The 576,716-nt window shown below is 45.1% G+C and overlaps 2 protein-coding genes across 2 annotated transcripts; both read right to left on the bottom strand.

Moving 5' to 3' along the window:
- Nucleotides 1-137,034: 137,034 nt before the first annotated feature.
- On the bottom strand, nt 137,035-140,253 carry LOC138298619 (uncharacterized). Its single transcript, XM_069237022.1, has 2 exons — nt 138,684-140,253; nt 137,035-137,852 (listed from the first exon to the last, which is right to left on the bottom strand). The coding sequence occupies exon 1, from the start codon at nt 140,183-140,185 to the stop codon at nt 138,761-138,763; it is 1,425 nt and encodes a 474-aa protein (XP_069093123.1). The 5' UTR covers nt 140,186-140,253; the 3' UTR covers nt 137,035-137,852; nt 138,684-138,760.
- A 338,232-nt stretch (nt 140,254-478,485) lies between these two features.
- LIPG (lipase G, endothelial type) lies at nt 478,486-498,143 on the bottom strand. Its single transcript, XM_069219208.1, has 10 exons — nt 497,774-498,143; nt 492,672-492,868; nt 490,153-490,332; nt 489,565-489,676; nt 488,087-488,311; nt 486,645-486,887; nt 485,179-485,299; nt 483,316-483,537; nt 481,876-481,986; nt 478,486-480,870 (listed from the first exon to the last, which is right to left on the bottom strand). Exons 1-10 carry the CDS (start codon nt 497,859-497,861, stop codon nt 480,837-480,839), a joined length of 1,533 nt encoding a protein of 510 aa, XP_069075309.1. The 5' UTR covers nt 497,862-498,143; the 3' UTR covers nt 478,486-480,836.
- Nucleotides 498,144-576,716: the final 78,573 nt, after the last annotated feature.

The following is a 576,716-nucleotide window of genomic DNA, read 5'->3' as shown; positions in this document are numbered from 1 at the left end:
GTAAGCCCAAATGAACCGGTCCCAGCCCAAAAAGTAGCTCAAACTTTAAACACTGAAATAATACAATCGTAGGCTGAAGCAAACATTTCCTACCAGAGGCCAGAATACAGTGACCCAAACTCTGTGAACTTAAACTTAAATTATTGGTAAAGGCGAGTGTTTTGTGTCAAATGCAAGCAATGGCTACTCTGAGCAGAGCATGACAAGAAGTGATGTAAATAATTTAGGCACTAAGATCACGAACAGAACCATGCAGTGAGGCTGAGCACTGACCATGATCGCTTAGCTCAGCCAATGAGACCACATTTGTGCTTGCACTGCCTGCAACTGGAGTGAAATAAATGAATAAATCAGCTGAGCACACAGCAAAAAGAACAGTGATGCTGCATGCAATGGGGTGGGGTTAAACGTGTGGCAAAAAAATATATATATATTCTCTTTCAGGTAGCCACATACATAACTCATGCCTTAAACTAAAAAATAAAAAAGTTAAGTTAATCACTGTATATTATGAAACCTCTATTAGTTAATGCACTGAAAGGTCTGTGTGTAACCAAAAAGCCACAGAATGAAATCTTTGTTGCTGCAATGGAGAATTGTGTGTTGTGCAAATGTAAGTCATTAGGTTAAACTTGCCATACTGGCAGTATAAGATAGACTCCTACCAAACATGCAAAAAGGTTTCAGATAAAATGGTTTAAGTAATACCCAAACTGAATGATTTATTTTTATTTCACTGCCCTGCAAAGCATGCACTGCACAACTCAGCTGGTAACCCCCTTGCATTACGAGTCGAAAACAATAACTCTTTGTCATCACAAACCTTCATGTGATTCCATCCAGTGCTTAATTTGTGCTTGTTGTTTCCGGTGCGGAACACAGGCACTTATTTTTGAGGGGCAGCACTCTTTTTCCCTGCCTCAAGCATTTACTGCAAGTAAAAGACACAAATGGGAAAGACGGAGGAATGCAAACATGAAAAAAAGCATCAGAAAGGGAGAGAGCAGAAAGCTGCAGGTGTGAGGTGAAATGGCAGGGACTGACTTAAAATGGACTAAAGAGGCCCAACATGGCTTCAGGATTGCCCTAGTATTCCGTGTTTGCACATTTAATTGCAGCAGCCGCGTGTTTAAGAGGAGAGCTTTGGACATCGTCACGTTTTTATTTACAGATTAAGCACTGGCTATGCCTCCCTGGATGCCACCCATTCTTATTCAGTCCTGCCATGCTTTACATCCTATGCACTCTCAATACACAATTAGCCCATGAATATTAAAAATAAGGAATAAATCTACTCACAAGTCACAAAGGCACAGATTGAAGTACACTTACCTTGTCTTCCGCAGCTGCGCACCAACCGGCCACACATCAATGTAGGTGGGGGCCATAGGTAGCACCTACACAACAGGAAGGGGCCAGGGGAGTGTCTTGGGCCCCAATCTCGCAGTCGCACACTGGGGCTGGCGTCAATTCAAGAAGAGACTTTTCCAGGGGGGCCCACAACCACACATGTGCAGGCTAAGGCTCACGGTGCCAAGAGAAGAGCCACCCACACACACAAGACAGGCACACACTCTGAGACTCGTGACCGTCAGAGACAGTGAAGGACGAGTCGGAGTGACGTGAGTGACACGTCCAAAGTGCAAGTTCATTTACCATGATGGCAATGAACTTGCACTAGAGCCGAGGCGCCCCCCAAGGAAAAAAAATCTGCACAACATTAAAAAAGAAGCCCAAAAAATAGCCACCCGCCAGTTGACTATTTTCTTGCACAAATGGGAAAAATGTCGCCCATTTGTGCGGGAAATAGCCCAATCTGGCAACACTGAGCTCTGCTTTACTTCTTTTATAACCTGACCGCACAAGCCCGCCTCCGCACCCGCGAAGGCAACTAAGTATAGGAGAGCCCGGGTGGCTCTCTACACATGAGAGCGCCACTCCTGCCATCAATAAAGGTCCTCCAATCACCCACCTAACGACTATGAAAGTCCGCAGCCACCCTCCCATTATTGTACACCATCTTGAATCTTCGTGCATCCACAACCTTATTTTAGGACAATGTTAACCTTTTAATTTGAAATGTGGAACGAGAATGACGTAGTAAAATGTGACATGAATCAAAAACTGTGAAAGTGTAGTGGTTAATGGTTATAATAAAGACCTGTATTAGTCACAGGAAACTGTACCACACGGTGCTTGCAAACGTACATTGGTGAGTAATTGTACTGCGGTGGGATGTAACTCTGCCTCACCGAAACAGAGGCATGGATGTTTCATGCCTAAACTTCCACCTCAATAGGTTGGGACAAAGCGCTTCCTCAACCTGGATTACATAAAAAGTCATGCCCTCATCCCAATAGGCCAAGAAGTGCTTTGAAGACTTGTGGGCGCTGTTCTATGCTATATTAGTACTTCCCACCGACATCCAGCGTGGAAATCCAGCCAGGTGATGCAATGATAGTGAAACTGATATCCACGGCATTTGACAGGGCAGGAGTGGGATATCTTCCCACCATTACCCTTCACGGGGCCGGCCCCGTATCCTGGGGCAACAAGAGATAACTTGAGGAAAATCCTTGTATCCAAGGAAACCATGTCATTGCTTTTTGTTGCAGGGTTTTGGGTGACACGTGAAAAATGATCACTGAGTAATTAAACTCTACTGATTGTGCTCTTTCATAGAAGGCAGTAGTTCACGGTGCCAGCTCTGATTCTTAACACTAAAACCACCAACCACCTTTTAAAATAATAATAATAAAAAACACAACCAGCTCATTTTATTTAGTGACAGCGAAAATGGCAGATTTTAAGTGGGCTAACCAATGTTATTTGCGTTCGTTTTCAAATGTTTTCAGTGAGTTTTAATCACAATTATACATAACGAGTGAAAAATACACGTATTTACATGTAAAATGGCGTTGAATGTGATTGTGTGTGTGGGTACTGGGAATGGTAAAGGGTGATGGGTCCCAGCTGGGAATGTTTGTCCAGGGCAGCATAAACCCCCGGGCAGTCACTCGCCCTTCAACAGACATCTATTTGCTGTGCTGCTTGGGGAAGTACAAGATGCGCAGACCACAAAAGGAAAATAAGGATTTTAAATGCCCCCTTATCTACTTTCTGTTCCTGTGGTTGATTTATTAACCCCAAAGACCAAGGGTAAGTAGAACACTACCACGTGTTCCTACGGCAAACAAAGGGTAACAACTGCAATTTTTGACTTTTGTGTCCCTATGACAAGGCCAATGGAGTTATGCGATCTTGCTGCTGTAATATGTTCCGCATAATTATGGATTTGCTACATTTGCCACATAATCTATCGTCTGGTGCATTATATGAAGTTTAAAAAACAATTTTGTTTCTATCTCGAACGACTCAAAAGTTACAAAGATCTCAGTGACACGTGTTGCCAGGCAGTAGAAGGCCTTTTACAAAGGTTCACTGATCACCTTTACCTTTGTTCTTGTTATGCTGATACTGAAGAGGTGAATCCCTTGCCAAGACATTGTTATCGTGTAAAAAATTACAAAATAATGCACAAAATGTGCGTCATTATATTGCATAGTTTGCAGTTTTTGCTTCATAATTTAGTCAATCCTGATGCATAATTTGGTCCTTCCCTGTGGCATAATTCCAGTGGCCCTGACGATGACAATCACACCCATTTGATCTGCAAAAGGGATGCAGGGCTGCACAATCCTGTGACAGGCATCCATTTTACATACCACACTGGGGTATTTATTCATTGTCATTGTCATACGGATTAACATCATTACCCTATCCCAGTGGTTCCCAACCTGTGGTCCAGGGACCCCTGGGGGTCCGCGAAGCCTTCTCAGGGGGTCCGCGAGAGCCTAGAAAATAAAAAAATATTAACAAATATTGACAACTGAGGTCCCTAGCTTCCAGTAATGACTCAGGCGGGGGTCCCCGGATTCCCATGATGATTCAGTGGGGGTCCCTGGGTTCCATGAATGTTAAAGTGGGGGTCCACAGAAATCAAAAGGTTGGGAACCACTGCCCTATCCCATTTTTAAATGCTTGGCCGTTTGTTCTTTCTGACTAAAGACCAAACAGCTGTAGATAATGTAGACAATACGTGGGACATGTACTGGGGATTTAAAAACACCAATCTGCAGCTTGTAATTTGCACAAATACATTTATTTAGTGAATAATTACATATATGCTACAATCAAAGCTAGTTATGTGCTCTAGAATGCATGGTAGCATGAAGACAGGTAATTTCTCTGACCCCCAACAGTGCAATTAACACAGCACAATAAACTTAAAAAGTTCAGTAAATAAACAAACATTCCACCATATACCTTATCAGCTAATGATTGGAGCGTCAGCGTAGAAAAGTTCACAAGAAAGGAGGCTGACAGGATCATATCAGTTAAAGTGGCAGCTGGTATCTTTCAGGAGGTTGCAGTCCACGCTATCTGCTAGTGCATGGATACTCAAAGTACGGCCCACGGGCCTCATGCGGCCCCTCCGACCTTTACATGCGGCCCTTCCAGCAACAGGAGCACTGGGCAGCTGTTTGCTCCTCTGCACTAACAATAAAAATATGAAATACACGCACAGTCATTTATTTCATGCTCAATTGGTGTTAAAGGAAGTAACTAGGGACTCCTGCACGTAACTTTAAAAACGCCTTCATTTTTAAAGACATCTTGCAACACAAGTGTAAAACTATGACAGCCTCTTCAAAATTAAAAAAGCGTATTTAGTTAACATGCAGAACCTTTTCGCCTTAGTACAATTTATTTTATCTGTGCATTGAGATGTCTCCATTTAAAGTGATATTTTTTAAACATAAATTTGGAAACATGAATTATTTCCCTTACCCTGAGAACACCACCAATAGTAAATTAAAGAGACAAGTGACTTGGTATGTGCGCTTTATGGGTGGCCTGGGTTCCTATCATACATGAACAACATTACACTTTAATAAATCAAACATAGAAGCAGGTTTTGTGCAGCGCACACCATGCAAGATTGTCTGATATAGAGAATTGCAATGTATAACAGTGTGTTTGACACGGTTAGCGATAGGCAGTGGGTTGCAAATGGACTTGCCTCATCAATATTCATGAGGCAGGTCACAGTTTGCGACTTATTGTGAATAGCTGAATTCCGCAGACCATCACGACTGTGATTGCTTTTTCAATAAAGAAATCTTATTTTTTGTAATGCATCCCTTTTTCCTTAAAGGAAAATGGGATGCATTACAAAAGTTTTCATTTCATTTTTTAAGAGTAGGCAGTGGTCTGCAGGACCACTGCCTGCTTTTAAGAAGTGTTTGCACCCCCATTCGCAAAGGAGAAGGAGTCCGTTGGGGACTCCTTTCCATTTGCTAATGACTTACCACCAGTTTGAAGTTGATGGTAACTACAAATGTTTTGCGACCTCATTCCTGGTTGCAAAACATTCCTACATACCAGTGCAACTCACAATTACAGGGAGAGGCACTTGGCATGCCCCTTCCTAATAGCGAGTCGCAAACCCTATGTTGCAAGTCAATAATAGGTCACTGACTCGCAAAATAGGGTTGGTACATGCCAAAAAAGCATTTTACTGGTCGCAATTGGCCCATCAGGCCGTTTGCGACCAGTAAAAGGCTTCATACATTTGGCCCTAAATCAACTAGTAAGTACAAAGGATTTAAAATGGCAGTCAGTCAGAGCAAATCACACATACTCTCTCAGGACCCATATATTGGTTTTATGTCCTTGATGTTCCTTACACTGCCCTATTCCAGAGCCTTCAGGTGAATTGGTGCAGTGGACATTTGGCTGCTACATTTGACGCCACAAGGTTAATCCATATGTAACGATGATGGAACTTTAACACGTGAACTAAAGCTGACTTATGTGAAAGTGATGCACACAAAGTCCATATTGAAGTGCATTCACTATAGTGTTAGAAGATTGTATCTTGTGGTATAACCATATTAATTGAACTGTAAATTTTGATTGTGATTTTACAACCATCCTTATGTTGAGAGTGTTTAGTTTTAAAATGATAATGATTTTCATAACATGTATTAATGTTGTAGACTAATGTTGAGAAATGTAGTTCTCCATCATATTCATTTACATGTATTAACAGTTTATTTCGTTCTATATTAACTATGACATGAAGTTTAAATGAGACTGTAACAGACATTTTATAATTCAAAGTCGACATCCTTAAAGTAAATTGAATTAAATGTGCAATTCTAATTCTGTGTTAGCATGATGGTCCAAGGCCTAGATTTTATATAAACTATCTTTCATTTCTGCTAACATGTCATTTTATTGCAGGTGCTTTTAAATTAAATGTTAGTTTGGAAACCGATCTGCTATTGTCTTACCTATAGAGAGCCTGAGAAAATAACCTTGGAGTAGTTACATGGAGAGAACGAGAACGTGAAGACTGTCAATATTCAAGTTGTTGCAAAGATGTACAGGAAACCAAGGACAGCAACCTTCCAAGGATGGTCTTGGGAATGAAGAGGAATCTTTCAAGTTTTCTGTGCAATATGAGGAGACAAAACCATATTATCACCTGACTTTTGGGCATTACCAATGAACGAATCATCGTTTTAACTAGGACTTTTACTGATCAATTTCAGGCAGAAGGCTTATTCCTTTGGACTTGGAGAGGTACAGACCTCTTTCCATTGCCCCACATTTTTACCCAGTGCTTGCTGACAGCTACCTAGATGTTCCCATGACCCAATGAGAAGATTCTTGACCGAGCTTCTGAAATGCTGACACCTTCCCTTTTTATTTACATTTTACCTTCTTTAGTTAGCTTCTTTTTGCCTCAAATGTCCTTTTTCCAGGTTCTTTTTGTCCTTTATTACTGTTTACCTTTTGTTCCCATGTATTGTAGTTCCCCCCATGTCAACTAGTGACAATTGTTCAAGAAGTATTTCCCTCGTCTTTTGCAAAGTTTATTTAGATGATCTTGATTTGCACTAATGTGTTAGAGAAATGACAGTGATTGTTTTCTGAACACCAGATTATGTTATTTATATTTTGCACACACTAACAGAATGCTTAGTATGTCTTATGTTATTTAGTGTTCAGTTCTTTCACCGTTTCGGCTTTCCAATAGTGATTTTGTATCTTTAAAGTATTTTCTTGAAAACTGTTATTGTTATTATTGGTATGGACATGAGTGTTAATTTGTTATAGGATGTTTGTGTTGCTTTGGCTCAAGATTGCAGTGAAGTGTTTTGCAAACATGTGGCATGAATGTGGCGCTTATTGCTAAGAAGTTGAGTCGGTTAACGTGTCCGTTGTGGCCTAAGATCCTGGGATTTTATACAAGTGTAGAAGACACTTGGTTGTTGTTGTTTTTGTCTGCTGTGGAAGAGGTGCTGGCTGTGAGACGTTGTCAACAGTACCATCAGTAGGGGACTTTTGTTTGTGTGAGCATGGGAGGCTGGTACAAGTTAAACACCAGTGTCAATCTGAGTGAGACTCACTAGTCGAGTTTCATTCACAGTATAAATGTGAGAGCAGGTTGGAAAGTGTAGCACTGTACCGCTTTGAAGTGACTGACTACCCGAACCTTTAGGGGAGCAGAAAAAGTTGTTGAATTTTGCTTTTATTATTTTGCATTTAGGTATGCATGCGAGAGTGATTACAAGAGAAATTGGAAAGGAAGGGGAGCTGCTGCTAGGAGTGAGAGTGACGTCACATAGTGCCATTCTGGTATAGGTCAATTGGTGTGAAGATGTACTAGTATTGGTTGTGAATGCCAAACAGAGGATTGTGGGTGAAAAAGTACTTACTGATTGCAAACAAAAAGTTAATTGTAACTTATTGGTTGAAAATGAAGTTCTTCAAAGTATTAAAAATGTTGTTAAAAGTTGATGCATTTATTTTGGTCAGAGAGGGAGGGGAGACTCCTCCCAAAGGTACAACTGGTCTTTATGTGTTGTCTAATGTAGGTCTTTATGCATGTCTTTGGCTTGAACAATGGCTTAAGGGTATTGAGAAAGAGGGCCCATTAGCATTTCTACACAATGTGAGAATTATTGAGAATTTGGGACAAATTTTATATGAGGCGAAACCGCTTCCTAGATCGCACAATTTGAAGTTCTTAATACTTGGAACACATAGCCCATCAGAAGCAGAAACAGAAATATGAGAGAAGAGTTAGAAAAGCGATGAGGACTTGTGGAGATGCTAGATGGGGTAACCAATAGAAAGCTTGGAGAGCAGTTATAATTGAAGGAACTAGATTATATCCTGCCTTAGCTAGTGAAGAAGGGGAACACACAAAATCAAAAGGAAAGAAAATGAGAGAAGAGGCAACAGAGACAGAGGGCAGGGTTGAAATTTATGAGAGTGATTCGAATGACGATTTTATAAATGAACTACTGATGAAACATCCACCTCCATACAGATAGGAGAGGCAATCAAGACACCGAGAAATTAGACTTTTGACATACCTACCGCACCAGTAGAACAAAATCCTAACCAGACGGGACAGAGCTTAGGGATGGCAATTCCACAGAATACACATTATTTGACTAGTCTAGAAACACTGATAGTTCCAGTGAGAAAAGGTCCAGTTGGTCCTTTATTTGGTCCCAGTACAACAGGAAACAATGCACATACATTGGCTGTTCCGACTGTTCCTTTACCAAGGAATGTCCAAAGTAATGACAGTTCAGGACATATGGCAATAAGGAGAATTCCTTCAGTCCCGAGACGGATAACCCCTACACACGTTTGTGTCCTTTAGGAACGGGGGGACAGACAGGGTGGGAGAGGACACAGGGGACGCATGGATGTATGTTGTGGAGGTGTCTGCTAGTGAGGTGTGTGTGCTGCTTGGTGTGGTAATGCTGGTGGTGGCTGTTGAAGCAGTGCATGCAGGTGTGAGTGTGGACGTGACTGTGAGGGACGTGGAGGTGGAGGAGGAGGAGGGGGAGATGGTCGATACAGTGGATGCGGATGTGTGTGCAACTGTCTGCTGTTTGTGTGTGTGCTTGTGGACTGAAGTGTGATGCCAGTGTTTGACTGTGCCACTCTTGTGTGATGTCTTGTGTGCATGCTCGTCTGTATGTGTGCATGGGATGGGTTGGGGTTGAGGAGACTGGGACTGGGAAGTGATAGTTGGAGGGGGGACGGTAGGAATGGGGACAATGGCTGCCATCAGAAAGGAGGCTAGAGCCTGAATCAATCTCTGTTGGGCCGCCAATACCCCATGGATGCCCTCCAGGAATACATTGCTGCATCTGGGATGCCAGCCCCTGGAGGCAATCACAATGGTTGACTGCCCTACAGACATGGATCTCAGGAGGTCAATAGCCTCCTCACTCAGGGCAGCAGGGCTCACTGGGGCAGGGCCTGAGTTGCCTGGTTCGAAGGAGATGCCAACCCTCCCTGGGTGAGTGCGCACGGGCAACTCGCTGAGGGGCTACTGGGAGGGTGGTGCTGGTACAGGTGTGGTGGCTGTACCTGCAGCTGGGGTGGTCACAGAGGTGTCTGCCACCACCAGGGAGCTTCCATCGGAGGAGGTATCTGAGTCTGTGTTGTCACCTCCTGTCCCTGCCGTGGTGCGCCCCTCACCCTCCGTCCCACTGGTTCCCTCAGCGTCGGTGGGCTCTGCCTCCTGGGTCCTGTGGGATGTAGCTTCCTCCGTCACCTGTGCCCCTGCTCCTCCGCCAGATGATGCTAATCCACACATGGACAGGATGACAGAAGGAGAAAGGGTGGGGGGAGGGAGGGAAAGGAAGCACTGGGTCAATTACAGCACCAACACCACCAACACCACAGTTGGCATTCACAGCACCCTCACACACAGGGATCAGGATTGAGCACTATGTATTGCACTGGCATTGAATTGGCTAGATGCAACAGCAGGATGAGGGCCAAACACCGCCAACTGCACACCTCCTGGGACCCACAAAGCCCTGACTCACATGGAATGCAAACGAGCTAGTTTACCTGCATTTGCCATACACCCATTACCCTCGAGCTGGATCACGCTGCAATGGCTGTCCTGGCATTAAGGGGCACCCACTAACTCACAACCACCACCCAGATCCCACCTACCAATGATTGTAGTAAAGCCCAGTGAACTCACCCCCTTGTGGCTGCAGTGATGCCCTCAAGCGCCCATCCAGCTCCAGGTAGGCCACCGCCAGTATGCAGGCCATCGGGGGGTCAGCTTCTGATGGGCACCCCTTCCTCCTTGGGAGGCCATCCCCAGCTGGGTCTCCACGGTCTTCTGTGCAGTGGATGCTCTGCCTGCAGTAGACACCCAGGGTCCGCACGTCCTTGGCGATGGCACACCACAATCCCTTCTTTCGATGGGCGCTTACCTGCGGAGGTAATACAGACAGGAGGACAGCATTACACATATAATCTAGCCTGTCACACATATGGCCCTCAAATCCTGTTTCCAAATCCATTGGCACACACATCGCCCGGCGCACATCATGTATACTACCACCAGACATACCACCCAACCTATTACACGATGCCTGCACACACATCTCCATGCAACCCTCCCACATGCATCGTGCCCAAGGTGTACTCACCTGTTGGTCTGGAGGCCCATACAGCTGTCCATACTGGAGCAGGGCCCCATCCACTAAGCGCTCCAACTCCATCAAAGTGAAGGCAGGGGCCCTTTCCCCAGTAACACGGCCCATGGTAGGTTCCAGACACAGGTCACAGCAGCACACGCAGTATAGGTGTTGCCCTGTGGAAAGTCAGGAACAGTGAGGTATAGACAGAAAATGTCGGTCACGTCCGCGGCGGTGTACACCGTCACTGCCGACGCTGATCCCCATTGTCCACTGTACTCCATAGAGCCCCATATTAGCCAATGAGGAATTGCACGGCGGTGCAAGACCGCCTTCCGCCACAAGGCCTAACGTCGTCGGAGTTACCTCACTACCACCTGTCCCCAGATACAGGACAGGCGGTCGCCATTTCATGGTGGTGGACTACATACAGATCTTCCCTAACTGCGTCATTTATGAAAATTGCACATACAATGCCATTCCCACTGTCCGATCACATTAACGCTGTATGCACACTGAGGTGGTGGTTCCATTGTTCAAGTTGTGAAAGCCTACTCACTCTTGGGTCCCTTAGATACCTACCACTGAGGATGAATAGGAGGACAAGACAAACCCCCATTTACAGACCCCTTGTGGACTTGGCTACACTGGAGGACAGGCACATATTACTCACCTTACTTACAGTACAGGGCCACAATCACAGAGCTGTGTGCCCAATTGGAGCCTGACCTGATATCAGCTATCTGTCATCCAACTGAGATCCCCTCTCTTGTGCAGGTTCTAACAGTGCCCCATTTCCTGGCAACTGGTTCTTTAAAAGTGACAGTGGGTTTGGCAACAGGAATGTCACAGCCAATTTTCTTAATCGTGCTGGCAAGGGTATTGTCTGCCTTGGTGAAACACATGTGCGGGTACATTTCTTTCCCCCGGGTGGAAGATTTGGCCACTGTGAAAGCGGGATTCTATGCAATTGGATATATTCCCAGTATTATTGGGGCGATTGACGGAACACATATTGCGTTTGTCCCACTGCTAGAATGAAGAGGTGTTCAGGATTCTGAAAAGTTTCCACTCACTCAATGTGCAAATTGTGTGCCTGGCGGACCAGTACATCTCTCATGTTACTGCCAAGTATCCTGGGTCGGTGTATGACGTCTTCGTTCTGAGGAATAGCAGCATCCCAAATGTGATGGCCCAACTACAGAGGCACAGGGTGTGGCTAATAGGTGAGCCAAAGTCCCCATCCACTGTATGTCAGTGTATGCCTTCAAGTGTTATCCCCATAGCATTGTGTGAGGCAAAATTCTGTCCCTCAATACTTGCAGGTGACTCTGGTTACCCAAACTTATTGTGGCTCCTGACCCCTGTGAGGAATGCCAGGACAGGGGCTGAGAACCATTATAATGATGCACATGGGCGAACCAGGAGAATAATCGACAGGACCTTCAGCCTCCAGAAGGCCAGGTTCAGATGCCTGTATCTGACAGGTGGATCCCTGTGCTACTCACCCGAGAAGGTCTGCCAGATAGTAGTGGCATGCTGCATGTTGCACAACCAGCCCTCAGACTACATTCGCCTTTTCAGCAGAAGGAGGGGACTGGAGATGACCCTGTGGCAGCAGTGGACCCTGACTGCAGTGAGGATGAGGAGGCAGAGGATGAGGATGAGGACAACAGAACATCAGTTATACGTCAATACTTCCAATGACACACAGGTGAGACAGTGGAACTGACAATTACTCTGACTTTTGATGTTTTCTGTGTGGCTGTATCATGAAGGCATTCACTTTCTTTTGCATCTCGACTTACTGTCACCTATGGCTTGTCAGGTTACAGATGTTTGAGATATGACAACAGTGTCCTGATGTGTTTACTGCAGACAGCTACAGGTCATTATTTGTATGCTATCACAGTGCTCAGATCATTTCCACTAGATGTGACTGTTCCCATAAATGCACATTTTCAACACATAAAACTGTGTTACTCAAGTTGTGTTCAAGGGTGTTTACTGTAGTGCAAATAATTGACTGAAAAGTGCAATGGAATGGGGTGATGGTGGACGAAAGTCTAGGGTATTGTTCCAGTCTGTTTGTAGCACAGGTCCAGTGTCCAAGAGGCCATAGGAAGGGAAGCAAAGGTAGTTGAAAGTGGACAAGGTGACAGGGTGGGACACAAGGGGTACAATCAGGAGAGTCTCATTTTCTGGCGGTGGTCTTGGTCTTGGCAAGTGTCTCTGGCTTCTGTCTGGGTCGCAGGGAACGTTTGCGGGGTGGTTCACCTTCTGCAGGTGGAGGGGTGCTGGTGGCCTGTGGGTCCTGTGGCCGGGCCTCCTGCCCACTAGCTGCAATGGAAGTGGAGGGCTAGTCAATTGACTGGCTAGTGGTAGGAGCCCGCTGTTGTGCTGTTGATTCCCTCATGGTTTTTGGCCATGTCTGCCAACACCCCTGCTATGGAGATCATGATGGTGTTGAGAGCCTGCAAGTCCTCTCTGATCTCCTGAGGGTGTTCCTCCTGCAGCCGCTTGTTCTCCTGCATGTTGTTAAGGATCTGGCCCATCGTGTCCTGGTATTGTTGGTAGGCCCCCTGGATCTTGGTGAGTGCTTCCTGGAGAGTCGGTTCCCTGGGCCAGTCCTCCCCCTGGCGCACAGCGGTCCTCCCAGTGTCCCTGTTCCCCTGTGTCTCTGTCCCTTGAAAGGTGTGCCCACTGCCACTGACCCCAGGTCCCTGATTGTCTGGGGGCAAGGTGTGGACTGGGTTCCCTGTACAGGTGGGCACACTGCTGATTGACATGTCCTGGGGACAGAGGTGTGGGTACGTTGGGTGGGTGCTGTGGTGTCGAACACTGATGGGGGAGGCCCTGTGATTGACTGTGAGTAGGCTGGGGTGACCGACTGACCAGTGGTCCCTGATGGGCCAGGTAGTTCATCCAGATCCAAAAGTCCGGAGTTACTGTCATCACTGGGGGCATCTTCTGTTGGGGGACTGGTTTGTAGTGGCACCTCCTCTCCGCTGACATTGGCTGGGGCACCTGTGGGGATGTATGATGCTTCATGTCAGTGACATATTGTACATCCCTTTCTTCCCCTCTATCGCTGTTGTTGCCCTGCCACCTTTGTTTGTGTATAGTGATGTATTGTGTGATTGTTAGTTCTCCCTGCTGTGTATGCTTTGGTGATGGATGTCCATGCAAGGCTGGGAGGGCTGCCAATGCATTGGTATAGCATGCAGGGCTAGGCATTGGGGTTAGTCATATGTGTAGGGGAAGTGTGTGGGATGGACTGGAGTGATGGGAGTGAGGGTGAGGGGGTGAGATGGCATGCAGGTATAGGGGGTGATAAGTAGTAAATGTTGACACACCAGTGTCCAGTCCTCCGGCAACTCCAGTGACTCCCTCAGGGTGCAGTGATGCCAAGACTTGCTCCTCCCATGGTGTGAGCTGTTGGGGATGAGGTTGGGGTCCACCGCCAGCCTCTGTATGGGGAGCTGGTGTCTTGCTGACACGGAATGGATCTTCCCCGTAGGTCGTTCTACCTCTTCATGATTTCATCCCTTGTTCTTGGATGCTGTACAATGGCATTCACCCTGTCCACGATTCTCCGCCATAGCTCCATCTTCCTGGAAATGGATATGTGCTGTACCTGTGCTCCAAACAGCTGTGGCTCTAACCTTACTATTTCCTCCCCCATGACCGGCAACTCCTCATCTGTGACACGGGGTGCCTTTGTGGGGACATGGGTGTTGTGTGGTGTGTGTAAGTGTGTGGGTGTTGGGTACTGTGGTTGGGTGTGTGAAGTGGGGTACGTGAGGGATGTATGGGTGTATGTAGTATGTGTGTCTAGTTGTCGGAGTGGTCTTGGTGGCAATGATTTGTATTCATAAAGGGTTGTGGGTAATGTGGGTGTGTGTTTTATAGTGCTGTTGGTGGGTGGGTGTGGTGTTTGCATGTGTGTCAGGTGTGTGTTTTTGGTATTTGCCAATGTTGTGTGGTTTAGTATATGGGTGTCCATTCTGAGCGCGCCAATGGTTTACCACCATTGAATGTCTGCCGTGGTGATTTGTGGGTCATAATGTGGTGGGCGTTGTGTTGTTGGCATAACGGTATTGGTGTGGGTACCGCCACTTTAGCACTGACCTTTGGGCTGGTGGATTTGTGTATGTGGCAGTATTCTGTCAGATTGGTGTGTGTCATAAGTTGTCGAACGGATGTTCACCTCCATGGCGGTATGTTGGCGGCCATCACCACAGTGGTAAGCGGGATTTACCGCCAATGTCATAATGGCCACCAAAGTATTGCAGTGAATTGGATTTGAAACAGAAAAAGTTAAAGGAAAATTCGATGATAGTGCAATTGGAGGCTGCACAAAGGAATCAGAATCCACAGTTTTTGGGCAATGGTGCCTATGCAGTAGTGTATCAGCAGAGAGTTCCAGTGATGCAGGTAGGTAATGGTTTTCAGCAGCAGGCTAGAGGACGAGGTGTTCCTGTTGATCAGAGTACAGGTGTGAATGTGATGACTTTGAAAATAACTAATCCATGTCACATGTGAGGCAAATTGGGCCTTTGGAAGAGGGAATGTCCTCTTAATGCGAATAATAATGAGATGCAGAATGGTGGATTTGTGCAAACACTGGGAAACAATAAGGTTCAGTCACAGCAAAGACTGCGAATGCAAAAATCTAATGTGCCACAGAGACAAAAAATGCAGGTTCCACAAGCCCTTATGCCCCAATAGCAGTCAAATATCACCGGACACATATCGACTCAAGTCCCAACTATAAATTCCAAACCCATCGTGAATCAGTACCCTTTGATCTCGGCAGATGAGGAGTACTTTTCAGACAGTTCCCAGTGATGGGCCCCGGGTTGAGTGGGGTTATGTGGAGGGAGGAGGTGGAATGTGTACTTGGCTCATCCATAGAGGTAGACTAGAGTAGTTCACAAGTTGATGGTAATGTGAATGGCCCCCACATGTAATTTTTGGTTGACACCAGTGCTACCTGCTCTACTGTGAGAACAGCAGAGGTTCCCAACGTGCCCCTCTCAGGAAAGAAGATTAAAGTTGTAGGAGTTGCAAACCAACAATTGACAAGTCCGGTAACAGAAGCTGTGCCTATAAAAATAGGGTCCTTTGAAGATGATCATCAATTTGTGGTGTGTGGTTTGAACCCTGCGAGTCTACTTGGATGTGACTGTTATGCTAGATAAATTGTTAGATTTATTGTACACCAAGAGGCATTGAAATTCAGACCCATGATGAAGATGTAGCATTTAAACTTGTAAATCAAACCCCAAGTATCACATTTCCCCCTATGCTGATATGTGAAGATGTGGCAGATGATTTGAAAGATATAGGCCCTCATTAGGACCTTGGCGGTATATACCACCTACCGCCCCGGCGACACCCACCAAAAGACCGTCGCCGTGGCTACTAGCCATCCGCTGTATCATGACCACAGCCGGATTTCTGCCAGAAGGATGGTGGAAATCCGGCCGTGGTCATGCCGGCGGATGACGGTACGGTGGAGCTGCTGCCACCAGCAGCACCACGCCAGTAGGCCGCTGCCAGCCATATCATGAGAATTAATTCGGCCTGGCAGTGTTCTGCTGGCGGACGCTGCTGCTGGCAGCAGCGCCTCGTCCCGTCTCCTGCCGGAGGACCCCCTGGATCCAGGTAAATGGGTGCTCCGACAGGGGAGGGGGGTATTGTGTGTGGGGGGGTGTGTATGTATGTCTGTGCGTGCATTTATGCGGGGGTGTTGCGTGTTGTATGTGTGTGCATGTTTGGGGGTGTGAGTGCATGTATGTTGAGTTGTGTGAATGCATGTCTGCGTGTATGTATGCAAGTGTGTGTGGAAGTGTGTGTGAATGGATGTATGCATGCGTGGATGAATGTTGGAATGGGTGTGTGTAAGCGTGTGTGAAGGGAGGGGCGTATATGAAGGGGGGTCTTGAGAGAAATGGAGGTGGGGGAGAACATGGGGAGGGGGAGGCGGGCGGGGAAGACCCCTATCAGTGACAGGGAAGGGATTCTCCTCTAGCACGCCTTACAGCCCTCAGGCAGGGTACACTATACCACAGGTGAGGGCATAGCTGCATGAGCAATATGCCCCTACAGTGTCTAAGTCCATTCTTAGACATTGTAAGTGTAGTGCAGCCATATTGAGTATATAGTCTGGGAGTTTGTCATTACGAACTCCACAGCTCCATAATGGCTTCACTGACTACTTGGAAGTTTGGTATCAAACTTCTCAGCACAATAAACCCACACCAATGCCAGTGTGGTACTTATTAAGAAATGCACCCAGAGGGCATCTTAGAGATGCCCCCTGAATGTTAGCCAAACTGCTAGTGCAGGACTGGCTGGTCTGTGCCAGCCTGCCACCTTCAGACAAGTTTCTGACCACATGGGATGAGTCTTTTTGTGCTCTCTGGGGTCAGAAACAAAGCCTGTCCTGGGTGGAGGTGCTTCACACCTCCCCCCTGCAGAAACAGCAACACGTGACGGTGAGCCTCAAAGGCTCAAGCCTCGGGCTCAGACAGGGGAGATAGAGTGCTCCACACGTGCTACTACCAGATCCGGAACACTCAGGAGCACTCACACAGTGCTGGTTATAAACTTCTTCCTCAAGGGTGCCAACTCTTCAGAGGTGGGACAGAAATGAAGCAGCCCGACTGGGCTGTGCATATCAGGCGAGTCATCAACAGCGCTCCCCATGCACCATTCTTAAAGTGATAAGAGTTGTCAACAACAGAAGCCCACTGGCACATGGTTCTGAGGGAGCAGGAGTCCTCCAGCCAGCCTCTGGAGAACACTAAGGGCATGATACACAATACACAACACCCTGCTCATGGAGCTGCCTAGGGTCTACCTTAGGGGTTACTTAGGTGTAGTAAAAGGGGAGTGTAGGCCTTGGCAAGTAGTTTGAAATGCCAAGTCAAGGTGTCAGTAAACTGTGCATGCAGGTCCTGCAGTGGCAGACCTGAGACAGGTTTGGAAGGCTAATTCTGTGGGTAGCGCAATCAGCGTTGCAGGCCCACTAGTACCATTTAATTTACAGGCCCTTGAGTATATGATATAACAGTTCACAATGGATTTCCAGGTAAATTAAACATGCCAAACAGATATAAGCCAGTCATACCAAGTTTTAGGGAAGAGAGCATATGAACTTTAGCACTGGTTAGCAGTGGTAAAATGTTCAGAGTCCTAAAGCCAACAAAACGAGGGTCAGAAAGTAGAAGAGAGGCAAAATGTTTGGAGATAACCTTGCAGAAGGGGCAATTTCCAACAGTTGGCTACTGTTGTCAGTGGATTCCAAACTTTTCCTTTTAGCCAAGCCTTTACAGAGGTTGGCACACAAGGATGTGCCTGATCCAGTACCATTGGATAACAACTGCATGCGTGCCTTCACAAAGGTGAGAGAAAATCTCTGTCATGCCCCTGCTCTGGGAATGCCTAATTACAACAAGTATTTTATTTTATACTGCAGTGAGAGGGAGGGATGCACTCTCTCAGTGCTGACTCAGTTACCTGGAAAACCTGTAGCATATTTGACGGTAGTTGACATAGTTGTCTGCCACCCTTGATCAAGTGGCTGCAGCACTGCATGGCTGTCCTTAAGCTGTGGCTTCTGTTGGTGTCAGTATAGAACAGTGTGAGAGCATTGATTTGGGTCATCCTTTGAATGTTTTTGTCCCCCATTCAACATAAATTATGTTACCTGCACAAAGACCCAGCCGTTGACTAGTAGTAGGTTGATAAAGTATGAACCGACCATCTTGGCTGCACCTAATGTTACTCTAAAACGTTGCTTGATATTGAATCCTGCTACACTGATTTCTTTGCCTGTTAATGACAATGTTGATGATGATGACATTAAGCATGACTGTCTAGATGTTACTGAACTATGCACCAAGCCGAGACAGATATTAAAGACACACCACTTTCTCAATCAGACCTTCTGATGTTTGTTGATGGCTCCAGAGATCATGAAAGAAATCTGAGAGCGGCCTATGCAGTCTGTACTGTCTCAAAAAGTGATCGAAGCCTCCTGGATTCAAGGAGTCTTTTCCACAGAACAAGAGCATGCTGTGTTTCAGACCAAATGAAGGTGACTATTTTTACCGATAGTCAGTATGGCTTTGTGTTGATCACAACTTTGGACAGCTTTGGTCCCAGAGAGGTTTTATCACCTCCTCTGGTTGGTTCCCCAATTTGCAATGGAGAAAGAGTTCATAACCTGTTACAAGTATTGCAACTGTCTGCCCAGATTGTGGTTGTCAAGTGTCCCACACATCGCAAGGGAAATTATTACATGACTGTCATCAATAATTATGTGAACAAGGTAGCCAGATACTGTGCTTTGAACTGTAGTTCATTTAATGGGGATTGTCAATAAGGCTATTGATGAGACAAATTACAATCTCTTGTTGATTGCTTCAGATTCATAGGAGGAGGTCAAAAGTTTGCAGGGAGAAGTGTCAGAAGGAGAACAGCAGAGGTGGACTAGAGCAGGTTGCTTTAAAAGAGTTGTGGTCGATGTTTGGATTTGAAGTGAAGGAAGAATTGTGATGTCCAATAGTTTGTTACCACCTATGGCAAAGCATTGCCCTGGTCCAGCTCATGTGGGACATGTGGGTTGTTTTGGCAGACATGGTTTAACCCCAGGTTTAGGTTGATGACAGAAGCCCTTTGTCAACAGATGAATGTAGGCAAAGGAACTGCAGTAACACTGAGTCACACAGGAAGATCAGGAGGATTGTTTAAGAGGATGCAGTTGGATTTCACAGAGCTGCCTGAGTGCAATGGATTGTGATACGTCTTAGTTGTATGCATTTTCTTTGGTTGGGTTGAAGCAAATCTGACAAGGAAAAATCACAGTGTCACAGTAGCAAAGTTGTTATTAAGGAAGTTGATCCCTTGTTTCGGATTGCCAATTTCTCTAGTGTTAGACCGAGGGACTCAGTTCAATATTGAGGTTTGAAGTTACTGTGTGCAGCATTGCAAGTTGAGCAAAGACTACATTGCAGTTACAGACAAGAGACTTCTGGCCTGGTGGAACAAGTATGTGGGATGTTGAAATCCAGACTGGATAAAGTGTGTGCTTCCACGTAATTGAAATGGCCAGATTCTGTGCCTACTGTGCTGATGAATCTTTGCAGTACTCAAGACAGGAAGACAGGATTATCACCCCATGAAATCCTTATGGGCTGTGCTATGAGATTACCAGCTGTGCCAGCAAATGCGCTGGTGAACAGTACAGATGACATGGTACTTGATGACTGCAAAGGACTGCCTGAGGTGGTTCCTTCTGTGTCTCATCAAGTTGGAGAATCTACAGTACAGCCACAACAGGAACAGTGCCATTATCTGTGTCCAGGTGACTGAGTCATGGTGGAGAAACACATTCAGAAGTCCTTCCTTGAGCCTCGGTGGAAGAGGCCTTATCAGATCATTCCAGTGTCTACGACAGCTGTGAAGTGTGGTGGTCTCCCCAACTGGGTGCATGTGAGACATTCTCATAAAGTTCCAAGTCCCCTTCATGAAACAGCACCTGTCCCTGTAGGGTTGATTACAGTGAGGCGGAGGGAGCAGGTTAGTCAAGCCGTTGGGGATGAGCAAGTGACTGATACAGCACATGTACAATTTGAGGGGGGTCTTAGAGACTCAACAGTTGCAGTTGGTACAGAAGGGTCGAGACAAGAATTGTTGGCTGTGCAAAACTCAGATGTTGACGAAGGACCTAGTGCTGTAGCAAAAAGAGTTGTGCCTGGAGACCAGTGGCCCAGAGACCAGACTGTGCCAGAAATGCCAGTTCCACAAACTCTTCCAGAGGAAACTGAAGAGTCTGGCCAAAGTGACAGTAATACTGAAGGGTAAGTAGTCCAGAGATTAAGAAGAGCAAAAGTACCCTGTCAGGGGTACACTACACTAGAATGGACATACTTTGTGGCAAATGACTGGGAGAGATAGTTTGGAACCTTTTGTCTTATCAATTCGCATCCAGTTGAACCTCTTTGAGCTGATTCTAGTTGCTGACCTGAACTTTGAAATTGCATTGTCACTTGAGAGACTGAGACAATACATCATGGATGTGATCATTAGTGACTTTGTACTGCATATTTATTAGAGACATTTGATAGACCTTGTAGGGAATAAAGTAGATTACCTAGGTCCAACTATGTGACATTCATCGTAGGGTTGTCATTTAGAAGAACACAGAGTCGGTTTAAGGAAGACTAACGAAGATATTGCAATTAGCATTTGAACTTTGCTGAAAAAACAATTGTTTGCTTTTGCTTTGCTCAAACATAAAGAACTGAAAGAGACTAATGCTGCTGTTGCTGCTGCATTTCATTAAAGTCAGATATTAGAGAACTGATGCGGGCCAAAAGAAACAAAAATAGTAAATGTAGATACATATGTGTAGGAGTGATAGTTGTAACAGCTATAATGATGATTGCACTGTTTATAGGCTTAAGCTTGCCTCTCCATAAAAGACCAAGGTTAACTCAGTCGCCTCATCCTGCTTCCACACCCTCCACCAGCTCTGCAAAGTCTTTACGTGGCTCCCAGTCAATACCAGGAAAACAGTAATGCAGGCTCTCATCACAAGCAGACTAGACTACAGTAATGCACTCTATGCCGGCACCACCACAGAACTCATGAGAAGTCTCCAAATGATCCAGAACACAGAAGCCAGACTGGTCCTCAACCTGCCAAAAACGACCCATATTACATATCACCTGAAAGACCCCCACCGGCTCCTCATCCAGAAAAGCTCCTGACCCATGCCTACAAAACCCTCCACGACTAAGGACCCGCCTACATGAACCACTGCCTGAGCTTTCATCTACCTCACGGACACCTCTGCTCACCGAGCTCTCAATCAGTTACCGCGCATCAGATGCTGCCACACTGGAGGTCGCTCCTTCTCCTACCTCGCCGCCAAGTCCTAGAACACCCTCCACCTATGCACGACACCCTCGTTGACCTACTACAAGAAGAGGTTCAAAGCATGGCTCTTCGATTGATGCAGCAGCACAGTGCCTGGATACTGGCTTGGGTGAGAAGCACCGCTTTATAAATACAGTTTGATTGATTGAGTGGATATGGAGATGGTTGCCATATGACCCATGGTTTTACAAAACAGATTTGTGTTAGATATCCTTCTCATGAAGGAGGGCGAAGCCTGAAAGATGCTGAAAGTTCAACAATGATGCACTTTCATCCCAGATAACAGTAAAGAGCTGAAGAAGTACATCACTAATCTGAAAGAAGATCTAGAGGAGTTAGAAGCATCTGTGCATGGGAAGCTATAGGTAGTGGATTTTCAGCTGTTGAAAGATGGTTTGCGAACTGAGGTAGTGGAATAACGAGTAGCATGTTGAGACGCTTGCTGATTATTGCATTGTGTGGCTTGTGTGCATTGTTTTGCCTTTGGACCTTTCAAGGAGCAATTTCCTCCTGGTTACTCCAGATGGAGGGGAGTAACAAGGAGGAAATTGAACTTGAGAATAGACGAACCATGTATTACGGTGACATTAAACAGTTACAGGAGTCCAGATCTTTTCTGGACCGACCCCTGAGATTTTGATCTGTCTCACTGATATGAGATATCACAGATGGATGTGATGGCTTAATTTTCCAATCAGAGGGTGGACTGGTGTAGCAGAGAATTTGCTTCTACATTTGACGTCACAATGTTAATGTATATGTGACGATGGAACTTTAACATCTGAATTAATGCTGACTAATGTAAAAGTGGTGCACACAAAATCCACATTGAAGTGCATTCACTATAGTGGTAGAGAACTGTATTGTGTGGTATTACCATATTAATTGAAATGTAACAATCCTTATGTTTAGAGTGTTTACTTTAAAAACAATAATGATTTTTATAACGTGTGTATTAACGTTGTAGATTAATGTTGAGAAATGTAGTTCTCAATAATACTTATTTACATGTATTAACAGTTTAATTTGTTCCATATTAACTATAACATGAAGTTTAAATGAGAATGTAAGTGACATTTTATAATCAAAATTCAACATGCTTAAAGTAAATTTAAACAAATATGCGATTCTAATTCTGTGTTAGCATGACTGCCCTAGGCCTAGGTTCTCCCTAGGTTTTTCATAAACGGAAGAAACTGTTTTCCATTTCTGCTAAAGTGTCATTTCATTGCAGGTGCTTTCCCATGAAATGTTAGTTTGGAAATAGATGTACTATTGTCATATTCATAGAGAGCCTGTGAGAATAACCTTGGAGAAGGTAGATGGAAAGACCGAGAACGTGAAGACTACCACTATTCATGATGTTGCAAAGTTGTACAGGAAACCAAGGACAACTACCTACCCAGGATGGTCTTGGGAAAGAAGAGGAATGTTTCAAATTTGTCATGCAATGTGAGGAGACAAAACCAAGTGATTGCCTGACTTTTGGTTGTTACTAATGGACTAATCATCATTAAACTAGGACTTTCACTGATCGATTTCGGACAGAAAGCCTATTCCTTTGGACTTGGAGAGGTACAGAACTCTTTCACTTGCCCCACATTTTTCCCCAGTGCTTGCTGAGAGCTACTTAGACTTTTACCTGACCCAAAGAGAAGATTCTTGACCGGGATTCTGAAATACTGACACCTTCCTTTTTTACTTACTTTTTACCTTCGTTAGTTAGCTTCGTTTTGCCCCAGATGTCCTTTCTCCAGGTTCTTTTTGTCCTTTATTTGCTTTTGACTTTTTGTCTCCATGTATTGTAGTTCCATCCATGTCAACTAGTGACAAGTGTTCATGGAGGATTTCCCTCACCCCTAGCAACATTTTTTGGGATGATTTTGACTTGCACTAATGTGTAAGAAATGACCAGCAATTGTTTTCTGAACACCAGATATTGGTATTGATATTGTGCCTGGCAGTAAGAGAATGCTTAGTATGTCTTATGTTGTTTAGGGTCCAATTACTATGCCGTTTCCGCTTTCAAATGGTGATTTCTTTACCTTTACAGTATTTTCTTGAGAATTGTCCTTATGAACTTGAGTATTAATTTGCAATAAATCCTTTAACTTTATTTCAGATTTAGGTTTTCATTGTGTGGCTAAATCTGGCACACTGTAAATTATTTATTGATTGACGTCATGTTGAATTGCTTCCTTGCCCCTGCCAGGACGTCAAGATTTGCTGACCTAGTTTAGAGGATACACAAATGTTCCACCAAACCCAATCACGCATTCCCTGGGAACTGCCCAGAGATGGTCAGCCATTGAGAGACCCCATATGGTGACCTGCACACTGGAAAAACAAGTGAGTGATCCTGATTGCTGAGATAAGTAGGTAACACGGCCTCTGGGTGCTCACACAATAGCTGCTGAGAAAACCACAAAAGGGGAGAGGCATGTATCTATTAAAACTGTAGATAATGGGATTAAGGGAGTGCCATTCCAAAACAGAGTGGGAGGGACTTTCCCATGTCAGGATAGATGTTTCCCATTTACTTCCTGTCCCGCCCTCTTCTTTCCTTATGTGTGGTTTACCAGACTCTCTGGAACCAGAGTGGCCCCGTTTGTCAACAGACACTGAGCAACTATTATCCAAATCATCAAGCTTGTAGTAGTTAAATACTTTTGGTCGGATGGGGTTCGGCATCCTTTTCAAAATGTAAAGAAACTGGTTATCTCAGTTCCTGCGTTATCTCCGTTTGTGGCTGGAAGAAAATGTGTGATAACTATGGACGCCAGTAAGATTGGTATTGAAGCTGTGTTATCCCAATTTGCCAAGGAAAAGGACTACACTACTGCTTTTGGCTCATGCACTCTTACCTCTGCTGAATAGAATTAAAGCACAATTGGGCATGAGGCACTCGCTTGCTCATGAGCTGTTGAAAGGTTTAAATATTACATTTGGGGCGCTCATTTTCATATGTAAACAGATCACAAACCTTTGTTGAATTTGCTCAGTGGTAATCATTCGAGAAAAGCATCTGCACACCTGGTTAGGCTACTTTCCAAGTTACAAGAGTTGATTTTACTTAAAAATATATTCCTGGTGGGAGGACTGTTTATCTAGGCTGCCTGTGTATAATGTGTTTGTGAACAATACTGCTGAGAACGACTGTGTGATGACATTAATTAATTAAATTCTGGGTGATTCCAGTACCATCACACACAAGGATTGGTTGGAAGCTGCGAATAAGGATTCTATACTGTCAACTGTGTGTTTGTACATAATAAATGGTTGACCAAATGAAAGAAATGTTGAGCCTTCTTTAAGGCCTTATGAACAAGTATCAGAGGAGCTTTCCTTAGTTGATGGCGTGTTGTTGCGTGTTGTCTGTGTACCACCTCCATTGTTAAGAGGTTCTTATTCCCACTGGAGAGGCACACAAATTGTATTGGTGGCTTGTCATGGAGTCCCAAGTCACTAAATATGTGGGGGACTCTGCTAAGTGTCTTGTGTTGAATAACCACTGGAAATTGCATGAATCACCCTTCACACGTGCCATATCCTGTAGAAGCTTGGCAGAAAGTAGCTTTAGACTTTGCTGGACCATTCAAGTTACTACCAATGTCACAGAGGTACATGGTGCTCATGGACTGTTTTTCTAATTATGTTTATTTCTATTTCACAGCAATTCCCAATACTGATTCTATTGTCACTTTTTTGTGAGATATTTTTGCTATTGAAGGTGCTCCAAAGGAAATTGTGACCGACTACTAATTTCACATTCTGTCATATGAAGAATTTTGTAAATTTTGTAAAATCGCACATATCAAAGCTGCACTTTACTCTCCTTCATCTAACGTCTTATGGAGCACATGAATAGATTTTTCAGGGAAAATGTGCAAACTGCATTGATGATGGACCATGATGTGAGATATTTTCTAAAAAAGGTTTGGTCATATTTAGTAAAACCTCATAGCACCACTGCAGTCCGCCCATTTGTGTTATTACGCAAAAGATTTCCCTGATGTTCCATTTGTCCTGACTGGCTTAGAGAGATGAGCGAAGGCAGATCTGTACATTTGTCTTCTGTCCAGCTATAGTAGCAGCCAAACAAACTCATACTAAGGAACTTTTTGATAAGAAACAAAGTCAGAAGTGTTGATTTGTCAAGAGGTGATTGAATACTGGGGAGGGTACCCACAAAGGTTAAATACGTGTGGAGAAAGTTTCAAAAGGTTCGGTTCTGCTACCTAAGAAAAGATGGTGGAGCAAGAGAAATGTTATAAAGATCACAGCTGGGCAGGCGAGAAAAAATCAATCTGTGAGGGGTTCGAATGAGGAACACAGTAATAGTTTTTGGGGTGAAAAGTTTGATTCTAGCTCACAGAATGTTGTTCCTGTGCCCAGTAATGCCGATTTTGTGCAGTTTGATTCCGATGTTCTTATTCCGTGTGACGTTATTCCTAACAGTCCTCCAGACAATGTAGTGTGTACAGAGTATGCATGTCACCAACTTAATCATTCTTCTGCATCTGGCAGGGCAACTCAGTGCAGGTATGCCTGTCAAATGTATGGATTATTATGTCAATTGACGTATTTATTTACTATTATTCTTTTCTCCTCTCGTATGCTTTGTTTTTGTTTAAAAGGGGGAAGGCGTCGTATCTGGGTTATTTGTTCATTGGTTTAGGCAGGCTCACAAGGTACGCGCTGTGTTATTTTTTATTTTTGGGGTATCCCTGGACACTTATGTCCTAGAACAGTTCTTTTACAGTTGTTTTTCAAAAAGGATTCAGTAGAGACTGCTCCGTTGCAGGGATCCCTTCTTGTCTGAAGTCCTTGCCTTAGCTAAAAGTATGGAACACTCTATTTTTAGAATGTCTTTGCACCACCTCCTGTGTTATTATTCGAATGTGTTTGCTTTTGTTTTTACAGGCTCGTGTTATTATTTGAACTATACCGAGTTCTGGGGGGCTGCTTGCGCGCTTCGGTTGTCTTTGTTCTCCCTGGTTAGCCGAGACTAGAGAGGCGTTGGTTGTGGTATTCTTGGTTTCATGATTCAGGAATAAATACTTTCAATTCAAGAAACCTACGGCTATGGTTCCTAACCTTTACAGCCCCTGCGACACTTTCTCTCAGAGCGGTCGCAGAGCTCTTTCTATCGGGCAAAGAGACTACTTACAACACAGTTCCAGAGTTGTGTGCGGGGGAGCACATATTTGGCCATAGAGGTCACCTTAGAAGACACTCCTGGAACACAGGCCCAATCAGCGTCCTTCCCTGTAAAAATTCTGCACACTACATGGTGCCCAACTGCTCATCAGAACAAGACGGACTCTCCACAAAACAAAAGTAAACTGTCACATTTATACAGACATATCTAGAAATTAGGGCTCCATTTGCAGAGGTGGAACAAAGACTCAGTGAGAGGAGTGAGTAGGATGCTGATGGTTCATGGAGAGTTAGCACAACAGAGAAATAACTGTTTCTGTGCCTTCTAGGACCGTCATAAAGGGAGGCGACAAAGAGGGTCATAATTCCCCAGGCTTGGCTTTTTTTTAACCATAAGAGCTGCAAGATTTACTTATAGATCTATTTATTAATGACAAAGCGGCTACAAAGTCTATATACACATGGCAGTGCTAGATGCTGAACCTGCTGGGTTTCGTCTTACTCTGCAGAACATTTGTTTTAAGCTTTGAAGCAAGTTCTCATCCTAATGTCCTGCTTCAGTTTACAATCCCTGGCACTGCAGTGCCTTCTGACATACACGCCTGTGGCTTTCCCTGATGGCTGCTGCATGTGGATTGGAGGTATCAACATTATATCAGCTGGGATCTAGTCTTGTTTGCTCTGTCTCAAATCGTGGGGTCCACAGTTTAAAAGAAATCAGAGCAATTTCCACTGCATGCCAGTTCTCTTGGCACAGCCATTAGCTATAAAATGTAAGTCCCCCCAAAAAAATCAAACATCTTTAAAACAAAAGGATGCAGGAAGTCAAAGATGTCCAGAGATTGCAGCTGTGAAGCCTCTGAGTTCTTAAACAGTCCACCAGAGCTGAATGTTTTTCTTCTGAACTGCCATCCGCTCACAATGGTTTATTAAAAGCCTTTCCTCTCAAACTGCATGGCCTTCTCTCTTAGTGGTGCACACACATTTTTCATCCTGCACAGGAATCAAATGCACAACAAGATTGATGAATCTTTTTTACCCAGTAAGATGTGTGGTGAGCCATAGACAATTACTCCAACACAACCATGATAATTTACACACCATGACTAATGTGGCTAGGGAAGGGAAACTCCAGTCAGGAATATAGTTCAAAGCTTTATTACAAACACAAACTCAGAGTCATGGAGACTATGCTTAAAACCAAGTTATAGAGATACTTAGTCACCAAGGGTTCCCCAAGGCGACAAAGCAATTTCAAGTGAACTAACTTTGGTAAAAACGAGCATTGAAGTAGAATGATACAGAAAGTTAACAGAAATATCTGAGACACAGAAATAACGCTGTGCTCAAATTGCACAGTCATTTAATGAATTCAAATTAAATCAAGTCAATAATCAATGTCTGGGCACAAGTCAACCCTAAGGCTAACCAAATTAGGGACATACATGTGTGGTGAGTAACACATGCGGGCAAAATATGAAAATACAAAAAGGAACATAATAATTTAGAAAAATCTAGGGACACTAGGTAAAATTAAAATAAAATAAGCATCAGCATAGTTGAGAGTCTAAACAGGGCATTTCAAGGCGCAGGGGCAAATGGCAGACAGGAATATACCTCTCCAAGGGAATACAGCATTCAGGAACCCTTTCATCAGCAAAGCCTCTGGATCAGCAGCAAAATTCAGTCAGAAGTATCATAAAGAAAGGTGCAGAAAGAGGCTGGCTAAAACTTTGAAGTCCATCCCTAATATAAAATACATAAATCAAATTGATTTGTCGGATTAATGGCATCAGGTCACGCAAAAGAGGCATCATCCAATCTAAATAAATTGACAACTTAACTTTGAAACAGTCCGACAACTTCCCAGGTCTGTCATGAGAACATCTCCAAACAATTTGAAACAAAAGTATGCCTTTGCAACAGTTCACTTGGTTCCCAGGTTTTTACCATGGGATCATCTCAGTTCCGTGTGAATCCAAACAGTTCAAAACAAAAGTATCTCAAGGACAACCGTACACAGTTCTTCCAAGTTAAACAATAGGCTTTTACAAATGGGACTTTGCTTCTCATGAGGAAGAATCTGAAAGAAAGCTTCATGTTAGGAAAAATAATTCAGCTCATCTACATGAATGTCAAATGCAAGTTCTGTAAGCCTAAACTATGCTAACACAAGAAAATATAAAATGCATTAAAGGTATGAGTTAATAAAACACACAATATGCAAACTTATAAATTCAGCATTAATCATATACCATCAGAATAAGACAATTCATGATAAATTGTAAAAACATTGTTAATACATTACATTAAGTATAACAGTGAAGTACATTTTTCTAGCTTGCACTTATTTTCAAAGACATTTATCTTTCACTAAACATTAAAAATGCTAATTTGTTTTGACATTAGCTATCAGAGTAGAGTCTAAATTAGACTTTAACATAACTTTTAACTTCTAAGCGTGTGATTTAATTAGAAAGGCACCAATGTTGAGTTTGAAATACAGGCAAAATGGCACATTTAAAATGAATGTTAGTGCAGCTTTCTATGTTAGGTTTTCTCTCTTCTACGTTTGTAACAAAAACGTGTCACAGTCTGCCCACTTTAGTGAGTCGAGAAACAGAGCTATAATTTATGCTCCATCAGTGGTGTCCACAATACCATATACAGTGGGCTTTGGGCCAGCTCCTGCTCATGACTGGTTAACTTCATTGTCTATCTCAGTTACCTACTCTTTATTTTAAGGCTTGCCCTCATTTAATTGTGTTTGTCCCTAGTCTGGAACATAGCTTCTTTACCACAGTTGTTTATCCTTCCACTACTTCCACCCAGTGAACTACCTTTCATCTTTCAGCAGTCCATGAGAGTTTTCTTTGTGTTTTATTACTCTCTCTCCTTCTCTCCCCTGTATTCTGCTTTCCCTTCAGGCACCCCCATCCCCTTATGCTCTCCATTTTGCTGTACAATCATCCAGCTTGTTCATTGTTTCCCTCACCCTTCTCCCTCTTGCTTAGCTTTTTTCATGGCCAAGTACATAATATACAAAATACAAAAGAAGTGACCTGCTATTAAAATAACATGTGGCAAAATGTATGTACTTATTTATGGTGCGTTTGCTCCCTGGAGCTGCTTTGACAGGCCAGAAACTTCACTACTGGTTGCACAGGTGACTAACCGGCCTCAGTATCAGCACACCATAGTAACGGTGCACAAGCAGGCTAACTGGAGTGACTCATGGAGGGTTTTAGCATCTGGTGAGCTGTACTTCCATGAGCCGCACAGGCAGTATAATGTCATAGTGGGTGTCACTGTGTCTTGAGCTCCCAAACTGGGCTTTGTCCCCCACAAATGGGAGATAGTTTCCCCACTTGTATGTGAAAAAACTCTGCTGGCCAGTTGGCTAAATGTTGGCTTACATTATCTGTGTGTGCTTACTTTTTCAGTGCAGTGCTGCCTGCCCTACAATGGCACATGTGCCTTGCACCCAGGTGTCACAGCTTTGAAACTGGGAACCAGGATCAAATTCCAGCCTCGACTCAGGATCCTATGATTCTAGACATATCACTAACTTCCTTGTGCCTAAAAAACAAAATCTGTAATACGTGTCTCTCATGTAAAATGTCTGGGTGTCATGTAAAGCACTTTAATGTCCTTGGGCCACGTTCATGCTATATAAAACTTCAAAAATAAATTAAGTAAATAAATACCACACAAAAGCATTACTCATGATTGCCCTCACACAAAAGCATTACTCATGATTGCCCTGCTTGATGAAACTGGCCTGCCTCAGAGTGACCTCTGGCCAATATGGTCACTTTTTAGCTAAACTCATGCAACATGTCTTCTGGCTCTTCCCGGGCAGTCTCTCTCCTGCTTTCTTGTCTTGGGTCTGTGCCACCGCCTGGGCCATGGCATGTGTGATGAGTGTGATTGCCAATCTTAGCTGTGGCGAAGAGCTACCCGCCAGCAGAGGGAATGCTGCAAGGATGGTTGCAGACTGACCACCTAATTCTCAGCGAGGCTGAACTGCCTGGTTCTGCACCAGCACTTCCTGTGGTCAGGCTTCAGGTTCTTATAGTTTTGTTGGACAACACTCTGTATGGCTATACCCTCACCAAAATGGAAACTCTTCATTTAGTGTGTTTTCACTATTTTCAATAATACCTATTAACTATTAAACTGAGGTACTCATTTAGTATGCAGGAAGACTTTGTAGTATGCCCACAAAACGAAATATGCAAATGAGTGAATACTAGTTCTATACAACTAATCTTCAAACATACTTGATGAAGACAAGAAGTATTCATATTGATTGTTAAAGAAAGACTCATAGTATTCCAAAAAGAATAGTATTTGAAGTCAAACAATATTCTGGTAGGGTTTATTAGTAACACTATTGTGCTATTTGAAGAGCGAATTGAAGGTTAGACTCAATTATTGTGACCATTAATTGAAGACTAGGGGTATTCTTTGTGAGCAATGGCTGAAGACTAATGGCAATGACTGTGGAGAGTTTATTTAGACAGTAGAATTCAAAGTGAATATCTATTGAACACTAGTCGTATTCATTCTAATTAGTAATTGATGACTAATATTTGTATTTAATTGCTTGCTTGCAGACGGCTTTTTTCAATGATGGCTACTGTCCTACATTTTATTTGTTAGATGTTTTGGGAGTCAACAGTTATAGTCTGCCTGTTAAAAGCTCATTAGTCATACATACATTATATATTTTGTGATTGAGGTATGTAGAAGATGTGTTTGTTTTCAGATTATCCAAAAGAAACAACTGGGCAAAACTGAATTAGTTGTAAGAGAAAAAACAATCAAATTTCTTAATACCACCTGAACACCGTAAGTGTTGAATAGCCAGCAGACTCTATTGATGTTATAACTTTGAAGAACAATATGCTGAACACATATATGCAATGAGTTTCCACACTGAGTTTCAATTTTGTTTTAAAATTGATGTTGGACACAAAAGTGTGATGTAAACATTTTGATATTATAAGAAACCTGCAAATTGTTTGAACACAGAATGTGACAGTTGTAATCAAAATATTAGCATACACGTGTCTGAATCACACATTTGAATTGAGTAATAGTCTATCAAATTGTCAGAATAGATTGCAAAAAATGTGATAGGGAAATAACAGTACATATCCATCTGATGCCTCATAATATGTAGAGATATAACTATGTAAATCAACAAAGCTAATAATGTTTGGATTAGTGAAAGGTTTCATCTTGCATTAGAGCCCATGCTATGGACTATCATTTGGTCACTATTTGGAATTTTCTATTGCCCTTGCAAAGAGCCCAAACAAATTCTATTAAAGTTGGTATATGAATTATGCGTAAACGTTCAAATCTAATGATTTCTGTCACCGTCAAGCACAAGCACACCTTCAATCAGTGTCCTCCCAGTTCTATTTATCACCTTCTTCTACCTCCCCAAAATACTACTACAATAGTAAAACTTTGATTTCTCCTCGACAATGGTGGTGGTTCTGGTGGTGCACACCTAGGACTTAGATTCTGGCAAGCTATGGTTTTACCACTTTCAGCTAATAAAAAAGAAGAAATACAATACCTAGCTCTACATTAAAATAAGTCCAAAAATACCTCTGGAAGAAGAAAATGTCTCTTAATTCAGACCTCTACGCATTGAATGCTTCCTTTGACCTATAACCTTGCTGTTTGCCAATTCATGAACATTGACTACCATAGACATGACCTGATTTAGTACAAATGCTCCAGGAGAATTTGAAGATGGTAGAGTACTCTTGCAATTAGACTATAAAGTTGCCTAACATCTACCCAGATATTGTTGAATCATAGAGGACTTCTGGCATTATTAATAAGTCCCGTGGGGACCCCTTCCCGTTTGCGAGTGGGTTACCATCCACTTCGAGTGGATGATAACTGCGACTCCATTTGCGACCGAGTACGCGGTCGCAAATGGAGTTGCATATCACTGCGACTCGCAAATAGGAAGGGAACACCCCTTCCTATTTGCGACTCGGAAATGCATTTTGCGAGTCGAAATGCATTTCTGCAGAGCAAACACACATTTGCGAGTCGCAAACGGCGATTTTCGCCGTTTGCGAGTCGCAAACAGTTTGCTACATCTGGCCCCATGGTGCTTTGTTTGTTTACACAAGCGGCCCCCTCTGGGAGAGACTGAATGTGGCACGGGCACAGGGATACCTTGAGAACACCATAGTGAGATACAGCTTAAGTTCACTGGCATTGACTTCTACATGAACTAGACCTAGAAGGGGGCCCTTGATTACAAGTGGTTCTGAACCCTCCTAGCCACACTGAGGGTCTGTGTGTGCCCCCCCAGGTGAAGATGCTTCCTTGAGGGCCTGGGAATGTTGTATTTGGACTCTTGCTCTTGGCAAGACTGCTGGTTTAAGGATGACAGTACTTATGCTTGTAGGCAACTATGTCTATCCTACAACAAGTCGCAACTGTTGTCCCAACCTTCCCGGCCCACAAGCAGAACCTCACCAAAAACACAAACAGTAAAAGGTGATTTGTGGCAGCCTTTACGCATGGACTGAAGAGTGTGACATCTCAGGGAGTGTCGTTGTTAAATGGAGATTACCCCTTTCTCACATAAAACACTATGGGGGTCATTACGACCCTGGCGGCCGGCGGTATGTTGGCGGTAACACCGGCAACAGGCTGGCGGTGTTCCGCCAGCAATTATGACCGTGGCGGAATTGCCACAGCCATACCGCCGGCCCCTCCACTTTCCCGCCAGGATTCCGCCTGGCGGTCATAATCCCCAGGGCAGCGGTGCAAGCACCGCTGCCCTGGGGATTATGAGTCCCCGACCGCCGGCCTGTCCACGGCGGTACACACCGCCATGGAAAGGCCAGCGGTAAGGGGACTTGGGGTGCCCCTGGGGGCCCCTGCACTGCCCATGCACTTGGCATGGGCAGTGCAGGGGCCCCCAGGCATAGCCCCGTCGCGCATTTCACTGCCCGAATTTCGGGCAGTGAAATGCGCGATGGGTGCTACTGCACCCGCTGCACATCAGCATTGCCGCCGGCTCTATTACGAGCCGGCAGCAATGTTGATGTGACATTTCCGCTGGGCCAGCGGACGGTAACACTGTTACCGTCCGCTGGCCCAGCGGAAATGTCATAATAGGGAGACAGAAATAACGCCGGCAATGGTGGCATTCTGTCTCACGCGGCCTCGGCGGTCTTTTGAAAAGACCGCTGAGGTCGTAATGACCCCCCATATCTCACTCAAACACAGGCAATGAAGAAGATGCAGTAAAGTTTCAATAGGTTTTATTTAGCAAAACTGCAATCTGCGATAAGTTGCATGGGCTGCAATGATTAGGATAATGAAAAGTGCAAGAAACAGAATGGTAAAGACAAGAGTCATTAATACAAAGACACCCACCATCTTGCAATATCATGAAACGACATGAGATGTGAAATATGTCCTAATACCCTAGAATAATGAGCCTAACCTCTAACCTGAAAGAGAGCTAGGTATGTTAAACCTACTCTGCCAATGCCATGTCCATGAGAAGAGCCCCCCTAACCCTCGTGACCTTGGAAGGAGGTCTCTAGCTCGGACTCTGTAGGGACATTAAGACTGGGTCAGCGTCAAGGTGATGTGCAGCATTGATAGCAGCGATGGCATCTGGTCAAAATCCCTCTGACTATCTATTTAAGTGAGGAGTATTTATACAGATCTGCATGGACCCCTGACATAGGTCTGTTCCCGAACCATAGATAACAAGACATGCTTGGGATGGTAATTTATGTAAACAATTCCCTCGAATGTGTAAAGAGGGAACATACTTAATGTGAACACCCACAGTTTATCTTTGTCGCTTGATATTGACGCCTTAGCACGGTGACACTGATAACACAAACTAAAACATGGGCCTAACTAAATAGAAGGCAGCCATCTTAAAAGCTTTATTTAAATAAATGCGCTAAAACAGAGCAAGCTAAGTAGGGTAAAAGTCACTAGGTGATGGGGGCAGGAGTCTGCAAGCCAAAGGCTAAGCTAACTCCTGCATCCCATTTAAACAAACTAGGATTCACTACAGAGAGAGGAGGGTCCAGCAGTGAGATTCACTGACAGAGCCAAGGAGACCCACCACAACGAAAGGCTGCAACCCACCACAATGACTCTATACTCCTACTAGCCTATCATTTCGTCTGGACTGCTCATGCCGCCCTGCCAAAACACGTGCCAAAAGTATGATGGGGTAAGGCAGGTTTGTGACATCCCCATGGCAGATTGTTGAAGAAACTTCTGTGAGTGTCTGGTTAACGACGGCTGACCATGGGACAAAAGGGTGGAGTGGGACCTCAGTTGCAGGGACACCCTGGCACGGTGGCTCACCCCAACCAAGAAACCTCGGCCAGCACCGGAACTCCAACACACACACCGATACTAAACTTAACAAAATCGTAGAAGCAATAAAAGGCACAAGGCAGGAACTACGCACCAGAGTGCACACTGTGGCAGCTGAACTAAGTCTGCTGTGGGATGACCAACGCAAACTTACATACCGCTTTACAGAGAATGAAAGCATGATTAAAGAACTTCAGCCATCGGTAACAGACTTGGGATGTCAGGTTCGATCACTCACAGCTAAGGTTCAAGAGTTGGAGGCTAGGGCAGAAGACTCTGAAGGACGGACCTGCTGCAATAATTTACTCATATTGGGCTTCCAAGTAGGAAGTGAAGGGGCGGACCTTGTCACATTCTTTGGGAAATGGCTGGTGCAGGTGGCAGCCAAACTATCTCCACACTTCATAGTGGAATGTGCCCACCGTGTCCCAGCGCGGTGACTGCCAACATGCTGATGCAAGCTGTTATGAAGCAGGTTTCTAGACGCAAGCTGTTATGAAGCTGGCTTCTCCCCCACCCAACCTGCTTCTGGGTGTTCTATGTACTATCCTACATAATTTTAGGAGAACCCAATGCAACCTCTCTTTCTGGAGTGGCCCTGGGAAGGGAGTTGAGCGTTTTGGTTTTGCAGTTTGTGAAGTCATGCGCAGGATACTGTTTAGTTTTCTCCAAAGATGCTGCATGCAGGAATTGGATTGGGGGATTGATCACACATATCACTGCTAGTGATAATTAATGGTAAGAGTTAACCTTTTGACATGGAATATCCGTGGAATGGGCAACAATGTATTAAAAGAGGGGCACACAAATAGCGTTACTTCAGGAGACACATCACAGGTGGGGAGGATCCTAGGTTATAGAAACGCTGGAGAGGTCATTGTTACTGCACCACTTATTCAGGCTTCGCTAGTGGAGCTCTCATATGGGTTAGGTGGGAGTCCCATTTCACCATGTATCAGTAGAAATAAGCCCTGAGGACCGCTACGCACTAGTTGAGGGGCAATTAGCCGGCAGACCTCTCCTATTGAGGAGTATATACACACCTAAGACATCACAACCAGCTTTTTCGTCCCACTTTTCAGAGGTGCTCACACAGTGAGCACACATACTGTGGATAGTTGGAGGAGACTTCAATTGTGTGCTGGACACTGACTTAGACCGCTCCCATCCCTTACTGCCAACCTCCCTGGTGGCATTGGCCACTGTGCACCTGTCCTAATGGGTTTTGCATTGGTCGTTAATTGACTGCTGGCGATCGCTCCACCCACCTGTCCGCAAATACTCCTAATATTCGACCCCAAATGATTTGCAGGTGAGATTGGACCGAAAACTCTGCGACCCAATTACAAGGCTGCAGGTGATGGGCACGGAATACCTGTGAAAAACCTTTTCCAATCATAGCCCCTTACAGATATAGTTTGAGTGGGAAGCAGGAAGTGGAGAGCTTGAGTTTGAGTGAGGAGAGCATACTTGGCGTCTGCAGCCCACACGTCTTGAAGACCGAGCCTTTCGAGACACCACCAGGGAAACATTGTCCCACTATGTATCTAAAGGCTGGGGCATGGCCTCCTCTATATCCATAGACTGGGAGGTGCTGAAAGTAGTACTCAGGGGAGCCTGCATACGGATTATGGTGAGAGCCAGAGCAGTCCTACAGAAGAAATTAGTACACACTGAACAGACCTTAGGAGCTTTGGAGAGGGCCGCCCATGTGTATCAAATACGTTGGACTGACCTAACAGCCCAAGGCAGCTTATCAAGCAACTACGCTGCTTAGATTTCAGGGCATATCAAGTGAATATGCATGCAGAGGGGGACGAAGCAGGTTGTTTATTAGCATGGCTTCTATGCAGTGCCCAACCTCATTTGCCCATCACCGTGATTCAGCTGTTACCCCATAAATGTAGGTATTACTCAAGACGATAGACACCACGCGGTCACTGATCACTATCGATCTTTCTACAATCTGCCACCAGAGAATCACCAGCAGGCCTTCCATGACTTTCTGAATGAGACTGATCTACCCTCACTGAACCCCGGGGATAGGGAGAAAATCAACATACCTATTGAGCTCCAGGAGACACGAGCAACAATACGCAGCACGGCCACGCAGAAGACCCAAGGAATCAATGGGCTCCCAATCAAGAGTTATAAAGCATACAAAGCTCTGCTGCCCCCCAAACTGCTGGAATTATATCAGTCTGCTCCAACAGAGGATTCCCTACCGCCCTCATTAAGACAATCACTGTTGGTGTACCTCCCCAAACCGGCAGAGGCCTTCTAGACTTAACCTCCTATTGCCCGCTATCTATGCTGGAGTCAGATTACAAGATTCTAAGAAAAGTCATAGCAGGTCATTTATATGAGCTTATGCTGTGGTTGGTCCATGCCGACCAAAATAGTTTCATACCTGGATGGTCCACCACTCTCAATATTCACTGCCTACATAAGGTGATGGCGCTCACTCCGGTTCAGTGGCCATATGCGGCGTGCATGGTGCTGGACTTTGAGAAAGCCTTTGATACCATACACTGGGATTATTTGTTGTTGGTACTGACTAAAATAGGTATCGTAGGCAGACTGCATAGACTTATCTCATTATTGTACCCAGAACTTATCACCAGAGTTAAAATCGGCCACTGTATAGCACAACCCTTTCCAGTAAATAGTGGCATGTGACAAGGTTGTGTGCTGTCCCTATTGCTTTTTGCCCTGGCAATGGAGCCATTTGCGCAGCAGCCCTGCCAGAGCGTGCAAAACTGGGGGATCCTATTGAACGGAGAGATACATGTCACTTCTTTGTATGTGGACAATGTTCTGATTTACATCTGTGATATTTGAGAGGGTATAACTGACTATCAGAACATATTACAAGCCTTCTTGGATGCCTCAGGCTTAAGAGTAAATTGGGCAAAGTCCTGCTTGTATCCCCTTAAGCCACAATGTCCTCCACATTAGTTCATAGTGGAACAACAACAGTTATGTTGGGAGCCGCACATATTTAGGCCCTCATTCCGACCTCGGCGGTCTTTTTGAAAGACGCTGAGGTTCCCCCGGGCCGAAGACCGCCAGTGTTGATGGTCTTCCACCAACCATATTATGACTGGTGGCGACCCTCCACCATTTTTTGTACAGAGCAGCCATACTGGCGGTCGGCGGTTTAGTGGAGGCTGCTCCTCCGTCACCGCCACGTTATCAGAACACCACCCACCGAATTACGTTCCAGTATCCCCCATGGATCCCGTTCCATCCCGGAGGACCACCGAAGCAGGTAAGGTGATCATCGGACAGGGGAGGGGGCTCGGGGGGTGTTGTGTGGTGTGTGTGTGAATGGGGGTGTGAGTGTGAGTGTTTAGAGGGGGTGTGTGGGTGCGTTTATGTTTGCGGGGGTGATGTGTGTAGTTGGGATGTAACGTGTATGTATGTGTGCTTGTAAGTGTGTGTGTATGTGTGTGAGTGGTGTGTGCGTGCGTGAGTGGGGGGGTGTGGGGCCTATGGTGGACAGGGGTGGGGAGGGGGCCCTACCACCTTTGGGGGTGGTAGGGGGTCGTGGTTGTTAGGGGTGGACTCCTGGGAGGGGGTGGGGGAAGGCGGAGACCCCGATCAGTGCCAGGGAACTAATTCCCTGGCACTGATAGTGCCTACCGTCATGGATTACGTGGCGGTTCAAAATCCACTAAATCCATGGCGGTATGTGGGGTCATGATCCCGCAGGCAGACTGGTGACGGCCGCTGGGCTGGAGACCATTGTCTCCAGCCTGGCGGTCATTACCGCCGTGGCAGACGGTGTGGTACATTGGCAGTTTGGCATGTGCCAAACCGCCAATGTCATAATGGGGCGGTAATTACCGCCTGCCTGATTCCGGTTCTACCGCCAACATTGCACCGTCCGCCACGGTTGTAATGATGGCCTTAGTTACTTAGGGATACACATATACCATGAGACACAAGATCTGATAGACGGAAACCTCACTAAAGCCCTTGCATCGTTGTGCCCCCAAATGGCTTTTTGGAGTGTGTTACTGCTGCAGGCATGGAGTATGGTTCGCCAAACTTTTCTTCCCCATGCAGACTCACATGAGACGCCAATAGACTACTGAAGATCGCCTACACCAGGTTCCATCGCAGCCTCAGGGTAATGACTCAAGTTTCTCCATATTCTCCTGAAATACCCATATGTTCCATTACCCCATTCACCAACATGATAGGGAGAGACAGGATGGCAGCATGGGAGGAGGCAGGAGTAGTTACCCTAGAGGCCTTGTTTCAGGAAGGAGTGCTCATGTCTTATGATAGCTTACAAGATGAGAACGGACTACCGACAGGTCCCTTTCTAGCTTATGGTTGCCTAAGGGAATAACTGGGCAGGCTGTGGCATATCACAGACACAGAACCCAATCAACATCCACTTGCACATGCCCTGCACATCATGAGCGGAGGCCGCAGACTCATCACATGATTTGTCAGAGCCAAAAACATACACTGCATGAAACCCATTAGTAGCAGTCTGCTCCTATTTGGAAGCTGACATAGGCAGAGAACTCACACTGAAAGAGTGGGAAAAAACACTTTTATACCTTAGAGAGCTGTCTAGAAATTCCAAATGTCATACTTACAGCATAACATTTTACACAGAGCATATCTCACGCTTAAAACACTACACCAGATGTTTGGCTCTCCCACCAATTGCCCACGGTGCCACCAAGCAGAGGCAGACATGAGACACATGTTGTGGCTCTGCCCAGGAGCCACTGGGTTGTGGAACGCTGTTTGGGAAGCACTGATGGAGGTGACTGGTCATCCAAACCTCTGTACGATAGAGGGCTGATTACTAGGGTTATTGAAATGATCGCCGACTGCAATAGCTGTGAATCACTTAATTGACCTGGCACAACTAATGGTTTGCAGACTCATTGCCATGAATTGGAAAGCTCAGGTACTGCCAGATGTTAGGCATTGGCGTGTGGCAACACTAAAGTGGGGTAGAGCTGCTGCAGTGGCACTACGGCTTGAGGAAGTTTGTGGTTTGCGCTTACTCCCCATAGCAGGTGATTCGAAACACTGTTGCAGGCCCTCCTTATATAAGAAGAAGAACTAGTTGATTGAACAAATGTATGCGATGTCCACCACACTTGGATCCCTGAAATACTGGGCTTGCTATGTCTCCCCCCCACCCACCCATGTAAGCTACAGGGATCACCCCTAATGCATATACTGTGTCAATTACCGATAGGCATATCATTCTATTGCCAACTGTATTGTCTCTGTAACCTGTGCAGCACCATGCTGCGTACTGATAGGGGATTTGTAGTTGTTCTGACAGATGCCTAATGCTGGAGCAGTGCCTAACGTGTTGATACCACTGCATGACCAGTTACTACACGGTTTATTAATGCTTCGTTGTAAGATCTAATCTGAATTACTCCTGTTATTAATATGATTCTGTAATCGCAGTAGTAGAAATAAGTATGTACATTCTTCCTTATATACATGCTACAATAATGCTGTTGTAATTGCTGTACGCTTTTCAATATGATGAAACTCAATAAAATTGGTTAAAAAATAACTGGAAGTGATACTGGAAGAATATGGCTTTTAACTCTTTCTTACATTTGTTGGAAAATGGATTTGAACTTATTGCTGGAGGTATGGAATCCCAAATTGACAGAGCATTCCCTGAGAAAGCTGGCTTCAGAGTTTTTGTTGAAGAGAGAGGTTTCAGGATTGAGAGCATAAAAAATGATTCTTTGCTAGATGCTTTACTGCCTCATCAGGCAGAACCTCATTTATGGACTATGCAAGCTGAAGTAAGAAAACCTCTGGCCTCAATGGGAAGCACGTTCAGGATTGAGGAGATGTGCTCAAATCTTCTTGTTCTAGTTATTTGTCTATTCCACATTGAAGGCAGCTTGTTGAGCGGCCAGGTAGATTCTAGGGATGCTATTCAATGGTGTGCTGGCGTAACCAAGCCCTAAAATTACCACTGATCGGACCACTGCTTTCAAATTCTGGCTGGAAGAAAGGTCTTGATCCCCCATAGGGTTTTAATTTAGTATTGGACTTTATTTATTAAAGCATTAAGGGCCAGATGTAGCAACTTACAAATTTGCGAGGTGCAAAGTGCGAGTCCATGCGACTCGCAATTTGCACCTCGCAAATTGGTATGCAGTACGGTGTCTCAGACACCGACTGCAACTCGCTATGGGGTCGCAATGACCCACCTCATGAATATTCATGAGGTGGGTCGCAAATTGCGGCCCCATAGCGAGTATAGGCACTCGCAAACATGGAGGCCTGCTGTCGTCAGCAGACCTCCATGTTCGTGACTGCTTTCAATAAAGCAGTTTTTTTTTTTTTAAGTGTAGCCCGTTTTCCTTAAAGGAAAACGAGCTGCACTTAAAAAAAAAAACGAAACCTTTAGTTTCGGTATTTTTTCAGGGCAGGGAGTGGTCCCTGGGACCACTCCCTGCCCTGAAAAAATATTTTTGGGTCCATTCACAAAGTGGAAGGGGTCCCATGGGGACCCCTTCCAATTTGCGAGTGGGTTACCATCCACTTGAAGTGGATGGTAACTGCGATACCATTTGCGACCGCGTACGCGGTCGCAAATGGTATTGCATACCACTCAGACTCGCAAATAGGAAGGGAACACCCCTTCCTATTTGCGATTCTGAAATGCATATTGCGAGTCAGTACCGACTCGCAATATGCATTTCTGCATTGGGAAACGCGTTTAGCGAGTCGCAAATGGCAATTTTTGCCGTTTGCGACTCGCTAAACGTTTCCTACATCTGGCCCTAAGTCCAGAGATATAGCGTTTTATACATGGAAGGTTTGCAGCACAGTAGTTTTGATGCGTCAGTTTAGTCTTGCACATGAGTGTTAGAATGAGAAGATATGATCAGAAGGAACTAAATCGTCTGAGGGTTCAGTTTGAGGAGATGCCATCCACTCTGCCAGTTCCTATGGGATCTTTACAAAACATGAAAAATCGTTTACCAAACATACCTAGGTGCATCACACTAGTATAGGTATGGAAGGAGATGTTTGATAGTCTCAGGAGAGAAGGTACATATTAAATAGTGTCGAAATAAAAATAGAGCCTTGAGGTGAAGCGGCAAAGAGCTGGAAAGTGAGTTTGATAGTTTTACTCATTGTGAGTGATTGACAAGATCCTTCAGGCCAACCATCTCAGGACCCAGCCCTTAATACCTATCTGTTTTTCCACAATTTTTAGAAGAAAGGCGTGGTTGAATGATATCCGAAACTGCTAACTAGTCCAGAAGAATGAGATGCCATGACCTTCCTTGATGCAGGATTTGACGCTAGTCATCTATTACGTGGAAAATCGCCATCTTAGGAGTTCAACCAGACCTAAATTCCAATTTGAGGTCATCAATGAGTTTTCATGAGTTTTTGAGCTGTACTACTTATTTAAGTTCAATGTACTGTACACAGCTGATAGAACACAAATGGATTCAATGTTGTCATTGTTAGGTTGTACAGAGATTAAGAATAGATACTTTTCATAAGATTTTGTACCAGCCAAGTGTTATGTTATGTTACAAAGATTTGTAAAGTGTATAACTGCCCCAGCAATGGGGCTTCCCAGCGGTAGAGCAAGAACACATGGTACAGGCCTAATACTCTCACCGAAGGAAGACATTTAAAGATGAAAAAAGTAATTAGAAAACAGCCATGTCTTAAGTGATTTCCTAAAGCTGAGATAATTATGGGTTTTCCTGAGGTAGAAAGACAATTTGTTCCACAGGGCAGGAGCCACGGCTCGAAAGGAGCGTCCATCTGCTCTCACCCTTTTGATCCGAGGGACAATGGCTAAGTTGAAGTCAGCCAAGCAGAGGGGCTTCAATTGCAAATACTGTGAAAGAACCCGGTAAGGATAGGAGCACCTTAGGGGTGAAAAATCTTGTGGGCAATGCAAAGGGTTTTGAAATGTACCCTGATTTTTCACGATATGATTTCACGTATTAGCTGATGGCATTCATATGTATCCACATATCAACTGAATATGCCCATTTATTCTGGAATAGAGGTTCTGCCTGTTTTGGAGAATGATGTGGCCTCTTTGGTTCTATGCTAGAAAGAGAAGAGGCAGACACTTTGAATCTGGGCTGCAAACCTCTTGTCACATTATGATATCATTAAAGAGGTGTAGATCTTGCTTGACTGAGGCACAGATCTAGTGACTTACTTGCACTTTCTTGCATGAAGGTAATCTGGCTGCAACCAAACCGATGTGACAAACAAATTTGCCTTTAATTTGTGCAGACTATCCTGTTTGTCACCTGTGCAGTATTTCTTAGTTTCACAAAAGCTTTTGTTACTTCATTAAAAGTTCTTGGGCTATGTAACTTATTATCTTTCCCTTTAGCAAGCCTTCTCAAAAGGAAATCACTGTATTACCAACTTTACATTTTTCATGCTTAATTATCAGTAATTCAATTTTATTCAAGTCATAAAATTCAGTGTGTGCAAAGCACTCATTTTGATCTCATACTGAAATGTAATTGTCATTTTCATTGTTTTCAAACACGTTATGTTGATACATTACGTTGATATCGGTAACGTCACTGTCAGTGTGTTTTCAGGTGCATAAGATTGAGGGTAGTAGCCACTGGCTCAATAACGATACAAGATCATAGATTCTTAAATCTCTCTATGTTATCAGATTCCAGAGAATCTCGTTTCAGCTCTTTAAGCCAAACACTCTCCAAGAGTTCCCATGCACTAGTTTGGTAGCTTTCAGTAGCTTGGCTGAACTGAAAAACTTCAGTGAGATGCAGATGACCACAAGAGCAAGGCAACACATTTAAGAGATTCGTGGAGGAAGTGGTAGATCCTCTGTTGAAGGATTTGTGACAGGCAAAAAATAATATTGTGGAATTACCTTTGGCATACTATCCCAATAGCATAGGAAATTCCCCTACGAGAGTCTGCAACTCAGAGAACTTGGCTCTTAATCAGTTCCACAATTTCTAGACAAAATGGAACGCAATTAAATGTAAACAAGTAGTAACAAGAAAACACAATTTTTGCGGAAGCAAAATAGAACAACCATCCTCCAATCAGGACTAAAATTGTATTGTATTTTAAGTAGGAAAACGTTTAAAGGTTAAATCACTCAAGCAGGGGCAGGTCACAGGTTATGATGAAGTTGTCAAAACCTGGATATCCTTGACAGGTGTCTAAAGAGAAGTGGCATAAAGAGTTAGTGCTTAAAAATACAGTAGGGTAATATTCCCCAAACAACGTGTCTCAAAGAGTCATGCTAAGTGTAGCACTCTAGCTTGGAGATCGTCGCACTTTATGGTTGGGGTCTGGATCTACAAAGGCAGTCTCTGCAAGACAAAGAGCAAAAAGCACTTTGTCAGAAAACAACCGGAGGGTTTGGCTTATTGCGTCCATTCCAGTTCCCTCAAAGTTTTCAACATTCCACACATAAATGGCCCTGAGTAGCTGAAACCGGGATTCCTCACCCCCATAAGCCATGAGTATCGCCAGTCAGAGCCGCACTGTACCAATGGGGACTTGGTACACCATCACCTTGGTTTGGCTCTTTGGACTTAGCAGGGAGTTGGGGCACCATGGTGTTGATGTATTGCTGCCAGATGTGCAAGGGACTGATCACCTTGGAAGACTGGAGAGTGGCACCCTGCTCCCCCTGACAAAGTATAAGGTGGAAGGGTCTATGATTCCTCCCCTTCGTGCTGGGAGGAGTCTTTGTTCGGGCGAGGACATGGGAGAATCTAAACTGCCCGCCAGGGCCTCAGAGACTACAGAAAATGGCAGAGGTTCTCAGGGGAGCAGTGGATCTGATGAGAAACTGCTGGAGGGACATGGCTGGAGTCACTGACCGGGGCAGCTTATTGCTAAAAGAAAGGAAAAGGCAGGTAAGAGGAGGGAAGTGGTGTCTCTGCTGAGGCCTGCCATGGTACGCTCTGAAGATAGGTCCCAACCAACACAAGGCTGCCGAACAATGGGGAGCAAGCCATCTCTCAGAATCTTCATCTCTAGTGGCTGAAAAATGAGTAGGCTTAATAACTGCTGATGCTCAAGCATCAGTCAACCACATGTGGAGAGTGGGACAGGACAGCACTGCTAGTGCGGGAAGACAAGTTTTCCTTTGGATCTCCTAATCGAGCCAGGCAGGCCTCGAGAAGAACAACCCTTTGACCAGCAATGCAGGCACTGAGATCAGAACTGAGGTGGTGATTGAGCTATGAATTACCTCTTATTTGCTAAATGACTGCTAAGCAGACTAAGAGAGCCTCAGAGGTCATAATACTCCAGAATACTGGGTAAGTGTTACATCCTTGGAAGCAGATAGCACACTAGGGTGGAAGGACTGCATTCAAGGTAAGAAGAGATAAAAGAAAGAGCCGCAGCATTCCACAGCATCTGATTGGGACCCTGGTGGAAATGTTGGTGGCTGCTGAAGAAGTGTAGTTGGCAGAGAGGCTAAAAATCTTTGCACCAGTAAGTTTGGAGAAAAACTCAATAGCCTGTTGGATGACACCCCCATACCCAAAACCGGTGGCTCCCTATCTGTCTCTCTCTTTCTCTCCTAAGTGAGAGAAAGAGAGCTTGAGAGCTTAGTCACCACATACCAGGCGGGGCTGGTGACCTAGCCCTGAGCAAAACTCACAGGGCTGCTGTGGTCCCATACTGTTCAGACTTTTTTTTGCAATAAATATTTGTTAATTTTATGTATCTGCCATACAACTACAATATGGAATGATGCATGGGAAAGGGAACATTTGCAAGTAAAGGAAAAACTTCATTGTCAACCAAGGTATGGCCGGACTAACAGTTACAATGAAAATGCCTAGGAACCCAGGGCTGCAACAAGAATAATACAAGGATCTAGGCACAGGGAGGGTAGGTTAAGGGTAAAAGAGGCAGAGAATTCCATTCAGTAGTCCGCTGTGGGGTATGGCGATTAGGGAATGGTCCTGGGTTCTGGAATGCATATCCAGATCAGCAATTGGCAGCTATCCAGCTATCACCACAGTACCAGCCCCCAGATCGAAATCACGCAATACAACAATACTACCATAGAAAAATTGCACTTTGTGACATTCCCCACTGGGGAGATCACCTGCCACATTGGGTTAGACTAACGAACACCAACAAAGGGGCAGGGTAGGTCTCCCTAGAGCAGCAGGGAGAACAAAGGTGATGGGGGAGAGGAGAAAATCACCAAGCAAAGTAAAGCAAGGGAATGCTAAAGGGTGAAGTACGGAGGGAGTCGTCCCTAAAGGATATGAGAAACAAACTCTTTCATAATCCTCCAGGCTATCATTATGTGTATGTACTGCATTCATGAAGTGCCACCCTATGTAGTTCCATGAGCCACTCCTATACCATAGGGTTGGTGGATTTGTTCCAATATCGGCAAGCTACTCCTGTGCTGTTAGGGTAGGACCGGCAACAGTAGCGGGTCCTGTTCAGATTTTAAGGATAAGAGCGAGTGATGCCAGATCTCTAAGGCTGTGGGAAAGGCCTTTTCCTGCTTTGACGATGGCAATAGATAAGCAATCAATTTAGTGAAAGTCAACAAATGTTGCCATAATGTCAAATGGTGTCAACGGTAAATCCCAGCCAGAGGCTGGCCAGTAATGCTGTTATTAAGTTTTGCATAAACATTGCTGACTCCATGATGTATATGTGCACAGGAAACATTAATAAACAAATGTTTTTTTTTTTAAAGTGTCAAATAGTCTGGAGCTCATGGAGTGAGCAGCTGACGGATGGAGCTCCGGCCCGAGGTTCCCCCATCGATAACCATCCGGACACAGCAGCTTCCCGGTCTGAGCACCCACTTGCCCCCTCAAGGCCCTGGAGGGGGCCAGTGCAGAGAAACACGACAAAACAACGGTGACGGGCCCCAGCGGTGATCCGAAACTGGAGAGTCCGCCTGGCCACCTGACCCCAAAATGGCGGACGGGACGGTCCCGAGCGCGAGGAGGGCGGCCTTCAGGAGACCCTGAGGACACCTGCCCCAAATGAGCAATCCCCTCCAGTGAGGAACAGGAACGACTACACAGGAGGTATCCGGCGGCAGGGCGCTGTGTCGGACCAGCAGGACGCCTGTAGGTGGCCCCGTTCTCTGCAGGCAGAGGCGGGTGGCTTCTATTATGAGGATGCTGAAAATAGGTCAAGAAGGAATAATATACGAATCAGGGGATTACCCAAGAAAACTGCATGCACAGACTTAACAGAATACCTTGAGACCTGGATACGAGAAGAAATGGCACCTGAGGGTCTATCATGGTTCTTTGCCTTTGAGAGGGCGCATAGAGTGCTGGCTTGCCCCTCCCCCCTGGGGCCGTACCGCGGCCAGTGATAGCCCGGCTACTACACTACAGGGAGTGCAGAATTATTAGGCAAATGAGTATTTTGACCACATCATCCTCTTTATGCATGTTGTCTTACTCCAAGCTGTATAGGCTCGAAAGCCTACTACCAATTAAGCATATTAGGTGATGTGCATCTCTGTAATGAGAAGGGGTGTGGTCTAATGACATCAACACCCTATATCAGGTGTGCATAATTATTAGGCAACTTCCTTTCCTTTGGCAAAATGGGTCAAAAGGAGGACTTGACAGGCTCAGAAAAGTCAAAAATAGTGAGATATCTTGCAGAGGGATGCAGCACTCTTAAAATTGCAAAGCTTCTGAAGCGTGATCATCGAACAATCAAGCGTTTCATTCAAAATAGTCAACAGGGTCGCAAGAAGCGTGTGGAAAAACCAAGGCGCAAAATAACTGCCCATGAACTGAGAAAAGTCAAGCGTGCAGCTGCCACGATGCCACTTGCCACCAGTTTGGCCATATTTCAGAGCTGCAACATCACTGGAGTGCCCAAAAGCACAAGGTGTGCAATACTCAGAGACATGGCCAAGGTAAGAAAGGTTGAAAGACGACCACCACTGAACAAGACACACAAGCTGAAACGTCAAGACTGGGCCAAGAAATATCTCAAGACTGATTTTTCTAAGGTTTTATGGACTGATGAAATGAGAGTGAGTCTTGATGGGCCAGATGGATGGGCCCGTGGCTGGATTGGTAAAGGGCAGAGAGCTCCAATCCGACTCAGACGCCAGCAAGGTGGAGGTGGAGTACTGGTTTGGGCTGGTATCATCAAAGATGAGCTTGTGGGGCCTTTTTGGGTTGAGGATGGAGTCAAGCTCAACTCCCAGTCCTACTGCCAGTTCCTGGAAGACACCTTCAAGCAGTGGTACAGGAAGAAGTCTGCATCCTTCAAGAAAAACATGATTTTCATGCAGGACAATGCTCCATCACACGCGTCCAAGTACTCCACAGCGTGGCTGGCAAGAAAGGGTATAAAAGAAGGAAATCTAATGACATGGCCTCCTTGTTCACCTGATCTGAACCCCATTGAGAACCTGTGGTCCATCATCAAATGTGAGATTTACAAGGAGGGAAAACAGTACACCTCTCTGAACAGTGTCTGGGAGGCTGTGGTTGCTGCTGCACGCAATGTTGATGGTGAACAGATCAAAACACTGACAGAATCCATGGATGGCAGGCTTTTGAGTGTCCTTGCAAAGAAAGGTGGCTATATTGGTCACTGATTTGTTTTTGTTTTGTTTTTGAATGTCAGAAATGTATATTTGTGAATGTTGAGATGTTATATTGGTTTCACTGGTAATAATAAATAATTGAAATGGGTATATATTTTTTTTTGTTAAGTTGCCTAATAATTATGCACAGTAATAGTCACCTGCACACACAGATATCCCCCTAACATAGCTAAAACTAAAAACAAACTAAAAACTACTTCCAAAAATATTCAGCTTTGATATTAATGAGTTTTTTGGGTTCATTGAGAACATGGTTGTTGTTCAATAATAAAATTAATCCTCAAAAATACAACTTGCCTAATAATTCTGCACTCCCTGTACAAGGACCAAGCCCACATCCTGGCTCTGGCTCGTAAAAGAGGGGACCTAAGAGTGGAGAACAGTACAGTCCGCATTTTCCCTGACTTCTCTAGGGAAGTGCAAAAACAGAGGGCAACTTTCATGGACATCAAGAGGCGATTACGATTACTGAACGTCCCGTATGCCATGCTTTCCCCCTCTATACTGAGAGTCACGGAGGGCCGAGGGGTGAAGTTCTTCTGCACACTGCAAGAAGCGAGGGAGTGGATAGACAGGCGGGAAGGCCCCGCGGACTTGGGTGTGCCCCGCGGACCCAGGCCCAGGAGCAGACAACGACGGTGCAGACGATCGTGATGCGAGGGGAGGAGCGCCCACCACAGCAGAAGCCAGAGAGGAGAGACAGCGCGCTACCGCCACTGTGGCATCGTTGAGCGGGGGAAACTAGCCCGCTCGCAAAAGAAACAATGAGAGTAAGGCGGGGATCGGATTCTGATGGAGGATCCGAGAGCTTGACGGCACTAAGCATGGAAATGCCGGTGGTGACACCTGGAATATCCGATGACATAATATGACTACATAGGCAAGACTCGCGTAGCTTGATCGGGGCCCAGCTGCCGTACAAGATTTGAGACCCGTTGAAGAAGGCATGGCTGAACTATCTGGAACAATGATGGGGAGACTGCAGAGCTGTGGGCTCCACGCGGTTGGAGAAGTACTCTCACCCACCCTTTAAGTACTGGTTCTAGTTGGTAAAAGTTTGGATGGGGGCTGTTTTGACACCTGTCCTGGGGAGGGGAGTTGGGGACGTTAATGTTCACAGTTACAATGAAGCCCACGTGCTGTCATGCCCGATTAATAGTTAAGGAAAAGAAAGATGTTAAGGTGCACCAGCTTCAGGAGAAGCGTATGCGCGCAATCAGTTTACAACGCTTGATTAGATATGGGTGATATGAGAAAGTACAATGTACTTTCCTGGAACATAAGGGCAATGTATACCATGGCTAAGCGTTATAAGGTATACTCATATTTACAGAGGAGAGGAGCACACACAGCATTGTTGCAAGAAACACACTTGACAGCGGCAGAGGGAAAGGCACTGCAGAGAAGGTGGAGGAGCCAGGCATTTTACACAATCTATTCAGCCTATGCGCAGGAGTACCGTTCCAAAGGACGAGCACATTAATAGACCTAGAGGGACGCTTTGTGGTGGTCACAGGCCGCCTGGCGGGATGAGACATAGCGCGTATAAGTATTTACGCACCAAACATGGACCAAAGCACATTCCTAGAATGCCTCTCAAGAACACTGGCCCCTCCACCTCCTCCAGACAGCACTAATATGGGGGGACTTTAATTGTGTGGCAAACCCTGAGTTGGATAGTTGCCACCCACTGCTGCGGGACTCACCAGTCAACACACTAGCCAAAACATTTCAGGGTTGGCAGGTAGAATGGCAATTGTTAGACTCATGGAGGCACCTTAACCCAAGCACTAGGGAATACTCCTTCTACTCAGCAGTACATGATTTACACGTCCGACTGGATACCTTTATATGCACACCTGATATGCAGGTCCAGATTAGTGAGGTGGAATACCTGGGATGCACAATCTCGGACCACAACCCTGTCTTACTCTCATTCACATGGGAAAAGGTGACCACGAATATACCTACCTGGCGCTTAAAAAAAGCCTGACTCCCTTGAGGATCTGGCATACCGGACTCAAATACGGGAACACATTAAATATTATTTTGATGACAACAAGACACTGGCCCACCTCTCCCCAGATATTGTGGGAAACATTCAAGGTAGTGATCAGGGGCCGTTGCAATGCTGCATCAATGGGGATTAGGAAGACACTGCTTAGAGAGATAGAGATGGCTGAAACTGAATTGTGAATGCAAGAAAAACTAAGTCCAGAATGCCCTGAGCTGCGGGATGAAGTGACTGAGGTCAGGGAGAGTGTTGCAACCCACAGAGAGAGGCTCAGATGCTTTGATTATAAAAACTAAATGATAAAGGCACATGCAGAGAGAGATAAAGCAGGACCGCTTCTGGCATGGCTGGCCAACCCTGCACAGCGAGGAAACCCCATATTAGAGATCAAGACCCCCCCAAGGGAATAGACTGTACCAACAAGACGAAATCAATCACCACTTTTTTTACTATTACACTGCACTATATACTAGCGTACCACACAGGGGGAGGATGACATAAAGTCCTTCTTAAGATACCTACCAAATAGAGGCCTCAGCGGGGAAGAGAGCAATGCACTGGGGGCGACATAGAGCCTTCGGACGTTAGAGATGCCATCAAAGGCCTGGCGAGGAGGAAAACCCCAGGCACAGATGGACTGCCAATAGAGTTTTACACCGCCTATGAGCAGGACCTGACCCCTAAGCTAGTGCAATTATTTAACCAAGCACGCGAAAGTGGACTCCTCCCAAACTCTACAAAAGAAGCACTGATAATTCCAGTATTAAAGCCGGGTAAACCGCCTGATGATAGCAGAGCTTATAGGCCCCTATTTATGTTGAACTCAGATTATAAGATCCTAAGTCGCATACTAGCGACCAGGTTACTCCCACACATGACCCTATTGGTCCACAGAGACCAGGCGGGCTTCTATCCTACTAGGAATACTGCCCAGGATATCCGTCGAGTTAATAATATCCTGGATACTGTCGCCCCACAGGTAGACACAGCAACTATACTGGCAGTAGACATAGCATTTGACAGCTTAGAATGGGACTATTTATACGCTGTCCTTGCTCGTATAGGCCTAGGGGAGGGCTTCCTCAAATGGTCAAAACTTTTATAATCAGAGCTGAAAGCAAGAGTTAGAACCAGGGTCATGGTCTTTGAACAATACTCAGTAGAAAGGGGCACTAGACAGGGTTGCCCGCTCTCACCCTTATTATTTTTCCTTGGCGATGGAACCACTGGCTGCCCAAGCAATACCGCTGATTGATATCAGGGATTGACGCAGGGAAACCCACCTCACAAAATAGCGCGGTATGCGGACGACCTCCTCCTATTCCTACAAGACACTGACTTGGACCTTAGGGGAGCTTGTGCCCTCCTAGCACTATTCGGCCGCTTTACAGGCTTGCAGGTAAATTAGCAGAAATTGTACCTGTTCCCGTTGCGGGAGAATCACAGGACACCTGAGGGGCTGGAGAATGTGACATGCGAACCCAGTTGCATGCCGTACCTAGGAGTGAGAATTCACTTTAGGGGACTACTTACCCCCAAGGCCATATTGTCCACCCTGTAGAGGTCCCACCAATGTGTGGTTTCTTAGGACAGACAGAGTTCCCTGGCTTGTGTCCTGCAAAGAGTCAAAGCAGCAGCTTTGGAAATGGGGCTGCCTGGGCCACCACCCAACAGAACCTCCCTTCTTCTCAGAAGGGGCATGGGAGCCCTTTCCTGCCACCTTATCCTTAGACTTGCCTGTGCCTTTCTTGACCTCTCACTCAGTGTGTTTACGAGGCATGAACAACCCATCTTGGGGTCACCTCCAGGTAACTTTTGGGACACTCTGATGCTGACCCAGAGGTCTGTCTACTTAGCCATCTCCCTGGGATCAGTGTGCTTACTATCAACTAGGTGCTGGTGCAGCTATTTAAAACACATATTGAGCATGTGCTCCCTCAAAATCAAATTGTACAGCCCATTACAATCATTAACTTTGCTGCCCCTCACCTAGCTATTCAGTGTCTTGCTAGATTAGTGTACAAAATCCACCCAAGACTGGTTTAAGAGTTTGTGACTTTCCCTGAACCTCTGACAGTACATCTCAGGAGTCAGCTCAAATTGTAAAATTTTCGGGACAAGTATTGCTTTCATGGGGACATACCTTCTCTGGTAATCTTCCGCTATTGTGAATAGAATGGCACATACACCACCATTCGCAGCTGGGACACCATCTAATTCCATTCTTTTTTGCAATATGACAGTTCTTGGACTATTCAGTTGATCAGAAACGAGTCCCAAAGAGATTTTAACAGTGTCTGTAACCTCTTCCAGTATTTGTCCAGTGATTCAGACTGATGGAGAAAAGGCTATTTGTTTCAGAGATAGCACAGGAAAACTTTGTCTATGGGGGAACTGACCATGAGTGTGACAGATGGCTGTGATCACATAGGCAGGGTAGCGAGTCCCACAGCACTCTCTCGGTAGCCATGCATAGACTAGTTTACCAAAAACAAGGTACATTCCAAATTCCACTTCGCATTAAATGGGGGGAAAATAGTCAGTAGTGAGCAACACTCAGACATCTGAATAAGGTCCATCTGCGCATGGACAGAGGGTCCACAAAAATGTGGGCAAGCAGCAGGGTGGTCGTAATCCCTTTCCCAGTGTTTTGGGCTTGGCAGGTGACACAGAATGATAATAATTCTGAGTGAAAGAAGAAAAGAAGGCAGCATACCAATAGATCAAAACGAATCATACCATCCTATCTGACATGAGCAATACCATGAATCAGGCTGGCCAGTTTGGGAGATAAGAGCTTCGAGGCTACCACTCTCCTGATGCCATTCCTCCATTCTCCCTTCGGGGTCCTTTTGACAGACCTGTTTAATCCATCCATCTCAATGCTGGATGGCCACTCCTGTGATACAGACAAACTCTTCAGTGAATCCGTAGGAAATACATCAGTTTGTAAAATGTATGCCAGTTGTTAATGAAGTCTTTCTGGCTACTTGATCTGCCAGGGCATTCTGAAGGGACCCTTTAGGTGTGATTTAGAGTTTGGCAGAGGGGGTTACTCTGTCACAAAGTGGCGGATATCCTGTCTGCCGTATCACAATTCTCTTATAGCCTATGGAAATTGTAATATGGCGGACAGAATAGCCACCACATTTATGATGAAGCAACCCTGTCTCCAAACTCTAAATCAGGCCCTTAATCTTATGTGGGCTAGTGTGCAACACGTTTCACAATGGAATTTTTTAGAAGCATTAAGACCGCATTTAACAAATTGTACACAATAATTTTTTTTTTTTTATAAGAACCCCTGCTGGATCCAGCCTGAAGCCTTGACTAACGCCAAAAGTATATCGGGTACTACTTAATATGGTGGTAATGGTTTTGGCAATTTGTACACAGGCGCAAGTTAGGGCAACAGGCTTGGCCCCTTGGGCTCAGTGAGCCTTGGGCAGATGTCTTCTTTCAACAGCATCATGCAGTGTACACCCAACATATCCTGCTACGAGTTCTCCAACATCATTTCTGAGACAAGAACCATCAACAAAATAAATTAGTTTGCTGATGGCAATTGGTACAGCCGACAAACTTATGCGTGATTTGGTCAACTGTTCGGTGACCAGGAGACAATTGTGGGGCACACCCCCTTGGAAAGTGGGCATCAATTTGGCAGGATTCACAGTGGGCAGTGGATTAATGTTATATGGGAAACAGACAACAGTAAAGCCGACCGGGTCTAAGATTGTAGCTCTGTGTCTTCGTTGGGCAGAGAGTTTGTCTTGATATTTTTCTTCTGTATGTGTGTGCTTGTTCACACTGGTCTCTTTATGTGTCTATTCGATAGGTGTATGCCAGAGCATGTATATGGTGTATGTGTGTGGATCTGTCTTGGTTTGTCTCTATGTCCACTTGCGCCTATGTGCTTGAATCTGTCTGTCTTTGTGTCTAGGATATCTTGTATGCACGTGAGTCAGTCTGTGTGTGCCTGTGTCGCCATGTCTCTCAGTCAGTAACTGGGTGTGTGCTGGTGTCTGGATTTTATTGGTGTCTGTGTCCACATCCATCTAGTGTATGTCCGTCTCCTGGTCTGTTTGCGCTTGTGTGTATGCGTCTGAGTGCATGGGTCTTTGTATGTTTGGGTCTGTGCACATGTGTGAGTGTGTGTTGAACTGTATGCTAGCATTTGAGTAGTAGTTCCTCTTTGTGAGCCTATGTGTGTAAGATTGTGCGCCAGTGTCTGTCAGTATGTGTGTGTGCGTGTTGTGTATGTTGTATGCCTGTGACTTTCTGCATCTGTGTGTCTGTGTCTGACTGTAGGCGTCTTCGTCTTTATGAACGTGCCTGTCATGTGTTTATCTGTACGATTGTCGAGAGCAAATAGACAGCTGACCGGTCCTGGGAATAAAGTATGGTCGGCCTGGCAGACTGTAAGCACGCGGTCGTTGTCACGCGCTGGAACGGTGTGTGGAGCAATTCTATCAGTCAGGCTTCGTAACCTATGAATGTAACCGGCACATATCGAGCCTGTCACCGTCAAACATGCATGCGTGTAAGCAGCTCCGGGGTTAAAAGATGCGTGACAAATGGGTCCACTGAAGCAGTGAACGGACAATGGTCAGACATTCATTGTGGTCAAATGTGGAGGCAGGGTACAAGTTATGTTTTTCTTAGTTCCATAACAGCTCCTGTGTGTATAGCTCAGGAGGTTAAAGCCCCTGTGGCGGTTAGCGTTAAAGCAGTAATGGAAGCTCCATTGTACGCAAACATTATAGCCCAGCTGCCTGCATGAGCGCAGAGGTAAAAGGCAGAACCTCTGTAGAATTTCTGCCACGTTGACAGAAGTGACATTTGACCAGCCCCCCCCCCCCCCCCCCCCCCCCCCCCGTGCCAGCTTGGACTTAGTCCATGATTCACTAGGCTATTGGGCGGCCCCATAGCTGGTGGCTCCAAATTCGACTGCCTTTACGCTGCACAGATTTGGGGAGATGCCCTGTGGAAAACTGTCATAACTAAGACAATGAGCGAGTCACTGGGTTACTGACCCCAGCAGGTCCGTGTTGAAAATCACAGACTGGAAACTCAGTGGGTGAACGAATAGCTGTTGAACTGAACAGCAATGGCGCTAGTATAAGCGCCTAGATGCAATCCAGTGGGTGGCATGTACACTAATATTTGATCTTGTAAAGCTACCACCTCTGCCACAAGAGGCGTGGAGCATATTGGAGGCTCATTTGTCCCTTTTAAAGGCAAAGATAAACTTTCCATCATAAATAATATATTATAGCAAAGCTCGGGGGCAGTTCTGATCCCTTCACGTTTTACTGCTTTTGGGACTGAGAAAAATAAAAAGATGACGATGTATAATGAACAATGACTGTTTATCTAATGCACAGAACAGACTTTGGTTGCCCGAAGGGACTTACCCAGGGGTGTTAGCGTGCTACCACTGTTCAGCAACGATGCTTTGTCAACCGCTCAAATACAGTCAAATACGTGGCTTTAAACTGTCCACCGGCTATGCAAGTACATACATAAGTTGAACTCTACATATTTCTACTATGGGGTTGTGGAACAGGCAGGGGACACAAACAGCTAGCTGGCTCAGAGGATGAAGAACATAGAGAGAGGGCATAGAAAGTGATGAAGGACACAGAGATGATGGGTGGGGGACAACGCACACAGAGAGATGGTAGTCTGGGGGGCTGTGAAGGACATGAAGATAGAGCGAGCCGATGGACGAAGGACGTGGGCGAGAGATCAACGTGGAGCTCAAATGGAGATAAAGAAGCAAATGAGGCAGACAGCATGCAAACACAGGCACTCTCATAGAGTGCTTCACAAAAAAGAAAAAAATAGTCGCCAGAAAGCAGACCGTGGTGGAAGCACAGAATGAGCCAGTCGGAGGGATGTTAAATAGACTATCCTACCTAAGCAAGAAAATACGATTGACAAAATAGAAGCCAATAGTAAGCAATGGGTGGAGTTGTCTTTAGGTGAGATCTCGACATGCCCTCAAGAGTTCTTTGCGACCAGTTGGCTTTGACCTCAAAAGTACAGCCAAGTGACTGAATGAGATGTGCTAGAGGTGATACATGCACATTAAAGAGAAGTGGATAAGGATTGACCTCTGTGGGACACCACAACCAGGAGGCAGAGGGGACGTGAAAGGAGGCAGTAATACTTGCTGTGTTCAGAGGCAAGGGCAGATCTGATGGTTGATGGTGTTCAATACTACAGGAGCATCTGAAAGCACCAAACAAGCATGACCTTCATCCAATATGTGACTGGCAGGGCTTTTCTAAAGCCACTACCACCAGCATATCCACACCCCAGGCAAGCCCTACCTGCTTTGGACGTAAGATGTTAGAATCTACAAAATCCTGTAATTGCCTGTAGACTGCAATCTCCGTTGATCCGGGTACGTAAGGCAAACTTGAAATGGACCTGTAACTGGAGAGGATGTTAGGATTCAGTGCTGATTTATTTTCAGTAGAGGTGCTATGAAAAGAGGCACTGTGCCAATTTGTGCCAGGTGGCTGGTAACTTTATGAGAGGTGGTAAGCCTCCACCCACTGTTTTGTGGCCTTCATGGCTCCTTTCTGTACTTCAGCAAGAATCACAGATATGACGGCAGATATAGATCGGTAGGTTGTGTACACCGACTCTGCCCCATCACAAATATGCCGACTCCCCGTTATCCTACAGCAGCCCTGCCTCTTGGTGGCATGCATCTGTGCCCTGTTCACTGCCAGCAACTGCTCTTCCTACCAGACTTGTCACATCACCCTAGTCACCTCCATTTTCCTACTCCCGGGCTGCTTGAGTGGCTCTGCACAAGTCAGGTAATGCTGATGTGGATGTAAATGAAATAAAACCTTCTGTGGTGACCTTGTTAGATGTCTCCTGAGAGACAGCTCCAGCAGAAGCTGCCCCACACCTCCTATGGCAGCACATTTAGATCAGAGTTGAACTGCGCCCGGTGCTGACCTCTCATATTTTCCTCTGTTTTAAGATAGTGGTATTCAGAAGTGGCCGTGGTACCCTGGCAGTAGTCTACCACCAGTAGCTTTTTACAATGGTGGTAGTTATTCTGCTGCCCTATCTTTGCTTAGAGCTGACTTTTTGTGTATTCCACGCTTATCAATAGTAAAGTTGTACAAGTTTGACAACTTTACAAATATCTTTCTCCTATAGCTTAGCAAATACGTCCTAGCTACTGAACAATAGTTCACTGTTGTCAAGCAGTTGTTTTTTTTAGGATGAATAAGACGTGTTACTTTCCCAACAAAAAGATTGAGACATAGTTGGCATTTTGCGTTCAGTCTTCTCCTGCTTTGAAGGTCGCTTGCTCTGGTGAAATGGAACGGGCTGGGGTTTTTCCACTCAAGAGGGCACTCTGAAACCCGCGCTATGAATCTGAAGGGGAGAACCACTGTTATCTGTTTCCGGTTTATCTCAAACGGTGAAATGGCCAAGTTTGGAGAAAAAAAAACCTCTCATAAGGGCTGTTCGCTGTTGAACTGTAGCTCACGTGATTGGCAGGCAGGGAGTTAAAAATACTTGTTCCAGTAAGATAACGGCAGAAGGCGCATCGTTTAATCAAATAGCTCCAGGATGCGAAATCATAAATGTGACTGGCATACGTGGAAAGTACCTCCAAGTACACTTTTAATTACTGGACACAACTGATGAATTTCGAACCCCCCGGCTCCAATTCACAAATCCTGTGTGAGCTCCTAAATATAACTAATGAGTCCAAAAGGCCTGTTTATGGCGCTTTACCCATCTGACTAATTGCATCAGTAAACTGCAATTTGTTTGTGTGCCAATCGCCTCTCAGGGGCAGGGAGTGGTGGTTCCGAGAAGGCCACGCATTGAACTCGGACTTTGTTTTCAGTCGCAGTCTTAGAAAGACACGTTCCCACCCTGGAGATTCACTAGCGTCAGGGGCAGCACCGAGGGTGTGAATAGAGATTAAACGGCCCCAAAAATGGTGCTGGGAAGGAGGGTTTGAGTGGTTAGGAGATAAGAGAAAATTGCTCTGAAAAATATTCTCCCCGTGGAGCTAAAAACAGAAAATAAATAAATATGTGCAAATGCATATTTTGCGTTTATGCACGCATACATTTTCACCTGCTGAATTTCCTGGTGCAGAAATGTTTACAGTCGTGAGTACTCCTGGAAAAAAACCCTGTCGTAACTGTCCAAAGAAAGGGCAGTAAATTTGACTTATGGTTGAGAAACCCGATTCGCCCCTGTTGTTTTCTGCGCATAGTGGGAACCAAAAGAAAGGTCCACTTTTAAAGGACCAAAATGTATCAGTGTGTCCTTGGCTTCTTTGAGACCTTGATATAGGTACACCTAAAAACAGATAACATTCTAAGTGTAATTAATGATTTAGGGGCGGATTTAAAGTTGCTAGCATAATCAGGAGGCAATACCAGCTAGCTGAAATTACAATACAGCGGCATGTTACCTCCTGAATTTGCCTTTGATGCAAAAAATGAGGAACAACTCAGAAGTCGGCCTTCCAATTGTGCACAACGTTCTCGCAGATACTGAAAAATATAGGTCGTCCAGATAACATAAACATTCTACAAAATAATCGAATGCAAACTTATGGCAATGCCACTCTGTGGAATGGTGGTTTTTAGAAATACAGTGGCCACATGGCTGGATAAATTATAGCGCCGCATTTTCGGCTCCCTAACCCGATTGCCTGAGGCCGCCTGCCAATCGCAGCTGAAGCAGCAAACTAAGGCTTCAATAAAAATATTTCGAGCTTTCGCGTCAAGAATTTTCAATTCTATTAAGGACATGGAGGCAAGGATTATGCTTCTCTTTCTATGCTTTATTATAAACAGCAGCCAAGAGGAGAAGCGTTATCAAAACCAAAACATATCCCAGAGTTCCAAGGTCTAACATCATAACCATAGAGTATACAGTATATAAACATCCAAGGCTAATGAACTTCCTCTTTCTTTGCAAAATCTCAGTCAGAAAAAAGTCAAAAAAAGTCAATCAAAGGCGAACCCACAGAAGAACTCGAATTCAACATCCAAATAGAACAGTAATACGAAGATGAAAAGGACCTCCAAGAATCCATCGAAGTCTAGCAGACATCATTTCTGGTCAAACCCCTAGAAATAAGGGAGTAGAAAAAACAATCACAGTATATGGCCAGAAAATTCTGGAATCAGTAAACATGTTTAATTTGCCACATCAACTGGGTGGGTAATACCATAAGACAATCAATAAAACAAGATACTTAACTCGTAAGATGCTATCTTATTGGTAAACATAGGGAGGGATAATCCTCGCCTCCGTGTCCTTAATAGAATTGAAAATTCCTAACGCGAAAGCTCGAAATTATTTTATTCTATGTCAGGACCGGAGGCTCAAATTATGCTAGTTCAAAGTTGATTTACCACTGTTGATGCAATGTCTAAAATAGGTTTATAATAGAAGGTCTTAAATGTGGATTCTGATGACCAGTCCGCTGCCTTCATAATGTCTTCTAACCTTATTCCCAAATTAAATGATTTTGAGGCCATAGCACCGCGAACTGAATGAGCTCCGAAAATGGAAACATCAATTCCTGCTTCAGAAAGAAGCCATCTAGTCCATCTAGCCAAAGTGGCCGATGAGACTGGATTAAAAGTTTTCTGAAGAACAATCAATAATTGACCCCTAGGATCTCTCCTGAATTCGTCCGTGGCAGCTTCATAAGCTTTTAAACATTGAACAACACACAGTTTGGAATTATGAGGAAAAGCTGGGTAGGACACAGACTTAGTGCTTGTCTTAGTGCGTCTGGAAATTGAAAAGGAAACCCCCTCAGGGGAAAAACTCCTTCCTGCCAAGTAAAGAGCTCTAACATCTGACACCCTTTTGCAGGAAATGAGGCACAGCAACAGAGTAAGTTTAGCCAAAAGTTGTTTACGTGATAGGAATCTATTATCTGGCCAGGAGGAAATAAAGGAAAGAACCACATAGTCCCAAAGAGACGAATATCTAGGTAAAGGAGGGTTAGACAGACGGATGCCTATCATCAACTTGCAAACCACAACTTGCTCACCAACTGGTTTATCCAAGACTGGGAGGTGGCCGGCCGAAATAGAAGATCTATAATTATTAACAGATCTGTAGGCTAAGCCCAACGCAGCAAGAGTTGCCAGAAAGTTAACTACAAGATTTACATCCGCATTAAAGGGATCTGTATCCCGTTCCGCACACCAATGTACCCATCGCCTCCAGGCGGAGGCATAGCGTTTATGTGTGTTAGATGACCAGGCCTGGTTAATGAAGTTGGAAGCTTGTGCAGAAATGCCTGGCAAGAGCCATTGTTGCCGGAAAGTCTCCACACCACTAGACGTAACTTGCTTGACACCACTAACGGATGGGGATTCCCGAGAGGGTCCAGCAAGAGATTGTCCAGCAGAGGGATCAGAAGGGGAAAATCGCACAACAACTCCAGAGCCATAGGGAACCAGGCTTGCGCTCTCCAGAGGGGGGATACTAGAGCAATCTCTGTTCCCTGACGGCGAACTTGAGTCAAGACACGAGGGATCATGCTGAACGGGGGAAAGGCATACCTCCAATGTAGGGACCAGTCCTGAAGAAAGGCATCCGTGGCCATTGCTTCCGGATCCGGTCTCCAGCTGAAGAAGAGGGGAAGCTGGCGATTCGGTCTCGATGCAAATAAGTCTATCGTGAAAGGACCCCAGAGCCGGTTCAGATGAAAGAACACTTCCGGAAGGAGCATCCAATCGCTGCCATCCCGAAGGAATCTGGAATTCCAATCCGCAACTGTGTTGTTCACTCCCGGTAGGTATTCCGCAATGGCAGAAATGCGGTGATGGAGACAAAATTGCCAGAACTCCATGGCTATTCGAGCCAGGGTTGTCCATCCTCAAAAGAATGCAACAATCTGATTTCAGGGGTGATACAATCCGGATCGCAAAAGAGCCGGCCAGAAGTTCCAGACAGTTGATGTGGAGGTGGAGTTCCTCCTCCGACCATTGACCTCCTGTGGCTCCCCAGCCCCATATGCTGACATATGATTCCAGAATCACATCTGGGGAAGTGTTGAAAATCACACACCCGTTCCAGGCCTCCATGTGATCTAGCCACCAAACTATTTCCGAAAGGGCTTCCGCTGAAAGAGGAACCATGTCCGCATAGGACAGGCCCTTCTGTAGATGGGAAATCTTGAGGCGTTGGAGGGTCCTGTAATGAAGGGGACCCGGGAATATATTGCCTGAATTGAAGAAGATAAAAGTCCCACCGTCCTGGCTAAGTTCCTCAAGGACACCCTCTGTTTGGATAAGAGAAGGCACAATTCTTTCTTTATATTACGAACCTTCTGAGGGGGAAGAATCAGCTGGGCCTTCACTGAATCTATCCGAAAACCCAGGAATTCTATCTGCTGAGACGGCAGAAGACAAGATTTGGGCTGATTAATCAAGAAACCCAGGCTCTGAAGGAGGTGAATTGTCCATGCCAGGTGGTCTTGAAGGACTGAGGGGTCCTGAGCCATCAGGATTAGATCATCAAGTTAAACGATCAGACGCACCCCCCGGGCGCAAAGAGACTCCACCACTGGTCTCATTAACTTGGTAAAGCACCAAGGAGCGGAGGAAAGTCCAAAAGGAAGGACTTGGAATTCAAAACATTGGTCTAGCAAACGAAATTGAAGGAAGCGACGATGAGGTGGGAATATAGGGATGCTCAGATAAGCATCTTTTAAATCCAGGCGTACCAACCAGTCTCCTTCTTGAAGGATATCTCTTAGAAGATGAATTCCCTCCATTTTGAAGTGCCTGTAGACTATCCAGGCATTGAAGTCTTTGAGATTGAGAACTAATCTTGACCCCGCCTTTCTTGTCTACCAGAAAGATAGGGCTTAAAAAGCCTCTTGGATGAGGAACAGTATGGCAGATCGCCCCTTTTTGAAGAAGGGCTTGAACCTCCAAACTTATGACCTCTTGGTCATGACGGGAAAAAAGGGGAGGAGGGTGAAGGGATTGCTGGAGGGGAGACTGATAAAATTCCAACTTGAAGCCCTGTACAGTTTCTAACACCCATGGATCTTTAGTTAACTTCTGCCATTCTGAAATGCAAGTCTGCACCCTGCCCCCAAGAACCACTTCTGATGGAGGAATGAGTCTCACCTGAGTTGGTAGAGTCCTGGGAATTTCCCTGTTGGTTATTGTAGAAGTTCTTTCGATAACGGCCCCTACCTCCACGGGGCCGAGAGGGGTAGAATGTGGAGTCTGTCTGTTGGTCTCTGTTATACCCACGTCCGCGGGCAAAGGAATCATGTCTGAGGCCTTGATAATAGTTGCGGCCTGACGAGCGACCCCGCATACGTCCGGCCCTGCAAAAAAGAGTTTCCCTGAATACCTTCTTGAGGGATAACTGAGCCTTCTCCATAGAACTGAAGGTAGCTACAAACTTTGAAAGTTCTTTAATGAAAGGGGCTCCGAAGAGAAAACCCTGGGCTACCTGCCCTGCTTCAGAGGTAGCGAGCTCGTTACGCTGGGGGTCGATGCGCATCAAGATGGAGCGCCTTCTCTCCGTAGAGATTGCCACGTTAGCGTTTCCCAGTTGGCAAATGGCTCGTTGAGCCCAACCAACTAGAATATCCTGGCCAATAGCGGAGTTAGATTCTTTCGCTACAAATGCCATTTCTAGTATTTTAGCTAAGGGTCCAGAAAGATCAAGTAGCTTATCCTGACAGGACCTCCATGCACAATCCATACCCTTCTTGGGGTCCTTGGCCCATTTTTTCATAAACGTGACCATTGTGGGGTGAATATCTGGGGTGCCCGTGACCTTACCTTCCAGGTCTTGTCTAGGGCATTCTGCCCGTAATCTTGCTCTCACATCTTTGTCAAATCCTGCCCTTATGTGGTCTCGGAGGTACAAAGCTACTTCTGGAGGGGGAGTCCAGTTTGAGGAGCGAGGGTGGATAATATCCTCCAGATTAAAGGTCAACACTTGAGGGATCTTATTAGCTGGACTATTGGATTTTTCCACTTTTCTGCATTTGCTTGGGCCTCCGAGTCGGAATACGAAGAGTGCTTAGAGGAAGAATGGCTAGAAGATTGATCTGTGCCATAAGCGTCATGCTGTTGAGAGGAACTATATCCATACTCTTTTTGGATGGAAGCAGACAGCTTGTCAAAGATTTCTGAATGAGCCCATTTCTTGGCCTTCGATTTACCCTTAGATGTAGAGGGTTGGCTCGCTTGTGTGTCCTCGGAAGGCGGAATAGGAGAAAGCCATCCGTTATGACGTGCAAAGCTCTCAAAGTGTTGCGTGAGAGGGCCAAGAGCCTTTGCCAACGCCTTGTTTACTGAGATGGACACTATTATCTAAGGCACCAACAAGGTTTTCCTCAAAAGATGGGGAGTCCCCCCAAAATATTCCTCCTCCTCGTAGGAGTAACATTGAGCCATAATAATGATAATAAACACGTCCCAAGGCGTGTAAATTCAAGCGTAGCCAGAGACTACAGTCAGGGGGAGTGCACAAACCCTAGCAGGCTAATACATTTGAATTTAAAGCATGGAGGGAGCAGCCTGCAGCACTCTGGGCAAAGCCTATGCTTATTTTCCAACCCTGAGATAATCACAAGGTCTCAGGGCGTAACGAAGCCAAGTTTAAATGAGAAAAGGCCCAGAGCAGGCAGATCGCTGAAATAAAATTGCCAGGACAACTCATTTGTTTCGCTGTACCAAGTCGCACCGTTCCGAACCTCAGAAAAGGATTTCAAAACGGGCGGCAGTAACAGCGAGCAAACGTGAGTGTGCGCGCGTGTGTCTACGTGCCTGCCGGGCATGTCCCGAAGGACTGGAAAAAATTGCGGGCAAAGCCTCGTAAAAGCTCCCGCTCCACAACAACAAAGAAAAAACAGCGCGCGGCAACGCCAGCGCGCGCGTTACAAATAAACACACTTAAAATATACACAGAATCAACGAAAATAATGAAACATGCAGAGGCACTTAACTGGCTGCGGAAGCAGCAAAGAAAGAGGAAGTTCATTAACCTCGGATGTTTATATACTGTGTACTCTATGGTTATGATGTTAGACCTTGGAACTCTGGGATATGTTTTGGTTTTAATAACTCTTCTCCTATTGGCTGCTGTTTATAATAAAGCATAGAAAGAGAAGCAGGTCCTGACATAGAATCTAGAGTTCTCTCATTTTGCAACAAGCTTAACACCTCAGAGCCAAACACTTTTAAACATATGAGATGGACTCCAATAGGGACAGGAAACAGTTTGTGGTCAACATATTTAAAATAATCAATTGGCGAGCTGGAAGCAGATAAACTATGGGACAAGCCTTAGCTACCTAAGCTTTTAAATAAACAAGCAAAATTATCTTCAGTTGAGCAGCACCTGGGTGACCTGGGCAGCAAGTGTTTCGCTAAAATCACATAAGCACTTTGTGATTTACCAAAGAGCCTATCTATCATACTTGAAGCAACCTGGACTGCAAATGGCAATAATGTATGGATTTCGTCCATACCCCTGAGAGGCCTCTGCTATGGCAGGATTAAGGGTGTTACTCCTTGACGAAAGTGTGACTACAGGAGATGCTGTCCCAGAACAGACCATGACGCAATAGCTCATTTCAACATTAGGTATAGTTGCCTTTTGCAACTCTATCTTTTGTTCACATATTGGAACCTTAGTAAATAGTAGGGGTCCATAATTTAAACCCTGATGAATGCCCAAGACCTTGTTAAGCTGTTGTAGGTTAGGAACATGTCAGCACGACTTTGAGACGGACTATTGGGTCATGATACCCAGCAAAAGCCCGGTTGATATACTTTCTAGTATTTTTTAATCACCCCTAGAGTACCAACGAATAAAGGACACTTTGTGGTTTACTCTAAGGTATTTTTTGCATTAGTAACTGGTTCCCAGAAAAAATATCCAGAGAGATAAATTTATAAGAACTCCCTCAAATTAACCCAAGTTGAGGTTGAGTCCACCCTGGTATCTTACCATGGTAAGACTATGTGGTCCATGATGAAGCATGTCACATTATGCGAGTGAGGCCCACCCTGTTCAAATCTTGGATTTGCCAAGAGAAAATGTAGGCTAGTAGGACAGTCAGAATAAAGATATAGTTCTCGTCTAGTAGCAATACTATACAAAAGTTGGAATGCATTCACATTCGGCACCACGTCAAATGGTGATTGGGTTGTGATATTTGAGACAGGCGTGGGCGTTCCCTTATTCCCTTTAGGATAGCCTCACGGTTCCTCCATTTGTGTTATTGATAGGATTAAGGGGGAAACAGTACATTCCTGCCAGCCATGTAGGTCTGCAGAGGAATCACTAATCCATGTCTCGTGTACTTGCTCCATTCTGGTTGGGCTTTGAAAATTTTGGCTAAACCCATGTTCAGAGGCCTAAACATCCATACATGCCATTGAGCAGTAGAAGCCTTCTTAAAGAGCACGTATGGCCATCTTGCCTCTTGATTTCTCAAGTTTATGAATTTGGCCCTGGTCGATCTAAGCAAAGTGGCTAACAAATCCATTTGTTGTCAGCCAAAAGGCATAGAGGCTTGCGCACCCTACTTTCAGATCATTGGGTATCCATGAAGACATCTGGAAAAGAGTTGCACTTCCCGTCACTTGCAATGCAGGTCTTCACTTTCATTGTATGCAAAGCCACTCTTTAGAATAATAGCCATTGTGGAAAATGTAAAACCTGACAAAGAGTTTAAGAATGTTTTTATTCATGTATTTATTGTCAATAAAATTAATTAATCAAGCGATAAAATCTCATTAATCTATTCATTGACTAGCGCTGTCATAACACATCACATTCAAGGGGAAAATCAAATTATTACATTTTTAAAACTTTTTCTTACAAGTGTAAATATTCATTGTAATTTTCCAACTATGCCCATCAGGCATTTCTGAAAGAAACTCACAGGGGTGTTTACATAAACTGGAAGGTTTTTGCTAACACAAACCATCACTAAAAGTAACAAAAACAGAAAACCTGCAAATTACATTGCCAAGTATGCATTTTGATGCTTGATTGAACTTTGATATTAACCACTTCGCTGCCAGGCCTTTTCCCCCTCCTGTGCCAGGCCTTTTTTTGCCTATTTGGGGCAGTTCGCGCTTAGGCCCGCATAACGTTTTGTCCACATAAGCTAACCAAGCCAAATTTGCGTCCTTTTTTTCCAACATCCTAGGGATTCTGGTGGTACCCAGACTTTGTGGGTTCCCCTGAAAGAGGCCAAGAAATTGGCCAAAATACAGGGAAAATTTTGTTTTTTTCAAAATAATTGGAAAAAGTGGCTGCAGAAGAAGGCTTGTGGTTTTTCCCCTGAAAATGGCATCAACAAAGGGTTTGTGGTGCTAAAATCAGCAGCTTCCCAGCTTTCAGTAACAGGCAGACTTGAATCAGAAAACCCAATTTTTCAACACAATTTTGGCATTTTTCTGGGACATACCCCATTTTTGCAATTTTTTGTGCTTTCAGCCTCCTTCCAGTCAGTGACAGAAATGGGCATGAAACCAATGCTGGATCCCAGAAACCTAAACATTTCTGAAACCTAGACAAAATTCTGAATTCAGCAAGGGGTCATTTGTATAGATCCTACAAGGGTTTCCTACAGAAAATAACAACTGAAAAAGAAAAATATTGAAATTTAGGTGAAAATAACATAAATGTTTCTCTACGTTTTACTCTGTAACTTTTCCCTGCAATGTCAAATTATCGAAAGCAATATACCGTTACGTCTGCTGGACTCCTCTGGTTGCGGGGATATATAGGGCTTGTAGGTTCATCAAGAACCCGAGGAACCCAGAGCCAATAAATGAGCTGCACCCTGACGTGCGTTTTCATTCTATAACGGGTATACAGCAATTCATTTGCTGAAATATAAAGAGTAAAAAATTGCTATCAAGAAAACCTTTGTATTTCCAAAAAGGGCACAAGATAAGGTGTTGAGGAGCAGTGGTTATTTGAACATCTCTGAATTCCGGGGTGACCATACTAGCATGTGAATTACAGGGCTTTTCTCAAATAGATGTCTTTTTTACACACTCTCCTATATTTGGAAGGAAAAAATGTAGAGAAAGACAAGGGGCAATAACACTTGTTTTGCTAATCTATGTTCCCCCAAGTCTCCCGATAAAAATGATACCTCACTTGTGTGGGTAGGCCTAGTGCCCGCGACAGGAAACGCCCCAAAGCGCAACGTGGACACATCCAAATTTTTGGAAGACAACAGAGGTGTTTTTTGCGAAGTGCCTACCTGTAGATTTTGGCCTCTAGCTCAGCCGGCACCTAGGGAAACCTACCAAACCTGTGCATTTCTGAAAACTAGAGACCTAGGGGAATCCAAGGAGGGGTGACTTGCGGGGCTCGGACCAGGTTCTGTTACCCAGAATCCTTTGCAAACCTCAAAAGTTGGCTAAAAAAAACACATGTTCCTCACATTTCTGTGGCAGAAAGATCTGGAATCTGAGAGGAGCCACAAATTTCCTTTCACCCAGCGTTCCCCCAAGTCTCCCGATAAAAATGATACCTCACTTGTGTGGGTAGGCCTAGCGCCCGCAACAGGAAACGCCCCAAAGCGCAACGTGGACACATCCAAATTTTTGGAAGACAACAGAGGTGATTTTTGCGAAGTGCCTACCTGTAGATTTTGGCCTCTAGCTCAGCCGGCACCTAGGGAAACCTACCAAACCTGTGCATTTCTGAAAACTAGAGACCTAGGGGAATCCAAGGAGGGGTGACTTGCGGGGCTCGGACCAGGTTCTGTTACCCAGAATCCTTTGCAAACCTCAAAATTTGGCTAAAAAAACACATGTTCCTCACATTTCGGTGACAGAAAGTTCTGGAATCTAAGAGGAGCCACAAATTTCCTTCCACCCAGCGTTCCCCCAAGTCTCCCGATAAAAATGATACCTCACTTGTGTGGGTAGGCCTAGCGCCCGCGACAGGAAATGGCCCAAAACACAACCTGGACACATCACATTTTTTCATAGAAAACAGGGCCTACCTGTGGATTTTGGCCTCTAGCTCAGCCGGCACCTGGGGAAACCTAGCAAACCAGCGCATTTATGAAAACTAGAAACCCAGGGGAATCCAAGATGGGGTGAATTGTGGGGCTCTGACCAGGTTCTGTTACCCAGAATCCTTTGCAAACCTCAAAATTTGGCTAAAAAAACATGTTTTCCTCACATTTCAGTGACAGAAAGTTCTGGAATCTGAGAGGAGCCACAAATTTCCTTCCACCTAGCGTTCCCCCAAGTCTCCCGATAAAAATGATACCTCACTGGTGTGGGTAGGCCTAGCGCCCGCGACAGGAAATGGCCCAAAACACAACGTGGACACATCACATTTTTTCATAGAAAACAGTGCCTACCTGTGGATTTTGGCCTCTAGCTCAGCCGGGCCCAGGGGGGGCAGAAATGGCCTAAAATAAATTTGCCCCCCCAAACCCCCCGGGGAGCGACCCTTGCCTGCAAGGTCGCTCCCCTTGCGTGACGGCGCAAAAAAAAGATCCCTGGTGCCTAGTGGTTTCTGCCCCCCTTGGGGGCAGATTGACCTACAATCGGCCAATCTGCCTCCAAGGGGGGCAGAAATGGTCTAAATACAATTTGCCCCCCAGGGGAGCGACCCTTGCCTAATGCGTCGCTCCCCATCTCTAAAAAAACAAACAAAAAAAAACCCACACAAAAAGAAATTTGCCCTGGCGCCTAAAGGTTTCTGCCCCCCCCGGGGGCAGATCGGCCTAATACCAATAGGCCGATCTGCCCCCAGGGGGGCAGAAATGGCCTAAAATAAATTTGCCCCCCCACCGCCCCCGGGGAGCGACCCTTGCCTGCAAGGTCGCTCCCCTTGCTTGACTGCGCAAAAAAAAGATCCCTGGTGCCTAGTGGTTTCTGCCCCCCTTGGGGGCAGATTGACCTACAATCGGCCAATCTGCCCCCAAGGGGGGCAGAAATGGTCTAAATACAATTTGCCCCCCAGGGAAGCGACCCTTGCCTAATGCGTCGCTCCCCATCTCTAAAAAAACAAACAAACAAAAAAAAAACCCACACAAAAAAAAAATTGCCCTGGCGCCTAAAGGTTTCTGCCCCCCCGGGGGCAGATCGGCCTAATACCAATAGGCCGATCTGCCCCCAGGGGGGCAGAAATGGCCTAAAATAAATTTGCCCCCCCACCCCCCCTGGGGAGCGACCCTTGCCTGCAAGGTCGCTCCCCTTGCGTGACTGCGCAAAAAAAAGATCCCTGGTGCCTAGTGGTTTCTGCCCCCCTTGGGGGCAGATTGACCTACAATCGGCCAATCTGCCCCCAAGGGGGGCAGAAATGGTCTAAATACAATTTGCCCCCCAGGGGAGCGACCCTTGCCTAATGCGTCGCTCCCCATCTCTAAAAAAACAAACAAACCAAAAAAAAAAACCCCGTAAAATAAATTTGCCCCCCCACCACCCCCCCGGGGAGCGACCCTTGCCTGCAAGGTCGCTCCCCTTGCGTGACGGCGCAAAAAAAAGATCCCTGGTGCCTAGTGGTTTCTGCCCCCCTTGGGGGCAGATTGACCTACAATCGGCCAATCTGCCCCCAAGGGGGCCAGAAATGGTCTAAATACAATTTGCCCCCCAGGGGAGCGACCCTTGCCTAATGCGTCGCTCCCCATCTCTAAAAAAACAAACAAACAAAAAAAAACCACAAAAAAACTATTTGCCCAGGCGCCTAGAGGTTTCTGCCCCCCCTGTGGGCAGATCGGCCTAATACTAATAGGCCGATCTGCCCCCAGGGGGGGCAGAAATGGCCTAAAATAAATTTGCCCTCCTCACACCCCCCGGGGAGCGACCCTTGCCTACAAAAAAAAGATCCCTGGTGCCTAGTGGCAAATTTGTCCCCCACCCCCCAACCCCCCTGCCCCCCCGGGAGCGACCCTTGCCTATGGGGTCGCCCCCCCCTTGCGTGACATTGGTGCCAAAAAAAAAATCCCCGGTGCCTAGTGGTTTCTGCCCCCCTTGGGGGCAGATTGACCTAAAATCGGCCGATCTGCCCCCAAAGTGGGCAGAAATGGCCTAAATACAATTTGCCCCTCCAGGGGAGCGACCCTTGCCTAAGGGGACACTCCCCATCTGTAAAACACAGCAACAACAAAAATCCCTGGTGCCTAGTGGTTTCTGCCCCCCGTGGGGGCAGATCGGCCTAATAAAAATAGGCTGATCTGCCCCCATGGGGGGCAGAAATGGCCTAAAATAAATTTGCCCCCCAAGGGAACGACCCTTGCCTAAGGGGTCGCTCCCCTTACGTGAAAAACAAACAAACAAAAAAAACTCCCTGGTGTCTAGTGGTTTCTGCCCCCCTTGGGGGCAGATTGGCCTCATAAAAATAAGCCAATCTGCCCCCAAAGGGGGCAGAAATGGCCTAAATATAATTTCCCCCTATGGGAGCGACCCTTGCCTAAGGGGTCGCATCCCACACCTAAAAAACAAAAGAAAACAAATAAAAAAACAAACCAAAAAAAAGTATCCCTGGTGTCTAGAGGTTTCTGCCCCCACTGGGGGCAGATCGGCCTAATAACAGGCCGATCTGCCCCCAGGGGGGGCAGAAAAGGCCTTAAAAAAAAATGACCCCCTGGGAGCGACCCTTGCCCAAGGGGTCGCTCCCTTCTGTCAATTTCATTGAAAAAAAAAAAATCCCTGGTGTCTAGTGGGGTTTCAAAAGCCGGATTGCAAGCAATCCGGCTTTTGAAACCCTCGGAGAGACTTCAAAGGGAAGGAAATACATTTCCTTCCCTTTGAAGCCCCTCCAGGCCTCCCCCACGTGATCGAAAGAGAAATGCTGAGCATTTCTCTTTCGATCGCGCTGGAAGCTCTGCTTCCAGCGCGATGGGGGAGGTTGTGTCATTGTCAGCGCGCGCTCGCGCGCTGACGTCACAGGGGGGGTTGGGGGGGTCGGGGGTTGAAGGGGAAGGGATTCCCCTGTCAGCCCTGACCTAGGGGGGTGGGGGGGCGGCCCTCGGGAGGAGCGCTAGCGCTTCTCCCGAGGGCAGCATTCAGGACGTAATGGTTACGTCCATGGCGCCACACGGGCGCTGCCATGGACGTAACCATTACGTCCGTGGCGGGGAAGGGGTTAAGTACTACAGACAAAAAACATAGAACCACCCAAAAGTTCATCTAATTCAGCCTGTTTTGTCACAGTGCTGCAAAAGATAATCTCTTATGAACGTTATGAGCAATATAAGTATGAGATACTGGTGGTGGCTGAGAAGGTTTACTAGGTTGTATGGGAGTCTTCTCACCTCTATATTAAGGCCCTCATTACAAGAGGTTCTATTTCCATACTCTCAGAGATACCAATACTGGGGTACCATTTTATGGGGAGTCTCGTTTTGAAACCTAATGGGATTAAGATACTTATGGTCCAGGACACTTACAGAAGTATATACCCTTCTGTGCAGTGACTAGGACCCACTTTCAGAGCAACACTCACAAGCTGTAAACACATGGTGGCAGATAACTTGTATTACCGGCATCATGAGCTCATTTTAGGTTGCAGCCTACCAGACAACACAGCTTTCTGGGTTGCTAAAGACCTCTTGGGGACTTTAAGAAAGTTGACCTAGGAATGCTTTCTGCTCGTTGATTAATATTGCCTCTGTATTTGTAACTCACAGTTTCTGGCTTTTCATTTGCTGGCTTTTCATTTGCTGGCTTTATTTGCTGGCTTCATTTGCTTTAGGCTCTCCAGGTTCAGTCCCATTGCCTAAACCATATTTTCTATATTCTTCCACAAACTTGCTTTCTGTTAACATGCCTTTAAATCTTGTTCTTATCTCGTCACATTTGCTGTACATTCAAAGACCAAGGTCAAATGTCAGGCGCTGTATTCCGAGGGCTCTTGTTGACTTTTCTTTCTCTGACTTTAAAGTGAGAGGATTTATATGACAATCTTGCTGGATACTAGGGGTAGGAAAGAGTTTTTTTCTAGCACACGACAACATTTAAATGAACTGTGTAAGTATTTCAGAATATATTAGGCTTAATGAACGCACACATAAAGCACATTTTTTGTTATTTCTGAAGTGTGTTGGAAACAAACAATTTAATATGATCAAAACAAATCATTAAACTGTCTGATGCAATTTCCACACATTTTTCTCTGTGCACTGTATAGTTTTATTAGTAAAACTGTGTGTCTGTGCAAATGTAATGGTTATTTCAATTAATAATCTGTTGTCTGTAATGGTTGTGTGCTACCTCGCCATGAACGCTCCACTCTACACCACTCCACTCTACACCACTTCACTCACACCACTCCACTCACACCATTCCACTCTATTCTGAACCACTCCACTTTACACCAATCTACACCACTGCACTCTGGCCCACTTCATGCTTCGCCTCTCTATTCTACCCTGTACCACTCTACTCTATGTGAAAGCAGTCTTTCCCACTGTATCCTACACCACTACACTCTTTGCCACTGCATTCTACACCACTGCAGTCTAGGCCACACCAATATACTCTGCAGAACTCCACGCTATACCACTGTACTCAAAGCTACTCTGCAACACTGCACTCTACACCACTGCACTCTGAGCCAATACACTCTATGGCAATGCACTTTACTCTATGCGACTCTACATTCAATTGTGTGATAAATACAATTATAAATAAATTATTGCTAAATCTCTTCTACAACTATAATCGCAAGTCAGGGTGACAATAGCTGCTGCCCTGTTTCTCTCGTTTTATGGCTTTCCGAATTCACTGTTTTCTGCATAGTTTACAGATTTCAACACAAAACAATTGTTTCTAGCTCAGCCAGGTCAAAAGTTGTGAAAATAATAGCGGCATATGGGCACAGTGCAGTTGCAAGCATTTCTAAAAAGTTAGTTGGCTGCTTTTCAGTTGTTGATTGCTGTATTTGGGTATTAAACTTTTAGTGATGAGGTGAGGTTGCCAGGACTGTATTAATTTCGCCTGCTGGTGGACTAAAGATGAACTTTTGTCTCAGCGGGGACAGCGATGATGGAAAGCCTTACACATTTAAATATAATTCAAATAATGAGGACCTAGTGATTCTTTTTCTGCCCTGAAAATAGTTTGCTTCCTAAATCATGCAACTTAGTTACACTCGACCACTTGCCAAAGCAGTAGTTATTTCACGAGGGCACTCAAATTAGAGAAGAATCACAGTAATTTCCTTCTCTTTTTAAGATCTTATGTCTTAAGTATAACAATGCGCCATCAATACATTTTCATTATAAACATATAATGCACAATACCGTTTTGAAAGGCTTTTAATGGAATGTTATTTCTAGAAAAGAACAGTCTTAAATAGCTTGAAATATGTAAAAAGCCACATTTTGTTACTACATAAGTGCAGATTTATAGGTAAATTTTCAGGTGAATAGAACGTTGTTTTATGACTGTATAAATAAAAACAAATCCAGTGCTTCCATGCAAGACAAAATCTTTATTTGTTGGTGACTAACATTTTCTGTAGGGTCTGGTGCATGTGCATACTTTTCATTCTTAAGAAAGTTTCGGCCAGATTTACAAGAAAGTGGCGCGTCGGTCCCAATGCGCCACTCTTCTTGCGTCGCTTCTGCCCACCTAACAACACCATAGCTGCATCGTATTTACAATACGGCGCACCATGGCGGTCGTTTCCACAATAGCATCATATTTCATGATGCTATTGTGGCACTTTGCTGTATTAGCTCCATATTTATGGCGCTAGTGCAGTAAAGCACTAGGGAGGCCCATAGGGTACTAGGGCCTGTCTTTAATTCCTGCCCTGAGCAGGTGTTAAAAATTATGGAAATAAATTTGCAGTGAAACCTTGTAGATTTCACCACACCATTTTTAGCGGCCTCCCTGCATTGGAATGCCCCTCTTTAATGCAATATGCTTGGCACAGGCATAATCTGGCGCAAGGGGTTACAACATGGTGCAATGCAGACATTTTGCCACTTTGTAAATATAGCACGGGGAAATGGACTCCTTAACGCCACATTAACGTAAATAAAAATGACACTAATGCAGCGCAAGGGCCTTGAAAATCTGGCTCTTTATATTTGAAATAGCAATATGTGTTACATTGACAAAATAAAGAGACAATACTGTGGCTCAGTGTGCTGCATAATCCTACAAGAAGTTACCCTTCCTCACATAAATCACTCCAGCTGCATCATATGATCTTCTACTGCGGCATATTTCCAGTGGCCCTGTCTATGGTGAAACATTCTGCAGCAATCCTTATGACCTTATTCGGCACATCTGTTACTTCATTTGTCTACAGAATTAGGACATCAAGTGTCAGACCATTCTAATAGAAGCATAAGCGCAATACGAGATATGGTTGTTAGGAATAATATTGTTGCATATGCCACATTACTAGATTGTAAAACTTCAAATGTTCTTTGGCAAATGCTCAACAATGTTCCTTTACTTCCCTAAAATATTAAATTCTCCATAGTGATGCATTCCCTTCTGTATGCGATAAAGGGTATGCAGCCTTTGTGTCGTATGTGTGGTGCCGCTGGACAGTTTCCTCCTGCGTTGCACCCAGTGACTCAATGATGTGACAGATGCAGGTAAATGCCCCGGCGGGCAATAAGGGGACAGGATATTGGAGGCAAACAAAAAGAACAGGAGCGACTGAATTCACCCCCGTAAAGAAGAGTAGTGCTGGGGACGAGGGAAGGGGTGGCAAAGTCACAGCGGGTCAAACCTAGGGCAATGCCTAGTGTGCATAGAAAACAGGTCAAAACATTTTTATTGAAAAAAATATAGTGAAAAGAATACTAATATAACTCCCTTTCCTGTATGTGAATGGTTTGGGGATATGATAAATGCTTACCACTGTTAATGCATTATGATTGCTCTTATGATACTCAATATTGTAATGTGGTAAGATTCATAACTTCTTCTCGTACTTCCATTTTAATGCAAATGACCTGGGCACTTAATTGGATGTATTACAAAATCGATATTAAAGGTGATACATTCTGTAGAAAATAGATATCCTCCTGCTTGAAAATCCTGGACTTATTAAAGACCCAGGGAATAATATTATGCAGTGTGCTGTAACCTGGATTCATATTTGTGGATTTACCTACCTGGACAACATTCTTATAATGGATCAGTCTCTCCAGAAGGCTCTTCAACATAACTTCCAGGCAATCTTTTTCATGCATTGGTTGGAGTTTGTGGTCATCTTCAATACGTTGGCAATTGCCTTTGCCCATGAAATGTAGTTCATAAGGATTCTAGGCATAGACCTTTGAGACTACTGATATCCAATATTGCAGTGATCACAACAGTGCTCTCGGTAGCCTTCACATCAGACTCTTTCAATGAGTGAAATGGCTTGCACCCTTGATCTTCTCACATCTTTGATCCGGGCCACTTCCTCTGGCACATTACATTACTAGTGTAGTAAAGTGGAGTACTATGTGGTGTGGGGGTTAGTCCTCACCATGTAATACTCTCACAATACCCCAGAGATGGTCCTTGGATTCACACTAGTAAATCCTTAGCTCAGCCCTGGTAGTGTAGAAAGAACAGTCAGGCTTTACTTAGAGGAAAATGTGTTAAGCATTTCACAGCACAAACATGGACAATAAGTAATTGACACAACTCAAAAGAAATCTGACACCAATTTATAAAAATAGAGCATTTTTAAAATAAATTTAGACCCCAAAACGAACAGTATTGGTTCAGGGGAAGCAGAGATAGCAATTTTAGAAGCAATAGAAAATAACTGCAGCAATGGCACTTAACGTTGCATTGAAGTCAACGGGGAAAATGTCATATATAGCAAAAATGCACTTAATGCACAAGTTGGATGGAACCCTTTGGGGGTTAACTTAGTGCAGTCCCTGGGACCAGATCAATGATGGTCAGAGCAGTTTTACCTGAGCCCTGGAGTCTGGGTGCAGAGTAGTTCTGGTTATTCGTGGTGCTGAACGGAACACGCGTTGGAGTGAATGGCAGGGATGCCACTGGTGAAAAACGACCACTTGGGGGCCGAGTTGCGGGGAACCCTTGCAAGATTAAGCTGAGACCAGGCCACAACAGTCAGTTCACTTCGGGCAGGCCCATGGGGTCTGGTTGCAGAGGTGTGTTTGCTGTCCGTGGTGCTGAATGGGGCTCGCACCAAAGCAGTTTTACCACTGGCACAACATTGCTGACAAGGAGATGCACAATCTTTACTAGGGCTGGGTTGCTGATGTCGGATGTAGGTTGTACGCTCTGCCCTGAACCTGCAGCGTCAAGAAAAGTTGTCAGTCGCCGGACTTATGACCAACAAGCCTTAGCAGTGGTAATGGTGGCAGAATCCTTTGAGAAGTATCAAGGGTCCGAGGGAGTGAGCTAGCATACTAAAATGTGGTGAAAGGCTGGACTACAACTCCCAGAAGACATTGGACCACTTGGTTTTTGGAAATCCTGCAGTGGGCCCGATGGCTGGTACAACTGCGGATTCGGCAGTCATTTATACCTGCGTTTGCAGGGGACTAGTACCACTAGGTGCTTCTGGCTACCACAGGTGTCCCTCTGGTTGGAAGTAATGAGTTTCAGCCAAGGACATGCAGTTCCCAGTCTGTTGCCTTAGGAATAGAGTTTCCCTCTTTTGCTTTGGAGCGGTGGGCAGAGTCCGGTTGTCGGTGATGCAGAGCTTCCTCTCATTCTTCTTCGAAGTAAATTGGTCAAATCCGAGGTTCTGGTGTCAGGGATGTCCCTTAAATCCTGGATTTAGGGGAGTTAGAGGAGTGGAGACTAGTGGCCAGCTAGCTCCTACAGCTAACCCACCCCAGAGGTGACCACATCTGGTGGGACAGGTCCCCTTAAGCTACCCAGAACCCTCTATTCTGCCTCTCCTATGATGGCAGACAGTAACATTTAGTGCACAGACTAGGCTGCTCACCCTAGAGGTCTGGTCAGCCTGCAGGGGGTATGCACAGTCCTGCATACCTAGTTTTCCCGCCTGACCATGAGGAAATGTGTGTGGAGGAGGGTTACTTCCTCACTGGAGGCCACACTGATGGCTATTAGGGGCGGTACAGCTTTGAAGCTCATCGTCCTGATGGTCCTATTCACTAGACCAGCTGAAGGGCGGGAGGTGTGATCTCCTGCTCACCTCAGCCCTTTGTTCTGACCTCTTGGAGCATCCTGGCAGGAGGTCAGTACTCTGTCTTGGTGACTGCAACACTGGAAAAAGCGCAGGCTGCCTGGCCAGAGCAAAAAGGAGGGTTGCAAACAGGTGGGCAAGCACTAGCGTGCCACCTGGATGCATTCCAGCCGTCTTTCGACACGAGAGTCGTGTTGTGGAAGAGAAGGCACACTGTTTGGCATCAAAATCTAGGTGGTACCATAATGGAGCTAGCAGCCCTTGTCAGCCAGTGGTTAAGTCCCATGTTATCCTATTGAGTGGCCTGCACTTACAGTGTACATTAATGCAGCCCGGAGACCCCTTTACTACTTATGCCCTGGGTACCATTTACTAGGGCCTTATAAGGGGGTAAAGTCTTGCCAATTAGGTAATCACCAAGTTGGCACAACAATTTAGGGAGAGAGCACAGACACTGGGGCCTGGGTAGCAGGCTTTCAGTGCACTAACAGGAACATACACAGTAGCATTGGGGCAAAACGTTTGGGGGGGTGACCATACACAAAAGGGCACTTTCCTACAACTGGGCTCTCCAGTCACTAAAGATATCACATCTCTGTCAGGGATGTTTTCAACACAGATCACCTACCCATGGCTCAATTCTGTAACCTAGGAGTAGAGTATGTAGTTGCTTTCTTAAGTGCCAGCCTCTAAAATGGAGGAAGCTCATCTAGTTCTACATAGACCTGATCATCAAAGTGGAAGACAGCAAGATGGTTGGTGACTCGCTGTGGATCCCTAGATACGGGCAGGAAGTACACCATTTTTGAGAGGTCCATGCACAGGAGTGCTTACTTTGAGCCAGTGGTTGCCAGTGGGGGGCACCGGCACATATTTTTGGTAACCACCACTTATTTTTCCTGATGGGACATTTCCTGAGAACAACAAAGAGAAAAACACACAGAGGAGGACAGACAGACAAATCATCAAAAAGGGAGAAAACAGGAACCTGCAATAGTCCGATAAAGGCAAAAGGGGTGTCTGGTATTGGAGTAAAGAGGCCTGAGGCAAATTCAAGACTACACAGCACTGGTTTCTGAGTGTGGATGTGGACTTCAGAACAGAGCTTTGGGCACCGGCATGCATTAGTTCATAAATTTAAGCACTTGTGTAAACCAGTGAGATGGACGTTAAGATGCCATTCAGACCCTGGCAGCAAAAGTGCCGGATGCTGCATTTCCTAAGCATTGGCACTGTGGCAGTGGTCTCTCTAAGTGGACCCCTTGCAAGGTCCTCTCTGCTGTAACAAGGAAATTCTGGCAATGCAGCCTCAACAGAGAGATCTCCCAGGAGCGGAGTATATTTCTAACTTCAAGAGCACTGTGACCAATTGGCAATACAACTTTCTTCACAACAGCAACAGTTTGCTACCAGACAACAGATGTTTCAGGTCTTGTACCCGACGTAGGGTCCTTTCGATGTCAACCTGATGGACTCAGAGTGGAACTTCCAGGTACCTTGCTATTTCAGCCTGTGACTGGATTCAAGAGCTGCAGGTCTGAATGCTTTCTTTTAGTAATGCACTATTTATCCTTATGTGTTCCCTGGTTTCTTCATGATCTGTCACATTTTGGCCGGAATCAGAAATTGCCTTCTGGACTACTGTATCTTCACTGAAGTTTTCAAATCTATGCACGCCTCCTGAGTTGTACAGGTCCTTCACATACATAACAGAAGATTTTGTCTAGAGAGCCCAGTCAACCTTTGCTGCAGTTTCATCAAACCTGGACAGGCACCATAGTGAGAGTTCAGAAGCACAGCCTGCTGAGGGATTTACATGTACCCTTCTCAGGTAATGCTCCATAGGAATAACAGGCTATAACTATCAATCTGGACTTGGGCTGATGGACACAGAGGGGCATATTTATACTCTGTTTGCGCCGGAATTGCGTCGTTTTATTTGACGCAATTCCGACGCAAAACTAACTCCATATTTATACTTTGGCGTTAGACGCGTCTAGCGCCAAAGTCCATGGAGTTTGCATCATTTTTTAGCGTGGACACCTACTTTGCGTTAATGATATGCAAGGTAGGCGTTCCCGTCTAAAAAATTGACTCCAAGGCATGTGCGCCGTATTTACACTCCCGGGCAAAATTCACGCCCGGGAGTGGGCGGGTCAAAAACAATGACGTCCGGCCGCTTTTGCGCCGTTTTTTAGCGCCTGGTCAGGGCAGGCGTTAAGGGACCTGTGGGCTCGGAAGGAGCCCAGAGGTGCCCTCCCATGCCCCCAGGGACACCCCCTGCCACCCTTGCCCACCCCAGGAGGACACCCAAGGCTGGAGGGACCCATCCCAGGGACATTAAGGCAAGTTCAGGTAAGTGTTTAAAAAAAAAAAAAAATTGTGGCATATGGGGGCCTGATTTGTGCCCCCCTACATGCCACTATGCCCAATGACCATGTCCAGGGGACAGAAGTCCCCTGGGCATGGCCATTGGACAAGGGGGCATGACTCCTGTCTTTGCTAAGACAGGAGTCATTTCAATGGGGGTTGGGAGTCGAAAAAAATGGCGCAAATCGGGTTGAGGCGAAAAATTTGACTCAGCCTGACTTGCCCCATTTTTTGGCACCCAAGCTCCATATCCCCCTACGCCGGCGCTGCCTGGTGTACGTCGTTTTTTTTCACGCACACCAGGCAGCGCCGGCAGCTAACGCCGGCTAACGTCATTGAATAAATACGGCGCCCGCATGGCGCTTCAGAATGGCGTTACCCGGCGCTAATTTTTTGGACGCAAAACTGCGTTAGCGCAGTTTTGCGTCAAAAAGTATAAATATGGCCCAGAATGTGGTGGCTAGGTGAAGATGCCAGGATGAGAAGCCATGTCTCCGGATGCCAGAGTCAGTTTTTAGCCACTGCAACACAAGACATCCATGACATACTTATAGATTCTTGGAAGAAAGTAGAAAATATGTATGTTTTGCAGAGTGGAACTGTTAAAATGAAATTTCAACAAGTAGGTTTTGTGCAAGAAAAAAAACACAGGCAAAACCTTTTTGCTAAAGGACTTTTTGCAGGAAAGATCTCCCACAGAAACATTTGTAGGAATTTTAATCTACGGGAGAGGTTTTATGAAGGTGACATACTTTTCAGCATTGTGGAGCTGAGAAGCTTGTCAACTTTGTTGAAAATTTCACCTGCAGAAGAAAAACATCGCACAAACCTATAATTATGAAATCAGAGGTTTTTGTTGTTTGGCAATCATGCAAAATGTCATCATTGTTATTTACGTCTTAAAGACAAAGAAGTGAGATGTCAGTCTGTTACCACTGTTGATACAGTAGCATCGAAACATCAAAGGAGTTCCCCTAGTCTCTTAGAGCTTTGGTGTAAGACTTCGAGCTGCAAAGAGATCATGTTCTGTGAGTCGGTCACATGACGCCCAGGAAAGAAATCAAAGAGAGTTAATGAAATGTTGTGCCTCTGCATGGTTCGGAAAAAATGATGGTGTGTGCTACGCGGGACCTTCTTGTGTTTTGAAACAGATGAGCAATCAAGAAAGAGCTTTTGTACTTAGGATGTCTGGAGGAACAACGTGTGTCATAGTTGTACTTTCGGAGATTTTTATAAACTGAGCCGTAGCAGATGTGGAGATCGGTGATGCAGTTCTGTATTCAGAGCATGTGTCTACTAAATCCTTAATGTCTGTTCCCTGCACCACCAGATAATTGAAGGAGGAAAGTTTTTACGAGTCGGGACGGCTTTCATGTTTTGTCCATGTTGGTGGCTGGCCTGCAGTACTGTCTGGTGGAGATTCATCAGATGAACTAGATGTTAGGAAAATCTGGAGGCCCGACTCACATTGCCATTTACATGTGCAAGCAGCTTAAAGGTGAAAATGGATGTAGTACTCACCACAACTTTAGGTGTTGCATTCGCAAGACCAGAATTTGCAGTCAAAACCACTTACCTCAATCGCCTTCCGCCGCGCCGCTCCATCCGCTCCTCTGCTGCAGGCACAGGCTCCCGACCTGCCCTGCGGCCAATCCTGACGCTTCACAGAGCAGCGTTAGGGTGTGCCTGCTCTCTCCAGCCTGGGAACTGTGTAGCTGGGCTGGATAGAGCCTACTGTGCATGTGTGTTTGGCTGGCCAAACATACGTGCACACTGAGGGAGAGTGTTGTGCACTCCCCCTCACTGCTCATGACCCCAGTGGCCCAGCCCCTTTAAAAGAAAACGTTAATAAACCCGGTTTATTATTGTTTTATTGTAAAGGTTTTGCAGCTGCCGCAGCTCGCAGGGGAGCAACGCTCCTCCGCCCTAATGGAGGAGCTGCCCATGCATAAACCCATTTACTAACACAGATTATTGCACCAGGATTGCTTAATATTGCGTGGGAGTAAATTTGTTCTCATGTTCAGGGATGCCCTAGAAAATGTGCACTCACACTAACTTGTGAATATTGGGTGGGCAGAGCTCACGGAGTTTTTCGGCTAAGTTGGCTTAAAACTCTGTGGAATACCATGGAGTTCTGCATGCTGCGGAGTCCCGCTTGCCCTAGTGGCATCCTGGCCTGAATGCGCATGATCTCGGAAGCGCTTCTGAGATCAGGTGCACTCAGGTCAGGGCTGTAGACAGCGAAAGCTGCCATTTCAGGCCTCTTGTGCACCAGCCTGCTGCTCTCCACACCTGCACACTTCCTTTCACCAACTGCCCTCGTTCACAAACTTGCTACAGAGGGCCCAGCACACCCCCTGTCTTGCACCAGCCTTGCAATCACTTCCTCTGCACTTACACACAGCCTCAGACCGCCCTTTCTTTAGGACCCAGCACTAGCAGCAGCAAATCATTCCACCACCAGCAGTTTGGTATTTTCCCTAGGGCCTAGAATCCAGGAGATCAGTCTTATCATGGACAGACATAAATCCATTTTCTGTGTAGTACAGGAAATGGACACATCTCAGGTGTAGGTGAAAGGGGTATCTCCACAGGTGCTTGTGCCCTTGGCAGCAATTTATACTTACACAGTTTTACACTTAACCAAACTTAAATGGTTTTGTTTAAGCTGCAATGTGAAGTCATTCAGAAATACTCCTGGGAGCCTGCAGTTATCACAGTTTCACAGGCATACTCTTGGAAACCTTTTAGAATGACATAAATTTAGAAATATTTGTAGGTGTAAACCACAAAGTGTTGCTTTTCAAATTTCTTTGTGAATTAGGAATGTTCTTGTACATTTGTATACACCAACAACCATTGTATTTCTGGGCTTGGTATTCACAAGCTTTCCGTCACATACTATAACCCTGGAAATGATCATAGCTTTCTCCTGGCATGAGCAGATCCTTTTCCATGGTGGGAATGGGCAGGAAAGTGTTGATGAAGGAAACGTTTTATCGTGAAAAATGCATTCCACTAGGTGAAAAAAAAAGTAATAATTAGAAATGCAAACAAAATAATGTGAAACATTTTTCACATGCGCAGTTGTGTACACTATGTACAAATACACAAGCAGAATGGCTTAGCATTGATGTAGATAGGAATTTACAAGAACTTTCTATGAGTATTCCTATAAAACATTTCTAGGAGAACTTCTATAAAGCAACAGTTTCAACTTTACAGGAACATTCTTTGAAACCTTTATGAACGTTATATATGTGAAAATCAGTATGCATTTTAAAATTTATTTGAAAAACTGCTTCACAGTACCACAATGTGTTGGGTACTCTTCTCATGGAATACTATCAACATTACCTGTTATGTGTACTGATCCAAAGACTGTGGAACCAAAGATGGTTTGATTGAGAAGACGACGGATTGAGCATTTTGATAGAAGACTGATTGAGTGGGTTTGAAAAAGGGGCATGCGCAATTCTGCTTCACGGTGGTGAAAGCTGAAAGTTAAGACCACTATCTGAGTTGAAATGAGAGTCCTGCGGTTATTGTGTTTGGCCAGACTGAGGAAATATTTCAGCCTTCAAACTGGTGCAGTTGGACACCCTCACCCTCTAGAGTTGTGGGTCTATGGGCCTCATTTACAAGGATAGACGAATCGCCGTGTTGCAGCAGCGATGCATCACCATGGCGTTGCGTCCCTGGAGGCATCAGAAATACTAACGCATCCGAGGTAAGGGTGCAACAGCACATTCTCCTTAAAAGTGACACATTGCTGAAGTTCAGCTTAGAACTAGCGGAACTTCAGTAATGAGTCAAAAACACATAGGTGATGCATCAGTTCTGAATGATGAAAGTAGCCTTATGTGTGGGGACCAATGTAATAGAGTATGAAATGGCGGAAAACCCACCTTTTACTCTATTGCAATGGTCCTGAATGTATAGTGTGTGTGACACTGAGTAACACTGTCATGTGAGTGGATGCAAGTATGTAGTGTAATGCAAAGTGGCAAATGATGTGTTACCTACCTTATGTGTGTACTTACCTGTTGTGCTTTGGAGTACGCTTGGCTGGACTTGGGGACCCATTCCTATTTGGAGGTATGACAATCCTGGCCTGTTCAATCCCATGGAGTACACAGTGTCACATTGTATTGCTGCAGTGGATGTTGATATCTCAGGTCCCAAGTTGGTCAAGGGATCCTACAACATGATTGTCATATCTGTAGGCCTACTACTGTTTGAAGGGATGTGGGTTTAAAAGTTATTACTGTGTATAAAGTGACTTCAGCTGATTCCTATAAAGAAGCCACTGTGTCATTTCCTGCACCTGGGTTAAGGAGGCATAGGAATTTTGACACATTCCAGGCTAAAAGTGATGCATCTCAAAGATGTGTCACACATTGGAAAAATTGTAAACATCACTGCGTAAGTTCGAAGTGAGTTTTTATTACAGAACTCCTACCGTGCACACATTATAAACTGTGTGGCCACCAAAACCTCCACGCATGCCTTTTCGACGCTGGAATTCGCCACAAGGCCCTGGACTGGCTCACCTCCTTCCTCTCCGAAAAAACCCAAAGAGTTCACCTCCCTCCTTTCTGGTCTACAGCCACCAAGATCATCTGTGGGGTCCGCCAATGATCCTCCCTCAGCCCCACCCTCTTCAACATCTACATGGCTCCTCTCGCCAACATCCTCTGCCCCCACGGCACCACCATCATTTCATACGCTCACGACACCCAGCTCATCATCTCCCTCACTAGGAACCCAGCCACCATCGAGAAGAACCTGCACACCAGACTCCTCGACATCGCCAAATGGATGACAGCAAGCCACCTCAAATTGAACTCAGACAAAACAGAGATCATCATCTTCGGCCCCAACAAGACAGCATGGAACGACTCCTGGTGGCTCACCACCGTTGGACCACACCCACCACCCACTCACGCAACCTTGGCATCATACTGGACTCGTCTCTCTCCATGACCCAGCAAATCAACACCATATCATCCTCCTGCTTCAACACCCTTTGCATCCTACGCAAGACTTTCAAATGGATCCCTTTAGAAACAAGAAAAACAGTCACCCACGCCCTCATAAGCAGCAGACTGGACTACGGCAACGCCCTCTACGCAGGGACCACAGCCAAGCTTCAAAGAAAACTCCAGCGAATCCAGAACACAGCCGCACGTCTCATTCTCAACCTCCCTCTCCACGAACACATATTCACCCACCTCAGATCCCTACACTGGCTGCCCATCAACAAAAGGATAATTTTCAAAATCCTCGTCCACGCTCACAAAACCCTCCACGACAATGGACCGGCCTACCTCAACGAACAAGTAAACTTCCACATACCAACTCAGCAGCTCTGCTCAGCCGACCTCGCCTTCGCTACAGTCCCCCGCATCCAATGCACCACCTCCGGAGGCAGATCCTTCTCCCACCTCGCTGCCAAGACCTGGAACTCCCTCCCCACCAACCTACGCAAGACCCAGGACCTCATAACCTTCAGAAAGCACCTAAAAACATGGCTTTTCGACCAGTAACTCGCCCCCGTGCCTTTAGACCCTACCGGGTGAGTAGTGCGCGTAAGAAATTATTTGATTGATTGTGGCACAGCCGGTTCCAGCGCAGGTATTTTTTGACGCAGACTATCCAAAACTGACGCATTGGGCCCAATGCGTTGTTTTGCAAATAAGAGGAAACATGGAGTAGAGAATGTGCCACCGATGCGTCAAAATAATTACGCTGTGGCTGCGCAAGCTCCTTGTAAATATGCCCCTATCTTTAATATCATAGATGTGGACCATGTCCTAGTATATTACCACTTTACATGCTAAGATGTGTTCTTACTAGACATGGAGAAAGTTTTTATCTGAGGTTACCAGTGGTCAGTTGAGCCAGTGACAGAAGGAGCAGAATGCAGCTGTTTATATGCTTCTGCAACTGGATCTGCATATGGACCTAGATGGCAGACCCTTGTAAATTGCATCAGAACATGAACACATAGTTTTGGTTCTAAATATTTGAAGTGTAACCAATTAACAATTTTGTTTAGTTTCAATTACAACCCTAGCTAATGGACTGTAATAATGTGCACTAATAAATAGCTACAATGTGTGTGCCCACTAATAGCCCTGTGTTCATGCAATTCTCACATAGATAGAGACCTTTGTCTATTGGTAGAGTTTTTTGTCTATGTGCAACTTAAATTCAGTGGCTGCTGGTGACATTTAAAAGAGGCAGGGTGAAAAAGTTGGGTATAACTTTTATGTAGCAAGTGACGTGAGCAAGTTAGATGGCCAAACATGGGGCTCGAGGGAGGGAAGGGTCCAAACAGTGAGAAAAATTAGAAAAAAAAGATTAGCCAATTGTACATTTTAAAGCAAATAATAAAAAAAGAATTTAGTGAGAAAGCAAGGTTTATAAAGCAATTGTGAATGTGCAGGTTGAAGATATTTAACTGCATTAAAAACTATTCCATATCTTACTACATTAATATGTTCAACATACACTATAGTGTGCAGATAGTACAACGTGACAACTTTAGGCCTGCTAAAATGTTTGCTTGCCCGGTGTCTTGCACTGTGCGCTGCATCAACTTTGGAAGAAAATGATATAACCAAGCTAGGGTAAGCACACACAGCTATTCGATGCAATCAGTCATATAGAAATATGTGAAGACAGGGTTTTAAGTGGGATGAAAAAGTGTGTGGTCACTAAAAGGGGCATGGCTTAAACATGTTAGCTAAATTTCTGTGATTCCCATAGTGTGTCACCCGACAAAGTATTTTGGTTTCTCTTTGAGATTTCTGCATCCAGATATTTAACACATTAACTGACATATGCCATAAACATGCCAGGACTATTGCCTTTGTCAGCTTTGGTTGTTAGCTGTATAAGATAAATGAGTAACAACAATGATTTTGCTTGTACATAATTGATATTGAAAATGTTTCAAATCTTAAATTGCGAGAGAATGTATTAAATATTATTGAGACCTGTGGAAGGAGCATTGGTCTTCAGGTATGTGCACTTTATGTTAGATATGTATGCCCTTTTTTTCGCTCCCCTTCACACACATTAACACGGAATTTCAATTGCAATTAGAATATGTAACCATTGCTCTATGTGTTCTAAAGAGAAGCCATCCCACTGACAGGTGCAGGAAGAAACTTGCACTGCCTTCAGCCTCAGTGTCAGAGATTTAAATTGCGGCCCATCATAAACACCTGATGCGATTCAGTTCAAAAGATGCACTACACAGGAGTAATAAGAGGAATACAAAATGCAGAAATACAACATGATGGAAATAGCTAAGACTATTAGGGAATGCAAAGATTTAACTAAAATTTGTAAATTAAAAACAGGAGCTAAATCACTGGTATGCATTATCTTACCATTTTTAATATTTGTTGTTCAGAAAGCAATCAGTGTTTTTGGCATTACTGTTAAGGGCATGACCATAGGGCCCAACAGGGACCAGTTTTAATGTCTATTTTGATGACAGAGCAAGAGTCCCCCAAAGTATGCAACCACAAACATCTAGAATGATGGAGAATCTGATAAAACATTCTAGAACTAATGCACTGATCAATCTACATAAATCAGGACCTTAATGCATGATAGAGCATCTGATAAAACATTCTAGAACCAATGCACCGATCAATCTACATAAATCAGGACCTTAATCAGTACCAAGTATGTGCACCATATTTTAGGCATGCATACTCATAGCATATAATGTGTTTTGACATGTTTCTGGTATTCCACAAATCAGGACACTATATGCACATATTTCTCCCTTTACCCTTGACTCACTCAAAAACTGAGGATATTTGGATCAACTTTGCCAGGGAGCAAAAGCTCTGCACTACTTTTGTATCAACTTTGCTGGGTAACAAATACAGCAGCACCACTTCTAAATGGGCCAGCAACCTACAGCCATAGCATGGGGTGTCACTCTTGGGGAGATCACCATGACCAGGCATCTCAGCACAATATACCTTATACAAGTTTAGCCTTAACACTAACTATTTCCAAGGACAAGGTGCCAAATCTCACTTACTGAGCTTTTTTTCAATTCTTCCCTGTGATGAATGGGAAAGAGTCAGATGTATGCCTGCGAATGAAGTCTGACCTTAAAGCTCTAGAGCAGAAACCAGCTCTGATTAAGATATTCCAGTGTTTTGAACTGAATGCCAACTTACTTCTGTAATTGTTCAGCACTTTTCAAACACTCAATGTATTTTTCTAATCAATCAAAACTATTCAAAAGATTAATTGGGAGTGATTCAACAGAAAGAACTTAGGACCTTATTTAGAGTTTAGTGGATGCAAGATATACACAAAAAGAGACTGATGTAGCGCCCGCTAAACTTCTTATCCCACTCTCTATTAAGAGTTGGGGTGGCACCATGTTGCCAATGGCAGAGTCTCTGCTGGCAATTAAACTATGGCTTAAAGGATTATGGAAGCTATTGTCTAACTAAAAAATAGTGTATGATGTACAAGATGAAACTCATAGATTCACAAAAATGTGGGATCCAGTCTTGACATTTTTAAACAAGGTCAGTCGTAAACTCACAAACCCAAACAAGCTACGTGGTTTGGCCCGTTTATACTTTTAAAGATCCGTTGAACTTTGGGAAGAACACCAATCTGTTAGATTTTATGATTTGCAGGACTTGGGCTTACACAGTTTATTCAAAAGGGGAGTGGAGGAGTAGGTGGGAGGAGTGACATTTTGAGGTGTCGTGCTCCTGGTGTTGTAGTTTGTCATGGCCTTCAGTGACCACTATGGTCTGCTTATATCACTTATGCCAAAATAAATAAATGTGATTGAAACATAAAGAAAGGTACCAAGCAGTGTTTTGATGACTTATATGCGTCCCATCCAAACACCACTGGCTGAATTTATGCCAGAGCTCCCTTTTTACAAAGTGGCTTCTCCCAGGGCAGAGGTAATCTGATAAAGAGATATTCGCTGAAATAACAGTGGTAAAACTACCACCACCAATATAATAGACAATATGCATCTGCCACGGTGGTAGATACAAATTCCACCTTCAAAACTGTAGCTCACCACTTACCCTTTATGCAAATCCTCTCATTCTTCTGTATCATATTTCTTGTATCTCATTGGTATGCTCCATCTAGACCTCTGTCTTCTGTACCATGTCCATTAGTTTTGCAGGTAAGTGTGCACTTTATGTCTAATACGGTGTTGAATGCAGCTGAGATATCAAGGAGGATCAGGGCTGCTATCTCCTCACGGTCTAGGAGGGGTCTGATGTCGTCTGTGGCTGCTGTCAGAGTGGTTTCCATGCTGTGGTTGGCTTGGCGTCCTGACTGAGAGATGTCAAGCAGGTTGTTTTGTTCCAGGTATTCGGCGAGCTGTAGGTTTATGGCCTTCTTGAGGACTTTAGCATGGTAGGGGAGCAGAGAGATCAGTCAATGATTTTTGAGTTTGAAGGGATCGAAGAGTTTTTTTTTAGGAGGGGTCTGATCTTTATGTCTTTCCAGCTGTGCAGGGAGGATGCCGTGGTGATAGAGGTGTTGAGGATGCTGGTGAGTTCTGAGCTGATTTGATTGGCTCCAAGGTTGAAGAAGTGGTGGGGGCATGGGTCGGTGGGTGTCCTGGAATAAATGGACAACATGATGGTCCTGGTGGTTTGTGTGGAGAGCGGTGTTCATTCGGTGATCATGCGGCTTGTGTATGTTGGTTGGTCAAGGTTGTTGAGGTTGAGAACTGTGGGCTAGGCAGTCGAAGTTGTTGTAGATGGTGGCGATCTTTCTTTGGAAGTGATCCTCGGGGTGTCGCAGAGTTCTTTGGAAGGATGGATTGTGTTCTCTGTGGCTGCCGAGTTGGAGTACTCCTTGACTATTTTGAATAGTTTGTTCATGTGGTTGACTGCTGTATTGATGCGGGCTGTGATGGCTGCTCTCTTGGCTTCCTTGATGAGCCGGTGGTAGTTGTTGAGGGCTGTTGTGTGAGCTGCTGTGTTGTAGGGATTTTTGGTGGAGCGCCACGGTTTCACAAGACAGTAGGAGTTTTGCTTGGTGGTTCTGAGCTCTGGGGTGTACCAACTGACTTGTCTTGAGGTTTTGTTGGATCTCGCTGGCTTCATCAGGGCAACTGTTGGCACATTCAGTGATCCAGATGGAGAAGTTCTGGGCAGCCTGTTCTAGGTATGATCAAGCTTTGGGTTGGGTGGTGCTGAGGGCCTGAGTACATTGTGTCTCTGTTACCTTGCTCCAGCTGCGGTGGGAGGAGCGGTGATGCTTGATGATGGGATGCTGTGAGTCAAAGGCGGTGAAGTGAACGATGGTGTGTTAGGACCAGGTGAGTTCTGTGGCATGGCTGAATTTGACTCTGTCACTGGAGGTGAAGATAGGGTTGAGTGTGTGTCTAGCTTTGTGCGTGGGATCAGTGACCAGTTGAGGCCAATTTATATATTCTCCAGGAGGGTGGTAGAGTTGACGTTGCTGGAGTCATCAAGGTGGCTATTGAAGTCACCAAGTAGGATGCAGTGATTGGAGTTGATGGCTAGAGAGGCGATGAGGTTGGCGAGGGCATTGCAGGTCGAGGTTCCGATATATGTCTGTATATGAGTGTGCCTCTTAACGTTGTCTTGGTGTTGGGCTGCAGTTGGAAGCTGAGATGCTCCATGAGGGGTTGTCGTCGGTGGCAATGCATCCGATGGTTTCCCTGAAGATTCTGGCAATGCCTCTGCTGTGTATGTTGCTGTGGTTTTGGTGTAAAATCTTGTAGCCGGCAGGTGTTGCTGTGGCAACGTCGGGGTTTGAGAAGGGGCTGAGCCAGGTTCTGTGATGAATGCTACATCAGGGCAAGGGTGATGATGGTGTTCCAGATTTCCTTGGCGTGTTTGCAGATTTATCAGGCATTCATCAGGAAGCACTGAGCAGTTCCGGGTTGTTCAAGGTCTTACAGGTGGGGGTGTGGCTGGATGCTGTGTGGCCTGGCTGGTCTGTATTGCAGGAGACGCGGCAGTGTAGACAGGTGAAAGGTCCTTTGGTTGCTCGAGGGGAGGAGGTGCATGAGTTGCTGTTGCGGCATCTGGGGTCCAGGCCATGAGCTGTTCAGCTGTGTAGCAGTGGATGGCGGGAGGGCCAGGGTTCCTGGCACTAGGCACGGGCTGAGTGTGAGCGGGCGGAGACAGACTTGCCTTTGGCATGCCGGCGGTGCAGACATGCTGCGTCCTCCATTAGGTAGGTCCTAGAGGGAGACACTGACGCTGGGTGGCGGAGGAAGGAAAAGGCAGGAGGTGGACGGGAAGATGGCGGGGAGCATGCAGCAAAGCGCACAGCCAAACGGACAAGCAAAGGAGAGAAAAGACAAGTAGAGGTCAAAAAAGGTGAAAAGAATAAAGGGCAGAAAAGACAAGCAGGTGGCAGATAAGGCAGACGGGGCAAAGCATTGAGACACATGAGTAACAGAGTAGAGAGAGTAAAGGAGAGAAAAGGCAAGCAGACAAGCAGATGGCAAATAAGGCAGACAAGGGCAAAGCAGCAAAACAGATGAGCAAAGAGCAAACTACGGAAGCAACTAGACAGGAGACCTGTTGCAGGAGGAGCTGGTACAAGGGCCTGCTCAATGGGGTTGCACTGCGGGCTCCATTACGTAAATTCTGGATGGAGGGAGGGGCGCTCGGTGGCGGGAGGGAGGAAAAGACAGGAATTGGTTGGGGAGTGGGCGGGCAACATGCGGCAAAGCACACAGCAAAACGAATGAGCAAAAGAGTCAAAAGACAAGCGGAGATCAAGATAGGCAGACGGGTCAAAGCAGTGAAACAGATGAGTAACGGAGCAAAAGGAGTAAAGGAGATAAAGGACAAGCAGATGGAAAATAAGGCAGGCAGGGCAAAGAAGTGAGACAGACGGGTAACTGAGCGAAGAGAGTAAAGGAGAGAAAAGGCATAGAGACAAGCAGATGGACATTAAGGCAGGCAGGGCAAAGCAGTGAGACAAATGAATGACGGAACGAAAAGAGTAAATAAGAGAAAAGACAAGCAGATGGCAAGTAGGACAAATGGGGCAAAGCAGTGAGACAGATGAGTAACAGATCGAAGAGAGAAAGGAGAGAAAAGGCAAGGAGACAAGCAGATAGAAAATAAGGCAGACAGAAGCAAAGCAGCAAAACAGACGAGCGAGGAGCAGACTGCAGAAGGAATGGGACAGGCGACCTGTCGCAGGGGGAGCTGGCACAAGGACCTCTTAAGCTCTGGAACGATCTTATGTTATTGTTTCAGTGGTTTGGTGTTTTATTTGATGTGGTTTTTTTTGTGCAAATACTACTAACCACTCATGCAGTGGTCACAGAGTGACTTTTTGAGGACATTCACCCGGCCCTTAGTATAAACTTTAGTAAAGACATCATTCCTTTGAAAGGTTTGCATTGTTCTTTTTTAGATCTGGCTGTTGAGGCAGCTTTTGCTGTGTCGCAGGACTGTTGTTTTAAAAAAAGGAAAATCAGACATGATATACATACATAGAGAGGCTGTAGGTCAGCAGGCTATATCCATGGGTCTGTTGAACTGTCATTCACATCTTGCTTCCTCCCACCACTGCACACCACACGAGATGATAGGGTCAGCTCACTTTACCCGTTGGCTCTGTTCATGTTGCATGACCGCACAAAGCTTGCCACATTGTTCACATTCACTTATAAATTGCTTCTTTTTCTACACAGAAAAAGCTGGTTCAAAATGTGCTTTTATATTAGTTTTATATGACTGTCATTTGTGTAGAGAGCCACGCGGGCCACTGCCTCACAGCTTGTGTGTGCGGGTGAGGAGAAAAAGACTAAGTCGACATGGCACTCCCCTCAGGGTGCCATGCCAACCTCAGACTGCCTGTGGCATAGGTAAGTCACCCCTCTAGCAGGCCTTACAGCCCTAAGGCAGGGTGCACTATACCACATGTGAGGGCATATGTGCATGAGCACTATGCCCCTACAGTGTCTAAGCAAAACCTTAGACATTGTAAGTGCAGGGTAGCCATAAGAGTATATGGTCTGGGAGTTTGTCAAACACGAACTCCACAGTTCCATAATGGCTACACTGAAATCTGGGAAGTTTGGTATCAAACTTCTCAGCACAATAAATGCACACTGATGCCAGAGTGCAATTTATTACAACATGCACCCAGAGGGCATCTTAGAGATGCCCCCTGAATACCAATCCGACTTCTAGTGTAGGCTGACCAGTTCCTGCCAGCCTGCCACACACCAGACAAGTTGCTGGCCACATGGGGAGAGTGCCTTTGTCACTCTGTGGCCAGGAACAAAGCTTGTACTGGGTGGAGGTGCTTCTCACCTCCCCCTGTAGGAACTGTAACACCTGGCGGTGAGCCTCAAAGGCTAATCCCTTTTGTTACAGCACCCCAGGGCATCCCAGCTAGTGGAGATGCCCGCCTCTCCGGCCACTGCCCCCACTGTTGGTGGCAAGGCTGGAGGAGATAATGAGAAAAACAAGGAGGAGTCACCCACCAGTCAGGACAGCCCCTAAGGTGTCCTAAGCTGAGGCGACCCCTGCCTTTAGAAATCCTCCATCTTAGTTTTGGAGGATTCCCCCAATAGGATTAGTAATGTGCCTCCCTCCCCACAGGGAGGAGGCAAAAAGAGAGTGTAGCCACCCTCCAGGACAGTAGCCATTGGCTACTGCCCTCCCAGACCTAAACACACCCCTAATCTAGTATTTAGGGGCACCCCAGAACCCAGGAAATCAGATTCCTGCAACCTGAAGAAACAAGAAGGACTGCTGACCTACCGGAAGACAACAACTGCTTAGGCCCCAGCCCTACCGGCCTGTCTCCTGACTCGAAAACCTGCAACCAGCGACGCATCCAACAGGGACCAGCAAACTGGCCTGGACTAAAGGACCAAGAAACTCCCGTGAGTAGCGGCTCTGCTCAACAACAGCAACTTCTTTGCAACAAAGAAGCAACTTTTAAAGACTTCATGTTTCCCACCGGAAGCGTGAGACTTTCCACTCTGCACCCGACGTCCCCGCTGAAGATCCAGAGAACAAACACCACGGGGAGGACTCCCTGGCGACTGCGACTCCATGAGTAGCCAGAGGTGACCCCCCTGAGTCCTCACAGTGACACCTGCAGAGAGAATCCAGAGGCTCCCCCTGACCGTGACTGCCTTTAACAAGGGACCCGACGCCTGGAACTAGCACTGCACCTGCAGCCCCCAGGTCCTGAAGGAACCGAACCTCAGTGCAGGAGTGACCCCCAGTCGACCCTCTGCCTAGCCCAGGTGGTAGCTGTCCCGAGAAGCCCCCCCTGCACATGCCTGCACTGCTAGAGTGACCCCCGGGTCCCTCCATTGTTTCCTATCTGAAACCCGACGCCTGCTTTACACACTGCACCCAGCAACCCCTGTGCCGCAGAGGCTGTGTTTTGAGTGCCTACTTGTGTCCTCCCCCAGTGCTCTACAAAAACCCTTTGATCTGCCCCCCGGGGACGCGGGTACCCCTGTTCTCCATAGGCACCTATGTGTTTTGGGCACCTCTTTGACCTCTGCACCTGACCGGGCCCTGAGCTGTTGGTGTAGTAACTTTGGGGTTGCCTTGAACCCCCAACAGTGGGCTGCCTATGCCCAGGAACTGAGACATGTAAGTGTTTTACTTACCTGACAAACTAATCATTACTTACCTCCCCCAGGAAATGTTGATTTTTGCAGTGTGTCCACTTTTAAAATGCCATTGCCATTTTAACAAAGACTGTATATGACATTGCTTTTATTCAAAGTTCCTAACTTGCCTGTGTGAAGTACCTTGCATTTTATGTGTTTACTTCAAATCTTGAACCTGTGGTTCTTAAAATAAACTAAGAAAATATATTTTTCTATATAAAAATCTATTAGCCTGGAGTAAGTCTTTGAGTGTGTGTTCCTCATTTATTGCCTGTGTGTGTACAACAAATGCTTAACACTACCCTCTGATAGGCCTACTGCTCGACCACCCTACCACAAAATAGAGCATTTGAATTATCTAATTTTGCCACTATCTTACCTCTAAGGGGAACCCTTGGACTCTGTGCACACTATTTCTTACTTTGAAATAATATATACAGAGCCAGTTTCCTACACCGGGGTCCATGGTGACCGCCCGACGTGGTGAAAGACAGGTGACAAGGAACATTTTGCATTATAAACGAGCGAGAGTGACCATGGATGATTGGCCAGAAACTGAAGAAGAGGGTACCGTCAGAGAGGCTGACCAGGAAGTCAACGAGGAGTCAGGAGGCCAAGCGGCATCCAGCCAGATGGTACCTCAGCCCGCAGAGGAGGACAGGGAGATGAGGTTGAGTAGTCAGAGTGAGAGGTATCATCTTCGGCCCAACCCAGCTACCAGTCAGCGGCTTCGAGATTGTGCGTGCCAAGAGACACTGAAGCATAGGATGATGTGTGCCCCGGCAAGGATGGCGCCCTAAAAAGACTGCGAACATCGTCGTCAACGACCTAGCCGGCGTGGAGGTCGGCCGGCCATCACGATGGCCATGACATGAGGGGTGTGGAGAACATTTATCATGTCGTAACTGTATCTCTATCTCTCTCTTTTCTCTCTCGCTCTGTCTTTTTATATCTCCATTTCTCTGTTCTTGCTTTTCGCCCTCTTTCTATATGCCCATCTCTCCGTCCCCACCCCTTGGCCCTTTTCTTCTGTCCTTACCTGCTATTTGTTTTGTTACTGTGACAGTCGTGGTTAAGACTGGTTCAATTATGTTGGTTGTGTTGTGGAATAAAATCCTGGAGGGATGTAGAGAGCCACGCGGGCTCTACTATACTTTGTTGCGAGCTTCGGCCCCAGGTAATAAAGGAGTGGCGGTCTGCGACCGGGCAGTCCTCAGTCAGAGAGCCTAACGTGTGTTATCGTCCCTTTTAATCTGCCGCTACGTAGCGCCAACATTTACAATTTGTTTTGCCTGCACTTTGGCTGCCCTGTTAGACAGTGATTTATTGTGTGTCTCCTTTTATAACTTGCTGTTTTAAAGAGTACAAATGCATTTACAATTTTTTAAGTGGCTGGTAGTTGAGAGCGTGGTTATTCGATTATATTTTCTTGTCCTTTTCACAAAAAATAATAAAATGCGTGGCACAAGTGAAAGACTTCTTATTTGAAAACAAACTTCCCTGGTAGAACAGCCACAGCAGTGAATGTTTTCTAAACAAAAAATGTTTTTCGCAAGCTTAAGATGGTAACATTTAGGTGGCACCATGTTTTTTGTGGCATAGTGTTGCAATAAAACGTATACAAAAAATAACCATTGTACCATGGCCTGAACTATTGGCTTTGCCAGTGTTTGTTTATGCTTTTTTTTATTGATAATGCTATGTCCAAGTTTCAATTGTCCACTGTGCATATGGGCATAAATAGTATTGATTCAAATGTAAAACAAATATGTATGTGGCTGTGAAGGTTTATATTGAGTTTTTTTCGGTTTCAGTTCATGTTGTTGGTTTAGGGTGTGCAAAATAGGTGCATGTGCAAACGTTCAGTTGCAAAGTATCAATGTCGCCTTTGGTACCTGCTAGATTGGACTAGGAACAATTACGGAGAAATCTAAAAGGTTTTCTTTTATTATAAAATATAATGAAAACTCTGACAAAAAACATTTTAGTAATATGGAAAAAAGCTTTTATTTTAAATATGGTATCATCTTTACTGGCATTATTAATAGCTATAGATGTTTTGGTGCAATGTCTTTGATTTGCAATTAAATATAAATCGTTATTATGAACTAATGCGAAATTTGTCTGGCTTTCACTTTACTCACAAATAGTCCATTGTTGCCATCAGACCACTTTACATAGGGCTTCTATCACTGAGGGTTCATTTCCACGAATATTCTGAGAGGCAGAAACATGAAGGTCGTGGGAACTGCTCAAATGGAGCCGCACCAGTAACACCGCTGCAGGCGAGAGTCCCACAAATCGCTGGACAAAACGGCCGCTGGCGACAGTATGCAAAAGTACAACACTTCCTAGTCTGTAGGAACCTGAGTCCCATAACCGGTAGTTCATAGTGTTGCTTTCAGGACTGTCATGGCATGTACTGTGGCCAGAACAGATGGATGATATACGTTAGCATATGTCTCATTCTGAAACAATTATTCAATTGCAGATAAATGCGCTGCAATGATAAACTTGAGCGCTGTTGACTCGAGCAGACCCGCCAACTCACACGGTTGCCCTCATGCGTCACACGATTTTAGCTTCCTTCACAAAGTCAACCTATGTGGAGCCAAAATCATACAATGGCAGGCAAGAGGAGCTGGAAACCACTTAAAGGTGTTGATCTCTTCATCCTGGTAAGCAGCCAATGTCCATTAAGTGGTGTGAAAACACCCAGGACATCTGCAGCAACCCCAGCAACCTTCCTATTTTAGTTTTTTGGGGGGAAGGAGGTTGATGGGGCAGGAAATGGGGCAAGTTGAGCCTCAAAGGTAGTTCTCAGCATAAAGTCCCACCCACTCCAAGGCTATGCACTCTCCTCACAAGATGTATTTTATTTTCAAGTTGGCAGGCCTGTGACTGGGTCTGCAGTTGGCATTTGTACAGCAGGTTTCCCATTCACCACTGTAGTGTATGTCATTTCTCTGCTAAAATAGTGAAGGAAAAACAGGAAAGAGGTTTCTAGACCAAAATGATTGTGAAAACAAGTGAATTTTTTTCTCCTTATCTCGCCACCATCCAACACCTCTGCAAACCTGTCCTTTCTATTGTAGAGGTGACAGATATTTTTTGAACCTTTTCTAAACAGTGGCGTCTCTGGAATTTACTTTTATGGGGGCACACATTGAACTACAGATAAAAGATACAACTGTTGGGGGCTACAGATTTTTTACACACATATATATAGATATCAATAAACAAACAGATGCACTCCGTAGCAGAATAATGCTGTTTATTATTCCATAAACAGTCTACGTGTTTCAACCATATAGATCTTGTTCACGACTGTTAGTCCATCTATAATATTTGCAATATATATACCTCTGGACATTCTGGACAGTACACTTAGTCAATCATATTGCAATAAAAAACAATTCAATTTAAAGAGTTTTTTATTTAAAAAAAAATAACCTTATAAGCTCCCTATAATGACTCATCATACACACTTCTTATAACCAACATCTTAATATCTCAATGAAATTTTCACTTGGTATGTCAATTAATTAACCTTTAGTGGGATCTTTCACTGATTATCACCAACTTTATTAACTCTCAGTGAGATTTTCACTTAACATGTACATAAGTTCCCCCTCAGTAGGATCTTTCATCCCAAAACTATGATTCATACTTCACTCATTCTCGTTTTCAAAGAGCTGTCACCAACATCCTAAAGCATGACATACTCGAATACTGTTATCTGTATCTCAAAGTCTACAATCGTTTCCATCAGCCTACAGTATCATTGCCAGATTATATATGTACATAAAGTTCCTCTTAGACGTTCAAATCCCACGGATGTTTAGTTTTAAGTTTCATGATATACCTACACTCTTTCCTTCTTAATGTCTGCACTCTGTCTCAACCCTTTTTGTTATTTGGTGTAAATCTGTTCAGTAGTTTTGGAGAAATCCAAATTTGTATATATAGGGACGCGAAGGATTCACAACCACTCCCGATCTCATGCAGAGATCTGATTGGCTGATATCACTTCAACAACAGAAGTGTTGTCAGCCATCTTGTGATTCGGCTGAAGCCTAAAAAGCATTAGTCTAATGCCCCTGGGTGGACCACGTCCCATGGACTTTTTGAAAAAAAAAAGCAGGGGGGAGCTCTTGTCCCACTCCCGGTGCCCCGGGGATCACCACCTCCTCTGGGCTTATTTTTTCAGCTGCCCTGGGGACCACCAACTCCCCAGGGCTTTGTTTTGATATGTGGGGGGGGGGGGCCCCCGCTCCCGCTGCACCAGGGACCACCACCTCCCTGGGGCGTTAATGTAATATGATGCCTGTGCCCCCCCACCCCGGCACAACCAGCTCCTCCCCCTCCCCGGGCTCCACTGAATTCTGAGCGGGGGGCACCACCCCCGAGATCAAATATTTAAATAAAGGAAAAGGGGGTCCATAGCGACCCCCAAGCCCAGGAGCCACCCCTTCCTGGGGCTTCTATTTGGATATATGCGGGGCGTTTGGCTCCCTGCACCCTGGGGACCACCTTTCCCTGGGGCATACAGAAAACAATTAAAAGGGGGTCAGTTTCACACCCCCATTAGCCCTAGGGACCACCACCACCCCTGGGGCTATCTTCACGTTGGAAGGGGCCCACGCAGCCTCCCTCTTGGACCCACAGATGGCCCTGGGGACCGCCAGCCCCCAGAGCCCACTCCTGTGGCCCCCCTCGGGACAAAGCTATTTGCTGTGGCTTGGCTGCAGCACTGCAGCCAAGCCACAGCAAACACTTTGGGTTTTCACAGTGGGTCCTTTAAAGCAGGTCCAGCTGTCAAAATCCAAAGTTTCATCTGTGTCCCATGCACGCACTTCAACAGGCATGGAGCTGCTGTCAAAGCCTTAAGGCTTCCCCTGCAGTGTCAGGTATCTCATAAGGGCATTTTATTATAAATAAAAATATGTAGGGACCATGGGGGAGCCCTGGAGGGTAACCTTAACTCACACCCTCGGCATGCACTGCTAATTAACCCACAAATTACGGCACCTATAACATCTTTGATAACATCCTTGATAATATCAATGTAATATTTGCGGTAAAAAAAAAAGGAAAAAACTGTGCATGGCGGGGGTGCGAGCTATAATTACCTTAGGGCACTAGTTATAGTTATTTAAGGTAACTCTAACCATAACTGCTGAATTTCTATGGTTTTGTACGCTTGAAATGTGAGCCTAACTATACCGTCCCTCTAACCTTTGTTTTTTTCAGTGAATATATATATATATATGCATATTACATATATTACCTACTGGCAGTCACCAGTAGGTAGTTATAGGTATGACCATGTTTCCATAGGAAAAAGTTTTTTGACTTGCCTATATATTTGGCACCGTTTGACAGATCTTCACTAAAAAAAAATTAAAAGGTGTGCCAGTAATTCTTGTCATGCATGGGAAGTTTCCGGGTGATCTGTCAAGCGAGGCTGAGAAACAGGGGTGGGAAAAACAGTGCATTTCCCATTTTAATTCCCATAGGGATTTTAGACCTGACTACCGCCCATAAGCAGTGGACGGAATTACACCAAATTAGGCAGGAAGGTAGCTCTTGGTCCAGAAATAGTGTTTTTTGTTATATGCTGTAAATCTATTCAGTAGTTTTTGAAATATCAAAACAAAACTAAATATAGATATCTGGAGGCTCAAAGACTTTGCGAATACTCCTGATCACGTGCAAAGATCTGATTGGCTGCCAACACTTCAACCAGGAAGATTTGGCAGCCATCTTGGGGCTCAACTTCAGCCAAGTCCCAGAAAAAAGGTTAAAAAAAAGAAAAGGGGCCAGGATAGGGACACCCTGACCCCTTAGCTTTGGAGTTGGGGTCCCAGAGGGACCCTGCCAAGGCAAAAAAGCACTTTTTAAAAACAAACGTTGCTGCGAATTTGCCACGATGTTGCAAAGTCATGGCAACATTTTTTTTTTTAAACACAAGCGCGGTCTCCAGTGCTTGTTTTAGTAAAGCCCCTGGGTGGCCCAAATCCCAGAAGCATATCAAAAATAAAGGATGGGGGCACGCGGGGCCCCCTCCTGGGCTTATTTATGGGTTTTAAGTCCAATAGTATGCGGAGGCAGCGCGGCCCCCATGCCCGAGGATCACCATCTTCCAGAGGGAAAAATGCCTTAAATATGGCAGGTGGTTCCTGTGGACCTATTCCCCGGACCCCAGGGACCGCCACCTCCCCAAGGCAGTCTAGTTTTCTGCGAGTAAATTCAGAACCTAACTATAACTTACCTGTAACCTTTGGATTTATAAGTTAATATATATATATATGTATACATAATATATATATATATATATATATATATATATATATATATATATATATATATATATATATATAGTAATGTATACATATATGTGTATCTAAATATACATATACATATATATACACATATTTAAATCTAAATATACATATGTATATATATATATATATATATACACATACATACAAACTTGGTTTAAACTTAAAGATAGATATATTCTTGAGTTTAATTATAACTTTGTATGGGTGTACCTATGTCTATGTAAATATATTTAGATGTATGCACACAAACAAAAGTCAGATTCAAATATTTAAAATAAACACTATTCTGCAATAAAAGGTACTTGGACATGTTTTTATGCTTTATTTTATGTTGCCTCATGGCACATTATACAACTGTGGTCGTGCGACACAAAAAGGGGAAGGTAAATACAGCTGGGGCACTGTCCCCATGTCAAGCCCCTTTAGAGAGAGCACTGCTTCTAAACCCTGTTACTGACTTTCCAGTGCAAATCAGTGCATGGGAAGATTAATATTTAGACAGGAAGGGGACCATTTATTGCTTTGTCGACACCACCACATTTTGTTTCTGAATCCAGTCATCTAAAGGCAGGGGCGGCTCCTTGGCTAGGGTGAAGGAGCATCGCCCCACTGGCTATGCCAGAAGTAGAAAAATAAAACAATAGTTTACTAGTGCAGGGAGTGGTGGGGCTGGGCCATGGGAGATTGGAGTGGGGCGGAGAGGAGAGTGCACCTAAGTGCGCATGTGTGTTTGGCCGGCCGTCTGAGGCCGACCAAACACACATGCCAACTTAGGTTTCTCCAGCCCGGCTGTGTTTAACAGGCGGGCTAGAGAAACTGCACAGACCCCAGGGCTGTGTCTGAGTATCAGTCACTGCCACTCAGACCAATCTTGGTGTGGCTTTCCTGCACGGTTTTGCGTGAAAGCAGCGCCAAGATTGCTGGGGAGCCTGTGCTGGTGTCCCAGCAGTGAGTGCTGGGACACCAGAAAAAGAGGAGCGCAAGGCGGCAGGAGGCATCAGGGATGGAGGCAAGGTAAGCGCTGTTTTATTTTTACCTCGTCTCGTCTCATCTTCTTCCCCCGCAACTTCCCTTGAGTTATGCAGTGGCCGCCACTGTCTAAAGGTGACCATATTGCCTTTTGTGAGTTATTACCACCACCACATTCTGTCACCCTGAAGTATTTTACATGTGAAAACCCAGTCTTCTGCGGTTTGTCGATTTCCCACTATCCATTTCACACGTCTGAAGTTGGCCTAGTATCACCAGCTAAAAAAAACTGTTTAAGGGGAAAATTATTAAACTGTGTACAATCTGGTGGAATACTCAAAGATGATGGTGGGCATATTTCGCAGTACCTCATGACCAGTCCCATCATTAAGTATCTTACTCACAACCTTCCATAATGAGGACAAAGCATGACACTAAAAAAAAGGCATGAGTAGATTAGTATCTTCTATAGTTTTACATCATAAACATACATGTACAATCTCCGTGTTCACCCTATACACTTTTTGCAGGAGCCTTGTATAACCTGTAAATAGTATCAATGTGGTTTCCTTATACCATTGCAAACTGAACCGTGGAGTGTAGCAAATAGATACCTGCTGTATATCTGCCAAGTACTGAACCGGAAACCACTCCTGCCATTGCAACCGGGGTGGGGTGGAGAATTGACAGCTCTTAAGTCTCTAGTAAACCCCCTTACAAAGCTGCCTGCTCCCCAAAAGCCTCAGTGGATGAACGCAGATGAGCTTGCAAAGTCAAAAGGGGTTTTACCTCCCTTCTCTTTTAGGACACAAACAATGTGGCTCTTTGGTGGTTTAAACCTGGAAACCTGGTTCTAGGACTTTCCTTTCAATTGTTCCCATCCCATGAAGGAAGTACCTGTTCATGAAGGAGGTCCTCAATGATATATAAGCCTGCTTGTTGTAGTGGATCACTTAAACCATCTTTGAAAATATCTAGGGATCCTGGTGAATCCCATATGGTTTGATATTAAGTATAATAAAGAAGGCAATCTCCTTTGTACATTGCTCTAGGTGTTCAAAATTGTAATTGCACATTTGGAACGCTCAACATGATCGTGAACACATCTTCTCAGTTTTTTCCTTGCCAGTGTGCCCATATTTAATCAACTAACATAGACTAACTTCTGGAATGCTAACTTTTCAAACTACAAAGGAATTACATTCACCAAACAATTTAGCTTAGGAACCACCACCATTTTTATTATGCTATTTCTGCTTCTAATAGTTAGGGGCAGCCTATTGCAAGATGTGAACTTTAATTTAGTGTTTGTAGGAAGCTGGCCTGGTGTCTGAGGGGTACCTAAGGTACTTACACCTTATACCATATCCTGGTATCCCCCACTAGTGTAGTGTAGGCAGTGTCTAGAAGCCAGGCTCTCTAGAGGTAGCTGTGGATGAGCAGCCAAGGTTTAGCTAGGAGACATGCAAAGCTCATGCAATACCAGTGTAGTCACACATCACTTACACACATGATAGAAACACTTAGGGGGTGATTCTGACCCCGGCGGTCTTAGACCGCCGGGGCCAGGGTCGGCGGGAGCACCGCCGACAGGCCGGCGGTGCCCCGCAGGGCATTCTGACCGCGGCGGTAAAGCCGCGGTCAGACCGGCAACACTGGCGGTCTCCCGCCAGTGTACCACTGCCCTGTTGAATCCTCCAAGGCGGCGCAGCTAGCTGCGCCGCCGAGGGGATTCCGACCCCCCCTACCGCCATCCAGTTCCCGGCGGTCAGTGGAACATAGACCTGGGAGTAACCACTCCAATGCACATGGACTCTCCAGATATTTCCACTTGGGACAGGCCCCACACCTTCTGCGATGTCTGGTACACAGTCAGAACAGCCTTCTGGTCATGCCACTGCTTCTGCAGTTCCTGTCTGGCCTGAAGGTTTTTAGTTGTCTTTTTCGTGTACTCAGCCATTCTGGATCTGAGGCCAAGTACATAGTCTACTATGTCCTGTTTAGGGGGCTTGAGAGGTTGCTCCTAGCCTTCCCTTACAAGAGCAAGAGGACCCCTGACAGGGTACCCAAACAGAAGTTCAAAGGGGCTGTAGCCCACTCCCTTCTGAGAGACCTCCCTGTAGTCAAAAAGGAGGCATGGCAGTACAACATCCTATCTCCTCCTGAGTTTTTCAGAGAGTCCCATGATCATGCCTTTGAGAGTTTTATTAAATCTACCAAACCATTGGTTTGGGGGTGGTTATGGGTGGTGAACTTGTAAGTAAGACCACGTTCCTTCCACATTGCCTTTATCTATGCAGACATGAAGCTGGTACCTCTGTCTGATACTACCTCTTTAGGAAACCCCACTCTTGAGAAAATTCCTAGGAGGGCCTTTGCCACTGCAGGAGTTGTAGTGGTCCTTAGAGGAATAGCTTCTAGGTACCTGGTGGCATGGTCCACCACCATCAGAATAATTCTGTTCCCAGGGGCTGTGGGTGGGGCTGCGGCTAACAATATCCAACCCCAAACCCTCTCAAAGGGAACCCCAACCACTGGAAGTGGAATTAAGGGGGCCTTTGGTGTACCACCTGTCTTGCCACTGGCTGGACAGGTGACACAGGAGTGACAAAACTCCTTAGTTTCTTCTGACATGTTGGGCCACTGAAAGTGAGAGACAAGTCTGTCCAAAGTGTTACTTTGCCCCACGTGACCTGCCAGGGGAATATCATGTGCCATGGTCAACAACAATTCTCTGTATTGCAGAGGTACTACCAATCTCCTGGTGGCACCAGGCTTGGGTTCCCTTGGCTCTGAATACAGGAGGCTGTCTACCCAATACACATTGTATGTGCCACTGACATCCCCTGATTCTTGAAGGACAGCTTGCTGTCTCAAGCCCTCCAGTGTGGGTCAAGTATTTTGTTCCATATTAAATTCCTCCCTGGCAGGACCCCCTGCACCAGTTTTTCTGTCACTATGGTGACACTGGCACCTGTGTTCCTGTAGGCCTCAGCCTCAAAACCATTTACCAGGATGTGCTGCTTGTACTTATCCATGTTAAGGGGGCAAGCAGCTCTGAGAGACAAAAGTTGTCTTATGGGTTTCTTTATGTACCCCAGATCCCACTACAGACCCAAAGGTGAACCCTACTACACTTTTGGGCTGACTACTGCCAGTAGTCCCACTACTACTACTACTACTACTAGTTCTACTAGGGGCACTAGGAGTAGAAGTGGAGGTAGGAGTGATGGAAGGCCCAATGCCTTCCTAAGACAGGAGCTGTCTCCTGGCCTATGGCCTTTGTTTTTACAAACATGGCACCAGGGCTTTTTAACGTGTGAGGAAGAGGAAGAAGTTTAGAGTCACCCCCAGAAGAGTTTTGTGAGCCTGATGAAGACTCCTTACTTTTGTCTTTGTACCCACCCTTGCCCTGGGACTTACCTGCTTCCTTTTTCTTGCTGTCACCCCTGTGGGAGCTTTTCTGCTCACTTTTGTTCTGACCCCTTTGCCTGCCTTCTTTCCCAATTCTTGGGGAGAGGTCAGATCTGAGTCTACCAATTATTGGTGCAACAAATCAGACATACAGTTTTTCAAAATATGCTCTCTCAAAATAAGATTATATAAGCCCTGATAGTCACTGACTGTTGCCATGTAACCAGCCTTCCAACGCTTTAATAGAACTGTCCACAAAGTCTACCCAATCTTTGGAGGACTCCTTCCTGGTCTCCCTGAACTTGATTCTAAATTGCTCAGTGGTGAGACCAACTCCATCTAAGAGTGCAGATTTCTAAACTGCATAATTGTTAGCATCTTCCTCCCTGACAGTGAGAGGTCTATCTCTCCACTTGTCAGAGAAGGAGAGCCAGCCCACTGTCTCTAAGGGACCCTTTGTACCTTATAGATCCTCTCCAGAGCAGTGAACCACTTATAAATGGCATCCCCCACCTTGTAGGGGGGAGCAACATTGTTTAGATTTCTGGAGTCAAGAGAGTCCTCCCTGATCCTAGGCTCCCTGAAACTAAAGCTGCTGTCACCATGGGGTGAGAACCCCAAACCCTGTCTCTCTCTCTCTCCACTGCCAAGGCCTCCCTATCTAGGGCTAGCCGTTGCTGCTGCAGCCTCAGCTGTCTGAGTTTTCTATCTAGGTAATCTTCTCCTGGAGTAGGGCAGTGTGTCCCCTCAGAGACTGAGGTGACATTAGAGTGAGCAGAGGAGGATCTGACTCTACTCCTAGTAAGCCTCTCAACTAACCCTCTGGGCATGAAGGGGGCCCTACTGTTATGGCTTCCCTTCCCACAACCTGATGTGCTCCCAGCTAGGCTAGAGGGTTTACTAAGGACTCTGTGATCCTCTGAGGGACACTGCCGACCCTTCTCAGTGTCTAGATCCTGTCTTTCTAACACTGGCGGGGCGGAGTCTGCATTTTCCTTCCCCTCCTCCTGGCTAACAGCATGGTCCTGGTCATCCTGGAGGAGCAGGCCTAGAAGCAGACTCTTGTTATGGTTCCTCCCTGCCTGCAGGTTTCTCTTAGCACACATCTCCCTTAGTTCCTGAAAGGTCAGGTTCTCATAGGGAGAATCCATGGCTTGAGATGTGTACTCTGCTGAAGACATGTTGTGTTGCTAGGATGGTGTAGGTGGACCTAACTACCCTAACCCCTAGTCTCTCAAAAGAAGTTTAGAGCAAGGGCTATGCCTGGACCCCTAGTTTACCTATACTTAAGAGATTGGTTCCCTGACACTAAGTACAGTTTGTACCCCTAGTCAGTAAGTGGTCTTTCCTGTGGCAAGTACCCAGTGACAGAGAGGTAAGGCAATTACAAGTGCTTATCCCATTACTGCACCACCAATGTAGGAAACTGGCCTGGTGAGTGGTGGGTACCTAAAGTACTTACAACTTATACCATGTCCAGGTTTCCACTGCTAGTATTTTGTAGGCAGTGTCTAGAAGCCAGGCTCCCTAGAGGTAGCTGTGGAAGAGCAGCCAAGGCTTATCTAGGAGACATGCAAAGCTCATGCAATACCACTGTAGTCACACAGCACTTACACACATGAAAGAAATCCTTAGGCCCTCATTACAACCCTGGCAGTTGGTGATAAAGTGGTGGTAATACCGCCAACAGGCCGGCGGTAATTACCACCAAATTATGACAATGGCGGAAAGAACTCAGATAGACAGCCACTTTATCACATCGACCGCCAGGGCGGAAACAACAGCCACCACGGTGGTAGCCGCCTACAGCCAGGGGGAAGCCAATGTTCTGCCCACTGTATTATGACAGCCAAATCTGCCACCTTATCCGGGGCGGTAGCAACGACATCAAAAGCCTGGCGGAAACACTGCACAGAAGGGAAAGGTCTCACCATTGGAGACACAGGCAACAACCACGCTGCCATGGAGCCCGAGCTGCAAATATTTCCGATGATTTTTTACGTCCTGCTCCACCACGAACACCAACGACGGCGAAGACGACCACAGTGGGTACAGCTGCCTAGCACACAGGGGAGGGGGAGGAAAAAGAAAGTGACACACACGCACAACACACATCCCCACCTCCAACACCATACACACAATCATATGCAGTAAGAAAACATATTTACCCCGTACCTCTCAGGAATAATGCAAGGACAACACGAATAGATGAAAGTTAGTGTAATAATATAAATACAGTAGAAATACGTACATCCAATCTAAATGTATTTACAGATGTACAATTAAAGGGACACTGCCCAGTCCTCAATTTGCGTGGGCCACAGGGCCACATGACAAAGTCCAAGGCCCCTCTTGTCTCCTGCACCAACATGGAGAGAACACTGCAGGGGCATCAGTTGGAAAACAGGCAGGCACCTCAGGGGGACGGGGAACGGGGGGTGCAGCTCAGCCAGCAGATGAAACAACACCACTGGTCCTGGAGGGGGCAACATGCCCATTGCTCTGTCCTGGGGAGTGCAAGGCCACAGTCTCTCAAGTGGGTGACTTGCCCACTTGCTCTGGAGGGGGCTACATGCCCTGTGCTTGGTCCTGGGGAGTGCAAGGTCACAGGCTCTCAAGTGGTAGACTTGCCCACATGCTCTGGAGAGGGCAACATGCCCTGTGCTTGGTCCTGGGGAGTGCAATGCCACAGTCTCTCAAGTGGGTGACTTGTCCACTGTCTCTGGAGGGGGCATCATGCCCTGTGATCTTCATCCTGGGGAGGATGGGGTAAGTGGGAGGCTTCCCCACTGGTTCTGGAGGGGGCATCGTGCCCTGTGATCTTCATCCTGGGGAGAATGGGGTGAGTGGGTGCCATACCCACTGGTTCTAGAGGGGGCATTGTGCCCTGTGATACTGATCTTGGGGAGGGCAAGGTCACAGTCTATCAAGTGGGTGTCATTCTCACAGGATTTGCAGGGGACAGGCCGCACAACAGCCCATGGAGGCAGGTCTACAGAATGTCTGCCGGCGGTGACGGCTGCTCAGTGGTGGCAGTGGTGTTGCTGCTGCTGCTGGCGGTGGTTGTGGGGGGGAGCTCCTGCCCATCCCCTGCAGCCTCGGACAGCTGCCCACTGCTGGTGGTGGTGGTGCTGTTGCTGGTGGTTGTGAGAGGAAGCTTCTGCCCATCCCCTGCAGCCTTGGACGCCTGCACAACCATGGTTGGTGGTGGGGGCTCCGACTGAGTCCCAGCACCAGGCCCCTTGTCCTTCCTGCCTGCTGGTACAGGCCCTTTGCCCTTCCTGGCAACAGCTGGGGATGGCTCCTTGCCCTTCCTGGCAGCAGCTGGGGATGGCTCCTTGGCCTTCCTGGCAGCAGCTGGGGATGGCTCCTTGCCCTTCCTGGCAGCACTTGAGGAAGGCACCCTTTCCCTGAGGCATCCTGGTGCCCTGGATCCTTTCCCACCACAAGTGGGTGTGGACACTACTGGGCCCGTGGACTGGTTGGCGAGGTGCTTGCCTAGGTTTTAGCCACCCTGACCAGACATGAAGGATGGGGGGGGGGGAGGGGGTAGGGAAGAAGTCAATGGTGGAGAGGAAAAGCTGCTTAGGAACATTGGGGCGGGGGAGGAAAAAGGTATGGGAATGGAGGAAGAGGGAGTGGTAGTGGGAGGTGTCTTTCTGCTGTGTTTGGGTGCAGGTGCATGTGCTGTATGCTGTTGTGAGGTGGATTGCTGTTGGGTGTCTGAGTGCTTGCGTTTGTGTACCTTGTGAGGGGGGACAGACACAGTGGGAGAGGACACAGAGGATGTGTGCATGGCTGTTGTGGTGGTGTCTGCAGTGAGGTGTGTGTTCTGATAGGTGTGCTGGTGATGGCGGTAGTGGATGTGGATGCAGTGCATGCAGGTGTGAGTGTAGATGCAACTGGGAGGGAGGAGGAGGAGGAGGAGGACAGGGACACAGTGCAGGCAGTGGATGTTGGTATGTCTGCATCTGGATGGTGTTTGTGTGAGTGCCTGTGGGCCGATGTAAGGTGCTTGTGTTTGCCTGGGCCACTCTTGGGTGTTGTCATGTGTGCATGCTCGTCTGCCTGTGTGCTTGGGATAGGTTGGGGTTAAGGGGAGTGGATTGGGTAGAGGAAGTTGGAGGGGGAGGGTGGAAACCAGGACGATGGCTGCCATCAGAGAGGAGGCCAGAGCCTGGACTGATCTCTGTTGGGCTGCCGAGCCAGTGTGAATGCCCTCCAGAAATGCATTGATCTGTTGCATTTGGGCTGCCAGCCTATGGATGGAATTCACAATGGTTGACTGCCCAACAGAGATGGATCTCAGGAGGCCAGTAGCCTCGTCACTCAGGGCAGCAGGGCTAACTGGGGCAGGGCCTGAGGTCCCTGGGGCAAAGGAGATGCCCACCCTCCTGGGTGAGCGGGCACGGGCAACTCGATGAGGGGCTGCTGGGAGGGCATTGCTGGTATGGGGTGGTGGATGTGCCTGTAGCTGGGGTGGGCACAGGGGTGTCCGCCACCACCAGGGAGCTTTCATTGGAGGAGATATCTGTGTCTGAACTGTCCCGTCCAATCTCCGCCGTGGTGCTCCCCTCGCTCTCCGTCCCACTGGTGCCCTCAGCGTCGGTGGACTCTGCCTCCTGGGTCCTGTGGAATGCAGCTCCCTCCGTCGCCGGTGCCTCTGCTCCTCCGCCAGATGATGCTAATGCACATAAGGACAGGGTGACAAAACAAGAAAGAAGGGAGAGACAAAGGATACACTTGGTCAACGGCTGCACCAACACCACCTTTGGCTTACACAGCACCCTCACACACAGGGAACAGGCCTACGCACTATGCAATGCACTACCAGTAACAATGCTAGTCACCAGGGCATGAGGAGGGACACATACCACCAACTGCAGCATACCTGGGACCTACACAGCTCTGCCTAGTGGTGGATGCCTACAAGCGAGGTAGGAGGACTATCACATCAGAAACCTGGCCAACATGGGACCTACTCTGCAATGTCAGACCTGGCCTAGGGGCGCCCACAGACACACACACCCCACCAGGAGTAAATAGTAATGATGGGCACTGTACTCACCCCCTTGTGGCTGCTGTGATGCCCTCATGCGCCTATCCAGCTCCAGATAGGCCACCGTCAGTAGGCGGGCCATCGGGGGGGTCAAGGGTTAGACGGGCACCCCTTCCTCGTTGAGAGGCCATCCCCAACTGGGCCTCCACCGTCTTCCATGCCCAGCGTCTCAGGTCCTCCCACCGTTTCTGACAGTGGGTGCTCCGCCTGCCGTAGACCCCCAGGGTCTGCACGTCAATGGCGATAGCACGCCATATACCCTTCTTTTGATGGACGCTGACCTGCAGAGGAAATACACACAGGGAAAGGTATTAGTCATCCCGCTTTGCCTGTTACACTCATGGCCCACCATACTCCTTCCAATTCCCATTTGCACAGACCTGGCTCAGAACACAAGCAGCACATCGCCCAGGGGACATCCACCAACCCCCCCTACACGACACCTTCACACACACCACTCCATGCATATCTGCCCCATGCATCATGCTCACAGTGTACTCACCTATTGGTCTGGAGGCCCATACAGCAGTCCGTACTGGAGTAGGACCCCATCCACCAGTCTCTCCAACTCCGCCAAGGTGAAGGCGGGGGCCCTTACCCCAGTCACACGCGCCATGGTAGGTTACAGACACAGGTCACAGCAACACATGCAGTGTAGGTCCTCTCCTGTTGAAGGTCAGGTAGCAAGTGAGTGAACAAATAGAAAGTGGCAAAGACATCCGCGGCGGTGGATACCGTCACCGCCAGCGTACATCACCATTGGCCACTGTACCCCACAGGGCCCAATATTATCCAATGAGGTGTTGCATGGCGGGTCTCGACCGCCTCCCGTAACAGCGCACAACGTAAGCGGAATTACCTCACTTTCACCTGTCTCTCTACACAGGACAGGCGAACGCCATTTCAGGGGGGGGCAGGCCCTGTATTATAACTGCATCACAGTTCACAATTGTACATACATGACAGATGCCACTTATACATTTCAAATTAACTTCCTGCATTGTACTGTTGTGGCTACAATGTACAGTTTGTAACCGGCACCTCACTCTTTAGCCCCATAGATTGCTACCACTGCGGATGAATAGGCAATGGAGACATACCCCGTGTACAGACCACTGGTGGACTTGGCAACAATGGCGGATAGGCACATTATCCTCACCTATAGACTTGGCAGGGCCACAATCACAGAGCTGTGTGCTCAATTGGAGCCTGACCTGATATCTGCTATCCGTCACCCCACAGGGATCCCCCCTCTTGTGCAAGTACTATCTGTGCTCCATTTCTTGGCAGCTGGTTCTTTCCAAGTGACAATGGGCTTGTCAGCAGGAATGTCACAGCCAATGTTCTCAATAGTGCTGTCAAGAGTGCTGGATGTCCTGATTACAGATGTGCAGCTACATTGTTTTCCCCCAGGTGGAGGATTTGGCCACAGTGAAGGCTGACTTCTATGCAATGGGACATATCCCCAACATCATTGGGGCAATTGATGGCACACATATTGCATTTGTTCCCCCATGGCAAAATGAACAGGTGTTCAGAAATTGAAAGAGTTTTCAATCAATGAATGTCCAGACGGTGTGCCTGGCGGACCAGTACATCTCTCACGTCAGTGCTAAGTATCCTGGGTCTGTGCATGATGCCTTTATCTTGAGTAATAGCAGCATCCCAAATGTGATTGCCCAACTGCAGAGGCACAGGGTGTGGCTAATAGGTGAGCCCTAGTTCCCACCCAGTGGATGTTGGTGTATGGGTATGGTATGGGCCATATGGGATAGTGTGTAGCTAAATGTTGTCCCTCAATATGTGCAGATTACCCCGACCTATCATGGCTACTGACCCCTGTGAGGAATCCCAGAACAAGGGCAAAGGAACTTTACAATGAGGCACATGGGCGTACAAGAAGGATTATAGAAAGTACCTTTGGCCTCCTGAAGGCCAGGGTTCGGTGCCTCAATCTAACAGGTGGATCCCTGTGCTACTCACCCAAGAAGTTCTGCCAGATAATAGTGGCATGCTGCATGTTGCATAACCTTGCCTTGAGATGCCATGTGCCTTTTCTGCAGGAGGAGGAGGCTGGAAATGGGCGTGTGGCAACAGTGGACCATGTGGACAATGAGGATGAAGAGGAAGAGGATGAGGATGATGTGAGGAAATGCCTCCTTGGCATGGTTACCCCCTGACTTTTTGCCTTTGCTGATGCTATGTTTTGAATTGAAAGTGTGCTGAGGCCTGCTAACCAGGCCCCAGCACCAGTGTTCTTTCCCTAACCTGTACTTTTGTTTTCACAATTGGCACACCCTGGCATCCAGGTAAGTCCCTTGTAACTGGTGCCCCTGGTACCAAGGGCCCTGATGCCAGGGAAGGTCTCTAAGGGCTGCAGCATATCTTATGCCACCCTGGGGACCCCTCACTCAGCACAGACACACTGCTTGCCAGCTTGTGTGTGCTGGCGAGGACAAAACGAGTAAGTCGACATGGCACTCCCCTCAGGGTGCCATGCCAACCTCCCACTGCCTATGCAGTATAGATAAGTCACCCCTCTAGCAGGCCTTACAGCCCTAAGGCAGGGTGCACTATACCATAGATGAGGGCACCAGTGCATGAGCACTGTGCCCCTACAGTGTCTAAGACAAACCTTAGACATTGTAAGTGCAGGGCTGCACTGAAAACTGGGAAGTTTGGTATCAAACTTCTCAGCACAATAAATGCACACTGATGCCAGTGTACATTTTATTGTGAAATACACCCCAGAGGGCACCTTAGAGGTGCCCCCTGAAACCTTAACCAACTACCTGTGTAGGCTGACTGATTTTAGCAGCCTGCCACACTCGAGACATGTTGCTGGCCACATGGGGAGAGTGCCTTTGTCACTCTGTGGCTAGTAACAAAGCCTGCACTGGGTGGAGATGCTATCACCTACCCCAGGCAGGAGCTGTAACACCTGGCGGTGAGCCTCAAAGGCTCACCCCCTTTGTTCCAGCACCACAGGGCATTCCAGCTAGTGGAGTTGCCCGCCCCCTCCGGCCACGGCCCCACTTTTGGCGGCAAGGCCGGAGGAGATAATGAGAAAAACAAGGAGGAGTCACTGGCCAGTCAGGACAGCCCCTAAGGCAACCTGAGCTGAAGTGACTCTGACTTTTAGGAATCCCCAATAGGGATAGGAATGTGACCCCCTCCCCTTGGGAGGAGGCACAAAGAGGGTGTAGCCACCCTCAGGGCTAGTAACCATTGGCTACTGCCCTCCCTGACCTAAACACACCCCTAAATCCTGTATTTAGGGGCTCCCCTGAACCTAGGAAATCAGATTCCTGCAACTTACGAAGAAGAGGACTGCTGAGCTGAAAAACCCCTGCAGAGAAGACGGAGACACCAACTGCTTTGGCCCCAGTCCTACCGGCCTGTCTCCCTCCTTCAGAAGAAAACTGCTCCAGCGACGCTTTCCCCAGGACCAGCGACCTCTGAATCCTCAGAGGACTGCCCTGCTTCCAAAAGACCAAGAAACTCCCGAGAACAGCGGCCCTGTTCAACAAAGACTGCAACTTTGTTTCCAGAGGAGCAGATTTAAAGACCCCTGCAATCCCCGCAAGAAGCGTGAGACTTGCAACACTGCACCCGGCGACCCCGACTCGACTGGTGGAGAAACAACGCTACAGGGAGGACCCCCTGGCGACTCCGAGACTGTGAGTAACCAAAGTTGTCCCCTCTGAGCCCCCACAGCGACGCCTGCAGAGGGAATCCCGAGGCTCCCCCTGACCGCGACTGTCTGAATCCAAAATCCCGACGCCTGGAAAAGACCCTGCACCCGCAGCCCCCAGGACCTGAAGGTTCGGAACTCCAGTGCAGGAGTGACCCCCAGGAGGCCCTCTCCCTTGCCCAGGTGGTGGCTACCCCGAGGAGCCCCCCCCTTGCCTGCCTGCATCACTAGAGAGACCCCTTGGTCTCCCATTGAAACCTATTGAAAACCCGACGCGTGTTTGCACACTGCACCTGGCCGCCCCAGTGCCGCTGAGGGTGTACTTTTTGTCCTGACTTGTGTCCCCCCCGGTGCCCTACAAAACCCCCCTGGTCTGCCCTCCGAAGACGCGGGTACTTACCTGCTGGCGGACTGGAACCGGGGCACCCCCTTCTCCATTGAAGCCTATGTGTTTTGGGCACCACTTTGAACTCTGCACCTGACCGGCCCTGAGCTGCTGGTGTGGTGACTTTGGGGTTGCTCTGAACCCCCAACGGTGGGCTCCCTTGGACCCCAATTTGAACCCCGTAGGTGGTTTACTTACCTGCAAGAACTAACAATAACTTACCTCCCCCAGGAACTGTTCAAAATTGCAGTGTCCACTTTTGAAATAGCTATATGTGTTTTATGTAAAAAGTATATATGCTATTGTGATTATTCAAAGTTCCTAAAGTACTTACCTGCAATACCTTTCAAATGAGATATTACATGTAGAATTTGAACCTTTGGTTCTTAAAATAAACCAAGAAAAGGTATTTTTCTATACAAAAACCTATTGGCCTGGAATTGTCTCTGAGTGTGTGTTCCTCATTTATTGCCTGTGTGTATGTACAACAAATGCTTAACACTACTCCTTTGATAAGCCTACTGCTCAACCACACTACCACAAAATAGAGCATTAGTATTATCTCTTTTTGCCACTATCTTACCTCTAAGGGGAACCCTTGGACTCTGTGCATAGTATTCCTTACTTTGAAATAGTGCATACAGAGCCAACTTCCTACATTGGTGGATCAGCGGTGGGGTACAAGACTTTGCATTTGCTGGACTATTCAGCCAATACCTGATCACACGACAAATTCAAAAAATTGTCATTAGAAATTGATTTTTGCAATTTGAGCTATTTTTCTAAATTCTTAAAAGTCCTGCTAGGGCCTTGTGTTAGTCCCTGTTTAGCATTCCTTTTAGAGTTTAAAAGTTTTGTGAAAGTTTGAATTAGAACCTAGAACTAGTTTTAGATTCTTAAAAAGTATTCCAACTTTTAGAAGCATAATGTCTAGTGCAGAGATGAATGTGGAGGAACTCGACCTCACACCTTACCTCCATCTTAAGATGAGGGAGCTAAGGTCACTCTGCAAAATAAAGAAAATTACAATGGACCCCAGACCTTCCAAACTACAGCTCCAGGAGCTTTTGGCAGAGTTTGAAAAGGCCAACCCCTCTGAGGATGGCAACACAGAGGATGATGATAGTGACTTGGAGGAAAATTCCCACCTACCAGTCCTAACTAGGGAGAACAGGGCCACTCCAGCCCTGTCTCCAAATATAGTAGTCAGAGATGCTGCTTCCCTCACAGGAGGGACCAACATCTCTGAAATCACTGAGGATAACTCCAGTGAAGAGGACATCCAGTTAGCCAGGATGGCCAAAAGATTGGCTTTGGAAAGACAGATCCTAGCCATAGAAAGGGAAAGACAAGAGATGGGCCTAGGACCCATCAATGGTGGCAGAAACATAAATAGGGTCAGAGATTCTCCTGACATGTTGAAAATCCCTAAAGGGATTGTAACTAAATATGAAGATGGTGATGACATCACCAAATGGTTCACAGCTTTTGAGAGGGCTTGTGTAACCAGAGAAGTTAACAGATCTCACTGGGGTGCTCTCCTTTGGCAAATGTTCACTGGTAAGTGTAGGGATAGACTCCTCACACTCTCTGGAAAAGATGCAGAATCTTATGACCTCATGAAGGGAACCCTGATTGAGGGCTTTGGATTCTCCACTGAGGAGTATAGGATTAGATTCAGGGGGGCTCAAAAAACTCGAGCCAGACCTGGGTTGATTTTGTGGACTACTCAGTGAAAACACTGGATGGTTGGATTCAAGGCAGTGGTGTTAATAATTATGATGGGCTGTACAATTTATTTGTGAAAGAACACCTGTTAAGTAATTGTTCAAATGATAAACTGCATCAGCATCTGGTAGACCTAGGACCAATTTCTTCCCAAGAATTGGGAAAGAAGGCGGACCATTGGGTCAAGACTGGGGTGACCAAGACTTCCACAGGGGGTGACCAAAAGAAAGGGGTCACAAAGCCTCCCCAGGGGAAAGGTGTTGAGACATCCAAAAACAAAAATAGTAAAGAGTCTTCTTCAGGCCCCCAAAAACCTGCACAGGAGGGTGGGCCCAGAGCCTCTTCACAAAACAATTTTGTGTACAAGGGTAAAAACTTTGATCCCAAAAAGGCCTGGTGTCGAAGCTGTAATCAGCCTGGACACCAAACGGGAGACAAGGCCTGTCCCAAGAAAAGTACCACTTCTAACTCCACTCCAGCTAACACTGGAATGGCTAGTCTCCAAGTGGGATCAACAGTGTGCCCAGAGCAAATCAGGTGTCACACTGAAGCTACATTAGTCTCTGAGGGTGGGGTGGATTTAGCCACACTGGCTGCCTGGCCTCCTAACATGCACAAATACAGGCAGCAGCTCTTAATTAATGGGACAAGTGTAGAAGGCCTGAGGGATACAGGTGCCAGTGTCACCATGGTGACAGAGAAACTGGTTTCCCCTGGTCAATACCTGGCTGGACAAACTTATCCAGTCACCAATGCTGACAATCAAACTAAAGTACATCCCATGGCTATGGTAACTTTAGAGTGGGGAGGGGTCAATGGCCTGAAACAGGTGGTGGTCTCCTCAAATATCCCAGTAGACTGTTTGCTTGGAAATGACCTGGAGTCCTCAGCATGGGCTGAGGTAGAACTGAAAACCCATGCAGCCATGCTGGGTATCCATGAACTGGTGTGTGTCAAGACAAGGGCACAGTGCAAGGCTCAGGGTGAAAAAGTAGAGCTGGAGTCTGGAAAAAGGGCCCAGCCTACCAAGAGAAAAGGAAAGCCAGCTGGGAAACCAGCTGCAACACAACAACAAAAATAGAACCTCTCTTCTCAGGAAGAAGTTCTGCCCTCTGAGGGAACTGAGCCTATGGAGTTAGAACCTTATCAGGTTGAGCTCTTAGGCCCAGGGGGACCCTCAAGGGAGCAGTTGTGTAAGGGGCAAGAAACCTGTCCCTCTCTTGAAGGCCTTAGGCAGCAAGCTGCTGAAGAGTCCAATGGCAAGAAAACTGGAACACATAGGGTCTATTGGGAAGATGGGCTCCTGTCCACTGAGGCAAGAGATCCTAAATCTGGTGCCACTAGGAGAGTGGTAGTGCCTCAGGCGTTCAGAGAGTTCATACTGGCCTTAGCCCATGATATTCCCCTTGCTGGGCATTTGGGACAAACCAAGACGTGGGAGAGACTAGTCAACCACTTCTACTGGCCCAACATGTCCCAGAAAGTTAAGGAGTTTTGTGTCTCCTGTACCACCTGTCAAGCCAGTGGTAAGACAGGTGGACATCCAAAGGCCCCCCTCATTCCACTTCCAGTGGTGGGGGTCCCCTTTGAAAGAGTGGGTGTGGACATAGTGGGTCCACTTGAACCTCCCACAGCCTCAGGAAATATGTACATCCTAGTAGTAGTGGATCATGCTACTAGGTATCCTGAAGCTATTCCCCTTAGGTCGACTACTGCCCCTGCAGTAGCCAAGGCCCTCATTGGTATCTTTACCAGAGTGGGCTTCCCTAAGGAGGTGGTGTCTGACAGAGGTACCAACTTCATGTCAGCATACCTGAAACACATGTGGAATGAGTGTGGAGTGAATTATAAATTCACTACACCCTATCATCCACAAACTAATGGCCTTGTTGAGAGATTCAACAAGACATTAAAAGGCATGATCATGGGGTTCCCAGAAAAACTCAAAAGGAGATGGGATGTCCTCTTGCCATGTCTGCTTTTCGCTTACAGAGAGGTGCCTCAGAAGGGAGTAGGGTTCTCACCCTTTGAACTTCTGTTTGGCCACCCTGTAAGGGGACCACTAGCTCTTGTGAAAGAAGGCTGGGAGAGACCTCTTCATGAGCCTAAACAAGACATAGTGGACTATGTACTTGGCCTTCGCTCAAGGATGGCAGAGTACATGGAAAAGGCAAGTAAAAACCTTGAGGCCAGCCAACAGCTCCAGAAGTTTTGGTATGACCAAAAGGCTGCACTGGTTGAATTTCAACCAGGGCAGAAAGTCTGGGTTCTGGAGCCTGTGGCTCCCAGGGCACTCCAGGACAGATGGAGTGGCCCTTACCCAGTGCTAGAGAAGAAGAGTCAGGTCACCTACCTGGTGGACCTGGGCACTAGCAGGAGCCCCAAGAGGGTGATCCATGTGAACCGCCTTAAGCTCTTCCATGACAGGGCTGATGTGAATCTGTTGATGGTAACAGATGAGGATCAGGAAGCGGAGAGTGAACCTCTCCCTGATCTCCTCTCATCAAACCCTAAAGATGGTTCAGTAGATGGAGTGATCTATTCAGACACCCTCTCTGACCAACAGCATGCTGACTGCAGGAAGGTCCTGCAACAGTTTGCTGAGCTCTTTTCCCTAACCCCTGGTCAGACACACCTGTGTACCCATGATGTGGACACAGGAGACAGCATGCCTGTCAAAAACAAAATTTTCAGACAGTCTGACCAAGTTAAGGAAAGCATCAAGGTGGAAGTCCACAAGATGCTGGAATTGGGAGTAATTGAGCACTCTGACAGCCCCTGGGCTAGCCCAGTGGTCTAAGTCCCCAAACCTCACACCAAAGATGGAAAGAGAGAGATGAAGTTTTGTGTGGACTACAGAGGACTTAATTCTGTCACCAAGACAGATGCCCATCCCATTCCTAGGGCTGATGAACTGATTGATAAATTAGGTGCTGCCAAATTCTTAAGTACCTTTGACTTAACAGCAGGGTACTGGCAAATTAAAATGGCACCTGGAGCAAAAGAAAAGACAGCATTCTCCACACCTGATGGGCATTATCAGTTCACTGTTATGCCCTTTGGTTTAAAGAATGCCCCTGCCACCTTCCAAAGGTTGGTGAATCAAGTCCTTGCTGGTTTGGAGTCCTTTAGTGCAGCTTATCTTGACGATATTGCTGTCTTTAGCTCCAGCTGGCAGGATCACCTGGTCCACCTGAAGAAGGTTTTGAAGGCTCTGCAATCAGCAGGCCTCTCTATCAAGGCATCCAAACGCCAGATAGGGCAGGGAACTGTGGTTTACTTGGGACACCTTGTAGGTGGAGGCCAAGTTCAGCCACTCCAGCCTAAGATCCAGACTATTCTGGACTGGGCAGCTCCAAAAACCCAGACTCAAGTCAGGGCATTCCTTGGCTTGACTGGGTACTATAGGAGGTTTGTGAAGGGATATGGATCCATAGTGACAGCCCTCACAGAACTTACCTCCAAGAAAATGCCCAAGAAGGTAAACTGGACTGTAGAATGCCAACAGGCCTTTGACACCCTGAAACAAGCAATGTGCACAGCACCAGTTCTAAAAGCTCCAGATTACTCCAAGCAGTTCATTGTGCAGACAGATGCCTCTGAACATGGGATAGGGGCAGTTTTGTCCCAAACAAATGATGATGGCCTTGACCAGCCTGTTGCTTTCAGTAGCAGGAGGTTACTCCCCAGGGAGCAGCGTTGGAGTGCCATTGAGAGAGAGGCCTTTGCTGTGGTTTGGTCCCTGAAGAAGCTGAGACCATACCTCTTTGGTACTCACTTTGTAGTTCAAACTGACCACAGATCTCTCAGATGGCTGATACAAATGAAAGGTGAAAATCCAAAACTGTTGAGGTGGTCCAGCTCCCTACAGGGAATGGACTTTATAGTGGAACACAGACCTGGGACTGCCCATGCCAATGCAGATGGCCTTTCCAGGTTCTTCCACTTAGAAAATGAAGACTCTCTTGGGAAAGGTTAGTCTCATCCTCTTTCGTTTGGGGGGGGGGGGGGTTGTGTAAGGAAATGCCTCCTTGGCATGGTTACCCCCTGACTTTTTGCTTTTGCTGATGCTATGTTTTGAATTGAAAGTGTGCTGAGGCCTGCTAACCAGGCCCCAGCACCAGTGTTCTTTCCCTAACCTGTACTTTTGTTTTCACAATGGGCACACCCTGGCATCCAGGTAAGTCCCTTGTAACTGGTGCCCCTGGTACCAAGGGCCCTGATGCCAGGGAAGGTCTCTAAGGGCTGCAGCATATCTTATGCCACCCTGGGGACCCCTCACTCAGCACAGACACACTGCTTGCCAGCTTGTGTGTGCTGGTGAGGACAAAACGAGTAAGTCGACATGGCACTCCCCTCAGGGTGCCATGCCAACCTCCCACTGCCTATGCTTAGATAATGAGAAAAACAAGGAGGAGTCACTGGCCAGTCAGGACAGCCCCTAAGGCAACCTGAGCTGAAGTGACTCTGACTTTTAGGAATCCTCTATCTTGCAGATGGAGGATCCCCCCAATAGTGATAGGAATGTGACCCCCTCCCCTTGGGAGGAGGCACAAAGAGGGTGTAGCCACCCTCAGGGCTAGTAGCCATTGGCTACTGCCCTCCCTGACCTAAACACACCCCTAAATCCTGTATTTAGGGGCTCCCCTGAACCTAGGAAATCAGATTCCTGCAACTTACGAAGAAGAGGACTGCTGAGCTGAAAAACCCCTGCAGAGAAGACGGAGACACCAACTGCTTTGGCCCTAGTCCTACCGGCCTGTCTCCCTCCTTCAGAAGAAAACTGCTCCAGCGACGCTTTCCCCAGGACCAGCGACCTCTGAATCCTCAGAGGACTGCCCTGCTTCCAAAAGACCAAGAAACTCCCGAGAACAGCGGCCCTGTTCAACAAAGACTGCAACTTTGTTTCCAGAGGAGCAGATTTAAAGACCCCTGCAATCCCCGCAAGAAGCGTGAGACTTGCAATACTGCACCCGGCGACCCCGACTCGACTGGCGGAGAAACAACGCTACAGGGAGGACCCCCCGGTGACTCCGAGACTGTGAGTAACCAAAGTTGTCCCCCCTGAGCCCCCACAGCGACGCCTGCAGAGGGAATCCCGAGGCTCCCCCTGACCGCGACTGTCTGAATCCAAAATCCCGACGCCTGGAAAAGACCCTGCACCCGCAGCCCCCAGGACCTGAAGGATCGGAACTCCAGTGCAGGAGTGACCCCCAGGAGGCCCTCTCCCTTGCCCAGGTGGTGGCTACCCCGAGGAGCCCTCCCCTTGCCTGCCTGCATCGCTAGAGAGACCCCTTGGTCTCCCATTGAAACCTATTGAAAACCCGACGCGTGTTTGCACACTGCACCCGGCCGCCCCAGTGCCGCTGAGAGTGTACTTTTTGTGCTGACTTGTGTCCCCCCCGGTGCCCTAAAAAAAAACCCTGGTCTGCCCTCCGAAGACGCGGGTACTTACCTGCTGGCGGACTGGAACCGGGGCACCCCCTTCTCCATTGAAGCCTATGTGTTTTGGGCACCACTTTGAACTCTGCACCTGACCGGCCCTGAGCTGCTGGTGTGGCGACTTTGGGGTTGCTCTGAACCCCCAACGGTGGGCTACCTTGGACCCCAATTTGAACCCCGTAGGTGGTTTACTTACCTGCAAGAACTAACAATAACTTACCTCCCCCAGGAACTGTTGAAAATTGCAGTGCCCACTTTTGAAATAGCTATATGTGTTTTATGTAAAAAGTATATATGCTATTGTGATTATTCGAAGTTCCTAAAGTACTTACCTGCAATACCTTTCAAATGAGATATTACATGTTGAATTTGAACCTGTGGTTCCTAAAATAAACTAAGAAAAGGTATTTTTCTATACAAAAACCTATTGGCCTGGAATTGTCTCTGAGTGTGTGTTCCTCATTTATTGCCTGTGTGTATGTACAACAAATGCTTAACACTACTCCTTTGATAAGCCTACTGCTCGACCACACTACCACAAAATAGAGCATTAGTATTATCTCTTTTTGCCACTATCTTACCTCTAAGGGGAACCCTTGGACTCTGTGCATACTATTCCTTACTTTGAAATAGTGCATACAGAGCCAACTTCCTACAGATGAGGACAACAGAACTGCAGTGATTCGACAATACTTCCAACAACACACAGGTAAGACAATGGGGGTCATTACGACCCTGGCGGTCGGTGGTAAAGCGGTGGTAAGACCGCAAACAGACCGGCGGGAAACAAAATGGGATTAACTGCCGCGGTCAACCACCACTTCACCATTCCGACTGCCATGGCGCTGAAGACCGCTGGGCTGGAGATTGCGGCCTCCAGCCCAGCGGTCTTCACTAGACCGCCGACGGTATCAGGACCCTGCATACCGCCATGGATCTCGGGTGGTTGGGAACCGCCATGAGATCCACAGCGGTAGGCACTATCAGTGCCAGGGAATTCCTTCCCTGGCACTGATAGGGGTCTCCCCCACCCCCGCTACCCTCCACGAATCCTCCCCCCACACCCCACACCCCCCTGCCACCCCCCAAAGGTGACACAACCCCCTCCCCACCCTGATCCCGAACATGCACATATACACACCCCTACACGCACACACCCTCAACATGCACATATACACACCCCTACACGCACACACCCCCAACATGCACATATACACAACCCTACACGCACCCATACACCCCGACAACACATACCCGCACACAATACAAACAGACATACACACTGTCTGACCCGCACACATTTCCCATACACACAACACCCCCCTGCACGCATATACTGTACTCACTCACTCACCCCCTCTACACTCTCACACGCACACCCCCATGCACGCACACAACACCCCCCCACCCCCTTCCCTAACGGACGATCAACTTACCTTCTCTGTTGATCCTCCGGGAGGGGACGGGATCCATGGGGGCAGCTCCGCCACCAGAACACCGTCACCAGAACACCGCCACACCGAATCATGGGACGTGATTCAGTGGGCGGTGTTCTGTTGACATGGCGGTGGAGGTTGAGCAACCTCCACTTTCCCGCCATCCGCCAGTATGGCTGCTGGCGGCTTTCTGTACGAAAAAGGATGGCGGGCTGCCAGCGGTCATAATATGCGGCGCGGCAGACCGCCACCACTGGCAGTCTTCAGCACGGCGGTACCTCGGCAGTCTTGCAAAAAGACCGCCGAGATCGTAATGACCCCCAATGTAACTTCACATTTCAATGTCATTTGTTTGTTTCACATTGTCACTGGCAGGCTGTGATTTCCCACTTCTATGCCCACTCACTGTACCCTTTTTAATACTCTTTTTGCAGATGTTAGTGCCCCACTATCGCTCCTGGTGTGTTCACTGCAGCCAACTACAGGTCTATCCTACGTGCACATTACTGTACAGTTGATTTACGAAGTTTGAACCTTGTTAAACGAATACATACTTAAATCATTTGACATACTCTGTATTTTTTCAGTGTGTTTATTGCAGTGCTATGAAGAAAAGGGGGTAGTGCAATGGACTGGGGTGATGATGAAGGAAAGTCCAGGGTATTGACCCAGTGTATTTGTAGCACAGGTGCATTGTCCAAGAGGACATTGGGAAGGGAGCAATGGCAGTTCAAGGTGGACAGGGTGACAGAGTGGGACACAAGGGTGACAAACAGGAGAGTCTTATTTCCTGGCGGGGGTCTTGCCAATCGTCTCTGGCTTCTGCCTGGATCGCAGGGAACGTTTGCAGGGTGGTTCTCCTTCTGCAGGGGGAGGGGTGCTGGTGGCCTGTAGGTCCTGTGGCGCGCCTCTTGTCCACTAGCGGTAGCAGAGGTGGAGGACAGTTCAGTAGTCTGGCTAGCGGCAGGGGCCCGCTGCTGTAGGACTGCCTCCCTCATAACGCTGTACATGTCTGCTAGCACCCCTGCTATGGAGAACAGGGTGGTGTTGATGGCCTGAAAGTCCTCCCTGATCCCCTGGTACTGTCCCTCCTGCAGCCACCTGTTCTCCTGCACGTTGTCCAGGATCTAGCCCAGCGTATCCTGGGAATGTTGGTATGCTCCCAGGATCTCGGTGAGTGCTTCCTGGAGAGTTGGTTCCCTGGGCCTGTCCTCCCACTGGCGCACAGCACTTTTCCCAGTTTCCCTGTTGTCCTGTGCCTTTGCCCCCTGAACCGTGTGCCCACTGCCACTGACTCCAGGTCCCTGATTGTCTTGGGGGTGAGGTGTGCCCTGGGGTCCCTGGAGTGGTATACACACTGCTGATTGACGTGTCCTGGGGACAGAGGTATGGGTACACTGGGTGGGTGCTGTGGTGGTGTTTCCTGAGGGGGAGGCTCTGTGGTGGTGTGTGACTGTGACTGTTCAGAGGTCCTTGATGGCCCAGGTTGGTCATCCAGATCCAGGTGACCAGAGTTGCTGTCATCACTGTAGGCCTCTTCTGTGGGGGGGACTGGAAGTTGCTGGCACCTCTTCTCCGCTGACATTGGCTGGGATACCTGTGGGAATGTAAATGCAGTGTTATTGTTTCTGTGTGTGACATAGGGTGCATGGGTGGCTTTCCCTGTTTGGTTGTATTTGCCCTGGCAGCTTTCACTTGTGAGTTGTTATGTGGTGGGATAGCTGATTCTGTCTAGTGTGCATGCTTTAGTGATAGGTGTCCGTGCAGGTATGTGAGTGGTGTCCATGCATTGGTATGGGATGCAGGGCTTGGCATTGGGATGAGTGAGATGTGACGGTGGGGGAGTGTGGGACGTGGTGATGTGATGGGAGTGAGGGTGAGGGAGGGGGTATGTGATAGCATGTAGGTAGGGGGGTGATAGAAATAGAGAGTTGACTTACCAGAGTCCAGTCCTCCTGCTACTCCTGCCAGGCCCTCAGGATACATGATTGGCAAGACTTGCTCCTCCTATGTTGTTAGTTGTGGGGGCGGAGGTGGGGGTCCACCGCCAGTCCTCTGTACAACGAGTTGGTGTCTTGCTGCAATGGAACGTACCTTCCCCTGTAGGTCGTTCCACCTCTTCCTGATGTCATCCCTGGTTCTTGGGTGCTGTCCCACGGCGTTGACCCTGTCCACGAATCTCCGCCATAGCTCCATCTTCCTAGCAATAGATATTTGTTGCACCTGTGCTCCAAATAGCTGTGGCTCTATCCGGATGATTTCCTTCACCATGACCCTTAGCTCCTCCTCAGAGAATCTGGGGTGTCGTTGTGGTGCCATAGGTGTTGTATGAGTGGTGTGGGTGAGGGGGTGTAAGGTGATGTGTTGGGGTGTGTGATGTGGGGTGCGTGGGTGGTGTATAAGTGATGGTAGTGTGTGGGTCTGGTCTTGTCTGTAGTCGTGATGTCAGTCTGTTGTCAATGGTTCGTATACGTAAAGGGTTGTGGGTAATGTGGGTGTGTGTTTTATAGTTGTGTGGGTGTGGTGTGTGTATGGGTATCAGGTGTGTCTTATTTAAATTGACCAATGTGATGCTGTTTTCTTTGAGTGTGTATATTTTGAGTGCGGCGGTATGTACCACCAATGGTTTACCGCCATTGAATGTCCGCCGTGGTGATTTGTGGGTCATAATGTGATGGGTGTTGTTCTGTTGACGTAACAGTGTAGGTTTTGATAGCGCTGGTTTATCACTGACCTTTGGTGTGGCAGATTTGTGTATGTGGCTGAACAGTGATGGATTGGTGTGTGTGGGTGTGTGTCATAATAGAGTGAACGAATATCCGCGGCGGTATGTTGGCAGCAGTCAGCGTGGCGGTAAGTGGGATTTACCACCAATGTCATAATGAGGGCCTTAGTGTTACAAAAATAAAGGTACTTATTTTAGTGACACAATTACCAAAAAGTACTAGAGTGGCAACCCTCCAATAGGAGGTAAGTGACGCACTAGATATGTACACTAGTAATCAGTAATAGGCATAAAAAGAGATAGAAAACAGTGCTTAGGCAAATAGACAATAGTGACCCTAGGGCAGTGGTCTTCAAACTTTTTTATGCTGCGCCCCCCCAGTTGAAAAATAAAAATCATTGGGCCCCCCCTCAGAATTTTTCACAATTATTTTAGAAAGATGGCAATGTTTAAATAGGTCTAAACCTATTTAAACATTGCAGTTAAGTACTGTTACCTTTTTAAAACTGCAATAACATGCTTCTGCTTTAAACAAAGGCATGTTATCTGCATAATATTTCTTTTGGCCAGAGTTTGGCGCCCCCCCCTGGGATCACTTGAGGCCCCCCAAGGGGGGCTCGCCCCCCAGTTTGAAGACCTCTGCCCTAGGGGGAGCCCAAACCATATATTAAAAACATGGAATGCGAACACAGGACCCCCACCTAAGTAAGTGCAATGTGTAGAGGGGAGCTTGGGGTAATAGGAAACCCCAAAGGTAAGTACCACAGTGCCCCATAGCGACCAGGAAGAAAGGAGTACGTTTTTCCCAAACAACTCAAAAGGAAGGAAAAGTAGAAAATGCAACACCCAGACAAGCCTGCAAGAAACCAGCAGTGGATTCCTGAAGAGGCAGACCTGTGGAAGAAGAGGACCAAGTCAAGAAGCCGTAGAATAGTCCAAGGGGAGCAGGAGCTATTACCCACCCAGCTGTGGTTGCAGGAGTTGGTCGGCAGTAGGACGAAGACAGTCAGGAATGCAGCCATGGAGTAGGTGAAGAGTTCCTGGAGGATGCAGTTGACGTCTCATGCCGGATGGATGATTGCAGTCGGTCAGTGGTGTGGAAAAGCTACCAACAAGCCTTGGCTAATGCAGAAGTTGCGGTGAAGCACAAGTGGAGCTGTCGGAGACCAGCAAGGTCAAGGAGGATTCACCCCATGGGGGTAGTCCTAGGGGGACCCTCACCAGGCAGAGGGTCCACAGAAGACGAGGCAGGAGACCCACTGGAAGAGGAACCAGGAGTCGAAGAGGAGCCCACGCAGCACAACTGGAGAAGGGTCCACGTGGCAGGAGAAGCACAAGCAGAAGGCCTGTGCATCGCAGGAAGGAGTGCTGGGGGCTAGGGCTACACGAAGGATGAAGATCCCTTGGAAGAGATGCCAACAAGCCTTGGTAGCTGCAAGAGACGCAGGGCATGGGGGAACTGTCCTGTGTGGGAAGGCAAGGGCTTACCTCCACCAAAGGTGGAAAGCTGGCAGAGAGGACTACTCCAGACCACCACCTATGATGCAGGATCCACGCAGCTCAGGATGAGAGGAGATCCACGCAGCCGGTCGTTGTTGTAGTTGTTGCCTGCGGATGCAGAGGAGTGACACCTTCACTCCAAGGGAGATTCCTTCTTCCTTCTCATGCAGACTAAAGACTTGCTGCCCTCAGAGGCAGAAGCTGTCAGGAGCCGTGGAAACAATGTTGCAAGCAGAGTCTTCGTCATGGATGCAGATTGTCGGTTCCTGCAGGGTCAAATCGCGGTTCCAGTGGCTAGAAGTCAAAGTAGAGGTTGCAGAGGGGTCCTGCTGGAATCTTGCAAGCCGAATCTGAGGACCCACCCAAGAGAGAGACCCTAAATAGCCCTGAGAGGGGGATTGGTCACCTAGCCAGGTGACCACCTTTCAGGAGGGGAGCCCTGACTTCACCTGCCTGACCTGGCCATTCAGATGCTCCTAGAGGTCCTTGACAACCTTGGATTCAAAATGGTGGTCACTCCCCTTTCCACTGTCCAGTTTTGTGCCAGAGCAGGGACTGGAGGTCCCTGAACTGGTGTAGACTGGTTTATGCATGGAGGGCACCAAATGTGCCCTTCAAAGCATACCAGTGGCTTGGGAAGGCTACCCCTCCCAAGCCATGTAACATGTTACCATTATGTAGCTGGACATAGGTAGTGACCTATGTCCAGTACAAGCAATAAAAATTGCATTCCCGCACTCACGAAGACCAGGAAAATGGAACTGGAGTTCGTGGGAGCACGTTTGCTAGTGCAGGGGTGCCCTCACGCACAGGTTCTAGCACCTTGCCCTCTGGGCTAGGAGGGCCTGCCATAGGGATGACTTACAGTGACCTGATGCAGCGATCTATAGTGAAACTGGTGCATGCACCCTTTCAGGCCTGCTGCAATGGCAGGCCTGCAGTTACCGTTTGCATGGACTCCCCATGGGTGGCATAAAACATGCTGCAGCCCATGAGGATCCCCTGGTACCCTAAAGCCCTGGGTACCAGGGCACCATATACTAGGGACTTACATGGGGGCACCCGTATGCCAAATGTGTAAGTAACCAATTTACCAAGTTTGAAGGGAGAGAAAATAATTACTGGGGTTCTGGTTAGCAGGATCCCAGTGAACACAGTCAAACACACTGACAACAGGCAAAAAATGGGGGTAACCATGCCAAGAAAGAGGGTACTTTCCTACACCGATCATTTCATTTTAGATGATGACAGCCAGGTGAAGAACTTGTATACCTCTTTGTTCCTCTGTTGTGGGTTCTCACAAAGGCTGTGTCTTGAAAGCCTGGAATGGGCGCTGGAAAGGAGAAACTTGTCAAATGTGTTCTAAAAATGCAGACAGTGGATAGGTTTCTCCTGTATCACTTTACTATGTCAAAGTGGTATCCCACTACCCCCCTTGCTGCCCTAGTCCAAAGTTCACTATGGGCAAAGAAAGTCTTGCTTCACAGAGTACTCTGAGGATTGCTGAACAACCTGATCTGCTATCTGCCCAAACGCCAACTTCCCAGGTGTGAGGGACTTCACTTGATTCTGACTTCTTGCTAGAAGAGCTGTATACTTGATGTGAAGCACCTAGAAAGTTAAACCTCTCTGCCTGCTGAGCCTACACAGGGCTCATTTACAAGCCCCTTGCCCCACCGTAGTGTTATTTTTTCTGACACTATGGCGGCGCAGAACAGTCCCCCACCCCGGGCTGTATTTACAAACTGGTGCAATGGTACCATTGCGCCAGTTTGTAAACCCTTGTGCCACATTATACCTGCGCCAGGTACAATGTATGCAAGGGAGGCGTTCTCCCGCAAGGTGGCCCTTAGGAATGGTGCAGTGAAATCTACAAGTTTTCACTGCGTCATTCTAGTGTCATTTTTTTAATGCCTGCTCAGGGCAAGGCGTTACAGTGACGCTGTTCTTTCTTCTATGGACCTCCCCGCGCTTTGCTGGACTGGCCTCAACATCTTTGACGCTAGTTCAGCAAAGCGTCACAACTGTGTCAGAAATTCTGATGCAGTTGTGTTAACGAACACCATAGTGCGCTGTATTCTAAATACAGAGCTACCATGGTGTTGTTATGGAGGAGCAGGTGGGCGCAAGCAAACTGGCGCATCGTGAGCGATGCACCAGTTTGTAGTAAATGAGGCCGACCCATGTCATGTTATACACCAGGCTGGTTTAGGCTTGTGGCCAACCCAGGGTTGCTGAAATATCATGATGCCACCACATGAAAAGGGGGTCTCTTAGTACCAGACTTTCAGGGGTGTTACTGGATTGCAGAGTTTCAGTGCATTTCATATTGATTTGTGAGTGAGGACAATTGTTCTTATGTAGGGTTGAAGAGAGCCTTTGCCAGTGCTGCATAAGTAGTGGGAGTTGTAGTAGTCAAGGTTCTGGGTTCTAAGGCAAGTATCAACAACTGGGGCATGGTCAGGTGGGAATGGAAGATACTGGATGGTTTGCTAGGGCTACAGTCTGTATTTTTGCCTCCTATGCTCAATGAAAATATCACAGATGTTTTGATTACATGTGAAAATGGGCACCTTAGATTGGTTCAGAGGTGACATCTTAGACAATATAATTCTTGATTGTAAGCAAGCATTTCCTCCCTTTTGAAGAACGTTAGATCAAAGATGGATGGCCGTCCTGAACACCTCCCTTTACTTCAGGGATAAACATTATGTTGGTGCAATTTTGCGGGTTTTGCCACTCAGCCTTCATTATTTGACACTCTGGATAGGGCCACCGTCACGAAAGGACAAATTACATTTGTATTCGCCTATACAACCAGGCAATGGGTTATAGATATATATTGCAGCATTATGTGCGCCATTATTTATTGACCTGTGGCTTTTTGTTTGCAAGTATACTGCACATGCATAAAGGCGAATTTTTATTCACTTCAACAAATGATGTACAAAACCCAAGAGGAGGATTTCATATGTTTAGCCTGAGCTTCTTTAGGGATAAAAGCCTTCTGGGGGGACGTTGTCTGCGCAGCTGAAGGTATTGTTGGGTCTTCGATGTCTAGAGACCCCCTAGTGATAGTGTCTGTGCAGACCAAAGCGATGCCAAAAGGCGTCAGAAAATTGACAGCTCTGGTGCTTCTCAGGGAGGAGCTTAACTTACTCATGTGCTGAAGGAAGAAGGCGGGGCCAAGGGTGAAAGACTGGCTGATTGAATTTAAGAGTTAAAGCTTGCTGCTTTGTTAAAAAAATAAAATAAAATAAAAACCTTAATACAACCGGCCGTGTGTGTTTTAATCCAAAATTATGACCCTCAGGTGTATGACAAAGAGCAATGTAAAACACACAAGCAAACAGAATAAACGACCAGGAGGGCCTTTAGTGTCAGTTCTATGAAAGAGTTATGACTAAAATGCAGTTTGTTCCTCACTCGGGTCTCTCCGACACTCCACTTCTCTAAAATTGGTCACTGAACCCATAAACAGGTGAACGTCAAGAACTGGGGTAAGCCTTCAATGCGCGGTGCAAGTTAATTTTATAAACCACGAACCCTCTTCTCAGCGGATCACCACAGCTTTGCTCATTTGTTGAATTTGAAATTAGCCGTTCTTCGCTCTAACATGCATGCTTTTTATAGCACAGCTTCATCGGTCACCTTTTTATTGGTCAGATCCCAATTTTTAAATTAAAAATACTAAGAAGCCATTGAAAGTGGCTGAAGATGCTGAGGTGGAGTGTGGGGTGCCGCCATGTATCTGGAACTCCTGTGGTTGCACCTTTACAAGATTCATGGCGGTGAGATCTGCTGTTTCTTCCCCTTCTTGCACACAAACCCTCTGCTGCTCCTCTCAGCACGTCACACCCCTTGATTGCTTTTTTTTAAGCCCAGTGCAGCTGTCAGGCTTTCAGTAATCATCCAGGAGGGAGGGAAGACCTTCTAAGGTTCACTGGACTTGGCTAAACCAGTTTCAGCAAGTTAGTCTGTGACATAGCCTGTGAGCAACACTGACACTGAGAAGGAGGAGGAGGATCTGGGAAACCACATTATCACATCAACATCAACCATCCCCTGCACTGTCACTGCTGTTTCAGATCATGCTGCAGCAGAGACAGCTATCTAAGAATTTATAGGTGATGTCCTCCTAACTATACAAAAAGATGACCCCTGCCACCTGATATTACTGGACTTCCCAGCTGCTTTAACACTGTCGACAACCCAACATTCATCCACACCCTGAAGTCTGAAATGGGACTCATGCAGAACGTCCTTCAATGGTTCTCCTCATACCTGTCCAACACCAGCATGTTGGCACAGATACCTCTAGAACACCTGTGGAGTTCCCTAGGGTTCTATCTTGTCCCCTGTTACCTTCAACCTCTGCATCAAACAATTGGTCCTCCCCTCTTAGTGCCCAAATCCCAAAAGCTATTTTAGAGTGCACAAAAGTAATACTCCAGTAGTACTATTTCACATACTTACAAAATGTAATTTACAAGCTTCAGCCGAAGATCTATACTGCTCCTTTTTTCTGTGCAGAGTTCTCCAATCCAGGTGGTGGAGATCTCTGCATAATTAGATATTATAGTCAGATATTTTAGGCAGATATTTTAGTTGGAAATGTGGGGAAGGGGTAGAGGGGAGTGGTGGGAAGATGGGGAATAATTGCTACTAAATGGTAGGGGGTTAGGGATATTTAAGGAGATGTGTAGGTAGGGACATTTGATAAAACAAAACCCCATCCACATGAGAGGAAGACAATTTCACTGCACAGAATACACTTCTAATTGTACTAAAGCCCAAATAGCTATAAAACAGACTTAAATGCACTCCAGGAAATTTTTGGAGTTACTCCAGCACCACATATGGCTAACCATGGGTACTGCAACACACGCCTTTTCAAACAATGCAGGCAGGCTATAATGCAAACACCCCATATGAAAAATAGTATATATTACATTAATTCTAAATGTACTGTTACAGCATCTAGTTATTATTTCCTTCGAGGCTCATTACAGTGCACAAAGAAAGGGGTGTGGGGTACGGTAGGACTTGTAACCGGGGAGGGAGAGGCTTCTGCTTGATGCACTACTGCAAGATGTCGGAGGTTCCCAGTCTTCAGTTGCCTTCTTATGGTGATAATTCCTTTAGTTCTCATCAGCAGTTAACTAGGGTAAGTAGAAAACACCTAAAGGGACTTTGTTATTAAAAGAAATGTAAAGGGGCTCATTTGTTGCTTGTGAGATGTACAACTTACACATGCTGGGCTTATAAAAAGAAAAGAGTTTTGTTCTCCTACTGACGTTTATGTTCCCCTTATGGATAATTCCAGGGCATCCTCCTGGGTTAGCCTGCAGGGCATTTATTGCTCCTGCCCAGAGATTTAAAATTGTTTTATGTAGGAACCCTCTTCTCCTCTCTTTCTAGGAGTATGTGTCTGGAGTTACTCCTGCAAATGTTACGCTGTAGTGTCTTCATGGACAAGCACGCTCAGAAAAAGAAGCATGGGGTGCTTTCATCTGGGGAGTTGTCTAACTCAGATCAAGATGCTCTTCCTTGGAAACTCACTGCAGGCGATCATGATGATCCAGGAGTTCTGGCAGAAGGCTTGAGTGAAGTAGATATATGAAAGAAATCCTTCTACCTTCTTCAAGCAGATCAAGTAATTGTCGTAAATGTCAGAAAGATTATTACTCTTCATCATCAACTTCACCTTCTTCCTCTGAGCAGCAGGAGAGTACTTCACAGTGAGATCTGGATGAGGTTTATGGGTACATCTGGGAAAATGTGGGACTCTCTCAAGCAGAATCGGAGCCCAGCAACGGGGGGGTTTCTTCAGATAGTTTCATAGAGATCCTTTGACTCGTTCTCCCATCCATCAGCTCATTAAAGATCTCATCAAGTGGGGCATGGCCAAGACAGTGACCAAGACGGCCGCACAGCATTGAAGCTCCAGGCAGCATCGCCCGCCTCTTGTGGCCATCAGGTATATTTTATCAGCAGAGATGCCCCAATCTCCCCTCTATACATTAATCACCCAGAGCAGTGCCTGATTCTACCGCCCTTGTACAAAGAGGGCCCGCCACAGACGCCTGACAGGGCCTTTGGAGGCCTGCAGGGACAGGGCCTGTTGGTGAGCCTGAGGGTAGGGCTGCGATGCAAGTGGCACAATTCAGAGGACTCCATGCTGTGGAGGTCGCTCCTGCTCTATCCCGATTGTGCTCCTGCAATGTCTGTGGGGCTGGGACCACGGCATGCCCTCCCCGCAGCTCCGGAGCGCTCCCCTTACTGGAAGCCTGGTGCCGCTATCGGGGAGGCGCACTGGCCGAGTTCCTTTAGCCCTGGGCCTGGCCTGCAATCCTTACTGCCACCGGGGCTCTTGGCACTTACCAATTCACAGTTGCCTGCACTGCGGGGGAGCCACCGGCGCTGGGGTCCTTGCTGGCCTCTTCCAGTACTGATGCTGAAGAGCGGTGGGTCACTGTTTGAGCCCAAGGCGGATGAGGCACTGGACCCGCATGAGGCACTGGACCCGCTCCTTCTATTGATAAATTTTACCTCGTGCCTGAAACTTGGGTTGGACTAGTCATCCCCTGACCCTGCATTACATGCGGTTCCCTGCTCCACCTAACTTTTGCTTCTTTTGTCCCTGCTGCTCTCGCTGCATTACCCTACATGCCAGTTAAATGGATTGATTGATCTGGTCTCTTTGTCTCCCCATACCATGCTGCACTGGGCCCCCCTGTCTCTTTCTGGACCTAGTGAAAATATAGCTGAAGCATAATGATGTGTTGCAACTGAACTCTGACTCATTGACTACACCTCAGCAGTGTCTTGCTTCTAAAACAAGGCAACTCCATTGGGGCTGGTTACAGCACCACAGAACTTGCTTGCCTCCCTCTCTCACCTAGACAAACAAAGCTCATGCAGTCAAAATGGGCAGAAGAGATCCTAAGCAGCGACAGCCCACCTTCTATGCGGCGTGGACCTAGCGATGACAGCACTCCCCCCATGGTGCTGTGGGAACCACTTGCAAGGCCAACAACGATCCCCCTCTTGAGGGCACTGCTACAATTATGGCCGAACTGCAAGCTGGCTTTAAGGACACAAGATTTGATGCACTGACTAACCGTTTGCATTGCATGAATAAACGCCTCGATTGCCACGCTACCAGAATTTATGGGGCAGAATGCAGGATCTCAGAGACTTAAGACAGGAGTGCAGACCTATTGAAGCGCCTTGAAAGAGTTGAGCGAATCCTTAAAACAACTTCCACAAAAAATGAAGGTTTGGAGGCAAGGTCCTGCCAGAATAATCTGTGGCTCACTGGACTTGCCAAGACCTCTAACACTGGTCATATGGATCTATTTGTTGAAAAACTGTAATTGGAACTTTTTGGCAGAGACTCCTTTACTGATACCTTTGTTGCTGAGAGGGCACACATATTGCTTGGGCCACGACCAATACCTGGGGCACCACCATGGCTGATCATTGCTTAACTCCTCAATTTAAGAGATCGGGCCACAGCCCTATGCCTTGCTTGGGAGAAGGGCCCACTGCTGTACCGTGGCATTGCGCTGTCACTCTTCCCACATTACACTCAACTAGTCCAGGCTGCACGGCGTAAATTCGCTGACGTGAAAAACACTCTTCAGAAGCGAGGCATCGAATATGGTATGCTCTACCTGGTGCATCTGTGAGTGGGGATGGATGGTTCACGTTATGTGCTTCATACCCCAGCAGACACCATCAGCTTTTGCAAGCAGCATGGAATTGGTGGAGCCTGCTGGGAAGTTCACTGCCTTCTGGCTCTTTTACCGCTGCTGCACCAGACCCCCGGCTTCAGACCCTCTGGCTGGTATGCAGCCTTCCACAACGTGTTTGACCAGGCATGGCTCTATACATTTGTTATATGTGACGAGGCACCAACGATTTTGCTGTTTTATGACTCCCTGATGGTTGCTTGTTTCTTTTTTCCTCACACGCTTTGCTCAAATGGGTGCTGCTCCCTCGGGCATTGTCACCCCCCCAGGTGTATACCACTGTGGTTATTTTTTCAGAGCTTCTTGGGTTCTTTGGGGATTAACTGGCTATTGTTGAGGCTGGTGTGGGTGGGGGAGAGAATTTCATTCTGTTTATAAGTTTGTTAATTGAAGCTACACTTCAATTTTTTCATCTGGTATTCCATGGCTACACACCTTATTCTATGTATCGGATTCACCTTGGGCTCTCTGATGGCAGACACTAATGTGGGACCGATACTTACACTCACTGAGGTAAGTATCAATGACGTAGAATATCAGGGGCCTTAACAACCCGAGGAAAGGGAAACAGTCCTCCCGTACCTCCATATGCATAGTGTTAACCTAGCTTATTTACAGGAGACCCACTTATCACCATTTACTAACTCCACTTATGGCGCTCAATGGAGTTCTAATAGCTGTTTTCCCATTACAGTTCCTATTCTTCTGGAGTCTGTATTCTAATACACAAGATTGTACTGTTTGTGTTACAAGGGTGTGTTTCGGACCCTGAGGGGCGTTACCTATTGGTATTGGGGAAGCTAGCTGGTAAGTCTATGTTGGGAGAGAGTGACCAGACCAACACGCGTTCCTTGTGTGTGTAAAAGGCCGCTTTATTGGAACAGGTGCCCTTAAATCTACCCCACCTGGCCTTTGCCTTACAAAACTAAAACCTCACTAGACATCAATTCACCTGTCCCCACCCCCCCCCTCCCCTACCCGATCCCTCCCCCCTTTATTCTCGTCCTGTCTCCTCCTTCCTCTTGTCTCCTTTCTTTTCTCCGTTCCATCCGCTTCTTTGAACCTGTCCGCTAATGAGCAGTCCCCTGCCTGTCCCTGCCTAATTAATACTCCTTCCCGTCCTAATACCTGAATTGCCCTGCCAACTCCGTCCTCCACCCGAGCTTTAAATAGCTGCCCTGCAGCTCTCCCCGCCGCGGCCCGCACCTGTCCCAAGCGACAACCTACCCCAAAAGGACACCCGCTCCAACAAACCAACCTAATAAATTGGGAGGGAGGGAGGGAGGGAAAAGAAACAACTAGGAGCCCAAGACTAACGTCCCAGCCACCAGGTCACCTTTATCAAAATGGTGGACGGACTCTCAAAATGTCTGATTAAATAATGTCACCACCCCTCCCTTAACTGGCACCCCGGACGCCCAACCGCGTCGCGGGTCGTGCCACCTCCCCCAAAAACACCGGGGGGGGGGGGAACTCCTCGTTCCTTGTCCTCCCCCCGAGGCCCCATTGGGAGAGAGTGACCAGACCAACACGCGTTCCTTGTGTGTGTAAAAGGCCGCTTTATTGGAACAGGTGCCCTTAAACCTACCCCACCTGGCCTTTGCCTTACAAAACTAAAACCTCACTAGACATCAATTCACCTGTCCCCACCCCTCCCCTCCCCTACCCCGATCCCTCCCCCCTTTATTCTCGTCCTGTCTCCTCCTTCCTCTTGTCTCCTTTCTTTTCCCCGTTCCATCCGCTTCTTCGAACCTGTCCGCTAATGAGCAGTCCCCTGCCTGTCCATGCCTAATTAATACTCCTTCCCGTCCTAATACCTGAATTGCCCTGCCAACTCCGTCCTCCACCCGAGCTTTAAATAGCTGCCCTGCAGCTGTCCCCGCCACCAGAAAAGGCCCAGACTTTTCTGCCCCCCCCCAGGGCTCCTTGAACAAATTCTTCAACTGCTCCTTTACCTGCAACAGGTACAACTCCATCCCTATGAAAGACAAGTGTACCCCATCATCCCTAAAAAACTCGACATCCTCAAACTTTAAATCTACATGTTCCAAAAAAGGTTACTCCTCGACCTGCACAGAAACCTTTCATTTCTTTGTTAACCTTACGCCTGGCCCTCTCGATCGCTCCGGGCTTCCTCGCCCCTCTCCATACCCGACGCGGAACAAATGTCGTAAAAACTACATGGCAACCTTTCCACTGCTCCAACAAAAGCTGCAAGTCCCTTTTCATCATTTTCAACAGGTTTAAACCCGTGGTTCGCACTAAATCATTTTCCCCTAAATGAATAACTAACACGTCCGGACAATGCCCCCTGCCCCTTGCGGCTTGAAGTCGAGGCAACAGCTCCTTCTATAGCATACCCCCTTTTCCTATCCATCTAAACCGGTATCGCGCCGCATCTAAACCCAAGCTGTCCCCTATGGACGTCCTCCGAGCCTGTCGTTGTGCCCACTTTATAAACGAGTGTCCAATGACCCAGATTTCCAGATAATCCGCTTCCGGCCCCAATACAACACCTGAAAAAGAAAAAACAGGTATGAAGCCAATCAAACACAATACTTTCACACCTTAAACCTCCCAACCCGTACGTAACGCCTAAAACAATCTGATTTCCATCTCCCCAGGGCCATCAGCTCCTCTCTGCTCCATCCCTTGTTCCCCGCCTCAGTGGCCACTCTGATCCTAAAGGAGTGCGTGCCAAAGATCATTGCGTCCAGGCCAATACTGGCCATCCCTTTCCGCAAAACTGCTAGCAGCTGTGCCGCGGACACCCTTCTATCATCCGCATGACAAAAAACCTGACCGTCCAAAGAAGGAGCCCCCTCCCGCAAACGGCCCCCCCAAAAAACTGGGCAAATATACCTAACTGGATAAGGCCTAAGGTATACCGTAACCCCCAAACCTTTTTGATCTGTCTTCGAATGCCGAACGCGCAACGCCAAGTCTTCCCCCCCTTGCCGGACATCACTCCATCTGATCCCCGACCTCCCTTGCAACCCCAGCAACTCCGCCGCGCGAAACGCCCCGAAAAACAGCCACACCATCAAGGTTCTGAAGATTAATGTCTCATATCCATCATAGCATATCTCCCCCAACACCGGTAGCAATAACTTTAAAATTGCTATAGATATTGGTTGCCGCACACGCCCCGTCGCCCCCAACGATTTCTCCCAACCCTGGAGAATCCTCATACCCAGTTCCCCTGCCGAGGGAGGGTAACCCCAAATTAACTTCCCCATAAATCCCAGCGCCGACAACTTACCCGAAATCGTGACTCTGGACTGCCCTTTACCAATTAAATCCATTATAAATTGCACCACATCTTCCACGACCTCTTCCTGCCTTACCCGTCGCCGAGCCCCAGATCCTAGGAACTCTTTCCATGCTTTCGCATAAGCCCGCCGTGTAGACGGAGCCAGAGATTTCATAACCAGCCGTAGCATCCGTGATTGCCTACTGTCCAGAGCACCTCCGGCATGTAGATTCTTCTCAGCGCGACACCCGTGGTTAATCCATGGAACCGTTCCCACTGCGAACGAGACAAAGCATCCGCTATGTCATTATTCGCCCCCGGCACATATCTCGCTATAAAATGTATGTCATGCCGCAGGCATTGCAGAACAAATACATGCATCAACTGTAAAACCCCTGCTTCACGCGCCGACTGCCGATTCACCAACTGCACCACTGTCATGTTATCCACCCGGGAAAGCACTCGCGAATGCTGCAGTTCCGAACCCCATAGACAAACCGCCACAATCAATGGGAAAAGCTCTAAAAACGCGATGCTGCGACCCCCGTGCTTCCACTCGCTCGGCCATTCTTCCGCACACCAACGACCCTCCCAGTACAAGCCAAACCCATAGGCTCCCGCCGCATCTGAAAAAAGCTGGACATCCCATTCGCAATCCCGACACGTCTTCAGGGGAATGCCATTAAAGGATTCCAAGAACTTTGCCCACATGCGCAAATCTTCATGCACCTCCACCTTCAACCGCACATGATGATGCGGAAGTGCGTGCCCCGATAGCGCCAACGAAAGTCGCCTGCAAAATGTCCTTCCTGCGCGCACCACTCTGCACGCAAAATTCAAGTGGCCCAACAGCACCTGAACTTCCCGCACTGTGACCTTGCTCCGGCCCAGCATTCCAAAAATCCGCTCCATCATGTCTGCTTTTTTGTCGGCCGGCAATCTGGCCATTCCCTCCACCGTGTCCAGTTCTATCCCCAAAAAAGACAGCGCCGTAGTTGGCCCCACTGTCTTCTCGGGAGCCAGGGGCACTCCCAGGTCTCCCATTATTTCCACAAAGCCGCTCAGCACCGCCGCACAAAGCGGGCTGTCCGCCGGCGCTGCAAAGAAAAAGTCATCCAAATAGTTTGTTACCCATTGGTGACCCGTCATCCTCTGGAAAATCCACTGTAGAGCCGTGCTAAAACGCTCAAACAGGGCACACGAGCTAGAGCACCCCATTGGCAAAGCCTTGTCAACATACCAATTTCCTTGAAACTGTATGCCCAACAATTCAAAGTCATCTGGATGAACCGGAAGCAGCCGAAATGCCGACTTCACGTCGGTTTTTGCCATCAGAGCCCCGGGGCCCAACTGCTCAATCATCGCAACCGCTACATCAACCGACGCATATGACACTTTAGTTACCTCCTCCAGAATGAAATCGTTGACGGACGTTCCCTCCGGCCACGATAAATGATGAATCAGCCAAAACTGCCCTTTTTCTTTTTTGGGCACTACCCCAATGGGGGACACGATGAGATTCTCCAACGGCCAATCTGAGAAGGGGCCCGCCATGCGACCTTCTCGAACCTCCTTGCTCAACTTCTCTTGCACCATCTCCTCCTTCCCGCGAACAGACCTCAAATTTTCCGCCCATCGCCGCGGACCTTGATAACCCGGCCAAAAACCGACCCGAAAGCCCCGTACCAACAACTCCGCTTCCCCCGGCCTGTCATATCCCACCAAATAAATCTCCAACAAATCCCCCTTAACCGGCGTAAGAGCCCTTACTCGCCACCCCTTGCCGCTGACGCTGCCCGTCTCGACCACCATAGCTAGTGCCCGGGCCCCCACTCTGGGTTCCCCCCGAGCTAGTTGCGTTTTGGTGGCCGCCACATAAAGTGACCGGATGTCTCCCCGCACACTTGGAGCACTCGTGCCGGAACTTGCAGTACTCTCTGGTACACAGTCCCTTATTATAGTCCCAGCAGGCTCTCGTTCGACCGGACCCGACGTTGTTGGACCTGCCTGGGCTAGAGCCCCCTGACCCCACCCCTTGGGTGGGGCGCTCCCGAAAGGGCCGATATATTATTGGCAAGCCGCTAGCTGTGAAAACGGTCTTTCCAAATTTTGCGGGACCCATGGTGTGCTGCCACAGATCAGAATCAATTTCTCCCCACTGCACCTCCGAATCCGCCGACAATCGCGCTCTGAATTCCTCATCATACTGCCGCCACGCATAACCACCGTAGTTGAGCAGTGCCTTTCGTATAATATCCATGTACTTAAACAATGCGACCGACCTCTCTGGAAACCGCTCGCAATAAACACTAGCGAAAATCAGGAAAGCTGCCGTCCAATTCTCTATGGTTACCGGCACTTTCGGTCGCTTGGAAAGCTCCCACTCTTCTTCTTTATAGCCTTCCTTCGCCCTGACCTCCCTATGCAACAATTTAAGTATATCAATATATTCCCCTTTCCAAATCTTCTCTTTCGTCGCCGACGTTAAGTGCGCCCCAAGCGGTTTAGCCGTCCCCATGTATGGCAGCTTGACCCGTTTCGCCACCGGCTCCTTCTCCTTCTCTTCTTTAGCTTTCCCCGCCCCTTTGTCTTCTACACTTCCCTCTCCTCCCTTACTGGTATCCGCATTCCGATCCGCCGCGCTGTCCGTAGACACCCCCATATCCTGCACATAGACCTCCTTCACCAAACGCACTGACTCCTCTCTCGCCTCCGACGCTACAGACACCATTGATGCTGACGACACCTTACCTGGAGACAAAAGCGGGGGCCGCTCCTGTACCTTCCACTCTTCTCCTCTTATCCTCTCCTGGGAACCGCCCCTATGCCGTCGACCTGCATGCGTCACCTGCAACGACTTACGGACAGGGTTAGACACTCCCCGCCCCTGCCGCTCCCACCACTCAGTCTCACTTCCACTAGTACGCAGCTCCCCCTCCTCGAGACTCACATCGGACATCCTTTCCTCCCTGGCCGACCCTCTCCGCCCTCCCTGCTCACCATGACCACCACACCAAGCACAACCCGCATACTCCCTTGCGTTCACAACCCCTTTTTGTGCCGGGCCCGGACGTTGCTCCTCCCAAGCTGCGGCGTCGGGGGGCGCATCACCCACACCGCCACACCGCCCAGAAGAAGCGTCCGCAGCCCTCCGCCGTCGTCCACGCCGTCCTGACGATGCCATCCGGCTAGCCGCCCCAGGGACAGCCTTCACTTCTTCCCAGGGTACCAGAGCCGCCCCTTGCTCACCTGGGTCCTCCTCGTCAAAATCCAACGGGCCCTGCCCAACAAGGTCTGGTGTAATAGGTAACAAAAATTCCCCCCTTTCTTCCCGCACCTTACCTATTTCCCCACCTATATCTCCTCCCTCCCCACTGCTACCTTCTTCTTCCCCAGACGTACCCCCTCCCCGTGACCCATAAACCATCCCGGGGGCCCCTTTAGTCCCTGCTGTTGAAGCGCCCTCCCCGCCTGACCAGGAATCCCCCACCTCCCCAGACACCCCCTCCTCATCACTACTGCTCCAAACCAACATGGTGGGCCATTTCCTTGAAACTGGGACCCTAGGGTCCCTTTGCTCCTTTAACCCAACTGTTTCCAACTGAGACCCCTTCCCCACACCTGGTTGAGGGGCCTTAAACCCTCCCGCTGCCCTCGCCCTGCTGCCTCCGAGAACCTGCTCCCCTGCCCCCACCCCCTGCTCCAATAAACCCGGGTGGGCCTTCCTGGCCCTCCCCGCTGCCCCCCTCGCGCCCTTGACAATGACCGCTCCGCGGCCGAGGGGCGCCTCAGCCCCTGTCTCCTCCCCTGCACCGTGCCGAGGCCCGTAGCGCCTCACTACAGGGCTGCGCTGGGCCAGCTTCCCGCCCGCGGGCAGCCCTCGTCTCCGACCTTCCCCAGGGGAAGCCCTCGGGGATCCCCGGGCCGTACCGCCCCTTTTTGCCCGCCCCCGAACCGCCCCCGATGCACCCGGACTCGCCTTGCGGAACGCCCTCCCTTTCGGAACTCTTACCTGAGCTCCGTTGGCTGGGCGCGGCGGGGAGCACGCCGCAACCGCCGCAGCCACTCCTGCCGAGGCACAGCGCGCCGGACGGCCGGGCGCCAACGCCTCCTCCTTCACCAGATCCAAACGGCCTGCTTGTCGAAGCAGCGCCAGCGCCAGCGCCTCCTGCACTTTTGGATCCATCGCTGCGATACACCGCCTCACGTAAATCCCCTGTAAGCTCGCTACCACCCTTAAACCTCACACCAACAAAACCTTTACCGCCCGCACCTGCCTTATCCTCGCCACTAAAGGTATCACCCTGATGACTAAATGTGTCTTATTGTCCTGTGTGTGTAAGTGTTCATCCCTCAAAACAGCCTGCCTTAATTGACCAACTGACGCCAACCAAATCAACTAAACCAATTGAAAAGAAACAACTAGGAGCCCAAGACTAACGTCCCAGCCACCAGGTCACCTTTATCAAAATGGTGGCCGGACTCTCAAAATGTCAGATTAAATAATGTCACCACCCCTCCCTTAACTGGCACCCTGGACGCCCAACCGCGTCGCGGGTCGTGCCACCTCCCGCAAAAACCCCAGGGGGGAACTCCTCGTTCCTTGTCCTCCCCCCGAGGCCCCATTACTAGTGAATAGGTATGCACTGAACACTGATACCCCTGAGTTTTGTTTAACTGCCATTGGGCTGATTATGTGCTGATGGGTGGAGACTTTAATATCACATGGCTGCTAGCAATAACTAAACTGCGCTCACTACGGGCCCTTACAGAACTCATAGACACCTTTCAACTTACTGATGTGTGGCACTTTCGACACAGACAGGAGTGGGACTGTACATTTTACTTTGCTCCTTATGATGTCTGGACCCATATTTATTATTGGTATTTTTCTCACGGAGCACTGTTATGGCTTGCTGATGCCGCCCACCTGCCTCGCATGCTCTCCGACCATGCCCCGGTCACAGGCATACTAAATTACCCCTAACAATGGCTGGACGTATAGGCACTAATAACATGGTGGTTCTTCCACAATTTCTTTATCTGTTTTTAAATATACCTATCACCTTGACCAATTGTTTTTTTGACACATTGAGAGGGCTACTCACCCAGCTGGTATGGGCTGTTTGCCCACCCCGAAATTGATGGGATATGCTGACCCTCCCCTATGACCATGGTGCTTTTGGGGCCCCCAACCTACAGTTATACTATTTAGTGGCCCAATCACACTTTGCACATTACTGGTACCACCACAACGCTAGACTGCTCTATATCAAACCTGAATGGGCTCAGGAGCCAAACCTTCCCCTTTCTTTTCTACTGCCACGTAGGACACCTCGAAATCCCACTGAAATACAGACTTTATCTACCTGCTGAGTCGGGTCCAAACATTTACGCTATTTAGGTGAAAAAACCCTGTACTCCCTACACGTACCCCTTATAAACAACCCTTGGCTTCCTCTTACTCAAGAACATCTGGTACAACGATCCCTTACTGCTCATAACCTACGGGTCGTCGGCGACCTATTTGTCAATAGCACCCTCAAGCCCAGCTCCACTGTGGTGGAAGAGGGATGCTCAACTTCTATAGATGGGGTTACATTCCACCGTTTACATAGCATGCTCCGTGACACCTTACCGGCATACCCTGAGGAACCTCCAGATTTCACTCCACTTACATTGGTGATCGCTACCTTAGACAGCTGACGCTACAGATGCAACAAAATGTGGAGGGATCGACAGTGGCCTGGGAATGTGATCTGGGCCGCCCCATCCCAGATAAAACCTGGTATTATTGTTGCACTCAAACCAAACCTGTTTGTAATAATCACCATCACAAGCTTTTACACTATAAGTTTTTACTCGCAGCATACACAACCGCCAAGGTATTAGCCAAACTTGACCTTATTAGACCCAATCATGGCCCCAAGGGTAGAGAAGAACAGGCAGACTTTGCTCACCTGACATGGAACTGTGCGAAGATCAATTAATATTTGGAGGGGATCTATGCTACATTGTCTCTCATGCTTGAATAAACGCTTGATCAAGATCCATTGATGGCCTCATTAGGGTATGTCAAGCTGTTATCTCCCAGACTAAGATGCTTCGCTGCCATTAGGCAAGTGACACTCAACTGGGGAAGTAGTGTGCTCCCTACTATATCTGCTTGGTTACAAGATATGTCATACTGAAATACAAATTCAGAACTCTATACTTTCCTACATTCAATACTTTCCAGACTCAAAAATATCTGTTAGCTACTTAGAGACTATCTGCTAACAGCAGAACATCAGTGACACATTAAGGTGTGGAATAATATCTATGTGCAACTGAACTTGCCCCCGGTGCAGGCTATTTCATTGTCCAGTCAGTGTCCCTCAAAATGAGATGTATACACCACTTGCTGTCCTTTGTTTGCTTGGGGATTATTGGCTCCTTATTCTTGTTTTTTTCTTTTTTCATTTCCTGTCCCCCCCTGCTGCTTCCCTCATTATCATTCTCCTTGTGCTCATTGAGTGTTGAATGTTTTATGTTTGAGATTTGTACCTTCTTTGTTCTTCATGTAAACAAAGTTGATAAATAAAGTTTTTTTTTTTTAAAGATCTCATCGAGAAGGAATTGAATGATCTGGGCAAGGTTTCTATCCCAATATTTCTTACCAGCTTTTATGAATTAGAGGGTGCAGATACTGAGGTACTGCAGTCTATCAATGTGGATTTCCTGGTGTGCAGTTTGGCACCGCCTTCCGGAGTTGATGGATCACTAGGTGGATGATTTTCTAAAGAAAGCCTAGACAGGAACACATCTTGGCTATGGCATCAAGAAGTCATATTAGTAATGCACCACAGATCCCGATTAAGGGCTTCCAGAAACATGTCTTAGCCATACAGAATGGAGAATACTTTGCAGGACTCATTTTGGGACGTAGAAATTCAGGATACATTTCTGTTGGATGGTTTCTTCAATCACTTTATAGCTTCAGTATTGTCTTCTGGGGCTATGATTGCTGGACATCGTCAAGGGTTGGTGAGACACTGGAAGGCTGAGGATGTACAGAAAGTATCCTAGTTCAAGTTACAGCACAATGGTCAGCACTTGTTTGGTTCCAAGTTTGAGGAATTGGTTCCAAGGCCTTTAATGACCATAAGCATTTGCATGTTCCTAGCAGGCCCAAGTCTGACATTAGGGGATTTAGGTTCTTCAGTCTCTCCAGAAAGGCATCAAGGGTTTACTGCTTTACCTTCAAGTGTCACTTCTCAGTCTGCCTGCTGTTATGCAGTAGCTTCTACAAACCTCATTGAACCTGTTCACCTTCCAAGATTTCTCCTTTCCTGACCATGCTAAAGGTCCCCATTTCCCATCCCTTTCGGAGGGTGGATTGATTATCCACTCTGAATCGTTGTGGTGTTCTGTCTCCGATCTCAAGGTTCTAGAAGTTGTTTGCAAGGTTTGGGAAATAGTATTCTCCGTTTCTCCCACCACAGATGTTATTCTCTTCCTCAAGACCATATAAACCAGTTTGCGATGAGGTCACAGATTCAGCAGCTGCTGGACAAAAAGGCAATGCTGCCAGTTCCAAAGACAAAGAAAGACCAAGGGGTTTTCTCCATCCTACGTCTGGTAGAGAATTACTCTGGCAGTTTTCTTCTTACTATCGACTTAAAAATAGTAAATTGTTTCATTCCACTATTCATTTCTGGTGGGGTGTCCCTGGGGCAGGAAAGGGCACCTGTGGGCTGTTTTCATGGTCTCTGACCATGGAAAAAGGACCACAGATCCCCTAACGCCTGCCCATACCCAGGCCCGCCTCCTCCTTTGAGCGAATTCAGCACAGGAGGATAAATATGGAACTACGGCCATAGCATGGGTTTTTGCCTGGGAATGCCTACCTTGCATCTCATTGAAACAAGGTAGTTTCCAGCAAGCAAAGACCGACGCAAACTCCAAAACTTTGGCGCTAGACGGGTCTAGCGCCAAAGTATAAATATGGAGTTAAGTTTGCGCTGGATTTGCATTAAAAAATGACGCAAATCCAGCACAAACAGAGTATAAATATGGGCCCAAACCTTTTTACAAGCAGCAGGGGCTGCAGTGCTAGAACACAGGGTGGGAGAGAAACTGTCCAGGTTGCATGGTCTTTTTCAATGTCCTCCTTAGGCTTAGGGATTGGAAGCTTTGGCGAAATAAAGCAGTGTGGGATACCTACAACTCTACAACTATGTGCCTAACAACAAATCACATGGGTATATGGCTTTACCACATTTAGTTGCCCACCCTTGTCTCTGTTCCTCCACTTTGTTATTTCGATTCCTTCTGGGTACTGCAGGTTTTCCTGGTAGATATACATTACCTACCTCTGTGTTTATGCGTTTGTCTGTGCTGCATGCAGTACCATCAAACCTCTGGTTTACTGCTCTGTGGTGTTCTGGGTTCTCGACTAGTTCCTGGTTGAGGTCTGTATTTGCCATCATTGTCTGCCTTAAAGTTTGATAAACTGGGACTTTCAGGGGATCCATCACCTCTGGTGACCCACACTCCATCTGCAGCAGTACGAGGGGAGGAGACAATGCCCCACACACAGACTCAAACCTGCACTGTCAACCGCACCCCCCGAGCTCTGCCCCCCTTCCCAGAGATTATCCTGTATCTCCAAGTTCCTGTGATTATGCTCCATTTTAAGGAGAAAACTTGTAACCAGCGGATTTGGTGCAGGAATCCTCAGCAGAAATGCCAGCACTCTCCATTATTCATACTTCACAATCCACTGAACTCGTAATGAGTGCCAGCTCATTTGCCATAATACTTAAATAATCAGACAGTTTCCTTGTTTTCTATCCTCTTAGTTATTAGATACCATATTATTCAATGATGCATAAACATAACTGTTTTGCAAAACATGCATTACTGTATTTATATCCTCTGTTTTTTTGTTTTTTTAAATTTTATTTCGATGAGCAGTCAGCTTGAAAATATTCATTAACCAGTTTGGGTATCTAGGTTTCTGAGGCGACAGTGATCTAGAAAAGAATAGAGGGAGATTTATCAACATTATTTTAAAAAGTATTTCAATATTAAACATCTCAACATCTTATACTAAACCCAAACCAGTCACCGATGTATGTTTTGTAGCCATTTTATTGATAGAAAAAGTATAGCCCTTTGAGAAATTAACTTCTTGTTTGTGGCAATTTTAAAATGACACAGTTTCCACCAGGGCGGATGGCAATGGTTGAAGCACTGGCATTACATCTGAAATTACTAGGAATTAAAAATATATATATTTAATAATAATCAGTCGTTGATTTTAAAAAAACTCCCAAAATATATACAACTATTTAAAAATTAACAATCTCAAAATGTATTTTTTAAACAAACGAGTTATTGCACATTTTTTAAAAGAGCCCTTAAATTACAACTTTAAAACAATCAAAAATTGAAATTTTTTCAGACATGGAGGGCCATGAAATCCTGTCTGGGATTTATATGCCAGATGCCAGGGGTGGAGCTCTTTCTGAGAGTTCGTTGCCTTGACACCCAAGGTTTGCGAAATGTTTTTTTAGAATACTTTAGCATCTGACCATTGAAAAATTAATGACACCCATGCAATACCTGAGATCTGAGAGAAACGTTTTAATATTTATACCATGTCTCATGTAACAGTATCACCTGACAGTTAACAAAATATTCTGAAGATGTACTCACTAGTTTATATGAAATTAGAGCATCTCTTTCAGACACTGAGCACCACTCAATATCTGAGAGATTCCTGAGAGTTGTGTAAAATCTGCAGACTAAAATGTCTGACATTTGAGACACTTCTGTGGAGAAACAGAGTTTTGGGCAGCACTTCCAGTGAGCTGGTTAACGACAGAGATTTAAGAAACTTCCTTGTCAATTACTTCATACCAGAGATCTTAAAGAGAATGCTCGGGTCTGTCACAGCCAACGATCCAGGGGCAAATTTATTGCTATGGTTTTGTGTCAGGGTTGCATTACTTTTATGGCGCAGCCCCAATGCAAAATTATTTTGGGCATTTGCTAAGCCGTGTTTAGCGCTGCCTTGCAATACCTTGAATTGGGAAGGCGTTCTCTGGGTGGAGCATGGGCGTTCCCATTCACCCACCTATGGATTTTTGTGCTTATGGTTTTCCCACTGATGCGTAAAGAGGAGAACTATTTTTATTTTGTCTTATTACCTCCTCTTTGCATGTGTGCTGCATCCTGCAGCACACATAGAAAGAGGAATATGCTTCTAATGATTGTTTATGTGCAAGAAGGTATCCCTTCCTGCACAAAAACAATCCTTCTCATAATGCAGACAGCCTTGCACTATGGTACAAGGGTACCTGTGTTAGCGCTAGGTAGCCTCAAGTGAACCAGCATATGGACTGTGCTGAAGAGCACCATATTTTGGTAGATATGGTGTTTTTCAGCTTGCTCCCTTTCACGCAGATCAGTGCACTTACATGGGTGGGAGTAGAGTTCTCTTTACAAATTTCTTCCCATAGCCTTGACATTCTGAACATTGTTTTCATGATTTCTTAGATACTTTAGGGGCTCTGTAGGTGAGAGCCGATGCCAAACCCCTTCTGACTGTGCAGAGACAACTATATTGAAGGGTGGACTTTCCTCAAGCTCTCCTCAATGGTAGCAAAGCCATTGCGAAGACCAGGCATAATTTGTGTGGTCAAAATCCTTTACTCATGTCATGGGGTTAGACAAGGTGTGTGTTCAGTAAGGATCTAAAGAGTATGATAGTGGGAGGTTTGCGAAGATCCCTGCGGAAGTGATACCAAAGGCACAGCAAAGCAATGCCACCCTGCTCCTGCATATGGTTTTCGGAGTGACCAGTAAGTTATTTCTGGTTGAGAAGACTGTGGTTGGAGTGAGGTGGTGGCGGCGTTTAATTGTGTCTCAGACTTACTCCGATACAGATACATCTAAGCATTTGTGAATGATGCCTAGTATTACGATTATTAAGACTTTAACCAGCAGTAAAACAGGATTTTTAGGTTGTGTTTTTACCAGCTGGCTGGACTACAGCAGCACACTCTACATAGAAATAACTATGCACCTCCTGAAGAGACTACAGGATATACAGAATTCAACGGCCAGACTCATCATCGATCTCCCCAAATGGACCCTAACCACCCCCCACCTCAAGAAGCTCCACTGGGTCTCCATTTAAAAGAGATGTCAATTTAAGATGCTGATCCACACCTACAAGGCCCTTAACAACCAAGGACCAGCATACATCAACCACTGCATGAATTTCCACCAAGCCTCTTCCGTCTCCCTTGCACCCCTCACCCCGCGCATCCACCAAAGCAACAGTGGAGGATGCTCCTTCTCCTACCACAAGGTGAAATCCTGAAATGACCTCCCCCTTCACCTGCAGACCTCATTCTCTCTTCTGGAATTTAGGAAAGGACTCAAGAACTGACTATTCAACTGAACCGCTTAGCAGCTTTGTTCTCAGTGCTGAGATACCTGATTAGCCGCACTCTGTAAATCCTTTGTGGTTGGTTGATTGGATTATTTTTATTTATCTGAAAATGAGACTGCATTTTGACCTTCTTGAAGTTTTTAAAACTATTAGGCAGGCAGTCCAGTTGCCTTGGTGAAGACACAAATTGAACAGAGTGCTGAACTCCAGAAGCAGATTCTCTGGTGTTATGAATTTCAGAGCTTTTAGGACTTTCATTTGGAAAAATGAGGCTTCCAATTTGAGTTTTGTGCTGTACATCTGCACGCCTCAGCATGCAGAGGTTCTCTTTCTTAATATATCCTCGTAAATCCAGGGCATTCACAAACAATGCTGATATATTCCGTGCCTATTTCTCTGGTTCTGTGTGTGCACACTGTACCAGGCAGTTAAAAAAAATGTATGAGAACATAATGTTTGTTTTTCTTGATTTCTCTTGTTACCAACAGTCTCTCATATGTCCCCCTTTGTACAATCACCCTATGATTTCAGCATAGTTTGCCGTACTTTCCATTGCAGGTAGGACTTAAATGTGGTGCTGTGTGTGGGAAATCACTGCAAAATGTTTGTGAATGTCCATGTTATGACAACCCAGAACTACTGTGGGAGTTTCCATTGGTGCACATTTAGCACAAAGCTACTATTACTAAGTGTACCAATGAGTGCATGCACTAGGCATGTGAAAATCACCTGTATTGCTTTTGTTAATGAACCATAAGCTAGTGATGCCTTAATTGTCACTTTTTTTTAGGTACAATCAGATTTATACCTGAAATTATTTGTGGAAATCAACGGCTAAGGGTTTCAGAAATACAATGCAGAATGTAGCCAGAAACACTGTTTTAAAGCCATTATACTTAAAGATGATTTCACCATTGCAGATATTAATATTAGTATATAACTATTATTGTTGTTGTTAAGCTACAAGTCACATTTTCCTAAAAAGTATCTCAGGAATTCTTTTGTGAATTCAGTTTACTTGCATGCCAAAGAAGTTTCAAATACATGATCAGTGTACATGTATTAATGTGCAATTGTGGCAACCAACTGCTTTCTGTTTTTTTTTTCTTTTACATTGGAAATATAGTTGTTTCTAAGGAGAAACTACTTTTCTTATTCCACCACCCAATTCTGCTTAGTCCTGCCCTCCATTTAAGTAAATGTCTATCTGCATCCAGGACAGGAGAGTGCATGGAATATGTTTGTGAGAACAGACAAAACATGCAAGGTAGTGGTTGTTCACATATTTTGGTAGGTATCCTCACAATGTAGTGCCTATAACCGAAGATTTTCTCACATGTGTAATCACACCACAGAGGTGTAATGTTACCTGTGAACAGATACATTTACAAGTATAAATTCACATTTTGTGATTTTACATTCATAAACTGAGGTGTTTGTCCACAGAATTCAACCTAAGTGTACCTTACGCATGCACATATCTTTGTGAATATTATTATTATAACACCTAAAATTCAGCCCAGAGTGCTCTGTGGCACCCAAGTTTCTTTTGAAAGTGCTTAATGTGATTTACGAAAAAAAAGTGTGGTTATTAGTGAAACATTTTTTGGAATTATGTAAAATCCAGGAAATGTGTTTCCAAATGTTTCTGTAATGAGCGACTCTTCTGAACCATTGAAATCCTCCTGAGCTGCTAACAGATGCTATCATTATTAAAACAATGGCCTATCAGACAAGATTTCAAAAGGGCCCCCCATGCAGGAGTACCGCTTACTAGACACTCAGTGCCTCAGGGTTATTAACATGGCATTCTACAGATTACCTTTGTTTGTCAGGGGTGGTCACAGGTAGGCCAATGATGTTTACATTATTTTATGTCCACTTTGATCACTATTATGCCAAGGGGAGCTGCAATACCCCAAAAATGGCCAGAATACTCTAATGAAAAAGATGGCCACCATAGTGCCAGGGTCATCCCTTCCAAATACTGATTCACAGTATTATGTATTCATGTTTTGGAACCGAATTACATAAGCAGCACATCAATTTTTTACTGACTATTGAAAGGTAGTGGTAATCATTCGCAAATAGGAAGGGGTCTCCAGTTGAGATTGTAAAAACAAAAACATTTTAAGAGCAGACAGTGGTCCTAAGGACCACTGTCTACTCTTAATAAAAATTAATTTTAAATGTTTCATTTTCTTTTCTTTTGAAATGCGTCGGATTTTCCTTTAAGCAAAATGGGTTACATTTTAAATAATAAATGATTGAATGAAAAATGTATTTAAAAACAATCACAGACGTGGTGGGCTGCTGACCCCAGCAAGCCACCCTTCGTGTAATGGACCACAAACCGTGACCTTCCTCAATATTTTTGAGGTAGGCCTGCAAATCAAGTCAAGTCTAAGTTTATTCCTAATATGCAAAAAAACTCATATCGAGGTTGAAGCCAGAGAGTGATTTTGAAAAAGAAATGTCTTTAGTCTGCTCTTGAACTGTACCAGGTCTGCAAGGCCCTAAGGTAGGGCACTCCCTTTGGACCCCTGGAATTGCAGCAATTTGTTTACCCTGAGTACTCACGGAGATAAACCTCCTGTTGTTCCTTGGGAATCCGTTTTCCTGAGTTTAGACAATGATGTTGGCAAATGCTGCAGGGCGGTCAGCCAAGTTCTGCATCCCGTATGTCAGCACCAAAAGCCATGCAAGGCTCACAGACCACCAAAGATCTGGGCCTGGTCCAGTTTGCCTAGTGTTATCACGAAGATGAACAGTGTGGCATCACCAATGGTTGTGCCAACATATTGAAAGTGGTAAATTAATGTTGCTACACATGGACAATTCAATACAGATGTTTACCCTCAAGCATGGAAACAACCCCTTCCACATGAGAAAGAAGACTGAGGCAGACCTTTGCAAGTGGGCCACGATGTGAGCCTCTCCCAGCAGACTCCAATGCAAGCCCAAGCAACAAGGGCCCAAATTTACAAAAAAATCAGGCAGTGCAGCCCTAGAAGAAAATTCACAGTAGTGTGTTGGGCGTAAGGAGAAAACTGTACAACGCTAATTCTAAAAATGCAGTGTTAGCACAATGCCAAAGCATCATGCCACAGGGCAATTGTGTGCAAGCTGGGTAAAAGTGAGTGAGCCATGTATTGCATGGGGTTTGTATTCATGGCATACCATTCCAATACAAGTTGCTGCAAAAATCATCTGCCAAAGGGTAAACCTAGTTTCGCAGAAATTACATGTTATACTTGGAAATGTCACATGATATTCAGCTTGACCATGGTTTGCATCTGGCTTCATTTTCCAATACAACGCAACGCAAGGTCAGGCCATGCCAGTTCAGTAAATCTGGCTTTTAATAGAATCCTAGCAGTGGTTTTCGACAGGGACTGGAACTTAGTCAACATGTGATAATCAGGGCCAAAACATGTTTGTGAAGTCATCAGTAGAGTCAAATCTTTTGGGATGAAGATGCCCAGCACTACAACTCTTGAATATCCGCTATTTCTATAAATATACTTGACTTTAAAATGAACAATGTTCATATTGCTATATATGTAGATCCATGAAATACATCCAGGAGTAGGATTTTTAAAGGTTCCACGTCAATCACCATTTATGACCTGGGAATGCTGTAGGACTAACCCAGTAATCATTCTATGAATATTAACCTAAATGGGACAAATATGGAGATTAGTTAAATTTTTGTGGAAACTGGTGACAGAAATTTTAGATAGAAGGTCACGTTCGTTGCCTAGATTCCAGGGTTGTCAGGTGCTGGTAACACATGCTGCAGCAGCATGTGGGCTGGCATATCTGCTACAAAATATACTTCCTCATCAGCTATGTTTGCGTGGCTCATTCACACTGAGTCCTGACGAGCACGTTTTGGACTCTGTCATCCCCCAAATTGTCATTTAACCCCTTCGTTGCCAGGCCTTTTCCCCCTCAGGTGCCAGGCCTGTTTTTTAGCTATTTGGAGCAATTCGCGCATAGGTCGTCAGAACCTTTTCTCCACATAAGCTACCCATGCCAAATTTGTGTCCTTTTTTCCCAACATCCTAGGGATTTTAGAGGTACCCAGACTTTGTGGGTTTCCCTGGAGGAGACCAAGAAATTAGCCAAAATACAGCAAAAAAAATTTTTTTTTTTAAATGGGAAACAAAGGGCTGCAGAAGAAGGCTTGTGATTTTTCCCCTGAAAATGGCATCAACAAAGCGTTTGTGGTGCTAAAAACACCATCTTCCCAGCTTTCAGGAACAGGTAGACTTGAATCATAAAACTACATTTTTCAACACAATTGTGACATTTTACTGGGACATACCCCATTTTTACTATATTTTGCGATTTTAGCCTCCTTCCAGTTAGTGACAGAAATGGGTGTGAAACCAATGCTGAATCCTGGGAAGCAAACCATTTCTAAAAAGTAGACAAAATTCTGAATTCAGCAAGGGCTCATTTGTGTAGATCCCACAAGGGTTTCCTACAGAAAATAACAGCTGAAATAAAAGAATATTGAAATTGAGGTGAAAAAAACAACAATTTTTCTCCCCGTTTTACTCTGTAACTTTTTCCTGCGATGCCAGATTTTTCAAAGCAATATACAGTTATGTCTGCTGGACTCTTCTGGTTACGGGGATATATAGGGCTTGTAGGTTCATCAAGATCCCTAGGTACCCAGAGCCAATAAATTACCTGCACCTTGCAATGGGTTTTCATTGTATATCGGGTATACAGCAATTCACTTGCTCAAAAATATAAAGAGTGAAAAATAGATATCAAGGAAACCTTTGTATTTCCCAAATGGGCACAAGATAAGGTGTTGAGAAGCAGTGGTTATTTGCACATCTCTGAATTCCGGGGTGCCCATACTACCATGTGATTTACAGGGCATTTCTCAAATAGACGTCTTTTTTACACACTGTCTTACATTTGGAAGGAAAAAATGTAGATAAAGACATGGGGCAGTTCCACTTGTTTTGCTATTCTTTGTTCCCCTAAGCCTCCCAATAAAAATGGTACCTCACTTGCGTGGGTAGGCCTAATGCCCGCGACAGGAAAAACGCAACATGGACACATCACATTTTTACATTGAAAACTGACATGTTTTTTGGAAAGTGCCTAGCTGTGGATTTTGATCTCTAGCTCGGCCGGCACCTAGGAAACCCTACCTAACCTGTGCATTTTTTAAAAACTAGACACATAGGGAAATCCAGGATGGGGTGACTTGTAGGGCTTTCACCAGGTTCTGTTACCCAGAATCCTTTACAAACCTCAAAATCTGGCCAAAAAAACAATTTTCCTCAAATTTCAGTGACAGAAAGTTCTGGAATATGAGAGGAGCCACAAATTTCCTTCCACCCAGCATTCCCCCAAGTCACCCGATAAAAATGGTACATCACTTGTGTGGGTAGGCCTAGTGCCCACGAAAGGAAATGTGCCCCAAAACACTATCTGGACACATCAAAATTATCAAATACAAAACTGCCTGTTTTTGTGGGGGGGGGGGGACAACTGCGTTTTTGGTCCTGGGCTCAACAGCCATATAGGGAAACCTACGAAACCCAAACATTTCTGAAAGCTGGACACCTGAGGGAGTCCAGGGAGGTGTGACTTGCATGGATCCCCCAGTATTTTCTTACCCAGAATCCTCAGCAAAGCTAAAATGTAACAAACAAATCACATTTTCCCCACATTTCTGTGTGGGATCACCACACTGGGACAAATTTCCTGCCACCCAACGTTCCCCTCAGTCTCCCCATAAAAATGATACTTCACTTGTATAGGTGGGCCAAGTGCCTGAGATAGGGAAGAGCCAAAAACATGTTGAAATTGAGGGGCTACCAAAGCGGATCCAAAAGGGCAGTTTGAAAAAAAAGTATTTTAAGGCTGACAAGTGGGGCAGAATTTTTATCGGTATAGATGCGACAATGCTGGGTGGTAGGAATTTTGTGGATTCCTGCAGATTCCGAAAGGTTCCATCACAAAAATATGGGAAAAATATGTGATTTCCAGCAAAATTGGAGGTTTGCAGGGCATTGTGGGTAAGAAAATGGCGCAGGGTGCCTGTAAAAATCACCACCCTGGACTCAAAGTCCAAAAAGTGCAGCCCTCACCATTCCAAGTGGGACGATTTTGAGAGCTAGCCAAGCTCTCATGGCCCAAATGTAAAACCAAAAGCCAAATAATCAAATGTCCTCTTGCTTGCCGTGGGATAACATATTTTAGTGTGCAGGGAGAGCTGAAAGACTGTTACCCCCTTCAGTTGGGTGGGGGCATAACCATGCCCATACTGGTTGGTAGCCACCAGCCCACTATTTTTTTTTATTTTATTCTCTGGCATCTAGTAGGCTTTCTGCCCCTCCGGGAAGTGGATCGGAGGTAATTGCCCCATCTGCCCACCAGTGGGCAGAACAACTTTATCCCCATTTATTAGGATGGGGGTATGGCCATATCCCCACCCTCTTTAAAAAAAAAAAAAATGCTTCCCTGGTGTCTGGTGGGGTTTCTGCCCCCCTGGGGGACAGATGAGCCTTCCAAAAATAAGCCGATTTTCCCCAAGGGGGGTACAAATGGCCTAAGATAAGTTTGCGCCCCAGGGGAGCGACCCTTGCGTGAAATTGGCACAAAAAAATAACCTGGTGTCTACTGGTTTCTGCCCCCTTTGGGGGCTGATTGGCCTAAGAAAAATAGGTCGATGTGCCCCAAGGTGGGCAGAAATGGCCTAAAATAAATATGTACCCCAGGGGAAAGACCCTTGCCTAAGGGGTCGCTCCGCATCTGTGAAAAAAAAAAAAAAAAATCCCATCTGCCTAGTGGTTTCTGCCCCCCTTGGGGGCAGATTGCCCTAATTAAAATAGGGTGAGCAGAAAAAGCCTAATGAAAAAATTGCCCCCTGAGGAGCGACCCTTACCAAAGGGGTCGCTCCCCTTATGCCAATTTTATAAAAAAAATTAAAGAAATCCCTGGTGTCTAGTGGCTTCTGCCCCCACTGGGGCAGATGGGCCAAATCAATATAGGCTGATTTGCTCCCAGGGGGGCAGAAAAGGCCTAATACAATTATTGCCCCCTGGGGAGCGACCCTTGCCTAAGTGGTCGCTCTCCTTATGCAATTTTTTTTTCCAAACAATCCCTGGTGTCTTGTGCCTTCTGCCCCCCCTGGGGGCAGATCGGCCTAATCAATATAGGCCGATCTACCCCAGGGGGGGGGCAGAAAAGGCCTAATAATTAAATGCCCCCAGGGGAGCGAGCCTTTCCCATATGTAAATAAAAAAATAACAAACTCCGTGGTGTCTAGTGGGCATTCCTGCTGCCCGGTCGCATCGCGATTGGGCAGCAGAAATGCTCAGAATGACATAAAAAAAAGGAAAAGCCTTTCCTTTCTTTTGATGTCTCTGCCTGCCCCCTCCTCCAGAGTGGAAGAGAAATGCTTAGCATTTCTCTTCCGACTCCAGCGCGATGGAAGGTGACCTCTGATGAGGTCAGCACGCGATTACGTGCTGACGTCATCAGACGTCACTGGTGGGGATCTGGGGGTTGGGGTGGAAGGGGAAACGATTTCCCTTCCACCCCTGACAGAGGGTGTGGGCCGGGTGCAGGAGGAGCTGGGCTCGTCCTCAGCACACGGCAACCGTGGCCGAGGGCGAGCCCAGCTCGTCCCAGGCACCCAACCAATTAAGGGACTTAAGTTCTGGCACTGAGCTGTTTCCTCAAGGCTTCTTTCTGTGCCTATGCTCTCTTGGAAGGGTGACAGTTCTACAGACTAGGAGCTAGCACACGCTTACATGGACATTAGGCTCTTTTCAGACTTTTTGCAGTCTATGGGTGTAGGAAAGTACCATCTTGCCTGGCATGTTACCCCCATTTTTCACTGTATATATGTTGTTTTAGTTGTATGTGTCACTGGGACCCTGCCAGCCAGGGCCCCAGTGCTCATAAGTGTGCCTGAATGTGTTACCTGTGTTATGACTAACTGTCTCACTGAGGCTCTGCTAATCAGAACCTCAGTGGTTATGCTCTCTCATTTATTTCAAATTGTCACTAACAGGCTAGTGACCAATTTTACCAATTTACATTGGCTTACTGGAACACCCTTATAATTCCCTAGTATGTGGTACTGAGGTACCCAGGGTATTGGGGTTCCAGGAGATCCCTATGGGCTGCAGCATTTCTTTTGCCACCCATAGGGAGCTCTGACAATTCTTACACAGGCCTGCCACTGCAGCCTGAGTGAAATAACGTCCACGTTATTTCACAGCCATTTTACACTGCACTTAAGTAACTTGTAAGTCACCTATATGTCTAACCTTTACCTGGTAAAGGTTAGGTGCAAAGTTACTTAGTGTGAGGGCACCCTGGCACTAGCCAAGGTGCCCCCACATTGTTCAGGGCCAATTCCCCGGACTTTGTGAGTGCGGGGACACCATTACACGCGTGCACTACATATAGGTCACTACCTATATGTAGCTGCACAATGGTAACTCCGAATATGGCCATGTAACATGGCTATGATCATGGAATTGCCCCCTCTAGGCCATCCTGGCATAGTTGGCACAATCCCATGATCCCAGTGGTCTGTAGCACAGACCCTGGTACTGCCAAACTGCCTTTCCCGGGGTTTCACTGCAGCTGCTGCTGCTGCCAACCCCTCAGACAGGTTTCTGCCATCCTGGGGTCCAGCCAGGCTTGGCCCAGGATGGCAGAACAAAGGACTTCCTCTGAGAGAGGGTGTTACACCCTCTCCCTTTGGAAAATGGTGTGAAGGCAGGGGAGGGGTAGCTTCCCCCAGCCTCTGGAAATGCTTTCATGGGCACACATGGTGCCCATTTCTGCATAAGCCAGTCTACACCGGTTCAGGGACCCCTTAGCCCTGCTCTGGCGCGAAACTGGACAAAGGAAAGGGGAGTGACCACTCCCCTGACCTGCACCTCCCCTGGGAGGTGTCCAGAGCTCCTCCAGTGTGCTCCAGACCTCTGCCATCTTGGAAACAGAGGTGCTGCTGGCACACTGGACTGCTCTGAGTGGCCAGTGCCAGCAGGTGACGTCAGAGACTCCTTCTAATAGGCTCCTTCAGGTGTTGCTAGCCTATCCTCTCTCCTAAGTAGCCAAACCCTCTTTTCTGGCTATTTAGGGTCTCTGTCTTTGGGAATTCCTTAGATAACGAATGGAAGAGCTCATCCGAGTTCCTCTGCATCTCTCTCTTCGCCTTCTGCCAAGGAATCGACTGCTGACCGCGCTGGAAGCCTGAAAAACTGCAACAAAGTAGCAAAGACGACTACTGCAACTCTGTAACGCTGATCCTGCCGCCTTCTCGACTGTTTTCCTGGTGGTGCATGCTGTGGGGGTAGTCTGCCTCCTCTCTGCACTAGAAGCTCCGAAGAAATCTCCCGTGGGTCAACGGAATCGTCCCCCTGCAACCGCAGGCACCAAAGAACTGCATCACCGGTACCCTGGGTCTCCTCTCGGCACTACGAGCGAGGTCCCTTGAATCCAGCAACTCTGTCCAAGTGACTCCCACAGTCCAGTGACTCTTCAGTCCAAGTTTGGTGGAGGTAAGTCCTTGCCTCCCCACGCCAGACTGTATTGCTGGGAACCGCGACTTTTGCAGCTACTCCGGCCTCCGTGCACTTCCGGCAGAAATCCTTTGTGCACAGTCCAGCCTGGGTCCACGGCACTCTAACCTGCATGACCTGCACGACCTCCTAAGTTGTCCTCCGGCGACGTGGGACTCCTTTGTGCGACTTCGGGTGAGCACCATTTCTCTCCACTTCGTAGTGCCTGTTCACTTCTGCGGGTGCTGCCTGCTTCTGAGAGGGCTCCTTGTCTTGCTCGACGCCCCCTCTGTCCCAAGACGCAATTGGTGACATCCTGGTCCCTCCTGGGCCACAGCAGCATCCAAAAACCCTAACCGCACGATTTGCAGCTAGCAAGGCTTGTTGGCGGTCTTTCTTCAGGAAAACACTTCTGCACGACTCTCCACGGTGTGGAGGATCCATCCTCCAAAGGGGAAGTCTCTAGCGCTTGTTGTTCCTGCAGAACCTTCAGCTTCTACTGTCCAGTAGCAGCTTCTTTGCATCCACAGCTGGCATTTCCTGGGCATCTGCCCATCTCCGACTTGCTTGTGACTTTTGGACTTGGTCCCCTTGTTCCACAGGTACCCTCGACTGGAAATCCATCGTTGTTGCATTGCTGGTTTGTGTCTTTCCTGCAGAATTCCCCTATCACGACTTCTATGTCCTTTGGGGAACTTTAGTGCACTTTGCACTCACTTTTCAGGGTCTTGGGGTGGGCTATTTTTCTAACCCTTACTATTTTCTAATAGTCCCAGCGACCCTCTACAAGGTCACATATGTTTGGGGTCCATTCGTGGTTCGCATTCCACTTTTGGAGTATATTGTTTGTGTTGCCCCTATCCCTATGTGTCCCCATTGCATCCTATTGTAACTATACATTGTTTGCACTGTTTTCTAATACTATTATTGCATATTTTGGTATTGTGTACATATATCTTGTGTATATTTGCTATCCTCATACTGAGGGTACTCACTGAGATACTTTTGGCATATTGTCATAAAAATAAAGTACCTTTATTTTTAGTATATCTGTGTATTGTGTTTTCTTATGATATTGTGCATATGACACTAGTGGTACTGTAGGAGCTTCACTTGTCTCCTAGTTCAGCCTAAGCTGCTCTGCTAAGCTACCATTATCTATCAGCCTATGCTGCTAGACACCCTATACACTAATAAGGGATAATTGGGCCTGGTGCAAGGTGTAAGTACCCCTAGGTACTCACTACAAGCCAGTCCAGCCTCCTACATTGGTTGTGCAGCGGTGGGATAAGTGCTTTGAGACTACTTACCACTTTTGTCATTTTACTTTTCATAAGAGAAAAATATACAAAACAAGTTCAGTGTATGTACACCTAACCAAAAAGTTTTGCATTTCCTCTTTTCACTCTTTTCTAAGTGCTGAAAAGTACCTCTAAACTTTCTAAAAGTTCTTAAAAAGTTTTAAAAGTTTTTTTTTCTGTCTTTCTAAAAAGTTCTGAAAACGTTTTTCTCTTTTTCTGTCACTTAAACTCTTTCTAAAAATGTCTGGCACAGGCCAAAATGTTGATCTGTCCAAACTTGCATATGATCACCTTAGCTGGAAAGGAGTAAGGAGTCTCTGCATAGAGAGAGGTTTGAGTGTAGGGAAGAATCCTTCTTTGGAATTATTGCTTAACATGCTTAGAGAACAAGATAAGGCCAGAAGGGCCCCATCTGTTGAAAAAGTAGCCAATGGTTCCCAATCTGATCCAGGGACTCCCCTAGGAAAAGATTCAGGAAAGAAACTTCCTAGCCTGCCCAATACTAGACAGCCTAGCATAGTTGGTACAGAGGTTGAGTCACACCATACAGATAGTGTTGTTTAACATTTTAACAAGAGTATTCCTTCTCACCACAGTAGAAGTGATGTTTCTGTTAACCAAGCTGTTAGGGTGCCTTCTGTTAGGGATAGGTCTCCTTCTGTCAATTCTCATCATACCTCTGTTTCAAGACATGTCCCTCCCACCAACCCTGATGACAGAATGTTAGAAAGGGAACTCAATAAGTTGAGAGTGGAACAAACCAGACTGAAGCTTAAGAAGCAACAGCTGGATTTGGATAGACAGTCCTTAGAACTAGAGAAGGAAAGACAGAAGTTGGGTTTAGAAACCCATGGTGGCAGCAGCAGTATTCCCCATAGTCATCCTGCAAAAGAGCATGATTCCAGGAATCTGCATAAGATAGTTCCCCCTTATAAGGAGGGGGATGACATTAACAAGTGGTTTGCTGCACTTGAGAGGGCCTGTGTTTTACAGGATGTCCCTCAAAGGCAGTGGGCTGCTATCCTATGGCTATCATTTAGTGGAAAAGGTAGGGATAGGCTCCTTACTGTGAAAGAAAGTGATGCCAATAATTTTACAGCTCTTAAGAATGCACTCCTGGATGGTTATGGCTTAACCACTGAACAATACAGGATAAAGTTCAGAGAGACCAAAAAGGAGTCTTCACAAGACTGGGTTGATTTCATTGACCATTCAGTGAAGGCCTTGGAGGGGTGGTTACATGGCAGTAAAGTTACTGATTATGACAGCCTGTATAACTTGATCCTGAGAGAGCATATTCTTAATAATTGTGTGTCTGATTTGTTGCACCAGTACCTGGTGGACTCTGATCTGACCTCTCCCCAAGAATTGGGAAAGAAGGCAGACAAATGGGTCAGAACAAGGGTGAACAGAAAAGTTCATACATGGGGTGACAAAGATGGCAACAAGAAGAAGGATGGTACGTCTTCTGACAAGTGTGGGGACAAATCTAAAAATGAGTCTTCATCAGACCCACAAAAACACTCTGGTGGGGGTGGTGGGCCCAAATCCTCTTCTAATCAAAACAAAGAAAAGAAACCATGGTGCTATTTATGTAAAATAAAAGGCCATTGGACAACAGATCCCAGTTGTCCAAAGAAAAGCACCAAGCCTCCTACCACTACAACCCCTACTGCTACACCTAGTGTCCCTACTAATAGCAGTGGTGGTGGGAGCAAACCTACTAACAGCCAATCCAAGGGAGTAGCTGGGCTCACTTTTGGTAACTTAGTTGGGGTTGGTCTTGTTAGGGAGACCACAGAGGCTGTGTTAGTCTCTGAGGGGGCTATTGATTTAGCCACCTTAGTTGCTTGTCCCCTTAATATGGATAAGTACAAGCAGCTACCCCTAATAAATGGTGTTGAGGTTCAGGCCTACAGGGACACTGGTGCCAGTGTTACTATGGTAATAGAGAAACTGGTCCACCCTGAACAACACCTACTTGGTCACCAGAACCAAGTAACCGATGCTCACAACAACACACTTAGCCACCCCATGGCTGTTGTAAATCTCAACTGGGGGGGGGGGTTACTGGTCCAAAGAAAGTTGTGGTAGCCACAGATTTACCTGTAGACTGTCTACTAGGAAATGATTTGGAGACATCAGCTTGGTCAGATGTGGAGTTGGAGGCCCATGCAGCAATGCTGGGCATCCCAGGGCATATTTTTGCTTTAACCAGGGCTCAGGCCAAAAGCAAAAAGGACAGGGTGACTTGGATCCTGGAACAATGGACCAAGTGCTCCCTAAAGCTAGGGCTAGTAGAAGTAAAGCACTTCCTACTATCCCTCCCTCTACAGTGGATTCTACTTCTGAGGAAGAAGAATGTCCACCCTGTGCAGAACCTACACCAGAGGAGCTGGAAGCAGACACTGCTGAGCTTTTGGGTGAAGGGGGGCCTGCCAGGGAGGAGCTGAGTGTGGCACAGCAAACCTGTCCCACACTAGAGGGTCTAAGACAGCAAGCTGTCAAACAAGCTAATGGGGATGTCAGTGACTCTCACAGAGTTTACTGGGAGGACAACCTCTTGTACACTGAAGCAAAGGATCCTAAACCTGGAACTGCCAGGAGGTTAGTGATTCCTCAGGAGTACAGAAAGTTCCTCCTAACTCTAGCCCACGACATTCCCCTAGCTGGACATTTGGGACAAATGAAAACTTGGGACAGACTTGTTCCCTTGTTTCATTGGCCTAGAATGTCAGAGGGCACAAAAGAATTTAGCAAATCCTGTGAAACCTGTCAAGCCAGTGGCAAGACAGGTGGCACTCCAAAGGCACCCCTTATTCCACTGCCTGTGGTTGGGGTTCCCTTTGAAAGGGTAGGGGTTGACATAGTTGGCCCCCTTGACCCTCCTACTGCTTCAGGCAATAGGTTTATCTTGGTGGTAGTGGACCATGCCACAAGATATCCTGAAGCAATTCCTCTTAGGACCACTACAGCACCTGCAGTGGCAAAGGCCCTCCTGGGAATATTTTCCAGGGTGGGCTTCCCAAAAGAGGTGGTATCAGACAGGGGAAGCAATTTCATGTCTGCTTACTTAAAGGCCATGTGGAAGGAGTGTGGTGTGACTTACAAGTTCACTACACCCTATCATCCACAAACAAATGGACTGGTGGAGAGATTTAACAAAACTCTCAAAGGCATGATTATGGGACTCCCTGAAAAACTCCGCAGGAGATGGGATATCCTTTTACCATGCCTCCTTTTTGCTTACAGGGAGGTACCCCAGAAAGGAGTGGGCTTCAGCCCCTTTGAACTCCTCATTGGACACCCTGTTAGGGGTCCACTAACACTTGTCAAGGAGGGTTGGGAACAACCTTTAAAAGCTCCAAAGCAAGATATTGTGGATTATGTACTTGGCCTCAGATCAAGGATGGCTGAGTACATGAAAAAGGCCAGTAAAAACCTTCAGGCCAGCCAAGAGCTCCAAAAGCAATGGCATGACCAGAAGGCTGTTTTGGTTCAGTACAAACCAGGGCAGAAAGTGTGGGTCTTGGAGCCTGTGGCCCCAAGAGCACTCCAAGATAAATGGAGTGGACCCCACACAATTGTTGAGAAAAAGGGTGAAGTCACCTACTTAGTTGACTTAGGCACTGCCAGGAGTACCCTTAGGGTGCTCCATGTCAATCGCCTGAAACCCTACTATGACAGGGCTGATCTCACCCTGCTCATGGCAACTGATGAGGGACAGGAAGAAGACAGTGATCCTCTACCTGATCTCTTTTCTTCCACAGAACAAGATGCTCTAGTGGAAGGTGTAGTTTTGGCTGATTGTCTTACTGCTGAGCAGAAAGACCATTGCATAAATCTCCTGGGTCAGTTTTCTGAACTCTTCTCTACTGTGCCAGGTACCACTTCTTGGTGTGAGCACACTATAGATACTGGAGACAGCTTGCCTGTCAAAAGTAAGATCTATAGGCAGCCTGCCCATGTCAGAGACTGCATAAAGCAAGAGGTGCAGAAAATGTTAGAACTGGGAGTGGTTGAGCACTCTGAAAGTCCATGGGCTTCTCCTGTGGTACTTGTACCAAAACCTCATTCCAAAGATGGAAAGAAAGAAATGCGGTTTTGTGTAGACTACAGAGGTCTCAACCAGGTAACCAAAACTGATGCTCACCCTATACCCAGGGCAGATGAGCTCATAGATACACTGGCATCTGCCAAGTATCTAAGCACTTTTGATTTGACTGCAGGGTATTGGCAGATCAAATTATCAGAAGATGCTAAACCTAAAACTGCATTTTCAACCATTGGAGGCCATTACCAATTCACAGTAATGCCTTTTGGATTGAAAAATGCACCTGCCACTTTTCAGAGGTTGGTGAACACAGTCCTGCAAGGGCTGGAAGCTTTTAGTGCAGCATATCTGGACGATATAGCTGTCTTTAGCTCCAGTTGGGATGATCACCTGGTCCACCTATGGAAAGTTTTAGAGGCCCTGCAAAAGGCAGGCCTCAATATCAAGGCTTCAAAGTGCCAGATAGGGCAGGGAAAGGTGGTTTATCTGGGACACCTTGTTGGTGGGGAACAGATTGCACCACTTCAGGGGAAAATCCAAACTATTATAGATTGGGTTCCCCCTACTACTCAGACTCAGGTGAGAGCCTTCCTAGGCCTCACTGGGTATTACAGGAGGTTCATTAAAACTATGGCTCCATTGAAGCCCCTCTTAATGACCTCACATCCAAGAAAATGCCTAAAAAGGTATTATGGACAGCAAACTGTCAGAAAGCTTTTGAGGAGCTGAAGCAGGCCATGTGCTCTGCACCTGTCCTGAAAAGCCCTTGTTACTCTAAAAAATTCTATGTCCAAACTGATGCATCTGAATTAGGAGTAGGGGCAGTCCTATCACAACTTAATTCTGAGGGCCAGGATCAACCTGTTGCTTTTATTAGTAGGAGGTTGACCCCTAGAGAAAAGCATTGGTCTGCCATAGAGAGGGAGGCCTTTGCTGTGGTCTGGGCACTGAAGAAGTTGAGGTCATACCTATTTGGCACTCACTTCATTGTTCAGACAGACCACAAACCTCTACTTTGGCTAAAACAAAAGAAAGGTGAAAATCCTAAATTATTGAGGTGGTCCATATCCCTACAGGGAATGGACTATACAGTGGAACATAAACCTGGGAGTAGCCACTCCAATGCAGATGGACTCTCCAGATATTTCCACTTAGACAATGAAGACTCATCAGGTCATGGCTAGTCTTATTGTCCTTCGTTTGGGGGGGGTTTGTGTAGGAAAGTACCATATTGCCTGGCATGTTACCCCCATTTTTCACTGTATATATGTTGTTTTAGTTGTATGTGTCACTGGGACCCTGCCAGCCAGGGCCCCAGTGCTCATAAGTGTGCCTGAATGTGTTACCTGTGTTATGACTAACTGTCTCACTGAGGCTCTGCTAATCAGAACCTCAGTGGTTATGCTCTCTCATTTCTTTCAAATTGTCACTAACAGGCTAGTGACCAATTTTACCAATTTACATTGGCTTACTGGAACACCCTTATAATTCCCTAGTATATGGTACTGAGGTACCCAGGGTATTGGGGTTCCAGGAGATCCCTATGGGCTGCAGCATTTCTTTTGCCACCCATAGGGAGCTCTGACAATTCTTACACAGGCCTGCCACTGCAGCCTGAGTGAAATAACGTCCACGTTATTTCACAGCCATTTTACACTGCACTTAAGTAACTTATAAGTCACCTATATGTCTAACCTTTACATGGTAAAGGTTAGGTGCAAAGTTACTTAGTGTGAGGGCACCCTGGCACTAGCCAAGGTGCCCCCACATTGTTCAGGGCCAATTCCCCGGACTTTGTGAGTGTGGGGACACCATTACACGCGTGCACTACATATAGGTCACTACATTGTGCAGCTACAGCTGCACAATGGTAACTCCGAATATGGCCATGTAACATGTCTATGATCATGGAATTGCCCCCTCTAGGCCATCCTGGCATAGTTGGCACAATCCCATGATCCCAGTGGTCTGTAGCACAGACCCTGGTACTGCCAAACTGCCTTTCCCGGGGTTTCACTGCAGCTGCTGCCAACCCCTGAGACAGGTTTCTGCCCTCCTGGGGTCCAGCCAGGCTTGGCCCAGGATGGCAGAACAAAGGACTTCCTCTGAGAGAGGGTGTTACACCCTCTCCCTTTGGAAAATGGTGTGAAGGCAGGGGAGGAGTAGCCTCCCCCAGCCTCTGGAAATGCTTTCATGGGCACACATGGTGCCCATTTCTGCATAAGCCAGTCTACACCGGTTCAGGGACCCCTTAGCCCTGCTCTGGCGCGAAACTGGACAAAGGAAAGGGGAGTGACCACTCCCCTGACCTGCACCTCCCCTGGGAGGTGTCCAGAGCTCCTCCAGTGTGCTCCAGACCTCTGCCATCTTGGAAACAGAGGTGCTGCTGGCACACTGGACTGCTCTGAGTGGCCAGTGCCAGCAGGTGACGTCAGAGACTCCTTCTGATAGGCTCCTTCAGGTGTTGCTAGCCTATCCTCTCTCCTAAGTAGCCAAACCCTCTTTTCTGGCTATTTAGGGTCTCTGTCTTTGGGGATTCCTTAGATAGCGAATGCAAGAGCTCATCCGAGTTCCTCTGCATCTCTCTCTTCACCTTCTGCCAAGGAATCGACTGCTGACCGCGCTGGAAGCCTGCAAAACTGCAACAAAGTAGCAAAGACGACTACTACAACTCTGTAACGCTGATCCTGCTGCCTTCTCGACTGTTTTCCTGGTGGTGCATGCTGTGGGGGTAGTCTGCCTCCTCTCTGCACTAGAAGCTCCGAAGAAATCTCCCGTGGGTCGACGGAATCGTCTGCCTGCTACCGCAGGCACCAAAGAACTGCATCACCGGTACCCTGGGTCCCTTGAATCCAGCAACTCTGTCCAAGTGACTCCCACAGTCCAGTGACTCTTCAGTCCAAGTTTGGTGGAGGTAAGTCCTTGCCTCCCCACGCCAGACTGCATTGCTGGGAACCGCGACTTTTGCAGCTACTCCGGCCTCCGTGCACTTCCGGCGGAAATCCTTTGTGCACAGTCCAGCCTGGGTCCACGGCACTCTAACCTCCTTTGCACGACCTCCTAAGTTGTCCTCCGGCGACGTGGGACTCCTTTGTGCGACTTCGGGTGAGCACCGTTTCTCTCCACTTCGTAGTGCCTGTTCCGGCACTTCTGCGGGTGTGCCTGCTTCTGAGAGGGCTCCTTGTCTTGTTTGACGCCCCCCTCTGTCCCCAGACGCAATTGGCGACATCCTGGTCCCTCCTGGGCCACAGCAGCATCCAAAAACCCTAACCGCACGATTTGCAGCTAGCAAGGCTTGTTGGTGGTCTTTCTTCAGGAAAATACTTCTGCACGACTCTCCACGGCGTGGGGGATCCATCCTCCAAAGGGGAAGTCTCTAGCCCTTGTCGTTCCTGCAGAACCTTCAGCTTCTACTGTCCAGTAGCAGCTTCTTTGCATCCACAGCTGGCATTTCCTGGGCATCTGCCCATCTCCGACTTGCTTGTGACTTTTGGACTTGGTCCCCTTGTTCCACAGGTACCCTCGACTGGAAATCCATCGTTGTTGCATTGCTGGTTTGTGTCTTTCCTGCAGAATTCCCCTATAACGACTTCTATGTCCTTTGGGGAACTTTAGTGCACTTTGCACTCACTTTTCAGGGTCTTGGGGTGGGCTATTTTTCTAACCCTTACTATTTTCTAATAGTCCCAGCGACCCTCTACAAGGTCACATAGGTTTGGGGTCCATTCGTGGTTCGCATTCCACTTTTGGAGTATATGGTTTGTGTTGCCCCTATCCCTATGTGTCCCCATTGCATCCTATTGTAACTATACATTGTTTGCACTGTTTTCTAATACTATTACTGCATATTTTGGTATTGTGTACATATATCTTGTGTATATTTGCTATCCTCATACTGAGGGTACTCACTGAGATACTTTTGGCATATTGTCATAAAAATAAAGTACCTTTATTTTTAGTATATCTGTGTATTGTGTTTTCTTATGATATTGTGCATATGACACTAGTGGTACTGTAGGAGCTTCACTCGTCTCCTAGTTCAGCCTAAGCTGCTCTGCTAAGCTACCATTATCTATCAGCCTATGCTGCTAGACACTCTATACACTAATAAGGGATAACTGGGCCTGGTGCAAGGTGTAAATACCCCTAGGTACTCACTACAAGCCAGTCCAGCCTCCTACAATGGGTGGGTGAGATCGTGCTCTGGATCATTTTGTCATGACGACCTTGCCAAAGTTGGCATGCCACTGAGACGTACTGTTGCTGCTCTTGTTTTACACCACTCTGATGCCCTCATTTGCACTCACTGGCCATTTTCTTACCCTGGAAACTTGCATCGTGATGCACTAGCGTAGCCATCTTGGATCTAGGAGACCCCACCATGGTTCTATTGTTCTGGGTTGTTTGTAGTGGTCTCAAGAGATATGCACACCATAGCAAAATCCACATTTGGCTCTTCATTTCAGGGCAAGTTGGACAAAGTAGTGGTGCTAACCTTGTTAACGTAAAGTAGTTAATCTTGATCTGTGGCATCACCTGATAATATGCCACAGATAATGTAAGTCACAGTGCAGGGCGTTAATAAAAATTGTTGTTTCATTGGTTCAAATTGGTTTTTTTTGTCGTTTTTTTTGCAAATATCTTTATATGTCAATATTCGCTAACAACGTGTTCTGAGCAGTTGTCAGATATAAAACAAAAATCCATTTGAAGTATTGATAACACATTCTGTTGTTCTACCTATTTTATTTCTTCCTTTTTGTTAAACCAACATTATAAGAACTGTTAAACCGAAAACTACCAGTACAAGTCAAGCCGAGGATGCTGCAGGATATCTTTGTTCACAGCCTACATTTGCTGGTATTGTGTGTGATATCTGTCGTGTATCCCCTGGTTCTCTCACGTGTAGGGCATTTATTATTTATTATTAGACTTTGATACGGGGCATTTTATGTGGATCAGCTAGGTATTCTTATACCCTAATTGGGGCTAACTGGGGTGTGGTCTCATGTCTGCGGATCAAGGTGTATTAGTGTTTGGGTCATAGCCTCCCATGCCTTCAGTACTTCCTCCGCCTTTGCATCCCTCCTGGTTTTTCTCATGTGTGACTCCTCCGCCCCAGGCCATTCTGGTAAATCTTTCCTCCATTCACTTAATGTCGGGTGAGGGCTTATCCCTCATTTGGCATTTCAACGCTTAGCCACCACTAAGCCTAAGATTGTGCACCGTCTAGTGATTTTTCTTTTGGGGTTGAACAGTAGGGCAAAACTCTGTTATTTTTGTACAATACCAGATCATGTGGACAAAGTCCGCCTCAGCGATGTTGCATCTAGGACATGAGCTGGGTTGAGAGGGGTATATTTGGCTGAGGTGCTGGGGGGGGGAGGTATGTCATATGAATAAAGTTATACTGGATTTGTTTAAATCTGGCCGAAGTGGCCGTCCCACGAACCCCTTCGTGTATCCTTTTCCAGTCTTGGGGAGAGATCTGTTCTGCACTGTATCATTGCCACACCTGCTCAATTCTCAGTGGCTTTTGGTGTCTGTTAGCATGGAGGGCACGATACATATTGGTAATAAAGCGTCTTCCCCCTGCCATGTCTAGGAGTGTGGTCAGCGTATAGGTCAGGTCCGGTGCACTAGGAAACACGGGCCACAGTTGGCATGCCATGGTGGATATTTTGGCATATTGAAGAAATTGCCCCCCTCCTAAGGGAAATCGTGTTTGTGCCTCCCAAAAGGACATAAATCAGCGCTCTGGGTATAGGTCCGCTAACATTATGCAGTCCTCCTCTTGCCACTTATCCGTCGTCATCACTTGTGCTATGCGCTTAATTGGGGGATTATCCATAGATCCAATTCTAAGAAAAAAGGGGTTCTTTTCAGGACCGTTTTTACTGTTCGGTCCCAAATTCGTCCCAATAGACATATTAATTGCGGAAAGTGCTTAGGTGTGCCGGCTCATAACAATAAAAGTTCCCCCAATTGGTGACCTTCATATGATCCTTTCAGGAGTCTTCTCTCCCAGTTCTACTCCCCATCCAACCTAGAAACAGCATGTTGAAGCTGGGCTGCGTAGTAGTACAGTTCCAGGTCCGGGACATCTAAGTGCCCCTCTGCCCACCCACGCCTCAGGGTGGCCAGGCTAACCCGGCTACTCTTTCCCTGCAAAAGCAACTTGATTAAGATTTTGTGAAGCTCGCGGAATACTATCCTCAGAATTGCAAAATAAGAGCCCTGCATTATATAGAGACATCTGGGCAGGACCACCATCTTCACAAGTGCCACCCTGCCCAGCAAGGACAGCCGGCTGCGGGAGTTCCAGAAACGTTCAGAGGATCTTAGTCCCGTCAACACTCTGGCCAAATTACTGGCATAGAATAAATCGTGGTCTTGTGTTATGTACAGACCCAAGTACTTACATTTTTCTAATTACCACCTGAGTTCGGTGTTGGGGAGCTCATTGGAGGGTACTCCTGCCAGTGTCCCAAGTGACCTGTAGGCCTGACACCTCTCCAAATTTCACATTGAGCAGTAGGTGGAGTGATATATTGGGGCGTCAAAGGTATATCAATGCGTCATCCGCATATAAGGAGACTATGGCCCTCATTATGTCTTTGGTGGTATAAACCGCCTCACGCTGCAGTGACGGCCGGCAAAACACTGTCACCGCAGCTACCTACCATCTGCCATATTATGACCGTAGCCGGAATTCCGCCAGAAGGCTGACGGAATTCCGGCTATGGTCATGGCGGCGGACGGCAGTAAGGTGACACATGATATGGCCTGGTGGTGTTCTGTTGACGGACGCTGCTGCTGGCAGCAGCACCTCATCCCGTCTCCTGCCGGAGAACCCCCTGCAAGCAGGTAAGTCAGGTGCTCCGACAGGAGAGGGGGTGTTGTGTGTGTGGGTGTGTGTGTGTACGTCTGTGTGTGTGTGCTTGCAGGCCTGTGGCGTGTGGCATGCGTGTGTGCATGAATGGGTGTGAGTGTGTGTGTATGTTGTGTGGTGTGTATGTGTGGGTGCTAGAATGTATGTCAGTGTGTGTTGATGTGTGAGTGGATGAATGTGTGCATGCGTGGGTGGATGTGTGTATGCGTGTGTATTTCTGTGTGTATAGGTGTGTGTATGTCAGAAGGTCAGGAGTGGGAGGGTGGGGGAGGACACTGGGGAGGAGGAAGGAGGCGGGGGAGGCCCCTATCAGTGTCAGGGAAGGAATTCCCTGGTTTTGATAGTGCCTACTGCCAAGGTTTTTTGTGGCGGTAAGATTGCCACGAAAACCATGGCGGTAGGTGGGGTCATTATCCCGTGGGTGGGACAGTGACGGCCGCCAGGCTGGAGACTCTGGTCTCCAGCCCGGCAGCTGTTACCGCCCTGGCAGACGGAGTGATACATTGGCAGTTTGGCTTAGGCCAAACCGCCAATGTAATATTTTGGGGAAAGGTACCGCCAGCCTGCTGGCAGTACCTTTCTCCAAAATACCGCTGTCCGCCAGGGACGTAATGAGGGCCCATGTGTTCTCTCATCCCCACCTGAATACCTCACCCCTGTAAGACCTGGTGAAGTCTGCACACCAGCGGTTCCATCGCTATTGCAAATATTAGGGAAGACAAGGAACATCCCTCCCTTGTACCTCTTTGCAATATGATTTTGTCTGATACATAACGTCCTGTGCGGACCCCGGCCCTGGGCTGTATAGTTTAATCCATCAGATGAACCGATGTCCCATCCGCATTTTTCCCAGTACCAACCAGAAAAAGTCCCAATTAAGGGAATCAAAGGCCTGTTCGATGTCCAAAAAGGCTAGGGCATATTTATCTTGCCGGAGTCAGGGGTCAACAATCACATGTGCAAGTTGACGTAGATTACGGAGGGTGTTTCTATGTGGGATGAACCCCGCCAACTGGTCATCATGGACAAGGGCCGGGAGGTGAGGGAGGGTAGGATTATGCTTAAAATCTTTATATCAATATTGAGCATTGACATGGGTCGGTAGGAACCTGCTTCTAGCCGGTCTTTGCCCGGTTTGGGTATGACTGCTATAAGCACATCGGTCATGCACTGAGGAAGGTGTCCAGTTTTATGTGCTTCGTTGTACATCTCTGTCAGCCTCTCCGCCAAGACTCCTGAGAATGCTTTCTAGAATTCCGATGGTAAACCATCACTCCCAGGTTCCTTGGCTGACTTCAGTGCTTCTATGGCCTCCAATACATCTGTTTTACTAATCGGGTTTCTAAGATTGTCATGATCGGATTCTGACAGTGATGCAAGGAGTAGCGAGTGTAAATACTTTTGCCTATCTGTCTCGCCAATATTAGTGTGAGGTTGGGTGTACACCCTCCAGAGGTGGTCCAAAAAAACATCATTGATGGCCTGTTGAGTATATACCTTTTGCCCCCTCGGTCTCTTATGGATAGTATGGGTTCAAGTGATTTCTCTGCCTTGATTAAATGAGCTAGCATCTTCCCTGCCTTGTCTCCTTCTAGGTACCATCGTTTACGAGCTGCTGTTCTATCATGTTTCTCGAGTTGGAGCCAGCATTCATACAGCTTCGCTTGCAGTTGTTCCCATTTCACTCTGATCTCTGGGGCTGCAGGAGGCCAAGACCCCAGCATCTCTAGCTCTCGTTCTCATTCTTTCAGTTCCTTTTGAAGCACTTGATAACACCCACCTAGGTGGAAATACAGATGCCTCGGAGAACCACCTTCATGGCGTCCCACTCAGTGGCCCAACTCTTAGTAGTGTGTCTATTCACCTTGAAATACTGTGTTAATGTTTCCTGAATTGTTGCCCGAAACGCATGGTCGGTGAGGATCTTCGGCCGTAGGCCCCACAGGGTGCTATAGGGGGGTGTCTCAGCAGTGTATATGCAGCAAGGAGTGGGGAGTGATCCGAAAGATATCTTGCCAAGTAATGTATATGTGTGATAGAATGTGCAGACAGAGCTGTACTCAACATATAGTCCAACCAGCTATGGGTCGTCATTGGATGGGAATAGTATGAATAGGCTCGGGTGTGCAGGTGTTGTTGGCGCCAGACATCTACCATCCTTAGTGTATTTGTGAGCAGGTGGAGGGAGGCAGTCAAACAAGGCTTAGTTTGGAGTTTAGAGGTTGATCTATCCATATTGCCGTCAAGCACACAATTAAAGTCACCCGCCATAATTATTTCAGTGGTGGAGGTGATCTGAGCGATTCTCACCATAGATCCCAGGAATTCTCCATCCTCAGTATCTGGACCATAGACATTGAATATACAAATGTGTTGAGCATCTAATGATCCCTTCAGCAGGACATATCTACCCTGTTTGTCAATCCGCGACCTGAAGGCCCTGAAGGGGACTCCCGGGCCACCCATATAGGCTCTCCTCTTGCACAGCCTGAATAGGAGGTAGCAAAGACTTGACCCTGCCATTTTCTCTGTAGATATATAATACAGTGTCCCCAAAGGTGTGCCTCCTGTGGTAGAGCTATGGCCACCCCATAACGCTTCAGGAAGGCATAGACCCTGTTTCGTTTAGTAGGGTTGTTAAAGCCCCTTACATTCCTAGTCAAAATGTTAAAATCCGTTCCTGTTCCTACCATATATGAACTAAACTGTAGTGTGCTACCCCTTAACCAGGGGGAACCCAGAGAGGCCCAGGATAACCAATTTTGTTCGGCGTAAGCCGATCATCCCGGTAAACATGTGTTTGCGCTATGACAGGTCTGGTGGTAACAACAAATATAATGCACAACAAACGAAAACATCTGGTGTAATCCCCAAACAGTCCTGGGGGCAACAACTCTTGTCCCTCCCCCTCATTCCCCACACCCATAGGCAGTGGCCGCAACACCTTCCCAGTAGCCACTCAACAAGAGGGTCTGTAACCCTGCCCCACGTACCCCCCAAAAAAGAAGAGAGAAAAACGTATGTATACAGTATTAGAACATGTGCTAATAAAGAATCTGTTCAGGACCTGAAGTGACCCTTCGTTATGAGCTCAACCTAGGCCCAGCAAGTCTGGGGCACCCTGAACCTGAGCCGTCCCGTCCCAAACTATGGACTATCAGACCCCTGCTGCCCCCATCAGATGTCCAATCGGGTATAAATAACCCGGAATTGTATTAAGAGGGAAAGGATTTGTACGGATCTCTTTCTCCTCCCAGGAGCAAGACTCGGATCCTATAGACATACAGGAGATCCCCCCTCAACTGGGGCGTCGGATGGACCAATCATTATGTCACACTGTCATATGGCCAAACATTCAGAGTTTTGAGTATCTGTTGAGTGGGACGAGGGGAGGAAGAAGTTGGGAGTCGCCTTCAGATCTCCCTCCAGGGTCAGCGCCGCCCCCACCGCCCCCAGTGGCATGTGGGCTCGATCCATTGACAAAGCTCGATTTTCTCCTGTGGGAGCACGAGCAGTTCAGAGAGGCCGTCGGGCCCTGTCCTTCCGTTGTCTCTGCCATCCAGAAGCATGTTCTCCCTGTGAGAGACCTTGGATTTCCATCCAGTCAAACGCCTCCTGTGGAGTCTCGAAAAAATGTGCTGATTTTCCATACTGTATCCTCAGTTTAGCCGGAAAAGGAGACTGTACTTGATGTTGTTGTCTCTTAGCTTTCTTTTAACCCCTAGGAAGTCTCTACGAAGTTCCTGCACTTTTCTAGTGTAGTCCGGAAAAATAAGGATGGGCTTACCCTCATAGTCAGGGGGGCCCGAGCTCGCACATGTTGAAGGATTAAGTCTCCGTCCCTGTGGTTAAAAAGACGTGCTATAATTGCTTGCGGTGGTGCACCAGGATTCGGTGTCAGGCCCAGGGCTCTGTGCGCCCTCTCTACCGTGAAGAATTTTGAAAGGCGCATAGGCTGGAAGGCAGTAACAAGCCAGTCCTTAAGAAAAGGTTCTGTGGAAGACCCTCCGCACGTTCCGGGAACCCCACCAGGCAGAGGTTATTACGGCGTGATCTGCCCTCTATGTCTTCGTGTCTTTCAGAGTTCTAGACTACTATTTTATTACGTTCTGTGACCTTTGTTTTGAGGTTTTTAACCTTGGACCGTAGCGTTGTTACCTCCTCTTCAGTGTTCGTGACTCTTTCCACCACCTTATGGAGGTCTAGGCGGAGGTGGTTTATGTCCATTGCCATAGTGTCCATCTTGTTCTCCAGAGCTTCTCGGGTCCCTTTAATTGCCTCCAGAATATCTGTAGTGTCCTGTGAGGGTTGGGTTGGGGGGTCCTGCCCCTCTGCGGTGTTCGATCCACGTCCTGGAGTGGTGTATTGCAGGATCTTATTAGATTGGGCTCCTTTGTGCATTTTATCTTTGCCCATGATGGCGCAGCGCAGTCCTCGATCAGTACTTCCAGTCCAAGGAACACTATGCTTAAAACCGTTCCTGACTTCCGGTAGCCAATAGGGCACTAATTACACTAAATGTAGGTCCTTTCTGACAATTAATATGCACAGGCTCTGGAGAACAGTTTGCCAGAGTAATAATAGGGTTTAGCTATGTGTCGCCGGGAGTCTGTGCCTCTCCCTTCACTTTCGTCTGCGGACAAGGGGGGCCCCAATCCCTCTGCTCCGTACCTTTAGCACCGTCTCTGCTGCGCACAGGGCGGTTTCATTTTGAAAGGTGTATGGGGGCCAGTTACTTGCCCCCATCTGGCGCCCTCATCCAGTATTCGCGGTGACACCAGGGTCACAGGCCGTTTTAGCCCCAACACCCCCAGGCTCTCCGCTTCACAGCTGCTCTGGCACTTGTGGATGCCTCCGCTGCAGTGCTGTCACGTTGGGGGCCGTCTAACAATGCCACTGCTTCACCCTCGTACGCTGGTGTGAGCAGTCACTGGAGGAATCCAGGCAAGGCAGGCAGGCCGTACACCGGCCCACCCCTCCCCCTCTGCCACCTTTGGCTCCGACTGGACCCGGGCGGGCGACTCCCGGGCTCGGATAGCTGCAATCAGTGGGCAGGGGGCAGCATGGGGGCCAAACCCCGCTCCGGGGAAAACCAACAGAAGTTCACATCCCTCGGTGTGTTGTCTTTCGCTCGACGGCCCTGGGGCTGCAGGATAATGCCAGATTTTATGGCTTGGGAAGGGAACCTTCTCGGGACGCGTCTAGGCGGCCATCTTGGTATACCCCGCCCCTTGATTGGTTCAACTTGTTAAAAACGTTAACACTGGACTAACACTAACCATGAGTTCGTGAGCAGAGTGTTGCCTGGCATAAAGCTCTTCAACGCCTCGTCAGGAGCAGTAAGGGCTAAATAAATGCTATTACAATTATCATAGCTTACTAAAAGGAACTATGTGTAAGATAACTTTAAAAATACTGTAATTCTAATAATGACAATATCATGTTTGTATGCAATGATGTAGTTTTCTCATCACTATATATAGCACGTCTCAATAAAACAAGTTATTGGCACTTTATTAGTTCTTAGTACAATTTGTAACTGGGCCTGCAAGGATTGGAACTTGTGACCTGCTTGTGACCAATGCCAGCAACAAGTGCAGCCATTCAGATAATCATTTCACCTTCCAACTCGTTTTTGATCAAGAGCTGAACTGAACTGAACTGTATAGATGGCATTCTATTTCATTCTTAGAGAGTTATTAAGAACAGTACTGCCATTCGTTGTGCCAACCACCACCTATCACCTCACCCCCGGCACTGAATTTCAGACACAGGCCCATTGTGCTGGGCCATCTGTGGGAAGCCAGCACTTGTTCTTAAAGTGCTAATTCTGCAGTTCTTAACACGCCTCATGGAAAGGAAAGCATAAGGCCCACTGAAGGGAACGCCTAATTCACCCTCGTCAAATGTTACTGCGTAAGGATTTAACATTCTTTAGCCAGATTAGGAAAGAATGCTGCTCTAACTACAGAAAACATACATAACGTTTGTTCTTGCTGAATTACTGGCACAGTACTTACAACAGCATTTACAGGCTCTTGTCAGAACATTTCACAGTGGATTCAAATAGCATGATCGCTCATAGGAATGTTGTGTGGCTCAACTTTATTTCTTCTCAGTAACTTTTCAAGACTACCACAAAGCTCTGTAAAAACTAGAAGACGTGCAGTGCAGATAAACATGCAGCAGCGGTGGTATATCAACGCCATTAAGGGTATGGGATCACATGCCCTTTGTAACTTTGACATCACAGGATGTCATCATGTGAACCTTGAGCCGGAAGGTATTTCACACTAATGCAATCACAGTCATTGGATAAAAGAAGGTCCTGCTGAAGCAGGGGCTTGCAGGTTTTTGACACTCCTGGCGCAAACAGAAGTGTCCAACACATCGTCCATGTAGGGGGTAGGTGGAGTCCAGCCAGCAATATGCATCATGAGTCGTAGAATAATGCCCCGAGGGGCGTTTGTGTAGATTTTTCACACCAGGGTTGAATATTTGAGGGGAGTGTGCCTCACTGCCAAAGATAAGGTTCTTTAAAGATAAAGAGATAGGATAGCTCGGGTCTGTGGAGTCAGCAGATGCCTAGAACAGAAGATGACACCAGACAGCCTTCACACCTGTGTACCAAACGCAGACCAGGTCATAGAGGGCAAACCAAAGGGAGACCGCTTTTGCAGGATAAATGAACAGGAGTTGAGTCACTCTTTCCACCTGTGAAAGAGCAAATGTTTGTCCAACCGTGGGGTTAACTGTAAAAACCCACCAGTGTTCCCAAGAACTTGATCCTCTTCCACAGGAATGCATACAGGGTTCGGGCATGTCTGTGATCATAGACGGAGCCCTTCTAGGCCATTAAAGCATCTGTGAGCTATGAGTTGTGTCTGAGATGGGAAATAATTTGGTGTCATCAGCACCAGCTGAATCCACCGATCGCTGCAAGGGATGAGACAGGAACCTGGTCCCCAAAAGGTGCATCAAGGGCTAACTAGGTCTCAGGAGGATGCTGAGATGTTGCACATGGCAGAAATGCAATAAAGAAGGAATCAGGAATGTTCAAGGTGCTGGGCCTGTCAGCTTATGAGATGCACAGAAACAAGGAGAAGGTGAGGAAGCAAGAGGCTGAGAGTGAATGGAGATATAAACCATATGAGCGCAATGGCAAAGTGTGTGCTGTTGCTGTCGCCTTCCAGGAAATTTGTTTGGCAGAATCCGAGTCTTAGGGACAGGGAACAACTTGAAAAGTTTTGGATTTATAATTACCATACCCATGTGTATAACCAGTCCCTGTGCGCTAAGGTATGCCCATAGTTGTAGGTCCGCACTGGGTGCTAATTGGTGGTAAGAGGTAAAGCAGAGTAGCTCAAAAGCAGTTATTTGGCCAGTAGATTATGTCTGCCAGTCAATTCTAGAGTTTACTCCGAAGAGCCTAGCTGGCTGTACATTAAAATGCCATGTGTTCCAAGCTTGAAATTTGGTGGACCAGGCAATGTGGTGTAGTCTTAAGCTGGCTGAGATCCTTTCTGCAGGACAGATCACAATCTGCACACCTTGATAAATATGAATCTTCAGCCCCGCATTGTTTAACATATATTAGAACAGTGGAATGTTGGGGGCTCCATTTGAGACAATGGAGTGCTCCTTTACTGGCTGGTAAAAGCCCAGAGTATCAACATTTCAATGTTTTCTTTGTTCACAGCAACAGCTGTGAACAAAGCCTCATGGAGCCTGAGGGGATTTTAATCCCCTCGAGCATTGTGAGGAATTTGTTTCATTTGATAGAACATTCTGCCCTCGAGTGGCAGAATGTTCTAATAGCCTTAGAACCCGCTGTAGCGGGCTCTACCAGCCATTAAAGGCCCTCTCCCTTATTAAAGGCCCTCGCTGGGCCTTTAATGGCCGTTAGAGCCCGCTACATCGGGTTCTAAGGCTATATGAAAGACCTTGGCTTCAATGATGATTTCTTCTTTTGGTTTCACCTATCATTCTTATGCAGATGCTACTCAATTGATGATCAGGTTAGGAGAAGATGAAGAACATACTTTTTACAACTTTCAAAGTTGTATGCTAGCAGTAGCAGACGGAAGGCACAAAATTAAGTCCAGTTCAGTATGGCTAAGACTGAATTGTTGATACTCGGCAAAGACACAAACAGCTGGACTATTAAGTGGTGGTCGAATTACTTGGGGTCAGCAACTAAACTCCTGGAATCAGTGAAAAATGTAGGGGCATATTTAAGAGCCCCTAGCACCATTCTAACACCATATTAGCGTATTTCTTTTATGCTAATGCGGCGTTCAATGGCCAAAAATTGCACCACTTTGTAACCCCTTGCACTACATTATGCCTGTGCCAGGCATAATGTATGCAAAGGGGCCGTTCCATCGTTAGGGGAGGGCCAAACAAATGGCGCAAAGAAATCTAAGAGATTTCTTTGCGTCATTTTTTATGGCACTTTTAACACCTGCTCAGAGCAAGCATTAAAAGGAGGCTTCCATTGGTTACAATGGGCCTCTGATTGCTTTGCAGGATTAGCGTCAATATTTTTGATGCTAATCCTGCAAAGCGCCAGAGTAGCGTAAAAAATTCCGACGCCAGTCCCCTAACTACCGCCATGGTGCACTGTATTTTAGATACACCACACACATGGTGGTGTTAGGGGGGGTGCAAATGGGCGCAAGAAAAGTGGGGCTGTACTAGGTGCAGCACCACTTTTCTTAAATATGCCCCCTAGGATTCATTTTCAACTCCACACTTGGCCCTTTAGATCATCAAACTTACTGCATTATTTTTATTGGAATTTTAAAGACCTTAAAAACAATTATGTCCTCCGATTGTAAGTACTTATCATGTCGCTACTGGACAATGTAAACTCCCTGGCTGTAGGGTTACCTAAGTATCTATTAACAAGGCATCAGACAGTTCAGAACATTAGTGCCAGATTTATTTAGGTCAGTTGAGCCTCGTCCTTACAAGCTCCATTAGCTTTTGATCAGAAAGGGATGATTGATAAATGTCTTATTTAGTTCATTGTGCTTTTTTATAGCTCATAGCCCATATTTTACAAAATAAATTTACAAATTATACCCCCTATCGATTGCTGAGATCTAAGAACTATCTACTCTTAAAATGTATAAAAATTTGGAAAATTTGCTTTGATGTTAAAGCCCCCTCATTCTGTACAGTGAAACATCAGAACTGTGTCCCTCACCAGATCAAGGCAGACGTCCTTCTTTCAAGATTTAGAAAGCTACTGAAAATGTAGCTATTTAGTCAGTTTTTTTTACCTTGGAGATGGTTTTTGTTTTCTGGTTAGTTGGGGTGCTTGTCTGTTAGTTCTCCTGTATTCGTGTCTCTTCTGTGTTGGTATGCTTTCAGGGCCGCTATTGCACTTCATTCTCATACTCCCTGATGAAAAAGACTTGTGTCGGAAAAATCCATCTGTGAGTTTGCATGTTCTAAGATGAACATGTGTGAGCTACAGCTGGGTGAACATGCAAAGCTTGTAAAAGCGCAGCTCTATGAAAGTAGACAGCAGCTAACATGGCAGGGGTTGTCTCACCTAACCTGGCAAGACATGTACTCCCACTATGGGATCTGCAACCTTTGAATAACACACAGGGTAATGGATCCATGCGTGTCATTACGTGTGCAAGGTCATTACTCAGTGCTCTAGATGTACAGGTACTCAGTATCCCATAGTAGCTGTTTGCTACTGAGGAGTGCTGGTACTCTACCATTTAAAGTAATGCACAAGTGCTGAGATGTGCAGATAATACCCCTTTCAAGTTAAAGAAATGCAGGAACTCACTACCGTAGAGTGCCTAACCGTTTATTGCACTTCTCTTGCAAAGAATTTACAGAATTGGAAGACATCAGCAATGGCACCCCAAACAAACTTACAGTCTAGAAGACTGTTCTTATCAGCCCTCATTATGCAAAGCTGAGGGGGGAAGCCTGTCCTGTAATGAGTATATGCTATACGCGGGGTGATACAGTGTTTAGGGCAACCGGTTGTTGTTATTGTTTGGTTACACCTTGTCAAAATGTATTGTACCCACAACAAATTTTAAAAAAATAAAGGTGTAAAAAAGAAGTTAAAAACACAGAGAATTGTGCTTCTTTTGAGTGACTCTGCTTGTTTTCCTTTATAAATTCCAGACCAACTTCTAAGCAGATATACACCATGAGGATTTGAAAACAGGATGAGATTCCCTCAAATACAGTAGTTTTTTGTTATATTTGGCTGCTTAATTTGCTGAAACGCAACAGGCAATAAAGTATGAGTGCATATTTATCAGCTAAATTAATGTTGAAATATACCATTTTATGACTCCATTTCTTCTCAGGACATAAAATAAATGTGGATAATACCAATAAAATGGCGAAAATTAAATAGCGATAAATACAGACGAAAATGTAAAAAAAGAAATACCATAAAACCAGGATCCCTAATCATAACCAGAGATATATTACCTAAATAAAAACCAAATCAAAATCTGGGAAAGGATATTGACCAGTGGTGCCAGCCAATTACCATCATAGGGTTCAGAAAAATCTCATTCTACATAAATGGCAACAGCTGTTAAGTCACTGTGGTGTGCTATTGGCTGACCTCAATATCTACAGCCTTATTGAGGCCTCACATGCACAGAGCACGCTAAGGTGGTAGGAGCAGTTGGGTCGGTGACTATTGAGGGACAATGGAACTAGTGGAGGAATGAAGTGGCGGTAGCAGGGATGTGTGCAAGCATCCGTGTCAACTTCTTACTCTGCGTTCCTCCCAGATATTTCCTCCCCCTAGAAGCGTTAGCCAATGAGGAGGCAAGAACCTGAAGAATGTTTCTTCTTTCACCAGAACGCATGCTGAGCACTTTGCTTACCACAAGCCACAGATAAATGGCCTTGTTTGGCAGTCCCTTTCTGCACCCACTCACTCAATGGATGCATACTGGCAGACTGGAAAGAAATTGAAGGTTACCATTTCTGTTCTTTTGCCTTTGGTTAGGCTACCACTAAATAAATAAAACGCACACCCATACAGCCCATATGTTCAATGTTATGCTTAACGCCTTCCAGCGATGAGATTCAGACTCCAACAAATGAAAGGTGTGAGTTCAGACTGATAACCGAAACATTGTGTTTGTATTTTGATTTTGACATTGGTTAGGGCATTGTCATGTTGCAATAACCTTGCACTTAGGATCACTAGATCTCTTACCACCAGTAGCGACCTCATACATAGGAACATGAAGGCCAGAGACACAAGAGAGGCAAGGGAGTGGTAGAAGAGATAAAACAGGAACCTACAATTCCATCATTCTGCCTCGTCGCTCCCGCTGGTCACTGAGGTCTCTGGACGTGGTGGAGAGATATCTTAAGTAACTTGTCACTGTGCAGAGCATAGCTGTGATGGTGAATAGATATGTCTGAACGTTATCTCGACCTAGCCAACCCTCTGTATTTCAATATGAACCACATAATTCCTAAAGCCTAACCATACAACAAAGGAGTATCTCTACTATACATGTTCGCTAGCATTTCTCTCCGTGTTAAGATTACTACTTCACGCTACTTCACTACCCTATTTTTTGGGGGATGTGTTATTTTGAGCTGTTAGAAACTCAATACTGATAACTCCCTTTTGTTTCCTACTCCAAGCAATTATAGGTGCATATTAGAACCTTGTACCTGATATCTTGCACATTACATCCATATGTACATATGAAATAATCCACTCCGTGTACTTCCTGTTACTTTACGTGGTACTTTTGGGGTAATACACAACTGCAGTACTAATAGTTCAGATGAATGTTCAAAGAAATACTTTAAGATTAATTTTAAACTTCACCACGACTTTCAGGATATTACTGTGTATGTCCAATAATCATGAAACAATCTTATGGAAAGTAATAGATCTTGGCAAAGAAAATCCAAGATCAGTGTAGCATGGCTCTGGCCACAAACATTGTATAAGAATTATATAGTAAAGGACGCTGTGAACCACGACGAGTTTATTCTTGATAATCCAAGATGGAGGATGTCTCTTACCTACACACAAGAGATCATGGCCTGCTGGGAATCGTATTTTGTTGCCAGCATGCCTCTGTCCCAACAGTGCTGGCACACCATGCTAACCCCCATCCTGTCTTCAGCTGCATCACGGGAGTGATTTTGGAATGCCACCTCCCTGCCCCTGGCCATGCTTAGTGGTAATCAGTACCTCCAGCCAATTCCATGCCTCTATCTGAAGTATGCTAGAATGGAAAGGAGTGGGATTTTCGAGCGCCTTATTTTGAGAAGTTAAGACAAGCCTTCTACCCGCTTTAACATCCCCATCAGCATCAAAAGAGGCCCACTAGTTCTGGAAGTCAGAAGTTAGCTGAAGACGGAGCTCTTTAAAGGTCACCACATCTTAACAATGGTGTAGCTAGGGTGCCATGGAGCCCTGTGCAAGCAATGAAAATGCCTGTAAATGTTTTTAAGGTAGTAAAATACTGCATTAATCAGGGCTCAATGGACCTCTCAGACCTCTGGGCCCCTGTGCACTGCACCTGCTGCACCACTGGTATCTACGCCCCTGCTGCTCAATAGAGCTCACCAACCACCAACATCCGGCCGCACTGTCAACAATCTTGGATCACGAGGCTACCATCTTTGTTTACTGTTGTTTCTGAACTTGTGCTCTAAAAGTACCCATAAATGTACATAGAGCCTCTACAAACAATACCCAGTCTTTCTCATGACACAATGGAGGGTAATGCGGCCAGCAAATAATATTTGTCTGATATTCCCACACTTTCATCAGAACTCTAACTCTTTGTTGAACTCCCTCTCTCGCTGTCTGCACATTTGGAGTGTTTCCAAGTTAATTAAAGTTTTGCAAGGGAAAGAATACACTTTTGTTTCAGAAATACGATCTGCAGCTGCAGATGTTTTGGGCCGTATTTTGCAGAGTAATCTTACAGATAAAAAAGCAGACATTTGTGCATTGCTGTTAAAATGTAGCTATGTTTTCATATTTGCACTGTAGGAACACGTTCAGATGGCGATCCTGTTGTTCCTAGCTCTGGAAAAATACTGGCACCGATGATAGTCTATCTAATGCTGCCAGCTTTCTTTCTTTTACATTTGGTCTAATGGAATTAACCCAGGGAATGTGAGTACCTGTAGGTCTGGTCGCACAATATTGTAGTCAAAATATATTCTCACATGCATATGATGTTCTAAATACTGTTTACAAAAATATCGCCCTATTAGGGTTAATTATTATAGAAAATCTACATCAAATGAGACGATACTTTTGTAGATGGTATTTAGAACAAGATATTTATGTCAGACGATATTTCTGACTGTGATCATTTTAAATGCATCTTAAAAGTCCTTCATGACTATTGGTATAAATATTGTATGTTGAAATATTTGTACTTAAAACAAATGTATTATATTTTCTGCAAAACAAAAGACCAAGACAATCACATTTTTCAGTCCATAGCAATGTTCAGTCTGCAGCAGCGTAGCCATCAGAACTATCCTGGCGCGTTTTCCACCCATCTGTTATTATAACATGCATACTACCCGCTGTTACGGGGCAAAAGGACTGAATCCCCTCATATAAAGACCATGGCATACGCCTACTGGCCTGAAAGAATCCCCCCGAATCTTCAGTTGTTTGTGGGCTCATTCCCTTGCCTCGTAGACTTGGCCTTGCATACTCATGCACTGATCCAATGCTTTTCTCCAGCAAAGAAGGTTCTCTGCTTTTCCAATTCTGCAGGTCTTTCATTGTGAGTAGGAGAGTAACAGTCCCATTTTATGCCTGTTACTACATTAATATATAAGAGGACCATCTTGAGGTTCTACCTAAGCTGCCAACCCAGAATCTTACCTTTGTTGTAAGAACCCACTCCCAGACGGGGGCCAGAACCCTGCAGCTCCACACATCAAGTTCTCCTCATGCTCCGGACAGTGAACGCAGCGTAAGGAGTTCACTAACATTGTTTTCCATAATCTGTATATTGTAAAATATGTACGTTGGAGGTAGTGCAACTGGATAAGTCGGAACTCTGCTACCACTGGGGCCTCTCTCGGGGAGGGTGGGGCCTCCTGTCAATCATCCTCGGTGAGGGGTCCCAACTCTGCCTCCCAGGCCTCCTGCAACTGTGGGAAGGAGGTGTAGTAACCACCTGTGATGTACACATTTGTGGGATTTTATGTTCCTTTAGTTCATCATCCAATATTTTAGCCTCAAAATATTGAAGTCTGGGAGCTCTGAGAATTCCATGATGTTGGGAATCAGGGTGTGATGAAGCTTGATATAGCTTTAAAAAATGCTATGGTGAAGTTCAGATTCTGCCTGTACCATGGAAAAGGATTGCAATGTCATCTTTTGCATCACATCCTCCAGTGTGGATATACCAGTTTGATTTTTTGCAGTTTCACATAGCAAGACGTTGATGCAAAGGTAATGGAGTGCTTTAAATGAGCACCAGATATAAACAAGGACACTCATTTTTTTTGGGCAGGCACAGGGAGAATAAGTGATTATTATCACAATCAAAGGATGCTGACCGGCACCAAGACTCAAATCTGGTTCCCCAGCTTCAAAGTCAGCAGCCATGGCCATTACACCACATCCTCTCCAGTTGTAGCCCATTATTGAAAGCCTGTTAGCTGAGTCACATGGAGCAGCCGATGCCCAGCCCACAATTGTGTCCTCCATGTAAGTTTATACCTCCACCTCTCAAGCTTTTTTGTGTCATGCCAAATCTTTAATACCACTCCTGTGACAAGGGGGAGAGCCAGTATAGAGAAGACGGAGCAGCTGTACTCACTGCATTGTCCATCGTTCACATGCAAAATCATACTTCCATTCATTAAGGGTTGCAAGGTGGGCAGTATATTGATATTCTTCAATGTACATTTAAGTTAACTTAACTTGATTTGACAGTTTACTATTGTTTCTATAATTAACATTCCATTGTTAACTGATAATAAATATCAAAATACTGCCTACCTTGCAACACTTAATGAATGGAAGTATGATTTTGCATGTGAACGATCTATTTATATATACATCAACTACTGGCCATCACCAGTAGGTAGTTATAGTTAGGACCAGGTTTCCATTGAAAAAGCTTCTTTTTGACTTGCCTATATCTTTGGCACCGTTGGACGAAATTTCCCCCAAAAAGTGTTCCTGAGAATCTTGTTGTACATGGGAAGTTTCGGGGTGATCCGTCGAGCAGGGGGCGAGAAAATGGGTGGGTAAAAAAAAGTGCGTTTCCCACTATAATTCCCACAGGTATTTTGAACACGACTACAGCCCGAACTGCTGAACAGAATGACACTGAATTTGGGAGAAAGGTAGCTTTTGGTCCAGAAAGAAGACTTTTTGTAGTTTGGGGTAAATCGGTTTGGTAGTTTTTCAGATATTGAAAGAAAAAGAAATACAGATATCTAGAGGTGAAATAATAACGAGTTTGTGCAGAGGTCTGCAGAGCTCCGATTGGCTGCCAACACTTTACCCAGGAAGTGCTTGGGGAATGTAAAATTAAAAGAGGTGGGTGCACGCGCCCCCCTACTAGGGCATTTTTATGCCCCAGGAACTGCCACTTCCCCAGGGCTTAATTTACTTTACATTATGTATGCAGGGGCGCCCCGCCGCCCGCAGCCCCAGGGACCACCACCGCCTCAGGGCTTAAATCGTATTGTATGCAGGGAGAACGCACCTCCCCCCACGCACCTCCCGCGCACCGGGGGACCACCACCTCCCCGGGGCTAAACAAATTATGTATGCGGAGGGACGCATGGCCTACCTACAGCCCAGAGGACAGCCACCATCCAGGGCTAAACAAATTGTGTATGTTGGGGTGCCGCATGGCCCCCCCCACAACCCCAGGGATCGCCACCTCCCCGTGGCTGAATTTAAATAATTAAGGGGGTCTGTCACAGACCCCCGACTGAGGGGACCACAACCTTCCTGGGGCTGTTTAATTTGGAGGGGGGGCATAGATGGCCCTGGGGACTGCCATCCCCAGGGCCAGCTCCTGCTATGTCCCAGGGTGCCCACCCCCTGGAAGTTGATAGAGTGAAGGGGTGCAGTAGTAGTTTTTCCCCTCCAATGCAAGAGAGGTTCTGCCCCAGTAGGTACCTATCAGTCTTGCAGAACTGGATAGGTCTCCAGAGAGAGGAGCAGAGCAGGAACGCAGCCTTGCTTCTCGGTGACCCTCTTGTATGTATTGGCATCTATCTGCAGGTCTGTACAAGACTTCCATCCACAGGGTCTTGTCCAGCAGTGACAACCAATCCCCAGTAAAGGCAGGCTACTCAAACTATTTTCCACCATGGTCAACTCAGAGACCAACCTGACTTCAAGTATCAACCAGGGCCCAAGACCGTATCCATGTCTCAGTTGGGGGGGCTCCAACATGACTCTGGCATGTCTCAGGCCATGCTCTGCATCCAGATGTCCTATCTGACCAGAGCTGCACTATAGCATGGAGACTTATTCTATTAAATTCTATGAGGAGAGAGGACATGGTGATATGATGAGTCTTATGGTCAGGGAGATGAGTTTCACAAATGAGATTACTCGTGCCCTTCTGAATGCTAAGGACACATTGCCTGCTCCTCCTGCGGGACCACACATACAGCAGTGTTCCCATTTAGACTGATGGCAGTGGGGGAGCTGTCAGTAGGTGCAGACAATTAACTAGAAGGAGGTGGAAGTAGGGATCCTTGAACTCCTCCGCACTGAGACATCCAGACAAGGCATTGAGTCAAAATCTAACATCTCTGGGTGTCAACAAGGGTAAATGTTTCCATTTCTCATAATAACACAAGAATTACATGTGTGCTGAAGTGCACAGCACACGTCCAATGCTTGGGATCCTTTTGAAATGTGTCTAGACATAGGAATTTGTGCTGGAATGGTATCCTTTCATTACAATTCCTACCATGGTGTGAGGGTGTGCATCAGGCAAGGCAGCCTCAGTACAACAGCAGCACAGAGAATGGCAGCAACAGGACAATCTTAGTAGATATGGCTCTGTACTATGTTTTCCTCCTTGCGCAATACAGGGCAGCAAATTTGGTTGCTGCACTACGTTTTATTGAGAAAAAAATTAGAAAATCTGCCCCAGAATTAGTATTACGTGAGTTGTAGTTCCACTCATTGGTTACTTGCCTGTGACAAAGTCAGCAAATGATCACAAGTTTCTTGCTGTTGCCTTCTCTATGAAATTTTTAAGGAAGTGTGAACACAGACTTCAGTTAGTGGTACCTAGGGATATCAGCTGCGACCCCTGGCTTCCCTTTCCTACCCCTGGCACCTGCCTCGCTACCCCTATTGTCAGGGGGCCTGAAGACAGTTGCAGTAACAAAAAGTAAGAGCCCTGATTACTTCTTGTAGTTTCCACTTGTCCACCTGTTGCCTTCCCATAACACCTCAGGAGTAACTAGGAGACTGTTGAGGGTAGGGGCGGGGCAAGATGTCAACCCTTGGATGTCATCAGGATCCAAAGGGTGTGTGATGTCATTTCTGGTCCTCCTGTCATTTTGAAAAACTTACTTCCATGAATCTCCGGTCTTCAGTTCATGGCCCCTTAATCCGGAAAGTACTTCAAGAAGACTTGAATAAAAGGCAAAACACATGAAGAAAGGGCTTTTAACCTGACTCATACCTGTGAGGACTTCCAATAAAGGATGGGTGTATTTAGTAATCCCAATTAACCTTGCTGGAGCGATGGAAATATGAAAAAATATCTAGAATAAGTGGCTCATTCCAAAGTGCTGTATGCAGTCTGTTTCTTTTACAGCTTGGCAGTACTCCGGCTACTGCTAAATTTTCTCTCATGAGTGTTTTGAAACTTACAGCTGAACTCTTTCATGTCCCAAGGTATGTGAATTATATAATATAGGTCTTAATAAATCTGTAAAACAATTAGTGCAGGGGCTAAATTGTTTTCATAGGAGCGCGTGGTGGCTGTTGACTAGCAAGGCTGCCTAGTCTTCATTTCACCTCACACCTCTTCCTTTCACCAGTCTCTTCTTGGTGCTACTTTATCTCACTCTTGCAGGGTTTCTAGCCCTTTTTTTCTCTCTTTGTCATTGTTTTCCTCTCATTCGCTTCCTCTTTCTTTCTTTTTCCTTCTTCTGCCTTTCTCTCTTTTGTTCTGGGTCAAGGTCTGATGATCCAGCGGTGGCGACCGTAACTCTCAAGGTGAGGGAAGGGGGGAAAGCGTTCAGGGGAGGTGTAATAAAAAAAAATAATAATAAAACAAACCTTACCTTTCCGACGCCGGCCGCCTCACTCCTGTTTCTTCTCAATGGTGTTGGTGTCCCAGCAGCTCCTGGGACACGAGCAGAGGCTCCCCACGCAATCCTGACACTGCTCTCATGCTAAGCCTTGCATGAGAGCAGCGCCAGGATTGTTCTGACCAGCTTGTTCTGCTGCTCAGACACAGCAGGGGAGTCTATGCAGGTTGTCCAACCCAGCTGTGCAACACAGCCGGGTTGGAGAAACCTAAGGCTGCATGTATGCCCCCCACTCCACTCCCCTTCCCCCCCCCCCTATGACCCAGCCCTGCCACTCCCTGCACATACTGCTGGATTAGCCAGGTGGGTGAAGCTCCTTCACCACTGCCAATGAGCCGCCCTTGATGATTTAAATTAAATACAGGTCCCCAGAAATGGATGCTGATGCTTACCACCTGCAGCCACTAGCATGAATTAAGCAATGATTACATATGATAATGATTGAGGCCTTCTATACTGAATTGATAATTGCAATTAAAGTATATTTTTCTGTTTTTACATGCTACAAAAGTTTAATACAGCATCTTATACGAAAAGAGCAATGACATTCACTCTCATCTGGTTATTGTTTTATAGCCAACAGACCTAAGTGTGGTGCGAGTAGTAGTTTCACCCTTTCCAGTACATGTATGACTCCACAAGTCCCAGCATGCTTAGTTGGTTGGCTTAAAATCCAGGACTGGCTGACTCTCCCCCTGATGACATGGGACTAGCTATGGATGAAAAAATAGATGTGTACTCCAGGGCACTTGTATGATGCAATTCTACAGCCGCAGTTTTTTCCGCATAATTATGGATTTGCCACATAATCTATAATCGTCTGCATAACCTGCTGATTTTAACTAAACAATCTCTCTAACTCAAAGGGATCAGAAGTTACTAAAACTCTGCAACCTGTCTTGCAGCACAGTGGAAGGCCCATCACAAACATTGACTGGTCACCTCTCAGATGCTTTTAGAATTTTTGGGGTATTAAAACTAGAAGTAATGAGGTGAAACCTTTGCCTGCACAGTGTTAACATGAGTAAAATAACAAAATAATGAAGTATTACTATCACAAAATATACTGCATTACGCCACATAATCTAGCCAATTCTGCCTCATAATTTGTTCCTCACATATCGCATAATTCCAATGGCCCTGAAATAGCTGGACCCTGCGCATTCATTAGGGGCTTGCGAAACGAAGATCTGTGCGTCCAAAATGTCCTTAACGACATGGTAGGTTTTGAGAATATAACACCACTTTTTTATAAAGGTGAAATGTTCCCTTACCTAATGCAATGGAATGTAGGATGCATTTGATTTACCCGTTTATATGGGCCACGTAATCGTAACCATGTAAAAAGGAAACTAAATACACCAACATTAGATCAGTAATAATCGCCTCAGTGCATACACGTACTTCTCTTAATTAGGCTTGACTTGTCATTTCTTGCTCTAAATAAAAGTTTGCTGCTGCAGCATCCCAGGAGTGCCAGAAGTCTGCTCTTGTAACTGGAGCACATTCTTTGTTTAATAATAGACATTAACTAAGCATCTTGGCCCTCTGGAAGATGATTACACAAACGTCTTGACAACTTACAGCAACGTTTCCAAATGTCCTGGCTCGGGCTTTGATGTTGAATTAACTTTGGGCAACTCATGCAAGATGCCTGGGTTACTCTGTACGCTCAGCACAACTGGGGTTTGTAGAAGGATGCTTGGTATTAAAAGGGCATATTCCAAGTGATAAAAACACAATTGGTATGTTAGATTTTTAACATACACTGGTTAGATTCTTGTATGCCGTTTCTTAGAAATATCTTTAAATTAATGGTTGTCTTTGTAATTGTTTTTAGTTTCCCAAATATTCTTGTTAGAGTCTGCTAAGTAAAAATATTGGGGGTCAGCTCACAAAATATAAAATACTCCCATCCGAAGAAGGGCCATACTTATGCCTCTATTTACCACTGAAAGCCTTTATTCACATTCTTTAGTCCTTATGTATGGGTTGGCTTGGGGGGAGGGACGCAGTGAACAGACGGACCCGCCTCACCGCTATTTTGAGCTGCTAGTAACCTCTGGCCCATTGGTCTGTCCGTCACACGACCAATAGGTCACAAGGAGGACATTGAGGGCGTGACCACCAATTTTACCTGTCGTATCCCCTATTCGAGGCATGGCAGAAACAGGCGAACATGTTAAATAGCCCCCAGGTACAGTGATAAAGCTCCCTGTGCTTCGGACCATGTACTTTTTGATCAGAAAAAACAGACTCAAAAAAGTTGACACAGCAGGCGCTTTAAACACTGTGCCTGCTTGGAAGACTGAACATCTGAGCGATCCCCACCAGGCAAACAGAGATCTCTGTATATGGCGGGTGGGCCTACTCCAAGTGAACGAAAGACATCCCCCTCTGCCCAGACAGGACAGGCACTGCTTAGTGAAACTGTCATTTCGGCTGAACAAACCATGTCACATGAACACTATGCTAGAGTTGAACTTCCAGTGCAAAAGTAGCAGCAGGAAAGATGTGTTGTTGTCGGTGTAGCTACATGGGGTATGTATTGGGAAGCAACCCTTGACCCTGCTTTAGCAGGCAGGTCGCTCCCCGCTCCGCCGCCCAGCGCCACCTCCTCTATGTATTGGGAAGCAACCCTTGACCCTGCTTTAGCAGGCAGGTCGCTCCCCGCTCCGCCGCCCAGCGCCACCTCCTCACTTTCCTTTCCTTTCCTTTATCTCTTCCCAATTTCCCCAGCCACTGCATCCCCTGCGGCCCCTCCCGCCTCCCCCCTCCTCCTCATTGTCCTTTCCTTTTTCTCTTTTCTCTTTCCAAATTCCCCTGCTGCTGCGTCCCCTGCGGCCCCTCCCGCCTCCCCCCTCCTCCTCACCGTAATTTCCTTTTTAGGGTCGAGCCTGCGTTGCATGCGCTCGCGCATGCGTATCGCAGCGAGACGCTTTAGTATTTAGAAAAGGGCTCGGAGCCCTGTCAACTTCACGTCAGTGTTTTTTATTGGTTCGTGGGCTTGCCTAATAAAATCTGCTTGCTTTCATTAGTCGAAGGCACGCATACGTCATGCCTTTTCCGGTAGCTAGCCCTCCTCGAGCGCAGCGACCAAGTACAGAAAACATGCGAGGCACGCTGTTTTCCATCGGGCTCGTGGACTTCTTTTTCTCTAATTTACGAGCGCGATCTCGCTTGGCGGAAGTCGAGCGCTTTACATAGTTAATTTAACTTTTTCGGGTTATGTACATAAATGCACTTTTGCCCGATAGGTGAAAAGTCGGGTTAGGAGTTTACAGCGCGATCAGCTCTAACATGAGCAAACACGAGACCCGTTGCATTGTAAATGCTTGTTCTCTTTTCTCGTTCCAAATTCCCCTGCCACTGCGTCCCCTCGACCCTCCCGCTTCCCCCCTCCTCCACACCGTCCTTCCTCTTTTCTCTTTCCAAATTCCCCTGCCACTGCGTCCCCTGCGGCCCCTCCCGCCTCCCCCCTTCTCCTCACCGTCCTTTCCTTTTTCTCTTTCCAAATTCCCCTGCTGCTGCGTCCCCTGCGGCCCCACCCCCCCCAGCCTTCCCATTCGTCCAGGCCTCCCTCCTCCCAGCTGCCACTCCCTCCCTCCCCCCATTTATGGCAGCCGCGGCCTGGACGCACAGCGGACGCGCGCAGCGGGCGCGCCACTGGCGCGCCAAAGGCAAGCCTGTCTGCACCCGTCCGCGCCAAGACCGTGCCCAGCGCCAGTCCCCCTGGCCCTCTCAGACAAACCTACTCCCCCCTCACCCTCCACTCACTCAACCGAGGCCCTCGCCCCACCTGCATCCTTCCCAACCCCACACACACTCATGGCCCCTTCAGTTGCCTCACCTGTCATTTCTCCTGCTCCTCATCCCTCACACCACACACCAACCATAGCTACCCCCGACAACACACACAACACCCCCAACCCAACACACACCTGCTCTGCCCCCGCCCCCACCAACCAGCCCCGCAGCACACCACCCCACAACCAGAACACACCCCGCAACAACACCCTCATGCACCACACCAACACCACCCACCACAACCACCTCAACTACCTGCTCCTCAACACCTGCTCCCTTCACAAACATGCCATAGTACTCTGGGACCTCATCACATCACACTCACCTGACATCACCTTCCTCACGGAAACCTGGACCAACCCCTCCTCGGAACCCAACATAGCCATCGCCACCCTCAAGGGATACAAACTCCAACGCAAAGGCCGCCTCAACAGGCCAGGCGGTGGCATTGCCATCCTACACAGGGACACCATCAAAGTCACCACCAGCTCCCAAGACACTAACGACAACACAGAACACATGCACTTCCTAATCCACATTAACAACAACTCCACCCTCAGAGGTACACTAATCTACAGACCACCAGGACCATGCCCCGCCTTCTGCGACACCATCGCCGACACCATCAGCTCGCACGCCCTCACCTCAGTGATTTCAACTTCCACCTGGAGAACCTACAAGACCACAACTCTACCTCCCTCGTAGACAACCTCACCAACCTCGGACTCAAACCACTGGTCACTGCACCCACCCACTCAGCAGGACACACGCTCAACGCAATTTTCACCTCAAGCCAACACATAGCCTACACCCACACCACTGAACCCCTCTGGACTGACCACCACTGCGTCCACTTCTCCTTCACCAAACCCCCCACACACCACCATCAACACACCACACCCTACCACATGTGGGACAAGATCCCCACAAAAAGCCTGAACTCCCAACTGGCTCACAACCCCCCCCCCCCCCACACCAACAACCCCAACGCAGGAGCACACAACCTCTCGAAATGGATCACTACCTACGCAGACACACTAGCCCCCCTCAGAAAACACATCGCCACCCGCAACATCAAGAATACCCCATGGTTCACCCCCGAACTCCAAGACTCCAAGCGCAAATGCCGCCAAGCGGAGAAAAAATGGTGACAAGAACCTTCTACAACCAACTTCTACACCCTCAAAGCCACCATTCGCACCCATCACCAACTCATACGCACCGCCAAAAGAGATCACTACAAGACACGCCTTGACAACAACTCTCAAAACAGCAAAGAACTCTTCACCATCATTAATGAACTAGCCAAACCCAAAGCCAGCAGCATAGACCCTCACACACACAACCCCTATGTGATGCCCTCTCCAACCACTTCCACCACAAAATCCTGGACATCCACAACAGCTTCATACCACACACACCCACCACACACACCCCTCACTCACCCAACTCAACCCCCACTCATGACTCCCCACCACACTCACCACCTGGGCCCCCACCACACACGAAGAAACCGAAAAAACCATGAACTCCATCCACTCCGGATCCCCCTCCGAACCCTGTCCACATCGCATCTACAACAAAGCCAGCCCAATCATCGCCCCCATACTCCGCAACATAATCAACTCTTCTTTCGACTCCGCCACCTACCCAGACCCCTGGAAGCACGCGGAAATCACCGCTCTCCTAAAAAAAAAACAAAGCCAACCCAGACACCCTCTCCAACTATCGCCCCATCTCCCTCCTCCCTTTCCCCGCCAAGGTTGCCGAGAAACTAGTCAACGCCCACCTATCCCACTTCCTCGAAGAAAACAACACTCTTGACTCCTCACAATCCGGGTTCCGCAAGAACCACAGCACGGAAACCGCCCTCATCGTATGCACTGACGACATCAGGACCAAAGTCGACAAAGGCGAGACCGTCATACTCATCCTCCTAGACCTCTCCGCAGCCTTTGACACTGTCTGCTACCACACACTCCGCACACGCCTCCACAACATAGGAATTCGCCATAAAGCCTTAGACTGGCTCGCCTCCTTCCTCACTGACCGGACCCAGAGAGTCCGCCTTCCTCCTTTCCACTCCACCGCTACCAAGATCATCTGCGGAGCCCCCCCAAGGGTCCTCCTTCAGCCCCACACTCTTCAACATTTACATGATCTTCCTAGCCAACATCCTCCGATCCCTCGGAATCACTATCCTCTCCTACGCAGATGACACCCAACTAATCCTCTCCCTCACCCGCAACCCCACCACCGCCAAAACCAACCTACACGCTGCTCTCCTCGACACCGCCAACTGGATGTCAAATAACCACCTCAAGCTTAACTCCAACAAAACCGAGATCATCATCTTCGGCCCCAACAAAACCATATGGGACGACTCCTGGTGGCCCACCGCCCTAGGCCCCGCACCCACCCCCGCAAACCATGCACGCAACCTCGACATCATCCTGGACCCCTCCCTCTCCATGACACAGTAAATCAATGCTCTAACCACCTCCTGCTTTCACACACTCTGCACTCTAAAAAAAATCCTTCAAATGGATTCCCCCAGAGACTGGGAAGACAGTCACCCATGCACTCATAAGCAGCAGACTAGACTACGGTAACGCCCTTTACGCCGGCACCACACTCAAAGCGCAAACTCCAGAGAATCCAGAACACAGCCGCACGCCTCGTCCTTGGCCTCCCCGCCACGAACGAATCTTACCACACCTCAAATCCCTTCACTGGCTCCCCATAGACAAGAGACTCACATTCAAGATCCTCATCCACGCACACAAATCCCTCCACAACACCGGCCCAACCTACCTCAACGACAGAGTGAACTTTCACACTCCCACCTGTAACCTCCGATCAGCCGACCTCGCCCTAGCCACATTCCCCCGCATCCAACGCACCACCACAAGAGGCAGGTCCTTCTCCTACCTCGCCCCCAAGACCTGGAACTCCCTCCCCAACAACCTCCGCAAAACCAAAGACCTCCTGCTCTTCAGAAAGAACCTCAAGACATGGTTGTTCGAACAGTGACCCTCCCTGCCCTCCCCCTTAATCCTCGCCCCCAGCGCCTTGAGACCCTCACGGGTGAGTAGCGCGCTCTATAAATTTTTGGATTGATTGATTGATTGAATTAGGCACTGGGCAGAAGTATGCATGCTTGGGAAGGACGATTGTTTAGAGGATGAGGTTGGTTTCCTAGTAGAAGGAGGGAAAAATTAGGCATTATACTGCAAGATGCCAGTCGGGCAGGGGATTGGTGTTTACAACTCTCAATAATTTATTAATTCATGGTCATTCACCTTCATAGGAAATCATGTGCTAATCATGTTTCCTGATACTATCTTATCGAAAGCCATGATTAGCCCTGATGATTATGGGGATGGACACAAAAACATAAAGAGTATAATTGGTAGAATTTAAGGAACAAAAAACAAAAAATGTATGTGGCAAGAAAGGATGACATTGACTGGGTAGGGCACAACAATGAGGTCTGAGGACCAGATCACTCTCAGATCATCCCTTGAGATGCCAGAGACAGGCATATTATGCTAGAGTCAGTGCTGAGAGTTGTTCAGCAAAAGGATTGGCAAATGGTATGCTTTGTGCATAAGGTTATGACCAAGGAGCAGTGTGTGTGTGGGAGGAAGTGGTGACACCAGGGAAGGATTTGAAAGAAGATTTGGAATGCTAGTGCGAGGAACACATCATCAAAAGTATACTGTCACTGAGTGGTTGGTACAGTGGTGTTTGCCCAAAACCTGTCAGTCTCAGTACATAGCTAGTGCATGCCCCCCTGTAGTCCAGGAGGTTCTTACTGAGATTACAGACACACTCACCAGTAGTGTCCAGGAAGGAACCCAGTGTCACTCAGTGGCCACACTCCTGCAGACTCAGCAATGGTGATCGTAGCACCAACTATCAAGTGCAGTGCCACTCAATAGTAAGGACAACTGTCCCGCAGCTGTTGCTATACGGATCTGTTCCTTCTGGGGGTCACACTGGCAGCCATCTTTTATTGTTGTAGTGGAAGCTCATCAGTGTTGGTAGTGGTTTTTGATGTACAACCACAAACTATGGTGCCTGGATTGTGGTGTTAGGCTGTTGCACCCCTATCCCACATTGGTTTGTGAACTGGTGCTTGGCAGCATTTGCTACACAGTAGCAAGATGGTGCCATCCTGCTTGTCTAATCACACGGCTAGTTACCATAACAACAATTGCGCCTACTAAGATGGTCTGCAAAAGCTCTGCTAGTGTGGTACGGTTGTGGACCTTCTCTTCCTAGCTTTTCCAATCCTATGCTTGTATCTGCAGCAATTAACTGAACTCACCAGCACACTGTGTGAGCTAAACCACACAGCAGCTTTTATTGTGTTGTGCGGCCATCAGTAGCAATTACTACAGAGCAAGCGCACACTTCTGAACTGATCTCATGGAGTACTGAATACTCCTGACCAACTGCACATGCGAATAGAATAAATAATTGGTTCTTAACCTGTGGTCCCAGTGTTACCAAAATTAATAAATTAAACATTGATAGAGTATATACAAATGAAGAAACTATGAAAATGTGAAATCATTTTCTATAATTGATTGTGAATCAAAATATTTCAGTAATTGAGTAATTGTTTGGTGTGTACTTGTTTTGTGCTTTTACGTATCGTTTTGAAGTTCAAATCATAAAAAACTGCTTAGGAGGAGGGTCCCCAGCTTTCCGTAATGACAAAGTTGGGGGTCCCCGGAATCCAGTAAAGGTTCAGTGGGGGGCCACAGAAGTCAAAAGGTTAAGCACCGCTGGGCTAAATCATGGAGTTTCACTGCCGACTAGTCTCTTCTCGGCAGGTTGTTCGAACTGTAGGGTCCTAAAGGGAGCAGAGCACGGTGGGGTCCTGGTGTGAAACTGTTGATTCTACTGACGCTCAAACAGGGGCTTTGAGACCATTCAGCTTTCCACGAGTGGGTGAATGCTTGCCTTGTCCATCCGAATGAACGTGTAATTAATCACTGAGGACACACTGTTACAAGTGTTGCACAATAAATAAAGTAAAAAAATAAATGTCAAACTAACTTACAAATAATAAGCATGTTTAGAACTGATGTGAGCTTTCCTGTTGTGCAGGGGATCTGTAGGAATAGCTGCATGACCAAATCTGGAGAAAATAAAAATATAAACAAATTGGTGTACCTAGTAATTGCTCATATATCCTTGCAGATACTTGATTATGCTGAATAGAGTTGCTGACAGAGTTGAGGTTTTCGGGACTATGGTCTCCCTCAAGGATGCAATAAGATGTTAGGAGTCGTGCACAGTTTTCATAAGGAACGGTTTGGCCTTGCCTCTAAACTGTGACTGCATACTGGCTTTAGATTCCATTATTCTACTTTGCAGCACAAATACAAACAGGTTCCCGACATCCAAGCATCTTTCAATTCTCTGTTACCAGTGAGAGCTCTGCAGTTTGGCCTCACCAGGTCTGTCCTGCAAACTGATCTTGATTGATTCACCATCATTTTATCAAGCTTAATTAATGGAGAATTCTGTGCCTGGGGAAGAAGTCTTATCTGGCTAGCTATGGAAGCTTTAAACTACTGCAGGTGACTGAAATACACAGTGGGTTTCTTGTAGAGGAGGGAGGTATCATAGATGTCAAGCATATAAGGATCATGGCACCAATGAATGACTAATTGATAGGTAAAATGAGATCTGAACACAAGCATCACCACTGTTACACCCCAGTGAGGACACTTCTGGCCTCTATCACATTCCTCCTTCGGGAATCTGAAAGGAAGTTGTCCTCGCTGGAATGCCAAAATGGCTGCTAATAGAAATCTTGCCATCCGTAAATGGTCTGCTGTTCATGCATTGTAGTCTACAGAAAGAACAGGAATACCTGCCTGTAGGTGCAGGGAGAGGAAAAGCAGGCACATTGTCTCAACTTGGGGTCATTCATAAAGTTTAGGGGTCGCCTCGTTAAGCATATTATACTTTTGTGTCAGGTCTCTCACAGCCCCCTTTGTTCTGGTTCTTTTTCTACTGAACCATCTAGTAGCCAGGCTCACTAGTGAGGTGGGTACCCCTAGTCTTCAATCATGTGGTGAGACACTGACTGCCAGTAACATTTATATATTATGAAAGCAATTAAAAGAAAGACTTCATACCAAACAATAGTCTTGTGGATAGATAGACTACAATATTCCCATGTGAAGACTTATTCCCTTGGAACTACCCCTCGTGACAAGAGCTGCTAACTTTGAAACTGAGGAACCAGGTTTAAATCCCAGCCTCGCCTCAACTTTGTGCATTTCTTGGCAAACCACTTAACCTCCCTGTGCCTAAAAAATGTGACTATCTGGTAAAGCACCCTAATACTTTGGGCCACGTTCCCACAATATAAAATTGCCCGAAAATGTTCCTTTGCCCAGAAAGTCTACACCCAGCTCAACCTGTTTAAGACTAGCAGGGAGCCTTTACCTACAATCCCCAATCCATGGCCACCGTGCGTGGTCAATATAGGTGCCATCCCTGGGTCTCTGGTCCGGGAGATGCAGCAGTTGCAATCACATGCCACAGTCAGTGTACATCTCCCAGACAACAAGGCCCACTATGTACATACATAGATATGTATAATGTCATTTATAAGGTCACCCTACAGAAAGTATATACATTACCCCTACCCTGTCCTTGCTTCCACTGGACACTTGTCTACTCCAAACCCAGCTGCCTAGTGGGAGATCTCAACATCTGTCACCCCTCCACTCGCACCAGAGTATAACATTCCTTGACAATGTCTTATAGTGTCTTATAAATGTGTTAATGTGTGTTTTATCTTTAGATGCAAATGGGGTTATTATTATGGAACAACACAGGGTATGGCTGGGATGACCGAATGTGAACATTTCTGATGAGGTCTCATGGGCTTTGTCGTTTCCACATCCCCATCTTTCAAGCTGATCGCTTCAATTTATTAGGATTGCGATAACGATGGGCAAACTAGTAGGGGTTGCACCCACCAGGAACATTGTGACGGGCTTGTAAGTTGGGTAAAACGTCCCTGACTAAAGAATAGTTTCATCAGACCCCAAAAAGGTTTCACATGGATATTATAACTGTAACTATATTTATATAGCACATACTACCCCTGACGAGCCATCAAAGCGCTTTCCAACGAGTATCACGCTACTCTGGTATCCAAAAAGGATTAGTGGTGGATTAGTGTAGGGAAATTTGAGTTAATTTGAGCAGTGGATATGCAAGTGTGTTAGTTGGATTGAATGAGATAGTGGAGTGATAGAAAAGAGAAAAGTCTAGAAAGAGTTATTTGGGAGATACTAGTAGCAAGGTGAGGTTTGGGATGAGTTAAAGGAGAGATGGAAGAATACATGAGGGAAGAATTTAAAAAGGGTTGTTTGGGAGATCCTAGTAGTAAAACGAGGTTTGAGGTGATCCAAGGAGGCGAATTAAACCGAAATAGAATGACAGGGAGGAGGCATTTGTTGGGCAGGACTGGGAGTGGGGTGATCGGGGAACAGACAGTGTCACAGCTTCTTGCTAAGTCAATGTGGGATTTGGAAGGACAACCTTACCGTATGCCAGTGTTATCATTCCTCTGACTCTGTCAGAGGTACTTCTGAAGACATCGCGTCCTGCGTCACGGTACCCTGCGTGCAATGCCAGACTCCCGCCAGATTCCAACTCAGCTGACACTCTGCGTTGTTGTGTATTAAAATACCGGCTCACGAGCTGGAAACAAACACAGAGCAGAGGTAAACAGAGGGGAAGGTGAGTGGAAAGTCAGGCAACTCCACCACAGATCGTTTGTGCCAGGTCCAGTATGCACTGCTTTAGTCCACGTGTGGAACATACGTCATAGCTGCGCGAGGCTGTCACCTGACTCCTCCCTCCGAAGGAAAGTTAGGATCTCAGTCAGATGTGAAAACCTTTTCTAAGAACAAGCAAAGTCACCTTTGCGCACCGTGACAGACTCAGTGACCCACTGAAGGTAAAGCGTTCACTTTGTCGTAGGTTGTTGCAATCAACCTACATTTATCAATGAAAACATTTACATAAACGTTCGAGGTAAACAAGCAGTGCGCAGAAGAATTTAGGCCAAAAGACTTGGATAAGTATTATACAGCGGTTTCGCCTTCAAGAGCCGTACTACTGTAGTTGGACACAAAATATGTTCCCCTTTAAACCTTAAAGTGCAAACTTACATTTGGCAATGGGAGATCTGTATTCAGTTAAAAACATCAATTTCAGTACGTGGTTGTTTGATCAAATTATACGTCTGTGCCAGGAGCAAGGAATATGCTGAACTTTCTTTAATGCTCCAAAACAGCAGCCATCATTAAACACAAACAAAATCAAGCATTGGCAAAGCCAAAAGGCTTGGTGTTGCCATTTGGCTTTTGCTATGCTTGTTTTGTTTGGTCATGGATTTTGTAAAACTTTATAGTTGGGGGAAATACCGTGCCCGTGCCAATATTAAAAAAAAGAATTGGCTAAAAGCAAATATATTTTTGGTCTCAAAATGAACATATTACCATAGTAGTCACCGGTACTGGAGGGAACCACTTTATGTGTCGATGTGCTCCTTGTGAAAGGACAGAATGCCATCAGTCTCAATCAAGTTAGGCAGTGGCTGTGGTGGACTGACATACTGCTGCAGGCTGTATGATGTAGTGGGAGGAAGAAAACACAGTATACCAATGAATGAAGATGACTGGCATAAAGTCCCAATATAAGTAAGTATATGTGTCACCTTAGTAAAATTAGATGGTGTCGGTAACTCCACACCTAATCACAGTCCATTTTCGAAGGGGCTTTATTCTCTTATGCTAAGTTGACTGATGCTTCACGTTAGGCAGAACTTCTTTCCCTGAAGGTAGACAATCAGTCCATTGTCAATGGGTAAACTGACCAGGTGGCCAAGACTTCATAAACCTGTTGCCAAAATACTTCATTGCTGCCTCAATAGGCTTCTTGGCTGACTTCTTGGTCAAGTTGTTTAAAGCTCCAGTGAGCCATGTCCCAATAGCATAAAGGTTCTCTACCTCTTCAACAACTGACCGTTGCATTAACAAGGTCATACCACCTCAGTGTGCTATGTTTATGTTACACTACAACCCTTGGATCAATTCTAGGCTTAAGGAATAATGTAGGCAATGTTCACATGTCCACATTATCCAGATTGGAGATTGGGTCCTGTCAGTTAAAGCTTCTCACTGTAGAAAAATACCTGGAATTACTTTAGTGCCTGCTTCACCACGTGGAGCTTGTGGGGTAAGTTGAGTGACTCTGGTGGGGTGGAAGAATCTTTTTTCCCTTTCTGTGCTTTTTAGGTTGAAGTGTACAAGACAGTACAGCTGTCTGGGTGCGTAAAACCTCTTGGGAACACTCTTGAAGCTTTCATGGGACTGCATTATGCCCATTGTTTACTATTGGTCTTGTCTTTTGTAACTCACATTTACTTGCTTTCTATTTGCTGGCTTTATTTGTTTAAGTATGTCAGCATGTCCTTGTCCCCCTTGTGGAGCTTAGCCTGTTTACCACCTCCATGACTGGCTCCCTGATTTCTCTGCGAGTGCTCGCTTTCTGGAAACTCTTTTTTTCTATTGCCTGAGGCACTAAATGTGCTGTATTTCTTGGAAGTGATTTTCTGCCCCCTATCTTTCTGCTTGGCTGATTCGACTTACCTTTGTCACTTTGCTCATCAATTTTGCATGTCAGTGAGACGCAATTTCAGTCTATGAGCTTGTGCTATTTTGGTCAGTGCTTAAACTTAAACTTCCTCAATTTCACAACCATGCCATTGGTGCTGGAAGTAGGAGGGTAGTGGGTGCTGAAGCACCCCCAAAATTAACCATGCTGGAATTCAGAAATGGTTAATCATTAAACAAGCCAAAGGTGATTTCTGGCAGCCTTATACATGGTCCTCTCAGAGAAGTCGTGGTGGAACAAAAGTTACCCTTTTCTTGTTAGCAATAAGTCTCAGTCACGCACAGGCAATAAAGGAGATGCAGGAGAGTTTTCAATTGGTTTATTGAAAAGACTGCAATCTACAATAAAATGCATGTGCTGCAATGATTAGGATAATAAACAAGTAAATAGGAATAAAAACAAAATTGTGAAGATGAGAGTTGGGAACATGGGTTATAAAATTCCTAGCAAAGAAAGCCTAATTCTCTACCCTATTGAGAGTTAGGTATGATAAACCTAATCTGCCAGTACCATTCCCATGAGAAGCGTCCCCAACCCTCATTACCTTGGAAGGAGGTCTCTAGGTCAGACTACGGTGACACAAAGGCTGAGTTCTGCAGCAAGGTGACGTGCAGTGTAGATGGCATCTGGAACGAACACCTCTAATGACCTTGTTCGGGTGAGATTAATTTTTACAGATCAGGTAGGATCCCAGAGGCAGGTATATTCCTAAGCAACTAATAAAGTGGCAGAATTGTGGCCGCAATTAAATAAACAATCCCCAACAAATGGGCATTATGTTCCTGTCACACAAAAGTGAGAAAGGAACATGATGACAATACCTATGTACATCACTGATCATGACGCCTTCTCAGAGTGGCACTGATAATACAAATCAAAACATTTCTTATACACAGCCGGCGGCCGGCTAGAAGAAATAATAAAATAAATGAAATAAAACAGAGCAAGCTAAGTAGGTAAAAGGTGACTAGATAACAGTGGCACAGGCCTACAAGCCAAAGGCTAAGCTAAACTCCCTTGTCCCAATAAGAAACTAAAATGGATTCACCACAATTCTGCTACTTACAGTGAGAGCCAAAGGAAATCTGAGCAGTTTCGCCTGTGTATTTAAATAGAGATAAAGGGGGTCATTATGACCCCGGCGGTCGGCGGTAATATGGAGGAAAGTACTGCCAACAGGCTGGCTGTACTTTCCTCCATATTATGACATTGTACCACACCGACCGCCACAGCGGTATTGGCTGCCGAGCTGGAGACATCAATCTCCAACCCGGCGGCCGTCACTGTACTGCCTGCGGGATCATGACCCCGCCTACCGCTATGGTTTTTGTGGCTTCCTTACAGCCACGAAAACCATGGCGGTAGGCACTATCAGTGATAGGGAATCCCTTCCTTGTCACTGATAGGGGTTTTCCCCATCCCCCTCCACAGGGTCCTCCCCACCCCCACCTTCCTCTCCAGACCCCCACTTCAAACACGCCCCTCCCTTCACACACGCACACACGCATACACACACCCGTTCCCACATTCATCCACGCATGCATAAATCCATTCACACATGTATCTGCACACACTTACATACATACATGCAGACACGCATTCACACAACTCAGCATACACGCACTCGCACCCCCAGACATGCACACACATACAACATGCAACACACATACACACACAGACATACACAAACGTCCCACACACACAACACCCCCACCTCCCTCCCCTGTGGGAGCACCCACTTACCTGTGTCTAGGGGGTCCTCCGGCAGGAGACGCGATGGGGCGCTGCTGCCAGCAGCAGCGTCCGCCAGCAGAACACCGCCAGGCTGTATCATTTTTCATATTACGGCCAGCGGCAGTCTAATGGCGTGGTGCTGTTGGTGGCAGCAGCGCCACCTTACTGCCATCTGCCGGCATGGCCACAGCCGGATTTCCGCCATCCTTCTGGCGGAAATCCCGCTGTGGTCAAATTGTGGCAGACGGCTGGGAGCCGCGGTGACGGACTTTTGGCGCCCGTCGCCGCGGCAGTAGGTGGTTTTTACGGCCAAGGTCCAAATGAGGGCCAAAGTAACAAATATCCACAAGACTGAAGAAAAGACGAACCAAACTGTAAATGCATAAGCATATAGTACAAAGAATGACGACAGAGACACCACTCAAAGTAGTGCAAACCATTAGAATTCCAAATAAAGAATATGATAAGTGACAATAGTGAAAGATATACGGTCAAAAAAAGACAAGTACTGCAGGTCCATAAGCCAAAAAGGAGACCATAAGTGTGAAACCAAGTCCCCACACCAAGCTTTATATAATCAGAAGAAAAAACATATCCGTATGAAATGATCCAATGTACCAAAATCTGCGTAAAAGGAAGATACAGCCTCCTAGGAATCTGGAACTCCGTTTGTCTGTTCATTTGTGAGGCTAGTATGTTCGATCTTAAAGTTCAGTCTCTAGGGAGGAAATATATAAACAAAACATAATGAACTGACTACTAAATGTATGACATAAGGAAATTGTTAGAAATTGGGTCCTTGGTTGGCAGTCAGGTTACCCCCTGTCCAAGCAAGGACCCTCACTCTAGTTAGGGCAAAGGAGAAACACACCTGGTTAACCGCCGCTCACCCCCTCGGTAGCTTGGCACGAGCAGAAAGGCTTAACTCAGAAGCAATGTGTAAACTATTTGTACCAACACACACAGCAATACAGTGACAACACTACAGAATGGACACCACACCAGTTTAGAAACATAGGCAATATTTATCTACATCAAACAAGACCAAAACAACAAAAATCCAACATACACAAGTCAAAATATGAAGTTTCAAAAGAACGAGTCCTACTCCATAGAAAACAATGGAAAGGTTGATTTTACACAAAGTACCTAGTTTGCATAAAAGATGAAGCCACATGGGCAAGCGTGCGTCGGAAAAGTCAGCGATGCGTCGATTCCTTACTCACAAGTGAGGCCGTGCATTGTTTCTTCTCCGGTTGGGTCGGCGATGCGTTGTTTTTCTCCCTCGCAAGAGAGCGATGCGTCGCTTTCCAGACAGGGCACCTCGGATTCGCGCAGGTTCACTCTGATTTTGATGCCCAGGGACGATGTGTGTGAAATTCTGTCACACGGTGTTGGAAAACTGCACTGCGTGGGGTTTGCGTTGTTATCAGCAGCCGCAAGCGGGTGTTGCGTTGTTTCTCCAGCCACGATGCGTTGATCTCCCAGCCGCGAAGTGGGTGGTGCATTGTTTTTCAGCCACAATGCATGTGGTGCGTTGAAAATTTCCCTGCACAGCATTCTGTGCGTGCATTTCAACTCTTGTTCTGCCAACTTCACTTTTCAAGGGCCCAGGGACTGGATAGGGCTCCACTTAGCAGGCCAGGAGTCTCAGCAGAGAGTCCAGGTGCTGGCAGAGGAAGTCTTTGTCTTTGATGGCCCTGAGACTTCAAAACAGGAGGGAAGCTCAGTCAAGCACTTGGAGATTCTTCTCAAACAGGAATGCACAACAAAGCCCTTTCACAGGCAGAAGCCACAACTGCAGGATAGTCTGATAAAGCACGTCACAGACAGGGGCAGCACTTCTCCTCAGCTCTGCAGCTCTTCTCCTTGGCAGAGGTTCCTCTTGGTTCCAGAAGTGATCTAAAGTCTGGGGTTTTTGATTCCACTACTTATACTCCTTTCTGCCTTTGAAGTAGGCAAACTTCAAAGGAAAGTCTCTGTTGTTCACAAGTTCCTGCCTTGCACAAGCCAGGCCCCAGACACACACCATGGGGTTGAAGACAGCATTGTGTGAGAGCAGGCACAGCCCATTCAGGCGTAAGTGACCTCTCCTCCCTCCACTCTAGCTCAGATGGCTCATCAAGATATGCAGGCTACACCCCAGCTCCCTTTGTGTCACTGTCTAGAGGAGATTCACAAACAGCCCAAATGTTAGTCCGACCCAGACAGGGAATCCACAAACAGGCAGAGTCACAGAATGGTTTAAGCAAGTAAATGCCCACTTTCTAAAAGTGGCATTTTCAATCTAACAATCTAAAAGCCGACTTCATTAACAGATATATTTTTAAATCGTGAGTTTAGAGACCCCAAACTCCATATTTCTATCTGCTCTCAAAGGGAATCTGCACTTTAAAGATATTTAAAGGCAGCCCCCATGTTAACCTGTGAGAGAGATAGGTCTTGCACAGTGAAAACCGAATTTGGCAGTATTTCGCTGTTAGGACATATAAAACACATCAGTACATGTCTCACCTTTAACATACACTGCACCCTGACCATGGGGCTACCTAGGGCCTACCTTAGGGTTGCCTTACATGTATAAAAAGGGAATAGTTAGGTCTGGCAAGTGGGTACACTTGCCAAGTCGAATTGGCAGTTTAAAACTGCACACACAGGCACTGCAGTGGCAGGTCTGAGCCATGTTTACAGGGCTACTAATGTGGGTGGCACAACCAGTGCTGCAGGTCCACTATTAGCATTTGACTTACAGGCCCTGGGCACCCCCAGTGCACTTTACTAGGGACTTACTAGTAAATCAAATATGTCAATGATGGGAAAGCCAATTACACATACACTTTACACAGGAGCACTTGAACTTTAGACTGATCAGCAGTGGTAAAGTACCTAGAGTACCAAAAAAAGCAAAAACAGAGTCCAGCACACAGTCAAACCATGGGAAGCAGAGGCAAAAAAGAAAGGGGAGACCACGCCAAGGATGCCAGGTCTAACAGACATCATATTTGAAGAAATGTGTACACCAGTTGTTCTAAGTATAGAGTCAAGGTTTGTGTGATTCATGTAGATAAACTTAGCGTCTGTTCTTGAATCAATTTTATTAACTGCGCTAAGTACTAGAAAATGGCAATTATAAGCCTCGTAGCAGTACTAAAAACAAAAGTGCACTGTAATAAACAATAATGAACTCAGTGAATATCATTGAATATAAATCATATGAAACTACTCTGTGCTATTCAGAGAGTAGCAAGCTACTAAAGTGTTAAGTCGCCGAACGCTGAAATAGCATGATTTGAAAAAGTAGAGAAAGGACTACAAGAGTCTCAAGTGTGATGATGCAAGAGGTCATTTAATCTTGGAAAGGTGTTGAACACCTTATAGTAGTAGTAAAAAACAAACGCGTCCTATGAATTACAGTAGTGAACTCATATGTAACTAACCAAAGCCATTCAGAGAGTAGCAAGCCACCAAAGTGTAAGTTATGGCAAAATGTAAACCTGAACTCTGAAATAGCGTGATATGAAAAAGTAGGGAAAGGACCAAACGGGTCCCGATTATGGTGCGCGAGGTCACGCTATGTCGGAAAGATGTTGAACAAGAGTAATGCATTTGATATTCAGTGATTATGATGAATGGATGTTTTATTTCAAAATTGGATAAACAACTAAAATTGAAAGTTTGGTACAAGGAGAAAAAAGGGTAGAAAGTGGAAAATAAAAAAAATGGATTGAATAAAGTTTTTCATTCCACGTAGAAAGTTGACCAAAACAAGAGAAGAGAAACTAATAACAGAAGCATCATTTATCTTACAAAATTTAAATCTGCCATTATTAAGTATGCTTTAAACATAGACAGCCAAATTATATAGTAATACCTAAAATAAAAGATTCCGCATGTTAACATGTACTTTGTATGGTGATAGCGCTTTTCTTTAAAATGACAAAACAAGTGCACGGTAAGATAGAATGAGTATTGTCATCTGAAAACTATAACACTTGTTTAACGATGTACCTTCAACAAAAGAGGGAAATCTCAAGGGTCTGCTTGGTAAGCCATTGATGTAGTAACCCAAATAGTTTGTACAATAAAGTAACAGCTAGAAACATATCAAGTGAAAAGAGTCCTTCTATAGTTAACCACCCACAGTTAATAAGGTGATTATATTGTCTTAATCATTTAGAAACACATGAAGTTCCCTATCCAGATTGAGTCTGTTGTCAAACACTCTTAACTTAGTGATCCAGTGTGTCTCTAATTTCCTCAATGGCTGTACTCTGTCACTTCTGCTTGGATGTTCCAGGGCCATTGCAATAGCATGGAATTTCAACTTAGTGAGACCAGAGGTTGTATGTGTCACATTTAAATTAACTGACTATGGATAATTACAGTTCCTGTTCCTGATGATTCAGACATGTTCTTCGATCCTTACTTTAAGCAGTCGAATCATATTACTTATATATATATCCGTTGACAAACACATATAATACAGTAAACTACACATTTGGTATTACAGTTGATAAAGTGTTCAAGTCTATTTCCAATATTTCCAATATTATATTGAAAACTTTTTAACTTGTGAATTGCAAAGGGACAGACATTGCAACAACCGCATTTGAAAAAAAAAAAACCTTAGGTGGTGATGGTAGCCAACCTTAATCAACCTTACATTTATGGGAATCCAGGAAACTTGAACATAGTACTCTACTATAAGTAATCAAAGGTCTCCTGGGGATAATATTCCTTAAAGTGTTGTCTAAGCTGAAATTGTGCCATGTGTGTAGGAAGTGACTGGAACTGTTGTATGGTGTGATTTATGCAACCCTTTGATTGTCTCTAGGTTTAGTAGATTTGTTGGCAAGAAGCATTTGTCGATTTACCTTAAAAATTCTTAGTTTCACTTCCTGAATGATCTTACTTGTACAGCCCCTTCTTGTAAATCTGTTCGCCAAAGTTTTCAGTTCATGATTAAATATCTGCTCATTGCTACAATTACCTCTGACATGTGTCATTAGTTGCATGAAGAATCAAGTTACAAGCTGTAAGTTTCCTAAAATGTTTAGACAAGATCTTGGGACATATAAAGTCACATCCAGGTATTCTATTTGTGTATGACTATATTGGCATGTAAAAGAGATATTGTAAGGATTGTTGTTAAGAAAACTGATTTAAATCATCTATGTTCCCAGTCCATATTAAAAGTATATCGTCAGTAAACCTTCCCCAGTAGATGATATTGTTAGAGAGTTCAGGTGGATAGTTAGACTAAACATAGAATTTCTCAAACCAACCCATAAAAAGGTTGGCAAAAGAAGGAGAAAATCTCAATCCCATAGCAACACCTTGCGAGTGTCGAAACAGTGCACCATTATGGACAAATACATTATTGTCTAGTACAAGGGATGTCCTCTCAATAAGCATGTTAGTGTGATCAAATAAAGTAGCATCTCTTAGGGAAAGAAAATATTGTATTGCTTGTGAGCATTGATCTGTAGGAATAAAAGCGTATAGTGAACTTATGTCTAATTTAACAAATATACATTTGTCTGTCCAAGTGAAATCCATGAGTTTATTCAAAAGGTCCTTTGTGTCTTGCACAAAGGAGGAAAGATTGGATTCAAAAGGTTGCAAATAAAAATCAACATATTCAGAAATTCGCTCCGTAGGTGAACCTATCCCTGAAATGGTAGGTCTACCGGGGGAAATTTTGCTTCTTTGTGAATTTTCAGTAGTACATAAATACATGGTGCTCTAGGATAAGGATCAAACATGCATCTGAATTTCAAATCAGTAATCAAATACGCAGCTCTCTAACCTTTAAGTTTAAACTCTAACAAAGAAGTGAAGTCTGTTAAGGGATTTTGATCCAATTAGGTGTATGCTTTTGTGTCCGATAGATGTCGATCAATTTCTGTGATGTAATCGTCCTTATCCATGAGAACTATATTGCTCCTTTTTTCTGCCTCTTTTATGACAATATCAGGCAATTTAGTCTAATGTTTCAGTGTCTTCCTCTTTTCAGTAGTAAGACTGTCAAGTGTATGTCTGTATCTTCAAATTGATTAATCTGTCCTGCTGCCACCCTACACAAACTGGTATATCCCTGCACTCTTGTGTCAAGTCTTCAGCTCTTGCAAAATGATTTTTATAGATGTGTCCTACTGCATGTGCCATATTTTTAATGTATTTTTTGTAAAGATATTTAAGTCCACATTATGTGTTATGATGTTATCTGTTTAAAATCAACAATGGTCAAATAATATTTTTTGTTTAGTTTACTAAAGTGAATATCCAGGTACCAAAGTGTTAGATAGGAAAGGGTCTCTAAGGTACCCTAGGAACAAGGTGGAAAGTGGGAAGATACAACCTCAGGAAGCCAAAATCTACGCTGTACTTGATTGGGAGGGCCCACTACCCCTACACCAGAGTGATTTTTATTTTTGTGAGTTCTATGAACATTTATGTTTGTATTTGATTTCTGAGAAAGCACATTTAAATGTTCTGTATACCTGATTGTGCCAGGAAGATTAAAGGCTGCTAGATGGATATTCACCATACAGGTCGATTCACCAAAGGATAGGCATAGTGTAAGTGACTGACCCTTTTACCCCTGATGACATGACAACGTGGACTCCTACTCATTGTCTTAGCACATTTAGGCCCAGATTTGAGTGGGCCTAGCACCATTTAATGACAAATTACCGTGATTTTGTTTCAACACTAATGTGGTGTTAGATGGACAAAAATGGCGCACAACATTTACAAAGTGGTGCAATGCAAGCATTGTGCCACTTTGTAACCCCTTGCCCCACATTGTGCCTGAGCCAATCATAATGTATGCAAGTGGGAGGTGTTACCCCATAAGGGGGGGGCAAAAATGGCACAAAGAAATCAAAGCAATTTCTTCACGTAATTTTTTTTGGCATTTTTAATGCTTGCTTAGAGCAGGCGTTAACATGGGGCACACCATTATTTATAATGGGCTCCTATGTATTGTGCAGGGTTAGCGCCAACATTTTGGCACTAACCCTGAACAGTACATTAATTGCGTCACAATTCTGACGCTATTGCCCCCTACCTTGCCCCATGGTGCACACATGGTCGCGGTAGGGGGGACACTAAGGGGAGCAAAGAAAGTGATGCTACACTGGGTGTAGCGCTCCTTTTCTTAAATATGCATCTTAGAGTACTATTTGCTGCTAAGGGCACAGATAAGGACAAGTACTCAGATCAACAGAAAACAAACAGAGCGTGAAGAGCCCTGTTTGTGTTCCATAAGTGACACTGCGTTACAGGCTGCAGAGACCTGCTGTAGCAAGGACCATGCCAGGGATGCCAGAGGGACAGTCAGGGATGCCAGAGGCTCCATTGGCTATGCTCAGTATACCTCCTTAAAATGTTCCTATTTGCATGCTTCTAAAAATGTAAGCTGGCTTTATATTGACGGAGGCTTTTTTGGAGGTATGACAGGGCAGAGATCAGTCATTTGTTAACCAAATATTTGTGGGCTACCATTGGCATAAAATAATATGATGCTCTGAAAACAAATGCTGGTAAAATCTTTTGCTTAGTAGTGCAAATTAAAGTCATCTAACTTACTTAGCACTGGGCAAGTACGAGTCCTCCTAACGTATCTAAACCAATACAAGAGGGTTTAACTAAGAGACATAAGGGCAAAAGGTGAAAAGCAAAAACAGGACAAAAAGGATTTGTAAAAATGACATCGGGAGCAAAACAAAGTTAACCAATTAAGACAAAAAAATAAGGTAAAAAGAGAAGGTGTCAGCATTTCAGAAGCTCGGTCAAGAGTCTTCTTAGAGTATCAAGTGTAGGCCTAAACCACACTCAGCAAAGCATGGGGAAAAGGAAGGGGAATATCAGAGGTGTGTACCTCTAAAAGTCCAAGGGAATCTGATCTATTATCAATTAGTGAAAGGCCTGGTTAAAACTGCAAAGGTTGGTTCTGGAAATGATTCTTTTGATCACACCACTTCAGAATTCATCCTCTCCAATCTCATGGTTGAACTTGCAACAATACTGTGCATTCCCAAGACAGTCCTGGAAAGGTTGCTATGCTTGGCCTTCTGTACATCCTTTTCAAAATGTATGAATAGTGGCAGTCTTCATATTCTCGGTCTCTCCATGAACCTTCGCCAAGATTGTTTTCCCAGACTCTCTATGAGTATAGCAATAACACATCTATTTCCAAACTAACATTTAAGTGCTCATTACGAGTTTGGTGGTGTGAGGACCGCTGTGGTGGAGGTGGCGGTCTCACCGCCATGGTCCCAGCGGTGAGGACTGCCGTATTATGAGCGGCTGACGGTTGCCTTGTCCAGGCTGGCGGGAAACATGAAACCGCCGACCAGATTAGAAGACTGCACACTGACAAGGTTTTCTCAGCGGTCGCCTCGCCACTAACACCCTGGCGGTAATGCACCCCAGGACAGGAAAAACGCATTCCTGTCACATGCAACCGCACCCCCACACCCACACACACACATGCCTGCACACACACATGCACACACCCTAAACATAAACATCTCGTTACCACTCCCTCCCCTCTTACAGTCATACCATATACCTGTCAGGAAGTCCACACCAGCCCACATCGTGGAGGTCGTCAGGAAACATGTGAGGTAGGGGGCAGATGAAGGCAGTGATGGCCGCCGCACACAAGACCGTCACTGCTGGCGTTGTTCGTTATGGGCCCCAGTCCGCCATAGGCAACAATACTACCCAATGGGTGGTTGCCCGGCGGTGAGAACCACCAATGGTTCACCACCGTGCAGAGACCACCGTGCTGATCTGTGGAACGTAATGTGGTGGGCTGGAAGTTGTCAGCGTGGCAGTGTGGGTGGTTGGACCGGCTCTCTCCTACCGTCATTCAGCCTGGCGGTGTCGGATACGGCAGTCTCATTTTCACTGCCATGGCGGTCTTTTGCAGCCTCCCCCACAGCAGTCTTACTAAAAGACAGCCAATCTCGTAATGATGGCCTTAATGTTAAAACACCTACAATTAAAACAGTTTCGCATGTTAAGAAATTGAGCCCTAGTCAAGTCAAGATAAAGCATTATTATAATTGCACATTAATTCACATTGCACTGTTCACTTTTTATTTTTGCATTATAAAATGTCAGGCACACTTTCTCATTTAAGTTTCATGTTATAGTTAACATAAAAACGAAGTAGAACTGTTAACACATGTAAATGAATATTATAGAGATCTACATTTCTCAAAGTTAATCAACAACATTGATACACACATTATATAAACCATTATTGTTTTAAGAGTAAATACTTTCCAATAACGTGAGGATGGATGTAAAATCATAATAAATTATTAATTTTCAATTATTAAGGTTATACCACACACTACATCTCCTCCTAACACTAAAGTGAATGCAGTTATTATTGACTTCAAGTGCACCACTTTACATTTGACAGAATTAGTTCACACATTATGTTTTCGTTATAGTCACATATAGATCAACATTGTGACGTCAACGGTGGCAGCCAATTCTCCGCTGCACCAATCGTTTTCTCGAAAATGCCTGGTGTTAAATCTTAGGAACACTTCTAGCTACCACTTTTGATACTTCCTGATTACACAAGTAATCTGGACGTGACAGTAACGCTGAAGACAGTAAAACGACTTTACCACTGGCTCTCTGACACAATAAGCACTGTGCTGCGGTTGTTGATAAGGACTGGTCAATATTATGTAAAATGGGTGATTTAATGTCAAACCTTTTATGAGGCAGTATTCTACAGACACTTTGGGGCATATTTGTGATAAATGTATGATTTATGCAGGAAGAGGACCAAAAACAATCCTGAGAGGCTTTTTCCTCTTTCTATGTGTAGGACAAAATAAAGGAGAAAGAAAGATATTCCTCCTCGTTACTCCTCTCCTGTGAAGGCGTTAGATTTTAGTGCATTCATAGGTTTACAAATCCTTATAAATCTGGGAATGCGTCAAAATCCATGGGAGTGATATGGGAACATCCACCACAACGCCCATGGAATGCCTACCCAGGGCAGAGTAAGGCAACGCAGATTTTTAGAGTCACTCAAAGTCATGCAAAGTGGCTTTGTGTGGCTTGAAAAATCTGACTTTGAGGTTTGTGTCACGTATGTACCACCTTGCGTAGTGTAACCATGATGAAAACCTTGCATAAATATGCCCCTTTATCTTGAAGCAACTTTTACAGCAAGGTGAAACCATTCTGCATTGTTATAGTGCTTAAGGGGAGACCCTATCACACATGGTTTTACCACAATCGTTTTTCCGAGTGTTAAAGGTTATTTTCTATAAGGAGCACACTATTGGCATTGGAGTCTATTCAGCACAGACAAGATCTGCTTCCATGAATTATGCAAACTGTTCGAAACAGGGCGGGAACAGTGGAGGGTGACATTTTAAAATGTTGTAGCAGCCATAGAAATCCATAAGAATATCCTGATAAGAGCAAGCATTGGCAAAGCCAATATGTCTCCCTTTTGACACCTAATGGTTTTGCCATTGCTTTTTTCCCCCACAGATGTAAAATGTTTTTTTCCCTTTTAAAGCTTTTCCAAAATGGTCATTGCGTGCACATGTGCACACGAGGCAGCCAGCTTTGAATGATCCCTCTTAAAAGAAAATAAAACACACATACACACAAACAAAGGTGTTATTTTTGAATGCTTTTCCTTAATTGCACACGTATGCATCAGACATAGTCACCTGCCAATACAGCAGCGGGCGGTAGTGACACTATCAGGTGGATGAGGGGACAAGCAGTCGCTAGGGGATGTAATTTATAAACAGGAAGGGGCCAAAAGGATGTGGACAAGTATAGGGAAAGACTCTAAGACAGAAAATAGTCCCCATGCACTACAATTTAAAGTAGTGACATCAACAGTGCAAAGATACAACTGCTCCAGTAAAAACACAGTAAGACTGAAATGCTCCTTTGGTTGTAAATCACAGGACAGGGAGGCAATCCGTCCAATGAGCAGCATTGAAGTCAGAAAAGAAAGCAAATCATGTCATGAGCGAAGGACGGACGCTCACCCTGTCTATATTGGACAGACAAGGTCTGTATGTCAACAGACAGCTAAAATTGGCTCTTGGCAAGATCCTAAAACCTTGCTTTTTCCATTGGTGCTGAAAGGCAGCAGGTTTTAATACATGCGCCTGTGAAGGTCAGCAGATGGGAGATGCTGATGGCGGACAGCAGATGCTTTGAAGAAACAGTGTTGCAAATTTGTTCACGAATCAAACAATGTAGTCACTTAGCTGTTTTGTTTCCACACAAAATGGCTGTAACACAGGAGCTGAGATGAGATTCCAAAAGTTTGTTTTATTAAAATGCAAATTTTTTGGGAGGGGGGCATGTATAATATTGAATGCACAGGTACTCATTCTGCTCCAGCTTATTCTGTATGGCACGTGACCATTCGGATTTGGCATTACCTGTTCAAATGAGGAAATGCATTTTGCCCATATGCAGCTTCCCATTAAAGGACATGTGCAGTTAAAATGGGTGCAATGGATTTGTTGAAGGTTTTAGAATTGTCCCCTCCAGAGTTGTCTCATGATCTCAGGCAGCCAACGTGGGGTACCCGGCCTAGGGTTTGGTGACATAATCGAGTTTGCTAAACCTGTTTCTGCACCATAGAACTCTACACTGTCCATTGAGGTTCTAGAGGAGCTAGAGGTCCCCCATGAGAATGCATTCAGTCAGGAACGGCCCCTGCGCCCATGGCCATCCTTATGCCAGCCTTCAGTCAGTGGACCTGGGGTTCTACATCAGAAAACGCATTGAGATATCAAAGGAATGTTACCAATGCAGAGGTATTTCTCATACGGGTGTGGGGGGAGGGGTGGACAGTTCCTTGTGCAAGACAATGCAGCACTGGCCAGATGATATCTGCAAACCTAATAGGGAGATATGAACAGTGTTTTTACAATCAATCCAGGTTCGCTAATGATGCAAAATGCTTTAGCACCAAGCTCAGAAGATGGCCGCTTGTAGACTCTGCTGGGATTAAGGTCACTGCCCAAGCACTCCAGCTACCACCTATATAAGGCCACAATACTTGATGAATAATTTGGATGAAAAATTGTGTTTCCACCTTTTTACATTTTAACATCTTTTTCAAGGCCCGATCCTGCAACAATCCTAGAAATCCAGACCAATCTCCGAAGAGACCCATGTTCTTAACAGAGCTGTAGTCTAGCGAACCACAACTGTGTGATTCCCTACAGCTGGCCAACTTCTGGGCAAGGTGGAATCCCTGATACGACGCCTGGAAGGTAAGCAATGGAGAATAGTGGAGTAGCAAAAGGAGGGATACATTCATCCATTATGGGGAACTACACCAGCTAGCAGGTCATGCACATGAGGGTGGTGCAGCAACTGAGATCCCACTGATTGACCTGTAGGTCCAAGCACTGCACCAAACGTTCCCCAGGAACCAAAGCTCACTGTGTAAGCAGGGGCAACAGAGGAGGAAGGATCGACTGGTTCAGCCTCTGGTAGCGGAATTGCCTTCACTTCCTTTACCTCAACCTACTTTCCTCGGTATCGGTGCTGGGTCATTGACAATGAAAATGAGGAATGAGCAGCTGATAAATGAAAAGTGGGTTACCAGAAATGCAGTCTTCCAATCCAATGTAAAATCTAAAAGGAAGGAGTGAAAGGTGCAAACACTCAAGGAAATTAAGCTAAAACAATTATCAAATTGAAAAACACAGTAACTAGCCCAGTTGCCTCCCCATCATGGAAAGTGTTGGGAATATTATAGTATCTCATAATGTCCTAACTTTGATGGAAAGACTAGCCAAGGGGAAGTGTCTGTAAATAGCCCTAACAGAAACATACGAAATCAACCGGACATGAAGGGCCAGTTTCATGAAAAAGTCATGCAGCGCTGTCACCTGCTCTGGCACGCTGAGTACTATCTAGCGCCAACAACAGCACCCTCTGTCATGGTGTACGGATGCCTGCATTACAGGTAGGATTGTTTTTGTGCAGGAAGGGCCATATTTATGACCAAAACAATCCTTTCAGGCATTTTCATGTTTGTACATGTACAAGTGGAAAGAGGAAATAACGAGGATAAATAAGGATTTTTCTCCTTGTTATGCGTCTGTTAGGAAGGCGTAGCATTTTAACACATTTGCAGGTTTCCAAGTTTTTGTAAATCTGAGAATGTGCTAAATTACATGGGTGGATGCATGGGAATGCCCATGTTTCACCTATGGAGCGCCTTCCTAACGCAGAGTAGCGCAAAGCAGAGATTCACACTACCCTGTGTTACTTTGGATTTACTAAGCCATGCAGAGCCATGCAAGGTGGCTTTACGTGGCATAGTTACTCTCACTTAAGCCCTTGGTTTGCGTCGCCTTGTGTGATGCAAGGGCAACACAAGGGCTTTGTAAATCTGGCCTCAATTAGGTAACCCTAAAAGACATATGTATTCATTATTTATTGGTCATGTCACAGTGAGTGCTCATGTGGTGGAAGTCACTGTCTATGGCTTTCCTCTCATTCCAGAAGAATCGTCCACTGTGGCCCTAAATTCAGTCAGTTTTGTTGTTATGGCAAGGACAGTTAAATGATCACTACAAGAACAAAAGAGGGAGGCAATTCACTGATTAATCTGAAAATAAATATTTATGAGCAAAAGACGGGATGCGGTCCTGTAAAGCCTCAGTGGATAAGGGACCATACAAACATAATTCATATAACAAGAACCCGCAATAGCTATCAATTATAACTTTTCTTAAAACAAACATAGAAACAGTGCAATAATACTGTGTGTCAATTTGTACTTCATTTATCAATTTGTTGTGTCATTTTGCAAGGTTCCTTACACACTCACCTTATTCTGAAACACATGAAAAGATTGTCAACCCATACCTAATTTATCAGTGCAAACACAAACATATGGAATACCATAAACAATAACATTAAGTTTTCTTTGTCCACAGATAACATCAAGACCTCTAGACTGGTGGATAAATCCACTTCTATAAAGAGCCCCATCAGTTACTTCAATGGTGCACTATCCATGTGGCAGTTGTAGGATTTTCTGCCCTCCTCTGTCTCCTCTGCCCATTCGTACAAGAGGAGTGTAATTCCAAATGTATAACCCTTACTTTAAGTTTCTAAATGCTGTCTCTTCAGTCTGTTTGAAATACAATTAATGCCAGTCAGGGGAATCACGCCGCAATCCTCTTGCATACATTAGCCAACCCTTTTCGACCTCTGCATGTGCTGGGCAAACAACAGTCATGTATTAAGGAATATGTGTCAATCAGGAACTATTGAAACCAACCATATTCTGTGTAGTAGGCTCACAGGCCTACATGGCTCCATGTGTCTAATTACCCTTGTTTCACCAAGGCTCCACAAATACCATAAAAGATGTAACAGGAGCGCAGTTGCTTTGGAGCTTCTTATTTACACAATGCATTGCTAACGTTTTGGCCTCATGAATATTGGAGAAAGTATTTACTGCATTCCTAGCTTTCTGAGCTCAGTGTGCTCCCCGTGTATACCGAGAACGGTTCTTGTGGCATTTCTGACCTTATTGTGGGCCATATGCGTTTCTGGAAACGTGCTGATTATATTCCTAGGGTCCTGATCCTAGTACATGTCCTGAAAAGCACTGCTTGGTGATTACCCCAATAATGCTGGTATCTCAGGAGACACTCATAGGATTATTCCCATCTTCATCATGTTTTGATCAGGATAATGAATATCCACCCAGTAGTTGCATTGCCTACACGGAAATTATGATTTATGATACTTTTGGTCTGAGATCTGCTTACTTTTACAGATTTGTGCCCGGACTGAGGGTTGTGTGATATGTTATCTTGTAATTCATGAATACTGAATCAGAGTGCAGGAATGACAAGCCATGTGCACCATTTATGATGCATGATACTTTTGGTCTAAGATATAGACATTCACAATATAGATTCATAATTTTTCATAACCTTGTGTGGAGTCATTTTTTGTAGTGTGTTTATTGTGTCTCTGGTGTGAGTGCAGTGCGCAAACGCCTTACACATGACCTCTCGGCATAAGCCTGACTACTCTGCGCCAAGCTACCGGGGGTGAGACATGGTCTTTGGTGTCTAATATACTCACCGTGACTAGAGTGGTGGGTTCTGCCTGGCTGAGGTGCCTACCATAGCCAACCAGAAACTCCATTTCTAACATAATCCTTCAAGGAAATTGAAGAAAGGAGAAAATTGATAAGAGCCAGCAACAGAAAAGTGATTTGTTAGTCTACGAAAACTGGGCACAGTCTGGGACTCTGGAGAGAGTTTTGGAATGTGGCTTGAAGTTCTGGGTGGGATGGAGGCTCCTGTATTATAATGCCATGATAGGATCCTGTCCTCAGGATCCATTATGATTATGTGAGTTATAACTAAGGACCTGCAAGGTGTCAGGGTAATCTCTGGTTGCCTCGCTACACATCTGGTACATTAATACTTAATATACTGAACAGTTTGTGTGTGATGGAATAATGTTGAAATGTGTATGGTTATTGTTGATGTTTCCACCACATACACTGTAAAATTACAATGAAAAGATCAACAAAAAAGTGATTTGTCAGCCGTTCTTCATAAAATATTATTGTCTATGCAGAAATCCAAAAACCTTCAGAAGAAGATGGGGGAGGAAGTCTCAGATATCAAAAGAACAAACTGGAAGAAATAACCCTAAGACTGGACAACATGTTGAAGAGTCTCTTGGGGATAGCAACCAAGATGGAAGTATATGATGATATGCAAAAATGAAATTTGTTAAATTGCTTCAGAAGGCCAAATTTACATTTTAAGTTACTCTGGAAGGTGATGAAGGAACAGCCAGCTTTGTCATCTTCTTCAGCAACTTGACCAGAGTGCCAATATGGACGACAGCAATACATGTGACGACTTATCGATTACTCATTAGGTTAAATTTTTTCAACCACAAGCAGGCGGATCCCATGCACATTTCTACTTCAAGACCACTGGATTGAGGATGACATTCTGGAAAGGCTTGATTGGCCAAACCATTTAAAGCCACAGCAGGATTCACATTCTACATTTTTCCTGATATATCAATTGGCTCAGCCCAATGCAGCAAACACATGGGAGCTCAAATATCAGATTTTAACCTCAAGCTCAGATCACTCAGTAGTCATGGTTTAAAGCACTTCAGAAGGAGACGTTTGGAATTTTATAAAAAAAACCTGAGGAACCAGCTGCTTACCAAACTCAGATAAGAAGAGATTAATATACTTGAAATAAAAACCTGAAATCGAACTTGAATGTCCCATAACTTTTACTGCAGATACCGAAGCGCTACATGACTATCTTTTGTCTGATAAGCTATGTACATTATGTAAAGATATCCCAGGTTTATTAGAAAAGATGTTTCAATTTGGTAATGGGTGTGAGAGGAGTTGTAGGAGAAGGGGGATGTAAGAAATTGGGTTATTGATTGAGAGTGGTGGAAGCCCCCTAACACTCCCAACTTAGGCAACACCCACAATCCTTTCAAGACGAACCACAAAAGTCAGTAAATTAACCTGTACTTAACCCTCTGGTAGCTTGGCACAAAACAGTCAGACTCAGCCTAGAGACATTGTTCAAAGTATTTATGCAGCACACAAACAGTAATAAAGTGAAAACACAACTGAAGAAAAATCTGAAACTAATTTAGAAACATAGAATACATTTTAACAAATAAAATGACACCAAAGCAATCAACATCCAATCAGTAGAACAGGAGATATGAGTTTTTAGACTTTCTAGAGAAAATAGCATTAACTGACGTTATCTGTTTGCACTTGACTGGGACAAAGTCACAATTTCTGGCTGACTGTGATGGAGAATGGGCCAGGTACAGGACTGTATTCGGCCCACGGGGAATTATGCCTTTTTGTCCATGGTGCTGTGCTGTGAGGTCTGAGTTGGTGTGCATCGCGCTACTTTGGTTCCTGTGAAGCCACTGATCAGGAGATGTGAGATGCTGCGATGTGAAGTTCTGCATCAAGTTACGTCATGTTGCATCAGTTCCGGAGACACCACTGATCAGGAGCTGCGAGGTTCTGTATGTGAGATCCTGCATCAGGTTGCGTCGTGCTGCATCTAGTCTGGTGAAACCTTCAGTTGCGCCGGGAGGAGAACTCTCTGACTCTAGCCAAGGGTCCAGGACCTTGTGGACAGCACTTGGGAGATCAAGACTCATTCCCACAGAGGCCTGCACTTCTGGCTAGCTTCGGATCAAGGCAAGCAGACTCAATCTTCCATCTTCAGATAGCAAGGCAGTCCTTCCAGAAGCAAGGCAATCCTTCTGGCAGTCCTTCTTCTGAATCTTCCATAGGCCCATGCGTGTTCTGAAGAATAGTTCTGAAGGTCCTATTTTATACCTGCTGCCAGACTTTGTGTGGGGGAAATCCCTGACCTACTTCCAAAACAGGTTTTTGTCAGTTATTCCCTTCCCCTGCTCCAAACTCCTTAAGGGAGTGATGGCATGGGCATGCCTGGTGTCAGATTCTTTTGTGTGTGCTGCAGGCAGGGCCCTTTGAAATGTAATCAGTTCAGGGTACAGCCCCTCCCTTGCCATCCTGTCAGGAAGACCCTATCCCCTCACAACTAGGCTTCCTATGTCTCAGTGTCTGGAAGCTTACACAACCACAACAGCAGAGCCACTCACAGTTATGTGACCCAGGACTCTGGCAGAAAGGCACAGTTGGTTTGGAACAAGAAAATGCCAACTTTTTAAAAGTGGCATTTTCAAGATTGAAGCTTAAAATCCAATTTCACATTTCAAATTACAATTAATTTGAGAATTTATTAAATGAAATAAGGTAATCCATTGTTAATCTATCGGAAGGATCGGCCTTACAACAATGAAAAATTACTTTATTTTTTTTACTGTCAGAAGGTATAAAACTTAAGAACACATCCTACTTTTTAAATGCCATGCACCCTGCCCTATGCAACTTTAAGGCCTACCTTAGAGTAGACTTCTGAGTATTAAATACAAAGGTATGATGGCTGTATTATAGTTCTCAAAGGTCCCAAAGAAATACAAGGTAGATGAAGGTGGACTTCAAACAAGATTTATTCCAGAAGGAAAGAAACTCCAGCCACAGCTTTCCTCAGGTACCCCTCCCCCAAAACTGCCTCCCATAGTTTCCACAGACAAAGGTAAATATTCTATATGGAATATCAATATAAGGGAATGTAATGTAGTGTAGACATTTTAGCTATAGCTCTGTGCACGTTATTCTAATACACTAGGACAAGCCGCTGTGCACTCTAACCTAGATATATTTTTTATTCAGCTTTATTTTATTGTTATAATAGCCACTTTTACGGTCTTGTTTTATTTTCTGTTTATCTACTTATTTTCTTAAGCCAGCACAATGTTCTCAAACAAGACATTCTTGCTCACTCTGTGCTTCTTCCAAGGCTACAGCACGGTACATTGCCGGTGAACGTGGTATAAGTTTAGTCTCCGACATTCATGGAAAAATACACATCCTTACGTAGGGACATTTTTTCAGAACATCAGCTGTTTTATTATAAAAACACTTCTTTGTCCCTTAGCAGGTTAGAGGGAGATTCCAGCCAGAGAACCACGACTGTATGCTGATTGCCGAATGCTTCACTACAGATGCTAATGCAGATTGCAGGCCTTTGCTCAGGTATGGGGGATGATGTCTTCCCAGGGGAATCTGAAGGGCAGTATTAGAGCTTAATATGCTGTGCTCTACGATAGTTTAGGTAGGAATTAGTCTATTAACCGTAGCGACAATATGATAGCCTTATTCCTATGTTTCAATCTCTTTGTTACCATTTTAATATTGTCATGCTGTGTCATCCTGGTTATTGCAGCTCATGCTTTGCTAGCTACGATGCAGTCATTTTATTAAAATCATTATTAAGACATATACTGCCTCTGTTTGTCATTTATGTATGAGACTAAGGTAAATGATAGAAACTGATGAGACCTGAGTGACCACAGCTTCCCTGAGAAACCAATTATGTCATGTGCTCGGCTGCTCAATCATCCCTGCCCTTGGGAGGAGATGAGGCACTGCTAGCTGGCCGGAGCTAACCCTGGGTTGGAGTGTCAGGTGTCACCTGCAGTGGATTAGACTCAGTCTCCCACACCGCAGGAGATTATGCCACTCAAAATCCAGTAGACTCATTAGAATAATGAGAGCCTACGTGACTTAAGAGGAGACTAAAGGAAAGGACATACCATATAAGCATGTAGAAAGGACTACAAGAAATAACTACACATTACCACACACACCCCTTCCATAATCAAACAAGGGGAAGAGAGGCAAGGTGAATAACCTTGATGGATGCTTCATGATTACAATTCTGTTGAAATTTCAAATGCATTCATCGTTCATTTTGGCAGCTCCTTGAAATACTTTTGTCACCCTACACATTTTGCTACAGCATAAGACACCTCATAAGCTTTCTGGTAATTTTATCTTTACCGGATCTCCAACATACACATTTCACAGCTTTGCAAAATATCATAGTTCTCTTTTCTCTTTGTTATCATGTGAGTTTTTCCCTCCTTCACATGCTCCTTTAAACTTTCAGAACACACAGAATACTTACTGTACGTTTCCAACTAAGGAGGGCTAATAACAGGGTAAGACTTACATTTCTTGAACATCACAAAAGTACTTAGGCTGAAATGCAATCAGAGTTGTATTCTGGTCATACTAGCATTCCATATCCTCCTAGCTAGCTTCTGGATTTTCCTTGGTGAGTTTTGGGAAGCAGGCTGTCTGGTTCCTGATGGCCAGCATGTAACTGAATAGATCCTGTGGCGGCTTCTTAGTAGCTTGCTCCCAGCCCTCTTTCACCAAACTGAGAGGCCCTCTCACAGGGTGCCCATACAGAACCACAAAAGGGCTGAATCCAACACCTTCCCTGGTACCTCTTACAACTCATGGGTACTGAGAGACTCATAATCATGTCCTTTAAGGTATTCTTGAACCTTTCAACCAACCCATTGCTTTGGGAGTGGTAAGGAGTGGTGAACTTGTAGGTAACACCACATGCCTTCCACATGGCTTTCACGTACAACAACATGAAATTGGTACCCCAGTGAGTTACCACCCCCTTGGGGAAACCCACACGGGTAAAGATCCCCATAAGTGCACTGGCCACGGTGGGCGCAGTCACTGTCATTAGAAGGATAGCTTCCTAATACTGGGTGGCATCGTCCAGCAAGACTGGGATAAGCCTGTTGCACATGGCTGTCTTGGGATCCAGAGGCCCCCCAATGTCAATGTCCCCTGCTCAAAAGGGGTACTGCATACCGGAAATGGTTGCAGAGGAGCCTTGCACCTCTTCCCAGATTTGCCACTTGCCTGACAGGTTCCTTAGAATGCATCTGAGGCCTTCCTCATATGGGACCAATAAAAGTGGGTGAAAAGTCTGTCAAAGGCCTTGTCCTGCCCTAAATGACTTGCCAGTGGTACATCATGAGCCAGTTCCAGTAGGAAGGTTTTGAAACACTGTGGTACCACCAGCCCACTGGCTGCCCCAGGCTCAGCAACCTTAGGTTAATTATACAGGGGATCCTACTCCTAGTAAATCAGGTGAAGTCCAGAGGTGTCACCTGCTGCCTGGGCCTCAGCTTCTTTCTGAAGACCCTCAAGAGTGGGGCAAACTTTCTGCACTGTTTAGAACTCCTCCCTGGTGGGCCCCTCTTCCCACTGCCAATGGGCCAGCTCAGGTAGGTCGCCCATTTTAGCCACTTCTTCCCCTGTAGGTTCCGGGGTGTCCCCCTCAGGTTCAGCCTCCTCCCAGACCATGGGAATCTCACGAGCAGGTTTCCTGCGCCCCTAGCCCCTCCTCCTCCTGGCAAGTTCCTGGGCCATTGTTTCAGGCTTCAGGTCCTTCTGATCACCCTCTCTAGCGGCCGTGGACTGCGTGGTCATGCACACCCACTCTGGCAATCCTAACATCTCCAAGTGCGACCTGAGCTCCACCTCCTTCCAGGCAGTATGCTCCAGGTCATTAACTAGAAAACAGTCAACAGGCATGGATGGACTCACAGCTATCCACAAGGAACCTGAGACCCCCCCCCCCCCATTCAAAGGGAACCTGAGTTACCAAACATTGACGCTCACTGCTACAACCTAGTGGACCAAATTAGGGATTACCTGCTCCTCAGACACCAGATGGCAGCGGACAGTTGTCATACTGGGTCCTGTGTCTCTCAGAGCCTTCACTCGCCTCCCATTGATGGTCACCCACTGCCTGTACTTCTTACTGTTGTCAGGCATGAGGGTTCTCTGGATCACCTCATCCTCACCCAGGCAGATTAAGGTAAATTCAGCTGCCCCCCCACCACTAACTGGGGCCAACTCCCCCCCAAGCCACCCCTAGTGGCCACCCCTAGTGTCTGCCCGCCACTGGAGGACTGTGTCCGCTTGGGATACTTGTGGCTCCCCCTGAAATACCCTTCTTGATTACAGGCAAAACACTTGAGGGGTCCATTCCCTGCAGGATTACCTGAAGGGAACCAACTTTTCTTTTTAACAGGGGGTTGAGAATCCTTATCCTGGGAACTGGTTTGGGGCCTTTTAGAGAACCCCTTACTTGTATCCTTGCTCCCCCTTCTTTTGTTGGGGGCCCTGCTCACCCTTGGCTGAGTCTCCCACATACAACTTCTTTTGGACCCTAGTGCTGAGCCTGTGGTTCACCTCCTTGGCAAGCTTCCTGGGGTCAGTAAGCGTGCTGTCAATCAAGTGCTGATGCAGCTTTGAAAAGCAGTCTCCCAGGGCTGAGGTTAATATATGTGGGTACCCTGGTGCCCACCCAGTGCACCTACCATACACAATGTTAGGAGGACGGGGGCAGGGAGAGTCCCAAAGTCCCCAAGCGTTCTGTATGGTGGAGGCTCCTGGCCGCCATTTTGTTTTGTTTTTTCTGCAATCCTGCAGTAATCCTGCTGTATCACAGCAAAAATGTATGTTTTTTTTCTTCAATTTGGCCCTAGGGGAGTGACCCTCTGGGTCTCCCATCATGGGGCCTAAGATGGGGCAGGGTAGTAATTATATATATATTTTTTTTCCATAAATTCAAGACAGTCCCCGAGTCCTGTAATGGCTGCTAGCACCATTTTTCTAATGTTACTGTCAGCTAATCAGAGTGCTAGTTTCTGCTGGAGCCTGACATTCGAATGAGCAAGATGGCCCAAGGGAAAAAATGCTCCTTGGGCCAGTCAGAGTATTCTGTTGTTTAAAATTGGGTTTTAGGGACTCTTGCAAGAGAGTCGCTCGACCCTAACCGTCCAGATATACAAATAATTTTGAACCTTAATTTCTCAAAAACTACTAAACAAATTTACACCAGATCAAAAAAAGCACCTATCTGTGGACCAAGATATAGCTTTCTGCCAAAATTGCTGTAATTTCATTCAGCTGTTTTTGTGATGGCGCTTCTTAAAGACGACTATGGAAAATGCATGGGGATTTTGCGTTTTGGCACCTCCCTTTTTTTCATTCCCCCCACTTAATAGATCACTCCAACACTTTCCATACAGAAACTCGTCAAAAAGTAGCACCTTTTTGGAACGTTTTGTGGAGATTCGTCAAACGGGGCCAAAGTCATTAGCAACACAAAAACGCTTTTTCTATGAAACAGCTGACCTAACAATAACCACCCAGTTGCGACTGGTACAGAGTAGAATTTATATGTACCATGCAGTGTTTTCAGGCAAATTATGTAATTTGAGTTGTCATAAGTGTTGTTATTAATGTAGTGATTTCACATGCTCTAACTTCTGTAATATTCAAGGATATAGGTAGTGCATGCAGAAGGAGCGAGTTAAAGTTAATGTAGTGTGGCGAGTGAGACAAGAAGACTGTGTACAGAGGTGTGCAATGTTTCTGAACTTTTAGGTGGTGTGTAAGGATAACTGTGAGGTATAAGTATGACATATTAATTTGAAAGTGGGGCTTACATAATACATTTAAGATAGTGGAGTGCCAAACAGTGGAGTGGTGTACAGTCAAGTGGTGTACAGTGGGCTAATGTAAAGTTGAGTGTTGTACAGTGTAGTGTTGTATAGTAAAATTGTATGAAGTGGAGTGGCATATATTGGAGAGCCATACAGTGCAAGGTTGCACAGTGGAATAGCGTACAATACAGTACGGTACAATGTAATTGGGTATAGTGCAATGGCCTATACTGGAGCTGCCTAAAGTGTAGTGCCATACAGTGGAGCAGCAAACAATTAAGGGGGTTATTCTAACTTTGGAGGAGGTGTTAATCCGTCCCAAAAGTGACGGAAAAGTGACAGATTTACCACCAGCCGTATTACGAGTCCATTATATCCTATGGAACTCGTAATACGGCTGGTGGCATATCCGTCACTTTACCGTCACTTTTGGGACGGATTAACACTCCTCCAAAGTTAGAATAACCCCCTAAGTAGTGTTTTGTGTAATACCGTTGAGTTTACTGGTGTTGAGTCTTGAGATGTACATTAGAGTGACATATAGTAGAGTGCAGAGCAGAGTCATACAATTCAGTGTAGTTAATTATAGAAGCGAAGCGTCAAGTGATGCACACTAGTGTTGTTTATTGGAGTGGTGCAGAATGTAGTTTTGTAAAGTGAAATAGCATACAGTATATTTTGGTACACTGCAGTGTGGTATACTGCATTTTAGCAGAATTGAGTTAAATAGAATGGAGGAGCAGACACTGGAATAGCATACATTCTGGTGGTGGCTAATATTGTCAGCACCCATTGACTAAACAGCTAAGGCGTCGACACCCAGCTCATCCTCTCGCTATCAGAAGAGCCCTCTACCACAAGGGCCAACTTCCACAGGTGTATGACAAGCATTGCCAATTGGAAGAAGGACAACTGTCTGAAACTCAATAGAGACAAAATTAGAAATACAGATTTTTGCAAACAACACCTCACCATGGAATGACTCCTGGTGGCCCTCCGAACTTGGACCCTTATCCATGCAGCCAGACCATGCCCACAACCTCGGCATCATCCTGGACAGCAAGCTCCCCATTCAGAAGAGATGTCACTTCAAGATATTGATCCACACATATACAGCCCTGCACAACCAAGGACCTGCATACATAAGACCTGGCTGTTCGACTTAGCATTCGCAGCAAAATCCTCAGAGCCTGTATACCCTCAAGGATGATTAGCCACACTATACAAGTCGTTTTTGATTGATTGTTTGAGTAGTGTATCATAAAGTGGGGTATAGTGAAACAGCGTAAAGTGGAGTTCTTTACAGTTTCAAGGAGTACAGTGTAGGGTCGTCCAATAAACTTGTATACCTGAAAGTTTAATAGAATACAGTGATGAACAGTATAATAGCGTAGAGTATTGTGGTGTAGACTTGGGTGGCGCACTGTGGAGTTGGGTGGAGTAGGGTGGAGTAACTCACAGTGAATTAGCGTAGAATTTATTGGAGTATTTTGGAGTGTCATAAAGTTGATTGGCATACTGTAAATATTGTAGAGTGAAGTGGCATAAGTGAGTTCATACAATGGCATGCCATAAAGTGGAGTGTGTAATTAAAATGAAAGATACTGTAAAATTATGTGAAAGCATGTCAATTTTATGTCCCCAAAGTATGAATTATAATATGTAAATGTTCATTTTCTGGATGTATATGTAAATAGTGTAAGCAATTGTAAACTTATACATTGTTAAAATGTAGGCATATATTGTGCCATGGTATGCCATGCAAAGTTCAAGGTATTCCACTGTACATGGGACTTAAATATGGTAATGTCATTGTTTGATGACTGCATTTACCAAAGGTAAAAATCATCCATGTAGTTTTAAAACACTTTTGAATTATTGTACGGTCAGTGTTTTGCTGACTTGTGGGTTAAAGGGTTGCATATAGTTAAGTATTTAGCGTTAACAACCTATTACCCCTTTCATTAAGCAGTAATAGGTAAACTTTTTTGATTTAAAAATTGTACATATTATCGACCTATGGATTTTGTCAAATCTTCTATCTTAAAAAATGTGCACCGGTTTGAGTAATGTTCGCATATTTTAGCAAACTTTTTCCACCAGTTTAATTGTCGAAGGAGTAAACATTTTGTGGGGTTGGCTAAAGAAGGTATTAAGGAACAAGCATTAGCAAACCCAATAGGTCTCATCTATGCAAGATCTATTGGCTTTGTCAATGTTTTTAGAAATGAAGCATAGCAGCACAGCCGCTGTACAACATGGCTGAAGGTAAAGAAAATGAAAGCGTTATGACATAGTCAACACTGGCCATGTCATAGTATTTTTATTTTTGGACTTTCAGCCATGTTGCACAGTGGGTGCACTGCTCTGCAACATAGCTAAAAAACAATGACAAAGACAACAGATCTTGTATAGGCAAGACCTATTGGCTTTGTCAATGCTTTTCGTCACAAAGCTTACATTTTTCATTATCTCAAGCCACAGCTTATCATGCACATTGAGACTGCATCACAGCTGGTTTCATAGTGATGTTCTGGGCAGTGGCACAGCAAGCATGCCTTGGGCCCCATTGCTTGCAGGTAAAATAAGGGAAATGAGCAGTTCTAGTGCCACTATGACCAGTTAAAGGCAACCATATTTAGGGTGCAGTGAGTCCTTCACATCTCCCTCTGTACCAATAGAACTACTGCAGTATCTTGTCAGACCACTTGTCTCAGTTGACAGAAAATATCTGCTTAAGTAGACATGTTAACCAGGGGTGGCTCTTCCGCTATGGCGGAGGAGCGCTGCCCCCTGCCAGCAGCAGCTGCAAAACTTTTATAGTAAAAACATAATAAACTATAAAAGGGGTGGGCCACAGGCGTGACATGCACAGCATTCCCCCTCAGTGCGCATGTATGATTGGACGGACGTCTTGGGCACAGGCTCCCAGCCAATCCTAATGCTGCTCTGAGCAACATCAGGATTGGATGCAGGGCAGGCAGGGAGCCTGTGCCTGCAATGCAAGATGGAGTGGATAGAGCTGTATGGCTGCGGCGCGGAAAAACGGTACATTTTATTTTTTTTATTACATTTTTTTTTGTTCTCCCCCCCATGTGCCGCCCCACCCCTTTTCCCTCCCGTGAGCTGCACCTGATGTTCACTTAGTTTGAGTACTTCTCTGTGAAAGACCACACATCTGAAGCAGGCCGATGGTACCTCCTTACTTTGTTTTACCTATTATCACATGTATATAGCACAAGTCATACAGAAAGGGCTTTGGAGGGATTTGAAACACTGTAACGTGAAGTAGCTGCAAATTAAACATTACAACTATTTAAAGAGGTCAGAGGGGAGAGAAATCATACTTTTCCCCAAGTACTTCAAACTTTGTCTGTAGCTCCTGTCTCTGCCCGAAAAATACAATGTTGCCAAGTCACAGAGTCTCCTGTCCTCAGCCTTCATCAAAAGACATTAGAAATTCGGGAAAAGCAAAGCAATTTGCTGCCTCCTTGGCTTCTGTCCAGGTTGTTAGTCCCCGTAGTTTAGATGGACTGCCTCTGGTTTGAGGTTAGGAGTCGAGGAGACCCTGAGGAGTGCTTTGAAATAGATTACTCAGTGACGCAAGCACCTAACAAGTGCCAAGCACACAATGAGCGTCTCTTGCTGCACGCAGCATCGGTGGCATGTAATAACTACTGTGTATAGTGGGGCGGCAGTAGGATATGTCGGTAGAAGTTGTGTGTAAGTGCGGTGGGAAGGACTGTTGAGTACCATGAGGTGTCTGTTGTGAGTGTGTAGGAGTGTATGTATGTTTAGGTTATCTGGTGGGGAGTGGGGGCGGGTCTAAGCACAAGATGGCCCCTGATCAACAAGAAAGCTTTGCTTGCACAGGACACGTCGGTGCCTCTTGTACCCTGTGTGACCTCGATGTGCCTCCCCGACAGTTCCCATCTTCTGCTTCGAGTTTCTGCACCTCTTTCAATGCCTGTCTCAAAGACTGAATCTACACTGCCCATGTCTACGAGGTGTTTTTAAGTGCTGTATGTAACAAGTGTTACTAGTATCATATTTAACGCACTCAATAGATCGTCCTCGAAAGGATAGGAGTCAGCAAGTTGCAAACAGGTGGACATAAACAAAGAAAGAGTACCTAAATCAATGAGAACAACTGGGAGACCCTAATTGAATTTAAATTAATCTGTGCTTGGTCCATGCGCCTCTGCTAGAAAAGGAAGTGACGCACACGAATCACTGCCCAACCGGAAGGCAGAAAAATAGAGTGGCATTGCTGCAAATGATTGTAAACAATGGGCGGGTTCGAAGCCATACAAGAGTCTCGAAAGCTAATGCACATGCGCGATCTCTTGCTCTCGCAGGTGAGATCTAAAAAGGATGATCCTAAAAATGTGCTTTAATTGAATATATTTAACATACACTTTTATATTTTGTATTGCACGAAAACTGTGAGTCGTCTTTAGTTTAAATTTGGCAGGATTACATATTATGGTACGCGCATGTTTATTTTGTGTAGTGCAGGTATGTAATGTTATAATTTCATAATTTTTTTATGTATTTAAAGTTAGTAATATTTCGTATTGCAGTATTTTATGGAATGCAGGGGTATTTTGTGGTAATACCACAGTACATAGTTATCAAAAGTCATTAGCTGATTAGATAATGACTGGCTTTACGAAAGTTAAAGGCAGCCATGTTGTTTTTAGGTACACACCTTCCAATGTAGATAAGTATTAGGTTCAGTATTTTAGCCCTAACTATTACAACTTTAGTAAAGTGGAAATAGGTGTAGCAAAATATTTATACGTTTCAAGATTTTGGGCCAGATGTATCAAGAAGGCCTTTTGCGAGTCGGAAATAGCGACTTTTGAAAAATCGCTATTTCTGATTCGCAAAATGCAATGTATCACATTTGCTATTCGGTAATAGCGATTTCTTAAAAATCGCAAATGCTATTACCGAATCGCAAATTGCAATACCGGCCCCATTCGCACCTATGGGCCTGTAGGCCCATATCTGCAAATTTTTTGCATTTCCAAAATTGCTATTTCTTAACTGGAAATCGCAATTTCGGAAATGCAAAACCCCAGGGTGCTGGGGGCCTAAGGCCCCCTCTGCTGCACCCCAAAATTATTTTTTACAACATGTAAGGTGCACACATGCCAAAAGGGCATGTGTGCTTTACATGTAAATTTTGAAAATGCATTTGAAATGCATTTTTAACATTTGCACATGGTTACCACTAGGTTCAACCTGGTGGTAAATAGCAATTCCTAAATGCCCAATTCGCATTTAGGAATTGCTTCTTACATGTGCTTTAGAAATCACAAATAAGGAATCCTTATTTGAGATTTCTTATTTAGAGAGTCGCAATTTGTGACTCTCTAAACAGGGTCGCAATTTTAAGGAATCGCTATTTTAGCGATTCCTTAAAATTGCTTTCAGAATGCCTTCAATACATTCTGAAATGGCTTTTTGCATTCGCAAACGGGCATTCGCACCATTTGCGAATGCAAAAACCTTTCATACATCTGGCCCTTTATTTTTTTAAACTGCGGAGTAACGTGGGAACACTGTGGTACACCTAAAAAATAAATTCTTAAGTTAGCATTTTTGTTTTTAAATTTCTCTATATCTTTATATCATTGTACAGTTGTTGGAAATGGCCATTTTTGCCGAATTATCCTGAAACGTTTTGCCTTCTTTCTCCTATTTTTTCTAATCTGTTTTTGCTGGTTTATTATCTCTGTGCTTTTTACCACTGCAGATCAATGCTAAACTGCAAGTGCTCACTTTGTAAATTGTATTGGTGATTGGTTTACCCATGATTGGAATATCTGATTTACTAGTAAAGTCCCTAGTAAAGTGCACTATGTGTTTCCAGTGCCTGTAAATCAAATGCTTCTAGTGGGCCTGCAGCACTGGCTGTGCCACCCACATGAGTAGCCTTGTAAACATGCCTCAGACCTGCCGGTGCAGTGTCTGTGGGCGCAATTTTAACTGCCATGTCAACTTGACATGTGCTGTGTTGGCTTGCAGTTGCTGCTTCTGCTGTGGAGAGGACAAAGAATTTGCTGTGTATCCTGCTTGTGCACTTTCTCCAAGGACTTGAAGTGCAGTTTGCCTCCTGTTGGAAGTCTCAAGGATACCAAAGACTTCAAGTTCATCTGCCTACAGCAGTGGGAACTGTGTGGTTTGGGCTGCAACAGAAGAAAAACCACCACAATGCATTAAAAAATCCCAGCACCTTGACCTGATGGCACCGCACAGAGCCTTGCCCTGCTTTGCACTGCAACCGTGGTCTCACCGGCACTGCCTGACACAATCACTGAGTCGCTGCTTGCACCCTGCTCTGTGGGCCCGCACATCGCATCACCTCACATTGCAGCCCTGATATTCCTGATGACGCCACTCTAGGCTGACACTGACGCCGCTGCCTGCAACGTGGGCAGCGCTCGTGAGGTACACAGAGCATCGCCCCGTCCTGCACTGCAGCCCCGGTCCACTGATGCCAGCACCATCGACTCCAGCATCGTCAACAGACACCACTGCTTGCACTGTGACCCGTGGGCACCGCAGGAGCCCACCCTGCCATACACCGCTGCTTTGGGCCTACTGACGACATTGCTTCAGCAATGATGATGCTGCCTGCATTGCGACCTGAAGACACAGCATGTTGCACCACATCCCTGTCCTCACTGACATCGCAGTATTCTGTCACCGATCCGCTGCCTACACCGTAACCTGTGAGCACCGCACGTCGCATCGTCCTACTTCGTCCCGCAGCCTCAATGCTAGCGCACCTGACTTCATCGTCAGCACAGAGTTCGATCTGCAACGCGTGTGACTTCAAGGGCCCAATGACCCCTGCACCGACCTATGGAACCGATGCCCACAGATGCCTGCCGACTGCAGTGACGCCTCACTTTGAATCTCATCACAAGGATCGCAACACCCTTAATTTCCAAGGTACTGTTTGCAGGTCTTCCTGACACCGCAGCTGGCCTGAGACCTCGGGATCAGCCTGAACTGTTGTGGATTTGTTGTTCACAATGCCGTAATAGCCCCAGACAGGACTATCGACCTCAAGGAACTGTTTTTCTAAGTTAATTCTTACAAACTTCATATCTTTATTATCGTATACAGAATTGTTCTCGTTTTGGTCTTTTTTACACAGATAAATATTGGCTATTTTTCTAAAACTGGTGTGGTGTCCTTTGTGTAGTGTTATTACTGTATTACTGTGTGTTATGTGCAAATGCTTTTCACATTGCTTTTGAGATAGGCCTGACTGCTTGTGCCAAGCTACCAAGCACGGGCAGGGGTTATCTTAGGTGTGTGACTCTTTTATCCTGACTAGGAAGAAAAGTCCCTACTTGGAGAGGGTGCAAGCCACTGCCAACTAGAGTCTCCCATTTCTAACAATGAACTGCATTTTTTTAACATAGATTGTTACTTTTGACTAATTAGCGTGTTACTGCAGATTTAAATATGTACAAACATTCAAAAACACTTTAGCAAACTATATTATTAAAATACATTGCCTGATTTCCTTTTTTCAAAATGGTCGCATCCCACTACTCTGAATAAAAAAAAATATATATATAAACTTATAAATATTTATATATTATATTATATTATAATACCTATTACTATTTTTCTAAAGTGCTAATAGGTATGGGAAAAATACCCAGCCTCATACCTACATAAATAGTGTAACACAGAGCACAGGGAAACTTGAGCTTCAAACAAGAGGACTGCCTTTTACTTTTGAGAAGGCAGTCATTAGCCAATCAGGCAATGACTTGTCATCGACATATACTTTGGTAGTACCACGGTACAGATATCACTAAATTGAAAATACTTAAAACTCATGAAATACTTACCCTACTTACCTATAGTACCCCACAGAATCACCTGTGTACCATAATGTATAATCATTCCAAATTTTGTCAAAATCTGACTGATAGTTTTTGTGCTACACATAATACAAAAATCTATGTAAAATGCATTGAATTTTACACCCGTTTTGGGAACCCCGCTTTTTTCTTTGCACCCCTTTGATGAAACGCCATGAAACTTTCAGGACTCTGAGAAGGAAACGAGGGACACCAGGGGCCATATTTATACTTTTTGACGCAAAACTGCACTAACGCAGTTTTGCGCCAAAAAAATTAGCGCCGGCTAACGCCATTCTGAAGCGCCATGCGGGCGCCGTATTTATTGAATGGCGTTAGCCGGCGTTAGCCGACCGGCGCTGCCTGGTGTGTGTGAAAAAAAACCACGTACACCAGGCAGCGCCGGCGTAGGGAAAAATGGCGTTCGGGCGTCCAAAAATGGGGCAAGTCAGGCTGAGGCAAAAAAAACGTCTTAACCCGATTTGCGCCATTTTTTTTTGGCGCCCAGACGCCATTAACATGACTCCTGTCTTAGCAAAGACAGGAGTCATGCCCCCTTGCCCAATGGCCATGCCCAGGGGACTTCTGTCCCCTGGGCATGGTCATTGGGCATAGTGGCATGTAGGGGGGCACAAATCAGGCCCCCCTATGCCAAAAAAAAAAAATATATATATACTTACCACAACTTACCTTTTCTTCCCTGGGGTGGGTCCCTCCATCCTTGGGTGTCCTCCTGGGGTGGGCAAGGGTGGCAGGGGGTGTCCCTGGGGGCTTGGGAGGGCACCTCTGGGCTCATTCTGAGCCCACAGGTCCCTTAACGCCTGCCCTGACCCAGGCGCTAAAATCCGGCGCAAATGCGGGTTTTTTAGTCCTGCCCACTCCCGGGCGTCATTTTTGCCCGGGAGTATAAATCCGACGCAAAGCATCGGAGTCATTTTTTTAGACGGGAACGCCTACCTTGCATATCATTAACGCAAGGAAGGTGTTCACGCCAAAAAATGACGCTGACTCCATGAACTTTGGCGCTAGACGCGTCTAACGCCAAAGTATAAATATGGAGTTAGTTTTGCGTCGAATTTGCGTCGAAAAAAACGACACAAATTCGGCGCAAGTGGAGTATAAATATGCCCCTAGGTCTCCAAAGTTTTGCAGACATCTGTCAAATTGGACAATAAATATATAAAAAAATACCTATCTCTGGTCACCCTAACTATAACTACAGAGTGCCTATCGCCACTCTGTACACACACACACACACACATATATATAAAGGTTATAGGGACATTATAGTTAGGCTCACATTTTAAATGTACCAAACAATAGAAATTTACCTGTTATAGTTAGAGTTATCTCAAGTAACTATAACTCGTGCCCTAAGGTAACTATAACTTGTGCCCAGTAGGTATAGTTAGGATCTAGTTTCTAAAGAAAAAAGCATTTTTTGACTTCCTTGTATGTTTGGCACCGTTTGACGAATCTGCACAACATTTTCCAGCAAAAGTGGTCTCTAGGGTCCTGTTGTGCATGGAATGTTTCGGGGTGATTCATCAAGTGTTGGCTGAGAAAAGGACGGGGTCAAAAAAGTGTGTTTCCCATGTTATTTTCCTTAGAGTCTTTAGATATGCCTCCATCCCGAACCGCTGGACGGAATTACACCAAGTCTGGCAGAAAGATAGCTTTTGGTCCAGAGAACATGCTTTTTATTATTTTGTTATTTGGAGTAGATCTGTTCAGTAGTTTTAGAGAAATTAGAGGAAAACCAAATTTGTATATCCAGAGGTGCCAAAGCAATGCCCTTATTGGCTGGCCGCAACCAGAGCAGAAAGTTGCGGGCCGCCATTTTATGTAATGGGACATGGTACCTGGGGCTGAAAACAAATAAGAAAAGTGTGATAAGGGGGCAGGGTGGACATACCCTGACCACAGGGGTGAGATATAGGTGTGTTTGAGGGTCATATTATGAGTTTAAAACAAAGAAAACATTTTTCATTGCATGTGATAATCGTGAATACGTTGCAATGCTCAGCGTGGTCCCCTGTGTTACGTTGTGACAAAATAGTGAATTACGCCAAAAAAACAAAAAAAGAGAATTACACACTCACATGCCCACTCAGACACTCCACGACCCACTCACAGACCCACCTAGAAACTCATGCATCCACTCATAGATCCACTGAGACACTTGTGCACCCACTCACAGACCCACTCTGACCCTTGTGCACCTACTCACAGACCCACTCAGACCCTTGTGCACCCACTCATAGACCCTCTCAGACACTTGACCAGTAACTCACAGACCCACTTAGAAACACATGCACCCACTCACTGACCCACTAAAACACTCATGTGCCCACTCACAGACCCACTCACACACTCATGCACCCACTCACAGACCCCCTCGGACACTCATGCACCCACTCACAGACCTCCTCACCCACTCATGCACTCACTCACAGACCCACTCAGACACTCATGCACCCACTCACAGACTGTGAGAAAGGGCCTCTTTTGTCATGGTAGCCCCCCACTTTTTGCCTGGAAAACGATGTGGTTTCATACTTTAAGTGCCATGGGCTCCTGCTAAACAGGTTCCCAGGACCTGATCTCTTTCCCCAAAACTGTACTATGTTTGGCACTTAAGCCACTTATGTAAGTCCCTAGTAAATGGTACCCCTGGTACCTAAGGCATGGGTAGGTAAGTCACCCCTCTGGCAGGCTTTACTGCCCTTAGGCAGGGTGTACTATAATACATGTTGGGGCATTTGCGTTCATGAGCAAAGATGCCCCTACTGTGTCTTTGCTAAAACCTAGGACATCGTAAGTGTTCAGGGGAGCCACAGCAAATGCACCTCCTGGACATTGGTCATTACGAGTTCCCCAACTACATGATTGCCTCTCTCAACCCTGGGTTGTTTGGTATCACACAACTCAGAATAATAAACCCACACTGATGCCAGTGTTGAGTTTTTATAACATGTACCCAGAGGGCACCTTAGAAGTGCCCCCTGCGAACCTTAACAGTCCTGGCATGATTGCTGACTGGTCCTATCCAGCTTACCACCACTTGACACAAGAATGGACTCCTGGGGTGGGAGCCTTTTGCTCTCAAGAGCCAAAACACAAAGCATTTCCTTGGTGGAGGCATTACCCCCTCCACCCCCAGGCAGGCGCTCTGCTCCAGTGGTCAGCTTCAAAGGCTTTACCGACTTTGAAACCTGACCTCTACCTCTGTTGCTAACAGCAGATGGCGCCCAAAGGTTTTACACCTACTTTGGGTGGGAAAACCGGTGGAAAAACTAACAAGGACAAGTGGAGTGGCCACCCCCAGCCTGCACCACCCCTCACATGTGGCAGGCAAAGTGACTACTCAGTTTAATTTTCCTCCATGTTGGATGGTAGGATAATAGCCAATCAGGGATGTGACCCCCTACCACAGGAAGTGGTCACTTAGTGAGTGTAGCCACCCTAAAGTAGGTGGTCTATTGGCCACTACCAGGTACTCTACCTAACGCCCCCTAAATGCAGTATTTAGGGGGCACCACAAGACCAACAGATCAGATTCGATGGACACAAGAAGACCAGGAACAAAGAAGACCCAAGGCACGAGAACTGCAGTTCCCAAAGCACCAGACGCTGCCTGCTGCTCCAAGGGCTCAACAATCACTGCTAAGGTATTGCCTGGAACCTTGGAGGACTCTCCAAAACCCCAGAGCACCTCCAGCCTTCTGAAAATCACCAAGAGCCTCCCTCTGATTAAAGGTATCACTCCCTGCACACTGTAGGCAAGAAACCAGTGAAGTGCAGTTCACTGACCGGCTGGTGACCTACGAACAGCCTGACCAAAATCCATATGACAAACCCAAAGGACAAAACCCACCAGTGTACCAAGTTTAGTGGCACAGGCACTTTCAAAGCCTGAGATGTACCATTGCCCTGGGTATTGGATTCCCAACGTTGGACTCCCAGAACCGCCTGAACTGGGAACGGTCCGAACGTCATCTGATGGCCCACAGGACATCTCGATGACCTTGATTTAAAAAAATAAGGTGACACTTTTGAGAGCACTGCCAGATTTCTTATGCATATTTAAAGATTTTCCCATTCATTCCTATGGTGCGTAATTGAAAACTCATAACTAAAAAAGTACGTACTGCAAATTGATGACCTTGGTCTGGCAAATTTTATAAAAATCTGAACTATCTTTGTAAATTGGTCTCAAATTATTCTTCAGAGTATATGTCCACATTTATTGATACTGTGAGTACAACAAATGCTTAGCACATTTCCAAGATAAGCTTAACTGCTCGCCCACACTACCATAAAAACAGAGCATTAGATAGTCTGCTTTTTACCTCTGGATACCAAAGTGGGATTGCTTGGACTGTCTGCACAGTGCACGTCAATTTCATACACTATACATTTGGTGGATCAGCGGAGGGATACAACACTCTGAAAATTGTCTCTAGCCTAGTTGTATTTTGCAATTGGGCAATTTTCAAAATTCTAAAATTAATTGCTAGGCCCTGGTTAGGTTGTTAAAATAGTGATTCGAATTAAAAGTCTTTACTATAGTTAGGCCTTAGAAAAAGTTTTCAGAAGTTTACAAAAGTTTTTAAACGTTTGCAAAAGTTTTTCAAAAAGCTAAAAAGGTCCCAACTTTAGTAAAAAAAATGTCTGATGCAGAGAACCAGACTCAGGAACTCAACCTGAGCCCTTGGATGGGATTAAATATCGCAGACTAAGGGCTCCCTGCAGAAGATACCAAGTTCACATTGTGCTCATGCTACCACAGAAACTCTTAGGAGACTTGGGGGAGAATATAAGACTACACACCCAGTTGATGAGGATGAAACCTGAGACAAAGAGAATCAAGACCACTCAGAAGTATCCCCGGAAGAGGTAGGGTCCTCTGTCTCAGACAACAGGAGCCCCCTCAGAGGAGGATGTGGCTCTGGCTAGATTGACCAAAAGGTTGGCTTTAGAAGCTCAGCTTCTGAAAATAGAGATAAAAAGAAGAGAGTTGGGCCTAGGACCCATCTTTGGTGGCAGCATACAAGTAACTAGAGAGAAAGACAAATCCTTTAACCTAAAATTCCCCAAAGGAGTTGTTCCCCCTTTTACTGAAGGTGATGATTTCATCAAATGGGTTTCTGCCTATGAGAGACCCTGCATAGCCAGGGAAGTAGATATGAAACACTGGGACTCTCTACTGTTCTCAGGAAAATACATAGACTTCTGACATTGCATGAGGCAGCTACTAGGTCATATGACCGCATGAAGGCTACCCCAACTTGAGGATTTTGAACCTACAACTGAAGAATACAGAATAAAATTATGGGAAACTCGAAAAACCCAGAGTCCAGGTAGAATTTGTGGATTTGTTAGAAAAAATGCTGGGTGGCTGGTGAGAAGGTAACAAGGTACAAGATTTCGATGGGCTTTACAAATTAATTGTGAACGGGCATCTTTTAATTAACTGTTACAATGAGAAACTACATAATTCCCTAGTAGACCTAGGTCTACTTTCTCCTCCAGAATTGGGGAAGAAGGCTGACCACTGGGTCAAAACAAGGGTGACCAAAACAACCACTGGTGGGGAGACCAAAAGAGTGAGGCCAACAAGCCACCCCCCCAAGGGAAAGATGGTAACCAAAACAAAAACAATGAGTCTGCATCAGGCCCCCAAAAACCTGCACAGGAAGGTGGACCCCAAGACTCCTCACAGCCTAAGGGTGGGTACGAAGGTAGACACTTTGGTCCTCATTATGACATTGGTGGTAAATCCTGCTTACCGCCGCGGTGACAGCCGCCAACATACTGATGCGGTGGCGGATGTCCGTTTGCCATCTTATGACACACACACACACCAATCCGACAGAATGCTGCCACATACACAACTCTACCAGCCCAAAGGAAAGTGGTAAAGTGTCAGTACCAACACCCATACTATTACGCCAACAATACAACACCCACCACATTATGACCCACGATTCACACCGGCGCGCTCCGAATGGACAAGACTACACTACATTGGCCAAAACCAAAATCATACACCTGACACTGATACACACACCACACCCACCCACCCACAGCACTATAAAACACCCACCCACATTACCCACAACCCTTTACAAACACCAATTATTACCAACAGACTGAAACCAAGACCACTGAAACAACTAGACACACACACCACAAACACCCACACATCCGTCACACACTCCACATCCCACACCCCAGCACATTACTCAACACCCTCTCACCAACACACACCACACAACACGCATGTCCCCACTAAGGCACCCCCGTTTCACTGATGAGGAGTTGCGGGTCATGGTGGAGATAATAATCAGGGTAGAGCCACAGCTGTTTGGAGCACAGGTACAGCAAATATCTATTGCCAGGAAGATGGAGCTGTGGCGGACAATCATGGACAGGGTGAAAGCTGTGGGACAGCATCCAAGAACAAGGGACGACATCAGGAAGAGGTGAAACGACCTAGGTGGGAAGGTACGTTCCAGGGCAGCAAGGTACCAGCTCGCCATCCGGGGGACTGGCGGTGGACTCCCACCTCCTCTCCCACAGCTCACAGCATGGGAGGAACAAGTCTAGGCAATGCTGCATCCTGAGGGACTCACTGGAGTTGCCGGAGGACTGGACATTGGTGAGTCAATATTTACTACTTATCACCCCCATACCTGCAAGCCATCATACCCCCTCACCCTTACTCCCATCATTCCACTCCATCCCACACACTGCACCTACACATATGACTAACCCAATTCCTAGCCCTGCATGCTATACCAATGCATGGACAGCCCTCTCAGCCCTGCATGGACACCCATCACAAAAGCATGCACAGCAGGGAGAACTAGCAAGCACAAAATACATCACCATACACAAACAAAGGTGGCAGGGCAACAGCAACGATAGAGGGGAAGCCAGGAATGTACAATTTGTCACAGACATGAGGCATAATACATCACTTACATACCCACAGGTGCCCCAGCCAATCTCAGCGGAGAGGAGGTGCCACGTCTAACCAGTCCCCTAACAGAAGATGCCCCCAGTGATGACGGTAACTCTGGACTTCTTGATCTGGATGAACTACCTGGCCCATCAGGGACCACTGGTCAGTTGGCCACCACAGCCCACTCACAGTCCACCGCAGAGCCTCCCCCATCAATATCCAACACCACAGCACCCACCCAACGTCCCCACACCTGTGTCCCCAGGACATGTCAATCAACTGTGTGCCCACCTATACAGGGACCCCAGTCCACATCTCACACCCAAGACAATCAGGTTCCTGGGTCAGTGCCAGTGGGCACACAGTTCAGGGGACAGCGGCACAGGGACACTGGGAGGACTGCTGTGAGCTGGGGGAGGACAGGCCCAGGGAACTGACTCTCCTGGAGGCACTCACTAATGTCCTGGGGGCTTACCAACAATCCCAGGACAAGATGGGCCAGATCCTTACCAACATGCAGGAGAACAAGCGGCTGCAGGAGGAACACCATCAGGAGATCAGGGAGGATTTGCAGGCCCTCAACAGTACTATGATCTCCATAGCAGGGGTGCTGGCAACATCATGAGGGAATGGACAGCACACTAGCGGCCCCTACCACTAGCCAGCCTACTGACCGGCCCTCCACTTCCGCTGCAGCTAGTGGGCAGGAGGCCCTGCAACAGGACCCACAGGCCACCAGCACCCCTCCCCCCTGCAGAAGGTGACCCACCCCGCAAACGTTCCCTGTGGCCCAGAGAGAAGCCAGAGACACTTGCCAAGACCAAGACCACCATCAGGAAATAAGATCATCCTGAATGCTCCCCTTGTGTCCCACCCTGTCACCTTGTCTACTTTGAACTGCCTTTGCTCCCCTTCCTATGGCCCCTTGGACACTGGACCTGTGCTACAAACAGAATGGAACCATACCCTGGACTTTCCTCTACCATCACCCCATTCCATTGCACTTTCCCATCAATTATTTATACTACAATAAACACCCTTGAACACAACTTGACTGATAGTGTTTTATGTGATGAAGATGTGCATTTATGGAAACAGTCACATCATGTGCAAATGATCTGAAAACTGTGATAGCATACAATTAATGACCTGTAGCTGTCTGTAGTCATCACATCAGTACATTGTTGTAATAGCACCAACATCTGCAAAATGAAAAGCCATAGGTGACAGTAAGTTGAGATGCGAAAGAAGTGAATGCCATCCTGCTACAGCTACACAGATAAAACAATAGTCAGAGGAATGGTCAGTTACACTGTCTCACCTGTGTGTCATTGGAAGTATTGACGTATAACTGATGTTCTGTTGTCCACATCCTCATCCTCTGCCTCCTCATCCTCATTGTCCTCAGGGTCCACTGCTGCCGCTGGGGCATTTCCAGTTTCCTCCTCCTGCAGAGAAGGCACATGTCGTCTGAGGGCCAGGTTGTGCAACATGCAGCATGTCACTACTATTTGTCAGACCTTCTCGGGTGAGTAGCACAGGGATCCACATGTCAGATGCAGGCATCTGAGCCTTTCCTTCAGGAGGCCAAAGGTCCTTTCAATAATTCTCCTGGTTCTCCCATGTGCATCATTGTAACGATTCTCAGCCCCCGTCCTGGTATTCCTCACAGGGGTCAGGACCCACAATAGGTTTGGGTAGCCTGAGTCACTTGAAAGTATTGAGGGACAAACATTAGCCTTACACAGTGGTATGGGGTTAACACCAGAAGGCATAACCTGACATACATTGGGTGGGCACTCAGGCTCACCTATTATCCACACCCTGTGTCTCTGTAGTTGTGCCATCACATTTAGGATGCTGCTATTCCTCAGAACAAAGGCGTCATACACTGACCCAGGATACTTGGCAGTGACGTGGGAGATGTACTGGTCAGCAAGGCACATCATTTGCACATTGAGTGAGTGGAAACTCTTCTGATTCCTGAACACCTGTTCATTCTGGTGGGGGGACAAACACAATATGTGTTGCGTCAATCACCCCAATAATATTGGGTATATGTCTCATTTCATAGAATCCTGCCTACACAGTGGCCAAATCATCCACCTGAGGGAAAGCAATGTAGCTGCACATGTGTTTGACCAAGGCAGACAGAACCCTTGCCAGCACATTTGAGAACACTGGCTGTGACATTCCTGCTGCCAAGCCCACTGTCACTTGGAAAGAACCAGTTGCCAGGAAATGGAGCAATGATAGGACTTGCACAAGAGGGGGGATCCATGTGGGATGATGGATAGCTGATATCAGATCAGGCTCCAATTGGGCACACAAGTCTGTGATTGTGGCCCTGTCCAGCCTATAGGTGAGTATTATGTGCCTGTTCTCCAGTGTAGCCAAGTCCACAAGGGGTCTGTACACGGGGCTTGTCTCCTCCTCCTATTCATCCGCAGTGGTCGATATATAAGGGACACAAGAGTGAGTAGGCTGTCACAATTTGAACAATGGAACCACCACCTCAGTGTACATAGAGCATTAATGTGATGGGACAGTGGGAATGGCAATGTACGTGCAATCATCAACAGTGACGCAGTTATGGATTATCTGAATGTTGTCCACCACCATTAAATGGCCACCGCCTGACCTGTATCTAGAGACAGGTGGAAGTGAGGTAACTCCACCGACGTTGGGCGTTGTGGTGGAAGGCAGTCTCGCACTGCCCTGCAATTCCTCATTGGCTAATATGGGGCTCTTTGGAGTACAGTGGCCAATGGGGATCAGTGGCAGCGGTGACGGTGTACACCGCCGCGGACGTGACTGCCATTTTCTATGTAAATCCTCACTTGATTCCTGACTTTCCACAGACAACACCTACACTGTGTGTGATGCTGTGACCTGTGTCTGGAACCTAAAATGGCCCATGTGACTGAGGAAAGGGCCCCTGTCTTCACTTCGGAGGAGTTGGAGCGTATTGTGTCCTACCCCAGTATGGACGGCGGTGTTGATCTTCTTTGTGTCTCTGATGGTGAGTCTTTGGACTTCTGTGTTGTGTTTCTGCCAGACTTTTGATGGCGTCGGTACCGCACCGGAAACCGTGGCGGTGTGCTGTGTCATAATATCGTGGGTGGTACCTTGTCTTCCTTCTGGCTGTTGATGGCTACTGCCATGGTGAGTGGTGTTAAAGTCCTGGTGGATAGTGTGGTACATTGGCTGTCTATGAGAGTTATTACCGCCATGGTCTTAATTTGGTTGTAATTACCGCCAGCCTGTTGGCGGTATTACTGCCAGTTTAACAGTCACCGCCAATGTTATAATGACCACCTTTGATCCCAACAAGGCTTGGTGCCTTGTTTGCAGAAACAAAGGGTACCAAACTGGAGATCCTAGGTGTAAAAACACCAAGACTTCCTCTAGTCCACCTGCAGTTGCAAATTTCCAGATGGGATCACAGTTGTGACCTGACCATGTCAGTGAACCTACAGAGGCAACATTAGTCACAGAAGGGTAGTTTTATCCTGTGCTGCCTGTCCAACTACTATGCAAAAATACAGGCAGCACGCTTTGATTAATGGGACTAAAGTAGAAGCCTTGAGGGACACAGGGGCTAGTGTCACCATGGTGACACAGCACCTTGTCTACTCAGATCAATACTTGATAAGGAAACCTTATCCTGTCACCAGTGCAAACAATTTCCCAAAGATCCATCCCATGGCAATGGAATCTTTTGACTGGGAGGAGTAGTTTGACAGAAAGAAGTGACGTTGTTCCCATCCATCCCTGTAGACTGTCTGCTTGGCAATGATTTGGAGAATTCTCCCTGAGCTTAAGTAGAGTTGAGGACCCATATAGCCATGCTTGGGATCCCAGAATGGGTTGTGTCAAACCCAGTGCAAAGAGCAAACTCCAGAGTGAACTAGAGGTGGTGGATCCTGGAAGAATGGGCCAATCCTTCAAGAGAAAAGGTAGGAAGACTGGGGACAGCTTCTATACAGATTCCAGAAGACTTGCTAGCCCCAGAGGAGACTGAGCCAGTAGAACTTGGGCCTTACCACCCAGAGCTCTTAGGACCCAGAGCTCTTAGGACCAAGGAGGGAGGATCTGTGCCAGGGACAAAAACCTGCCCCATTCTTGAGAGCCTGAGGCAGCAAGCTGCACAGGAAGAAAAGGGTAGTGTCAGTGGTACCCATAGGGTCTATTGGGAGGATGGACTCCTGTACACTGAGGTTAGAGACCTCAAGCCTGGTGCAACCATGAGGGTGGTAGTGTTCCAACAGTACACAGTTTCTTCTCTCTCTAGCCCATGCCATTCCCCTTGTTGTGTAGCCATTTTAGTTATAGCTCCATGCATGTTATTTTAACACACTACTACTGCCACTGTGCACCTTAACCTAGATTTATTTTATTCAGCTTTGTTTATTATTTTAACAATAGTCACTTTTGCGCTCTTGTTTTACTTCTCTCTATCTAGCTGTTCTTTGCTTTGGCCAGAACTACGTTCTCAAACAAGATATTCTTGTTCACTCTGTGCTTCTTTCAAGGCTGCAGTGAGATAGGATGCCAGTGAAGGTGCTAAAGTTTTGTCTCTGGTATTCATAGAAACACACACATCCTTCCCTAGGACATTTTCACAGAACATCAGCTGTTTTATTATAAAAACACTACCATGTCCCATACATGTTAGAGGGAGATTCCAGCCAGATGACCACGTCTGCATGCTGATTGCTGAACGCTTCGCTACAGCTGCTTATGCAGACTTCAGGCCTTTGCTCAGTTATGCGGGATGATGTCTTCCTAGGTGAACCTGAAGGGAAGAACTAGAGCTTAACATGCTGTTCTCTAATATAGCCTTGGTAGGAATTAGTCTATTGACTCTAGTGACAATATGGTAGCTTTATTTCTATGCTTTACTCTCCGTGTCACAATTTTAATCCTGTCATGCTTTGTCGTCCTGGTTATTGCAGTACACGCTTTCTTATCTAAGAAGCAGTTGCTTCATTAAAACCTTATTGAAACACATACTGCCTCTGTTTTTCATTGTACATGTGAGACCAATGTAATTGAGAGAAACGGATGAGATCTGAGTGACCATGATTTCCCTGGGGAATCAATTGTGTCATACGCTCGGCTGCCCAGTCATCTCTGCTCTTGGGTAGAGATGAGGCACTGCTAGTTAGCCGGAGCAAAAACCCGAATTGGGGCGACATGTGTCACATGTGTTAAGACTCAGTCTCCCACACCACAGACGATTCTGCCGCTCAAATCCAGTAGTCTCCTTAGAATAATGAGAGCCTACGTGACACCCTAGCTGGGCATCTGGGCCAAATCAAAACCTGAAGTAGGCTAGTTAATCACTCTTACTGGCCTGGAATGTCCCAGAAGGCGAAGGACTTTTGTGAAAACTGTGTTACCTGGCAAGCTAGTATCAAGGCAGGAGGCCACCTGAAGGTCCCCTTTATCCCATTACCTGTGGTTGGGGTGCTCTTCTTCATAAGGGTAGGGGTCGACATTGTTGCCCCCCCTTGACCGTCAAACAGCTTCAGGAAACAGATATAACCTAGTGGTAGTGGATCATGCCACCAGGTATCCTCAAGCCATCCCTCTTAGGACCATCACTGCCCTTGCAGTGGCCGAGGCCCTCCTTTGCATTTATACTAAAGTTGGCTTTCCTAAAGAGGTAGTATCAGACAAGGGTTCAAACTTCATGTCTGCATACTTGAAACCCATGTGACAGGAATGTGGAGTGGCTTATAAGTTCACTACCCCATACCACCCACAATCCAATTGACTGGTTGAAAGATTTAACCAGGCACTGAACAGCATGCTTGGAGGACTCCCTGAAAAACTCATAAGGAAAAGGGATGTCTTACTTCATGTCTGCTTTTTGCCTACAGGGAAGTGCCACAAAAGGGAGTAGTTTTCCCCCTTGAACTTTTGTTTGGGCATCCTGTTAGGGGTCCATTGAGTCTTGTGAGGGAAGGCTGGGAGAGACCTCTAAAAGAGCCTAAACAAGACAATGTGGACTATATACTTGGCCTTCGTTCCAGGATAGCTGAGTATATGGAAAAAGGAAACAAAAACCTCCAGGACAAGCAGGAGCTCCAGAAGCACTGGTATGACCAAAACAGTGCTATAGTGGAGTCCAACCAGGGCAGAAAGTTTGGGTGTTGGAGCCTGTGGCTCCTAGGACTCTTCAAGACAAGTGGTCTGGGCCCTACCCCATACTTGAAAGAAAAGGGGAGGCCACCTCTTTGGTTGACCTTGGTAGTTGCAACAATCCCAAAAGGATAATATGTCAACCACCTAACACCCTATTTTGACAGAGCTGATGTGACCATGCTGATTGTTACAGATGAGGGACAGGAGGCAGAGAATAAACTTCACTCTGATCTCTCCTCCAGCAACCCACAGGATGGTTCTGTAGATGGGGTGGTGTTGTCAGACACCCTCACAGGACAACAGCAGGCTGATTGCAGGCAAGTCCTCAACCAGTATGCTGAACTATTTTTTCTGACCCCTGTTAGGACTAACTGGTGTACCCATGAGGTGGACACTGGAGACAGCTTACCTGTCAGAAACAAAATGTATAAGCAGTAAGATCATGTCAGAAAAAGCATCCAAGTCGAAGTCAACTAGATGCTGGATTTGGGTTTCAATGAACCCTCAGAGAGCCCCTGGGCCAGCCCACTAGCTTTAGTCCCCAAACCTCACTGCAAGGGAGAGAGAAAGGAAATGAGGTTCTGTATGGCCTATAGGGGCCTCAATTCTGTAACAAAAATAGATTCACACCCAATTCCAAGAGCAGATGAGCTCGTAGACAGATTAGGAGCAGCCAAATACCTGAGTACCTTTGATCTTACATCTGGGTACTGGCAGATTGGCCTAACTACTGGAGCAAAAGAGAGATCAGCATTCCCCACCCCATCTGGACACTACCAGTTAACTGTAATACCCTTTGGATTAAAGAATGCCCCTGCCACCTTCCAGAGGTTGGTAAACCAAGTCCTAGCTTGGTTGGAATCCTTTAGTGCAGCTTATCTAGATGATGCTACTGTCTACAGCTCCTCCTGACAGGATCACCTGATCCACCTGGGAAAGGTCCTTGAGACCCTGCAAAAGGCAGGCCTCACTACCAAGGCCAGTAAGTGCCAGATTGGACGGGGAAAGGTTGTATACTTGGGCCACCTGGTAGGTGGAGGCTAAGTTCAGCCACTACTGCCCAAGATCCAGACAATTCAGGCTTCGGAAGCTCCAACCACCAAGACTCAAGTCAGGGCATTCGTTGGCTTGAATGGGTGCTACAGGAGGTTTGTGAAGGATTATGGCACCATACTAGCCCCCTCACAGAAGTTACCTCTAAGAAAATGCCCAACAAAATCAACTGGACAGTGAGCTGTCAAAAGACTTTTGACACTCTGAAGGATGCAATGTCCTCTGAACAGTCCTGGAAGCTCCAGATTAGTCCAGGCAGTTTACTGTCCAAATAGACACCTTCGAACTTGGGATAGGAGCAATCCTAGCCCAGACCAATGTGAAGGATACATACGACCAGCCTGTGGCTTTTATAAGAAGTAGACTACTCCCAAGGGAACAGTACGACCAGCCTGTGGCTTTTATAAGAAGTAGACTACTCCCAAGGGAACAGAAATGGAGTGCCATAGAGAGGGAAGCCTTTGCTGCGGTCTGGGCATGAAGCTGAGGCCATACTTGTTTCACTCTCACTTCACAGTTCAGACAGACCACATACCTCTCAGGTGGCTTCAACAGATGAAAAGTGGAACCCCCAAACTGAACTGCTTAGGTGGTCCATATGCCTCCAGGGAATGGACTTTAAAGAGGAACACAGACCTGGGACCTCCCATGCCAATGCAGATGGCCTTTCCAGGTTCTTCCACTTAGAGGATAAAGACTCCCCAGGGGAAACGTAGCTTCACCCCTTTTCATTTGGGGAGGAGGCTGTGGTGTGAGAAAGGGTCTCTTTTGTCATGATAGCCCCCCACCTTTTGCCTGGAAAATGATGTGCTTTCAAACTGTAAGTGCCCTGGGCTCCTGCTAAACAGGTTCCCAGCACCAGATCTCTTTCCTGAAAACTGTAGTATGTTTGGCTCTTCAGCCACCTTTGTAAGTCCCTGGTAAATGGTACCCCTGGTACCTAGTGCATGGGTACTGAAGAGGGCCCCTCAAAGCCGCTGCACCAATTATGCCACTCTGAGAGGCCCCACACCAGCCTCATACAGACTGCCATTGCAAGTGCATGATAAGGTGAATCCAAAGTTGCAAACTCGATATGGCACTCACCAGAGTGCCATGCCCACTAACTCTGAATGCAATATAGGTCACCCCTCAGGCAGGCCTTATAGCCCTGAGGCAGGGTGCACTATAATGAATGTGAGGGAATATGTGTCCATGAGCAAATATGCCCCTACTGTCTTTGCTAATCCATAATACATAGAAAGTTTACAGGGGATCCATAGCAAATACATGTGCTGGACACTGGTAATTATAAATTCCACAGATTCATGGTGGCATCTCTCAACCCTTTGCTAAAACCTAAGACATAGTAAGTGTACAGGGGAGCCACAGCAAATGCATCTCCTGGACACTGGTCATTACGAGTTCCCAAGCTACATGATTGCCTCTCTCAACCCTGGGTTGTTTGATATCACACAACTCAGAATAGTAAACCCACACTGATGCCAGTGTTTAATTTTTTATAAAATGTACCAAGAGGGCACCTTAGAGGTGCCCCCTGTGAAAGCTAGCAGCCCTGGCATGATTGCTGACTGGTCGTATCCAGCCTACCCCCAGTTGACATAAGACTGGACTCCTGGGGTGGAAGCCTTTTGCTCTCAAGAGCCAAAACACAAAGCATTTCCTTGGTGGAGGCATTACTCCAACACCCCCAGGCAGGCGCCCTGCTCCATTGGTCAGCTTCAAAGGCTTTACCTACTTTGAAACCTGACCTCCACCTCTGGTGCTAGAAGCAGATGGCGCCCAAAGGTTTTACCCCTACTTTGGGTGGGAAAACCAGCGGAAAAACTAGCAAGGACAGGTGGAGTGACCACCCCCAGCCTGCACCATCCCTCAGGTGTGGAAGGCAAGGTGACTACTCCATTTCATTTTCCTCCATGTTGGATGGTAGGATAATAGCCAATCAGGGTTAGGGATGTGACCCCTTCCCACAGGAAGTGGTCACTTAGTGGGTGTAGCCACCCTAAATTAGGTGGCCCATTGGCCACTACCAGGTACTCCACCTAATGCCCCCTAAATGTATTATTTAGGGGGCATCACTAGACCAACAGATCAGATTCGATGAACACAAGAAGACCAGGAACAAAGAAGACCCGAGGCACGAGAACTGCTGTCCTTCTGCACAAAGAAAAAGGCACCAAACCCTGCCAGCTGCTCCAAGGACACAACAGTTGCTGCTGAGGTGTCACCTGGAACCCTGAAGGACTCTACAAAACCCCAGAGCACTGCAGCCTTCTGAAAATCACTAAGAACCTCCCTCTGTGTGTAGGCATCACTCCCTGAACACTGCAGGCAAGAAACTAGTGAAGTCCAGTTCACTGACCAGCCACTGACCAACAGACCAGACCTATCAGCCCAACCAAAATCCATAAGACAAACCCAAAGGACAAAACCCACCAGTGTGCCACATTTGGTGGCACTGGTACTTTTAGGGCCTGAGACGTACCATTGCCTTAGGTAATGGACCCTCAATTTCGGATTCCCAGAAGCAAAGTCCACTCAGGAAGCCCAAAAACCCAGAAGCAAGCATCTGTCAAGGGACTTCAGGACACCCAAGAACACTTCCAACCCCCCCAAGAGTGGCCCTGCTGACCTGCAACAGCCCTCCAAGTGACCTGCTCCTGGCTCCAAGGACTCCAAGACTCAGGACTCCTGGAGTTACTTTTAAGTCCAACTGTGCAGTGTGTTTCCAAGTGGTCCCTCTCCATTGTGCACCAGCTCCAAGACATTCAGACGGTTCCTGCCCGAACTGGGAACCGCCTGAACTTCTCTGGCTGGTCCACAGTACATCTCGAAGACCTCAACCTAAAAATAGAAGGTGACACTTGTGAGAGCATTGCCTGATTTTTTTAATGTATTTTTTTAGGTTTTGCCATTCATTCCTGTGGTGCGTAATTACGCACAAAAACAGAACATTTTCTAAACTTTAAAAAATCATAACTAAAAAAGTACTTACTGCAATCTGATAATCTTGGTCTTAAAAACATAAGTAAATTGTTCTTGAGTTATTTTTCTGAGTATGTGTCAACATTTATTGATACTGTGAGTACAACAAATGCTTAGCACATGTCCAGGATAAGCCTAAATGCTCGCCCATACTACCACAAAAACAGAGCATTAGGTGGTCTGCTATTTACCTCTGGATACCAAAGAGGGGATGCTTGGACCCTCTGCACTGTGCATGAAATATTTGTACACTTTAGAGAAAGTCAGCCTCCTACATTTGGTGGATCAGCGGTGGAATACAAGACTTTGCATTTGCTCATACCACTTTGTCACTAAGGGCCAGATGTATGAAGCGTTTTTGCATTCGCAAACGGTGTGAATGTCCGTTTGCAAATGCAAAAATGCTTTTTCCGATGTATGAAAGGCATTCGCAGGGCGAAAATAAGGAATTGCAAAAATAGTGATTTTTGGCGAATGAGACATGAATTAGCGTGTCGCAAACAGCATATCGCAAATAGCGATATGATTTACCGAAACGCAATTTGCAAAACGCTAATTGCGATAGAGATTAGCGAATCGCACATAGCGATCCGCAAAATCATGACGCTATTTTCGATACGCAGATAGCGACACGCAAAAACGAATTCGCAATATGATGCAGCAAAAAATCGCAATTTGCGATTATTCCCAGAATGGCCGTTTGCATATGCAATTTACCACAAACTAAAACCAGGTGGTAATCAGGTGCAACCTATATAAAGAGGCCCAGAATGCCTCAGCTCCTCTTCCACAATGGCTGCACTCTATGTCATGGTGAGGAGAATGAGGATCTTGGCAGGTTTGAGGAGAGAGAGGAGGAGACAGGAGTGCATTTTCAGAGTGCGCATAACCCTTTTTGACCAGACTGAGGAGGAAATTTATGAGAAGTACAGGTTAAGCTCAGCCATGATACTTGACCTGATAGCTGAGCTGCAACCCATGCTGCAACGCACAAGACACAGGACCAATAGCATACCCACCCATGTGCAGGTATTATGCTCCCTGCACCTACTAGCTTCCAGGAGCTATCAAGTGGTCATACAAGCAGCTGGAGGGGTATCACAGAGTCACCTCTCTAGATTTTTCAACGCATTTCTCAATGCCATGCTGAGCAGAATACAACTGTACATAAGATTCCCCAACACCCCACAGGCATTACAACAAACGAAAGTAAATTTCTACTAGATAGCACAGTTCCCACATGTCCTAGGTGCCATTGATGGGACACATGTAGACATCTGTCCACCATCGGCCAGTGAGTATGTGTATCGCAAACCGAAAACACCATCATTCTATGAACATACAGGTGATATGCAAAGCCTCCTACATCATTACCGATCTCGTGGCCAGATACCCAGAGAGCACACATGACTCCTACATCTTTCGCCATAGCAGGATACACAGAAGACTGCTAGCTGGGGAGTTTGGGGAAGGATACCTACTAGGTAATTTGATAGTTCAGAATAATGCATTGATGTAAGCGTGACGTCAGACAGCACATGTACTCATTTTACTCTCTGTGCATTCAGGAGACAGTGCCCACATTGTGCGCACCTATATGCTAACGCCCTACCTGAGCCCTGCAACTCCAGCAGAGAGGAAGTACAATGCTGCACATAGGGCAACCCACAATGTGGTGGAGCGCACCTTTGGGCTGCTGAAGAGCCACTTCAGGTGCATACATAAGAGTGGAGGTGCACTACAGTACAGCCCAGAGACGACATGCAAAATTGTGGCCACTTGTGTTATCTTGCACAACATAGCAACCACCAGGGGCATACCAGTGGAACTCACGGAGCCAGACTCAGATGAGGATGATGATCCCTTACCACCCCTTCTACCAGCAGACAGGACCAGTGCAGCAGAGGGCAGGCAAAGACATGCTGACATCACGTGCAACCATTTTTGATGTAAGTGATGACAAAACCACTTAAATGAAATGTATTTCTGTAGTTACCATCTTTATTACCTTGACTTCAGGTACACAATGGGCCTGATTCTAACTTTGGAGGACGGTGTTAAACCGTCCCAAAAGTGGCGGATATACCACCTACCGTATTACGAGTTCATAGGATATAATGGACTCGTAATACGGTAGGTGGTATATCCGCCACTTTTGGGACGGTTTAACACCGTCCTCCAAAGTTAGAATCAGGCCCAATGTGTCATTAGGACATAGCTATTCACAATATTATTAGCGACTTTCTATTTTGATACATCGCTTTTTGCATTTCTTAAATTGCGATTATTTAAAAATCACAATTTGAGAATCGCTAACTTGAATCTTGATACATCTGGCCCTAAGTAAGCAAATGAATAACTCTAAAATTTGTCTCTAGCCTAGTTGTATTTTGTAATTTGGCTATTTTTCAAAATTCTAAAATTAATTGCTTTAGGTCCCTAAAACAGTGATTAGAATTTAAAGTCTTTACTATAGTTAGGCCTTAGAATCTTTTTTCAAAAGTTTAAAAATGTTTTTAAACGTTTGCACACAGATGCACTCAGACACTTATGCACATACTCACAGACCTACTCAGACACTCATGCACCAACTCACAGACCCACTCAGACACTCATGCACCCCCTTACAGACCTACTCAGACACTCCTGCACCCACTCACAGACCCACTCAGATGCTCATGTAACCACTCAAAGACCCACTCAGACACTCATGCACCTACTCACAGACCTACCCACACACCCATGCACTCACACTCTCGCGGACCCACTCAGACACTTGTGCACCCACTCACAGACCCACCCAGAAACCCATGCAACCACTCATAGTCCCACTTAGACACTCATTCGCCCTCATTCACCCACTCACAGACCCACTCAGACACTTATTCACCTACTCACAGATCCACTCAGACACTTGCTCACCTACTGGTAGACCCTACTGGTAGACCCACTCAGACACTTGACCAGCCACTCTCAGACTCACTCAGAAACACATGCACCCCCTCATAGACCCACTCAGACAGTCATGCACCCACTCACCGACCGACTGACACTCTCATGTGCCCACAGACCCTCTCAGACACTTATACACCCACTCACAACCCACTCAGACACTTGTGCACCCGCTCACAGAATCACTCAGGCACTCATGCACCCACTGACAGACCCACTCAGACACTTGTCCAGCCACTCCCAGACCCAGTCAGATACTAATGCAGCCACTCAATGATCCCTTCAGACACTCATGTATCCACTTAGTTTCACACTCAGAGATTTATATACCCACTCACTCATAGTTTGAAACATCATTCATTGTCTCACAGACAAACTTAAAAATGAATACAACCATTGTGGTGAGCAGAATCTATTAAGCACTTGTGAATTTTAAATGTGGTGGTGTGCACTGAATGTGTGCTTTTGTTTTGCGTATTCGTGAGTAAGTAAACAGTTACAGGGATGTTATAGTTAGGAATGAGCATATAAAAACCTCTAAGCATTCACTGAAAACACCAAAGGTTACAGGGATGTTATATTTAGGGAATAAAAAAACATTTGCCATTCACTGAAAAAAACAAAGGTTACAGGGATATTATAGTTAGGAAATAGAATTATTAAAAAAAGGAGAAATTCACTGAAAAAGCAAAGGATACAGGGACGTTGTAGTTAGGCTCGATTTTACCCTTAGAAAACCATAGAAATTCAGCAGTTATAGTTACCATGTCTAACTATAACTTTCCCCCCCGCAATGCACCGCTTATTACCTCACATATTTCATCACTAATGACATGGTCAGTGACATCACCAATGACATCACTGATGACATCTCAAATGACATCACTGATGACATTATCCACCTAACTACTCACTCCCCCACTCACACTCCAAAACAAAACTCTCATACACCCACTCACGCACTCACACAACTACTCACATACTCATTCACACACCCATACAAGTACACACAAAAACCACTCACTCTTTGTAACATACATTCACACACCCATTCACTTATTCATAGAGCCAATCATACAACCACTCACTTACACATACAATTACTCACACACTGACTTTTACACCTATGAAACCATTCAGGCAGCTATACAGCCACCTGCACAACTGATACTATTTTTACTTATACTACTATATACCTACTAACAGACCCACTCACAAACCCATACGCCCATTCATACACCCACGCACTTACCAATACAGCCACTCAGACAAACATAAAGCCACCCAGTCACTCACCCATACAACTACCTCTACACCCACTCACTCATACAACAAATGACACAACCACTCACTCACCCACACATATACTCACACACCCATTCACTTAGTCATATAGATATTAACACATGCACTCACTCATCTATACAGTGACTGATACAAGTAAACAGTCACCCATGCATTCACTGACACACTCACACTCACTCATGCATGCAGTCACACACCCACTAACTTGTCCATACGGAGACTCACACAGCCTCTAAGTCACTCAAAGAGCTACTCACACAACCACTCAGGCATAGATCTACTCAAACACCCACTCACTTAACACTTTGGCTACTTACAGAACCACTCACATGTAGAACTACTTACACATCCACTTGTTCACCCATAGAGCCTCACAGAAACCCTCCCACTCACCAAAACAGCTACTAACACAGCCAATCTCCCAACTGTAGAGCCACTCACACACCCACTCAAATACAAATGAACACATGCAAACTAACTTATGCCGTACCTTAGTATGCATCTTTAACTCTCATGATCATTTTTACACACTTACTTAGATTGGATGATGTCATTGGAGATGTCATCAGTGATGTCACTGACCATGTTATGAGTGATCTAATGTGTGAGGTCTTAAGTAGTGCATTGTTGGGACGTAAGTTATAGTTAGGTCTGGTAACTGTAACTGCTGAATTTCTATGGTTTTGTACGAGTTAAAACTGAGCCTAACTATAACGTCCCTGGTCCTTTGTTTTTTTCATTGCATTTATATATATACGTATTACCTACTGGCGGTCGCCAGTATGTAGTTATTGATAGGACCACGTTCCCATTGGGAAAGCGTTTTTTGACTTTCCTACATCTTTGGCGCAGTTTGACAAATCTTCAGGAAATTCTCCAAAAAAGGTGTCAGTGAATCTTGTTTTACATGGTAAGTTTTGGGGTGATCCGTCAAGCAGGGGCAGAGAAAAAGGGGTGGGGGGTCAAAAAAATCACTTCTGAGGAGAGCAAATCACATTACTTTAGCCTCTGTTGTGGAAGCAAAACAGAATGCAATATAGGATCACATAGCACATGAAGAACATTTTAATTTCTAAGTCTACATCAAAAGCCCAGGATGAACAATCATTTGCAATTGAAAAATATTGGCCCATATTTATGGTTGGTTTGTGCCGCATTAGCTCAAATGGTCCAAACTTATCTACATATTTATATTTTGACGCTAGACCCATATAGCATCAAAATATAGGAGTTAGCATCATGCTGTGGATGCAGCAAACTACCTTGTGCTAATTAGATGCAAGGTTGGCGTTCCTTTCCACAATATGACGCTTACCCCCTACCACCATATTTATACTCCGACACAGAAATGATGTGCACGGAGTAGGCAGGACCAAATAGTCTTAGCGCCATTATTTAACGTCTTGGTCAGACCAGGCGTTAGGGCACTTCCATGGCTATTCCATGGAATGGACTCACAGCTGCAGCCCAGAGCCCCAGGGATACCCCCACCCACATCAGAGGGACACCATAGGATGGGGACCCCATTCTGGGTAAGTATGGGTAAGTATTTAAATTTTTTATAAATTTATTTTTAAATTTTATTTGTATTACATTTTTTTTAATGTGCCATTAGGGGCCCCTTACATGGGCCCCCCTGCCTGGCACTGGGTCTTATGGCCGTGCCCAGGGGACACTGGTCCTCTGTGCTGGCCATTGGGGTGGTGGGCATGACTCCTGTCTTACTAAGAGAGGAGTAATTTTCAGGTGTTAGGGCATTAGAAAATGATGCTAACCAGCCTAGCGTCAATTCTGACCCACTAGCGCCTCTTGCCCTACCGCCTCCCCCCTTTCACCCACTGTCTAGCATCTTTGTTTTGCACACTAGCCTAACCTTAGCGCCGGCGTGCGCCATTCTATGGATATGGTGCATGGTTGATGCTATGGAATGGTGCTAGCCGGCACTAAGGATTTTGCAACACAACTGCGTTAGCAGTTTTGCGGCAAACACCATAAATATGCCCCATTATTTCTTTTCATTAAATCCCTCAAATAAAGAACAGCAGCCTAAATGTTGAAAGCTGTTCACAATACAGATAGCTCACAGTCTGTGAAGTGTTCAGCAGATAAAGAGTTGAGCCAGTAAAGCCTGCTGCCAGTAAAGAGCTCGGCCAGTAAAAATCACGGCCAGTAAAAAGCACAGCCAGTAAGTAAAGAATGCAACAGTAAAGAATGCAACTAGTAAAGAGTGCAGCCAGTAAAGACAGCAGCTAGTAAAGAATGCAACAGTAAAGAATGCAGCTAGTAAATAGTGCTTCCAGTTATGAGTGCAGCCAGTAAAGAGTGCAGCAGTAAAGAATGCAACATTAATGAATACAACTAGAAAAGATTGTGATAGTAAAGAATGCAGCTAGTAAAGAGTGCAACCATTAAAGACAGCAACCAGTAAAGAATGCAGTTAGTAAAGAGTGCTTCCAGTTACGAAAGCAGCCAGTAAATACTGCAGCAGTGAAGAGTGCAACAGTAAAGAATGCAGCTAGAAAATATTGCAGTAGTACAGAATGCAGCTAGTAAAGAGTGCAGCCAGTAAAGACTGCTGCCAATAACGAATGCAAAAGTAAAGAATGCAGCTAGTAAAGAATGCAGCTAGTAAAGTGTGCAGCCAGTGAAGGATGCAGCCAGTAAAGAATGCAACAGTAGAGAATGCAGGTAGTAAATACTGCAGCCGGTAAAGAATGCAGCCGTAAAGAGTGCAGCCAGTAATTAGTGCAACCAGTAACGACTGCAGCAAGTAAGGAGAGCTACCAGTAAAGACTGTACCTAGAAAAGAGTGCTACCTTTGAAAAGTGCTGCCAGTACAGACTGGAGTCAGTAATTAGAGCTGCCAGGAAAGAGTGCAGCCAGTGAAGATAGCATCCAGTAGAAAATGGAGCCAGTAAGAGCGCTGTCAGTAAAGACTGCAGCCAGTAAAAAGATCTGCCAGGAAAGAGTGCAGACAGTAAAAAGTGCATCTAATAAAGAATGCAGCTGTTAGGTATGTACAGGTGTGCATCCTATGACGTAACTGCCCCAAATTGTGGCATCTCTAGCCATTTTGGTAATGGTGACATGGCATTAAGGGCACATTTGTGAGGACCGCATATGGTTCAATGTGATATGACCACAAATTGAACAACATGCTAAGAGGTCCAACCAGAATTGAGAAGCAGACTAGTGATTTCCAATGAAAAATAACCTTTTTGATATATGAGTTAGAGAGGTCAACACAACCACCTTTTGGTGTGCCCGGTTTTTCTCCTATAATGCAGCACTAGCCGGTTTTATTGTGGATAGTGTTTTTTAGTAGTGTGCAGGGAGAGGTGGCAAGATGGGTGGCTGGTATCTAGCAGCAGTAGATATTGTAAAGATTAAGGGGCATATTTATACTCCGTTTGCGCCGAATTTGCGTCGTTTTTTTCGACGCAAATTCGACGCAAAACTAACTCCATATTTATACTTTGGCGTTAGACGCGTCTAGCGCCAAAGTTCATGGAGTTAGCGTCATTTTTTTGCGTGAACACCTTCCTTGCGTTAATGATGTGCAAGGTAGGCGTTCCCGTCTTAAAAAATGAATGCGATGCATATGCGTCGTATTTATACTCCCTGGCAAAAATGACGCCCGGGAGTGGGCGGGACTAAAAAACCCGCATTTGCGCCGGATTTTAGCGCCTGGGTCAGGGCAGGCGTTAAGGGACCTGTGGGCTCAGAAGGAGCCCAGAGGTGCCCTCCCCTGCCCCCAGGGACACCCCCTGCCACCCTTGCCCACCCCAGGAGGACACCCAAGGATGGAGGGACCCACCCCAGGGACATTAAGGTAAGTCCAGGTAAGTATTTTTTTTTTATGGCATAGGGGGGCCTGATTTGTGCCCCCCTACATGCCACTATGCCCAATGACCATGCCCAGGGGACAGAAGTCCCCTGGGCATGGCCATTGGGCTAGGGGGCATGACTCCTGTCTTTGCTAAGACAGGAGTCATTTCAATGGGGGATGGGCGGCGTAAAAAAATGGCGCAAATCGGGTTGTGGCGATTTTTTTGCCTCAGCCTGACTTGCACCATTTCTGGACGCCCATACGCCATTTTCCCCCTATGCCGCCGCTGCCTGGTGTAAGTCGTTTTTTTTAACGCACACCAGACAGCGCCGGCGGCTAACGCCGGCTAACGTCATTCAATAAATATGGCGCCCGCATGGCGCTTCAGAATGGCGTTAGCCGGCGCTAATTTTTTTGACGCAAAACTGCGTTGGCGCAGTTTTGCGTCAAAAAGTATAAATATGGGCCTAAGGGTTTGAAGTCAATACTCAAGTTAAAGACCATGTTAAGATATTTGCCTGGACATTAAATCTGAGACGTTTTAGTAACTTAAGCTTGAATACTAACTTGGGGCCAGATGTAGCAACCCTTTTGCGAGTCGCAAACGGCGAAAATCGCCGTTTGTGACTCGCAAACGTGGGTTTGCAATGCACAAATGCATATTGCGAGTCGTTACCGACTCGCAATATGCATGTGCGACTCGCAAATAGGAAGGGGTGTTCCCTTCCTATTTGCGACTCGCAATGGTATGCAATACCATTTGCGACCGCATATGCGGTCGCAAATGGCATCGCAGTTACCATCCACTTCAAGTGGATGGTAACACAATCGCAAATTGGAAGGGGTCCCCATGGGACCCCTTCCAGTTTGTGATTGCACCCAAAAATAGTTTTTCAGGGCAGGGAGTGGTCCAAGGGACCACTCCCTGCCCTGAAAAAACCGAAACAAAAGGTTTCGGATTTTTTTAAAATGCAGCTCGTTTTCCCTTAGGGAAAACGGGCTACATTTAAAAAAAAAAAACCTGCTTTATTGAGCAGCAGGTCGCTAACATGGAGGCCTGCTGACGTCAGCAGGCCTCCATGTTAGCGAGTGCCCATAGTCGCTATGGGGCCGCAATTTGCGACCCACCTCATTAATATTAATGAGGTGGGTCTTTGCGACCCCATAGCGACTTGCAGAAGGTGTCTGAGACACCTTTCTGCATCCCAAATTGCGACTTGCAATTTGCGAGTCGCAGAGACTCGCAAATTGCAAATCGCAATTTGGTTTTTTCGTACATCTGGCCCTAAGTAACTTAAATGAACCAAGGTCAATCAACGCTACGATGGAGTCACAAGCTTGATCAATGATCATTGATTGACAAGCTGATGTTGAAGTTTGCTCATATAAATAGAGCTGATCAGTGACTTAAGTTGGCTTAACCCTACACACAGTTTAGATACTCTTTTTAACTAAACCTTTGGAGCGTTGAAAACTGCAATGCAGGCTATCTAGGCAATAGGTTACTAATAAATTAAACAGAAAATGCAACAACCCGGGGATTGAGGGTGGAATGGCTGATGTGGGGACCTAAAGAGATAGAAAAGAACAGAAATAAAGGAAACATGACAAAAATATGATGCAAACGCAGGAGATTTAAGTTAGAAAGAGACAGTGGAGGAAGACAGACAAAATAAGGAGACAAGAAAGGGTGAGATTATAGGATAAAGAAAGAGAATGAAAGAAAGAATATTGAATAAAACAATTCATATGAAAAAGGAGAAAAAGTGAAGAAAATCAGAATGAATATGGAAAAGAAAGGTAGAGTAAAAAGTCAATAAATTATATCAAATGAGTGAATGAAAGAAAAAATGTAAAGGAGAAAAAGAATGAAAGACAATAAGGGAGACAGTCTGAAAGAAAATGGGCATGTGAAAGATAATAGGAAATTGGCAGCTGACACTCTCTGCTGCCAGGCTTTTTTAGTGTCTCTACTGCATACGCAAAATAAGCACAGAATCTAAGTGTAATGAGGCATAGAAATACACTCTGAGGGTCATAGATGTTCAGTAGTCCAGTATGGCTTTTTCTTCTTATGCCAGGTAAATCAGACCCATCCTCAAGGCACAGTATTCTCATTAATTAATTCCATATTTGATTACACCAACTTCCTTTGTGGAAGGATTGCTACATTTAAAGGCTGGCTTTAAGTGGAAAATCAATCAATCAATCATTGGGTTTATTGAGTGCATAGCTACTCAAAGAGTGTCCTGGTGCTAGTAGGCTTGCTGACTATCAACATTGACATGGATTACTTGAATTCCCTTTTCAATAGCCAGGCTTTAAGGAGGCATTTGGAGGTGAGGTCATCCTTCATCTCTATAAGCTGAAAAGGAAGTGAGCTCCAGGCAGTGGCAGCAAGGAAATAAAAGGAGGAACCATCCCATTGTTTCCTCTTTGTGCCTGGACCACCACCAGCAGAGTATCAGAGGAGTGCAGAGATCGAACCAAGTGATATGGCCTAATACGATTCCTCAAATACTGTGGCTCTGTTTGGTGAAAGGATGTGTGAGTCAGCATGAGCCCTTTAAATCAAACTCTCTTCTTGCTAGAAAGCCAGTGCAGCTCTTAAAGATGACGCTGGATGTGACTTCTTTTCATCACTTTTAATGAAAGCCGAGCTGCGGCATTCTGTACTAAGCGCAGTCCTCTCAGTTAATATGCTGGTAAGCCCCAGTAGAGGGCATTTGCATAGTAAAATATATAGAATATATAGGAGATATATAAGACAAGGCCGCATGGAATAAATTAATTTAAATTGTGATCTGAAATTGGAAAAGCGTCCTCTTGTGGCAATAATGAGTGACCTTGGATATTTTAATAGAAAATAAAGACAGAGATCCCTGCTACAACTATAAATGGCAAAGCTAGCAAAAGTGGTTTCAGTCGATGCATGGCAGTCACCTAGGGTGAAAAGAGAGCTGGATAGTATTAACTTTTGTTTAATTGGTGAGGGGTTAGTGGATTCATTTGCACTGTGTAAATCTTTGTTGTGCTCAGGTGCCCAAACATGCATCTTTAAGGTACAGGTGAGATTAGAATCCAAGAATTGGCCTTTTAGTAAACTTCGATCTACTCTAGATTCAAAACGATGATGTTGTCACACACTCTGGTTGTAGGGCTCATCAATGTTTTTTAAGGAACTTGAGATGTGCCAAGATGAGTAATATTTTTCCCACTTGTAATGGGGATGACTTCTTCCTGAGACGAAACAGGCTTGAATTTGGTCCCCAGAGGCAAGAAAGAACCTTCTGGGTGTTTAGGAGTGATGAGGAACCAAGGCATCGTATTTCCTCCTCTTGCACTGGCCTTTTTAACCCTCCTCGCTGATCTATAATTATACGCGAACGTACTGATTGAGAAGAATTCAATTATGATATTTATGTAAGCAAGAAGCAATGACATTTGTTTAAAATGAATACATTTGTTGCAATGTTCATATTTTTTAGTGAGCAGAATCCCTAGTGTACAAGGAGACAAAGGTTTCTATAACACTTTGTAGTATATCAATATATACTAAAACAACAATTTATTGTGGTTTGTTGGTCCTGCTCATGCTCACTTCAAAGTAATGCTGCAGTATTTGAGTACAAAAACAACAGAGACCCCTGAGAAGAAAAATTAAACTCCAAACCACTCACTCCTCATACATACAGACACAACGTTACCTTTCACTTATTGCAAATATAATTTATTACAAATACCAAATAAATATTTTCCTATATACACATAATTTATAACATTTCCCATCATATCACAACAAAAGAGAAAATAGAAGAGAAACAAGTGCAATTGAAATAAAGAGCTCGTGTTTTAGTAAAGAATGAGAATTAATAGATTTACCATCAAACCATTCCAGAAAAAATCCTCTTAAGAAACATATGAAATGTAAAATATAGCCTGTTGGTTAATCCTTAAACCACATATAATCACAATATTATTTCTTAAAACAGAATTGTATCCCCCATTCCATTTCTCTTAAAAAATAAACCAAATCCAGGCTAGAGCAATATTGTCGACGTTTCGACCCCCTCACGCTCTTGGGCCAATTATCGGCTCCACACGGGTCTTCCTCAGGACTGATAGACAGGGGAAACTACAATTAACCAAATGAATAAATCAACCTGTGTATCATCAGCTTCATTTCCTAGGTAATATACCACCTCAAACATACTCTCCATACTCACCCATATAAATCCACACTAAATTAAATATCCGTCTTCATCCATAGCCCTCAATGACTCCATCAGTCTAAAACATAGAATTTTTTTTATATAATATCACATCACAATATCCACTTACAACCATATATAAAAAACCTACAAAAACACTCTTACCTTGGCTCATATAAAGAAAAACTATTTCATTATCACGCAGATTTCAAGCCCTTCAAAGACTTCCAACCAATGCCACTTCTATTTCTATTTCATAACCTTTAACAGAATAAAATTATTTATGTGGTTTTCAAAAATCCAACACCATATTCCCATCAGTCACTACACTACAATGTTAGCATCAGTGTTTCCTCAGACCTTCAATACAATATCCTTTCTGCTTCATATTGAGCTCCCATATAAATCATTTCAATCATCAATACTAACTCCAAACTGCCCTCGTCACAAATTCATTATACTCAAAGACCCTTTGATCATGTTTAGTCAATTAGATATAGCCCTTCTTAATCACAGTTTATCACAAACCATTAGAGCGCCGCCATACCTTTTAATCTGCAGCTTTCTTTGCACCTCAGATCCTTCGTATGGAAAACAGACGCAGTAAACCTCCGAGTGAAAATAAAAAGATTATTAATCAACACTGGAATTTAATTGCGGATGAACTTGAAGTCAATGATCTTTCTATGTATGCTCACTGTGCCATCCTGGGGAGTGCAAAGCCACAGTCTCTCAAGTCTCTACAGTGGGTGGGTTGCCCACTCTGCCATCCTGGGGAGTGCAAAGCCACAGTCTCTCAAGTCTCTACAGTGGGTGGGTTGCCCACTGTACCATCCTGGGGAGTGCAAAGCCACAGTCTCTCAAGTCTCTACAGTGGGTGGGTTGCCCACTCTGCCATCCTGGGGAGTGCAAAGCCACAGTCTCTCAAGTCTCTACAGTGGGTGGGTTGCCCACTGTACCATCCTGGGGAGTGCAAAGCCAGTACCTGTAGAGGCGGGGGGCCCGGATGTTGGCGCCACCGCTAGGGAGCTCCCATCCGAGGACGTGTCGCTGTCGCTGCTCTCACCAGCGGTCCCCGTCGTGGTGCTCCCCTCGCCCTCCGGCTCACTTGGGCCCTCGGTGTCTGTTCCTGTGCCCACCGGGGCCTTGTGGCTTGCAGCTCCCTCGTGCTCCGATGCCAAATCTCCTCCGCCTGATGATGCTAATGCACACATGCACAAGAAGATGAAGAAGAAGGGTGGGGGGAGAAAGAGAAGACCTGGTTGAGTGCATGCAATGTCAACACCGTTGGCGGAGAGGACAGACACAGGAGCCGCATGCACTAAGCCGCGCATTCGGGGCACACTACTCAGTACTTCTGACAACAGGTCAGGAGACGACAAGCGCGCACATGTGTGAGGCTGGACCATCAATAGCTGGACTTGTCACCCTACGGAGGTGGGGGCCGGGAGCACAGGGCCATGCCTAAGGGAGAGGACTACACTACAGAAAGCGCCCTGGCCTAATGTCACCCCCAACCCTCCTCCCCCACCCAGACGCCTCCACTGCGCAGAAAGATAGCTGAATGTGCTGATACTCACCCCCTTGTGTCTGCTGTGATGCTCTCAAGCGCCCATCCAAATCAGGGTAGGCCACCGCCAGGATCCGGGACATCAGGGTACGACTGGCACCCCTCCTAGGTTGGGAGGCCATCCCCAGCAGTGACTCGGCGGTCTTCCTGGTTCCGCGGCAGATGTCCTCCCACCTCTTGCGGCAGTGGGTGCCCCGTCTGACGTGGACCCCCAGGGCCCGGACTTCCTTGGAGATGGCACGCCAAATCCCGACTTTCTGATGGGCGCTGACCTATGTGACATGTACAGGGTGGGAAGGAAACATTCATCAACTTACTGCATGTTAGATGTGATTGGCCCCCCCTCCCCAACCTTGCAATATAGCACATGCTCTCATCTGTCGTGCGTTGCACTCCTCATTCGCCCCCCACCCCACCAACTTACATCCACCCCACTCCACACAGGCATCGCCCATTCCATGTGCACCCGGTGTACTCACCTGTTGGTCTGGAGGACCGTAGAGTAACGCATACTGGGGGAGGACCCCATCCACGAGCTTCTCCAACTCTTCAGACGTGAAGGCAGGGGCCCTTTCCCCAGTCGCAGCAGCCATTGTCACTTCCAGACCGAGTTCACAGCAGCACTTGCAGTATAGGTCCTCTCCTGTGGATGATCAGGTCTCGAGTGATTAAGCAGATAGAAAATGGCGGTCACGCCCGCGGCGGTGCGTACCGCGACCGCCGGCGCACATCGTCATTGGCTCCTGAAACCCATAGGCTTCAATGTTATCCAATGCGGCTCCGTATAGCGGTCTTCGACCGCCTACCGCCACGGTGTGCTCCGCCAGCGCAGTGACCTCACATCCCATTGTCCCACTTCACAGGTCAGGCAGCCGCCATTTCAAGGGCCCACATGGCATAATCTCTACTGCGACACACAGGCCTAGGCCTGGCATTGCCACACATACACGCCTTTCAATACCTAGATAACCGTGTGCCATGCAAGCAGTGGTGAACGTACCAGTGATTATCTTGACTCTGTGCTCCATGTTGTCCTTCCTAGGCACCGTCCGCTGGGATTTGCGAGGAGAAGGATGAATCCTTGCGTGTACCGACCGCTGGTGGACCTGTCGACAATGGAAGAACGCCACATCATACTACGATACCGACTTGACCGTGCCACCATCCATGAACTGTGTGCCCAGCTGGAGCCAGCCCTGATGTCCCCCATCCGCCAACCCACAGGAATTCCCCCTCTGGTGCAGGTGCTGTCAGTCCTCCATTTTCTTGCAAGTGGCTCATTCCAGACAACAGTGGCCATGTCATCTGGAATGTCTCAGCCAATGTTTTCTAAGGTTTTGTTTAGAGTGTTGTCTGCCCTGACGAAACACATGCGGAGTTACATTATATTCCCAGAGGAGGTTGATTTGCCCACTGTGAAGGGTGATTTTTATGCCCTTGGACATATTCCCAACATAATTGGTGCCATTGATGGGACCCATGTAGCCTTAGTCCCCCCAAAAGACGATGAGCAGGTGTACAGAAACAGGAAGAGTTACCATTCTATGAACGTCCAGGTGGTCTGTTTGGCTGACCAGTACATCTCCCATGTGAATGCAATGTTCCCTGGTTCAGTGCATGACGCGTATTTGATGCGTAATAGCAGCATCCCTTATGTGATGGAACAGCTACAGAGACAACATGTGTGGCTAATAGGTGACTCTGGTTACCCCAACCTGCCTTGGCTATTGACCCCAGTGAGGAATCCCCGGACCAGGGCAGAGGAACGGTACAATGAGGCCCATGGGCGAACTAGGAGGATCATAGAAAGGACCTTTGGGGTTCTGAAGGCCAGGTTTAGGTGTCTGCATATGACAGGGGGAACCAAAGAAGGTGTGCCAGATCATCGTGGCCTGCTGTATGCTTCACAATCTGGCATTGCGACGTCAGGTGCCTTTCCTGCAGGAGGATGGTCCAGATGGTGGTGTTGAAGCAGCTGTAGAGCCTGTGGAGAGTGAAGAGGAGGAAGACTCAGAGGACGACCCAGACAACAGGGACAGAGTTATCCAACAGTATTTTCAGTAGCACACATGTAAGAATCACACACGCCATTTTAATTTTCCTGAATGCCTCGTTTTTCTCAACTTTGTCTATGACCCCCCAGTTCTTTTAAACTGATGTTTGATTCTCCCTTCCCTTTTCAGTGCTGTATGACCCACTGCGTGACTTCTGCTTGGTTAGCCCATGGACTAATGCTTATTGATCTCGGTATGTGTTCAGCACAAAGTTTACAGAACATAATTGATCGGTAATGTGTTTTACATTTGTAAATAATACAGCCTGACTCCAGCATGATTTCAGTGCATTGAGTGATTTATTTTTGGTGCTAGATAATGGTACATGATATTCACACGGTGATGGGTGGAGGTGGAGTAATGGCCATGGCAGAGTCCAGTTCTCAGTCTCACAGGTGCATTGTCCATATGCCTGTGGAAGGATGGAGCAGGGGCAGTTCAAGGTTGGACAGGGTGGCAATGTGGGACAGTGGGATGACTTCAGGGGGTATCTCATGCTGGCGGGGGTCTTGACATCCTACTCTGTCTTTTTTTTGGATCTCAGGCTCTTCTTGCGGGGTGGTTGTTCTTCAGCAGGAGGTGGGGTTCTGGTGGCCTGTCGTTGTGGTGGGGCCTCCTGTCCACTAGCGCCGGCGGAGGTGGTAGGCTGTTCCTGGTAGTGACAGGGGCCCTGTGTGGTGCCACATGGTCCCGCAACGTGTCTTCTATCCGGTGGAGGGCCTGGACTAGGCTCCCCATGGCGGTAGAGATGTTGGTGAGATGATTGTTGAACCCCATGTAGCGTTCCTCCTGCTGTGCCTGGATCTCCTGGAACCTGGCCAGTACCGTCGCCATCGTCTCTTGTGAGTGGTGGTAGGCTGCCATGATGGTGGTGAGGGCCTCTTGGAGAGTCGGTTCCCTGGGCCTCTCCTCCCCCCCCTGTCGCACAGCAGCCCTCCGAGTTGCCCTGTTTCCCCCGGCCTCTGTCCCCTGGACGGTGTGCCCACTACCACTGCCCCCAGGTCCCTGTTGTTGTTGGGGTGGTGGGTTAGCCTGGGGGCCCTGTAGTGGCAGACACACTGCTGATTGACCTGTCCTAGAGACAGAGCCATGGGCCCGCTGGGTGGGAGCTGTGCTGTTGTTCCCAGAGGGGGTTGGGTCTGCTGTGGCCTGTGTGTGGGGAACCGACTGTCCAGAGGTCCCCGATGGTCTGGGCTGGTCGTCAGGTTCCAGGTCGACAGAGCTGCTGTCATCACTGGGTGCCTCTTCCGGGGGGGGATGGACATTTCTGGACCCTCCTGGCCGGTGTGTTGGCATTCGGGTCCTGCATGGGGTAAGAGAGTATGGTTATTGTTTCTGTGTGTGCTATTGTGTGCGATTTATGGGTACCTTGTCCCCCAGTGCTGTCATTCCCTTGGGGGAGGTGTTGTGGGGGTTTTGGGGGGGGTATGTGCAGTGGTCATGCTTAGGTGATGGGTGTCCATAGTTTGTGGTGGCATGCAGGGGTTGGTGTTGGGTGGGTTGTGCTGGGGAGACATTCTCAGGGAGGATGTGTGATGGGGGTTGGGGGTGAGGGTGGTGGTGGGGGTTGGCATGCTGGGGGGGGGGTGAAGTAGTTGAGATTGTACTTACCAGAGTCCATTCCTCCGTGTACTCCAGCGAGGCCATCAGGATGCAGGATGTTTAGTACCTCTTGCTCCCATGCTGTGAATTCGGGTGGAGTGGGTGGGGGTCCCCCGCCAGCCTTCTGCACTGCGATGTTGTGTCGCGAGACCATCGAGCGCACCTTTCCCCGTAAGTCGTTCCAACGTTTGCGGATGTCCTCTCGATTTCTGGGATGCTGTCCCACCGCGTTTACCCTGTCCACGATCCGCTGCCATAGCTCCGCCTTCCTGGCTATAGTGGTGTGCTGCACCTGTGAGCCGAAGAGCTGGGGTTCGACTCTTATGGTCTCCTCCACCATGACCCGGAGTTCTTGGTCCGAAAAGCGTGGGTGCCTTTGGGGTGCCATGGGGTGGTGTGGATAAGGTGTGGGGTGGTGTATATGGTGAAGAGTGTGTTGGTGTGTGGTGCTTTGCGCTTCTATGTGGTGTGTGTGATGGTGTAGTGTGCCTCTGTGTGATGTAGCTCTCTATTCTGTGATGTGTCTCTCTCTCCTTCGTTTCTGATCTTCGGTCGTAGGGGTTTGTGGGTGATGTGGGTGTGTGTTTTATAGTTGGTTGGATGTGTGGGAGTGTTGTTTGTATGTGTGTCAGGTGTGTGTATTTCAAATTGTCCAATGTGGCTGGGTTTTGGAGCTGTGTGTGTATTTTGACCGCGGCGGTGTGTCCCGCCAATGGAATACCGCGGTTGAAAGACCGCCGCGTGGATTCGTGGGTCAGAATGGCATGGGCGTGTTTGTGTTGGCGTGATGGTGGAGGTTTGGTCATCTCCAGTTTTCCGCGGCCCGCTGATGTGGCGGCCTTCCTTGGATGTCGGGATTTTGGCGGTTTCGCCGTTGTGGGTCAGAATGACGGTGGCGGTTTACCGCGGCCGCGGCGGTAGAATGGCGGACTTCTGACCGGCGGTAAGGGCCTTTTACCGCCGAGGTCAGAATGACCCCCTATGTTTGATGTGGTATATTACCTAGGAAATTATGTTGATGATATGTAGGTTGATGTATTCATTTGGTTAATTGTAGTTTCCCCTGTCTATCAGTCTTGAGGAAGACCCGTGTGGAGCCAATATTTGGCCCAAGCACGTGAGGGAGTCGAAACGTCGACAATATTGCTCTAGCCTGGATTTGGTTTATTTTTTAAGAGAACCGGAATGGGGGATACAATTCTTTTTGAAGAAATAATATTGTGATTCTATGTGGTTTAAGGATTAACCAACAGGCTATATTTTACATTTCATATCTTTCTTAAGAGGATTGTTTCTGGAATGGTTTGATGGGAAATCTATTTCTTCTCATTCTTTACTAAACACGAGCACTTTATTTCAATTGCACTTGTTTCTCTTCTATTTTCTCTTTTGTTGTGATATGATGGGGGATGTTATAAATTATGTGTATAAAGGAAAATATTTATTTGGTATTTGTAATAAATTATTTTTGTAATAAGTGAAAGGTAACAGTGTGTCTGTATGTATGAGGAGTGAGTGGTTTGGAGTTTAATTTTTGTTCCCAGGGGTCTCTGTTGTTTTTGTAATTAAGCCTTACCCAGACCCCTTTGGGGTTTCTTTGGGTTACCCTCTGTGGTTGGGAAAAAAATTCAATATTTGAGTACAGCAGTGCATAGCGAGGAGCGGGCTAACTTATTCTACACGCCTTTATGAACCAATGTACAGCTGACACTGCCCCCTCTGCTCTAGAAGTGTGTGTCTGTGTAGGGGAGGAATCACAGGAATTAAATGCTTCACCAAGGTCTACGGACCTTTTGACCCAGTAAGGCGTGTGGTGAACCATACACAAATTTACGTTAACACCACCCAAACAATTTAGACACCGTGACCAATGTAGCCATAGAAGGAGACTCCAATCAATGAAAAGTTTCAAAGATTTATTTTATAAACACAAAGCTAATGTCACATAAACTGCGCAAAATCAAATTATAAAGATAAATCAACACCATTGGCTGCTCAAATCGGTAAAGCAAATGTAATTGAATTAGCATTCAAGAAAAATAATGCATATCATTAAAAAGATAATCTAAAATACAGAAACATATCTCAGGTCAGATTGTATCAACATTAATCAAGTTCAGTTAAGCAAAGTATGACATTTTGGGTTGGACATAGGTTGTCACTACAGCTAACCAAATTAGGAAATGCATGTGTGGTGACAAACACATGCAGGCAAAATACTAAAGAAAGGCAAAAATAATTTGGAAAGAATATATCTAGGACTATAGAAAAATAAAAAGAGTGTCAGGCACTCTAGTTTCTATTCTAGACAAAGAAAAACATGCCAAGGGAAAGGGCAATCAGCAGGGAGATATACCTCTCCTAAGGTCAGCATTCAAGGATGCCTCATCAGCAAAGCATTAGGTCATCAGCAAAGTCCGGTAGAAGCACCATTAGGGAATTGCAGAACTCAAGCTGCACGGAGAACATCGGGGTCAAGAGCCAAGGAAAAACTGCCCAAAACTAACACTAACAAAGTCCATCCCTATATAAAAGCACACAAATGGCTCTGATTTGTCAGTTCAGTGGCCTCACATCACGCATAAAAGGCACCATCCAATCTAAAGTCAATAAAATGTCAGGTAGCAGCAATCCGGTGCTTTCTGAGGATCGGTCTGGGATCATCTCCTCTCTCCATGTGAATCCAAACAGTCAGTTGCATTTTAATGCCACTTGCAACAATTCAAATTTTCCCAGGGTATACAATGGACTTGTCTTTGTCCCATGTGAATCCACATGTCAGTTGAAAAAATGTATTTCACTTTAAGTCCACAGGACCAAATAATACAGAACCGAGGTCATTTAACTACAGGCCTCTGTATAATTGAATAAAGAGCTTATAGTTATTTATGAGAATGAAGCCTAATGGAAAAATTCACGTTAGCGAAAACAATGATTCATCACTTTTACATGACTGAAAATACGAGTTCTGCAGGCCTAGTTATGCTAACACAAAAAATATGAATGCATTAATATACTTGTTAATAAATACAAATAATATTCAGACTTATAATTTCAACATTAATAATATATCATCAGTAAGAATATAATATTTCATTAAGAATTGCAAACTTTTTCAGGCATCACATTAGCTATAACAGAGAAGTGCATTTATTTTTATGCGCACGTATATTCAAACTCATAAATCACACATTAGCCATTAGGATTAGCACTTCATTTCAATACTATCAGTTACTCTAGACTATAACATATCATTGTTTAAATCTTGTTAGCACATTGTTAAATTTGGTAGGCCCAATTGTGACCACCACAAATGAAAACATGAGCACTTTTAAAATATGTGTCAGTGCAGCTTTCTATGTTAAGCTATTAACATAAAACCTTATGCTGACATCTGGGTAACGAAAGGCAGTACTAAAATGTATGCTCTAACAGTCCCTCCTCTGACAGCAATCTGTGCCGTCACAAAAGGACACACTCTCATTTCAATGAATCATCTCAAAAGTTCGATATCTTTTTCCGTAAAGTCTACTGTAATTTTCAATTTTCTTGAGATTAGCATAATAAACGCTTTTCATCTTTTCCTTTTCTATCTCTTCCCTTCTCTATCTACTGCTCTTTTCTCTTTCCACAATTTGAATAGTTTGTAAGATCCAAGTGCAACTAAGGCATACAAAGCCACAATCAGCACAGGTCTCAAGATCATTCCTGCTATTCCCTTTCGCTTTCCAATGGTTGAAAAACCATTACCTATTGCTTCCCATGCACCAGTGGCTATCAGTTCTTTCAGGTCATTTTTCATATTGCTAATGTTAGAATAAGCTTCCGTATCTCTTTACTATTGTCAGGTATGTAAATGCAACAATGCTGCACATGCAAAACTTTACAGACTCCACCCTCCTTTGCCAATAGCCTATCTAACGCAAGACGATTTTGCAAATGCGCTGATCTGACAGCAACTATCTCCGTATCCATTAATAACATAGCTCCAGCATAATCAGTTGATAACGTATCTACAATTGTTGACAACTTCCTAATCATTATATCATTCAAGAATACTCCAACTGATGGAGTGATGGCACCAAATATATCTCCTGTAATCTCTGCTGCACTAGCTCCTCTTGTAATTCTGCAATTTGGTTTCTCTTTCCAGACTGGGTTATCTACATTGTCCACATGATTAATTGTTGGAAATAACACTCCCAGGTAATTTGTACCATACCAGCCTTTTGCCAGTTTTGTAATAGGCATTTTTCCACAAATGGAATAAACACCTAGTATGGTGGGATCTTGTCCATTCAACATAAAAGTCCAAACACTCTTAAACAAAAATACATGTCTACATTCACTAATACCTACAAAATGTGTGTCTATCTTTGTCTTAGGTCTATATATACATAATTTCTCTACATGTTGCCAGTGTAAAGCTAAGTATCCTTGTGTATTGCATAATTGAAGCATGTGCAGGATCTTTTTGCCAGTCCTGTAAAACTCCTCCTTTTTCTATCTTGGTTTTCATTGCTATTCTTCTTTAATCTACTTGTCCAGTGAACACTTTTTCTACTTATGTAAGAATGCAGGTTAAATTGTTTTTGTGTGCATATGCAATTCCGAAAGTCAGGGTCGGTTCAAAGAAACCTCCCACAATGTCAATGTTTTTAGCTATAGCAAGACTACTCAGATGCTGATTAATAGGCACAAAAGAAAAACAAGATCATAGTTGGAATAGAAGTATTGAATATACTCCTGGTTATACAACCATGTTAGTAATTCCATATGCTAGTGGCAAGCTGTGATATGTGATTCCTTCCTGAAACGATGAAGGGATCTGGGTACAAACATAACAATCACGCTACTCCATAGTCTCAATGTATTCATACAATGGCCTGTATTGCACATTAGAATACAAATCTCTCTTTGAACTGTCAGTGTGTAACAATCTCTCATCTTCATATAGGGGATCTTGCTCTGCAGTTGAATCTCCTAGCATTGGTTTAATTGTGCTCTCAACTTCTTCTTCACTGGCAGACTCAATCCAACTATCAACAAAATGCTCATAACCACACATATTGTTGCTATTTCTAAACACACATACTTACATTTACTGCTTTTACCTTGGTTGGATTTCATGGATTGTCTATACTCAAACTAAAAATACATTGAATTCTAAAAATAAAAATAAAAAAATGAAAATCAACTCCTAATTAATTTACTATTTAAAGGAAACGAGGCACACTGTGTATCCCTAGAACCTGGATAGTTAAATAACCAAAATAAACAATGGCCCTATAGGGGGAAGTAAGACCCTTGTCTTCCTGGGAAACAACTTTTAAACAATCTTCAAACATGTGCAAATCTTGTCAACAATTCATATTTTATAATAATTAAAAGATACATATTTCTTTAGTAAAAAACAGTCATTCTTATACTTTGAATTCAATCATTATGGTGCTCCTATTGTGACGGCGCAGTGAAAGTGAATGAAGTGAAAAAATGTGTGCAAATGTGCTCTGTACAATATATACAAGATATGGTTAAAACATATTTTTTTGTGCGAACTTTCCTAGGTGGACTCATATTACTCCAGAAGTCCAGAAGTCAGTTTTTAGTCTCCCACAAAAAATCCACAATATCAAAATGTCGACGTTTCGACCCCACTTATGTAGATTAATCTATCTGGAGTCCTCATCAGGACTGTAAATTTGCTATAGGTAGTACCTAGAGTGAAACAAACGGTATTGTTCTCTGTGTGTAAAAGCCAATTTCACTTTCTCATTATGGGTATCAATCCATATTTCTGGGTGATTAAGGGTACCCACCAGTCAGTCATCATATTCTGTTTTAGGGTAATTATTTATTAATCCCATCCTCCATTTGGCTTTTGATCCTGTTAATAGGTCCTCTCCTTGTAAACCACCATGTGGTCTCTAAGGCAAAAGAACAATGCTTAGCCCACCCGTGACCTATAGCACGCCCTAGCCAAACTCATGATTATCTATCCATGTGCTATACTGGTGCTGCTTGTAAATTCTCCGACTAAACAAGCAAACAATTCACTCCACTAAAAGTAATCCCAAATAGTTTCATAATAATCACATGGACAACTGTGCTAGGACATCATAAATGTGGACTGTGAATGTGTTTTGCCATAATAACAACATCATAAATTTGACTACTTTCAGTAATTGTAATACTAAAAATGTTGCCCATGTAATTTACTGTACATAGTTAAGACCACACAGAAAATCAAGTGCAGAATTTTGCAACATAGGAGCAGAATCAAATGCAATACAGTGGGAGCTCCTCTGGAGGAACACTATTGATAATTGGGCCACAATTGCGAAGATATAAAATGGCATATGATAGAGAAAGTCACACTGGACCCTGAGGGGGAGGAAAGGACAAGTGTCTCTCAAAACGAGAACTGTTTTGGATGGAGAAATGTGGGACAGTAACTAATGGACTGAATACACTGGAGGATTGGGGGCAAGTGTCCATAGTCTAAAGTTGGACATGATGGTTGCATGTGTATTGTAAAATATTGTTGAGACACTGTTGTGTATGTCTCTGTGTATTTCGCTCTATCGCCATAACAACTTACAACTTGATACATGCATATTGGCAACTGGTATATACTATAATTTTGAGACTTTATGATGTATGTCATTTATTGCTATAACATGATTCTGATAGAAACAACACAAGGTGGATGGGAGAAGGTGTATGTTTCCGCAAAAACTAGGGCTTTAGAGAGAATCAACAATGTGAGAGAAAGGACTTTACAGATCTATTGTTGTATTAATTATTATTAAATCAGGTCCAGGCATGTTACACCCTAATGACACCAGAGGGCGCTCCATGGCTACAACGTGCACGTTGACGCACAGGATAATCTATTTAAGTGAGTAATTTCAGCGCGTCTGGAGAGATGCAAATAGGCGTCCTCCGGTAGAGAGAAAAAACAAGTGAGTGCTGTCCATTTTGGCCTTGCAATATGTTAACTTTTAGTAAAAGTATGAATAGCTTCATTAGACAAGGGCCTTTCCGTAGGGGAGGGAATCCATGAAACAGGCTATAACGTTTGGTTTTCAATGTGGTTAATTGATTTATCGGCATTACCAGTGAAATGGGCATTAGACACCCTTTTGATTATGATGAGCTCAGGCATTGTTGGCACACGTTTTTGTTAAATGTTTAGCTCTTGGAAGAGAGTATAAATAGCTGTAATAAATAAGGGTTTTTTAAAGAAGAGGAACCCACAAGTCAGTTGTGACATTCTGTCTATATGATTGAATTGCTTTGCCATTGAGCCGAGCAGCTCTAACACAGATCGTATGCTACCATTATTTATTTATTAAAACAAAGATAAGAAAGGGAGCAGAAATCCATGAATCAGGCTATAAGGTTCCATTTTCAATGCGGTTAATTGATTTATCAGCATGACCAGTGAAATGGGCATTAGACACCCTTTTGATTATGAGGTGCTGAGGCATCGTTAGCACACGTATTTTGTTAAGACTTTTTAACTTGTGGAAGAAAGTATAAATAGCTGCAATAGATAAGGGTCTTTTTAAAGAACAGGAACCCACAAATTCAGTTGTAACATTTTACCATGGAGCCAAGCAGCTTCAATACAGAGCATATGCTACCATTATTCATTTATTAAAACAAAGATAAGAAAAGGTGCCGGATATAACTATATGAGTACTTGGTCCGCTTGCGCACCGACAGAAGGGTTAAACAAGCTCACCAATCACTGTGGGCTACCAAATCTAGTCGATATGAGTAGTCCATGTGATTATTATGAAACTATTTGGGATTACATTTAGTGGAGTAAATGGTTCGCCTGTTTAGTCAAAGAATTTACAAGCAGCTCCAGTACAGCACACGGATAGATAATCATGAGGTCGGCTAGTGCGTGCTATAGGCCACGGGTGGGCTAAGCATCGTTCTTTTGCCTTATAGGCCACACAGAGGTTTACAAGGAGAGGACCTATTAACAGGTTCAAAAGCCAAATGGAGGATGAGATTAATAAATAATTGCCCTAAGACAAAATACGATGACTGACTGGTGGGTACCCTTAATCACCCAGAAATATGGATCGATACCCATAATAAGAAAGTGAAATTAGCTTTTACACACAGAGAACCATACAGTTTGTTTCACTCTAGGTGCTACCTATAGCAAATTGACAGTCCTGATGATGACCCCGGATAGATTAATCTACTTAAATGGGGTTGAAACGTTCATATTGTGGATTTTTTGTGAGAGACTGAAAGGTGACTCCGGGAGTAATATGAGTCCACCAATGGAAGATCGCACAAAACATATGTTTTAACCACATCTTGTATATATTGTACAGAGCACATTTGCACAAACAATTTTCACTTCATTCACTTTCATTGCACCGTCTCCAGTGGAGCACCGTAATGATTGAATTAAAAGTATAAGAATGACGTTTTTACTAAAGAATTATGCATCTATTATGTAATAAAATATGAACTGTTGACAAGATTTGCATGTTTGACGATTGCTTAAAAGTTGTTTCCCAGGAAGACAAGGGTCTTACTTCCCCTTAATTAATTTACAGCGTCATTTTTCTTTTATGTGAGCAAAGCAAAAAACAAAAATCTTCTCAAATCATTGCACTTAATTACAAAGTTCTGGATCTTCTAGAAAATTCATCAAGATTTTTCTTTATTTGCAAATGTTCAAACGTCACTACTAAAAATTCAAATGTCTCTAATAATAAACCATCTGGTAATCACTGATTAGCACTTCCAGCAAATAATGTCTGTGTTCATCAAGTGGCAATGAGATTTCAAAGTTCAGCTCTAAAGCAATTTCAAGTTCCAAAATGTTCAGCTGGATTCAAATTGTCAACACAAAAGGCAACAAACTCCTTCGCCCAATCATCAGTTGCATAATAAGTCCATTCAGAAGCTGAAGATTTTCGACTGGGCACTCTTTTTCTTTTTGACCTCCTTGCTGCATGGTCTTCAATATCACTGTCACTTTGCTCTGATTCTTCAGTCACTTCAGCAATACCAGTAGGCACATTAATCACTGGCTGTGGACTTTTCACAGGCCACTGGTCTCTAACCACAACAGGCACAACTGGGACTTCAACTTTTTCTGAGCTAGCAGGATTTGACTGACTCTGACGCGACCCTCCTGCACCTTCAATTGCCTTTTACGCGCTCAGACTTTCACCAGACTGTGCATGCTGTGCGAAAGCCACTTGTCCAGTCCTCACTGTTTGGCTAACCTGGACCCGGTCTCTCACTGTATCCGACCCTAGAGGAAAAGACACTGTATCACCAAGAGGACTTGGAGTTTTGAGTGTGTGACTCGCATGAACCCAGTTCAGTAGACCAGCACACTTCACAGCAGTCGTAGTTACTAAGACAACCTAAAAAAGGCGCTTTCCAGCATGGTTCTGAGCATGACTTTCTGAAATGCTTCTTCAACCTGGCAAGACAAAGAGCGAACCACATTAGCGAGTCCTTTGCAATAATCTAGCACTAAGTCATCTGTAATGTCCACAAGTGCATTTGGGGCACAGCTAGAAATCTCATAGCACGTCCCATAATGATTCCATGAGGGGACAATCCTGTCTTTCTGCCAGCTGCGCTGCCCATGCTTATCAGAACAAGTAGCAAAGCATCCGGCCATTTCAATGCTGTAGATGCACACATTTTTGCCAGTCGCAACTTCAGCGATCCATTCATTTGGTCGACTAATCCTGTGGTTTCTGTTCTGTAACTAACTACAATGCAATATTTGCTCAATTTGTAAAGCCACGCAACAATTTTATGATCTCATTATTGAAATGTGTTCCTCGGTCTGATTCCAGAGAAGTTGGAAAGCCAAATTCACGCCACACTAAAAACATATTTCAATCCATTGCACACAGGCATTTCAATTAAATCAAGTTGCATTCTGTTGAAAGGACCTCCTGATCTACCTATGTGGCTCAGGTTAACTACAGTGCATTTCCCTACATTAATTTGTTGGCCTGTTATACATCTGCGACACACTGCTTCCACAACCAATCTTAATCTGGGTTGTACCATGTTTGTCTGAATGTTCTGATCATTGCATCTCTACCTGTATGAGCCTGTCAATGATAATATCTTGCCATCGGGGACAACAAACTATTGGGTAACACTGCTTTTCCCTTACTGGAAACCCAAACATCATCCTCATCTCTCTGAACACAACCTGCTTTACTCTAACCCCTTTGTTCTTCTTCTGGCACTTCTTTCTGCAATGTTTTGACTTCTTCCCAAGTATCATTTGCTGTCACAAAGAAGTTTTGGTTTGTCTAACTGGTGCTGCTTCCATTGCTTCATTCCTCATTAAAGGATGTGCCATGGAGAGCACAATAACGTGCCACTTGGTTAGCATAGGCATTGCCTAACGAGATGTAATCATTTGACTTTTGATGTGCTGCACATTTGACAACTGCAATCTTCACAGGTACCTCTAATGCTTTCAATAACTGGTAAACCCTGTTACTGTTTCAGATAGGTGATCCAGAAGAAGTCATAAAGTCTCTCTGGGACAATAATTGTCCGAAATCATGAACAACACCAAAGCCATACTGGCTATCAGTAAAAATGGTCACTTTAAGCTGTTCAGAAGTACTGCATGCTCTGGTAAGAGCAACCAATTTGGCTGCTTGAGCAGAAAAGACTCATTGAAGCCACAAAGCTTCTATCACTCCTGAGACTGTGCAAACTCCATAACCAGATCCCAGAGTTCCATTAATATCTCTTAAACAGGAGCCATCAGTGAGCATGACATAATCATTTTCGTCTAGTGAGGTTTCTTAAATATCAGGTCTTGGTGTGGTGCACAGTTCAGTCACATTGAGACATTCATGCTCAACTTCATCTTCGCAGTCATTTACATTTTCAACAGAAGTTGGTAAAAGCATTGCTGGATTTAAAACATTACATATTTTAATATTAACATTTGGGGATCCCAAAATAATTTGTTCATAATGGGTCAGACAAGCATTGGTCAGGTTTTGGGTTTCAGTCAAAAGAACATCAACAAAATGGGGCACAAAATACATTCAGGGGATAACCCATGACAGTGCCTTCACATTGTTCAGTGGTGACACTTACAGCTGCCACAGCTTTTAAATAGCTGGCCAACGCAGCAGCTATAGGATCAAGTGTGGCTGAAAAATGTGCCACAGGCCTGTTGGCAGCTCTGTGTAACTGTGTCAAAACAGAAAGTGCACAACCATCCCTTTCATAACAAAACAAAGAAAAACATTTGTTGTAATCATGCATTCCCAGAGCTGGGGCTTGGCACAGGCTTCCTCTCAGCTCAGAGAAGTCTTTCATGCATGTGTCATCAAATGGTACCAGATCAGACAACTCCTTGTGTGCCAACTCAAGTAAAAGCTTGGACAAAAGGGAAAAATTCTCAACGGAAGAACAGAGAAGGTCAGACTACACCTGTTCACATCAGAACCTAAAGACACTTGCTGTGGAGTGCCTCAAGGATCCTCACTCAGCTTGATGCTTTTCAACGTCTACATAGCCCCGCTCGCTAAGATCACCAAACAACACAAGCTAAACATAGTCTCCTACGCAGATGACACCCAACTGATCCTCTCTCTGTCTGAGGACTCTGTGCAAACCAAGAGGAATTTCCACAACGGAATGAGAGCTGTCGTCGCCTGGATGAAGGCCAGCTGCCTCAAGCTCAATTCAGACAAGACAGAGATCCTCATGATTGGCTCCACCCCTTCTGCCTGGTACGATTCCTGGTGGCCCACCGCTCTGGGTAACGTCCCTGCCCCCACTAACCATGCGTGCAACATCCTAGACTCCACTCAATTGATGACCCGCCAAGTTAACGCCGTCTTCTCATCAAGCTTCCACACCCAAGTCTCCTGCAGAGGATTTTCAAATGAATTCCACCCGAGGAAGACAGTCACCCATGCACTAATCACCAGCAAACTGGACTACGGCAACGCATTCTATGCTGGCATTACCAAGAAACTTCAATCAATACTATAACGAGTTCAGAATGCAGCAGCCAGACTCATCCTGGACATCCCTCGACACAGCCAAATCTCATCCCACCTCGGAGACCTACACTGGCTCCCAGTCACCAAGGGCATCACATACAAACTCCTGATACACACCTTCAAGGCACTGCACAACTGAGGACCTGCATACCTCAACCACTGCCTCACCTTCTACGTATCCAACAGATGTCTACATTCCTCCCAGCTCACCTTTGCAACCGTCCCCAAGATCTGGAAAAGTACAGCAGGAGGAAGATACTTCTCCTACCTAGCATCCAGGCATGGAACACACTTCCCTTCAAGCTCAGGCAGACCGCATCACTGAAGCAATTCAGGAAGGACCTCAAGACCTGGCTCTTCGACCGAGCAGCACGCCTACATTCAGCACCTTGAGACCCTATGGGTGATTAGCCGCGCTTTACAAATCCTTGATTGATTGATTGAAAAATTCAGAATCCACTGGCAGTAGTAGCCAACCAGTCCCAAAAACATTCTGCCATATCTCTGTGTTACAGGTGGCTTCATCTGCATGATTACTGAAATTCTTCCTTGGGCCCCTTCCTTGCTCTTTTCTCTATGTGGTGACCTAAGTATTTTACTTCTTTTGGACAATACTGCAACTTTGCTGGGAAAACTTTATATCTGTTTTATCCTAAATGGTTTAAATCGTCTCCTACAGGCTTCATGTGTGTTTGATGCAACCATCAAATCATCAATGTGTTGCACCCAAAGCTGAATAAAAAGGCATTTTAAGGCACTCCCTATACCTTTGAGGTGTACAACAACATGAAAAAACACGGCTTACGAATTTAAATGCAAATAATAATTGCCTATCCTCATGGAGTGGAATGGAGAAAACTTCTTGGCACAAATCAATGACCGTAACCCATTCCGCTTCACAAGGAATCTGGAACACAATCACTGCTGGATTTGGTACCCAGGATTTCTTTTAGAATACTTTGTTCTATTAAATTTTCAATTACGGGAGTTATTCCTGCAATTAATTCTGGTGTCATGTTATAAGGTGGTATCCTCGGATACACTGGTTAGGCTTCACTGTAATTTTAATTGGCTTAACTCCTCTTATAAGTCATACCTTCTTGCCTGAAAAATCACAAACTTTTGCCATAACTGTCCCTTGCAACTCCTCGGGTAAATCATTGACTGTCATCATTGGGAACAATGAAATGAGAGGGTATAATTCTTCAATTTTGCAGGGCATTTCTTCATCACTATTTGTTTGAATGTCTATCCCATTGTGAGTGCAGCTTATAGAACAATCTAGCTTACACAATAGGTCATGACCTAACAGGCTCACAGGACTTAAATCGCAAACCACAGATCGGTGCTGGTCCTGCAATTACTTTATTTTGACTGGGATATGTTCTGTAATTGGTTAAGTTATGTGCTGATTTGCTACTCCTACCACCTGAATTATTTTTCCTGACAAGGGTACATTTGGTACTTCTGCGGTTCCGACAGTGGAATGTGTTTTTCCAGTGTCGACCGGAATGAAACATTGTGCCCCATAACTTTGGCATACATAGGGACCACACTGATCTACCTTTAAGGATGCTGCTCGCATGCAGTCCTCATCATCAAAACGGTCACTTTTAAATGTTTCTGAAAACTCCTCATCACTCAGATCAAGGGAAATTGTGTTCCCAACTGATTTACATTTGCATTTGCTCTCTGATTCATGTTCTGCTGAGGAACAATCACTTGCTGCAGTGTCATTGGGGCTTGTGGAATCTGTGTTTGTTGAGGGACTTGAATCTGCTGGGGAACCTGCATCTGTTGGGGGACCTGCATCTGATGTGGGACCTACATTGCTGTAATCCTGTAACAACAGCTACATTTTGAACTCAGGGTCTTTGGACTCTCTGAATTTGAACTTGTTCACTACCAAGAGTCTGAGCAGCGCCACCATTCTGCGCCAAATTATTCACATTATTATAAGGACATTCCCATCTCCAGTGTCAGAAATTGCTGCACGTATGACATTGCTGCATTTTCTTCATTGACTGCTCATCAAGCACATTATCTCTCTGATCTATCCGAATACCACGTCCTCTATCTCTGAACGGAGGTACGTTATTAACCTGCTGTTGCACAGCTTGCATTCCACTAGCGTTCACAATCATCGGTGGACTGATTTCCTGTCTGAGCAGATTTTATTTTCATCAGCATCAATTTCTCTTTGAACTTTTTCGGCTCCAATTCAATTTCATCACTGCAGTACCTTGCGTACTGTAGTACCTCGCCAATGGGCACGTTCTGACAACAAATTAAATGCTGCTGAATCATGGTGCTAACCTCGGTCTTCAATCGTTACACAGATCTAAACACAAAATGACTCATATCCTTCAGCTCAATGGTTTCAGAACCACTGTGCTGTTTGAAAGCTTGCAGCAGTCTTTCATAATATGCATGGATCAACTGTTTTGTTTCCTGTGCTGTCCTCTCAATCTGGAATTCAATCACTTTATAATACCCTTATATCACCTCTTCAGATGGCGCACCTGTTACAGGATCTCTCGGCGGTTCACGATTTGTCCAATCAGCACTTCTCTCACACTCAACCCACAAATCATCTAGAACCACAATGTCAATCAAGGTGTTCAAAACTTCCCACAGACATTTTGAAAGTTTCACAAATCTTTATGCCTGCTTGTGCCACTCTACTGGCTTCTCTCTCAATCTTGGGTAATCATTTGTGAATGGCACTACATCACTTCTGCTCCAAGGGACATGTACATAACTGCCACCTGGTATTTCGAACATAGGCATAATTTTTACATTGTCATCAGCTTGATTTGCTCCAGCTGGAGACAAATGCTGCTTTGCTTTCTTCTGATCTCTTTTCTTAGCCCATCTGCCTTCCCATTTATCTAATGCACCTCATGTTTGAATGTATGTGATTAATTCCTTAATGTGCATTTACATTCCGGGTGATCTCATGTTTGCTATGTCTTTGGTACTGAATTCCAATCTGTAGCTTCTTTTTAAGGGCTTAGATTTTTTTAAATCTACTTCATATTTCTCGTCTAATTATGCTAACTTCTCATAAGCCAGTCCTACATATTGTGTAATATCTTTGCACATGAATCGCAATCCATCCTCTGTGTATGTTTCCAGTCACTTCATCTCAAGCATTCCCAATAATTAATGTATTTAATTCTAATTTTAATGTGGACACATTCAATGTCCTGTCCTTTTCTGGTGTCTCTTCTGTTCTAACATTACTATTTGTTGTACCTGTTGTTCCTTTTGGGATCAGATTGCCTAACCACTCAGTTAACTGCTGGGTTGAAAAACCTTGCAAACTAATATTATTTCTTTGTGGTATATTTTGCGGGTTATTGTAATTTACACTCGTAACCTGTTCTGGTGCAGGCATGCAAAGAAGTGGTGTTCCCTGAGGACACCGCACATCAAATACTGGTCCTGCTTGGATTAACATCTGGTTTTGTTCTGCTATTCATGTAGGGGTAAAAGTTGGGACACAAGAAGCTTTTCTCTCCATCTCTGAATTGTTTGAATATACTGATCTCTGCATGCCAATTGGTGACATCCCTGCAGATACTTGGGTTTCATGAACTGCTGAAACATTAATTGACTGGGTATTACTTCCAGAGTTGCCTGAAGCATACATTGGAACAACTTGACCTATAGTCATGGGAACTGTTAATGCATCGAGTGATCCCATAGGACCCATCTGATTCTGTGGAATTTTCATTCCAGTACTTTGACCTGTTAAAACAGCACTGAAAGTGTGTCCCGTTTGACTCGGGGTAACATTTGACACTGTATGCACTTGTGTATACATAGGCATAATCTGATTATGATTAAAATTCTGCACAGGTGTAGTCACATTAGGTTTAAACTCCATCTGATTCAGAAGAGGACTTGGCACTACTTGTTCCATAATTGGGATTGTAATATACTATGCTGAATTGTCAGTCGGAACTGGTGCATAAACCACGGGCACCTGTGTCATTGAATTTGCAGGTGTAATTGGAACTATCTGAATCGGGCTCTGTGAAACTGGGGCAGTTGGTACATTTGGGGGTGTATTCTTTACTGCTTCCTCAACTGACTGATACGGTGGGGGACGATTCATTAAAACCTGATTTATGAACTCATCTTCCACATCACTTTCGTATGTGGCTGTCTTTTTACCCTAATCTGTTGTCTGTTCTCCTTTAGCTGCCTGCTTCTTTCTTGTTTTAGTTTATTTGCTCCCATCATCTTCATCTGTGATAGCTGGAAACATTCTTACTCCATCTAATATCTCAGCTCTCCATCTTTTCTGTCCTGCATCCCATCTAGCTTCTGCTAATGTCTTAACTGCGTTCTTCATTGTACTCTCAAATTTTGCTGTTCCCAAATAGCAAGAGCTTCAAATTGTGTGGGTCATGGAGGAGGTTTTACTTTGCTCAATATTTTCCTCATATTTCCTAAAATTTTCAAATTAAAAGTTCTGTAACAAGGAAAAGCTAATGAACCTTCTTTATCAGTGATCTTGCACCCATTTTGAACCCAAATGCATTCTGAAAATCCTTTTGCCTCTGACACTTCATATGCTGGTGTTCCCTCAGGTGCTACCTGTTCACCCTCTTTGTCTTGAATAAACACGTCTCCTCTCAGCACACTTCTTAAAGCTTTGAAAAATGTCATTTTTGCACACTTTCAATTAATAGCAATGATTCTCAATGAAACCAGGAAGTAAATTTAATCCCACAATCCTTTTCCCAATTCGTTTTCACCCAATAGCAACCATGTACTGTCCACTAGTATGAGCGCAGCTTTCTCACCAACCAACCTATCTCAATCCGCTGCAAATGACGGCACACTCACTTCACTCAGCTGCTGCAGCTGCTTCACAATTGTCTCTCACACAATTAGTCACACTCAAGGAAAGCTGATGGCACTGTCAATGACACCTCATGACCAGTACCTCACTGCAGACAATACACTGACCAAGTGTCTTCTACACTTGTGCATTATCCAAGGATCTTAGGCCTTGACGGACCCGTCAACAACAACCACGGAAATAGTTTGAGGACAAAGTGTCACAATCACTTCGAGTACGATGACTCCGCAACACACTTCACAACATCACACTTCACTGCAATCTTCAAGCAAAAAGCATTGCAAGCGCAAATCCCTACTTATACTTACACAACACAACACTTGTAGACACAACGCTGGAATTTTATCAACCTCTCAAGCTAACAATAGAACAAAGTACAGGATGGGCACATTTTGGACTGATCAATAATGAGCCTAATACTGAGCAAAAATATGGTTACCACTCTGTGGGGGTTATTCCAACTTTGGAGGAGGTGGTAATCCGTCCCAAATGTGACGGATTTACCACCAGCCGTATTACGAGTTCCATAGGATATAATGGACTCGTAATACGGCTGGTGGTATATCCGTCACTTTACCATCACTTTTGGGACGGATTACCACTTCCTCCAAAGTTGGAATAACCCCCTGTGAATCCTAATTCCCTAACAGAAACCTAAAATATGGTCCCCCCTCTTATGGGACAGAACCATCACTCTTCTACCAAATCTGAGAGCGCATTTTTCATCTTTTACAGGAATCAAACTGTTCACCAAGGTCGACGGACCATTTATCCCAGTAAAAAGTGTGGTGAACTGTTGGAAATGGCCCTTTCAGCTGGGTTTCCCCATTCTTTTTGGCTTCTGGTCTCCTGTTTTTAATCCTGTGCTGAATATCATTTTTGCTGGCTTTAGGACTCTGGGCACTTTACCACTGCTGACCAGTGCTAAAATGCAAGTGCTCTCTGTCTAAATTGAATTGCTGATTGGTTTATCCATGGTTGGCATAGTTAATTTACAAGTAAGTCCCTAGTACTGTGCACAGTGTGTCCCAGGGCCTGTAAATCAAATGCCACTAGTGGGCCCGCAGTACTGATTGTGCCACCCATGAGTAGCCCTGTTAACATGTCTCAGACCTGCCACCGCAGTGTTTGTGTGTGCAGTTTTAAACTGCCATTTTGACCTGGCAAGTGCATCCACTTGCCAGTGCATCCACTTGCCAGGCCCAAACCTTCCCTTTTACTACATGTAAGTCACCCCTCAGGTGTGCCGATGGCAGCCCCATGGGCAGGGTGCAGTGTATTTAAAAGGCAGAACATCTACTGGTGTAGTTTACATGTCCTGATAGTGAAATACTGCTAAATTCGGGTTTCACTGTTGCAAGGATTATCTCTCCCATAGGCTAAGATGGGGATTGCCTTGAAATATCTGTAAATGTAATTTCCCATTAGGAGCAGATAGAGATGTGGAGTTTGGGATCTCTGAACTCACAATTTAAAAAGCATCTTTTAGTGAAGTTGGCTTTTAAATTGTACATTTGAAAATGCCACTTTTAGAAAGTGTTTTACAACAAGGACAGGGGTTAGCCCACAGCAAGGCTGGGCCAATAATTATGAACAAAGAATATGAAAGCCAACACTGTGAATTACTTCCAATAACAATTTAAAGTGAGGAAGCCCACTTAGTTGCTTCTTTCCTAAAACATTACTTCACAATGTTCAAAACAATCATTTAATTATTATTTCTTATTTGTCACAAACACAAAAAAATTGATAACATGACTTTAAATATTAGAAAAATTAGGCACTGCATAGGCGTTACAAACAGAAAGCAAAAATACTAAATACACGCTATTAGGCGCTATTCTTTCACTCTTCAAATAGTTCTGACAAGGATTTTTGTGCTTGTGACAAGTAAGAAAAAAGAATTAAATGAATGTTTTCAACATTGTGAAGTAATGTTTTATGAGAGAAGAGAAGCAACTAGGTGGGCTTCCTCACTTTAAATTGTTAGTAGAAGTAATTTACAGTGTTGGCTTTCATATTCTTTGTTTATACTTTTAAAAAGTGGGCATTTTCTTGCTTAAACATTCTGTGCTTCTACCTGGCTGTGGAATACACATCTGTGTCAGGATGACAGTTGGGCTGTTTGTGAATTCACTCTAGACAGTCACACAGGGTGCTGAGGTGTTCCCTGCATATACTGATGGGTCTTCCTGGGACAGAGTGGTGGGAGGAGCTGCAATTTCCACCTGAATAGGGCTGTGCCTGTCCTTACACAAAGTAGTCTTGAACTGTGTGGGGTGTGTCTGGGGCCAGGGCAGGAAAGGCAGGGTCTTTTGCACTACAAAGACTTTCATTTGAAGTTTGCCTACTGAGTGTGAGTACTGGACCTTTGAGATCACAACTTTAGAATCCTTGTGGACTGAGGGTAATCTGCCAGGAAGAAGAGCTAGATGCTGAAGGAGGGACTGCCACTCTGACTGTTGCTTTGCTGTGCTGGCTGCTGCTTGCTACTTCTGTCTTGGGAGTCAAAGGACTGGACTTTGCTTTCTACATCCTGCTTTCAAAGGTTCTTCAAGGGCTTAGACTGAGCTTGCCTCCTGTTATAAGTCTGGGGGACATCAAAGACTTCATCTGCCTGCACCTGGGCTCTCTTGCTGAGAGTCCTGACTCACCAAGTGCTGCCAAATCCAGTTGCTGGCAGTTGGGGGTGAGTTCTGGTGTATCCAAGAAGAAACCAAGTACATTTAATCCAGAGTGACTTCGGAACTTGCGCCGCTGTCCGACTCCGCGCCGCTGCCTGCACCAGAGCCGTTGTCCCCACTGAGTTCAACGACCACAAACGACTCCTCGGAAGTCCCACCACAGTATGAGTCCCGACTGTTGTGATAATAATGTCATCACTTCCAACTCTGTCGCAACACTTGTGGCCCCGTGGTGTGATCACGACACTCTGAAGCCGACGCCTCACGTCTTGACCTGCTAAATTCATCGACCCCGCCAGATCACAAGGAACCGACGCCTCATCACTGACGCCGCATCACCTCCCCTGTAATCATAAGGAACCGACAACTCCTCGTCGTTTTCAAAGGCACTGTGCCTGGGGTCCATGAGACTCCATGACCACCCCACACTGCCTTGCGAGTGGCGTTGGACTGTTGGGAACAACTCTGTCAAGATGTCATCATAGCCACAGTTGGAGCTATAGTGTTTCTAAGAGCTCTACTGACTTTTTTTTTTTTATCTTTATTTGTGAATGTTGGATTTTTGTTGTTTTGGTCTTTTTCTACTTAGATAAATATTGGCTATTTTTCTAAACAGCTGTGGGGTATTGTTGTGGTGTTTACACTGTGTTACTGTGTGTGTGTGTACAAATACATTATACATTGCCTCTGAGATAAGCCTGACTGCTCGTGTCAAGCTACCAAGGGGGTGAGCAGGGCTATCTAAGCTGTGTGGCTCCCTTACCCTGAATAGAGTGAGAGTGCATACTTAGACACAGTGCAGGCCACTGCTAACTAGAGACCACATTTCTAACAAGAACCCTACACAAATTTACATTAACACCACCCAAACAATTTAGACACATGACCAATGTTGCCACGGAAGGAGGATCCAATCAATGAATAGTTTCAAAGCTTTATTTTATAACCACAAAGCTAATGTCATGTAGACTGTGCACAAAATCAAATTATAAAGATAAATCAACACCACTGGCTGCTCAAAGCGGCGAAACAAATTTAATCGAATTAGCATTAACATGATTAAGCATTCAGGAAGAATAATACATATCATTAAAGAGATAATCTGAAAAACAGGAACACATCTTAGGTCAGATTGTATCAACATTAATAAAGTTCAAATAAGCAGAGTCTGACATTTTGGGTTGGACATTGGTTGTCCCTACAGCTAACCAAATTAAGAAATGTATGTGGGGTGACAAACACATGTGGGCTAAATACAAAAGAAAGACAACAATAATTTTGAAAGAATATATCCAGGACTATAGAAAAATAAAAAAGAGTGAGTGTCAGCATGCTAGCTTCTTTTCTAGACAAAGAAAAACATGTCAAGGGAAATGGCAATCAGCAGGGAGATATACCTCCCATAGCGTCAGAATTCAATTATTCTTCATCAGCAAAGCATTAGGTCATCAGCAAAGTCCGTTAGAAACACCATTACGGAAGTGGAGAACTCGAGCTGCACAGAGAACAGCGGGGCCAAGAGCCAAGGAAAGACTGCCTAAAACTTACAAAGTCCAACCCTGTACAAAAACACACAACTGGCTCTGATTTGTCAGTTCAGTGGCCTCACAAAATGCAAAAGAGGTGTCATCCAATCAAAAATCAATAAAATGTCAGGTTGCAGCAGTCTGGTATTTTTTCACGTTCGGTCTGGGATTGTCTCCTTTCTCCGTGTGAATCCAAACAGTCAGTTGTATTTTAATGCCACTTACAATTCAAATTCTTCCCGGGGCATACAACGGACTTGTCTTCATTCCATGTGAATCCACATGTCAGTTGAAACAATTTATTCCACTTGAAGGCCACAGGCCTAAATGATCCGGAACCAAGGTTATATAACTACAAGTCTCTGCATAATTGAACAAAGAGCTTATTGCTATTTATGAGAACAAAACCTAATGGAAAAATGCAGGTTAAGGAGAAAAAAGATTCATTACTTTTACATGACTGCAAACGTGAGTTCTGCAGGCCTGGTTATGCTAACACAGAAAATATGAATGTTTATACTTGTTAATAAATACACATAATATTCACTTATAATTTCAACATTAAAATATATCATCAGCAAGAATATAAAATGTCATTAAGAATTGCAAATATGTTAAGGTATTTAAGTGCATTTATTTTTATGCGCACATATATTTAAACTCATAAATCACACATTAACTATTAAAATTGTAACTTCATTTCAATACTAGCAGTTACTCTAGTGCATAAAATATACCTTGACAGCATTTAAATCTTCTTAGCACATTGTTAAATCTGGTACACACAATTGTGACCACAAAAAATGAAAACATGAGCACTTTTAAAGTACGTTTCAGTGCAGCTTTCTACGTTAAGCTATTAACATAAAAACTTCTGCTGACCTCTCGGTCACCAAAAAGCATTACTAAAATGTATGCTCTAACAGGAGTGTATGTACTTTTAAAACTTTAGCAAGGCTAATTGTTTGCTACTGTGTACCTGGGGCAGTATTATTTATACAGCATACTTTCCCTGTTTGTGCCACTGTGCACCTTTCAAAAGGTATACCAGGCACAAACAGGGATAGTGCACTCTATTATACAGAATTTGCACAGGCACCAATACAGAGTGACTGCTTCAAAGCTGCTCCATGTTTCACAGAACAGGCGGTAGGCCACCTGCACTTTCAAGAGGGGAGAGAGATTCCCTAGCAGGTGGGTGCAGTGAATGACTGCACCCGCCTGCAGGGGGAAGTTTAGGAGGATCAATAGGACCCCCTTTGTCCCACCCCAAAGGGCTCCCTTTCTATGGTGCACTTTCAGTACCCACCTAAAAGCATATCTGCCTCTGTGCCCATGAGCGGGTACAGAGGCAAAGTGATTCCGTCATTTGCATGAGGCCACACCCCCATGCGAATGCGGAATGCCCTCTCATGATAGTGCTGGTGCTACATGTGCGTCAGCATAATCAGTATTACAGCAGGGGACGCACAAGCATCTGTGGCCCCCTCTGTAATACAGGTGGCATTCAAAGGGAGTTTACACGCCTGTTACGCACAAGGGGGACAAGGTATAATATGACCCTTAGTGTAGGCAGGACATGTTCTTTCACTTCAGGGTTTATCACCTTAGTTCGTGGTCGGGCTGTCATTAATTCTGTGCCTCTGCAGTTCAGGGCAAACATTTATGGAGGTGGTCTGGGTGTTGCCTTATCTCTAGAACAAAGTGTTGCCTTATCTCTAGAACCAAGGCTTTGTTACCATTTGTGATGATGCTGTAATGTACTTTCCTATTATTCAGTGCACTGGAAGTACGTGAGTCTACGGTTGTGGGGCTTTCTCATATTTATGGATTAGCTACATTTGCATTTTTAATTTTTTTGAATTAATGAGAACTTTGAGATCGTGCCATCATTTAAAAAATCTAGTAGGTGATGTTACAAGAAGTGGACATAACACCCTTAGGGGTTTGAGAGGTAAAAGACTCATTTAAAAACATAGTTAAGATAAAATTGAAAAACATTTTCAACAAAAAAGCCTCCAGACATCGTAACATGACTACAAAAGATCTAGCTACCATCAAACAAATTGCAAATAATCCTGAATTCAAATGTATGAGAGCTGACTAAGGGGGTGCCTTGGTTATTATGGATAAATAATTTTATGAGAGGGATGTACAAGATCACATTAAAGACACTTCGAGTTACATTAAATTAGAATATAATCCTACCCAGGAACTTCAAATGACATTAAACACCATACTAAAAAGAGCTTTGGATGTAGGAACTATTTCTGAGGAAGATAAAATGTACTTAATGCAGGACTTTCCAAAAACACTATATATATATTCTTCCATATATATATATATATATATTTTTATATATATATATATATATATATATATGTTACCTAAGATCGACAAAAAAATAGAAAAACCTCCCTTCAGACTGATTGTCTCAGCTAGAGGATCTATACATGTACCTGTGGGAAGACACCTGGACCGCCAATTACAGCCACTAGTACAAGGGATGTCTACATATATCAAGGATACTGCAGATTCTCTCAATAAACTAGCAACCATTGCCTTAAAGGAGGAAGCAGATTTAATACTTTGCACTATAGATGTAAAGCCTTTGTACACTTTAATTCCTCACAACCTAGGAATAGAAGCTGCTGGGCAATTTTAGTTGGAAACAGAAAAACAAGAAGATTTGAACATTTTCATTATGGAATTGTTACCCTTCACCTTGTATCATAGCTACTTATCATGGAAAAAAAGAATAATTTTTTGCAAAAATCAGGAACATCAATGGGGAATTGTGCAGCACCATGCTATGCAAATATTTTTATGTATAAATTTGAACAGGATCATATTTGTTCTAATGAAACATGGAAACCGAATCTGGTGACCTATTGGAGGTACATTAATGACATTTTTATATTATGGAGAGGCTCTAGAGACGAATTGATGGCATCCATTACAAAATTCAATCAAGTAGATGATCGTATTGGATTCACTCATACATTTCATGAGGAGAAAATAACCTTACTTGATGTGGAAATCACATTTACAGGAAACAATTTGAAGACTAATGCATATTCTAAACCCACAGATCGCAATAACTTGCTGCACTATAACAGTTTTCATCAAAATGCTTTAAAAATTTATCTAGCTTATTCGCAAATATTAAGAATCAAGAGGCTCATATCTGATCCAATCAAATTTGAAGAGGGTAAGGAAAAGCTGATAAAAAAATTGAAAAGCGTGAATCCCCTACAACTGTCATCAATAGAGCTGTAGAGCGGGCCAATGCAAAATAAAGAAAGGATTTATGAACTTCCACAAAGTCTAGTAAGGAGACTGAAAGGATGGTTTACCTTTCTAAGTTTTCCAGCAGAAGCACAAGTGTGAAAAACATTATATAATAAAATATTGGCCAATGCTACAAACATAGGATTTTAAAGGCATTTCCAGACATCCACCATAATTCGCATCTAAAAACTTGGGAGAATTGTTATGGAATGAGGCTAAGAATGAAGTGATCACTATTGATAGAGGAGCTGATCCTAGTTTGAACTGTGGTAATTGTAATGACATTATTAAAAGTACCACCATCCCTCACCCTTGGGAGGGAACACAAATGTAATTAAGGACTTCAGCCTCTTGTGACACTAAAAATGTGGTTTATTTGTTGAAATGTCCATGCAGACTGGTGTATGTGGGCAAAACTGAACGTAAAATCAAAGTTAGAATCACAGAACACTTTCTGTAGTCAAGGTCACAGCATCAGTCAATTAAGATTCATAGTGTTGGAAACTGTGATGACAAGGGAAGGAATTGACCACAGTAAATTGTTACTACAAAGAGAAACATTTTGAATTAAAAGATTAGACACTTTGACTCCACGTGGACTCAATGATCGCCTTGAATTGAGCTGTATTCTTGATTAGTTCTTTAGATGCAATAGACATTTTGATTTTTAATTTTTCTCATTCTTATGACCAGGTTTTAGTTCATGCAGTTTAAACAAACAGATATCAACACATGGACAGTTATGTTAAACCTTGCAGTAACTTGATATTATAATAAGTAATAGGCTCTTGAAAACTGTTGAAGTAATTCACAAAATTTGGTATTTTTATTGTTGATGGGGATCTGTTTATTTGGTTTACTTTTCTTATTTAGGGATTGATCGACTAGAAGATGGATTGCTTTTTAATCTGGGATCTACTTATATTCTTATAAAGTATTTACACTAAAGACAACAGGTACTCATATGAGTAATGTTATGCATGTTTACGATTAGTGGGAAGGCAACCAACTTGTGTTCCGTTGGTTTAACATTTTAATTATCTAGATATATTCTTTATTGTTTATTCATATACAGCTTTGAAGATAAGTGTGGGATACCTACCTTCATAATTTAAAATTACATCGCATGTAACCACGAGTTAAATACAATAATCTTTTCCAAGATGGCGGGTACTTTATGATATACTAAATAGTCTGGGTTTTTTTCAATTCTTTTTATTGGCATTTCAAATAGTACAATTTAGTTAATTCATATTGCCATGTGAGACCACCCAAGGCACTGCGTCACATTGGTATACGACTTGTGGTTAACCATCCCCTTTTTCGTAAAACCAAAGGTGTAAAGCGTCCAGTACCTTAGTCAATCCCTGGCAGACAGAGTCACAGTAGCAACCTCTCGGTCTCTCTCAAAGTCTCAGGTACATGTTTGCGAGACAGGAAGCTGGTGATTGCTCCGCACAACATTCCAGAGATGCATACCTGTCTTCTGTGTGTATAGAAGCCAAAAACAAAGTGGGAAGAAAACCCAGAACATCCCACTTAATTAACCCAGTAACTTGCCCAGCGTTTCGGAAGCCATGTATGTGGTGTACGGTTGTCTGTGCCAGCCCCCGTTCCTGGGGGCCGGGAAGATTGGGAGGGGGCATGTGCAAGAGGTGGGGCACAGAGGGGAGATCCATGGGGGAGTCCCTCTCAGGTTGAAGTCTGTATCAGGGCTCAGCCGCCTCTGCGGTATTCAAGGCCAGGGCTCAACCCACGTTATCATCTGCCTCGACGTCCATTGTCTCCCATGCATTCACCACTTCCGCCCACAAAGGGGTAATCGTCTCCTCCCTCTGGAGCGCCCTCCCCTCTGCTCTCGCCCAATGAGTAACATCCGTCACCCATGTGGCAAGACGGGGTCCACACTTGCTTTTCCAGGCCATCACCACTCTTCTGCGTGTAGTTACCAATGACAAATCTGCAAACCTATTCCCCACTTTTTTAGCTAGGGGCTTGTCAAAAAGGCCCAAAAGGCACACCGCAGGCCCATCTTCTAGTTGTCTTTGTCAAACTGCATTGAGTCGGGCAGTCACCCCGCTAAAAAAGTGTCTTAGCAGGGGGCAGCCCCATGTCATATGGCAAAGGTCCGTGTCAACCAGCCGGCATCGGGGGCACGCCGTAAATCTGGTTAATTCTGTGCGGGTGAGATAGGTCCTATGGACAAAGTTGTATTGTATAAACTTAAGACGTTTATTACGTGAAATCTTACATGCCGAGGCTAAAGTCCTATGCCATTCGGCATCCGTCATAGTCTTATCTATGTCGGCGTCCCATTTGAGTCGCAGTCCATCCAGTGGCCTCTCAATCATCCCATTTATAGCCTTATATATCCAGGTTACTAAGTGCGTGCCTCCCCCCACAACCAGCAGAGTCTGAAGGGCTGCCGCTGTGGGTGGTTCGCCACTACTGTCTCCCCACAGTGTTTGCATAGCCTTCACTAGAGCCTAGTGAGTGAGGAATTGGCTGAGTGGTAGACCCCTTTTGGTCTGCCAGGTCCCCGAAGGGGACTAACATCCCCCCCGGTAGCAGTCGCCCACAGCAGTGATCCCTGCCTCTGTCCAACGTCTAAGTTGTCCGAGGGTAAAGGCGGGCCCAGCTGCGTCGCATGGGAGTCCCCCAAGAGGAAGTGGACGCATAGGGATTAATTGTATTTGTTCTCCGAAAGGCTCTATGCCATGCCGCCAGGGCTGTGGATACCAGTATGTTCGGTTTGGGGGGTACTGTTTTCCCCCATAGCATACGGGTTATGGGTTCCTCCCCTTGCCCGGGTTCACCGTTCAGCGCGATCTCTGTCAGGTTTAGTCCAATCAGAGGAGGGCGACTCCGTCAGGGATGCGGCTGCTTGAATCGCCTTTGCTTGCCTTTGCTAGCCTGTGTCTTCGTTAGTCCAAGCACCCTTCCTCTGTGAGTGCGGTCGCCAGAATGGGGTCTCTTTTTCCGACGCCTAACTGGCATGGATTCATATGGGTTCTGCTGTACTGTCCCACTTTTATATGTTTCAAGCCAGGACCAAGCTTCCTCCGGGGTCTGGCAGAAATGGGTGCGGCCATCACACATTATTTTCAATTTTGAGGGAAAGAGCAGTGCATATCGAATCCCTTCAGTCCAGAGAGTCTTCTCCACTTCGGTATAAGATGCCCTTTTGGCCTGCACCGCAGCTGTATAGTCTGGGAACAGACTGACCCTACTGTTTCCCATGGCAAAGGGCCCCTCTTCCCACGCTTTTTGAAGTAGCAAGTCCCGATCTTTGTAGTGGAGCAGCTTGGCCACAACAGGTCTGGGGGGGTCGTCCCGCCACAGGGGGCTTGGTTGGGACCCTGTGTGCCCTCTCCAGTGCAAAGAACGATGTGAGCTGATGAGGGCCCATAAGTCCTTTCATCCATGGTTCCAGGTAAGCCACCATGTCATTGCCCTCCACACCTTCCGGCAGGCCTACTGTTCAGACATTGTTACGCCGGCTGCGGCCCTCAGCGTCTTCGACCCTATGTTCCAGTCTCTGCACTCTGTCTGTAAGTTGGGCAAGTTGGGTTTGTTGCGCTCTGTGGGACGTGCCAATTTCAGTCAGCCCGCCCTCTACATTGTCTACTCTCCCCACCAGTTATCAGTAGTCAGTTCTGAGAAGGCCCATTTCTGCCAACACTTTCCCTATTTCTTGTCTGAGAGTGTTTTTAGAGTCCTCAATTGCCTCCAGTATCTTGTGTAGGGTATCTTGCACTTGGGATGTTGGAGTGCTCGCTTATGGTTTGGCGCCGCAACCCCGTGATCGGCGTCTGGACTCGCCGCCCGCGATTCCTACAGCCTAGGGCGTTGCTTCCCCATCGGGGCCACCCGGTCACGGCAGCCAGGTAGGGGTGCAAGGGGGGGCCTCTTGCCACCAGTGTTGGCCCCCTCTTTAGCGCTCGGGGTCCATTGCGTCACAGCAGGTTTTCAAGGGTGCAAGGCCGCCAGTGACTGGAGTCGTCCCTCAGTCGCTGTATGCGCTCCCCCCTTCACTCCTTGCAGGCGCTGTGGGCCACGCCCAGGCAGGCTATCACCAGCCGGACCCACCGCTCTCACCAGCGCAGGCCCCTCCACTCAGATCACACCCCACGGCTCCGAACCACCACAGTGCAACAGCTCACCTCCTGCACCGCAAGGGTCCATCGGCTCCACACCAGGCACCACTCACCCCTCCTCGTCTATGCCGGGCCAGGTGGGGGAGGGGCCCAAGTCCTGTCAGTCCTCAACTTCTCCTGGCTTGCACCGTCTGCCGTCTCATCCACCTTTTGCTCCACGAGGGCCAGGGGCCCCTGCAGTGTCCGTGCATGCCAGCGCTCAACTCCAGGCACCACTCGCCCCTCCTCGTCTATGCCGGGCCAGGTGGGGGAGGGGTCCAAGCCCTGTTGGCCCTCAGCTTCTTCTAGGTTGCTCCATTGGCCGCCTCATCCACCTTTTGCTCCACAAGGGCCAGGGGCCCCTCTAGTGTCCGTGCACACCAGCACTTGATGTTTGATGTTTCTCATTTAAGCATAACAAACATGGCAAACATGTTAGACACCAAGTTGGAAAGCTAAGTGTTTCACGTATTTCTAAGGTGAACAAGTTGTGAATGTTTCTTCAGAAAAGATACGATAATGAGTTTTTTGCATGCACAGAATGAAGTAACTCATATGTGCACATTGTCTGTCAACTGTTTAGAAGCCATTAGCTAGAACATTCTATAATGGCATGAAAACTAACTGCACGATTGAACACATCTTGGTTATCGACTGCATGTGACATGTTTACAAAGTTTATCACATTCGTTTTTATTCTTTCTTGACTCTGACTTTAACATGAAATAAGTGAGAGCAGTAACACTACTAACCGTTTAGTTTTAATACATTTGGTCACCGAGTACATGTGAGAACACGTTTACAAAGGTTTATCCTGTTTGTCTTTTTCTTTTTAACCACGGTATTAATATTAACTGTATGATTCAACTTGGCTGCATGTTACACGTTCACAATGTTTAGCGAGTTAGGTTTTACTCTCTCTTGACTCCGACTTTACTATTAATCAAGTGAGAGGAGTAACTTGATACATTCGGTCACTGATTGCATGTGAGAATACGTCCACGATGGTTCATCACGTTTGGTTTTTCTTTTCGTCTATGGGTGTAACAAATAGGGATGAAGTCACTTCAACACAGCTAAATTCTTTACTCGACGGATTATCTTCACATATCCTTTTATGCTTTTGTTTAGACATTTAGATATTTTTATATTCACACGATTACTACTTGGTGATGGGCCCATGAATACACTGGCACTATTTTTGACAGTTAAGCACCTTATTTAATATTGACTCCAACCCTACCAGTTATTAGATTTATTTTAATTTTTAGATCCCCTGAAGAAGGGCAGGTGCCCGAAATGCATTGAAAATGTTCAGAATGTTGTAAAAAAAATCATCCTAATCCAATGTAAATGGATGTTTTCGTTTTGACAAAAGGAAAAAATGTGGAACTGCAAATAAAGCTAAGCACAAATTTAACTACAGTGTGAAGAAATTCATGTTACCTAAAAGGAAATTGAAGAATTTGCTCTAAAACCACTTGTGGGGGTCTGATGAGTGCACTGAAGGGACACCGCTCCAATCCTGGAGTTGGCACATTTCTGCAGATCATTACAACACCTCAGAAGGGTGATATCTTTGTGCACCAGAAACATACTGAAAATATTTGCAAATTATTTGCAATAGTAAAAAAAAAGAGGCGTGCACTGCCTATCATTAGATGTATGTTAGCTGCATTTGTCACATAACCAATCAACTAATGCATAATTTGTAGATTTTAGGAATAAAAGAAGCATTGCCAAAAACAATAGGATATCCTTGGTAAGCTGGTATGTGGTAAAAAAATTTTTTTACTACAGGCATATGCCAGTAAAATAAAAAGAAGACAAAAAAGAAAAGAAGCATTTTCTTCCCACATAATGTAGTCAATGATGCTGCATAATGTAGTTCTTCCCGTCACCCTTGTTCTCATGGCTGCATTTTCTGACATACTGCATATTGCACAGTCAGCATACCCAAGACATAATATGACATCCCCCTTCCTTCTGAAAAAATCAGAATATTAAGGAAAAACATTGTAAATATCCTTTCCAGGTCAACAGAACCCTTGCTGCAGAAAACACACTATATAAACTACTGGTTGTGTGTGTCTTTATGTTTTAAGAAAATCACATTACAAAGAATTGATACTATCAACCCTTCACAAGTCTACAGATTACACTACACACTATGGGTCTGATACACGAAGGTAAGTTACATTTTTTATTAAGTTTGCACACTGTAGTAAGTTTACTACTTTAGTTTTTCACAAAGTCCAAATGTAAATTTACAACAAAAGTGTAATTTATATGTCTCCACTGCTAGGGGAAAGCAATTGGCTTACACGTGTGGGCGGGTGATGTTTCTCCCTAAACCCCTCTTGCTCCTCCCTAATCACATCCCCTTTAGTAGTAAGTCTGCCCCTTTTCCCACTCACTCCTCTGTATCCCTCTCCCATTTACTACTAAAATGTAAATTTTCCTAGTAGTTTATGAAGGAAAGTCTTAATTTTATTAAAGACATAGAGGTGAGTATTATGCTTTTCTTTGCTAAAATTTAATAGCAGCAGTCAAGAATATATAAATAACTTACAAATCCCATGTGGCGAAGATTACAAGCCAATGGGAAACAAATTGTAGTACCTATTTAGCAACCAATCAGAATAACCTATGTAGTATAATGATGTCACTTGACTGCGAACAGCCCTCTTTTCTTGCTCGGGAAATTAATAAGTATGAAATAAAGGCATAACAGACAGTTCTCTGTTCGTAAACCTTTAAACATTGTCCAACACAAAGCTTGGGATGATCAGGAAAATAAGGGTAAAACACAGATGTGAGATTAGTTTTGGTACGTCGGACAACTTTGAACAAAACACCTGTTGGAGTAAATTGACGAGAAGAAATGTCTAATTCTCTAACGTCAGAAAGTCTTTTAATGGAAATGAGGCATAACAACATTGGTAATTTTGCAGATAACATTTTTAGAGAAAGAAGGGGATTATCAGGCCATGACAGAAACAGATTTAAAACAACATTTACCTCCCATAATGTACTGTATTTAGGAAGAAGGGGATTAGAAAATGTTACTCCCTTTAGTAGCCGGCAAATGAGAGGATGTTCTCCCACTAGTTCTCCATTGATGTAAGGATGATTAGAAGAAATTGCGGACCTATATAAATTGATTGTGTGATACGTTTTTCCTTAATAGTCTCTGCTGCTAGAAAATTAATAACGAAAGTTATATTTGCTGAAAAGGAATCAATGTCTTTTCACATACACCAGCCGTGCCATAAAGACCAAGCTGACTTGTAAGCTTTTGTAGTTCCTGGAGCCCAGGATTGCTTGATGTAGTCTGAAGCTTCTGACGAAATGACTGGGAAAGACTGAGAATTCCCGAGATTTTCCAAGCCGTAAGGGTAAGAAGATTGTCTATGACTAGGTTGTGAGGATGATTTAGGGGATCAACAGGTTCGGAAAGGAAGGGAGAAGAATGGGAAAATCCATGGACAATTCCAGAAGAGTTGGGAACCACATCTGGGATTGCCAGAAGGGAGCTATGAGCACCATGACAACGTGGTGTTGTCTTACCTGCATGAGTACCCTGCAAATCAGGCAAAAGGGAGGAAAGGCATAATTCAGAGAAGTTGACCAATCCTGCGAAAAAACATCTGAGTCTAATACCAGTGGATCTGGGTGCCAGTTGTAAAAATTAAATGAAGTTCGACATTTCTGTTGAAAATTGGGGAAAATGTGGAAGGGTATACTGAAAAGGTTCTGAGTAGAGCTCGATAACGTAACCCTGTACTGTGTTTAACACCCAAGGGTCTGCAGGGATAGACATTTTGGAAGAACAAAATGGAGACGGCCCCTGCAGGAGGAAGGCCAGAAGGTAGGCTCACCTGTTTGGTTATTGTATCTGGAACCTTTGAATCTTTTGCCTCGAAAGCCTCTGGGTCTTTGGGGGTAGAATTGAGTTTTAAATTCCTGATAGGAGACGTTGTAGGATCCTCTGGAACCTTGGCCGGCAAAGCGGTTCTTGCTCCTGCTGGCCCTTGCAAAAACCCGTTGAGAAAACAGCTTTTTTAAAGACTGTTGAGCTTTGTCTAGAGAAGCAAAGGTGGAAATGCATTTTCTTCATTCTTTCACAAAAGAATCTCCAAAAAGTAGGCCGTCCGCCTTGATACCAGGATCCGCTGCTGCCAAATTTACTAATTTTAGAACTAGTTTCAGAAAGAGGCCTTTCCTGCGTTCATGAGTTAGAGCCGAATTGGCATTACAGAGTAAACAAAAAGCTTGTTGGACCCAAAGAGAAGGTTCCTCTGGATCAATTGTAGCGTTTTCTAACCTGGCCGGCTCGGCCAAGTCGAAAATACGGGTAAGTGGGCCAACCACATCCAATAGTTTATCCTGGCATGAAGCTATGTCTTGTCCACACCCTTTCGGGGATCCTTGCAAATTTGGAAAAGAAGGTAAGGAGTGCTGGATCAATAGTAGGGATAATAGTAATTTTTTGATGGAGAGAAGGACGGGGCATTCCGAACTTAGTTTGAATCTTGTCTGTTTCTCCAGAGGAAAACATAATCTGGATGCCACATACTCCCCAACATGGTCAGCGGGGACCCACTCCGTAGAATTCAGGTGGTGAATAAGACTGGGATCAACATAGGAACACCCTCCGAGTCTGTGAGAGGCTTTGGTTTTGTAAGATCTTGTGGAGAGCTTTTTTTTGTTTTTTTCAGGGGGAGGCAATAAAAGCTCTCAGGTACCATTGTCAGATTTGTCATTATCTGAATCCATGCCAGCCAAATCATGGTCATTATCTGAAATGAGGAAATTACAATAGGAGAAGAAATATGTTTGGATTTTGATTTACATTTTGTCAACGATTTTCTTTTTTTGTGAATATTCCCCTCCTTAGAAAGAGGCCTGTGAGGAGCCACGTCCTCTGCCTTGTGTGAGGGAACCTCACTTACCAATAGCGCCTATTTATGTTATTTTTTTAGATTGAATATTGGTTAATGGGCGTTTTCTGATTGCCCCCGCAGACTGGGCCAAAATTGGTTTCGACATTACATTAAAAACAGAATTTTCCAGATTTTTTTAAAGTTTTCCATACGGGCAGAGATTGCCTGTCGCACAGAGTCTTGAATAAAGTTATTTAAATCCTCTTTTACTACATTTACCTCATCAGTAGCATCCTGCAGCAAAGTAGAGCTGTCAATTTCCATAATAAAACAAAGAAAATGTAAAATATGTAGAAATGCAGAAAAACCCCAAAAGGAAGGGGTTAAAATTTGAAGAAGTGGCCTGTGAGAGCTAAACTCCTCCTGTGGGTGGTGAAATTAGGCTAAGGGGCATGTACTAGGCGTGGCAATTCGAGACCTCGTAGTTAAATATAGCTACATACGAGGATCGAGTGAAGCAGTAATGAAATTTGCTTCAACGGATAGAAGAAACAAGAATTGTAAAAGAAACCTGGACAAGCAGTGAGAAAATGGCTACCGCTATGTGAGGAACGCTTTTTGAAACCGAGCGCAAGGGCAATGGCGCTCGTGAGCAGTGCGGCAACGTGCCGGCTCGGAAAGGAGTTAGAAATAAAACGAGCCCGCAGCGCACCAATATTACAACATGTATAGCAATATAACCCCAATAAATATTACTGAAAGGGCAATAATGAAATATAGAAAGTGTAGTACTTAACTTGACTGCGTGCAGCAAGAAAAGAAGGCTGTTTGCAGTCAAGTGACGTCATTATACTACATAGGTTATTCTGATTGGTTGCTAAATAAGTACTACGATTTGTTTCCCATTGGCTTGTAACCTTCACCACATGGGATTTGTAGTTTATTAATTTATTTTCGCCTGCTGCTATTACATTTTAGCAAGAAAATATAAAATATATTCTTACATATGTGGTAACTCCTCAGTTGGAGTGGAGAACTACACACACATAAGTATGGGCAAAACCTACAGTTTTTACTACATTTTGTAGTGTTTTATAGCACTACAACACATACTACAAAGTACAGTTTTAGAATCAGACTCTCTGGGTCCTCCACTTCTCCTGCGCTACTGCAAACACTACACTTCTATCTGTACTCCACTTTCCCTACAACTCTAGAGGTATTACATTTACCCTTCAACAATACACATGCTGTAGCTATTTCACTTAAGGCTCGATTATAAGTCAGACAAAGTAGTGTCTCCCAGTGAGATCCAATGGCGTAACAAAACTTGAGGCGGCCCCCTGCAAAGTACATGAAAGGCCCCACCTCTGGACTCACTCAAGAGCTCTTAAGCTAGGGTACTGTGCTAAGCGGGCCTTTGGAGTTCAGCCCCACCCCCAGCACCACAGGGACTGCAGGGGCCTTTGTACGCTACTGGTGAGATCCTCCTAGTCATTAATGAGCCAATATGCCTGAACCTGCAGGCTCCTAGCCCCTGCCATGCCTGTACTACAGCACGGGGACGGCATGCAATGTTCCTGTGTGCCAGCACACGCTCTCCTCCTTGTACACCCTCCACCCCGATCCCATTTACTGCCTGCTCAAAATAGGTGGTAAATAAGAACATTAATCCAGAGAGAACTGGGGATTCTGTGTGGAATTTGACCTCATGGTTCTCCACATTCCGCGAGGATTAACTTTGTATTGTAATTGTACTTTACTGGCAAGGTGTTCCCACACGGTACCAGTTTTTACGGTTGTGGAGTCTGTACCTCACCAGTACAGCATAACTGGTAATCAGACCCATAGGCTACCACAATACACATCTATAACTACTTCACTTCTACAACTCTACACATCTATGAGTTCTCCACTTCCCCTAAAACAACCTTGATATTTGCCACCTCAACCTCTGATAGAGCCACCTGGGCAAACCTTTGGGGCCTGGCACTAATTCTTTTTCAGATTAATCTCTGACCAACTCTAGTTGTGTCAAATCCGGAGCTTTCCTGCTGGGCTATATCTCTATTCTCTTAAAAAAGCAGTTCATACATATGTTTTGATTTTTTTATAAACAGCCCTTTAATGTAGTTCTTCACCTTCCATAAAACACTGATTACCTCTCACACCTTAAATCTAAAGTGGTGTAAGAGGGAAACGCACTTAAATTAATTTTTCGGTTAATCCTGATCTGCATGGTCGAGGGGTAATTAACTCAGCCGTCACATGTGCTATGTAACTTCACGTGATTTGTTTACGCTATGAACTCGCTCACCCGCTACAGACAGAACTGTCCGTCTATAAATAAAGACCCACGTCATTCCTGAGGGCTACTGCACGCGAACCTGTTATATTACTAAAACGTGGTAGGCCTGGTTTGTTTCCACACATGGGTGCCAAGTAGGTGCATGCCACGCGGGACACCTGCTACAAGCACCCCTGCTGTGCATCGTCGACCCTGCGCATTCTGGGATTTACAGTTCCACTTTTCCCAGCACGCAATGTATGTGCTGTTGGCGGAATTGCCTTAAATGGGTGTGGCACATGGCACTAGGGACAATTGGCAACGCTTTGCACACACATCCCAGTGAATGTGAAACAACAAAAGCCCATTGGCATTGCAAACGTCATCGGAAAAACAATCAGAATGTTGTGGGACCGTTTGCTTCATGACATCGAGACACTCCCGGGACACCAGCTGATTTTCCGTTAACTAGCCAGCCAGAGACGGACACAGACTCTTTCGAGCCCTTGACGTGGTGCAGGGCAAAGGTCACACAAGGTTGGATAATTATTGTCTTGTTAAATTTTTGAGGGATTACTCTGGCCTCCTCGCTAAATTTAGAGCGCTGATATGTCTTCTTAGTGTGCGTTATCTCTCCTGTGCCTCCATTACAGGCTCAGTAGATTTAAGTATGGACATATATATACAGGTAAGTACTGATGGCTATATCCCCCACCAGAAGCAGCATGACTGATATCAATCAACAACTCTTAATTTCAGTGTGTATGTGTAAATAGTGGAAAAACAAAGGTTTAAGTAACTTTATAGTTTGGTGAATTTGTCAGTGACAACATTAACGTTCTGAAATTAGGAAACACAGAAATTCACCATTTAAACTTCGCAGCGCTAACTGTACCTTGCGCCCCCCCAATATGCACTGCTTGTGATCTCACATATGACATCACTCACAACATGTTCTACGATATCCTTTATGTCATCACTGATGACATCTCAAATGACATCATTGTTTTTTTTAGTGAATTTCTAAAAAAAACAGATCCTTTTATCACACCTATCTATAATGTTACTTTAACTTTTGATTTTTTCAGTGAATTTGTAGTTTTTGTAGTTTGTATTTTTTTAAACGCAAATTAATACTTAAATTACCTTACATAAATGCAACCCCCACTGCGTACTGCCAAAGCCCTGCAGTCAACAACCCCCCATACAGCCAAACCCACTCTGCGCATGACTGTGTGCAGTGGGCTCTGGCCACAGGGCCCGGCCCTAGGAATCCCATCTCCCAGGGCAGTTTTTTTCAAATAAAGGGGAGAGGGCTGCGCGCTCTCCCCCACCCCCACCCGAGCTGTTATCGGCCCCGGGTAGCCATCCCCCAGAGCCACTTATTTAAATAAAGAGGAACGGGGCCTTGTGGCCCCCCACCCTAAGCCTGGTTAGGCCCTGGGGATCCCATTCCCCAGGGACACTTTTTTATCCCCATGCCCTGGAGCCGGTGAGCTTGTTTGTGGGAAACAATTTCAGCCCCAGGGACCTCATCCCTCGGACCAGCTGCAATTTTTATGTGGAGGGAGACACGTGGTCCCCTCCCCAGGCCGATTTCAGCCCAAGGACCCTACCCCCAGGACCTGCCGATATTTGTAGGAGGAGGGGGCATTCAATCCCTCTCCCTGAGTCAATTTCGGCCCACAGGCCACATTCCCTGGGGCCAGGTGCAATTTTATGGGAGGAAGGCATGCAACCTCTCTCCCTGGGCCGAATTCAGCCCCGGGAGCCCCATCCCCAGTGGCCCAGCACCATTTTGAAGGGAGAGGGGGGCAGGAAGGCCACCTCCCTGGGCTGATTTTGGCTCCAGGGACCCCCTCCGCCCGGGGTCCAGCCACATTTCAGTGTCTGAGACACCATGATGCGATGCTGAGGACTGACCTCTGAAAGGAACTTATTAAGGTCTCCAATACAATACTGATTGACACTTCTATTGCCACACCTATATATGGTTCTCTAGGAATTACAGCAGGCTTTTCTACGACTTCTACTTGACATTAGTGTTCAGGCCCTACACTGATATTTTTTTGTGGCCTTTAGCTGGCAATATATATACTTCCGGGATATGGCTCTGTGACAGGACACGCTCTCTATAACAAGTATTCATCATACTACGCAGTGAATTTTGCTTACTAGCGGCTAGAAAAAGTATTTCTGGATCTCTTAGTGCTGGAGGCAGATTTATGTCCTGAGTTACACTACTTCACGGACGGCATGGCTGCCTTAGGAATTACATACGTCATTGCTGTTGGATCAATATATTAGGACTGATTTTGCGATCTGGTATGATATCCCATTGGGCTAATCCTATTGATCATTTACGAATGTATTGAAGATTACAGAATTCATCTCTGATCAATAAACCTCTCTTACCTTCATGTGGACTTCCTATAGAGTGCTGTGGTATCTCATTTTTGTACGTTTTAAAGGGGGAGGAGGACAGGCGGCCCCAATCCACGGAGCTGATTTGGGCCCCGGGGACCCCCTCTCTCGGGGGCCCAGACACATTTTAAAGTGGGTGGGGGCACGATCCCTGCAGTCAGGAGCAATATTTAGATCTGTTTCCCTGCCCGCATCTGCTGCGCACATTATGTCCCAGGGTTGGGCATCCCATGACACAGCAGCTGAGCCAGCCCCAGGGGCCATTGATAGCTCAGGGATGGGGGCCGCTCCCTTAAAGGAATTGACCCTATGTGTGGGATCCTGGAGCGTTTTCAGGCTTGGGGAATGGGGCTGCACAGCCCCCCTCCCCATAAAAGTTAACATCAGATCCTTGAGTGGGCTCCCTAGGCCTCTTAAGGCACAGGAAGGGGGGCTGTGCAGTCCCCCTCCCCATAAAAATAGTTTTTGGCTCCAGGGATAGGCTTCCTGGGGCTTATAATAAATAAATGCGGCCTAGCCAGAGAGTCTTGTAGGATTGCTGCATTTTTTTGTGTTTTTGCTTTTCCTTTTTGGCCCAGGGCGGTCCCTTTGTGCACTCCCACTTCCCCCCTCTCCCTCCATCCCCCCGCAATGGAGCCCAGGGGTCAGGGTATCCCTACCCTGCCCCATATATCTTTTTGTGTTTTACAACTTCAGGACAGGGGTCCAAGTACCCGAGTCCTGTAATGGCTGCCAGCAACATTTTTCTCATGTTTTTGGCAGCCAATCAGAGCGCTCGCGCTGGAGTCATACTCCCATGGGCACGAGATGGCCCAAGGGATATAACGTTCACTGGGCCAGTGTAGGAAGTTGGCTCTGTATGCACTATTTCAAAGTAAGGAATAGTATGCACAGAGTCCAAGGGTTCCCCTTAGAGGTAAGATAGTGGCAAAAAGAGATAATACTAATGCTCTATTTTGTGGTAGTGTGGTCGAGCAGTAGGCTTATCAAAGGAGTAGTGTTAAGCATTTGTTGTACATACACACAGGCAATAAATGAGGAACACACACTCAGAGACAAATCCAGCCAATAGGTTTTGTTATAGAAAAATATATTTTCTTAGTTTATTTTAAGAACCACAGGTTCAAATTCTACATGTAATATCTCATTTGAAAGGTATTGCAGGTAAGTACTTTAGGAACTTTGAATAATTACAGTAGCATATATACTTTTCACATAAAACACAAATAGCTGTTTTAAAAGTGGACACTGCAATTTTCACAGTTCCTGGGGGAGGTAAAGTATTGTTAGTTTTAGCAGGTAAGTAAATTACCTACAGGGTTCAGTTTTGGGTCCAAGGTAGCCCACCGTTGGGGTTTCAGAGCAACCCCAAAGTTACCACACCAGCAGCTCAGGACCGGTCAGGTGCAGAGGTCAAAGAGGTGCCCAAAACACATAGGCTTCAATGGAGAGAAGGGGGTGCCCCGGTTCCAGTCTGCCAGCAGGTAAGTACCCGCGTCTTCGGAGGGCAGACCAGGGGGGTTTTGTAGGGCACCGGGGGGGACACAAGTCCACACAGAAAGTACACCCTCAGCAGCGCGGGGGCGGCCGGGTGCAGTGTGCAAACAAGCGTCGGGTTCTCTGTAGGTTTCAATGGGAGACCAAGGGGTCTCTTCAGCGGTGCAGGCAGGCAAGGGGGGGGGCTCCTCGGGGTCACTCCTGCACAGAAGTTCCGATCCTTCAGGTGCTGGGGGCTGCGGGTGCAGGGTCTTTTCCAGCCGTCGGGAAATTAGGTTCAGGCAGTCGCGGTCAGGGGGAGCCTCGGGATTCCCTCTGCAGGCGTCGCTGTGGGGGCTCAGGGGGGACAACTTTGGTTACTCACGGTCTCGGAGTCGCCGGAGGGTCCTCCCTGAGGTGTTGGTTCTCCACCAGTCGAGTCGGGGTCGCCGGGTGTAGTGTTGCAAGTCTCACGCTTCTTGCGGGGATTTGCAGGGGTCTTTAAATCTGCTCCTCTGTAACAAAGTTGCAGTTCTTTTGGAGCAGTGCCGCTGTCCTCGGGAGTTTCTTGTCTTTCTTGAAGCAGGGCAGTCCTCTGAGGATTCAGAGGTCGCTGGTCCTTGGGAAAGCGTCGCTGGAGCAGGTTTCTTTGGAAGGCAGGAGACAGGCCGGTAGGTCTGGGGCCAAAGCAGTTGGTGTCTTCTTTTCTTCCTCTGCAGGGGTCTTTCAGCTCAGCAGTCCTCTTCTTCTTGTAAGTTGCAGGAATCTAAATTCTTAGGTTCAGGGGAGCCCTTAAATACTAAATTTAAGGGCGTGTTTAGGTCTGGGGGGTTAGTAGCCAATGGCTACTAGCCCTGAGGGTGGGTACACCCTCTTTGTGCCTCCTCCCAAGGGGAGGGGGGCACATCCCTAATCCTATTGGGGGAATCCTTCATCTGCAAGATGGAGGATTTCTAAAAGTCAGAGTCACCTCAGCTCAGGACACCTTAGGGGCTGTCCTGACTGGCCAGTGACTCCTCCTTGTTTTTCTCATTATCTCTCCTGGACTTGCCGCCAAAAGTGGGGGCTGTGTCCAGGGGGCGGGCATCTCCACTAGCTGGAGTGCCCTGGGGCATTGTAACACGAAGCCTGAGCCTTTGAAGCTCACTGCTAGGTGTTACAGTTCCTGCAGGGGGAGGTGTGAAGCACCTCCACCCAGAGCAGGCTTTGTTTCTGTCCTCAGAGAGCACAAAGGCTCTCACCGCATGAGGTCAGAAACTCGTCTCTCAGCAGCAGGCTGGCACAGACCAGTCAGTCCTGTGCTGAACAATTGGGTAAAATACAGGGGGCATCTCTAAGATGCCCTCTGTGTGCATTTTTTAATAAATCCAACACTGGCATCAGTGTGGGTTTATTATTCTGAGAAGTTTGATACTAAACTTCCGAGTATTCAGTGTAGCCATTATGGAGCTGTGGAGTTAGTTTTTGACAGACTCCCAGCCCATATACTCTTATGGCTACCCTGCACTTACAATGTCTAAGGTTTTGCTTAGACACTGTAGGGGCATAGTGCTCATGCACATATGCCCTCACCTGTGGTATAGTGCACCCTGCCTTAGGGCTGTAAGGCCTACTAGAGGGGTGACTTACCTATGCCACAGGCAGTGGGAGGTTGGCATGGCACCCTGAGGGGAGTGCCATGTCGACTTAGTCATTTTATCCCCACTAGTACACACAAGCTGGCAAGCAGTGTGTCTGTGCTGAGTGAGGGGTCCCCAGGGTGGCATAAGATATGCTGCAGCCCTTAGAGACCTTCCCTGGCATCAGGGCCCTTGGTACCAGGGGTACCAGTTACAAGGGACTTACCTGGATGCCAGGGTGTGCCAATTGTGGAAACAATGGTACATTTTTAGGTGAAAGAACACTGGTGCTGGGGCCTGGTTAGCAGGGTCCCAGCACACTTCTCAGTCAAGTCAGCATCAGTATCAGGCAAAACGTGGGGGGTAACTGCAACAGGGAGCCATTTCCTTACAGCCAGTCAGAATGCAGTATTTTTAAATTGGCGCTCTCGCAAGTCCAACTGCAAAATATACAATATTTTTTACCCTTAATTTCTTGAAAACTACTGAATAGATTTACACCAAATCATGAAAAGCACAACCTGTGGACCAAGATCTAGCTTCCTGACAACTTTGGGTTATTTCTGTTCAGCAGTTCTTGAGGTAGGGCTGCTTAAAGAAGTGCATGGGGATGCTAGTCAGGACCCCAGTGCTCATAGTTTGTGGCTTTTACGTCAGTATGTTTTACTGTTTTGTCAGAATGCTTGACTGTCACTGGAGTCCTGCTAACCAGAACTCCAGTGCTTATGCTCTCAGTGATTCCAAATTTGTACTTACATACTGGTAACCCAGTATTCCACTCCAAATTGGCATACTGGACCCCCCTTATAAGTCCCTAGCATGGGGTACCTAGGTACCCAGGGCATTGGGGTTCCAGGAGATCATTATGGGCTGCAGCATTTCTTTTGCCACCCATAAGGAGCTCATACAGACACTCCTTCAGGACTGCAATTGCAGCCTGAGTGAAATAGTGTAAGCACTATTTCACAGCCATTTCCACTGCACCAGGTCACTTACAAGTCACCTATATGTCTAACCTTAAGACCTTTAAGGCTAGGTGCGTAATACCTGTATGTGTGGGCACCCCTGCACTAGCAGAGGTGCCCCCACGTCATCCAGGCCCATTTTCCTGGACTTCGTGAGTGCGGGGATGCCATTATAAGTGTGCACTCCATATAGGTCAATACATATATGTAGCATCACAATGGTAACCCCGAATATGGCCATGTGAGGTGCCTAGGAACTGGAAATTGTACCCCCAATCCAATTCTGGATTTCAGGGGCCAATTCCATGCACACTGGGGGCTCCACGTGGACCCCTAGTACTGCCAAATCATCTCTCTGAGGTTTCCACTGCAGCCCCAGTTGCTGCCACCTCACAGACAGGCTTCTGCCCTCATGGGGCTTGAGCAGCTCAATCACAGGAAGGCAGAACAATGCATTTCATTTAGGAGAGGGGTGTTATACCCTTTCCCTTTGGAAATAGGTGTTACAGGCATGGGAGGGGTATCCTCCCAGAGCCTCTGGGAATGCTTTGAAGGGCACAAACTGTGCCCTCCTTGCATAATCCAGTCTACACCGGTTCAGGGACCCACCACTCCCCTGTCCATCACCTCCCCAGGGGTGGTGCCAAGAGCTTCTCCAGAGTGTCCCTGGGTTCTGCCATCTTGTTTTCAGGATGGTCAGGAAACTCTGGGAGCATCTGAGTGGCCAGTGCCAGCATGTGACATCAGAGACCCCTCCTGATAGGTGCTTACCTGGTTAGGTGACCAATCCCCCTATCAGGACTATTTATGATCTCTCCTCTGGGTGTTTCCTCAGATTTGGTTTTGCAAGACTCCAGCAGGAATCCTCTGTAACCTCTGCTTCTCCTTCTACCGTCGGATCAACCACACACTGCTCCAGGAACTCCACAACTGCAACAAAGTATCCAAGAAGGCTACTGCAACTCTGTAACTTCAGCTTCTGCCAGCAACTGCAACAGTTTCCAGGTCATGCACGTTCCGAGGACTGCCTGTCTTCATCCTGCACCAGAAGGACCAAAGGAATCTCCGATGGGGTGACGGAGTCACTTCCCTGCTTCAGCAGGCACTTCTCTGCAGCAGCAACCAGTACTCTGCGTCCCCTTTCCTGATGACGAACGTGGATCCTGGAACACAGGTGGTGGACCGAAGTGACCCTGACTGTCCAAAGGTCCAACTGTTCAAATTTGGTGGAAGTAAGAGATTGTCTCCCCGAGCCAGACAGTAACCCTGTGGACGGTGTGTTTTGCAGCTCCGAGGGCTTCTGCGTGCTTCTCCAAGGAATCCTTTGTGCACAGCGTAACCCAGGTCCCCAGCACTCTATCCTGTGACCCTCAGCTCCCTGAGTTGTTCTCCGGCGGCATGGGATCCCCTTGTGTAGTGCTGCTACGACTGCGATTTGCATCTCCTTTGTCCTGTGTCCTGGGACTCCTGTGGGTGCTGCCTGGTTTTCTGAGGGCTCTCGTAAGTGCTGAGAGCCCCCTCTGTCTCCTCAGTCTGAGTTGAGAACCCCAGGTCCCTCCTGAGTCCAGGTAGCGCCTTCTCCCGCCAAACGCGTCTTTTGCATGAGCCAATGCTTGTTGGCGGAATCCAACAATGAAAACCAGCCTGCATTCTCCTACTCGACGTGGGACATTTCTTGCACCAGCAGGAACACACAGCTGTCTTCTTTGGTGCATCTCAGACTTTTTCTTCTAACCGGAGAATCCACTTTTGCACCTTCATCCGGGTTCGCAGGGGCTCCTGTTACTCCTGGACTCGGTCTCCTCTCCTCTCTCCGCAGGTCTTCAGGTCCAGCAATCCATTGTTGGTGTCTTGCAGTCTTGCTTGGTTTTTGCCTAATTCATTATCACAACTTCTAGTGTGTTCTGAAGAAACTTGGGCCCATATTTATACTTTTTTAGCGCTGTGTTTGCAATGCTTTTTGACGCAAAAACGGCGCAAACTTGCAAAATACAATTGCAGTACAGGTGTATTCAGCTATACCTAGGAGGTATCCATCTCCAAACTCCCCACGTTCTAGGCGTTGGTGTATCCCACTGTGCCTGAAAATGTACGAGTCATGTGTACTCACTGGCAATGATAACATAATGGGCGTCACATACCATCTGTATGTTCAGTGAGTGGGTACACTTCCTATTGCGGAACAGATATTCCAGGTTTGCAGGAGGGCATATTTGTATATGTGTCCCGTCTACACACCCTGTGACATGGGGGAAGTTGGCAATTCTGTAGAATTCCAACTTGGTGCTGTTGATTTCTGCCTCATTCCTGGGTAGGTATATGTATCTGGACATGTGTGTGAGTAAGGCATCTAGGAATGCCCTAAAAAACCGTGAAAGTGAACTTTGGGATACCCCACCAGCCACAGCAATGACCCCCTGATAGCTACCCAAGGCCAAGAGGTGCAGTGAGCATAGCACTTGCACATGCGTAGGGATGGCGCAGCCGCACACAGTCTGGCGTTGTAGCTGCGGATAGAGTAAATCTATTAAATCTAGTATTGCTGCACTGCTGAGTCTATATTTCTCATAAATCTCCTCCTCAGTTTGTTGGAAAAGTGTCTGCCTGGTTCCGTATATCTTCTCCTGTCTCTGGCTCCTCCTCCTCCTCCTCTGCTGTGCGGCATGGGCTCTCCTCCTCATTCCTATCACATATATCTCTGCCATCTTGAGTAACCCAGATGCCTTCTGGGTCTCCTTTTATACTTTGGTTCTGGTTACCACCTGCTCTGAGTTAGTGGTAAATTGGACATGCAAACTGGGCTTTTTGCGACTAGTCGCAATTTGCGAGTGGCTATTGCATTTGGTTTGCGACTCGCAAATTGCGACTTCCTATTAGCGGGTCGCAAACTGGGGTCGCTATTTTTGCGAGTCGGTAATGGCTCGTGTCGCATTTTGCGAGTCGGAAATTGGATTTTTGCATCCCATTTCCGTTTTTGCGGGGTCGCAAATTGCGAATCGGCCCATTTGCGACTCGCAAAAGTTTCCTACATCTGGCCCAAGGTGTCAGCACCATTTCAACCAGATTTAAGCTTCAAGGGAAATAAAAGAGTGTTCAGGCATGAAGCCTTTCCACTTCGGGCAGGAGAATCAACAAGTCTTGTCTTACCTCTGAGAAGTGAGGATAGGGTCTGCCTAAACTAGCCTGTGGAACACAAATGAAAACAACAAAAAGTTTCCAGAAGCTTCTCATTATCAAGTTCCAACTAAAACGAACCAATCTCACAACAGAGTTCTGTGGGAGCCAGTAGTCTCCCTATTTTCCCAGCCCCACACATCTGCTTGTCCTTGAATGCATTATTACTATGGTCTGCTTGGTACATTCTCACTGTCCTGTCTCCACGTCCACGGTCAGATCTTCATTACAGCACCTCACTATAAGTCTAATACAAAACAAAGGGCTGGAATTATAAGGCCCTTCGCCTCCTTGTGCCACATTAGCGTCATTTTTTTACACTAATGTGGCGTTAGGTAGGCATTTCTGATGCGCCATATTTACAAAGTGGTACAATGCTCACATTGTGCCAATTATGACCCCTTGAGCTACATTATGTCTGCTCCAGGCATAATGTATACAAGGGGGCATTCCCCCGCAGGGAGGCCACAAAAAATGGTGCAGTGAAATCTATGAGATTTCACTGCGTCATTTTTTCTGTCATTTTTAACGCCTGCACATTGCAGGCGTTAAAGTGACAGGCCCATAATAACCTGTCAGCCTCCCTAGTGCTTTGCTGGACTAGCGCCATAATTAATGGCACTAATCCAGCAAACCACCACAATAGCATCATCAATTCTGACCCTATTGTGCTAATGTGCACCATGGTGAAGAATATTGTAAATACAGTGCTACCATGGTGACGTTATGGAGACTAAAGGTGGCACAAGAAAAGTGGTGGATCAGGACCGATGCACCACTTTCTTGTAGATCTGGTTCACAGAACCTTTCACTAGCTATTGGGGAATCTAGTAGCACACCTGCAGTGGAGAGAAAAACAAGACCATGGAAAATATTCAAATGTATAATGTATAAACTCGGGCCTAGTTATAGCTCATGATCCAAAATGGAAATTAGGCAACTATAATCAACATAAATGAGACAGTTGTATTCAAGAAAGTGTACATTTTCTGTTAATGTGAGTATTGATGCTACAATTCTGCTAAATACGCTCTACGGGTGACTCTTAATTCAATTAAACGCGGTCACCAACTCTGCATTCGATTAAAATAGGCCACACAGATTAATATGATTAAATGCATGTTGTGCGTATGTATTGTATACAAATGACGTATGAGGATAGAGGTCTTAATCACACTGCTCTACTAGCACGTTGTGACTTTGGTTTATCCATTGCTACATCTCATCCCAGTTCTTCATCACCCTACACCCTGCCTTTTTTACACTGCAAGATAATCTGATTATTGTCAGCATGTTTCTCTTATGTTTCAACGATTTTGAATCTTGTTCATTATTTTACTAGACCAAGCCTCTCTTCTGAAAGTTGACTTGGCCTGCTAACAAGTATGAAATGTGGCATTTGTAGTTTTTGAATTTGTGTTTTGTTATTTAGCCTTTTAACTGTGTAGTTGCATGGGTTATTTCAAAGTAAGTGAGTGACTGAGAGTTGGGGCGAGTGGGATACTCGTAAAATGCAGCATTTGCCCAAAATCTTCTTTGCACATGGATTAAGGGCTCCATTTGTCCTTCATATCACAAAGCCAACACCACTTCTAATAGAAAATATGGGACTTAAGCACTCAGTGAGATGCTTGAGAATTGGAAACGTGGAAAAAGAGGCAGAATGTTCCGCATGTCCTACTAGGGTGGAGATAGGTGGTCTGTGATGAAGCATGACACTATTAAGTGTGTAAGACCACCTGTTTCATAAGGAGGAATTCCCCGCACAGGTCCCAACACTACAGTCTTTCATAAGAACCCCATAGATAATACTGACAGGATCACAACCAAAGTGGTTGCTGCTGATGGATTTATCTTATTTCCTCCACACCCATTGTGTATGCCGAATAGACTCTACCACATGTTGAATGCATCTATTAGAGGAGCCAAAAAAGATGAAGTGAAACAGGCTGGAAGGAGCATGAAGAAGCATAAGGATGAAGTTTAAAAAAAATACGTTTAAGGCTGTGGCCATTGAAATAGATGTTGCTCCATCAGGTGGCAGTGAACCTTATGCTGATGCTCAGAGACATGATCAAATTTATGGAAATTAACAGTAAGCAATTGCCCGTGTTCTGAACACATTCACATCCAGCCTATCAGAAAACAGGTGATCCTATAGTTCAGCCTTGCCAGCACGTGGAGCTTTGTCTGTTGATGAGGATGATAGAGCTAAGTATTATCGCTCAGCAAAGAAAAAGTCCTTGTCAATCAAAAAGCCTACGCTATCAACTTTTGAATCACCACTACTTCTGATCTCATTAGACCAGAAGTAGTGGATCTACAGATTATCATGGCCTACATACAGTGCACTTTTCTTGTCGCCACTGAGTATCAACAGATTACTCCTGATCCACTCCTGGATAGAAGATAAACATCATCGGAGAGTGTGCTGGAGCTCCCACTGCGTTTGAGGTGTGTGATACACAGAAGCCAATATTTATGGGCTTAGTGGCGAAGGGCAGTACACAAAGTCTCTGCGCTACCCTGCATCACAGAGAAGTGGCAGGAGGCTGCCATATTTATCCAATACGCCAAATTCCTGTCCTTTCCTCCTGCCATGACGCCCTTTTGGCAGCATAGTGGCAATGCAGGCACCCTTACACCATGGTGCAAGGGTGTCTGCGTTGCATGTAGGATTGTTTTTGGGCAGGCAGGAGCACCTTCCTGCACAAATACAATCCTGATAGGTGTTTTCCTCTTTCTATGTGTGCTGCAGAATGCATCTCTTTTTGGTGCATTCCCACATTTACAAGTTCTTGTAAATCTGGGAATGTTTCAAAATCTATGGATGTTGTGTGGGAACACCCATGCATCACCCATGGAAATGCCTCCCTAGCGCAGTGCACTGCGTTACATTACTCGAGATTTATAAAGGCACGCAGGGCCACACAAATGGGCTTTGCTTGACTTCATAAATCTCAATTAAGGTTTGCGTCGGTCTTGCAACACGCATGTGGTGCAAGAGCCACACAAACCAGGCCATAAATATGGCCCTGAGTGCCTTGGGTTTGAGAAACTACCAACATTAAACCCAAACAAGGATAACTTTCTGACACTGGTGTTTGCTCTTTCTCCGTGGCCCTCATTGCGTCCTTTTATGAAAGGACCTTTGTATTGAGCCTAGATGCCTCGACTTCTCACTAGCAAGTGGGAAGAATCTGCACATCCTGTGTCTATTATTGGTCGGTAACAAATATTGTTTATGGCCTATTGCCAATATTAAAAAGTGTAGAACAAAATGATTTGGGAACAAAGTGGCCACTTCTGTGAAAAATTTAAAATATTTCTCACAATCACGTTTGGGCTCTAAGTGAATATATCATCAAATTTGATCTCTAAATTAATGTCTGTGAAAAGCATGGGAACTTGTGTACTAAAAGCAAGATGTTATCAGAGAAAGATTAGATTCTTTTCAGTTTTGTAAATGTACTCTAAGTGTTCTTACCATTGGCAGGTCAAAAGAACAACAGTACACAGTATGTTTATTATTTGTTGTTTATTAAAATATCTATTGCATGGCTTGGGAATTTTATGTGGATGGCAAGGTCTGAAATTTCAGAAGGATTTGTCAGTTTCCAGAGCCCTGTGTAGCTGGTGCTCCAAGCCAGGCACCAAAAACCTTATTTGCTAACTAATTTGAGCACCTGATTCATGAATACAAATTCACTTTTGAAATTCACAAACCACGACTTTGCACTAGTATATTTAACCACGGAAAATATTTAACCAGTTTCGTGTAGTATTAGGTGGGAGTAATCCTGCTCCCAGCATCAAGGAGTGGCAGTTCTAGGATAGGAATGTCATGGAAATTTGGAGAAGCTCCGAATATCCTTGACATTCACAAATACGTTCATGGCACATTCGCACCCTGGATAGGGTAGTACTGTTAGGCGTATAAGAAAGAATTTCGACAAGAGGAAACATTTTCTTCATGGTTGTATAAAAAGGCATGTGCACGTGCTATTTTACTAAGCATTTACACCTGCCTAAATATGCATCATGTGCCCTGGAAAGTGGCAAGTGTCGCAGCTTCCCCAGAGTACTCCTAAATTTTGTTGCGAATTTCACAAAATGTGAAAACTTTCTACAAGCATAAGTATAAACGTATGGATGTAGATTTAGTCATTTTTTGAATCAGGCCCTACCTGGGGTAGGTGGAGTGTTTTCCAGTGGTGATGTTTCCATGCTTGCACAGACTCTTCAGACATCCTTTCACTGATGGCAGCTGGCCTAACAGTCGTGGCTCGCGACACCGGGAAGGGGCGGGGCAGCAAGCGCGCAGGCGGGGGTTGTAAATAAACATGAAAGAAAAAATAAAAACACTTACCTCCTCCGCCGCTGACCAAAGGCCAAGTTCTATGTCCAAAGCCCACTCAGACAACTAGAAATGACCAGTTATAGTAGGGCTCTGTTATGGTTTGCATCAGGGTCATAGGGCAAAGATATACATTCATAAGACTCTTACATTTTCTGCAAACGAAAACAAGTATATTCCCTGTGGAATGTTTAAAAGCAATTTGGCTGAATGTAGCTAATTGTAATCATGCCACAATAGAAATTGGCAGATTGGGTAAAGGTTCGAGTCCAGAAGAGTTAATAAATGTCCACCTGCATTTGGGTGCTTTCTGTTTCACCTAAAGTCCAAATATACAAAAGATTATCCTCGCAAAACTCTCCAGACATTCGGTAAAGCAGATATAACTTAAAAACTACAAAACTGATTATCCCATAGCAAACAAATCTGTTCTCAGCAGAATTCTTGATTTGTGAATAGTTGGGTGTAAACGCATTTAACTATTTTTGGTGCAGCAGAGAGAAAAAAAAGTATGAGACATAAAATGGAAAATGCTACTTTTGCATCTACCCAATAACTTTAACTTCCCTCCGCCCAGAGTGAGCAATGTGCACAAACTGGAAATGCAGAAACGAGGGTGGGCGGGCTAATAAACCACCAAATATTTGTGCAGAAATGTCAAACAGTGCCAAAGGCCACATTCTGTGTCACAATTGTGGCTACCTTCTGTCAACCACCTCTCACTAACCAAGTATAAAATTGTTTAACATTCACAAATTATTAATCACACACGTATTCACTTGCAACAGTATTCCAATGTAGCCAACAAGTGAACATGTTTAGCGCTAAACAAAACACCTTCAATTAATTTTATAAACATGCTACTTCAGATCTTAACAGATCAAACACAAGTTGTCAGCTTGGCACCTTACTCCTTGGAATCCCGCAAACTCATCTGTGGAGTGACTCATAGGTTCATTGCTCGGCCAAGATCTCTTCAACATATGCATGATCCCTCTGGCCAACGTCATCCATACAAAGTCATACTCTCCCTCTCGGAGAGCACCCCTTACACAAGAAACAAGTTCAACACCTGCATGTCACTAACTGGATGAAAGTCAATCGTCTGAAACTCAACAATGATACGAGAGAAGTATGCTGTGCATTTTGTAGAGCATGCTATCTCCCATGAGGGGAGCCTAATGCTCAGTGATCTTTGACAAAACTCCTTCACCATGGGACTCCAACTGGGAGCCAGCTGAACTCAACCCCAAAACCGCACCCACGCCAGGAACATTGAATAATCATCAACAGCAAACTGGACATGACCGCACAAGACAAAACCATCACTGCATCCTGCTTCCACACCCTGAAGCTGCTAAGAAAGATCTTCAAATGGCTTCCAAGTAATACGTCACTCACACACTTTCCACAAGTAGGTTGGAGGGAACATCCTCTACATAAGGGTCACCAAGCAGCCCACTAGAACACTAAAAACAATCCAGATCTCAGCAGTCAAATTCATCCTTTATTCTCAATCTCTGACACAGAACTCATATCACACCACCCCTCAGTGAGCTCTACTGGCTTTGGACACACAAACACTGTCATTTAAAATTCCTCACACACATATCCAAGGGACTATGCAACTTAGACCCCACAAACCTCTACATTTGCATCTCCTTCCACCAACCACACAGACACAACTTCACTCCTCAGAACTCTTACTCACCCACATCCCTTGCATAAACAGAACCAGATCAGGAGGACATATGTGCTCTTACAACTCTCCTAAAGCATAGAATGGCCTCTCATTCCGCATCGGAGACTTCTCCTGTCTTCTTGAATTCCAGAAGAAGCTGAGGACCTGGGTTTTCAACTATCCAACCTACCATTGACAGGTTTAGATAGGTCTAGGCACGCACACCTGCTCGGCACCACAATACCTCAGCGGGTGGCAGTGTGCTTTATAAACACACATAACATAACAATACATAACATAACGTGACATAACATAACAAAACATAACCGTGATTGCCTGTACACTTATTTTCTATTTCCAATATGTGAACTCTATTTTTTTTAAAACGTATTTATTTGTTTATCTATGCATATTATTTATTTATCTGGCATGCACTACAGACTTTTCTCTAGGTGCCTGATAAAAGAAAAGAAAAGAGTGCTAATCTTGTACTTAGTAGAGGAAGCAAGATCAAGACTACTGAACCAGAATCTATTTTTCAGAGGAACATGAAGATCTTGAGGCTTTCTCGGAGTAGACCAAGGTCTAATATCCAAAGGCAGGGCATTCAAAGTGTTATGTTATGAATATTTCTAGAGCGCAAGTCCCACCTAGGGGGTTATCCATCCACTAGGTGAGCGCTCAGAACAGAGAACCTCTGTTTAACTTTGCATCTCAGGTGCAAGTGTCCTGTAACCAGATGGCTATCACAGCACCAGAGTAGGACTAAAGTGGGTATTGTTTTCCTGAACGTACACCGAAGCCATTCCTAAAAAAAATTTGGACCATATATAGGATTTTGAAAACAGCTTGTTTGCCTATGGGCAAGATAGATATTGTCAGGCATGTTTATGTGGCCAGAAGCTGAGCAGATTTTACAGGATCACACCAAGGTATCATGGGTTAGGCTTTGATCCTGGGGTTATTGTGCCAAACGTATAATTAGTCATTAATACTTCTCCTATGAGCACAGTCTGCTGTACAACAATTTAGGATTCTCAGTATCTGCTTGCAGGCTCATCAAAACATCAAGTTTATGGCGAAAACATTGCATAGAATTTGCCCCACTTTATTTATACTCAAGTCCTTGCTCATGATATAAGTATCATTTTGAGCCAAAGATTGGTAAAGGTATACTTTGGAAAAAGGAGGAGTAATCAAATTGGCATGGGAAACTAAGACAAAAATGGAGCACAATCAGTATTTGATTGAGGAAATCACATCAAGCATTCATTCAAAGGCCAAACACTAATCGCCCCATCAGAGCCCAGATTTACTACTCTTTGAAACAAGGCAACGCTGCATCAAAGTTGTTACGCTGACGTTTGTCAAACGGAGAGAGACAAATTGCACCATATCTCTCACCAGCACTGGTGCATATTTGGTAGCCATGTGCTACCACCCACACCCCTGCACCATAGTGGAAGGGTGTGTTTATTCTCTGAAGCATGAAACCATGAGAACTGCAAGGGATTCATACCAGACCAGTACAAAAACTATGCTTTAATGCTTTTCCTTCTTTGGATGTGTGTTGTACGATGCAGTACACAGGGAAAGTTAGGAAAAACAAGGCGAACTGAAAAGATTTCTCCTTGTTTAACTTCCCTCAAGGAGGCATAGCATCTTGGCACAAATCCCTGCTTACCAATTTTTTTAAGCACAACTTTATTTGCATTGTATTGTGTTGAGACACTAGAATTCACTTTGAGCATATATAAAGTGGCAGGCACTGGCATCCCTATCTTTCAATGGTTGTAGATAGGGATTTGCATCAAAACCCATGAGTCATTGCAGGGGAATGCCCATTTACAACACATGGAACACTACCTTAAAGAATTGAAAATGTTAAGGGTTTCATAAAGATACCATGCTGTTGGTAGGGTTGGACACCTCTACAATGTTCGGTAAGGAGTAGGTGAACAACCCCCTACCGTGTCCAAGAAATTGTTTAATAAAACATTTTATTACAGTACTCTTACTTTTTAAATTCATTAATGGCCCTGTTACGCAGACGGAGTCAGTGTGAGGGGTAATGAGATTTGAGAAAGGATAAAGTAATCTTAGTGTGAGTGAGAGTGCAATACACAGACTTTCTATACTTAAAACAGTCTAACATGATTTTGTTGGATGCACTTCCTACACACCCTGCATTGCTTCTCCTTTAAATTAAATATGTGATTTATAACAATTGCTGCACCACAGCATGTTGTGTAAACATTAGAAAACAGTTTGTGTCTTTTTGGGGGTTTAGGCAGCTGACTAAACACTGATAAGCACTGATTACAAAAGGTTTAAAAACATTGAGAAAACACTACTGAATTTCTCATAAAATAAACACTGAACACAGGACAGTCTAAAAATAAGCATATAACTACTACTACTACTATTCACAAGATGAGGTGAAAGGGAAGGTGAAAAGAATGGAGTGGTTCAATTGATCAAGAACCATTTACAAGAGATTTGGCTGTTTGCCTGGAGACAGTGGGAGAACTAGGTGGTAATTATTGAGTCTGAGGCAGTAAGGGGTATATTTACTAAAAACTCACTCAACGCAGGAGTACCTTTTCAGCCAAGTATATCTTAATTTAGCCCATAGTAAGTTCTCCATTTCCCCAGATCATGTCAAATTTCTTCGAGGATCCTCTCTCCTTGTATACCACATTTCCTACCTTCATACAACCATTCATACCTTCATACAATATGGTTTTCATCGGTGTTTGTGTCTGTCCCCACAGTTTAGCCTCATCCTTCTTTGTGATGTAAAGCCTAGCATGCAAAACAGTAGATTGTATTCTAGGCATGTCTAAATTGTTTGGGAAGCACAGTATAACCAGGTGAGGTGTTCTCCTATGAATATAATAGTTTTCAGTTATTGTATGATTTCCCCCCAGTATACACCCACCCTGGGACAAGTGTAGATTGTTTGTAGGAATGTACCCTTTCCTGTGATGCAATGTAGGAAATATAGACATGTCGCCCTTCCCATTTTAAATAGTTTGGTCCTATTGTAGTATGCTCTGTGTAGAATGTTGAACTGAATTAATCTCAGTCTAGCTCAGAACTGCTTCCCAGTCGATGTCCTGTAGAGCTCCCAGATCGGTCTTTCATCTACCTTGGAGGTTCTAGAAATTATCCGGTTTTTAAGTGATTGCACCCCCAAAGATTCAGCTTTCTAGTAGGCTGTGCTATGGGATATCTATCCCTCAAATCCATTCCAACCGACGGGCATGACTCAATTGATGGTATTTAAATCATTGGGTGGGCACAAGTGTGTATTCCTAGTGTAGTGCCTCAAATGTCCTTATCTTCCCATGCCAGTATTTCTCTCAGCTTTTCTATTCCAATATGTTCCCATTTTTTAAAGATGGTAGGTTTGCTGACTTCTTTTAATATTGTCTCCTCCGACAGTGGTGTAGCTAAAGGGCAATAGTGTCATCATCCCATATTCTCAGGGTTGCCTGCGTTGGTGTGGGCTGTTTTTTCCTATCTTTTCTCCTGCATACATAATGTATGTAAGTGGCCACTATCACCTCTGCCGTATCCAATCTGGTTGCCGGCTTACTATGCCAGGTGAACCTGCATTTGTTAAAGACTTGGAGTTGGTTGGCCTTCTAGTATGCCCTCATGTCGAGGAGTGCAAAATCCCTTTTATAGACCAATCTTTATAGCATTCGCAAGGCTATGCTCGGGGTGCCTGCTTCCCAGAGCAGCATTCACAGTGTTTTATCTAGTCGATCAAAGTATGTGTCCAGTAGTAAGACAGGGGTGATCAGGAACACATACAACAGTGTAGGTGGTGTAATCATTTTAAAAATAGAAGACCTCCCCATAAGAGATAGTGAGAGTTTACAACACTGTTTATCATCTTCTCTGAATTTTCCTGGTACCCCGTCCTGGTTCAACTCCAAGAACCTTTGTCTTCCTGTCATTATCTCAATTCTCAAATACTTAAAACTTGTTTGTGATATGCAGAAGGTCCCCAGTAACCCACCATGACCCCCCCAGTCTCCGATGTGTTACAGGATGAACTTCTCACAGTTGTTGAGGTAGCCCCAATAGCCCTCAAAGCTACAGAAGACCAACAGAACTGCTAGAATTAACATTGATGGGTCTGTAAGATAAATCAGAGCATTGTCCGCATAAAACATGGTCATTCAGCCCATTATGTCGGCCCTATGTCGCACCCTGCCTGCCAACAGTTCCACACACAGTGCCACACCTGTCTAGTGCCACTCCCCAGCTCAGCCGTTTTAGACATCACACCATTCAACCTCATCGGCGCTGTGGGCACCTTATGTAGGAAGGCTACCCATGCACAGAATTTGGGCTTGAAGCCAAACCATCTCAGGGTCAGTTGCAGGTATCTCCAGTCAGTGAAGTTGAATGCTTTTTTGAAATCCAGTGTCAGTATGACTCTGGGTTCTTGGTCATCTTTAAGTATATCTAACTATAAATGGAGCCACCTGAGGTTAAGTCACGTCACTATCCCTGACATTAATCATGTACCTTAACCACTCTGTGCGCTAGAATCTTTGTGAGGATTGTGCTTTCATTGTTTAAGAATGAAATAGGCCAATAGGAGGCACATGGGTATTGTGGTTTGCCCTTTTTGGGGATCACCACAATAATCGCATGATTGAGATGTGGTGGCAGCTCCCCCTTGTTCCTCATCATGTGGTACAGATTCAGCATGTGTGGTTTGAGAAGTGGGGCCAACAGCTTATACAGCACTACAGGTAGGCTGTTGGCACCCAGCGCTTTCCCTGATTGCATGCTTATCAATGCTTCCTCACTCCCCCAAGTCTTCCTCCAGTGCTTACCAGTCTGTCTTTGCCTAGGACCGGGGATGGTAACTCCCCCAGGAATGCTTCAATGTTGTGCTCCAAGCTGTATCTACGTGCCTCATGAAGTGTTCGCTAATACAGTGCAAATGCCTTGTTGGTGTCCATGTGGACTAATTCTCCAGTCTCCAGCCACATATCGGCTGCCCAGCGTGCCTCATCCTCTCTTCTGCCCAGTCGTGCGAGGAGACAGCTCTCCAAGTCACCCGTGTTATACAGTTTCCTTTAAATCCCAAGGTAGTGTTGTCCAGCTGCGTTTGAGTGAGGTTGCGATACTGTTACCTGATTGCCCCATTTGCAAGTATATGGTTGGGTTCCTTGTTTGTAACTTAGACTTCCTCTAACTCTAGGAGACGGATTTCTAGTTGGTGCATGTGGTTTTCCCTGTGTTTCTTTTGTAGGGCAATTATGATTTGGGCTTTGTCCCTGATCACTGCCTTATAATCCTCCCAAAGCGTGATCCAAGAAGTCACCTACCCCTCATCGTTCTCAAAATATATTTTGGAGTCGACTTTTAGGAATCACCAATGTCTGCCTCTTTTAGAACCCATGAATCCAACTTCCATGTCTTGCCTTAGCCCGTCTACAGGTCCCCATTCTGACATGCAGTGGACAATAATTGAATATGTTGCATGCCAAGTACACTGCCTCCCTCACCCATCTGACCTCATTCACCAGGACAATAAGTAGTCAAAGTGTGACAGGGATTCATGGACCCCATATAGGCACCAGTATTGTCTGTCTGATGGGTGGTGAAACCTCGAGGTGTTAACTAGGCCCGTTCCATGGGAGAAATGCACATCTGCAGCTCATGGGGTGAATAGCGGACCTTACTTATCTAAGACCCCACTTTGCAACCTTGGAAACACATAGGGGGTCATTCTGACCCCCGCCTGCTGGAACCGCCAGAATACCGCTGCGTGGTCAAAAGACCGCCGCGGGTATTCTGGGTTTCCCGCTGGGCTGGCGGGCGACCGCCAGAAGGCCGCCCGCCAGACCAGCGGGAAACACCCTTCCATGAGGATGCCGGCTCCGAATGGAGCGGGCGGAGTGGAAGGGGTGCGACGGGTGCAGTTGCACCCGTCGCGATTTTCAGTGTCTGCATGGCAGACACTGAAAATCTTTGTGGGGCCCTGTTACGGGGCCCCTGCAGTGCCCATGCCATTGGCATGGGCACTGCAGGGGCCCCCAGGGGCCCCACGACACCCCATACCGCCATTCTGTTCCTGGCGGCCAAAACCGCCGGTTTTCCGTTTCTGACCGCAGCTGTACCGCCGCGGTCAGAATGCCCATGGGAGCACCGCCAGCCTGTTGGCTGTGCTCCCGCATTCGTTGGCCCTGGCGGATTTTACCGCCAGGGTCAGAATGACCCCCATAGACTTTAACAATGAGGATATTCCTCCTGTTCAACCGCCCGCTTACCACCACACAGAAGCCCTCAGGATTTACTCATTACTGTTCCATACGGAAGAGGGGGTTGTTTCTTGCCCATAATGGCAGCCACATGAGATCCCATTGTAAACCCAGAGTGTACCAACAATGTGTATCTGTCCCTTTAGAGGCATTTGCAACTTTTCCCCAGCATGTGGGTTTCTTGTAGCAACACTAGCTCAGGGCACTGTTGATGAATATATTGTGTCACTACCACTCTCTTAATCATTCACATTTCATGAGAGGACTGTCAGTGGTTCAAGCATGTGGTGAGCCATGAATCTCACATTTCATGATGTATCTACAAGGCTGTGCCCAGGTTTGCCTCACATTTGTGACAGTAACCCAACACAAATGTTAGTAAATGCAGCACTTGGTGTGTATCTGCTGTGGTTGGCACAGACGAAATTGATGCCTCTAAAGATTTTGCAATACAGCACAATTCTGCACCTGAGTGACAGCATCACTACGCGGAGACTGAAGCATCTTGATTATGTAGCGTTAGAAGTGTGCATGTACACAACACAGGAGTGATTAAAGATGTATAAAACTGATACTGAATCATTAAAACCATTAGAGCAAATCGGGTAACTGGATCAACACTGAATGAAGTTGGTTTTGGATATTGAGAGGCCTTAACAGAGTACTGTTGTGTTGACTCTTAGGGCCATATGTACGAAAGCTTTTCCCCATAGACACAGAATGGGTAAAATCCTTTCGTACATCTGGCCCCAAGTGCCCAAATGTTAGATTTGTCAAGTAGGTAATTGTCAGCTTTGCCCAGCACACCTTGGGGTCTTTGCAAGAGTGATGGGAAGCCAACAGTTTCATACCAGGCATCAACTTTTCTCTAGAGGTGACTGGTAAGGAGATGTCTTTTAGGTGAGTTGGAGATCATTCTCCCCTCAAACATAGACAGGAATTACTGGCCCAATCTGGATTACGAGATCTGCAGTAGCTTCAGTGAATTGATGCATTTAAACCATACATTTTGGCTGTTAAAAGTAGCCAACTTGCCTGGGTAAAGTTCTGGGAAGAAATGGGAATTTTCAGGAGAATCGGTGTCCCCAATTCTCTGTAATTCTTCATATCTTTCTTTGCCCTCAGGTTACAGTTCAGAATCCCTAATAATTTTATGACTACAAAGTTAGCAATGCCTCCAGTATTGGTAATTCTGGGAAGGGACATACTGGACTAAATCTGGGGCACTGATAATGAGGCCCTATGTTTTTCTGAACCTTCAAGCACATACAAGGAAGATGCATTGAGTAAACTGAATGGCAGGAAGGGCAAACCTTTCTCCAACTCCAGGGACCAGGAGAAGTTCTCGATTGGTTGACTGAGCGACTTGGGCTGGGCGTCTTCCCCGTAAATACACAGTGGTCAAAGTAGTGGGTATTCATGGGGCTCCTCAACCTGTCATGCACTACCAAAGGGTCACAAAAGTAAAACGCAGTATACTGAGATATTGGGTATCAGGAATGACCACAAGTCATCAAGCCCCCGTTTATTAACAACCTTGTCTGCCCCTGGCATGCCTGTTGCTTGGATGAGTGATGCCCCACTAGGTGCTGCGTGGCACATTACAATCAGGTGCCCACATCCTAAGCCAGCCAGCAATTCAGACTAAGTTCTACATCAGTTAGTGCTGGCAGCATTGCTATTGCTAAATTTGGGATTTTGCTGCCACACCTTTTCAGTCCAGTCTTCTCTGCTTTCTTCACAGTTCTTCTGCAGTCCTGAGTGAAGATTCTACTAATCTGACCTGCCCCCACCTTCAGACTGTGTTCAGATGCAACACCACATTTTATACCTTTAGTATTATGAGGGACACATTTTACCAGCAGGAGTGATGGAGGCGTTAAGTCTTTCTATGTTTATTACTTCAGTCGAGCTTTTTCAAGGAATGCAAAATGTACTTGCAGATAAAATTCCAGTGCAGAACACATGCTAGCACCAGTAGCTGGGTAAATGAACCAAAACAATGCTTGCTGATCAACAGCCAAGGACGTAATGGAGACCAATCTACCGAAGAACTCAATGAGCCATCGATGGGGAACGGCCCTTGTTGTGCCACTCCTCAGTACAGTCTGTGGCTGTATTGGTATCAGATTGTACACGTGCATTGAATGTATGGTGTCATAGACAGATCCATTAGGGCTTTCTAATTCTCACCGCATACCCATTCTTTGAAAATTAGTGGAGGTGCTGGCGGGGGGAGAGAGGGAAAGGCTTGTTGTTTCACAGGTCCTGTCATTCTCTGACTTGAACAATCTATTGGATATGAAGTCATTAGATCTAGGTCCTCATATTAAATGGAAAGACATCTTGTGACAGGCACCTGTGATCCAAAACCAGGGAACTCTTTTACTTAGAAATTGCAAAGGTTTCATGCAATATGTTTTCTATCCAAGACAATTATAAAGGTCAGAAGCTTCTGCACTGTAACCCACCTCTTAAATATGTAAAGATAACAGTAGGAATAGCACAATAGATGACCGAACCTTTGGAAAGTATAATTTCCTTTCTCCCTCCAGTCCTCTCTTCCCACCATCTAGCTTTCTATGCACCCCTGCAACACATGATGTAACTAATAGAATGTTATTAATCTCCCCCAGCTCCCTGTGCGTATACAAAGACACTGCTAATCTATAGGTCTGCTTGGCTATATTTACATTTCTTGTTGCCTGTATTTTCTTACTCTTTATGAAGTCTATTGGACATTAGAGCTCTGACGCCCTCGGACTGGGTTCATGCAAAATAACTAGATTCCTTGCATTGTGCCAATTTCCTGATCTCCACTTCTGTCTTCTGTGGCCCAGTTTACAGTAGCCACGTAACCCTCAACCATTATTTACCAGCTCAGGAGCATAATAGACTCTTGAAAGTTATCATAATCTATCACTACTGCGACAGTTTGCATTCCTATCAACTACTGACTCAAAGCAAGTGCGTTAGTGTAACAAATCAATAAATGTGGGCTGCAATCGTAAACATAGGGAATCCCTTTCACCAGCCCAACAGCAAAATAACTGGCTGTCAATTGTAATAGAAACTTAATTTCAGGGTCTATGTATATTTCATGATGGGTTCTGCAAAACTGGATTTGTTATTCATGTAACTGTATTGAACAATATTGATCAACTAGTCTTGTTTGCTCGAAAAAATGTATAGTCTCATTATTACAAACAGCCGTCTGTTATGAGCACTTCTGTGGAATGGCTCACATGAAGTTTGGACAGGCCATAAGACTTGTACTTTCACTTATTATTATTGTACAATGCCTGTATATGTTGTATAACATATATTAGACATCACGTTTTAGACAGTTTTGGCAGCAGTTCATTCAGAATGTTGATTTTAGAAGTATTCAGTTGTTGGTTTCTTTCGTGCATTTGAACTTTTTTGGGGTATTTGCACTGTGGCTCTTTTAATCTATTTGATCTATTTGGTCCTTTAGGGCATCAGGGGGTTTCTCCTTCCACTTAGTCTTGGCTGGCACAGTCCCAGGGTCCATCAGCAAAAAGCACAAACTTTTTCTCCTTTGTTCAAGAGTTTTTAAAAAGGGGACGAAAAGTTCTAGAAGCCAGCTCCCCTAGCCAATCTTAGGGTGCCACATTACCTCAGCCCCATCCCAATACATCGTGCACAGTACGCAGAGGTAGTTCAAGATGACATCACCTAGAAGTCATTGGTCACATCTGCTACTAGTTCCTCAGCTCCACTCCTCACTGACAACACTGCCAGGGACATTTCCACTAAAACATCAAAGATGAGCCCCTTCCTGTGTTGTCTGCAGTTGTCTGTGGTTCCTTCTTTGTTCAGTGGGCCTGGGTTGTTGCCATCCTTTGTACAGTGTGACAGGAAAATAACAGATGCAGATTGTCATCCTCACCCCTTCCTGATCAGGGGATGAGGGAAGCACTGTTAAATACTCCCTTTTATGTGGGGAGGACTTTGTTGTCTCTGCTGGGTAGAAATGTATTTTAACGTGGCTCTGGAGGGTAACAAAAGGCCCGAGCTCTGATCCTGAGCTGAGCCAGATAAATCTGTCAATTCTGGTTGACCCATAAAATGTATATACAACTTCTTGGGACTTGCATAATCCATCTTCGTGTGTATGTTTCATCTCATTTTGATGGACTCTGTGGGCCAAATAGAAGATGTACATATAGCTTCGTGGGACTTGCATATTCCATCTTGGTGTGCATATTTCATCCCAATTTGATGGACTCTATAGGCCAAATGGAAGCAAAACCGCACTCAAAGGCAGATTTCCTCCTATAAGTATGATGAAGTGTCACTGCAGACAAGACAGTAAATCATACTGACTTTAACTATGAGTGACCACTAATATTATAAGGCATACCCCAGGTCAATATCTAACCCTGCATAGTGCCCACTGCACCAGGCTACCTGTAGGCAGTTATCCAGCTGTGCACAACAGTAGTCTCTCATGTGCAGCACACACATCCACATGTATAACCAACTAAGTGCTCTTTACCCTTTGTGTGTCACAGAGGCCTTATCTTAAAAGGCGGACATTGTTGGTAGACACGCTCAGTCCATTTACGGTGTGCTTATATATGTAATAACTCTCACCCACAGTAAAAAGTCAAAACATGGGTGATCCAAAAAGCAAAACATCCAGGCGTACTAAATGAGCGGAACCCATTTTGCAACACTCATACCATTGAAGAACATTGTTAGTTAAAACCTAGCAAATGAAAACATGGGGTGATTTCCTGCTGTGATTATAAAGTATTACATACTACTTTCTCCTGTATCGATGGTGTGGCACATACATAGATATATCTTACATTAAATGAAGTAATTGTTTGCATATTTTCATTTTCTGCTGTCATTAGCATTTGAATTACAGCAGAAGCCTACTACTGTCTGTTTTACAGACAAATGGCCTGATTAATGGCTGTTTGGTAACAGAACCAGATTTGTGCAGGAAGTGATAAATAAATGTGTAGGAGAATATACCACTGGATTTTTTCTCCACTTTATGGAATGCAAAGAATCTGTATCAAAATCAGATCGAAGTGATTGTGTAGCTATTCAAAACTTCAGAAACTCTTTATAATAATGTAAAGAGTATTTTTGGGGTGCATAACCAATGTCTTGTGTCAGAGAAACATTGGTACAGCAAAAGCTTGTACAGTCTACCAAATAAGACCACCACAATAGTGCTAGACTTCACTTCACTTTCACATGATGACCAACACAAACCGGAGTCTTCATGAGATCAGAGGGCCACCCCTCCAACCTAGTAGCCATTACCCTTTTCAAAATAGCTTTCAGCACCATTTGTCACTCATGGCAGAATGATTCCTATGCCACTCTTGTAAAAGAGTTATTGAATAAGACAAAGTAAAAAGATGTACTACACTAAAACCTCTGATTCATAACAAAAGCTATCAATAATATGTAATTTCCCAATGAATGCCTCTGTTAAAATATGCAGGGAAACGATTCATGGCCTGCGGTCTGCGGATTTCGGGGGGCTCATGACGCATACTGTTGGGGTTCTAAAATTAAAAAAAAATCTGATTAGTATAGCTACATAATTGAAACTTTCTAGGTTTTAAAACACTCTGAATATGCGAAGGAATTTGAAATTGAATCATAAAAATTAAGTTGGCATCCTTATCTTGATGTATGATTTCAATTGGTTCACTGGTATATGCTGACAAAAAGAGAGCATTAGCAGCAAAGCCAACAATGGATAAGCTAGAGTCTTGCACATTGCTTCTTCTTTTACAAATAAAACTACATTTTGAACCTCTCCAAGAAATGAAATATTTCATTATTTTTGTATTTGTTAGAAGTTTACTTGTTTCTGTGTATTGTTTGGAGGATCAAGTCATAGAAATTGTTTAGGCGGGGTCCCCTGCTTCTAGTAGTGATTCAGTGGGGTCAAAGGAAGTCAAAAGTTTGAGAACCGCTTAATATCAATCAGGCTTTTGACTGGGATTCAACACAAAACTAATGATGTTGTAAATAATCGATTATGCTCTGGGTAGTGAGGGCTAATTGCCATCCTTGGCCATTGCTGTTATCTACCACTAGTCAAGGGAACTGTTGAAAAGCAACTGAATAGTAAAGACTCGCTTTACTTAACTCATTTGGTGCAATCAAGGCATATTATTGGAGGTAGTAGTACTGGGTTTGGAATGTAGACATATCATCGCATAATAGTCATAAACAAATAATTCAATGATCAGCCAGAGAACAGATCTTTATTTAAAGACAGCAAATGAAAAGCATATAACATAGGACACAAACAAGAACACTGTTCAATCCTAGAACTTCTGGGGGTGAACTACAACTCAAACTGTGTTTGTAGCACTTATGTGTTGTATTATATTCAAGATAACTTGAGAATCTGTGAGCAAGGTTATCCCTTGGAAAGGGATGGTCAAGGCTAGGCATCATACATTACTGAGGGTTCTCTGCCAAACCCAACAAAAGCACCATTCATACAACTCACAAGTGAACCACTAGCGCCAATTCAAACAAAAATGTAATGCTGAATAGCAAGGGACAACTAAACGGCATCTCTAGTCTCTAGGGTATCCAGAGTTCAGACAGAGATGAGAGGACCAGTTATGCCTCAGGCAAATCTCCACAAAATCCACGATGATAAGAGCATCCAGCTTTTGGTCTCTCAATGGTGCAGGCCCCAGGAACTGCTATAAGGACAGAAATCCACACGGGACTTAGCAATGATGCAGCAAACCCCCATCTTGTGCGACATGCAATTGTCCTTTGAGAACACATACAATTAATACAGCACACTTTCGAATGCATCGCACCCATAAGAACAACTGAGCAGCATGCACTCCAGTTAAAGGTGACAAAATCCCAGAATATCGCATGTAATTTACAGCAGTTTACCGTTACACCGGGTGAGGTGTTTTCTGGGTGTGTTAAATATCTCCTGTTTTAAGTACTGATGGGTGAAGTGAGGCATAACGTGGAATCAGTGCTTGATGCACCAACATCAACAAGTTTTATTTTTTGCAACATATTTTCTCCTGATAGATTAGCAAACATTCCCAACAACCAACAGTCTTCCTGTAGTTTGATGAGGAGACAGTGGCCAATCAGCACTCTGGGTGGCAGTTTGTTTTGGATGCACTGCTCAATAACACCCCATACTCTGCTGGGAAACAAACAAAACATGTGGGACAAATGGACTAGAAATAGGCAGCTCGCTTTGTAAAAAGACAGGGTATTCCTATAAATACGTGTGAGTTGCATGTCAGAAATATCTTGGAATCTCTGTCCAAACAATATTAGCTTTACGCAATTAAAACCTAAAGTGCCAAAATATCATCTACAAAATATTGTGATCAAAAAACAATATTTTATTAGTAAATATAAATATTTATTTCTAAATAACATTATCAACTTGTAAACTATAACTTAAATCACTATTAAAAAATACTATATTTCAAAATATGTATACAACATGTAAGATATATACAAACCTATGTGAATTACAAATTCAAAAACTTCAATTTTTCCATATAAATTATTTTTGCCAACCAATATTTAAAGAAATATGTTGTGATCTTAAAATAAATTTACATTGCATTTTTATGCAAACAGAAATAATTGTTTCATTGAATCTTATATAGCATTATTAATAGATTTTTTAGAAAATGAAAAGCAACAGACATGTATATGTTACACATTATTAATAATGTTAATACAACATATAAATATAACAACAAATACTACTTACAAAATCTTTAAAAAGCTTAAAAGATAAATGATTTCAAAAGCCAGAAATATTATTTATAGAAAAATAACAAATATGTAAATGTACACATTTAAATGTAATATGCTGAAAATATGAACCATTACAAATAAGTACTATTTACTAATCTAATCCTTATCCAAAATATATAATACAATCAGCAACAATTAAAAATATTTAAAATGCACTTCTATCACTCCAATCCAGCAAACATTAAAGAAAATACACAATTTGGGGGTAGAGTGTAGGATTGCAATTCTAACTCCAACTAAGCAAACATTTGGAAATGTACAGAGGTTTGGGGAGGGGAGGTCAGATTTAATAGTTTAATTCCAGTGGAGCTAATTCCAGTTAGGAAAATGCATATATCTGGCGGGCCAGGGTTAATAACTCATGGGTACTCACAAACATTTTCCCAGGGACCAAAAAGTATGGTTTGTGGCATGGCTGAGGACTGCATTGATGCCAGTAGGGTGAGGGTCAGGTTAGTGTAAAGTGGGTTTAGGGGAAGCAAAGCATGTACATGGTGTGGACAGTGAGTCGTAGAGTTATTTTGAGGGTCAAAGCATATCTTTCCTATGCCTGTGTCCCATTAATGGTTATTATGTGATAGAGGTGGGAGAATAACAGAAGCCTTGAGTCATCCTCAAGCCAGATGCCTGGCTCTGGCTCAGGTCATGATTCGCTTGGTTCCTTGTGCCCAAAACATACCTTTATGTGGCTTCTGTCTGCCACCCATGCTCAAATCCCATGCACCAATAATTGAAGACAAATCATTAACTTTTTATGGAACAAATGAAAGGGAAAGAAATACTTATATAGCTGCTGAATTTCACAATGTGAAACCAGAAAACCTGGGATCAATCCCAGCTTCCCCATTTGACCAAATTGTCTGATCCCAGACAACAGTTTTTTCACTTTGCCTCCTTTTTCTTCATTATCACGTATCAGAGCACCTTGAAATACATAAAGTCAGGAAGTGTGCTTTACAAAACCTTCTCATATGTTTGATTTAATATTCTATAATGCTGTTCCAAGTATAATAACAATCTAGGCCACGCAGAGGGAGCACATGACAAATGGCATGCTTGGTTCACTAATGGCATTGTTGGCAGGGCTGGGGGAGGCATGAACGTTTCTACGTTCATGTTTGAAAACTGTCACTTCTAATAAATGCCTCTCAATGCAGTGAAATAATCTGACAAATTAAGGCAAAATATGTCTGCTTGTTTTTGAATTTTGAAGAGTTTATCATCTTTTTGCAGGTTTGTTGCACAGTGTCTTTAAAAATGAAGGTGTTCCTAAAGAACCTTTACTTCAGCTAAAATGTAAATAAATGCTTCCCATCTGTAAACATCTTTCTGAATGTTAGTGCTCAGTCAAGTAAACAGCGCCCCGCTGGTGCTGTTCACCATAGGTCCAGATGGAAAGATCAGGAGGAACACAAGCGGACACTGGGCTGTACTTTAAGTAATGCTGTTCTAACTCCAGTCAGGATACCATTAGGGAAAGGGTAAATATTGGAAGGATAGTAGATTCACTATTGTAACTCTAGTCCAACTAATATTGGGGAAAGTGAATATATTTGGGAGGTCAGATTCACTATTTTAACTCCAGTGCAACTAACGTCGGGGAAAGTTCATATAATTGGGTGGTGGGGGGTAGATTTTATATTCTTACTTCAGACCAACTAACGCTGTGGAAAGTGCATTTATTTTAGTGGTCCAGATTATGTATATGTATTCACTTAAAAAACTAAAGGACATTATAGTTAGGCTCACATTTTAAATTTACCAAACCCTAAAAATTCACCTGTTATAGTTAGATCTATCTCAAGTAACTATAATTCGTGTCCTAAGGTAATTATAACTCGTGCCCCCCCATGCACAGTTTTTTCATCGAAATTGTTTCTGCAAATATTACATTGATATTATCAATTATGTTATCAAAGATGTCCTGAGTGCCATAATTTGAGGGGTGAATAGCAGTGAATGGCGAGGGCACGAGTTATAGTTACTTGAGATAACTCTAACTATAACAGATGAATTTCAGTGGTTTGATACGTTTAAAATGTGAGCTTACCTATAACATCCCTATTTTTTAAGTGAATTTCTATGGTTTTTTAATTCTATTTCCTAACTGTAACATCTCTGTGACCTTTTATTTTTCAGTGAATTTCTACTATGTTTTTAATGTAAAGTAATTTTGATTACTATACGTTAATCCAACCACCATGATGCCAACCCCTATAACCACCTAACCCCCCACTGCACACAGCCTTCGGCCATACACAGAGGTAATTGGCAGCAGGTCTGCATGCCCCCCTCTTCTGACAGATTGTGGTCCCAGGGACCACAACCCCCGAGGCCTGCCTAATTATTAGCTTTTGTTTTGTGAGCGGGGGCAGCATGGCCGCTTCCCCGGGCTGAGCCTAATTATACATTGTTTATTTGGAGAGGGGATCGCATGGCCCCCCTCCTGGGCCCAGCCATATGACCTGGGTGCCCTCCAGGGTGCCCAGTGATAATGTTGTGGACCGCGGGGGAACCTGTAGACCCCCACGGTTCCAGTCGGCTCCCCACCTCCTGTGGGAGCCGACATTGCTGTCACAGAGAGGCAGCTCCTGTGAGAGTAGTTTTCTCTGTTTCCCTGCCTTCATCTCTGCAGGCAGGGAAACAGAGGAAATCTCCACTCGCATGAAGTGAGAGCTGTTTGACAGCTCTCACTTCATCCGAGCTGAGTGTTTGCTCTGACTTGGCGGGAGCTGTCAGCTCCCAACAAGTCACAGCAAACAGCTGTGTCCCGGGGGTGGGCATCCCGAGACATAGCAGGAGCCAGCTCTGGGGGGTGGCGGTCCCCAGGGCCATCAGTGGCTCGGCAAGGGGGGCCATGCGGCCCCCCTTCAACGTCAATAGCCCCAAGGAAGTGATGGCCCCCAGGGCTCGGGGGTCCACTACGGATGCGGGAGGCCACCCGGTCGCCTGCAGCCCCAGGGATCACACCCCTCCCCGGGGCATATGTGTTAAACAAATACAGGTGAGACGGGAACCACCACCTCCCCAGAGCATGTGTAAAACTAACGCAGGGGGCAGCCCGGCCCCCCGGAGTCCCAGTGACTGCCACCTCCCCAGCGCACATATGTAAAACTAATGCAGGGGGGCCACCCTGCCCCCTGCAGCTCCAGGGACCGCCACCTCCCCGGGGCTATTGTTGTTGGAGGGGGGCCGCACAACCCCCCTTGCAGAGCCAATGATGGCCCTGGGTACCACCAGGGCCGGTTCCTGCTATGTCTTGGGTTGACCATGCTCAGGACATAGCTGTTTGCTGTGGCTTGGCTACAGCTATACAGAGGCCGCTATGCCACAGCAAACACTCTGCTTGCAGCGAGGGACAGCTGTCAAACAGCTCTCTCTCGCTGCAAGCAGAGGTTTCCTCTGTCTTCTTGCCCACAGAGATGGAGGCAGGGAGACAGAGGAAACAGTTGCTCTCACAGAGAATGTGATTGGGCTTGGGAGGGAGGCCGCGTGTCCCTCTCCCCCCAAAAATAAAATGTTTAGGTCGGGCTCTAGGGATGGGGCCCTGGGGCCGGGATTGGCCTGGGGAGAGGAGCTGCGAGGCCCCTCTCCCCACAAAAATTAAATGTTTAGGCCGGGCCCTGGGGGATAGGATCCCTAGGGCCAAGATTGGCCTCAGGGGAACATGGTTGGTTGACCACAGGGTCTGTGCTCAGGCTGGGTTGGGTGGTTATAGGACCCGTGGCCATGCGCAGAATGGGTTGGGTTGTTATAGGGGTTGGTTGCAGGCCCTGCGGCCAACCCCTGCTGCACAGGGATGAAGGACGTGTGCAGGGTTGGGTTGATTTAGTGGTTGGATGCATGGCCTGGCCGCTAGTCAGGCTCTGCGGCCAACCACCACTGCGCACGGCCAAAAGCTGTGCACAGTGGTGGTTGGACTAACATATAGTAATGAAAATGACTTCATGTTAAAAAAAAAAAAAAAAATTAATTCACTGAAAAGAAACAAAGGAGGTTATAGGGACGTTACATTTACGAAATAGAATTGAAAAAAAACCTTAGAAATTCACTGAAAGAGCAAAAAGTTACAGGGACGTTATAGTTAGGTTCTGCATTTACTTGTACAAACCCATACAAATTCAGCAGCCATAGTTAGAGTTCTTTCAGATAACTATAACTCGTGCCCTCACCATGAACTGCTAAATACCCCAGATATTACAGCAATCATGACAACTTTTATAACGTCCTAAAATTTGACAGAAAGATAACTTATAGTATCCAGATTGTGCTTTTTGTTATTTGATGTAAATCTGTTCAGATGTTTAAGAGAAATTAAAGGAAATCCAAATGTGTATATCTAGGACCATGGATTATTCCCGATGACTTCGCAAATACTAACAAGCTTGTACAGGAAAATGCAGAGCTCTGATTGGCTGCCAACACCTCAACCAAGAAGTGTTGGTAGCCATCTTCGGACTCGGCTTCAGCTGATTCCCACAAACAATTTGAAAAAAAAAGAAAAGGGTTCAGGGTAGGGACACTCTGACCACATAGCTCTGCTACCCCAGAGGGACCCCACCAGGACTAAAAAACACTTTTTTGTTTACAATTCTTACTGTGAATTTTTGAGGACATCGCAAATTCACTGCAAAATGCACTGCTTTAATAAAGCCCCCTTGTGGGACAGGTCCCGGGAGCATGTTAAAATAAAGAAGGGGCGCACTAGGTCCCCCTCCTGTGGCATTTTTATGCCCCGGGCTAAAGACATTTTGTATGTGGGGGCAACACAGTCCCCTCCCTGAGGGTAAATACATTGTGTATTGGGGGGCAACGTGTCTCCCCTGTAGTCACCAGGGCTGCAGGGGGTCCACACATCCCTTCCCCCCGGCATTCACAATTTATTCAGCCTGAGGAGGTGGCGGTCCCCAATCAGCAGTGGGGCTGTGCATCCCCCCTGCATACATGTGACAGTTGTGTTCAAAACTCCTATGGGAATTAAAATGGAAAACACCTGTTTTTCTCAGCCCCCGCTTGATGGATCACCCTGAAACTTTTAGTGCGCAACAAGAATCATTGGCACCCTTTTTTTTTTTTTTTTAATTTCATGAAGATTCATCAAAGATATAGGCGAGTCAAAAACGTTTTTTCTATGGAAACATGGTCCTTCCCTATAATAACCTACAGGAAACTGCCAGAAAAAGAAGAATGAAAACACAGCCACAATAGTATGACCAGTAGTAAAAAACAAAAAAACACAAATGGGGATTACAGATAACGTAATGCTGTCACATCAGCCGACGTGCACATAAAGTTCTGCATCCTCATTCAACCCTCCAGGTGATTTGCTACCGAGTGAGATGATATATTCTGACTCCTTAACTCTCAATCTCCTTCCTCTATCTCCACCACGTATAGTCTTCTCAATCCTATCAATGCCAAAAAACATAAAAAATTCAGCATCTTGGTTATGTACAATAGCCCAATGTCTGGCAACGAGATAAGAGACATCATGGTTTTTAACTGCTCTGTAATGTTCCAGAACCCTATTTTTCACAGGACCAATAGTACTGTCTACATATTGCAATCCACAAGGACACTGTAAAACATAAATACAATGATCCGACCCACAGGAGATGAATTTATTTATCTGTTTAGTCTCTCCCAAAGCAATCACATATGTCTTCATATTTTTACTTCTCTTACATGCTTTACATTTCCTGCATTTGAAAAAAACGATCATTAAGCCATCCAGATTTTGTGCTCTGTACCCCTAAATAGCTATGTACCAAAATGTCTCACAATGATCTCGGTTTGTGACATGTGAACTGAGGAGAAGAGGCTAAGGTCTTCCCTATCACAGGGTCTTGTTTTACTATATGCCAGTGTTTCATCACCATCCTATTAATAGCTGTGCTCTCCCAATTAAAAGTTATTATTACTCTAATTTCTTCCTGATTTGCCACACACTTCCTTCTTTTTACCAAAAGGGTTTCCCTGGTGACTTTAGCAGCTTTCTCCCTAGCTGCCCTTAGGACTTTACTAGAATAACCTCTTTCTTGGAATCTCCCAATCATTCTACCCTCCTCCTCTTTGTAGGACTGTTGGGTGCTGCAATTTCTCTTGGCTCTAAGTAATTCACCGTAAGGAATACTCCACATCAAATTTTCAGAGTGATGACTGCTTGCATGAAGGATACTATTCCCTGCTGTGCTCTTATGATGTAATTTGGTCTGCAGTTTCACTCCCTCAACCTCTAGTGATACATCTAGAAAATCCATTCTTGGTGGGTGTACTTTTTTGGTAAATGCCAAATTCAAAGTGTTGCGGGAAATGTATTCCCTTTGGAGTGAGTGTGACTACAAGGGAAAACCCCACCTCCGGCTTTACCCAGACCAGAGGCCATTCGCCCCGATTTCCGGGACCTACCATACCATGAACCACCTGTTCAGGTAGGCTTTTAGTATTCACTTTATGAACACTTCTGCGCACTTCACTTAGCAATAGTGCTCCGGGATCCTAGACCCTGACGAATGCCCCTGACCTACCAGCACTTAGAGAGGGCAGAAACATGTTGGTCATACATAAACCCTTTTAAGACTCCAAGAGACATTATTCTCGAGTGAGCCTCCTTACCTTACCAACATGCACCTCCATTAAAGTTTAACTAACTGATATAGGTGACATGTATGGTAATTTTATTTTCACCCTATCTGGATCCCTGTGATTTATCCAGCCAGTTTAATTTCAGCACTCCCTCTAGTTCTTTTAACTAAGAGGTTGAGTCCACCCAAGTAGTACCATCTTACTTGGGTGGGGCTAGGTGGTCAAATGATGAAGCAAGACACTATTAAGTGTGTGAGACCACCTAGTCCTTAAGGGGACTCCCCCCTTCCTCCCTTACTCAACACAGCCTTTTGTTCCAGAGACACTCTCCACATATGCTCCTCTTCTCACGAAACGCGACCTAACCAGTACTGACAATTGAGGGAACACTGGTCTGACTTCACCCTCAACCCCAACTATCCCACACCTATAGTGGTTATATAGATTTTTCTTGGGAGGTGGTGTGGGATAGTAGCACTCCCAGCACTCTCCTTTTGTGTTTTATGTCTCTTATCCTGTTGCCAGATTTTGGGCTAAAGTACTTAACCAAGATGCTGAGCTTTTGATATTTTTTGGCATTGATAGGATTGAGAAGACTATACGTGGTGGAGATAGAGAAAGATGATTGAGAGTTAAGGAGTCAGAATATATCATCCCACCTGGTAGTAAATCGCCTGGATGGTTGAATGAGGATGAAGAACTTTATGTACACGTCGGCTGATGTGATAGCCTTAAGTTATCTGTAATCCCCATTTGTGTTCTTTTTGTTTTTTACTACTGCTCATACTATTGTGGCTGTGTTTTCATTCTTCTTTTTCTTCTTTTTCCCCCTTTTCAATGTCTTTGGGGCTCATTATGCACCCGGCGGTTCAGACCGCCATGCCGGCGGCGGCGGAAAAGACCGCTACCGGCATGGCGATCTGAGCCGCCATATATTAAACACAGGGAGGGCCGCCTGTTGCGGCCCTCCGCCACCGCCAGGCTATCACTGATAGGCAGCCTGACGATGGCGGATTACATTATCCGACAGGACAGCGCTCTCCGGATAATGTACCCCGTTTCCCCCAGCCTTTCCCTGGTGGGTTACCCACCTGATTTACGGGTGGTGATCTGCGCGACGGGTGCTGCTGCACCCGCTGCACTGAGCCATTGACGATGGCTCCATGTGGAGCCGTCAGCAATGTCCTGGCCCTGCATTCTGCTGGGCCGGCGGGCGGAAACAACGTTTCCGCCCGCCAGCCCAGCGGAATGTTCTTTATGTGGATGGCGGGGTCTCAAGGGGGCTGGCGGTCTATGGAAAGACCGCCAGCATGAACACAGCGGTGTTTACCGCCGTGTTCATAATGACCCCCTTTGTCTTTTTCTTTTTCCTGTTCCATTGGATTTTTCCAGTTTTATATTGAAAAGAAATGTTTTTCCCTGATTAAACTCCTTAGGCGCTTCCACTGAATCATATATAGCGAATAATAAAAATTTGTGCATTTTAGGGTTCACTTTGTTGAAGTTAGGATGTTTTTCCTTTTCTTTTTCTTCTTTCAGTCTTTTTCTCTTTCTTTTGGATGTTTCCTCTTTTTGTATAAGGCTGACGTATTATTTAAGGTCCGTTATTTATATAAGAAACCGTAGATGATGTAATATCAAATGGTAAAATGTCATGAGTAATAGGATTTTGAGAATGTGATTATTATGATTTATATACATATGCATGTATAAAATATAAAAAGGAATGGCCACTAGGTCTGTATTTTTGAAAGGAGGTTTCTTGCTCTCCAGTTACTCATTGCCATATAATTATGGATTTTGAGTGAATTTACATCACATTGAGATTTCTCGATTTTATTACCACAAATAAAATGGTAAAATGTCACGAGTGATAGGATTTTGATAATATGATAAATCATGATTTGTATACATATATATGAATGAAAGATACAAAGGAATTGGCCACTAGGCCTGTATTTTTTAAAGGAGTTTTTTTTTATATCAGTTACACGTTGTCATATGATTATTGTTTTGAATGAATTTACATCACATTGATATTTCTGGATTTTAGGACCACAAAAGATATTGTTCAAATCATGTATATAGTTAACTCAAAAGGTGGAGAGAGAACACATATGTATTTATTTTATATCTGTTAACAATGGTGTATATATGTTTAGGGTGGATTGGGCACACTTTTCTAAATTAGGCCATGACGAAGACCCTTTTGGGTTGAAACACGTAAACGAATAAAAGTTTCTTGAAAAGATGCAGACACGTTGGGTGCGGCTTTCTCTTTTGGTGTGATAGCGCTGAAGGATCTTTTTGTCATATATATATATATATTTATATATATATATATATATTTATATACAGTTACAAATCGGGTCTCTGGTTGGCAGCCAGTTTGCACTCTGTCCACGCAAGGACCCACACTCTAGTCAGGGTAAGGGAGTGACAGGAGCACAAGCAGTCAGGCTTAGCTCAAAGGTAATGTGTAAAGTATTTGTACCAACACACACACAGCAACACAGTGAAAATACCACAAAAGTGACACAACACCAGTTTAGAAAAATAGCCAATATTTATCTAAATCAAACCAGACTAAAATGACAAACATCTGACATACACAAGCAAAGTTATGATTTTTTTTGTAGTAAAAGGAGTCTTAATCTGTAGAAATCAGTGGATGTGTTGTTTTTACACACAGTACCTGGTTTGCATCAAAAATAAAGCCGCATGGGCGAGCTTGTGTTGGAAAAGTAAGCAGTGCGTCAATTCCTGACTCGCAAATGAGGCCGTGCGTCATTTGTTCTCCAGTCGAGTAGGTGGTGCATCATTTTTCTCTCCTGCAGAAGAGCGATTCGTCGATTTACGGACCGTCAACTTCAGGTCCACCCAGGTTCACTGTGGTTTTGATGTCCAGTGATAAAGCATGCTAAATTCTGTTGCACAGTGGTGAAGAGCCGCGCTGCGTGGGTGATACGTCGATTTTGGCAGACACACATGGGTGTTACGTCGATTTCCCAGCCGTGATGCAGGTTGTGCGTTGATTTTGTAGCCGCAAATCAGGTGCTGCATCGATTATTCTCCCGCACGGCTCCTGTGAGTTCCACCAGCTTTCCTTTCAAGGGCCTAGGTACTGGATTAGGCACAACCTTGCAGGGTAGGAGTCTCAGCAAGAGAGTCCAGGCACTGGCAGAGGAAGTCTTTGATGGCCCTGAGACTTCAGTACCAGGGGCAAGCTCAGTCCAAACTCTTGTAGGCACTTCACCAGCAGAAAAACAAAGCAAAGGTCAGTCTTTGTCCTCTCAAAGGCAGAAGCGGTAAATGCAGACCAACCCAGCAAAGCACACTCATAGGCAGAGGGGCAGTACTCCTCCTCCAGCTCTTCTCCTTGGCAGATGTTTCTCTTGATCCAGAAGTAATCTAAAAGTCTGGGGTTTGGGGTCCACTACTAATACCCCTTTCTGCCTTTGTTGTGGGCAAACTTCAAAGGAAAGTCTTTGTTGTTCACAAGATCCTGCCTTGCCCATGCTTGGCCCCAGGCACACACCAGGGAGTTGGAGACTGCATTGTGTGAGGACAAGCCCAGCCCTTTCAGGTGTAAGTGTCAGCTCCTCCCTCCCCCCTCTAGCCCAGGAGGCCCATCTGGATATGCAGGCTCCAGCTCCCTTTGTGTCACTGTCTAGAGGGAATTCACAAACAGCCCAACTCTCAGTCTGACCCAGACGTGGATTCCACATGCAGGCAGAGGCATAGAATGGTTAAGAAAAAAAAAACTAAAAGTGGCATTTTCAAACTGACAATCTAAAAACCACCTTCACCAAAAGGTGTATTTTTAAATTGTGAGTTCAGAGACCCCAAACTCCAAATGTCTATCTGCTCCCAATAGGAAACTGCACTTAAAAGATATTTAAAGATATTTAAAGGCAGTCCCCATGTTAACCTATGAGAGGGATAGGCCTTGCAATAGTGAAAAACAAATTTGGCAGTATTTCACTATCAGGACATGTAAAACATACCAGTACATGTGCTACCTGTAACATACACTGCACCCTACCCATTGGGCTGTTTTGGGCCTACTTTAGGGGTAACTTACTTGTACAAAGAGGGATGGTTTGGGCCTGGCAAGTGAGTACACTTGCCAGGTCGAATTGGCAGTTTGAAACTGCACATGCAGACACTGCAGTGGGGCGTCTGAGCCATGTTTACAGAGCTACTCATTTGGCTGGCACAATTAGTGCTGCAGGCCCACTTGTGGCATTTTATTTAAAGGCCCTGGGCACCTCTAGTGCACTATACTAGGGACTTACTTGCAAATCAAATATGCCAATCATGGAAAAGCCAATTGCACAAACAGTTTACACAGAGAGCACTTGTACTTTAGCACTGGTCATCAGTGGTAAAGTGCCCAATGCACAAAAACAAGCAAAAACAAAGTCCAGCACACAGTCAAAAACACAGGAAGGAGAGGCAAAAAGACAGGGGATGCCATATACATATATTAAGATTTAATATTCTATTTCCAGTCCAACTATCACTGGAGAAAGTGCAAATATTTGGTTGGGGGGTGCAGGGAGGAGGGATTTACTCTTCTAACTCCATACAACTAACATTGAGGAAAGTGTATATATTTAGGAGGGGTACTATCCTAAATCTAGTCTATCTAACATAGGAGAAAGTGCATGAGTTTTGGGATAATCAGGGGTGTGGAACTTAATAAAATATCTACTTGTCCATGGTACAGGTTGCTTCTTAAATCTACTTTTCCTGTAAAAAAAATCTACTTGTCCCTTTGGTGCCATGTATTGTGGCGACAAATTATGTCAGCAATCTTATTATGTAAGAGCTCTGATAATAGCGTCTTTGATTATGCCAGGGCTATTATTATAGTAGGGCTTGAATACTTGCAATTTCAAATCCTACTATAGCAATTTCCTTATTTTGCCACCCTTCCACAGATCCACATACTGGAGCTGTAGGAAGCAGGAAGCAATAGTTCCAGGACTGGAATGTTTTTGAATCTGCAAACCTACTAACTTGCACGTTTTAAGGATTTTCACCAGCTCTTCTCTAATCTTTTCCTATAATGAGAAAGGTTGGAAATTTACTCCTGACAATGGCAGAAATAGAAGTTCATCCCGGGTTGGGTAAAAAGTGGTTAGAGGGAAAGCGAACTTGTAAACGCTCAATAGTTTTACATGAGCAAATCTACACATGCATATTTGAATATTTGCTTGTGCTAAAATACAGTTCACAAATATTTTCTAGGAGTACGGTTTCCTAGGCTACTTCTGTAAGTTCTTGTGAATTCATGAAAGCCACTGATTCAAAGACATATACCATAGGTGCACTTTTGTGACTTTCTTTAAGAATTGGGTCCCTAATTAGGTCTGGCGTTAACAAAGACGTTTTGTTTTCATTAAACTTCTATTTCTCTCTCTATCTATCGGCTGGCTTTTCTGTGAGTGATCACATTCTGCTCTTCTGCAAGAAGCATATTGGTACAGGGCCAGGAACTACTGTGGCAACCAGTGGCGTAATGAAACTGGAGGGGGGTCCCCCCTGCAAAGAACATAGAGGGCCCCCGTTCCAGGCTTACTCAGGGCAGGTGCTATGGAGAGAGGCTGTTGGGCCTTTTTTTACGCCACTGGTGGCAATCTGTTCTTTTTGAGACCAAAAACTTTTTTTTTCTTTTTACCAGTGTTTGATACAATGGTGAGGGCATCGCAGCTCCCACAACAACAAAGTGTTGCAAAAGCCATGTCAAAACAAGACTTGCATTGAGAAAACCAACAGACTCATAAAAAATGTTGGATCGGTTGGCTTTGCCAGTGCTTGTTTATTTTAATGCTTCCCATAATCTTGTTGAAAATGGTCACATTGATTTTCCATTAGGAATATTTTTTGAAATACTAGCATGCATTGACGCATTTTACTAAATGACACTAAAGAAATAGCACCTAAAATTTCATAGTGGCGAAACTTTTTTTCATGCATTTTATTCTGAACATTTTATTTTGAAAGCAAAGAATCATCACCATTGCTTACAAGCTTCTGCAAACATTTGCATCTAATCAGAGAACATTCTGGGAGCATCATACTTAGCCTCATATTGTTAAACTTTTCAAATGTGCATACGCTTTTGTTTTTACTGGAACCACTGTCAGTAGTGCAGTATGACCTTAAACCGTTTATTTACAGTGGGTGACCCTAATAATGAAAAAAAGTTATGGACACACATCTTACCTCAACTGCAGACAGTGCCCTTCTCTGTAAACTGGCAGCCAAAGGGTTTGTGCTGCAGGGGTTTGGGCCTACTTGTCCCAAGGACAAAATTAAGGTGAAAACTTGTTGTCCTTTGACCCCAAACAATATGTCCCAGGCAATAGGAATTCCATACCTCAGATAATAGAGTCAAATTTAATTGTCTAACTCCAGTCCATCTAACGTTCAGGGAAGTGCATATTTTGAAGGGTTTGAATAGCATATTCTAACTCCAGATCAACTACCACTGGGGAAACTCCATATATTTGGGGTTGGGGGCAAATTTACTAACATTGAATAAAGTGCATATGTTTGTGGGAGTCAGATTTATCATTCTAACTCCAGCTAAGAATATGTTGGGGAAAATACATGTATTTGTGGGGAGGGGGAAGGGTAACATTTAATATTTGAATTTCATTCCAACTAATTTTGAGAAAGTGCTTATATTTGGGGTTGAGGGTTAGGCTTACTCTTCTAACTCCAGCTCACCTAACATAGGAGAAATTGCATATATTTGGAGGTGGGTTACATTTGGGGGTTACATTTACTAATCTAACTCCAGTCCACCAAATATCGAGGAAAGTGCAAACAATTAGGATTCAGATTACATATTCCAGTTCCCGTTGAGCTATAAATGTGGGTCAAGTTTACTATTCTAATCCCAGTTCAACTAACATTGAGGAAAGTGTATATATTGTTTGGGGGTTGTGATGAGACTGTCAGATTTAATATTCTAATTCCAGTTAAACTAATATTGGTGAAAGTGTTAATATTTGGGGATGGTGGCCAGATTTACTATTCTTACTCAAGTTCAAATAACACTAGGGAACAATCATATACTTATGTGGGGGCGGTGTTGGGGGGCATTTACTATTCTAACTTTAGCCCTCCTCCTACCTTTCCAACTAACACCTGTTTGTTCAAATGGACATGTCCAGGTCAGAATGGGAGCTATACACAACTTTACTTGAAAGTCTCTTCTCTTTCAGACACCCAATGTTTAAAAAACTGTCTGCACATCATGCATACCTTTGTCCAGGTCTCACTTAAAGCTCAACCCAGCAAAGACAGAGTTTCTGTTATTTGCCAAGAATAACAAAAAAGAAACAATACAAACCTTGATCACTTGAATGACGTGAACCTTGATGGTTTCAAACCCCATCTTTCACTCTGGACACTAAACTCAGTCTCAAGGAATACATTGCCAAAAAACAAAGATGGCCTTGTATCAGCTTTCTCTGCTGTAGAAATTGAAACCATTTCTTTCAGAAATCGACGTCAGAACTACTGTTCAAGCTCTTGTGTTGTCACACGTAAATGGTGATAACGTCCTGCTCCATGGCCTCCCAGACTCCACACTGGAACCCCATTTAATAGCATCCTACACTTCATCCAAAGCGTGAAGAAATATGATCACATCACCCATGTATTGACGGAACTACACTGACTCCCTTTGATGGTCTTCACCATTTTAAAAGTAATTTCATAATTTACAAAGCCATCCTAACCAGCACCGCTGCTCACCTTGCAGACAAGCTTATCATCTCTGGTGGCACTCAGTGCCCGCAGGGAGACCATCAGACTGCAGACTAAGAATTGTAAAAAATGACAAAGGTAGCAGGCCTTTTCCATCTGTGCACACACAATCTGGAACAACATAACCGTAGTTATCAAGGCCACCCTAGTGCTGCTTAAATTCAGGAGAAAGTCGTAGGAGCACCTCTTTGAAAAATCTCTAAATTGCAATTCATTAACAGGCAACAAACTAGCCACCTCTCCTATTAGTGGTTGACTTTATACTAGGCTTTAACTCTGTATAGCACTCTGCTCCCTTTTCGATAGGTTTGTGCTGTGGTAAAACCACATACAATTCATCTAACGGTAGGGAAAGTGCATATATTTGATTGGGGAGTCACATTTACTATATTAACTCCAGCCCTATATACATTGAGAAAAGTTCACATATTTTACTGGGTCAGTGTTACTATTCGACAGGGGGTAATGGGGCAAGATGTTGGCCAAGATAGCTGCGTAGAGTGGAGCTCTCTCTCACCCTCACCATTTGCACAATAAAACCACTGCTTACTGCACTCCGGGCACTCCTCAGGTGATGGCCCTACCTAGGGGTCACATCGGAGCACCAGTGTTTGCATCATTGCCCCACAATGGTGTTGTGGCCTGGCTGAGCAGCAGAGGCTCGATCAGCCTTCATCTGCACTGCAAGACTGCGGGAGCGGCACTAATGCCACACTTACCCTGAGACCTGCAGATGGCAAGTAGCATACTCTCACCATTGACCTGTATAACGCATGGAAGATTTGACAAACTAAGAGGCTATCTGGAGCACAGGTCAGAGGCATAGCCTAACTTATACTAAAACCTACCAAATCAATTGTCGGCAGTGGGGGCCAATACCGAGGGTCCTTCTGCCTAGTGCCAATGATAACCTTCCTCAGAGCACCCTAAGACCAGCTGCAGTGCTAGAGATGTGCTGGACGGCTGGGAGCGCTGCAGCCCATGGCCCTGGAGGTGGACCTAACAATTGAATGGACTGCTAAAGTGATGTGTGAGGGCATACCCTGATATCCTGGTGGTGCAGAGTGGGGTGTTTTGTTGACTCCCCTGTTGTTAGCATTGTGAACACCAGAGCAGCAGTTCTTGCCCTCTCTCTCCTGGGAGTGTAACACTGGGAAACCCATACGCCCCTGCTTCTCACCAAGCACAGCATATGCCAGCCTACCACCTGCATGGGGAAGTCAAACCTCAAACAAGATAAGCTGCTCTGTGGGCAGAGGCGACAGACAGAGACGCAGTCCAGACAAGCCTTGCTTGTGCCACCAGATGACAGCGAGAGCAGAGATGGCAGCGGTTCGGACTAGACCTTGTGAAGGTAATGACAAAAAACAATGATATGGAATCCAGATCATACAGAAACTACATATGGATCAGTGCCCTCCCTGAAACCAATGCCATGGGTAAGCCTGAGCTATTCATTGAATCCCTATTGGCTGCGCTCCTGGGCAGGGTTGCTTTCTCTGAAGTCTTGGTTGTGAAAAAGGTACACAGATCTTTGGGCCCTTGTACTCCAGTGGTGGCTCCTCCCAGGCCAATTATTTCCAGACTGTTGAACAATTACAACCAAGATGCTGCGCTGCGCCTAGCACAGGAGAAGGGTCTCATGACTTATCAGGGCTCTACTATCTCAGGTCTTATGCTGACCATACAGATGGCTCAAAGAACATTTGCAGATATGAGAAAGATATGTTAACTAAAAACACAAAATATGCCATGCTCTACCCAGCTCGACTCTATGCAACTGGTGGACAGAACACGTATTTTCACAAACTCTAAGGGGGCGCTCAGGTTTGTTAAAAGAGCTGACAACACTCAAATGAAAGACACTGGGGATCACCATGCTGTGGCCTGTGGTGATTTTACCAATGCACCCCAAAGCCCCAAGAAGGTCCCACCTCAGACAACTCAGCTTGTTTGGATTTCATGTGCCAGATTTTATCCACTACGGTATTCTCTAATAGCCATCCATTTCAGGGCATTGTTCTGACTCCCCTTTGTACACACTGGATATGTTGATCTCTGTGGGTGACCTCCACTACCTGCCAAATGTTATTCAATTCCGGCAGTTCTTCCAGTGCATTTCATTAACTTAAGGTACACTTCATCAGATAAGAAGTGGGGGATGGCAGGTTCTTGACCGCACTCCCCAAGCATCATGCTAAAGGTTCAGTTTGTGGGATTTTTTGGACTAATTGGTTTAACATTGATAGATGGGGGCCTCATTGTGGATAGGAATTGGGAGCAAGGTGCTGTTTTTGTTATGTAACTGTTGACAGAGATACGCACAATATACATATCTATAGCATGGACACTACTTGGCACAGATCAGCCTTTGTTGGCACATTTTGCAACATTAATGACAGGTAAGATTAAAGCAATCATATGGAAAATCCAAGTCATGACAGCCCAAAAGAGAAATGCCAAGTCTTATACGTATATGGATAGGCATAATGTGGAAATAAGATTCCGACAGAAGACACACCTAGGGCGGACTGCTATTCACCCATACTCCCCAGAGTGGGGACACTCTGCCTACTATGCATCATACAGCATGTACTTTAGAGTTGTGGCTTTACTCATCAAGAAATATTTATACTTTCACCTGATATTCCTCGATAAAGTCCCTGAAGTTAGATGTATATGTGAAGGGCATAATAAATGGAACTAACACAAAGAAGTACGGGGTCCCCTAAGGAAAAGAGCGTGGCTGAGTGGCAAGATTCTGCCCCCGCTGCTTAAGATCCTGGCTAGGAAATAGAGGTCAGAGCGTAGTTGTGGAGTGTTGGAAGAGCTCAGGGAATTTCCTTTACGGACTAGGTGGTTTCACACACTACATAGTGTCATGCTTCATCATTTGACCACCTAGTCCCACCCAGGTAGGACAGTACCACCTGGGTGGACTCAACCTCACTGTTAAAAGAACAGGAGGGAGTGCCCAAATTAATTCTTGGGCTGGAAAGATGTGGAATCCAGCTAAACTAGGGAAAATAAAAACACCGAAACAGTCACCCGTGCAAAGTTACAACTTAATAATGGTGTCTGTTTGGTGTGGTGAAAAACAAAAAAGTGGGACACTTCCGTGAGAACAAGGACTCACAGGGTCACCTATCTAAAATGTGTTTGCCAACATGTTTCTGCCCTTATACTTGAGCCAAGGAAGGTCTCGGTCATTCGTCAGGGCCTTGGATCCCTAAGACTCACACTAGAATGAAAATAATCTACTCCAAGAAAGTGGAGAGTCAAGGTATTAAGATAGAGATAAAGGGCCTACCTTACGCAAGGAGTTACATTTAGGAGGCCTCAGGAGTATAAAACAAGGAAGTAGTTAATTAAAGCAATAGTGAAACACAACACTGCACAGCAAACCACACAAACATGTGACTAGGAGAAAAATAACTCATGCACAATATGCCAGTGGAAGACAATTCTACCACTAAGAAGGGGTAGGAATTCTTACCCTATCCCTAGAGACTAATAGCCTCTGGTATCCAGGAGGGGGAGTGTTCCCTTATAGTCAAACACTAAGGAAGAGAAGAAGTAACAAAGATAAGTTGAAAAGTGCACAGAAGGCAGGAGAAAAGATGGTCCCCCAGCCACCCCTACGCTTATCTGTGAACGCCAGAGTGGAGAAAAGGGCCCATATCGGCACCAATTCTGTTCTTGAGGGAGCAGAATGATCTATAAGGATCATGGAAGAAGAACTCAGTAAAAGAAAGCCTATCAGCTAAACAGTTGGGGAAATACCAACATGAAAAGTACATAGAGTTAAAAACCACTTATAAACCAGTATATAGGTTAGATGTGCAGCGCGTAGTCCGTAGCGTCACTCACTACATCAAAGGGGGCGCTCGCCGTGCGAATTGCACCGTCCTCTCCATGGACCGCTTGGTAGAATGGTCCAGGGAGTAGCGGTCTTTTTATATGGGGCGCACCAGAAGCCCTTAATCACCGCCGTAGGCCAGAGTTACAGGAGTAGGTAATCCGTGCCTAATCACCGCCGCGGCCCGAGGTACAGCTGTGGGCCGCGCAAGGGATGCTGGTAGAGTCAGGTCAGGTGACCCGGTGCTAGGATACTGACGCTCCGGGGCTGCTGGGAATTGTAGTTACCCTGCGGCCGCGCAGAGCATAGACACTAGTAATGGACCAGGGTCATTACGGGAGCGCGACCCTGGGTAGGTGGAAGTACTGTCTGCCGGTCCTGATTATTGTGTTATGTGGACCAGGTCTATTGTCCGCGTGATCCCATGAAGCCCTATCTCAAAGTGGGAGGGGCGACGAATAGGAACGACATACTGGGTCATAAAGGACTCATGTAAGTGACTGACAACACTAAACTCCCTTTCTGTTGATTGTCAGTTGGTATAGGCAAGAGCCATTTAAGTTTGTGTTTGGAGAAGCGCTATTTCATTAGGTCCTGAAGAAGCGTCGTTGGATCCTTTTGGACCATATAGACGCGAAACATGTCGACCCATTTTTGAGGTGGGTCTTGTAGTTTCTTGACCACCCTGCTACATGCAATACAGTTTGAGAGTGGTCGAAGATTACTTCGATCCCACTCTCCTGGTTACAGTTTTAATCTTGGCCTGGACCCCGCATTAATAAAGATAGCTCTTAGCAAGGGTCGCTTAGCCAATTTTATCTCTATATTTCTTTTTGTTCTCTCCTTTCTCCCTCTCTCCCTACTTACCTGCGGGAAAGGGTGGCATCATCAAAAAGAACTCCGGCAAAGAGCCCCCCGAAAGGGTGGTGCCCGTCAGACATTGCAGCGCCAGTCTGACGAGGAGCTGGTCCGATGATGAAGCATGACACCCATTTGGGTGTGTGAGGACTCTTGCTCCTACTAAATAGGACCCCCTAGTACTCACCCTGTCTTCCTCTTGCTCTTTAGGAACTGTGTATTACATTATTAGTAACTGTTATTGGAGGGTATACACTGGACCTCTAAATCCTCCGAATCCCCTTAGTTTTTGATGTGGTTAACACCCACTGGCCTGGTGGGAAACTCATAATAGGGCCAGTGGACGGAATACCGAACTGGTGGTCTTTCGGACGCGTGAGTTTGGTGGGCAGCCTCTGCCACCCGCCAAACTCATAATGAGGCCCCAAGTGTCGCCAGGGGACCTCCATACTGACATAACCACTAAACCCTTAAAACCATTCAAACAATCCGTTGTTCACTCTTGACACTGTGGCACAAAGCTATCCGAGCTGACCACGCAAAACCACATTCGCCACATATCCCTGCCCTGAATTACCCTTCTTTGCCTCCAATGTTGGAAAGAAGTGTGACGCACAGATTGTAGAATGCTGGATTGATGTGTGGGGCAATTTATTGTTGATGGAAAGTTCTTCTTTCTTCATCACTTCAAAAAAGGCTGGAGCCTTATACCTCTAGATACATTTTATTATATGTGCCTGCCCCCTGTGGCCAGATTTCGTAGACAAACGTCCAGAGTTCCACCCTCTTATCCATTGATCCAAAAACCAGGACAATGATGTTAGGTCTCTGTTCTATACAAACTATACGCTAAGATGAGCCCATACTCAGACCATAGAGCCTCAGGAAAACGGTGGCTAGATATAAACTACGTATCACCCTAGATACATGGAAATATTGCTGACCAAACTGATTTCCATTAATTACAGACACAAACTTCTACATTTCAAATTCCTCCACAGATTGTAGTGCTCCCCATCCTACCTACACAAGCTACACCCAGAAATAAATGCAAAATGCGCTATGTGCCCATTTGACCCTGTTGTTTTCTTACATTTGACATAGGAGTGTCCCCCTGTTAGGACATACTGGGATGGACTCTTCCATAACATTGAAGAGATAGTCAAAACCACCATAGAACACACTCTCCTACTCGCATTACTAGGATACACAAAAAAACTCCCACAACCTACCGACTAAAAGGTTGACAGCAGTTCTGTTACTGTCTATCGCTAAAATACATATGACCCTCTGTTGGATGCAGGGACCACCACCAAGGTCCAAGGATTGACTGACAAAAGTGGCTTGTTTCTATGAACAAGCTGAACAATATGCAAAGCTGCAACTACCCTAGTCACACCAGCATGAAATCCGGGATCCATTGAAGTTATATTTTCAGTCGAGACACCCCACAACAGCTAGATCACAGTTCGACCTACCTCCATCAAATATCACAAACTGATGCACATTGGTTTAGATGACCCCCCTTAGAAGTCCCTAGTATATTGTACCGAGGTACCCAGGGCATTGTGGTTCTAGGAGATCCTTATGCGCTGCAGCATTTCTTTTGCCACCCATAAGGAGCTCAGACAAACCTTTTCACTGGATTGCCATTGCAGCCTGCATGAGATAGTGCACACACTATTTCACATCCATTTTCACTAGACTTAAGTAACTTATAAGTCACCTAAATCTCTAACCTTCATTTACAGAAGGCTAGGTGCAAAGTTACTAAGTGTGAGGGCACCCTTGCACTAGCAAAGGTGCCCCCACACTGTCCAGGGCCAAATCCACGGACTTCGTGAGTGCTGGGACACCATTACACACGTGCACTACATATAGGTCAGTACCTATATGTAGCTCCACAACGGTAACTCCTAATATGGCCATGTAAGGTGTCTAAGAACATGGAATTGTCCCCCCATTCCTAATCTGGTATCGGGGAGCCAATTCCATGCATCCTGGGGCTCCACCATGGACCCCTAGTACTGCCAAACCAGATCTCTGAGGCTTGCACTGCATCTACAGCTGCTGCCACCTCACAGACAGGGTTCTGCCCTCCTGGGGTCTGAGCATCTCAATCCCAGGAAGGCAGAACAAAGCATTTCCTTAGGGAGGAGGGTGTTACACCCTCTCCCTTTGGAAATGGGTGTTACAGGCTTGGGAGGGGTAGCCTCCCAGAGCCTCTGGAAATGCTTTGAAGGACACAGATGGTGCCCTCCTTGCATTAGCCAGTCTACAACAGTCTACTGTTGACTGGCTTACTTTTGCCATTGAGGAATGTCTTCCTTTATCAAATAAAAAGAACAAACAGGGCTATAAGCATCCTCCTGCCCCTTGGTTTTCAGAAACTCTTAAAATAGAAAAAAACAAATGCAAGAACTTTGAAAGGAAATGGCGAAAAAACTACGATCCAGACAGGAAATCTACTTACAAACTAGCCCTTCTTAAATATCATCGATTATGTAACATCGCGCGCCGAATATGCCACCGAAGTTATTTTACAATCCCATAACTGCCCCAAAGTGCTGTTTGAAGTAGTACAGGAACTCTCTGGTGACTCTCGCCTATCTAAGCCCCCTGTTTTTGACTCCAAAAAATGTAATGATCTGGCAATTTTCTTTGTGGATAAAATTGACAAAATCTACGCCGAATTCCACAATCACTCTAATCATCCTAGTATCAGCATTAAATCCCAATCCACTCACCTTTTACCTTCCCCTATCATTCAAGGAACGACCCAAGCTAATAATTTTAACTCACTTAATGAATGGCTCCCCATGGATACTGCCTCTTTTTTTAATATTCTCACAAGCATTAAGTCTGGTTCCCCACAAGATTCTATTCCCATTACGGTACTTCAAAAGTTAGATCCCCCCATACTTCTCTTCATTATGCAGTTTCTTAACATGTCACTTATGGAAGCTTTTGTTCCTGCATCATGGAAGCATGCAATGGTTCTTCCTTTACTCAAGAAAATCAATTCTGATCCTGAAATTTTCTCTAACTTTCGCCCAATTTCTCTTCTGCCTGTTTTTTCCAAAATTTTGGAAAAACATGTAAATCTTCAATTGTCCCAGTTTGCAGAATCCAGTAATATTCTCCTTCCTTCTCAATCTGGTTTTCGTGCTGGCTATTCAACTGAGGCGACTTTACTAGGTGTGACTGAAAACATCCGCCAACAAATTGACATAGGAGAAACAGTAGCTCTTATCCTATTGGATTTAAGCGCAGCTTTTGATACTGTGTCTCACTCATCTCTCCTAAAAACTCTCAATATCAAGGGTATTGGCGGCAAAGCCCTTCTGTGGTTGTCCAGTTTTTTATCTAATAGGACTTTTCAGGTTTTTTCCCATACAGCTTCCTCTCTGACTCACGCATCCCCTCATGGAGTTCCCCAGGGCTCCATTCTCAGTCCACTACTTTTCAATATATATGTCAGTCCTTTGGTGAGCATAGCAGAACAAGCTGGTCTAACTATCTTTTCTTATGCTGATGATACTCAACTTATTTTTTCACTTTCTTCCAAAGAAACCTCTAACCTTCCCTCTTTGCAAATAGGACTATCTAAGATAGCCAATTGGATGCATTCTAATAAACTCAAACTTAATGGAGGTAAGACAGAACTCCTCATATTTGGAAATAAAAAATCTCTCTGGGGCCCCCAACACTGGCCCTCTGAATTGGGTGCCCCCCCAATTCCTTCTCTCTCTGCACGTAACCTGGGTATCATAATTGATGATCAGTTGACTATGAAACAACAGGTGACCAAAGTAGCTTCTACCTGCTTCGCTATCCTGAAGTGGCTTCGTAAAATTCTCTGGATGCTTCCGGTGGCTGCCCAAAGAACCGTGGTCCAAGCGCTGGTTATTTCTAGACTGGACTACGGAAACGTGCTCTATTTGGGTGCGAATAAAGAAGCGCTACATAAACTGCAAGTTGTTCAGAACTCGGCGGCCAGGCTTCTTTGCCAACTTCCCAGAATCACTCCTACTTCTGGTGCACTTCGTGAACTTCATTGGCTAAGAATTGAGAATCGTATCAAATTCAAAGCCCTATGCTATATGCACAGAATTAATATGGGCCTAGCTCCCAACTACCTTAAAATTTTGGTTCAACAATATCGGCCCTCTCGTTCACTTCGATCCTCTAATCAACAAAAATTCCAGGTGCCCAAATTCCGACGCGCTACAATGGGGGGACGCTCTTTTGCTTTCCTAGCTCCCTCTCTCTGGAATTCTCTTCCCTCTTACTTACGTCATGAAAGGATGTTCATTGGATTTCGTAAGGAGCTTAAGACTTGGCTCTTCAACCAGTAATCGCCCAAGCTGTTTTCCTGAGCCTGCCTCTATCTTGCATTGTCTTAAGCGCCGGGAAACCTCCGGGTAGCTGTGCGCTATATAAAATCAATAAATAAATAAAATAAAATAAATAAATACATCGGTTCAGGGTCCCCCAGTCCCTGCTCTTGCGTGAAACTGCACAAAGGAAAGGGGAGTGACCACCCCCTGTCCATCACCAACCCACGGGTGGTGCCCAGAGCTCCTCCAGTGTGTCCCAGACTTCAGCCATCTTGTTTTCCAAGGTGTGGGGACACTCTGGAGGCCTCTGAGTGGCCAGTGCCAGCAGATGACATCAGGGACCCCTCCTGATAGGTGCATACCTGGTTAGGTAGCCAATCCCTCTCTCAGGGCTATTTAGGGTATCCCCTGTGGGTTCCTCTTCAGATTCTACTTGCAAGTTTCCATCAGGAATCCTCTGTAACTACTACTTTGTCCTCTGACCTCGGATCGACCGCAGACTGCTCCAAGAACTGCTGTAACTGCATCAAAGTATCCAGAAGGGCTACTTTGACTATGCAACTTCAGCTCCAGCCAGCAACTGCAACAGTTTCCATGGTGTGCACGCTCTGGGGACTCCCTGTCTTCACCCTGCACCAGAAGGACCAAAGAAATCTCCTGTGGAGTGACAAAGTGACTTCCCTGCTCCAGCAGGCACCTTCTAAGACGATGACCGGTTCTTTTGGACTCCTCTCCTGGCGACAAGCATGCTCTTTGGGACACAGGTGGTGGACCCCTTCGACACAGACTGTCCTAAGGTCCTGCTGTCCAAATGTGGAGGAGGTAAGAGCTTGCCTTCCCCGTTTGCGACAGTACCCCTATGCACCGCATCATCTTCACCTCTTGAGGCCTTTGTGCACTATTTACAAGAATCGTTCATGCACAGCCTGTCCTAGGTCCCCAGCACTCTATCCTGAGATGCTCAACTCGCTGAGTTGCCCTCCGGCAGCGTGCGACCTTCCTTGGGAGTGCTGCAGCAACCGCAATTTGCACCTTCTTTGTCCCGGTGTTCTGGGACCTCCATGGGTGCTCCCTGGTCATCTGTGGGCTCCCTCCAGTGTTGGGAACCCCCTCTGCCTCCTCAGTCCAAGTTAAGGCCCCCAGGTCCCTCCTGGGTCCAGGCAGCACCATTTTGACACAATCCACGACATTGCTTGAACCAAGGCTTGTAACTCGCCTTCATCCAACATCTCCACGTGGACCATCCTTTGCATCACGCAGAAACCCGCAGCCATCTTCCTTGGTGCTCTTCTGCAGTCTTCTTCCAACCAGAGACTCCTCTTTTGAACCATCATCTAGGTTGGCAGGTGCTCCTATCCTTCCTGGAATCTTCTGCGACTTCTGGACTTGGTCTCCTCTCTTTACAGGTCTTCAGGTCCAGCAATCCACCATTTGTTGCTTGCAGTCTTGCTTGGTTCTTGCAATAACTCTAATCACGACTTGTATTGTGTCCTAAGGAAACTTGCAGTACTTTACTCCTCATTTCCTGGGCTCTGGGTGGGGTATTTTACTCACTTTTGTGGTTTTCTTACTCTCCCAGTGATTCTCTACACACTAAGCTTGTCTAGAGAGGAATTTGTGATGTGCATTCCACTTTCTTAGTGTATGGTTTGTGCTGCCCCTAGCCCTATTTCTGCCTATTGCATTTTATAGTATTTCCTATTGTTTGCACTATTCTATGACTATTTACTTACCTTATTTTTGGTGTCTAGTGTATATATTGTGTATAATACTTACTTCCAGAAGGAGTATTTTCTCTAAGATATTTCTGGCCTGCTGTCACTAAAATAAACTATCTTTATTTTTGGTAACACTGAGTATTGTCTTTACTTGTGTATAAGTACTGTATAACTATAGTGGTATTGCAGGAGCTTTGCATGTCTCCTAGTTCAGCCTAAGTTGCTCTGCTACAGCTACATCTATCAGCCTAAGTTGCTAGAACGCTAATACCTTTCACTAATAAGGGATAACTGGACCTGGTGTAAAGTGTAAGTACCCAAGGTACCCACTACAAACCAGGCCAGCCTCCCACACCCATCTTTTGAAGGGTTGTCTCAGCTGCAAGTAATTAGGTTTTCATGTCCGCCTCTTGAATGGCTCTGAAGAGAGACCCTGTTTTCTGACAGCAAAGTACACCTACCTCAACTCCTCCTGTATCCCTCCGTGTCTCCCTGTTGAGGACTCGATTGTGCTTCCTAAGTACACTTACTGACAAGAATGTAACTGATGAAGAGTCCTAGCAGAAGAACTGAGCTTCGGGATCTGCACAAGAGATGTTAATCAGGGGTGCTGCAAAAGCCAACTCACAAATTAAGTTACATCTAATGACGAAGAATGCTGAGATCCATCAGAAGCTTGAGGGACATTAATGTTGGGGACTACAGTGACTGAAATATAATCCCTGTGTCAAAAGTTGTGGAAAGATCATGAAGGTTCATCGGGGGCAGCCATTAGTACTGATTAAACATCACTGCCACCGTGCCTATCGCAGTGCCCTGTAGGGCCTACAGCTGCGCGGACGTGGATCACGGAAGAAGTTTGAGAGCTGGAAGGTCTGGAGTTGAGCTGTAGCGGTACCTTCTATGTTTTTCCCAAAAAGGAATGTTTGTTTCTGAGTGCAGATTGGAAGGGAGGGGCTGAAGCGAGGCTTAATGGAGGCAGGTTTGATCCAAGACCAATTTGAGGTTTCAGTCAAACAGCTTTTGGAGTAACTCTAGTTATCCAGAGATTTTCTGCGTGGGCGGAAGTTACTGCAATCGCGACTGATGCACTGTGCGCAGCAGTCAGCATGAAACCAGAAAAGTTCCATTTAAGTTATTTTGCCGACTTCCTAAATGAAGATGCTTTGAATTTGGGAGGTGGAAGGTTGAGGAAGTTCATGGGGGGGGGGACAAGTAGGAGAAGCAAAAGTTGTTGTAGGAGGAATAGCAACTTTAACTTTTCTCATTTCAGTCAAAATAGTTTCTTGAAGGCATTTAAGTTAAATGCCTTTTTTTTTTTTTTTACAAATTCACATTTGTTCCTGCTTGAGTCAAGGTTTCCAAGGAGCAACTGTTTAGAGAATCTGCTTTACAATCCCTCGCTGGCACCTCCTTTAAGAGTTCCTCACTCTGTTGCTTCCAGTAAAGCAGTGAAATGTTAGTTATGTTCTTAAAGTCCACCCTTTGATGCTATTAATTTTGGACATGACTGAAATGTGTGACTCATAAAGCCTGACGTCACTGTTGCCGCAAAGTGTCTCTGAAACAATGAACACAATGTTTTTGAAAACTTGCAACCTCAAAGTTAATACTTCCAATCTGGGTTGTACCTTAAATATGTTGTATTATGGATAGATCTGATACAGACACATTTTCTTGCGAAAACACAACAATTCGCTCTCTCCCGGCCAAAAAAAAACCACATACTTGACTTAAATTGAAGCAGTAGCTCTGCCTCAGCCTCTAACAGGATTTTTATTCCACTGTTTTAGATTTAGTGTCATAAAATGCAGCCAGACATGCTCCCTCATTCAAGTGATTCCGACTTAATCCTGTCATTCACACATTGCAAAACCATTCTGTTCTGCTTCGAAGCTACACTTAGAAATATTTGGAATGAACTGCACCAACTGCATAAAAAGCGCTGAACGTGCAACAGACCGGAGGTAACTTACTTTAGATCCAGACATCTTTCTTTAGTTTGGCCAAATGAGCTATAGAAAGACTGCATTTTGTGTTTGTGTGTTTTGTGTGCTTGTGTTTAGATTAAATTAAAAAAAAATTAAGACCTTGGAAAAGCGGGGGTGTAGATGAACTCCTTAACTGTGAACAGGTAAACGTTTTTTACCTCCCTGAAGGGCAATTTCTTTAACGTAAAAGGTGAACTTTTTTACCTCCCTAAAGGGCAATTTTTTTAGAGTAAAGTAGGCTTTGGTGAGGAAGGCGCACTTACACCAATCTGTAGTTGTGAGCATGGTTGTAGTAGAAACCGTAGGGAACAGGGGATTTATTCTCTCCAGATTTTGCAGTAGAGGAGGTGCAAGGGACAGTGCTCCCCCTAGATTTCGAAGTGGAAACTAAAGATTAAACAGAGGTAGACATAACATGTCTCTCTCAAGCCATGATGAACATCTCCTGAGTCTCCTTGGAGCGCTGTAACCTGAGAAGCAAATTCTGTGGGGTCTCTGTGACCTCTATTTTGCTAAGTATTCAATTGTGGTGATCGAAGTGTTGATCCTGTTCTAATACCGTTCTGTTTGTCAAGCCGGGTGTGCTAGCAGAATTAAGCGAAGGCAGGAGATTGTCAGGTTTACCCGTGCGTTAATGAATACGCGGAAACCTGGATTGCTGAACACAACTGCTTTATTCTCTTCGTACCTACGAACCCCGTTCGCGCCCTTTTTCCCCTCTATTTATCTCCTTCCCTTACTCATACCGGTTTAGTCCATCCTACCCCGATCGTAGGGGTAAAGTCCCACTCACCACTTCCGCTCCGCGTAGTGATGTGGTCTCTCATAGTGACGACACCACATCCCTCCCCAACGGGGAAAGGAATGATTTAACACGAACAAAAGATAACAACAAAGTAAAGAGTTTACTTGGCCTTAGGCGCTCTTTTCTATGGAACGGTTCTCTCCACTTCTGGAGGGTGCCTTATGGTTAGTCAATCACCGGAATAGTCCTCGTATCGTCGGGAGGGGCCTGGGTTGTGTCTTAGCATGTATCTCCCACTTCCTGTTCGGTCAGGTACCTGGATCTCTTCAGCCCTCTCGTTGGGTGTTGTCGCTCCAGTAGGTTGCCTCCGCCTTTGCTCCACCGCTGGGTGGGTTGTACTGTATTCCGGGTCCCTTCCTGCTTCTCTGCTCGTGGATTCTGGGCTTCCAGTATCCCCATCTAAGTCTGCCCATTTATCCATGCTGTCCATGTCTCTCTCGATGGGTTTTGCTTGGGGTAAGTGTTTGAAGAATGCTGCATTGCGAGTTACTGTTTCTGGTCCTCGTTGAGCTGTTATCATGGTCCCTTTTACGGGAGTCACGGTCCACGGTCGTGCCTCAAACGGGAGACGGAACTTCCCTCATGGGTGGCGGTACTTTACCAGGACGGTGTCGCCTATTCGTATCGTCATTTCGCGGGCTCTCCGTTTTTTGGAAGCCTGCACGTTGGTGTTGGCTCTTCTGGCTGTCGACTTGTCTGTCGGCGGTGACCTCGCAGTCCATGATGGGTGATGGGGAATGGCATCCGTCACTGCTCTCCCAAAACAGAGTTGGCTGGGGGTGTCTCCTGTGGTGGCGTGTGGGGTGACTCTGTATTCTCTTAAAAAGGTGTATATCGCTCTCTCCGGGTTCTCGCCTTCTGCCACAGCTATGCGGATGACCTTGTTTAGGGTTTTTACGAACCTCTCCATTTGCTTGTGGCCATCGCGGTGTGATGTGCCGATGTTTGGTGTTCGTTGACGCTAGGAATTCCGCCCATTCGTGGCTGTTGAACGGGGGCCCATTATCTGTGCGCAGCTCTCCGAAGAGTCCGTGGGTGGCCATCAGTTTTTCAAACTTGGGGATGACTGTATGGGCAGACGTGGAGTGTACTATTTCGACTTCCGGATGGCGCGAGTAGTCGTCCACCACTATGACCATATGCAAGCCATCGGGGAGGCTCCCGAAGTCTGCACTGGCTCGTTGCCATGGCTTCTTCTGTAAGAACCGGCGCTGGAGGGTCAGGGTTGCCGCTGGCTTGGCATACTAGGCACCGTTTGACTGTATCTTCCACCAGCTTGTCCAAACCAGGAAACCACACTTTGTCTCTGAGGCGGACTTTCGACTTTACGATGCCTTGGTGTGCTCCATGCGCTAGGGATACTGTTCTGGCAGTCAGGCTAGACGGAATAACTAAACAGAGGCCTCTCAACAAACAGCCCTCCTCGCTCACTGAGAGTTCCTGCCGTACATTAAACAGCGCGTGCAAACAAGTTTGGGCTTCTTGTGTTCGAAAGGCATCAGGGCGTTGGAGGGACCGCCAGTTTCCTGTCCTGGTGGCTGCTATGGCTATCTGCAGACACTCGTCCTGGGCAGTTGCCGTGACGACTTCGCTGAGGGGTATGGGTAGGGGTCTGGCACGCTCCACTACCATCCTGACGTATTCTTCCGTTTCCCTCGCTTCTTCCACTTCCTGGGGCGTGGGGCAGGAAGTCCGCCGGGTTTTTTGTGCCCGGTTGGTACTCCAGTGTGAAGTCGTACCCTTGGAGTTGTAGGATCCATTTCCCTATCCTCAGTGGTGGTTTTGAGGATGAGCCTTTGAACAGTGGTAATAGGGGTTTGTGGTCTGTCACCACCGAGAACGGCATCCCGTATAGGTAAATGTGGTAGTGGCGGCACCCGCAGTGTATGGCGATGGCGTCTTGTTCGATTTGCGAGTACCGCTGTTCCATTGGTGTGAGTGTGCGGCTGGCAAAAGCAATGGAGGCCCACTCTCCGCAGTCTTGTTTTTGTGCCAGCACCGCTCCTAGGCCTTTGGGGCTGGTGTCGACGACTAACTGTGAGTGGCGTTGCGGGTCAAAAAATGCCAGTGTGGTCTCTGCAGAAAGTGCCTTTTTCGTGGCTTGGAATGCGTTTTCTTGTTCTTCGCCCCATTGCCACTGGCGGTTTGCTTGTGTGAGCTGCTGCAGAGGTCCTGTGATGTCCACCAGGTTTTGCATGTATCGACTGCAGTATGTGACCATGCCCAGGAAGCTCCTTACTCCTGAAACTGAGGTGGGGGCTGGTGCTTCTTGGATGTCTTTCACTTTCAGGGGGTCTGGCCCGACTCAGTTTTTTGAGAAACGATACCCGAAGAAGCAAATTTCCTGTTTCAGGAATTCACACTTGTCTTTGTGTAGTGTCAGTCCCCTGCTTTGTAGTCTGGTGAACACTGCTCGCAACCTCTTCAGGTGTGTTTCAACGGTGGGTGCGTAGACCAGGATATCGTCACTCAAGTTGAGGACTCCTGTGAGTCCTTGCAGGACTTCCTTAATGACGTGCTGGAAGACTTCCGCTTTGCTAATGATGCGTAAGTTTAGTCTTTTGTATCTCCAGAGGCCATTGTGGGTGGAGAAGGTGGTAATGGGCTGTGATTCAGGGTGCAGCATGATTTGATGGTATCCTGACCGAAGGTCCATTTTGGAGAACCAGTACGACCCCGACAGTTCACCGAGGATGTCATCTATCGTTGAAGTTAAGTGACGCTCCCTTTTGATTGCTAGGTTGGGTGTGCGCATGTCGATGCAGATTCTGACGGCATCCGGTTGTTTGGGCTTCCGCGCGACTACGATGGGGGAGACCCACGGTGTTGGTCCCGATACCTTTTCGATGACCCCTGCCTGTTCCAAAAGTCGCAGTTCTTGCTCAACTTTGGGTCGCAGATGAAATGCCACTCGGCGATGCCTGAGTGCTGCGGCGGTGACCGATTCGTCGATGTGTAGTCGTAGGGGCGGTCCTTTGAGGCATCTGATGCCTTCAAACAGCGTCTCAAACTCTTGCGTTAAGTTTTGGTGTCTGCTTTCATGGATGGCGAATGCAAAATGCACTAGGTTTAGATCTTGAGCCGTTCGGCAGCCGAGGAGGAATCCTGTGCCATCTTTGGAGACGTAGACTTTTGTGGCCGTTTCTGTGCTGTCATGGGTGATGTCAGTTGTGAAAACCCCTGCTATGTCTAGGGGTCGGCTGTTTCCGAATGCGAATATCTGTATGTTCGTGGGTCGAAGCGCTGGTAGCGGTTGTAGTAGGTTGTTATACACGTCCAAGGCCATTAAGTTTATTAACGCGCCTGTGTCCACCAGTGCCGGTGTTGGAGAGCCTTTGACTATGACGGTGCATGTGGGTAGTCGTCAGCCTCCGACGGTGTGAATGACATGGACTGTGTGTTGGTCTATGTCCATGTCGCTGTCTGAGTCTTGGCTTAGCGTGGTTTCTACCATTTTGACAGTCTTCCTTGTGGTGGTGGTTGTTTGTTTTGGTGCTGATTTGCAGACTTTGGCAAAGTGATTGAGTTTACCGTATGCGCTGCATATTTTGCCTCACGCTGGGCAGGTGGTCGGATGTGGTGCTGGTCCGCCGCACCACTTGCATGGCCTGCCCCATAGCCTTCCTTTATAGGGCTCCCTTTTTTGTTGTGGTGTGTTTGTTGTCACCGCGTTGGCTGTCTCTGCTTTTTCCTGGGTCGCCGGTGCCTGTTCCATGTGTGCCGCCCGAGCCCGCGCCAACTCTTGGGAACGTCCTAGTGTGAGGATGTCTTTCATCAACATGTTGGGTTGTTGGAGGATGCATTCTCTGAGTTTTGACGAGGAGCATCCCTGTATAAATTGTGCTCGGATTTCGTCTTCCTTGTCGGGCAGAGTGCAGGAGTTGGCTAGTTCCTTCAGCCTGGCGTAAAAGACGTCGACGGACTCATCTGTGATTTGGCGGGCTTGGCGTAAAAGAAATCTTTCATAATCAGGGTTGGCGTATGGTTCAAAGTGCGCGGTGATTGCACCTTTTAGTGTTTCATACGTGCGTGGTCGTGCTTCCATGACGGACTTGAATACTTTGTGGATATCTGCTCCACCAGTGTGGAGAAGGAGAAGTCTGCGCCGTTCTGGTTTGATGTCCAGGGCTTCAAAATATGTTTCTAGGCGTTCCACCCAGACTTTCCACCTTGCCGCTTGGGTCGGGGGGCGCCTGTGATAGTGAAAGGCTCCAAAGGTGGTACACCGGCCATCGTGAATAGTGTCTGTTCAAGGTGAGAGGATGCAGGGCACGTGTGGTTTGAGCGCCTGTTTCTTGGACAGTGAGGCCAAAAGAGCTCTTGCAGGGATAGGGCTTATTTTGTATGCCTTCCTGATGGGGCCTGGTTTCGTTGTAGTTTTTTTTTTTTTTTCCTAGGTGCACAATGGCGGAGCTGGCCTGTGTGTGTATCCCAGTCCTCTTGTTTAATTTTCCTTTTGCTTCCCTTTTTATTTTATTTTTTCTATTTTGGGGCTGGGGTACTCCCTGGTGCTTGATGGGCGCGTTGGAGTGCTTTCTGCACTCGTGCTGGGCAGCGCGTGTTTGTAGGGACTTGGTGTACGCGTTGGAGTGCTTCCTGCACTTGCGCTGAACAGCGTGTGTTGAAAGGAAACTCCGGGAGGGGTGGGGCGCTCCTTGGAGCCAGACGCGCTGGTAGCGGTTCCTGCTGGGCGGGGCGGGTACCGTTGTTGAGGCAGCACACCGGCTGCCTCCCCTTTTGGGATCGCGTCGCTGGAGAGGTCGGGTCTCACCAGCAGCCTCACCTCAGGGATCGCGTTGCTGGATCGATCTGCTGCACCGCTGTCAGCGGTGCCCGCCGCAGGAGTTCTGCAGACGGTCGTCTCTTCCTGCAGGTAGGTGCCACTTCTTGGGGTGCGCCGGCGTTTCAGCACGCCAGATGGGGCACCGCGGTCGCGGGTGGTGGCACTAGCAGTGGTTGTAGGCCCACCTCGTCTCCAGTTGTCAGGTTTACGCGCGCGTCAATGAATACGCGGAAACCTGGATTGCCGAACACAACTGCTTTATTCTCTTCGTACCTACGAACCCCGTTCGCGCCCTTTTCCCCCTCTATTTATCCCCTCCCCTTACTCATCCCGGTTTAGTCCATCCTACCCCGATCGTAGGGGTAAAGTCCCACTCACCACTTCCGCTCCGCATAGTGGTGTGGTCTATCATAGTGACGACACTACAGAGATGCTCTTTTACATTAATGTTACTGCTGGCTCAGCTACTTGAAAAATGACTGCCTTTAAAGATGTCTCAGAGCCCCCACAGAGCTTGCTCCTTAGGTTTCGGCTCTTTAAGGAACCATTTGCCAGTGCAGCATGACTTCAGACAAGCATTTTCTGCCAATAAGTGTGATCTACAAACAATGGGCCTCATTACGACCCTGACAGTCTAATGACTGCCAGGATTGTGGTGGCGGTCGGATCGCTGCCAATGCGGTGATCCGAGCGCCATACGGTTGTACTGCCAGCACTGCCAGATGACGACTTAACGTTGGTCTGGCGGTTCTGGTGGTCCTAATCTGCCAGGGCAGCGCTGCAAGCAGGGGATTACGCTCCCCTTCTCCGCCAGCGGTTTCATGACTGTAGCAACGCACCTGGCACTTGGCATGGGCAGCTCCCCCCCCAGCCAGCTCTGTCGCAATGTTCACTGTCTGCTTGGCAAGCAGACAGTGAAAAATGCGACGGGCGCTAGTGTACCCTACGCACTACAGCATTGCCGCCGGCTCTATTACGAGCTGGAGACAATGCTGTAGGTCGTTTCCTGCTGGGTCGGGGGGCATAGACTGAGTTTCCGCCCGCTGACCCAGCAGGAAACTCGTAATTGGCCCAGCGGGGAGGCTGCCACACTGGCAGCAACCTACCCGTCAGGACTTTGGCGGACGGGCTTTTCCTTCTGCCAAAGCCATAATAAGCCCCAATGTGTGTGGAAACATTCCAAACATTAAAGCACACCTTTAATCTTCTGACTAGGCACACCTATATGCGTATAAAGGGGCTCATTTAAGAGTCCCTAGAGCCTCCTTGCATCACATTATGGTAATTCTTTTTATGCTAATGTGGCCCAACAAGGCTAAAATCGCTATGCCAAATTTACAAAGTGGCGCAATGCATGCATTGCGCTACTTTGTAACCCTTTGCACTACATTATGCCTGCGCCAGGTATAATGTATGAAAAGAGAGCATAACCCTGTTAAGGGGGGGGGGGGTAAAAAAATGGCACAAAGCAATCTAAGAGATTTCTTTGTGTCATTTATTTTTGGCACTTTGGCTCAGAGCAGGTGTTAAAAGAAGGCACACCATTGTTTTCAATGGGCCTCAATGGGCTTTGCAGGATTAGCGTTAAACTTTTTAACGCTAGTCCCTCAAAGCTCCGAACTAGCATAAAGAATGTTGTCGCTAGTTTCCCTAACTACCACCATGGTTCGTTAGGGGGCGCTAAGAGGCGCAGGGAAAGTGGTGCTGCACTCTTAAATCAGGCCCAAATTCTCAGTTTGATTCAAGGTGTGATAAGTGTATTTATTGAACTCCATTTACTAACAAAGCACTGACACTGGTAGAACTAGAAGAAAATTAAAACATGAAAATGAATAGCATTAATAACAAACAAAATAGCCCATGAAGACACAGGACTCTCACAAGACTGGCAAATGGTGGTAGTCATCTTGAATGTTTATAGAATACTTTATAGTATAAGTTCCTTGTGGTCCATAACATCCTTGCTAGAGAATTGTGATTGATAGCTGCTGCAACCAGGGCTTCTTGGATATCCCATCCTCTGAAACCTAAATCCCATAGGAAATAATAAGATTTAGATTTCGGCAGATGGGATATCGGTCACTGTTGTGATGGAATAACCCATCCGGCATTTTCTAAATCAGGCCCAAAGTGTTTGTGGTAGGATATAGTTCAGAAGAGAATAGCAATTCCGAAATCCGAAAGACAAAGAAGATGTATACAACATGTATGTGGTGTGGTAAATCTGGACTTTTTTCTGAAAGACTGTAGAAGTAAAGCTAAGGTTCCTAAGATGCAAGAAGTGGTAACATCACAATGAGGAAAGGTAAGGCTGCAGGGAAAACACAATAGTTCCTATGAAAATTATGCCAGATGCACAGTAAGCACTGTTAAAGGACTATTAGTTCGAGGAGCCGAAGGAAATTGTATAGGCTTTATGTTTGCTCAGTCTTTACAGATAACAGTGATTAAGAAAAAGGTTCCTGAGAAGGTCAAGAAAGTGGGTGACTCAGTGTTGTTGTCAGAGTCTGTATGTTTCCGTATAGTTATGATTTCCTTGGTATGTTTTGGAAATCATCATGAAAGGAATACTTTTGGTTTTATTAATGCGCCTCAAGTTTAAGTGGTTCAAGGCATGCATGGCTGACACTGCATCATCCCAGTATTGATTGGACAGAGAGAAAACTGCAAGTGATTTATGATTATTGTACCAAGAATTGTTTGCCAACCACTGAATTGTTTACCTGGTCATCCTTCAAAGACATTAGCAGGAATATTGACACCATTTATTGTTGGTTTTATTGGTTGTGTAAGTGGGTATCTTTTTTAGAATAAGTTCCCATAATGTGCTTGCTAAACAGAAAGCAGGCATATTATCTTCACCCAGATTGTGACGTAAATCTGAGTAGGAACCACCAATACCGTGTAACACAGTATGTGCATTTACAAGGAACCACCAATACCGTGTAACACGGTATGTGCATTTACAAGGAACCACCAATACCGTGTAACACGGTATGTGCATTTACAAGGAACCACCAATACCGTGTAACACGGTATGTGCATTTACAAGGAACCACCAATACCGTGTAACACGGTATGTGCATTTACAAGGAACCACCAATACCGTGTAACACAGTATGTGCATTCACAAAGTTTGAGACAGAACGTCTTAAACAACACATAGAAGAAAATGTAGCTATTTGATTTACTCTTTGAACTCTGTACTGCTCCAGCTGCCTTTCAATATTTTTAGATGTGATCTTGAGTAGGTTTGGATGTGTTCTATATAGCCTAGTTATGCAACATCTTGATGTGTTCAGATTCATAGGAAACACATGCAAAATGCTAGAGTAGTGTTGCAGAGATTAGGTGAACGTCACTGTTATGCTACCTAGTTACGCACGTTTTTTATTCTACTCCTGCTGAATTTATGGAAGTATACAGAACTTTCAGAGAACTCAAGTGGGATGAGAAAAAAAGTTTCTGCAATAATGCAGTGGTCCGCGTCTAGCTCTATAATAGCTGTGCAAAGTTACCTAATCTTTGCTACATTTTAGAGAAGGTCCATTCATCCATAGTCTGAAATTATAAGGAACATTAGCAAACTTTGTTTTGGTTTCTTATGCGCTTATTTTGCAAATGTTAAACTTCCATTTAGGTTGGAAAAGGGCATCTTGTAATATGCGATAGGAAGATTTTGTTCCAGAGGAATCAGCAATGCGACAGGTGCATTATTAAATTACGCTATCACACACAAAAACATTTGACAATAAAGACATTTTTCGAGGAATAAAGGGATTCTTGATTAGGAACTAAACACACAGTGTGAGTTTAAGCTGATTCAATAAATCTGCAATCTTTTAAGTTAGTCAGAACACTAGCCCAAAGTACACTTACATGGTTCTTGTTCTATTTTTTTTTTAACTTTGTCAAAAATATAAATCGGGTCAAAAGAATGGCAAGATGGATGACTTATCCACGACAGAATTAACCTGAAAATTAAAAGTAGGTAGTTAGTCAACCCCCATGGATTTTGCCACGTGAAACCCAAAATATTTATATCACTGATATGAAGCCTGGTTTAGCGAAAAGGTAGACAGAATTGAAAAATGATTAGTTATTATGTTGAGGGAAGAGTCTGATTTTGTCTTGAGCTTAGTTAAGATAAGACATTAGGCTTCAAATTGATACTATTATAAGACTGCTGTTTATCATGGAATTGCTAAAACTTTAAAAGCAGTTAAAATATATTTTTGTGGCCAACTTCGTTTTCACATGTAAAGTAGTATGTTCAATTCTGTTTGTGCTCAGATTAAAAATGTATATACTAGGCATATGGGTCTTTTGAGACAGTTGCCTGTTCCACCTGTGCCTTGGCGTACTGCATTCATGTACTTTATTGTAGAATTAAACAAGTCTACGTTGTACAGTGATTCAAGAAGTTGTTATCAGTCAACAAAGATGAAGCTTTTTATCGCATTGACTGGAGTGCCCTCCTCCAAAGAGTTAGCACCAATATTTGCACATCAAATTATGAATTTGTGTGGAATAGCACATGTTTTGATAAATTATAGTGGTTCTCAATTTACTTCAAAATTATATATTAAATTAGTGTTTCCCAAACTGTGGGGCGGGACCCAATGGTGACTTGCAAGCTGGTTTTTGGTGAGTTGAGACAGTTCTGGTCTATAGGTAAGTAATATTTTAAATGATTTTTAATACCATTATTGTTTTTCGGACCACTTCAGCCGCTTATCCTCTATGGTATAAATTGTTCCAACTGGTGAGGCTAGTGTACCCATTAGACATTTTACAAATTGTAGTTCTATTATTTAAAGAAAGTGAACACTTTCACATCTTTGCTGAATTGAGGATGATATTAAATACCTTAAAAAGGAGAGGGATGTAATTATATAGGCCCTCATTCTGACCTTGGCGGTCTTTTCGCAAGACCGCCGAGTTACCGCTGCGGTAAAGACCGCCGACCGCGGCGGTATGCCGCTGCGCGTATTCCGACCGCTGGGAGCGTTCCGCCGGAATACCGCCAGCAGCCACACTGGCGGTCGGCGGGAAAGTGGAGACTGGTCAACCTCCACCGCCACGCCAGCAGAACACCGCCCCCAGAATTACGACCCACATTTCTGTGTGGCGGTCTTCTGTTGGCGGTCTTCTGTTGGCGGTCACGTCCCTATGGCTCCCGTCGCCTCCCGGAGGACCAACGCACAAGGTAAGTTGATCGTCCGTGAGGGGAGGGGGTGGGGGGGTGTTGTGTGATGTGTGCGTGCATGGGGGTGTGCGTGTGAGTGTGTAGAGGGGGTGTGTGAGTGCGTGCATGCGGGCGGGGAGTGCTGCTGTGCCTATGGGCAATGTGTGTAGTTCGGCGGGTGCGCATGTCGGCATGTATGTGTGCGGGTATGTGTCCCCGTTGTGTATGTGTGTGTGTAGGGGGTGTGTATATGTGCATGTTGGGGGTGTGTGCATGTCGGGGTGCGTGTATGTGCATGTCGGGGTGGGGGTGGGGAGGGGGTTCGTACCACCTCTGGGGGGTGGCAGGGGGGTGGAGGGTGTGGGGGGAGGACTCGGGGGGGCAGTGGGGGGTGGGGGAGACCCCTATCAGTGCCAGGGAAGGAATTCCCTGGCCCCGATAGTGCCTACCGCCATGGTTCGCATGGCGGTTCCCGAACGCCAGAAACCGCGGCGGTAAGCAGGGTCATGATACCGTTGGCGGTCTTGGGTCGACCGCCGGACCGGAGTGCGCAGACTCCAGCCCGTCGGTCATGACCGCCGTGGCTGTCGGAGTGGGGAAGTGGCGGTCGGTCGCGGCGGTGACCGCCGCGGTCAGAATGCCATTTTTAATACCGCCGGTCTGTTCGCGGTCCGACCGCCGCCTCTCCGCCGACCACCAAGGTCAGAATGAGGGCCATAGTCTTTTATCGTATAGGTTGATCCTGTGCATTGGGTTGGGTCCAATGGATTATCAGTTTGGAATCTCCCATTGAGTATTTTTAGGCCTAACTAGGCTACCTATATTGCAAAGCTTACGCCTAACTTATCTGCTCGAATTGGATGATACTTACACTACAGCTGAACATTCCACATTTGGACGTTGATCTGTTGTTGTTCGTCTTCTTGCAGCCAGTGGCTCAGGTTCAAGTTGAAGTCCCCTGTAATAGCAAGATGAATTGTGCCTGAGTGTTTTGGTAGTTCTGCTATTAGTGCTACTAATTCCTCTGCTAAATTTTGCTTTGAGGACTGATTTGGGTGTATGTATACATTTATCAGTGCAAGGGTTATACCTTCTTCCCCAATCCAGTTTCCAGTTAGAGCCACCAAAATTCCCGGGTCTTCCAAGGCTCTTCATTCATATTTTGCCTGGATCGCTGCACTAATGTAAGTTGCCTGCCCTCCCTTTGGGTGTCCTTTCTGTTCAGATTTAAGTGCAGGGCTTGTGAATTTTATGAAGCCGGGGACAGGAATAGACTCTACTGACCATGTTTCTTGCATCATAATTATAGGGCACCCCTTCCAATAGTTTCCTAGGCCCAAATTTTGCATTTTGTGTCCTCCAAAATACCATGAGCACATTAGGGGCTGCATTTCTGTTTTATTTAAGTAGCTCACCCTTCCACCTTATTACATTTCTGGGGTTTTGGTTGAAGCACTGCAGCAAGTCACCCCAAATCTGATTCATGCTGTCCTCATTGCTGGGTGCGTTGATGTCTTGAACTTTTTGCTGTGATTTTTTTCCCACTTTATTCCGCAGCACTGGGTAGATCGTCCTCTCCTTGGTAATTTCTCTTCAGATATTGGCCAATGTGTGCGGGTAACCTGTTCCCTCATATTGGACTAGTTGTATGCTCCTTTGTTGAATTGTTGTGCTCTTCTGCCAGGATTTCTCTGGCCGTCCTTGCTGATGCTCATGTTACTAGAGTTGAGCCGCATTGCTTGTTTCTCTGCGGCGGCATAAACTCTATTGCTTCTATACTACTCAAGGAAATATTTATTTATATTTCTCTTGATTTCAGCAGTTTTAAAATGCTTCCATGGTTTAGGGTGCCGTGCATACCCCTAGACTGATGTTCACCTATCAGTAATATCTTCCTCCCTGACACATCCTCCTGACGCCAAGTTGACCTGCCCTCTTTGGCTTTTCTATGTCTTCAGAGGTTTCCAGGTTATTAGGGTGGCTTTGCCCTTTGTAACACCTGTTGGTGTTGTGGGCTCTACTGGACCATTCTCGGTTTGGGATGAACTTTGTTACTGACCCTCCTCGTACAGCTCCGACAATGTCTCATTGTCCAGGATCTTTTGACTGTTCATTCCTTGCAGAGGCTTCATGCTTGTCATGGTGTGACTGCTCTCCTTTGCATTTGCTGCTAATTCCCTTTCTTCTGTTGGTACCCTGAGTACTGGTACCCTTGTGTCTTCTTGTGCTTCCATTGACTGCACTCCCTCCTCAGTTTGGCTGTTCCGAGCTTGACCTGATTTTTATCGATTCTTTCCTTAATCAGGCTAGCGGGGGCAGCTCCTGTATGGTGGTCTTCTTTTAACCTATCCTGGATGGCTGTAATTTTCTTTCCTTCCTCTCTATCACTGTCTGTTGTTTGAAACTTAGAAACATTTTCATTGCCAGCTGTTTAGTTGATGCATAGCCTGGTCCATATGTCTGGCTTTCCTTTGTCTCTTTCACTGTCTCTTTGTCAGGCCCTTGGCAGATGTCTCCTGTGGACGAGTCATTTCCAAGCTGCCTTGTGTATTATTTGACAGTTTCAAGATTGGAGTTACATGATAATGAATATACGCTTTGATGTCCAGCTGTCTTGTTCTGCTTTTTTCTTTTGCCCGGGGCTCTTCCGTTGTTTGTAATGGGGTTTGTGGTGGCTGCAGCTTTTGCTGTAGTTGTGAGCCTTGCTGTATAGTATGTCAGGATCCTGCTGCATGCCTGGCTTGACAGGCCTCTGTGGTTGTAAGACATGGCATGTACCTGGGTCCTGCTGAGTATCAAAAAACCTTTATCAATACCAGTTTCTTTCAAGTACTTGTACCTTAAAGCCTGGCAAGTTCTGGTCATGTCTGTTTAAGTTCTCTGAACGCTGCTGGTAGGTTGCTGAGTTTGTCAATTAGCACAGGTGGTTCCTGAAACTCCCTACTCTCCTGTACTCTTTTTCCATGTTTCTCAGATCGCCCAATTGGCTGTCTACCCCCAATACAAATACTGCCAGTGTATTTAACAGATCCACCTGCAGGTCTAGCTTTTTTGATTGATTTCTGAGGGTGCCCACCATTGACTGGAAGCTTTTTCATAGCACTGCCCGTGTGTCTTCCTTACAGTTCCCTGCACTGATCGCTTGTCTAGTCCTGGTAGTACGGGCACCTTCTAGGTGTGTACTGCCTATCTCTCCTGCTACAAAAGCTATGACGTTCGGAGACTTGTCTATGCATCCCTGATCCAGGCTGAGCCCGATCTCCTTTCCTGGTCTCGCCTGGCTCTCTTCCGGTGCTGCATCTAGATTGGGATGGTGTTCCTGTTCCTCAACCTGTCTTGCCATGGTTCCTTTACATTTAAACTTCTCTTCAAGTCCATTTTGTTTTCGTGCTCTTCCTCCTGGGTTTGTCAGAGTCTGTCGGCCAGCTCGTTTCCTAGACTGAGGACCTCCATGTCCTTATAAAGTTCCACTGTGTTGTCTGATCGATCTGCTATGTCCAGTGTCTCTCCTCTGTGTAGGCTATCTGTGCCCAGATTCTTTTATCGGATGCTAGCTGATATTCTGCATCAGTGTTAATGGGCTCCTGGTACTGTGGGGTTTGAGGTGTTCTGTATGCATGGCTTCTGCGCTTTGATTGAGTCATTGCTGTGATTGAATAACTGCGTACTCTTCTGTTGTATCCTCCAAGTGTTGTAACTTGCTCCTTCTTTGAAGGTTGTAATGTTAATTTGGGTTGGGGTCTTTGGTGGTGGGAGGCATGCTCTTTCGCCAGTCTGTTGGAGACAGTAATGAGCAGGAACTCCTTATCTGTATGTAGTAAAGCTAGTTTTATGTGCAATCCTTGATTGTTTTCTGAACATTTGCAGCAGCGAGGGCATTGATGTAGGCTCTGCTTCTAGCTGCGTTAGATGTTCTGATTGATCGAAGTCAGGCTTACCTCCATCTGCTGTCTTTTCCATTCGTATCTCAGTGAGACAAGAGCAATCCAAATGTCCATGCAAACTTGGGTATTTAAGCAAAGCTTATAGAATAGCTCACATGAATGTACCGTGGCTCTTCACCCACTGCTTCACTTTAAACCGGGAAGTGCGACATTTGGACGAGTAGTAGTTTTGGCCAAACCACCCCTCATAGCTGGTATTTGAGGAGGAGCGGGGTCCACTGGAGAACAGGGTGGGATGGAGGAGACGCAGGGAAAGCCTAAGTAGCGTGGAAGGCCGGGGGAGGCTCTCAGCGCAAGCCGCGTCAATTTCTAAACTGCCTGCTTCAGCTCCTGCTTAGGATTTACCTCTTTGTTGCGGTACCTAACGTACTACTGCTCGCATCCTTGCCACATCTTACCTTCCCTTGCTGAATCTAAGAAGCCTGGAAGCCAGGCACAGACACTGTCCCTTGGACTGGTGCCCTGCTAGTTGAGTCTACGTGCAGACTTTCCTGCTATCTCTCCTCGCTGCTCTGGTGGTGTGATGTGGTATGCTCCTGTGATGTGCCCGCTGCACAGCCCCCAAATGCCAGGAAGCTGCTAGGGTCCCAAGCAAGACAACTATCATGAGGTCTGATAAGTGCAGCAGCTGTCTTTTGAGCAAGTGACTTTTACCAGTGTCTGTCTGGTTTGTGAAGACTCCGAACTCTGACTCCTGACTCCAAGCTGTTTCTGGTAAGAAAGACTCAGGAAAAGAAAACAGGAGGTACAAACCACTGCAGCTGAAACAAGACCATGAACGAGTGATAGTGATGGGCATGCGGTGGGCGTGGTTAAAAGCCCACAGCTAGATTACAACAGGTCAGAGCGCTTGACGCTCGACCTAAAAACTGGACAGTAGGCTGTGAGCCCTAGCGGGCCGAGGCAGACCGACCTTGCCTACCTTGTTACTCCATCGAGGCCAAGCTCCACCAATCCATTGACTGTAAGGGTGTAAGGGCTGTGGAGATCTAGGGCCCATCTGGACCGACATTGGTGATGCCTTATGGCTGCAGGGTGGCGCGTGATCTTGACAAGGCAGGGGGCATGGGATGTGGATTATCTGGCCCTGTCGATGGACTTGTCTAGTCCGCGTAGGCAGGCCCCGCACAGTGGGAAAGCTGCTTTGGGTGGGAGCAATGAATGGGTTACTGCTGATGGGGGGATGACTCGCGAGTGACCCTTGGACAATGGAGTTAGTGGTGAGCCTGTCCAGATGGGGAGGGAGGATTAAGCCTCTGGTGTGGCCAACTCACTATTGGCTACTAGTGTTTTTGGCAGGTTACGTTTTGGGGCACTTGGGGGTGCCTGGAGTCTCCAGCTCAAACAGGGGGCAGCTGGCCTGTCAAGTGGGCAGGGGCTGGGAAGGGGGGCTCCACCCAAGGTGGGGGTCAGGATGGGTGACCCCTGGGTCTGCCTCTCACTCAGTGGTGTGGCTGGGTCTGGGGCTTTCCAGGATGGGGAACCCGGCAGGTGGGTTTGGTGTTATGATGCCCCCTTGTATCTCGAAGCAGGCAGGGACAGTTTAGTGTCAGCTAAGGGCCACAGGTAGGACCAGCGACAGCAGTGACATCTGGACAGCCAAGAGGGTCTGGTATGGCCTGCCAACCTTGGTCCAAAAAAAGAGCACGTGTCTGTGTGGCCGGATCCGGGACGGCGGTGGCAGGATTTTGATGCCCAGTTTGGTGATGGGGGCATTAAGAACAGGGGAAATGCTGGGTATCAGTGCTGAGTGTTGGAGAGGGTATGCTGAGCCTGACTATGAGTAGGATGATCTGGAGGAAGGGAAGATTGTGGAGCAGTATGGCAGAAAGACTGAGTAGTGTACAGCACTGCAGACAGTGCAGCGGGGAGTGGGGGATGCTAACAGGAGACTTGGAGTTGGTGTTTTGCATAATCCCGCAGTGGCGTCAACTCCAGCAGTGTCCAAGCTGCAAGGGACATGAGCGGTGTTGGGACGGAAAGCTTCTGTGCGGGCCCCGGCTTTGAGGAAAAGTAAGACACACAGCAAGACATGTGAGATGGATGGGGTAGAGGTGGGGGTAAGCAGTGGGAGCCATGACACAGACAACTGGTAAAAGGCTAGTATGTCCAATATCAAGGGACGGATGCAGGGGGTTGGAAAAGGCACAGGAATCTGGGGTTGCACTGTCAGAAGAGGTAGAAAAGGAAGCAGGGGAGAAAAAGGAAAGCAAAGAGGGAGAGTGCAAGAAACTGCCACCCATGGGTATCATGAAACCCTTAGGGGTACATTTAACATTGGCTACCAAGGAGTGCATTTGGAAGGGGGAGTATGTAGAAATGTTCAAGCCACTACAGGAAGGTGTGGGGTGTAAAAGGGCTCGCAGGAGGAGGAATACAAGCTTTACCACATGTCTACGGTGCTGGTGAACAAATAGAACTGGACTGTGACCTTTTTGATTTATGCAAGCGTATATTTCAAAAAGTTTCTAGGATGTTGTGCAGAAGGTGCAGATGACCTTTGCGGGTTGGGCATGGGTGCATTACTATGAAGAATTTCGAGCCCACCATGCAGAGGAGGAGGATGGAGTTTATGGACAGCTCGATAATAAGTTGTTTTTGCAGACCAATTATTTACAAGCCCTTTTAGGGACATCCCACCTCAGCAGGGGCGTGTGCTGGTCCTATAACAGGGACCATTGTGTATGGGAATATTGCAAATATCTCCACGAATGTTTGAAATGCAGGGGGAAGTATATGCTTACTCAGTGTGGCCGACAAGTGAATACATTCGGCCAGCAAGGCCATGCAGCTGTGCAGTGGGGTGGTTCCGGTGAGCATGGGCGAGGTTGAGAGGGCTAGCACCCAATAGGAAAAATCGTGTACACCAGTTAATGTGGAGAGGTTGCGCTTTTGTCCGGACATTTTGGGATCCACACAAGAGAAGGAGCTGTTGTTATCTGGTTCTCAGTGCAGTTCATCTTATGCTACAGGGGTCCAAGGATCCGGGAATGGATGGACAACTTGCAGTCAGTGAAGTTGCACTAGGCTTTGGTATGGGACAAGCTGTTGCCAGGAGGGCCAGATGGAGGTGCCATTTGATGAATGTTCCATGGAGATTTTGAGGGCATCTCCGATCCGGGTGGTGCCCAAGAAGGAGCCTGGTGAGTTTTGCTTGCTCATAGCTTATCTTGGCTAGAGGGCTTGTCAGTGAAACATTTTATACCTCAGAACTACAGCAAGGTGCACTACACGTCAGTTGACACAGCGGTTCAGCTGGTGAACGCAATGGTGAAATGTGATGTCAAATCATCTTTTTCCTTCATGCCAGTACACCCAGAGGAATGCGAGCTCTTGGATATACAGTTTGGGGGCAAGTTTATTTTTTAGACAAGGCTTTTCCCATGGGTTGTTCTATTTTGGGTTCATTATTTGAGACACTCAGCATGTTTGTGCAGAAGGTTTTTACGCACAGGGCAGGAAAATAAGTCATGACACACTACCTCAATGATTTTTTCATGGTAGGTGCTGGTCAGTCAGTGGTAGGTTCTGAAGGGCACCGGATAGTTAGGATTGGCTCAGGGGCGTGAGGGTGAGGTTAAGTAAGAATTTAGTGTAGGGACAGTTAAGGCAGGGTGCCATTTTAGAGGAGGTACACACCAGCTGACAGGGACATTCTCTGGTTTTCCCCTCCTGCCCACGCTGATACAAGTTTTGATGAGGCAGGTGTGTTTTCTCTGAAGAGGGTGTGTTTTGTATGTTCTTGTTGGAATGGTGTGCTGTCGCTTTGAGCAGGTTTGGTACAGACATTTTAACATTATTACAGGAAATGCTTGGCTTCTTGAGGATCAGTTGAAATTTTGGGGGGAGAGGTATAGGTTATGAATGGAAGGAAATGCACAAGGTTCGGATGTGGGGTGTTTGAGCAGATTATGTCAGTATGTAAGGCTTAGTGCCAAGTTTGGGAGATGTTAAACTTATGCACCTGTCTCATTAAAGTGCCCTTTCCCACACTAGTAAGTAGTCAGTCGTTCTTTGGATATACAATCTCGCCCGAGTTCTGCTAGGTGTTTGCCCCCGAGGCTCAAGGAGTCCTGAACCCGCCGGGTTGTTGGTCTGCCCTTCTGCCCCCGTGTCCCGGCTCAGTGGCTCTGAAAGCAGCTCCATCAGCATGCCTTGCTGCAGCCGCGCTGTGTCCCTTGTGGTGAGCTGGACCTCGAGAAAGAAAATGTTACAGTAGAGAAGGGCAGGTTTCAACGTGAGCTCTTTCAGGATTACTGCACCGAGAAGTTCACCAAGCCAAATTTTTGATTGGTTCAGATGCCCTGAATGAGGTGGCGGCCAACAGCAACTTGTCAAGAGACTGAGGCCCATATTTATACTTTTTGACGCATAACTGCGCCAACGCAGTTGTGCGTCAAAAATGTTACCGCCGGCTAACGCCATTCCAACGCGCCTGGCCCAGGCGTTAAAAAACGGCACACATCAGGCTGTGCGCCGTTTTTTAAGGCCCACCCCCTCCTGTGCGTCAAAATGACGCCAGAGTATAAATAAGGGGCACAGGCCTTAAAGTCATTTTTTGGAAGGGAACGCCTACCTTGCATATAATTAACGCAAGGCTGGTTCCCCCTTCCAGAAAATGACGCACATGGTGGAATTTTGACGCCCGCGGGGTCGGACGTCAAAGTATAAATATGAAGCAGGGTTTGCGCCGATTGTGCCTCAAAACTTTTGACGCACATTCGGCGCAAACAGAGTATAAATATGCCCCTGAATCTTATGCTCACCCAAAGTAGAGCCCTTTGAACTTGGTAACAGTGGCTGCCACTCCATGTCTGTCAGGGGTGTGGTATAGTCTAGGGAGGTGACTTCAACATGATCCTCGGTGGTACACTTGATAGGATGGACTTAGTTGTCAGGCCACAACACAGGTAATTATGCACTTGTGTGAAACAATTAATTATGACTTGTTAGCTACTTGACGTCACTATAATCGTGGGATTTAGGACTACACCTTCTGTTGACATAAAGGGGCACTGTACAGGATGACAACCACATTCTACCTAGAACACTATCAGTTCACTTAGTGATTGCGAAGGTACCTTCGCTCCACCAACAAAAAACTGAAAAGTAAGATGCTGGCTGATGCAGCATTTAGAAATCGTATGAGGTCATCGGTAAAGTCTTTTTTTAAATGCACTTAGGGCACAGTTAAGTGCATGTACACTGAGATAGGACTTTAAGGTACATGTAAGAAGGGGGTCTGTATCTGTGGGAAGTGAGTGGTTCTCAAATCTATTAGAGGGTGACCTAAAACAGAAGACACTATGGGTAGAATTGAGAACACATATGGTGCTAGAGGGGATACATCATTTCATTTTAAGGATTTTGGGGGCCTTGTGAAAGACATATTTTAACAGCCTACTGTTAAGGACAATTTTAAATATTATACATTTTTGGCGTGATTTCAATGTAGCCTAATGTGCAAAAATGTTGAACTATTTTAAACTTACAGAAAAAGAATCACACAAAACGGAGATAAATGTCTTGCCTAGTGCCCCAAAAATCCTTAAGATTGCAATGGAGAAGGGGAGAAGTTGACACAGAAGTATACGCTGAGGTAAAATATACAGAAAGAGATCTTCTTCTCAGGTGTCCCTTTAAAAACTGGGGTCCTGGGCAATTTCCAACTTTGCCCATGTCAGCAACACGCAAAGGCATGCTTACAGACCAAGGCCCTGATTTACACTTTTTGATGCAAACCTGTGTTAGCGCAGGTTCGCATCAAAAACGATACCACCGGCTAGCACCTTTCCTGGACGCTAGCCAGGTGTCATATTTAAGCTATGACGCTAGCCGGCCGTAAGGCCCAGTTATCATCAAAATTATTGATGCTAACCAGGTGGGGGAGGCGTAGGGGAAACTGGAGGTTATGCGTGAAAGAATGGCACTAGTCAGGTTAGAGTAAAGAAAAATGACTCTAACCTGATTAGCATAATTATTTCCATGCACAACCCCCATGGACATGACTCCTGTCTAAGTAAAGACAGAAGTCATGCCCCCCAGCCCAATGGCCATGCCTAGGGGACTTAGGTCCCTTGGGCATGGCCATTGGGCACAGTGCCATGTAGGGGGCCCAAGTTAGGCCCCCCCCCCATGGCACTTTGCAAAAAAAATAAAAATACTTACGTGGACTTACCTGGGATGGGTCCCCCCATCCTTAGGTGTCGTCCAGGTGTGGATGCAGGTGGGTGGGGGTGTCCCTGGGTGCAGGGAAGGGCACCTGTGGTCTGTTTCCATGGTCTCTGACCATGGAGAAAGGCCCACAAGCCCCCTAATGCCTGCCCTGATCCAGTCATAAATTAATGGTGCTAAGCAGGCTTAGGGCCATTATTTAAGACCCTCGTCCTCCCGTGTGTGATTTTTGCAAGAGAGGATAAATAAGGCGCTAGGGCCTTTGAGTAATGTTTTGCCCTGGAACGCCTACCTTGCATCTCATTGACGCAAGGTAGCTTCCCGCAGGCAAAAAATGACTTTAACTCCAATATTTTGGCAATAGACATGTCTAGCGTCAAAATATAAATATGGAGTTAAGTTTGCACTGGATTTGCATAAAACAAATGATGCAAATCCAGCGCAAACAGAGTATAAATATGCCCCCAAGTGCGTGACAAGGAGTCCTTCACACACCAAGCTTATGTCACTCCAGTTAGGCTGCACTACATTACCTTGCTGTCTGCAATGCATGCCACAATCAATAGGTTTTGGAAGGATATCTCAAAGGGGCTATCAGCAATGGAGGATGAGCGATTAGTTGTGGCACCTAAAATATGGCTTACGGGGTAATGTGAGATACAGGCATCCCTCAAAAGATGCTACCCATGCTATGCTGCCCATACAGCTAAGAGACTGATGGCTTTGGTATTTCTTTACGGCCTGATTGTCTTAACAACATGGTGTACTGGAACGAAGTAGAGGATACTTATTGTACATTGACTGTGTAGGAGGTGAGGCCTGAAAAGATCTGGTGAGACTTCTAAGCATATGATCTAATAGTATAGGCCAGGTGTGGGCCCTACACAAGCCCTGTTGTATGCATAAGAAGTACTGCTTTAATGCCCACACAGTTATTTCCCATTCAGAGGAGTCTTACTCATAATTGCACCATAGTCATGGGGTGATACCACACAGTACCAGTATTATGGGTGCAGAGTTTGCACCCCACCAGTAACTTGCAACTCATAATAAGGGCTTAATGTTAAGGAAACAGACACAGACATGAACCTGAACTCCTTCTCTACCTTCTTGGAAGGGCAAGGTGGATCTCAGCTCCACCTTTTGATTGCACTGTTTGCAATTACAGCATAGAACCAATGGAAGCAGGACAGGGAAGAAGGGGAAACTTCATTGAGATGTTGACCTGATGGACAGCCTGGTCATTGGGCTCGCTGTATTCTTGATTAATCTAAGTTTGCTGAACTCTGTAAATGTAATGGAACATACGTTTGTAACTCACATCACAGTCTTCCACCCACTCAGGGAATCCTGTAGTTCTGTCACCTACAAGAAGTAGCCTAGACTCCAAAGAATCTACAGCTAAGTGAATAATGTTTTGGATTTGGAGGAGCCAGATGGCTGGGGAAAAACTACATAAAACAAAAGAAATCAGGTCACGGTGTTATGCTTAGAGAGGTTAATTCAGTTTGGAATTTATTTTAGAGTAGCTACCTTAGGATAACCAGTGTTAGGAGTCTTTGATGCAACTTCTGTTCTGACTGGGCTACAGTACACCCTGATGCTTCTCAAATAATGTTCAGATAATGTTCCTGATACTGCTCAGGGTGTTATTTCCATTGCTGATGCTTTTACTCTACTGCGTCTATACAGGTCATGAAATCATGAAATCCTGTATGACGTCCTGAACATTTACAAAAATTGTCTTTAAATTGGAAACACATTCCTTTTTTAATAGCGCTACCACAGGACAGCCGCAGTCACTAAACCTTTGTGGGTCTTTTGATTCTCTCACATTTTGAGCAGAGGTGCAGTGTCCACAGGAGAGTGGCATCTGCAGGTGTGTGAGGTCCACAGGAGAGCCATTGCACTGCTAGGAAATAGAGGCAACAGCAGTACTCATGATCCAGTTCTTGTAGACAAAGTGAGTCAGAGAGCTTAGGAGCTGTTCAAGTACAAAGGGCCTCATTTACAAGAATCTGACGCATCGTCATCGATGTGTCAGATTTCTTGCACCTGACGCACATCCCCTAGCAGCACTATGGATGTGCTGTATTTACAGTACGGAGCTCCGTGGCCCATGTTTTCACAGATGCGTCAAAAATTCAAACACATCTGTTGGCACTCAACTGACTCACTGGGGTTAAACTGACGCAACTTTTGCAATGCGAGGAGAGTCCTATAGGAAAAATCCCTCCGTCAAATTTACATCTGCTCTGAGAAGGTAAAATGTTGACACAGAGAAAAGTTATTTTACTGCATCAGTTCTACGTGGCTTTTTCCATGAGAACATCTACCCTGCATACATTATACCTAATGCAGGTATAATTTGATGCAGAGCTACAAACTGACGCATTAGGCCCAATGCATCAGTTTGTAAATAGAGAGCAGTGTAGTGCACTGAAAGTGCCACCACTGCCTCAAAAAAAGATGATGCAGCTGTGGCGCAAAGGGCTTGTAAATGAAGCCCTAACTGTGCCCCAGATGACCACTGCTGTCTCGTGACACATGGCTTACCATCTTGTCAATAATGGGATTTCACAACAGGATCGTGAGGAAACGCACTCCTGCTCTTCTCATGCTACAACTCAAAGTTCCCAAGGCCAGAGGGGCAATGAAAGACAGAGGGAAGAGGTCCAAGTTTGGGTGGTCTAAAACCACAGAGGACATTAGGGGAGACACACCACCAAGGAACAAACAGGAAGGGTCGGGCTTTCGACAAGGCACAGACCCCAAAGGCTGGTCCTAAGTAGCAGGTAAAAAAGGAGGCACAATATCAGAGGATGTAGGCTTCGTCAAGAGGGAAATTGTGATCATTAGCAGTGTCTCATTTAGAACAAAAATAAATAAATAAGTGCAAGGGCCCAAATATTTCTTATTCACCTATCAAAGGTGCCACCAAAAGCTGGGATGGCCAAATATCAGGGCTACCGCGAATCCACTTTGTGCCCCTTTCTTTCAGCACCCTGCAGTTTCTTCCTCTTTATCTCTCTCTCGCAGATTCATTTTGTTCCTGGTTTGTCTCTCTTGATCCCCCCTTTTCTGTCTTTCTGTTCCTCCTTATTTCTTCCTTTGCTGCATTTTATTTTCATGCACTGAGTTAAGGTCTGACGATGAAAAATAAGTCATTGTCCCAAAAAATAAGTGCTGGTGCCCACCGCCTGCAGTCACCAACACAAATTATGTATTGCATCTGCCCGTAAGGTTTGGCAGGGAAGTCTTCCTCCTGGTTTTAACTACAACTGTGGGAGGTATCTGACATAGTAAAGATGAATATTCTAATAAGCACTATGAAGACCTGCATGTAGCACCATACTCAGCTTGTCAAAATCATGGACTCAAGGCCCAGAATTTCAAAAAACTCACACAACACAATGCAGCAACTAAAGTTTCTATGCCGTCTTATGTGAAATGGAGATAGCAGAACAGCGTTGTGTTTACTAAGAGTTGGCATTCTTTTCTCCCTGCGCCAATGCACGTTAGGCTGTGCTGCAATGCGCCAACGCACATACCCTTGCTCCATAATGCTTTCTGTAAGTAATAGTTTTTGTATTAAAAGTACACCCTTCCAGAACAAAAACTATCCTTTAACACTTGTCCTGCTTTGTACGTGTGCTACACAATGCAGCATGCATACAAAGTAGGTAACTGAGAATTTAAGAGGCATAGGATTTTAGAGCAAATCCCTGTCAAGGAATTTTCCACCCATAGAATGCTCCCTTGACTCAAAATACCACAAAGCAACACCTAGCACAACTTTGCGTTACTTCAGGAAACTATCCAATGCAAATATTGATTTGCATCGAATTGTAAATCCCAGCATAACACTTTGCATCAGGTTGACCATACAAAAGTAATGCAAGTCCGGCACAAAACTTTGTAAATCTGGGCCAAATGCTTTAAGTTTGTCTACGTCATTTAATGTGCTGCATGAATATATATTATTCCCATACTTTTTCATTTCTATTTGGTACCCCTAGGTGTCATCATCAATGGATTTGGCACCAATGTCTACCAAATTTTTTTTTAAAAGGTACAGCTGTATTTAAAAATACAAGATATTACCACTTCACCAAGTCCCCAGATAGAAATGGGTTTTGCATCACTATTTTAAATTAAATTGTCAATGAACAGAGTTTTTTTACACTTTATTTATTTCGTTTCTTCAGGTGTTTATACAATGCAGACCTTCCACAAGGGCAGAAGAGTGCCTCCTATAAAACAAAAACAATGCACACATTAGACAAGTTTGAAGAAAGAAAGGAGGGATCGAGAAAGAGGATGAATATTATTCAACATTTTGAGTAGATCTCTTCCTCTTCACTAAGCATAGCAAGTTAAAGGTGATTTTTAGATAATCTGGAGATGGTTTAACCCCTTCCCCGCCGTAGACTTAATGGTTACGTCCGTGGCTGCCCTGCTCAGGTGCCACGGACGTAACCATTACATCCAGGTACCGGCCCTCGGGGGAAGCGCTAGCCCTCCCCCGAGGGCCACCCACTTCCACCCCCCAGGGCAGGGCTTAAAGGGGAATCGCTTCCCCTTCCACCCCTGCATCCACCTGACCCCCCCTCATAAGGGGTCACCTCCCATCACGCTGGAAGCATGCTTCTAGCGCGATGCGGAATAGAAATGCTCATGTCTCTGCAAGCATTTCTGCTGCCAGATCACGGCGCGATGCTAATATAATTAGGCTGATCCGCCCCCGGGGGGGGTGGGGGCAGAAAACCTCTAGACACCAGCGATACATTTTTTTGTGTATTTTTTTTCTTTGTATGTGGGGAGCAACTCCTTAGGCAAGGGTCGCTCCCCGGGTGGCCAAATTATTTTTAGGCCATTTCTGCCCCCCCTGAGGGCAGATCAGCCTAATATAATAAGGCCGATCTGCCCCCATGGGGGGCAGAAACCCCCAGACACCAGGGATTTTTTTTTTTATACGTACGCATAAAGGGAACGGCCTCTTGGGTAAGGGCCACTCCCATGGGGGGCAAACTATTTTTAGGCCTTTTGTGCCCCCCCGGAGGCAGATCGGCCTAATATAATTAGGCCGATCTGCCTCCATGGGGGCAGAAACCTCTAGACACCAAGGATATATATTTTTTTTATTTACTTTATGTTTTTATGTATGGGGAGCGACCCCTTAGGTAAGGGTCAATCCCCTGGGGGGCAAATTGTATTTTACCTATTTCTTCCCCCCTTGGGGGCAGCTCGGCCAATTTCTGTTAGGCCAATCTGCCCCCAAGGAGGGCAGAAACCACTAGACACCAGGGATTGGTATGTGTGTATGCGTGTGTTTTGGTTGGGGGAGGCAGCCCCTTGGGCAAGGGTCGCTCCCCATGCTTCACATGCACCCTGCACCATTTGCTTAGCCACAACGCCCTGCAAACCTCCAACTTTGCTGGAAATCACACATTTTTCCCACATTTTTGTGATGGAACCTTCCGGAATTTGCAGGAATCCACAAAATTCCTACCACCCAACATTGTCTCATCTATACCGATGAAAATTCTGCTGCACTTGTCAGCCTAAAAATGTTTTTTTTCAAACTGCCTTTTTGGGCTCGCTCTGGTTACCCCTCATTTTCGACATGTTTTTGGCTCTTCCCTGTCACAGGCACTTGGCCCACCTACACAAGTGAGGTTAATTTTTACCGGGAAACTGAGGGAAAGGGTGGGTGGTAGGAAATTTGTTCCGGTGCGGTGATCCCACAAAGAAATGTAGGAAAAATGTGATTTTTTTTAGCTAAATTTGAGGTTTGCTGAGGATTCTGGGTAAGATAACATTGGAGGGTCCACGCAAGTCATACCTCCCTGGACTCCCTCTGGTGTCTAGTTTTCAGAAATGTCTGGGTTTGGTAGGTATCCCTAGACGGCTGCTGAGCCCAGGACCAAAAACGCAGGTGCCCCACCCCCGCAAAAACAGGTAGTTTTGTATGTGATAATTTTGATGTGTCCAGATAGTGTTTTGGGGCATTTCCTGTCGCGAGCACCAGGCCTACCCACACAAGTGAGGTACCATTTTTATCAGGAGACTTAGGGGAACGCTGGGTGGAAAGAAATTTGTGGCTCCTCTCAGATTCCAGAACTTTCTGTCCCTAAAATGAGAGGAAAAGGTGTTTTTTTGGCCAAATTTTGAGGTTTGCAAAGGATTCCGGGTAAAAGAGCCTGGTGAGAGCCCCACAAGTCACCCCATTTTGGATTCCCCTAGGTGTCTAGTTTTCAGTAATGCACAGGTTTGCTAGGTTTCCCTTGGTGCTGGCTGAGCTAGGGGCCAAAATCCACAGCTAGGCACTTTGTAAAAAACAGCACTGTTTTCTTTGGTAAAATGTGATGTGTCTACGTTGTGTTTTGGGGCATTTCCTGTCGCGGGTGCTAGGCCTACCCACACAAGTGAGCTACCATTTTTATCAGGAGACTTGGGGAAACGCTGGGTGGAAGGACATTTGTGTCACCTCTCAGATTCCAGAACTTTCTGTCACCGAAATTTGAGGAAAAAGTGTTTTTTTTGGCCAAATGTTGAGGTTTGCAAAGGATTCTAGGTAACAGAACCTGGCGAGAGCCCCACAAGTCACCCCATCTTGGATTTCCCTAGGTGTCTAGTTTTCAACAATGTGCAGGTTTGGTAGGTTTCCCTAGGTGCCGGCTGAGCTAGACGCCAAAATCTACAGCAAGGCACTGCAAAAAACATGTCAGATTTCAATGTAAAAATGTGATGTGTCCATGTTACGTTTACTGTCGCGAGCATTAGGCCTACCCACGTAAGTGTGGTACCATTTGTATCGGGGGACTTGTGGGAGCACAGAACAGAAAAACAAGTGTTATTGCTCCTTGTCTTTCTCTACATTTTGTCCTTCCAAATGTAAGACAGTGTGTAAAAAAGACGTCTATTTGAGAAATGCCCTGTAATTCACATGCTAGTATGGGCACCCCGGAATTCAGAGATATGGAAATAACCACTGCTCCTCAACACCTTATCTTGTGCCCATTTTGGAAATACAAAGGTTTTCTTGATACCTATTTTTCGCTCTTTATATTTCAGCAAATGAATTTCTGTATACCCGGTATATATAGAATGAAAACCCATTGCAAGGTACAACTCATTTATTGGCTCTGGGTACCTAGGGTTCTTGATGAACCTACAAGCCCTATATATCCCTGCGACCAGAAGAGTCCTCCAGCAGAAGTAACAGTATATTGCTTTCACAAATCTGACATTGCAAGAAAATGTTACAGAGTAAAACGTGGAGAAAAATTGCTGTTTTTTGCACCTCAATTTCAATATTTTTTAATTTCAACTGTTATTTGCTGTAGGAAACTGTTGTAGGATCTACACAAACCTTTCCTTGGTGAATTCAGAATTGTGTCTTCTTTTCAGAAATGTTTCGCTTTCTGGGATCCAGCATTGGTTTCACACCCATTTCTGTCACTAACTGGAAAGATGCTGAAAGCACAAAAAATTGTAAAAATGTGGTATGTCCCAATAAAATGCCAAAATTGTGTTGAAAAATTGGGTTTTCTGATTCACGTCTGCTTGTTCCTGAAAGCTGGGAAGATGGTGATTTTAGCACCGCAAACCCTTTGTTGATGCCATTTTCAGGGAAAAAAACACAAGCCTTCTTCTGCAGTCCTTTTTTCCAATTCTTTTGAAAAAAACGAAAGTTTTGCTGTATTTTGGCTAATTTCTTGGTCTCCTTCAGGGGAACCCACAAAGTCTGGGTACCTCTAGAATACCTAGGATGTTGGAAAAAAAGGATGCAAATTTGGTGTGGGTAGTTTATGTAGACAAAACGTTATGAGTGCTTATGCGCGAACTGCCTCAAACAGCCAAAAAAAGGTTTGGCACCTGAAGGGGAAAAGGCCTGGCAGCGAAGGGGTTAAGAGTCGCAGTGATTGGCAGGAGAAGAACTAGTTTATCGCCTTGTATTTTTTTAGTTTTGGATATTTTGTAGTTATTTTCTTCACATTCTTTACTCAAGGCTCATTCATCAGATTCATGGCATATGGGATCATATCCCCCATCGTTTCTAACATAAAATGTAGAAATGTCCTCGAATGTGACCTCTGCCAGTCACACAGGGAGTAAACCTTTCCAGAGTAGAATAAGAAAACATGCTATCGTGAACCTCCTAATTAACATTCTTCCGCATCTCAAAGCCATACAGCACCTAGAAGCACAACTCAATCAGGCCCAAGAGGTTATTACGACATATCAGCGCTTCTTATGACCTTATAATGGTTCTCTACTGAGGCTCTGTTCGTCTTTAAGACAATCCGCCTAGATCTGCAAAGTAGACACCTCAGTGCGCTAGCTCTCTGTCTCTTGTTCAGTAGTGTGCCATTTTTATTCATGCACGGATCAAAAAATTTGGCAACCAACAGCTAAATGCTTTAACTTTTGAAAAGTAACAAAAGTGCCAATAAGAATCTTGGAGCAGTCTTTCTCTTTTTGTTAAGGGAATCACTAAAATAAATGTCTATTTTTTGCGTCATAAGCTTTTAAATTGAAAAAAAAACATGCCTGGATACAGAGTGACTAGGTAATCTCCAAATTCATTATATGGTATGTTATAATCCATAGACATTCGTTGCTTACTTAAAGGTTTACAGTGACTGCATGGGCCATGAAATACCTTTAGATTGTGATTTTAGAACATGATTTCTTCCAGACAGTGACAGCTTCTACTTAACTTCTGTGGTTATTTATATTGTGCTTTAGAACATTTTCGAACACAGTCGGATACATTAAACGCAATATTAAACTACTCCCAAAGTAATGTATGCAGCAGCTTGAATGAAAACAAAAAAGTAACACTACCAAGACTTCATTGTACTTTGAGAATCAATTACACATAATGCATATGTACTATCGGATAAACATCAAATGAAAACAGCGCCGACTTCGACCCATATGGTTAAGCTATTCAGTAGCATAAAGTGATCAATGTGTTGCACTACGAAAACAGAACACCCTATCCTGTCCATTCATTTCGAGGGTCACACCTTGTATGATGGACACACCTCTTACCTATTATCAAAGGATTTTCTTGCATGCCTGAGCAGGGTACAAATCGCATACATAAAATCATTGGCTTGGCATCATTGCTTGAACTACTATGCCCATCTGATTTGCCAGTTTCTTAGCCTGTTGCTAACTCTACGGTGTACTAGCCCTCCAGTTCTGACTTTTCTCTTATAAAACAGTGGCAACTCTATGTCTGAAAAAGGCCTGTAAAACGCCTGGTTAGTGGTTCTACCTTGTTCTTCAAAGGAACTTCCTTAGAGCACACCCGTCCACCACTCCCCCAATCCATTTTATGAAGTTCATGTGCCATTTTCTAGCAAACCAGTAAAGATATGAATACCTCCTCTATTGCATAAATCAACGTAAGGTATCTATATGCCTGCATAGCTCCTCTCCTGCTGACTTCATCACATTTCAGTGTGGTATTCTATCTTGCAAGCTCTCTGCTATACAGCCTATGTATGAGGGCAAAGCTAGAGAGAACCCTCTAGGCTAAGTCTTATAGAGCATTTAAGAGTAGTCAATCTCTGTTTTGCCTTTTACATCAAAGCAAATAGACCTACAAGGTATCTGCATCTTGTGTATGTACATAGGAAGTTAATTTAAACTCCACAAAATATCATATTTGTAGTAATGCATTCCAGGGGAAGTTATGATACATTAGCATCATGCTTTTAATATCTACAAACTATAAAACAACACGTTGTGTAGTGCATGCATAGTTCTTGTGTGTATTAAATGCACATAAAATTATTGTTTTACAGGAAGAGTAGCATTGTGGTAATGGCAGTCGTCTGGTGGATCAACAAAAAGTGTAAATTATTTGTATACATTTTACAGGATCATCCTAGGTAAGGGTAGGCAGTCCAAAAATTGATACTGTTGCTATTTCAATCCTATTTTTATGTTTGTGGTATGTATGTGGTATTTGTATGGTGCGAACCTAGTGAAAGGGTAAAAAAACAAGCATAAAGTCAATGAGTGATAGGAGAGATAGCTGGTTTGTGGGCTGTTAATCCCCTGAAGTGTAGTGTTCTTTAAAAAGGTGCTTTGTCAACCCTTTCCTAAATTGGAGCTGCATTCGGGCCATCCTGATGGATACGGATATGTTCTTCCAGATTCCGGGTGCATAGATGGTAAAAGCCTGCTGCCATGTATTCTTTTTCCACACTTCTTAGTCTGCAGTATGATGGTGTCTTGGCTTTAGGTGTAATGCGAACCATCAGTGATGGTGAGCTTGTCATCAAGATAATTGGTGGCTTTGTAAACAATGAAGCTGGTTTTCAAGCTTCTGCAGGCCAGCTGCGGTATCCGAAGTTCCATCGGGACACGGGTGATGTAGTCATATTTCTTCGGGCCCTGGGTAAGACATGTTGTGGCATGTAGGATGCCCTTAAATGTTGCCAGTGTTGAGTCTGAGAGGCCATGCAGCAGGGCATTACCAACTTCCGGATGCAAGAGTACAAGGACTTGAACAGCAGTTCTGAAGTCGCTTTCTGGAAGAAACTGTTTCACTTTCTTTAGAAGAAAGAACTGGCTCTAGGCCATCTTTGTGTTTTGCCAATGTGTTCCCAAGGTGACGTTGGTGCCCAAGAAGACTCCCGGTGATTTGCTATTCAGTGAAAGTTGGGGTTTGAAGCCATCAAGATTCCTATTATTGAGCCAGATTTGTACTGCTTCTTTGTTGTTCTTGGCAAATAACAGGAATCCTTTTTTGGTGGAGCTGAGATTTAAGTCGGCGTTGGACATGTATGTCTGGATGGAGATTCTGTGGTATTGGATGTCTGAAGAGGAAGTGATTTTAAAGCAGAGTAGTGTATCATTGGCATATTGGTGAATAGTGATGCAATTTTGTGTGAGTAGAACACTTAGTGGCTCCAGCAAAGATTGAAGAAGGCAAGGAGCAGTATGGAGCTCTGAGGTACTCTGCAGGTGCTTGGGATATTTTGGGAGGTGCCCGTGTGAACAAACTAGTATCAGTTAGAAAGGTAGGAGGAGATTTTAGAGTGAGTATGAGGTTTGGGGTGGTTGACTATGTCAAAGGCAGCTGAGTGGTCCAGCAATATCAGGAGGCGGGGTCATCTTCATCTGTGATCAGGAGGGAATTGTCTATGATGTGTAAGGTAGTGGGCTCGATGCTGCAGCTTGTTTTGAAGCGTGGCTGGTGGTTGTGCAGGAGATGCTTACCCATAATGTTATATTGGAACTGGACATAGGCTGCTTTTTCAAAGTTCTTGCTGATGAATGGTGGGTAAGTAATGGCCTGATGGTGGTGAGGTCATCAGGATCAAGTGTAGGTTTCTTTAAAAGTGGGTGAATCTGGCCACTCTTGAGAGATTCTGGAATGATGCCTTGAGTGAGGGTTGCATTGACAATGGTGATTAGGAATGAAACAGCATCTTCAGAGAGAGCTTTGATGAAGGACAAAGGTAAGGCATCACCTTCAAAAGATGTGGCCTTGAGGGAGCTGAGTATGTCGGTGAGATCTGCAAGAGATAATGCTTTGAAGGATGACCATTGTGGGATTATACAGGAAGGGTTGGACATAAGAGATGATACAGGCTTGCTGTTGTCAATGTGCTGTCTGATCGTCTGTATTTTTGCCCCGAATAACATGACATTACAATCTCACAGTGCTATTTATGACAAATCAAATGATGAAGAATCAGATTTTACATACCTCGGGCAGGTGTTGTTTTGAAAATACCTTGACTTAAGTATTATATATGATCTAATGAGGGTGCATGAAGAGTGAAAATTATTAGTTTTACTTATATTAAAGCTTAATTCCATGGTGAACTACTTCAGCACAGGCTTTAGAGGGTGATGTAATTTTTAATATTGATGTTAATAGGTATGGCTGAATACTGGGAGAGCGATATCAGTGCAATAGAATGACTTACTAAATTGAGCAGGAAGGGAAACAAAATGACAAAAGAACTGAAAAGGACATATTTGGAAGGCATTGAGTTAAGACATAAAGAGTACACTCGTATATATGGGAGCAAAGTATAGTGAGTAGTATGGAAAAGTAGATTAAGCTGTTGCTGTAGTATAGGGAACAAATCAGAGGAAGTAGTTGAAGTGGGGGAAGGAGAGAGCAAAATGAGAGCTTAACAACTGAAATAAGAGGTAAAAAGTGAAACCACTATAAGCTTAGCAAAAGAATATAAGAGGTAAAAAGAAACCAGAGAGAAAAACATAGGTTAAGCAATGCTTTAGATAATGTGATAAGCACTAATGACTATGAAAGTGAAGAAATCAAAATAAAATAATTTGATAAATATAAATGATAGCAGAGGACTAAAAAGAGACATGGACTTCAGTTGTAAACAATACAAAATATTATAAAGGCTCGACTTAATGGAAAAAAGAACTACCAGTGGCTGAGATTGTTTAAATAGCTGACATATTAAAGGAATGTAATGAAGACATTGCTTAAATTATTACTGACAATGCAAATACAAGAGCAGCTTATGTCTGAGAAGTAGAACCAATAGGTCAGAAACTTTTGTTAAAAGAATCAGTCATGTCTGTGGACGATAAAGTAGAAGACCGAACTCCCAAGTAGAAGAAGTAGAAAGCAAACTGTTTGAGGGGGATAAAAAAGGAGAAAACAAAAAAAATGATAGTAAAAGATATCTACTTAAAAAAGAGACAACATTAGAGTGATATGTTTTCCTTAACTACAAGGGGTTTCAAGGTAAATGAAAGAATTTAAAGCTACTCTTTTCCCATCAGATCCAGGCTTTTGACTGTTCATCTGAGAGATTAGCTAATGCCAACGCATTTTGTCTCAAAGACATTGATTTTCTTCTGGGCACATAATTATGATCCATTCAAGTATACCTATAATTCATCTGCGCCCCTAAGTAAGCCAAGTGGTCATTCTTGGGTGATATTGCCTGACCATCTGGCTTACTTAAGGACGCAGATATGATATTTGGGGTAAAAAAAGGGCGGGGTGTTCAATAGTGGAGAAACTTGGGCCCGTATTTATACTTTTTTTAGCGCCGCATTTGCGCCGCTTTTTGACGCAAAACGGCGCAAACCTACAAAATACAATGGTATTTTGCAAGTTTGCGCCATTTTTGCATCAAAAAACGACGCAAATGCGGCGCCAAAAAAGTATAAATACGGGCCTTGGTGCTCAAAGACTGAGTCGGCACATAATAAATTGCATATAATATCATGAAGCGGTGCTCTCATGAGGGAAAACACCCCATCCCTTAATCTGAAGAAACCAAGTTATTCAGACAAAACTACAAAGAGAGGTACATGCTAAAGTAAATTAGTGCAAATCTTCCGTTAAGGATTAAAATCCATATAAAAATATCTTGGTCGTGTAGAGATGAAACACTTGTGCAACAGAACCTCGTGATAGCACAAAATAGAAAATTCCAACCATTCTTAATATCCTACCTGATACAAAATATCAATTTTATAGTCAACTATTAGGTTCACAAGTCCTATCAGGCGAGCTCCAACATAATGTCCCACGTTATATTAGCTGTCAAAATTCAATTTGATATTTGCATCAGGTAGGATATTGAGAATGGTTGTAATTTTCTATTTTGTGCTATCACGAGGTTCTGTTGCACATGTGTGTGCATGGTTAATTACACATTTTTAACCCGTTCTTATGGGATCTGCATGATACGGGCATACTAACTCTCTTGTTGTAATGAAAGTGAACACAACTGTGGCATGTTAATGCACTGCAAATACAATGAATCACAAGAATAATACTGGATTATTATTTGTACTTTGAAGAATCTTTACAATGAGGTGCTTATAAACAATTGGTCTCCAGTCCCAGGTCACTATGGTGAAGGGTTCATATCTATTACAGTTGTAAATTTTAAAAAAAAGTTTTGTACTTACATTAAGATATTTATTGATATGATTCTAGCCCTGAGGAAGTCGTGGGGTCATTCCCTTAGACGAAACATGTGTTTGCTGTAGTACATTTGGAATCCAACATCCATACACATAAAAGGACAAGATTTATGTTTGAAACAAATAAACTACAAACTGATTGAATCACACGGAAGAACTGCAACGTTTGTATCTGCTTGTTATAAGATCAGATTCTCTTCATGACAATGTGTTTTGGACTTTGGTGTTTCATCTCTACATGACCAAGATATTTTTATATGGACTTTATTCATTAACAGAAGATTTGCAATAATCTACTTTAGCGTGTTCCTCTGTTTGTAGTAATGATATTTAGGGACTCCCAAAGCAATTTAAGGTCACGAATGAGAGCCAATGAATTATAGGTAAACTTGAATGGATCGTAATAATGTGCCCTGAAGAAGTCCCAATGTCTTTAAGACGAAATCTGTTGGCTCTGCTTGTCTTCCACTTTCACATTACGAGACAGGAATAAAGAATATTACTCAAATTATGCATGAGTACCTGTTTACTTGGAGTACTGACTAATTGTCTTGGACTTCACATATGATATATCTGACTTCATCTTGATCAAATTGAGTGTTGAGTTATTTTCTGCGGAGTGCCTCTCCCATAGTCTTAAATACCCTTGTGATATTTGGGTTTTTTGGGACGGTTTACCCAGGGAGTGGGGCACCTGCAGTGTGGAACGACTTGCAATGCAGTGACTTATACCACAACTGCTCGTACTGAATTAGATTATTTTATTTAATGTTTTTGGACAAAAAAGGTAAGTGCAAAATCCTTGTGTTTCACATACCGTGTGGGAATTTTGCCCACCTCTGTACCCCAACAGGCACCTTTCCTGGCATGATACTTTCTGAATAGATGCTGAGGTTTTCCGTTTGATGGTGTTACCCCTTTGGGAACACTGCGGCATCTTGTATAATGCCTGTTGAAACAGTAAAATACACATTCAAAATGTGAGAGTACTAGGCATCCTCATGAATATAAGACCCTGAAGAAGAACTTAAAAAATTACAAACTTTTGTCTAAGTTTTCCAACGAGCCTTTTGGGTTTTAGTAATGGCAGCTTGAAGGGAAGAGACTTTACTATGGCAAAATGGTTACTCATATTAGGGTGTTTTATCTGAATCAGTTTTTTCTAAAGCACCGTCTTCATTGCACCATCTTCTGGTTTTCCCCATTGAGGAGACCTTTATCATAATCAGTTATATCCACTGCTGTTAAACTGTAGACATAAGAGTCTCATTCTACTGCAGTAAGACCCCAGGCAGGCAAGATGTACAACATCCAGTTTCGGATAAACAGCTGAAGAATATTTGTGAGATATAAACCCTTAAATCAAGGTGTTCTCTTCTGGCATCCATTCATTTTTAACCAGATGGGAGTAATTATAATTTGTAGGTTAGATGACAGAGATATCTGGCACATAAAATAGCAAAATTACTGGGTGTGATCATCCTCGACCCTGGTGGAGATCTCCACTTGCTTTAAATATGTCCATGACTCAATGGGTTATATTACATAAAGTGAGCACTAGAGGTGGTAATTTAAGACAGGTCTCTGCCAGAGTTTTGCCTAACTGGTGTCTTAAATAGTTGAAAAGTTGAAGCAGTGTTATTTTATACACTCACATAGTGGTAAATTGACGCTTGGTACAGAAATTGTGAAGACATCTGTTGCTTTTGGTCAGAAACGTAACAGACTTTGGTATATAATATAAATAAAGTAAACAACAGAACATCATACTCTCAGAACACAAAACAACAGAACAACACAATTAAAATACAGGTGGAACTACAAAACCGTCAAAACAACAAAGCAGCCAAAGAACACAACAAAATCACACTGCAATAATGTAGCAGAAAAACACAGCAGGACAAACAAATCAACAAAACACTTCTCCACCCCAACAAAATGCCACACAACAAATATACATAAACATTCTTGTCGCGCATAACCACCTCCAGAAACCTCCTTTCATAATACGTTGGTAAAAGAGTTTGCACGAAGCACTGTCTTAATCAGTCTCCAAGGACATGAAATAGCACCAGTCAAAAAAACGTTTTGTGATCCAAACCAGATTCTTACAAAATTAAGGGGGTCATTCTGACTTTGGCGGGCGGCCTCGCCGTCAGAATACCGCTGCGCGGTCAAAAGACCGCCGCGGTAATTCTGAGTTTCCCGCTGGGCTGGCGGGCGACCGCCAGAAGGCCGCCCGCCAGCCCAGCGGGAAACCCCCTTCCATGAGGATGCCGGCTCCGAATGGAGCCGGCGGAGTGGAAGGGGTGCGACGGGTGCAGTTGCCAGGCTGGCGGTAAGGGGGTCGGAATCCCCATGGCGGCGCTGCCTGCAGCGCCGCCATGGAGGATTCCCTAGGGCGGCGGGAAACCGGTCCGTTTCTGACCGCGGCTGTACCGCCACGGTCAGAATGCTCAAGGATGCACCGCCAGCCTGTTGGCGGTGCATCCGCGGTCCCCGGCCCTGGCGGTTTTTACAGCCAGGGTCGGAATGACCCCCTAAGTTTACAAAACTGATGGATGGTTCCTGCCTAGGACATCTATGGAATACTGTGAACAAGTTCTGCTCACCTAGCAAAGTCCTGCCTGATTCGAGTCTGCTTGTGCTTCTTCAGAAGGGTACCAGGGCCCAGATTTATGAAGCCCTTGTGTTACCATTGTGTGACGAAAGCCGGTGCAAGGCAATGCAAGGGCTTCAGTGAGATTTACTTAGCCACTTTTCATGGCTCAGCGTGGTTTAGTAAATCTGGACTAATGCAGGACACTGCAAGCTGCTGCTTTGCATCACTCTGCCCTGGGAAGGCGTTCCATGGGTGAAGCATGGGTGTTCCAACACATCCACCCAAGGATTTTGGCTCATTCCAAGATTTACAAAGACTAGGAAACCTGGGAATGTATCAAAATGGTACATCTTCCCATGAGAGGCATAACGAAAAGAATATGTTTATTTAATCCTCGTGCTCTACGTGTGCTGCATTCTGAAGCACACATAGAAAGAGGAAAAGACTCAGAAGAGTGTTTTTATACAGTAAGGTGTCCCTTCCTGCTCAAGAACAATTCTGGCTGTAATGCAATTCATTTAAAATAAGTTTACCAAGTTCCCATGCAGCTGTTAGTGCCTCTGAAAATAATGTTTAGCAAATGGTACCAAAACGCAGCCGGCAGGAATGTTGCATCCTGTTTACTGGAAAGGTACAAACACCTATTATCGAATGTCTAAAATTGCTGTTTATCTTGAGCCTGGCCTCTGACTCGAAAATGTGCTACTGCCTGCGATGTAAGCACTGTGTGTTGGCGCTCAGGATGCCCTCCTAAGAGCAAGGAGAGAACCGGATTGTTAAGGTACTGGGAAGAGAAGTCACAGTCTTGTGAGGTGTGACTCAGCTCAAACGAAGCTAATATAATCTTCCATCGCCTCAGCACCTGAAAGCTGCGTGCTTAAGGAAGCAAAAATCAAATCACTCCTTTTCTAGATAAATGAGGACTGTTTATTTCCGACTTTAAGACTGAAAATTTAGCAATCACACCTAGCAACTTTGGGCCCAGATTTATACTTTTTTTAGCGCCGCATTTGCGTCATTTCTTGACGTAAAAGCAGCGCAAACTTACAAAATACAATTGTATTTTGTAAGCTTGCGCAGATTTTGCATCAAAAAACGACGCAAATGTGGCGCTAAAAAAGTATAAATATGGGCCTTGATGTCTATCTCGTAGAAAAAATCTGATTGACATGCTAACTAGTAGTCAGAACACAAGCTTTATTCGATCACATAAAACCATCAAAGCATAGAAAAAAGAATCACAGCAATCAAAAAGTTTATGTACATAATAAATAAATGAATAAAATCTAAGAACAACAGTCATTAAAAGATTCATTTTTTAAAAACTAATACGTATATACCATGCAGCCGCAAGGATCTTGCTAACCGCGCAAATTAAAAATGGGGAAGTATCTCTCATCAACATCCTAAGTGCAACTTTACATTGTCTTATGCCCAGGTTCCTGCAAGCTGGACGAATCCATTTCCACAGAGCCAAGATAAAAAGGCTGGGCAAATAAACATGAAATGTACTACAGATTCAGGTGCACAATTGCAACTAGGGCATAAGTCAAGTATAGGTGATGGTCGCCAATTACCAGTAAAACATTTTAACGGTAAACACCCATATCTAAAACGGGCTACTTTTACATAGCAAGTCAGGGATTAAATCCAGATAAGGTTCAAACTGAGGATACCATTTAAAATCAAGAAATTGTGTTGTCAATCGACCATGTGAAATGTTTAAAAGGTAGTTATTCCTGACATAGGACCAGTAAACTGATTTCAAGTGATGCTTCTGAGCCCTCCCCAATTTGTGGGGGTACTTCCAGAAGTCCCCAAGTCCCAAAGTATAAAACCACTTTGAAACATAATTGAGGCAAGGAATAGAAACTGCATTGGGTCTGCCTAAGATGTCTAGCAGGGATTTCTTGTAAACAGCAAGCTCAGGAGTCATCTAAATGCTTATCCAAAAGAGTAAAGGTCTTAAAGCTTTCACATCAGAGATGCGGGAAAACCCAAAGTCCAGGAAAGCCGGAATCAGTGGTGTACTCTGAGGGCATGCAAGAAGAGATCTTACAAAATTGTTTTCACCTACAGTCAATTTGCTAACATTAGATGGTCCCCAGACCTCAGCACCATAGGTCGCCGCACCCTGGGCCTTAGCCAAATAAGTCTTAATAGCCGGAGAAACAGCTTTCACAGTGGTGGTATTGTAAAAGCGCAGGATGGCACCTGACCTATGCTGGAGGAGTGCGACGCTCTTACCAATCTGGTTCTCCCACTGCATATTATTTGTAACTCTTACTCCAAAATAGTCTATTGAACGTACCTTACTTAAGGGAGCCCCATCTAATGTAACAGTGCATCTCCTATCAGGGCCCATGCTTAGTATCATTAGTTTGGGTTTGCTGGCATTAAGTTCCAATCCGTGGTCCACACAAAAAGCACTAAACCTGTCCACCAGGATCTGAAGACCCATAGGGGTTTTAGAAATCAAAAGGGAGTCGTTTGCAAGTAATAGAATAGGAATTTTTTGATCATTCAAGGAGGGGGCATCATTTTGAAAAGCAGACACAGCATGCACCACCTCGTTGATAAACAAAGTAAAAAGGGTAGGTGCAAGGACACAACCCTGTCGTACCCCCCGCCGAATATCTATACGATCAGTTAACTCTCCCTGGCTGCCCCATCTCACCTGGGCGTAAGTATTCTCATGCAGCCGTTGTATTAGGTTTACTATATTCTCCGGGATGCCAATTTTATGCAGAACCTCCCATAACTTCTCTCTAGGGTCCAGATCAAAGGCTGATCTTAAGTCCACAAAGGCAACATATAAATTTTGTTTTGCCAAGACAACATATTTCCAGAACAGGAGGGTCAACCTAAAAACCCTGATCCATCGTACTAATTTGTGGACGAAAGGCAGCCTGGAGTGGAGATAATATCTGATTTTCATGAACCCAATCCAGAACCCTATCCAGTAACTGCTTTGCAAAAATTTTTGGGAGGTTATCAATAAGGCTGATAGGTCTATAATTAGCTGGCGAGCCCACATCGCCCTTTTTGTAAATGGGAATTATTTCCGCCCCATGCCAGGTTTCAGGGATAGGGCCTCCTGCCGCTATAGCATTTGATAACGTATTTATGTACCAGGGCCAAATAGCAGGTTCAGATTTGAATAGATCACCCGGTATCTTGTCAGGGCCTGGTACCTTAGCCGATTTTATGGAGTTAATGGCAACTGCAGTTTCCACCATTGAAAAAATTATAAAATCTACAGAGCCGTCATCAGATGTTCTGCAATCAACAGTCCCTTGACACAATGCATCCAGAAACAGTGGTGTGGCATCCTGTGATGAAGGTAAAGCATAAAGCTGGGAGAAGTGATCCACCCATCTTTCGGGCTGGATGTGCGTACGGATAGTGCCATTACCCCCTCTATATCTATTGGCCATCAGCTTCCAGAAGGTCCCATTATCTTGCAGTTTCATTGCATCCAACAGACTCTGCCAAATAGTATCTTCCCAACCTCCCTTTGCGAATTGCAGGGTTTTGTTGTACCTAAGTCTAGCAGTTCTAATTGCCCCCTGTGAGTGAGTCTTGATGGCTGATTTTAGGGTTAGTTTGGCATTGGAGCAATCCTTATTAAACCATTCCCTAACTTTAGTATTGTCAGGGAGGTGCCTAATGGTGGTTTCCCTATAAAAAATGCCCTGCAAAATCCTTACCAATTCTTCATGGATACTCAAAATTGGAATGTCACTGGCCTCATGCTCCTCATAGCCATACAATTTTTTTTAGGAAAGACGAATACATTTTCTTAACCAGATAAGGATTTGACATTACTTTTAGCCAGCTAACACGAGCTTGCCTATGGTTCAAAAGGGGTCCTGGAACCTCAGAAATCCAGGTGTTCTGAACTCTCCTAAACACATTACTAAGTAAGGTAAGGAGTAGAGGGTTGTGGTTGCTCTCATGACGAGGTTCTACCTTCATATCTATAGAGAGGGGCCAAAGCCTAATGTCCACCAAAAAATAATCAATTACACTGGAGGAAAACCCTCGCTTGAAAGTAGGTGCAGTGTTCAAATCAGATCTAGTACGACCATTACATGCTCTAAGTCCAACTTTAAAACAAAGGGAAGTCAACTGTGAAGCAGCACAAGAGCCAATGCATTGGACATTCTCCTTCTGTTGAGGGATGCCCCATAATTCATCCTCCTCAGTTGTCAAATTACTATTAAAAATATGGGGTTCAAAAGTACAGTTCATATCCCCTGCAGCTACTAGTTTAGTTAGTGGATACAGGGAATCCATATATTCAGCTAATTGGACAAGTGTTTGGGAATCTGTGCCTCGTAAAACAGACCTTGCATACACATTGATTATAATCATTTTGAAATCAGATTGAAATGAGAGTTGGGCACCCAATAAGTCGTGTGAATTAATGCGCAGAGCTGAATGGTAGCACTTTAAATTCTTATTCAACAGGATCATAAGACTCCCCCTTAGGTCGACCAAAACCCCCAGATGCAGGTTGGGCCGCAGACAAATATGTCACAAACCCATCTAGAAATATCGTTCTTCAGCCCAACTTTCCTGGAATAAACATATGTCCTGCTTGTTAATAAATCTAGCCCACTCAGGGTCTCCCAACTTTTTGCCTAACCCAGCCTAATTCCAGGCCATAATAGAAAGTTCTGAGCAAGGGGTCTGGACCCTAAGACTAAAATGCAGAACATTCTCAGAATTACTAATCCACTCTTCACGACTAGCCCCAGAAACTGCAATAGAAGTCCCTAAGGGAGAAACATTAGATAGTCATTCTATTTCTGATAGTGAATAGAAAGGAGTCTCTATCGTGGTTAGAGCGCAGCTTCTACCAGAATCTTGGACCTCTCCCACAGTACCATCACCTAGAATGGGAAAGCTTCTTACACTACCCAGGAGTGGATGGGATTGAAATCTGATACCTGATCCCCTGGAAGCCCTCAAGTGGCGAGTACGTGAATCAAAATCAATAAGATTATCCACCAAAATATTGTCTACAAGGAGAATAGAAACAAAATCAAACTCTGATCCTGGTTGACTTTGTCTTTCCACCTCGAGAATATTAGCCCGAATGACAGAAAGACAATTCCTCTGCATTCGTAACCAATAAATCACCTTATTTATAAGGGAATCCTGTGTTTCTCTGAGACCAATAGGTAGCCTGGGCACCCCCACCATATAAATGAATCCGCCTTTGCTCCTCCAGCCTCGGCCACCATTCTTGTTGACGGGGCGATGTGCCCCGACTCGATATGAGCCCTCTTGAAGTGACCTTAAAGAGCCAGAGGGGGATTTAGATGATCTAACATGCACCAGAGCTCCAGTATCTCCCCATGAACCCTTGGAAGAATCTATGTGTTGGATTGTATGCCGCTTCCCTGGTCCACAAGTAATCCCATTTTTGGGGTCTGAATTATGTGTCCGGCCACATGATGCTGGCACATTAGGGCAATTCTCTATACTGTTTACCACCATACTACCAAGACTAGCATCTGAAACCAGGCATGTGGGAGGCTTGACCACTTGAGCACAGATTTCTATTACAGGTGGAGCAGTAGGTGCCCCTTTAAGAGCAGGGATAAATTCAACCCCGCTAGGCCGCTGACAATTACACACTACCCTCTGTGCCTGTTGTCCCACGAGTTTGTTCAGGACTAATAGTACCAAGTTCTTTAAATCATCCAGCTCATGAGAAATGGGGGCCAGATCAAATACTCCATTTGACTGTGCTTGTCTGTCCTGAGACAAAGATAAATGAGGTATAGGATGTCCTCCTTTGCGTTCTACATGAAGTAAGTGCAAATCGCATTCAGAAGATTCTCTGAGTTCAGTCAGAGCATCATAGTGATTAGAGCACTGAATATCAGAAGAAGCCCAAACCTCTGCACTAAGAGAAGGTGGAGATGCTTTATCCCCAATTGGAGGGCACTCAACGGGATCAGCATGTGGGGGGATATTCGTCATGGAGGGAGGTGTAAGTGTCTGAACTGATGGAGCAGTATGAAGTTCGGCCTCTACGGTCAAATTGGACATCTGTGGCCTTCTCCTGAAAATATCGGGAATCTTTTTGCATAAAATGGTATCATGACATGTAGGAGGTGGAATAGAAGTGCTTCTCAACATAGCTTCCACCTCTTCAAATAAGGTGTCTATTGCCTCAAGAGGCTTACTACTATTATTAGAATGGCCACTCGCTTTGCTAATTGACCATTTTTTTGGTTTCTTAAAGCCAGAAGAAGGCACAGGAATATCCGCAGCCTTCCGTTTCCCCATAACTAATCAATCCAATATTGAGATAGGAAGAAGAAAAATATGGAACCCTCAGCTACCTTGCGAGAGGCAATAACTTCCCAGCGCTTAAAGAATAGGCCCAGCCCAGGCTGAAACAGGCGATGACTGGAGAAGACGGGCCCGTCTTGGCCTGGTCTTTGCCCGGGCACGTCCCGCGCTGCGCGTGTCCAAAGCCCCTTAATGTAGGCCCAGGGGTGCAGGGAATGCTGGGGAATGTGGTTCCCTCCCCAGCAGCACAGTCTCTCCTCACTGAAAGCGTCCCCTAGTAAGTTCTTCTGCGGCGCATTTTAATATTGAGGTGGTTGGACCCCTGCCAGCTAAGTACATGGTTGAAATGTTTTAAACTCTCTGCAGACGACCTGGGGGTAATTGTCACCTGGTTGCATCAATTGGATTCAGTTTCACACACAGATGTCACCGTCACAGGTTTTGCATAAAATGAGTCTCTTGTGACGTGTGCGATGTGCATGTTTGGTTGTTAGGGAGACTGCCTGCAGCACTCACTGCCTGCCATCTGTTTCTCTGGGTGTCACCTTACTGGCAGTGTCAGTGCTAGATCAATCAATTTACAATAAAGGTCTGTGCTTTTATTGTATAGTTGTATAATCTGGTTATGGATTGATCATCAAGCAGGTGGGTTTGAGGGTATGAAATAAGAATCCCAGATACAGTTATATTCTAGAATAAAACAGCTACAGTCCCAGCAGGTGAAAATGCATGCAGAGGCCTTTGGCCTGAGCATTCTACGATGTTTCCAGGACCAGACTAAACAAAACAGTGCAAAGATGTGGGTGTTGTCATTGGCATGCAAGAGGAAGTAATGAAAGTGTTTTCCTTTGATACACTGCTGGAGGGGTTGTGATGTAAGCACTTTGCGTTCGCGCTCAGGATGCCTATTAAGCAGAAGGAGGGAACCGGATTGTTAAGGTACTGGGAAGAGAAGTCACATTCTTGTGAGGTGTGACTCAGCGCAAACAAAGACAATATAATCCCACAGTGACTCTAGTAGACACATGACCTTGTATGTGGAACTCTTGTGTCTCCCTTGGAAGGTTTATATGTGCAGCATTTGTTTTCTCAGCCATAAAGGAACGTGCCACGTCTTCAACAACAGAAAAACAACATTATTATAAGAAATAAATAGTTTAAACTTACCAAACCAAGTTAACAAGAAATAGAGAATGAAATAAGTGTCATGAAAATTAAGAAAATAATGCAGCAATTGGGAGGAATGTGAGAATAATCCATAGAAAGCAAAGTAATGTAAAAAATATATGTTTGTCAATGGGATGTAGAACAAGTCATTAAAGATTGGTGGATTATCTTTGACAAAAGATTTATCTTTAGAATTAGAAAAATTAGCCATGGTGGTTGCATCTTGACATATTTTATCTCCAGAGATAAAATATATCTAATTGCCTACTTTACAAAAAAAATAATCAGTGACTTGTTTTCTGTAGCTCCAAAGTGTCCAGACATTCAGGAAAGACTTCTTGGCCAGCATGCCATGAGTTTAATTCCCAGGAAACCTCCCATCATTACATAACTTCAAATCCACAGTCGAATATCCACGTACAACTGTTCTTGAAATTCCGCTGCAGTAACTCCAACTCCACAGTTGCCTTCTTCACTCTCAGACACCGGGAAGTAGCAACCAGTCTACTAGATCTCTTCCCGAGTGAAGCAGCTTCCTCTTTCCCAAGGACCTTCTGCAGTTTCCAGAGGGCAGAGGCCTCCTGGCTGGACCTTGACCCCACTGACCTGTGGGCCTGCAAGAGTCTAGCCCTGGAGAAGAGTTATAGAGGAGTTATAGTCCCCACTATTCCTTAGCAATGCATGTAGACCCCTGAGTGAATAACTCTAAACTTCTTGCACTTTCACTATGCGATATTTTCCACAAAGTCACTCAGTTTTTATTCCAGTGATACGCTGTCTGTCAAATGCTATCTTGGACTCTCTTACACTGCAAAAAAGACACATTGCAGTTCCCTGCGTTCCTCTGCCCAACCTGCTTCCAATTATAGCCAAACGACCAACCATGGATTTAAAAAACTCTCTACCCCCTCCCCTGTATGTCCTTCTTGTTTGCGCCCCATTCTATGAATGGCACATTTGTTAGTTGCCTTTCATTGAAAAAGTGTGTGTATTTGTGTGTGTATGTGAGTGCGTGTGTATGTGTGCACGCGCAGTGTGCATCGATGTGTGTGCATGGGTGTGTGGAGGTGCATGTGTGTGTGTGTGTGTGTGTGTGTTGGTGTGTGTGGAGGTGTGTGTGCATGTGTGTGTGTGTGTGTGGAGGTGTGTGTGCATGTGTGTGTGTGTTGGTGTGTGTGGAGGTGTGTGTGCATGTGTGTGTGTGTGTGGAGGTGTGTGTGCATGTGTGTGTGTGTGTTGGTGTGTGTGGAGGTGTGTGTGCATGTGTGTGTGTGTGTGGAGGTGTGTGTGCATGTGTGTGTGTGGGTGTGGGTGTGTGTGGGTGTGGGTGTGTGTGTGTGCTTCCGCAGCCCCTCATTTGGCCTTTTCATACTCCAGGGAGATAAGGCGTAAAAAAGGGACTATGAAGTGGAAACCACAGGAGGTCAGCCAGGACAATGTAAATAACCCTTTAATGATTACTGCCGCTAAGTCTGAGGCAGACGATTTGATAAACATTCAGACATGGGCAAACGAAGGACAATTATCAAACGTCAGATTTTTTTATTGAGTGTGTTATATTGAATTAACTACCTGCATGCTGCATATTTCATCGTGTAGCATTTTTCTAATTGTATGCAACGATCTGGTGCTTTTTGTCCATGGCACAATTTCCTAAGAAGTTTTTTCCGCCTTCAGAAGAATAGGGTTTAATGATACATTATATCATGTAAACGAAAATAAGACAAATATTTCCTTCACCCTTGCATACCATCTAGCACCTGAGGAAAAATACAGTCACTTTCTAACACAGTCATATGCTCAAACATTAATCAAAAATGTTCATCATTTTTAATGCAACGAGCAAGTTTATGCATCTGGTCAGCAGGCCTCTGTGACTCCAGAGGTAAACCGAAGCGGTCCATAGAACAAAAATAAAAACAAGTCTGGTTGAATAAAGCAAAGTTTTAAGTTAAGTTTCCCAGCGAGTGCCTGACTTAAACTTATTTTGAGATTTTACATAACCCATTCAGAAACCCAGGGACTACTTTGGTAATGTGTGCATTTTGATGAGAAATTGCAAAAACCTTAACAAAACAAAACAGTCGCTGACAAAGCCAAAAGGCTGGTAGCTGATCCCATATTTATTGGGTTTGCCAATGCTTTTCAGATCTTTCTGATCGGTACCTGATTGAGATCGATCAAATCTTAGAGAAAAGCAGTAAACACCTGTGACCCTCTTACAGCACTCTTCTTGTGTTGAAGTCACTGCGCATCAGATAGTAGAACAGAATATAGTGCCCCTCAACCATTCTTACTCAATACACACACTCAGCCATTTAAGGCACTTTATCCTTTCCTTTCTCGAAGCTCAAAGCACGTCTCTGACAGGGTGACTGGAGACACAGGAAACAACAAACAACGTAAAACGAGTACCAAGATAAAGAATTCAGTTCATTCAGATTTATAAAGCGCACAGCTGCCAACCAAGCATCCCCATGCTAGAAGCTAGGAAGGGAACCCACCACTAAGAAGAATCCTTGGTGGAATAGCCAGGCCTTCAATTGCTTTCTAAACTGGTTTCCATTAGTAATTTGATGAAGGGAGAGAGGAATCTCGGTCCAACCTCTGGAAGCCAGGTAGGTAAAAGAACGGCCTCCCTGTGTCTTAAGACGAAGCCCCGGGGTCTTCAGGAGTAACCTCTGCTCTGATCTTAAACGTCGGTTAGACACATATTGATAAACCCTCTTACAGAGATATTAAGGGGCAGGTTTATGAAAAGAATGGAAAGAAATGACTAAAGCTTTAAGAATGCGTTTCTTGATGGGGAGCCAATGACGTTCTTTAGGACGCAATTTTAATGATTGACATCGAAGCACCCCAAGGATGAACCTTGAGGCAACATTTTGGATGACTTGCAGGTGGTCGAGCAGGCAACTGGGCAAACCCTATACAACGCATTTGCATTAGCAAGTCTGGAGGTATTAGGTGCATGTATAATATTTTTTTGAGTTTCCATCAGTAGGAATTCTAACATTTTATTCATAGTGCAGATCAAAGGAAACTCGTACTGTGACTGATAAAATTTAGGGGTGCAAAAAAAGCTTGTGGTTGAACTTAAACCATATATCTTTCCTACCGAATGAGAGGGAACAGGACACAGCTTAGCTGTCTACCAGTCATTAGATCACCCAGCAATGGTGTGGACAAACAGGAGTATCTCCATTTTAGAGGAGTTACACCTTAAACAATTCCTGTTCATCCATTCCACAACCTCCTTTAGGCATCTCTTAAAGGCAAGCCGCCTGACTGTTGCCTTTTTTCCATGTGACAAAATAAGCTGTGTGTTGTCAGTATAGGAGATCATCTGACTATCAATGATGGGAACCAGAGGTGACATATACACATTAAATAGTGTAGGGCTCCAGGAGGAGCCTTAGGAACCCCATATCTAAGCAGTTTTGAAGAAGCGGTGAAGGGCTCAAGGATAAATTATTGGCCCCTGTATGAAAGAAAATAATGAATTGACTGCAGGGCAGACCCATCAACTTCTAATTCTGCTAGTCTAAACAACAGAATTTGCTATGAGATGGTATCAAATGGTGCCAACAAATTCAACAACATTAGGGCGGCCTTCTGGCCCTGATATAGGCAAGCCTTGATGGATTCGGAAACCTCAAGCAGAGCTGTTACTGTGCTATGCCTAGGGCGGAAACCGGATTGAGACGGATGCAACAACTTGTACAAATATTGATGGTTAAATAGTTTCTCAAGCATTAGGGAGGTGGCTGGCAACAGGGAGATGGGTCTAAAGTTGCCCATCTTAGTGGGATCAGCTGAAGGTTTCACGAGCAGAGGGATCACCATGGCCTGTTTCCAGCTTCTACATACTAAACTAGAACAGACTGAAGAATTTAAGGTTTTATTGAAGGCTGGATTAATGACCTCAATTGCAAAGGCAAGAACAACAGGGGGGCAGAGGTCCAATGAGAAGACAGATCTGCACTGTAAAATCACCTGCCAACATTTTCTAAGGAGATCTGGTTGAATCTAAGAAGGGAACAGTCTTCAGCGGTGGGCATTCAGCACACCAACTCGGTGAACGAGTCAGACACTGTTTTAGAAAACGATTGTGGATTTTGTATGCCCTTTCTTCAAAAACAAAAACACAATCTCTAGACAAAGGTATTGTTAATATAGTTTGCCATCGAAAGACCATTGTGAAATTAAAACCATTTGGGATGCTAATTAAAGGGCATTTCAATTAAGAATTATTGTTAGGGTGACCAGGCGTCCTGAATTTCCCTAGACAGTCCCGGTTTTTAGACAATTGTCCTGGTGTCCCAACACTTCCTTTCTCAAACTGTTAACTACCGGTCAGTGTTTTTCTTATACTCCTAGCGTGAGTATTAGGGATCCTTTGCCCTGATGAATGCCCCGAGACCATCCTAGCTCACTACTGAGGGCAGAAACATGTTGGCTTTTACTCTTTAGATAGGTGACCCTGTGAGTCCTTGCTCTCACAGTGGTGTCCCAATCTCCATTTTTAATCACACCAAACAGACCCTACTATTAAAATACTTGCACAGGTATCTGTTTAGGTGTTTTTATTCCTTAGATTAGCTGGATCCCGACCTTTCCAGACCCAGAATTGATTTACGGACTCCCTCCTGTTCTTTTAACAGTGAGGTTGAGTCCGCCCAGGTGGCACTGTCCTACCTGGGTGGGGCTAGGTGGTCATATGATGAAGCATGACACTATATAGTGTGTGAGACCACCTAGTCCGTAAAGGAAACTCCCCCCTGTTCTCCAGACCCACTGCAGCTCCACATCACACTGATACCCCGCCTCCAATCGAGGACCACGAGGAACCTGGTGGCACAACTGGTGCACCATAAGTCTGTCCCTCGTTGCAATAGAAGAACCCCGTACTCCTTCTTAGTGACTTTGCAATAAAGATTTATAATTCAGTGGTCTGTTATGGTAGGGATCTGGAAGTTGATACTTTCAAGCAAATCTTGCTCAAAGGACTCTGGCAGGGAAAATTGAATCCAGAATATTGACTGGTCACAATATTGTGACCATAATATTTAGGAACAAAATATTGAATAGGTAAGTGCACAGAGGGAGATAAAGATGTACTGTTCTTAACTCCATAGCTACGAATTTTGTATATATATATATATATATATATGTATATATATATATAAACACACACATATATATACATATATATGTATATACATACTGTTTTTGCTTTTTCACTGAAAAAAAACTAAGGTTACAGGGACGTCATAGTTAGGTTCTGAATTTACTCGTACAAAACCATAGAAATTCTGCAGTTATAGTTAGAGCTATTGCAAGAAGCTATAACTTGTGACCTAAGATAACTAACTATAAGTCGCGCCCTTGCCATGCACAGTTTTCTCATCTATAATTTTGTTGCAAATGATGCAGTTATAATATAAAAGATGGCATACAAGATGTCATCAATGATATTATATGCAGAGTATTTAGCTGTGCATGGTGAAGGCGCGAGTTATAGTTACCTTAGGGCATGTGTTATAGTTACTTGAAATAACTCTAACTATAACTGCTGAATGTTTGTGGTTTTCTACGAGTAAATTCAGAACCTAACTAAAATGTTCTTGTAACCTTTGTTGTTTTCAGTGAATTTCCATGTTTTTTTAACGTGAAGTAATTTCAATTACTATACGTTAATCCAACCACCGCCAAGTTGGCCACAGGGCCTGCAGGAAAGCCCTTATAACCACCCACCCCCGCTCATGTCCTTTGGCCGTGGGAAGCGGGAGTTGACCACAGAGCCTGCCTCTATTAGTGGATCTGTGAGTGGGTGCGTGCGTGTGTGAGTGGTTCTGAAAGTGGGTGTGTAAGACTATGAGTGGGTCTGAGTGCGCGCACAAGTGTCTGAGTCAGTGTTTGAGTGGGCGCATGAGTCTCTGAGCACATGTATGAGTGTATGAATGAGTCTGAATTTTTTTTAGATCCTCGAATATCCTTGAATATTCAAAGATATTTGAGGATATACAAGGATATTCACGAATATTGTGCACAGTGAAGAAAAATAATTTTAAACCCATAATTTGACTCTAAAACACCCCTATATCACCCCCCCCGGGGTCAGTGTGCTTTCACCCTAACCCCTTATGCCATTATCAATTTGGATTTTCAGCCCCGGGGACAATGTCCCGTGAAATAAAATGGCAGCTGCTACTTTCTAGTCAGGTTGCAGTCAGCCAATTACAGCGCTTCTATTGCCGCGCGCATTTGCAAAAATTCACGAATATTCATGATTTATTCACGGCCAGAGATATACAAAATGTTTCTCTTTTAATATCTCAAAAACTACTGAACAGATTTACACCAAATAAGTGAAAGCTTGATCTCCATACTGAAAGCTAGCTTTCTGCTAAATTTGGTGTAATTCCATCCAGTGTTTCGGGCTGTAGTCGTGTTCCAAGGTCCTAGGAGAATTAACATGGAAAACGCAACTTTCTTTACCCCCACCCCTTCTGCTCGGCCCCTACTTGACAGACCACCTCAAAACTTTCCATATGCAACAAAAACTACTGAGGCACTTTTTGGGGGGAAATTTTGTGAAGATTCGTCAAACGGTGCCAGAGATATAGAAAAGTCAAAAAAAGCTTTTTCAATGGAAACATGGTCCTGACTATGAGTACCTACTGACGACTCCACATCACCAAGGTACATATATGTGGAGCTAGGTATAGAAAATGTATTCAAACTTTCTTTTCAGTATTTTGTCCCTCAATATTGTGACCCGTCAATATTTAATATTCTACATTCCCAGCCTGCAGCCGTGAATTACTCAGTGGAAGATCATAGTAAATAACTTCAAAGGTGATGAAGCATATTCTTTGTTCCGCAAGAACCAGGACATATAGGAGTTGAAGATGGCTCAATTGATGCTGTTGGCTATCTTTAGACAATGCTGCTGAATGACAAAGCACTGCAAAGTGTAGTTCCCAAGCTAACAGGGTTGGTGACAGATTAGTACTTTCTCTATATTTTGAGACAGCGCCTTCATAAAATGACTGAAGGCTTCTTGGCGCTCTGAAGAAGGCCCTCCTCAAAACCTTTCCATTCATATTCAAACCACTTCTCTGGTTCTGTCACCTCTCAATCCTATCACTCATTAAGTAAAGAGCCTATGCTGTTCTATTTTCTAATGTACATACGTCTTCCTTCAAAATGACTACCATAGTAAAATATATGTATGACGATTCCGACTGTATGCTGCCACTGTCAATAAATGGCTGACTTTTTTTATTGCAATACAGCACTAGGAGTAACAGATGGGTGGAGTTTGAGGAAGGGAAGAAGTGAAGTGAAGGGAAGTGAAGAGAAGGAAGGGAGGGAAGGGAAGAAGGAAAGGAACAGAAAAGAAAAGAAAAGAAAAGAAAAGAAAAGAAAAGAAAAGAAAAGAAAAGAAAAAACGAAACGAAAAGAAAAGAAATATTGACAGAAATCAGTGGTCAGAAACCAGTTCCTATTTGCCACTTGATTCTACTACAGATTTCTTCAGGGTGCACATATATGACTTCAGATTTCAATGAATAAAACCAGAGACAAAAATAAAATTAACAGCTACTACGCAAAATATAAACAGAGATATGCAGAGATCCAGTGCTTAATTTGTGCTTGTTGCTTCCAGTGCTGAGCACCAGCACTTATTTTTGCAGGACGGGACTTATTCTTCTGCCTCCAGCATTTGCTGCGAGCAAAAAACACATATGGGAAAGACGGAGGAAGTGAAAAACAAAAAAGCGTCACAAAGGGAGAAAGCAGCAAGCTGCAAGAGTGAGCTGAAGGGGCAGGAAGTGGCTGTAAATAGATTAAAGAGGCCCAAGATGTCTTCAGGATTACGCTGCCTCAGTATTCCGTGTTCCCACATTTAATTGAAGCAGCCGCGTGTTTAAGAGGAGGGCTTTGGGCACCGGCACATTTTTATTTACAAATTAAGCACTGCAGAGATCCAAGATCTTTGTGTGCTCCGGAATGAAAACAGTGTCTGTGTGCCAACGGGGAGTCCTTTGCGAGGTGTGGCGTGTTCAGCACCGTTAATGAGAGCCTCACAGGCTGGGAGTGAAAGACATACTCCCTGCCCTACATTTACTAAAATTTACCGTAATTTGGCCATAAGTGCCAGTAACTGGTGGGTTGGACCTGTAATGCGCTGTCTCATTGTGGTTTTAAGTACTGTTATTTTCTCTTCTATTTAGACAGCTGACATCCTATTTTGCATCTAAATACCAGAAGCACAGTCATTTTGGTCCCACTGCTGCCATTCCTTGATGGGATGCATTGTGCAGCGTGGACTGGGATCCAGCTGACTGGTCCTTTGTCTGGTTGTCATCTTTGTGAATTACTGCACAGGAGGAAGCCGGGCTCTGACTTGTGGGGCTCTCCATCTCCCTCCATGATCTTATTTATCTGTGTTATTGGTTGTGGAGTAAGGGTGGGGATGCTTAAAAAGGGGAAGCACGTTATATTTCTATGCCTCCTGTCACTGAGGCTGCTCCATTAAACTTTAGAAGTTCTCATTGGACTCAAACCATGAGTGATTTAGTAATAGTGGTGACGGAATTTAGTTTATAAATGGAATTGCTAAAAATGCATCAACAGTTTGAAAGGTCGTCTCTTGAGTCAAGGCTGGCATTACTCGCTCAAAACCATAAATGTGCACATCCAGCAGGTTTGGTAATTTACAGTATACGGCTTCTGTTTTTTTTTTTTTTACTATATCTTTGCAGCTAAATAACAATGTAAATTAAAGGGGCCATTGTCGCTCTACCCAGCAGCATCTATTTTTTTATCAGCCTTAGAAAGATGAAAGGTTGAGGTGGCTATAACTAGATTTGACCAAGTGAGCTCCGCAGTAGAAACATTAGACCAATTACCTCTGTGTGCAGCTATCCACTACTGGTCTAGTGTATCAGATGCTAAGATAGCTCAGTGTGTTAATGCACCGCTGCAGAAATCTGTGCTTCTCCAGAAGGCCTCAGTATCCAGAGTTACATGAATGGGAGGTTTTGAAAGCAGCCTCTGATTTCATGATGCGTGAAAGGGACTGACGCCTTGTTACGTGGAGAGGAATATTTCATGAAAAGGGTTGTTGCTGCATCAAATGCCCTGATTGTTTTTGAAAGGTGTGAGGAGGTCCTGCGAGATTCAAACCTGTGGGATGCACTGTTTCCACAGGTCTCAGCAAGACAAATCACAGAAGTATTTCAAGGGGGTTTGAACGTGTGACCTGCTGAGGTATCTATTCCCGGTTTCCCTCCCAGCCGTCTCAGCAGGGCTGGAACCTGCCGCCTGGGTAAAGCAGACACACTAACATCTTGAGATCTCACTGTGATGGCAACTTGTGACCCGCAGGTCGCACACGTCTCTTCAGGAAGCAAATGGAGTCATCTTACTGGCACTGGAGCAGGCTCTATAAAAATCTCTGCCGAGGGTGCATAAACTCTTTAACTTATGCTTCTGTGTATTTCTGGCATTTGGAAAGTGAAATATTGATTAAAGTCGCATTAATCTGACATGATATTTTAATTGGACTAAAACCTGTAAACTGTAATTAGATTATATATAACCAGTGAACTGCAGGTTACAGTCTCGAATGTGCAGCAAGTATGTTAACCATCCAAGATGTCTCATGTATTGAGCCCTCTAATTTACAGGTTGTTCACAGACTCTGAAGCACCTGAACAGTCTCTTTGGGATTTAACCTGTAACCCACAGGGTACTCAACTCGCAGCAAAACAGTGTTGGGCTTTTTGGTGTACTACAAGCGTGGAGCGCCTTCCTACTTCACGTCAGAGCCCCCTCCTCCTCGCGTCTTGAGTTCCACAAGAAAATGAAGATGTAGGCGCAGACATGCTAGCAGTCGAGATCTACAAACACAGGCGAGGGCCGATTCGCTGTACCTTGTGTGGCTTTGTTTAAAAAAAGGAACGCACCACAGCGCACCCCGCTGCCTTGTGTTCTCTTGCAGCAAGGAGGCGTTCCATGGGAGGAGCATGGGCGTTCACGTGCATCCATCCATGTATTTTGACACAATTCCAGATTTACAAAGGTCTGTAAACTTGGGATTGCACCAAAACCGTGCGCATACCACACCAATGTGTAACAAGGAGAAATATGTTTATTCCCCCGCGTTCCGTCCTTTTTGCATTCCACACCAAACATAGAAAAGGCAAAATGTCCTAAGTAACGTTTTGAGGCACTTCAGGTCCCCCTTCTAGCAAACACAGGCACCCTTGAAGCATGGTGCAGAGGTGGCTGCTTGGAGCTAGGCTGGGCACAGTGCAGCAGCGCTAGAAGAGAGAAGAAGAGTCGATATGTTGGTAGATATTGAACATTTCTGCACTCTGTTTCATGCAACTCAGCGGTGCAACTTTGTAAGCTGTCCTGCCTTGCATGAAACCTTAGCAAATCTGCCTACTAGCTCTTTGTCCACACCCCTGCTCCCAAAGCCCTTGAGGAGGGGCACTCACGCCTGGTCTGTGCCAGGATACCCTCATGGATGGTGGTGTGGTGTGCTCTAAAAATACACATAACATACTGTCAAAAGTCAGGTATAAATCCAAGATGGTGGGCAGTACATACGTGCACCATGAGAGTCCATAATGAGTTACCTGATAATTCAGAATAAGCTGGTGAATAACCATGGACTTGTTTACTTTCACTCGAAGATTTCGACTACAGAGAAAACTGTAGGGCAGAATGAGGAATTACTGATGGAATGTGACCTGGAATTAATAATTCTCCTAGGAATTTATCCGGGGATTCTCAGGGTTTAACTTGCAATCACCCCTAATTCAGGACCCACAAAGTTAACAAGATTCCCAGTATAACTCATTCTGGGTGTGCAAAATAAACATCAGCGCATCCTAAGAACTCGTTACCAGTAGGCCAGTACAATGGGTGAGTTTTCTGCATGTTTTCCGGAATTCCAGGCGATTTTCTGCAGTTCTGCATATATGTGCCCAGGGAGCAGAGGAAAATACACCACCTGCGGTTGTGAATGATGTTGCATAAAGAGCACACATAGGTTTGCCTGCGCAGGCTGCTTGGACAGAAATGTCTATCTAGTGATGATCATGTAGGTTACTACCCGTTTCCCAAGTGGATCCACAAGTTACTGCCTATTTATGTAGGTTACTACCCGTTTCCCAAGTGGATCCACAAGTTACTGCCTATTTATGTAGGTCACTACCCGTTTCCGAAGTGGATCCTCAAGTTACTCCCTCAAGAGACTCCTCATGGGTAAAGAGTTCTAGCTTTCAAGGCCTATTCTTGGAGATGGTGGATGATAGAAAATGCAGCAGGGCACAGTAACCGCTCAATAAAATCACTGGCCGGTCAGTGCTCTAAGTCCCATGGACGTCATTTAGAGGTCGCAATTGTGACCCCTGGCTTGCCCATAGCTACCCCTGGCACTGCCTTTGCGACCCTGGCCTCAGAGGTGATAAAATTCAGGCCCATATTTAAACTTTTTTAGTGCCGCATTTGCGTAATTTTTTGATGCAAAAGCGGCGCAAACCTACAAAATATAATTGTATTTTGTAAGTTTGCGTGCTTTTGCGTCAAAAACCTACGTAAATGCTGCGCTAAAAAAGTATAAATATGAGCCTCAGTGCCTGGAACACAGGAGCAGCTTTTCCTACTGGCCGTCGGTTGAGGCTTCACTTTCCTGGTTTTCTGACAATTTTTTATTGCGCAAATAGTGAATAATATTATTCACAAATACTTTAATACAAATAGAGTACAATTAGCTGGAATGTGACACTATCTGGCAGCTAAGGTAAGTACAAATGTTTTTAAATGTATGTTGTGTGCGTGCTTGCGGGGGAGAGTGTGTTTATGTGAGAGTGTGTGAATGTGTGTGTATGTGTAAGCATGTGTTTGTGTGTGAAAGAGTGTGTGTGAGCCAAAGTAAAAATGAAATGGCGTGTGATGTCACTTCCGCTATCCCTGCCATGTTGGTGAAAAGACGCCCTTGGTATCTACGAATGTGAATAGGGCTTTTATTTACAGATAAGTAAAAAGAACAGTTACAATTATGATAGAGAAGAAATATCTTGAATCTGAAGATGCTGAGATATGCCCCAGAATGTTTTTTTAGCTCTAACGTTCTGGCCTCTAGATTTTCCCATGATATCCTATGGGGCTCCACTCGCGTGTATTTGGATGTCTCCGGGAATTTTGGGGTTTGTTAAAAAGTCTACATCAAAGGGATAGAGGTACAAGAAAATAATACTAATACAATGTTACAGTTTTGCCTTGGTACTTTTCGACTTTTGTTTTAATGTTCTCTGGGTTTAACATTAGACATTTCAATTGTCTGAAACCCCAGGCACTTAGTTTCAAGTTCAAAAATTGAATAATACCTTCACCCACAGACCCACCACCCAAACAACAAGGGTTCTACACCAGTCTAGTTAATAGTGAAGTGTTCCTTGTGTCTAGTTCCCGTGGCTGAAGGGGATGCAGTCATAGTGTGCAATCGACCCACAGTTGAAAATTAAGACTCCAAATGGTCTCTCAGTCTTTCAGAGAGGGCAGTAGTGGGTGAGGGTGAGCTCTTTATCTGCAAGCTGTCCATTCACAGTCAAGCATTTCTAGTGGCACTGTAACCCACAGGGCTAGGGACACCCACTGAACCACACCGCTTGACCAGGTCCAACAGGATACTCAGGGCCTGATTTATGAAAAGTTAGCACTGCCTTTACGTCATAGTTATATTTTGTGAGTTTGCGCCGCTTTTGCGTCAAAAAATGACGTCAAGGCGGAGTGTTGGAGTGTAGTTTATTATAATCAAAATTAACATGAAATGTTTGCGAATTAATGAGTAATGATGCCGCATAGAAAATATATTAATGTGCTTTTACTAAACGTGTGTTTAAAATGTGCCCCTGCGGAGTGGCCGTCAATGTATACAATGGTTAATGAAACTGACTAATAATGAAATATTAATGTACTAATGTGTGATTTTGTATTAGTATTAAGGGTTCTACGTTAAGATTTTCTTAATTAATCACTAGGCCTTAGTTAGCATGAGTCAGGGCCTAGCTGCCCGGTTTCATATTAATGTGTTTTTCTAACGTGCAATGTGCTGACTTGCTGAAGGACATGTTGCCTTACTTTTTCCAGAAGCTAGAAGATGTGTGTAACTGTAGTAAATTCTTTCTCATGAGACTCGACTTGCTCAAGGAGACATTCTTGCCGAATGCAACAGTGTAAACTTGCAACAGGTACAAGGTCGCCTGAACTAGTAAAGACAATGGAACTACCGACTGGGACTGTGAGAGAACTGCGGGAACATGAAAACGTACCTGACATTCTACCGTTGGAGACGTCAATTACAGGAGCCAATAAACTACATGAGAACTGTTCTAAGGTGACAATCTTAATGGGGCGACAAGTAAACCATTGGATGGAGATAATGATGCACCAAAACTTGCCCAATTGGAAAGTAGGGGACTGTACAACAAGATCGACATAATTCTTGGACACAAAGAGAAATCAGCCATTTTTCCTTGCCATTCTTTGCCGTTATCCTTGCCATTACATGCTGCCTTTTGACGTAGCCATTACGTGCCTTTGCTATTACCTAGACAATTCGTCACTCTGTCTTAAAGACTTTGCTGTTTAATTCTTTGAACCATCCTTATCATTGTCCTGCCTGATTCATACTTTTCCTCCTTATGAGGGTGGTGTCCCTTATTGCCCGGTCTTGCTGAACTTTGCTATGTTTCCTGGCTAATGGCGAATCAACTGATGTCCTGAGGACGAAGACTGGCTCTGTATGCTGACTCATTACGGAGGGTAACTATATGATGCTGAAATTGTAATTGTCTGTTTGCCTTTTCTTCTAGGTACCAACTGCTCCTTTTGATAGAGACCATAGTTAGATGTTTTCTAAATTTGTGTTGCTAAATTGTTTTGCATGAAGCCCAACATGCCAATGCTAATTCGAGGTTAGATAGGGAGTTCATTGAACGGATGCAAATAGGCAAATGACTGAATCTATTCTTTGGTGAATAACGTGCTAATGATACTCTGCTAAAGATTAATCCATGTTGACGTTGTGCTTTGTTCTAATGTTTATGATCTTTGTTTTGATGAAATCTTATTCGAGTTGCCATATCATTACCATGTTGATGTGTTTTCTGGTATTGAGACTAATAAACTTACTCGTAGAAGTGTAATCAATAGGGAATAAATATCATAAATCTTACTAAATCTGGTGTGGTTATTCGCGACTGAAAGTTCATGGTGGCTATCAATTCTTACTAATGTCATTATCTGAGTTGAATCAATTTGTTATTGAAAATATTGTTGACGTTATTGATCTATTGATTGGCATGTTGATCAATTGCCTTGTTCTAAGGTGTCTTCAATCAGGGTCAAAAGATTAATTGGCCTAAAACGAGTCCCAGACTATTATCTAGAAAGGGACGCGTTATCAGGCGCTAACTTTTAAAAAAGCAGGCCCTCAGACTAGTGTAAGGGAGCAACTATATATTTGGACAATTATACCTCAGGAGCTGTTAGGGCTACACAGTTTAAATGGTTCTGGAATCAGAACTGCTGGGGTAAGATGGTGCATGATCCTCAGGTCCACCTGAGACTGAGAAACTGCAGATATAGGCAGGCTAAGTGCAGTCTCACCAGTGATGCTAAAGGAAAGCATTTCTGCATCTTCAATGTCCAATGTCCAGGCAGTACCCATCTGGGGTATTTGTCTTGCTTCCAGGGCTCCTAGGGTACCTAGGTGACTGGTACCTAAGGGTCCCTGTGTGGTCCTGATTACCTGAGTTCCCCTTCATGCAGATCCTTAGTCAGCTGGGAATTGTGCAGGTCTTCCACCAATTGGGGCAGCTTTTATCCCCACTGACAGTCAGGCTCCTCACATCCCACAAGATTTGCAATCAAGATGTTCCAGAAATCTAAACTGGACTCAGCCTGAGAAACAGCCACCACCAGCAAAGACTCTTCCTGTAATGCATTTGGTGCACTGATGTACAGAGCCTCCTCAATGTTAAGAATTTGTACAAAGTTGTTGGCCCAGAGGGGCAGCATTCATGCCACTTTGGAGGCAGAGGCAGTAAGCCTAGGTTACAGAGAATGCTTTCCTTTTCAAAGATCAGTAATGGGGAACTAGAAAGATATTGGCAGAAGAAAGCCGGCAGACAGTGTCCCCACCATGCAGTGTCTCTTAAACTAGAATCACTGCCAACAATGCTACTTTCCTCAAAGCCTTGGGTGATGATTCAGTAGCCTCCTTTGTGCATGTTGGGGATTCACTTTGAGTGATACCCTGTCAACGGTGTCTAATTCTGCTGGGCAAACACTACAGTAATAATGTGGAGCATCTCCAGAGGACTTGCATATTGCTCCTGCTCGCCGAAGGATAAACATAGGCCAGGTCGTCAAACGATCATGGCAAGATGGCACAGATTTAACAAGCCATGCAGAAGGCTTTCATTCCTACACAAGCCATGCATGTGAACTCGTCCTTTCAAAAATGGTTTGAGGGTGGGCTCAATTTATCTAAAATGGCTTTTAATAAAAAACATGATTCCTCCTAGAGCATAATGCCAAAAACTGACTACTAGGTCACAAGGGGTACCCCCAAAAGTTATTTAGACATCTTAAACCTCAATTTAGATAGATCTGATTGGAGGTGGTACCCTCCCCAAGGTGAATCACTGTTACAACTCTGTCGTCCCATCTCTAGGGGGTGCTGTAAAGGGACTGTCTGTAGCCTGGGAATCACCTTGAACACTCATCTAGAGTCCCTTTCTGACTCCCGTTTGTTTCCCTTTTCGCTATGGTATGCTTTTGTAGAATTACATTTGCTTCCTGGGACTGCAAATCCCATAATGCACAGCCTGGTAGTCAGGAAAGGCTGGATTCTGCTATAAAAAATTTTTTATGGGAGAAGTCCAGTTGCTCCTTTTTACTGGATTCTCTCCTCCAGGACTTGCGAGAGTCTGTAACTACACACACCTGAGACCTCTCCTGTGCAGCCTAGTCATGTGATTCCACCTGGGGTTTGCTACAGCCCGGAACTGCTTATAAGCAGCCATTTCCTCAAGATCCTTGTCGTGCATTGGAGTTCGATTCCTTTGTGTTCCAGACCCTTTTTAGGATGGTGTTCCAGTCTTGTTCCTGTTCTGTTTTAGCTTGAACCTGCTTTCTGTTTCTCTGCCCTGTTCCTGCTTCTTCCAGCGAGATTCTGCTCCCTGCCTCTTAGCCTTGTTCCTGTTTGTTTCTTCCAGAGCCTGCTCCCTGTTTCTCAGCCCTGTTTCTGCCTTGTTTCAGCCTGAACCTGCTCTCAGTTTCCCCGTCCTGTTTCCTGCTTGTTCCTACTCCCTGTATTCCTGTCCTGTTCTTGTTCCAGCCAGAGCCTGCTCTCTGTTTTCCATTCCTGTTTCTGCTTGTTCCAGCGAGAGCTTGTGCTCTGTTTTCCAGTCCTATTCCTGCCTTTGCTTCAGCCTGAGCCTGTTCCCAGTTCCTGCCTTTGCCTCCTAGTTTGTTTTTTCTGTTTCTGTTTCCTCTTGGATATTTGTGTATGGTAAGTGTACTATCAGTCTTCACATATGTATAAGTGTTTTCCTTTGTACTGGGGTTGGCTCCTGGTTTCCAGGAGGGAATTCCAGCCCCCATCCTTTGTCTAGTGTTATAAGTAGTCTTTAGTGCCTAACAGTGACAGTGTGCTATTGCTGTTTTCCGGGAATTGCCACTGTGTTTCCAGCTGGACCCACAAGGGTTTGTCGTGTGTATGTAAGTATGATCCTTGTTTGTGCTCTAAGGGTCCAGAGACAGAATCACTTCTGCTGCCTCCTTTCTATGGGGCTTGCAGGGTGACTGTAAGAGCAATCTGCACAGAGGCATTGGCATTTGCTGTGGGAAGTTCTGAGTCCAACCCTGTGTACAACCTTATTGGTAACCCCAGTGTGTTTGTCCATTAGTAATCTGTTTCCTGTTTGTTCAACCTAAGGTGGCTCTGCTTTTACTTTCCTGTTTCCTGTGCCTGTCCATAGCTGCCCTTTCCAGTGTATGCCTTTAGCTGCTTTTCTGCCCCCGTACACTACCTTTTTGGGATATTCTGTGACCTCAAGGGGTGCCCCAACCAGAGTCCTGATCAGACCCGCTCTAAACCGTGACAATCCCAGCTATTCACTGCCAATGCCGCTATCGGTAACGTCTCTCAATTATAAGGTGGTCTGATCCATGAATGAGGGAATAAGGGAGGTGGTAGTAGGCATCACTATGTCATCACCAAGGCAATGCAAGCATGGCCTTATGGGTATCCATAGCTTGCCTATCAGTCTTGCAGGAGTTTGCAGGGACACCAGCACCTGACTGGCAGAGGTTCACAGGCCCTGAAAAATGTCTAGGACCCCCTCCCCCCTGCAATGCATGCATGTTGTCACCAGGTTTCTCTAGGACCCAGGGTCTCCATGACACCATAATAGTCTTTAATATTACCTTCCCTGGGGTTCACAAGCACTCCACAACGGTGTTGGTCAACTGGATCTCCGGTAATCCCTTGTTTGTTAGGGAATGCTTGCGCACTGCAGGGAGGATAATTCTAGGAACTCCTAGATACTCCAGGTAACTGGCAGGCTGCTGGAAGAGGTGGAAATGCTACCTGATTGACTGTAAACCCACTTGTGCCATACTCTTATATTGGTGGCTGAGAGATGGCGCAATTGTGGAGGCAATCTACTGCCAAGCTGTGCCAAAGGTATAAATATGGGGTTTTATGGTAAATAGTACATTTCAAAGCATGTTGGTGCAGTGGCGACGATGAAAGCTTGGTAGGATTTGAAAACCAATGTATAGCCCCACCCCCCATCCACCAAGGAGATTGCTGAGGAGAATGACATAGCTGAGCTTCATAAGCAAACTGAGCAAGCACTAATCTCTTTAAGTAGACTTTATAATAGTATGCACAGCTTTAACTCTCACCCGGGTCTGTCCTAACAACCCTAGGCAATGATAAACGTATAAAAAAGCTTAGTAGTTTAGCACTCTCGGCATGGTTTCCAGGAGACCGGTTGAAACCTTGGTAGGGATGGCTCAGCCTTTCGTATTTCTTAGGGTGATTCAGGGAACTCGTTGAGTATTTAGCATTGTATTAAACAATGTAATTACATTATTTGGGTGTGGAGTCCGCATGGTTTTCGGAATGGTGACGTTAACTTGTGTTGCACATTGAAAGCCTTAAAAGTAGAACTGCAGTTGTTGAGCAGAGCAGATGTCTGACGATCAGTTCTGGGAACTGTCACGCTCAGTGTGGTATAAAGAACAAGCATTGCTAATGCTTGGCAGAATGTAAAACCGCTGAGGGCAGGAACACTTAATTACTCCCAGCAGACTACATGGCTGCACAGTAAAGAGCACACACCCCATCCTTCTTTACATGGGGATGGACTGTGCAATCGGGATAGGGTAGGCGTTGAAGACTCTTGTGAGGCAAGCATACCGTCTGCAGTACCACAGTCTGTATTTCTATAATGTGAAATAATTAAATCCATTACTATTGAACAAAAAGAGAAGACTGTTGGACCTAACATCCTTAGGGTGGTATTCCCCCCCAGACAATTTGCCTTCACTTCCGAATTTCTGCAGAACTTGGTTTTGTTGGCATTAGGACTACGTACACTGCTAACCAGATGTGAAGTGCTTGCACTCTTTCTCTTAAACATGGTAACATTGGTATACACCTAATGACTCTTTAATTTACTTACCTGATTACTAAATGGTACGACATGTGCCCAGGGCCTGTAACTTAGGGCCATATGTACAAACACTTTTTCCCATAGACACAGAATGGGGAAAAACCTTTGCTACATCTGGCCCTTAAATACTACAAGTAGTGTGGTGCGGCACTCACTGCCCCCCCCACAAAATTACCACTGTTAAACATTACACAGGCCTTTCACAGCAGTCTGCAATGCAGTTTCAACAAAATAAACCTTTTGCCAGGCTTACACCTTGCTTTTTAACACATATAAGTCACCCCTAAGGTAGGTTCTAAATGCTCATAGGCAAAAGCGCATGGTATTTAAAAAGTAAGACGTGCATTAAAATTTTACATGCCCTAACAGCAAAGATCTCTTGAAGTCATTTTTCACTGTTGCAAGGCTATCTCTCCCATTGGCTAACATTGGATTACATTATTACACTTAATAAGAGATAACTTTAGCTCCGGAACATGGACAGAAACAGGTTTTCCACTCACTTGAATTGTAATTTAAAATCTTCTTTAAAGGTAAAGTTGGATTTTAAGATACTATGCTGAAAATGGCAATTTTATTAAGTTGGCATTTTTCCTGCCTTAACCAAATGTGCCTTTCTGTCAGAGTGACTATGCTTGGCTCTCATGAGGTTTGTTGGGTAATCCTTCCAAACATGGGGACAAACGGCCCAGGTCTAGGGGGAGTAAGTCTACCTGACAGGATGGCTGAGAAGGAGTTGTGCCCTGCCCAGATTACACTTTAAATTACCTTGCCTGCAGCACACACAAAGGTACCTGACTTTAGGCCTGCCCATGCCTTTGTCCCCTTGACAGTTTTGAGTCAAACTCAAGGGAATGAAAATAACTGACCAGAACCAGTTTGGGAGTAGGCCAGGGGTTGCCCCCGCAGAAAGGCTGGCACTAGGTATAAATGTGTCACATTCAGAATCTCTCATCAAAACACACTTTGACCTGTGGAAGAGTTTAAATAGGGACTACTCTTCTATCTTAAGATGGAAGGCTGGGCCTGTTTGTTTTGAACCGAGGATCTCCAGAAGTGACTCCAAGGGTCAGTTGGCTTACCTCCTGTTTGAGCTAAACGGAGCCAACAAGCTTCCAGAGGCCTTCCCTGCAACTGCTCATCTGACCAGCACCAACTGGGCCTGCCTGGGCACTTCTAATGGCCTCTACTGGAGTGAGTCTTGATTCCCAAGAGGTACCACCCAGCCTGGGAGGAGGTCTGCATGCTGCAGCACAGGAGGAGGCTAATGATGATGAAGAGGATGAAATGGAAGATGATGAAGGTGAAATGGAAGATGAGGAGGAAGAAGGAGATAACTTGACATGTCCTAAAGCTAGAAGAAGAGGAGACCCTCCTGCCCAAGGCCCCAGAAGAGAAAGGAGAGCCTACAGGAGTGAGGTCCCCTTCTGTATCCAGAGCAGGAAACAGTATGTCCTCCCACATCCTGTCCCCTGAGGAGTTAGAGGAAAGAATAGCAGAAAATGGGGAAAGGGAGCTGAAACTGCAGCTGGTCAAACTGAAGTTGGCTGCAGACGAAACGAAAGCAGCTGCAGGGGAGAACAGGGCTGAGGCAGATAGAGTTGGCAGAACATATTTGGCTTTGGAAGCTGAGAGGACAGCAGCTGGCAGGTCTTTTGAAAGAGAAGAAAATGTTGCTGGCTCATGCGATGAGTCAAAAGCAGCTTGAAGGCAAAGAAGCACAAAGAGCCCAATAAGATGGTGGCAGTGATACAGAGGAGGTAAAAGGGTCCACATACCTAATGACCTGGTGCCTAGCTGTGTGTTGAGGGGACACGTTGAAAAGTGTTTGAGGCCTATGAGGTGGCCTTGGAAATGCACAGAGTCCCTGAGGAGGATTGTGGGCTAGTCTGTGGAAACATGTGCCCATTCAAGGGAGGGATAGCATACTGACCCTGAGAAAGGGAGAATGAATGAAGTATGCCCTAATGAAGGAGGCCCTGGTTGCGATATATGGTGTTTCCCCTGAAAGGTACAGGCTAACATTTAGTGACAATCAGAAGCTATCTCACCAGTCTTAGGTGGATTTTCTGGTGTATATATCTGTGAGGGCAGTATATATCTGTGAGGGCAGTAAAGTGAGTAATTACAATGGGCTGCACAATATGTTTGCGAAACAGCACGTTCAGTAATTGTTTCCCAGAGCTGCACCAACAACTGATCGATTCCAAGTTCACTGTACCCAGGGAACTTGCATGCTCAGCACCAGGGTCCACAAAAAGGTACTTGGTGAGGGGAACACCAAAAGTGTGGACAGGCTCCCCACCATAAACAGGAGATGTAGGCAGGGAAAAAGCAAAGGAGTTCTCTAAAGGCCCTCAAACAAATTATCAGGGGAAGTGTGTCCAGTCCCATTCCGAACAAAAAAAAGTTGCTTCTTTGGAAAGAAGCCTTCAGGCCACTTTACACCCAATAGCCACGAGTGCTACTAGTTTAAGCACCTTAAGTGGGAACCTATCTGTGAGCACAGGAAGCAGTCCCCCACTGGTGGGCCTACCCCAGGCATAGCTAGTGTAGTGCTCAAGGGGGAGGTTGCCCCAGTAAGTGTTGGGGGAGTGCAGAGGTCATCCTAGTGTTCCTGGAAAGGAGACAGGTGGTGCCAAAGGTTCACATGTCTATCAATACTAACAAATACAGGCAGTGGATCACCATAAATGGACATACAGTGGAGGCTCAGAAACACCCTGGAGTACCTGTATGACTACTGTTAGACATCATCCGGTGTCCCCAGGGCAGGTAATCCTTAACGTTGTCCACCAGGTTGTGAAAGCCTACAACCATGACAGTCAATATTGTTTGGCACTGAATCCCTTTGAATGGGATGGTTGTCTAAGGTCCCTTATGAGTCACTGTAAGTCCGACCATTCCTGTGGATTGTCTGCTAGGAAATGATCTGAAGAATACTATCTGAAAAGAGATGGAGCCCCAGGAGCTGGAGCCTGAAACAAAAAAATAAAGAGGAGGGGTGGGGCATATGAACTTCACCCCAGACATTCCCATGGTCTGGGAGGAGGTTGACCCTGAAGGTGAAGCCCCAGAATCTCCAAGGGAGGATACTGTTGCCCTTGGAGACCTCCCTAAACTAGTCAGATGGCAGGCTGAAGGGGGCCTCTCCAAGGCAGAATTCTGCAAGGTGTCTCACACTTGAGGGTCTACAGTGACAGACCAAAGCCAGGAAAATGGAGACATCTCTGGTGATCACCTCATCTACTAGGAAAATAGTCCCCTATATAGCAAGCCTAAGGTCTCTGAGCCTGGAGCATCCTATCTGTTGGTGATTCCCTCAGTGCTACTGGGACTTCCTACTGGAGCAGACTCATGATATACCCCTAGTAGGACATCTGGGGCAGGCCAAGGTTGTTGACACACTTTTATTGGCCCAGGATGAATCTCATTGCAGAAGCATTCTGTAGGTCCTGCATTACCTGCCAGTCCAGTGGGCATTCAAGGGTAAAATGGAAGGTTCCCCTATTCCCTGAAAGAGTGGGCATAAACATTGTGGGGCTTCTTGACCTCAAGACAACCTGGGAAACATGTTTATCCTGGTCTTGGTGGCTCATGCCACCTGCTACTCGGAGGCCATACATCTAGTAACAGTGACTGCCCCCACAGGGGTCAAGACACTGATGGGGATATTTACTCAGCTGAGTTTCCCAAAGAAGGTTGTGACTGACTGGGGCACCAACTTCTTGTTAGCATACATGAAGTCAATGTAAGATGAGTGTGGGGTAACCTGCAATTTCTCAACACCATACCATCCCCAGACCAATGGCTTGTTGAAAGATTCAACAAGACCCTCAAAGGAATGATCATGGGCCTGTTAGAGCCCTCAAGGTGTAAATGGGACAACCTCTTGCCATGCCTGTTGTTTGCTTACCGGGAAGTGCCTCAGAAAGGGGCACGGTTCAGTTTCTTTGAAGATCTGTATGGCCACCCTGTTACAGGGACTCTCGGCCTGATGAAAGAGGGATGGGAGCAAGCTCCCAAGAAATCTCCCCAGGATGTAGCAAGCTTTTGGCTCTCCGTACTCAGATAAAACAACTTTGGAAAATGCCATTTAGAACCCGAAGGCCAGCCAGGAAGTCATAAACTCTGGTATGACCAGAACACCACTCTGGTGGAGTTTCAATCAGGTGAAAAATATGAGTGATGAAGCCAGTAGAGCCCCATTCTTGCAGGACCGGTGGACTGGGCCCTTTGAGGTCAAGAAGTACAGGGGGAGAACACCTGCCTAGTGGACGTACAGACCCCCAGGAACCCTTGTAGGGTCCTGCATGTCAACTGCTTCAATCCCCCCTTTGAGCGATCCTAGGTCACCATGCCCTTGGACCACAAGGACAGTAAACCTCTCCAAGATCTCCTTTGCTCTAAAGAGCAAGATGGTTCAGCGAGGAGGGGGATGCTCTTCACCTCTCTGACGTCAAACCAGGAAAGAGAATGCCCCCAGTTACTGGAGTAAAGCTCCTCCTTATTCTCACATATCCATGTGCTCACCATTTGGTGTACCCGTGACATCAACATGAGACAGCATGCCTGTCAACAATAAGATCTACAGGCTGTCAGAAAAGTAAGAGATAATATCAAGGAGGAAGTGTCCAATATGCTGGAGTTTGCGATGACTAGCACTCTAAAAGCCAATGGAGTAGTCCAGCGGTTCTGGTACCAAAGACCACCCTACCAGACATCACTTCTTAGTGGATTTCTGAGGGTTCAATTCAGTCACCAAGACTGACGCTTACCCCTTGCCCAAGCAGATGAGCTCAGCGATTGGTTGGGAGCTGCCAACTTCCTGAGAATATTCGGTCGAATTTTGGGGTACTGGCAGATTCGCTTGCTGAGGGGGACAATGAGAGGTCTGCATCCTACATCTCAGAATACCACTTCCAATTTAGGGTGATGCCCTTTGGGTTAAAGAATGCCCCTGTCACATTCCAGAGGTTGGTCACCCAGGTCCTATCTGGGCTGGAGGACTTCCTACTTAGATAACATTGCGATCTTCAGTTCTAGCTGGGATGGACACCTGCAGCACCTCTGTGAAGTGCTTCAGGTCCTGCATAGGGTAGGCCTGACTATCAAGGCCAATAAGAGCCAGATAAGTCAGTAATCCATTTGATCCTTGGGCAACCAAGTCATTGGGGCAAAGTGCAGCACATCCAGCCCAAGATACAAACCATCTTAGCTTGGAAACTCCCCAAGAACCAGACAGAGGGGAAAGCCTTCCTAGGCCTCACCGAAGATAGCACCATTGTTTCCCACTTTATAGCGCTAACTGCTACAAAGCAGCCCAGGAAGGTGTTTTGGACAGAGGTGTGCCAGAAATCACTTGACACCTTAAAGGAGAGTAAGTGCACAGCACCAGTGCTCAAGGCACCTGATTTCCCAAAACAATTCATAGTGCGTCTGAGGTATCAGAGCATGAGATTGGGGTTGCTCCCTGACAGCTGTGTGATGAGGGCTTGGAACAGACAGTAGCCTTCATCAGCAGGAGGCTACCTCTCAAAGAACAAAGGTGGAGTACAATAGAAAGATTTCTGACTCTGGGCACTGCAAACATTGAGATCATACTTGTTTGAGACTCCTTTCTGGGTTCTGACAGATCACAGACACTTCAGATGGCTGATGCAGATGAAGGGTACGAATTTCAAGCTGTTGAGGTGGCCCATCTCCCCAGTGATCTTTCCAGGTTTTCTGCCTTATTGATGAGCACTCCTGCTTTCTGCTGGGAGGACACATTAGACCTGACATCCTTGGTGTGGTATTTCCCCAGACTTTTTGCTTTCACCCCCCTATTTTTGGCATTAGGGCTCTGTGCACTTTACCCCTGGTAACCAATGGTAAAGTGCTTGTGTTCACTCCCTCGGACATGGTAAAATTGGCACTCATTGTGCCACCCACTAAAGTAGCCCTGTTGACCATGTCTCAGGCCTGCCACTGGACTAAAGTGCAGTCTTAAACTGCCATTTTGCCCTAGCAAAACAAACCTTTTGTCAGGCCTAAACCTTCCTTTGTAATACTTGTTTGTCACCCCTAAGGTAGGCCAGAAAGGCTCACAGGGCAGGATGCATGGTATTTAAAAGTAGGACATGTGTATTTAAGTTTTATATGTCCTGGCAACAAATCCTCTTTCATGGTAAAGTTGGATTTTCATTTACTATTCTGTAAATATCACTTTCAGAAAGGTGCCATTTTCACTGTCAAAACCAAATTTACCTTTCTACCACTCTCCAAGGTCACATGACTGTGACTGTGAATGTCTCTTCTGAGGAGTGTTGTGTATTCCTTCCAGACATAGGGGCACATGTAGCCTGGGTGTAGAAGGAGTGGGCACAGCCCGACAGGATGTCTGGGGAGGAGTTGTTCTCCGCCCTGATTACACTTAAAAAGGATCCTGCCTGCAGCACACACACAGGAGACTGACACCAAACTGTCCCTCTAGTCGGTTTGGAACTAAGAACCAGGGGAAGGGGAAGAACTGGCCAGAACCAGTTTGCAGTAGGCATGCTCTGCTGTCTGAAGAAGAAAGACTGGACCTGCTTGCCTTGAACCCATAATCTACATAAGTGATTCCAAGGGTCAGTTGGCTCACTTCCTGTTTGAGCTGCAAGGACACAACAAGCTTCCAGAGGCCCTCCTTGCAACTGCCCAGCTGACCAGCACCATGTGGACCTGCCTGAGCCCTGCTGCTGGCCTCTGCTGAAGTGCTGATCCTCAAGATGCACTTCTAGGTACAGGACTCTTGGTTAGCATCACAATGTACTCCTCCAGTCTCAAGACAGAACTCTAAGTGAAAATCCAGACATTTTGGGGTCCCGGAGACTTGACTCTTTGTGCCATGATACAGGTGTCTACAGCACCCGTCAACGTAGAGTTCCAGTGCCGACCTGCTCTTTGCGTCAGCAATGACCATCCTCATCAGCAATAATCTGTGTATCTCCGGCCAACACGAACCTCCAGCAATGACCTGCTGTTCACACCAGACAGTGGCCACCAGTATCAACCATCAACGTGAAGCTCCATTGTGACCTGCAGTGGTCCTCTCAAAACCTGGGCCCTTGTGTCATTGCACCAGCTGCACCATTGATCGCTACACTATTGCAAATGTCAACAGTGGTGTAACACAAATGATGTTAGCACTGGGGCTCATGGCATCCTTGAGGCTCCACCGGTCACTGACAGTTTCTTGCTGTGTCCTTGCCACCTAGGTTTGACAGGGACATTGATGAACGCTTCTTTGACATGAACCCTGTTTTAGGTCGAGGGCCTGAGCGCTTTGACCTGTTGTAAGTATTGTGAGCTTTTAATCATGCCCACCTCATGCCCACCACTTTCACTCGTTTCTGGGCTTGTCTTTCAAAAATCCTTTGTTATCATTGGTAAATGGTTTATGTTTGCCCCTTCTTGGGGAGGTTTTGTTACCGTCTTGCAGACTGACCCTGTTGCATGGTTAGTTACACGATTACCGATATGTTTGACTGTGAGCGAACTTCTTTTTCCTTTTGTGTCTCTCCTTTTCGCTCATGCTCATGGCGGCCATGGCACTTTGAAACGGCTCGCTTATGTCAACTAATGTTTTACTTTTCCTTTTCAATTTATGTGGCAAGAAAAGTCCAGTTAGGATTTGTTTCTACGTGCTACAGCCTGAGTTAAAAGCCACAGCTTGATGAGTTCCTGGTGTACTTGATTAGTGTGTATGCGCATTTTGCACTTTCCAGCACAATGAAAGGAAACCGAGATGATGACATTGTATTATATTTTACACAGTATTAATCATGTTTTAATGCTGGTGCTAGAATATTGCATGGCAAGGAATTTCACAAAACATTCAGTAGTTTTACTACAGGGGCCAAATTAAACTACTAAGAATTTTCATTGAAAGCTGACAGGCAAATGATGGAAACATTACCTCCTGCTCACAGTTCTTGAAAAATCTTTCTGTGTCAGGCAACTAAATAACAAACAAGTACAATTCATGTAAGCGCATCTTCACTGCAAATGTACCACATTTGCTCAGAAACATACTATTTTACACTGTCATCCATGACTGCTATCTAGTGCCGTCTTCATGGCGCCTTCTAGATCTCCATTGCTGCAGATTCCTCTACTTTGTCCTGAATCCCATGCCAAGGTCTCACTTTGTGGCTCCTGGGACCTTATTAGGATCACTTTGCCAAATGGGTGGAGGCTTATTGCAAATGAGACCCCCCTGATGCTGTGCTATTCCGCTACAAGACTTATGATTCCCTACTTTCCTTCCAGTCTATGCCGAAGATGCTGCAGATGCTGGTTCGAAATGCATGCAAACACTGCATCTCTACACTATAGACCGATGACTGTAACACATCATGTAGGACTTCAAGTCAGAAGTCCTCACTTCCTGAATGTAAACTGATTCAACACAGCTGTGTGAGGGTGACATAAGTAGCCGTCCAGCAGAGCTCCTCAATCCCTGAAAGGGTGCCAATGGTGACTAGCTGCACATGAATGTAACATTGGTGGCACCAGACCACCTGAGGTGATAGGTATTTAAAGATGTTTACTTGCTGAGATGGGTGTGTGGTACTTTATGGTCCTATGGATTTCATGGTTCATGTCAGTCCATGTGCCTTGGATATGCTTTTCTTTCAACCACAATTTTGTGCTATTTTTTTCAATGGCATTTTGACTACTATGGAGCTCAGGAAGCTGCCTCATAAATCAAAACATTTACATTTTGAGGTCCTTGGAAATTAGACACAGCACCAGGAGGAAGGGTTTGAATTGTTCTCCAAAGATCATTGAACCTCTCCTCTCTCTGAAGCGGGCATTGACTCTTGCTGGAAGGGACCCTCTGGTCTCAAAACCTCCTTTTATTCCTGAAGCCCCCAAGCTACAGAGGACTGCCTCTACTACAGTCATTCACTGAGTCTACTGTCAGGACTGTACTGGATCAGAGGTTCCCATCTCCTTTGCTTCTATGGTTCCTAGACTGAAAGGAGTGAATTTCATCTTTTTTCTTGAGCAGATGCTGAAAGAGTCCATTGACCCAGGATCTGATGGTGAGACCTTGGGGAGGTTCCAGAAGGCATGGTTTCCAATCCAAAAGCTAATCTAGATCAGCACACTGCCCCTCAATCATCTACTTCCTCTGCTCCTGAATCCTTTGTGGAGGATGGGTATCACCCCGCTCATGTCCCGAGCTGGCATTTACTGCCTAGTATTCACAGTGATGTTGAAGGACTCTGTAAAGCTGAGAATTTATAACTTCCCTTTTATGGCAGAAAATGTATCTTATATTGCACAATAAGGCTGTTTTTCCTGAAATCAACTGTTTGTCCCATGCATCAAAGGATCCACAAATGTGGCTACACAAAAACCTTCAGTGGCAGATCCTGGGGACAAATGGGTGGCGACATCTCTTAAGAGAGTACATTCTGCTGCTTTTTTCACAGCACACTGAGGCATATGTCGATTAAGCCCCTTTAGTGTGACTGGAGTCCTTGCTTGAAGCTTCAGTGAAGGTGAGAACTGCGGTCCAATCTTGGAGGTGGTGAGGAAGCAACTTTAGATTTGCATCAACAACATCCCCGTATCCATCACGACCACCCCAACACTGCTCCAAGATTGAAAACAGTTGAAAAATCACCTTTTCAAAGAACATACATCAATGTATTAACCATCCATAAACCAGTTGCCTCTTCTCTCCTCTTACTCGCTGACTTTATGCTTGTCTTTCACCCTGTACAGCAATTTGCTGCCTTTTGGCTAGGTTCACTTGATAGGGATGCCATGTACTTAAATACACACTTCTGACGGTTTGAATGCTTATGGAGGTTTCTGCAGTGGCTGTTCAAAACGTGTAGTATGCACTCCTGGAAGGTGGATGTCAGCCAGAGGGCACCACTTCCAAAACTGTTTTTTTCTAGATGCGAAAATATTCAGCCATAAACAAGGGAGGGTGGTCAAGCACACTGCAGAACATGCTCAATTAAGTGTTTCCTTTCGTCCATATGCTCCAGCTGTGGCATGGAAGCATTCGACTGCCAGGCCATAGGACCAAAGAAACCCTTCTGTAGTTTTCACCTATACAAACAATGAGAAGGGGTCGAGTGTCCTACCACAGCAGGTCCACACACCCATCATTGGACCCTTATGACTATATTCCCAATCAAGAGTGCTATTTCAGCTTCTGAATGGATCTGTTGCAATTACATTTCAGATACCTAGGTGTTATAGTTTATTAAAGAATTTACATTCAAGTATAAGAAGCCTGTTCTTCGATAATTAGGCAGATGGAATAGAGTACGGTCACCAACACGAAAGCAAGAGTGAAGAAAATGAACTACCCCACCAAATTGGGTGTTTCTAGTGAGGCTAGAGGTTCCTACCAAAACCCTATGTCTAGATCTGAGAGCAAAGAGGTTGTAACCCTCTACCTGGCCCAACCTAAAGGATGTGTCAAAGCCCCATACCTGAATCAGATTGTGATACAGATGGCAATCTCCTCAGGAGGCTGAGATATCAGCATCAGTGAAGCAGTCAGTCGTACCGGAAGCATCCCAGTATGGTCATGACCGGAATGCCCTCTACCCCCTTTGGGCCTAAGTGTAGTTTATATATTGACCCATGCTAAGTGGTAATGCTGTGTCTTGGAGATAGAAGCTGGCTCTTGGGCTGGCAACACGAGTTAGCAAATCATGTACTGTGCGTATTAGCCTTGGACAAGGAGTACAGATTACATATGGTATAAGGCTAATTAAATAAGCAGCGTGAACTTTGTCTTTGTCTTCCTGGAAAAAGCAACTGATAAATATATTAAAACAATTGCTAAAAGCAGGCTTGCAAAAATATGACTAGAAATGCAAATGAAGGCACAAGTCATGAAACTATGCTAAGACAGGGGTGCCCAACCCAGATTCTAAAAGGGCCTTAGGACAAGTGCAAGTCAGACACCTTAGCTCGAACCAGAGCTTTGAAACTTATATTTGGTGGGCTGATGTTGGGCCTCCAACCTACCAGTGCCTACAATTTCAGGGACAGAGGGGGTTGGACTGCGTTTCTGCAGTACCTGGGGCAATATGACACCTGATTTATCATGTCTTGACATACTAGATGCAAGAGTTCCAGAACTGCAAGACTGCCTTTCTTGTCCTGCAGTACCTGATGACCTTCTTCGCTTAAGAGTGACAGGTGGACAATCCCAAAGATGAGGCTCCGTCCACCCTTACCCAGTGTCTTGTAACAGACATCAGTTTCAAAGACTGTGGTATCACTCTGGTTCTGACTTTGCACAAAATCTCTTGGTCTCACCAGTAGAATGGGATATCATCCCGTTGGATGGTGTTGAATTTAGTCCAGAAGTATATCCCATTTGATTCTACTCACTCTTCTTAACATCTTTAAATGATTAGTAAGTTCAACCTTGCAGATTTCCTGGCATTTGACTTTGGTTCTTAGAGCTGTCACGGGTTCTCTTTTTGAGTCACTGGAAGAAGTTGAACTCAAAACACAGTTTAGGTGGCATTTCCTGCAGCTATCAGCCTGGCTAAGCATGTGGGTAGATTGGTAGCTCATCTCGACAGGGAAATATACCTGCAGTTACTGTCTGCCCCTATGTGCGCCCACTGCCTTCCATCCTAATGTCCTGCCCAGTTCATCAGTCAATGGATATTGATCTACCTACTTTCGGCCCGGTTGCTGTGGTCCAGGTGGATCAGCCTCTAACTCACTCCACAGTCATGGGCTACCTGTCATGTTGATTCCTCATCCAATAATGCTGACATATTAACTGGCACCAAATCCTCCTTAACTAGATTTAACAGATAACTTACCACGTAGTTGGTGCAGTCCTCCACCACTGCCTTGCCTTACAGACACTGTGGTCCTCCACCCCTGCCTACAGGCTGTACCTTGCTCAACTATCAAATACTTTTTCCACGTTGCCTGCATATTATTTAGGTGGACAATGCCAGGGGTCCTTCTACTGAATGCAGTGCAATCAGAAGCACAGCGTCCAGAGTTCTTCTGACATCCTTGCTTGACCCTGGCCTGTTTTTAGAACCAATAGCATCCCAGAGACTGAGCCACGTTGCTTTCTAGACCGGACGTGCACCTTTCCGTCACCTGAATCTTCCACTTCTGACAAACAAGCACAATCACCTAACGGATGCAAGAGCAAGCAGAGTCTGGCTTTGTTTGATTTGTCACAATGTAAACCACTGCTTCTTTGTCCACATAAAACAAACTCCTTTTTGTCAATGCCCCACCCAAAGTTGACCTACCAAAAGCATTACAAATAATTCCAAAATGCTCACCATAAGCGCTGACCCTAAAATCCTGGCTCATGCAGAAAATGGCACTTCCCACTGTGTTTAAACAACCAAACTTCTAACCATGCAGGCTTGTCCTTTCACACACTGTACATTATCGATGACCTTTTAATTATAAAAACAAATTTCCTAGAGACAGTTCTCCGAGGTGCCACCAATTTGCAATCAGGTTTCGTTTGAGGTGACCAACATGCAATTAACCTTTCTCAACTTATTCCAACCTGAACCATCTCCCAACCCCACCGGATCCTGCCACAGGAAGAATCCATGCAAGTTTTCCCCAACCTCAGTGCGCCGATTACTGAACACTCCTTTCGCTGAGAGGCAAGGCCACCTCCCTGGTACACACAAGAGCAAACACTCAAACCAAAGGCAGGTGATGTGGCGATGAAACCAGCTACAGGAAGACAGACTCTCAAAAGTAAGTAGGCAGGGCATGGTGACCAAGGCACCTTCTTAGTGAGCACACACACAGCTGCAAGCATGCGCGTGAGGTGGTGCAGCCTGGCGGATCCTCTTGGTACTCTAAATTCTTAATTTCTCTGGTTCAGCATCTTCGTTTTTCTTCATCTCCAACTTCATCTCCAACTTCCTCCAGGAAGGAATGGTGTTTTCTAGGCCAGTGCTGTAAACATAGGTATGGCAATCGAGGTCTGGACTCAAAATGAGAGACGAAACTGAGCAAAAAGGGCCTCAGAAAGGAAAGAGGGGAAAGGGAGCATCTTCATTTGGAAGACTGAAGTGGTATTAATCGGAAAAGAGGGCTAACAGAGTATAAAACAAATGTTGCTCTATTTTGCTTAGTCGGGGTGCCCTCACCACAAATCCCTGCATCATCTCACTCGCCACAACTCTAGTGCACTCCCACTTCCCATGTCAGCCCCCACACTGGAGTTGACACCTGTAATTTGTCACATGTCAGGTGAGTGCTTGATAATCTGACAGTTTCATCTCTGATGGAAGCAAAGAAGGATGCACAACTTGGCTGACTTTGCTACACTTTTTATTACTGTCCCCTAGATTTGCTCACTTCTGCTATTATTGTGTTAATCGTTCAAGAAGTAGGCATGCTTGGCTGTACCACTAGAGACCCATAAATGGGAAAAACATCCCTGAAGGTCTGGCATGAGTACACATTATCCTTCTGTCAGCACTTGCAATAGTTTACTTCTGGGCAATGGAAGAGTTCCAAACTAGTTATAATGCAAATTTATAAGGTGCCAACTGTTTAACAAGTTACAAGCTACCGAAATATTAAACTTCAAATGTAATACCGTATCATATAAATTTTATCTAAGTTGCTGCAGAAAACATTTCCAATGCATTAACTCCATCTGCTGTGATGCAAGTCTCACACACTGTAATGCTTCGTGGAAATTGGTTGAGAGCCGCAGTCTCAGGTGCCCATCTTTCAATACAAGGTCAGCTACTTGTGGACAGCTAGGCTAAACAGCTCTAAGTAGACAGCATGTAACACGAGTAACATGCATGTACACATGAAGGCAGAGCAAGGATGGACTTGGGCCCATATTTATACTTTTTTAAGTGTGCATTTGTTTATGCAAAAGCAGCGCAAACTTACAAAATACAATTATATTTTGTAAGTTTGCACTGCTTTTGCATAAAAAAATGACGTAAATCCGGCTCTAAAAAAGTATAAATATGGGCCTTTGTCTACCGCAGACAAGATACGTCCTAACTTTGATATACAAACAAAGCTAGTGATTAAATCTTTAAATATTTCTCTTGATACAGTGTGCAGGATAGAGCACTTACAGCTAGAAACACATTTAAATAGGTTTTCTCATTGGAACATGGTAGAGACCAGAAAAGGCCACTATACATATGCCTGGATGGTTTAATGGTATGAGCTTTGCCTGGCTGGGTGAAGATAATCACTGTGTTCCCATCTAGCAGATCAAAGGCCGTTTATAAAAGAAATAGCTCCCCATTCCAGAGGGAATTGACTTATCTTACTAGAGCAAGGTTCTGCAAAGTCAGTCCTGGAGAGCCGGGTCCATGCCAGATTTTTAGCATATCCACATTTAGAAAAAAGATGTTTCAGAAATCTACATTTTTCTAAATGTGGATATGCTAAAAAATCTGGCATGGACCCGGCTCTCCAGGACCGACTTTGCAGAACCCTCTACTAGAGAAAGGGGCACTCCCCCACAACAGCCCCCTGTTGGGGGAAATCAGAAAATTCTTCAGATCCAACCCTCCCTGGATAAGCTCCCATGGGCAATAATCGGTCCCCACCCGGATGTTGCCATCCACTTGGGTTCTTTAAAAAAACAGCTAGTGAAGTTGATGGCTGAGGTCAAAGCTGGTTACCGTCTTGACCGCTGCCCACATTTCATCTCCTCTCCATTAGCTACTATACAGAGTCGCCATTTTACCCAATATTTTAATTAATTACTATCAGAGGCATCTTACCCAGACACATGGAAGCAAGCTTTAATACTACCACTAGCTAACAAGCAGGGAATTGATGTGAACATTCTTTCCAACTGGTGGCCCATATCTTTGCTTCCATATATCTCCAAAATCTTGGAAAAATTAGTGAACGGCCAGCTAACTCATTTCCTAGAAAATAAACTGCTGGACCCATCTCAGACAGGCTTTCCTATAATAAAATAGCACTGAATCCACTCTCCTAGCCGTACTGGATGATATCAGGTTAGTAGTTGATCAGAGCAGACCGCCACCCTGATTTTACTTGACTGGTCTGCGACATGTGACACTGTCTCCCATAGTCTGCTCTTTCAAAAAACTCCATGAAATCGGCTCCCATTCTAAATCCTCCCAGTGCTTTGGCTCTTTTCTGAAGAATAGAACTAACAGTCCAGGTGAGCACTTTTAGATCGTGCTCCCACATATCTAAATGCGGAGTACCTCAAGACTCCTCCTTGAATCCAACTCTCTTTAATATCTATGTCTTCTCTTTACTGAAAATTGTAAGGAAATGGGGTTTCAAGATCTGTTTGTATGCAGATGACACCCAGTTGATTATATTAATTGGGAAGAAAAATTAAGAAACCTGTGGCAAATTAACAAATGCCTCTCTGAGGTAGCAAGCTGGTTGACATATCACTGTTTAAAACTAAACACTGACAAAACAGATATCTTACTCTTTGGTGGGGCTCCACTAGATCTGGGGCTCCTCTGAGAGGCATTCCTCACTAGGAGTTGTGCCTAAACCTAAGAAATCAGCAAAAAATCTTAGGTTGATCATCATTGACAATTCACTTTCCATGCAGGATCAAGTTAGTGCCATCTGCTGCAAATGCTTTGGTATGCTCCATCTCCTGAGAAGGCTGTTCAGATGGATACTGGTTGCCTGGCGAAGAACGATGGTCCAAGCTCTTATAACGAGCAGACTGGACTATGGCTGTGCCCTGTATGAGGGTATGGCTCATTATCTGTTTGCGGGACTCTAGGTGATTCAAAACGCTGCTGCCAAGCTAATATGCAATATGGACAGATACAGCTCAGCTTCCTTGGCAACCCTACATTGGCTGCCAATGCGAAAAAGACCCAGCTTCTCTGTCATACACACAAGGCACTATAAAACACTACATAACACTGGGCCTGAATTTCACAAGCTAACGTGGAATTTTATAACCCATCACATGATCTGAGGCCTCAGAACCTTGCACTTGCCAAAGATAAGTGGATTAAAAAAGAGTGAGCATACACTTGTTTTCTCATCTGGCAGCGGCCCACTGGAATAATTTACATCTGGATCTTTGTCTCACCGACGACGACCTCTGGTTCAGGAAAAAACGTAAAACATGGAGGCAAATTTAAGAAAAGTGGCGCATCATGTCATGATGCGCTACTTTTCTTGCGCCCCATTGCACCCCTCCTAATGCCACCATGTGTGCGCCGTATTTATGATACGGCGCACCATGGCGCACTTTAGAGAACTAGTGTCATAAATTTTGACACTAGTTTGGTGCTTTGCAGGATTAGCGCCAAAAATATTGAAGCTAATCCTGCAAAGTGACCAGAGGCCCAATGAAAACAATGGGAGCCTCATTTTAACACCTGCCTTAGGCAGACCCTAAAATTATGCTACAAATGACACAGTGGAATCTTGTAGATTCCACTGCTCCGTTTTTCTGGGCCTCCTAAGGTCGGAACACCTCCTCTTGCATCCATTATTCATGGCGCAGGCATAATGTGGTGCAAGGGTTTACAAGGTGACGCAATGCATGCATTGCACCACTTTGTATATATGGCATGGCAATTTTACCAACCTAACGCCACATTAGCGTAAAAAAAAAGACGCTAATGTAGTGTATGGTGGCGCTAAAGCTTCTTAAATCTGGACCATGGTTTTTCCAAGGATAATGTCTTTTCGTTAGACGACAACAATTCTGAATCCAGTTCTCACAATTGAAATGGGAAACCGTCAAGCGCTGTGAAACCCCCTTGGGGATGAGTGTAGCGCTCTATAAGTAGAGTAAATAAAATAAATAAAAGGGGCCATCGACAAGCCTGTCACAGCCCAACAGCAGCATCCAACCAATGTTCTCAACCTGGACAAAGAGGAAAGGCAACTCCTGTCTCCATTTCACCCAGGTGGGCCCAACTGAAGTACACTAGTGAAGGGAGGAGGGTTGAGGGGATACAAGGGTGAAGCTGCTATGACTGGACAATTTAACCATCTTCAAAATCTAGAATTCTGTGAAGTGAGGTGGTAGGAATATATGGTGGGGGGAGATGCACTGATAGCCACAAGCCCCACCTCCCTTTAAAACTTGCTGAGCAGGATGAGAGAACTTAGCAGCCAGAAGCGACACAAACGTTTGGAAGAGGAAACGGCCAGTGTTGATCCTTTCCAGAAGAGCAAGTCGCTGTGGGCTTGTATCTCTGGGATCACTGGGATCTCTGGGCTTTCATTCAACTTTTTCTCCAGGAACGGTGCTAGCAGTCACCCGCTTCTCTGCAAGGCCTACTGAGAAGTGGTCCTGTTGTGCCCTGGGGCTGTCCTGCCGGTATGACTCCATGAAGAAGTGGGCACCATGAACTCCTGCAACCTTGCACTGCCAAATTAGAGAAGGCTGTGGGACTAGCGGATTGGAGTGTGCTGCACAGAGTATGATCTGTGGTTCAGAATCTGGCTGCACTGCTGCGGATTGGATGTCTTCTCAGGCCAGAAGACAAGGGCTGGCCATGCCTCAAGTCCTGACAGAGGGCGCTGGATGTCATCTGTAAGGTGCTACAGCCAGACACAATCCTAGGACTGCTAAGGGTGAGTCAGGTCTGGGAAACGGATGTCGGGGCTCTGTTTACAGGTGTGGACTGGGCTAGGTTCTGCTAGGTGGTGAAGACCCTGTCTAGAAGTGCCTGGTTCAAATGTATTCATTTTCATTTATTGTACTGTACATACATGACACCCATGGGTTTCTACTGAATTAATCCACAGCAGACTCCGGAGTGTCCCCGTTGTGGAGCTGGGGAAGCATTTGGCCTGGGCCTGTCCATAAGTGACTGAGTTTTGGGGGAGGGTTGTAAGAAGGTGGAGTCAGACTACTACATTAGCTTTCTCACCCACACCTCAGTTTTGTCTGTTGGCCCTGCTGCTAGCAAGGAGGAGAGTGGCTGTCCCATGGATGAGGGTCCGGCCCCCAATGAAGAATACTGGATTCGATATGTCTGAGTGGGTGGTGACTGAGGAAACACAGACGTGTAACACCCAATCAGATCATAAATGACCTTTTGAACTGGAAGCCTGGGGCGTACTATGAAATAACTTCTTGGGAGACTCTTCGGAAGATGATTCCAAGGCAACTGACTGAATTAACACTCAACTCTAATGGTTACCTCACCTGGTATGGTTAGCCAATGAAAATGTCTACACGCTATGTACCTTGTTTTCTATATACTAGTGTTTTGCTGCCACCCTTGATCACAGTGCTGCTTTGTGGTTTGTTATTTATGGTTTGTAATTTGATAAATAAAGGTTAGTTTTAAAATGACATAAAAAAATCCTACTGGTCTTACTTTGGTATTCTGTAACATTCCTGACGTACAATAGAACAAGAATGTGTAAAGGTTTGTAACTTTACCTGTAACGTTTAGCTGTGTGTGGATTAAAGTACTTTTTGGAAGTGCAAGCGCTGGCTAGACAGTTATTGGTGTGTCACTGAGTTCTCTTGTGAGAGAAGGCAGCAGTAAATAGTGATTGGTATAGTGGTACAAGCATTTGAAACTGAACTAATTATACCATGTCACACTTTTTGTTGAGCATGGCCCCACCTCTGCCAATATATAGTTTAGTATTTTTAATGCTACAGTAAAGACTTAAAGGGAGAAAACCTATGGTACATCGCACCCATACAAGCAATTACCCAAGCTAACAAGTCTTATCAATATTGTAGGTAATTTTGACAGTGCCAGCTCGTTAAAGACATTCCTTATATGCTTGAAAAAATGCCACTCTATTTTCTCTATATGCTACTTCCAATGACCCCATCACTCCACCTTCCCCATCCGCACCAGCAGTTGCATATATGCTCTCCCAGGTGTCACTCCATCAACCTAATTTGTCCTGTAGTCTACAATCATTAAGCTAAATCAAATAGAACCAAGTGCAAGGAAATTATAGCATCAATAATTCTTTCATTTGTCATAATTTGCAGGGCAAGTCTCCTATGGTAAATTTCATCTTCACTGTGTAAAGTTGCCAGAGTGCAACCAAACAAACCCATAACTACTTTGCATGCCTCAGCTTCTCCCTGATCACATCCATAATTTTCCATGGCACCTAGTGGTGTCAGACCTGCCAACCATGGAACATTTTCCACAGCGTAAACTTCCAGCTGATTCATAGGAGTGGGCATAGCAGCATACACAGGGATGCACCATGAGAGATGAAACATGACATGTTTATTCTGAGAATTACCAGGTAGTTTATTAATTGCTGCACGTGCATGGACTGTTCTTTAAATCAAAACATTATTGTAAACATTTAAGTATATACATTAGTAGCGACACAGTGTCTCCATTATAATCTATTCTCTGCCCAACCCCAGCCTAGGCTCTCAGATCCAAGTTGCTGCTAGTCTATAATGGGAATGAACAATGCAGAACATTAACCTTTAATGACTCATTGTTAGGCCCTAATACATTTTTTACATGAGACCTGCCTAACAGGAAAAAAATAGATATTATCAGCAATTACTTGTACAAAAACGAACATGGCCAGATCCTACTTTGAGGAATATTCCCTGTTATATGACTTAGGCCCGATTACGAGTTTGGCGGTCAGAAATCCTGACCACCAGACCCGTGGTGAGGAGACCGATGTGGAGCTAACAGTCTCCACACCAGCCCCATTATGTGTTTTCCACTAGGCTGACCGGCGGAAACAAAGGTTTCCGCCACTCAGCCCACTTAAAAACATGCAGCGGTATTGGACTCGGCTCCACATGGAGAGGAGTCGCACAGGGGGCCCCCCAGGACCCTCGGAATGCGCACTGCCTGCCCTGCAGGCAGTGCACGTTCTGACGGTCCTGGGGAGGGGGGACTCTGCACAGCCCACAACAATATTGTGGGTAGTGCAGGGGCCCCCGTGACACTCTGCACTTCTTCTCCACCAGCCTTTTCATGGCAGTTGAACCATCAGGCAAAGGCTGGCGGAGAACATGGTTGTAATCAGTACAGTGGGGCTGACTTCAGCAATGCCATGGCTCATTACAACTACGACCGCCATCATCCCATCAGAGATCCTGGCAGAGATGGCAGTCTTTTGGTGGCATCGACTGCCAATCTTTGAATATGGCGGTTGGACCACCACAGCAGCATCGGTCTGACCTCCACAGTGAGTCTTGCGGTCTGCGGACCACCAGACTCGTAATTGGGCTCTTAGTTGCTGACTTGGCTTTATGAAGTAATTCTTTGGATGGTTCCGAACTATAATATGGAACACTACTTTCTGGGTAGGCCTATTTAACAGATAAAATATTAGACAGTTCACCCTCAAGTTTTAAGGATGTTTAAGTCACTTTTATTTTTCCAAACAATGCTAAACACTCTGTCAAATTCTGCATTTGAATGAGGTATTAAAAGTACTGACTTTGTAAACTTAAAAAGCAGTTTGAATCTCTTTTCATTACTTGTGCCAGTTATAATCATATCCTGAAAGTAATACCATAAATACCCATCCGATTATGGCCATCTCCATCATTCATAAGTGTCTCTGTGAATGCAGACTGTCCTATTTTCTCATTGGAAATGCTTTGATAATCTTAGAACTAATCAAAAAGCTGCAGGACCACTTCTTCTGAGAAGGCTGGAAAAACTTATTACAAAGTACTTAACATTTGACCAGGCAGCATTAACACAGTGTGTAATATTAACTTATTTTGCATTGACAATTTGGGGATTATTAAGTGGAAATTTCTTCTTAACATAATGAAGACAAGACTTAAAGTACTGTTGTGCTGTTTCGAAAACTTGCTTATACTTTGCTTCTGAGATGTCTCCATCATTTTAAGGTAAATCAGCTTTATTGAAATCAGAACCATACAAAACATATATTAAAAGCACTTACTCTTAACCTCAAAAATAAAATTTTAAATGTTCAAAGAAATGAGAATGTTGTTTAACATTTTAAAAGTAATGGGTGGTAAACAAGGAAAAAAGGAAAAAAAGGGAAGGAAAAAGTGCTAAAGGAACAAGACCAATAAAAAGAAGAAAGTTACAATTTATAATAAAAACTAGAAAAATATTAGTTATATTTAAATACATATAGTAAAATTTGAGATAAAGTAAATCAATAACAGAGGAAGCAAGCCTTTTATGGCGACTTAAAATTTTCAGATAAAGTACAATTAGTAGATTTGCAAGCAACAGTATCAAGATAAGCAGTCAAAGGTAACCAATAAGATCTCCACTGGGGTGTCACATGACCAACAGTTTGAAGTTGAGGATATAGAAAATGTTGCTATGGCGGAGGGGGTAAAAAAGAATCTATGATATAGGAACAGCAGTGGTTTTGAAGTAGAAGCCGATCTAGAAATTTTAAATGACATATCTTGTTCCAGAAAGGAATAGTCCAGGTATATCCCAAATCCAATTCCCATTGAGATTCAATTTTAGATTTAGGCCTTGTCAAAAGAGAAGAACGATAAAGATTATAAATATTTTATGCCTTGGGAAAAGAGGTAAGAAAGGAGAATATATTTAGGCATGAACGAGCTAGGGCAATTAAATAGTTGTTGGAATTGTGGAAAGGAGAGTGGAGTGTCATTAGAGAATAAGTCTTTGACCCATGCTATTCCTTTTTGTCTCCAAGACTTACAAAATAATGGCTTTTTATTGATAGTAATGAGATTATTATGCTAAAGAGGCACATTTAGAAAACAAAAAACAGGTGACAGATGGAGATAAGTCATAAGATTGTAGAAAAGCACAAGTATATTTAAGAAGCAGGGAAGAAATAATCAAAATATTATAACAAAAGGACACCATCTCTTGAGGAGAAAATGGTAGAAGAAAAGAACATTCAATATCCAACCATAAGGGGGTAAACTGAGAACTTGACAAGGAAATCCATCCAGAAGCTTGCCGTAAACAAAAAGATTTATGATAAAGTCGAAAGTCAGGGAAGTTGGCTACACCTTCCTGTTTAGAATGACAAAGTTGTCTAAGAGAAATTCTAGGTTTGGGCTCTCAAAGGAATTTAGATAATCTTTAATCAAGTTGTTTGAAAAAATTAGCTGATAGAGGAATCAGAATCATGGATAGAATATATAGAATTATGGGAAAATCATCATTTTGATGGAGTCAAGACGACCGCACCAAGATAAATATAAAGGATTCGATAACATAAGGAATCTGTCAATCTTCTCTAACCAATCAAAAATATTTGCTTTAATGAACTCTTTAATGGAAGAGGTAAACAAATACCTAGGTATTTAAACTTGGACGTATTCCAATGAAAGCCAGTAATAACAAACGGTTGTGTAAAACAAAATTTAGTTAGAGGGAGGATTTCAGTTTTCTCCGAATTTATCTTGTATCCTGAGATCAAGGAAAAATCTGCTATTTCCTGGAGTAGAGCCGGTATCGAGAATTCAAGATTCCAAATATATAAGAGGATGTCATCTGCATAGGCAGAAAGTTTCAAATGTTTCTCACCATATTGGAAACCCTTCATTTTAATATGGGATAAAAAGGGGTCGAGGGCTAAGATAAACAGAAGAGGAGCTAATGGACAGCCTTTACGAACGCCAATACGTAATGAAAAATATCTAGAAATGTTTCCATTAAGGCTGGACTTTGTGGGCCTTCCATCTTCTGAAGATCTCCAAAGGTTTGATTTAGAGCTTGCCTCCTGTTGTTTGAAGTCTCATGGGCCGCCAAGACTTCTCTCTGCCAGCACCTGGAGTCTCTGGAGAGACTCCTACTCTGCCAACTGGTGCCCATCCAGTTCCTGGGACCCTGAAAGGAGAAGCTGCCAGCCTAAGAGGAAGAAATCCACGGCTTGCGGGGAAAAGATCGACGCAACTCCGATCTGCGGCTGAAAAATTGACGTGCCGCCGGCATCGCAGCTGAAAATCCACGCTCGTCTGCAATGCGACCGGAAGATCGACGCCCGGGGCTGGAGAAACAACGCACAGCATTGCTGACAGAGGTTGGTGAGAACGCAACCCGCACTGTGTGGTTTTCGGATCATCGTGCGGCTGGATTTCTGATGCAAACACTGCTGGGCGTGTGAAAACAACACAAGGCCTGCCAGGACCCGAGAGTGCTGACCGTATCAACGCATCACTCTCCTGCAGAGAGAAGAAACAATGTGCCCCGACGAAAGGAGAAAAAACTCAAGGTCTTGCTCGTAAGTGAAATCGACTCATCGCAAGCCCTTTTTGACGCACACTCGCCCATGCAAGGTTATTTTTGACGCTCCCAAGGTACATTTTCACGCTAACAGTGTTAGTGTGTGTTTAAAACTACATGAAGACTCTTTTTTCTTTTTAATTGATAACTTGACGTGTGTATTGTCGATTTTTTTCATTTTGGTCTTGTTTTGTTTAGATAAATATCTCCTATTCTTTTAAACCTGTGTTGTGTCATTTTGTAGTGTTTTCATTAGGTTCCTGTGTGTGTGTTGGTACAAATACTTAACACATAGCACTCTGAAGTTAAGCCTACTGCTCGTGCCAAGCTACCAAGGGGGTAAGCAGGGGTTAGCTGAGGGTGATTCTCTTTAACACTGACTAGAGTGAGGGTCCTTGCTTGGACAGGGGGTAACCTGAATGGCAACCAAAGACCCCATTTCTAACATTGGCGGCAGCAATGGGATTGGACTTGTATTTGTACTTGACATACAGTGATTAAGTGTACACTACTGTTTTGAGTGCAGACCACTACGTGACCACATACTACTTGTCTTGTGATTTTTGATTTTTCTCTTTTGCTTGGATTTGTCTCTACATGCATTTTTGTGGTAATCTTTGATTGTCTCCTGAACCTCCTTTGGGAACTTGTTTTCTGCCTTTTGGAACTTTGCACTTTTGTTGACTTTTCGTCATGTCCCAATCTGGAGATACATCAGTTGGAGCTGCTTTTGACCTAGAGAAATTGGGTAGCTATACCAAGGCTCAATTAAAGCAGTTCTGTAAAAGTTTTGACTGTCCATTAAGAGCTCATCCAAGAAGGAGGAGCTGCAAAAGGCGCAGAGGGCCTGGGTGAAAGCCAAGAGCACTGAAGGGCACACAGAGGAGAAGGAGTATGAGGAGGAGGAAGAGCATTCCTTGCACAATGGTATTATGGGTGGGCCTGTTATACCCAGGGAGAGAGTCTCCAGGGCAGGTAGCAGTGTCTCATGTAAGGGTCTGACCCCTGAAGAATTGCAGGACAGACAGGCAGAGAGGGAGCACCAGAGGGAGTTGGAGAAAATGTGGATGGCCATTGAAGAGAAAAAGTTGTTGTTGGCTCATGAGCTCAGCTTGAGGGAGCTGGATCAGCCAGTCTAGTAGGGTTGGTGGCAGCCACATCACAGTGCAGCCTGAAAGGAGGGTGCACATTCCTAAAGATCTTGTGAAGGATTATAAAAGGGAGGACGACATATACTTGTGGTTTAAGGGGTAGGAGTCTGTTCTCCACATGAATCTGGTCCCTGAAGCTCATTGGGGGGGCGGGTCTGTGGAAGCACTTTGAGGTAGAGGGGAGGGATACACTGACAGCCTTAGAGGATGCTCAGAATCTCACCTACACTATCATGAAGGATGCCCTACTCACAAGGTATGGTCTCACCCCTGAGCAGTATAAGGATAAGTTTAAGTCCTACAAGAAGAAGGAATCCCAAACATGGTTGGAATGTGTTGATTTTTATTGCAGGTCACTGGATGGTTGGGTGAAGGGCAGTAAGCTAACTACGTATGAGGGGCTTTACAATCTGATTGCTTGGGAGCACTTGTACAGTTTATGTTTCCCAGAGCTGCACCAGCACCTGATTGACAGAAAGCTGACTGACCCCAGGAAGCTTGCGCAGGAAGCGGACCGCTGGGAGAGCACCAGGGTCCAGAAGAGGTATGGGGGAGACCACACCAAGGGTGGGCAGGGTCCCTCTCAGAAGAAAGGTAGGGTAAGGATAAACAGGGGGAGTTCTCTAAAGGGCCACAAACTGATTCCCAGGGTAAGGATCCTCAACCCCCCAGTGAGAAGAAGCCATGGTTCTCCAAAGGGAAGCCAGTGGCAGGGGGACCCCCACGTAAGTGTTATGCATGTGACCAAGTGAGACAGGTGAGGGGGGACACCAAATGCCCCAAAAGTACACCGGCACCCACTGGTGCACTGTTCCAGGGTTTGGCCAGTGTAGCGCTTGGGGAGGAGTTGGTTCCAGGTGGGTGGGAACCAGCTGAGATGACCCTTGTCTCACAAGGGGACAGTGAGACGGTCCAGAGAACCCTCGTGCCTGAGAACACTAAGAAGTACAGGCAGTGGGTGACCATCAATGGACAGAGGGTGGAGGCTCTGACAGACACAGGAGCCTGTGTGGCTACACTGAGGAGTCAGCTGGTATCTGAAGAGCAGATTGATCCCCGGGTACTTCACCAAGTAGTTGCAGTGGACAACTCAGAGTGCCTGTGCAGAGTAGCGCAGGTTCCCTTTGAATGGGGGGGGGGTCTCAGGTTCCTTGAAGGTAGCTGTGAGTCCAACTATGCCTGTTGATTGTTTGCTAGGCAATGACCTGGAGGCTTCCCCTTGGAAGGAGAAGGAACACAGGTCTCACTTGGAGATGTTGGGTCTGCCTGGGTGGGTATGCATATCCACCCGATCAATTGTAGCCCGTCAGGGTGGTCAAGAGCCCCTGGAGCATGAAACAGTGGCCCAGGGGACCACCAAAAAGAGGAAGGGCAGGGAGAGCGGGAAACCGGCTCCTGAAGTTCCCACGGTCTGGGAGGAGGGGGAGCCTGAGGGTGACGCCCAGAGCCGACAGGGGAACAGATGGCTGAACTGGGGGAGGTCCCTGAGCTGTCGCAGTGGCAGCAGGAAGGGGGACCCACCAGGGAGGCATTTTGTGAAGCACAGAAAATGTGCAGGCTGCAGCCCAGGCGGTTGGCAAAGAGCCTAGTACTCACCTGATCTATTGGGAGGATGGCCTCCTGTATAGTGAGCCCAAGGTTCCTGAGCCTGGGTCTGCTCGTATGCTGGTGGTACCCCAGTGCTTCAGGGCCTTCCTACTGGGGCTGCCTCATGATGTACTTTTGGCAAGACATCTGGGGCAGGACGTGACCTATAAGATGCTTGTCTCCCACTTCTATTGGCCCCAGATGCACAAGCATTCTGCTGCACACTTTAGGTCTTGCCCAACTTGCCAGGCAAGTGGCGAGAGTGGGGGGAAATGTAAGGCTCCCCTCCACCCTTTACCTGCTGTTAGTGCTCCCTTTGAGAGGGTAGGTATTGACAGTATGGGGCCTCTGGACCCCAAGACAGCCTTGGGCAACAGGTTCATCCTGGTCTTGGTGGACCATACCACCCAGTACCTAGTAGCCATTCCTCTGAGGTCAGTCACTTCCCCTGTGGTGGGTCATGCGCTGATGGGGGGCTTTACCCGCATGGGGTTCCCCAAGGAAGTGATAACTGATAGGGGTACCAACTTCTTATCCACGTATATGAAGTCTCTGTGGAAAGTGTGTGGGGTGACCTACAAGTTCACCACACCTTACCACCACCAAAGTAATGGTCTGGTTGAGAGATTCAACCGCACCTTGAAAGCCATGATCATGGGCCTACCAGAGCCCTTGAGGCGGAAGTGGGACTTCCTCTTGCCATGCCTTCTGTTCGCCTACAGGGAGGTGCCTCAAAAGGGACTGGGGTTTAGTCCATTTGAGCTGATATATGGCTACCCTGTAAGGGGATCTTTGAGTCTGGTGAAGGAGGCTTTGGAGAAAGCTCCTGGTAAACCCCCCCAGGATGTATTTAGCTACATGCTGGTTTTGATAAACCAGACTGCACACTTCAGGAGTCTCGCACAGGAGAACCTAGAAGCAAGCCAGAAGGATATGAAACAGTGGTACGACCGGAATGCCACTCTGGTCGAGTTTCAACCTGGTTAGAAAGTGTGGGTGATGGCACCAGTGGAGCCTAGGGTGTTCCAGGATAAGTGGACTGGGCCATGCGAGGTGGTGGAGCGCAAGAGTGAAGTCACCTACCTGGTGGACTTGCAGTCTCCAAGGAACCATGTAAGGGTCCTGCTTGTCAACCGCCTCAAACCTCACTTTGAGCGGACTGAACTGTCCATGCTCCTTGCGACAGATGATGGGGTGGAGGAGGAGAGTGAGCCTCTTCCTGACCTCCTGTCTGCAGGAGAAAAGGATGGGTCTGTGGAGGGAGTGATCCTCTCCCCCTCCCTGACTGAGGAGCAGCAGGGTGACTGTTGCCACGTGTTGGGACAGTTTGCCTCACTGTTTTCCCTGATCCGAGGAGTTACACACTTGTGCACACATGATGTGGACACTGGGGACAGTGCACCCATTAAAATAAAAGTTTACAGGGTGACTGACAGGGTCAGGGCATGCATTAAGGATGAAGTATCCAAATTGCTTACCCTAGGGGTTATTGAGCACTCCAGCAGTCCTTGGGCCAGCCCAGTGGTATTGGTCCCAAAGGCTGCTGCACCTGGTGCCACTCCAGAACTCAGGTTCTGTATGGACTACCGGGGACTCAATGCGGTCAGCAAGACTGACGCACACCCCATCCCCCGAGCTGAGGAGCTCATTGACCGGTTAGGCACTGCCGAGTACCTCAGTACGTTTGACTTAACATCTGGGTACTGGCAGATTGCCTTAACTGAGGGGGCCAAGGAGAGGTCAGCATTCTCTTCCCCAGATGGACACTTTCAATTTCAAGTGATGCCATTTGGGATGAAGAATGCCCCTGCCACCTTTCAGAAGTTGGTCAATCAGGTGTTGGCTGTGCTGGATGAGTTCAGTGTTGCCTACCTGGAAGACATTGCTGTGTTTAGTTCCACATGGGAGGAACACCTGCAACACCTCTGGAGAGTGTTAGAGGCCCTGCAGAAGGCAGGCCTCACTATTAAGGCAAGCAAGTGCCAAGTAGGGCATGGTTCAGTGGGGTACTTGGGACACCAGGTGGGGAGTGGCCAGGTGGCACCCCTACAGCCACAAATTGATACAATTCTGGCTTGGGAACCTCCCAAGACCCAGACTGAAGTGAGAGCCTTCTTAGGTCTCACAGGATACTACAGGAGGTATGTCAAGGGGTATGGTACCATTGTTACCCCCTTGACTGAGTTGACTTCGAAGAAGCAACCCAGGAAGGTGATCTGGACAGAGGCTTGCCAGAACGCTTTTGATGCCCTGAAGGCTGCCATGTGCATAGCACCTGTGCTGGAGGCACCTGACTACTCCAAGGAGTTTGTTGTGCAAACAGACGCCTCAGAGCATGGTTTTGGAGCATTACTCTCACAGCTTAATGAAGAGGGCCTAGATCAATCCGTAGCCTTCATTAGCAGGAGGTTACTTCCCAGGGAACGTAGGTGGAGTGCCATAGAAAGTGAAGCGCTTGCTGTGGTCTGGGCACTGAAGAAGCTAAGACCCTACTTGTTTGGGACCCACTTCCGACCACAGGCCCCTCAGATGGTTAATGCAGATGAGGGGTGAGAATCCAAACTGTTGAAGTGGTCCAGTTCCCTACAGGGGATGGACTTTACGGTGGAACACCGTTCTGGTACAGAACACGCCAATGCAGATGTTCTGTCCAGGTTCTTCGACCTTAGTCATGAGAACTCCCATGAGGTTGGGTAGTTGCTCCCCACTTTCAGCTGGGGGGGACACATGTTAGACTTTTCATCCTTGGCGTGGTCTCCCTTAACTTTTTGCCTCTGTTTCCCAGCTTGTTGATGTGTGCTGGACTCTGGTTTTGCTGTTTTTGTTACTCTGGGCACTAAAGTGCAAGTGCTCCTTTACAAAATGTGTATGTAATTTGCTTATCCATGATTGACATATTTCATTTATTAGTAAGTCCCAAGTACAGCGTACTAGAGGTGCCACGGCCTATAAGGCACCCATAAGGTAGGCCCAAGGTAGCCCCAAGGGCAGGGTGCAGTGTATGGTTAAGGTAGGATATATAGTAATGTGTTTTACACGTCCTAACAGTGAAATATCACTAAATTATTTTTTCACTGTTACAAGGCCTGTCCCTCTCATAGGTTAACATGGGGGCTACCTTTAAATCAGATTAAAATGTAGATTCCCTTTGGGGAGCGGATGGGCATGTGGAGTTTGGAGTCTCTGAGCTCACAATTTAAAAATACATCTTTTAGTAAAGTTGATTTTAAGATTATGTGTTTGAAAATGCCACTTTTAGAAATTGAGCGTTTTCTTACTTATATAATTTCTGTGACTCTGCCTGTTTGTGGATTCCCTGTCTGGGTCAGTTTGACAGTTGGCCTGGTTGCACCTCACATTAGACAGTGACACAAAAGGAGCTTGGGTGTAGTCTGCATTTCCTGATGAGCCATCTGTGCTAGGAGGGAGGGGACGAGTGGTCAGTCACACCTTAAAGGGCTGTGTCTGCCCTCACACAATGCAGTCTCCAAGACCCTGGTGAGTGCCTGGCCTGGGCAAGGCAGGATTTCACATTCAAGACAGACTTTGCTTTGAAGTAGGCCTACTTCAAATGAGAAATTGGGTATAAGAAGGGCACCCAAAACCACAGACTTTAGAACACTTTTGGAAACCAAGAGGAACCTCTGCCTGAAGAAGAGCTGAGGAAGAAGAGCTGCCCTGTCTGTGACTGTGCTTTGTGGAGCTATCCTGCAGTTGCTGCTTCTGCCAGAGTAAGAGGGCAAAGGCTGGACTTTGTGTGCCTTCCATCTTGTGAAGATCTACAAGGGCTTGATTTAGAGCTTGCCTCCTGTTGTTTGAAGTCTCAGGGACAGCAAAGACTTCTCTATGCTAGCACCTGGAGTCTCTGGATAGACTCCTACTCTGCCAAGCGGTGCCAATCCAGTTCCTGGGACCCTGAAAGGAGAAGCTGGCAGCCTAAGAGGAAGAAATCAACGCACAGAACGCGGTCCGGGAAAAAGATTAACGTGACTCCGATCTGCGGCTGAAAAATCGATGTGCTGCTGGCTTCGCAGCTGAAAATCGACTTTCGCCTGCAACGCAATCCGAAGATCGATGCCCAGGGCTGGAGAAAAAACGCACAGCATCGCTGACAGAGGCTGGTAAGAACACAACCCACGCTGCGTGGTTTTCGGATCATCGTGCGGCTGGATTTCCAACGCAAACACCGCTGGGCATGTAAAAGCAACGTAAAGCCTGCCCGGACCCGAGAGTGCTGACCGGATCGACGCATCGCTCTCCTGCAGAGAGAAGAAACGACGCGCCCGACCCAACGAAAGGAGAAACGGCACAAGGTCTCACTCATGAGTAAAATCGACGCATTGCAAGCCCTTTTTTATGCACACTCGCCCGTGCTGGGTTATTTTTGATCCACCCAAGGTACATTTTCACGCTAACAGTGTTAGTGTGTGTTTAAAACTACATGAAGACTCTTTTTTCTTTTTAATTGATAACTTGACTTGTGTATTTTTGTTGTTTTAGTCTTGTCTTGTTTAGATAAATCTTTCCTATTTTTCATTAAGTTACTGTGTGTTGGTACAAATACTTTACACCTAGCACTCTGAAGTTAAGACCACTGCTCGTGCCAAGCTACCAAGGGGGTAAGCAAGGGTTAACTGAGGGTGATTTTCTTTTACCCTGACTAGAGTGAGGGTCCTTGCTTGGACAGGGGGTAACCTGACTGCCAACCAAAGACCCAATTTCTAACAAGGATTTAGATCTTTCTTCAAATATTCTTCTATTTGAAAGGAGCATGGCATCAACTCAGGAGTATAAAGAGTTTGATAATATTTGACCAATTCAGCTAAAATGTCATCATCTTTAAAAAGAGTCACCTGTATCAGTACTTATAGATTGCACTGTATGACATTGCTTTAGAACTTTTAAATAAGTAGCAAGAAGTATTCCCATTTTATTTTGACCCCCATAATAGCGGGCACTACTGCGTAGAAGAAAAGAAGAAGCATTATCAAAAGAGATTTTATTATATTGTAATTTTGCTTGATTAAGTTCTCGTAAATTAAAAAAAGTTAGAAGATGAAGAAAAATATTGATGCTCAAAACGTTAAATTTTTAGTACTAGAGATTGATGTTGTTTGTTATAGGCTTTTTTATTTTTAGAAACAAAATCAATTATATGTCCATGTGCTGCTGCTTTAAATCAATCCCATAACATTTGAGGGGGGGAATATCAGAATTATCATTAATTTTGAAGATTTTTTCTGCAAATGCAATAAAAGATGAGGAAAAATTGGAATCAAGCAACAAAGAGTTGTTAAATCTCCATCTATTAGGCTTGGGATGTACCGGGAGTAGATCAAAATCTGTAATAACTGGTCAGATCTGACAATAGGTTAAATGGAGGCGCTAATAAGGTTTTGGGAAAGTGATTTTGAAATAGAAATATGATCTAGTCTAGATAAGGAGCCATGTGGTGGAGAGTAAAATGAAAAGCCCCTATTATCAGGATTACATATTCTCCACGAATCAACTAAATTACATTGCGATAGGAACGTCTTAAACTGTTTATGCATTTTGTGAGGAGAAAATTTGACTGTGGGTTGTCTAACTATAAAAGGATCAAATATTTGATTACAGTCCGCTCCTAGGAGAAAGAAATCATCATTATATTGCATACATCTTACTCTGATTGAGTAGGTCCATAAATATTACCAATAGTCAATATAGTACCATTAAAAATTAGTTTCACTATACCTGAGTCCTGAGAAACAACACTCACTGATAATATCGTATGGAAAAGCAATATTACTCAATTTTTCTTTGTTGATGTAGGAGATGTAAAAACATTACTCACCCATCCGCATTTAAGTTTCAGCTCTTCAGATTCAGTCAGATGGGTCTCTTGTAAAAGGACCAGGTCTGGACTGTATTCAGCTGAAAGGGCTACAATTCTCTGCCTTTTTGTTGAATTAATAAACCCCTTGACATTCCAAGAAATAGCTCTGAATTTTACATTGAATAACCATATAAACAAACGAAAGGTCTTTTGAAATATTTAACTTAAGAAACATTTAAGGCATAGGGAGCAAGAATATCAAAGGGAAGTAAGAGGGAAGGGAAAACAATAAGAAAAAAGATAGATGATGATCAAAAAGAAAAGAAAAGACACTACATGCCAAATAATGACGACTGTAAAGGAATAGCTGATATGAATGAACAGTAGGCTAGGGGTGGTGACAGCACAGGGTGTAGACGGCACAGCAAGGAAATGGAATGCACGAACGGATGAATGATACGAGCAAAGGTTATGATACAAAAAAATAACAGGAACTTGTAAAAAAGAAACAAAGATATTAGCAAATAAGACATATAACATTAAATATATCAACCGCAAATGACGGTCCATCCGCTGCATATCAGTAAATAAGAGTTTATGATAGGCATGTTAGATCTGAACTAGTTATGCAGTCAACGTGTAGGAGGACTGTCTGTTTCCATTGAATTTATAGAGTGCAGTCATAGAAAATCTCGAAGAGCTGCTGAAGAAGTGTATGAAGATGTTTTATTTTGATATGTCACTTTGAACAAGCAGGGATGGAATAATCCAAAAAAAGCTCACAAATCACGAAGTTGTGGACGAAGGCCCAAAAATTATTTTTTTCTGGCTGCTGTAACTTTTGAAACATCTTGTGAAATGAAGATCTTGCTTCCCTGCCGGGAAATTTGCTTTTAGGATTTTGCTGCTTTAAGATCTCCTAATAAGTTGGTGAATTCAAGAAAGAAAATGATCAATCCTCTTGGATTAGACAAAGAAGAAGAGTTCTGGGGGCACTGGCCTAAATGATGTGCCCTCTGAATGTTCAATACTATAGCAGATGGTAAGCCCACTAGCTGTGGCAAAAATGAAGCAAAAAATGAAATCAGGTCGTTTCCTTCAAGACCTTCTGGTAATCCATAAAGGCAAATATTATTTCGTCTGTTTCTGTTTTCCAAATCTTCAAAGAGTGCCTTCAATGTTGCCTCTTCCTTCACCAAAACTTAAATTTTATTTGCTTCATCCTGTACATCACTAAATCTTTGTTCCAACGCAGATAATCTCACTTCCATTTGAGATCATTTGCTGGCTAAGTTTTCTATCCGAGAGTTAGTCTCTTCAATAAATTGACTTATTTCACGTATTTCATCAAGCACAAGTTCAAGAGAAATCGGTGGATGAGATTTTACAGAAGGCAGGTCTTGTTTGACTCTTTTATAAGTAGTTGTAGATATAGTCCGAGAGATTTTAGGCGAAGAGGAGGATGATCAAGACATCTTTGACGCAGCAAAGGAAGATGTTGCAGTACAAGTATCAAGCTTTAAAAACTGTAAGAGTTTATCAGTTTGTGATAAGTGATGTAACAGAGGGTTATTTTTCTTTAATTTGCCCATATGATGCATAAAACCTTCATTAAGGAAGAGAACAATACAGGAACTCCATATATATATATATATTGTTGAAACAGTTTTCTTGTATTAGGTACCAGCAGTTGATAGATGTTATTTAAAAATAGTAAAAGAAACACATGGAAGTCCCATATATTAACAAGAAGTTACATGGCTCATATCAGGGCAAGAACAAACCACTCACTGAAAAAGCATAAACAATCCACTCAGGTGTGCAGCTTAGATTAGTGAAAACGTTAGAGTAAATATGGTCGCCGCATTGAGGAGAATTTGAGTAATCATAGTTAAAGTCTTAAAACGAAGCAAAGGCAGTATCCAAATACTTTAAACTGCTCACCAATTCATACAGTGGTATTTATAAAGGTTGTTCCAAAATTAAATGCCGCTAAAACGGTTCCAGCAACCGAAACTTGTCCGACGATGCACAGAGCTCCGTCTTCAGGCAGCTATCTTGGCTGGCAGTTCACGCGCCTCTCCTCTCCATCATTGAATAGTTGATGCAGAATACTATTTGCAAATAACATTTAAATCGATGTCCCATAGAGGAGTTGTATGGATGCATGGCTCTTGCAGTTGAAAAAGAGTGTTGAACCACATGAAAATTGGTAATGCTAACAAATTAAAAAGTAGGTGGACCTCTGTTAAAGGATCTTCCTACAGTTTTTGAAGATGCTGAAATCTTACCCCACAGAAATTCTGACTCAGAAAGCAAGACTTTAAACCCTTATATATTTTGTTAGTGCCCTTTGAACACAGCACCCTATTGACAGCCATCTAGTTGTTACATGCTTTAGTACTTTTGCGTACTCCAAATCTCACAATTCTTTAATGTCTAATAATACACCTTTTCTTTTAGAGCTCTTTCTCAAATCAATAAAAAAGGTCTAAGATCCTGTCTTCTACATTGTACCCAGTAACATGTGTATAGGCATCATTGTCTTCAGAAGCCGTTATATGAGCAAGGTGGCAGGGACATCCAAACAAAGGTACTAGCGGACTCCTGTGCAAGCCTGGTAGCCAGTGATTTTTTACAGCCATTATTAGTAGCTGTATTATCAACACTTAGCCTGTGAATGGTATCTGATCATACTGAAAAGTGCCTTTCAATGCATAGAATATGGATTCAGCAGTTGCTCCATGTTCTCAAGATGTAAGACATATATCATAAAAATGGTTTGTGACAACGTGTGCTCTCTCCACATCAAATACCTTTAAAAGCACAGCATACATTTTCTCTACCCCTGGATCATTGGAGCTATCAATACCTATGCTAAAGGGTTCATTACAACACAAAGCTTTCAAATATGTTTTGGGTTCCGGACCTATAGCATCATTCAAAATACAGGTTGCTTTTGTTCATGCTGATGTATACTTTTGTGCCATTACTGAACCTGGAAAGATTTATTTGAATAAAGGGCAAATATGGTCTGCTGTTGAAAGTGGTAAAATATGCTGCACCAAAACTTGTGCCCACAGTACTTTTTTATCTGGTTCACTGGCAGCTGCATTGTATTGACTCACTTCCTGTGACCCTCCGGCACTTTAGTGCGCATCTGTATGTCTCTGACTCCTTGATGTTCACATCTCATTATTTTTACGTAAGCAAGACATATGAAAATGGATCATTGTTCACTCCACAGACAGAGTACTCTACCCCACGCTGGTTGAAACTCTGGTTTGTATTTTGCTGTGCCAACCAACCTCCTTGTCTTAATAGCCTGGCCACTTCCTTCCTGGCTACTCCTTCTCTTTTTTGGTGTACAACACCTATCTTCACCATTAATCAAGATTTCAGAACTGGACAAATATCTTTCTGCAGTACTCTCTGCTACTGACATTCTGCGCCGAACTGAAATAAAGTTTAAAATAAATATTGGCCACACTGCAAAAACCATCCTCTCTTTAAAGCCCTTGTTGGACTAATGAAATCTAAACACTGACTTCACCTAATAAAATACATTCACAAAAATAATCTTGTGTTTTATACAGTGGGCTGTTGGTGGGATTTGCATTGATGGGGCATGAAAAGGAGCATTATGGAACACATGATGTAGCACTTGCAAATCTTTTTTTTGTTTTTTTTACTGTAGTATGCCTCTCCTCCTGGGCATGGTTTCCATTTGTGAGGCCTCCCTGATTTCCAAATCTTGAACAGAAGGGAGGGACAGGACTCATGTCCGTCTGTGGCAAATCAAAGGCTAAAATATAGCTTCAGATCTTACCCAAATTTTATTGTGTACTGTGGAAAGCTAGGAATCCCAAATGTGTTAGCTTCATAAAGTATTACCTCTCAGGGTAGTGTTTTGTTTAATTGTATGTTTGTTCCGCTAATGTTCACTTTTTCCAAATAAAGCTACAAATAAGAATGAAGACAAGCAGACCAATGCAACCACCCACGCTAATTGTTCTTAAAGATTTAGAGCACAAAACCTGAGAAAGTGAAATTTGCCAGTGAACCTGCAAATATTAATGTAAGTTGTTTAGTTTATAAAGGCTTATTAAGAAAAATGTCAAAGTTTGTGATGCAAGTAAAACCATGGAAAGGAACCACTAATCAAGGCGACCAATACAAGTAGAAAATATACATTAATGTTTACCACAAAGCCTTCAAAGAATTATCGCACCGAGAATGAAAGCATGGCAGATGCTGTAAGTAAGCACACTCTCACTGTCTCCAAGGCAATCTAACTTCTTAAATTATATAAGGGATAAAATACCCCATACTGTACATTAGACGGATATTACAAGTCACAGAGGAGTTCCACAACCATAGAGAGGAACGAGGCCGAACATGTACACCAGGGGCTACTTCATCCCATATAATACCTGGTCACATCACCCTTCCCACAAACCACTTAAAACCTTGGAGCGTAGCTCTATCATATGAAGGAATGAGCATGTTTAAACATGAAGGAAAAAAAAAAAATCTCTAGTCCAAAATTAAACACATTAAAAACCTGCTGGATTGTTACAAACCGATATTCGAAAGACTTCAAAACAAGTCAGTTTAAAAAAAAAAGCGTGCTGTAGCTCAGAACATGTAGAAACATTCATTAAGATCTTCTAGCTGTTCTCTATCTAAGGAGTGCAAAACATAAACATACTCTCTGCTTAAAATAGAGCTGAAGAAAGAAAAGCAGAAGTGTATCTGCTGCTCTGGATGGAGTTGTTTCAGCCAAGCAACAATCCTGTCACACCTTTATTTTGCCTGGGAGAGCTGTGAAGACAGGTGAATGGTCACACACCTGAGACTAACTCAGGAAAATAGACATTGCCAGCTTTAGCTCTCCTCTTGTTTATACCAATGGATACAAAGGAGCGTCAATGAAATTAATTATGAGCCTAGGATCACACAAATTGGATTGGTTAAGCAGGGAAGCCAGATCGATCCCAGGTTTTCCAATTTCACTACAATTCAGCCACCAGCTGGGCATGTTTTTGTGACATCAAAAGGGTTACGTCAGCTCACAGGTCTCCCCATCTTCCACAGCTGCTAGTGGACGGTCTTTTGGAGATGCTCGATCTCTTACTCCTCTGTCAGGACCAGCATCGCATCATTGAGTCTTGTCACTTAGGGGCCTACACACTGTTCTGTCCCTGGCAATAGTAGCAAGAAGTACAGAAGGGTGTACCTGCACAGCAAAGCCAACCTCAGAAACATTGCATGATTACATCTGAAAGCAATAATGTTCCTACACTTGCAGCATTGCACAGAAAGCCACGCGAGAGCCTTCAGGAGTCCCTCTTAAAGCAACGGGTAAAAAAAAACAGCATTCTCAGACAGACAGAAAGACTGACTGTTTCTTTGTATATTCCCTTTGAAGTCCATCGCACTTTTCAGAGCTTTGGCAGCAAAAGGGAAAGCTATGATCTCTGAGGTGGTATGTGAATGATTTATGCCTTACACTCTTGTGGTTTCAGAGAAAATACTATTTCTTAAACTTTTGACTGAAAAGTTGTGAAAGTACAAGTATCCACAATATTCATCTTACAAGGCTATTTAACCAGCAGTGTTGAACATGTGTTCTAGTAATATCAAGCAGAGAACAGAGACATTATAAATAATGTTATTTAAATGCATGCATTATTTGTTTATTTTTAGTCCGGACCACACCACTTACATTACAGAGAAAACAGACATTTGAGAAATATCAAGACAAAGTTGGGGTATGGTAATAAAAGTTCAAGTGCATCAAACTGCCATAAATAAGTATTAGCATTAATCTCCATGTGTTTTGTCAGGTGTGGATTATTACCAGAAGGGTCCACTTCTATCGAGCATTGGCTATCGTGTTTTTCCAGTCTCATCATCCCGGTCCCCCTCAGTCTGGTCCTTGCATCTTTTAGGGTTGAGCCTGCGTCGCATGCGCTTGCGCTTCACTAGCGAGGCGCTTTAGGAATTAAAAAGGGCTCGGAGCCCTGTCCACGTCAGTGTCTTTATTTGGTTCGTGGGCTTGCCTGTTAGAATCTGCTTGATTTCATTAGTGGAAGGCACGCATACGTCATGCCTTTTCCGGTGGTTAGCCCTCCTCGAGTGCATCGACCAAGTACAGAAAACATATGAGGCTCGCTGTTTTCCGACCGGTTCATGGACTACTTTTTCTTTATTTTCGCAGCGCGATCTCGCTTGTTAGAAGTCGAGCACTTTGCATAATATCGACCCTGTTACACAACTAATTGCAGTTTTGCCGATAGGTTTCATTGCGAGTGAAAAGTCCGGTTAGGAGTTTACGACGCTATTAGCTCTAACACGAGCAAACGCGAGACCCGTTGCATTGCAAATGCTCGTTTAGTCAGTTCAGGCCGCGATTCACATTGGCCAAGACTGAAATTTTATCTTAACACATAACTTCTGTTCAGAACAGATCAGGTACTATGACAGATTGAGAAGCCTACATTCATCATCTGTGTGGGTGTCATGGAAGCTGAGGACCCCCCTTTAGCAGATCTAGGAACATTGTTCTGTTGCACGACATGTAAAGCGATTTGGGGCCAGATGTAGCAAAAATCGATTTTGCGAATCGGAAATTGCGAGTCGTGCGACTCGCAATTTCCGATTTGCAAAATCGTATGCAGAATGGTGTCTCAGACACCTTCTGCGAATCTCAAGGGGGTCGCAAAGACCCACCGCATTAGTATTAATGAGGTGGGTCGCATTGTGCGACCCCATTGAGATTCCCTACACTCACAGGGATGGTGGCCTGCTGGAGACAGCAGACCTCCATGTCTGCGACTGCTTTTTCAATAAAGCAGTTTTTTTTTCTGTATTGCAGACCGTTTTCCTTAAAGGAAAACGAGTTACAATACAAAAAAATAACAAAACCATTTGGTTTCGTTTTTCAGCGTAGGCAGTGGTCCGTTGGACCACTGCCTACTCTGAAAAAACATTAATAGCGACATTCACAAAGGGGAAGGGGTCCCATGGGGACCCCTTCCCTTTTGCGAATGGGTTATCACCAGTGTGACACTGGTGGTAACTGCGAATTGCTTTGCGACCGCGTTCGCGGTCACAAAGCAATTCTGCATCGCGGTGCGAGTCGCAAATAGGAAGGGAACACCCCTTCCTATTTGCAAGTCGCATTCCCATTTTGCGATTCGGTATCGACTCGCAAAATGGGAATGTGCATTGCGATGCGCGTTTTGCATGACGCAAACTGCAATTTTCGCAGTCAGTGCCATGCAAAACGTGTTCTACATCTGGCCCTTGATCGATGCAAACAAAGATAAATACTTACCACCCACCCCCAAAACACGGAAAATGGGAAAAATCACATGCGATGTGTATTCCACCCATTTATTCGTACCACTCCTTGCCACACATGGGAAAAGGGATTCATTTACAATCAATGGCATGTGGCTGCAAGCTGCCCTGAAGGCTCTGCAGGGCAAGGGGATATCCGTATCAAGCTGACGTGTACCAAGTTGCACTTGAAACCACAAGGACACATCCACATGTAAACTAGCGACCAGCACCTGCAGGCATGCGCGTCTTTTTTCAGTTTAAAGTGCGCTCAGTTCCATCAGCGACAGGCTCCGCGGTTTGAGGGCGCTGGATTGTACATTTAAATAAATTTACTCAATGAATTTAGATGAACATTTTCACAAGATTTTAAATACTGTTTTCAAGGAAATTACACTTACCTAATGCTACAGTCACAGTCAATGAGGGACGCCTGTGCAGACTAGTGAATGACTAGAGGTGCGCTGTGCACTATGCTGTGGCGGGCGAACTTGGGAGGGACGCAGATCATTGGTCCAAATCTGGACACAGTGAGGCTTCTGCATGGCCAAGGAGGGACGGCATTGGGCAAGTGTATTTCCAAGCCCTAAACTCGCACTGTCAATGGCACTCAGCTGCCATCTTTACGCTGAAGAAGGGACCTACCCAGACTGTTTTTGGCGCTGCGTGCCTCCATAGGGCGGGCGGCGAAAGTGTAATATATGCACTTATAAATCTAGCCAGTGATGCGAGGCCTGCCAGAGGTGCTTTTTCCTCGCACAAATTGACAAATGTAGCTCATGGTGCAGGAAATCACCCAATCTGGGATTATACCTGTGATATCAGCTCTTCACCGGGAGACCGTGTGTAGTGAGTCAATATAGTGTGACACTCTGTGCCACTGGGTGAGTTGGCAGGTATGTGGTGTCTCAAGGGGACACGACGGCTGGTGTGGCCAGTGCCCCATCTGAAATGGTCAGGACCCCACACCTCTCCCCTTGTGCTCCAGCACCAGATGGCAGCTGCAGCCTGCAAAAACATGCTGGCCTCTCGGCCTGGGAGCAGCAATATGGTTTTCATTTACATTTCACATTTTTCTCACTCTTGAATTCCCCAAGATTTTTTTTTTAGGTTGAGTTTTTGGATTCCCCCCCCCTCATATATCTCAGATATATAGTGCATCCTGTGAAAAGAGCTGCCTCTATGTGTCTATGTGAGTGTTTATAATGGACCACGATTATGGCTGTGAAATGCAGGCCAAAGGTACAGCGAATCTCACAGTGCCCATCAGTGGGTCATGTAGGTGCTCAGAATGTCGCGTAGGTTCTCATTATCATAATGAGGTTACTGGATTCAGGCAGCAGAATCGCATAGATTGTGGGGTACTTTGTACAATTACACACCATGTGAGACCTGTCAGCCTAATCTGTGTTTCTCCGGCAGACTAGCAGCGCCTCATCTCTACCCAAGAGCAGGGATGATTGTGGCAACCAGGCGCATTACGAGAAAGACTTCTCAGGGGAATCGTGGTTGATGAGATCTTGTCCCTCTCTCTGTTACATTAGTCTGACATAGGCAAAGACAAATAGAGGCAGAATATAGTTCAATAAGGGTTTATTGAAGCAACTGCATCTCCGATAAAATTTAAAATGTATTGCAATAAGTAGGATAAAACATAATAAAAGCAAGATTGTGACAAGGAGAGTGAAACACAAAAACAGTCCCACCATAATGTCACTAGGAGTGATATATAGTTCTCCTACCTAAGCTATGTTAGAGCACAGCATAATAAACCTAATCCACCGTTCAGGTTTCCCCTCTGGCAAGACATCATCCTCATGCAAGAAGCCTGTAGGCTAGAGACACCGTCCCCATGTAGGCCAGGGGTTTGGAGCCTAAGCAAGCAGCTGTAGCGATGCAATCAGCATGCAGTTGTGGTCATCTGGCTGGAATCTCCCTCTAACATCTACGTGTCAAAGGAGTGTTTTTATAATAAAACAGTTGACATTCTAAGAAAGGGTCCCCATGTAGGAGTGTGTGTTTCTGTGAATGTTGGAGACACAGTGTACCACTTTTGCCGGCAACCCTATTGGACTGTGCAGCCTTGAGGAAAGCACAAAGTGAAATGAACCTCCTGCTAAGAACGTTATGCTTTCTTAGGCGAAAGAACAATTAGATAGAAAAAATAAAACACGGCAAATGTGGCTATTGCTAGAAAAATAAAGAGATACTAAATGAAATGTAACTGGGCTAAGGTGCACAACAGCCAGCCCAGTTTGCTAAAGTAACGTGTCTAAAATATGGCTAAAGTAGCTATACAACACCCTCCCCTTGCCGGTTCAAAGCCTAAAGTAAAATCTATTTCTAAAAGCATATAAAAGTAAATGTCAATAACGACAAGTTAAAAGACACTTGAGCACGAAGGGAAAGAAGGACAATTTAAAACTTCTGTAGTGGTGCCAAAAAAACTAATTCAAAAGTATTATAGCCAAAGTAATCCGAAATCCGCCGAAAATACTGGAAAATATTGAGTGTATGGCCGACGGTATTAAGCCAAATATAAAAGAGAAGGTGTGAACGAAACCAGAACCAACAGCCTTAAAGAAATGTGTAATTCCAGTACTGGTCACGTTGAATATTCGTCCCATGAGTTCACCAAAGTGTCTCGGAAAATATTTACTTAAAAGGGACTGAATCTCTGCCAGTGACCTCACAAATTGAAGCGCATAGGGCTTGTGCGCAGATGTAAGCGCCACATGTTTTTGAAACAAGAAAGCCTCGAGTCTGCTCAACTTGTCAAAATTCACATCTGAAGTAGCAATATGAAGCCTAATGTCTGCTACTCTTCTTTGTTGTGTAGGGGGAAAGACGACATTCCCGCAACATGTGACAATTTGGGCGACCGAAACAACATAAGCTATTCCAGCTCGCATTCCACAACAGCCCTCACTGTTAAGGAGCACATAGCTGCCATTTGAGAGCACATGGAACGAGGTCTAATCAAGGGGACTGAACTCCCTTCAGATAACAAGCCAGGTTTGCTACCGAGACATTAAATGCCCCGCGCAAGGACAGCTGTTTACAAACCATTGAATGGCTCACGGAAGTGTTGCATTCACTACTACAAACAAAGACCTCTTTCATGCCATTGAAACATTTGTACGAAAAGGGAAGCTCCCACCCCTTGTGTATGTAACTATCTCCCAGCCTTTTATATCTGCCTACAGGAATGTGTTTCAAGCAGGAGGTAAGTTGAAATAAGCATATTTGTAACCCCATGTATTAGCCATTCAGCAGATGGTATTTCAGCCAAAGTAAAAGGCAACTTTTCTAATTTCTCGATGTTTAGCATGACAGAGGTCACTTCCTTCTTAGCCATTATTTGTTGTTGTTGTGTTAATTTGAGGGCCTGATTTATACTTTTTAGTGCTGCATTTGTGTCATTTTTTGACGCAAAAGCGTCGCAAACACAAAATTCAATTATATTTGGTAAGTTTGTGCCGCTTTTGCGTAAAAAATGACGCAAATGCCATGCTAAAAAAGTATAAATCAGGCCCTAAATGTTGAAAATATGCCCCTTGTGCTAACCTGTTGCCAAGGTGCGCAACCTGCTTTCAGTGTTTGTAGTGTCCTACCTAACTGCATAATGGACCTTAGCTGACTCTGTCCATGGTGTAAAGATGGCATGTCACTCTGTACTATGCCTATTGCAGAAGATACAATATTATTTAAAGTGTATATCCGATCGGACAAGGTGTTAATACCATTATATACAACGGCTAATGCTTTCTGTAAAGTTTCCTGATCAATTTGCCTTAACCGGGCAGCTGCTTCTTGTTTCCAAGTGTCATTATATACTGCATATAAAAAGTATTTTCTGCATTGTCTTCTGGGGCCCAACAGGAAGTCCTGTAAATCTGTATCATTAGACAGGAGATTAAGGTGTTGTTTAACAGCATCTAGTGAAGAACTTTTCAATCATTGCTGGCATAATTTCCCTACACTGTATGTTGTCACTATACCCAGGTGTTCTGAGGACACATAGCGAGGGTCCGGCCTTTTTCTTCTAAAACCTCCTCCCCTGGAGTTTACAAAACATGTATGGCACCAATTGGTATCTATAGGCCACAATAACCACCCAACAGGACACGAAAGTGATGTGTTAAATGTTCCATTCTGGACTCATTCATCGAACTGATCTTCAGATGCATTTATATACTTTTGCCATTTATAAATTTTGCAGGGGCAGGAATACTGGGCTCATTCAGTTCCTTAATTTTAGCCAAGCCTAAACAACTTGTCTGTTGTACAGTTTCATTTAAAAATATCATTTGACCAGGTATCAGGCATACTCTAAATAAAGCTTCCTTTACCCTTATTTGCCACTTTTTAGATCCCCACACATTTTTCAAGTCTATAGACTTCAACCAATAGTCATAGCCTTCAATAGCCAACCGGGAAACAAAGGAATCAGAATAAATTAGTTTTGTATCGGTCAATAAAACATGTTGACTTTCCATCATTGTCAATTTAAAATATTATCACTCAGCATTTTTAACATTGGGCCCAGAGAAATATACAAATTGTTCAGTATATGTTTTGGAACCAGGACAGTGTTTCCACTGTGTGTAATTAAAGATAGTCTTTGGGGTACTTGCTCTATGAATAAAATGAGGTTCATAATAATTATAAGAGAACACATCTACATAATTTTCTTTGGATTGATACACATCCTCATTTTCAAAAGACATCATAGAATCAACTGTTTTCGCATGCCAATCATCAGAAACTACTTCGGGTGTAATTACATCATTCATGGAAAGTTTGAATACATATGGAATTTGAATGACCTCCGTCGGGCCATATAAATCAAATAATACTTTATCTCAAACAATCTCATCAGGAATTGTTATAGTTGAAACGTTCACTAGGGATAAGTTTCTGCAGACTTTTTGAGAAGAAAAATGTGGCTTTAAGACCTAATCCACCAGTTCAACTGTAGAGCATTCAGGAAGGAAATGACCATGTATAAGTAAAACGAAAATAATGACAAACCCAATCCAAAGGACAAAGGCAAGTGCAGTTAATAAGAACCATAGATAGTTCCATGGAAGAATGAAATAGTTTTGAGCCAAATAATCATCTTACATGCTCTCAACAGTTCTGTTGCAGTAGAGGCAGATGAGTCAGTAAAAGTGTTATTGATGTAGACAAAATATCCAAAAGCAGTTTGTGCAAAAACTGAAGCAGTGTTTGGAAGAGGAAAACTTGCAGAAGACTTCCTCGATGGTTGATAGTAGACTATGCCATCCATTTGTGTAGAATTTGAATAAAATCGATCAATATTATTGGTGTTATCTGTAGTAGAAGTTAGTGGAACCAATGAAAGCTCATTTTCCACCCACCCCAAACTCGAAGAGGTGTCAGCATTGCTGCTTGAAAAATATTTAGCAGGATATGCTTTTGGTAAGGGCATGCCATCAGCCGAAGCTTTCACATCTGCCAGTGTTTCATCATCCAATTTCATTCTAGAACAAGTTACTGCAGAAACAGAATCCATAGCTACTGCTGATTTGTCTGCTTCATCACTACATGGTTCCAACACGCTGATGTCCCAGTGTATGTACAACATGGCCATTGGGTAGCGCTTTCTTCAGATCTGCTACTTTCCCCCACAGACGTCTGTGTTTAATGGTGTTTCCTTTTGAATCTCTGAACCCATTCTGGTGCCAGTAATGCAGATATTCATAGAAGGACTGGACATAATAGTACGAATCACAGATAATCAGCGTCATATGCTCAGGATCCATAATTTCAAGTGCCATCACCAGAGCCTTGAGCTCTGCAAGTTGTGCAGTGCAGTCCCCTAGGGTCTGCGTGTAAATATGTTGTGGATGGAACTTGCCATCTTTTGATGTATCCACTCAAAACTGCGCAAGCAGCAGTATATTGGTGTTTGGTGCCTATAGCTGGTTGGGCTAAACCATGAGTATACATAATTGTCTGATATTGTTCAATAGGCAATGTGTTTGCTGGAACTGGATTTTCAAGTTGTATTGTAAAAACTCTTGGGTTTGAAATTTTAAGTCAAAAATATAGTAAACATTTAGTGGCAGTCAGAGACATTGCCCATTGGATGTAATGCTTTAGCGTTAGGAACGCTTGCTTTGGTAACAGCCTCAAGGGCTGGAATGGGGGATACAACAATGAAATGTTTGCTCTGGGCAAGAGGTCTCCCTTTAATGACAGCCATCTGAAAAGCAGTGAGAACTCTCAGGGGAGCAAAGCGTTGTTCAGCTGTAGAGTACAAATGTGATTTGTATGCAATCGGGACCGTCTCACCCTCATTAAATGTTACATAGTTAAAACCAATGGCACCAGCAATTACTCGGATGACCAGGTGTTTTTGTTGTCCCTTGTATGTAGGTGTTTTTCTTCATGCATGTCTTTTTGTAATGCTCTGAGAATGTGTGTGTCTTAGACGGTCCAGTATTTGCTGCTAAAGTCAGGACGTATTAAGTAATATATAATGGTTTAATGCGTTGTACATAATCTAGAATGTATGTTCTGCCAAAATTTAAAAAGCCAAATAAAGACTGGAGCGGTTTTATTTTGTTTGGAGGTTGTATTTGTGCAAATTTTTCCAAAAATGGGGGCGCAAGGCCCTTGCCTTCGTTTGATAATTCGTATCCCAGGAACATGAGGGAAGGCAATTTAAAAAAAAAAAAATTTACATTGAATTTGTAGCCGAAGTCGGCAAATCCTACAACAATACGGGCTAGCATCCTATATGTTACATGAGGTCATTGTCCATAAGGTAGATATCATCCACTTATGACAACGCCTCAGGGTCAATGTTGTGTAAAATAGATGTAACACGAGGTGAGAACAGTCCTGGAATGTTCTTGTACCCTTGTGGAAGTCTGCAGAATTTTTCCGATAGCCTAAAGCACTGAAACTTGTTAAGTCCCTACTTTCAGGCACTACATTTTGGCAGAAGAACCCATTTGAAATATCCAGGGTCATTTTGTATTTTTTGCATACTTAATTATTCATAAGTGCTGTGCTGTGTTGTGTTTTGTATTGCAAATGTGCGTGTGTGACTGTTTAAATGTCTGTAGTTTAAAACTATTCCACAGGATTAGTCTGGTTTAGCGACAGGGAACAATGGATTGTTCATTGGTGAGACACAGGGTTCAATTGCGCTCTGGTACTCTAATTGTTTAAGGATTTCCCTCACGGGTGCTTTAGCTTCATGTTTTATTGGCAATTGGGGTTAGGGTTGAGGTTGGGATTTAATTGGTATCACATGATAGGGGGAATCTTTAACCCACCCTACGCAGTTGTGGTAGAACGCAGGTGCCTGCGCCACTTCCCAATCAATGGAGTGTATTTCTACAAGCTTTCTGGGAACAAAGGGCAAGAGATTTTTCAATAATCTCTTCTCCATATGGGAGATCACAGACAAATTCTGGTGGCCAATCTTTTTCGGCCAGTAAAATATCATAAATGGTGACAACACGGTCCTAAAATATAGTGTCTATTTTGCGTTCAATGTCTCCCTCCAACTGTATAGTTACTTTATACACCCGGTCAGGTGTAGAGGCATGCATGTCCGCAGTCTCAACTTGTTATAAGTCATCAGTTGCTTTCACCTCCAGATACTCTAGAAGATCCCAGCGAACTATTGTGAACTCTGCTGCACGCACCATCTAGCAGTGCCAGGGCCCACTTCCTGTTCTTCAGTAAAGGCCTCTTCCTGAGTGGCATGTTGTATTGCAACTGCTGCCACTTTTTTTTTTTTTTTTTTTTTTTACCGGGGGTTTTGTTGGAGCAGTTTCTCTTCTTTCTTAACAGAAACTTCAGAAGAGCACTGAGTCCTTTCTCAGTTTCATGTACTCCGTTCGCTGCTGTGACTGCCCACCTCTTTCACTGCATTTTTCTAGTGAGTCCTGAAAGGAACAAGATTGGCGTGTATCAGTATATTGAGATCTGTCAGGCATTTATTTTTATATTAGCACCATTTCTAAGATTATATCTGTTTTGAGGAGCCTCCGAATGTGGAGATTCTCCTCTTTATTTTTTAGATGTTTGTTGTTTTTTTATCCCAGCACTTTTTAGAACCTACTGGTGCTTGCTTAGTAGAATCTTTATTTCATCTACCTTGTAATTGTGGTTTAATTGGTCTGGCCCCCAGACTTTCTCAACCAATACTAGAGTAAGTCTCAGCAATAAACTTTGGCATCACATGTTCTCGATCCTGTAAAGGAACGTCGCGGACTGCTTCCAGTGTATTTTGTTTTTTGAGCCAACCAAAACAATATTTCCTCCCATCTGGCGGGTGCTTTGCTCATGATCAAAGATACAGTTGCGGGGTTAATGCCTGGTGTAACTGCAGGAGGTTGAGATGGGGCAACACATGCTGGGTTAGTATTTAATGTTTGCATTACAAATTGCACGAGCAGTCTGTATATTCCAGTGAGATATATATATATATTTATATTTATAAGCGGCGAACCTCCACTACCGCTAAGGTTGCTGCATCAGGGTGCGGTGTATATGTGGCCAATAAAGGCCAGGTCGGGCCATCATTGTTCAGAGGACCTAACGTTTAATACTCTATGCGGTAGGGCGCCATCAAGCCAATTATTATGGTCAATAAGATAAAGGTATTTCTAAACATGCTTAAGCTCTATTTCTGCAGGTATGTTTGCAAGTGTATAGTGATGAAATGCGTTTGCGTTCCCATCAACTGATGGAAAAGTGACCCAAAACTAAAATGTTTGTTCCGTAGGCTGGATGAGCCTCAACAACAAATGTGACTTGATCCCCCTAGGCAGTTAGGTCATTTGACAACAAGTGTGCAGTAAGGGGCAGTTGCATATTTACTACAATTGCTACCCATTGCGGGTTCGCCATGTTAATGGCAAAAGTGTTTGTTCAGAGATAAGGACACCAACTGGGGATTAATCCTTTTAAGGTTCAAGCTTGAACAACCTACAGCATTAGATAGGTACTTCCTACTTAGCTGAGGAGGAAATCCTCAATACCACGGGCATCTCAATGTACAGTAACGAGGTGTCTTTAGCCTTTAGTGAGAAGGAGATACTTAGGAGGATCTGAAAATTAGTGCCTGGCCAAAAGTCAGCAGCGCCGTGTCACGTAGGTTCTCATTATCCTAATGAGGCTACTGGATTCGGGTGGCAGAATCGCATAGATTGTGGCGTACTTAGTACAACTCCACACCATGTGGGCACATGTCTGCCTAATCCAGGTTTCTCCGGCTAACTAGCCGCGCCTCGTCTCTACCAAAGAGCAGGGATGATTGTGGCAACTGGTCACATGACGAGAGACTCCTCAGGGGAACCATGGTCGATCAGATCTTGTCCCTTTCTCTCAGTTACATTAGACTCACACAGACCAAAAAAAAACACAACAAAAAACAGAGGCAGAATATAGTTCAATATGGGTTTATTGAAGCAACTGCATCTTCGATAAAATGGCATGTATTGCAATAGCTGGGATGAGAAAACACAATAAAAGCAAGATTGGGGGAAGGAGTGAAACACAAAAATATTCCCACCATATTGTCACAAGGAATGATATATAGTTCTCCTACCTAAACTAGGTTAGAGCACAGCATAATAAGACTAATCCGCCCTTCAGGTTTAGCCCCTGGGAAGACATCATCCCTGAGCAAGGAAGCCTGTAGTCTAGAGAGACACTGTCCCCCATGTAGGCCAGGGGTTTGGCAGTCTAAGCAAGCAGCTGTTGAGAGGCAATCAGTATGCAGTCATGGGCATCTGACTGGAATGTCCCTCTAATGTGTATAGGAGTGTTTTTATAATAAAACAGTTGAAATTCTAAGAAAGGGTCCCCACATAGGAGTGTGTAGGTTTCTGTGAATGTGGGAGACACAGCGTGCCACTTTTGCTGGCAACCCTATCTGACTGCAGCCTTGAGCAAAGCTCAAAGTGAAATGAATGTCTTGCTAAGAATGTAATGCTTTCCTAGGAAAAACAGCAATTAGATAAGGGGAAAAAAAAAAAAGAAAAAAAAAAAAAAAAAACACACACCGCAAATGTGGCTATTGCTAGAAAAATAAAGTAATACTAAATAAAATCTAGCTGGGCTAAAGTGCACAATGGCAGGCCTAGTTTTTAAAAATAACGCTTCTAAAATATGGCTAAAATAGCTATACAACAAGCATACGTGGTCATCCAATCCTTGGGCTCTCTGCAAAGCGATGGTTGGGTGTACCATGCGGAAGTGGGTGAAGAAGGTACACAAGTGTGTATTTGTGTGAGTATGTGCAGGAGAGAGTGAAAAGAGGGTGCTGAAGAGTAAAAGATGGGGCTTGAGAAATACACATGGGTGGTTTTAGAAAGCCATCAGGAGAAAAAGGGCATAAGAGTTTACCACAGACTGCAGAAAAAAAGCGGGCACAGATTTACTAACACTTTGCGGTGGGTTTGCATTGCATCACATTTGTGATCCAATACAAACCAGGATTTGGGTTGAAAGTTCCCAAAAACAAAATTTGCATCAAATGGCATGCCATGGGCGGTACATGGCCATCCCATGCAACCACCCATGGGCTTTGACACAAAACCCTCCCTGCCTACAAACATTTGTTAACAGGGATTTGTGCCAAATCCTTATACCTCCTGAAGGCAGGTGTAATGAGGAGAATGTTTTCACTTCCCTTTATTTTTTCCAACCTTGCATGCATGTTGCATTGCACAGCACAATTACCAACTAGGAAAAGTCTTAAAAAGGATAGTTTTTGTACTAGGATACCTAAAGGAGGGGGGGGGGGGGGGGAATTGGGCAAAATGCACTCGCATGTTGGTCCATAAATGTTCATTGAACTGTTAAATACTAGATTTGATTGAAAAAATTTGCATAAAGAAAACATAATCCCATTAAAGAAAAGGAGACACAAAAAAGGCATACCTACATCCAAGATCTATCTATGTTCAGAACAATACACAGGGGTGGGAAGAAAACGTATAGAAAATTACAATCGATCACTATGAAATAGTCAAGGACTGTAAGAAAGTACAAGAGCAAAAAAAAAAAAAAAAAAAGGGCTCCGCCGTAAGAATCAAAATGGCATCTGGGAAAAACACCAGTAATACATATGATTTACCAAGCGTGTCCGGTACAAAAGAGCAAACTAAAAGGCACAAAGTACAAGTAATACATAGAACAGAATGCACAGATCAAGGTATACTCAACGAACTGTTGAAAAACCCTCCAAGAGAAGCGATGGTAATTCATTGTCTGTTCATCCAGGTTTAGTAGTATCAAAGAGAGTCAAGGCTATTCCATATTTGTCTACATTGTGGTTTCCAGGGGGGAGCATTGCAACGCAATATTATCAGTGCCCCCTAATGTGTGTGATCCAATTACAACCAAGATTTAAAGGAGGAGGTGCAGTATCTTTCCAATTGGAAAGAATAGATTTACAAGCTGCTTTTAATAAAATGTCTAACTGTAATTCGTCTGGTTGAGACTGTATGGGCGGGTCAAGAAAACCCATAACAATAGATTAGAACTTGCGTTCAATCTGAAAGCCAAATAATGGGGAGAGAAGAAAAAAATAATTTAAAAAAAAAAACACTTTGTCCCAGAACCTCGCTACAGCTCTGCAAGAAAACAAGAGCAGATGTGGTAAATCGCCAATCTCTTTATTGCCATTCCAGCAACTTGGTTTTTACCAAGAGTGGTTGTGCATTTTAGATAACCTACTTTCCTCTTGTGTAGAATATGGATTCAACATTAGACATGTGGTATTATCATCGCAAACGTCTTTGACGTGTGTGGGGGAGTTGTAGGGGTGGAGAAAGAACTAAATCAGCTTCTAGGAAATAAAAGCTGAACAAGGTGATCATCACCTGAAACAATTGAAACCAACCAGTGGCTCAAAAGACCTTTTGTGCTTAAACAGTTTCAAAAATTCCAATGATCAATGCATGACGTCTCCAGAAATTAGCCCAAATATTTCTCCAAACAACTGTTTATTTTATTTTTCCGAAAGTAGTCACTGTTAATTCAAAAAGCATGTGCAACTAACATTTTTATATTATATACATAGAAAATAAATACTACAATTTATACATAATATACATACAAAGATTTGGAGAACTGTATAAATATGGCATAATGATAAAAAGGCATCACGAGTATCATAGGCTTCAATGTGCACACAAGAAAGTTCACAACAGTGCCCCATCAGTCCCAATGGAGACTAACGTCAACGTGGAATGAGATCCCGACTCACTAGAATCGTTCATGGTTGGTCCTCGTGTGGAGAGAGGCAGAGGGCTATAAGGGACAAAAACACTGAAGCCTTGGTATCTGACGTATCAAAATATTCAGAGCCAATGAACATTCTCTACTTTGTACTAGAAAAAAATACATATATATTTTTTTTTAGGCTGCTTATTCTGTGATTAGGTGGTATAAAAAAAATATATATATACGTTTTAGCCAATAAACAGAAAACAAAACTTACATTTACAAAGCTGAAGGGTATTATGTCACGGATGACAGTATGTCATGACTGACAAACATATATGCAAAGTGTCCAGTTTTCTTCTCGCACCATTATGGTGCATTTATGGTCAACCTTACATTGAGAGTGCTTTCATGCAAGCTTCAGCACACGAGCAAAGTTATCTGCTCAACCCCCACCTACAAAAATAATTTAATGTACAAAAAGTTCACAAGTGCATTCAATGGGCAACTCGAGAGCAATGTGTCAGGCAATGACCCGGGTGTGCATGTTCATTTCAACAGAATCACATGGCCATATAACAATGACCAGCAATTCATCGAGCAAAGCCTGCCCAACATTCATGAACTTGCTCTGCTTAGCCTCCTAGAAACAACCCTTTCTCCTTTTAGGATTCAACATTTGTTTCAATATATTCTTTGTGGATGTGGGGCTTCTACAACTTCATTTCTTAGGAGCCATTTTGTTTGACACAGTTGAGAGCATGTGCTGCCTTTCACATTTCTCTAGCCAATGACAAGGCAGAGTTAATCTTTTAATATAGGAGTAGGTGCACACAGCAAATCTAGAAAGACTAGCTTTTACTAGAGCAGCACACATACCAAAAAAATACGTTAAAAATTACTAATAAATATCTGCTAAACTTAGACGCATTGTTAGCAAAAACAAATTAAATTCCGGATGTTTGCTCTTCCAGGAAAGCCACTGAAATGTGTGCATGTCCACCCCCACTGATTTGAAGCAATATCTAGGATTTATGGGTTGAGAAGGGGTCCACTTCAATCACATATGCCTTCATACACACTTAAACCACCTAAGGTTTTCAAGACTGCCCACCCCCCACCCAAAAAAAAATAATAATAACTCCAAACACTGGTGAACTGTAAAAACATAAATCAGTGCTAGTCTACCAGTGCTCAGGGAGACCTGAGCAAACAGAATTCAAAGGGCATCCTCTTCACAATTCCCACTGGTACAAGCAACAAATGCAGGAAACGGCAACAACAGGAGCACAACCGTTGCTTCCATTATTCTACTTCTTAAGACCGTGGTGACGCAAGTACGAATGTAGGGTGGTTGGCCGGCATGCGCATGAAATACTGACAACTGTGAACCTGCCCTTAAACACATGCACCCACTTACTACTGCATAGCAGCGGCTAGGGTGCATACATACAGATCTGTGTTCAATCTCCCACAAATGGAGGAAGTAAACAAAAAAAGACAATCCCAAACATGCTACAATAAACAAGGGCAAACAGGTGAGAGAACAGGGAAGCAGCAGAACACAGATCCCGAGTACAGACCAGGGTTTTTGAATTTCTATTTTTTTTTTTTTTCCTAAATCTGATCGTAGCCGGTTCTGAATCATACTAAGTGCAATCTTATAGCCGGAAAGAGTATGGTTCCTTCCCAGTTCAATTCAACTCTGAAGAACGAGTCAGTGAACTGTGCCCAAATCAAGGTCTTTGTCAGCATCCAACACCCAACTCAGCATATACCTGGGACCTTGCCACAAAAAAAAGGGCTAAAAAATGTAACCTGAAGTCCTTTCCTTGCAGCACGTTAGAGTGCAGGCACAGGAAAATTAGAAGTGCTCTACTTTGTGCCGTGGGGCCAGTTTTCTTGGTTTTAGATGGTCCTCTGATTGGATCCATAGTAACAGGAGTGTGAGGGGAGAGGTGTGAAGGACCAGAAACCAGCTACCAACCCTCCACCATGGGAAACGTGTGCTCCTCAGTGCGTTCACAGCCATGTCACCACGCGGCACTTGGGGGTTCAGATTGTGCGGGAGCTTCTCATCAAGAGCTTTTTTGGCAAACTTGGTTTAATGTCAGTCTTCAGTGCAAGCCATGATCAGAGTTCAAATGAAACCTGGAACAAACGAAAACAAATAAAATGCTTTTAGTAAAAATAGGATGTAAATGTCCCTCCTTCCTGAGCGAAAGAAGCTGCTTTCGTGGTTGAGTCTCATTGTTTGAAAAATCAGGCACGTTTTGCATCAATCTAAGGCACAATTAACAAAACCTAAGCCGCCAAAAAAACTGAAAGCATAAAAGAAGTAAGCATTGACTGGCCAGAGTTCCTCCTCTCCTACAACCACTGGCATTAGTTTCATAGTTCAGTCCTTATTTGAGATGCAGCAGGAAAATGCCTCAAATTTAGAAGCTACGGTCCGTTTGGCAGAAAGCCACTTTTAAAGACAATGCTGCCATTTGGGTCAAAAGTGCTAAAGTCACATTAAGGATGTTCCCCCTCCCCCAGTGTGAAAGGGTTGGTGGGTCTGAGTTGGAGTTCAGGTTGTGTTGGCAAGTGGGCATGCCACAAGTACACGTGCAGGTTGTAGCGGAGAACAGCCACCAGAAGGCTGCAAAGTTGCAGACTATGCTTTTAGAGGCAAGTAAGACCCGGTACCTAAAAAAGGCATCTTCGGATGCTGAGTTGTAGGGACAGAATATGTGCTTCAGTAATGTTGTGCTGTTGCTCTTCCATGATGGATGTGTGGCCCTCCCCTTTATTGTCTAAGAAAACAAGATTCGCTGCACCACCCCTAGAGTTTCACTCTGCAGGGCCTGCAATCAAGAATGAATTTTGTGCCAGCTTAGACCAAAAGCAGGACTTGAAGTATAATCCTCTTCAAAGTCTAGAAGGTTAGGCGGTGCAAAACTTTTGCTCTGGAGGGTGTGTCGGCACCGCCAAGCACAAACTTCATCTCAAAGAAGGAGTTTACTTTGTTCCCAGGGCAACAGGCCTAGACAATTGGTCACCTATTCCCTGTTCAGGTAAGACTGCAGGCACCAGAAAGCAAGTCAATTTCAAGCACAGGCAGAAAAGCATGTAAATCATAAGAAACCTAACGAAGTGAGGAAAAAAAGTTACCTTTTCCCTCTGGTCACTTCCCAGCCGTCACGACACTTTACAAACCAAAGCTCCCCACCGGGCGTGATCTTATTGTTAACGAGCAAAGGGTCTTCAGCACAGAATGTAAACCTATGAAGTGGAGAAAATTAATGAACAGGAGCTTATGCGCTGAGAAACACATACAACTTTGACTATGTACAACAGAATACATGAAAGAAAGAAACTAAGGGAGCTGGTATCTAGGTGTCAGGATTTATATTTGGCACTTGGTGGGGGAGGAGCTGCAGATTAAGGCAAGTAAAAATAAAAAATAAAAAAAACGCACCATCGAGAACGAACTTTTTCGTTGTGATACAATAAATGTAAAAGGTTTTGCCTCGCTCTATGTAAATACAATATCAAATGTACAACATGGTTCACAATATCTGAACTCAGGAAGCCATGCAAGAAACATCAAAGTCAGGCACGGGGACTCGGTCAAATACAAAATAAATGAATTCATAAATAAGTAAATAAAAACCTAGGCGATTAGATTCAAATCTGTGTTTGCCCTAGATGACGCTTCGGATCTTTAGGAGATTACGCCCTGTGTAGGGCATGCTGTAAACCAAACTGCTGCAATCCATGCCTAAAAGGACTTCTGTGCGTCCCAATTGGCATTATCCCCTACGCCAGTGGGTCCCAACCTTTTGACTTCTGTGGACTCCCACTTTATCAATACTAGAACCTGGGTACCCCCACTGAATCATTATTAGAATCTGGGGACCCCCCCCCCCCCCCCCCCCAGAGTCATTACTGAAAGCTGGGGACCCAATCTGTTAATATTATTTATTTTCCAAGAGTCGCGGTCCCCCTGAGGATTTTTCACAGACCCACAGGGGTCCCGGGACAACAGGTTGGGAACCACTGCTCTACGCTTCATGTGTGCTAGGTCCTCGCTTATATGTGCCTCCTGTGAGATTTCCAGGTACAACCCATAGGCTTCTAGCAGCATAACTGGATTCGAGAATGAGGATACAGTGCATTTCGTACTTTTTCTGCAATTAAAACATAATAATTCTGATCATAAATATCCACAAATCCTCGGTCTAGGACGCAGGTTTGTAATCTATGGATGCAAATTCAACTGTGCTCCTGTGCAAGGTCATCACTTTGTAGTAGGCCCACAACTAATTATGACCCTGCCAGATTCGTATACAAGGACTGCAGATAGGTGGTCACCTGGTCTAGGACGACATAGAAAACGAGAGACTGATGAACTAACAAATCCACTCATTAAAAGGCGACTGTTGAATGTTCTAGCAAAAGTGTGTCCTTTGTTGGTGCAAGCACGGACACGGCTCATCGAGTAACATGCCACTAGACAGTGCCTTCAATCCCTTCTTTACAAGTTTACCACAAGATGGGCGCAAAAAAGTGACAAACTAATGAAACAGATGCTATGACAATCACGCTTACTTCTTTTGGGTTTCCCCAGACTTCACACGTATGCGCCGGATGTGCAATTCTTCCTTTTTGGCATCACCTGGAGCCCAGTAGTAGCTCTTTAGACCTTTCCACCAGGAGGTCCAGGTCTTAGATGTCCCTTGCCAGGAGAGTTTAATTTTTAAGAGGTCGCCAACGTCGTCTTCCGTGTGAACTAGAAAGGTGTTTGTGAAATTGAAGCCAATCTGATCAGGTCTGAAAATCAAGATACAAACTTCATTAATCCTGCAAGGCATATTTGGCATCACAAAATCTCCAGTTATTTAAAACATCACCAAAAGCTGAAGTTCCAACACTGGGCTCATCTTTGATAAAGCATACTAATATGCTACAACCAATATTTGCTACAGGAAGCCTTATCAAGCACAGATCCTTAGTACAAACGACATTATTTGTAACCCAGCTAGGTGGTCTTCCCCCTTGTAGGTTTACAGGTTGGACATTTATTTATTTTAAGCTCAGGGTACCCAGACCTTCAACACAACCAGCAACTATGTAATATATTTCCAATTGCATACACATTTATCGACCCTGAAAACCTGCTCCCACCACCAACCAGATCCAAGTAGAGCCCCACTGATTTCTCGTGTGTTTCCATAAAATCTCTCGCATGAACCCACCACTTCTCCTTAAAAGGCGGAAGATGCAGGAGTGGGAAGGAAATTTGTGGTGGTGATGAAATAAGGGGTTATTGATATACTTATTTTGCAAGTTTGATGTTTGAAGAGTGTTGCACTGTTGGGTGTCGATCTTGGCAGAATCTACATAGATGGCTGTCTGTAGTGATCGGACAGTTCAGGCGAGTATTCAGACTTATCAATACTGATATTCAAGATGGCATATAGATTTGCCTTCTTTTCGTTCACCTTTTCAGTACCACAAAAGGTTGGGAAAACAATTAGCTTACATTAACAAGGACTTCCAACTTGACATTTGCATGTCTTGCTTGAAATCACAGCTTTATGACTATTATTAGGTCAACGTGTCAAAAGAAGTGAAGATTAGATGAAAGGTTTGATGGAGATGGTCATGTTCCTCACATTTGTGGTAATAAACCTCTTGGATTTAAGGAGGTAGTAGCTACTGGGCTGATAGATCAAGAATGCAGAGTGACCGAAAGAGGAAGAATGATCATTCCAGCACCAAGCACTTACTGTTCTTACTAGGCTGGCATTCGGCACAGGAAATGAACACAGGCCCAGCCCATGAAATACTGCAATAATTTGTGGTCAACTGTGCATCAAAGGAAGCAGAAGAGAAATTCAGAAACATGCCCATCTAATCTAACAGCGGGATTATCAGGATTAGGATTATCAAAGGGGTGATGACTTCTGTGTTCTGTGCCACTGATAGGTCTCAGGCAGATGCAGAACTGGATACAGCTAGTCTGAATGAATTCATGTGGGTTCTCCCAAGAGGTCTTGGTGGACATGGTTTTGGATGTTCGTGTGTAAAGCAAGGATCCATACCAGTGGGTGAGAGAAGGAAGCATACAGCAGAGGAATGAGATACCAGGATCTTAATGTTCCCTTCTAAAATTAGTACAGCGTTGGAGCTCAGCTTGCCATGTGTAGGACATAACAAGAGTACCATTGTGGGTCTTTAGAATAACAAAATGGACCACATTCAAACCAGTAGAAGCAAATTCATACTACCAGCCACAAGAAGCCACTATCTTAGCTTTAGTGCAGAACAGGTTTATTGAAATGGCAGCTCCATCTCAATGATTTGAGACCTATGGTCCAGATAGCATCACCATCACCATTTGCACAGGCTCAAATGTAAAGGGCAACACTTGGCTCTTAAGGATTCAGTTAAAGAATCTATGCTACTTACATTTCCAGAGCGAGCGGGAGTGTGTCATTATCTGTGCCATAAAGTTCAACAGTAAAACTTGGCTCATCTTCCTCCAAGGTGTTGTAGTTAAAGATGTGCATTTTCATCTGATAGTGATAAGCTGAAAAATAAAGTTTCACAAATAGTCTATCAAATAGAAGATAATAATTATGTAAACTACCCAATGTGACCAACCCTGCACCCTGAACAGCATGCCCAGAAAAATTTCAGCAAAAATCTGATCGTCCCCACACACTGATCAGTAAAATGCCATATCATACTCAATTACTTGCAGAAATAGAGACAGATTGCCAAATGGTTCTTTGTGCCTCACAAATGTCCTTGGCTCACTAAATATCTAGAAGTCATGGGAGCAGCGGACTGTTGCAGAGGACAGCCTGGTGAAGACATTTGCTATACTGCCATTGTCACAAGCAACGTGGGAGGCTGGACCAGTCCAACCAGCATACTCTGCTTGCAGATAAAACAGCCACATCTACGGCGTAAATGCCAAATCGATAACCCAGTTGTGTGAATTAATCACAAACTCTCCGTGCAACACCAAACCTGAACCATTACAGCGGTCATGGAAACAGCCAAGTGATCCATGAAATAAACACGGGCTAAGCATACACATTGTGGTTTACGCCCCAATCGTTAAAGGGGCCCAACAAGTATCATTAGTTAAGCAGTACCAGATAGGCCGGCTCTTTCCTAGGACTACATTATGCCTTCAGACCACCCCCACCTCCAAGATAAACGCTGCCCTCACCAAGTAAAACAATCCTGTGTAAATTTAAGTGGACTTTTCCACAACTGCAGGACAGTACCAAGCACCCCCCCCCCAAAACCTGGGAAAAGAACACAAACAGATAGCCAATGGACTTAGCATGGGCCAGCATTCTAGAATTGGGAATCCCAAAGTAAATAAACAAAATTAAATTAAAAAATAAAGACAACAACCAAACTTACATCAATCTAGCAGCCATGGCCACGAGCCTTTGCGTTCTGTAGGCACACGCCCCAATACCTTGGTGTGGGGAGGTGGGGTACTGAAGCTCATGTGCTCAGGCATTATTGCATTTCTTAACTTTGCAGCTTTTTTTGGAGGGGAAGGGTATGGAATGGCTACACCACTATTGGTGCTTTTTGTCTTACCAATATCTTGGTTACTGCTACTCTTACATACCCTCCCTCGGTCCTATTTCCGCCTTATATCACTCAGCTTTATCATTTACATGATCTAAAGCTTTGGCCCGCCTCTCCTACAGGCATAATCATGCGGTAATGTTTTTTAGTGAAGTGTACATTTCGAACTGCTTTAGGCAACGCTCATAACTTGGTCACATGCAAATTAAAGTTTAAAAAAAAAAAAAAAAAAAAAGCTACCCTTTGAATGAATTTTAAGCAATAGTCCCAATTCCTGCACTTATGACATCTCAGAAAGCGACAAGCCATGCTCTTACCTTTGAAAGGCATATCTGCCCGTGTCTTTAGGTACATCTTGCTACTTCTTTTGCTCCTGGTGTTCTTCAGATTGTACCCAATGTTGCTGCAGCGGTTCTTTCGACAGCTCAGGCAGATGCCCTTCTTGAAGCGGGTGGAGTCTGTGCATCGAAAGGCCAAGCTTTCTTTGTCTTGGTTCACGAGTGAGTCCACGAAAAGATGCACTGCCCGTTCATGTTCACATTTCAGGGCTTCGCCAATATCTGAAAACACGGTAACTGATTAATTTGGCTGCTCTGCTCACACAGACCATTATAAAGCATATAGAACCTTAAGAGGGCTGGAAAAGCAAGTATGTTGCCCATTCCAAAATGGCCGACTTCTGCTAAATGTAACTGAAAGGATACACATTTTTGCAACTGTAGCCAGAAAAATATTAAACCTTTTCATTTCTAAAAGTGGACTGAAAAATAGTAAACATTTTCAGCTCTAAATGTTCTGACTGAATAGAGTTCTTTACCAAGGGGAGTGGATTTAGTTATTGTTGCATATTTATAGGAAACCTCACGTTATTTCAAACATATTTCCTTTACAAATTCCACAACCGGAGGTCCCACTCACTATAAAACTTGCTACTTCCATCTAATTGGAGAATAAATATTAATAATTTCAAGAAGTGTGTGCAGCCTAGTTTGACACTATACAAAGGAATGTGTGGATATGACAAAATTTCAGATAAAAGCTAAGTTAATAATACTGTTGTAGTCCCCTAGCTGAAGCTTTACTTCTACATTTTCCACCCATCCACTTCTTACGACTCACAAGAGGAGATCATAATCTGCCAGAAGAAAGGCTGGTATCCAGTTGTTAAATCTTTAAATGGGCACAATCAAAGCACAGAAGAGCTTCAATACTGACACACACGCACAATACCAAACCTCAACCTATATCTCAATAAGTGGCTTGCAAATACAGAGAAAGGTAAGTGCACCCAAAACGGGGCTAACATCTGTTTTTGCCCAGAGCCTAGAATAGTGGTTCTTAACCTGTAGTCCAAGGACCCCTGGGGGTCCGCAACACCTATTCAGGGAGTCTGCAACTGTTTTACAAAGCCAAATAACATTAACATTAATAAAAATCTAAATTAATAAAAGAACATACAACTGAAGAAGCGAAATTACAATTTTTTTAATGTTCCTATATTTTATTGTGAATTAAATATTTCAATGTTAGAGAACTTAATTGGTATATATTTTCTTCTATAATGTTGTCTATTGTTCTGAGTTTCCAGTTATAGAAATTGCTTAGGCTGAGGGTCCCCAGCTACCACTCAATAGGGGTGCCTGGATTCCAATAATTCAGTGGGGGATCCCCGGAGTCAAAAGGTTAACATCCGCTAGCCTAGAAGATGCGCAGTTGCATCCAAAATGGCTTAACCACAAGTCTACTGGCCAAAACTCACTTCCATATGCTAGCGCTCCCAGAACATCGCCAAAGCCACAGCCAGGCTGAATATCCCCTCCATTAGGATACACATCCATGTGGCCGATGGGCATCTGGATCCCAATGCTCACGCCCAATGCCCCTCGTGTGTAAGTATGAAGTACGTCCACAAAGTCTGCGTCATCAGGGGAGAGGCGCTGGTCTGGCTCTGCTCCTTCAAACATCGGGCCAGCTGGATCCAAACCTGAAAGACATCAAAAGATTTATAGAAATAAGTGCTCACTAGAAAATTTATGTTGTGGCCCACTAGTTTGCCCGTCTACATAAACTAAATGTATCCCCTTGGGCACAGCACCAAAAGTTAAGAAAATCTAAGGAAGGCTTTAACTTAAGTGGTCCACAAGCATAATTAATCAGTGTAGCCGCCTTCCAACAATGCTTGAGTGGAGGACAGTACTGCACTCAAGGGAACATCAAAGATGATACTCAGTCTTAGAAGAAGACTTCTACAAACACATACATTCTAAAAGTCAGCTTTGGGTTCGCTAATAGCAGAAATAAAGATGTAAGGAAAAAGAAAAGGGAAAATACTTTACTACCAGCACCAGTATGAAGCTGTACAACGAATGATTCCAAGTTCTGGTGGAAATGAGGGGGCTACAGGATCAGCGCACTACACTGGCCAGTCAATGCAAGCTAGACACAAGGTAGTTATGCATTTCACAACCATACAATTCTAGAGTCCCAAGTCTAGAAACCTATACGGTAGTTGTGTTATTGGATAATAATTATGATCATGTTCTTGTGCGAATCTGGATTTACAAAATCGCTCACCAATTCGGACATTCTAGGCGATGCCAGACTTTTAAGGCCATGCAGCACCCCAGGTGGAGAGAAAGGTGAAGAAAGCAGCCAAATTATTGTAATAAAAAAAGTAAGTATGGTTACAAACGCACACAAGCAGTAGATAGCATTTCTTTTTATCTTTGCTTTATGCAGGCCAGTGTTTTAGACACTCAGCCCACTGGCATCTGTGAAATGCTTGCATTCCTTCAAGAAAAAATATATATATATATATATATATTGCAGCTATAAAACCGATCCCTCCAATGGACATCACCTTGGTCTAGAACACCTACACCTTGCCAACTTCTTGAATACCCAATCCTGCCTTTGGAGTCCACTTCCTCCTTCAAAAGACATCTGTGTAACACATAACATGCTCAAAAAGTCTTTTATCCATTTTTAAAGAATACAGCAAGCTTTATGTAGCGCTTTATGTACAAGGCCCTGTCAATTCATGTTCTCCACCAATAGCCGGCATTTTAGGAGACAGAAATCAGTAAGGAGGTACGCGTTTCTTGATGTGTGAAATACAGAATAGGTTACCTCAAATGGAAGGAAGGGATAGCATAGGAAGAATCTGGTGCTCACTAAGATGGATACCACAGAAATAGCGGTCCAATCCTCCTTGTTTAAGAAAGGGGTGAAACAAACCTGTAATTCTTCCAATGGTGCCGTTCACAAAACTGCCCGCGAACCCAGCCACGTGAGCACCAAGACTGTAGCCGATCAGGTGAAGCTTGTGGAGTGGAAAGTTCCACTTCTCCTGCAAGAAAGACAAAAGTATTCAACACCCCACAGTCTCCTACCACAAGACTGTATTTATAAGCCAGCAAGAGAGTGAAGTGTGAGGGAAAGCGCATGCTGCAGGCGGTCAGTGGTTGAATGCCAGGTCACAAATACATATACCATACAGGCAGATCATTCGCTCAGAAAAGTATGCAATGCTACAGTCCACAACTGTCACTGATGCAGACTTTTACAGAAAAAAAAGAAAAATTATAGTTTAGGTATTTCGCAAGACAAAAGGCTACAAGACCACCCGACCCTCCAAGTTATGCCAACAGTAGGGACATCTCTATTACAGCTACCAAATATTATATAAAATAAAAATTAAAAATTAAAATAAAAAAAAATATATATATACACAAATGCATTTCAATGAGCGTTGAGACATTTCCTCTGCAAACACAAAAATGTGTAATCTAAATGAGCTTGTTCCAACTTCAAACAAATAATTACCGATAGCCAATTCAGTAGCCTTGCAATGTCTTCTCCCACGGCCTTGGTGTTGTTCACAGCATCAGGATAGAGTTGATGGGCGAGAGGAAGCCAGTCAACCACAACCACATTAGACTCCAGCTCTCTTTCCCTAAGAGCAAGCACAAGCGACTCCAGCCATCTTTCAAAGCTTCCGCTCATCTACACAAAGAGGGGGAGGGCACGGTTAAACAAATCCACTGTCCAGCCAACCATGAAGAAACATGCTATGTTCCCACCAACCATATTGTGTCTTTCACAATCACACATCAGGAGATTTTCCTTTCAAGTGCTTGGTATAAAGCATGCAATGCAGTGCTGTACAATCATGGTGCTATTCAAGTGGTCATTGTCCGGCAGCCACAAACGTATTAGAGGTGCCTTTATCAAATGCAATGGTCTTTATCGTTGACAGACTGTTCACTCATGCCTGTAGCCAAACATGGACAAAATACAACTTTAGCATTCATTGGCTGCTAATTTTTTTTTTTATAGCTAGTTTGGTGCTTCTACTGCATAAATGTTCTTAAGATATAAATACCTATTATCTTCAATTTAAAACTAGGTTACTGAATGACAAAATAGGTGTATACAAGGATTTTAGGCATCAGACAAGTGTTGGTGCCAACAAAAACAATTGTTTAAGAGCTTGTGGGAGAGGGGAGGGGGAGGGGGTCTTTGAGACTTTAAAATTACAAGGTCCCATTTAACTGTTTGTAAATACAATTGTGGTACATAATTCAACAACATGATGTGAAAATCCAGAATTAGTGGGAAGGGTACCTCCTTTACTCTCCCCTGTAGATATTAATCTTGGAGCCCATATTTTATAACAATGTGGCAAGGCAAAACGTCTTTTAAGCGTATCACGTGCCATGATTCAATCTCTTCTTCTCTGCCAAGATACAATTTTCAGTGTTCCTGTACCTCTCCGCAGGACAGCCACATGAGAAGCAATACACTGGCATGAGTCAACCTTGTTTAGAGGGTTGCACCGATATGAGTAAAACATTACAAGTCATGGTCACTTGAAGGAATTATCAGTGATCAAGAAGGATAGAGACAAGAAGCTATGTTGGCCAATTTGATACCACGAAAGTTACAAGAGGGGCAAAGCTCCATGTCGGATGGTTATGATAAATAATCATCCTAACCACCACATCACGTTACCGCTCCTATCCTCCTCCCTCCCACACATCCATCCCAGAACAAAGGATGATGTTACATAATGCCATGTTTTACAGTGCCCATGCTCAACTGTCACTGCCAGAGCAAGATCTGAAGCAATGCCATGATATCCTGATTCAAAAATGAAATCCCTGCAAGACGTATGGAAGGAATGGGCGAAACAGTTTTCAAAGTCACAGAACTAGACTATGGTTAAGTTTCAGACTGCAAACTCACTGGTGGAGGTTAGGCAATTTATTAAATCTCCATACGAAGCACTAAGGCACAGCTTGGATCCAGAACTTAAATGGCGTGAGAAGGCACCTTGTGGTAGAGCATCGTGGCTGACGTTATGTCACAGGCCCAATCTCTCCTTAGTGCCTTTACAGCATTGCAGGATATCCCAAGTGCCATCTCAAAAAATCCACACTCAGATGCCAGTTTCTGGGTTCTGATTAGGTACTTTCACGGCTGCTTGCCCAACCAAGAGTGATGCACCCATTTTGGGAACAACAACAGCCCATTTTCTATCGCAGTGCCAGACAGATCCCAGTTCACTTTGATCATTTTCAAGATGGTCAAGAAGAAGTACATCCATCTATATCTACTGCACAACCGCTTCCATCCTAACGGTTGCTTTATCCTTCAAGCCTATCTATTTTTTAAAGTGCTTTTTAGTTTCTCTAAAGGTGATAATTTCTCCAGGATCATCTAATTTGTCAATGTGTGGGTTCTGGAGAGCCATCATTGGAACAAGAGTCCAAGCAAATTCTATATTGTACAACTGTAAAGGGCTTTGAACCCAACACCTCGACTACAGCATGGAGTTGCAATGGTAATCCACTGTGTAGGTGTCCAGACAAGGCCGATATAGATTAATCAAATCCAAAAGCAATGTAAAACTGCTATTTTGGAAGTGGTAGATTGTCTCCCTGCAGCAGAGCATAGAATAAAACTGCAACAAGTAGCCACCACCCCAGAGAAGATCCTCAGACAGTAAAATGCTTGAGTAAAGCTACCGTTGACTTCCCTCTCAAGGAAGAACTGAATTCTTCAAGGGAAGATACAAGCCACACTGAGCCTGGTCTTGGTACCAGTAAGGTTTACAGCAGAACCTGGAAACCCACCCATGAGTGCGGCTTGGCAGCACAGTGGGTATTACTGTAGCATGCCACCCTCTACACACTGAGCAGAAAGTAGGGCCATCCCACTGAAGAATGAACTACAGTCAAGTCTCACAACGCATGGAGTGGTGTTCCTAAATGAACAAAAAACTCCCTAGCACGTTGCACCATGTTTTATATTATGTACCTCCATTACTGAAGTGTGCTTACCGTCCATCCATGGATGACGAAAAAGGTCTTGGCGCTTATATTGAAGTGGCAGTCTTCGAGGCACTTGTCCTGGCCCACAGAGAGGTAACAGCCCTGCTCTTCAAAGTCTGGGGTGAACTTCGTATTGAACTTCACGTGGAGAGCCTCTGTGGCCACGGGCTCGTGCACCTCCTTCAACATGTTGGCAATTGTGTCATCTGGTGGGAGAAAAAAAAAAAAAAGATTCAAAATGGACTGCAAAGAACCTGGATTGTAGAAGTGACCAGTGAACAATTATACTGTCAGTAGCAAGTTGTTAAAGTAGTAGCAGTACAACACATGCTAAAGTTTTAAGAGCAGCAGTCATTGAGAGGTCAGCATTTGCCCAGCACCTTTTACCATTATTAGACCATCCGTGCCCTTTCCTCATGTAGACACCGTTTTCCTGCATTTCTGGGGTTTTCATCGGTTGGTTGTGTATGGTTTAGCGGATTTTTGTGTGTCTGATTTAGTTAGTTGATTAATGCGTTATTTACATTCAAATTTTTCTTCTGCCCACTAAGATATACAGCTCGGGGCAAAGAGTCCGCTCTTTTCAGCCACTGGCTAACTTTCTGCCCTTTCGCACGGAGCACACCAAGTAGTTCCTTTCTGTGCTGGGGACTACTATGACAATGTGTGCTTTTTGAGACCCAAAAATAGTTTTGCTTTTAGCATTATTTTGTTTCATGATCCCAGCTGCAGAATCCATCAGAGAAACATGTCAATTGTAGCATTTAGATTTGAACCTCTTTGCTGCTGGCTACGCGCCAACCAGTTTGGTGACCTTTTATTGTACTTTTACAGTGTGCAGAAGGCAAGGGTGTGGCTGCAAAGACTTCTGGCTGAGTCAGCAGTTACAAAACGAACTCCCTTCAACACTGGCCCTCACTGAAGGTGTGCCCTGCTGCCTGGATGTCGTACCTCGATGCATTCTTCCGCCCTGCAGGTGCTCTGGGTGCCTAGGGACCTGAACTTCAGGAGGCTGGATGGAGAAGCATGTGGGCCAATGAGCAGTAAAGTCAGACAGGCGAGTGCTGGAGTGTGCGCATGTGTGACAACAAACACTGAAGCCAGCTGGAAGTCTGAGTAAACTGTAAAGTTTGCATTTGTATAGCGCACTACTCACCCATTAGGGTCTCAAGGCGCTGTACTCGTACTGCAATGGAACCCCTCATGGCTTTTAACCTGTCCTGGCTTTTTCCCTGTGAGGGTCCCACTCCTGGGCACACCAAGGGTGAAGCCAGGCATCCAAGCTCTGTTGGGGCCCTTGTGGAGATTAAGCAAGCTATTGCCCAGAGTTACAGAGTGGGACCCATTAATTAGATTAGGCACTGAGGCGAGAATGATCTGGTCCAAGGTAATTGAGCCCAAGACCTGCCGAAGCAGGACTTGAACCCTGGTCTTGAGCCAGATCTCTGCTTCAGGGTCTGCCGCTCTAACCATTGTGCCACACTTCTCCACAGTGAATGTATGACTACGTGCCAACACTCAAAACAAATGGTTGGAGCGTGAGCTGTGCTAACAATTAAGCGGTCTCAAGTATCCCCGGCTGTGCCATCAACATCCCACAAATGGTGAAGCCAAGGAACATTAAAGCCTGTTGGGCGTCTTTCGTAGTGTTTCCTTTTGTACCAACAAACTCAAAAGCTTTACAAGGTTTCGCGAGTGTTTGTGTGCCAACGAATACCTTTGGATGATGTAAGTCAGCTTACACTCAAGCCGGATGTATGGTTCCGCCGGCTCAGTTTTGAAATCTCTCGTCCAACGGCACTGGTGCCAATGTGCAGAATTGTGCAGTTTCGTGCTGCTGTACAGAGCGCACAGGGAAGAGCTACGCATCTGTCAGGATGCTTCCCAGAACTAGATTTGACCCGGTCGTGCCAGCGAGAGCAGCCTGGAACACGTTTTCCAGCCCACAGCCTACCTCTGGCCGCCAGTGCCAACACAATCGCACAGGGGAATCCTTGCCCGCACACGCGGCAGTGGAAGGAGTCCTCGGGGCGCTGACATTTATTTTGTTCCTAACGGAGCAAACGATTCCTTCAGTTTTACCCATCCTTAGCCAAAGTACATTTTAATGAGCGGACACAAGCCTGGTACCAGCCAGATCCATGAAACAAGGGCGCCACACCTGCCCGATGACGCCCCCGTGACGAGGCGGGTCTTTGCATTTGCTGCGATAAGGACTCTTTGCACTATTTTGTGTACACAGACTCGCCCTGCGATGGCACGCAGCAGCTCTCCAGCGCTCCTTGATCCAAGCGTCTGACCGCACGCGGCCCCCGCTTCTTTACAATAATGCAGCATTCACTTGGAAGTTATTACCGGAGCCCAGCGCCAAAACATGGGCCCCACACAGCTTTTGGCACGCGCACTGCATCTAGAGAATGCCAAGCGCTATTGCCACACAACCCCGACGCAAAAGTGCCCACCCAGTGCCAGCCACGCACCGTGCGTCGGTGCTCGCCACATACCCTGTGTCAAGACTAGACAATGCCTAGCGCTATCTCCACCCCCTGGCACAGAGACAGGCCCCGTGTCATGCTTGGAGACAAAACTAGTGGCTTAGAGGCCCCACACCTTGCATCAACACCCCCTGGCACAGAGACAGGCCCCGTGTCATGCAAGGAGACAAAACTAGTGGCTTAGAGGCCCCACACCTTGCATCAAGACAAAGCCGATCAGCACTGCTGCACAACCCTGCAAAAGAGGCCACACATGCCGGCCACGCACCCTGCATCCAGACAATGTGAACCGCCGATGCCTCCCCTGCACAAAGAAACAGCCCCCACGCCTTGCATCAATAGGCTAAGAGGCGCTCAAAAGCTCCACACTTTGCATCAAAACAATACCAACCACCAGCACATAACTGTGCAGCAAAAGAAGGGGCCAGCACACAGTGTGCCTCAAGGCAATGCCAACTGATTTCACCAGAGCCTCACAAACAAGCCCGTACAGCGACCACCAAAGACTTCGCTTCAAATTCACTGATGTCGCCCTATACTATGACGTCTGCCCCACAGGGTGCCTGCCACCCACCATTAAGGCAGTGCCACCCGTTACCATATAACTCTTCAACAAGTCAGTACTCGTTATTTCTGCCACAGCCTGCCTCAAACGTGTCATGTCAATAACTACCACCACCTGCTACACCAGGGGTTTTTAATCTTGGCGCCTAGGCTCTGACCTCTGACCCAGAGGAGCATTATGCAGATAACTGTGCTTTGTTTTTAGCAGAAAGAAAATATTGCTTGTTTAAAAAGGTAACACAACTTTTTAAACATTGCAGCCTTAATAGAATAATTGGGAAAATCTGATTTTTTCCTTCCTGGGGGTCGCGGCTTTAAAAAAAAGTTTGAAACCCACTGCTCTACACAGAGATAGCAGCCACACAGTGCCTGCTACAAAAACAGCAAGATAAATCCAGCCACTGACTACAAGCTCCACCGAGATGCAGAGGGCCACAGAGTGTCTGCCCCACACATCCTGCACCAAGGCTGTGCCAATCCGTCTGCTACGACACACTGCAGTAACAGGGCACTCGAAACGGTCCCTGCACCAGGGCCAGCAGCTACTAGCAAAGCTCTAGCTAAATAGACTCGTCTGGCAGTGCCACTCGCCCATGACACGGTTTCCAATAAACAGGTAACGGATGCCACACCGCCTCGTGGAAAGAGACACTAGGGTGCCAGAGCTCTCTAAAAAAAAGTAGTTCTGGGCATAGCGCAAGCCATGCCCACACCTGTCAAACAGTGCCAGCTACTCTCGCCGCGTCCCCCTGCAGTAACTTCTAGCATTCCTTCTGCAGCAGGAGACACTGATCCCAGAGGCTGTCACTCGACACGCCTTGCACACTCATTCACTCCCCGTACACTCATTTCACATAGCGGCAAACACTCCCGGCGCTCCCTCTTGCGGTGAGTGACCACGAGATGTCAGTAACTTCTAGCAGTCCTTCTGCAGCAGGTACAGTCTGGGCCCAGTCGCTGTTACTTGACACGCTTTGCAAACACTGACAGTCACTCATACAGCACCGTCTCCCGGGAAGGGGGGCAGTGGTAGTGGCTTCCTGCTGCCAGAGACAATGCACGCACAGCAGCAGTCACTCACTCCTACACACCTTTCACACAGTACCAGCCACACCCCCTGCAACAAAAGGCAGCTGCAGCCAGAGTGCCGTAAATCACCTCAAGCACACGCAGGCGAGACTCGGAAAAGTGAAAGCTGCTGCCGGTGCTCGATCCGAGAGCGGCCAAGGGGAGAATCCACGCCCTCAGCCCCAGCCCACTCCCGCAGGAGGCCATACATGGACGAGGGAACATGCCGGCTCCGCACCCGGCGCCCATTACACCCGAAGGGCCGCAGCTAACCACAGTCAGATGCGCGCAATTCCGTGCGCCACCCCCGAACCAGCTATGCTCCAGGGCAAGCACCCACGGCCGGAGCTACTCGAGTTCATTCATTTATTCATTCTTCCACTCACACCGGAAACAAAACCCAGCAAGCGAATGAATGAACTCTCGCGTCTACCGGAGGTTGAGGACTGAACAGCCCCGAGGCGTCCTCGCTTTATGCACAGAGGGCGACTAGGTATGGCTCGCACCTGTCTCATATTACCCATGGTGCACTTTAAAAAAAAAAAAAGTTTGATGATTTTATGAAAGAGAGAACAAGATATACATACATAGGAGGAAAACCACGATGCACTTTAACCGTGGGCCCCTAGGTCACCCATCCGCCCCCAAAACACAGGAAGCGCGAAAACCTTTTTGGAAATGGATCTATTGAAGCACACACAGGTGAATCACGAGTTACAGACCCACGCCACGGTATGAACGACTTAGGGTGCAATTTCAACGCCTCGTCATGGGTAGTAAGCGCCCTATAAATGCAATGTAAACAATACAATTATGAGAACTAAAAACACGGCCATTACAAGGGGGCATATAATGGATATACACAGATACAAAACCGGATGGCCTGATTTAAACTCACACGAAGGGAGCTGAGCGGTTGGGCAAGGGCAGATACATATACCCTGAAAGGTTTGCAAGGTACTCTACAACTTTACATAATCCTACCTTGAAGGAGCCCTTCGGCGGCCAGCTGCGAGGGGTCCGCGGGGGAGAGGAGGCATGCAATGGACAGGCACAGAATCCAACACCTCATGGCGCCCAGGAAGGGGGTCGCGGGAAACCTATATTTAGAGGCGGTCCTGATATATATATATTTTTTTAAATGAGAACTGTTGAGGGGGTCTCTCGCTCTTTTGTGGGGGGCTGTGTGTGAGGGAAGAGATTCTCTGAGGTTGTCCAGCTCCGGGTGACCAGTTATAGTTTGCCCCGCGCAGGGCGAGAGATGAGGGGGGGGGAAGGGGAGGGTTCAATAAATAATTAAATAAATAACCCCCTACCACCACCCTGACCGCTGCGAGGGTGCTTTCCGTCTGCCCGGCCAGGAAGGAGCAGACTTGTTTTAACAGTGCTGACGAAGTCTTCCGAGGCATCAGCAGATGCGTATTTTCATAATTTATGCATCGCGTCGCGCTCCGATTGGTCACGCCCCTCCACCGACACGCTCGGTGGAGAGCCAACAGTTTGAATGAAAGCTGCTGCACCCCCCTCCCCGGCTCCGGCAAGGGGTGGCGGCGGCTGCCGGTGCGAGGATTGGTGGAGAGGGAGGCTAATCCCCCCCCCCCCCCACCCAGGAGAAACAAAGAAACGTGGGATCATGAGCATGGGGAGACATGCCTCCCCCAAAATAAATAAACGTGGGATCATGAGCATGGGGAGACATGCCTCCCCCCAAAAAATAATTAAATAAATAAATGTGGGATCATGAGCATGGGGAGACATGCCCCCCCAAAAATAATAATAATAATAATAAATGTGGGATCATGAGCATGGGGAGACACTGCCCCCTCCCCGAGGAACAAAGACGTGCGCAGGGCACTATGTAATAAAAGTAAAAAGCGGGGATGCACATCACAAAATACGGACCACTCCTGCCCGCTGCCAGCAGCATCCTTCCAGCTTCACCCACTCTGTGCTTTTCCAAGAGCTCGGAGCAGATGTCAGTTTACGGAATGAAGTGAGCCAGGGAAAAGTAGTTGAACACCCGCAGTTTAAAATGTGAACACATCGCGTTTCCATGCGAGAGAGTGAAGCATGCGGATCTGCGGTTTAGTGTTTGGGATGGCGTAGGTTATTTTTACTACAAAGCGCTGAAACGACACTTTAATAGTTGTTTTGCGTTTCCCCACTTCAGCACTCCGGATTCCGAGTACTACAAAGCAAATACATAATACTAGATAAGGAAACCATCAACAGATAACTGAGAAAACGTATGGCAAGGTGTGACAAAAAGTGACGTAACTGCCGTACTATTTTTTTTTTAAATGGGTTTGTATTGCGTGAATTCGGCCCCAGGACATTGGTGGCATTTATATAAGCACTAGGTACATTACACAAGATCAGATTAATTATGTGTTTGTCCGTCACAAGGATTAGGTAATTTCAGTGCTTAATTTGTGCTTGTTGTTTCCGGTGCTGAGCACCGTCACTTATGTTTGAGGGCCGGGGTTTATTCTTCTGCCTCAAGCATTTGCTGCGAGCACACTAAGCAAATAGCATAGACAGAGGAAGGGAAAAACGAAAAAGTGTCACAAAGGGAGAAAGTAGAAAGCTGCACGAGTAAGCTGAAGGGGCAGGGAGTGGCTTTATATGGGTTGAAGAGTCCCGAGATGGCTTCAGGATTACCCGCCTCAGTATTCCGTGTTTACACATTTAATTGCAGGAGCCGCGTGTTTAAGAGGGGTTTGGGCACCGGCAGGTATTTATTTACAAATTAAGCACCGGGTAATTTGACCAGAATCACATTATGTTGAGTGGTCTGCAGGGCTCCATCCTAGTTCCCCAGCTCTAAGGCAGCAGCTCTGGCCCTAACACAGCACCATCTCCACGGCCAAATCCCACTACAATTACAGAGCAAGTTACTGACGATTGTTGACCGTTGCTGTCCAGGTGAACAAGGGCGTTGTGGTTGACCCAATAGTGTAAAAATATTACTGGGAGAGCTATAGAAACATCTCCAAGGTGAACATTTGAAATTCCTTTAGAGTAGTACAGTGGTTCCCAACCTGTGGTCCGGGGACCCGTGGGGGTCCGCGAAGCCTTCTCAGGGGGTCCGCGACTGCTTAGAAAATTAAAAAATATTAACAGATTAGGTCCCCAGCTTTCAACATTGACTCAAAGGAGGGTTCCTGGAATCCAATAATGATTCACTGGGGGTCCCTGGTGGGTTCCATTAATGATAAAGTGGGGGTCCACAGAAGTCAAAAGGTTGGGAACCACTTGAGCAGTGCATCTGTCACATATGTAAGTGTGCTGTAAATGTTCTGTGTGTGTGTGAGAGGTAAGCAGGGGTGTAGCTTCAGGGAGTTGTTTAGGGTGTTACACGCCCCCAATAAATATATTTTCTGGTAATAGTTGGGTACAAGTGCTTTCAGTTGGGTATGGGGACGTGTCTGTCGGATTTCATCAGGATTTTCACATAAACACAAACGCACACACACACTCACCCTCTCTCTGTTGGGAAAGACTTCAAAAATGTTGTACAGAATCACTGAGCACTCAAAAGTAAGTCCAAGCTGTGTGCTTGGTATTTATTAATACTTTTAGTCTTGTCAAATCTCTATTGCCCATGCCAGCAGGTGTTTCGCCAATGCTGCCTATGTCGCAGCTGACTTCTTCAGGCCTGTTTCTCAATCTCTTTGAATCATGTTTGTATCTGATTGTGTGTCTGCAAAGTACAAATTTCCTACTCAGGTCAGTAACAAAAATGTTGCATATTCCTCATAGGATGTGTGTCGTGTACTTGGGAAGAGAGCTCCCTAATCACCATGCCACTTTGGGCAAGACACTGTGGTGGTCATTACGACCCTGGCGGTCAGAGACCGCCAGGGGTAATGTGGCGTCCGTACCGCCAACAGGCTGGCGGTACGGAGGCCCTTATTACGACCGCAGCGGTAGAGCCGCGGTCGCACCGCTGGGGCTGGCGGTTTCCCGCCGTTTTAGCCCCGGCGGTGATAATCCGCCAGGGCAGCGCTGCAAGCAGCGCTGCCCTGGGGATTATGACCCCCCCTACCGCCAGCCTGTTTCTGGCGGTTTGCACTGCCAGGAAGAGGCTGGCGGTAAGAGGTGTCCTGGGGCCCCTAGGGGCCCCTGCACTGACCATGCCACTGGCATGGGCAGTGCAGGGGCCCCCTAACAGGGCCCAGGCCAGCTTTTCACTGTCTGCATAGCAGACAGTGAAAAGCGCGACGGGTGCAACTGCACCCGTTGCACGGCCGCAACACCACCGGCTCCATTAGGAGCCGGCTCCTATGTTGCGGCCTCATTCCCGCCGGCCCAGCGGGAATGTCATAATGGGGGCCGCGTGAGTGTGGCCGCATTGGCGGGCGCACAGCGGTTACCGCCTCCGCCCGCCAAGGTCGTAATGACCCCCTGTGTGATTACGGAGCACATCCCCAAGTACACATGACACACATCCTGTGAAGAGGAATCTGCAACATTTCTGTTGCTGATCAGAGTATGAGATTTGCGCCTTTAAGACATACAATAAGATACAAACATATGATTTAAAGAGACCGAGACACTTAGACCTGAAGAAGTCGGCTATGACAAAGGCAACATTGATGAAACACCTCTTGGCATGGGCAATGGAGATTTGATTGGATAAGAATAATGAAAAAATAAATACCAAGCACACAGCGTGGACTTACTTTTGGATGCTCGGAGACTGTGTAAAAGGGTGCAGTTTCTCTGCTTAAGGGACACACGGTGGCTCTTCCTTTCTCCTTGAGCACCGGACACTTGTGAGTAGGCTTTGGGATATTATCACTACAAGATAGTGCACCGTTATTCCCAGCCACCACCACTGATGAACTTTGTGCTTCAAAAATGTTAGTTATTTCACAAAATAATGTGTTTTCTCATTTAGTGCCCCTACCAACCTGCATTCCTCTCCCTTTCCTATGCCAGTGTGATTTTTGGAAATTCTGAAGCTGCCCCTGCCCCAATCTTACTGACCACCTGCGTCCCTGGAGGTCACTGTGTTGCCTCTAATGTAACCAGTGTGTGTATGTGAGGGAAGCCTGTACTGTTGCCCACGTTAGAAAGGGAACAGAAGGCGACTTATAAAGAGAAACCTGGCTGTGATACAGAAAGAGAAACACCGGGGAGTGGATTGTGTGTGTTGAGAGAGAAAGATGTTGCTATTGCTAAAGAGAAATAGATTGTGAGAGATATAGAGAATCTTGCTCTGCTGCAAGATGGAGAAACAGAGTGTGTGTGTGTGTGTGTGAGAGCGAGAGACAGACACAAAGCAATAAGCTGGAACTGGTTTCTGTGTTAGAAAGCAAATGTGTGTGTGTGGGAGAACTAGACAGAGAGAGTGTGTTTTGAGGGAGCGGCGTGCACTGCCACCTGTGCTGAAAGTGTGTATTTGTGTATTTGGCCCTGAATATTAAAGCCAGAATATCCACGAAGGCAAATATTGAGGACAGAATATTGAATCCAAAACATGGAAAAATGCGTATGGATTTTCTATACCTAACTCTATTTATATGTACATTGACAATATACATATCTTCAAGGTATGTAGCTGTGGAGTTAACAATAGTAAATCTCTACTTCTTCTATATACACTTGCCTTTGTCCACGATATTCATAGACTTGATATTGCATTTCGGTATCTTGGCGTTTGATATTTTGTCCACAATATTTATAGCCTTGATATTCACTAGTAGAATTATGTGTGAGAGGGAAGCGTGCATTGCTGCTTGTACTGATAGTGTGCATGTGTGTGAGAGAGAAGCGTGCATTGCTGCTTGTACTGATACTGTGTGCATGTGTGTGAGAGAGCAGAAGCATGCATTGCTGCTTGTACTGATACTGTGTGCATGTGTGTGATGCATTGCTGCTTGTACTGATACTGTGTGCATGTGTGTGAGAGAGAAGAGTGCATTGCTGCTTGTACTGATCCTGTGTGCATGTGTGTGAGAGAGAAGCGTGCATTGCTGCCTGTACTGATACTGTGTGCATGTGTGTGATGCATTGCTGCTTGTACTGATACTGTGTGCATGTGTGTGAGAGAGCAGAAGCATGCATTGCTGCTTGTACTGATACTGTGTGCATGTGTGTGATGCATTGCTGCTTGTACTGATACTGTGTGCATGTGTGTGAGAGAGAAGCGTGCATTGCTGCCTGTACTGATACTGTGTGCATGTGTGTGAGAGATGCGTGCATTGCTGCTTGTACTGATAGTGTGCATGTGTGTGAGAGAGAAGCGTGCATTGCTGCTTGTACTGATACTGTGTGCATGTGTGTGAGAGAGAAGCGTGCATTGCTGCGTGTACTGATAGTGTGCATGTGTGTGAGAGAGGCAGAAGAGTGCATTGCTGCTTGTACTGATAGTGTGCATGTGTGTGAGAGAGAAGCGTGCATTGCTGCTTGTACTGATACTGTGTGCATATGTGTGAGAGAGGCAGAAGCGTGCATTGCTGCGTGTACTGAGAGGTAGTCTGTGTGCATGAGATGGGAGTGAAAGAATATTATGTCTTGTGTGCTGGAGTGGGGAAGAGCAAGCATGTCTTCACTGCTTCTGCCATGTTGTACCTGCAGCGTGGAGGCTTCAAAAGACCTATTGAGCATAACACAAGCAGCCATTCCAGCACTGTCAAGACTTATCGTCTCTCGCTGTGACGTACTAAAGTACAGTTGTTGCTTCTACGGTGAGGTCTGGTTGCCTCGTCCCTCAGTAGCTGAGGCCTCTCCACAGAATGCTTTCTTCACTTACAGCATTATAAGCCACACTTTAACATATACTTGCTGTAGGCTTTGGGTCAGACCCTTGCTCGTGATTGGATGGCTTTGTCTGCTTGCTTTGGAGCTCAGCTGTCTGAGATCTGTAACTACGTCAAATCACCAGGTCCGATAAATCACCAATAGCGGTTCAATGCGTTTAAAAAGCGCACCTTTTGGTTGCTGACTCACTCCCATGTCCTGTTACTGTACATTTAAACACTATGAAAAACAAACACACAGTGCATACTTTAAAGATGCAGGGTTAAATAAATAAAATGTGTATTTGCCCATGTATCTCTTTATTTTTTGTCTGTGTGCTGACTACCTCTTTTTTTTAACCATTTCATCTACAATTTCTTCATAAAAAAATTCTACTTCAGCACAGCATGCAGTGGTCTTAAGTTATGCTAGCAATGTTATGATTGTAAAAACAAATAAACAGATACCAAAATTCAAGATTCTTAAAGCTCGGCGTAAATAATTTAATCGCCGCAGCAACAAAATGAGAAACATACATTCTCATATTCATTTGATACTATATTAAAAGAGCAAGCAAGTTAAAATATTTTTGGGGGCTCGTGGGCACTCACTAACATGCACAAAGCTGATTTGCAGTTGAGTTCATCGGTCTCTGTCACCACCTATATGGAAAGCAGACTATAGAAATAATTTGAACATTTCAAGTGAGATTGCATGGTAGATGGACACACCGAACGAAAGCCACAGAAACAATATTTTATTTTACTTTTCTCTTGTATTAAAATCCTTACGTGAAATTAAACGTGCAAGCAAATAACCCAATATATATAAGAGACTTCGGAGCATGTCAAATAAGACTTGCTAAACAATTCCTGTTCGTTCTTGCCTTTTATTTTGTTACATGTTCATAATCAGCTTGAGACAAGACCCACGTGACCTGTGACACCACCAGTCATTCCTAGCATTTTAGCCCAAAACACTTTGATTTCTAACATTTTCGAGCCCACTTCTATAATGTTAAATAAGAAGAAACAAATCCCAAATTGCAGGGCACTACTGGTTAAAATACCAGGACTGGCTGAAGATGTTTCACAAGAAATGGGTCCTCTTGGTCCTCAGACTGCGTTTAATAAATTGAACACCGCAGTTACATTCAGTTATCCCTTCTAAAAGTGCAGTCAAATACATGAGTGCCAATCAGCTGCTGTCAGATCTAACACCCGAAAGGTGTCCCACTGTGATCCTTTATCAGCAATGATGCTTGTCAGTGTTCCACAAGGGACATACTAAAGCCCCTCCTGGGCAGAGACTGATGACACACATCACATCAATCCACGCCCCTGTGCCCCCACACCTTTCTAAAGAACGCTGGTGTAAAGTAAACTAAAAAAGTGAGAATTGTCTGAACATATTATACGGAGCACCCTAAAGTCTTATGGTTACAGTTAAGTCCAAAGGTGCGTTATATCCAATGACAGAAGGTTTATCACAAATTGTAAAACAGACATCTGGAACAGGACCACAAATCCCAGAATGCAAAGAAAAAACGTTGACTGGATGGGCTACCCAAGAATAGCCGTAGGAAATTAGAGAGCTGCGTGACTACATCCCTGCAACCAAAGATATGCATAAACTTTAAAACACTGCATGCTAACCTTTCACGGGACACCTTCAGATAGTCTTGACTCCTTCTCCAACAACCAAATCAGTTCTCGGATTTGTAATTTGGCTTTCGTAATTATAGACTTTACAAAGCAAAGAGGTCAGTTACGTCATAACAGACACATCCCTGCGCCCTTGCACGATGCACAGACAAACCCACTGCCACTACTCAAGGTCATCCGCGCGACATCGAAACAAACCTATACAGTCAACGTCCTGCGATTCCGGGTAAAGCACTTAATCTCCCCCGCCCGGAAAAAAAAGTTATTGGTTCTGTTGTATAGGGCGCAATGCCCACGGGCCAAGTTCACGCTATATAGACCTGCAAAAAATATAATAAACCTGCATGTTGCACAGGGCTGCAGCACAAGCCCAGCAGTACACATTTTACTTTGACCTGGTGTGTTAGGGCGGAAGTTCATTGAGTTTGCTGATTGTTGCTGCCGGAGGACGGTGCCGGTTGGCTGGAGGGCGGGAGTGGGCGTGTGCAGGACGGAGAGGCGGGGCTGCTGCTGCCCGTGACCGCTAGTAACCCCAGTCTCTCAGCCACGCCCCCATCGCTCTGGCTAGGGCCAAATGGGAGCAGCCTGGATCAGGCCACCTTCGTTCCCACAGGGAGGGGGCTGAGGAGGAGCCCTCGTGCGTGAAGGAGGAGACCAAATTAAGTTCTCATACACCTCTCCTCTCGCCGAGAATTCAAGGATGCGTTTATTATGGCATTTTAGTGCTAGCTACAAAGCGCTAACTGCATGTGTACTCAAAATGAGATTTAGACGGGTTAAAAAAATATATTTTCATAGGTGTATCCTATTGTGTGCAGTGAGTTAGCATGGCCGACCCACATTGCTTTCATGGTATCTTACAATGGGAACGAGCATAATACACATTTGATCTCTTTATAATAGAATTTAGTCTTTTTTATGGGAAGGGAAACAAACTGTACTCCTTGCGCTCAAACCACACGGCTGGCATAGTGCTGCTTTGAGGTGCCTAAAAGAAACAATGTCCCTGTCTCCAGGTTAGAATAGAACACGTTCTTTTCATACCTGGATCAATTTGTGCAGACGCCTGGCTGCCTGAGCTCAATTTTGCTGGGCTGAAGAGGTCACAGCTCCTATGGGCGTGGGCAAAGGTGCCTCGAGGCCCTCCCACTCAGTGACAAGGGGAAGCTTCACCCATTGACTCCGACCTGGGCGGTTCAAGGTTTAAGGTGTTAATCAGTGACACCTCATCACAGACCGTAAAGCCTGCAGGAATAAGAAAGCAATACTGTAAACAGCAAAAAATCTTTATAGGGTGGAAAGAACAAATCATCATAATTGTACATCCATATTTGAATGCAATTGAAGGGTGGGATAATCCTAACCTCTGTGTCCTTATTAGAATTAAAAATTCTTGACACGTAAACTATAAAATGTTTCAATCTATGTCAGGACTGGAGGTTCAGATTATGCTTGTTCAAAGCTGCATTACCACCACAGACACCGTTTCAACAATATGTTCATAGCACAACTTTCAACTCAGTAGATCAATCTGTCCCTCTTGTGATGTCCTCTGTGCGAGACCCTTAGGCATACGATTTGGACGAATTGGCTCCTCTGGCAGAGTGAGCTCCAAAAACGGAGATGTCAATACCAGCTTCAGCCAATACCCACCTAATCCACCTGGATAAAGTAGCCGCTGATACAAGCCTAAAAGATTTCTGCAGAGCAATTAGCAGTTGGACACCAGATTCCTGTCTCAGATCACAAGTAGCAGCCTCATAGTCTTTCAAACACTGAACAACACACAATTGAGAATTATCTTGGAACATTGAAGTCTTGGTACGGCTAGTAATAGTAAATGTCACACCTTCTGGGGAAAAAACTCTGCTGACAAAGCTAGTGCACAAACATCAAAAACCCTCATGCATGAAACTAGATACAGAAACATAGTCAGTTTAGTTGAAAGTTGTTTGTGTGACAAAGACCTGTTTGCTGGTCATTGTTCCAGAAATCTGAGCGCAATATTAACATCCTAATTGCACAAGTACTTGGGATTAGGAGGATTGGACGTACGAATATCCCTCATTGCTTTGCAAACCAAAGGATGTTCACCGACCGGTTTACCATCAACCAGATGATGACCAGCAGAAAACTCAGATCTGAAATTATTCACCGTCCTATAGGCCAAACCAGAGGAAGCTAGTTCTGAAAGGAAATTGATCACAATGCAATACTCTGCCCCACGAGATCAATATTCTGTTTGTTACACCAACCACACCACCACCTCAAAGCAGAGGGATAACGTTTATGGGTACCACTTGCCCATGCTTGTGTAATGAAGCCAGCAGCTTGTTGCAAAATGCCTGTGGTATATCATCTTTCCCTGAATCCATTTAAGCCATCAATTTGAGGCGGCCAGATAGAAGTAAGGGATGAGAAAGCCCGTTGAGAATCAATAGAAATTCTAATTGAAAACCTAGACTGGGCTCTCAGTCCCTCTCAGTCCCGAGGATCTCGGGAAATTTGTATCCAGTTGTCTGGAAGTAGACCCACTCTTCCCCCAAGGTTACCTCAGAGAAAGGAATGATTCTCACCAGAATTTCCTGAGTCTTGGATCGCTCCTTGTTGTCCACAATGGATGCCGTGTCAGAATCAAGTATGGCCTCTTCTGGAACAAGTAGGGTAGAAGGTGGAGTCTGTTGCCTCTCCATACCAGCCACCTTTACCTCAAGGGTAGTAACCTTGCTGAGAACCTTGGAAGGAACTTCAGCCTGACGTGCACCCTCCATAGTGCACGGCTGTAGTGCCAGACTACGGATGGCAAAGATCATCCACAGAGGTTTCCAAACAGAAGTAGGAGGTGTGAAGCATAGGTAAGTAAATCCATTATTAGTACAAGTAGAACGCATTACTGCATCGACCACTGGCATGCTCAAGGAACAGAAGGCAACGATAACCGCCTCAGATTCCAGAACCCACGCAGCGACTAATGAAGCCACAGTTCTATGAAAGAATGTTAAACATGTAGCATAAGTATGCACTGAAAAAAACAAATACAATAAAGAGCAAGTACAGTAAACACTATAAACACTACATCACCCCCTTCTTTTCAACAAACAAAAAAACATAAGTATGTCAAACTAAAAGAGCATACAAGAGCTAGAACAATGCTCAAATTGAAAGCTATTGAAGTAAAGAAATAATCATTAACTTTTAACCAAGTGGGTAAAATACAAAAACAGTATGCATGCCCACTGTAGAATCTGTAACAAATAAATTGTATATGTATATCAAAATGAATCTTGTGCAGACTTGCTAAAATAAGACATTATCATGTAACTTAGGCGGTAACTTGATAGTATGCAAACCACGTGTGGGTACAGGACCAGTGGATTCCCATCAGGATTAGGTCACCACTCTTAGCCACATCCTCTCTAGTGGCAGTTTCAATGTCACCTACCTTAACCCATCATTTGCTTGGGTATTACATAAAGGAGCACTCCCATTGTTCTGTGTAAGGAGCAACTCAGTGGACAGATTGGTGTCATATGCCACTAGCGAGTGCTTTACATCTAATAGAAATATCGTCATTGCTACTGTGCGTTTTACCCCTCTCCATCAATATTTCTGACATCTCCACAGGGATGAGTTTAGTCCTTGGGATCCTACCTCTTACGAGTTTGAAAGGGGTAACTCCTGTTGTGGAATGTGGGGTTGTAAGATACACCTAAACTTCATCTTCTAAAAAATTGGGAAACGTCAATGTTGGCTGCTAAGGCAGTTTGAATCCCCTCTTTCAACATGCTATTAGCTCTTTCAACTAAACCATTAAATGAAGGACTACGTAAAGCCACTTGTGAATGCCTGATGCCATGTATTTTCATAAAATCAGTCATTTGTTTAGAAACAAAGTGCATGCAGTTGTCTGTTACAATGGTGCTTGGGGAACCTTCTAACCTGAATATTCTTTCAGGGAAAGAAATCACAGTGCAGAATTGGCAACCTCAATAAAATAGTAGTATATCCGGTTAGAAAAATAGTCTATTGCTACTAAAAGCTATCTTTTATCCCTCTGCAACAAATTGAATGGTCCTGAAAAATCCAAAGCTAGTTTCTCCCAAGCCTCTTGTGGAAGGGGAATGAGAAGCAAAGATTTCATGGAAGTCCTCCAATGTTCGTCAGAAATAATACCTCGAGAGCATCTGTCAATATAGCTAGATTTCTGTTTGTCCAAACTAGGCCACCAATATATTAGCCTCAACTTCTTGCAAGTGGCAAAAATCCCCAAGTGATCTTTATGGGCAATTCCAACCATTCTGTCTCTGAGCTCAGTGGGTGGAACACCTCTTACGCAAACATTTTTCTCACAAGACAACTCCTTGGCCACTTGCCTAAAGCATCTGAGTTCAGCAGAAAGCTTCTTTTCAGAAGACCAGCTTGTTCATATGAATTGTAAAACTTTATACAACTCAACATCCTTATCCTTAGCTGGAATCAAACCAGTCTCAGTGATGTGACCACTGCAAGCCACTACCGCATCCACTAAACCTACAACACTCTCATCTTTGTGGTCAACCTCCATAGCTCCATGATGAGGCGGAGAAATGCGTGACAGGCAGTCTGCCTGTACAGTTCTGCCCCCATTAAATATATATTACCACCAAAGCAAGCTCTTGTAGCTTAGATAATAAACAAACTAAACAAGCAGATGCTTTTCCCAAGCCACTCCTACTGAGAAGGTAGATGAGACATTTGTGATCCGCGTAAACATTACAAGGGGTGCCCCAAATGTATGTCTTACATTTTTGCACCACCCACACACACTCCAAAGCCTCTCTCTCAATGGTGCTGTAATCCATTTCAGCATCCAAAAGAGTTCTGGATTCAAATGCCACCATGTTCTCCTGAACATTGACCCACTGCCCAAATACTGCCCCAAGACCTTTCAGATTGGCGTCAACAGCAATGTAAGAATTGCCTGCAGGGTCAAATGTTTGGATGGCCAGAGCTGTAAGCACTACTTTTTTATGTCTTCAAAAACAGTATTAACTTGAGTGTTTTTTCATTGTTTTTCTCCCTTGCAAGAGAGCGATGCATCGATTTCCGGACTGGGCACCTCAGATCCACACAGAGTCGGGTTGACTTTGACGCCCAGGGACGATGCATGGAAAATCCTGTCGCACAGTGTTAGAAAACCGTGCTGCGTGGGGTTTGCGCTGCTAACAGCAGACTCAAGCAGATGTTGTATGTAATTTCTCCAGCCGCGGTGCGCCGATCTCCCAGCCACAATGCAGGTGGAGCGTAGATTTTAGCCGCTAGGCCGGCCGCGCATCGTTTATCAGCCGCGTTGCAGATGATGTGTCAAAAATGTCCCCGCATGGTGTTCTGTGCGTGGATTTTCAGCTCTTGTCTGCCAACTTCACCTTTTAAGGGCCCAGGTACTGGATAGAGCACCACTTGGCAGGGCAGGAGTCTCAGCAGAGAGTCCAAGTGTTAGCAGAGGAAGTCTGTGATGGCCCCTGAGACTTCAAAACAGGAGGCAAGCTCAATTCAAGCCCTTGGAGATTCTTCTCAAGCAGGAATGCACAACAAAGTCCAGTCTTTGTCCCCTTTTCATAGGCAGAAGCAGCAACTGCAGGATAGCCTAGCAAAGCACAGTCACAGGAAGGGGCAGCACTTTTCCTTGGCAGAGGTTCCTCTTGAATCCAGAAGTGATTTTGAAGAAATCTAAAGTATGGGGTTTGGGTAGACTACTTCTACCCCTTTCTACCTTTGAAGTTGGTAAACTTCAAAGGGAAGTCTCTCTCATTTACAGGATCCTGCCTTCCCCAGGCCAGGCCCTAGACACACACCAGAGGGTTGGAAACTGCACTGTGAGAGGGCAGGCACAGCCCATTCAGGTGTAAGTGACCACTCCTCTTTCCACTCTAGCACAGATGGCCATCAGAATATCCATGCTACACCCTAGCTTCCTTTGTCTCATTGTCTAGAGTGGATTCACAAATAGCCCAACTGTCAAACTGACCCAGAAAGGGAATCCACAAACAGGCAGAGTCACAGAATGGTTTAAGCAAGAACATGCCTACTTTCTAAAAGTGGCATTTTCAAATTAACAATCTAGAAACCAACTTCACTAAAAGATGTATTTTTAAATTGTGAGTTCCGAGACCCCAAACTCCATTTTTCTATCTGCTCCCAAAGGGAATCTGCACTTTAAAGTTATTTAAAGGCAGCCCTCATGTTAACCCATGACGGAGATAGGCCTTGCAACAGGGAAACTGAATTTAGCAGTATTTCACTGTTAGGACATGTAACACACATCAGTACATGTCCCACCTTCAACATACACTGCACCCTGCCCAGGGGGCTAACTAGGGCCTACCTTAGGGGTGACTTAAATGTATGAAGAGGGAAGATTTAGGCCTGGCAAGTGGGTACACTTGCCAAGTCGAATTGGCAATGCAAGACTGCCCTCGCTGCAGTGGCAGGTCTGAGCCATGTTTACAGGGCTACTAATGTGAGTGACACAACCAGTGCTGCAGGCCCACAAGTAGCATTTGATTTACAGGCCCAGGGCACCTCTAGTGCCCTTTACTAGGGACATACTAGTAAATCATATATGCCAATTATGGATAAACCAATCAACCATACAATTTTACACCGAGAGCATATGCACTTTAGCACTGGATAGCAGTGGTAAAGTGCCCAGAGTCCCAAAGCTAATAAAACAGATCGGAAAAACCAGGAGGAAGGATGCAAAAAGTTTAGGGATGACCCTGCAAAAAGGGCCACTTCCAACAGGCATATTTAATTGATATATAAGTCCCTTCTAGAGTGGTATACCATTAACCCAGGGCCTCAATAAAAATGCTACTAGTGGGCCTGCAGTACCTTTTGTGCCACCCACTCAAGTAATCCCCTTAGAACATGTCCCAGAACTGCCTTTGCAGCCTGAATGCAGTTCGAAACTGCCAATTTGACTTGGCAATAGAACCCCCTTGCCTAGCCTTTAACTCCCCCTTTTATTGTATATAAATCACTCCTGAGGCAGGCCCTAGATAATCTACAGGGCAGGGTGCATTGTAAGTATAAGGTTGGGCATGTATTTTTACATTTTAGATGTATTGATAGTGAGAAACCTCTAAATTAATTTCACTACTGTGAGGTCTACTTGTCCCATAGGATAACCTTAGGTTGCCTTATTACATGTAACTTTTGATTGGGAACAGGTGAGCATTTCATGTTTGGTGCATATGAAATTGTAATTAAAAATCATCTTTGATTGTAAAGTCAGAACTGAAATTACAAGTTTGAAAATGGCACTTTTAGGAAGTTGGCATTTTCCCGTCTTGTGCTATTTAGTGCCTGCAGACAGTCCTAGGTCACATGATTGGGTGTGTAGGCAGTTGAACTTTGTTAATTCCTCCTGGACAGTTATACAATATATGGATTAGTTTTGTCTGAATGGGACATCTGCTGGCAGGATTAAGGGGAGTAGAGCTCGGCACAGCCCCACTTGCAACTGAATAGGCTGTGCTCCGTCTTCACACAAATGACTTGCCACCACTGCATTTTCCCTTCAGCCAGCTTGGAGACAGGGCAGGGGAGTGGAGAAATTTCAAGCACTTCGAAGGAAAACTTCTAGAAACCTCTCCTACTTCAAAGATAGTACCATTTATAAAAAAAGGACCTTCAGTTCACTGTTTGGACCTGCGGAAGGACTCCCAGTGGACTGCCTCCTTCTGTCGCCTGTAGTGCAGTCTACAAGACTGCTTTGCTGCAGCCGGAAGGATTGCCTTACTGTCTGGAGCCTTCCTTGAACCCTCTGAGACCTGCCCTGCTGCTTGAGCCTTGCTTTATCACTTGAGCACAGGACTACCACAGTGACTTAAAGGGCTAGTTTGCTGGCCTCCTGTTCAGAGCCACAGGGACATAATAGGCTCCTACCATCTTCAAACCATACCTGGACTCAGTGTGAGTGAGTCTAAACTCTCAAGGGGCTCAAAGGGTGCCTCTCCAGTCCTGAAGCCCTTAGTGGTGGTGCTAAAGGTGCCCATATAGCCAAAATCCAAAACCTTCTTGCCTATCTGAACAAGGTGCTTCACCAATCAGCCTGACTTCGCGCTAGCTCCTGCTACATTCTTCTGCTCAGCAGCAAATCCAGTTCTGTGGTCCTTAGCTAAAAGAGTATCCAGCCTCTTGGAACTCGCGTTGACTAAAGCCTCCTGCCTCATCCTGCTAGAGATTTTTGAATTCCAAAAAAGAGACTAAGTCAGAACATAGAAATCATCAGCGCAACTTCCCCCTAGAGGCTCCCTGTCGATGACACTCCCTCCTCGGCCACTGCGTGCAGCCTTGCCCTCCTGAACTTTATATTCTCAGAATATCTTCTTCAAGATTTCTTCTAAGTCTGAAGATAAGCACCAACAGGGCCCAATCCATTTCTTGTATCCGACCAGCGCTAAATTGCGGTCATCTATATTTTTTACTTTGACCTCGTGCAACTAGATGTCTGCAGTTGGTGCTTTGATCTTTTAACTAGCTAGTTTTTTACCTAAAACTTTAAATACTCGTAACTCCAGTTCTACTGAGTGGATTTTTGTCATTTGGTGTCAAATAATTTATTAAAATGTGCTCTGTTTTTATGTTGTGTTTTCACTTTATATCTGTTTGTGTACTTCATTAATACTTTACACATTGCCTGTAAGTTCAGCCTGACTGCTTTTCTGCCATTCTACCAGAGGGTTAAGCACGAGTTAATTTAGTGACGTTTGTGGTTCACCTTGACAGGGCTTGTGGCTGTTCCTTGAATAGGGATCATTACTGAATCAACAAACAACCCAGTTTCTCACAGTGCATTATTAACAATGCGCAGAGTGGTAATCTACATTCTAATTTACTTGTGTACACTTAAATGATCAACCATGAGGGTGCATTTAGCAGCATGGACAGCAAGACCCTTTGGAAACTCCTCCTCCACTACAGTGTGCCAGACAAACTCATAAGAGTCAGCAGGAACTCTTATGAGAGAATGGCCTGCAAGATAGTCCATGGAGGACCACTCACAGAAGCCTTTCAAGTACTCCAGGGTTGTTTGCTCTCTCCTTTTCTATTTCTGCTGGCCATAGACTAGATCACGAAGACATCCCCAGCAAGGAGAAGAAATGCGATCCTGTGCACATGTTGGACGCAGCTCGACTACCTGGACTTTGCAGACGACCTGGCCCTACTCTCCCACACCCATCTGCAGATGCAAGAGAAGACTGACAATGTGGCAGCCACATCAGCACAACCTGGCCTCAACATCCGCAGGAGAAGACCAAGATCCATAAGGCTAACACGGCCAGCACAACTGCAGTCACTCTAGCAGGCGATGCACTGGAAGAGGTTGAGGCCTTCACCTACCTAGGCAATGTCATAGACAAGCATGGTGGCACATACGCTGATGTTAAGGCAAGAATCGACAAAGCAAGGGCTGCCTTCATTCAGCTAAAGAAGATCTAGAGTTCTGAGGATCTCATGCTGCAAACCAAGATTAGGCTTTTGAACACCAATGTAAAATCTGTCATTCTGTATGGAGCAGAAAATTGGAGTACAACAGTTACCACCACCAACAAAGTCCATACTTTCATCAACACCTGTCTGAGGAAAATCCCTCAAATCGGCTGGACAACCGCGATCAGCAACAACAATCTATGGCAGCAGAGTTTTCAACTCCCTGCTCATGAAGAAATCATGAAAAGACGATGAGGCTGGATGGGTCACAGCCTCCACAAGCGTGCATCAAATACCACAAAGCAGGCCCTGCCCTGGAACCCTCAAGGGAAAAAAAGGAAGGCAGACCAAAAACACATAGTTCTGAGGCCTCAAAGCTGACTGCAAGGAGGTGGGGTACACCTGGTGCCAGATGGAAAGAAATCCCAGGACATAGTTGACTGGATAGTCCTTGTTGATGGACTATACCCCAGAAGGGGTAATAGGCGTAAGTAAGTAAGTACTCTTAAATGATGCTATTGCCTATGAAACTATTTTGATTTGACCTGTTAAAGTGCATTTTCTTGGCTTATGCCAAATAGGCCTCAGCTAGGCCTCTACACCATCTTGTTCAAAATGGATGATTCATCATGTCAAATTGACTGTTTTATTATTTTTGCTGAATGAAGTTAAATAAGTCATGTTTGTTCATTTTTGAATGATGCTGTTCTCAAACAATATTCCCTAGCATAAGCTCACTAATGTTAAATTTTTCAAGGTTCTTCAGCCTGCTCGCAGTTTTGCATGAATTCACAATAGTTCACTGTTGGTTTTGTAACTAGTTTGTTCTGACACTACTAGATTACATTAGGTCAGAGGGGTCTGAGTCAATATTCATGTAGTGGGATGGTGCTCAGGTGGCAAGGTTGTTTGATGCTCTTTAGTTGAATGCTCTGATTTGTTGGAAATGTAATCCTTTTGGGCACACCATGATTAATCTGCACTTTTGATTTTATTTAGAGACCGTTCAAATGCTACTAGGGATGTTGCCCAATTTCTTACTCATTTTGCTGCTCATTGGGATTATGGGGCCGATTACGAGTTTGACGGTCCCAATGTGGGACCACTAAACTCGCTGGAGGACTCGACCGCCATGGCGTCCCCCCTACCCTATTACAAGATTTCCACCAGTCTGTCCTGGTTGACTGGCAGAAACCTTGAAACAGAGCTTTCCCAACAGGGCTACGAGATAGCACTCAGCACCCTTGAAGGAGCCGAGTCCTATCTCGTAGCACAGAGGGGGGTGACCAGAATGCACACTGTCTGCACCAGCACTTGTTCTCTGCCAGCCTTTCCATGGTGGAGAAGCCACCATGAAAAGGATGGCGGAGAACAAGGTTGTAATCAGCAGGGCAGAGCTGAGTTGAGCGCAGGCCTGGCTGCCATCACCCCATCGGGATCTTGGATCCTGGTGGAGATGGCGGTCTGTTGGCGGGTCTGCCCACCAAACTCGTAATGCTGTCAGACCACCACAGCTGTGGCTCTGTGACCGTCATCGCAAGTCTGGCGGTCTTGTGACCACCAGACTCTGAATCAGGCCCTAAGTCTATTTTTGATTTTGCCTATTACTTTTTATTAACCTATTACTGAGAGCCTTCATGGCAATGACTTATGCATCTGTACTTTAATTATTCTGTATTGTACCTTTTGATTTATTGTAAATGACTAATTCTGTCTTAGAACTCACATGCTGAGTCTGGCCTTTGTATTTGAATAAATGTTTGATATGCTTATTTGCACCTTATCTCTGGACACATTGCCTCGTGAAATTGAGGTTTTACACCGTCCCAGATCCAACCACCTTTGGGCATGCTACTGAGGTGACTTTTGGGGTGTAAGCTTTTAGGGATACTCCACTCTCAGATATGCATCCATTCTGACAAGTGAAGACAGCAGTCACTGTTTAGCCCTCATCCAAGTCAGTGCATGAAAACACAAGCACTGCTGCACTTCTTCCCTCCAGCATTAGCATTACAGTTTTGGGTCCTTCAGAAATAATTTTGGGCAGTGGGAGGGATCTCAGGGGAATGGTCTGCCCATACTTTTCTTATTTAAGAAATACAATTCCCCTACTTTTTGTGAAAAGACACAAGAGGTGAAGTGCTTCAGATAAAGTGTAAGGCAGGGAGCCTCCTGTGCTGTGAAACAGAGAGGAGGGGGCATAGAGCTAAACAAGCCTTCTTGCTAGAGTGCCTGCTGCCTGAGAGAAATGTAAATGTGCATAACTGGTTAATCTGCAACTGTAAAGGCCGCTTGGAATAGGTATTCACTTTAATTGATAGAATCACTGGAAGCTTCCTGAAGGCACAGATTTATTATTTTTGAGTGGTAAGGGAAGGGAGTTACCAGCTGATCTGTGAAGTGCATGCTTGTAAGAGGCATTTAACAGTCTATTACTAAACTCTATATTTTTGAAGCACTTTTATCTTAAACCTTTTTGCACTTTTTGCAGCGGTCTATCTATACTGTGTGTAATGCAAGTTTAAAAATAATGACTTACATATTCACAGTGCTTTCTGTTACAGACTGGAACCTCGTAGCACTTAACATACACAAGTCACCATTCTCCACTGCACCAACCAGGATTCAATTCACTGACTCTCTGGTTACACACACAGACCTCTGCAGTGTATTAACTAATACGGTTTTCATGATGTAGGATAGTGCATTTCCCACTAATTACCTTAAGCTGCATTTATTTTTCATTTAAGCTGTATTTTACATGTAGTTACTTGAAGGTGAAAGACCAAAAAAAGTCATAGAATATTTTTTTTAGCCACACCTTTGACCCCATCCTCTCGCTCGCTCACCCCGTCCCTATTGCCTACAACATCACAGATCACATACTTTTTTTATGCACTTTAACCGCCGATTTTGCAGTAGGAAAATCAAAACATAACAACCCTCAGTCCAAGTGCGTGTGGAACAACATCTTTGTTGCTAATGTGAGCAGTTTCTCCACCTCTAAGGCACACGGGGCCTCATTTGCATCTTTTGGCATAGGCAGCACCGCAAGGCTTCCTGCTGCACTGCCCTACACCAAAAGGGAAGGGCAGTAATGCCTCGTATTAATGACATACGGTGCATTCTTGTCCTTTCTGCCTGCACCTCACACAAATTGATGTCTACTGCCAACACGGATGGAGGCGTTTTACTCCTTCTATGTCTGCGGCAGAATGCAGCACACATAGAAAGAGGAAAAAACAAGAAGACATAAAGTTATTTCTCTTAGTTACGCCTCCCCGTGGGAAGCACACATTTTTAATTCATTCCCAGGTTTACAGATTCTTGTAAATCTGGGAATGTGTCAAAACCCTTGGGTGTTGCTTAGGAAAAATCCCCCGCAATTCCCATGGAATGCCTCCTTAACATACGGTGCTTTGCGCTGCCTTGCCTTACTCCATATCTATGAGGCCAGGCAAAGCCAGAGGGTGGCTTTGTGTCGCCTCGTAGATATGATTGAGAGGCATGCACCACCAGAGAGTCATAAAAAGTGACGCTCCGGAAGGGCAGGCCTCGTGTAAAGGAGGCCCCTGGAGTTTCTAGCACATATTCCCCCTTTATTACCCCTACTGTCTGACCTGGAACTGCTCCACAGCTCCTCAGAATTCTCGCTTGTCAGCCGCTACACTGCTTGGCCAATTGAATACAGAAATTTACCAAATAGTTAGAAAATGCTGAGCTGCGCTGCGCTGCACTGCGTGACAGGGAGGGAGCAGGACAGCACCATATCTACAGAGATATGGCTCTCTCCTCCCCTATCCTAGCGCCGGTGCTGATTTTAGCTGCCGTGAGCCATGAGCACACCTTTGCACCACGGTGCAAAGGTGTGTGGTGAGTCTACCATAGGTTTTGTGCTGGAAGGGTACCCTCCCAGTACAAAATGCTATACTTAGACACAGTATAAAACTTTTCCAATGTTGTATGTATGCTGCTCAGTGCAGCACACATGCAAAGTCAGAAAAGAAAGGAGAAATTAAAACATTTCCCTCCTTTTAAAGCCTGCTTTTAAAAGGTGTTAACCTTTGGTGTAAAACCCTGTCTACTATTGTTTGTAGATATGGTTTTGCGTCAAAAGGCCTGGGTGGTCGCATGGGAATGCCCATTTATCACCCATGTAACACCTCCTAGGCACTAAGTAACGCAATGCAGTGGTTTGAGCTGCTGTGCATTATTTTTACGGTACTTTTGAGCACAGAACAAGCTTTGGCTGGAAAGTAAATTAGGAAAAAACATTTTATGTTGGTTAACATCTCATTAGTGACACTAACACAGTACAAAATGTTTGTAAATCTCGCCCAAAGAGTCTAACTTGGTTTAGAGTCGAGGTGCGGATGTGAACAATGTATCTACTATTTTGGAGCTAGAGCACCTCCTAGTGGCAGGATGGACCAACTTGCTGTTCAGGGACACTAAGGGGCATATTTATACTCTGTTTGCGCCAGATTTGCGTCGTTTTTTTTTACGCAAATCCTACACAAAGCTAACTCCATATTTATACTTTGGCGTTAGACCCGTCTAGCGCCAAAGATCTTGGAGTTTGCGTCATTTTTTAGCGTGGACACCTACCTTGCGTTAATGATATGCAAGGTAGGCGTTCCCTTCTAAAAAATGACTCTAAGGCATGTGTGCCTTATTTAAACTCCAGTGCAAAAATGACGCACAGGAGTGGGCGGGCCTTAAAAAATGACGTCCAGCCACTTTTGCGTCATTTTTTAACGCCTGGTCAGGGCAGGCGTTAAGGGACCTGTGGGCTCGGAAGGAGCCCAGAGGTGCCCTCCCATGCCCCCAGGGACACCCCCTGCCACCCTTGCCCACCCCAGGAGGACGCCCAAGGATGGAGGGACCCATCCCAGGGAACTTAAGGTAAGTTCAGGTAAGTATTTTTATTTTATTTTTTGTGGCATAGGGGGGCCTGATTTGTGCCCCCCTACATGCCACTATGCCCAATGACCATGCCCAGGGGACATAAGTCCCCTGGGCATGGCCATTGGGCAAGGGGGCATGACTCCTGTCTGTGCTAAGACAGGAGTCATTTCAATGGGGGTTGGGCGTAAAAAAAAATGGCGCAAATCGGGTTGAGGCCAAAATTTTGCCTCAGACCTGACTTGCACCATTGTTTGACGCCCAAGCTCCATTTTCCCCTATGCCGGCGCTGCCTGGTGTGAGTCATTTTTTTTGACGCACACCAGTCAGCTGCGCCGGCTAACGTCATTCAATAAATAAGGCGCCCGCATGGCGCTTTGGAATGGCGTTAGCCGGCGTTAAAAATTTTTACGCACAACTGTGTTGGCGCAGTTGTGCGTCAAAAAGTATAAATATGGCCCTAAATGTGGAGGTTCAGTGTTTGCCATCACAGTCTCAGCTCAAACAATTGTGCTAGTGGTGACTTCAATAGATTTTACACTTAAAAACGTAATTGCACTGTTTGTTTTCATTTTGTCTCTTCTTGGCTAATTTCTGAAGCAGAGTGTTTTCTAAAATTGATAGCGGTGTTGAAGAATTATTTTCTCTCAAATGTTCAAGTGTTTCACTAACCTTCCTATCACCGTGAAATGGCACAAGCCACATTACAACACTCCCATTTTTTACAGCACTCTAGTTCTCTGCCTATTACCTGCAAAGAGTTGATTAACATTTTTGAGAATTACATGGAAGCATGATATAGGTCAAGTTAGTTCTCAAGCAGGAAAAGATCATTGTTAGTGAGAACACTAGGAAAGCAGGGTTAGCATGTGCTTAAGTATCTTCTAGTGGCTTGAACTCTCAGGGGGTGAACACACCTGATATGTATAAGGAGGCAAAATCTGTCCTGGAGACAGGCGTTGCTAAATCAGTAAATATAGCTATAACCCATCACAAATTCTATACTCAACCCCAGAACCCTGAAGAACAGTTGATAAAGTTGCACCTTATTAAAGGACACCATAGCTATTGCCAAGGTTGAAGAGGAATCTGAACTTTGCATGAAGGATATGCAAACGTGGAAGGGAGAAGAAAAGTGGAAGCTGCAGTAACAGATGTCCTTACTGATGGTTTTAATGCAGTCACTGGGAAGATAGACTTGGCAACAGATCAGTGACAGCTGAACTGAAGTCTAACAAGACCAATGTGAGTGTTGCTAAGAAAATCAAAAGGGGATGAAAAAAGTGTGGTAACAATGACTAGAATTCAGAGTTTAGATCTTGGTTTGTAACTGGGAAGGAAGGAAGACGTGTGGGAGGAATAAGCATTTTGCATTTATGTGCATGGAAAATATCAACGGAAAGTTAGCTACTGTGGAGGAGCATTACAGGGATGAAAATGCATTACATGTGGGAGAACCTAATGAGGTCAGAGGGCACAAGAAGTGTGATGGGGTGAAAGAGTACTAAATGTAGGAGATTCTGATGAGGTCAACATGTGCACACGTCATCAAAGTGCTAGTTTTGAGAGGAGAGATTCTTGATTTCATAACTGATTCTTGTTTATTGCATACTTTAATTGTGGAGTCCATGTTTCAGATGCATTGGCCAAACGTAAAGATAAGTCCCAAAAAATAAACCCCCAGTGTTATCAAGGCTGTAGTATAGCCATACTAGGTTGCATGTAGACAGACATACATTTCAAGATACGGGCATGTCGAAGGAAAAGTTTATGTAGCACATGAGGGTACACCGATTTTACGGTGGGTCCACCGGTATGAGCTACATATAAATATGAACCCAAGGGCACCAGATCAGGTTTGATTGTAGAGGGCACTAAATCCTGTTATGCACAGGAAGTGTGTTTGAAGGAAAGCTAAGAGCAATAAAGGGATACGTGTGCAATAAAGGGATATGTTGTTTGAAATATGGGGCAATGCCATGCATGCATAGAAAAGAAGAATTCCCATGACCATCCGAAGGTAGGTTAAGAATATGTTAAAGGACATGTGACAGAAGGTGTGATCGAACCAGGGGAGGTACTGGAGTGGGTGTCACCTGTAGTGATTACGAACAAAGCTGATGGAAATAATAGGTTTTGCAAAGAACCGTGATGCTTGAACACATTAGCAAACAATAATGAAATGACCTTGTTGCCTGAAGGTGGTAGGTACTTCTCAAAGCTAGACTTCAAGTCAGACCATGAGCAGATGGTAAGGCACTAACAGCTTTCATCACACCACGTGAGGAACTTCTCTGTTACAGAGAAAGACAAAGAGAGATAGTCATTAGCCGCTATGCAAGGGGTGGAATATTTTCTTATTTTCATTTGGGGACTAAAAATTGTGTTTAGAATGGATCATAACCCGTTGGTATAGGTTTTGCAACCTGGAGGTGCTGTTAAGAGGTCCGTAAACAACCCAAAATCAGAAGGTCCTTGTGTATCAAATGGGGAGATAGGGCCGGGGGACAATAAACTAAACGAAAAACAAAACTCAATTCCACTTACCCCACAATGCTTTTTTCCATTGCTCATAGATCTCAAAGATAAATATATCCAACTGCATTCATGTTGAGCCAAAAATGTAATATACAACCCTGTTTGTAATACAAAAACTTAATTTTATTGCTTGTCACAAACATATTTTTGCCTTTTTGCCTTTCAACTGTCTATTTTCTTTGAGACATAATTTTTACATTATATTGAATACCTTTTGAAACATTCTCCCATTGATCTGAGAATCCCTTCCCTCACCTATTTCTCAGAAAAGCCTTATGACTCAAACCACTCATCCTAATCTCAGTCATACACATACATTCCATTTTAAGTCTGCTTAAAGCACATGTTAAAAACAAAACAAACAATGACAGAGGTTGCTGGTCATAGTGAATCACCCAAAGTTGACTGATTTGAGATAACATTTTCAGTAATTGTCTTATTTTGAGGTATAAACCCGTTACAATAACAAATGAATCCCTTCTCGATATTTGGGTACATAACTGAACAATGTATCTCTTTAGATGAACAGAATTATGATGTGCTGTGTGTAAGGAAGGAGAGAAAATGTTGAAGGTGGGAGGAGCTTCTGGGTGTACTGTTGATAGTCCTGGTGCTGCATAGAGCAAAATATATTTAGATTTTATTGGGCCATTTTCCATATTGCCCGAGCACTTGTGGTATGCTGCAGGCTTAGTAGATGGGCACACTAGAATGGTATAGAGTTGTTTTTATGACTTTGAAGTCTATTGTTTGTCATCATGGTTTACAAGAGAGAATCTTCACTGAGAACAGTAACTAACTTATCTCACTCAAGATGATGGATTTTCCACAGTTGTGTGGAGTTAATCATATAAGAAATGTATAATCTTCAGTCAAGTGCCATGGTGGAGTGGGCCAATAAACACATAAAGGGTACTATATAAATGGCTATCAAGAATAGGTTAGATGTGGCACCTATCACTGTGGATATGGTTTCAGCATTTAGGACCACTGTAAATACCCCAAGTGAACATATGCCTTTTGGCTGCTGAGGGTAGAGAGCCTGGTACCAAAGTTGTTCCAGCATGGCTAAAAGGATTACTGAAACCAGTTAAAGGGAAAAATAAAGGCACAAGAGTGCAAAGGATCATGGTTGATGTAGGTGAATGAGTTATGGTAAAGCCAAGCAGGTATATTTCCGGTGTTTCTACGTTTAACAACCCGTACAAGGTAATGATGATGTGAGGGGCTTGATTTTTACTGAAAATGATCAGAAATGGAACAGGAGGAGAATGGCTGTGAATCAGAAGGGTGCCGACTGTGCCTCTGAAGGCAGATCAGTTCAGGGCTGCTGTGATGCCGTGTTGATGACGGATCCAGAATTGTGTGCTGATTCGTGGTCAGCAGATGGTGGATGAACAGGAGGTGCAGGTGCAAGTGCAGAGGTGTCAATGGAGCATGCGGAGATTAAAAGGGAAATGATGTGTGTTTTTAGATGTGAAGAGTGCGCTCAGGTAGACATAGCATCACACAAAGATGGTTGACATTGCTCACTATTAATTGACTTGATCATTGTACGTCTTGCTTTCTTTGTATTTTTATTAAGTTTCTTTAAGTGCCTTCAAAGGTGTAAAGAGAGGAGATGTGCTGTACTCTATTGTTAATTTTAATTACAGAACCTTGTAAGGGTCTGCTCTTAACTTGGAGGAAAGTTCCAGTTTGTCAGTTTTGAAGCTGGCTGACAAATGGAGTGCCACCTGTGGTTGAGTCTTCACTGAAACCTATATATCATATCAGGGCATTAGAAGTGAAGTAAACAGTATTGGTCCATCTATCATCATTCATAACTCGCAAGAGGCCTTAATTTACCACACACTCTCATTTTATCCACAGTTGTGCTTTAAAAATGTCTACATTTATTCTGAATGTTCATTTAGACAAACTAATATCTCCTCTTAAAGAAAGCTGCAGTTGACCTGCTCCACATTTCATTATCAGACTGTGTCAAAACGTGTAAGATTGATAGCTAGTGACACCCCTCCACAACTATTGCTAGCACATTACCAAACTATTGACTTTGTCTGTGCCCATTTTACTCTGCATTTTGTTACTTTAAAATGGGTAATGCAGGTTAGTTGGTTAATGTACCTTATGCAGAGACCTGTGAATAACCTGAAAGCCACAGGATAGAATCCCATGTTCAGTCTTTGGTCCTTTCTAAAGCCTTCGAGTTTCATGATAATAACGCGTGTTATTGACTTTGCTACAGAACTGCAAAATGTGCAGTAGCAAGTGCTCTATAAAACAAAATCTATTGTGACAGCAGCAGCAAGTAGTCAGTGCTGCAGAATTTTCTACATAGATATCAATCAATCAAGTAATTTATAATTTATAAAGCGCGCTACTCACCCGTCAGGGTCTCAAGGCGCTGGGGGGGAAGCTACTGATCGAATAGCCATGTTTTGAGGCATTTCCTGAATGTCAGGAGGTCCTGGGTCTGTCTTAGGTGGAGTGGTAGTGACTTCTAGGTCTTGGCGGCGATGTGAGAGAAGGATTTTCCTCCAGCAGTGGTGCGGCGGATGCGGGGGACGGAGGCGAGGGCGAGGCTGGCGGAGCGGAGATGGCGGGTGGGAGTGTGGAAGGTGAATCTGTCATTGAGGTAGGCCGGACCAGTGTTGTGGAGGGCTTTGTGTGCGTGGGTGAGGAGTTTGAAGGTGATCCTCTTCGTTACGAGTAGCCAGTGTAGGTCTCTGAGGCGGGATAAGATGTGGTCACAGCGTGGAACGTCGAAGATGAGACGGGCGGAGATGTGTTTGTCCTGCTTGTATCATAGTCCTCAATCTTCAGCGTTATTTGCAAATCTTAACAAAGAGTAGTTCGCAAAAGGCAGAAGTTATTACAAATGCCACACATGACAGTTTGAAAAAATTAACTGGTCAACTTTCATCAGTTAATTTCTGTTTTTATGCATTTAAAGATTTGAAATGACCGGTGCAAATATCCCTAGGGGGTGCACTAGAGGAAGGGTTCTTGTCTACCGCAAGAATCAACAAACCTTAAATATTTAAATGTAATTTATGCAGTAAGAAAAAAATATTCCTTCTCTTTCATGAAAATGTTCTGTTTCACCAAATCATGCTAATGTTCTTTGAGCACATTAAAAGCAGCAGCTATTTCGAGAAGGCAACCAGAGTTTTCAAAATCTTAAATATATTATGCTTTCCTTTTACAGTCTGGTACCTTGAATCCTAAAGTGCCTCCTCGTGAAACAACTATTTGAACTGCAAAGGGTCTCGCGTTCGCTCGAGTTAGAGCTATTAGCGTTTTCTTGCCACACAAACAGAAAATAAAAAGTAAAACAATTGACATAGGCGGCCGGTTGAAAGCGCCACCGTGAGCTCGCAGAGACAGACAAAAGGAGCAAGCATTTGCAATGCAAGAACAGAAAATGCGCGAGAGAGAGTAAAGAATGGAATGAACAAAATCACACATGACTGCGGATACAAATAAGTAATAGACTAGAGCCCTGTTAACAGAAACAGACTGGAGCCACTGACACATCCAGCACTCTGGTCAAATGCTATTAGCCTTTGAAAAAAGTAATCCCTAAGCACATGCTACATAGGCACAAGTGGAAGGGTACAAGTATGCTCCAAGGGAGTGTACAACTGTGGAAAAGGTGGGACAGAGTGCAAGGGACAGGCTCCAGGGGAGTGTACAACTGTGGAAAATGTAGGACAAAGTGCAAGGTTTAACCACTGGCAAGCAAGGATTTTTTAAGGACACTGAAACAAACAAGTGAAAAAGCAGAGACCCCACAAAGAAGTATATACTAAAGTATATACAAGAGGTATTGAATGCTCAACCTAAAAACAGGCTTGTTCTTTATGGAAAAGCCAGTTTCCTATTGAGAAGATGTGCTTCAAAGTGTAAGCACAACGCTGAAGACATGATTCAAAGCATAGACAGCTAAATAAAAGATACACACCTTATATTACAGAGAAAAGCGCACATTTAGGCACACTCTCTGCTGAGTGCATCATTGAATATGTTGTAGACAAACTATTGAACTTTGTGTAGTAGAAGGGACCGTGTTAATAAAAAGGCGTTCCGGTGCGTCCTTGCAACACAAAATCATTCATTGTTGCTGAAACATTTGAAAAGGATCTGCAGACTGGGTATAGAATGAGCAGCATAATTTGCCTTTAATTCTATTAAATGGGCCATAATTTATCTGTCTTTCTACCAGAACTTGCCACCCTCGCCACCATTTTTCCTAATATGCTGTATAGTATCACTTCTCGTGCTCATATCTCTGCATTTATAAGGTGAAATCGAAGCACAGAATAGTTAGCTCCCCTCTTAAGTCACTGGAAAACCTAGTCTCAAGTCAGCCCCCTCTTCTAGCTTCACATGCCACACAAAACTCTTCTGGACGGCCCGCAGACAAGGTGTATCCTCAGCACCTATAATTAATACTAAACCCTATCCTCGGTCAAACTTTCAAGGATCACCTGTAGCCAATGCTAAATATCTTGTGATATTACACTATATAGGTTGCAGTTTACAAATGAATACACAGGACAAAGTACCACCTGTGGTAGAATGGAAGGCGAATGCAAGTCACAGTTGGGTTTGGTAAACACATTGAGGAGGGAGGAGTTTCTTTATGCACTCATAAAACTCCAAGGTTACATGCAGTGGCTTTATAGCGTATTGTAGAGGGTATTTTATTCCTTATAATGCAGAGTCCAAACCAGTGATGGCATCGGGGCATGTAACCCTTCCGGTGCTTAATTTGTAAATAAAAATGTGCCGGTGCCCAAAGCCGGCCTCTTAAAACCGCGGCTGCTGCAATTAAATGTGGGAACATGGAATACTGAAGCCATCTCGGGCCTCTTCAATCCATTTACAGCCACTCCCTGCTCCTTCACCTCACTCCTGCAGCTTTCTGCCTTTGTGACGCTTTTTCTCTTCCTCCCTCTTTCCCATATGTCTTTTGCTCGCAGTAAATGCATGAGGCAGAAAAATAAGTGCCGGCCCTCAAGACAAGTGCCGGTGCCCCGCACACAAATGAAACACTGAACTCTTCTAACTCAAAGGGCCCCACCTCTCTCCCATGTTGAAATGAGTTTGAGGTCTGCAGCTTCAGCTAAATGCATGCTGGCAGTATTCATGTCATGCTTTGTTCTGCCTCAGAGGTGGTCAATTTATGCTATTAATTAAGTATTCATTTGTTTTAACGTTAAATTATTTTATTGGTATATGTATAGCAGACGCCGCCAATGAAATGTGGTCCTGTATAAACAGGAGAACCCTACACTGATATCAATCAATCAATCAAAAGATTTATAAAGCGAGCTATGTACCCGATAGGGTTTCGAGGCGCTGATATGAAATTATCCCCTGTTTATCTCCCCTATTTCTCTTTTAAATCCTGGTTTCCTGCTCCTTGTTGTGAAAAAAAAGTGTATTGGATGCGGAATTGTAGAATTATGAATCAGAGTAGAACGTTTACTATGAAAATTAAACGCCAGGGTGCCATTTGTATTTTATAGAGTTTAATTTCACCCTCAAAAGCAGCTGTAGCTCAGAATGTACAGCAATGTGTAAACCAAACCCTGATTTCAAGTAATGAGCTCCAGCAGTGCAAGAAGCACACGTCTCAGCACCAGCTAATTGCTTTGAATTTTCAGACGAAAATAATTCAGAAGAAAGATCTGAAATTCCAGTTATACCATCTCTTCTTCAGAAAACGTTGTTATTTAATGATCTGACGTTCACGCTGTCTGCAGTCAGCATGCATTTTCAGTTTACGGCTCAACTGTAATAAGTTATTACAGTAGAGTAATGATGCCATTTTATCAATACTGGTGACTGGTAATGTCACAACTAGAAAATAATATTTAAAGAAATGGAGACAGATTTTATACAGAAATGAGAGCCTCCCGTGCACATTAACCAAAATAAAGTTGCAAGTATCTGAAAAAGGTAAGAAGAGTAAAGGGGTAACAAATTACAACCTAAGACGAGACAGCCTGACATCTCAGTTAGATAATCTGAGGTCGAAGGGACGGGTGTAAGCAGCAAACCATGCTATTCTAGTGTGTTCTGGTTTTACCTTGTCTCGACATCAGTTGACCCCAGGGGTACACATGAACTCAGTCTTCACTGGAATGTGCTCCATGATGGTGGCCAGAGAAATGTGCCTCAGGAAATGGACGTGTTCTCGCAAGGCAGGTTCCTGTGCTGCTGGTATGCAGAGTGTCAAAGAGATGCCACCCTCATGGTTGTCATCAGGTAGAATTGGAGACAGACCTGACTTTTTAGCCAGCAACACTCTTTCATTCGCGAATATAAAGCTTTGCTTTTCCTGTTAATACAAAAAGATACTCTGTAGGAAACATCTGAGGGAACTAACTGGCTGAATAGTCGGTCATTCTTTGATAGGAAGCCTGCACCTACATTACAGCATTCTCTTTATTGGCTCCCTTTTGCAAGTTAAGTTGATCTCAAGCTGCCAAAACCTGGAATTCCCTCCCCGTCGACCTACGTCTGACCCAGGACCGCCTGACCTTCATGAAAAGACTCACGACCTGGCTATTTGAGCAGTAGCAAAACTCCCAAAGTGCCTTGAGACCCTAAAGGGTGAGTAGCGCGCTTAACAAGTGATTGATTGATTGACTGATTGAAGATACTCTGCTCCAAGCATAAAGTTCCCAATTTATGAAGGTTTTTCATGGTTTAAGATAGGCTGAAGGTTGGGAAAAAGATGTATCTTGGATTTACGTGAATTAGACTGCATTTACAACAGAGGTAAATCTGTGAATTTGGGCAAAACGTACTTACTCAAACATTTTCGTCTCAGTTGGACAAACTTAGAGAAGCGCTGAGGGGAAGGCATGGCAAATGTGCCTTCCGCTCCGGTTTAACTCAGTTGGTATTCACAAACATTTGTAAATCCTTTTACTACACTTTTCAGCACACCAGTGCTACACCCAAGGGATGCAGGACGAAGTGCCCCAAAAACTGTGGGGACGAAGTGTAGGAACAAGGAACATGTCATGAGAAATACCTTTAAGTTTGAGTAAAAGGTTTTTCTGAAGTTAAATTTAGGATATGGCATCTTTCCTATTTCTAGACAGGTATATTTTAATATAGGGTTTGCGGAGCTGAAGTTTTTTTTTTGTATTAACTTGCAAGCACGTATGTATGATCGTTAAGCAGTTGCATGGTATGCACTTTGTATGGAATGCACGTTTGGTTAGGGAAGTTTAATAAACAGCCGAAGTAGTAAGTTACAGCCTGAGTAAATTCAGTCAGTCTTTCTTAAGGCTTAGCATTTCCACTCTGCCACTCTTAATTAATAATGGTATTCAGGCTATTAATCAGTTCTAACTGCAACAGGGCTGCAGGGTGTCATAACATTGACTTTTCTAATCTTTGCCTATAATTTGATGTGCAATTTAAATGATTTATGAATGTGATGTGAGGTCTCACAACCGTCACAGTGTGACATGAGTCCTGTCTGTTTTAGGTTTTATCTCGTAGTAGTGACAAAGGGGTGGCATTTTCTTCTTTTTTCTATGTTCAAAAGTGCTTATTTATTTTCAGAGGTAAACATTAATACAGCTCAGCTCTTAAGTACAAAGTCTTGAAAAATGGTGTCAGCAAAACCCCATCTGGAACAGCGGCCATAGGAACCTCCAAAACTATAGCGTTGGCCATTGTAATATGTACAGTGGAATGGGTGGGAACACAACAAATAATTCTCAAAGCAGTAAAGAGGAAGAAAAGAAAGTAAAAGAAATAAGTTGAAAGCTTTGATCTAAGATACAGTAAAAGAAAGGATTAATAATGTATCTGGGTGAAGCCCAGCAACCATTTTTAACAACAAAATTTGACAACGTAGGAATTAGAGAAATGTAGGCATCCAGACTGTCCTATAATTTGTCTAAGACTTTGTCCTAGAGAATAGTTTAAGGCTCACATCATCCCAACATCTAAAGTGGGTCACCCATTCTCACCATCTGTCTATAGACTGAGGGCCCAATTCATCAAGGTACTTGGTGTAGTCAAGAGATTCCACCCGAGTGCAGAGATTCCGCTGCGAGTGTGGAGATTCCGCCCCGAGTACGGAGATTCCGCTATGAGTGTGGAGACTCAGCCACGAGTGCAAAGATTCCGCTGCGAGTGTGGAGATTCCACCCGAGTTCGGAGATTCCGCTATGAGTGTGGAGACTCCGCCACAAGTGCAGAAATTCCGCTGCAAGTGTGGAGATCCCACCCCGAGTTCGGAGATTCCGCTATGAGTGTGGAGACTCCGCCACGAGTGCGGAGACTCTGCGCTCTTAAATTTAATACATGTAAATGCCTTTGTCAATCCGGCCCACAGTGTCTCGATTTTATCTACAGCAAAGCACTGATTTGGAAGCAATCACAATCAATAGATCAAGAAGCCTTCATCAAATTTATCCAATGACCATTGGCCCTTGGCGCTTGATACTTTCCCAGTAAAATAAGGAGCATAGACACATAGGGCCTGATTTATATTTTTGTAGTGCTTCAATTGTGTAATTTTTTGACACAAAAGCGGCGCAAACTTACCAAATATAATTGTATTATGTAAGTTTGTGCCGCTTTTGTGTCATGCAGTATAAATCAGGCCCATCATTTCCAGCTTGCACAGCACTATAGAAAAATGAAAGTAGTGGCTAAATTTGACCCTAATGACACGGGAAAAGTTTCAAACTATGCACTTGTCTTACATGGTTCCTAAGTATTTTTCTTTCTATTTTACTTATTTTAGTTTGGATTTTTGTAAAGGGCTTTATGTCAAGTCGTGGAAGCCTCACAGCACTTTAGACACTATGGGCCCTATTCACAAAGGTAAATTCAGTTGCAAACGTACGTTTACAGCCAAATTTACATGGTCCCCTGTGCAAGGTACAGCTTCAGGCTTAATGTGCAGGTCTTTCCTCAAGGTGTCTGTCAGAGTGAACAACATGGTCCCCTGTGCATAAGGTCACCCATCAATCATGCCACCAAAAACTGAGCATTCTGGAAGTTATAGGTCCTGGGTCATTTCAGAGGGTCCAGTGAAAGTGACACCTGAAAACAATTTGGAAAAGAAAAAATAACGTCTGAAGCTTTGATTCCTTGGCAACTCTTGCTAATCTGTGGTAACCGTATCCCTGGGACAACGCTCAGTGTTTATAGATTGCTGAAATAAATAAAAAAACTTGCTAATTTCACTTGGGCAATAGTGGTAGGTTCTGTTCTTCTGCAATTTACCATGGGCACATGAAGCCACTTGAAGAAACTCTGGTTGTTGTTTTTAATAAACTCTCTGCTCACTGCCTGTGGCTTGAGCCTGTTGCACCAAGTCTTAGTGGGTGAGGCACGCGCAGGTAGGTATTTGATGGGCGCAGCCTCCGTTACACCTCAGCCCTCCAGTCAATAACTGCATGTCAGTGACTCACATTTGGTCAATATTACTTAACCATGGCTGTGACAATAGACATGTCACAGGGTTTTGGAACAACCGTGTAGATTACGTACACACATAGAAGTGAGTCATTCACAGAGCCTCCCACAGCTGGCAGCCAGTGGAGTCAAGAATTCACTTTAAACCTCGAGTTCCCGGGAATGTTTCCACATCTGTTTTGAATGGTTTTATGAAGTTGTAACAGATGGATGGACTGTTCGGAGAAGTATATAAATATATACGTAGGTAGGTGTATACGTGTTAGCACAATATACGCACATGTATACACATGAAAGCATTATTTTTTATATTAAAGCACAGGAGACATTGAGCCATGTGTTCTTATATTTCCATAATAATATCATTTGTCCTGTAAGACCAGCATGGGTCTTAAAACTAATTGGTAACATCCGCACTTCAGGAACATAGGCCCTCATTACAACATTGGCGGTAAATGCCGCTTACCGCCGCGCAGAAGACCGCCAACACACCGCCGTGGAATTCCGCCACAGCTATTATGACCAGCAGCACGGAACCGCCAAAATTCAGACACCCACACAAGTCCACCACACCAAAGGTCAGTGATAAACTGGCGAAAAACAAATCCTCCACCGTCACGCCAATAGAAATACGCCCACACTATCACGACACACAAATCCACACTAACAGTGAATAATAACATCTTCTTCACAGTGTACTAAAAATGAGGTACAATTACCTGAAATATGCCCTTCCATGGCAGCTGAGATAAGTAAAAATGCTTTTAAATGTATGTTGTGTGCGTGACTACGGGTGAGAGTGTGTTTGTGTGAGAGTGTGTGTGTGTGTGTGTAAGTGTTAAAGTGTGTGTATGTGTGTGTGAATGAAAGTGAAGGTCAAAGGGCATGGGATGTCACTCTCGCTACCCCGGGCATTTTGGTGAATTGGCGTCCTTTATGCAGGAAGACATGAGATTGCCTCTAACAAGATTAAAGTGGTCATTACAACATTGGGGGCAAAAGCCGTTTACCGCCGTGCAGACGACCGCTGACACACCACCGCGGCAGCGGAATTCCGCCACGGTCATTATGACCCACTGCTCGGAATCCGCCAAAATTCACACACCCACACAAGTCCACCACACCAAAGGTCAGTGATAAACTGGCGAAAACAAAACCTCCACCGTCACACCAACAGAAATACGCCCACACTATCACGACACACGAATCCACGCGGCGGTCTTTCAACCGCGGTATTCCCTTGGCGGTACACACCACCACGCTCAAAATACACACACTCTTACAAAACACAGCCACATTAGACAATTCCAAATACACACACCTGATACACATACACACACCACTCCCACACACCCAATACAATATAAAACACACACCCACATCACCGACAACCCCCTACGATCACAATTACAGAGAGAAGGCCAGAGAGAGACACTACAAACTACTACCAAGCATCCACAGGCACACAATACCATCACCCACAGAACATCCACGCACCTCACACAACACACCACTAAATATCACCCCACTTATCACTACACACACCACCCCACACATCACCCACACCACCCCATGGCACGGCAAAGACACCCCAGGTTCTCTGAGGAGGAGCTCAGGGTTATTGTGGAGGAAATCATCAGGGTAGAGCCACAGCTATTCAGAGCACAGGTGCAGCACACCTCCATAGTTAGGAAGATGGAGCTATGGGGAAGAATAGTGGACAGGGTCAACGAAGTGGGACAGCACCCAAGAAATCGGGATGACATCAGGAAGAGATGGAATAACCTACGGGGGAAGGTGCGTTCCGTGGTCTCAAGACATCACCTTGCGTTTCAGCGGACTGGCGGCGGACCCCCACCTCCTCCCCTACAACTAACAACATGGGAGGAGCAAGTCTCGGCCATTCTGCATCCTGAGGGCCTCGCAGGAGTATATGGAGGAATGTACTCTGGTAAGTCAAATCTTAACTATTACATCCCCCACCCTACCTGCATGACATCACATACCTCCACCCTCACCCTCACCCCATCACTCCAACTCCTCACAAATGTCCCAACATCACAACCCACACACCCCAACACCAAGCCCTGCTTGCAACAACAAAGCATGGACACCCATCACCAAAGCATGGCCACTGCACATACCCATACACCCCCCTAAACCACCATCACACAAGGTCCCACACAGGAATGCAAGCACTGGGGTATACGGTCACCCACCTATGTCACACCATGGCACACACAGATGTAATAAATATCCTTTTATACCCGTGCAGGACCCCTACCCAACGTCACCGGACAGGAGGGTCCACACATGTCCACACCACCAATGGAAGAGGCCCATAGTGATGACAGTAGCTCTGTCCAACTGGATCTAGATGACCAGCCCGGCCCATCGGGGACCTCAGGACAGTCGGTTCCCCTCACACAGTCACAGGCCACTACAGAGCTTCCCCCCTCTCGAAACACCAGCACAACACCCACCCAGTGGGCCCATACCTCTGTCCCCAGGACACGTCAAGCAGCAGTGTGTCCACCACTACAGGGAACCCAGGCTAACCCACCACCCCAACAACAACAGGGATCTGGGGGCAGTGGTAGTGGGCACACGGTTCAGGGGACGGCGGCCCAGGAACACAGGGGAACTGGGAGGGCTACTGTGCGACAGGGGGAGGACAGGCCAAGGGAACCCACTCTCCACGAGGCCCTCTCCTCCATCATGGGAGCCTACCACCACTCCCAGGAGACGATGGCAACGGTACTGGCCAAGTTTCAGGAGACCCAGCGCCTGCAGGAGGAACAGTATCTGGGCTTCAGGGAGGAACTCAGAACCATCAATTCCACCCTGGGCACCATTGTAGGGGTGCTGAAGGAAGTACTCAACACCAGGAGGGATACTGTGGCACAACAAGGGGCCCCTGACATGAGCATGGACGATGAACTGCCCACCACCTCCGCCCCGCCACAGGACCACCACACCAGCACCCCAACCCCTGCAGAGGGAGAACCACCCCGCTAGCGGTCCCTGAGATCCAGGACAAAGACAGAGAACGATGCCAAGACCCCCGCCAAGAAATGAGACCACCCTGAATGTCATCCTTTTATCCCACTTTGTCACCCTGTCCATCCTAAAACTGCCCCAGCTCCACTTCCTATGCACATGTGGGCAATGAACCTATGAGACTAATAGACTGGACTCTGCCATGGACATTCCTCCACCATCACCCCTCATCATTTTACAACCCCCTCCAATATTGAGCACTTGAATAAACCCCCTTGAATCACAAAATAATCTGGAGTCAGTCTGTGATTTCGAATTAGCTTATTAGCAATTACAGTGACAAAATGCTCTTTCAATTGTAATGTCAACATACCTATGTCACACAGCTCTACTCCATGAGGAAACAAAGCAGATGTCACACAGTGGACACACATCTGTGAAATCGTAAAGGAAAGTGACAACTCAGTGACCATACACTGGGTGAAAACGACAGACAGTAGAGAGGTAGTAGTGTTAAAGTACATGTAGTAGGCAGGTCTATATTCTTACCTGTGTGTGTAGGAAAGTACCATCTTGCCTGGCATGTTACCCCCATATTTCACTGTATATATGTTGTTTTAGTCTATGTGTCACTGGGACCCTGCCAGGCAGGGCCCCAGTGCTCATAAGTATGTGCCCTGTATGTGTTCCCTGTGTGATGTCTAACTCTCTCACTGAGGCTCTGCTAACCAGAACCTCAGAGGTTATGATCTGTCTGCTTTCTAACAGGCTAGTGACGAAATTTACCAATTCACATTGGCATACTGGTACACCCATATAATTCTCTAGTATATGGTACTGAGGTACCCAGGGTATTGGGGTTCCAGGAGATCCCTATGGGCTGCAGCATTTCTTTCACCACCCATAGGGAGCTCTGACAATTCTTACACAGGCCTGCCAGTGCAGCCTGAGTGAAATAACGTCCACGTTATTTCACAGCCAGTTACCACTGCACTTAAGTAACTTATAAGTCACCTATATGTCTAACCTTCATCTGGGGAAGGTTGGGTGCAAAATTACTTCGTGTGTGGGCACCCTGGCACTAGCCAAGGTGCCCCCACATCCTTCAGGGCAAATTCCCTAGACTTTGTGAGTGCGGGGACACAATTATACGTGTGCACTATACATAGGTCACTACCTATGTATAGCGTCACAATGGTAACTCCGAACATGGCCATGTAACATGTCTAAGATCATGGAATTGTCACCCCAATACCATTCTGGTATTGGGGTGACAATTCCATGATCCCCGGGTCTCTAGCACAGTACCCGGCAACTGCCAAACTGCCTTTCCGGGGTCTCCACTGCAGCTACTGCTGCTGCCAACCCCTCAAACAGGTTTCTCCCCTCCTGGGGTCCAGGCAGACCTGGCCCAGGAAGACAGAACAAAGGACTTCCTCTGAGAGAGGGTGTAACACCCTCTCCCTTTGGAAATAGGTTTGAGGGCTGGGGAGGAGTAGCCTCCCCCAGCCTCTGGAAATGCTTTGATGGGCACAGATGGTGCCCATCTCTGCATAAGCCAGTCTACACCGGTTCACGGATCCCCCAGCCCTGCTCTGGTGCGAAACTGGACAAAGGAAAGGGGAGTGACCACTCCCCTGACCTGCACCTCCCAGGGGAGCCCAGAGCTCAGAGCCCAGAGCTCCTCCAGTGTGTCCTAGACCTCTGCCATTTTGGAAACAGAGGTGTTGGGGGCACACTGGACTGCTCTGAGTGGCCAGTGCCAGCAGGTGACGTCAGAGGCTCCTTCTGATAGGCTCTTACCTCTCTTGGTAGCCAATCCTCCTTCCTAGGTAGCCAAACCTCCTTTTCTGGCTATTTAGGGTCTCTGCTTTGGGGAATTCTTCAGATAACGAATGTAAGAGCTCACCAGAGTTCCTCTGCAGCTCCCTCTTCACCTGGTGCTGGCGGTCCTTTATGGCCCAGCGGGGCTGGTGCTGGCGGTCCTTTATGGCCCAGAGGGGCTGGTGCTGGCGGTCCCTTATGGCCCAGCGGGGCTGGTGCTGGCGGTCCTTTATGGCCCCGCGGGGCTGGTGCTGGCGGTCCTGTCCTGGACAGCTGGGCTGGTGCTGGCGGTCCTGTCCTGGGCAGCTGCTGGCGGTCCTGTCCTGGGCAGCTGGGCTGGTGCTGGTGGACCTGTCCTGGGCAGCTGGGCTGGTGCTGGCGGTCCTGTCCTTGGCAGCTGGGCTGGTGCTGGCGGTGGCCTCCTGGGCAGCGGGGATGTTGGCGGTGGCCTCCTGGGCAACGGGGATGATGGCAGTGGCCTTCTGGGCAGCAGGGCTGGTGCTGGCGGTGGCCTCCTTGGCAGCGGGGATGATGGTGGTGGCCTCCTGGGCAGCGGGGATGATGGCGGTGGCCTGCTGGGCAGCGGGGATGATGGCGGTCTTCTCCATCGTGCTGCTCTTCCCAGACTTTCTGAGTTTCTTGAGCCCCTTCCCCACCTTGGAAGGTGTTGCAGCTGACTCCACACTCCCACCTGTACCCCTGGGAGCGGCTTTGGTGGCTGGAATCTTCCCCCTCTCCCGCAAGCACTGGCCAACTTTGGATGCTTGACAGGTGGGGGACTGTCCGTGCTGTGGCTCCGTGCCACACTGGCTGCCCTGGTGGCCGGTGCACTCCAGATTCTGGTGACTACAGGCACCACTGGTCCCGGAGATGTTGTGGCTGAGGTACTAGGTTGGGACCTGGAGAGTCGGGCCCTACGAGACTGACGGGATGGGGGAGGTGAGGGAAAGAGGTCAAGGGTGGACAGGTAAAGTTTCTTGGGAACACTGGGACGGGTAGCTGGAGGGGGGTTTGGGAATGGAGAAAGAGGTTGTGGTTGTAGGAGGTGTTCGTTTGGTGACTTTGGGTGAAGGTGCATGCGCTGTAGGCTGTCGTGAGGTGGATGGCTGTTGGGTGGGTGTGTGGCTGCGTTTGTGTATCTTGGGAGGTGGCGTCACAGACACACTGGGAGAGGACACAGGGGACGTGTGAATGGTAGTGGGGGTGGTGACTGCACGTGAGCGGGGTGTGGTGGTGTGTGTGCTGGTGATGGCAGTAGTGGCTGTAGATGTAGTGCATGCAGGTGTGAGTGTAGACGAGACTGGGAGGGAGGAGGGAGACGAGGAGGAGGGGGACACAGTGGAGGCAGTGGATGTTGGTGTGTCTGCATGTGTCTGATGCTTGCGTGAGTGCCTGTGGGATGTGTGGTGCTTATGTTTGCCTGAGCTTCCCTTGTGTAATGACGTATGTGCATGCTGGTCTGAAGGTGTGCTTGGGATAGGCTGAGGTACAAGGGATTGGGTCTGGGTGGAGGAAGTTGGAGGGGGGAGGCTAGACACAGGGACAATGGCTGCCATCAGTGCTGAGTCCAGAGTCTGAAAAGCTCGCTGGAGGGCCGCCTGACCAGAATGAATGCCCTCCAGGAATGCATTTGTTTGTTGAAACTGCCTTTCGACACCCTGGATGGCATTCAAAATGTTCGACTGCCCAACAGTGAGGTACCTGAGGAGGTCAATGGCCTCCTCACTGAGGGCAGCAGGGGTGACTGGGGCAGGGCCTGATGTGCCTGGGGCGAAGGTGATGCCCACCATCCTGGGTGAGCGGGCACGGGGCAAAGGCTGAGGGGCTGCTGGGAGGGCGGTGCTGGTAGGGTGGGTGGCGGCTGTACCTGTAAATGCGGGGCACAGATGTTGCCGCCACCACAAGGGAGCTCCCATCAGAGGACGAGTCCGTGTCACTGGTGTCTGCTCCTGTCCCCGCCGTGGAGCTCCCCTCGCCCTCCGTCCCACTGGTAGTGTCGCCCTCCAGGGCCATGTGGGATGCAGCTCCCTCCTGCTCCGGTGCCACTGTTTCTCCGCATGATGATGCTAATGCACACAAGAACAGGGAGACCACAAAAAAGGGGGGGACGACAGAAGAAAGACATGTTGAGTGCATGCATTACCGCTACCGTTGGCAGACACGACAGACACAGAAGCCCCCTGCACTACGCCGCGCTCTTGGGATCCACTGTTCAGTCCCTGGAACATGGCCTACAAGGCTATGGACGACATCTGCACACATGGATGACACAGGAGCATGACTAGGTGTACTTGGCACTGTACACAGGTGGGGTGGGGTGCCACATGGCCTGCCTTATGAAGGGACCTTGCCTACTAAACTCGCCCTGGCCTAGGGAAACCCACAGCCCACCTCCCCCACCCAGACACCTCCACTGTGCGCAAAATCAGCAGGATGAGAGTGTACTCACCCTCCTTGTGGCTGCTGTGATGCCCCCAAGCGCCCATCCAACTCCGGGTACGCCCCCGCCAGGATCCTGAACATCAGGAGGGTCATGGTGCAACGGGAACCCCTCCCACCCAGCTGAGCCTCCCCCGTCTTCTTGCTCCAGCGGCGAATGTCCTCCCATCTTTTCCGGCAGTGGGTGCTCCGTCTGTGGTAGACCCCCAAGGTCCGGACGTCCTTGGCGATGACACGTCAAATATCTTTTTTTCTGGTGGGTGCTGACCTACATGAATTGTACGGGGGAAAAGAAATGTTATTACCAAATGCACCATCACAGTCATTGGCCCCCATCCCTACCCTTGCCATGTGGCACATGCACTCGTCGTTTCATGCACACCTCAATCTCCCCCCCCATCTTTCGTCCACCCCACTCCACACAGGCATAGCCCATACAGCATGCTCCAAGTGTACTTACCTGTTTGTCTGGAGGACCGTAGAGTAGCGTGTACTGGGGAAGACCCCATCCACGAGTTTCTCCAACTCCTCTGATGTGAAGGCAGGGGCCCTTACCGCAGACACTTGAGCCATTGTCTCTTCCAGACCGAGTTCACAGCAGCACTTGCAGTGTAGGTCCTCTCATGTCGAAGATCAGGTATCGAGTGATTGAACAGATAGAAAATGGCGGTCACGTCCGCGGCGGTGCGTACCGTCACCGCCGGCGTACATCGTCATTGGCTCCTGGGACCCATAGGGTCCAATGTTAACCAATGCAGCATTGCGCCGTGGTCTTTGACCGCCTACCGCGACGGTGTACAACGCCAGCGCAGTTACCTCACATCCCATTGTCCCACTTTACAGGTCAGGCAGCCGCCATTTCAGGGGCCCACATGGCTTAATTTGTAACTGCGTCACACATACCTAGGCCTTGCCTCAACACTCATACAGGCCAAATTTCGGATTATGATTCGTGTTCTGTGTAACCTGTGGGTATGTACCTCTGAGTTGGTTGACTCTGTGCTCGCTGTTGTCCTTCATAGGCACCGTCCGCTGGGACATGTGAGGAGATGGCGGCATCCTCCGGTGTACAGACCGCTGGTGGACCTGTCGACAATGGAGAAAAGACATGTGATCATCACCTATAGGCTTGATCGTGCCACAATCCTGGAGCTGTGTGCCCAGCTGGAGCCAGACCTGATGTCAGCTATCCCACATCCCACAGGAATCCCCCCTCTAGTGCAGGTGCTGTCAGTACTCCATTTCCTTGCAAGTGGGTCATAGCATCAGGGATGTCCCAGCCTATGTTTTCCAACGTGTTGTCCAGAGTGTTGTCTGCCCTGCTGAAACACATGCACAGCTACATCGTTTTCCCTCAGGTGGAGGATTTGCCTACAGTGAAAGGTGACTTTTATGCCCTGGGACATATCCCCAACATCATAGGTGCCATTGATGGGACACATGTGGCTTTGGTACCCCCCCGCAGGAGTGAACAGGTGTACAGAAACCGGAAGAGTTATCATTCCATGAATGTGCAGACCACAAACAGGTGTGTTTGGCAGACCAGTACATCTCCCATGTGAATGCCAAATTCCCTGGCTCAGTGCATGGCACTTACATCCTGCAGAATAGCAGCATCCCTTATGTGATGGGTCAACTCCAGAGGCACCGTGTGTGGCTATTAGGTGTGCACCTGGAAGCAAGTCAGTGGGAATGGTTGTCTGGGTCTGGGGCTATCCCTACAGGTTAGTGTGTGTCTAACAGTTGCCCTCGCCATTTGCAGGTGACTCTGGTTACCCCAACCTGTCATGGCTACTGACCCCAGTGAGGAATCCCAGGACAAGGGCAGAGGAACGCTACAATGAGGCCCATGGGCGAACTCAGCGGATTATAGAGTGGACCTTTGGCCTCCTGAAGGCCAGGTTCAGGTGCCTCCATATGACAGGTGGATCCCTATTCTACTCACCAAAGAAGGTGTACCAGATCATCGTGGCCTGCTGTATGCTTCACAACTTAGCTTTGCGACGACAGGTGCTTTTTCTGCAGGAGGATGGTCCAGATGGCGGTGTTGTGGCAGCTATGGAGCCTGTGGACAGTGAAGACAAGGAAGCAGAAGAAGAGGACATCGACAACAGGAACTCGGTTATCCTGCAATACTTCCAGTGAGACACAGGTAAGAATACAAACCTGCCTACTACATGTACTTTAACACTACTACCTCTCAACTGTCTGTCATTTTCACCCAGTGAATGGTCACTGAGTTTTCACTTTCCCTTACGATTTCACAGATGTGGGTCCCACTGTGTGACATCTGCTTTGTTTCCTCATGGACTACAGCTGTGTGACATAGGTATGTTGACATTACCATTGAAAGTGCATTTTGTCACTGTAATTGCTAATACACTATTTGGAAATCACAGACAGACTCCAGATTGTTTTGTGCTTTAAGGGTGTTTATTTCAGTGCTCAAAATTGGAGGGGTTTGTAACAGTGGGCCAGGTGATAATAAGGACTCTGAGGCTCGAGTTGTGTGATAGTGTGAATTTATTTTTATTTCGTTCTAGTCTTTTACTTTATCAACAGTGTAGGGGTGGTGTCCTTCGTCCCATAAAGTGTTTCTCCTTTCTTTTCCTCCCAGGTTCCCTCCTGACCAGCGAAGATGTTCTGCCGTTCTCCCAGTCGCACCGGAAAAGGAACAAAATTAAAGGTAAGTCAGGGTTATATAGATTACCAGATCCTATTAGGATAGATAGGAGGGAGAGAGAGAGAGAGAAAGAGAAAAAGCTCCCGGGTGCGTATGTGGTCTGATATGAGCGAGAGTGTGCTAAATCACCTCTGTGTGCTTCACTGTGAATGTGAACTGATTTAGGTGTTCTTTAGGGTACTTTTATATAAATGAGGTTATATGTTTTATAGCCTATTTTCTTGCTCCTCCTCGTCACCTCCCTGTTCCCTCCCAGCTGCTCTCCTCCCTCCTCCTACACCGTCCCTCCCCTCTTCCCTCCTGCCGTAACTCTCCCGGTTTATTTTAAGGCTGTCCTTTAAAAAGGACCGTACCTTTATCAGCCACGTCCCTGCTAGGGCGTGGCGGTCTGTAAGCATGTCTCCGTTCTTCCCCTCTCGTCCTTGCTCGGCTGCTTCTCTGGGAACCTCGCTGTTCCCGTGCCTCCGGTCGTCGTCCACCTTCTTTTCTTGTTCTTCGTGGTTTCCGCCACTCTCCTTGCTTCCTGGTTCCTCTGCGTCCTCCTCCTCATCGTCTTCCTGTTGTCTGTCTTCTCCTCTTGTTCCCGAGGGAACCCGGATATCCGGGTTCTCGGGGTGGGTTCCAGCATCCTCGTCGTCAAGGAAACGGGGCAAGCCGTCTTTTCTTCCGTGGACGCCGCGCAGCCAGCGCCAATCGGAGGTGTCCTGAGCCGGGTCTATCGACAACCGGCTACAGGGTTGTAAAATGGTGAGGGGTGATGGTGGAGGAATGTCCATGGCAGAGTCTAGTCTATTAGTCTCACAGGTGCATTGCCCAAATGGGCATAGGAAGTGGAGCTGGGGCAGTTTGAGGAAGGGTCAGGATGACAAGGTGGGGCAGAAGGATGAAATTCAGGGTGGTCTCATTTCGTGGCGGGGGTCTTGGCATTGTTCTCTGTCTTTGTCCTACATCTCAGGGACTGTTTGCGGGGTGGTTCTCCCTCTGCAGGGGGTGGGGTGCTGGTGTGGTGGTCCTGTGGCGGTGCCTCCTGTCCACTAGCGCCGGCGGAGGTGGTGGGCAGTTCCTCGTCCAGGCTAGTGTCAGGGGCCCCTTGTTGTGCCACAGTGTCCCTCTTGGTGTTGAGGACTTCCTTCAGCACCCCTACGATGGTGCCCAGGGTGGAATTGATGGATCTGAGTTCCTCCCTGAAGCCCAAATACTGTTCCTCCTGCAGGCGCTGGGTCTCCTGAAACTTGGCCAGTACCGTTGCCATTGTCTCATGGGAATGGTGGTAGGCTCCCATGATGTTGGAGAGGGCCTCGTGGAGAGTGGGTTCCCTTGGCCTGTCCTCCCCCTGTCGCACAGCAGCCCTCCCAGTTCCCCTGTGTTCCTGGGCCTCCGTCCCCTGGACCGTGTGCCCACTGCCACTGCCCCCAGGTCCCTGTTGTTGTTGGGGTGGTGGGTTAGCCTGGGTTCCCTGTGGTGGTGGGCACACTGCTGCTTGACGTGTCCTAGGGATAGAGGTATGGGCCTGCTGGGTGGGTGCTGTGCTGGTGTTTCCAGAGGGGGGAAGCTCTGTGGTGGCCTGTGACTGTGTCAGGGGAACCGACTGTCCAGAGGTCCCCGATGGGCCGGGCTGGTCATCTAGATCCAGTTGGACAGAGCTGCTGTCATCACTGTGGGCCTCTTCTGTTGGTGGTGTGGACATGTGTGGACCCTCCTGTGCGGTGACTTTGGGTAGGGGTCCTGCAGGGGTATAAAAGGATGTTTATTACATCTGTGTGTGCCATGGTGTGCAATGGGTGGGTGACAGTGTACCCCAGTGCTTGCATTCCTGTGTGGGTCCTTGTGTGATGGTGGTTTAGGGGGGCGTTTGGTTATGTGCAGTGGCCATGCTTTGGTGATGGGTGTCCATGCTTTGTTGTTGCATGCAGGGCTTGGTGTTAGGATGTGTGGTTTGTGATTTTGGGACATTTGTGAGGAGTTGGAGTGATGGGGTGAGGGTGGGGGTATGTGATAGCATGCAAGTAGGGTGGGGGGTGTAATAGTTAAGATTTGACTTACCAGAGTCCATTCCTCTATCTACTTCTGCGAGGCCCTCAGGATGCAGAATCGCCAAGACTTGCTCCTCCCATGTTGTTAGTTGTGGGGGAGGAGGTGGGGTCCGCCGCCAGTCCGCTGAACCGCAAGGTGGTGTCTTGAGACCACGGAACGCACCTTCCCCCGTAGGTCGTTCCACCTCTTCCTGATGTCATCCCTATTTCTTGGGTGCTGTCCCACTGCGTTAACCCTGTCCACTATTCTTCGCCATAGCTCCATCTTCCTAGCTATGGAGGTGTGCTGCACCTGTGATCCGAATAGCTGTGGCTCTACCCGGACGATTTCCTCCACCATGACCCTGAGCTCCTCCTCAGAGAACCTGGGGTGTCTTTGCCGTGCCATGGGGTGGTGTGGGTGATGTGTGGGGTGGTGTGTGTAGAGATAAGTGGGGTGATATTTAGTGGTGTGTTGTGTGAGGTGCGTGGAAGTTATGTGGGTGATGGTATTGTGTGCCTGTGGATGTTTGGTACTTGTTTGTAGTGTCTCTCTCTGGCCTTCTCTCTGTAATTTTGTCGTAGGGGTTTGTGGGTGATGTGGGTGTGTGTTTTATATTGTATTAGGTGTGTGGGAGTGGTGTGTGTATGTGTATCAGGTGTGTGTATTTAGAATTGTCCAATGTGGTAGTGTTTTGTAAATGTGTGTGTATTTTGAGCGTGGTGGTGTGTACCGCCAATGGAATACCGCGGTTGAAAGACCGCCGCGTGGATTCGTGTGTCATGATAGTGTGGGCGTATTTCTATTGGCGTGAGGGTGGAGGTTTTGTTTTCGCCAGTTTATCACTGACCTTTGGTGTGGCGGACTTGTGTGGGTGTGTGAATTTTGGCGGATTCCGAGCAGTGGGTCATAATGACCGTGGCGGAATTCCGCTGCCGCGGTGGTGTGTCAGCGGTCGTCTGCACGGCGGTAAACGGCTTTTGCCGCCAATGTTGTAATAACCACTTTAATCTTGTTAGAGGCAATCTCATGTCTTCCTGCATAAAGGACGCCAATTCACCAAAATGCCCGGGGTAGCGAGAGTGACATCCCATGCCCTTTGACCTTCACTTTCATTCACACACACATACACATACTTTAACACTTACACACACACACACACACACTCTCACACAAACACACTCTCACCCGTAGTCACGCACACAACATACATTTAAAAGCATTTTTACTTATCTCAGCTGCCATGGAAGGGCATATTTCAGGTAATTGTACCTCATTTTTACTACACTGTGAAGAAGATGTTATTATTCACTGTTAGTGTAATAGAAATTGACATAAAACAAAGAGTGGACGAGCTCCCACTGTGTTGCTGGCATTGAATTCACCAGCTCTGAGGCCAGGGATCGCAAAGACAGTGCCAGCGTTCTCAAAGGGCACGCCAACAATAAGTAAATTATGAGGTCGGTGAGGTTGCATTGAGCTTGAGGTGTTGTGTATGTGAGGAGGGGGTAAAATTGAGGTGAGATTAGGTGTAGGTGACACAGGCATCACACAGTGTATTCAAACATTTAAAAGCATGAAGAGCCTAGTCCATATGTATTTTTCTTGTATTATTCAATCAATGTCTTTGTTATAAGCTCAATACCACATATCTGTAAATTCTGAAGGTCTTTTGACTGAAGCAGATTGGTTGATTGGCAGATTGGGTGCCAGGAGAGCCGCACAGAACGGACACAATGGAGAGAAGCCTTTGAGGAATATTTAAAATATTTAAGAGCCAAAGACGGGGATGTACTTAAGTGGAAAAAAATTAAAGCTTTACTAGCACACACTTTGGGCCATGACGGGAGGAGAATTCCTAAAACTTTACAGTTGGAGGAAAAGAATCCTTCAATCCTCAGAGGAATGTGGTACTAGAAATAGATAAATTCTTAGAATGCTCACAGCAACTGGGAGGATCTGTAGATGCATTGGTAGCATCAATTAAAATGTTAGCTGCAATCTGAGCCTACTGTCACTTTAAAGATGAGGGTGTTATAGGTCAACCAGAAGAAAAGACTAATATCAAAAAGATTAAAGAAAGACTGCTGTCCACAGAGAATCACACTTTGGAAATAGGACTTGCGTTAAGCAGAAGTACTGAGAAATCTGAAATGTAGGTGAGCAAAATGCCCATGTCTGAGCTGGATAGTGCTCCTAGGAAGACTAAAAATATATCAAAGCTTTTTCAAAGGAAACAGAGGTGTTCTCCCCCACGAATGGGAGAGAACGGAAATTAGAGTACTTGTGCAAGAGGAAAGTTGTTTGAGGTATGAAGGGAGGTCAAGCACATTAGGGAAAAACAAAGCGCTGCCCGCCATGGTCACAAATATGTTTTAAATATGGGAAGATTGGTCATTTTTCAAGAGTTTCTAAAGGTAATGTCAGTTACCTAGGGAAGCAAGTTTGTTCTGCAAGTGGGGAGCACTATGTTCTTCTAGTGAGAGAATATGGTTAAGGTGAAGTATTATAATGAGAAAAAAGAGTAAGGTAAATACTTTACAGTAACCTCGAAATGGCAGAGTCAGGACCCCCAGGCTCACAGCCAGGGGTAGTTGTATTGGGGGGCATGATCCCCAAGGACTACAAGTAATCTTGAAGCTGGACAGGGGTGTTATTCCTCTGCAGTATCTTATTAAAAAATGGCACAATATTGGGAGAATTTAAAGAGAATTTACAACATATCTTGCAGGATTTTGAAGCATTAGTCTCATTCTACCTTTACGTAACTACTGGTCATAATTAGGTAATGATGCCTTTTAAAAATAAGCCAAAAACACTGGGACTTTTTCAGGAAGTGTGTGTCAAATGGTGTTTTAAAAGCACCTCCGGCCAGTAACATTGATGAAACCATAAAGAACATAAATGTAGGTTGTGTGCTCCCCTCAAAGCACCCTTGGGGAAATGTGTGGCAAAAGTTAAATTTCTAAGCACGTTTTACTAAAAATAGCTAAATGAGATTTAAACCTTTCTCTGCCAGGGTTTCTATGCATTCCTATTTATATGTCATAACTGCATTGAAAGGCGTAAAGGCAGTCCTAAACACATTAGCACGTAAATAATTATGAGTATACAGACATGGTGGAAGAAAGAAGCATGCGGTAGAATCAAAACTAGGCAGCCTTGGTATCTAGCAACCTCCACGTGTAGCAAGTCTGGTTCAAGCCACTGTTTTCTGCACACTGACAGCAGTAAAATTATGGAAATAAAAAGGTGTTTTATGGAAACTCACACTGGTATGGTAGGAGATCAGGTTATTTTAGGCAGGCTGAGGGATCATTCTGCGTGGAAGTGGACAGGCTGCTTTATTAGCTCAGGAATAAAAGGTGAGAATGACCCCAGTGAGTAGCATTTGTCAACGTTATGCCCAATTGGTGCAGTGGGCTGATGAAAAGCATTGTTGTTTAGTTGTTCCCATAGATGTGTTTGTTCTTATGACCATTGTCCAAGTGTCCGTGCTCTCCTTGTCTCTCTCCTGGGCCTGTCTCCTGGAGTAAGTGTGCCTGTGTCCTCTTGTGTCCCAGTGGCAGTGCCCATGTCTAAAATTCAGTGCCTGTGTCAATGACTTTGTATCCCTGTACTCCCACGACTCAGTGTATGTGTAGTAGTGTCAGTCTCCAGATGTCAACGTCTATCTAATATTGTCCACATATCAGTGTCCAAATGTCAATGCTCTCCATGTCCACGTGTGCCACTTTAATAGTAGCTGTGGCCCGCGTTAGTGTCCCAGTGCCAATATCCTCATCTCAGTGTTTGTGTCATTGCCCCACTATCATCATTTCAATGTCACAGTCCCCATGTAAGTTTCACCATTCCAGCATCAGTGTCTCAAAGTATTTATGGTTGTGTTCCAGTTAGTAGTGTCTATGCTAGTGTACAAGTGTCAGTATCGATATCCCAGAGTTTTTGTGTCAATGTATCCGTATCAGTGCACTTGTGTCAGTGTCCTGGTGTCTTCAGTATCCTTGTGTCTGCATTATTTGTGTTCATGTGTACGTGGTGGTGCCTCAGTGTCTGTGTACTCCCTGACAATTTCCCTGTCTTAGTTTTGGTGCTCTAGTTCCAGCAAGCCATTGTCGGTGCCTCTGTGCTGGTGCCCTTGTGTCATGTCGCTTCTAGTGTTAGTGTCAGTATTCAGGTGTTAAAGCATCCGCAGGACAATGTCTCAATGCTTTTCCATGTATCCGTGTGTGAGCGTAAGTGTTTATAGACTTGACAGTGTTCCTGGGTCACTATCCTTGGGTCATATTTGGGCATGCGTGTCAATGTCCCTCTGTATCCTCTTGTCGGTGTTCCAGCTTGAATGTGAGTGCCCCTACTGCCCCATCTATCTGCGCCCTGGTGGTGTGCTCAAGTGTCAGTGTTCCAGAGTCAATGTCTCCGCGTCAGTTCTTCTATGTCTTTATCCATGTTACAAGGTCAGGTTCCCAGTGTCAATGTCCCCATGTTAGTTTCAGTATCTCGGTCAAAGTCTTCATGTAGCTCTGTCATTGCATCCAGGCAGTGTGGCAGAGGTGGTACCTCTTGGCAGTATTGTACTGCTCAATGCGCATGTCACTGTTTCTCAGTCATAATCAATACCTGTGGGAGTGTTTCTATGCCAGTGTCCTTGTGCCAGAATTCCATCGGTGAACCATATCAATAACTGTAGATCAGTTACACTACTGTTGTGTCCACCCATTACAAACAATAGCATGCTAATGTCAGTATCCTAGTATCTATGTGCCAACTTCCCAGTGTCACACTCACCAAGTCTGTATCCCCGTGTCAGTGATGGTGCAGTACCTGTGTCGCAGTGGCAATGTCCAGGTAGCAGTGCCCCTGTATCGGTGTTGACAAGTGCTTACTGGTGCTGCTGCGTCAGTGTTCTAATGTCAGTGTTAGTGTTCCTGTCGGTATCCTAGTATCAATCTTTGACACCCATGTCAATGTTCCAATGTCACTATTTCTATTTTAACACCCCATTGTCGGTCTCGGCGCCCCTGTGTCGGTGTTCTAGTGTCCATGTACAAGTACAATGTCCCAGTGTCACTGTCATCATTCCAACGCCCTTGTCTCAGCGCCTGGGGGAGGAGCCACATGCAGCACACTAGTATCACATCCCACCATCAGTCCCCCTGTGTTAATGTTCCTGTGTTTTGTCACTCTCCTGATATTCTGGACTGTCCACAAAGATAATTTATAATTGTGTGTCATTTACTTTTATGATTTTGAGGAACTTTACTACTTTTGGCTATTCACACAATAATAGTGTAAAGTTACTTAAAGTGTAGACTTTCACATTTTTACCTCTTGAGAAATGGGGCATAGCTAAATTTACGAAAAAAGAAACAGTAGTAAGTCCAGCGCCAAACATGGCCAACCACTGATACTGCAACATCCTTCAATAGAAAATAAAGGAAGCAAGGACTGAAAATAAAACCCTATGGAAAACAAGGTATAACTAAATTCAATTGTTTAAAATGCTTCAAAATATAAATAAATATGACTTAATGTTAAAATTGGATACAAATCAAACATGTCTATTATTGAATTATAAAATATTTTAACCAGTGTTTTTTGGATTTATAAATTAATGTTCCTGAAGTTTAAACTAAAAAAAAACAGTTTCCAAGTAAAGGAAAAAATATTTTTACTGTGCATTAATAATTATTAAAAGTTATGTATTGAATTAAATACAATTAATCTAATTAAGTTTTAATAATATTTGTTACATTGTTTTTTTCATTCAAAACAGGTTATTCATATATTTTGTAAATAATAAGTAAATATGTACTATATTTGAATATTTCTAGCATTAATTTATATTTATTCATATTTTAATAATTTGAAAATATTTGAGTTAATTTAACATTCTTTTCTACGGTGCTTTATTTGATGTTCCTACCTCCATTATTTTCTCTGCAAGAGTGTGGCAGCACCAATGTGTTCCGGACTTACTACTGTTTTTGGTTTTAGTAGTAACTTGCACTTGAGGTTGCCAAAAAGTAGGATACTTACTCAAAAGTGTAAATTTACTCAGATGTGTAAGTTACCTTTGTGAATAAGGTCCTTTGTGCAAAAGTACACCTTATTCAGAAACATTTCGCAAGTGCTAATTAAAATATTGTGCAACATAAATTGTTGCAAAAGTCAGATTTCACCTGTAAGTGGCAACCTGTGAAACTTTGCAAGTTTTGCAGAGTTGCAGGGTTTCCATAAAATATCACAGAGGTCTACAAAATCACAACTTTGCATGCCTGTGATAAGTATACAGAGAGTCACAAAGACTCTAATGCAGTGGTTCTTAACCAGTGGTCCGGGGATGCCTGGGGATTTGAAAAGCCTGCTACGGGGATGCGCGATTGCTTAGAAAATGAAATAATGAGAACAGATTAATAACGTGTGTATAACTAAAGTGGCAAAATGTAAAATTAGAAATTATAAAATGTTCTATAAATTTGAAGGCATTTGAAATTGGAGTCTAAAATTAAGTTATTATCCTGAGGTTGATTCATGGGAGCAGTATATGTGCAACAAACATAATATAGTACAGACGATGAGTGTCCTCAATTAAATTTAGAAAAGCTGCAACCTTACCATTAAAATAACATTTTTGATTTTTTAAATATTTGTTGGTGAATCAAATTAAATATTTCATCCTTAGTGTATTTATTTGATGAATGCTTGATTCTATATTTGTGGGTATTTTTTTGGCACAAATCATCAAAAATGCTGAGACGGGGGTCCCCGGCTTCCAGGAATGACTCAGTTGGGGGTCCATAGATTCCAGTAGTCAAAAGGCTAAGACACACTGCTCTAGAGCAAGGAGGGATAAAAAGTTCTGCCCTTATATAAACATAAACAAGATACAAGTGCAATTGGAGGGTCACACTGTGGTAAAAGGGAGAGGCAAGGGGGACCATCAAAGTCAGCTAGATACTGGTGTCGGACTATCCTCAAAGGACATCCTATCCTGACCCTTTACAGTGCTCGACATCCTGTCCATGTACAGGTCTTAAGGCCAGAGAAGAAGTCTCCCCGTCCCCGACTGAAGAACAGGAACATCTATCTTGACTTCCTAAGTATCTCTGGACTAATGACTTGCTACCAGGGCGGGGGAGGCTAGAATCCTGCTTGACTCCCATCCCTGCTGGAATTGCTTGTCTGATGGAATGCCTGCAATCTTCTCTTTGCCAGCTGCCTCCGAAGTCTGAAGTGCCTGGTAGCGGTGTGGTCCTGGAGACAAGGGGTACCAGGAGCCTGCTAAAATAATTCCTGATGCCTCATCCGGTGGAAGACTGAACATCTGTTCTGGAGACGACTTTAGTACCAAGATTGCTATCAGCCATCCAAAATATACCAGAAAATCCGGAACGAGAGCCTAGGGGTGACACGGGGGATTAGAACACGTCCGTTGACTTTCTAAGTAGCTCAGAATCTCGTTACTTAGATAGTCGATGCAGACTAGAGTAGGCCGTCACCTGTGTGAGGGCATGCAGGGGATAGCCTGGGTTGTTTACTCCAGGGCCAGCACATTTGGACCCCCGCTGTCCTTCTGTAACATGTAAACAATCAAACCAAAGGCCCGGTCCTGCTTCATGCAGCTAACGCAGCAACACCATCAGATGGCGCCAAAACTTTAATGCAACACTCGCCAAAAATAGAGGCCTCCACGCGCTGTTGAAATAAATAGCTGTCCCGTCATTTCAGTACATTTGCAAAAATGACGGATATAATCTGTCCTCCTCTGCTTTTTGGCCCCGTCTCTGTAGTTATTTTTTTTAATACAGGATATATATTTTCCCAACAATCTGCGAAACCGAGGGAAGACGCATGCAGTTGCGCGCAGGCTGGGGGTTTCGCTTCTGGAAAACGGCAGATGTGCGTAGGAGTGTTTTTAAAAAGCCTCACGGGCCACGTCTGCTGACGTAAACAGATGTTTCAGGGTTTGCTAATGGATTTAGACATGGCCAGGGTTTTGGTGACATCGGCTTAGAATAATGCACTGCAGTTCCAAGCATCATGTTTTAGACTTCCTATTCAAAATCCCTTGTGAATAACTATGTCCTCCAAACTAGGTTTTTTTAAGCAGGAGAGCGGACTGCTGATCGTGGGCACGACTTCTCTATATGGCACAAAGTACTGAGTACAAATGAACTTTCGGATAACCGAGGAAGGTTGTCTCTAGTTTAGGCCCTAAAAGGGGAGATGCCCTCACCCACCGAAATAATGCAGATTTCAACAGGCAAGTGAGTCTAGATGTCATACCCACCTCCACATACATGTACCTTCAAGGTTATATATCTTCCAGGGATCTGTGTGGAGTTAGGAAAAGTGAATCTATACTTCTCTATATGCACTTACCTTTTGATATTTTGCCCCTCGATGTTCCTCTACCACAGTATTCTGGGGGTCAATATTCAGCAGTGCAACCCCCTTTAACAGTGCTGAAAATTCATTCTGTGATTCAATTCACAGAAAAGGATACCACTCCTATGGATGGATGTTTGGTGGAACAACCCCCTAATAATTTCTCCGAGTCAGATCCTGGTGGTCCCAGTCTGCCTAGTGATGGTCGGGTCAGTATTTTACTGTTAATTCACTGAAGGGAGCATTGGGAGAGCCAGGGTGTGGCTTGAAGGCGGGGCCTGAGGCCTCCAAGTACGGGTCTCATTAAAAACTGCAGTCTGGTGCCATAGACCCCTTCCTGTTACACGCTCCATCACAAGATGACTCCAGGGGCACTAAAGCACCAGGCACTCTGGTTGATATTCTATCAACACTAATGAGTTTCTCAACAATAACTGTAAAACCCTTTTAGGTATTACATGTCATCGTTGCATTTCCTATTCACTTTTCACTTTGCCTTTTCCTGATTTTGTGCTTCTGTAGTTTATTCATGTGATATAGGACTCTTGTATAGTGTGTACTGTGAAATGAGCTGCCTCTTGGTGAGTTCAGTTTGTGAGACGGTGTGTTCCGGATGGGCACGATTGCAGTAGTGGCTGGTCTCAGGGAAAAGGGGTGAGCGACAATAACAACACATAAACAAAAAAAAAAAAGAACTTACCTGCCACCCGTCACATTGCTGCTCTTCTGCTCCTCTGGGTCCACTGCAGGACAGGCTCCCAGACTCCCCCGCAGCCAAGCCAGATGCTGCTCTCATGCTGCTGGCAGCATGAGAGGAGCCCCGGGATTGGTATGAGCAGGATGGATTTGCGCTCCCATGCGGGCTGGGAGCTTGTGCCTGCTGTCTCCAACATGACAATACAGCTCGGGTTGGAGTCATCTCAGTGCGCATGTCGGTTTGGCTGTCCTAAGACGGCAGGCCAAATCCACATGTGTACTTGCAGCAGTGCCCACCATTCCTCCTCCATGCTTGTTATTGCAATGATCTCTCTCCCAAGGCTTGGCCCGGTGAAGAAAAATAAAATGATAATAAACATGTTTATTTTTCAAGTTTTGCATCTGCTGCACGATTGAGAATCCTGGAGATGAAGTTTGAAAGCAGTGAAAGTTTCTCACAGTGTTTGTCAGTGGGTCATAAAGGTGTTCAGACTACATACTCACCCAATCTATGTCCTCTGCATAGTATGCAATGGTCACACATGTGCCAATTGTAATTACTATTTTGCATGAAAATGTGAGCAAGAAGTATACACAGCAGTTAAAATATTGACGTCGGCAAAAGAAAAGGAAATTCTGTTTACATGTGTGTGGAGAGAGTGAGTGTATGTGTGCGTGAGAAAGACCGAACATGGCGAATGGGAGGGGATGCAAGAAAGTGCATGCAGTGGAACTGAGTGAAAAGACTGTGATGAAGAAGGAGATGATGTGTCAGATATGTAAATGGAAGATTGCAGAAAGATGTCAGAAGAAAAAGAGACTGCAGAGGAAAGTGGTGTGAAAGGTAGAACAGGGGGACTTAGACACCCCAAAGACCACCATCACTTTGACAAGCCTTAGTAATGTTTAATTCACAGTCTCATATTTTCAGAATGGAAACATTTTCAGTCATAATTATTCTCAACAAAATCATTGTTGTTACTGATTTAAGGTAACAAGCCCTGACAAATTCAATATGTTTGGCTGGTTTTAGTTGTAAATTGTATTTGATTTATATTTCTGGATGCAGTACTATGAAACTCACAGAGAGGCACCCAAATGCTGTGTGAAGCACAGGACTTCAATGTACATATTGTAAGCCATGCGCTTAATTAAATAGTCCACAACTTTTGGAAATGATTCTCACTTAAACATCAATAACCACATCCCTTTCAGAGATTCCCCCAGCTTTTTCATCCCATTGAAAGCACTGACTCCAAGATCCCGAAATGATGCCCCGCCCCTGAAATGTTGCACCACCTTCTGTCCTGTACCACCCCCAAAGTGCCAAAGTACCACCTGTCTGTCCCTGCACTGTCTGTCATTCGGCTACCTTGTGTGGTGGTGCTAAGGCTTTGATAATGATAGCACAGCAGTCTTGATAATCTTCCCTTTTTCTTTCACCGGTGAATGTCACATATTTTAATGGAAAAGGAGTGAAACAGGAGGTGTTAAGGGGTTAATCATAGATGAATGAGGATTTTTCTTTACAAATATACTCAAAGTGGACATTAGGCTTAGGAAAAGGGGCAGGCAAAAGTAGAAAACCACCATTAAAGTCACCTTCTAGTCTTGAAAAAGAATTGGAGTAGATGCCTCATCCACTGATAGTGGCGTGCATCATCGGTGCCTATCCATCCCCTGGTAGGAAGATACCATGAGGGTGGACTCAACCAGAGTTGGGAGTTCCTAAATAAAGTATCTTACTGGATAGAAACAGGGTCCAGAATAAATGTTAAAAACGCATCCTGGTATACCCAAAGGAGTTTCCTTTTGTTACAGGGTACCAAGGGTATCGATAAAAACATAAATTCAGGGGTTTTTAAAGCAATTAGTATCCCCAAAAAAACATATATTATGCCAACACGTTTTGGCCCTTGCCAAGAGCCCATACAGGTCTGGGGCCTTCGTCAGGGCAGTCTACACACGTAATCCAAGCACAGAAGTGAGGCCTATTGCTCTTACCTGAACAAGATTTGACTTCTCATTCAGAAGTACCTAAGAAAAACAAGGCTAATCATGTGATATAGGTGATCATTTAATAGTACTAATCCATTCTTGTAAAAAACAAATGGTTATGAAAGGGTAATTTCTTTACTAATTATGTGATAATAGTTCACTTCTAAGGAAGGAGAAGAAAACTGTACCTGTCTGTGTTCATCTAAAAGACACCAATCTACTAAATAGTTCAGACCCTAGATATTCAAGAGGAGCAGTTCTAAGATCCCAGGTTTCCATTAACAGTGCTTTTACAAGTTCAACTACATGTGGAAAATGGTCACTTTGTGTAACACTGTAAAGTTGCTGTAAAGCCACCAAATGGGAGTGTATTGTGGATACCCTGCTGTAAAGCAGTCAAGTGTGCATGTGCATGCATAAGACACTCTTAAAGCACCTTCCCAACACATACATATTCCAGACTTGTTCACAAAATAGACACTGCTACACCTTACCCTATTGTCAGGTGGTTCAGAAATCATGCGTGTCTGGTGGGTGTCACCACCCCCAGACAATAGGGTTCCCCCAATGCCCTTCGCCCTGGCAGTGGAACCAATAGCCATTGTAGTGAGGTGGGAGGGAGCAGCAAAGGGGATCCCTATAAGGGAGGCTGAGCATGTAATTTCACTCTATGAGCCTTATATGCTCCTGTATTTTAGGGACGTGGAGACAGGAGTCCCCTGGAGTGTTGAGATTTTGAAAGACCTAGGAAGGGTTTCTGGTTTGTGGACTAATTGGAACAAGACCTGCACCTTCCAGTTGCCTCCTGATTTACAGGACTCTCCAGGAGAAGTTGTACAGATTGGCATTAGGTGGGAGTCTCGAGTTATGAAATATTTGGTTGTCAAGGCCAATCAGTTTAGCAGCAACACTAGAGAAGGGAATCTGGGAAGTGCATTGAGAGCTCTAAGGGGCTTTTGGCGTTCCTCAAAATTACCAATAATGGCAAGAATTGCACTGTCAAAATGGTGATGCTTCCAAGGGTACTGTATTACTTCATGAACCTGCCAATTTGCAGACCTCAGACATGGTTCAGGGAGTTGAATACCTTAATGCAAGAAATTATCTGTGTTGGGGGAGACATTGGGTATCACTGGACATGCTGAAGCAGCCACCGGAGTTTGGAGGCCTGGGTGTTCCAGATTTCGTGATATACTTTCTGTCTGCTTAGCTACAGTGATTGGCTTGATTTTAGTGTAGCAGAACTGGGAGAAATAGGAGACCCACACCATAGAGAAGCACTAATAGTGTTGACAGGTACGGCTGAAGCTAACACAGCAGCCCTCCATGCTCACTGTTGCACTTTGCAGCTGAAGGGTAGCTGTCAAGAAGACCAGATGGCCTTAGCTATATGCACCAGTTTTGCTTTTGGTGGGACTATGCACCGCTGGAGGGGGATATTTTATGAGAACGAGACTAATGGACTGGAGTGGAGTGGGGACTGAGACTGTGGGCGCCTGCTACTGCTACTCAGGGGGGACGCTTTGCTCTATCACTGCCATGGTGGAGGAGGTAGGTCTCCCCTGGGCTCGATTTCAGAGTGGTCTCTACAAAACATTTCTGTCAATGACACTTACTGACCTTCGGACTTTCCGAGCCCAGTGGGAGAAAGTGCTGGGCAGAGACTTTGAGGGAAAGAATGGGGGCAGGCATTGAAACAAATCTGGCGGGTGGCTAGGAACATTTTGATATAAGTATACAGAGTTCAGCTACCTGCACACCACATACCTTACCCCTCACAGAGTAAACATCATGAAGCAGACAGATACTATGCACTGCCCCTATTGTTCCCCACAGGATGCTGACCCACGCTCACAAAGCACTGCACAACACCGGACCAGAATACCTCAACAGATGGCTTTCCTTCTACACCCTGCCCCGAAGCTTTGCTCCGCTCACCTTGCCCTCGCCACCGTCCCACGCATCCACAGAACGACCGCCGGTGGCAGATTGTTCTCTCACCTCGCCGCCAAGACGTGAAACACTCTTCCCACCCACCTGCATCAGACACAGGACCTACTTACTTTCAGGAGACATCTCAAGACATGGCTGTTCGAGCAGTTGCAGCCCCCCCTCCCCTCAGCGGCTTGAGACCCTCATGGGTGAGTAGTGCGCTTTACAAATACTCTGATTGATTGATTGATTGACTTTATGCACATGGTGTGGAGCTGCCCAATCATAACCCTTTTCTGGACTAGAGTTGTGCAGGATATGGAACGCACACTACATAGAATGAATTTATAGACAAATGAAGTGTGTCTGTTGGAAGCATATCAGCATACGGTGTAAAAGAAAGTGGGAAATAGATTTCTAGATTTGGGACTGGTTGGTAGAGATGTAGCACTTCACTGGAGATCGGCTGGCCCTCCATACGGCAGATAGAGATGTAGAGCTGGGCTATAACAAATGGAGTTGCCATACCTACAGAGGAGCACAGGAGATACGCAAAAAACCCATAGCAGATTTATGGATGGAAGTGACAATGACTTTTATGTGAGAGGATGATAGAATAGGGCTGTAAGGTTGTTGGAAGTATGCAACAGAGAACCAATAGTCACTCTGTGAGTTCATAAGTAATCATCCTATGCGTTATGTTCACACCATGAGACATGGCATGAAGTGTTAAACAGGGCGCTTGGATGAATGATGGAATGAAAAGGAGGCTGATACACGATACATGTAGTAGACTACACATGGGAGAAAGCGGACTGTGGCATCAGTTGTAAGAGTTGTTGATATTCTATCATATATTGAACGACAAAGCATGTATGATTGACAAAATGTGCAGAACGTCAGAGGACAGAAGACGCAACCGCGTCATGCCGCCAAGTGGGGTCAACGTGATGAAATTATAAACAATGTACTGGAGCCCTAGTGCTCAAAAATGTCAATAAGAATAGTTAAAAAAAACAAAATTACTATTTATTAAAAATTAAAAACTGGTATTTTTTAAATAAATACTTAAAAACCAAACGTCGTTATTTTCAGGAAGTGATAAAATCTGAAACTGGTACTTGTGTAAATCATCCAAACGTAAGCAGCCTAATTATCAACGTAATCTCCTTGGTGCCAGAGGGCACTTGCTGCTATGAATGTTTTTCTTGAATAATATGGGTTTGGCCGGTATTACTGGTTCCATGTGTTGACATTTTTGCAGCTACCTTCCCTCTTTACCTTGTCTCAGTTGGACATTTACATAGTGCTAGGAGTGCCTCGCCTTATGATACTTCAGAGCCCCGCAGCGGATTTAGAGCCCGGATATTGTATGAGGAAGTGACTAGAATATGCACCAGAGAGAATGAAAATGTTTGACAGCCTTGACTAACAATCATATTTCCGCCTGAATGTAGCTATGATGTGACAATATGTACAATACTCTTTGGAATTTTGTTTTACCATTGGTGAACTTTTCAATTAACATGAGTGGATGTGACTATTGGTGTCACATGCGAATGTGGTTTATGCCAACTAGATGTTGAGAGAAGGCAACCATTTGGGCATATTTAAGTGCCCCTAGTGCCACCGGAGCGGCACTTTTCGTGATGCTCCAGTGGTTAAGCACTGCTCCGTTTTCTGTCAGAGGGGCCTACAATGGGTGTTGCTGTGGGCGTTCCACCGCAACACGCATTGCTTTTGACGCTGCTTCAGATTTATGAGTTGTCGTAAACTGAGGCAGTGCCAAAAACTAATACCATCCCAGGGTTGGCGTTAGCATGATAAAACGAGGAGGAATGCCTTTATTCCTCCTAGAAGAAGCAAAATGTCATGGACGATTGTCCCTTCCTGCACATATACAATCATTCTAAATGACGCTTTGGTACTTCTATGTGTGCTGAATTTTGCAGCACACATAGAAATGCCAAATCCCCATTATAGATTGTTTATGTGCAGGAAGAGGCACCTTCCTGCACATAAACAATCTATCCCCTCAACGCAGACACCCTTGTACTATAGTGCAAGGATGCCTGCGTTGGCGCTAGGCAGTTTAATTCAGCATCAGCGCAGGGGGAAATACAGGGTTGTGCCGTATTCCTCCAAATACGGCGCAACCCTGCATGTCAAAAGTGATGCGGCGCTGCTATTTTTGGCAGAGCAATGCACTGCGCCACTTTTGTAGAAATCTAGGCCATTGTGTTAATGGGATCACAGTAGGACTATGGGCCTCATTTCAACCCTGGCGGTCACCGACTGCCAGGGTTAAAGTGGCATTCGAACCGCCAACAGGCTGGCGGTACGAAATGCCATATTATGACCGCAACGGTACCGCCATAGAAGTCCTGGCGGTCGCAATCCGCCACAGCAGCGCTGCCCTGGGGATTTTGACTCCCCTTACCACCAGCACTCACGGGGCCCCTGGGGGCCCCTGCACTGCCCATGCCAACTGCCCATGCCCCCAGGCACAGCCCCATCGCGATTACCACTGTCTGCTTGGCAGACATTGGAACGCGCGACGAGTGCTGTTGCACCCGCCGCACCGCCACATTGCCGACGGCTCCATTAGGAGCCACCTGCAATGTTACAGCCCACATCCCTGCTGGGCCGGCGGGCGGAAACTCTGTTTTCGCCCACCAGCCCAGCGGGGATGTTGTAATGCGGCCGGCGGGTTTGTGGCTGCATAGGCGGCCGTTAGGCGGTTCAACATTGGCGGGCGGTGGAGGCCTATGTGCCTTTCCAGTACTGATCGGCATAAGATGGTCCACTTCCTTCACCCTGAAATGATGAAACACAATCATACCAATTTACTGCCTTACTAACAAATTCCAATAAGTTTAAATACCTGACAAGCAAAGGAATAGTGTACAGTTCCTGTGTGATAACACACCTAACATGAGGGGGCTATGGTAATAGTGGTCACTAGAGTAGCTGGGTGGGCAAGGAGGCAGCTTTAACCTCCCTCACTCCCTATAATCAAGGAACCAGGACCCTTCCTGGACTGTACTCACTAACTCAGCTGAACATGCATGTGTTTTGCAGGCTGCATCAGCAGCGGTCTTCAGGTAGTAAGTATGTTTTTCTTCCTGTAGTATACAGCATCTTTCATTACCTACCCATAGCATAGGTAGTTAATTTTATCTTGAGTTTGTCTTGATGTGGCAGCAGTAGAGATGCTGCATGAATGGCTGCAATCTGTGGACATAGACCAGGGGTCTTCAACCTTTTATGCAATAAGAGCTACATATGTTCTATAAAAATCATACCCAGCTGCTAATATTGTTAGTGTGGTATTAGTGACCATGTTAGAAAAGATATACATTTAGCGGTAAATACTTCAGTGCTTCAGGCAAGGTGCCAGCACTGATGTGAAAGTGGATTTATCAATTTGGAATCTCTGTACTTGGTTAATACAAGACAGCCACACGTGCAATGCTCCTGGCACTGAGGTTATAATTTTAGTAAGAAGTCTCCCCAACACCTTATGATTTATCCCTGAAATATCAGCTTTAAAAATAATTTTGAAAATCAGTAATTTGTCTCCAGTCATGAGCTATTCTTCTGAATTTTGAAAATGTACACATTTTAAACTGAAATACATGTTTTTTGTTATTTTGCGATACATATATTAATTCAACCAAGAAAAAGCTTCTACATAACTAGGCAGGGGTGCACACAGGCAAGCTACTTACAGGTCGCTGGAGAGCTACCAGCGGCTCGCGAGCTACTAGTTGGAGAAGCCTGCCCTAGACAGACATGACCTGGTTATCTTCTGGATCGACAAGCTGCTGCCTGCTTCCAGCCACTGATGCTCACTTAAGACCAGATTACCTGTACGCTTTGCATTTGGTCCTGATCACATTTACCATGCAAAAGTCACAAACGAATGACCACTCACATTTTACTCTAACAAAGAAACTTTCTGCAGCATAGCTGGATAAAAATGAGGCAGTCTAAACCAAATGTTTTCCAGTTTGATTGGATCAAATGTTACTTATTACCACATTCTAATAATGGAATCTGCACAACTGCACTGAGGGTCTGAGCAGGGACTGCTGTCCTAATAGTGTAACACTGAGGGCAAATAGTTCCCAATTTTGTTCCATCAGCACCAATGAGTGAAAACTAAAAGTGTCTTCTTTCTGTACATTAAAAAGATCTCGAACAAAAGGCATTATTGGTCAACAAGCTCAACAAATCCAGTTATTGTGCCTTATTTGCACTTAATTAACAGCAATATAAAGGATACAATTATTTTCTTAATACTTAATTTAAAATAAATATTACAATTGTTATTATTGTGCCCAATCGAAAAAGCTTATTTACATGAGTGAGGGTGACTTACATAGGAAAATTCAGGAGCAAGGCAATTTAAACTTGGAGTAGCCATGCATACTCACAGAAAAACCCTAAGTGAATCAAGCTGGTGGCTAATGACTATTTCATGGGAAGCAGCTCAGCTGTGGGGTGTGCTGTGGCATGTGCTTTCAGAGGTCTCCACAACAAGACACCAACTCAGGGTTTTCTCCATTCTTAAAACGAAATTTATTGGTAATTTACACCCAAAACAAATCTCATAAAAGTGTTTTATGAGATTTGTTTTCATAAGAATGTCTTAGCTTTGGGCTAGCCTTGATGTCAGAGGTGCTTGACTTTCACTTGGTGGAAATTAAATAACCTTTCTTCTAGGGCCATGTATTAGCTGTCTGGTTTTGCTCCTGATTTGAGAGCCTCTTCCATTACCCTGAGGGCAGTAAGATAGGTATTTTCAGTTTCTGCTGTGCAGGGTAGAGGAAAACCATTCATGGAGACTGTCACTGGACCCGGATACATTATGGTCCTGATTCACCTAGGTAACTTACACTTTTGAGTAATTTATATTTTTGGATATGTTTACTACTTTTTTGTTATTCACAAAATCAGAGTGTAAATTTACTCCAAAAGTGTAACATAAATGTCTCCACCAAAATTGAAGAGTCTTGGGGCTACACACTTTTGAGCTATTCACAAAATCTGAGTTTAAATTTACGCTAAAAGTGTACCTTACACTTTTAGAGTAAATTTAAACTCAGATTTTGTGAATAGTAAAAAATAGTAAACTTACTCAAAACTGTAAGTTACCTTTGTGAACCAGTGATATCACAGGGCTAGCAATTACTGGCAGTGGTGCCGCTGCTTGTAGATTACAAGTTACACCATGGAATTTTGGGAGGTCCTCACTAGTCTGTTAGCAGAAGCACTGGTATTATATTTTCACTGCTTATTGGCCCACTATTTAAATATCTGACAATTTTATAGCTCACTATTATAGTGCTAGGACCCATTTTACATCTCACAAAAAGAAGGAAACAGAATCATATTTCTTCAGAGCAAGGATGTTTTATGTTGCTGAGGGTTCAATGCTCTGCAGCCGCTGAAAAGAGTGGAAGACACAGACACAAAGGACTGGCGTGATCCATCTTGGAATCCAAGTAAAATCCAACATCTGCTTTCCCAAAGGGAAAGACTGGCTTGCTGTCCACCACTCCAGACACACACCAACACCAATGCAAGTCTTGTAGGCACATCGGCACTCAGGTCGCGACTTCGTGAGGACCCTTCAGCCGTGGAATCTCGGGCTGTTGTTCAAGCAGTGGGCAGTGTAGCGTACTGACGCACGGGTTTTAGACCCGCTCTTGTGTGAATTCTTCACTGTAAACACTTCTTCACCTACATGGACAATAATTTCCAATGGATGAATGATTTACAGAAGAGCAGTAGGTACATACTTATAAGTTCTGTGCCTCACTAATAGTTGGTTGACCAATATCCTAGCACAGTATGGATAATCCATATGGTGACTTACTCAATTAGCTACATTCAATCTTTTCTATTATTAGGTTATACGCTTACAGGGGGTGTCCACTAGAACTACGAGGGGCAGATCCAAACCAGATTTTCAACATAACTACTAATTATGTAAAGAACATAATTCATATAAATTTGAGGCACATTTATTTTATATGTTGTCAGGAAAACCTGGGATGGATTTGGCCCTCATGCATTCATGAAGGAGACCCCTAAGGTAATGTAAACACGAGAGAAAGAAATTAAAAATAGAAACAAACCATTGTAATTTAGTAAGAAATAATGCATTTTCAGCTTTTTAATCCTGTTCCATTGTTTTTGCATATCAGGATGCAATGGACCCTGTACAACAGCGATGACATATGTGGATTTGTATATACATTTTTTTAGTCTCCTATAATTTTTTCCACTTTAGTGTTTTCTCTGTTTCCATCCTCGCTTTTTTACTTTAATTCGGGATCGACACAGTTTCCTTTGAAAGTCAAAAACAAATCTTTGTTTAAAAACTTTGAAAATATCCCATGTTTGGTTCTCTTTTTTCTCGTTCGCATTAATTCTGTGACATTTTGTAAATTATTGCAGGAAGCACTCTACTTCTGTGTGTGTGGCTTCCCAGCGCTTAAAATAAAGCGATGCAAACAATCGACGTGTGCCCGAGGGTAACGGAGGTTAATACAGTCCCAACGTTATGTGCTGACCTAGGAAAACGTGGTGTAAAGCTGTTACATTTGTTTGATATCAACAAGATTAACTCAATACATTGCAAGCGCCGGCGCCTGTGCAGGATGAGGGCTGTTACAGTCTCCAAGAGTTGAATCCCAGATCCCCTGTGGCAGTCTTTTTAATGTTGTTTTCTTTCACTGACTCACCTAAACCCTCAGGTCCTGGTAACCTTCCAGAACTGGTTCTCCTGAAAAACAAAAAGGGCCAGATTTACAAGAAAGTGGCGTATCTGATTTGATGTGCCACTTTTCTTGCGCCCCACTAACTACACCATGGGTTTCGCCGTATTTACAATGTGGTGCACCATGGCGCGCGTTAGGACAGTAGCGTCATAATATATGACGCTATTGTGGTACTTTGCAGGATTAGCGCCATAAATTGTGGAGCTAATCTTGCAAAGTGAAGGGAGGCCCATTGAAAGTAATGGACACGTCATTTTAGCATCTGCTGTGATCAGGCGTTATAAATGACGCTAAAAATGGCGCAGCAAAATGTTGTAAATTTCATTGCACCATTTTTCCAGGCCTCCTTGCGGGGGAATGTCCCCCTTGCATACATTATGCCTGGTGCAGGCATAATGTGGCACAAGGGGGTGCAAAGTGGTGAAGGACGATGGCCTCCTTAACGCTACATTAGCATTAAAAAAAATGATACTAGTGCGGCGTGAAGAGGCGCTAGGGCCTTGGAAATCTGGCCTGTAGAGTTGATGTTTGATCCAGTTATAGGAATATCAACTGGCAGCTGTAAAGTGAGGTTTATGGAAAAATTTACTGCAGGTCTGAAAATGGGAAATTTTGGGGAATTTAAACATTATTATAATTTTTGTCAAGACAGCTTCAGGGCTTTAAACCCGTTGGAATCTTGATAGCGCAAGCCAAGAACTCACATCTTCTAGGAAAGACACAGGCCCTGATTCTTACCTTGGCGGGCGGCGGAGGCCGCCCGCCAAAGTACCCCCGCCAGAACACCGCACCGCGGTCGTCAGACCGCTGCGGTGATTCTGGGATTTCCACTGGGCTGGCGGGCGACCGCCAAAAGGCCGCCCGCCAGCCCAGTGGAAATCAACCTTCCCACGAGGACGCCGGCTCTGAATGGAGCCGGCGGAGTGGGAAGGTGCGACGGGTGCTGTTGCACCCGTCGCGTATTTCAGTGTCTGCAAAGCAGACACTGAAATACAAAGTGGGGCCCTCTTACGGGGGCCCCTGCAGTGCCCATGCCATTGGCATGGGCACTGCAGGGGCCCCCAGGGGCCCCACGACACCCCATACCGCCATCCTGTTCCTGGCGGCAGAGTACGGAAAGTACATGTAATGTAATGTAATGTAATGTAATGTAATGTAAGTCGTGATTTATAAAGCGCATTCCTACTCAAAAGAGCATCGAAGCGCTAGTGATAGCTGTGATGGTGTGCAGTGCATGCATACTGAGTGTGTGTACTGGGTTTATGTATACCAGAGAGGGATGTAGTACTGCGCAGTGTGTGTGCAGTGAAAGCATGTGTTAGGTGTATGTGTGCTTGCAAGAAGTATGATATGTGAAAGGTGAAGTGCGTTGCAGTGAGCGCGAGGGGAATGTGTGTAGTAGCAGTGAGTGCGCTTGCATGTAGCATACCATGGCACAATACAGAAAGGATACAGTTCTGAGCAGTGCACAGAGTGATGATGCATAATGAATGTGTATGTTCCTGGGGTGGCACAATACATAGAGGTGACACTACTGGACAATATGTCTGTTGTGTACATATACTGAGTACACTTGTGCCTGCAGTGGGACTGACAAATTGCTCTAACTAGGGAATGTAAAGGAGATGCCCCCATTCGCAATTCCAGAGGCCATTTTCAGTTCAGAATGACACCCACTGAGTTGAAAAATGCCTTGCCACCTTTCAAATTCATGCCAGCTAGGTTCTGACTGTGTTGAGGCCTTCAGGTTTCCTATCTGGATGACATCATAGTTTACAGAACAAGTTGGGAGAAGCACCAGATGTGCCCTTAAAAAGTGATTGATGCCTCGTGAGAGCCGGTCTGACTATCAAGACCAGTAAGAGGGAAGAGTCTGTTCACTTCAGCCACCAGGGTAGAGGTGCTAATAATCAGCTTCCTGAATCCCAAATACTTGTTAATATGAGCTCGGTTCCTACCATAACGCAGGCTTAAATAAGGTCCTTTCTAGACCTCGGAGAGTAAAAGAAAGCGCTAAAAAAAGCCAGGCGTCCGATTAAAAAAACTTTGTAAAACAATTTCTTACTATGTTAAGATTTGACATGTACAGCGCTTGCACTTCTCATGGCGAATATATTGTACTCTATATTTATTTTCAGGAGCTCTGGATCAGACTTCTTTGGCGATCAGGTTCATTTGCTCCAGAATGTTCTGCCATTGGCTTGATAAATTGTCAATCGCTTCCTAAGTCAGTTTACAGGAGAATTTTAGTCTCCTCGTTTTTCTATTGGCTGTTTAGGAGTATCCTTCTGCCTCTTTTGAAATGCATGAAGAACTATGTACATCTGGAAGAAGAGAGTGGCTTCGTAGAGCTAGGGAGAGAGTTCTGAGAACAGCATCTCGAGATAGACGCTACAGAAAATGAAGCAGATTTTTTCAGTAGCATCCATTTTTCAGATGCTTTTGTCTGCCCCTAAGGGTTGCCATTTGTGTAGGCCTGCCCACACTCCATCCGTCCACCAATCAAGTGTCGAGCCTATTGGCTTTGCCAATGTTTATTTTTTGCCCTCTCTTCTCTGGATAAAATGTGGATGATGGAAAGAAGCTCTCTTGTTACATATTCAGCGCGGCCTGCATTTGACGCATATCTCGTGGGCATGGAGACTGCCACTGTTTCCACTAGCCTTGAGATATAACACAGTGTTCTGGGAGAGCTAGTGCAAGGGACACAAAGCGCCATCAGCAACATGGAACGGGTCTGTGGGAGGAAGTGTTGAGAAAGTAATAATCATATGGGAGGCTGAGTAACTTTACAGGGAAACTTACATACCCGGATCGGGCCCCCTCACCGGTGACCTGTGGTGACCTCAGATTTAATGTACGTTTCCCTGACATATACAACCGTCTCCTCTTGGTGTTTGCACACGTTGTGCATGTTTGCATTATACATGAACCATTTTTTCAGCGGCAGGTGTCGCACATCTGTATTAAAGTAAGGCAGCTGCTTTGAGCAAAAATAACTCGATGTGGATTCTGCGTGTTTTTGCTGGAGAAATGTATGCAATGTGGGAACTAGTCCCAGACAATAGGTGAGCCAAAAAGGACAGGTTTAAGGCGAGGTGTAGCCCCCCCTCTTCACTTCACCAATTTAACCCATCAGGATGTCCCTAGGGGTGTGCGAAGTTTTTTGTGTCTGCTGAAGAGGTTTTGCGAGGTTGCCACATTTTTAGGTCGAAGCCTACTAGGCAGCACAGCTGTCTGGTTTGCTAACACAGCTTGAGGACATTCAGAAAGCTTCCCTGGGAATACATTCCGTCCACTGCTTACCATTGGCTATGTTGTTTGTAGCACATTTTCTGGATTCTTTCTATGTATGTGTTGGCTTTATTTGTTTTAGGAAGTCCAGGGTGAGATCCTCCCTCTCAAGGAGCAAAGCCTTTTCACACCAACTCCCCTTGTATTCTTCCACGAGTGCCCATTCTGTAAACAGGCCTGTAACTCTTGTTCTGATCTTGTCACATTTGCTGTGCATTCAAATATCAGGCTCTATCTTCTAGTGGAGCTTGGTGTTTTCTTTTATCTCTCTAACTTCAAAATGTAACGATGTATGTGACAATCTTGCTGAATATTGAGGGTAGGAAAGGGTTTTGTTCTAGCACAGGAGCATTTAAATAAACTGTGCAAGTATTTAATAATAGATCAGAATTAGGAACACAAATGAAGCACATTTTTTGTTAATTCTGAAGTGTGTTGTAAACAAATACTTTAATATGATCAAAGCAAATCATTACACAAGGTGATACCATTTCCACATATTGAAGTTTGTGCATTGTGCAGTTTCATTAGTAAAACTGTAAGACTGTGCAAGTGTAGTGGTCCTATTAATTGGAAACGTGTTGTCTGTAATGCCAGTGCACTACCACACCATGCATACTCCACACTATACCCCTGCATTCTACTCTGCACCACTCCACCCCACTGCACTCTACACTGCACCACTCCACTTTACATCACTCCATGACACTACACTCTGTACCACTGTACTGTGCTCCACTCCACTCTATGCGACTCCACTCTACGCCACATCACTCTACACCACATCATTCTACGTCACATCACTCTATGCCTCTCTACTCTATTCTGTACCACTGTACTCTATGCCAATGCACTGTACACAACTCTACACCACTACATTCTTCACCACTGCACTGTACACCACTCCAATCTACTCTGCAAAGCACCAGCTGAAGCCACTCTTTGCTATGCCACTCTGCAACACTGCACTCTATGCCACTACGCTCTCTGCCAATACACTCTACACCAATGCATTTTACTCTGTAACACTCAACTCTATGCCCCTGAACTCTATGCTAATCCCTTGTTCGAAAGTCTAATTTATTCTTAATCACTGCACTCAGTGCTGGTGCACTCTACTCCTCCTCACTCTAATCCATTACACTCTACGTCATTCTTCTCTATGCCACTGCACTCTACCCTGCACCCCTCCTCTCTACGCCACTTCACTCTACTCTGAAAAAATCTACTCTATGCCACTCTACTCTATGCCACTTCACTCTATTCCATTCTACTCTGAACCACTGCACTCTACGCCAATGTAATCTATATAACTGCACTCTACATCACTGCACTCTATGCCACTGCACTCTACTCTGCACCACTATACTTTACACCACTGCTCTCTATGACACTCCACTCTACTTCACTCTTTGCACTCTACACCACTGCAATCTATGACACTCTAATCTGAAACACTCCACTTTCTGCCACTGAACTCTATGCCACTCTACTCTGCACTGCTGCACTCTATGCTGCATCACTGCACTGTATATCACTGCACTCTCCATCACTTCACTCTAAACCACTGCACTTTATGCCACTCCACTCTGCACCAATCTATGCCATGCACTCTACGCTGCTCTACAGTACTCTACACTGCTGCTCTCTATGCCACTGTACTTTACATCACTGCACTCTATGCCACTCTAATCTGCACCACTCCACTCTGGACATCTGCACTCTGCTATGCACCATTCTAATCTATACCATTGCATTTTACAATGCTGCATTGTATGCCGCTGAATTCTATGCTGCTGCATTCAATGTCACTGCACTCTACATCACTCTACTCCGCAACGTTCTACGCCAATCCACTCTACACCAGTCCACTCTACTGTACACCACTCTGTGCCACTGCACTCTATGCCATTGCACTCTACACCACTGCACTTTACCTTGCTCTACTCTACTCAATGCCATTGCACTCTACACTAATCTTCTCAACACCACTCTACACCACTGCACTTTACACCAATGCATTCTATGCCACTCTACTCTGCACCACTCCAATCTATGTCACTTACCTCTGCAGCACACCACTTTATGCTACTGCACTCCACTGCGCCATATTCTATTTTGCACCATTCTACTCTGCACCACTGTACTTTGTGCCACTCTACTCTATTCTACTGCGCTCCATGCCACTGTGCTCTAAGCCACTCTAATTTACTTTGCACCACTGCACTCTGCAGCTCTGCACTCTACGCCACTGCACTCTACTATGTAACACTCTAATCTATGCCACTTTATTCTACAACACTACATTGTATGCTGCTGAATTCTGTGCTGCTGCACTCTACGCCAGTATACTCTTCAACATTCTACATCAATGCACTCTGCACCAGTCTACTCTATTCTATGTCACTCCACTATAAACCACTCTACACAATTCCACTCTATGCCACTCCAATACACAACACTTGCTGCCACTCAACTCCACAACACTACTCCACTCTTCGCCATTCCACTCTATGACACTCCACGCCACTCTTCTCTATGCAATGAAATATAACAATGCTGAACAGCATGCAGTGATCTGTCAAGCAGGGGCCGAGAAAAAGGGGGGTCTTAAAATGCTTTTCCTCCATGCAATTTCCCAGGGAAAATTAGACAACATTACAGAAAAATGGTTGAACTAAATTACACATGTGCTTTTTGTGATGTGTTTTCAATCTGTTCAGCCGTTTTCAATAAATTAAACCTAAAAAAATAGAGATTTCTGAATGGATGGTACTGTGGAATTCCGGCAGGAGTTTCACTGGACGATAAATTAAAAAGATAAAGCTTTTTGATTGGTCACAAGTGCTCTTTTCCCTTGAGTGGTTCGGTGCTATGGGGACCAGTGATCCATTGGGATTGAGAGAGTTTATCGGCATAAAAGATAAGGTTGGGCCACCATTATAGGATACAAGTTTCCCATGTCCTGAAACTTAAAAGTTAAATAAATTAGAGTAGTAATGGGCATGGCATGGTTACCACGACCCCCTGGTCATGATGGTGTGGTGGGTTCCAAAATAAAACAATTTAATCTCCTGATCCTGCAGGACTCTTGAAAGAAATTGTGACAGCTCTTGCGGGGGTGTGCATGACTAAACGTGGTTTCCTGTGTGGCCTCAGAGGAGTCCAGCGAACCGTAAATAAAGAAGGTGGCGTGGGAATCCACACGGAGTTAGCCACTCACAGGAGTTGGCAGCCCACTTGGGAATGGCCACAGTGCCTAGTCACATGGCAGACCCTGAGGCCAACCCCATGGCGAGCACATGGTGGGAGCTGGCAGCCTGCGAAGGGTGGGTATGGTATTAAGATCTTACTTGGCGTTAAAAAAAAGCACAGAAATTCACTGAAAAAAACAAAGACTAAAGTGAAGTTACGGTTAGATTTGTAATGATACTTAATTCTATGTTAAACAAAAAACTAGAAATTCGCCAAAAAAGCCAAAGATTAAAGTGACTTTATAGTTAAGTGAAAATGTCAAGCATAATGTCACGTTTTAAATGAAAAAACACTGACATTCATTAGTTATAGTTTACTGAGCTAACTATAACTTGCACCCCTACCATGCCTTGCTTATGACCTCATATATCACATAACATATGATGTGATCTGACATGTGTTCAGACGTTTTTGAGAATGAGTTAGAGGTATGTGTGGTGTGGTCAGTTTGCCTTTGCACCGGTTAATGAGGGGCATTATTAGCACCCAACCACTGAAACCGTTTCATTCAGAAGTGATTCCAGCATCGTCATGACAGATGCCAGAAACCTTGGTTTAGAAGCAGTGCTGTTTTAAATGAGGAAGGATGATAGAGAAGAGATCATAGCATTTGCCTCTACTGCAGGATGCTGAACCTACCTACTTAATGGCTGAGAAGGAGGCTCTAGCACTGTGGTCTAGTGCACAGAATTTCAAAACATTCGTATGAGCAATTATTGTTTATGTTGCAAACTGATCACAAGCATTTACTGGATTTGGTTAGCAATTTTGGAGGAGGCAACAGCACTCCAAAAATTACAAAGTGGCATTTTTGCCTGTTTTAAGCACAGAACCAATTGTAGTATGTGCCAGATTAAAAAAAAAACTTTGCCCCTGACTTTTTTTGTCAAGAATGCCCTTGACCTGTGTTAAGGGTGAACAGGATTCCAGGGAGGATGTGGAGATGCTATGCATTGTGAGCCAGGTGACCCAGCCTCTCAGTGGGTCACACTCCAAGCATACACAAAAGCAGAGCAGTGGGCGACTCCTTTTCGTACCTGGCCCCTAATGCTTGGAATGACCTCCCATAACACATCAGAGCTGCCTCCTCGTCTCACCTTGACTTTCACAAGAAGCTGAAGACCTTACGTTTTGAGTAAGCCCCCATGGTTGACTTCATACACCTGCTACAGTGCGCCTTGATACCCCGACAAGTGATAAGCACCCTATAAAAACATCGATAACATAACAGGTGCAATGAGTAATGGGTGGTCAATTGGAAGAAGGGGGCTGAAGAAAGTGTTTGCAGGAGGGCTTTGTTTTGGGTCAGATCACTGAGTATGTGTCGAAAGGTTGGCTGTCCCTAGGGAGGCTGGACAGTGACTATTTGGTCATGCATCAGAGGAGTTATGAAAGATGGTGGATTGTTAATGCAATTGGGTTTGTTGGATTGCTCTAGTAACTTTAACACCAAAGAAGTTGAGACTCACTCATGAAAGGGAACACAGGATTTGGGACCATGTAGCGTAAATCAAAAGAGGACTTTTGATGGCCAGTTCTCAATAAAGCAGTAAAATAGTATGTTAGGGATACTAAAGTGTGGTCGGTTATGAGACGAAGATAACAAAACCTTTGCCAGCTATTCCTGTGGACAAGCCACTTGGGATTATAGGGGAGATGCACAAATCTGCATTGGGGCTGGTACATTTCTAAGTAGCTAGAGATAAGATTTGTAGAACATATCAACATGCTCAGCATAATTGAGTTCTTACAAGATGTGTTTGGCAGAGAAAAGGCTATCCCACCACAGACATCTTGTGATGGATTACGGTACCTAGCTGGTGCCAGATAAGATGAGGATATATTTTAAAATCACAGGAATCAAACAGCTAAGGATGTGTCTTTACCAACCTCAGAGCAACGAGCTGGTGCAGGGAGTCAATAGAGTCATTAAGGATCAATTCCAGTTGGACCTGATTAGCAGAGTGGGGTGAAAGAAAACTCGGAAAACTCTTAGGACAATGGGAACAATCCTACAATTTAGAAGCAGTTCAACACCATGTGTTCCTCTCAAGGGAAGGGTACCTGGCTTCATGAGAGTGAATGGGGTACAGGGATGAAGATCAGTCCAAACTAGGCAAGGTTGTTAATGTGAGGAAGTGTGTTTAGGGTAAGTGTGCAGGAGTGAAGGTGAGCTCTGGTGGGAAGAAAGTGGTTGTGGGGCACGGGGCACTAAGTAAGAATCAAGAACCCAGGCTAAAGTGATGCATGTCAAGTGTCTAGATCTAATATGTACGTGTATGGTGACAGCAACATAAATGATGTTTGACCTAGTGGCAATCCTGATGTACTCAGGCAGACAATGATGAATGACAATACCATTGCTAAGGAATATGAAAGGTTTTGGTCTATCCCCATAATTTCCACATTTTCCTTAATGCACGCCACTTTGCTCTTGAAATGACAACTCAAATGTAATACATTATCACAGTTAAGCCGCTAAGTCATTTTCTTACTATTAGTGATTTACAAATAACAATATCAACGCCACTACTAGGCTATAATATAAATGTACACAGCTGTACACTACCAAAATGCTGCATTTTGATTGGCTCATACCCGTTCGTTATCTACACAGGTGATTCATGGACAGGCACTCATAAGGCACTGAGGGCACGTCTGTTAATAGACAGGCGTGCCTATGGCAAGCCCGTCTGCAGCCGTCTGCTTCTGGATGGCACCAGGGGCCAGACCCCCTGTTTGCTTGGATTGAGGCCTCATATGGTACACTTCCACAGAGCTATTGGGACTGACCCCAAGAATGTGAAAGGATTGCCACCATACATTGGATTTAATTAAAATTAACCCGCTTTGTGGAAAGTGTGGGTTTGCACCTCAGGCCTCGGTAGCATGTAATGCTGGAAAGAATGAGATTCTGCAGCCCCCTCAGTTGGCATGCTTTTATTCTCTTAACTGTTGCTCACTAGTTAAATACAAGTTAGAGATGTTTGATTTTTTGACTGACTATCTTCCAGATGCAATTTCTTTTATCAGAGACATGGCTAACTGGAAGCTCGGCGCCTCACATGTTGACAGCCACCCCCAAGGATATGTGATTGTTAAGTTGGACAGGCAACCTCAAAGGGGGGGGGGATCACATTTATTTTTAAGCAGTCTATTCTCTGCACATTTATGGAAGTTACTATTGCGGAAAGTGAAGCAGCTTTCTTTTCTCCTGGCCCTTCCAGCAATTTAACTTTAGCTGGGCTTATGAACTATTGCCCTCCGGGCCAAGCTCCTAACCTCATAACCTCTTTATCAGACATATTGTCATATCACATTTTACGCTCGTTAAAACTTCAGTTATTGGAGACCTTAACCTCCATTTTGAGAATGCTGCATGCTCGATGGTAGCTGCATTGGTTGCAGACCTAGAAGCCCTCCAGCTAGTTCAACTTGTTAGTGCTCCTACTCATAAGTTGTGACCCGCAATGGAGCCTATTTTTTCAAATTTAAGCAGTTTAGCTGTGGATTTCCCTCCCTCTCTTCTTTGGTCAGACCACTTTGTTATACCTTTTCAGATTTCTATGACCCCACCAGTAGCTGCATATATCTCTGGTCACTCGGTCAGGACATGGAAAAGGGCCAATGTCACTTCTGCTGCTTTGACCCAAGCCTCGGTTATGAATCACCCTTTTCTCTATGAATGAGCAGATACAGGCCCTCATTCTGACCCTGGCGGTCTTTGACCGCCAGGGCGGAGGACCGCGGGAGCACCGCCGACAGGCCGGCGGTGCTCCAATGGGGATTCCGACCGCGGCGGTAAAGCCGCGGTCGGACCGGCACCACTGGCGGGGTCCCGCCAGTGTACCGCGGCCCCATTGAATCCTCCGCGGCGGCGCAGCTTGCTGCACCGCCGCGGGGATTCCGACCCCCCCTACCGCCATCCAGATCCCGGCGGTCGGACCGCCGAGATCCGGATGGCGGTAGGGGGGGTCGCGGGGCCCCTGGGGACCCCTGCAGTGCCCATGCCACTGGCATGGGCATTGCAGGGGCCCCCGTAAGAGTGCCCCTACATGTATTTCACTGTCTGCTGCGCAGACAGTGAAATACGCGACGGGTGCAACTGCACCCGTCGCACAGCTTCCACTCCGCCGGCTCGATTCCGAGCCGGCTTCATCGTGGAAGCCTCTTTCCCGCTGGGCTGGCTGGCGGTCTGAAGGCGACCGCCCGCCAGCCCAGCGGGAAAGTCAGAATTACCGCAGCGGTCTTTCGACCGCGGAACGGTAACCTGACGGCGGGACTTTGGCGGGCGGCCTCCGCCGCCCGCCAAGGTCAGAATGAGGGCCACAGTGCCCTCCCAATTAGATGGGTGGATGATGGGTGCACTTGACCAAATTGCTCTGTTGGCTGGCCACATCATTAGAAGAACTATGCCCTGGGTGAAGTGGTTTAGTGAGTAGTTACTTGTTTGGAAAAAAAGAGATACACGTTTGGAATGTATCTGCCGCAGAAATCTGGACTCTGTTGATAAAACCAATTATCGAGTGGCCTTGAAGGATTATCACAGACAGATTAGGGTTACCCGTCGTACCTTTTATCCTGGTAAAATTGAGGTGGTTCAAAACTCATCTTGTGAACTTTTTCGATTGTGAAGTCGGTGTAATCCCTTGAGCGAATTTCAGCAACCACTCCAGCGTCTGAGGAACAATGCAATGTTATTGCTAAGTTCTTCTTTGATAAAGTAGCCTCCATCTATTCCACCTTTCCTTAGGTGTAGTTTGAACCCTCTGATGACAGTTCGAGGTTTTCCACTTTTGGACCTATTTACACTGAGGAATTGCTTCCCCGGTCGACCTCGCTTCTCCGGCTGCCTTGGAACGAGGAATGGATGCAATACTACCTATGCTTTGTGAGCTATTTATTAGCTCTTTTGAGATGGGTTGGGTCCCTCAGTGCTGGAAACACGCGACCATAGTTCCGCTCCTTACAAAACTATCACTAGATCCCACTAAACCGGAAACTTTTAGGCCCATCTCATTGCTTCCTTTTTTCTTTAAAGTAGCAGAGAAATATAACAATGAACAGCTGTCAACCTTTATTGAGGCAAAAGAGCTTCTTCCGCCTTTTGCCCTCAGTACAGCACAGAGGCTTTGTTATTGTTCGCCTCTGAATATATATGTCAAGTAGTTGGCAGAGGGAAAACTACAGCTGTGCTGATGTTGGACCTCAGTGCAGCCTTTGACACCATCTCCTACAGCCTTCTTTTTTGCCTCTTTTTTGCAGAGTCGCACTTTTCCAGGGGCACAAAAACCTTTTACATCTAAGGGTTTTTCGTTGCAGCAGGGGGTGCCTCAGGGATCCTCACTGAGCCCTACTTTATTTAATTTCTACATGTACCCCCAGCTGATATCATCAAATGTTACGGCTTTGACGTTGTGTCGTACGCCAATGATACGCAGCCAATCATCACCTTATCTGAGGATGACGACAATACGGCTGCTCTGGTAAGGTCATGTCTGTCGGAAGATGCTGAGGGGATGGACCTCAGCTTCCTTAAGCTGAATGCTAGGAAAACTGAGGTCCTTACCTAGGTAAGCAGCCTTCGATTTGGTCCTCTGCTTGATGGCTTGATTCATTAGTCCCTAGGCCAAAAGTCAAGAATCTTTGCATCTGATTTCATGGAGAGCTCGTGTTTGGCAGCCATATTACAGTTCTGGCTGGAAAATGCTTCTGAATCTTAAAAACTCTAAAAAAACATTCTTGGAGCTCTGCCAGAGGCTTCCAGAAAGAAAGTGACCCAGGCCTTAGTCACACCAAGCCTGGATTACTGTAATGTCTTGTATCTGGGAGTCTCACAGTCTTGACTGATGAGGCTCCAAGGTGTACAGAATGCAGCAGCTCATTTATTGCTGAATCTTCCAAGGCGATCGCCTTCGGACCCTGCTCTTGCTAAACTGCATTGGCTGTCTGTGAGGTAAAGGCTCTTTCTTAAAGCAATGTGTCATTGCTATCGAATACAATAAAGGACCTCGTTAGCTGCATTATCTGGTTTCACCTTGTTTTCCTAAAATGAATTTAAGATCAGCAGGAGGTTATCTGGTTTGTATTCCTGCTTTAAAAAGAGCACACATCGGGTTGCTCTTTTAGTTTCTTGGCATCCAAAATGTGGAATTCTCTTTCTCTCAGACAGGAAAAAACGGAACTATCATTTCGTAAAAAATTAAAAACCTGATTATTTAGATCAATCTTACTGGGGCTGTTTGTGGTAGTCACTTTGATCTGTTTTCGGGAGCTTTTTCTCAGAGCTGGGACACTTTGTTAGAAGTCACTAGGCACTCGATAAATCACTTTATTACTATTATTATTATTATTATTATATTACCAAAGATATAGTACTGCACCTTCCTTATTTAACATCTAACTGGTAAAGAACACAGAGTTTTATAAAAAAAAAACAAAGAAAGAGTGTTAACCTAACTCACAGAATGTGCCACCACTGGGAGACATGCTGCTGGATAAAACAGCTTAAGTATCATTCATCTGGGCAGAGGGCTGATTATGTATATGAAAATGGTCCCCAACTCTTTTCTGGAAGTTTCTGAAATAAATTAGCCCTTGAAAAAATCCCTATCCACGTGTTTGTATTGCTTGACAGTCTTTACTTTATTTCATAATTGTTACCTCATTGTTCAGCCTGATTTACAATACATAAGGCCCGATTCACAAAGGGATTTAGGACTCATAAAGGTATGAGTCTGGAGTCTCTGCACTCGGGTGTCCGCATTGCCGTGCTCAGTGTAGAGATTCTATGTCAGGACCAGAGGCTCAGATTA

Source organism: Pleurodeles waltl, chromosome 1_1 (genome assembly GCF_031143425.1).
Source record: "Pleurodeles waltl isolate 20211129_DDA chromosome 1_1, aPleWal1.hap1.20221129, whole genome shotgun sequence".
In the NCBI taxonomy this organism is placed as follows: Eukaryota; Metazoa; Chordata; class Amphibia; order Caudata; family Salamandridae; genus Pleurodeles; species Pleurodeles waltl.
The sequence above is the reverse complement of the archived record's forward strand: the minus strand, read 5'-3'. Positions and strand labels throughout refer to the sequence as shown.

Excerpts from the sequence above, each read along its gene's own strand:
- LOC138298619 (XM_069237022.1), bottom strand. The coding sequence starts at position 140,185 with ATGGTGCAAGAGAAGTTGAGCAAGGAGGTTCGAGAAGGTCGCATGGCG.
- LIPG (XM_069219208.1), bottom strand. The coding sequence starts at position 497,861 with ATGAGGTGTTGGATTCTGTGCCTGTCCATTGCATGCCTCCTCTCCCCC. Across the intron at positions 490,333-492,671 it reads TCGTCATCCATGGATGGACG|ATGAGCGGAAGCTTTGAAAG; the intron begins GTAAGCACACTT and ends CTCTTTGTGTAG. Across the intron at positions 483,538-485,178 it reads CTCCCGCTCGCTCTGGAAAT|ACCTGATCAGATTGGCTTCA; the intron begins GTAAGTAGCATA and ends CTTGATTTTCAG.